We start from the raw sequence: 561,169 nt of genomic DNA on the forward strand, positions 1-561,169 counted from the left end.
CTCTTTCACTTTTCTAGTTTCCCCTTTATAAGCTCCTAATTTAGGTGAACATTTCATTGAATAATCTCTCTGATGGTTAAAACATATTTTCATGAAGTTTAAATTTTATTTGATGTTAAAAAATGTTAAAGTTTAATTATTTTATGGCAAAGTTTAGTCACACTAAAAACCTTTCAATCTTTTATCTTACGTTTAAGCCCAAATAAATATGTTGAATTCTTAATGGTCGCACCGTTGTATGGTCAGCTTTTGTGTTCCAGCATAGTGTGTGAGGAAACAAGCTCAATAGCCCAAATTAACAACAAATGTATATCAACAAAGTCAGTGGTAGACTGATATTAGCAGCGGGTGCTCCTGCTCCATACAGAAAGATACCCACAGAATTACACTTAAGTACTGTAAAACCTTGTACCCCTCGTAATCAATCTCTTTTTACTGTCTCTGTCAGACCTCTATGTTCTTAATTGGTCTTAATAGTACAACATAAGTATTTCCTGTTTGAACTTCTGACTTCCTGTTTTTCATTTTTTCTCACTCGTGTCCTCAGTCAGGCTTGGTATGCAGCTGTAACTAGCTGGTAGCCTTTCAATGCTGGGCTCGAACTGCAGGCCGGAAAAAAGGGCCATTTGGGTCATGAACGAGCCAAAGATCAAAACACTTTTACTGACTAAATTTTGACGTATGGAGAGATCATCAGTACGATTTCTGGCAGGTCAGGATGCGGTTGTTTCCTGTCAACAGAGGTCGTCACTGATAATCTGCTGTCAGCTCTGCATCTCTCTGAGTGACAGTTATTACCGTCACAGCTTTGTCGATCACATAATTGCTATGTGCTACGGTTGATCAAGTTTGTGTTGAGAGTTGTTCAGGTCTCAAAAGGGTGTGTGTGTGTGTGTGTGTGTGTGTGTGTGTGTGTGTGTGTGTGCGTGTGTGCGTGTGTGTGTGTGTGTGTAGAGGTATCTATGAATAGTGCTCACCAGGTGTTTTACTAAATGTACGAGCCTTTTTCCTGTCAAGCTCTGTCAGAGGGGTATTTCTATGAATTTCTGTTGATCCGTGAAAAGAGGAAATTCATGTGTAGGTCTTTTCATAGCACAAACACTATGACTTGAGAACCATTACAGTTCAAACAGTTAGTTTGCATCATAGCAGAGCTTAAGTTCTCTGTTCGCTCAAGGTCAACAAATAAACTATTTACTTAGGAAACTTTATGGCAGCTAAAGGCAGGAATACATGGCCGATGTTTGTATTATCTAAATACTGTCCCATCTTGCAGCCTTAATATCCTTCTAGGGGTCTGAGGAAGGAGGGATGCTTTTCTAGCTAGGCCAAGGCAAAGGTCAACCCCCATTGCAACACACACACACTAAGAGACCTGCATTTGAACTGCACTGCACGTCCTTTCATCTTCTACGTCTCTCTCTCCCTAACTCAACTTTGCGAGGGGATGGTCGGGATACCTTTTGATTCTGCTAATTCAATTTGATGGAAAAACAAATACACTGGGGGAGTGGGAGACAAGAAAAGAGTGGGAGTAGTTGTGGGGGGGTGGGGGGGGATAGTTACAATGGAGCACAGAGAGGGAATGAGTGGGGTTGGTGGCGGTGAGGGAGGTTGGCGAGTGCAAACGGAAGAGCGGCAGGGAGAAAGAAAAGGAGGTAGGGAGTGGAGATGAGTTGAAACATCCAGTTCCAGGTTGAAGTCGTAAACCTCTCGGTGCTCTGATCTAGGTGGCCACCATGTTCACCCCGCCGACGCATCTTGAGATCTCTCCCTCTTCATCTCTTCTATGGAATGCCACTCTGATAGTGAAGATAAGTAACATCCTATTTTATGGCTTCTTCTATGTCACATAATTCATGGACATGAGTTTGGAGCGGATGTCTTGTTCACTGTACCTGTTGGTTTAGTGAGGTCTGCTGAGTAGAAAGTAGACAAACCCTCATGTTACAGAAACTGAATGCTTTTAATGGGGTAAAAATGGAGCGACAGTGCTGACATGCTGACTACCAAGACTTTTAACCAAGCATTCATTTCAAGTGCGAGTGTGTATGTCATATCCCTGCTACCGAACGCCCTTTCAGGCCTTTCAAGCACTGTGTCTGCACTGGGCATTAGAAGCTTGGTCACACACCATACCAACCTTGTGTATGTGTGCACTTGCATGTTCATGTCTGCACATGTGCTCTGGGAGTCGCTGGCTTGGCAGCATCCTGTATTATTTTTGGGGAGGGCTGCTCCTTCCCCCTGGAGGGCCTCATTGAAGAGCGCTGGCTCTCTCCATCTCCCCCTCTCAGGCTCCGGGAGTGCAGCCAATCCCAGTCGAGCAGGCTCGCTGGCTGTAGCAGCGCGCAACCCGCTGGAGTCGTGGCCTGTGCAAGGCCCGGCTCCCACAACACTGCGCTACACACAGATGGCTAGACTGCTTACTGGCAATGGAGCGTTACATTTTCACTGGTGTCCAGCAAGTGGATCAAGAAGATCCCGCCCCTTCTCTGAGAACAGACACTCAGATGCAGTCCTCCAGTCCATATGTGTACAGCCTGTCAGCGTTCGGGGCTGCTACGATGCACTATAAGCTAACTGCACACTGCTCCAGCTACACTGGATAGCAAAACAGCACCTCTTTTAATCCCTGGATAAATATTATTTCCAATTTGAACTGATCAAACCTCTGAAATCCCAGCAGATCAACAACACAGCAGTCAAGCAGATGTGAACAGGGTGGAGGGTTCAGGGAGGGGTAGCAGTCCACTTTTAGCTGTTTAATCGGATGGTTTGTGCTGTGGGTGTGTGAGGGCACGCTGAACTCCGTGATGATGACCTCTAATTGCCCCTAATCGAGCAGACTCATTAGTGGCTGGCTCTGTTCAAAGTTTCTGCAGCCCCTGTATTTTACTGTAATCGTCCAAATGGGAGGGAGAGACAGAAAGACCAGCGCGGAGAGAAGAATAAAAGACAAACACAAGAAATGGGAGAAAGCGAGAGAGTAAAAAAAGATGAACAAAGAGAAAGAAAAAGAGGACGAGATGAGGGAGAAACAGAGTCCACGCCTGCTTCCTGGCAGCCTCAGCTGCAAGCACATCTGTGTGCGAAGGGTTTGAGCAGACCCCCATGTGTTTGCTCAGGTCGCCTGATTGCCTTTCCTTCCTCTTCTCTCTCCCACTAAAGACCCGGTGTCCTTCCTCTAACTCCAATCACCGCGGCCAAGAGAGCGAGAAAGAGGGCTACTCCGACAGACGCAGAGAGAGCGACTTCCACTGAACTGCCCTCATGACTCAGTAGTTTTCACATGCAAAGTCATAAAGAATTTAGCTGTTAAGAGATCAAAAAACAACCTTGCATGGATTATTTAGTTAAATTAGGATGCGAGTTAGGTTTTGAGTTTGTGTTTGTGTGCGCGAGTGCATGTGGGTATGTGCATATGTATGACTGTGTGTGACTCCGGAGCCCTTCACTGGAGCCTGCTGTCTGGGTACAATGGTCCAGCCCGGGGCCTTCGCTCCACAAAGAGGCCTTCTCTTAACAACGCGCCATCACAGATAGAGGAGGGGCCTGACCAAAGCATTACCACGCTTAAGGGATCACAGAGCTTCCCTTGATACATCCGATATCACTTATGATTATAATAATCAAGCACTATTCATTTAAAGTAGAGTTTAGGCTTTGCAGTACCTTGCAAACATTTGAACACTTTTAAATGTTCGGATTCTTATCAATCAAACAGAACCATCACGGCTCCCAACAACCCTAAATCAGACAGCTAGTATCATAAAGAATTATCTTTAGTGACAAGAATAACAAGGATTTCTGCAATGTACCAAGTACTTAGAAAAACTGTGCCCAGGTGCCCCTTATATTTATTTTTCTCGTTACTGTTTTTTGTTAATTGAAAACTATCCATGTGTACAGTACATAAGAATGATAGAGACAGGCTTTACTTCAGTATTAAACTTTATTTCCTTTTCTTTGTGAGATGGAAAAATGATAAAAACGTACAGCTCAGGGACTTTTTCATCTAAGACAGGTCAGTGTTTTCTTTACGTAATAACCATGAAATTAAAACCATACGTTTCCATGTGTGTTTGACGAAAGCTTTAAAGAGTGAAAATAAATTATCGTAGCAATAATTATAACAACAAATATAACAACAGTACTAGCAATTAAGCATTTATAAACACTCTATTTACTGTGTGGGGTTTTCTTCTCAATAAAACTCTTATCAAAAACAGGTGAGCATTGTGGTGGTCTGCAATCCAGCATGTAAGGAGAGCACTGGTTTGTGGGTACTGTGAGTCTGTGTCTGACTGCTTTTGTTCAGCCAGTCCGAAGACTTCCAGCGCTGAGGACTCTGTCTCTATCCACTGTGGACGGCAGTCTGGGGATGGACAGGGTGCATGTATCTCAATATATAGTGAGATGGTCGTGAGGTGAAAACAGCGATTCTTTTTAAGACCTCTCATGTGTCTCCTGTTACATGGGTCAAGAAGAGGTGGGTACCAAAGTGACTTAGTAAAAATAAGCAAAAAGAATGACAAGCATCTCCATTCACTGCGTTCCCATTAGCCCCAGTCACCCGGGGACTAACCAACTCCCTCGTCACATTGGCTCTTCACAGAGTCCACTAAACTCCTGCTCTCCGCAGCGTCCCATCAGTGAGGTCAGGCATGATGCGACCTTCAGTCATTTAGTCCAACTGAAAGTCTCTCCCCTCCAACCACTGTACATGACACAAGTCTGTTCAGCTTTCGGTGTGATGTGGAGGCCATTTAGTGTTTATGGCGATGGCTCCCAGCAGGCGAAGGGTCTCTGGGTCTGCCGGGGCCTCAGTGAGGCTCGGCCCAGACTGGCGAGCGATTGGAGTGGTGGGGGTGACCGAATGAAGGGTGAATGGGCGTGGGAGTAGGAAGCATGTGTCCCGAGTGGCTGAACGGGGGCAGGTGACCCATGTGGGTCATGTGGCTGGTGAGGCCGTGTGCAGTGCCAAACGGAGAGGCCTTGTCCTGCATGCATTTAGACAGCTCGTCAAATCCGTCCCCTGCTCGTTTGTTCCTCTTGGACTTGCTGGACATCTTGCGGTTGCGTGTCTGGATGCCTTCCTTCTTCATGGTCAGGGGTCTGTTGACCTGTAGAGAGCAGCACATGAGCTCAAGGCACGCCAGACAAAAGCTGCACTGACAGTGTGAACACTACATTACAGTGGTTTGGGTATATTTTGCTGTTAGTTCCAGCTTGTTTACTGACTCATAACTTATACATATTGCAGTGCCAATTATGATTTACATGCATTTCTTTCATGGCAGCCCAATATTCCATCATTTATTACAACAGTGTGAGATAAGTGCTATAAATAATGAGCAGCTGTTTTGCATATATTGCTCCGTTATAAAGCGAGTCATGGGCGTTTTTTTTTTTTTTTTTTTTAGCTTTTGTCTAATTGTCTAAACCAAACAGAACCGTTCAGGTCAATATGAATACATGGGGATGAGAAGCAGGCAGGGCCTGAAAGGAGCAGCCTCAGACAAATCCTCATCAGTGTAACCGACGCCGTTACACTGAATGACAGTCCCACCCGGCAGCCTCTCCGGGGAGTAACGCCCCCCATTGAAACAACGATGGATTAATAAAAAAAGACGACCGGTGGGTTCTGCTCGACAGGGTGAGCAGGCTTTGCCTTCTCACACCCAGTTTCGCTGCTCCTAAATCGATACGAGCTGTCCGCCCACTTAACCAGTTAAGAACCAGCACCCCTCCCCTCCTCCTTTCACCCCAAACCGCACACTCGGGTGCAGGTTTTGTTTTTTTTTCGTTTTTTTTCGTTTTTTTTTTTCTTCTTCTTTTCAAACTACTTACATTGTGCAGTTTAAAGTAAAGGCCGCAGGCGTTACACACCGGGTCTCCGTTCCCGTTGCGCCTCCACAGGGTGGTGGTGGTGGTCTGGCAGTTTGCACAGCAGGTGCCTGCACGTCGAGCAGCGGACTGAAGGAAGCAGAGAAAATGCATCATAAATAAATCGAGCCTTACAGCATTGCTAATGTAACTCGCTTTTACACACCCTTGTCTTTTAGCATCATCATTAGTTCTGTTGATAACGCAGCAGCAGTGACCCCGCATTCAAAGAATTCATAAACGGTACGTTTTGGTGTGAAACCGCGACACGTGAGCTTTCAAGCCGACCGCGGAAGCACGCGCAAAGCATCAAAAGAAGCAGACCCCGGCTGAAAACATCCCTGAACTCCTCTATTAAATCAGCCGCATGTTTGCTGACCGCTATGATCAAATTTTGTAATTTGTGCAAATAATATACGGGGCCATTTCTCCGCAGAATGTCTGATTCTCTCTGCTCATAAAGGTAATTATCATATTTAATGAATTCAGATAAGTATGTTGCTATTAACATGTTCGCATGGGGGCTTTGTGTAAACGCTGTATCGTTCCTGATCCAGGAAAACGGGGCTACAACTCGTGGAAGACCCGCCGTCCTGCCTGACAACGTGCCCCTGCGTCCGTTGCGGATCAATTCTTCACGCATAATAAGAAACATTAGTTTACATCCAAGAACCCTCCGGTTCTCTGCTTCGCAGGCAGCGTCCAGGTTTTTCTTGTAATTAATTTCAGGTGGAGTCGTATTGACCCACAGAACAACAGCAAACCCTGCTCATTTCTATTCCCACAGTAACCTTCATTTTAAAAACACAAAGCGGCTGCGCATTAAGACTGTACCACTGCCCACCGAGAATGACAAACAAGAGAAGAACATAAATCCATTTATTTTCCAATCCCCGCCTCACGCTCTGTCTCTTCACACATAAGCGGCTCCTCCAGTGTTGTGATAATCTCTTTACAGTATATGTCAGTCTGCTCACAGAGAATGCAGCACGCTGGTTGAAGGCGGAAACAGCCGGGAGCCTGACTTCCTTATCTGGGCCGGCCAGATATCCGGATAGGAAACAACTGGATGCCCCTTTGAACACAACTCTGAAAAACACTTGAGCTGAAAATGCAAAAGCTACAGCCACATGGGCCGAGCCAGCGGAAAATGTAATGGACTTTTCACGAGGTGGACGTGGTGGTCAAGAAACGACAGGACGAAATACCATTAAAAAAAAAAAGGAGCTGAAGTGCGTAAAGCCCATTCTGCACATTTTTACCGATCGGCTGATAAGCGGCCAATTTATTGGCAAGTCAAATTACCAGCTCATGTTAATGAAGACCATTAGACCCAAGCCACAGCCTCCACAATCATAATTAGCCGGAAAATGAAGACGCCCAGACCCCTTTTTATTACAGTCATAAGGTTATACAGCCCTAAATGTTTTATTAGCTACCAAGTTTTGGGTGTTAAATCCCTTAATTAATTCATTGAAATGTACCCATGATTACCATGATAGTTAATATAATTTTTTTATTATTATTGTTGTTGTTTTTATTATTTTCACTTTTGACAAAGCAACCGTTTCAGTAAAGAAAAACACTAAACCAAAAAACAAAAGAAATATGAAAAATAAAAATAAGAAATAAGTTTAAAAAAAAAAAACCTGAACAATATTATTCATAATAATAATCATCAATATCAGAATATAATGATACAAATAAAATGTTCAGATAGATAGATAGATAGATAGATAGATAGATAGATAGATAGATAGATAGATAGATAGATAGATAGATAGATAGATAGATAGATAGATAGATATTCATTCAGCTTCAGGACGGTTAATGTTAAGAGCTCTGGTACATCCACCACAAGAATTCTGTGTCCTCGCTGCTTTTCATTTACTCGAGCTTGGTGTTAACTAAAGCAGCATGGGCATTGGTATCAGTGACAGTATCAGAAGTACCAGCAATAATGATAGCAGGAACAAAGGCAATAGTAGCAGTATTGTAACAGGCCATGAAGGCGGATCATCGGGGGGTGAGAGGGACAAACAATTCCAGGAAGATCATAGGGAAAATATAACTTTCCTGGAATTGTGCTGCCGGCATCTGCTTTGTGCTCATATTTGGGTGCCTTTTCTCAGAGCAGAGCTACAGAGTGAGATGTAAAACTCACCAGTCGCCGTTTGGGCTTGATGAGAGGTCGGTTCTGGCCGTTCATTTTGTGGTACAGTCCGCAGGCGTTGCACAGGTAGTGGCCGGTACCATCCCGTCGCCACAGAGGGGTGGACGTGGCACCACAGTTTACACACTCACGGCCCTCTGCATATAGATCAAGAGGAGGAAAGCGGAAGAAATTTTATATAATTAAAAAATTCACACTCGGTCAGAGGAAACATACAGCAGCTGTCCAGACCAATCAGGAAACTATACAGCGCTGAATGACCCCTGATGGCCCTGTAATATGAAGTCAAAATCTGCCTCATGATAGTGACAATGTCAATATCAGCGTGCAGGTGTACCAAGTGTGCACGGCTGTCATGGACACAGACACCTCTATGTAAACCGATCCAGAGTGGGGAGGCCAGAGACAGCCAGAACATGTCCAGAGGTGTCCAACAAGAAGAATGAGACACGCCATCAAATTAGGACTACATTATTCATCAGCTCAGTGGGCGCCCATCAGAGGAAACATAAGTGTGTATAGGTGGTATTAAATGTGTCAGACAGTGTTGCAGTCTTTGATGAAAAGCTTGCATGCCAGTTGGTTGCTAATAATATTGAAATGGCATCCAATCCAGCATCATTTGGATAAAGAGTTTAGATCAGAGTTCCAGTGTACACTCATTCCTTTTTCTGTAAAAACCGTGCTTCTTTTATTTATTCTCACAAACTCTCCTCTCCCACAAAAGGTTTGTCTGACTTCAAACAGCCAGTTGCTAAACCGACCAATTCATTTAATTCAAGTATCTGCCTCTCCCTAGAGCATCATCTCATTATTCCTATTATAATGCCAGCGACACCCAATGTCCCACCCTCGCTCTACAATGGAATCTGACCTGCAAAAAGCTATGTTCCTTTTGAAATGCATCTCGGTGGTTTTTTTGTACCTCCCTCCTCTTCCCCTTAAGTGTTTCGCAACCACAAGTAAGCGGGCTCATTAACGTTTTAAATATTCATCAACAATGACTTCAATGTTTTCTCTTATGACATGTTGAAATAAGAAAAACTTATTTGAACTTTGAAAAACAGCTTTGTGCATTAGGTAAACTAGGATGAGGGGACGGAGTTCTGGTTTGTGGCTAGTTCAACAGGAAGCCTCAGCGCTGTACGGTATATGTGCTGACAGCTGAAATGTCATTGTGGCATTTTCTACAACAATCAATCACCATTACTGGCACTGGACATCAGCTTTGATAGATAAGAGCCTTTTTAATGCTGTAGCAGATATGTTTGTGTTACTGATTCAGGCCCAGTCGGCCCAGCTTCTTTTAAATGTCACAGTATAACATTTCTCTGCCACAGCGGCTCATATTCACTCAGATTATCAGGCCGTCAGCATTTCCCAGGTGGATTAAAAGGCACGGGGACAACAGATGACAATATTGATAATTACACAAGAACATTTGGAACAACTTGTTGCCAGTGTCCAATGTGTGCTGTTGTTTTTCCACCAATAATTCAAAGTACAACAGCTGGAACAATGCAGGGAAATTACAGTCATTACCAGACAGTCGGGTTTTTTTTTTTTTTTTTCTTTTTTTTTTTTCTTTTTTTTTAAATGTCTGCTCATTAGTGCATAAAGTCTAAATATATCCTGAATATTACTCCCAGCACGGCGGGTATTGAATCACCCGCATGCTCAGACAGGCATGAAAGATGTCTCCTAATTCTAAAGTATTTCTCTGACTTCCGAGATTTTGGAGTAAAATGAAAACCAATGACGTGCATTTTAACCCAGGATTACTCAACGCACCAGTTTCCCCCCCAAAAAATGCGCACTCATCTTCACAGAGAAGCAGATCTGCTGTGGACTAGTTCGCCTCCACTTCTTCATGTCAGCGCATTGTGGGCCAAGGCCTCGCTTAAAAACACAAACAGCAGGGCTCTGTCGCCTGTGCTTTGTTAGTACTGGGGGAGAGCGGGTGGGCGGGGTGGAGGTCGTGATTTGTTCACTTGGAGGTATACAGGATATGGCAGGAGCCAGTGCGTCGTGACTCCTTCATTTTTTTAAGTGCAATAAAGGCCACGTTTAAAAGAAAACAAGCCTGTGGCACGAAGAAGAAGAAGAAACCGTCTGGAAATGGCCTATAGTAAAAGTCAGAGTTTAATTGCATAATGATATTTGATGTAAAATGATCGGGAATAATTACAAAAAGAGAACAGTTTTTAATCTTTTCTCAAAATATAGCATCATACTTCTGATTATTGTTCGGCAAACAAACAAAAAACACAAAAAAAACAAAATTCAAAAAAAAATATTCATGAGCAATTAGTTTTTGTCTGAAGTCACCCCGATCAGACTGATGGGTTTCGAGTGAGGATCGCTCTCGATTAAGCCGTTTACAAGTGGTGCGATGGGTGAAAAGATAAGACTTGTCAGTACACGTTTTGAGAGGAGACGTGCTCGATATGGAAATTTTATTTTTATAAGTGACCCACTATCAGCAAAAGTCGTGCCCACACAGCATGTGAAGTAAGAATGTGATGAGTGCAAGGCAGAACTGACACAAAATGAATAAAACCTAAAACAAACACATGACCGTCCTTAAGAAAATGCCCACACTCTTATATGAAGGAATACATAATAGTGACAATATTAAAATGTATCTAGTGTTGATTGACTTGTGTAAGGCTACACCGTAACCGTTTAATTAGGGCCTATACATTTTTTTCTGCCATCTGATGAGAAATGGAGACTCAAACACATGAGACTCACCTGAGCTCGACCTGGCTTTGCTTTTGCATTTGGGCGTAAAACTGGAGGAGGACCCGCCGAGCAGGCTGCCGGGATGGAAGAGACTGCCGCCGTACTCGTGGGGTCCAGGCAGAGAGTAGGTAGGGTAGGTCGGGATGGGGTGATGCGTGCCCGGGGCCTGGCTGTTCATGGAGGCCAGGCCGCTGCGGAGCGGACTACAGCTCTCCATTTTCATGCCGTCCGTCAGCTGCACCTGGTATTTGATCGACTCTTTCTCGTCCATCCTGGTCGAGGTGGAGGTCGGAGAGGTAGGGCCGGGGTCCGGGGACACGTCCTTCGGAGGGGTAGGGGGGAAGCTGTAGAGGTGCGGGCTGGAGTGGGACGCCGGGGTGAGCGAAGACACGGGAGCCGTGCCAGTGCTGCTGCTGCAGGGGTAGCCGGAGCCGGCTGGGTGAAGGCCGGGTTTGCTGAAGTGGCTGACTGCCCATGCGTTATGGTGGTGTGCAGCGGAAAGGGCTGCTTTTCCAGGGTCCAACCACGGAATACCGGGGCTGTGGATGAGGTGTGGTCGGCAAACCTGGTTCCCAGTGAGTCGGGCTGAAATTCATAATTATATAGCATTGTACTTTAATTTCGTGTTAACTCTTCAATCTTACCAAGCTTGCAAAGCAAAAAGATCGTACCTGTTAAATGCCGGAAATTGTTTAAATCCGACATTTAGTCTCAGATGTAGGTAAAATATTGATAGTTAATTTAAAATTATCTTGACCAAAATCAGTTAATTATCCAAAAATCGTTACCATTAAATGACAGGAGCCTCACACATTTCGCTTTAAGAGATATTTAGGCCAGTTCCCTGCATAAAAACAAATAGGAGCTCCTCGTCTGGGCAGGATCTGTTCATCCGCAGCAGCTCTCGGACTACAGATTGTTATTAGTAAATTTGCGGTTTTTATTTTATATCCGGGAAGTGCCTCTCTCTCCCTCCAGAAACCCCTGCCCCAGCAGAGAGGGGTTAAGTGACATACTTCCCTTTCCTCTTGCTGTCATTCGATAGAAATTCCTTTTATGTTGGTGAATTGTCCCAGAAAAGTCAAGATGGCCTTTTTTTTTTTTTAAACAACAAATTACTGCATAAGCTTGTAAATATTTTCTACACAAAATGAATAGACCCGAACGAAAAAAGTACACACACTCACATATCCTATATCCTAATGTAAACGCTGTTACATTATGAAGGAGTATATATATATTTTTTTCTAAATATCTGGCTAGTATCTTACTAAAAGTTAAATTTTTCAGATATTCCTCATCACACTTCTCAGACTGGTTTGTCTTCGAAAACTTGGGCGCATCTTACCGTGCGCTTGGCTGTAGGTGACCCTTGCCCGGGAGTTGGTGTAGTAGGGGTTCCCTTGAGAGTCCAAGTGGTTCAGAAACATGTCAACCTCGTCCTGGGGCAGTAAAGGCGCCATGGGCTCCATGTAGTTGTGGCTCAGACTATGGTGGTGAGAGTCCGGGTGCTGGCCGTTCAGCACAGCATGATGGTGCGCCATCCACCGAGACTGATCTGCCGCTGCGACCTCCATGGATGAGTCTCCTTTTCCTCTGAATGCGTCTCTGTTTCGGCTGTGTTTGCCTCCAAGTGAAAGTTCAGTCCTCCTTACAATTTAGTTCCTGAGCTATGAAAGTCTCGACTGTGTTTACTTTTACTTCAGAAATAGAATCCTTAAATAACTCGATCTCCTTCTCCCTCCTCAGTGATAACCTGCAAAGAGACGAAAACAAAATGTTAGTTCGTCAGCGCCGGCTGCTCCCCCTCTCTTTCCATGCAAAGAAGCATCCTTTGTATTATTATCTAAGCAGATGACACGTGAAATAAAGTTTACACAATTTAGGCTCCTTGTGATTACAGCGCGAAAACAAAGTGGTGCGGAGCTGTCTCCACTTCGAAGTAATGCATTCCGCGTCCGCATAAAGACAAAAAGCACAAATGTTTCCACTGGATACCTGTTGCAGTTTTTTAACAGCTGACGGCAAATACAGCTGGATGTGTAAACCTCTTGATCCGTGCAGTGCTCAGGCTCATTAATGAGATGTGGCGCAGACTGATGCGGCCGGCGCCAGTAAATTCCCCTATCAAGCCACGTGGGGCGGGGCGTCGGTCTGGGCCAATCATAGCGGGCCCTGCCACAATTGGATCGCTGCGTCCCTTCTCTCCTTCTTTCAATTTCCATTTCCCTGCACCGTAAAACTTAAAGACTTATCAATCAGCAGGGTAATTTCTCGGGGGTCTTTTCTCTCTCATGAAGCTCAAACAGAATGAGCAATAGGCCCATGATAATCTGCTTTTTTAGCGGCAGTTAGAAGCCGACAGACATCTAACTTGGAGGTAAATTCAGTTTGCACGATATAATAAGGATTTTTAAAGAGAAACAATATATGAAGCCTTCTGAAAAATATTCTTAAACCAACAGATAATTTTTGTATTACTTTGGAACAATTGTTTAAAATCCTCAATATCGTAGCTACAAAATGTTTTTTTGTTTTAACAATTAAAACTGGTGCTTGAACCTTACATTACGAACAATTATAGTATGTGTTGTTTTTCGCATATTCATGTTATGTAAATAAACAGCGATTTCAGCACCTCTAAAACGAGGAGCCGATTTATGACCCCGAAATTGGCCCCATTGTTGGGTGCGCCTAATTGTCTTTAATTAGTAGCAGGACATTCCTCTTGTGAAAACGGTGGTTTTGTCTCGGGGACAAAGCAATCAAACACAGTTTGCATAATAATAACGCCTGTTTCTTACAAAGGTGCGCGCAAGGCCTCACCAATGGAAACCAGCGGGTGACTATCAAATTGTCTCCTCACGCCCTCGTTCAAATTGAAACCCTCAACACATTACACGCAGTGCGTAAAATCAACAGTAAAAGCATGCGTCCATGCATGCGCATCGTTTCTATGTATATGTATGCGTGATTGACAAGGAGTAATTGGTCAATGCCTGAAGCCTAGACTGGCCGCCACGCCGACGCCTCGATCTGACGTCACAGAATCACTGGGTGTGTGTGTGTGTGTGTGTGTGTGTGTGTGTGTGTGTGTGTGTGTGTGTGTGTGTGTGTGTGCGGCGGGGGTGATGGTGGTGGTTACATGTTGGGTCACGTGAAGCTTGTGATACCCAAGGCAAATTCTCCAGGTAAAACACCCCTCATGACTCTGATGACACAGTGCAGGTCATGACAGTCATATTCTAATTTGATATTATAGTGTGTGTGTGTGTGTGTGTGTGTGTGTGTGTGTGTGTGTGTGTGTGTGTGTGTGTGTGTCAGTCACCAGTCATTAAATCACTGGCACGTTGCCAAGGGCAGAGTTGATGAGCTCAGCCCTTTGAGCTGTCAACTCCTAAAATCAACAAATTAGTGCATGTGAGGCAGCAGAGGACCAGCTACTCCAATAACTGACATTCCAGTGAAAAGAAGCACCGCAATTGTCAGGTAGAGTGACAACATGCTTGATATTGTTTATTGTCTTTGAACCATTTTATTCGCTATGACTATGGATCAGTCATCGATAATACAGTAATTAGACCTATGTACATGCAATTTAATAATTGCTGTCACACATGTTTTGAACCTGAAGAAAGAAGGATTCCCTCTGAATGAGCTTGAACTGATGACCGGTGATGCTCTTGATCTTGTAGCCATGCAGTGAAAGGACACTGCTTTTTCTGCACACTGTCCTATGTAAGTGTAGTTGTCAGCCTTGAGTGTCTGCGTTGCCTTCTCCCTGTGTTAGGGCCTTGGAGAGTCGCTCAGGATAGCTGCTGCAGCATGCCCATTGTTGTTTGCATGTTTGCCAAATGGATTACTCAGCAGGATTTATCCCTCTGTAATTTATACCTTCATTAATCCTATTTATATCTGTGCTGGAACAAAAGATGGGAGAGGATGACGGAGGGTTAGTGAAGAGGATTGGGTGTGGGGAGGTGCCGATGCTTTCCCTCTGTCTCCCTCAAGGACACAGCATTGTTTCACCCAGGGATGCTATATCCTAGACTGGAGAACACTATCCCTCTCACAACACCTCCTGAGCTGGGTGAGAACTGTGTGCAACCACTGTATTGCTGTGCAGCCGCAGTGGCTAATGAACAACGAGATTATCATTCCGATCCATGCTGTTATTAAATGGGATTGGCTTTATCTACCTGTTTGTTCCCATTGGGCATGGTCATCCATCATTAGCCAGAGTGGAGGTGTGTGCCCGACTCTGTCTCTGTTTGTGTGTGTGTGTGTGTGTGTGTGTGTGTGTGTGTGTGTGTGTGTGTGTGTGTGTGAGAGAGTGTGTGAGAGAGAGTGTGTGATAGAGTGAGAGAAGAGCCACAGTGGGGCTTGTGAAGATAAGCAGAGCCAGAGAGAAGAGAATGACACAAACCAGCTGAAGCATTATTGTCCCCTTTACTCACGGCTAATTAGATCGAGCCAGGGCACTGGGGGGCTTTATAGACCCAAGCACCCAGACACAAGACCATATAACTGCTCCAAGAGGGGCCTGGATGCTGCTAGGAGAGCAGCACTCACGCTCATTTAAGTAGTTTGAGCTCAAAATAATAACATTTCAGACAAGGGGGATGGCAGAACACATGCACTGCAAACTTAACAAAAGGGATTATGAATCAGATGATAGGTTTTATAACCAAAACCTCTTATATGAGCTATAAATACAGTGCATTATTGAACAAGTTCTGTGTCGCACAATTCTGCAATGATTACATATGGAAACTGTGACAGCAGCTCTTTCAGCAGCGGTGTTAAATTCTGTTAATTCATTAAAAATAACTTCAGGTTTATTTACCTTCTCCTTCCCCGTATTTAAAGGTATATGACACACACACACACACAGCCTCAAATAATCACATAATGTTATTTGAATGGTGCGTTTAAAGCGTCATGCAGACAACACAGGGGAAGAGGTCGGTGTAAAAAGGTGCCATGTATTCACTCCAGCTCCCGCATGCCTGTGGAGCCCCCAGCCCGCCCCTGTCTCTGCTCCACCATTGTACTGATGTGATTGCTCTTTCTGCTGATGAAAGAGGACTGGCTCCAGTCATTATGCATTCTAAAGCGTGACAATTGGATACTTTTGTCGTCACTAATATCACGCTGATGATACACTAAACCACGTCGCGATCGAGGGTCTATTCCAGGACGAGAGCACCTTGCCCACGGCACCATGAAGAGAGCTGCATGAAAACTGATTCCTGCTACTGTAGTATTTTACATGGCCGCGTGAATCCTCCGAAATTTTTTAGAAAGAGAAACACACATATCTGCTGTAGGTTGTTATTATGAGTGCAGCAATTATTAATATGGACTCAAATATTTAGGAAAACAAAGGTCTGAAAGGAAAAGCTTCCAGTGAATTAAAAAAACAAAAAAATACTGCATCTTATGTTACAATAAGCTTCGTTACTACAATACAATTCATTCAATATTGTGCTGCTTATCAGATGTTGGAGGCTGACAGTTAATATCCGAATATCTAAGGATAATAAGGCTGATCCTAAAGGGTATTGACCACCAAGCAAACTTAATTCCTTAATAATGAGATGCACAAAATAACCTCTATTTTTGCGGCAGAATAATGTTGATGAAGATTGATGAGAAACGTGTTATTGCCTGCTTTGGATATATTATTTTAAAATGTATCCGCCAAAACAATTCCCACAGAATATTTAGAGATGGCATATAGTCTTAAAAATAGCATAAATTCTCTTACCTCCCCAGCCTCAGCTCAGAGAGGCTGCGCTTTGGAGTGAAACCAGAGAAAGTGGGTCCGTCTGATTCACTGTTTCGGAGGTTCTCTCCAAAAAAAAAATAACGGCGCAAAAATGAAACACGAGCGATGCGAAAAGGTGTCCAGAACAGCCTCGTTTTATTTATTTTTAAGAGACAATATGGACCAGAGCGGCGGTCTTTGTGTCGTCGGCCGGCAGAGAGCAGTGCGTGTCTGAGCTCAGTATCTCCCTCCTCTCTCGCTCTTCACCCAAACCTCTCTGAATATGAGCAAAAACTTCTGGGGCTGAATGAGAGGCTGCGGGCACACAGCAACGTAATGGCACGTCAGCCAGCAGCCTGTCTTCCGGGTCCCGGTTAAATACAGAAATTGGCAGCAATGGACTACCTGTTCCCAAGAGGTGACCAGCACAGTTTAAACTGCCTCTTGCACTGGGTTTCAGCATTTTATCTTTTTATAGACTGTCAATGGCCCTCGGTTTTACATTCAACTTCAATACCGACTTTTGTGTTGGATATATTATTCAGAATTGTATACAAGCCAGTATGGGGACATTTTGGAGAATTTATATTGAACCTATCCTGACAGTAAAATAATGAAGAAGCCAAAATACCTGAACAATTTGTTGAATCCCTCAACAAAGGGAAACAGGCCCTTTGTTAACTTTTGTTTCAGGTGCAAGATTCACAATAATTGTGACCAATAATAAACTGTGGTAGCCAACAGAAAAAGTTCATTTCAAGCCGGATAGCTAAATAAAGGCGCCATTTGCAGCCCGTGTTATTTGTCCTGCAGTAAATAGGCCCATAAGTTACACGTTATTTATAACACCTATTTGACGTTCATAACTGTTTTTTCTCTCCGTTTTCACTTAAATTTGAGAAAGCTTGACAGCCTTGCTCCTAATTGACTTACCGAGATTTTGCTCCCTGACTCTGAGCCCCCGCTCCCCCCCCCCCCGCCCCACCCTCCTCCCCCGCCCCCCTGTGTTAACTGTGTTAAAGAAGAAAAAGACGCTTCCCTCCGTCCTTTGTGTTTGTGTGCTTTATATCCCACACAGTAACAACAACTTTGTAAAACATGCAAAGCCTCTAAAATCTCTTGCACGCGACCTGGGCTCGTGCGCGGCTGCTGCAGCCAGGCAGGTGCAAGGGGCGCGAGGACCTCTGCAACTCGGGGCTCGTGGTCCCCAGAGTGCACACGCACTCTCAAAACAGAAAGAAAAGAAAAGGATGAAAAAAAAAGAAAAGTAATGTGAAGTCTGACCAAATATATATATATATATTTTTTTTATGTTAAAAATCACCAGAGCTACAGATAGCCTAATATTTGACACAGGATGGGCGTCCACGGAAATTAGCATGCATAATAGGCTACAGCCTAACATAAACATTTGTGGTTAAAATAGTTTTACAAGTAGGCTTTTTAAAATGAGAAGTCTCTTTTTAAAATGTGTGTAGGTTGTGCTGTTATTATCTGGACTGAAAGAAATCACTTTAGATCAGATATTTAGGCCTGAATTAGTTTTTGGGGATTAATTTATAGCCAGTTCGGTATTAACATGATTAGGCTTTAAACGAAATATATGTGACTCAGCAGTTATGCCTTTTAAAACTAATAGGTAATTAAAATCCAATTAGTTTATGACAGTGAATCGAGTCTTTGATCTGTCTCTATATTCGACAGCAAATCTCAAAAGCTATCAATCAGGATCAAAGGAGATAAATTAAGTTTTATCCAAACTGGTTGGTTGATAGATATTACTATTATTATTATTATTATCCTTAAATATATAAATTCTATCTATAAAAAAAAAAATCAATAATAAATAAATCTCATGAGTATAGCTTAATATATTTGTGTCTTCCTACACTTGTTTTGTTAATCAATTTTCTGCATGTTCTTCACCGGCTCCGCGTGTGTGCGCGCACAGCTTTCGTCAGGCAGATATTATAAGCACACAGCATTAGATGCCAGGGCCCTTCTCCCTCTGATTATTACCAGGGGTAATATTTCATCGGCACCACGCAATCTTTGTTCTCTGTGAAGATAATAAATGGCCTAATCGTTATCAGCAAACTGCTGGGGGTGTCAGCACCGACCGAGGCTGGGAGCGGGGTCCAAAGTGCTGCTGAATAAATTGGTGTTCCTTATCTCTCACTCCCAGATTATCGCCGCCTTTTCAAACTTGCACAACAAATACATTCAATGCATCTAATGCATCATTTGTTGGGGGGTGGAGGGGGGAGATCCCGCAGGTTGATAGAGACAGATAGGCGCAGGGAATGAGACATATTTACACGTTTTAGGCGCTGCAGCCGTGCAGCAAATATAGACTCTATATTTGGCATTAGAGGGAGTTTATTGGCCAGGCCATTGGTACACACACTTTACATATCAATACAAGCTATATTAAACATACATCACTGTGATATGATGTCTATCTGCCTGATTAGTCTCATCTATTAGGCTAGATGAAGCCCTTTTTAAAATTAAGGCCATCTTTTGGAAGTTCAGCTCGTTTTGAGTTTTTATAAAATGAAACAATATTATCACACATTTACGAACCTGCACTTCTGTTCACAGTTGACTGATTAATATATTTAGATATGATTTTAAAAACGTAAGATCTAACAGCACAAAATGCAGATAACGTGATATGGTTGATCTCCAACTCTAATTGCACTTGTGAAAATGATTCCGTCCTAATAAACACATCGAAACATGATAGCATTATCTTCAGTTCCACAACAGGATAAGCGGCTTAACATGCACCGTTAGTTTTCTCTGATTTCGTTTTGTCTGGTCAGCAGGCCTGTACTTCTCTCCACAGCTAAAGGGCCTCACTTTACAGGCCCGTCTTATCATTTTAATAAACTGCTGTGGCATTTGGTTGAACAGTCTGTGTCTGCTACAATTTCAAACATAAGCAGAGCACCTAAATTTTTATAATTGATGTCAGACGAGTGCAGTTTAAATTAAACGAATAACGACCAGAGCATGCCCCCTCCCCACACATTCACTTTTCTCATGACTGACCTTTTCCTGTCTTCAAAATTTAATTTATAATTTCACTATGCTGAAAAAAAAAAAATCACCTGCGAGGTAAACGTGGCAGGAAAATGGTTGTACGTCCACAATCGAGCACGAAATATAATGCAGCATTTCTGAGTGACACTTAGGACAAAAAAAGAAAACATTTTCCAATAGGCACACACAAACACACACTCCCCTTTTAATACCGTGGCATCTCCACCGGCCCCGCTGCTCTGATGGTCTCCTAGACAACCGAGATAACGTGCAGCAGTTTTCCATATCGGTCCCGGAGTCTATTATAGCTCGGGATTAGCTCTCTTTCCGAAAAGGTCATACACAAAGTCACCAAACCTGCCTTTTTTTCCCCCGCCATATGGCCCCTGCGTGAGGGCACATTCATAAACATGCATGTGCCATTTCATGTGATGCCATTAGACTAATAGCACTGCGCATTTTTCTGCGCTAAAAAAAAAAACTAGTCATGTAAATAAGAGCCTTCTGAGGAGACAGCAGAGACCAGTATCCCCAGGACTGAGGCGGAGAGTTTCACACTGCAGGAGAGAAGACAGTTGGACAGGAGGAACATGTGCTGTTATAGAGCGTCCCCTGGCGTTGGTGGAGTGCACTGCAGCACCACCACAAGAGCAGTCCTTGGTGTCGGTGCGCATGCCGAAAAAGCAGAGATGGAGTGGATCAGAAATCATTTAGAGCCTTAACTTTTCACATTTCTGCTATATCCTTTACTCTACGAACCACAATGTCAAAGTGAAAACATGTATAGACAACTTAAATCTTTCATTTACAAAAGTATTCAGACCATTAGCCATTAAGTCTTCTTTGGTAAGTCACTACAAGCATTGCACACCTGGATTTGGGCTCTATATCCCATTCTCACTGTCAGATCCTCCATCAGACTGGGGGCATCTGTGAGCTGCTATCTTTATGTCTCTCCTCAGATGATCTGTGGAAGAACTCTGGACTTTTGCTTAGTCACTCAAGGACAGTCAGAGACTGTACTGAAGTCACTTCAACATTTCTTTACCCGTTCGCGTCAAATCTTTGTTGTTCTGAAAGGTGAACTGTTGCCTCAGTCTCAGGTCACATGCAGACTGTGGCAGGTTTTCAGGCCTCACTATTTGACAGTATTCCCTCAATTCTGAGCAGTCTACCAGTCCCTGCCCCCTCATAGCATGCTTCACCCTGGAGAATGGTATTACCCAGAGGATGAACAGTGGATTGTGTGCGTCAGACATAGTGCTTGGATTTCTGCCCAACTGTGCGCAGAGTCCTTCACTGCTGTGTGAAAAACACCATGGAGGCTATCATGTGCCTTTTACTCAAAAGTGGCTTCCATCCACTCCACCATAAAAGCCTGACTGATAGATAGTTACAGAGAAGGTTGTCCTTCCAGGTTCTCCTATTTCTGCAAAGGTCTTCTGAAGTCCAGTTAGAATAACCATCGCTGGTGGGCGTCCGTTATTGTGCTGTTGCTTAGCTGTGGTTGGACAGCCAACTGAGTCCTGGTTGATTCAAACTTCTTTCGTTCCTATTGCTGAGGTCGCTGTGCTCCTTCAGCCACTAAAAGCTTTTGGATTAATTTACACTCTTGCCCTGATCCTTTACAAAACTTTATCACTGAGGTCTACAGAGAGTTCCATGCACTATTGGCTTGTTTTTATTTTGCCTGATGTGCATTGTAAATTGTGGGACCTTGTTTCATTCAGTTCGCCACAATTTCTAGACACATCTCAATGGTAATAAAAGCAAACAGGAGGCCCCGGAGCACAGCAAAGAATCTCAATACTACCAATATAATGAGAGATATCGGTTTTTTGATTTTTTTTTTTTTTTTTTTTTTTTTTCATAAACCTGCAAAAAAATTCTTAAAACCTGTTTTCATTTTGTCATCATGACTTTGTGATTGAGTGTAGATTGATCTGCAAAAAGTGAAGGTCTGAACCCGCTGTATTTGCATGAAGGTCTCTGATGGATTGAGCAACAAAGAAAGTGTAATAATCAAGCAGCCCGGCAAGGGACGGAGACGAGTGCACAGCTGAACTGTTCCAGCTGGGATTCCCGGTGACTGGACAGGAAGTTAGAAGAGTTCTGACAGGAAGTGTGTTTTAAGGGAGGGCCAGCATCGGGTGGAGAGAGAAAGGGGGAGATGTTTCCTGTCGGTTCTCTCCACATGTTTAGACGGCTTAGTGTGACCGCCTCTCTCTTTCTGGGTTCACTTAACACCCAACAAGAATACATGCCAGTGTGCAATTGCGTTATGCCTGTGCTAACAAATTACAAGGAGGCTTTTAGTGGATGGTGGTAAGCCAGAAGAGTAAATCATGTGCACAGGGTAGGATTGTGTCACAGGATGCAGATGTCACCACATGAAGTGACACTTCCTGCCCATCAAAGCAGTCAGTGCCAGTTTAATGGACTCACAATCTGCAGCCCACAACAGGAATGAGGGTTCATGGAAATAAGGCAAGAACATTCAAGAGGGAGAGATGGCAGAGGAAAGAAGGAGAGAGCACGCGCCGAGGGATGTTGTAGGAAGAGATGTGATGGAGCGATATGTGGATTGCAAGAGGAAAAATCTCTTTGTCTCTCCTGAGCTCAGTGGACAATCAAAGTTTCCTATCAGCTCTGGAGTAGGGGAAATTGGCTGCCCTGGGAAGGAGAGGGCCACTCTCACAGCCAATGGGAAGTGCCCCTGTCACTCTAATCAGGTCCGATGGAGAAAGTAGGAAACGTGTGTGTATATACACGCGCTCAGTTGAGAACGCGTTTTAACAGAGAGCAGCTTTGTTTCACTTGTCTTCATGTGATCCAAGATGATATAAAGTGTAAAGTAGCGTCAGACCTTCATCTGCAGCTTATCCCCTGCACTAAGGGACATACATGAGCCACATGGGCGCGTTTTTTGGCAAAACTTGCCCTGAGAGGCATGACCATCGCTGCTTTGATGGAGCGCCATGTGGCAGAGATCAGTGGGTCTTAGTGGGAGCTGTGGACAGTTGCACACAAGGGTGGCAAGGGAAGAGGATTACTGTCTCATCAATACAAATCCATACAGAGAGGGAGGTTGACATCAATATGCACACAGATATAGGCAGTGCACAGAGGCTTTGAGCGAAAGTGTGCGCAATGTAAACATCCACACAAGAGGAACACGACCGCAGCTCTTGGTTACTGCGGGGGGTTTTGTGCCATCCATCTTTCCTGCTGTCCCTCCGTCCCCACCTCCTCCATGCCAGACAAGAATGTGTCTCTCTGCACCCGGAGCCCAATCCCCTGTTTGAAGTCCCATCTCCATCTCTGCGCTCCCTACACTGTCCTTCCCTTCCTCTGCCTGTCTGACGGTCTTATCTGTCAGCCGTGCTCCTCCCAGCCTCCTGCAGCTGCAACCAGGGCCACAGACGCCTTCATTGTCCTCCTCTTCCTCACCCTCACGCTTCTGCGCCCGGCCACATCACACCTGCCACCTGCACAGGACGCAGAGCCCTGGGACCTGAGCCGCGGGGCTTTCATCCGCCCCTCACCTTGCCCTTCAGAGCCTCTCATCCCCTCATCCCGGCACCCTGTCACTGAGGAATGGCCGCTGCAGAGGGCCGAGGCAGAGTGGGACACAGAGCTCCTGTTGTAAAGACCTGTGTTTTAAGCAGAGCCAGAGAGAATCAGTGCAGGTGAGGTGTGTGTTTGAGGATGAGTTTTGTGTTTAGATTTGACTCGTATTTCTGCTTTTTGATGACATCCTGTTAGGGCTGAGCAGCAGGACTGGATGAATTGAATGAATGTACGTCGTGAGGAACGTGGACCTGAGAGTGTGTGTATAATAACATGCTGACAGTGAGGGAGGTGGCTGTGTCTCAGTGATTTATGAGAGTGTGCTGTGAAGGGTCTTTTGAGCAGGATATTGTTCCCTGACTGGTGACTTCTGCCTCTCTCTCTCTCTCTCTTTCTCTCTCTCTGTGTGTGTGTGTGTGTGTGTGTGTGTGTGTGTGTGTGTGTGTGTGTGTGTGTATTTTAGAGCTAGAGAGATTAAGAGGGAGAGTACTGCAGGTGAGCCCTCAATGTAATCAATCACCACGGCGTCACAAGGCCCACGACTTGTGGATTACCCCGTCAACTGATATCTAGTTTGACTTCACATTTTTTTGCATATTCATTATTCCTGGCAGATAAAGAAAGAACACAGTCTGCATCATTACTATGCTTCAGGAAAGGAAGATAATAATCAACCTTGTGCCTGAGGCGGATCGTGACAGCTCAACCACATGGCCCAAACAGTCCAACACCCTGCACAAACCCCACCATCCACCTCAAACACATGCACATACACACACCGTTTGCCACATCAGGATACAGTGCTGCACATGAATTCCGGTTTAAACAGTATTCTGCTCGGTTCACACCAACAGATTAACCGCAGTTCTTCTGCGACCGGTAATCATATCCTGGGCTCGAACTGAAATGACTGAAAGGCCTCAACAAGATGATGCTTTCTCAGCGATACAGCAGCCATCTGGGGAGGCAAATGGATCAAAACACAAAGATGTGTGACATAAGAAATGAGGTCCAGTCACATTCAATAATACCTCGACAGGTAATAGTCGAGTGGTGTGACACCTGTTATAAGGACTGGTCTGAAAACGTTCTCTAAAAGTGAAGAATAAGAAACATTTATGAACCCACTTACATGATTGTATGGCCAATCATGTTTGTTCTGGGCTGGAGTAACAACACATTTGGTTCAAATTGAGGTCCGACCATAATCTGACTTTAGGACCATTTAAAATACCACATAAAAGAGATGTGGAATTTTGGAGAAAGAAAAACAGCATGTAAAACTATGGCTAGCCAGTGAAACAATGCCAGCTCAAGCTTTTTACTTTTTCCTGAAATTGACTTAACAATTGTATGCTCCCACGCCTAAGTGGTTAAATTCTTTGTATCATGTAAAAAAGACAGCAGCTAAATCTTAAATCACACACTTAGGGAAAAAAAGTAAGACCAACTAAACCTGCTGAGGAGCCTATAGCCGAGTGGCATCTGCAGTCTCTGACTTCAGTGGAAATCACATCATTTCAAGTGGTGAAACTTAATCTAAATGACTTATTTCAGTGTGTTTATTGTCAATTTATTAAAATAGTTTAGTTCAAATGGACAGGAGAGGTGAAAATTCAAGAACATCTTTTTTTTTTTACAGGGTTTCATTGCTATATTTAGCCTATATATATATGTGTTTTACGTTTCAAGGCTATGACTAATTAAAATCAGCCTAAATTAATAAACAACTCAAACTTCTGTTACACAAATCAGCTTAGTCCATTCTACTAAACCTCTTCTGAATAGTGCGTCTCTCTGATGATAGCAGCCATGTAAGACCTCCGAAGGTCTCTTGAATTTAAATCAAAATACATTTCATGATGCGCTTTTACACACAAATGTTATGTTGAGGAATAAAAGTACTTGTAATATAAAGTTTAGTTCAAGTATTTACTTTCAGAAACTTAATACATACAGGCTGTGGTCCAAATATCCTCATCTATCGTCAATTGTTCTAAAATGGGTGATGTGTCCTCATCACAGAATTCTCTACTGTAATAAATGCAAGCTTACTATTCATTAAAGAAACATTTCTCAAAAACTTTTGAGGTTTTGATTAAGTTCTATTATGTCTCAGTGTGACGCGATAGCATCATGAAAGCACGGAGGGCAGACGTGAGCTCAGTGGTTTGTTGGTGGACGGGTGGCCGCTGTTCTCTGCTGTGAGAATGAGGCTGTGCAGCTCTCCAAACTCACTGCTCCAAATCTCCAGCCGTGGACAAACACACTCACAAAATTGCTATTGTGTAGCCTTTCACCAGCACCGAGCATCGGTGCTAACAGACATTGTCTTTGCTTTCTCCCTGCTGTGTATTTTCAGAATGATTATTGTATGGCACATACAATATGCGACCACTATCATTGTGAGGGGAGCGAGGCTGTTATTTTGAAGCAGGAAATGACCGGCCAGGACCCCTTGTGACCTCGGAGGGAAAGCGATGACCTTAGACTGACCCTTGTGTTTATCCTGGGCTCAGACTGTGATTGAGTTAAGTCGGCTGCCCTGCTGACGAGGGGAGGAGAGGGTGATAGGTGGGGTTACTCTCAAACAAGGAATGCAACAATGTGCAGGAAAGTCCCTCTGAGGTGCCAGCTTTATAGGAGGCACCAGTCATGGTGTGAATGGGACTTTTAGTTTTATCTTGGGATATTTGGATGACAATGTTTTTCTATTTGTTAGCATAGTATTGTGACAGTGTCAAAATGCAGTACAGTATTGTTAAATATTGTGCAAAATTTAAATAAACAAAAAGCTTCCAATATGGTAAAGTGGTAGTTCTTGACACAAGCATGCCCTCTTTTGATGAACCAAGCGTACTACCTCCCTAAATGAAAGAGGGCACCCGTCTCAAATAGCAGGCAGATTAAAACATGTTCTTTATACACCTTGTTTCATCTGAATAATCATGATAAAAGATGAGTTTCTCAAAACTTTATTTCAAATTTGACAACTTTCCACAACATTGTCCATTTCACAAATATTTGTTTCCCATCTTCCATGTCTTTTCTCTCATACAACCTAATCTCTTATTCTTTAATCTCACAGTCAAATAAAACAACAACAAAAAAAAATCATACAAAAATGTAGAAAATATGACTGAGGAACATCAAAAACAAGCATTTGGGATGACAGAATCAGAGCTTCAAGTTTGTTCAAATGTAAATGTCAGTCAGGGGCGAGTAGAAAACCAGTTGTAAGTGCAGAGAGATAAGATTGGAAAAGACTGTCATCGTCACACTTTAAAGCTAGAGATGACTCAAATTTAGAGTACAGTATATGTAAGTAAAGACATGAGACCGAAAACACTTGGGCCCTTCAGATATTAATTTCAAAAACAGTCACCTTGACCATACAAACATTAGAGTGAAAAAAGAACGTTCAGATTTGAACATGAAAACAAAGACTCATGTCTGAACCAAATGTGACGACGTTTAACGGTAGCTCAACTGAAAAACGACAAAAGTTGTGATGGAACTGCTCTCGATCTGAGCACGCAGTGACCTCAAGTTTATCACAAGGCACAAGTGTTTGGATAAACCCATCACTACCATACGATGATTAGTCCATGTCTGGATTCAAGGATGGTAAAAAAAAAAAAAAAAAATGTGTAAGTGAGTCACATTTCATTTCATTCTCATACATATCGTCGGTTGATGTTGTAGCAGGGGTGTTTGTGTGTTTGTGTGTCTGTGTGTCTGCGTGCGTGAGAGCAGCAGGAGGAGGAGGAGTTTAGAGGGCATCTAGCAGACTGTCAATGCGGCTGACGAGCTCCTGTCTCTTGCCGGTCAGAGTCTTCTCGCTCTCAATGTAAGCATCCTTCTTGACTTTACCAGCCACCAGCCTCTCCGCCTCCTGGCAGGAGCGGCACACCAGCTCCTTCACCTGGCCGTCCAGCTTCTGCACCTCTGTGACCTGCAGACACAGAGAGTGGAGTTGACGTTACTGCGCCTCCGGTTAATGGAACTTAACATTTCACTCGCAGCACCCAAATTACTCGCCTTGTCGGCCAAGTCGGAGCCCTCTGCCTTGAGGCGAGCCTGCAGTGAGCTGATTTCGTTGGTGAGAGTGCGGTGGTCGGCCTCCAGAGTCTTCCGGCCGCTGTTCAGCGCCCCCGTGTCGCGGGACTGCTTGTAGCGGTTGACCACCTCGTCCATGTGCCGGTACAGACCGAGGCGCTTGTTAACCAGGGTCAACACCTGCTCTGTGATGGAGGCCACCTTCATACGCACCTCAGCTGCCGGGTCCTGAGCACAGATGAGAGAAGTTAGAACAGATTTAAAACTCACATGAATGAAGTGACAATAACAATTAATATATCGCAATGTTCAGCAGAGCTGCTAATGAGGGGGCATAAGGATAACTGACATAAACCGGGCTGTGTAAAAAAAAAACACGAGTGTTTTCATACCTTTGTAATGGCAAAGTCCAACCGTACATAGATGATGACAGTGAAGAAGAGGATGTAGAAGGCCCCAACAACCAAGAGAGGCTCCTGCAGCATCAGGATCTTATTGAAGTTATAATGAACCTGGTAATCACAAAAGAAGTTTTTCATTCAGATTTGAATACAATTTCACAACTCGTATCACAATCAAACTACATATTAATAAACCGAATAGAAATGATTAAGGTCTGTGCAAAAGTGAGTATGAGACAGATTCTTTAGTTTTTTACATTTACGTCTCTTTTAGGTAACAATAATAGACAGATGACAGGAAATGACGGTAAAGAAATAAAACCAGCATGACAAACATCCCTGGATGCCGTGTTCAATGGTTAATGGAAGTAAATGGCTCTCAAGATTGTTTACTTCACTTTATTACTTTCAGAGTTTCTGAACTACGTTGTCTCAAGGGTTTTACAGATGATTCACAGTTTAACTAACCAACACGATCTAGCTAAAGCTAACATTTGCCTTCCTTATATTAGCTAAGGAGTGTTATCTTGGTGATGGCACACCCTTTCATTTCCAGTGCTGACTCGACATTTCAATAGGCTACCAATATTAAATGTCACAAATGATCTAATGTTAGTTGGTACTAGCACGCAGCAGTGCGACAACAGGGAGATGTTGTAGATATTTTGACATCAATATATAGTTTATTACTTTGACATTCTTTTTGTTTGGATGTGGTGTTGTCTCTTGCCTTTTTGATTTTACTCTTAATACCATCATACCCTTTTGTTTTCACTCGGGGGTTTAGGAGTTTCACCTGGCTAGGTAACTGAACAATATTTAAACATTCCTTCCTATTTTTCTGTGGTTCATCTTACCACAACATCATGGATGTGCTGCTCCACCAGGTTGTTCTTGGTGGCGACCAGCACGGGTCGGCCAAAAGTATCCAGATATGTATAGTGCAGCTGGTTTGGCATGCGATCGATTTTATAAGGTGTATCCACGTGGATGTTTCTGATAGGATAAAGCCGAGAAATGGGAGAAAAACATCAACCACTGCAAATCTCTTCTCGGATGAGTGCGAATTAAATTGCAAACACTTACCTGGCCCCCTCTGGCAGGATGATTTTTACAGTGAGCAAGTCAATGACCTGATCATCATAAACATGGTCAACTAGTCTCATCTTCAGTGCATACTGGTCACCTAGTGCAAAAAAAATGATGCAACATATTAGCACATCCTTGGATTCAGTAATTACAAAGAATGTGTTGATATACAGTTGGAAAGATATGTTCAGATCCTAATGACAGCAAGCATCTGCCCTGCTGAAGGAACCCTTGACACTGGTTTTGTTTCAATTATCGACTTATATCTATCACTAAATGGTTTCTCCTGAGAATTATCGGAAGTCAACTTACCCAGGGTGTAGAGGTACTCGTAGCTTGGCAGATTGTAGCCGATGATGTAGTGGGTCTTCCAGCCTCCAAACAAGGGGAAACGAGGTCGGACCTCCACCTCCACCGAGTCATCCAGAACCTGCAGATGGGAGGTGGAGATGTTGCCAATCTCATCCCTATAGTAAACGTCTTGGGCCGAAGCAGGAAGGATAGTCTGTGGAGGAGAAAGGATGCAGTCGTCGTAGTTATCATCCAACAGTGAAAACAAGGCAGACGATGGTCGTTTGCATCTAGAACAACAAACCTTGAAAGACTTGACAGATGAGATGCCGCTGTCGGACTGCCGCTGGTAATCATAACGTGAAAAGGGGCCTTTCAGGATGGCTCCTGTGTGCCTCAGGTCAATGGTTTCTTCTACAGCAATGTTGCCCCAGTGAGACACCTCAATGGTGCGAGTGATGCCACTGATGGTGAGGAAGGGCGTGTTGTTTTCGTAATGGATCTTCATTGCATCCTGAACAGTAGACACCATACACAACATGAAATGCATTAGCAGCTGTTTTGCAGCTTTACTTGAGGCAAATCGAATCTGTGCAGAGTCGTACCTCGCTGAATGGAGCAACGTCTCGGAAGGGTCCGTACTCAATTATCTCATCGGTCTTGCTGGGGTTGCCCAACTTGGTGTAGCTCTCCACAGTCTTGGAGGCCAGGCGGACACGTGTGGTCTGGCTGCTGGTGGGATACGGGGAGTACATGTAGTGGTTCCCCTGAAAAATCACCAGCTGACGCTCAGCCTGGGTGATGTGTGTGGGGAAGGGCCTCAGGACATGGCTGAAGGTCATCTCCACCTTCGCTTTCAGTTGAGCGCCTGCAGCCAGACTGGAGGGCAGCTGCACTTTGTAAAACTCTCCACTGTTCCAAACAGAGGACAGAGGGGCACACGGGTCAGACACATTTGCATAATAATGTTAATGCTGCAACTGGAAAATATCAGCTTCTCAGGAAAAGCAGTTATGTTTGTGGGAATTTATTTGTGGATTCTTGAAAAGGAGAAAGGTTTTAGCATTTTACATTATATGTGTAAAATGTTGCTGAAATGATTATTTATATTTTGATTGATTGAATAAATCATTTTTGTCCTCTAAGCTAGGAACTGGGGGACAACAGTGTTGGTCTTAGGTTAAAGGTTGGGAAAAAAACGTTTATAAATGACCCCAAGATGTTTCAGTTTGCGACTAACTTAATGAAATTTTGATTCAAATGCACACATTATGCTTTGCTTTCATCAGTTCAGTTGTTTTTATGGGAAAGCTCATTTCTGATCCCTTACCTTTGGCCCTGAATTGTTGTCTGCTGGAGTTCAAGTGTGCCATCCTCCTCTTCATCACCCTTCACCTATAAAATCATCATTTGAGTATATATATATATATATATATTTCTTTAAATAAATACATTTACAAGCGAAACACAAAAGAGTACGGGAGCTTCATACTGCAACAGATAATAATCATGTGTAGTTCATGATGCTGTCTGAAAACTGCGTTATTTAAATTCCATTCAAAGTGAAGGAGGCAGGTCGGTGCGCAGCAACACGGAAGTGAAGCCGCCCAGCGCATACGTGTCATTCAGCCAGAGACGGAGCGGGGAGCCCTGCGGAAGTTAACAATCGCATCCTGAGCAGTTCACAACCAACTCATCTGGTCCAGGATGATTTATTTAACTACATTTCACGGGCTGGTGTGAATCGCTTTCACGTTTTACAACACACCTTGTAACAGTAGCTCCCGTTGGCTAACTGGCTTTTTGACTCCGTGCTTGCAGAGCTACACTGAATGGCGAAGCTAGTAAACTGTGCATCAATACACTGAATGAACACTTTGTGCAGCGATGTGCAATAAACACTTAATACGACAAAACAAAAACAAAAAAATGTGCCTCCCGCAATGCGTTGCAGCGTGTGTGTAGCCTACTGCACGGAAGCTAACGTGCTAACGCTAGCGAGCGGGCTACAGGACTCGGCGGCGTTTCATTCACTGAAGTTTGGCTCACCGAAGCTCCGATGTACGCCAGGTGTGGAGCCAGGTCAGCTTCCACCGCCAACACGAAGCTGTGGACGGCGGAGTTCCCCTGGTTGGACAGCACTATCTCCGCAGTGATCTTGGCCAGATGAGTGCTCAGGTCCACTGTCCTCTTCACGTCCTCGTTCACCAAACCGTCCGCTGAAACCTCCGAGCTCACAGCGGACAGGAGCAGCAGCAGCAGGCGGGCGACCAGAAGGGACGACTTGTGTGTCATGGTTCACGAGAATAGGAGCTGAAATACCGGGGCGAAAGCGGTTAGATTGGAGATAAATGTAGAGCAGCAAAGAAAGGCCGCCGTGCTGCTCTACATCAGAAAGGATGACGCTTCATTCAGTCAGACGTGATGACGTCACGGCGCGCTCTTTGTAACGTGCTTGTGCGTGGCAAGCGCGTGTGAAATCTGACACTAACTTATTTAACATGGGCTTTCAAGAGATATACCCATTCTGACATTTAATGTGAGACCCTTTTCTCTTTGTTATGGCCATTTTTTAACTGTCTGATGACAAAATGTCTGTGAAATGTGAAAAACGCTTGTTATTATTTCCGTCAGACACATAATGGTCTCACGCCGAAATAGCTCAGTTGGGAGAGCGTTAGACTGAAGATCTAAAGGTCCCTGGTTCGATCCCGGGTTTCGGCAGAGGTTGATTTTTTTTTTTTTAAATTATATACCTGACAACAGTACGTCTGTACAGAAACAGCGAATTACATCACGAATACCATCTTTTGAAAACCAATCAAATGTCAGAGTCCATCTTTTGACAGCCAATCACGGCACGAGGTCCATCTTTCTAAAAGCAAATAAAATGCCGGAGCCCATCTTTTCACAACCAAACACGGTGCGAAGTTATTTCTAATGCTGGTTATATTTCTGTGTTCTAGATGTAATGGTGTATAATCTGATTTTATAGGAATACTAGAGTTTGATTTTTATTATATGATTTGTTTTTCATAAATAACAGATAGAATAGCACTCTGCGTTTAAAAGCAATTAATTAATTAATAGTAACAGAATAATGGAAGGAAATATGTATATACCGCATGGTAGAGTATGTTCAGCCATAACCCCATACACATGTGTTACAACTGAATGTACAAGCCTGCTACATACTATTCACAACATGTGACTTGACCACAGTTACTTTACAGTTATGAAAACAACTGACCTGATTATAATTTCATATAGTCATTGGAGATTTTATTTTTAATCCAGTAGATGGCAGCAATGTAACATTTTGGATAGCGAGCGCCACTAAAAACCAATAAGTAGCAGCAGAGACTGATGTTCCAAAATTGTCTGGTTCGATCCTGGGTTTTTACGGGGAGATGAGTCTTTTATACGCTGAAAGAGAGTCATAAGTTGTTATTGAATTGGCCCTGTATTGGTATTCGGTCTAAGACTGGTTTGAAAGAATGACTTTAAAAATGTGACCAGTATCTCTTTAACTAAAGCTCTTTACGACCAAGCAACCAGGATCCAGCGTGTTGACAGCATTGGCTGTTTATTGGAGTCAGATATACCTATCAGACACTAAAGATGTACCCTCTGCACATTGACTGCTGCAGGGCGGTGGCATCATCATACCACTGAGATTTTGAGTGACATTAACGGCACAATTTTACAAAAGCTAGTACAAAAGAAGTGTAAGTGATGGATTTATAATTTTATTTTTTCCACAACATAATATAAATCGAACAATTTAATATGTCGGAAACTGACAAGCAAAGATGATCTGCTTAGAGAGTACAAAAGCTGCCGACGTGGTATGAATTAATGGGAAGCAGAGGAACCAAGGCAAGCAGGTATCCCCCTTAGATAAAGAGCGTCGACATCAGTGGCTGGTGGCTGGGAAAGTCTATATTTATGTTTACCCCGTGGCTCTCTTGCAGGTTATTTTTGGTCAACCCCTAAACTCCTAAAAAGAACAACTCCAGCTGCAACAGGCCTGTGGATGAGAGTATCTGTAGTTCTTCTGCACGTTTATTACTGAACGCTCACAAACGTGTTTTAAGACTATAACAGTCCATAGGAAGAATGTAGTTTAAAACTTGTCTAGTTTTAGCAACAGGATAAAGTAATTTTCTGCTCATCTTTGCAAACATTAGATTAATTTGCTTTTATTGTTTATATCTGTTAAATACGTTACCACGTGATCACGAGATTTTAGCGTTTCCTATTTTCTGAATAAAAGCAGAATTAATTCAGCAGTATAAAACCGTGTGCTGCCTGAGGTTGCGGCCGTGCGTTTAACGGGCTGGACATCAAGACGTCCCTGAAACAACTTTGGTGTTTTTCGGTGCTCGTCAAAGTCCTGGGCGGCAGGGCGTGGCCAGCGCGTGACGTCACCCCCGCCGACGGGGCTTGTTTTGGAGGAAGTGCTCGTTTAGCAACTAGCCCCGTTAGCTCGGCTGGAAAACCAGCGTCACCTGCAGCTGGGCGAAACGGCACCGCATAGTTACACGGAGGGATTTACACGTCGGCGGTGGCAGTGTTGATTTTGATAAGAAGGGTTATCGGAGAGACGAGCAACCAGAGACACTTTAGCTGTCGACGCTTTGAACGTGTTGTTTTGTGACGGCAGACATTTGGAGAGCGCTGTTAGCCCGTCGGCTAGCCTACGCGTTAGCTAACGCTTTTCCAACGGAGGCAGAGGAAAAAAAAACAAAAAAAAGTCCACTTTCGATTTCGTGAGTACTGAAGGATCATCGACCAGGTCGGTTTGTGTTCACTTTTACCGACCATATATCTGAACAGTCCAGCTGTCGTGATCTCAAAGTTTCATATTTGTGAATAAGCCGTGCTCTGCTAACGAAACGTGAGCTCAAAATAAGAAGTGTCACTGATGTGTTGAGATCATTGTGAAGTCGTGAACTCTCCGTTTCGACTCGTGACTGCTCTGAAATTATTTTGTAAATTAACACCGATATTTTCTAATTTATGTTCCATTATTTCCTTGCTCATAACCACCTCGCTGTCTCGCCTTGATCTCCAAAATGTGGTGTTTATTATCCCCTTCCTTTGGCTCGCAAAGGTCTGACGTCATTACTTTCTGCTCCGGTTTATAAAGTCAAACTATTTACACCCAGTTTTGATCTCTTAACTGTGGATGCAGCCGGCCGGTCGTCGTGTTGTGCTCATCGTGCCTGCCGAGTCACGGCTCCGTCGGTCCTGTGTGTTGAAGCCATGTGACCCTGACATGGTGTCATGGGGCACAGATTATCAGAGCCGCACCGACAGCTCGATGCTCATTTCGTTTTCAACTGTGGCCTTCTTCTTACACGCATTTAACATCGAGAGCTGTGTCAGTGTCACCTGTAACTTGTCTCAAGTATACCCTCTCCGAGGTCTGAGCTGATTGAAATTATTATTTAAGTCCCATTAGTCATAGAGTTTGGACTTTGGTCACTCAGCTGTAGGAGGAGGTTATTATTACACTTGCTCAAAGTCAAACATGCTCAGTGATGTCTTTGACCAGGCGTAGGCATGTTTGAGCCATTGTTTTAGTACTGAAACAATACGTACTTCCAATTATCTGGATGATTTATTACCAGAAATATGACGCAAAGGTTTTCATCAATTATTTTTGACCCATTCCTACGTGACACAAGGGGGCATGTTCATGTTTCTTACAGCTTTTGGATTTATATCAGACGTACAGAAATGTGATAGATAATAGGGCCGGGGTATGTTACATGTAAAGGGGAAGGATGGACAATAGCTGACACTCGTATTGCATGCTCATATTTCCTTAAATTTACAATCAAGATGTTGGAAATGTTTTAGTTTGTAGTTGGGACAGAATTTGGTCCATAATGATTCATGTGAAAATCTCTGCCTGCTTAATTTAACAAATACTGACCTCAGATGGGACTTAATCATAATGCATTACAGTAAAGTATTGTAATGATTAACACAATTCATGTATGCATTCAGCGTATTGTGGAGTAACTGTGTGCGCTATTTTTGTTTTCTATTTCTGGAAAAGTCCAGCTTCATAAATCCACAAGAATTGTTACTTGGAAGTGAAACAATACAGTTTATTCAATTGAAGGGTTTGTCAGCTTTATAAATATCACAACATCAGTCCTTTACAGTACAACAAAAAGAACCAGAAGCAGTGACTGAAATAGACGATATCAACTCAGCTCGACAACCTCAACACTGTATTGTTCAACATATTTTTGAAAAAAAATTGTGAATTATTTGCTACAAGAATTGTATTTAGAGTCTCGTGGCACAATGCAGTGTAGCATATTGTTTATTACAGTACTTATCTTTGTTTTCAAAGTACAGGAAAGCCAAGTATAGGAGGCGTTGCACTTGGTCTCATTCTGGGACTCGGCCCTTCTTTGGACGACCTTTATATTCGTGTATTACCTGCTGGTCCACATAAGAAGGGTCATCACTCAGGCAGGGCTGTATCCATCTTGTTAGAGAGATTCTGCTGCGGGCTTTTCTTCAATTGGAGGCGTTCTCCTCTCCTCTAATTTCATTTTTTCTCTTCACAGCTGTGGCACAATGACGTCAAGGAAGAAAGTACTACTCAAAGTCATCATCCTCGGAGACTCCGGGTAAGTGATGTTTAGCAGTGGCTTTTATACAAAACAATAATGGTTCACTCAAATAATAATAATAAAAAAAGAACAGCAAGCAAGGCACCATTTTAAACCTTCTCCAATCAATTCATGGCGGTGGCGTTCTGCTTCCCACTTTTCTTCCCTTCATGTGTGCTGAATCTTGTCCTGTAATATTTGTTTTATAGAGTTGGGAAGACCTCATTGATGAACCAGTATGTGAATAAGAAGTTCAGCAACCAGTACAAAGCCACAATAGGTGCTGATTTTCTGACGAAAGAAGTCATGGTGGATGACAGACTTGTCACAATGCAGGTACTGACGAAATCATGACGACAACAATGTCCTACTATCATATTTATCACTCAAACACAGTTGTCGTATCTGAAACAATCACAGACTGCACTAAAGGGCTAATCAAATGTAGTGATGCTATGAAAACAGATGGATTTATATCTCACTGTAGTAACTGACTGATTGCAAAGAATTTTGCTGGTTTACCACGAGAACATTTTGTGTAACTTGTGCATCCACAAAACTAAGGAGGCTAATGAGCCGGTCAATGCATTTACCCTCGAACATTACGGATGCAAACACTTGGTTACTTTAGTGAAGTTCAAAATCAGAGTCAAGCAAATCTTGAATAACAGATCTGGAAAACGTGTTACTCTTCGCAGAATTACCTTTGTGTACATCCAGGTTTTTACAGATTTATACTCAAATCCCCCCAAAAAACTCAATCAGCAGTGAAAGAAAACTCCAACAGAGTCCCGTCACTCTCTTCTTTTTGGAGCTGTGAATTTGTCTCCTGCGGGGAACCACACATTACACTTTAGTTCCGATCATCCCATAATTAGGATGACTTGGTTAATTTAAACCATGTAAACATTAAAGTCACAGTATTACATCCCTTTATTTACAACGATCAGATTATTTGTAGCCATGTAAACACAGCCTGTCCTTCATAAGGATTATTTCCTCTCTATTCTGTCTCTCAGATCTGGGACACTGCAGGTCAGGAGAGGTTTCAGTCCTTAGGCGTAGCATTTTACCGTGGAGCTGACTGCTGCGTCCTGGTGTTTGATGTGACCGCACCCAACACCTTCAAGACCCTAGACAGCTGGAGGGATGAGTTCTTGATCCAGGCCAGCCCACGAGACCCAGAGAATTTTCCCTTTGTGGTGCTGGGAAACAAGATTGATTTGGAGAACAGACAGGTGGGTTGATATTGTTTAAAATTGCAACGTGTCATTTGTTAGATACCCTCTAATTAGAGATTAGATTGTTGGTTTTTTTTCAGGAAATGTACAGCTGTGGTTAGTCCTTTTTGAGACTAGAATATTTTGAGAATTTTTTTTTAGAGATTGAACTATTTTATGTTTTACCTGATGTTTCCAACATGAACATAAGCTCCTTTGTGTTTCAGGTAACAACCAAGCGAGCACATGCTTGGTGTCAGAGCAAGAATAACATCCCGTATTTCGAAACCAGCGCCAAGGAGGCGATCAATGTGGAGCAGGCCTTCCAGACTATTGCACGCAACGCTCTTAAACAGGTAATGGCGGGTGGTTTGACATAGTCTGGACAATGTTGAGAAATACACTTTTTGAACATGTTTCTGTGAAAGCTGGGAGATGCAGAGCTAGGCACTCACCGTGTTATATTGTCTGATTTTAGGAAACAGAAATGGAGTTGTCCGGCGACTTCCCTGAGGCAATAAAGCTGGACAGGAACGAGCGAGCCAAGCCGTCAGCAGAGACCTGCAGCTGCTGAGGACTCTCCAGATCTTCAGGGGGTTGCCATCGCCCTCACTACCCTGTCTTGCCTTGTCTATATATCCCCTTTCCCATAGCCCACTGTGTTATTCCCTAACGTCCAACATACAAGCAGCATCCCACTCATAGAGTATACTACTACACACAAACATGCTGCACTCACCCCCTTATGTATACAAAATACACATTTTCTATGAAATAGGAGTCTCCTAGCCCAAAGAACACGTAAAAGAAACATTATGGCATTTACTTGTATGCTACTTGTTACTTCCCAGTGTTTCCTCCTACTTTTTCATGGCGGTGGTAGTTTGGGCAAATCTTATTTTTTGGGTTCCATGCTGCTTTCTCACTCAGTTTTGGTTCTAACTGCTCTTATTTGGATACTTTAAGATGTAAATCAAAGCATTAATTTCTATATGTATTTGTGTTTATGATTTCAGTCAGGCAACTTTATTTTCTTATCATAGTTTCAGTAGCAGTAGTACTTTTTTATATATTTTTTTCACAGCCCACCACCACTGCATGAATAATGAAAACACTGCTCCCCCATTTTTACTCATTTGTGTTGTGACTTAAATGAGTTTCACTATCAAAAACACTTGTTACCATCATTCCACTTTACCTCATAAACACCTTAAAAAGTAATTTCCGATACTTAAACGGGGTCGTATGTGAAGGTGCACGTGTGGATCACATCAAAATGCTGCCTGCTGATTCTTGTTGATTGGCATAACTTAAGAATCCAGTTTAAATACATCCAACAAGTTTGTACAGTTTTTTTGTTTTTTGCACTTTGCTGTCATCCTCAGTAACTGAAGACTTGTTGAAATATCTTGGAGCCACAATAAATGAAATTGTAGCTCAGGTTGAGGACATTGAGTGAATACAGACTCAGCTCCTTGATGCAAGTGCTGTTCCTCTGTTGGGGAAATGAAGGTTCGTCTTGTAATCTATGACTCTTGATACAATATTTGACATGAGAATGAACCAAATCAAGACAGCATGTCAATCTACCTGATAGTCTTGGAGAGGAGAGATTTTTCTCAAGTATAAATATCATTCATAACTGAGTACTATTAGCTAGTACATTTCTTTTTACTGTCAACTATTGCAAGACTTTGTATATTTGCAAACCTCAATCATTGTGTGGGGACGGCAAAACAAGCCGTGTTGTAAATCTCCATATCTGACTCTGCCAGTTGCTTGTGTTGGCAAACAATTTAAGTGCTTGACATTTCTTTTAACCAATCAGATCTTTAACTGTCTGTTTGTATTATGTTAAAACTTTGAAATGCATTATAGATTACAAGATAGCATACATACTGTAACTCAAAGACAAAAAAAATGTGTTGGGGGAAGTATTGGCATTCATTATTATTATATTATTAATATGATAAATGCATAGCATCTACATTGTTTCAAAATATCTTTGCGTTTGAAGTAATAAGGGTAATAAAAATCTTGATTAAAGCACACTGGGTTTATGACATTTATTTATGAAATCATGAAACTATCAGGCAGTATCAGTGTAGCACATTTTTACAATAAAGTATTGTTTCTCAGTAAAAGAAAAACGAAACATTCAACCTTTTCCTCATACATTTTGAAATGGTAAAGTAGAATAGATGAGGCCTAAATGATCTTTCAAACGCTGCACTGTTTTCAGTCCCAGTGCACACTGTATTTTCACTTGGTTCTAGGTTTCTTATTGGCTCCCTGAAGCCAATGCTGAAGTGCTCCTGCTGGCTTGCGCACACTCGCCGACTTGCTTTCTTGCTCTTCTTTACTCTCACATGTATCGGACTCCTTCCTCTTTGTAGGGCCAGTGCTCGTCAGCCAGCTCATCATCCTCTTCCTGCTTGCTGTCGGCTTGGGCTCCTGGAAGCCAAAGGTCAAATTAGTCAACTGAGACCTCTGTTCTTGCTCACCGACCGGCACTGTGTGGCTAAATCAACAGTGCGTAATATATCTTATTAAATCTACTACCTTCTTGCTGTTGAGATCCACTGGCTGGAGACAGTCTGGGGAGTTGTTGCGTGAGTTGTTGACTAACGAAGACACGGGGTGAAAAGTCAAAATGTCTTTTGACTGAAGCAGTTTCAGAGCATCTAGAGACTTCACCTCCCCAAAATCAAGCCATCTCCTCACTTCTTCTTCTCCATCCAGGATTGCTGGCATCCTAAAACACAATCGCACACTAATTTACAATTTCAGACACAGACAATAAGAAAAGAGCATGTTATATTTCCCCAACAGCAATCCTTACCTGTTATGGATGCTGTGCAGATTTGGGGATGCGTTCACAGTAATTACACTGTATGTGTAAAGGGGTTCTCCACCACCTGGTGGCGTCCAGCAGTCAAACACTCCAGCCATAGTCAGCAACCTCCATCCAGTCCACTCAGCTGCTGCCTCTCCTCCCTAACCAACACAAAGAGAAGAGGAGCATGCTCAGTTTTTTTTTTTTTTTAAACAACAAATTTCATGAACAAATGTGACAGATTTTGTTAGTATGGTTATCATTTTCCACAGTTCCTAGCCTGGTAGTAACATCAAAACTAAGGCATGAGTTTGTATGCAGCATAAAATTTAGAATGCAAAAGAAACACCTGTTGGACACGTGCACATTTTTGCCTTGGCTCTTCTCTGACACAGGATATTTTCAGCACTGGTAATTTCCCATAACTGCTTTCTTTCTTTGTTCTAGATGAAAGAAATACCAAATTCTTGGCGGGTATACTACTATAGAAAAACCCAATGCAAACCTCTGTCAAACTGGGGGAGGCTTCCCCCGGAGGGCACGCCGTGTCTGAATTCTCCTTATTACGAGCTGAGGTCATGGGGTCGTCCTGATCCTCAATTTTCTCCCAGCTGGGCCCCCGACTCTGAGGGAAGTAGATGAAGAAAGGCTGCTTGGCTTTCTCCTCCCTCTGCCACTCATAAAAACCATCAGCCAGGATGACACAGCGCTGTCCTTTGATCAGAGGATCCTTTGGTGGAGATGACAAATTAATAAGACACTTCTGTGTGCAAATAAAATCACTGGACAATAAGCAAGGGATAAAGCCAGGATAGCTTTTCACAACTGTGTGCACCTTGTATGACTTCTTCTCCAATATATTCTCACTTCGGCAGTTGCTGGTATTGTATTGCATCTTCCTTGGATCGTTCTCCTTGAACCATGCAGGAATCAGACCCCAGCGCATGGAGGCCAGCACACACTCATCCACAGGAGCATTCTGAAGACACATGTTATATGAGCACCTACACTATATAAAGACACTCTGCAAAAAGGCAGGACAGAGGCTTATGTTGTTTTTATGTTGTTACGACTGAGAGAATTGTTTTGGAGGATGTTGGTTCTTTTAGCTTGAGTTGTATATGTCATAATTGAAGGTCACGGAACATAACATAAAAGAAGCACTATTTCCAATTAGTCCAAAACCCGATATAAGGGTTATCAATTCATTTCAGTTTAGTATCCATTACTTTTAACACTTTTTTTTTCTTCACCTGAAACCGTTTGAATGTCACTCTGGCGCGGAGGGATCCACTTCCTCAGCTTACTTTTTGATAAAGTGAGTTTGCCTTTCAGCAAAGGTTAAGTAACGTCGAACACACTGTGTGCAGTGTCAGCTGAAGTTACCTTGTCAAAATGCCTGTGGGACAGCAGGACCGGACTCATGGACTGAGGGCTCTTGTTGTAAGAGGGTCGGTATTTGTCCGCGTCCCCATCCCTCCAGCGGGGCTGTCTCCGCAGTCCCCCTCGGTTTCTGTAGGAGCAGGCTCGACTCACCTCGTCAGGAGCCAGAGTGCACGCAGTTCTTCCGCACATTTCAACAGGCCGAAACGGAAAGCTTCCCCGCCACCTGAGACACAAGTCCAATAAAGATTCAATTAAGAGATGCGTCTACATTATTAGCACGTTAGCTTGACTAACGTTAAAACATTTTTTTTAAATCTGGCTTTAAAGACACCATTTAGAAACACGGCTTGGCTCACCAGTTTACCTGCGTCGTGATGTCTAACGCAAAGTTGCACTGATTGCCTCCGATGTTATGAGTGTTTGAGTCTTATGTACAGTCTGTGGATTTAGTGCGGCGCGGGGACTTGACTGGGCACGAGCCGTGAAGTGACGTACCATGACGTACAGACGCCTCCCCCCCTCCCCCCCTCCCCCGTGCGCCGGAGCCAAGATGGCGGTAGAACAGAGAATATTCAAAATACAAAAGAATTGATTAAAAAAAAAAAAAAAATCACACAATATTATTGGATTGGAGAAAAATAAGTGTAAGAATAGAAAAAAAAACACATTTTATACATAATCTTGTATTCCGCGAAATAACGTCTCCACCGACACAAAGAAGAAGAGTCTGTTTAATGCTCGCATGGTATTGATCATCTATATGAAGGAAAACAATACCGTTTCGTTTTTTAAGGTTTTGCAGCCCTCACATCGAAAAATATCAGGGGGAACACTCTCATGAGGTGATTGGTGGAGGATAAGGTTAAAAGAAACTGAGAAAATTAAAACTGCAAATCAGCCGGCCGGCACTAAAGATACACCTGCGGACCTCAACAGGTGAGACGAACAAAACTGTGACGTCAGCGCTCGGAATGAAATGCTCTATTTCTATTGGACAAACTGCAGAGACGCCATCAATACCAACAACTTACATCTACATAGACATACATCATCTCTGTCCACTGTGTCGAGGACTACAGGAGGACAGCATGTGCCAGTCTTCAGAAGTAGGCTACATCGTGGAGAGGGATCAGGGTTTTCAGGGAGAGGGAACAAGCCACAACATTCAGGCTGTTCAGGCTGGCCCATCTCTCACATGACTGTAGCTCTGTGAAAAGATCATTTTCTTGTCCAAAATTAAGGTAATAGGAAAACAGGTAAACCTCGGTCTCCACCAGCGGTCCTTTCCCAAATGATCATACCCAAAGTATGTCAGGAGTTCCTGGAGAGTTAGAAGCAGTGACATAGACACAAGCGTGGGAACACCGCAGACTCTTACAAATGAAGAGTGGGAAGAATTTCTGGACAGTTACTACTTTGTTGTTCATTGAGTCTGCCTCTGCATGTGAGAGAGTCATAGAGGAAATTTGGCAGACTTGAGTAACTCACTGCCGCCTCGCTCAGTAGTGGAGCACAAATCGAGCGGAGTGATCATTCTGTGACCCGCTGCAAGGCCATGCTGCAGAGGCCGGGGGAAGTCAGGCCACAGCTGGACATAGATGGATGCATAACATCTGGATCATCAAACTGAGCCAAGTCCAGGGGCAGAGGTTAGAAGTCAGACACAATCCGACAGTTTACACAATATTTGACAAAGTCCAATATTGATGACCTGTTTCCTCCTGTCTTTGAGGTGTCTAATACGTCGAGCGTCTAGATAAGATCCTCAGGCTGGTGGACGGAGATCCAACCTTTGTCAAAGAGAGCAAGTGGGTGGTGCAGAAGTTCTTGGAGCTGGAGCTGCTGGTCCACGGCACAATGTTTGATGTGTGCCAGTGGTGTCTGGTCACCGACTGGGACTCTCTGACTGCATGGTTCTATAAAAATTGTTTCCACACCACCTTATTCACTACATACTTTGGACTGGTAAGATGGTAAGAGGGGGAATAAAGGAAAAAAAGCAGATATGAAACCAGATTAACATTGAAATAGAAAAACAGGAAGTGAGAGACAGAAAAAGGCAACATTTTTTGCATGTCATTTTAGGAGGGAGATCTGATTTTACATCAGTGCATGAATTGACCAGCTGCTTCTCCTCTGGGTATATTTAAATCTGTGTAACTGCTGTGTTGCACATCTGCTACGACAAAAGTCAAATCAATTCAAAAGACAAAAGCTGCCTCTGAAACATCTCCTCATCCATTCATATCCTGCAAGTGCTTCAACTGAGACTTGAGAGAACTATTTATCTTAAGATTCTGATGAGTAAATGCTCAACAAGTATTATTGAAGTAATATTAGAAAGTGGGGGAAAGACTACAAACAATGGGGGCTGGTAAAGGAAGAATTATATTGAGCTTTGTCAGGAGGCTTTAAATTGTATTATCTGGGCATTGTGGTTTGGCTAGCTATACAAATGTCATAGACCCTGTACACACTTTGCTTCATGATCCAAGCTGATGCATCCTATTGTGATTGGATAACAAGTGCTCTGCCAAAAGTACCGGTGTGAACGCACCCAGGATACTTTAAGATCCGATCAGCCACTTTCGGAGGTGGTCTGGGACGCATGTGGCCACATTCTTCTATCAGTGTGTTCACGATGTGTCCTCAATCCGTCCTGGGCCACATTGGACAACTGTCTATGCTGCTGCTGTCCTCTGAATGAGCAATACAAATAAATACAGCTCATGTTCGTATCCGTCAACTTGCTTGTCGAGGGTTTCACGATAAAAGCCCCCTGCACTCTTCGTCTACTGAGGTTCTCCAACTGTTCTGAGCCAAAACACCGGGGTGCTGCTAAAAAGAAGGGTTCTGCCCTAGATGTCAGTAAAGAGTGCAGTGACTCAGCTCAAAAACATCAGTGAAGTCTTGCCACCTCCTGAACCACCTGTGCCCCTTAAAACCTTCACACTTCCACCTTCCAATGAGAGTGGACAAGTCCATCCACCTACCTGTTACTGACCTGTCACATTTTGCGCTGCAGGATCAAATTTGTGCTGAGAGGAAGTCTAACTGCACTGACGGTACCGAGAGAGAGAGAGAGAGAGAGAGAGAGAGAGAGAGAGAGAGAGAGAGAGAGAGAGAGAGAGTATGGCTCCAAAAACGTCCAGAAAAGCTTCTACCAGCTCCTCTAGTGCCCCAAAAAATATTCAAATGAAGGTTTGCTGAGCAAAGCAATAACACACTCCTTCAGTTTTAAATGTCCTTTTTGCAGGGTTTCTTGGCCTACCTCATGATAACACCTGAATTATAATGTATAGCCACATGTCTCTAAATCACTTTCTTAAAACCCACAATACAGCTTTCTGGCAGGAAAACATGTAATGAGATATGTGTCAAAATCCAAACAGCACCAAATAACAATATTTAGTGATAAAAGTAGAGACTAAATACTAATGTCACTTAATTGTAAGAATGTCAGTGAAGACGTCATTGTGGTTTGTATGGGGTATAATGCACGGGAGGGGATCATGAGCTCAGGGCAAACATTTAGAAGGCAAATAATACAAGAATTTGCATTATGAAAATGAAGAATCCCATCAGTTGAGGAAAACGGAGATTTTTCGAGAAAAAAAAAAAACAGCTGTTAGTGCAGCAGATGACAGAGCTGTCCTGAAATCTGATAACACTGCTGACCATCATAGAAAAACAAACATAAGGATAAACACAAGAAGCAACTGTATGACACGAGGAGAGTAAGTAGACCTGGACATTTTTCATTCTTTAGTTTATGTATTCATTATAGCTCATGTTGTATACCAGAAACAGAAAGTAAACACTCTCATTCGCAGAGCCCTCCCTCAATAACAGAAAGTGAACAGTAGGTGGCGATCATTCCCAGCTGAGGCGGTGACGCACTCTTCCACGCGAAGAAGAGACGACGCGACAGCAGCCGAGCACTTTCCTACTTTGAGACAGAGCTAAGAAATGGCGGCGTCCGTGTGCCGAGTTGGGAGTACCGTGGGTAAAGCCCTCGCCAAATCCCGCAGTGTAAGTATATATTAAATGGCTCAGCAAGAAGACTTTCTGTGACGTGAAATGCCCCCCTGTCTCTGAGCAACCAGCGAGCCGTCCGCCGTACTGGAACTACGCGGGGTTAGCATTAGTTAGCTGAGCAGTGAACGCAAGGTCAATCACCAAATCAAGCAGTGCGCCGTAAAACAACCATTTAACAACTAACCGTTCAGTTTTATACGTGTGTTATTCAGATAAGCTGGTGGTTGTTTCGGTCGTCTTCGGGCAGCCGTGATGTTTTCCTTGTTCCACTGTGTACTTTTGCTTTCACGCTAAACGACCTACAGCGGCGTGTTAAAACCATTCAAAACAGTCTGATCCGGACACACTGTCAGTCCCCTGTTACTCAGTTAAGTCCCCTGTTACCCAGTTAAGTCCCCTGTTACCCAGTTAAGTCCCCTGTTACCCAGTTAAGTCCCCTGTTACCCAGTTAAGTCCCCTGTTACCCAGTTACTGCACCCAGCTTCCTCTCTCTGGACCCCGTGACCAGAGGTCATGCCTTTGATTCAGGGTGTGCTGCTATTTAAAAAATAAAAATAAAAAAAGGATTGCCATGTCGTAGGCTATAAGGGACATAAGATGCCTGATTGTTTTCAATCAAGTCGGAACAGAATGAAACAGTAAATCAAATAACATATCTTGCTTGTAAGAATATAAACAGTCATTTGAATTGAGCAGCAGTCTGCAACAAAAAAACATGAATCTTTCAACTTTTACTGGTACAGTGCAATAAATGTATATTACATGTCTTCATATTACAAAAATGAAAAAAAAAATATGAAAGTGGTTGTAACAGTAATTTTAAATGTACAAAATAAAAAAATAAATAAAAGATTTTAATCTGTCCCCTCTTAGCCCATCCTGCTGTCTCTGCGGCGTGGACAGGCCTCAGTCAGCTACGCCCAGAGCCTGGTGGGAGCCCCTGAAACCAGTCTTACTGCCCTGGATAATGGTTTGAGGGTTGCGTCTGAGGAGACTGGACATGCTACATGCACCGTAAGAGCACATTAATAGGCTATTTTTCTTTTTAAACTATGACTGATGACATTTTAATACCACTCATTTGCACTTCAAACATTTCTCTTCCCTGTCACAGGTTGGACTGTGGATCAGTGCCGGCAGTCGCTATGAGAGTGAGAAGAACAATGGGGCAGGCTTTTTCCTGGAGCACATGGCTTTTAAGGTATGCTTCAAGACCCTAAATCTCATGCAGGGCATTTCGTCAACTTAACCTGAATGTTATTAGGATATATATTTAAAAGTTCCAAATGTTGGCATTATACAGTTCCTTCCATTCACATCTCTTCTCACCCTGCAGGGAACCAAGAAGCATCCTCAAACAGCTCTGGAGCAGCAGGTGGAATCTATGGGTGCTCACCTGAGCGCCTACACCTCCCGGGAACATACTGCATACTACATGAAGACCCTGGCCAAAGACCTGCCTAAAGGTGAGAAGAAGTTCTGAGAAGAAGTGAAATGAACTGATTATTATCCAGTTTTGATAATAATCTGGCTTCAAAGACATCCATGTCAACAAAAATGTATTTGTTTTTCTACGATGAAATCAGTCACACAATCATGCACAACACATTTGCATTCTGTCGCACAGTCCGAAATACTTGGCTTTACACTGTAGGGGTTGGTAATTAATATTTTTCCAAAGTGTTGGCATGTTGGCGTTTTAGTTGTGAACAACTATATTTCCTGTGTTTCCCAGCCGTGGAGCTGCTGTCAGAGGTTGTGCAGAACTGCTCGCTGAATGAGGCAGATATCGAGCAGCAGAGGGGCGTGGTGCTGCGTGAGCTCGAGGAAGTTGAGGGCAACCTGCAGGAAGTCTGCCTGGACCTGCTGCATGCCACAGCCTTCCAGGGCACTCCTCTGGGGCACAGTGTGCTGGGCCCCTCCAGCAGTGCCAGGTAGGAGGACTTGCATTCAGATCAATCACTGCCTCAGACCTGCTTTCGTCAAAAGCAAACTACTGCTAAAGCAGTGCAATACGGTAATGGTAATAGTTATTGTTTAACATTACGGCAAAAATGTCTGAATTAATGCTGATCCTCACATTCAACGCTTGCAGGAGTCTGACCCGCCATGACTTAGTGGACTACATCAACAGCCACTATAAAGCCCCTCGCATGGTGCTGGCTGCTGCTGGAGGTAAGTCCTCTTCCTCCTGATAAACAGTGTGAGGCGTCACTCAGGCAGCCTGGGCTTCTACCTTTCCTGGAATGGCTTAGTTTTGATCTGATGTGCTTCCACTACAGGTGTGAACCATGAGGAGCTGCTTGGTTTGGCCAAAACTCACTTCAGCGGAGTGTCTTTTGAATACGAGGGAGATGCCGTCCCTGTGTTATCACCATGCCGTTTCACTGGCAGTGAGGTGAGATTGTGTGTGTGTGTGTGTGTGTGTGTGTGTGTGTGTGTGTGTGTGTGTGTGTGTGTGTGTGTGTGTGTGTGTAAATTGTTAATATGAACTACGGGGAGGTTTACACTAGGCTTTAGTGTGAGATATGGCCGTATGGATTTCAGTTTTAAATGGATAACCAGATGATTGTGAAGTGAACCAACTTCTATTTCAGAGTAGAAATTGCCATTTAAGCAAAAATACAGTTCCATATTCACTGGGAACTCTTAGACTATTGCGACCACTGCACACTCACGCAAACAAAGACAGAAACCAATTCACTCACAGTGTAAACTCAGGCTTCAAACTTCTAAAATGATCCTTTGACTGAGCTGATGAGAGACATGTATTTAGCTATAATCTTTAAGATGAGGGCTGTTTGCTGCACATCTTTCATCAAACTTACCTTGCTTGGTGGCAAAGGTTATCATTGATTGTTGATCGAAAGATAGATTGTCTGCCCAGTGGTATTCTCTGAAATGACTGTTCATAGCTTTGGTAGATTTATTAGTTTAACCTGAAAGAGTTTAAACCGCACCTCATTTTTTTGGTCAATTTTTTATTTTTACATTTTTTTTTTATGGAAAAAGTACCTCACAGAACTTTTTGACAGCTGGAGTCGTCTTTAATTGGTTTTCCTATTTGTACTCTGGCATCTAATCTCTCAGCACCACACATGTTTTAGTGGGGGCAGTAAACATGTTCTTTTTCTCTTTGGTTGATTAATGGTGGTTGGTGACCGCATGTGTATGGATATTGTGTTCTCAGTCATGGTAAATTGTTGTCCTTTCCCCCTTGTGCCTCTCTTCAGATCCGTATGCGTGATGATGCTTTGCCTCTGGCGCACATCGCCATCGCTGTGGAGGGTGCTAGTGCTGCCAGTCCAGACATCGTGCCCCTCATGGTGGCCAACTCCATCATCGGCAGCTATGACCTCACCTACGGTGGTGGAAAGGTTGGAGGAAATTAAATATTCTCTTTCCACTGTTGTGTTTTTGGTCATGATGCTTAGGAAAAGCAGCAATGATGAAACTGTCACAGTGATATGTCCAAAAATTAAATCATCCCCTTTTAAGCTTTGCCCACTCGAGGTTTTTGATTTCTTGAGTGGCCATTATGGAGGGGTAGAACATGGTTCTCTGTAAACATGGGTCAGGGCTCTCACCCCTGCCTCCGGACCTGTCAGGAGGAACACAACATATAATACAGTACCTAGCAGCTGCTGAAAGACAGGTTTAGCCATTAAGCTCCCATTTCAGGTGTAATATTTAATCTTGAATAATTGGTTTTAAAGTACAATTCTGTTTAGTTATGTAGTTTTTTCATGCTGTTTGTTTGGATTATGGTGAAACACTACTATTGGCAAATTTGTGTGCTTCCTGACTCTATAATTCTTAATAACAGTGGCTGCAGTGTCATTCGAGGCTGACAAGTTTCTATTGTTATTTGAGACTTGAATCCAGAAAGGAGATTGTGTTATAGAGATTAAGCAGACATAGTGCTGAACTTGAAATATTTTTGAAGGTCAGGCCAGACATGGGTAATAAATAAAATATTTTTTATCAAGTTTGTCAAAATACTGAAGAACAGTAGGAGAACAAGTCGTTTCCTTCTTGTCGTGTGCAGCACCTGAGCAGCCGTTTGGCTCGTCTGGCAGTGGAGGAAAACCTGTGTCACAGCTTCCAGGCCTTCCACTCCTCCTACAGCGACACCGGCCTGCTGGGCATCCACTTTGTGACCGATAAGGACCACATCGATGACATGATGCACTGGTCCCAGAACGCCTGGTCAGTAATGTCGCCAGGATAAAGACACATACTGGACATGGAGGACATGTGGTACCCCAGTTAATTTGAAGTTGACATGTTTACTCTGTTTGTTTGTTGTGCGTCTTAAGGATGAACCTGTGCACCACAGTCACAGAAAGTGATGTAGCCAGAGGCAAGAATGCTCTGAAGGCCAGCCTGGTTGGACAGCTCAATGGTACGTAATGTGTCTGTGCTGCATCCCTGCAATCTTACATACACAACACTCATGAATTACAAGCTAACGTGCATGTTTTGTCTTCAAGGGACAACACCAATTTGTGATGACATCGGCAGACATATCCTGAACTATGGGCGGCGTATTCCTCTGGCAGAGTGGGACGCCCGGATCGATGTAAGGACACTCTGCCTGTACAACTGACAGAAAAACAGCGGGAGACTTTCTGCCTTCACAGCATGAGGCAGTGCCTTTTCAAAACTGTCTAAAAGTCTTCGAATCTGTCTCCACAATAAAAGTTCTGACCTACTCCACGTCTCTCCTTTCAGGCTGTGACTCCCAGGATGGTGCGCGACATCTGCTCCAAATACATCTATGATAAGTGTCCTGCTGTGGCAGGTGTTGGTGAGTTCTACTCTGCTTTCAGTTCCTTTTGCAGCACGGTCAGGACCCACACTGTGGGGGTTTTCTCTAATGTGTCCCTCCTGCTTGTCCCCTCCAGGCCCCATCGAGCAGTTACCCGACTACAACAGAATGCGCAGTGCCATGTACTGGCTCAGGTTTTAAGATAAATTGTGGCGTTGCTCCATGTGTCCCACATTTGCTCCTCATCTTCTTCAATCGTACTTCACCTTCGTCCCGTCATTGCTGCAAGAGTGAACACCTGAGGATTGTCTGCACGGTAGTGCGACAGCACAGGCAGCCTTCCATCCTCTCTCTGCTCCCTCTTTAATCCTTCCCTCATTGATTTTAGTTGGTCATCACGGGGGCAACCAGTCTGCACAATATTAGTCTTGAAATTACACTCTGGTTATATATTGATTGTACTAAACAGGTACTCATCACCTGATCCCGACCCTAGAGGGGAGTGGGGAGAGGACGGACTTGAATATTAAAACGTCATCTAAGTGACACGATACAGCCAATACTGAATACAACCAGCATGGAGCTAGAGTTATATTTATAATTTGTCTGTCCACTATTGTACATAAAAGAAGCTGTCATTCCGACAAAAATAAAAAACTAAAACATTTGTGGAGTGCTTTATCCCATTCATACATGGTGGGTCATTTTTCAAAACATCAAATACAAATTAAAACTGCAAGCAGTGATGTATGAGCCCTCGCACTCCCGTGCGCCTCCTCCCCGAAGCCATCTCCCCGAGGTGCAGCGCGCGAGGGACCGCATATCCCCGCTTAAAGTTGCTATTTTTGTCTCGTTTCCTGTCTCCAGCAGGGGGCACGGGCGAGCCGTTTGGCCACGCCCACTCGCAAAACACATCAGATGTATCATCTCACCACGCCGGATGTATGTAACATGTTTCATGAAAATCCAAACCCACATGGCCCTGTGTGAAAAGTGTTTGCCCCCTAAACCTAATAACTGGTTGGGCCACCCTTAGCAGCAACAACTGCAATCAAGCGTTTGCGATAACTTGCAATGAGTCTTTTACAGCTGTGGAAGAATGTTGGCCCACTCATCTTTGCAAAGTTGTTGTAATTCAGCCACATTGGAGGGTTTTCCAGCACCAACCTCCTTTTTAAGGTCATGCCACAGCATCTCAATAGGATTCAGGTCAGGACTTTGACTAGGCCACTCCAAAGTCTTCATTTTGTTTTTCTTCAGCCATTCAGAGGTGGACTTGCTGGTGTGTTTTGGATCATTGTCCTGCTGCAGAACCCAAGTTGGCTTCAGCTTGAGGTCACGAACAGATGGCCGGACATTCTCCTTCAGGATTTGTTGGTAGACAGTAGAATTCATGGTTCCATTTATCACAGCAAGTCTTCCAGGTCCTGAAGCAGCAAAACAGCCCCAGACCATCACACTACCACCACCATATTTTACTGTTGGTATGATGTTCTTTTTCTGAAATGCGGTGTTACTTTTACGCCAGATGTAACGGGACACACACCTTCCAAAAAGTTCAACTTTTGTCTCGTCAGTCCACAGTATTTTCCCAAAAGTCTTGGGGATCATCAAGATGTTTTCTGGCAAAAATGAGACGAGCCTTAATGTTCTTTTTGCTCAGCGGTGGTTTTCGTCTTGGAACTCTGCCATGCAGGCCATTTTTGTCCAGTCTCTTTCTTATGGTGGAGTCATGAACACTGACCTTAACTGAGGCAAGTGAAGCCTGCAGTTCTTTGGATGTTGTTGTGGGGTCTTTTGTGACCTCTCGGATGAGTTGTTGCTGCGCTCTCGGGGTAATTTTGGTCGGCCGGCCACTCCTGGGAAGGTTCACCGCTGTTCCATGTTTTCTCCATTTGTGGATAATGGCTCTCACTGTGGTTCGCTGGAGTCCCAAAGCTTTAGAAATGGCTTTATAACCTTTTTCAGACTGATAGATCTCAATTACTCTCTTTCTCATTTGTTCCTGAATTTCTTTGGATCTCGGCATGATGTCTATCTTTTGAGGATCTTTTGGTCTACTTCACTTTGTCAGGCAGGTCCTATTTAAGTGATTTCTTGATTGAGAACAGGTGTGGCAGTAATCAGGCCTGGGTGTGGCTAGAGAAATGGAACTCGGGTGTGATAAACCACAGTTAAGTTATGTTTTAACAGGAGGGGGCAAACACTTTTTCACACAGGGCCATGTGGGTTTGGATTGTTTTTCCCCCTTAATAATAAAAACCTTCATTTAAAAACTTCATTTTGTGTTTACTTGTGTTATCTTTGACTAATATTTAAATTTGTTTGATGATCTGAAACATTTAAGTTTGACAGACATGCAAAAAAATTGGAAATCATGATTTATTTCAAGTGGGTCTGTTACTGTTTCATGGAACTTTAGAGGTGAATTTTTTTTCTGCTGAAGCTGTTTGTGGCCTTGATTCTGAAAGAAAATAAACAGCAGGGATGAATTAAGAGATTGGTTTTATTCAAATTCACAAATCACTGGTGTTGTGGTCACGTGACATGTGACTACCCATGTGACATCACATGTGATGTCACAATTGCTTTTGTTTACGATCAAAGGATTCTAGTAGACCACTCCCACTTGTCACACCCACTTTCCATGTACTTTCAGAAGGAGCAGACAGTCAGAACACACCAATCATCAGCACACACACACATCAGACAGTATTTGAGACTCAAGAACAGTGGAAAGTGACTTAAACAAGTAGCGAACAACTAACCAGGAGAGAACTGATTGTATTAGAAGCAGAAATGGAACAAATCCAGAATCAGATCCAAAGTAAATCAATTGTAACTGAGGAGCACCTTCGCCTACACTTTGACCAGGTAATCGAGGCTATGACAAAGAAGCTGAGGGACCTTGCAGATGCTATTTCTGAGGGAAGCAACAAAACCAATGAGATGGACACAGAGCCCTCCACCGGAGATCAGGGCGAGGTCCAGCCCCAAAACCCTGCTGCTCCCGCTTCTGTTCAGCCAACACCGCCTCCAAGCATTTCTGAGGTGGACTATCTGAAACAGAAGGTGGAGAACCATAAAAGAGTCCTGGACAGGACCAATGACCGTCTACAGCAGGGGCACAGGATGAAAGAAATGGCAGAGCGCAAACGACACTACAACCGGAAAAAGCTGTGCATGGTGGAGAAACAACTGCAGGAGGAGCAACACCTGAGACTCCGCAGTGAGCAGGAGCTGAGGAGGCACAAAGACATCGTTGAAGGTTTGACTCGCTCCTCCAAAGCTGACAGTCCGGCTGAGTCCAGCGTCACAAGGAGAAGCAAAGAGGAACTTGTGTGTGCACTTCAGATGGAAAAGGTTAGCGCTGACGTCCTCGAGAGGGAGATTAAGAGCATCAAACTTCAGCAGGAGGAGGTCAGCAGGGAGAACGAGACACTGCATGAGCTGAAGTTCCTGAAAAAGCAGTTGGACAACAAGACCAACTCCTGTCTTCAATTGTCCACCAAAATTAAAGCGCAGGAGGTGGACAAGCAGGCTCTGGAGGAGAAGTGTGACCAGCTGACAGCCATCCTCCATGAAGCCAGCAGCAACAAGGACGAGGAACCCTCCACCCAGCCAGGAGAGGAGAGGGCCGTCCAGGGAGATGTCCAGCCCCAGGACCCTACTACTTCTGTTCAGACAAGACCGCCACAAAACGATCCTAAACAGGTGGAGTATCTGAAACAGAAGGTGGGCAATCATAAAAGGGCCCTGCAGAGGATCAACCACAGTCTTCTAGAGGAGCAAAGGGGAAGACATATGGCCGACAACAACAGATACTGTGACTGGAAAAGAATTTGTGTGATAGAGATGCAAATTCAAAAGGAACAGCACACGAGACTCTGCTATGAAAAGGAGGTGAGATGGTACAAAGACGTCATCGATTACTTGAGATGGTCCTCCAGACATGAGTGTCTGGTTGAGTCCAGTGACATGAAGAAAATCAAAGGGGAGCTTGTGTCTGCGATCCTGAAGGAAGAGCTGAGGGCTGAACGACTCCAGACACGACTGGAGAACACCGAACTCCAGCAGGAAGAGGCCAGCAGGGAGAACGTCACTTATGATGAGCTGAAGGAGCTGATAAAGACACTGGAGGACAAGAACAACTTCCAGATTGAACTGTCCATCACACATAAAGCCCAGATGGGGGACAATCAGACTCTGAAAAGGAAGGTGAAGGAGCTAACGAAGCAGCTGAAGTACTCAGTCAACCACCAGTCCGAGGTCATCTCACAGGGGTCCACGTCAGAGGACGACGTAACAACGGTCTCTACACCTGGCAACCACAATCCTGACCTCTCGAAACCACAAGAGGGCTCAACTCCAGAAGAGATCTCGGCACCAGAAGAGATCTCGACTCCAGAAGAGATCTCGGCACCAGAAGAGATCTCGGTACCAGAAGAGATCTCGACTCCAGAAGAGATCTCGGCACCAGAAGAGATCTCGGTACCAGAAGAGATCGCAACTCCAGAAGAGATCGCAACTCCAGCAGAAGTCTCTGAAATAGCTAAAGTCTCTCTTTGGAGACAGTTTAAGAAATCCGTGACACCAGCACATCGCCGCAAGTACAAACATCGAAGCAGGCTCATTGAAAACACACGCCTGCTGGTACATCTATCTTTGTGAGGACCTCTGTCAAAGAGCACAAAGGCACTGTAAAAGTACAGTGTTTAGTATTTAGTTAGTGTTAAGTTAGTGTTTCGTTAGTGTTTACTTAGTATTTAGTTAGTGTTTCATTCGTGTTTAGTTAGTATTTAGTTAGTGTTTAGTTCGGGGGTAGGGCGTTTTCGTGGGTTTTTCTCTGGGTGCTACGGTTTCCCAAAATGGACGCTGAATAACCTGTAACAACTTCAATAAATTCTGTAGTCCTCCGTAATTGGTGTAGCTGTGTCTCTATAGAGAAGTACATATTCTTCATAGTGAAGTGTGTCGGTGGCTCAGTGGTTACAGTGCAGGCCGAAGAACTGTAACGTCTCTCTGTTACAGCCACAAAAAAGTTCACCTCTAAAGTCCCATGAAACAATAACAGACCCACTTTAAATGAATCATGAATCTTCATCAGCTCAACTTGACTGCCTGTCTGACTAATTACATCTTTTTATTGGGTTATTTGTGATTTTTTTTTTTTTAAGCAATGACAATTCTGTCCTTGTTCATAATAATTTATCGAACCACAACTCACAGTAGCCCACCAAAATGTGTCTTTATCGTAACTTGGCTACCCTCTGCCACATTTGGCTACTTCATTGATTAGAGGGGTCACAGCTGGAATATTTCATATCATTTAAAATGCTCAGGAGAAAGTGAGAACCTTCTCATATATTATTTTATTTTATTAATAGGGACCCTTTAACACACCTCAATGAAGCGCTGTGAAGTCTCAGAGAAGAAGAATACAATCATTACAAATATATAAGCCTGTATCCAAATACACTGTAGGGGAAGGGGAATTTTTTTTTTACATTGTTTTGTATATGTTTGCAGATTATTTACAATAATTTATAGATTTAGTACAATGGATTGTGTTTTCATTATAAGGTATATTGTCTGCCTTATTTTTGATTAACTTTGGAGTTAATGCAAGTTATATGCCATGACTGCAAATATTGCAATTATTATGCAAACATTATTATTATTATCATATATGACTTGTAAGTAACAAATCCATACTTTGTGTCCGACATTTCACCTGCACATGATGCAGAAAAGCTTTTAGCCTCATAATCCTATCACAAGATCACAATGCCACTTAAAAAGGTTTAGATAAACCAGTTACTGCTGATAGTTTTTTTTTTTTTTCTTATAATGGAAACACAGTAATGGGAAGGTAGTGTGGCTGACATGGAATGATTTTACAGTAGGACTAAAGGATAACGTGTAATAATTTAATTAAATAATTTGTTTATTTAATATTAATTCATCCGAGTGCACCAGTGTGGTAGGACATCTCGGACTATTTTTTTATTGAACCAAAGAGCCCTCTTTTGAACTAAACTGACTTGACTCGACCCATCTGACTAAAAAACTGTTATGAACTCAACACGGAATCATCTTTAACGTTTGGATCCAGGGAACTCTAAACTGTTTGCACTAAAGAGACAATTTTCTTTCATCACCTGTAAAATTAATAACAGAGTTCATGAGTGTTGTTTTCGAGCTGCTAAGCAGTTATTGTTACTTTGAATGCACGAAGTATTGCATATGTTTCACCTAAAATGTGAGCGTAAATAGTTTAATGTTTTATTGTTTGTTGAAGTTTATTACACATTGCAGGTGAACGTAACCCTACGGCTCCAGTTGATTATTGCGTCTGTTATCTCCTTACAACTGCTCCCTTACGAATCTAGACACTGGTCCATAGCATATTGAGTCTTCTATTAACACAGTGTGGGTTACTTAAGCAACAAATTCATACTTTGTGTCCAACATTTCACCTGCACGTGATGCAGAAAAGCTTTTAGCCTCATAATCCTATCATAAGATCACAATGTCACTTAAAAAAGTTTAGATAAACCAGTTGCTGCTGATACTTATTTTTATTTTTTCTTATGGAAACAGTAATGGGGAGGTAGTGTGGCTGCCGTGGAGAGAGATTTTACAGTAGGACTAAAGGATAACGTGTAATCGTTTTAATTTACTGCCCCATGGGCCTCTACTCGGGCTTGTGAGCTGTCTTTGCTTTGTTTCTGTCATCCAGCACCACTGATTCCTGGATTGGCTGTGGAGTCATCAGAGCAACTGGAGGCAGCTGGCCGCTGTCTCCAGGTTGCTTAAAATCCACCACCTCCTGACCGGAAAGAAACGCTGATCGTTCAGCGCTCAGTGCAGAATAAACACTCAATGCCTCGTCATTAAAAACAACTTTAAAAGTATGCTCTGCTCAGGAAAAAACACGTTGGTGGACACGGTAGATAGTTGCAGCGGTGGCAGAGTGTCGGCTGGTTTTGGCGTGAGCTGATTGGCTAAAATGAACCCGAGGTCTACACCTAGTAGGACGTAAATCAGACCCATGCATTCACGCAGTGAAATTAAGTGGGTTCACACTAGGCGAGTTCGAGGAGGAGGGCGACGAGGACCTCGCCTAAACTCTCCGTTTATTCACGCAACCTTCTGGTGTTCAGGCAGATGAGAAAGATGACGATGACCTGAGCTAGTTTCTCTGTTCATACACAGCTCTGATGTTCAGTTTTTTTTTCACTGGTGTACTTCTTCTTTAGGGTACAGTTTTAGACCTACACTTTGCCCACGTAAATAATGTCCTCTTCTATTGTACTCTTATCTTTTCAGACTAACGCCTTTCTTTAGAGCTGAAACGTATTGCAAACTTAAGTGGGCAGAGCAGCTGGGTTGATATCAGGTTTCACTGATGAAATTAAAATGCTCTGACACATCGCATTCTGTGCCTACAGTCTACGTCAGTGCTTAACTTGAGATGTAAAGTAGGACCTGCTGTGACATGGGCCTATCTCCTATCTTGAATCATAGAGATGAAATCACCTCAGGTTCATGTGTTCTTCTGCGTCATGAATCTGTGCCAATAATTCTGCTGGTACAACCCAATGCATCTGTGTGCTGCTGAATGACATTTGTGTGACCCGTGTTTGTTTATCTGTGGGTAACTGAGACGGCTCGTAATCCCTAGGCCCTCGAGGGCTCAACTATTGTAATCATGCTGTACTCGTAATATTCATATCATTAGTCAGATGAGGATAAGTCTTTGATGGGCTGAACTGGAGGTGACTCAGGACGCGAAGTTGGCTTTATCTTGTTGAGTCTCCCTCTTGGGCCTGACAGCCTATTCCTCCATGTTGTTCTCTACAGGGCTCTCTCTGTTATTGCTCCTGTGTCCAATACATCCCCACTCTCCTCCTCTGTGTTCTATAAATAGACAGACTTGTCTACTTATAAGATATATTCCTTCAAATTCCAAAGATGTGCATTGCAAAGCATTTTGAATTTTTCTATGCAGTACTTAAAAAGCGTGCAAGGTTTCCACACAAGGAGACACACAAACATGACTGTGATAATAACAAAATCAGTGAAAAGAATCTGTAGTAATATTTAGATCCACGGTAATGCCTGTCATGTTTATGTTGACACCCACAGAAAAAGTTTTGATGAAACACAAATTTTGTTTCAAAAACTGGAGCAGCCTCAAATGACGTTACCACAGTTTGTGGCACCATGTAGAATTAAAATCACAGTCACATTAAGTGGAAGAATGTTGCAGAATATGTGGTGATTATGAGCACTAAAGATGATAATTAATTTTTCTCCCTGTGATACTTGTGCGATGATGATGATGATGATGATGATGATGATGATGATGATGATGATGACGTAGACGTGTCTGAAATGTGTCTGTTGTCGGGCTAGGTGAAGAGGAAATGTTTTAGTTTTTTTTAAGCGTTAAAACAGTGCTTGCATGAAATTCATGGCACGTAGCATACTTTCACCACTTGCTTAAGGTTGTTTAATTGAATAAAACTTTATTTATATCGCATCTTTAAACAAATGAAATGTAATTCAAAGTGCTTCACAGATTACTGACAAAAAGTAGGATGTTAAAAATGGATTGGTGACTAATGCATACCAAAACCCCGCAAAAAGTTAACAGATGGCTAGTTAGGACTATAAATGGTTAATAATAATATTAATATTCACAATCAAAAGAATATTTTATTTGTCATAGTAAAACAGGTAAATCTTTAAAAAATATATATAAAATTGAATAATAATGATGATAGGTTTTTATACTAAAATTATAAAACACCACAAGAAAGCCAGATTGAATCAATGGATATTTAGTTTTCATTTATATATATCTGTGTTTTCAGCTTCTCTCAGATCTTCTTGAGGGATGTTCTAGTAGCTTGGAGAATAATAGCAGAAATGTTGTTTTTTAAACCCTTTACAAATTCAAATCAGGGTCAAATATCACTTAGATTTATTGCTTCTGTGCTTCCGTTCTGTTAGAAATGGATTTAGTTCTAATGGACTTTTTGTAATTTCTATTACACTTAAGGTATTTTGTAAAGTGTATATTGTATGATTATATCGTAAAGGATTCCTAATTTTGTTTGTCACCATTTGCACTCAGCAGTCTGCAGTCTCTCTAGTTGCATATCTGGATCACTTTTTATGGGGCAACCTTTGTTGTTATTTTCCTAGTGAAGCACTCTTTTCCTTTTAAGGTTAAAATCATGAAGTTTTCACAGGCTGACTGCTTTTGTAAGTTTTAATGTGTTGTGAAAGTTGTGTCTTCTTCAGTGCTAATCGTGATGATCCTCGGAGATAAGGTTGGGAATTAATTTTACTTTTCTTCACTTCGATATTTGTTCAAAGATGCTGCTTCTTTCTGATGGTGTTACTACTCTGATATATTTTAGGCCAGCAGGTTTGATGCTCCTTAGTCAGAAGGGTGCTTGGTAGTTACAGAAACAATCCACTGACTGAGGGATATCATTTGCAATCCCTCTGTTTAATTTTACTTCGTTAATGAAAGATCTTTGTAGCTCACATCCGCTTTCCAAACTTGCACCATAACATCAATGTGCACATGCAAACAAATTAGATAGACAGTATTAGAGAGAGACCAAAATGAACACAAATGGCTGCAATAACATAAAAATAGCTGCTTTTACTGTTTGTTATAAACATGCCATATGTTTGGATAGTGTCAAAACATGAACTCAATAAGACAAGCAAATAAACACTATATGGAACAAATATCAATATTCGTCAAACATAAAAGATTTTTTTTTTTCTTGCAGCTTGTACATTCTTAACTTTTGACTGGAAGCGGGCTTGGGGTCTGTGCTTTGACTCCAAATTGAGGCAACTATCCATTTCATTATAGGCAAGCTATTGTGATTACCATTGTGTTATTTTTAGAAAGAGAAAGACAGCAATGAGTGCAAAGGAAATGAGATGAAATGAGGGGAGGGTGATGGGGTGTAGAGATGTAAAGATAAGTCGAGTGGGGAAGGGGCAGTGTCACGGCGAGGACCCAAGTGGCTGAAGATGAAGACGTGTACGAGCCGCCGACTGTCAGGTCCATTTGAACATCCGACTGCGCGCCTCACAGGTTGCTCTTCCAGCAGCTGAAGAAGAAGAAGCAGCGTCGAGACAGAAGATCAAAGTATCACAGGAGATCAGGGGGACAGGGACAAGAGATCACTACCAGAACTGCTTGCTTTACAACAAAGGAGGGAGAAGTGCCTTTCTGTCAAGTTACCTACTTCTCGCAGTGGTGACACTGAGTAAGTACTGATTACAATTGTGACCCCATTTATCTGCAAATATGACCGAAAATGCTGCATAGTTTAGTGGAAAATAATGGATACTTTAAGAGACAAGTAAGTACATATTTAGAAGAATTCTCTACAGAAAACTGTTCATTCTGTTTAGCTCTTTTAACATACTTTTCTGTCCACAACATCAAAGTTACTTTTAAAAAGCTGTTCTGTGCATGAAGAGGGAACACTGAATTGTAAGTCTAATATTGTGGTGTTATTCGTGATGAATACTACATTTTTTTGGTGACTGTCACTGACTGAAGCCTCACGGTGTCACAGTTGTGTAATATGGAGTTGAAATGCTGCTTCTCTCCCTGCAGACAGTTCTGACCATGAAAAGTGTGCGTGTGTGTTTCTGCCTGGCTCTGCTGCTGCCGTGGTGTGTTCAGAGCCACCGGGGCGCTCCAGCTTTTACCAGACTCGATGAGGACACACAGAAGGACATGCTGGCTGTCGACATCCTGAACCGCAGCGGTGTGTTGAACTCATTGCTCCAGTCAGAGCGTCACCTGCTGCTCAGGCAAGCACGAGCCCCGCGCCCTGCGTCCCAGGTGCCAAAGAGAGCCCAGCAGGGGTCTCGCTTCGCCCTGTCCCTCGATGTTCCCACCAGCATCCTCAGCGTCCTCATAGACCTGGCCAAGAACCAGGACATGAGGACCAAGGCGGCAGCCAATGCAGAACTGATGGCACGAATAGGCAAGAGAAAATGAAAGCCTCTGGGAGCTGTCTGGAGGCTTGATAAAGAAAATCTCACCTCACAGAGGAGTTAACACGTTGTGGTACCGACACCTGGTTAGAAACAATGTTAGTTCAGGTTAAAGCAGTCATTGCGGTCAGTGTCTGTCCTTTAGAGCTTAGATCTGCTTTACTTTTATACTTGTACTAAATAATTTATTAGATAACTTCATTCTTCACATAGACAGACTCTTGAAATACTAATAAATAGATTGATTGATGTTAAACAATCATTTGAAAAAGACAATGCAAACAACGTTAAACAATATAAGTTAAAGCTCGAAGATTCGTGACCCCCAACTCCGAAACTGGTTCGCAAATCTCTTTCTTGTGTTTGCATGTGTAATCTTGAATTTAAAGAAAGGGTTGTTCAATTAAATCCAATATGATAACCATATTTATTTCTAAGTCTAATTCATTTCTGCACTGATATCAGGCATATTTAGTATAATTACAAGCAGCAGCAGCAGCCCGTAAAGTAAAAATGAAAGGGCCTGAGTCAAATGAGCCTGCGTCACCCACAGCAGGGTCTGATATGTGATAACAGGACAAAGACGTGGGCAGGATATTGACCTCTGAAAGAAGAACAGACCCCTTCTATAGACCTTTGTTCACTATTACTTGATGAATTTGGCAAACAAGTCACAGCTATTTTAAGTTGAATGCATTATCTGCTCTAGATCAGACTAATATCTACGGCGTGATTCATCTGTGTTCCTACACCGAGCATGAAATGTGAGGCAACAGAGTGAAATAAACTGCTCATCTGATTTCCATTGGAGTCTGTTCTGTTTTACGCTGGTCATGACCTTGACTTATTTCATGTGTCACTTCAAACTACTGCAGCTTTAATAATAGATGCAAATATAATAGAAAACATTCAATAGGCAACACTTCTAATAAGCAACACTATAACTTACAAACACACAAATTACCATTAAAATTCAGTATATATAAATCAATTAGGCCACTAATACATTGCTGAGCAACACAAAAACTCTATAACCCCAGAAAATACTCAAATGGTGCCAGTTATTTATAAAACTACATTTTACTGTTGCCAGAGCTAGCAATAGGGAGCATGGGGTTGTTTAGTATTGGAACAATATTTGTTTGAGGTTTGCCTGCATGCTTTTCTCAGGCTTCTTTTGCAGCAGTTGCCACAGGTAATAAACCACAAACAAAACAAGCCTTTTTGTTTAGTAAGTCTACTATGTGTTTCCCCATAGTGCAGCTCTGTAGTCTGATGTGTGTCTATTGAAGCGTACTTATAAATGTGACCTTGTAATGTTCAAAGAAAAAAAACTCCACTCATCATTATTAGGCAGTTATCCCCATACAAATTTAACTGGAGGCTACTTGGTTTTACGTAATGCGTGTCCTCCTGAGACACCCCAATGTTTATTTGGCCTTCTGGGTTTGGATTTTAAGTTGTTTTACAGATCGGCCGGACGTGTGTCTTTCTGCTACAGCAACTGCTAACAATACAGGAAATAAATTTGGACTTACAATGTTTCTGGTGGCAGTGACAGAAAGTAACTAAGGACATTACTCAAATACTCATGTATCATTTTGAGGTACTCATACATTGTTTGAGTGTTTCCATTTTGTGATAAAACATACTTGTCACTGCATTTCAAAAGGAAAATCACTTTGACAAGTTAGTCACCAAAACATAGGTCCATATAATTTAAAATGTGATTCATTCCTAGAGACTAAACTCCATAAAGTATATGCAGTTGTTAAATTACTTCACTTCTAGCAAATTTTACATTAAAATGCTCCTTACACATGTCACTACAGACTTTTATATAATAATATATCACATTATGGAAGGGGCAATTGTACATAATAGATGTGACTACTTAAGATAGCAGCGTTTTGTTGTTAATAGTCTGGATCTATACATTTACTTAGTATAATTCTGAATGTAAAGGCTTTCTCAAATAGACTATTCTAATTTGTGGTATTGCAACTTTGACTTTTAACGTATCAACTGGACTCCTCTCTCTGCAGTTCGTCGCTTGTCCACAAGGTGTCCCCGTTGCTTCTCCGCTCCATAAATAATACAAGCCATCAACTCAGAGTGCAAATAAAAAGCTTCAACTATGGCTGTAGTTTCAACAATTGGGCTAAAGAGGCCTCTTTGTGTTGTCAGATATGTTCATGGTGCCCATGTAATAGCTTGTTATCCTGTTGTTCAACGTCTTCACAATAAGCAGTAAAACAGAAAGTCAAAATGGGCAAACTGTAGCCTTTAATTGGTCCAATTCATGTGTTGCCAATTAGTGAGACGGTGACAGGCTCGTGCTGGAGGGGTCACGCTACAGAAGGAACACAGGACAAGTAAGTCTCGATGGTTTCCCATTTCCCATATTTGTTACAGTCTTTTAGGTGAATTTGAAATTAATTTATTCTTGTTGGCAGTGCACAATTTTCATGGAGTCAATTTGTATTGCTTCATATTAAGCGTTTCGCTGTGGTGTTGGGCTCTTCATTTGTAATGGTGACCATTTTCTATTTCCAGTGCTTGTGAAATCAGTCTTGTCCAAGAGCTTTTGTTGTTTGAAACTACAAGTTGAAATTTTCCGGAGTTAAGACTATATTCTTCCAAAACAAATTTCCGATAGACATTTAAGAAAGCCCTAGAGAATTAGAATTAGTCAGCAAATACTAGGCTATTTAATGTGAAAACTGCACTTGTGTTCCCCATTAGTGAGAGGATTAATTTGTGCTCCCGTTTCCTCTCTTTCCATTTCTAACGCCAGAGCTGTGCAGGAGGCTGTGAGTGTGAAAGATGTGCGCTCAGCTGTGTGTAAACTTTAAAGCTCATAAGACAGGCTGCAACGTGGCCTCTAGCAACAGGATGCGAGTTGTGTAAGAGGGTGGCAGTGGGACATGAGTCTTCTATCCTCTGGCCTTTTGGCTGAATTCACTCTCTTTCATTCATTTTAAACATCTTTACTTTTTAAACAATTTAAAGAAGTGAGGAAGTAGAAATACTGTGGCTCTGCGTTTTACTAAAACATTCTGTTATATCATTCCCTGGGTTGTTATTATTTTGGCCAGTGCACATATGATCTCAGACTGCCTGTAGCATAAATTGTGTAACATGAGTGTCGGGAAGTCCCGACACTCTTTACCTGCATAGCCCAACACTGCTGAATATTGATCATTAACCTGATTTGTGAAACTATATGCTTAAATCCTCACTGTCACATATATTTCTTTTGACCTCTTACGGAGATGAAGAGTCATCAAAGTAGTAACAGAAATTGAAGTCTTTTGTAAATGTCTATCATGGTAATGTAAAATTTGTTTTAAACAGAACCCTAATGTTTCTCACCAACCTCTATCTGCTCCCCTCAAACCAACATCACATTTTATGAAGAAGACTTCTGGTTATCCTATCACAAACCTTTCAACTGTCTTCATATGGTTGATTCATCCCAACTCGTCAAAATTTGATTCCTAGTTCTTTTAAACTTTATTGATATATGCACGGGTGAGGAATTAAAGGAAAAATCGAAATGCTTGAACCCTCCAGTGAGGGGACGGGTGGCTCTGTTACACTGTGGGGGACTTTTTGATCTCAGGGTTTTGGGGCCACTTCCCAAATTATTGCCTGTGAAGGGCCATAAATGTATCTGGATCGAGGGCCATGGGCCAAAAGTAAATGTTTGTGTTAAAGTCTAATATATTTAACAGAAAAATAATATTCTAAAATAAAATGTCTGAATAATTTAAACACTCTTCCTTAATATGCCTAATAATCATTTGATTAAGTTGCAGAAATTATTGTTAAAAAAAAAGTCATCTTGCTAATTTTTTTTGAATTTTCTCTTGTTAATGTGCCACTGCCTCAATCTCTCAGATTGACTGGCAGCTCAAAGTCTTTGACAGGACACACTGCAGCACAAGAACATTAGCAGCAGAGAGAAAGATTACAATAATACTTCATGGGTAAGATGTAGGCCAATGAAGCTTAACAGCTCTCTGTTGTGTACAGTGCTGTAAAACTCGTATTATGTACTTTTTGGCTGCACAAATGTTAAGATTCATCGTCATCATGGTTAAGATTTTACAGCACTTTAGAATACGGAGCTTGTTAAATGCTTCGGTGGGCCAAAACAAAGAAAGGGCGGAACAAAGTTGGCCCGTGGGCCCCAAATTGTTCTGAGTGATCACTTTTAGGCTGAGATGAAACAATGATGGGACTGATCTCTTCAAGGATGGCCATGCACCCATGAAATGATGCTAATCATGTGATGTTGCCAAATGCTAACACCATGGCCAAAGACCAATTCAGGGAATATCTTTGTGAAAAATGGTGCTCAATCCCTCCAGTTGAGGTCCAGACATATTTTTTTTTTGGAGGGGGGTGGGGCGGGGGGAATCAATACCAAGGTGCACTGAAGTTGTTCTGGCAGCATGTATTGGCCCAAAATTTTTTTCTTTAATTTGTCATCCATGTACATATTCTACCAATACGCTAATAGCTGAGAGTTAATTTAGCTATATAAAGTCTTTAAGATACTCAATTGTTATTACTGGGTTTCCATGTAGAACAAACTGCAATTCAGGGCCAGTGGGAGTGTTCATAGAGAATTTCTCAATAAAGCTGACTAGTTGCATTCAGCTCAACAGTCATCAGCACAAAGTTCAACGACCAAGTGGTGCAAGAAACAGCAACAAGAGAAGAGCATTTATCTACACTGTCAACCAAAACATAGTTGGGAGCAGCTCTTCCAGAACAGACCGTAAGGATTATATTCAAGCACAGGACAACAGCTAGTGAAGTATCACTTTTCTTTCATTAAGAGGTTGTCGTTTTATCAGGACATTGTTATGAAATGTTATTTATTGAGGGAGACGGTTTTATTTTCCAAGTTATGACAGATGTTAATATGGAGTTCTGGGGACTATATCAGGGCTACAATCCTGGGATTTGCTTTGTTGGGTCTTACTTTGTTACTGGAATGTAAAAGTTGGAGTTGTAGTATTTAATCAAAGCTACTTCTTGCTCCTTCTGTAAGGCCTGCTAGTTATTAGTTGAAATGTGTTACCTTAAAGTCTAATTGCTAAACTGAGGCTACTTCCAGTTGCAGGTTGAGGTGTTCTCAGATGGATTATGCCATGAAGTCTCTCAGCCTTCTGACTCCATCTACCCTCTCCAAGTAAGAGCAGTGCTGCATGATTTGGATCATGAAGTGAGTTCTGTCAGCAGTTGACAAAATAAGGTCTTCCATATGTCTCTTCTCAGGTGTGTAACGGCCAGCGTCTCAACCACCGCCTCCATGACCCAGCAGCTCTTGTCAGGTCGAGTTCCTCGGCCAAAGCCCTTCAGAGTCACCAACGCAGACCGCAGTGTGAAGAAGGGCATTATGGCCGACTCGTTAGAAGACCTGATGAACAAGGTGTGGTGTCGAAAAGGCTTGAGTGGAGTGACATAGCTGATGGTGGATAATGATAAAAACAGGGACTCCAACATCTCAAAGAGAATTAAGACTAAAGGCATAATGAGGAAGCAGAAAGATACTGGTGTGTATAGATTGAATTCACTGGTGTGTGACTGGCCTGCCACTTAATGCTGCGCCACCTCTGATGCTTCTTCATGCTGGTGAAAGTTAACATGATTAATGAGTCATGCTATAAGGACATACTGTGTGTCTTCCTCACCAAGAGATATACTTACTATAATGTTTTTTGTCCCTACTCTCTCAGGTCAGTGACTCGTTGACTTTACCGTGCATCGGTGTGTTGGTGCTGGACGAAGACGGCACCGGTGTGGACACGGAGGATTTCTTCCAGACACTGCGTGAAAATGCTGTTCTCATGGTCCTAGAGAATGGACAGAAGTGGAGCCCACATCCTGTATGACTCCTGTCACATTAACCACTAGATGGCACTGTTGATCAGCTGCATCACTGCATTCCCAAGCATGCAAGGCTTAACAATTCGATAGTTTCCATTTATTCAGCATTGTTTTGCCATTGATTCTTTGATTTAGACAGACAGAAAAATGTCTTTCTTTAATGCAGCAGCCATGACGCAGCTTTGGTCTGAAGAATAATACATGGATTATTCAGTGAGATATCTTATCCTCCAAACTGAATAGGAGAGTAATATATGTCAGTCATTGTACAAAGACAGAATGCGGGGTGAACACCAGAGATTAGTTTCTTCCTTCATACGTTTTTTGAGAAAAATGAAAGGCAGGGGTTGAATATTAATCAGACCCACGGGTGCCATATGATTTGAAAGTGTTCACCCAAAAGCAATTAATTTCCATACAAACTGGTGCATGCAATAATTTGCACCCTCATCCCTCCCACTAACAAATTTTTACTGTTTTGACCTTGCGCTGACCTTGTCATTGTCATTTGACTCTCATATCATCACAGACAGGAGCTGCTTTAGTGTACTGGAAGAGTATGCTATCATGCAGTCTAGTGCACTGCAGCTTCAATCAAACCAACCTGACTTCTATTTCTCTTCCCGTCACCTCACAGATCTGCTCCTCCAGAGATCAGCTCAGTGATTGCAGGCAGCAGCAACGGACAGATGTTGCCAAGGTGACCTTTGACCTCTACAAGAACAACCCCAAAGATTTCATCGGCTGCCTGAACGTGAAAGCAACCCTGTATGGTGTTTATTCTGTGTCCTATGACCTGCGCTGCTACGCTGCCAAAAATATGCTGAAGTGAGTGAATGAAGGAACAGGAGGAATATCTGAGCTCTTCTGATATTTTTATGCTTTTGTTTTTGACCATTATATAACTGATCTGACTGTATTTTTCAAAGCATTGCTTAACTGAAACATTATTTGGACCGCTAGTAGTAATTGAATTCCGCTAGAGATAATTGATGAATTTGAATGAAATTGTAATTCATGAACTCTATATCAGCTGTGTGGCCCCTAACATGGAAATTCTGAAGTCATCTGAAGTTTTACCATGTCTACCAGTGTGGGTGATAAAATGATCGGATCCCAGAAGAACAAAGGCTAGATTTTGCCGAGATTAATTTTGGGAGGAGTTATGTCATCACTGCTGAGATCTGTTGGTTTTGGTTTTGTCACGGAGCCTCAGTCAGGATTACGGTTTGCAGACTTGTCAGATATGATTGCAGTGCAGGAGGTTTAGAGGTCTTGCACATCAGTTTTATGAAATGCAGCTGATGTCAGAAATGAGCATCTGAGGCTGTCAGTCATTTTCTCATCAGGTTGTCATGTTTGTCTCTTTTCATTTTCTGCCTCATGAAATTACATGTACATTTTTCACATACCAGACTAATATACACAGTATGTACCCATGTCTCATGTTACATAAATGCTGTGTTTGTGTTTCCCCAGTCATGTTTCTCTAAATGAGAATTGGCTATCTATGACCACTCTGACTGTCTTTGCATTATGCTTTCAGAGAGGCTCTGCGATGGACCATCTTCTCCATGCAGGCCACAGGCCACATCCTGCTGGGCTCCTCCTGCTACATCGAGCAGCTGCTGGAGGAGGAGGAGCAGCGAGCAGAGAAGGGCCTGGTGCTGCCACAAGAGAGCAGGATCAGGCAGCTGCAGAGCATGCTGCTGGGAAAAATCCCTCTGATGAACTAACAATGGTGCAGTGAACATGCTGTTCACTCCTTGGACTGAGGTCACAGGGTAGATGTTGCTGATGAAACGTGTTTTATGTCTGTTCATGTCCTAGTTTCCCAGTGGAGTTTGGGAACATGTCAGACATTGTAAACAACAGCCTACTCTTGTATGCCTTTTTGCTCTGTTACATTAGATGAGCCAACACCAGTTATTTCTCAGAAAGCACTTTTACTCACTACTATGTAACTTTATTCTATGCAGTTATAATAAATAAAAGCAACACATTTTATTTTCCCATTCCTGAAATTATTTTTAGTTCTGCATACAGTAGATCCGCAAGTGAGTTCAAGGTGTGTGTGTGTGTGTGTGTGTGTGTGTGTGTGTGTGTGTGAGAGAGAGAGAGAGAGAGAGAGAGAGAGCAAGAGATCAAAGTGGATGTAATTGGCAACAGGTTCAGCTGTCTCTCCCACGCTTCCCTAATTGTCCTCTGGCTTGCACTGTCCTGTCAGCTGCAGCCTGCCTGTCTCAGACAACCAGAGGAAGACAGTGGGAGCAAGAGAGAGACGCTAACAGCTGCAAGGGGCGAGTGGACGGAAGCAAACCATTATATTAAGAGATGGTGTTTTCAGCTGCTGGCAGAAGTGCCATTTTGGCTGTCCTGTTGAGTTGGGTGGCAGCAAAAGCAGGACAGATTTGATCCAAATTGGTGGTCTGCTATATGCTGAAGAAGATGAATGTCAGTTATAGATTCAGTAGGCAGAGTGGGACTGTGGTCTACCTTTTTTGTCTTTCTTTTTCGGTCATTTTGTATTCAGTCCATGTTCACATGAAATCCAACAAACACTCTGCGAATCAGGCCCCATGTTCAGTAATATATTGAAGGATAAATGTAATACATTGGTGAAATTACATCTCTCATCAATTCAAGATCAGTAGATGCCCACCCACATGCACACACAACACAGAAATGAACACTGGTCATGTCCCATTTCTTTGTTTGCACTAAAATGAGTCATGAGGTGCATGACTGACCATCTCTCATGCTTTAATCCACATTTGTTGTGGTCTATAATACAAGCAGCAACATTCAAGTGTTAATCCTAGTAGCCATACAATGATCTGTTTTTTTCTTTCTACAGTATCAGCTCATTGTCAGGCAAATTACACAAAATATAGATTTAATTTGTACTTTAGATAATGTGAAAATGTAGAAAGAACAAACATTTCAAATTGGGACTTAAAGTTGTTCCTTTAAAGACAAAAGAAGTCTGGAGCATTAAACATGCTTTTATCTGTATGTCCCTCAGAGTAGATCTGGTGCCTCCCTCTCCTCCTGTCAGTCAGTTGGTTGAAGTCCTGACTCGATTCAGCTCGGCTTTATTTATATAGCACCTTTCATACAAGCCTGAAGCTCAAAGTGCTTAACATCAGACCAACATACACACACAAAAAGCAAAGATTCAAATAAATCGACAGGCATAAAAAAACAACAAGATTAGAAATAAGATAAAACTCGTAGAAATGTAGGTTAAATAAAATACATTTAAAATGCAACAATAAAAACAATGTTGTAAGAATCAATAATTCAAATTCAGGAAAGTAAAGAAAAACACCAAAGATAAAAACAAGAATCAAAATTTAACATCTGTATGATATACATTCTCCTAGAAAGCCAGATTGACAGGAGGGTCCTCTGTGGATCCAGCAGCAGCCGACCTTTGACCTGGGACAGTGCAGCTGTTTGTCCGTCCCGCTGTGCTGTGCTGCTGTCAGTGCTCCCTGCTGGACTGCCGCCGCTGAGCATGCAGTGCTCGGCTGCTCCACACAAGGGACGCTTCTCATACACACTCAGGTTGCGGACATGGTTCACTGAGCGCACGGCTCCGAGACAAAAGGTAAGAATACAGTTTTGGGAATGAAAGAATGTGATTTTTTTAATCCGTGATATTTCGATTGTTCGTTCAGCCGTTGATCTGATAAAGATAATTTGGTGTAAAATGTGCGTGCAGCGCTTGGCGAGCAGTTGGCACGCAGGTAGCTTCCACCATTTCAGTCCAACAACAACTTCATTTGCAAATTAAACAAAGACAGGTCTTTCTTATTCATCTGATAACATCGTACACTTTGATTTCACACATTAAAATGCCTCGGTAACTTTTGAAATTGCTGTCGTTGGAACTTTTACGCACCGTGTTTCAATCCAAATTTAGGACGTTTTCTTTGGATATTTAACTTGATATTAATGAACTGGGATTGCTGCTCTTAATGCAAAGTATATCCAATTTGACGTGTTTATTGAATCCAAGCCTGAGTGTTTGTAGCCTTTCTGTGCAGAGCATATGCTGTAGCGCATCGCTCCGCGTGCTGTTTGGCACAAAGAGCAACACGAAATATCGATTTAGCAGAGGAATCAGGGTTTTATTAGAAACCTCGGGCTGGATGTGGGTGTAGGTGCTTGACATAGTTACGGGCTCTCAGGCTGTGTATTTCTCCCACGCTCCTGAGGGAGTCCTCACTGCAGTCCGCTGGAAACATCTCGCCGTGCACATCAGAGAGTGGCTGTTTGATTGGATAGTGTGTGTCTTTGTGTGTTGCGATGTTTTGCATTTGTGTTTGCTGTGTGTGCCAACAGCCTAGGGGGAAAACATGCCTTAAACATCTCGTGATTTATTTGCACAGCCCACCGGTGATGATTCTTGGTTTCAGCTTCTCAAATATGAATACTTGCTTTCTTGTGAATTGAAAATTGAATACGTTTTTGAGTGATGGTCAGATGAAACATGCATTTTAAAAACATAATCTTAGGTTCTGGGATGTTGTGATTGCTATTTTCTACTCATTTTTGGCATTTTTTTAGACCAACCAAATAGTCAACAAAATAATAGTAGTTGCAGTTACTCATCCATATAGGCTCGGTAGGCTATCAGTATTAATTTGGTATTGGACAGGTCAGTAAGACAAACAGTGTAAGAATTCTGTCAAATCGGACAATAAGTGTCTCAGCATCAGAATTGCAGTCTGCCATTGAATGAAATAAATAAATTCATAGTCTCATACAATCCGCTGGGTGCATCGAGCACTTTCTCCCTTGGCTAGTTATCACAAGCAACAATTTGTCAAAAAGCTAATGCATTAAAAGATAGATGTACAGAGGATAAAGAAAGACAAAGTAAAAACTAAACAAGAGTTGCAGGCTAGATGAGGAGGTAAAGAGAAGGGAGGGGTCAGTGGCAACAGGAGGAAAGCAAAGAGAAAAAGGGAAAAGTCTTGATGAAAGCATTTGGTCTGAGCTTTGTCTCCACCGTGTCGTCCCTGTGTTCTGCCGTGGACTGCTTTGATTGTGAATATGAAGGCGGGAAACCAAATCCTGCTGGACACACGAAGACAGGAAGCCTTTGAGTGTGTGTATGTGTGTGTGCATATATATGTGTATGTGTCTATTTTACTGCTGCCAGCTCACCAAATGGATTAACTGTCTTCTAATTGCCTATTTGTGCAGTTAAGTAACCTCATCGGTTTTCACCATGTGGCTTTCTGTCCAACATCTGTCATTGGCAACACACCTTTTTCTTCTATCTCGTCTTCTTCCCCACCTTTTCGTCTTATTACCCATAGCTTTTCAACAGCTGGCTATTTTAGCGCCGCAATGAATAATTTAGGTCACAGGACAACATAAAGGCCTTAAGTGAGAGCCTGGATGCTTCGCTCAAACCTGAATCCACCCGTAATGGATTCTTTTCCTGATACCAAGTGTATTCTGGTCAATGCCTGAAATGGCAATAGATGCATCCACTGTGCAAGTTATCTCTTCCATTCTTCCTCAGCCGTCATGTAAACGTACAGATACATTAAAGATGAGTTTTCTGAAAGCGTTCTGCACAAACAGAGTTCTGCTCGACTTTTCTCTCCTTCTTTCTTGAAGCACTGTTTGGAGTTCTCCATATTTCATGCTCTCCTGATCGCTAACTCCAGCCTCTCCTCAGCTGCATTATAAAATGAGCCTAAATATTTATGACTTGGACAGAAATGAAAGCTGGACTCTTACACAGCAAGTGTGAATGCATCCTTAACAACTGTGGTTGTAAAAACCCTGGACAGTGGGTCAACAAACCAACCTGAGTGAAGCAGACCCCTGACTTTGCTCGTGCCCTCGCTGTGTTAACACAGCAATGAGGCTCAAGGCAGTGTCTGGACACAGTGTTTGTGTGTAGATCATGTGACATATGGTACTGTATGTGTTGTAATCGAAACTTCTTCTTTTTTCTGACGCCGTTCGAACATTTCTTTAGGGTGTAATTCACAGAAACATTTGAATTCTCCTCACTTTTTGTGCCATGACATAAACCATGTGGTGCATTTTTATTTTCAGCAATTTAAGACGTGTTCATATATTCAACACATGTAAGGGCCCATCATGGCATTGATTTTGTATTCCACTCTTGATTAAGCATCAGCGAGTGGAAACTAGTCAGCTTCGCTTTTCAACATTAGCCCTGTTTCCCACTCAATATAATTTTTTCATCCATTTTATTTCAACTCCTACCTAAATTTCTATTTCAGTTTGACACGACAACGTTTCTAGAATTTAATTCAAGAATAGAGTAGACTTGGAACAATACAGCCTGATGCTTTAAATGTTTTACAACCATTTTTTACGGCTGAAATACGGGGTGCAGTGCAGTCCAACAATGCAAACGTTAATATGATACCACAACGATGTTCACAAGAATAAAAGTTCATTAGAAATAGTGTTTAATATTCCCAAATTCACTTATAGCTGTTTCTTGCCCTTTCAACTTCACATGGATGTCATGGAGATGCATCTAAATGATGAGAAAACCATGTGATGCAATTGAAAGCTCTGTAAAAAGTGGGATTGTTTTGTGAAATCAACTCATAGATCACTACAAGTGGATTATATTGTCTAGCTATTCCTTTTGTCTTATCTACCAATAAGAGATGAGCTCAAATATCTACAACGGGATCATCATGTTTGTTAAAGGGCATGTGAACACACAATTGTAGTGTAGCACAGTCACAATTCACTGTTTTTGTATCCATAGTTGCTGTTTTGGCAAGTATAGAACCAATGATTTACACCATCCACTGCACTGCAAGTACCCTTTACATGATAATAATACAAATCTGTAAAATGGTAATCTGACTGTAGTGGTCATCCTCACATTTAAAGGTCAAAGTCTTCCTTCAACAGGGTTAGTGCACTTAAGAGTTGAAGGCAGAAAAACAGCTGGGGGTCAGAATCGCGAGAGGATTCTGTATTTGATTTGTATTTGTTTACCATTTAATCTGCAGGCATAGAAGTAATCCCGGACATTTACAACACCGCAGATTTTCAACCTCTCTGCTTTCACCTACAATTGCAAGGCCACTTACCCAGAGACTCAGCAGGTGTCTGGTTGTACAACCAACTGTGTGTGCACGACTGTTGGTATGTGTGTACATGTAGATGTGTATCTCTCTGTGTGTGTCCTGCTCTCTTAGTCCAATTGTGCTGAGGAGAGCAGTGGCCTGCACATGTTTTTCTCTAACATGACATTTTGTCTCCATTATGGCGTAGTGGCCTGAGAGAGCGCTCAAATAACACACACACAAACAGACACTCACAGACACACACACACACACATGCTCGTGGATGTTTATTGTACAGACTGAACTTGCATGTCCTGTGTTCTCATGTTGGCTCCAGCCTCTGTGCTTTGTTGTTGCTCACCCTTCATACAGCAGCCTCTCTGGCTTGAATGCTGTCCTTTTTATTTTCTTCTACACCGCTTTGTCCCAAGTAATGTCTTGTGAGAGTCAGAGCTCTGCCAGTTTTGTGTTGGCATTGTCATATCAAGTGATTGATCAGATCCCTGGAGGCCAGACATGGAAGAACGATGTCCGTTTTTATGAGTTTCCAAATGCCAAAATCACCTGAAAGTATCTATAATATAATTACAATATAATTACACATATATTAGAATAAAATAGGATCGTTCCATGCCCACCCTGATCACTTACTTTTTTTCTGTGCTGCCATCAAGGTGATCCCTAGCCTGTCAACAACAGCACAGGACAAAAACTTCATACTTTCCCTGCAGCTTCCTTCGGTTCACTTGACGGTCTGATTAGATTTTCAGGCACCTTGCTGCATAACTTTACATCTTAATGACGAAACAGATTTGATTCAAACTGCTGTAAGCCTGCAATAGTACATGTCAACGCCCATGTGTTAGTGAAGAGAACCATGGTTATTGTTGAAAACTACATTGTTAATTCGACATTTTAATTGGAATAATGGTCGTGCAACATTTTGATCTCCTGATTGATATAGATGTAAAGCAGAATGTTTGAAAGTTGTGATAAAAGTGCTTTTTGGCAGCAAAATAAGATAAACCTAACTTTGGGAAATGTGGTCAAATGTCAGTCCCGAACATTGGATGTCATCAGACTTTTCATGTTGTGCCACCATCATGGCAAATTGAAAAGAACATATTTTATGACTAAATACTGTAAATATGTAAAAAATGACATTCCCATCATCTCCAGCCCTATTTGTTTAGTAATATTAGAAAATGTTAGCATACTAAGACACTAAGATGGTGAACATGGGAAACATTATTCCTGTTTAATGTCTGCATGTCAAATTAACATTATGACTTCGCATTTAACCTCTCTACTTCGTGCACACATGAAATTAAATTATTTTGAGGCTTTTCTTGACAATCCAATTGTTATTGAAAAAAACTTCCAATTCTGATCATACAAAGTCATGGGAACACTGAGAAAAATGTATTCACTAGTTTACAGCCAGTCCTTTTCCAGTGACTTTGTGTGGAGAAAAATTATGTGTGCATCATTTAATGAATGCAGACGTTGTGGTAAAGAGGTTCGGCCACTATTGTAAAATGGCTGGAAACCTCACCATCAGCACAGTCGCTACATTTTAAATGTAACTATTATACATCAGGGTAATCACACTTATAGACAAACAAGGACCGTTCACGCTCTCATTCACACCTAAGGGCAATTTGTAGAACCTCTAATTAACCTGATATCCGTGTTTTTTTTTTAGTAAAACCCGACCTTGTTTACAATTGGATGTGTCAGTTCTACAGACTGTCTTTAATAACTGGTCTACAAAGAAATGCTGTTTTGGCCACGTAGGATATTTTGTTGCAATACCGTGAGTGACTACGGGGAAACTTTTGCAGCAAAGCTGATTGGTACTGCTGCATCCAGCTCTCTGAGTACATCTGTGGTTTTTACTCAGGGGTCTCTGGTTCTGCTTGAGTTGCCACTGGGAGCTATATAGTAACACATTTAATGTTTCTTGCAGTCATATTTAACCAAGATGTTTTTGTAGTGGGGTTCATAAAAATATAAATATATATATATATTTTTTAATGTTATTGCAGTAAAAATACATCGGAATGTACACCCCATTTATGTACTTTTCCTCCACATCTCTCTTTTTTCACTCATCATGTAATTTTAACAACCTGTTACATCAGCTTGTCTCAGGGACAGCAAGATTATCTTTACTGCCATTCATCTTTTTAATCTTTTTGCTGCTGCTTCTGGGAAATAGTGGTGTTTCTATAGATGTTCAATTATACGTGCTATACAGTCTCTTGTCACACACATTCTGGGTTGCTAAACCAGATGGGAAAAGGTTCCCGTGCATTGTGCGATGGCTCTGGATGTTAAGGCTTTGATGCACTGTTAAAGTGAAAATGTACCCATTATAGTGTCAGAGTAGTCTCTGGTGTTCAGGGGTTGTTTTGTGGTGAAGTGTTACTTAGAATGCATTGACTTCCTACGTTTACTACATTTACTTCCTCTTGCCAGTCTAAATTCTTACATTTCACTGACTGACTGAAGCCATTAGTGAACATACAAATCGTGCACAACGGGACAATGAGTTGCATTGCCACCCAGTCTACTGGGGCTATGGTGGGGAAAGAAAGTCATGTGATTTTGTTGAATGTTGGTTTAAAATAACAAGAATACTGGAATATAAAACAATAAACAATAGCAAATTAATATTCAAATAAAACAATGAAGATCTAAACTGACACCAAAAATAAATCTACCGTTTCTAAATTGCTGAAAAGTTATAACTTCCAACTTTATCCTGGTTCATTGGCAGCCATTCAACAAGATCACAAAATAGAACAAAACAAGCACCACAATCAGGTCACAAAAAATAACCTACTGAACAACAATTTACATATAAATGGAGCGAAAATGAGATCAAACAAAAGACAAAGACCCCCAGGTGAATCAAAACAAAGGTTTAGGGCCCAGATGTGATTGATAAGCACTGTGAAGAATAAAATGAATATGTTTACATATTGCATGTGGTTATGTGTGAATTTCTGCATATTGCATGAAAAACATCAGGCCTCAACTGTGGCCAGATATGACCAGCAATAAGATCTGTTGATTATTATACGACCATTTTTAAAACTGTGTTTTATGTGCATTTGTGATGAATAGTTCCAGCCGTTTTCATTTCCAGGGTATCAGATACTGCTGTTGGCGTCGGCAATATCCACAAGTGACTTTTTGGCATCTGCACCATGACGACCTGGCTCAAAGAACGAAGTCATGTGACAGAATAGAAAGAGTGAAAAAAGTCTTTGCCGGGAGGAAGTTGGCGTGGTCGGATAGAACAAATGGGACTTTTTTTTGGGAGACCGGTGTCCATAAGAAAGCAAAAGTCTAGTCTATTGAATTTCTTTAATATGTAATGTTTCTGATGTAAATGTACTTTGTTTAAACCAAACCACGATCCTTCTCTAAACAAAAGCTTGTTCAGGCCATTTCTCTAGATTAAGGATGGAAGTTTGAAAATTGTATTCCACTTGTAACAACACCAGAAAACTCAGCACATGACTTCTTGGTTCTCAATGTTATTTCCTGATTTCAGAGTTCAATCACGACAGGTGTCGTTGCTCTCAACTTGTAGGTCATTACAGAGGTTTCAGGGGAGAAGATGTTGAAAATATAGTACAGCCACTTATCAAATGCATCACCATAATATGACTTTATCCTGGTTTTCAGCATTTTGGGGTCCAAGTGAGATTATTGCCTTCGGCAAAGCTATACAGTCATTACACAGTCACCTATCACCACAGTCAATGTAATAAACTAACCATCTTAATAAATGCACCTGGTTTCATACTCGATTGGCTTTGACACACAGCTAGTTACTGAGAGTGGTGGTGCTTCTTTCTGCAAAGGGTTTAACTGGATTTAGAAATGAACAGCACCTTTGAAAGACCTAACCAGAATCACTCAAAGAAGAAAATTCCTAATAACCTGCTTGTAGATAAAGAACAGCGTTGAAACCGTGCTTTGCTCTCCAGGATCAGACATGAGGCACTTTGGTTAAAACAAGTTTATACTGAGTGATTTTTCACATGTCTGCATCATTGGAGCCAAACCTTTAGATGTATAGTGAGATTAAACCGTGGTGCATTTGTTGCCCCCATGTCCTGGCAGGTGTCACGGAGAGCTGTGGTTGCGAACTCTGCAGCTCTGATTATAGAAACAAAGAGGCAGAAAACTTTAGCTTTCATACAGCTTGACTGCAGGGTTCATTCTGCAGGACGTGACTCCAACAGGTATTAGGTTCCTCCTGCGAGCTATAGATATGATAACAAGACTTCAATGGATTCAACTTTTAACTGCCTTTTAAAGACACAATGAAATAAAAAAATAAATACTGGGGTGTCTACTTTTTACTATTTTTAACTTACAATGTAAATTATATATCTATATCTCAGCAGTTAACTGTTCCATGGCTTTTTTATGTTTTCTTTTAAGACATTCAGAAAACCCAAATAATTAAACTATTTTAAGTAGGCTACAAATATACCCTTATGAAATAACAATTGTTTTTACAAATCACACCAAAACTATGACTCCCTAACTCAGCCTAGCCTATACTACAGGAAAACGTTTGTATCATAAGGAGCTCCGGGGTCATTATTCTATGACCAGATTGCTTTTCTGCAGGGAATTTAAGATTGGCAATATCTGTCCAACTTTCCTGCGCTACGCATCTAACCCATGCAGTCATCATGCAGCTTTTCAGATAGGCAATCACGAGTGGAGACTTTTGGGACCGAAGCGGTCTTTTGGGGACTGGAGGCAGCCAGGAAACCACCAGCAGTTAGAGGGAAGCTGATGTAAGACTTTAGAGTGGAAAAAAAGACTGCCACCTCTGCTCCCTGGGACATCTTGTTTACCGCGGCTTCTGGCTCACCCTTCTTTTCTACTTCCTTCCCTCACTCAGGCATTTTCTAAATTCTGTATCAGCTCTCCTGCAGGTGTTTCACATATCCTACTTCCAGGTGACGCATTTTAAACATGAATCCACTACTACTTCTACAGAAATCTACATTTCCATTTCCAAAAGGTGTCAATCAAAACCTGTTACCCAGTGGTTGTAATCAGACAGTCTGCTCACGATCGAAGCAGCTTGAAACCTCCAACATGAGTCGAGCAAAATGGCTGCATGGCTGTGCTCATGCACACCATCAATTGTTCACACTGTTTTTTCTGACCCATGTTTTTTTTTTCTCACCTTACTTTCCCCAGTTCCCGTCTTTTCATTTTTCTTTACATTCCCATGAGATATCTCTTGTGGTTATAAACTACATGACAAATCTATATCCTTACCCGCTTAGGCAGGGCTGTAGAAACTTGTCTTGTGTTTCCATGAGGATGAGAATTTGCTTATATTACTGAAAATTGTTTAATGAAGAGTGCTGTTGATCTTTAGGGACTTCCATTTCCTCCCACACTCTGTTGTTTACAATGCCCAGGGAGAACAGGAACACATGAACGTCAACAGAGAAGTCATTGTAATTTAATTTATTACTAGTGATACTCCATACATCTCCAGCACAAGGCTTTATCTTTGCACTTTCCTGTTGACATTTTGTCTCAACTCAACAGTCCCATCAGGTCACACCACTCTGTCCCTTATTTTTGTCTCCCTCATTTCTTTCCACAGGAATTGAACATGTTTCAATCTCTCTGTTTTAGTTGGCATATGCTTTAACTTTACTACACTACTGTCTCACTGTCACTAGCGTGTTGTCGCCATAGAGGTCAGTGTCACACACTTCCACGCTATAGTACCTGTGCCCTCATTAATCTAGTCACTTGTAGTGTGGTTGCTGTGGCAACAGAAATGGGGAGAAAATGAGTCCATCACTCAACCAAATGTCTTGTTGCCAGAGTGGAATTGTGCAGAGGTTGATATATGAGGGTTGATTTGTTGTGCTGTTTGTTTCCTGCATCTCTCTGACTCGTAGGCTCATCATCAGATGTTTTAAGCACTTGAAGCTGAGATTTTTACTCTGCAATTTAAGGGAAAAAAAAACTGGCATTTGGATCATTCAATTGATTTCCCACGGGTCCAATTAGTTGCCACCCCCTAATCAATGACCAGCGACCGTGTTTTACACACTGACTTTAATCTTGTACCTGTCAGTATAACAGTGAGATAGCATCTGTGTTTATATCAGTGCAGACAGGCTGGTTCTAACTGTGGAGACTACAACAGACTAAATGACCACGTGTGTTTCAGCACTGAAGAACAGCAGCTAATACCAGTCTTGACTGTTCTGATCCAAATACTGAAGTGTAGCGTAGAGTGAGTATTTGTTTGATTGTCATCATCATCCATCAGTCACAAATCATTTTTTTAGATTCACAGATTAACACTGGACAAAAACAAAGAATAAGTTACTGCTTTCTAATGCAGTTAAAGTTATGGCTGTATCAGCCCCTCACCCATTAGCAAATACATGAAATACTCCGATTACACCGCCACGCTTGCGCCACTCGACTACAGCATATCAACAATCATTGCCAAACACAGATATATACAGGTTTTGGTCTGAGCACATTCACCTATTTGGTAAAATAGCTGAACAAGTTCACAGCTTCAGGTATCTTGGACTCAACATAGACAAGAAACTCAATTTGAATCAACATACAAACACCATCCACAAACAACGCCAGCAAAGACTTCATGCCATCTCTATAGTCATCGCCCTCTCTCCTGCCCCCCAGCTTCTGCTGCTGCTGTATCAAAGCATCATTGAACCCATTCTGTTATGCCGTTGCACCTGCTTTTTCATCATGCTAACTGTGTCCAACAAAAGAAAACTCGACACTCTCAGACCTACTGCCGCTAAGATCATTGGCCTCATACACCCCATCCTGACCTCTTACATCTCAAACACACAGCCTTAACGCCCCGATGTGTGTGATGTATGTATCTGTATCTACTCTGGACTCCTTTATGTTTCTCTGTTTGTTCGTATTTTTGTATTATTTTGCTGTGAGATATGAACATATGCAGATAACGAAGATATGTTTTCAGCTCTGGTACTAAAAGGACTGTTTGTTCCAAACACAACAGGAGAACATCCCTCAAAAGTGAAGAAACACAATAGATGTTCATCATATTGTGATGCTACAATCTAACAAGTCGATAGGTTTCAAAGAAATACTGTGATATTTTGGGAAATAAACTTATTTGCTTTATTGCATAGAGTTAGTTGAGAAGATTTGTATGCATTCTTGTGTTTGCCCATTACATATAAGAATGAAGCTGAAATAAGGGGACTTTATAAGGAATAGCTACATTGGAATAGCCAGATTAGCTATGTCCAACCTTTGGAAACATGCAAACAACACCTCGAAAGACTAATAAAAGTCTTGTTGGTGGGGTTGCTTGTCAACATAAAGAAATTCTGCATCTATTTTCTGGGTCAATCGATAAACTGAGGGTTAAGAAATTGGTAGAGAATTAAATATAGCTACCCCTAAAATAACAGTGTCTCCTTTACATTTTTATTTGTGTTGATAATAAACAAACAAAATACATGTAAGTTAGTGACAGGTGCAAGAAGACTTTTCTTTAGCGTTGGATAAAACCAGCCCGGCTGCTTCTAATCTTAAAGTTTAATTATATAGCACATTTCAACAACAAGGCAATTCGAAGTGCTTCACATAAAACCAATTAAAAACATCAAAACATAAGGCAAAAGAAATGGACATTTAAAAACAATTAAGAACAGCGATTAAACATTAAAAACTGATTAAAACATTAAGCAAGCTAAAAATAGAATAAAAGTTTACACTAAGATGAACACCTAACTCCAGCCTTCTTTCCCAAAACAATGATCAGGTCTTTTAATCTGTGAAATGTGCTTCAGTAAATCTGAAACAATTTAACTCTACTTAATATTGCCAACCAGCTGTATCTGTTTTTAATCACATTAAAGCCCTGACATTTGCACTATGATGGTTGTTGGTGTATTCTGCAGCCTTTCCACAGTATTTTTTGTGATTTACCTCCTCAGATGTGACACTGACAATAAAGTAAATTAACTTAAGTAGTCACCAGTTTGGCTGCGACGTTGCAACACTTTATAAATATGCTCCTTTGGCAGAAGAGGTATTTTGAAGGAACCATGTGGTCTGCTACAGGCAGCAGAGAAAGATTCATATTTTGTGAAACTTGCTGAATGTGTTGTTTCTACTGAACCACTGAGGGCAGTTGATTGCCTGCGGCTCTGATTACTTTGCTTCATTCAATTTGGCCGTTCCCCTGAGCTCCAGCACACATTAGTGGTGGCCTGCGGTCCTGACAGCTTGTGTGCATGTCTCAAGCTGTGGCTGAGCCAAAAGTGTAATCAGTGACACTGGTGGAAGACCCACTAAACGATGGTTGCAGACAGTCTGCAGATGTTTGAGCTGATGGATGCATGTGGAATGAATAGATAGATGTATTGCCATATGGATAGCTGGCTAGATGAGGGATCTTTGTGTTATGACTTTTCTGTCCAAAGTTACGTTGAGATCTCTGACATGTTATGAGAAAGAATAATGTGTTTTGATTTTCTCTTCTACAGTTCATTTCTCATCTGTCTGCATTGTGTCTTTGTCTCCCCAGTGCTGTCACCAAGCTGTTATTCATCTCTGCATCATGGACACTCAACCTGGTGCATCATGGGAGCTCATCAGCAGGGTGACAGATGCAATATATGAGGACTGAGGGGTCGTCATGGAGACTGGCAGCTACACCTCAGGCCCAGCCACCACCGACAGGGTTGGGATGGCAGCCGGCTTGGAGGCAATGAGAGTCCTTCAGGAGGAGGAGGGAGGAGGGGGCTCATCCAGCAGCCCTGCGTCCTGGTACATGCCGTACTCGCTGGGCTTCCAGGTGTCGCTCACTGCCTTCCTCATGCTGGAGCTGGTGTTGGGTTTCAGCAGCAACCTGACTGTGCTTGTGCTCTACTGCTCTCAATCCAATTTAGTGGACTCAGTGAGCAACATGGTGACTGTCAACCTGCACGTGCTGGATGTGGCGGTCTGTGTGCTGTGCGTGCCCCTCACTTTAGTGGTGGTGCTTCTGCCTCCAGGACCAAACCTGGCTTTTCTCTGCTGTTTCCACGAGGCCTGTGTCACGTTTGCCAGCATTGCCACAGCTATTAATATCCTGGTTATCAGCCTGGACCGATATGACATCTCAGTGCGACCAGCCAATAGGCTGCTGACGACACGCAAAGCAGCGCTGCTCCTGGCTGCTGTCTGGATCACCTCAGTTGCTGTGTTTTTTATCCCATTCTTGGAGGTGCAGTGGTCCAGCAGAGATGGATTAGAGGAGACAGAGAAGGTGACACCCCTGTCTCCGTCCTCCTATGGCATCAGTGCCACAGTGGTGCCAGCATGGCGTAACCGGACCCTCCTATGTGTTGGTGGTCAGGGCTATCACACAGGCATGGTCATGTATTACCATCTCATCCTGCAGGTACCCATCTTCTTCACTACTGTGGCAGTCATGCTGTTTACCTACTCTCGAATATTGAGGGCTCTAAACATCCGCATTGGCTCCCACATGAAGAAGAGCCAGCGGTTCAGGGGCACCTCCTGCAGGGGGCGCCACAAGAGACAGAAAAAAAGGAAGACAGGGGCTAAAATTAATGAATGTGGGGAGGAAGGAGGGGAGCAGTGCACTGTGGATGGAACCAAACAGCTCAGTCATCCTCCCCTAATCCCTTCTCCATCCCCCACCCCAACAGCTACCTCCCCGCCTGCCCTGTCCTCCTCTGCTCCACTTGTCACCTCTGACATGGGTGCTGCCACCCCAATGCCAGCCACCATGGGTGTCCAGGCATCTGTGTCAGCCATCATTGCCCTGCGGCGAGCTGTGCGACGCCATCGAGATCGCCGAGAGCGTCAGAGGCGAGTGTTCAGGATGTCCCTCATCATCATCACAACCTTCCTGGGCTGTTGGGCTCCCCTCTCTGTGACAAACATGCTTATCCTTGGCATTGGCCCCAGTGACGTCCTGGTCAGCGTACGCCTCTGGTTCCTTGCCCTGGCTTATGGCACCACGGTCTCACATCCCTTGCTGTACGCTTTCACCCGACAGAAACTACGCCGTGCCCTCCGTGCCAAGGTAAAGAAGCGGGTGGTGTCGCTGCTCCAAGTAGACCCTTCACCAGGGGGCACCGTAATACACAACTCCTGGGTGGAGAACAGAAAAAACAACCGGCAGGTGCGGCTGGAAGCAAGTGAAGGTACTGACCGTTGCCTGGCAGAGGCCCTGTGAGACTAAAACGTATGGATCAAGCTCGTTTAATTAAAAACCACAACAGAGTCACAGGTGTGTTCTGTTATGAAACTCACTGATGCGAGTAGCCGTTGTAAGAAACGGGAAAAACACATTTCCACCTCTGGGAAATGTTTTAATGTACCCAGCAGCAGGAAACGCAGCTAACCCTCACCTCAGGCAGCAGTGGAAGCGGGTTGCTGGCGTATCCGGGGTGTGAATGGCCTCTGCAGCTGAAGAAAATCATATAATAAACGAGCAAACAGGTGTATATAATTTGTGAAATATTGAAGTTTATTTACGAATGGAGCCGTGTGATCGAGCGTTCTCATAGTGGTGCTTACGTAACTGCTCCAAAGAATGTGTTTAGCCAGCAGAAGATATGATCTGTCTCCCACTCAAATGCTCTGAGGCAGCTTTAAAAAAAAAAAAAAAAAAATGTATTTGATATTACATCTGCCTTAATTCTGCTCTGAAAGCTTGGCTAACGTGGATTCTGAACAAAAACATATCAAACATCTACAAGCAAGACAGCGACTGCTTCCTGAAATATGACGAGGTGTAAATATATGAGGTTTCAGGAGAGTCAGTCAGCAGACAGAAATTATGGAACAAGTCAGAGGACAATTAAAGGGTGAAATATTAAACTCAGTTTTGACTTCGTGTAAGTAGTTATTATACAGTCAAATGTTACAGTGTTTACTTCAGATTTTGCAACACTCCTTGATATCAAAACAACTCTTTTGCCCCATTTGTTTTTTTAAATGGTTTGTTACAGCATTTAAAAAAAATATTTTTGGTGTTGCAGGGTTGCTGTTTTCTTGTTTCCTCACGTTATGCTAAATACAGGTTTACCAGCCACTGGCTGTAGATTGTTATTTAGTGTTAACATGGTAAATCTTTTCATTTGACTTCTGGGAGGAAAGAGAAGAACATGTCTTACCTTGTCCTTTAAATAGTGAGAAAAGTAAATGTATTTTTTGGATTGATTCACTGTTGACAGAAATATAGATGAAGTGAGCTGAAGTAGTAACAAGATGACACTGTAACATGAATATTACCAGGAAACCTTTCAATATAAGCCACTAAAAACTACAACCCCCCAAAAACTGTCTAGTTATACCTTTGTGACATATTCTCCACAAAAACAAAATACTTTGAGCTTCATGAAAATAGTATTTATTACAGGTCTATTTACTGTTTCCCCGTAGCTCAGTTTGGCATGGAAAAAGTGTGGGAAACTCTTTGTACATTATGTAAATACTGACCAGATCGGAGTTTATTACATGTGAAACCTGCTGTACGAGACTGAACTGGTCTGTACGTGATCATACACTGACTTTTCTGAAAGCAGCAGAGTGTTTCAGTCGCAGCTGCCTCGTCTCTGTGTCAGCAGAGGATGAGTTGACCCCTCAGGATCACCTCATCCCCTCAGGATCAACTGAACTTGTCCAACAAACACAGGAGAGTAACTGTGTCATTAATAATAATGATTGGTGGGATTATTAATAGGTCTAGAGTCTGCTGTCGACTTTGTTCTACCTGCTTGTGTGTTCACTGCCCTAATGCTGTCCTCACACGGGCGCTGCTGTGATTTATCACGCACACAATTCACACATTTCTGAATGTAAACATGTGGAAAATATATATTATATTATATGTACACAAAGAATATGCTATCTTTATAGGGTTTTCTCTATGGTGTTGTTTTTATGTGAATGTATTCAAAAACAGTGAATTAATAAATATGACATATTGAAGTCTGAATTAGCTTAATTTATTGTGTGCTTGTGTTTAATTGTGTGTGTTGTCTGTTATGAGTCTGCTGAAAACCCAGGGCCAGATTTCCTCAGGCTTTATCTGACTAAAAAAACCCTCTGACTTGCCACGGGTGTCATTATTAAATTTTTTTGCATTACACTTGAGGGAACACCAGCTGTGAGAGGAACAACATGAGGACAATTCAAGGCTCTATCTATGTAGCGCACATGATTTTTCCTTCCATACTGAGGGGGCTCCCATGCTGCTAAAGAACATAATGTCCACCTGGACACAACCATTCATTATTGCAATGAACCCACTTTTGTTTGGCATTTATTCGTGTGGTCTGTATTGAACAAAGAGGGCATTTTGCACAATATATACAGTTTGTACATGAGTTAATTTATTACTGTCAGGAAGCAGCCAATAATATGTTGTGTGGGTGGTGTCATTTGTATGTGTTAACTTTAGTTTACATGGTAAAATCAACCCTCACGGTTGAACTGTATACTTTCTCCTACATAAAGACACACTTCGCTGTCTCAGTGGGTGCATCCACGTTCAGTGTAGGTGCCCTCTGTAGGCACTGTACCCCCAAACCTGATGGTGTTCACCACGTGCTCCTCCCAGTTAGTTCTCCTGCAGGCTACACACTAGTTCAAAAGCTGCCTGCATGCGGTTGGATTACTTTGCGTGGGCTTCGTGCTGCGTGGGAAGGAAACGCTACAGACCTCTGCAGTATAGGAAAATGAAGGTCATCAATGTGGGATGAGACCTGCAGGGCAAAGTAGGCTAATTCAGCAGCACTTAAACCTATACAGAACAATCAGGCCACTGTTAATATTTCTGTATATTGCTTTTTGTAACTTACACATAATTTAGGTTAAAATCGAATTACCACTAAATCCCTAACAGTATTGTAGGAAAAAGGACAAAAACATTAAATATATACCATTTAGATCAACAGAAAATCGAGTTACGTGATGTTTACACCGCAACTCAAGGAAGACCTCTCCAGTTATTCTTTTTACTTTCTAAATGACCCACCTTTCACATCTATTTTTTTCTATCCACAAAAAAAACAAGAAAGCATCGATTTTCTCTTGTTCCACCTTGTGGCAATGCATTTCAGCAAAGCACTTCAGAGCGAAGACAGGGGACAGAGTATTCAACTGTAAGAACACTTGTGCAGGTAGTTTTATTGGCAGAGCTGTGGAGCCAGGATCCTGACAGGAGCATTGCAAGATAAGCAGTTAAGAGTTAAGATAATAGCTCATGTAAGGTGAGAGAAACTGGTTTTTACAAGGAATTTAAGGAACTGATGCACTTTACAAAAGCTTTCACAACCAGCAGTGAAATAGTCTATATTTATATTTATATCTATATATATATATCTATATATAGTTTTCCACTTTATTTTAAAGTAATGAAATAGAGAGAGTGAACAGGGTTTTGCACTATCAATGGTTTTACATTAATTGTACCCATATACCAGTCGAGCAACGGCTTCTTCAGGGATACATCAACACCAAGTAAACAAACACATGCAGGACTGCAGTACCATAATACCATAACTAATACTAATAGTAATGGTGTTTGTTTAGTTATGATTATGATTACATTTTCTAATGATTATTTTGGTCTGCAGTTGCCTGTTACCTGTCATCATATTGTACATTTTTTTTATATTCTTTACATCAATATATTGGGGGGAACATTCTGAGCATGTTTGAGTATGACAGGGGTCTATTATAGTGTATTATGATTACGGCCCTTCTGTCAACACATGACAACAGTAATTTGGATACCGAACCTTGTGTCTGCCAGTATGTTTCACAACTGAAAATGTTGGCAAGCTAGTGCCTACAATTTTACTCATAAAAAAACTGAAATCAGTCAAGCAAAAGATAAAGAGTGATGTGAATATTCTGATTGTTGATTGTGTAAGACTCCATGAAGAGCCACTGATGAGCCACCTTTTTTTGTTAAGTTTATTGACATGACAGATTTTGATCAAATCTGCTCTCAACAAGAGGTCTAAGTTTACACACAACTTCCGATAGGCTCTACTCTTTCAGTTGTTGCTGTGAGTACATTCCTAAAGAACAAATTCTCTGGGCTATGTTTGCCTGCCATACTTATGTAAAATACTCATTTTATAACAGCAAGGCAGTTCTAATGCTGGATGATAAAATTGTACATGTAGTACTGACCAGAGTACTGAACTCTAGTACTGAACATTTGAAGCTCATATGATAGTGAAGCTTTAGCTGAGCGGACACTGAGCTGATTCTACTGCTACTCTGAACATTCAGTCCTCTGAACAACCATGCATTGATGGACTATAAATGCTATCAAAAGTCATCAGCCTATTATCTTTGGAATTATTCACTGAATGAGTTCTTTCACTGAATTGTGAAAATTCCTAGAAATATAATGAGAGTCTTCTTTCCTGCATCATGACTGAGCTCCTCCATGATGGACTCCCTCCTCCCTCCTGTGTCTGGTCCAATTTCGACCTAATTTCTAAGTTTGAACTTTGTGATTTAAGCATTCTAACTTACAAATGGATGTTCACAGGAGCTTTTATTTTTTTTAAAAAAAATTTTTTTTTAAACTTTTGGACTCAATTGTAAAGCTGTAGCTGTTGATAGTGTTGTCAATGTCCCATAATCTCAAAAGACTAAAAAAAACAATGGAAAAATGTCTCTCCTTTAGCCTTTGTATCTACTATACCATTTCCTTAATGTGTCAGTGAGTATATTTTATAAAACCATCTCTGTTAGCTTTTTTTTTTGCCACATCAGATTTTTAACTCTTGTTAGAAAATCCACATCAGTTTCATAATTAGGATTTTTTTTTTTAACTCCGTGTCGCAATTTGGACATCATTAGAGTAAAATAACAGTTCAATTTTGCTATGTTTTATAAATAAAATGTAAACTTACTTAATGTAAATCTGTAACATGATTTCAGCATCATCATGTCTGACTTTGTACACAGTGCACTGGACTCTGTGTTGCATGAAAGTCAAGATAAAACAATTTGATGAGTATGAACCGGTCAATGCACAGTTGAGTGTGTTTTGTAAAAATATTCCCTTTATAGTCCACCATGCAATGATAGTAGCTGTAGTGTAAAACACATGAGTGAAACCACACATAGTCGATATCACTGATTTGCTCTTTTCTAATTTAGGAAATAGTTTTCAGCCACTTGATTAGTAATATGTTTTTATCGCTAATAGTGAAGGGAAAAAAATGAAAACATTTCTTTTGAATCTTGTCGGTAGGGTGTGTGTGGAGCATAATATCCTGTGCTAGACTGACCTCTGGTGGCCACAGTGGCACACTGTCCAGGCGTCCAATTCCGGGAGGACTCGGCAGAACTTCTGACTGACTTTGCAGGTACTCTGAGATATGATAGGTTGATTTTGTGCAGTGTAAAAGAGAAAAGTAGATATTAGACCGAAAAACTGAAGTAGAGTATGTAGAAAACATATCCGCGGCAACCGGTCCGTGTCATTTGTTTTCGATTATGAGATTGACAAAGCTAAACAAGTGAAAGCACACAAAAGCAGAAAATGTGCTGTTATTTAGGCTATCTATTTAATGCTGACTTAATCATCTATTGCACTATTTTGAGAATATGTTGATCAACAGTCTATCTTTCTTTTCTTCTATTTTTTCTATTAATGTGTGGACGGAATGATTTGCAACATTCGTTCAATCGTTTAGATGTGACAGACATGACATATTACTTTTTTGGGGAAAAAAAACTTTTAATGCTTTTAATGTAACGTTTAAAGGGATTAATTACCTCTAACTGTTTAAATGTTTTTTTTTTTCATAGGACGAAACATTTTGAAAAATGTTAACACACAGTTCTAGTACATTTATCAGCCAGTAGGTGGCAGCAGGCTTCTAGGATTGATACAAGATATCCACGCGTCAGCTACGTAGTTAACGTGTATACAAAAGAATTACTGCGTCGTTACGTATGACGCAAGCCGAAATAGCTCAGTTGGGAGAGCGTTAGACTGAAGATCTAAAGGTCCCTGGTTCGATCCCGGGTTTCGGCAAGCAGTGGGAACACATTTTTCATTTATAAGCTTTTTTCCCACAGGAGTGCGTTCACATCGGCTTACCTCATATTTGTACAGTTTTGTCAGACGGTAAATGGGCTTCTATTTTAATGCTGTTCAGAAAACATTCACACATACACAAGAAGTGTTGTGATTTCAAACTACATGTACATGTAAAAGACTGATGCAGAAGTAACCTAACATAATAACTGAACTCCTGAGGCCACAAAGAGGCAAATAAAAAAACAATAACTAACAAACAAAAAAAACAGCACAGTGGACGATGGATGTAGCAGAGGCAAATGCTGATGATGGAATTTGGTTCTATAGGTTTCGTGTCAACACAAAATAAGAAATGATGTGACAAAATGCTGCTTGTGTTTCATTATTATGGTCACATTGGACATCAGGTAATGTCAGGGGAGCCTCAGGAGGACTGCAGCAGGCTTACGGGACCTCCTATGGTACATTTGGAGGTTCTGTCTGCATCTCAGCTGTTTAAAGCTGTCTGAGTGCCAGCCAGGCCGTGTAGAGGCAAGAGAGCTTCAGTCCAAGAGAGCAGGTCCAGGCCCGTGGGGCACCAAACAGGTCATGGATTTGCGTCATTCCTATTGAAACCTGAATGAATGGCCAACTGGTTCTCTGTGGTGATGTGCTAATCAGCAGTGCATTGATAATGAACAGACAGAAAGTGGTTCAGAGAACAAACAACGCAGGAGATTGACAGTGTGGGACAGAAAAGGTGCAAAGTGTTCTGGCTTTCTGCAGGTTTGTTTGTGTCCACACAATTTCTGCAGACTGACAAATAAAGCTAGCAATGCTAGCCAGAGAAATAACAATATGGAAGGAAGTGAGACATTTTAATGGGACTAATTGGACTACACAGTTTAGGCCAGATTGAGACTAGCAGTAATCATATAACTTCCTGCAGAATGAAACCTATAGTTCACCATGTTGCTTTAACTTGTTTGCTATTAAAGCGAGTGTTTAAAAGTTGCTAAAATAAGATAAGCCAAGATGACAACATGTTAGAGAAAACCACAAAGCTAGAAAGCTATGAAGCACTACTTAAAGATACATGCTGTTTGGTTCAATCAGACTGTATAATTGTGTTTGAGGGGGACAATTAGGTTCAAATGCACATCTCTTCAACTCAGTCCAGGGTTGGTTAAAACCCATCAGTTGACATAAATTACGAATTCATTGTGTGCCTTTTTGACGTGCTCATTTGTTGCTGTGTCATTTGCTGCTTTCTATTATCCTGTGCTGTGGGTTATGTAAGATTCTCCTCTCTCTCCCTTTGCTCTGCGTTTCCACCGCTGTGGTCTGGTTTCCTGGAGGCTTTGTTCCTGATGCTCTTGGAGAGCCACAAAGAATGCCTGAAAATGCCAGTCAAGCTCAAAACCAATTGAGTTGGGTGGCTGAATGAAACCCGCAGGTGGAGAGCAGTCTAAACAGCCGGACGGGAACAGGGAGAGGATGTTTTTGCTCTAATTAATCAAAACTCTATTCACTGTTGTTCCACTTTCAAGCAGCTCCCACAGACGTCTCGGTTAATTTGGCATGGCCTCAAGGCTTGCATAACTGGAGCAGCAGTGACTTCTATCCAGCAAGCTTTCCTTATTTCTGTCCTATTTGCAAAACAGGTTAAACTTCTCGTAGTGAAGTGGTTCATGTCACAGTACCAGGCCGTACGCCTCAAACTTTGCCTCAAATATCTTTCAGAAAAAATTAGAACTATAAACAATTTAAACAATTTTGTGAGGAAGTTAAAGTAGCAATAATGCTGAGTGACACGAGTTGTTGTGGTCCTGGTTTAGTCAACAGTGCTCTGGGTAAAGTTTTTCCAAACTGCTGGCCAGTGTTCACTCTCCTTCTACCTCTGTTTCGGACTTTAGCAATTTATGTGATTATCTGACTGCTTAATGCTCCAGTATTTTCACATGCTAGTGGCTAATTGTTAACAGTAACGAAAAAATTGCCGACATAGAAAGTTAACTATGAGCAGAAAGCCACGAAAATGCAAAGAGAGCAGGATCTTAGGGAAACTTCAAGGTTTACTGGTAATTCATATGCGAGCAACACACCGATGGCATTACACAGTCTTTTGGCCCACAGACAACATCGCGTATTAATGTTGGGTAGTGCATATGTGTCTGTGATATTTTGACAGGTGGAGTTGGTAACAATAATACTGGCTGCAATCCATCAATGTGAGCCAGATCCAGGCATCTGATATTGTGCTCACTTACTGACTTATTGGGACACAAAATTAAATGGGTTTATAATTATTATTTATAAATGTGCTTTACCTATTTTGACAAGTAAAAAATGAACACAGTGAGGTTTTAACATATCTAATCTTTGATGCTCCTGGAGACATCACCAGTGATGTTTCCTGTGTTCATCAAGTGTTTCTGGTCTTTTAACACCGTCAACCAGGTGACCCAGCAGGGGTTGATGAAGCCCCCTGTGTCCAGGTAGTGCTATCCCACCCATGGCTCTCCTTTCTTGGTCGTCAGCCACCTTAAAGAAACTTCTTCGCCCTTCGCTTGCTGGCCCCTGAGATGCTCAGCATGTTATCGGCATTGCAGAGGGACTGGCCTGCGAACCCTCTGCATTCTTCCTCGATGGGATCACACCTTGCTTGCCACCTGTTGCTTTGGCATTTTTTTTCACAAGCTCAGCATAATTTAAATTTAATTCCAGTCTTTTGCTGTTGCTAGTAGGTCAGTGGAGGAGGTCCTGGGAGCTGTTGAGAAACACCTGTCAGTGTCATTGTTGACATTTCTTGCCTCTGAATCCTGTTTTCAAGAATTTCTTACATTTCTGGTGCTATATACACACGTACTGCTCACAGAAGCATGAGATCTCTCCATGCATCGGCTGTTGTAGGAGCAGCTTGTTCGACTCCTCAAACAATTGCCATCATCACCACTTTGTCAAACAAAAGTTCAGCTGTTGAATAAAAGATTAGGTGCCTCAGGTACCAAATTAATGTGGCTCAACATGTTTTTGTCACTCTAGAGAGCATAGACAGTGAGAGACGCATAACTCGAAGATATGTGTCTGTAAGCTGGAGTGATCTGGTCCACAGAACAGAAGTATGCCAGTGTCTTTCTGAGATGGTCTTGTTGTAGAGCTCTTGTGACATAACCCACCCTGATGCATACAGTCCAAATGTGACAAGGCGAGGTTGTCTAAGGGAACAGACTATGACCTCGCTTTTGTCCTTTGAGACAAAATGGAGGCCTTGTCTTCTCAGAGTTAGAAAGTAACAAACCCACTCAATGTTCCTTGAACGAGCTCCAAGGACATTAGGGAGCCTTGTTTCTCTGTGTTAATCTGTGTAGATGTTCAGATTGGAGTTGTTCTTTCTCTGCACTGTACTGACCTTTGCTAATGCTTGGGTGCTGAGCTACGTCATCATATCAAAGCTGCAATTGAGAAAAGTTTTGCTACCATTGCTCTTTTGTTCTCCACTAAACAATGCCACTAAAGTGGTGGCTGGACTTTGAGAGCTTGAGTAAAACAATCTAAAAAAAAAAGTTCAAATATCATGAAATCATCTTATTTCTGCTATGGTAAATTAATTCTACCAGGAAATATGAAAGAATATATTTATTTTCCAAGGATTTTACCAGAAATAGAAAACAGACAAAGTTAAACCAAGAAAAACTGATAGTACTTTGTTCACTGTGCTGCCTGTTTCCAACTAATTATTTTAAGATTTAGAAACTCTTTGCTTTTGTTTTCTGCCTCTACCTACCAATGTATGGGATTGCATACAGTTCAGAAATGCAAAGGCACAAATGTACTGCTTATGATCCCCCACTTTGTGTGTTCCAAGCCAAATGAAGATTATTGACATCATCCACTGGAGACTGACACTACCAGGTGCACCCGTCCAGTCTATGCGTTCTGTCTGTGAACTTCCACAGTGATAGAAACACTAACGCATCATTTCATGCTTCTGCGTTATGTATCTTTTCCCATTGACTCACCAAGGTCACATGGATTAATGACTGCAGTTACCTAATGCATCATGCCACCGTGTGTCAGCAGAGCAGAGACATTTTCCAAAGAAAGTGCTATTGTGTCAGCCAATTTTGTTCTTTCCCTTTCCTCTGGTGCAAATGTTTTGTTATTGTCTCTCTCTGTGTGTGTGTGTGTGTGTGTGTGTGTGTGTGTGTGTGTGTGTGTGTGTGTGTGTGTGTGGTGTGTGTGTGTGTGTGTGTGTGTGTGAGAGCCTGTGTGTCTTTTTTTTTTTTCTCACATGGGTGGCGCATCTGTGGTTTTCCCACCATCTGTCAAGGATTTAATAAATGAGCAAATTTAAAATAGAAAGCTGAGTAATACAACTGAAATGACAAGTGGTTACACTGTAGGGCTGGCTCCAGAACGCAAACACTCTCAGAGACAAGGAAAGTGTCTCCTCATCACCCTCCTCTCTCTCGCTCTCTCTCCTACTCTTTCACCAGAACACATGTGTGCACACACAGAAACACACACAGTGTCCCTCTGAAGCATTTGTCTATTGATATCTGTCTGGAGCCTGGCTGCCTGCCTCCCCCCACACACCCACACACACACACTGCAGACTCAGGGTCATGGCTTGTTATGTGAAGCTGCTCCTCAAACATTGTAATAGAAGTAAGATATGGCTGCATCCTAAACAAATGTAATTTTCTCTTTTTCATATAGAATATATTATTACCACTGTTATAATTTAAATCCACCATTTGGCACTGTTAAGTAAATGGCATTTGACTCTGTATTTGCCACTGCTGCAAGTCTATAATCATGCAGAGGTGGATAAAATTACAAGTAATTAAGTAATAACACTAAAATTAAGAAGGCAGTAGTCACAATCTCATTTTTGCAATGTTATTTAATAATGAAAATGTGCACGTACAAATGAGAAAAACTAAACTCATCGTAATCTGAAGCTGCACTAAGAAGACTAAAATCATTAAGTCTAACAGACTGGAAACACTCAAAGTATTAGTCCTCCTGTATTGCACTTAAATGCAGTTGCTACTAAAGTAAATGTTATTAATACATGTTCTACATTTCTGCCTTTACTTCGGTGGCTGCTGTGTAAAAATCCTCTTCGTTGCTATGGCATCAAAAATAGCTACTTCTGGAACAGAGAGCCTCAGAATCATCTTCCCAAACCGTAACAGGCTCGAAAACAAAGGAGGTCCTTTGAGCAAGTGTGGAAGAAGAGGTCATATATTTTTGCATTACTGTATATTGCTGAAAGACCAAGAGAACTGCGCACTTCGGCTTTGCACGAGTTGCGTCAACTTGGTTACCGCTACCCAGTCGGCTGGCGATAGACTAATTTAAGATATTGTAAGATAACTAAACGGACCTTACTATTATTATTACTTACTAGTATTCGCTGAGGTTTAAAGTACAGTTTTTTTTCGGTCTGAGTAAGGTTTTCAGCTGTGTGTGTTAAATTGGAATTTAAAATTGGAAGCTTAAATGCAGTTTAAACTTCACAGATTACAGTCAGGTGATTTCATTTTGGTTTGTGCAGTATTAGTGTGCTGTTTGTTGCTATGGTATTAATTAATAAATCTGCTCTTTAAATATAGCAATATTTTTAGCATTGCTCACCCTACCCAAGATTATCTAGCAGTAATGAATTAGTAGTATATGATTCACACATAACTTGGATTCATTCATGTCTGATGATTGTGTGACAGTTAATGTTTAATTTCAAAATTGATTCATTTGCTGTTTATCTGTTGGATTAATAAAATAATAGTTTGTTCATTAAGATTTCAGAAAACAGTGATTATGCTATTGAACACAGTTTCCCAGGTTACATTTTGCAATACATGTTTATATCCAACCAACACAAAGTTATTCAATTTTGGAAATAATTTAATCACTTTCTAATGTAACGTGTTCCTAATTGACTTTCTTGTTCTTTGTACAAAGCACTAAATGATGTAACTTCTCTTCTGACAGAAACGTTTCATATGGTGCACTTTAAGTAGTCAGCCTCGGGTAATTAAAATGGATTTCTTTTTCTTTTTCTGTGATCTGTATGCCACCATTTTTTTTTATTAAGATTTAGCCAATGAACATGGCCTTTTTCAGATGAGCCTATCAGAAACCTTGAGAATCTCTCCATGGACAGCACTCGTCTTTCACTCTTACGTATTCCAAAATATTGGTGAGGATTTCCCCACACATAAAAGGGCTCTCACTGGCATGCCCGGCCTCCCCATGATGTCATAGTTTTTGATGTCTTTGTAAATTGAAGCCAGGTGGTTTCATGGAAGATGACAGGCTGTCTTCAGACTGAAAATACATTTTAACACCACATATTTCACAGGCACTTCTCATTTTCAGCTCCCACTGCACATGTGTGCACACTAACACAAACATTAGTCATACAACACTGATATCATTCAGTCCCTCCATCCAGTCATATACTAATTGCATAATAAACAATGACTTAATCTGTATTTACGCTCTACTTTTTTTTTTAAGAAAAAGGAGAATGTGTCCTTACTTCTCTAAATAGCTTATGCAGCATCATGTAAGCAACAAACTGAGCAAGAAAGTCAAACTATTGTCTGAAGGCTGATGGCAGTTTCATGCAAATTGACAAGTCAAGTAAAACCATACTGAATATAGTGTTAAATATATCCCAAGATGATGGATGGTACATACACTTTAGTTGGTGTAAAGAGTCCAGAATTTAGAGCAGTAATCGTTTCCAATAGGTACTTAAAAAGCCTACAGCTTTCAAGTTACATGGCAACCTTTTAGGAAAGTTAAATTCATACTCTGATAACAGAACTCAGCTACTACTTGCTTAACAGATTGCATGGTTACTTGTATTTTGAGTATTCAAAGTGATGGCAAAGGCTTTTACATTTTTGCATAACAAGATATGGTGTAACCTTTTTATGTGTCACTTTCAAGTAACATCAGAGGCATCTCAGCATTCTTTGCTTTTGTGGTGCCTGTTTTCATTCAGTTAGCCCGACTCTTGAGCCACAGCATGGCTAGCATCTCTTTCACTGATCCCTTAAAAGCATGCAGCTTCTTGCAGTCAATCTCGCAGTCATTCAACTCCTGATAATCTCGCAAACCTCTGATCTGGGAGTTCTTTTTACACATGCTCATACCCACTGCTATGTTTGCTGCCATAGTGCTAAACTGGGATTTAGCTGCTTTTGCTGGGAGCTTTAAACAAGATGGATCTGTATTTCATGTATGTGTTTTTCAGGTGATTTACCTTTTTAGGTCCTTTCTCAGTGCTCCTGTGTAAAGGTCAGTAGACCTTGAGTTGCCACAGAGACATGGCCGCATAACTTTGCCTTACCGTTCAAGCAGGTGACACCACAGTGAGAATACCTGGCCAGCGAGCATTGGCTTAGCGACAGAAAAAATCTTTAAAGATCCTCTCCAGGCATTTATTACACTCTATTTAAAGTGCTGTCCTTTGTATTTCTATGTAATATGTTTTTCTAAACACCCACACATACACACACATAAAACCAAATTTAGTTGTCTTGTAAAAATCTGGCATCTACTCCTTTCTCATTAAAAATGACAGAATTTATGAGTGTACAAATATTTTTCATTTCTGAAGATTAACTGATAGACACAAGATGTCTCATACTTCAATGTAAAATCTATTCTTAGTGCATGTGCACCGGAGAGTTCAAGTTCCCGTATCATAGTTGGATGATACAGGAACCATTGTCCATTGTTCAACTTGCTTCTGCAAGTTGAACAATGGACCAGGATTGGCTTCCTGTTCCAAACTATTTGTGATGTCACATCTCATAAGTAGGTATGTCCTTTAAGAATCTTTCACCCTCAGTAGATGAAAGGGAAAAGAGTGTTTTAGTTCTAAACTCTGCACATACATTATTCTGCTAAGTGAAGCTTAAACTTTTAACTGCAGAACAAGAAGAAAAGTGGAGGGGGACTTTAAAGATGAGGGTCATGGAGTAACACAAAAGTACTGTGTCAGAAAACCTTAAAAGAAGGTGGTGTTGGAATTAAAGCTTGTGCCACAACTCCATAACAGCACAGAAAAGCTTCCCTATGAGATCAAAATGTACGGCGAAATAGACGCTTGACACTGGATATAGACCAGAACCATATCAGGCTTGTGTTAAGGAGAGAAAACAACACCATGATACCGCCTATCAAAGAATGGCTCAGGCCTGGAGCCAGCAGTGCTTCTTTGACCTTCCTGAATAATTTAGGAGTCTACCCCGGTCCAACAGGCCTATCATTTCCCTTCATGAGTGGGACTTGCCAGTTAGCCACCATTTTTGAGTCATGGAACAAGTTTTAATCCTGTGACTGTGACCGCATATGCATAATCTCTTCACCAGCTTATATGTTCTGCGTAGTTACTGTGAGCCCAGTTTGAAATAAGAAGCACAGTTCTGCAAGGTTCAGCATCAGGATAGATTTTCAGACTTATGCCAGGGTAACCAGTTGGACAGAGAAGGAGAGAAAGGAATTTGTCATTGAGAGAACACAACATGAAGCCGTTCCATTCGATGAGTAGCCGACCTGCTTGCAGTGGCTGTGCCACAATCCTGGGCTTTTGCCAGCTACATTCCTCCTTTCACCTCACTCCCTGTAGCACACATCCCACCATTCAGGCAGAGTCTCATTAACTGCCCTTTTGTTGAGGGATTACTGAGTTTATATTTAACCTCTGTTCTCACTATCACTGGACCGTTGAGGCAGTCTTTGGCTTTGCCAGCTGTGCTCGTATGGTTTCTGACTAGCATCTCTACACATTTTCAGCCTCTTCGTCTCGCATCTCTCTGTTACAAAGAGTTTTTCTCCCTCTCGATCATTCAGATTTCTTTGTCCATTCCAGTCACTCTTTTATCTATTTTTGCAATAGCAGAGCCTATAGTAGTTTCTCCCAGTGAGGGTTTCTAGCTGCAGTTGAAGCGCAGGACTTGAATACCCAGAGAATTACTCCCTCAGATTTCCCATAATTGCTCCACACCTCATGAGTCTGGCAACACATTTTTTCTGAAATCAGCGCTCAGTGTGTTTGTGCATGTGCATGAATGCATGCATGCACATACAAACAAGCATGCATGCACGCACATGTACCAGTCATGCCTTCTTTGTTACTCTTCATCGGTGTGCACACACTATGGTTTGAGAAACATACTATGCTCAAGCTACCGGGTATGAGAGAGTTTCACTAGTTTGTCACTGACTCACTGAGAGTGCAGCTGTGGGGTTTGGCCTCAGGAGAGATGCACTTTAGCAACAGATTAATGGGAAAAACTGTGTAATAGTAATAGAGGTCACTGACATGGAACCATTTCTATTTTTGGAATTTGTTTTGGATTTGTTCGTGCCTCTGTTTGTGTTTGACCCTGTGGACTATTTGAGCAGTACACTGCATGTCGTAATTCTGAAGCGGTTTCTGTGCATTTCTTTGTGATTTGCAGGTAGAGCAAGCCAAACAGGGGTTGTTCTTCGAGCAAACCAAAACAGGCCAGAGGTGTTTTAGCTTCAGGTTGGCAAGGAACTTTCTAGACTCTATTGTCTGTAAATCACCCTCTAAAAACAACCTCTCTTTTTCTTTTTCTCCTCCCTCATGCTCATCCTCTACCTCTCCATCTGACTCTGTCTCAGATTTGGTATCACTACATCATGTAATTGTTATGCATGCATATGTTGCACTGGGAGGTACACACATCGCACATCAGATATTTAGGCTACTGCGTCTTCTGCATAGCTGTGGATATAATTGACCTCACCACAGGGTAAAAATGAACTGGTCCCTCATGGTCCAACATGTCAAAACTAAACGCCAGCTGGACAAGTTCATCTGAATGTGCCCAGCTATTGTCCTGGCTTTAAGTCAAAATAAGTGGGCGCTGAACATTGTGAACAGATTTGGACACCGTTGGTAAGCCCTGTTGAAAGGCCCCATATTTTACAATATTTCTGGATTTTATTTGTAGTCTTGATATTCATATGAAAATATTTCAGGCCAGTGAGGAAGTCATTGTCTGGCTAACCTTATAGATAGCAACCCAAGTTAAATAAGTTACAACAATACATGTTACCATGGTTAAACTCTTACCACGATGTACAGCCAAAACTGACATCAGCTCATGTCTTAACAATATTTATTGACAACGGAAGGTCACATGCTAAACCAAGTTCTTACCATTTTTTATTGTGGAACCACAGAAAGGCTCTGCATGTACCATGGTTTTCATGCTTCTTGTGCTCTCATGATGACCATTTTTCCTGAAGATGTAAGTACCTAAGTGGTGCAAACGTGGGAACATTTTAAGTTTCACAATAGAATAAGTCTTTAAGTTGGAATCTACATTTAGTTCCTGTTCGGTTATTTTCAGCCATTTTAAGGCACAGAAACGTTTTTTGCTTGTTTGTGACCCCAAAGCACTTATTCTTGGCTTTAGTTGCTTGCTGCAAATACATTCCGAATTATAATGACAAACAAGGGTTTGAAGGTAGAAGAGACTTCCCTACTTTTCCGCCGTACATCATTTAGATGTCCTTTTTCCTGTTTCTCTTTGGGCTTCAGATGTTCTTCAGTCAGCCTTTTGGAACAAAGCCAAGCTTACTCATCAGCACCCACTCAGAAACCATCATCAATTCCATTACCCCAAACCCCAGGAGTCTCAGCACTGTCCTCACCATCCTGGATATTCATCACCTGCACTGCTCATTATCAAAGTACAGAGCTCTATCGTAGTAGAAAAGAGGGCAAATTGATGGGAGGAGAGGTTAATATGAGGTATTGTACTTGACATCATATTTTGTCCCAAAAAGGAAGTTCCCATCTTTAGATGGGGTTGTCTAGTTATGCCGGATTGCTCTTTAGTCAGCCGCTTTCAGGGGATAAAGTGCTTATTACGGTGGATGAATGCTGCTGTTTTGGGGAAGATTTGGGACTGGATGTTAAAAATGATGGCTGCATTAGTGCAGCAAAGGGTGTAGATTTTGTCAAAAAGGGAAGGGGGGAAGGGGGGTCATCAGAGGGGGTCGTCTGTAATCTGCTGACATGTGCGCTAGTCCTGTCTATGGCACAGAAACATGCTGCACTGCTGCCAGCACAGCCCATGCTGCTTTGTAACAGCCAATGTCCTGACACATGCAGACTGTAAACCCACTGTGCATTTCATTAGCACACTATAGATCTTTGTGCTACTTTCTCACCTGTGACACAGTGGAGCTTCATATCTTGCCCCGGTCAGTCACTCTATTTTGCCCTACTAAAATACACAAAAAAGTCCACCATAAGTCAACACTAAATGGTGAACTTTTGCACATTTTTATATCAGTGGGTGGCCTTTGTACTTTAAATTATAAGAATCATAGATTCATAGCATCTTGACCTAGTTTTAGTTTTAATGCTAGTTATGCCACATTTGGATTCCAATAAAATTATATGTAATTATATAATTAAAATGGCTCCATATGTTTTTGCTTCAGAAAAGTATTATGTATATATTTTAGCTCCTTACAGATGTATAGAGCGCTATAGTGTAGTGAGAATACTTTACAAAAGGAGCTGAGATTAGGTGAAAAGAAAAGTAGCTTTCTATGTCCCATCAAATAAAATTTTGGTCCCCAAATAAAGTTAACCCAATAAGGGAAAAATAAATAAGGCTACATCTTACATCAACAATTATTTCATGTGACATTGTTGTTTCCCATGCTGTTTTTAGAACTGCTTTGTGTTTCCTACTGAGAATCTAAGTTGAGATGCCGCCTGCAGTGCTGGCAGAGTGAGCAGTAGAGTCAAATCAATCAGCACAGTATCACAGTGGCACAGTAGACTTGTGTTTGATAGCCCCGAGTCTCTCATGTTTCCATCACAATAAACAGGCTTATATGCTTGTTTGCAGTTGTGCACGTAATGGGTATACAGTACTTGAGGTCAGTCAACACCAAGCCTCCAAGTTGCTGTAACTGTACTCTGTGATAGAGCCTTACCTTACCATATTATGTTTTTGCATCCGTGTGGGCTTTTTCCAAGGATTAATATTCATCTGAGCAGCAGTCTGCAACGGCTGAGACTGTGCTCTCTGCATGCTGACCTGGTTTACTGTCTTAGGTGTCCACAATGAAGCAATTCCCTGTCTTCTCATTTCGATGATCACATTTATTTTAATATGATGATATCAGGTTTGTGTTTCCTTCAGCCTGACTGTGTTAGGCTTCACTCTTTTTCCCCACTATTCAGTGCTATTCTTCCTCGTATTCATTTTTGCTATTTCTTTATTTTCTTAATTATACCCAATAAAATGTTCTTTTCATATTGACTTTTGTCTTCATATTGAGTTGTTATCGGTTATATTCAGTTGTTATTTATGCGGGGCTCTTTTGTGAGTATGGCTCTGTCTCATTCCTATCAAGACATAAACCGAGATGCACACGGTTTAACAGCGTGCTGTCACCATTGCAATGGCCTTCCCTTTTTGGGTAAGAAATAGCTGCATCCAAATTGTGTTTGGCACAACACTGTGAGTGTCTGCAGAGAGCTTTGGAACGGGGAGTTACTGAAGGCATGCCATTGTGTTTATGTCAGTCCCCAGCTTTTAATAGTACTTGATAAGTTGTAGGAGGGGTGTTATTTGAAGTGAGAGAGGTGGTGTGTTTGGATTTGGTGCGAGAGTGTCAACACGCTAGAGGATGTGTAGACCTCCATCCGGTCACCTCACGTGAGGTTATGGATGGCGGGAGTTGACACATTTTGAAGGTGAGGAAATGTCAAGGATGTATTCACTATTGACACAAACACACATGCATCCTAAATAGCTCAATAGCATTAGAGCATCTGATATGTAAGCCTCCAGTGTCAAGTTCACATGAAAGAGGTGCCTGTTTAGATTATTTTGCCTTCTTGACATTGACAGTTCTTTGATACAAGCACATCTTGATGTACTCCTTCTTTGTTTCAAGAGCATTTTTTACTCATCTGCAGGAAAGTCAGACTGACTCTATTTGTCTATTCTGCTATTTGTTAATATGTTTTGTATTTACTTCTCCATTGCAGGGTCACACTAAGGCAATCATGACTTTTATCCCCACTTCTATTTAACTTGATACAGAACTCTAACTTTTAAAGACTTTATTGAGACATTAGTAATACAACTTTTAGAAGTGAAAGTGTTACATTATATTTTTTTCCTACTTCTGAATCCTCTGTTCTCTTTTACTGTTCATGAAAAAGAAGTAGTCCCTCCAACTAGCTCTAAAGTGTGTGATTCAAACACTTTGATGTTTTCGTCTGAGTAGAATTTTAAATTTGTAAAAGCAGACAGAGGTTTTCTTCAACCATAACACTGTACTGGAAGAGAGCCTGTGTCCTAACCCCCACACTTCAGTTCCTGGAAACTGAACTAAAGTGTGTGGGTTAGCCAATGCCCTTTGATCTTCATCAGCTCCAGAGAAAGAACACAGCCAAATGGCCATGGAAATAATCCAGTCAAGGCCTCTATGAGCAAAATCCCAGACCCAAAACCATTTAGGGAGAAGGGGTTTAATGTCACTGTACAAGGTCCACTTTTACAGTTCTTTTACACACACACACACACACACACACACACACACACACACACACACACACACACACACACACACACACACACACACACACACACACACACAAACAAACAAACAAACGCACACACACACAAATAACTATTATAACTAGGTAATCATTGACTAATTGAGGATATTTCTGTACATCGTAGTGAATAATGAGTTATATTAGGGCCTACATTGCTGTCAATTAATGGTAAGTCTTTTTTTCCACAATAAAATCACTGAGGACATGAGGTATTCAGCAGCGTCCAAGAGCCCATTAGCAGTTCTTCGTTGGACTGGATCTGGTAAACTGCGTGGTGTGAATGGACTGGAGCCAGTTCAGTCTGCGTCTAATGATTGTGTGTGTGTGTGTGTGTGTGTGTGTGTGTGTGTGTGTGTGTGTGTGTGTGTGTGTGTGTGTGTGTGTGTGTGTGTGTGTGTGTGTGTGTGACAGTTTAAGTATGTGGCACAGCCTAATCCAGGAAGTATATGACGTCCACATCCCTGTTCCCTGTACAGTCGTTTTATATACAGTTTTATAGCTTTAAAACTACTTTATTGATTCAGTGATTCACCATCCAGTCAAAAAAAGACAAAGACCTCCTTATACAGTAAGAGAGAAGCATTGTCAATTTCGTATTGTCTTTAAATTAATAATAGACCATCTCCTTAGACAGACTCTAAACATTCTTGTGCAGGATTGCGTCCATTGCTCTTGGCACCTTTGTGAGTCTAAATATTTGGCTAATTAATGTGAGATTGTTTCCCAGTGGCAGAAGTTTTCTGTCTTCCAGAAAAAGGTTTTGCTGTACCCCTTTCCTCTCAGCGTTCACACCCTCCTCCCAACTTTGTGCTCGATCCAATAAGACTTCTCTCAATTCTAAAGTTCTTCCTTATCAACCATCTTCATTTTCACTGTCCTGCCAATCTAAATTCCACCTTCTGTATGACATCCCCAGTGTTTAAGATTCCCAATCCACATCCTTTTTCCTTGAACCAAACAGAATTACACTTGGCCTAAAAAGGCTCTATAGTATTTCTGAAGGCAGAGATTTTGCAGTCATAATAACAACAGCACAGGTTTGACTACATTAATGTTGTCCCTCACACTTTAATATTTTATTAAACTTAGCCAAGACTGTTAACCTGGCACACTTAACTAGAATGCAGCCACTATAAATACTATAATTGTGTTTGCTAAGTCAAAAAATCAGGCCGATAGCACCAAACACATTACCCTAGTTAATGCATCAACACAGCACCTGAAATAAGTCAGGCCTTTTACTATATTGAACATATTGATACGTCATCTCTTTCACTCACTGTAGTTTGTGCAGAGGAGTTATTCCAGTAATCATGAAAAACCTTGTGCGCTAATCATTAGCTCACGGTGTCTCCTCTTACCACAGTGCTCTCACCTCCTGTCTACTTTCCTCCGTTTCCTCTCACTCTGTCCTTTTCAGCATTTCTTACTGACATGAAACAGTCCCAGAGTTTGTGTGCGTAAGGGTGGGATGAACTCACTGGTAACACCCCGAACTCAGTGCTCACATACCTACATGCACATGCATTTACTGTATGTACATAGTTGTCACACAGTAAGACAGTCTTGCTCCTCCTCCAGTAGTCACAGTGAATAGTTTTACCTTCTATAGTATCCCTCTACAAAAAAAATAGATTTTAGATTTTCTGAATAGCTCAACCTTTAAGATTGTTGGTACTTGGTTTTAAGTGTTATCATCTTGTTAGAATTGAAGCAACGTGTTTTTAGGTATGTTTTTATGTATAATAGAGACCAAAAGTAGCTGTATAGACTCGACACGTTTGTAGAATTGCGTTATGGTATACACCGGCAGGAACTGGCGCCAAAGCTTGTCTGCCTACACTGGTAGCCAGTGAATTGTTTCCTCCCTGTGTGATCCCCGTGTTTATTTGTCTGTGGCATTTGGCTTTGTGCAGACTTTGTTTATTAATAGCTACTCCATGGCCTGAATTACCTTCAGCGTGTGGTATTTTTAGTGGGGGATTAGGTATTTGGTGACCCATGAGGATTTAGTTAGCGGGTTTATCTGGCTGGATGTGATGTGAGATGATCTGTCTGTAAAATGACCCTGCAAATCTCCACACAGGTAAGATCAGCCTTTTTCCACTGGACCAATGTCAGGTGCCAGGCCAGGAGTGGTATGTGTTGGTTGTGTCTTTGTGTGGGATTTCTATGCATTGCTCTGTTTGTGCGTGTATGTGTGTGTATGTGTGTGTATGTGTGTGTGTGTGTGTGTGTGTGTGTGTGTGTGTGTGTGTGTGTGTGTGTGTGTGTGTGTGTGTGTGTGTGTGTATGTGTGTGTATGTGTGTGTGTGTGTGTGTATGTGTGTGTATGTGTGATGCCTTCTGAGTGTTCTGCACACGTGAATATGAGTCAGTGTGTCTATGCATGTTTCTCCAGTTTTGCCATTGCGCAAATTGATCCTGTAAAATCCAGACTCATGCCACCTCATTCAGATTATTTGTATTTATGAGTACAGACTGTGTGGACAGTTATACATTTTCTTCTTTTCAGGTTTTAGCTCATTCAATTTGAAATAAAGCAGTGGATAAGACATTTAAGTGCCAAGTCTCGGCTTCAATTTAATTTTCATCAACATAGAAAGAAATGTGTGGGAGTGACAGGAAATTAATTGGACAGGCATACATGAGGTCAAACAAAATCACAAAATATTGTCGCATAACATAACGTAGCATTCAATGACTGCCATGAAGCCTGACTCAGAGAAATTATGAGACTCTTTGTATCTTTCCTGGTGATGCTCTTGCTGGCTTTCACTGCAGCCAACTCCAGCTTGTCCTTGTTGTGTGGTCTCGTTGCTTTTAGTCTGGTCTTCAGGAAATGGAGTCCAGTGAGATTCAGTGACGGACTCGGCCGGTCAAGTGTTCGGGTGTCATCAAAGAGGTTTTGATGTATTTGTCTCAGTCTTAACATACAGAAGACTCTCGTATGTCTTTGCAGTCACTTGGTTGCTTCTCTCATCATTGAAACTGTATTATTATTATCTTCTTCACTTTTATGGACTCGTCTTCACTCATGACAGACAGGACCTCAAGAAAAATTGCAGCTCTCAAGTCTCAACTTGGCCTTGTGTGAACTAACATTAAAATGACACACACCTCCCCAAGAAACATTCAGTTGGCAAGTGTCCAATAAAAGCTGAATCCTTGCAATCTTGCACTAGGTATTAAAAGGACATTATCTCAACTGTCCAATTACTTGGTGTACTGTATCTGCTGATCATATTTCCAGAACTGTTGAACGTGCTCTAAAGCCTTCTGAAGCTGCTACAGTCTTGATTTAATATAACATCAACCCACTTCATATCCTCAATGACATACCTGCTCTCACTTTGTCCCCTTTGCTGCCATGTTATGTTGATAGATAAAAGCTTGCAGATTAAGGTTGCAAAGTCAGCCCTTTGATCTCACTAAACTTGTTGATCCTAGTGAGGATTTTGAGACAGCTGCCTGCGTGTCTTTGAAAATGAAGCAGAATGTATGAGACAATTGAAAGACATTAAAATTAACATTGTTTTGGACATTTTATAGCGGTGTTAGGCTTACTGTTAAGCACACAGTACAGTGGACCAACGTTTGATTTTGTGGCTTTTGCAGGCTCCTCTCACATCAGTGTTTGCATCCTCTGTGCTGCAGTTTGCCGCTACACGTCAAAGACATGTATGTATTGTGAACTCGACATGTGATGGATTTTGAATAGCCTCTTGGTATCAATTAGGCAGTTTGCAATAGTTTGTGTTCTAGTGTAAAGCTATGTTTGTGAAAGCAGCAAGAACAATGGCTCAAAGCAAATTCATAAGGATGAAAAACACAAGTTGATAGCAGTAAGCAAGTCTGTAGCCTCAGTACTGTAATGCATATAATTTCCATGGCAACAGCTATAGAAGAGCATACCGGTAATTGAGAACCTCAGCTTTGCACATGGTTTCCAGTAAAGATGTGATGGTCTGTCTGTCTTTGTTACTGTTAAGGTGGACTAGTGACCTCCAAAATGTGTGTTCTTACTTCTTTTCACTCTACAATGGTACTTCTGACTGGATGCTGTGGGTTTTATGTAGAGTCAGTATAAGTTTAGATTTGGAAAATCGGTTTCCTTTGCAGTTTGTTAGATTAAAATCTGTCCTTCTCCTTTTGTCAGGGTCACAAGAGCTCTGTTTTTGTCAGGAGGTTTTCTTCAAACTGCCCAACTGTTATATGCTTTGTCGTGGTGAGGGGCTGAGTTCCAACTTCCCGTCACCTGCACATCTCAGTGACTCTGTTTGGGACTGCCACGTGCTTCAGCAGCACTGTGAAAAAGCCCCTGCTAACTGCCCCATGTTGCTCGTGCCCCTTTTCCTTCAAGGTCATGCAGTCATTTCCCCTCACCTTTTTTTTTTACCATCCGTTGGTATCTATACAATTTCCTCTGCGCAGTTATTAGTCATTTTCCCAGTTGGGCTGCAGTATTCCATCACGTGCCTGTTAACTCCCTCTGAATACATTAAGAAATCTAACAGGTTAACAGGGTTTGATTTACACACACTCGTGTTTAAAGTTGTGCCTGCTGGCCTGAGACTCTGGATGTCGGCGAGATGAAACAAGTGCCTGAACCTTTATGGCTTCCAATAGCATGTGCCTTTCAACCAAGTGACTGCAAATACATACAAGTCTTCTTTCTTTAAATGTGGATGTAAATTATATTGATGCTGTTTGATCTGCTCTGAGTTATTTGTGGTATCCACAGACCTCACGTCATATTAACCGTATATTTGAATACCATCATCCTGCTGTCGAGGAAGTTATCCTGTTTTTATAGAATTGCTAACTGTCTATAATCTTCAACTTTCTAATGTGACCATAGCAGGCAGTGCACGTGTTGACATGGACATTGTTAGATGTGTGCACTGCAAGGCAAGCACATGGTCATAAAATAGTGGTTTGATCAAGGGTCTTGGCTCAGCGGTTGCTTTAAGCCTTGGTTAACCAGGATCATTATATAGCCACAATTAAATCAGGACTTGAAGCACGAGCAGCCATCTGACATCAAAAAAAGAAACATATGTTAGTGACAACACTTGAGTTGTGGTTTCAAAAATTCATAACAAAGGTGTCCCTGCTGAGACCAGCCAGGCTGTAGCTGTCAGAGTACTCCGTCTATTCAGGTGCCGTTGATAAAAGATATCAGGAACATGTGTTGTGTGAAGGCTGGGTGTCCAGGAGGTGCGGGGGTCACCCCACTTCTTATTCCACTGTAACAAAAAAACTTTAGATGGGTTTGTGTGTATGTACTCGTTTAAGTGTAACTCTAGCTATTTTCTTCTTGTTTGTCCTGGCCCAGTTTCGGGGATTAGAGGATTAGTGCTGACTCTGCTCCCAACACAACCAGCCAGTGCCCAACTGTAATATAAAGTACACACACAAGCTGACTCGTACACAAAAAAGCACTTCATGTTATGTTAGAGGCTGCAAATGCGCATCCATACGCTCATTAGCATTTTAAATAATACACTATGCACTGACATTATCTGTGTTTTCCCACCAGCAATTTACAAATATACTCCTTGAATGGAGACACTAGTGAGTGACTGGCTTAATCAGATGTTGTTTTGCCTGTTACGACAGTCTGTGTCACGAAGGGCTGGGAGGGTGCAAGACGAGGATTATAGTTTCCACTGTGGTCAGAACACAAGATTTCAGCAACTGCAGACGTCATCCCCACTGATACCATCTTTTCCTCACAACATCACATACTGATGTTTTGTAAGAATCCAGGAAACAGAAAAGAGTAGAAGATGACATAAAGACAAGAAATTGGTACGATGGCAGGCTTTATTGTGAACACCAAAACTTTCACGTCACTGTAGACTAAACAAACAAGCCTTCAAAACTTTGATTTGCTCAGTTTGTTATCCGAGTGTTGCCATACCAGCATAGTTTGGGGTATAATTAGAGGAAGTAGATACAGTGAAACAGTATAGCTGTATATAACAGTGCATTTTGACATTAAAAAGCTGCATTATAGTATCTAGTGTGTGAACAGAAAATGTGATGTTAAATTGCAGTTTTTAGTATTGACAGGATTTAGGTAATTAAACTAATAAATGGATGAATTAAATGAAGACATCTTTATTCTGCACTGATTTTTCCATCATTATAAATCACATGCTGCCAAAGCTGTTTGCTCTTTTACGACCAGGTTTTTTTGTGCAGTTAAATGGTCATTTTGCTTATATTTGACTACTGTTTTGCACTGCGTGTCAGTTTCTGTGTCTCTCTCTCATGTCCTTGCTCTGTTGTTCCCTTCCCTGCGAGGGAAATAGTGGAAATAGAGGAAATAGTGCTGCTTGTTCCGCCAGGTTGTTAAAAACCCTTCTGTCACACAGACAGAGAAACAGCTGAGTTCAGCTTCGCCCTCCCTTCTTGTTTTTATTCTTCTTTCCTGTCTCCCTTCCCCCAGACTCCCCCCTCCCTCCACTGTCTTTGTTTGCTTGCTTCTTTGCCTTCAAGGGTTACCACCCAACAACCTGCTTTGGATGCTCATGATTGGTGGATTGTCTGACACTGGGCGGGCCCAGTGTCAGACTTGCGAGAGCTTTACCAGTCGTGAGCCAGCTCTCAGCTGTCAGACAGCGCTCGGTCTGCAGTGGAGGCACAAGCAGGATCCGTCTCTGCCTTATTGCCGCTGCAGATCCAAACCTTAACATTTAAAGGACTTAAAGGGGCTTTCTGTTTCCACTCCGATACAATAACTGCCAGACAAGGAGTTGAAAGGAGTTAAATATCTACTAAACCCGAGCTGCCTATTCTGTTTCTCTTCTATTTCCTTCTTCCTGTCCTTTGTTTTCGACCAGCAGAATCCTTCACAGCGCAGACAAAGCAGGTCCTCGTCGCAGCAGCTTCTGAAGACATCGTGGGACTATCTTCCAAAAACCTGTGATTTTAATGCAACGCTTCAGGACTAGTCCTCTGTGGATCTGCAGTGTTCGAGCGAGTGTGTGCGTGACCCTGACAGATAGGGCCCTCCCCACATTGTGTGTGCGTGTGTGAGGAGGCTAATGCCCGCGGTAGTGTGGCCAGTACCAGAGGAGGATGAGTCCGGCTGTGGAGGCTCAGGCCCAGGAGGCCATGGATGCAGAGCAAAAGCAAAAGCAGCAGCAGAACCAGCTGCAAAACCAGCTTCAGCACCAGCAGTGCTACATGGAGAAAGGGGTAATGCTTGAGCCCTTCGTGCACCAGGTGGGGGGACATTCCTGTGTCCTGCGCTTTGGGGAGCAGACCATCTGCAAGCCCCTCATTCCCCGCGAACATCAGTTCTACAAGAGTCTGCCTGCTGCAATGAGGAAGTTTACCCCCCAGTACAGAGGTAAGGACAACTAGTCGTTTCTCACCTTCGTGTTGCCTGTTGTGTTTTGTTGTGTTTATATGCATCTCTCTTCATGTGTCTGCTCTAAGTGCATGTGTGGAAGTCAGATGAGAGTGGATGTTTTGCAGAACTTGTGTTTTTGCAGGTTGTGTGCATCTTGAGATTTTTAGGAAACAGGGCTCCCTGCGTCTGCTCGAGCGTTGTTTTTAGGGTGCCCGTCAGCAGTGTACCAAATTGTGCCACAGGAGGGTGCTGTAGCAGCCGAGACTGTGAGTGGGACTCCAAATAGGCCACCTGGTTGTTGTGTCCTGTTTGTAGAAGGCTAAACCAGGTAAGTCTGTTAAGCAGTTGTGAGGCACTATATCTATTCCTGGCAAACAGCCAGCTTGCTGAAAAGGACACAAAGTGAGAGTCCAGAAATTCAAGGAGCTGCAGGTGGAGGTCACCTGAAAAGGTCAACACAGGTAGTATACCAGAAAACTTCCAGATGAGTGTGGATCAGTCCACCGACTTGATGAAGTCATCACTGCACCTTTTTTAAGATCTTCAAAAATGAAGCACAGCGAGTGACGTAAGCAGACAGAAACTGGTTTAATACGTTACCTCCTTTTGAAATTGTCTTGGAACGGCTTTCACACACTTCCACAAGCTCCTCTGCTTTTTGCTCATCGTTCATTTTGAAGGTGTGACGGGTTAAATCCGACAGTAAGGCCGTCATTTTGACAGCGATTAAGAATATCTGGGGTCCACAGAAGCCCCAGCAGAGAAGAGTAAGGCGATACACAGCAGCCACTCTCCTAAAAGCCCCACCGCCGCTTTACATGTTAACCTCCAAAATACTGAACTACAACAGAAACTCATGTGATTATACAATGATGAGGTTAAAATCATGCCTTTCCCTTGCTGTACCATGAATAATATTTGTGGCAACATTCTTTTCCAAGTTACCTCTTAATGTTTATTTTCACATATATTCTCAATCCTCCTCTCCTTCACTTTGTCTTGGCTTCTCCCACAGCTGTACATCAGACACGAGGAGGAGGAAAGGGTGGGCTGTTTATCATAGAAACAAGTTGAGAAATTGTGAAAATATAACTGTGCTGTTGAAGTTACTCGATTGTAAATCTGGAAGCTTTGGGAATCCTCTGTAGCTGGTAGCTTGTTAGCATCATACAATAACTTATTCTTTTTCGTGTGTATGTGTGCAGTGCTTTGTGGTTTCTGCATGATGTACAGCGTGTGTATTGCTGATTATTTTGTGTGAGGTAAAATTGTTGGTAATGAATAAACAGAATTCTAACTTCAATTTTTATGGCCTTTTGTCTTTTGTGTTTGGGCTGTTATTTGAGCATATTGATGTGTTTTAAGAGCTCAGTGTCTCTTCAGTGACACTCACTAGAGAATTTTTTTGATTTGATTTTTTTTTTATCAGCTTTTTAAAAAGAAAAATTTGTAAGACACATTCTCTTCACCGCTCCAGGAAACCGATGTCTGAAAGGTGTTTTTTCTGTCTCTGTTCTTGTCTCAGGTGTGGTGTCGGTAAGCTTCGAGGAGGATGAAGACGGCAACCTTTGCCTCATTGCCTACCCCCTCCACAGTGACCCAGCAGCAGATCTAGAGTACAAGGACAACTCGGCAGACTGTGAGCCCAAGAGTAAGATGCTGAAGTGGGGGAAAATGATGACGTCCTCGCTGCTTGTGGACAGTGAAAATCACAGCAAAGATGGCCGTAGCCGCCACTCGCGCAAAGACAAGGACAAGAGGTGAGATAAAAGGAAATGTGCTAACGCAGAGGACGGATCAGTCAGGGACGGGTTTTCTCATGATAAACTAGAATATGTGCTCAATGCATCAACGAGTGCGGACAAAGTGAGGCACTTTCACATTGATATCACATCTAATGTAAATGAAATGAAAGATGATGCATTTTTGAAAAGAGTTACACAATCATGGCATTTTAACCAATCTTTACTTTTCCATGACGGTAAAGGTCATGACGAACATGTTGACTTACACATACAACCTAAGGCAAAACTGTCTCTAAATACAGTAAGAAGCTGATCCTCAGCCTTGGCAGCTGGAGGGAGGGTCACAGACTCATGGTTACATAACTGCTATAGATGCATGTGTCCGTGTCTTTATACAAACACAAAACTCAGTCAGCCCTGGCTTCAGCAGTGGAGAAGGATGATGCTAGTTGGTGTCTGAGTGTATGGACGGTGGTGGGTGAAAGACCCGATTCCGTTTGATGCCTCTTTATACCAAATTTTTTGTTTCGCTCTACAGCCCATGTGGCACACTTAAACCATGTGCACAGGCAGCGTCAGAGCTTTGTACGTAAATCTAACGAGGATCTCTCTGTCTATCATTCAGTGTCCACAAGATACAGGAGGACATGGAGTTGGAGTGGCTGCAGCAGGCCGAGGTGATCTATTACCGAGTGGAGCACAGTCACAGTAAGGCCGTCCCGCAGCTCAAACATAATCCCTGGAGCCTGAAGTGTCACCAGCAGCACCTGCAGAGGATGAAGGACAATGCTAAGCACCGCAATCAGTACAGTATCCTTTCACTGACTGAGAGCTACGCAGATTTTAAATTTACATCTTAACAATTAACATCACAGTTGTTGTTTGAAGAGTAATGAAATACATGACAGGTTCCAAGTCAGAGGACGTGGCGTGAGTCTCGGCCAACTGAGTCACCAGAACAAGTCAACACCTGCATATTTACATACAGTTGCGTGCATGGTTATCAGTGGCTGCAGGTTGTGCCTGAGATCTGTTACCTAATCCAGTGTCTGGCTATCTTTTTCTCTGTTCTGATGAGTTGTGTTTCAAAAGCACTCTCATCAGTCACTTGATATCATTGTGACTTGATATTACATATTGTAGTAAAAACCTACCGTCTATATATATTTTTTTTTATCTTGTCTTGTCAAGCTGGTTCAAGTTGTAAGCTGATCAGTGTAGAAGAAGGCCATTGTTTTTCGACTTTATCCTCCTTGACTCAGTTTCCCAGAATTCATCCTGCTAGAGAACCTGACCTGGCAGCACACTGTGCCGTGCGTGCTGGACCTGAAGATGGGCACACGGCAGCATGGGGACGACGCTTCGGAGGAGAAGAAGGCCATGCAGATCCGCAAGTGCCAGCAGAGCACATCCGCCTCAATAGGAGTCCGCCTCTGTGGCATGCAGGTGATCTTTGAGTCTAAGACTGTGTTCATGACTGTCTAAGAGGAATAGTTTAACATTTTACGAAATACGCTCGCTGTCCACTCTCATATCCATCTTTTAAATATAAGTCCACAGCCTGCAGACACAAAGACTTGAAACAGGGAAACAGTCAGCCTGCCTCTGTCTTGTAATTTACCTTCCAGCACCTCTACTGCTCACTAATTAACACATTATATCTTGTTTGCTTAAATTGTACAAAACCCCAGATGTAAAAAAAAAAAGAAAAGATTAGGTATTTTATGGTTATGAGTTATACAGCTGTCAGGCAGCCAGCTGAGACTCCAAAAAGTTATTGCTCACAGTCAGTAAATAATTATATTGTTATATTGCTTCAAACTTTAGAATTTAATCATACTTGATAATCTGATTTGTTTGTGTTTTAATATATCCTGTAACAAAGGTCTGAAATTGGCACCAGTCAAACACCAAAAGGCAGAGAAATTTGACTTTGGCAGGTATATTGTTGTAACTGACCGACCGCGCATTCCAATAATAATTTGAGAACAGTAGAAGACTATGATGTCTTCACATCCAATTAAACTTATCCCTTTCACTGCCATGATCATTTGAGTAGAAGCTATAAAAATTATGAATGAACAAAAGAACTGTAAAGTGACTGTGAAACTCTTTCTCTGGACAGTGTAATGCAGGTGAAACAAAGCTAGATCAGTTTCATGCTCTGGGAAATCTTCTCCAGGTTTTCCAATGTCTCCATGTTTCTCCATCACTGCAGGTGTACCAGTCCGACACAGACCAGCTGATGTTTATGAACAAGTACCACGGCCGCAAACTGACTCTGTCGGGCTTCAAGGAGGCTCTGTTCCAGTTCTTCCACAGCGGGCGACATCTGAGACGGGAAATGTTGTCCCCAGTGCTGAGCAGACTCAGAGACATGCAAGCTGCCCTGGAGGCCTGCGAATCCTATCGCTTTTACTCCAGTTCCCTGCTCATCATTTATGATGGAGCGCCACACAGAAAACACACGCGCCGACGCACCGAGGACGGACTGTCTGAGGAGGACGAGGATGAGGACGAGGAGGTGGAAGCTGAACCAGAAATGGAGGAGGAAGAAGAGGAGGAGGAAGAAGAGGAGGAGGAGGAGGAGGTGGGTGAAGTTGCAGGTGCACTTGGTTTTCCACATAGCCCATCCACATCCAGCGATGGCACCAGCAGTTGCTCCAGCAGTAGCACAAGTGGCGGCAGCTCGGCTATCGGCCAGGCTCGCCTGTCCTGCTCAGTCCCCCGCGGCCCCGTGGTGGATGTGAGAATGATTGACTTTGCCCACACCACCTGCAGACATTACCGGGAGGACAGTGTGGTTCACGAGGGCCAGGACAGCGGCTACATCTTTGGTCTCCAGAACCTGATCACCATCATCTCCGAGCTGGAGAACCACAGCACAGACTGACATGAGTCGACACGCGAGCATTCAAACACAGAGGCACAATAACACGCTCTCTGACCCTTGGAGGAACAACGAGCAGCGGGCCACGCAAGTGGAGTGAGATTTCATCTCTCGACTTCAAAACTGGACCTTGTTGTAGCTGGTCTTTTCATCGGACCCCCTTCCTGTTTCTGCATTTGGTGCTTTTGGATGTTGCGGTCGTGTATGTCCATCTCTGGGATAAAAAACAGACCTGCGAATAACATAGAGGAGCCATCTGTTTGAAAGATGGAGTGATTAAGCCATTGTCATCACACTGTTTTAACCCACTTAACCTTTGAGAAAAAGGATAGGCAGCAAATAGATGCAGTTTTAAGCTTGAGACAGTAGAAATGTTTCCTTGTGTCTGACTTCCAAAGAAAGTGTCGTCGTTTTGCGCACACAAACATGCACTTAAAGACATTTTACGCCGTGAGTGTGTGTTGAGACTGAGACAGGGCTATCAAAGCGAGCAGGAGATGTGTGAGGACGGAGTCGATGGGAAGAGAGATTTATTCTGCCATCCTTCTCCCCTGTTCATTTTCACTGTAAGAGAATATATTCATATAGGTGTCTGAGACAGATTATATAGAGCCATTTATTTATTTGACATTTCATAAAATAAACTAAAAGTTCAAAAAAAGAATGTGAATGGAGAGTAGTACATTCCATGTTATTAATGTTATAATAATGATATGAATTAATATTGTTATTTGACATGTTTGGATACCTCTATCTTGTATATCTGTGCTGTCCACAGTTTGTTGGAGGAGAAATTAAAAACTTTGGTTTGTGGTAACTTCAGCGTCTTCTTTCATATTTGAAGTTGCGTGTAGAGAATGTTCAGAAGCTTTTTAGTCACTGGGTTTCAGAAAGTAGCCGCCTAATTCCTGCTCACATGAAATTTAAAGGTCGCAGTGGTCAAATTTTATGTAAATATTCACAAAAAGAGATCGTTGAGGCGGGCATTAGCCTCCTGGGTGTGCACGTGTACAACACAAATGACCTCTTTATTGAACGCTGGTCGGTACAAGCTCATGATGAAAGATGAATTAATATCTCCACTGGTACCCTGGAAAGTATGATAGGACTGCAACTCAATATGGGCAGGCACCCCCACCACCTGCTGTGAAGAAAAATAACCGGCGCACATGTCAAACCTGAGACCCACTGTAGATACACGGAGTCAATGCAGTGGAGTACAGCCAAGACCCAGGATTGCCCAAACGTATCTATAGCCTTGTTTCCCTCAGTCTAGAATAACTTTTGCTGCAGAGAGAGACAACGGCTTATTGTAGAAGGAGAAGGATGACGGCACCTCGCGCTGCCTCAGCCAGTCCTGGTCATCTCTAGCCAGTCTGAGGCAGACAGAAAAGAGGCGAGTGATTTGCTCTGAGTCACAGGCTCTGCGTGACGTGCGGAGCACCACTGGTCTGTGTGGAGGAGAGCTGTAAAGCAGACCGGCTTGTGTCAACACAGTGCACGGGCCATTACCGCTCCACTGTCTCTCTTTCTGGAATGTACTGTGCAGCTTTCACAGACATCCATCTGGCACACAAATGTCACATCAATCAAAAATATAAAGCACAAATTTGTACACAAGGTCACATTTAAGGAAACATTTTAATGGTTGACGTTTTGATTTTAGTGCTCACCGTGGTCACACACAATTACTCTGGTCTTTTGTAAAATTAGGACCAAACTGTAAGAACCCCTTTTCAAGGCCTCATTTGTATTCTGGTTTGTATTTTATGTCGCATGCTGGTTAGAGTACAATGTATTAAGGAGGCTGTGTGCTTGTTCCAGTTTATGCTGAAAATAGTGACCTCCTGCGTGTCACCATCTGTCACATGCTGGGTTTTGGATGCGAATAGGTTTTCACGAGGTCTGACATATACAGATTCATACTCCCTCCAACCAGTTACTAAGTAAACTGAAAGATAATCTTAGAAGACATTTTTTAACTGTATACATTAATTCATTAAAAAAAACATTGGTAATTATTTGGCTTAAGTATTAATCAAAAGATTTCCTTTGAATTTTCTTATGATACTTGTATGGATACTGTACTGTAATTCAATAGCAGTGTTGCCACAGAAGCCATAGAATGATACATGCGTGCTCATTTTATGATGTGTGCCATTCCCAGTCTGGGACCATGCTGATTCTGTAATCTTAGAACAGCACAATCAATATAAGGTCAAAGCTTTAATTGACTGAGCAGAAAGATACTTTAATCTTTTAAAGTCCAGGTCAGGTCTGGGGCTGGGGCCGGGACTGGGGCCGGGGCTGGGGCCGGGACTGGGGCTGGGGCTGGGGCTGGGGCTGGTTTATGAGTACATACTGTACTTACAAGAGACTTTGAGGGCCCAGTATTTGTCATGTATAATGGACTGTCAGAAATCAGCCGCAGAGCCGCGGTCAGTTGTGAAGCATGTGTGTGATGTTTCTGTGTGTGTTATTGCAGGGAGATGGAGAGATTGATAGATGAGAGGATGATGAAGATAAGCTCTTCCATCACCACTCTACTGGAAAGGGGTGGGGGTGGTGGTAACCAATGTTGCGTAACAGCCTCAGGGTCAGTGGGCAGCTTTCAACCATCCAAATGATCCCATTCTGTCATTGTATTGTGTGCTGTGTCTTTGCGTATGTATATGTATATTACACTGCACGCATATTATAGATTCACTGTTACTCTATACCACAAATATGGCATACCAATGTATCACGTGTGCATGTACGTCTTTGTAGTCCATTGCTTTGTGAAGGTTGCCACTGTAAGTGGAGCACTTGTGTAACAGTGGTTAAAATCACTATGGTAACAGCAGCCTTTGCCGGGAATGAAATAGTGTCCTCGCTTTTTGGGCCACTGGAATCACACTCCCATTCATCGAAACATTAATACACATTCTGTCAGTTCTGGCTTCATTCATCAAATGTGCTCTGAGTTAATCACTGCATATTGTGCATGCTCGCACAAGGACATAGTGATGCTTTCATAATTGGTACATGTGAAACACTTATCCTATTACACTGCTTTGTAAGTCATCTCACACCAACTGAAGTTTGAGCTGTTTGTACACTATGATTAGCTCATGTCCTTGTCTCTCAGCAGCTCACTCTTTTAATTATCAGTAACTATAAAGCACTTATTTCTCTGCAGGTCTTCATTCTTGCTCTTCTGCATATGGAGGAGCGCCCAGACTGCCCCAGCTCCTCTTTCTTCTCTGCTCTTTGATGTTTGTATGGATTGTCCTTTACTCTCCCTTAAAAAGAGATATGACACAGCACACAAACATTAGCAAAACACAGAGCTTTCTATTTTTATACTTGTCTGTTTGCAGTTTTGTATTTGTGTCTATGCAGATGTTTTCATTCCATGTGTAAGCTCTCAGACTTATTTTTAATTCTCTACATGTTTGCATGAAATCCTGATACATTCTACATAATTTAAGCCTAATTCCTCTGATAAACCTCTCAATAATTTGCCCGCACTTTCTTTAATGCACATGCAGATGGACACAGAAACAACAACAACAACAAATAATAAAAGAAATGGTCCTTTTTTTTTTTTTTTTTTTTTTTTTAAGGAGTTATTCAGCTCAGAAGTGAATACAGCCAGCCTATGAGGTCTAACTGGCCGAGGAGTTCTACATGTGATCCGTAGCATCATAAGTCTCACTGCGTCCTCTCACTGCCATCTGAGACTTGCTCCATTGTCCGTCACACAATTTAGCGCACAAGCAGGCTGTGAATACTGAGTGGGGATTGAAACCAGCAAGCGCTGCTGTGGCCAAGGTACACTGCTGCTTTTTAATTTACCCAACAGGTGACCGCACCAGTCAGTCATACCAAATTCTTTGTGTTTCATGTTCTTATGCAAACACAAATAACTTTAAACTGCATGCTTCACTTAATATAAATTTAGCTTTAAATCTTGTTTGTTCAGTTTTAATATGGCTTCATAACACCACCACACAGCTTTTTACAACTGGAATTGGATTTTTTTTTTTATTTTTTTTTATTTTTATTTTTTTAAATATATTTATACATGCATATATGTTTATTCATATCCTGTTAAGTTATGAACTACAGAAAATATTGAGACAAAAAGTTCAGAGGAGACCAACTGTGACTGTGAATGTGAATTGTTCGATTCATGCTGGCATAAAGACAGAAAAGTAGAGCTGCATGAATGAGAAACATGACCAAATGTGTTTTGATGGATGTTAAATTGGTGACAAGATCTGTACAGGCAGCTACATAAACGGGTCAATAACGTAACGAGGGAGAGATGAAAACTAGAAAGACAGACTGAATGTAGATGTTTTCTCTCTTTCTCACTCATAAAGATTATTCAGAAAAAGAAAAGAGAAAAGAAAATCTTGTGTGATTAAGATGATGATGGTCGTGGGGGATTAATCTCCTGACCTGCTTAAAAGTCTGTAGCGCTCAGCCACCAACGAGGTGTGTATGTGTGTTGAATAGTGCGCCTTCTCATGCGAACTCGGTGAAGTTGGTTTTCGGGTCAGTTTGAAAGAGATTAAACAGCTGTGATTTACAAAAAGGATTGTGAGATGACAAAACAGATACAACAGGACCTATTGTTGCCGACAAATCCACAGCACTCCCACATGAGGCTGGATTTGTACCGTGTTAAAGAGAAGAAAAAAAGTATTCACTCAACTTAGAAAGTTTATATTTTATTGTCTTAAATAATTGAACCAAAGGGTCTTTTTATTCCATTTTTATTTTTGTTTTTATTAAATTGATTGATTTAGACTATTCCATATCAAAACAGTGCTCATAGCTGAGTAAGATAAATTACATTTCTGCTCTCTTACCGGACATAAAGTTCCTTTTCCATACATAACGGCTACTGCAGGATTAAAGAAGGACTATTTAATAAAGGCATTTAGCCCCATTTTGTTCTAGAGATCTATTTTTAAGTTCAGCTCTCATTTGTTGCTCTCATTAAACTATCACTCTGAATTTATTCTAATCAGGTCAACTTATATTAACATATTACACAAGCAAAAGTTAACCAGGTAAACCAGGTAAATAGTTTAGATACACAATGTAGACTGAGCATATGCACTCATTCTATCAGCTCTGTGTAGTTCACCAGAGCAGTCCTTTGAGCTAAATACTAATGCTTATAACAACAAGGCGGAGTTGCTGATGTTTAAGCAGTTTACCATGTTGACCACATTAGCAACTGGCTAACATTTGCTATTTATCTCTAAACACAGGTCCAGCTGAAGCTGATGGGAATGTCATTAGTTCGGTAGCTATTTAGTCATAAATCAAACCAAATGAAAGTCTGGCGGCTAATGAAGAAGTCAGAAAATGACAAATACAGTTAATCCTGAGGGACCATGAGCTAGTTTGCCATAAATTATCGTGCATGTTTGAATATGTCCCAATAATTAAAGTTAGAGCAGACAATAGATGGTTGTAACAGAATAATGTGATTAAATTTAATGAATGACCGCTTCCCTGCTGACCTTGCACGTGGAATTTTATATCAGTTTGAAGTAATATGCAGATTTTACGGGGGATTTATTTTTTTTTATTTTTTTTTTTTTAGGAAAGAGCTAATTCTTTTGGACCAATTAGAGTGCTAATTTGAAACCACTATGCTGCTATAACTATTATTTAGTAAACACATTTTCTCAATCCTATTTGGTGCACGTTCGGTTCTTTCTGGTTTTAAAAGTATCAGCAGCAGCTCTTTTCTGTAGGTTACAATCAGTCATTCTTAAAGTGATTTAAAAGTCAGTGGGGAGTTCTTTTTGGTCTTTGTGACCCACAACAAAAGGTTTGACATTAATTAATGATTTCTGTGATATAATTGAAAAAATAAGGAACATTGCTGTTTACAGTGGACAAATAAGGGTACTTTGTGTCAAAACTTGAGAACTATAAGGAAAAAATTCTGTGATTATAGATGCTGAGTCATACAATGTTACAACCATCCCTGGTCTTCCCTATTTCATCGTATAAATCCACCCTGTTTGACAGGCAGATATTTCAATTAGGCCAAGTTGTCACACTTCACTGGCCCATACCACAAATATTTATCTCGTGCTGAGACACGGGATTTAAGAATATATGATAAACTATTTGAATAAAATAAAAAAATTCTAGATTTATTAAATAACCAGAGCAAAATTGATGATGTAACAGGAACCAATAGTTATTTACCATGAGAAGATAAAATTGTCCCATAACCTTATTCCAATTTAAATCATTCAATTCATCAAATCCTTCCTATCACTTTATCCTGCAGTGTGCCTGCAGTTAAACCACGATAACGCCAACAGGACCCTCGTCTTACAGGTTTTAACCACTAAATACAGTCAAATAGACTGTTCATGAGAATATGAAATATAAACTAAGTGAAATATAAACTAAGTGCATCAAGGCTTGAGTTGATTGTCCAGTCACAGAAAGAGCCAGAGAAACAGACAATAAATGCAAAAGAGGAAAATTGAGCCAAGATGTAATTAGAGTGTTGCATAACAGTAGCAGTGACGCGGTCTACCAGGCGTCGGGCCTCGAGCTGGCCCGCGGCTCCTGTTGTACCCACGGCATGCCGGTCCACACTGTCAAACTCATTTGCACTGACCTCTTAATTACTGTAATGAACCGTAACAGGCACAGATTGACACTAGACACGCTCTTTATTCCAGTTCGCCCAAGAAGGTCAAATAAAAGAAGACTTTCTGCCCTCTCAGATTAGTCTTTGGGTGTTACTCTGGCATTGTGTTGCGCTGCCAGGCCTCGATTGGATTAGTTATGGATTACAGCAGTTTGGGCTTTTGGTTGAAAAATAGATAAATACTGTGAACATAATAAAAATACTGTGACTCACTTCAATCACAAGTGGCTGCCAAACAAAGCCTGTTCACAGCCTGATGAGGTCTCAGTGATAGACAGGCGCCAGACAAGCTGTTATCACAAACCTATTATGAAATGAAAATTCCAATATTACAGCCAAAGCTTATAATTCGTCTCCCCCTCTGTCCAACATTTTGGGATTGGCTTTACTCGCTGATATAGCTGTCCCCTGCTTGTCCTCATGACTCTTTTTACATAAGCCCTTATCTAAATTAGTTGTGGTGCAGATGAACCCTGTCAGGTTGCAGAGGCTGTAAAACACAGAACACAAAAGTATAAAACAATAAGAAAATCTAAGTTTATCGAACTCCTGGACAGTCAAGACTGATGTGCACGTAGGACAGGAACATGAGAGGTGTCACATCTTCTGCTAGTCATTTGTAGTACCTAGGTGGACCATTGGAGTACCTGGATGGACCTGAGAGACCAGCCTACATAAATAGTATTTGCGTGTATGTGTGTTTCATGTGTGTGTATGGCGTGAGTATTCCCAGTTGATTAACAGCTATGGACTGATGTAACCGTGGGCAGGATTCTAACATGATTATCTGGGACTAATAACACACAAACACACATACACACATACACATCTATATATGAACAGAATCTATAAGTGTACATCTGTACATGCCGTTACAGTGGAAGACCACTGATCAGGGTTAAAACAGACAAAGCAAGGTAAAACAAACAAAAAAGCAGCATGTGAATGAGTAAAGCATATGGATTTGTGATTCTCAGGCTGAGTGTTGCTGACTTCACTTCCGCAGCCTTTTGTATCGTTTTCATACTCCTTCTAGCTACTGTCATGACATTTTATTTCATGCCCATCCATTATCTGCTGAAGTAAACTGCCTACTAGCTGACTAAACCTCACATACACACATGCCTCCACACCTGCAGGAGCACTTCACTGTTTACAGTCAGTTATCTCTGAAAATAAGGAAGAAGCCTGACTCATGTTGAACAGACTCACTTTAGCCAACTTGCCAGCAGCATCATCACAGTATGTGTTCTCATATTGTCCTCCCACACCTGCAGGCACACTGCATGTCTGTGTCGCTCTGCACAACATGACTATGTGGAGGCATGTGTGTGTAGATAAAGATCAGTGTGGTGTGTGTTTTATCAAAATGAGGTCAGAACGCATTTGGTTGGGTTTAATGATATAATGTTTGACTGCAGTAGTATGTGGGGGAAGAGTTGTTTTTTTTTTTTAATCATCACTCAATGCATTTGCTTCTGCTTCATAATTCTTCTTCTTTTGAAATAGAGTGTGGGATTAAAAAATAGTTTACTGTTGCTTTTCATCGAGGAAAAAAAAATCACTGGTACACATGGTATTGATTTTCATTTCACTACTGTGTGCCACTAATGGAAAGAGAGCATCATCACTAGATATTGATTTGGTAGTGTTCCTAGCTGACGCAACTAGAGCCTGCTGGATTTAATTAAACAATTGTATACGGTGATATTAGCTTATACCAGATACATCAGTATAGATGTATATGTTGTCTAATTCAAAAATCTTTTTTACAGAATATAACAAGAAAAATATGCTTCAGGTAATTTAGAAATTGTTGTATTTTCTGTATTGCTCTATAGTTATTTATAATTATTACAAGTGAAGTACTCTATGTATATAACACCCATTACATATCTTTGTTACAATATCTGATTCCTACATTTTGGTTGCTATACCAGAATATTTTAACTTCCTAATATCGGTATCGGCATTGACCCCAAAAATCCAGTTGTGCGGATTATTTGTCATCCATTTGTAATGTAAAGACATTTGAACATTATTTTTCATTATGCTGATGTGTCAAACCAAACAAGATATCACAGTTTCATTCAGCCTCTAAAAAGGCATTCAAAGTTTCCTTTGGTCTCATTAGACATAATTATCAGCTACTGGGAATTGGACTGAGGATCCTGATTAGTTTCACTCAGGTCACCTTCACAAGAATAACACAGAAACTACTTAGTGTGAATTTACAGATATGTTTTATCAACATTATACATTACTATATGGTGATATTGTACTACAGTAAAATCCCTGAATAATTTAGCTTGTCGCATTTGTTGTGTTTTGACATAAAAAAAAAATGAACAAATATGAATTTTCACATTTGATTGATCTCATCTATAAAACTGTGAACATATATCAAAAGGGATTATATGAAACCATTTAACCTAATGGGATCTTTTTGAGTTAATGAAAGAGGAAATTTCATTTCATGCAACTTGAGCCACTGCATACTCCTGAGTGCAGACTGTTGGATAGTTTTGTCTTTTAGCACCTGAGGTTGAGGCACAACATGTCCTTGTACTTTATTAGTCTCGATGCAAATTTTAAATGTAAATAGTGGCGTCTCCCTCTTTTGCATGGCTCAGGGTTCCATGTATTACATAACTTATGGTTGCAGACACAATGTCCTCAACAGCGATACACACATACACCTTCACTGCAGGGGGAACCTTATCAAAAGAAACTACATCAACATTTGTGTATTGCAGAGGACTATTTGCATTATCTAGCACTGAGGGGCTGATTGCACATTGTGTTTGAGGCTGTTATCTTTCTCGAATCATGAAAACTTTGCTGATTGTCAATTCTAATTCTGACTCAGTCATTTTCATTAAAATATTATTCACCCAGAAACAAATGTACACAAATTATGTTTAGAATATCAAAGCTGGAGTAAATTCACAGTTTCCACATAACTGACAGCATAAATTATACACTGGATCTAGAATATAACAGACTATTCAAAGTGCTGTTGAAAGCAGAGACTGGGGTGGGCCTGTGTGGTTTTTGCTTGTCCTCACCTCTGTGTTAGCTCACAGCTCTGTCGTCATTATGTAACCACATGAACAAATATCTCTTTTTTTGAGAGCAGATGAGCAGGCTCACAACCACGCTCCATTGTGTGTGTGTGTGTGTGTGTGTGTGTGTGTGTGTGTGTGTGTGTGTGTGTGTGTGTGTGTGTGTGTGTGTGTGTGTGTGTGTGTGTGTGTGTGTGTGTGTGTGTGTATTCAAGTGTGGGTGTGGGTGTGTTTCCTAATGAAAAACAAATCAAGTGATGAAAAGATGCATCCACAGAGTTTCAAATGATCAGATGTACAGATGGCTGGAAGCTCCAGTGCCATTGTGCTGTTGTTTCATTATTATGGGTCAGTGGCTAAGTGGTCACTGTGCTCGTCACTGTGCTCGTCACCATTCAACATTGCGATCACTGACCAAGAATGAAAGATGAAATCTCATCTGTTCACACAAACCCTTTTTTTCTGCTTCGAATCAATGAGTGAACATCTGATAGAATTCTACTTAACAGCATGGTAACACACACACACACACACACACACACACACACACACACACACACACACACACACACACACACACACACACACACACACACACACACACACGTTAAGGTATGGTATCACCACTGAAGCAACACTGAGCTCTGGTGGTGGGAACTGATACCATGAATGTGACCCAAAAATGACTTATGGGTCACTTTTTGCTATAGTACGACTTTCTTTTCATAATTTTGACAACATGCTATAGTATGATTTTTTTTAAGTCATAAGAAAGGGGGGAATTGAACCCCTAACCTTCTTGCTGAGAGGTAGGTATCAGTGCTAACCACTGCACCACCAATCTTCCCAGGAGGTACTCTGCATTGTGACAAATCTTCGGCTCACTGCAACCTATAACTCCACAAATATTAATTCAAATGCGATCAAAATTGCTGTAGACATTCTCTGGATAGTAGATATACATGTTTTCAAGTGGGTCTGCAGTGATATTAAATATCTTCCTGTAATGTGTAGTGTATGCAAAACTTTTTCAATTTCTCCAAATGTTTCAACTTTACTAAAAGTTGAATCACCATCAACAGGCCGAGGTGGAATCTGAACCATTAATATCAACCTTGGTGAAGTCAAATCTTTTACCTGTTGAGTTAACCAGTCTGTCGGTTGACTCACTGGAAAGCTCTGAGTGAACTCTGTTAAACACTTTTTTCACTGCGACTCATTCTTCAGCGCTGAAGATAGTCCAGCGTTCTACAAACGCCGCTTTAGAGCTGGAAATGACCTCATGAGGACGCTGGTTCGAGCCACGCTCAAAGTAATCCACACGATTCACAGAGGGTGAGTCCCCCTAAGGGTATGACACATGGTTGCGGGTTTGCCAGTTTCTGGTTTTGGGTTTGCATTGAAAATGCAGTCATACTAATACCAAACAAAAGGTTAACAACAATACAAAACAAATCACCAATACAAAGTACAAAAATAAAAATAAAAAAAAAATAAAGGGTGTGACTAAATCTTCTTGGATTTCTGTCCAAACTACCACAAACTTTAGCCCCAAAATCTCATTAATACATTTTAATGCTCTGGTATGACTTTTTTTTTTCATATTTCGGACATATATGTCCATATGTATGCATATGCTTTTTGTATATAGTATAACCAGGGCAATGCGGCTAAGTTTGATGTTTCGCTGTGACACAGGAAGTTGATGTTTAAGGTCAAACGATGCTCCAAACCTCACGAAACTTGTGTCAGGTATCAACTTTCATGAGTTTTAGAAGGTGCTAAAGCCGCCAAAAAAAAAGGCTTTTTAAAAAAAAAAAAAGAATAATAAGGAACGAGATTGAGAAAATAATTAAAACTGCAAGGGGGAGTATGCGGACCCGCTGGATCCCCGACGTGCAGCGTGCGAGGGCGTACATATTACTGCTTGCAGTTTTAATTAAACCAGTGCTGTGTTCCAAATGACGTACTTCCCATAGTGAGTTGCTAGCTTTGTTGAGTGGTTTTCTTGCTTGTGTGCATTAGTGGAAGATGTATTGAGATCTTCTTGTGAAAGTTGAAATCCTGCATTTAACATCTTAGTAAAAGTATGAAAGTATGAATAACAAAATGTGACCAAAGTATCAGCGGTAAAAGAACTTGTCATACACAACGATGGCCGAAGTGATGGATCATTAATAATTATAAAGTGTAAGCAGCACGCGTGGTTGTGGTTGTGGTTGTAAGTGGAGCTGATTTTTACCACTTTATACAAAGCTGGGTCGATAACTTTTACTTTGTGTCAATACATGTCAAATAACTGTCAGCCAATTGAAAGAACAATTTGGTTTTTGAGGTGAATTGAAGTAGGCTATGAGCACGAACCAGCAATTTTCAAGTAAATTGTGTGTTCAAGTACAGCACATAAACTAATTTACAGTCCATATAGTATGTTTACAGTTGTTAATGTTTTTGTTCTTTTCTTTCCCGAATAATTATATAATAACTTTCTTTAAGCCCCTAAGGCTGTTTCCGAGGAAGCAATGTGTTAATCTCATTTAGTCTAACTTTCTCTGTCTGGATGTGATTTATATAACAACCAATCAATGTTAAATTTATCTGGCAGAGCAGTTAGATGTCTTTAGGATACCAAGACGACACGCTGCTGCAATACAAGCTGAGGAATATGCTTTGTGTGGCATTGTTACTTCATTTTATTGGTCTTTGCAAATCTTTTCAAATGTTACAAATGTTAACAATTCAATGTTTGCAAAACTTAGCAATACTGACTGTGACTGAAAGGCTCAAAGCCTTAGATTATGTTTAAGTGAATAATTGTTTAAACACCTGCAACTTTAGTTATGAAAATCTATGGCTAATAATGGTTACTTTAAATATTTCAGGACACATATGACTTTCACTTGTCCTCAGCCGTCCCTTGCCTGATTCGTTATTGATCATATACTGTGTATAAGATGGTATCGAGCCATATTAAATCAACACACCGGTGGATGACAGTCACAGCTCTCTCGGAAAGGAGGGGTCAAACATGGAGGAGCGTGTACCGCTCACGATCACGGATGACGCCGGGCTGTTGCGCCCTCTCCTGGATGGGAGGCCTCTGTTTTTTTTTTTTTTTTTTTTTATCGCTGCTAGATTATTAATTTAAACTTCTAAAAAAAACAAAAAAAAAACGATGATGCCTTTCCAGAGCTGACAGGTCTTAGTTATCCCCTCGGACTGCGTTGTTTTCTCATCGGGTCGCACGCTGCCAGCAGGTTGAGGTGTGAGCGTCTCCGACCAGTGACGTGTGTCGGCGGCTGGTCTGGTGACGTGTCTCTCCTGCTCGCTCTTTTCTGCCGGAGCGGCTGGATGGAGACACACTGACCCGCTGAGCACTCACTCTGGTACCAGGAACACGGCAGGAGTCAGCCTTAGGACAACCATGGGAAGTACGTGGTCGTGTGTATTTTGTACGCAGGTGTCGGGATACTTTGTTGTTTTGTTGTTGTTGTTGTTGTTGTTGTTGTTTTTGTATCCTCGGAACAATAATGGACTCTCGTCGCTAGTCGGGAAGCTAATTAGCTAACCTTGGGCAGGTTAGGTGGCAAATGGAGCTAGTTTACACCGAGTTTACAGCCAGATTATATCAGTCTGGATTAATCAACATGAGCGTGATTTGTGCCCCGCTCGGGTGTGATTACTAATGTTGTGTCGGTGGCCTTTAAACAGGCGACAAAGACAAATGAGAGTTTACTCTGTGATTCAACGCTTGTTAGCACCACGCTAATGCTAGCTGAAGGACTAACCATGTTTGATATTTACTGCAAACACAACTTTTTTTGTTTTTTCCCCCTTCAGTTTTATGACAACACTTTGTTAGGTTTACGGAGACAAATTGTTACGCTGAGTTGCTGGAAAAAAAAAAAAGACGAGTCGTGTGTTAAATCACTTGCTGTCAGTCATCTGAAAACACTCCTGGATGTTAGTTTCTCTCAACCTGCTGCATCAGATTCATGTCTCTGTATTCACATATTGCAGCCGAATACTCTGCATGACGCTGTTTTAGCCAGTTGACCAGCTTTGCTGACAGCTGTGTGTAGCCGGTGGTTAGTGATGACGTAGCATGTAAGTTAACCTAGTTCAAAGACGACCGGAAACTCAAATGCCGCTGATGAATTCAACTGAGGTTTGATGTTAACGCAGTGTTTTGTAAACTCGCTGTCCTCTTTGTGCAGTTAAATTTCTGGAGGTAATCAAGCCGTTCTGTGCGGTCCTGCCAGAAATTCAGAAACCAGAAAGAAAGGTAAGGTTTGTGCTGTGACCGTCATGTTAAAGTGGTAATATCTATGCACTGTGCATGTGTGAGCGGAAATGAATGACATCTCATCGGCTGCTTTTTTTTTTTCAACTTTGCAGATTCAGTTTAGAGAAAAAGTACTATGGACGGCCATCACACTCTTCATCTTTCTGGTGTGCTGCCAGGTCGGTATCTACTGATGACCTTCTGTTAATGACGACCAGTCTGGTGGTTGGTTTTTTTGGTGACGGTGCCTCATGACACGGTGTCTTACATCTCGCTTTCTTGTTCATTTAGATTCCCCTCTTTGGCATCATGTCATCAGATTCAGCAGATCCCTTCTACTGGATGAGAGTAATCCTGGCTTCCAACAGAGGTACTTCTAGATGTTAAATTATTTGTGTTACTGAAGTCCTGTGCAACTCCACTAATGTGTAATCCGCTATTGTTATCAGGAGTGACATTATCTCATTATCACGTGCCATAAATCAAAGGTTAATCATTTGTAGGCCCTCTTTGCATTTCTTTCTTTTGGACCATTTCTGTTATGATTATTAAAGTTGAATGTGGCACTAATACTGTCCACTTTGTTCTCAAGGTACACTGATGGAGCTTGGTATCTCGCCCATTGTCACCTCTGGCCTCATCATGCAGCTGCTGGCTGGTGCCAAGATCATTGAGGTGGGAGATACTCCCAAGGACAGAGCTCTCTTCAATGGAGCTCAGAAATGTAGGTTTTATTACTTATCACGTTTGCTATTCTTAGTACTTTTGAAGCCTTAAAGATAATTCCTTGAAGTTTGCACTGTTCATTTCTCAGTAGCATCCCTGTCACACTGTCCTTCCAAATATTTGTTTCTGTACTTTTGCAGTGTTTGGAATGATCATCACCATTGGACAGGCCATTGTTTATGTTATGACTGGCATGTATGGAGATCCTTCAGAGATGGGTGCTGGGATATGCTTACTCATCATCATTCAGGTTAATATAAATTAACACTACTTCCCAGTTTACACTATAAATAATCAAAGATTAATTGTGCCCTTAATCTGCCAGTTAATGAATTCTTAATACCAGCTAAATTTACATTTTTCAGCCAGGATTTTAGTTATTTATCTTGGATTTTGTCTTTGTCAGCACTTCTGTAGACTAGGTGAAGGCTGTTGTAGAAAAGCGGTTCTTTTATGTTATTGCAGAAAGTTCATGTAGAGTGCTACAGGCCTCCATGATGCGCATTTCAGTCCCTTTCTTGAGGATTATTAGTTTTTGTGCTCTGCAGCCACTTCTCAGTACTAACCCCGACGCCTGTGTCTTCAGCTCTTTGTCGCAGGTCTGATAGTCTTGCTACTGGACGAGCTCCTTCAGAAGGGCTATGGTCTGGGCTCTGGTATTTCTCTCTTCATTGCAACCAACATCTGTGAAACCATCGTGTGGAAGGCCTTCAGCCCCACCACTGTCAATACTGGCAGAGGTATTTGCACTGGGAAAAAAAAAACACATTTTAAAGCTGAGTGATAAAACAGAATGTTTTCGTCTGTATTACAACGACTAACCCTGTGAGTCCTCTGGTTTGTCCAGGAACTGAGTTTGAGGGAGCCATCATCGCTCTCTTCCATCTGCTGGCCACCCGCACGGACAAGGTGCGCGCCCTGAGAGAAGCTTTCTACAGGCAGAACCTGCCCAACCTCATGAACCTCATCGCCACTGTCTTTGTGTTCGCGGTGGTTATATACTTCCAGGTGAGCTGCTAACCCCATTGTCGCTGCACTAAAAGGAATATGGATGCCAGGTTTTGTATTAATTAATTGTTACTTCACTACAGGGCTTCAGGGTGGACCTGCCCATCAAGTCAGCACGCTACCGTGGTCAGTACAACACCTACCCCATCAAACTGTTCTACACCTCCAACATCCCCATCATCCTGCAGTCTGCCCTGGTCTCCAATCTCTACGTAATCTCTCAGATGCTCTCGACACGTTTCAGCGGCAACTTCCTGGTCAACCTCCTGGGAACCTGGTCTGTAAGTAATTAAGGGGGGATTCGTCTCGAGTACATCTCGGCAACATCTGTAGGAAACTATGATGAGGAAACTATGATGTTACATTTATCAAGAGGATACCTGACTCACAACATGGATGTGGACACGTTAGGTTTGATCTCCCTAACACAATCTTTGTGCTCAGGACACTTCGAGTGGAGGACCAGCTCGAGCCTACCCAGTGGGCGGCCTCTGCTACTACCTTTCTCCTCCAGAGTCATTCGGCTCCGTCCTGGACGACCCAGTTCATGCTGTCATCTACATCGTCTTCATGCTCGGCTCCTGCGCCTTCTTCTCCAAGACCTGGATCGAGGTCTCGGGATCCTCTGCCAAAGATGTAAGTCTGTGCTCATGCAAACATATACAAGCATAATCCCAAATTATAAATGTTCACTAATGTGACTGTGTGTGTGTGTCAGGTGGCGAAGCAGCTGAAGGAGCAGCAGATGGTAATGAGAGGACACAGAGAGACCTCCATGGTGCATGAACTTAACAGGTACAAAGAGAACTTGGAGATGCAGCTTCATGGTTCATGTTTGTAAACCACAGCATGTTAAAAGCTGTTTTCTTGAATGATTATGGTATTTATTGTAATTTGTATGTGCAGGTACATCCCCACAGCTGCTGCATTTGGTGGGCTCTGTATAGGAGGGCTGTCTGTCATGGCTGACTTCCTGGGCGCCATCGGATCAGGGACAGGAATCCTTTTGGCCGTGACCATCATCTACCAGTACTTTGAGATCTTTGTAAAAGAGCAAAGTGAAGTTGGCAGCATGGGAGCACTGCTCTTCTAGAAAATCCCAATCTTCTGACACACATCAGACACAAAGAATCCATTTTGTTTTTACTTAGCATTTGTTTTGCAGGTCGCACAATCTGTGTATTTTGCTGCTGGGATAGGTCATTTTACTCCACCGCCTTTGTTGTTCATCATACAGCTGTTGCGTGTCAATGCTGAGAAAACTGTGTGGGTTCCTCCCAGCGTTGAACATAGTATTGTGTGTCTTCCAATTTTTTATTCCAGTAGCAATTATCCATCTCTGTGCAGGCTGCCTAAATCCCTACTGACTGTCTTATCAGATGAAGAATGCCTAAAAGCACACAAGTGTGAGGTGCTGTCTTTGACTTCTCAGGCATTGTTTGTTGCAGCATGCTCGAGGAACTCTGAGACAGCAATAGCATGTTGATGCTTATTTCAAGCTGAAAGCACTGTGCCTGGACATTTCAGGGGGAATTGAAAGAAAGCCATGTCTTGTTCATTACTTAGCAATCATGTTTGATGTTTCGAGGATCCTTTAACAAGGAGTGAAGAGTGAAATATTCTTGTGCTCCTGATAAGGTTTCTGGTGATGTCAGACAAACTCTTGGTGGTTTTCATCTACCTTTTTATTTTGATTTTAAATCACAGACTATGTTTATATTCACTCTGGTCTTATGTAGGGCACAGTGTCTGTCCTCCGCCTCTGGTTCCTCAAAGGAAAGTGTTTGTCTGTGTCGTCATGCTCTTTTATTCCCAGACTGAATCGCTGCACAAAACTGCCGAGATGTCGGGATGAGGGTGGGTTTGATAGGGTTGAAAAAAGGGGTTTCATTTGTTTGTTTTTACTTTATGTAACAGACATAATTGTGTTATTAAAAAAAACAAAAACAGGATTTGTTTTCCAACACACTTGGAAATTGCGTTTTGATTCCTATGGTTTTGCTGTTTTTCTGTCTTGGCATCTGAGGCCAACAGGATTGTGGGTTAGATAATTAAAAACCGTGCATAGTGCCATGGAAATTCAACGGTTTTAGCACAGGTTATTATTAAGACTGAAGCAATCTGGCATCAACAAACAATGTAGTTACTGACTTACGAAAACTGTTCCGACATCAGCCTCCACAGCAATGACAAGTTTATGTTGATGTAGTTGTGATTTAAGATTCAGCTGTAGTAGAAAAGCAGTTGCTGTGACTTGTACTGATCTCTTAACTTCCTCTAAAGGACACTGGATCTGATTGAAGATAAACCTGCTTCACATATTTAACCAGTTATTCTGAACTGGACGTTTGTAAGTGTAATGTATCAGCCTCAGACAGTTTTAAAGACAAGTTATTATGTTAAATTACATGTGCCAATACAACTCTACCAGTGGAGCAACATTCTCACATCACAGGGATATCATTATTTTATTCAATCTAATTATCAAAATGTTGCCGTGACCTGAAGACAGAGGTGCTGGCAACATCACGACAACTTCTGATGCAATCTATTTTATAGGATTGTTTCACCATACATTTTATTCGACCATTTTGTCCCATTTTATTGATTTCTTCCTCACCTGCTCTTTACATGAAAATCAGCGCTATTGCTGCTTTACAACTGGGATGTCGGAGCTCACACTGGTTGTCACCTGGAGTTTGTAAATCATCTCTTGAGGAATGGAGCAGACCTCCCTGTTTACAACATCTGCCTTCTTTGGGAAGTGACTGCTTTTAATGTCTGTCATAAACTCCCGAGTTTCAATGTCTGTCAGGTAAGTTTTAAGACAACGTTACATGACGTTTTGTCATGTAACAGAACTGATTAATACAAGGAAGCTGTAGGAAATATAAACTGACAACGAAATTATTTTGACGTTCATTTGGAAGTTCATCTTATTTAAAATAATAAAATACAAACAAAACAGGCGTACAATTATAATAACGATAATAATTCATGTATGTTAGTTTTTGCAGTCCTTAAGCTTACTTAAAGAAAAAAAAACCTTGAAAAGATTGTCAAGACACATTATAAGTGGTTATCATATTTATTTGATTAGCTATAATCGTCGAAACTTTTTTTTTTTTTTTTTTTTTTAAATTTGTTCAAAGAAGAGTGGTGACGTCATGACTGTGCGCCCACATGTGGACGGGTCAGAGGGGTAAACGGGGCTGTCGGACGCCGGGTAGCTTGTCAAATGAAATCCTGGCAGTCGTTGAATAACTTCTCCCACACCGCTGTTCTTGTATCGCAGAGGACGAGGCCCGACGAACACAGCCGCCAGCAGACATGTCGTACTGCAGACAAGAGGGTGAGTTTGATCTGGTCGCGCTCATTTTCCTTCGCGGTTCGTCCAATGTCACGGAGCGAGCAGACATGCTAGGCTATGCTAACATCCAGAAACGGTGACAACCTACTGCGGCGCTGCCCGCTTTAGCTAACTGGCTACGAGCTAAGCCTCCAGCAAGAGTCGAAGTAGGCTCAGATGGGCTGTGGTGTTTCTGTGGTCTCGTCCAGTGAGTGTCACGAGTCGGGAGAGCTGTTATTGATCCTGTCGGAGCTGTTCGGAGCAGCAAAGCTGAGCAGGGTGTCTGCAGGGTGTCTGCAGGGACAGCACTACTTTTTACTTGGAGAAATGACACAACATGATTTTGGCGACTGTGCGATTCTGTGCTCGGTTATGTTTACAATAATACAACATATATGTATGCCATATCATATTAATTATATATAGGTCGTATTATCAACTATTAATCCTAAGGGGTAGACGAAAGGCTGTGTTTGTGAATGAAGGTGTAGACGAAAGGTTGTGAATGAAGGTGTAGACAAAAGGCTGTGTTTGTGAATGAGAGTGAGCGTACTGTGCCAAACCAAAAGGTCACAGGGGGGGTCGGCAACCTGTGAGGTCACATACTGTTGTTCTTCGAGGCATAAACAGGAACAGACGGCTGTCCCGAGGACTCCAGGGTGTGAAGGAAGACAACCACCACCTCAGCCAACCAACAAAGGGACACATCAATACACATGACTTTTTGGTGTCTGGACTATAAGAAGACTGGGTCAAGGATAGTCAGGAGGTCAGACTTCGTGAACTGACACATACTCTGTCAGGGAAACATAGTCTGGACCCAGAGCTCTGTAAACTGGTTATTCTGCTGCTGTTAAATAAATATCTTGAAGCCTGACATCTTCTCCTATTGCCTCATTAAAGAACACGCAGGACTGGGGGCTGACACATTTTGGTTACTAGCATGAGCCCAAGTCCAACACGACAGACATCCCAAACGTCGTGCTTTCTACCTTTATTTAATCCCTTCTTTTTTTTTTTTTTTTTTTTTTTTTTCTCCTTTTAAGGTAAAGATCGTATCATCTTTGTGACCAAGGAGGACCATGAGGCACCCAGCAACGCTGAGCTGATTGCAGACGACCCCAACGACCCTTATGAGGAGCAGGGTTAGTCATTTCGTCTATGGACCTGGTTTCCAAACTTTTCTCAAAGACTTACACCAGTTATTCAGTGTTGTGTCAAGCTGAGGAAGAATTTAAGGACTGTAAACGAGCAGAGAGGCTGGCATTACTGGATTTTTAGTTCCTGAAACACATACGATTACCATATCTTGCATTTTCCATCATGTTAATTGATAGTGTCTGCCTGTATGTCTCATTAGTTTTCATGACTATGAATTCCTGACTTGTAAACAGCATTCACGTCGAGATCTACTTTGTGATTATGATTTATAATCCCACCATTTGTCAGTAACTAAAATAGAAATACATGAAAACCACACAAATACGGACACCTCACATCAGCCAAAGACAGGTGTTCACATTAACTCAACTCCCATTTAATGAATATAAAATAATAAATGAACTGTGTGTACTTACTACCATCTAGAACGCTTACAAGTCCTAACCGTCAGGCTCTTTCCAATCTCTAATGTAACAACAGCAGACCGCCCCCACATCTTTTCAAATCTGTGCCCCAAGATTGTGACAGTTTATTTGTGAAAATGTTTAGTCTTTAGACTAATTGGAGATAACTGATGACATTATCACCTGTGGACAAGTTCCTCCAACAGACGGACACGTCACCAACGGCTGTTTTCATGTGTAAAATTGGTGGACTGTCCCTTTATAGCCCCCTTTGCTCGAAACCTAAAGTATGGCTGTAGTATGAGCAGATTTCTGTGACACTGGCTCGGCAATATTAGCTAACAACCTGCCTCATTTAGTTGTTGCCGAAGTTCTAAGTGATGCACAGAAATAATGTGACGGTACCACAAGAAATGTACAGAAAACCTGCACAGACAGAACACTGTGATATGAGACAATCAAAACTGTCCTGACTGTCGCAGACAAGTACGTTTCCAAGAAGGATCACATCACTCACAATAAGAGTCAGATTGAGAAAAAACAGTTTTCAGGGCTTTTAATTCATCAAGGTGATTTATTGAGTGGTTTCTGTCGGGTTTCTTTAGGTCTCATCCTGCCAAATGGAGACATCAACTGGAACTGCCCGTGTCTGGGCGGCATGGCCAGCGGACCGTGCGGCTCTCAGTTCAAGGAGGCCTTCTCATGCTTCCACTACAGTCAGGAAGAGGTGAAGGGCTCCGAGTGCATCGACAACTTCCGTAACATGCAAGAGTGCATGCAGAGGTACCCCGAGCTCTATCCCCAGGAGGAAGATAAAGCGAGCTCCAACTCTGATTCAGCCTCTGCTGCCCCATCTGACAATTCTGCCTTATCATCTGAGAGTGACTCTCCTCCAGCCACTTCAGAGGTCTCATCTGACAGTACTTCACCTCCAGACGTCCAGACCGCCAGCTAAAGCCAATCAGTCATCAGTCCCAGGCTCTCGTTGTCTTTGTGCAAGCACTGCCCAGCATAAATGACTCTCCATGAGGAGCTCTGATTGGTCGAAGAGGGCTTATTGACACGGCTATGAAACTCATGGGAAATATTTGCTGGCCATCAGAGAAAGACTTGCAGAGAGTCGTAGCGCATGTACAAAAATATAGGCTGCTTCATTTATTGAGCACTCAAAAATCATTGAATAATATGATCACTGACAGTGAGCCAAGCTATTGCTTGCAGGGACATTAGCAGAAAGACTCACTTTATATGCAATTAATTTGCTGCTTATTCTCATGTCAATCAGAAGCGCTGTTTGTTAGCATTTGTTGTGTGGGTCACCCTCAGATGGTCAGGAGTAACACTGATGTACAACAATTCTGTTTGACAGAAATCTGTGCTGTGTGCTGTGACCACTAGATATTTTCATCTGAGCAATGTTCAGCTGTTTTACCTCAACAGAAGACAGGTTTGACTCCTACTTCAAATTCCTTTCCATCATTTGAGAGACCAAAACACGTAATTGTCAAGAAAGAGAGGCAGCTGTTAAAACGTCTGTGCAGTTTACATGTAATGTTTCTGTGTTTGTAGAAACTTCAGGGTCTCCATCCATAGCTGTTGCAGTACCAACAATGGTCATTATTTTTATGAATGGACTTTACATCAGGCCTCTCGCATTTACCTGTGACTGCCTAAATGTTTTTGTTGTCTTTACACTGTCTAGAGTCTTCAGTTCAGTCGGATGCTGTGGTTACTATTCAATGTCATCCTGGCCTTATAGGACTTGATGGTTTTCTCGAAAATATCCAGATTAAAATGATCGTTTAACAATTTCAACTTCCATTTTTATTTTGTTCTGAAAACAGAAAACAACATCTCAGTTTTTTTGTGGGGTAAACATTTACGTTTATTAGATGAGACATATATGAAACAAAGGGCCCTGACTGGATGTGAACTGGAGATATTGGATCACAACCAGTGCCTTAACCCTAAGGCAGAACAAATATTTAGGAACTAAAACTACACTTTGCCAGTTCACATATGTTCTATATAGTTACATGACTTCCTTGATCTTTTGTACATGGTTCTTTTCTAGTAAAAAAAAAGAGGAGATACAATATTCACAGAACATTTGTTAGACTTAGAGCTTAACAAATCGAGGTATTTTACCGACTTGTAGCCAGATCTGAAGTGGAACGGTACAACACAAAGACATTCAGTCTGACCGCCAAACATTCATCCACATTTTTTCCAGTCATTTGTGTTGCACAAATACATGTTGTGAGAACTTTTCTTCAGTTTAGTGAAGTTTAGTTGTTTATGAGTTTGAATCTTGTGTTCATTTCCCTCTTGACAATGATTTTCAGTCTCTTGTCTGAATTGTCCAAGGACTCATGAGTATCCTCTGATCCGCTTGCCTTTTTGGATCACATGGATCATGGGCAGCCGTTCCTCAGGCCCTCTGATATGAGTAGACCAAGTCGAGGTGTCCATGGAACCACTACGCTCTGCATGGTGACCAGCAGACGGCCTGTTCCAAGCTCCTCTGGGCCTGCAAGCAGGTACTCCATACCTGGAGAAAAAAAAGATGCTTGAAGTCTGTTGTAGAAAAATGTGAAACTAGATACTGAAAAATGTTGTGCTTTACTCCGACAGAAGTGGATCCTCTTGTAGAAAACACTGCAGCGTCTCTGTGTGTCCTTGGGACAACTCACAATTGCGCTATGTTAAGCAGGCAATGCGAAAACTGGAAAGGAAGTGGCATTCCACTAATTTAGAAGAATTTCACCTGGCCTTGAAGGATAGTCTAATATCATATAAGAAAGCTCTTCGTGAGGCCAGAACTGCATATTATTAATCATTAATGGAGGAAAACAAGAACAACCCCAGGTTTCTTTTCAGCACTGTAACCAGGCTGACAAAGAGTCACAGCTCGGTTGAGCCGTCAGCACCAACTTCTTATCGAATAAAATTGTTACCATTAGGGAGAGAATCGGGCAGACCCTTCCCGCCACTGTCACTGATGTGTTGCTAAGCACAGCAGCCCTGAAAGCAACTGTGGGACCAGATTTATACCTTAAACATTTCTCTCCTGTTGAGCTCTCTGAGCTAACTGCACTTATTTCCTCATCTGGATCATCTACCTGTCTCTTGGATCCCATCCCAACTAAACTCCTGAAGGATGTCTTCCCTTTAATTAATACTTTCATATTAAATCAGATCAATATATCTATCTCATTTAACCAGCTACATACCGCAGGCTTTTAAAGTGGCTGTAATTAAACATTCACTTAAAAAGCAGACTCTTGATCCAGCTGTTTTAGGACACTACAGACCAATTTCCAAACTGCCGTTTATTTAAAAAATCCTTGAAAAAGTTGTTGCAAATCAACTTTGTGATTTTTTTTTTTTTACAGAGAAATGGTCTGTTTGAAGATTTTCAGTCAGGCTTTAGAGTTCATCATAGCACAGAAACAGCTCTCGTGAAAGTTACTAACGACCTTATATTAGCCTCAGACAATGGACTCGTCTCTGTACTTGTTCTTCTGGACCTCAGTGCTGTTTTTGATGCGATTGATCATATGATCTTATTACAGAGATTGGAAGATGTTGCGGGGATCAAAGGAACTGCATTAGACTGGTTCAAATCCTACTTATCAGATAGATTCCAGTTCGTCCATGTCAACAACAAGTCTTCCAGATAAACAAGAGTTAGCTATGGAGTTCCACAAGGCTCAGTGTTCGGCCCAATACTTTTCACTTTGTACATGCTTCCATTAGGAGATGTCATCAGGAAGCACTGCATCAACTGCCATTGTTATGCAGATGACACGCAGCTATATCTTTCTATAAAACCAGACAAAACAAATCAATTAGTGAAGCTTGAAGAATGTCTGAAAGAGATAAAGGCCTGCATGACCAAAAATGTCCTGCTTCTAAATTCAGACAAAGCGGAAGTTATTGTACTTGGTCCTAAACACCTCAGGAACTCTGTCTCTGATCACTTAGTTACTCTTGATAACATTGTCTTGGCCTCCAGCACCACTGTGGGGAACCTTGGAGTCCTCTTTGATGAGGATTTGAACTTTAGCCACCATATAAAGTAAGTCTCCAGAACTGCCTTTTTTCATCTACATAATATTAATAAAATCAGGAAACTCCTTACTCAGCATGATGCAGAAAAACTAATTCATGCATTTCTTACTTCCAGGCGAGATTATTGTACTTCCTTGTTGTTACGATGTCCAAATTACTCATTAAAAACCCTGCAGCCAAAATGCTGCAGCAAAAGTACTGACGGGATTTAGCAAGAGAGATCATATTTCTTCTGTTTTAGCTTTGCTTCATTGACTTCCTGTTAAATCATGAATATAATTTAAAATCCTCCTAATGACTTGCAAAGCTCTTCATGACCAGGCTCCATCTTATGTCATAGATCTTATAGAACCAGATCATCCTGACAAAGCACTTTGCTCTCAGAACGCTGGCCTGCTTGTGGTTCCCAGAGTTTCCAGAAGTAGAATGGGATGCAGAGCCTTCAGTTTTCAGGCTCCTCCTGTGGAAACAGCTCCCAGTTTGTGTTCGAGGGGCAGAAACCCTCTCTAGCTTTAAAGTTAGACTCAAAACTTTAATTTTTGATAAGGCTTATAGTTAGGGCTGGCTCAGGTAGCCCTGAACCATCCCTTAGTTATGCTGTTATAGGCCCAGGCTGCTGGGGGACCTCGTTATGCACTGAGCTTCTTTCACTCTCTACACACTCATATCTCACCATTACATCTCATTAACTTCATGCTTTTTCTCTCCCATAGTTTTTGCTTATTGTCTGTTGTCTCTCCATTCAGTTCCCTCGCTCGCGTAGTTTCTGTTCTTTCTTTTGTAGATGTCTTGGCGATGGAGCTGCATGTCTCTGCTCTGTGATTGTCAGCCCCACAAACAGTTCTTCTCTTCTATCTCTATGCTGTCCTTTTCTCTCTATGCTCTCCTCTCACCCCAACCAGTCGAGGCAGATGGCCGCCCACCTCTGAGCCTGGTTCTGTCGGAGGTTTCTTCCTGTTAAGAGGGAGTTTTTCCTTCCTTCTGTTGGAGGTTTTTCTACCTTAAAGAGGAGTTTTTCCATCCGAGCTTATGTGGGAATTGTTGAATTGTTGGGTTTCTCTGTATAATGTTGTAAAGTTCTGCTGTAAGGACTTTAATGTGTTAAGTGACATGAAATAACCTGTGTTGTGATTTGGTGCTATATAAATCAAATTGAATTGAATTGAATTCATGTACCATGAATTATTTTTCTCTATCATGTTTGGAATGTGTCCTACCTGGGTTTAGAATTGGACAGGTGCAGCCGCGGCTGGTCCAGGACAGAGGATAGATGCTGATGGTCCCCAGGACGAGTGCCACGCGGCCCGATCTAAGGACCTTGCGAACTTTGACCTGCACTTCTGCGTAACTGCCTTTGTCATAAGCAGACAGCACGCTCGCCTTGATCACTGTCATGGGCCACAAAGAAACAGGACTGAAGAGGCATTTTGAAGCGTCAGTCACAATGCAGATTAATGCACTTGTCCAATTAACAAGTGTTAAACAAGGGGAACATTTCACATATTTCTTCTTACCATAATCATGTTTGGTCTTGCAGAGGTCAGACACACTTCTCAGCTTTTTCTCCTTACAGTTGCACTTCCCTGTTACAGACATGGAGTTATGCTCTGATCCAAATTTATATCCATACTATGATTTGATTATTTGAATTTTCACGATGCAAATAAACGTCACCTGTGTAATGCAGAGCAGAGACTGCAAGCTCCTTTGACCATTGTACCTCTTCTTCAATGGTGAACATATGATCCAAATCAGGTATTTTTCCACCAATGGGCACATTTAAAACTTGATTATCTGTGTAGCTGCAAAGATAGAACAGAGTATGTCACCTGAAGGTCCACACTGCAGCTAGATTTAGCCTCTTTTAATATTTGGTGAAAAATGTGGCCACAGGTTAAGTACATGACGTGTACCTGTCGAGACACTCCCCAGTGATTGGATCACATCTGTGAGAGCAGGGACACGGTTTGCAGCCTTCCTCACCAAAGCCCCAGTAGCCAGACAGGCAGTGGCTGCAGCTTATTCCTCCAACATCCGGTTTACAGTGGCACTGGCCACTCCTCGGGTGGCACCACGGTCCCTCCTCTCCAGGCAGAGGAGGCAAAGAGCCCTGGGGATCACACCAGCAGCCTGAGAAGCAGAGACACAGATAGAGGTCTGTATGTTTAAGAAACACTGTTGTTAAATAATGAAATTACAACAGTGCCAGCAGATGGAGCTACAAAACACTTGTGGCTGAAGGCACCTGAGCCCATCGAAAGCCACAGAAAGTGAGTCCCTCCGTCCCGTCCCTTGACTCTTACGTGTGCAGGCGTGGGGGGAGTTGAGAGGCAGAGATGGGTGGCGGTGGTAGCCGTGGCGACAGCGCTGGCACCTACGCCCGATGGTGTTGTGTTGGCAGTCCTCACAAACACCCCCACTGATGCCGCCGGAGGAAAGCCACGCCCGCTGAGAGAAGTGACAGCTGTCTGCATGGCCGTGGCACTCGCACTCTATAATCACAGCGGTGTGTGATGTCATAGCAGGTAGATAGACAAGGCAAGGTATGGGCGTGAGGTGGGGAAGGAAAGTGGACAGGGAACATGGGTAAGAATGGGCAAGTAATAAGTCTGCTTTTAGTTTTTTATGAGAATACTTGTGCATGTGCTGTCATCAAAATGATTTGCAACCTGTGTTGACATGAACAAAACCGAAAACATTTTAAAGATTAGGGTCCAAGCATCTTGACAAAACTCTAAATCAAAGGTACACTGACCAGAGGTGACCGGGACTATGAGCCCATCTATGAATAGGCCTAAAATAATTGGTTTTAATGTGTTTGTACACCCCAGCCAGCTCAGACGCTCTCCTACAGTGGCAGGCTCTGATTTAAAACTGAAGCATCTTAAAATATAAAAGCATTGCGCATCTAAAAAGTAATCTATGTATTTAAAGCAATACTTTATCCAACCTTAAGAGCAACTATGGATTCAATTCAGAATAGACACATCTTTGATAATCCCTCCACACTTTAAGATTTCATCTCTGCTCACTGATCAGCAGCTGTGCATTTCCCATTGGAGGTAACTTACTCTGGCATGGGTGGGACTCCCCGCTGCTCCCGTTGGCAGGCCTCCAGGGAAGATCATTGAAGAGCAGGGCACACTTCTCACAGTGATCCCCTGCTGTGTGGTGAGTACACAGACACCTGCCGAACACCTGGAAGACACATCTAGCGCTGTTCAACTACTTCACCCACATTAACACACGTTACAGACACCTGCCGTCTAGAGAGCCATAAAATACATCCAGGCAGGTGGTGGGAAGTTTAAATCAAGCTATTTAAAGAAGTTTAATTGGCATTTTATTCTATTAGCAAGTACATTTAACATCTGGACCTCTTTACAACCATGTTTTGTGAGTCTGTAAGGAACACAGACTAGTGCAAAAACCCTCTTCCACAGACTTTGTCCTTTTTCTTTGACCCAAAAATATACACACACAGGACAAGCTACTCACCATGTTACTGTCCTGACTTTTTCCATGACTGCTGTTGTATGGTACACAGTACTCAGCATGCCCATGGCACAGGCAGGTCCCTCTGGCTAGTAAAGTATAAATAGCATAAGGTGCTGAGGCTGAGCTTCCTGTACTGGGTGTGTGTGTCATAGCTGAGGCTGTGGGACTTATCCATTCTGCAAAGGGAGTCAGGGATGCTGGACAGGTCTGAGCTTTCAGCAGTCTGATACGGAGATTTGTGAGGGTGAGGCGGGCGAGAGCCTCCGGACTGTAGGGGTCGAGTGATTTAGCAGTGCTGGGGTCGAGAGAACGCAATATTACCTAGGAGGAGAAAGAGCACTGAATTACACTCTGTGCTTGAAGTGGGACGGTACTCAGGACTTCTACATTTTCCTCGTTGATGGACAGTGACTTTTTCTTGCACACCTGCACATTTCACAAGCTGCTGCTATTCTTTTCTGCCCTCTCCAAATCAGATTATCTAGGCGATCCATAATGCCCCCAAATAAACTGCATTACCCAGGGGGCAATATGAGAAGCTCACCTGTTCCCATTGTCACCTGCCTGCTTTTTCTATCCATGGAAGTAATGTTACATTCACCTAACAATATTGTTGGTTTGGCCCAAAAAGACCACTGAGACAACCCAAACAGTCAGACACAGCAGAGCTTTGAAAGTCAACCAGAATTAAAAGTTCTGCAAGCAGCAAACTAACATTAAGAACACTGCTAGCAGAGAAAACCCTGCTGATGTAATGTTAGCATCAGCAAAACACCTGCAGCTATAATTTAGTTCAAACCTGTAGCATAATGTCAGTATGTGAATATCTTATTCATTATTAATAACGGTATTGTTTGTCTCCCTAGACATTTCCAGTGCTTGATGAATTTAAGCTACCACTAAAAATTCAGTCAGCCGATACAACCAGAGTCCATGAAAAACAGCTGTAATTATCTTTGGTCGGTCCAACTTCCTATATCCATTTCAAATTGAAGGTAAAGCAAGGAAAGGACCGGTGAGGTAGAATTACAAGAAATCGTAGATATAGTTCGTAAAATAAAATAAACTTCAATAGAAAGGTAAATTAAATTATGTTGTACATCAATAATACCTCCTTGTGTCATGCACTTAATGATTTGCTGATGGCGACTGATACACACGGCAGCAGGTGAAAAAGGGGACTACTGGCACTAATTTTTTTTCTCACTTCAAGCACTGATTACATCTCCATATTCTCTTACCTCCCCACCACTGCAGGGTGCAGCGCGAGTATAACGGGATGTACACAGTGAGCCTGGCTGGAGAAAGTCATCAGGCAAATCAAATTCCATGCTGCAGTTGTGTGCAAAGAGCTTTACAGCTTCCCAGGTCTTTCCAAAGTCAGTTGAACGTTCAATGGTCATGGCAGCTGGCCGGGGTGACCTGAATACCAAAACCAGATGAGACAGGCAGAACTGTGTTTCCAGATCCAGTCGTATCTCGTCCTGCTGCTCCTGTGTGGCAGCACCTCCACCTGATGCCCACCAGGTATCCGGATGCATGAAAGGGTCGTCAGTCATGTGAGCAGGTGGGTGAGTGTCCTCAGAGCAAGGGTGCGGGGTCACAGGAGGATGAGGGCACAGGTGATGGTCGAGGGTGCTGTTTCCACAGCAGCTGGAGAGTGTGAGGAGGGTCCTGCCACTAGCCAGATTCCCCACGGGTGGACTACAGGCATGGTCCACACATCTAGACACTGACACAGAGGGTAAAGGATAGTCAGTGAAAGTCTCATGTCATAGCAGAATATTTTATTAAGAGATGGTTGGGGATTTCAGATCAGTGCTTTTGGGCCTGGTGACAGAAAGGATTTAAAAAAAAAACAACAAAAAAAACAAGCATTATCCAGCACTGACATCATGAACAAAACCAAAGTCCTACTCATTGTGTTTTTCATGAATATTTAATTTGTGTGACCATTGTGCCACTGCTGCTGCTGTCACAGAATCCTCCCCTTTCCCCCCTTTGAACAGCATTTAGACTCTCAGGTTACATGGAATGAAAAGACACAACGCAGCCACAGCCACACTATAAAATTGATCAACAACTGATATGACATTTGCTTTACTGTTAGGACAGCAAAAAAAACTGAACATGTCGCCTATTTCACTGCAAAACAGGAACCGTGAGGTCGTCAGTTTCCTACAACTCTAACGCATTACATCAAAACTGCGTGAAAAACGGCGTTTAGCGACAATGACGTAACTGATTGAGAAAAACAGCATCCAGATGATGATGCCCCTCACCTGCTCCGCTCCGCGTCACAAACAAAAATAGCCAACTGAGCGCCAACAGCATCTGGTGTGGACCTGTCCCAAGCATACTACACATTGTCATCCTCGTTTCTGCTGTTTACAACGTACATGGTGCGATAAACGCCTTCTCGCAGAAATGAGTCCCAACATTATGCGTAGCCTATTCAACAGATAAACGCATTTTTCTCTCAATTACGCAATGCGCAAAGTGTCCAGATGAATCCAACAGTATTTTTTTCCGATGTCCTCCCAGGGTTGATGTTGACAGTTGAAGATCAGATCATCCCGGGGACAGCTTGGCCACCTCTCTTTGAAAATAAAAGTCCCAAATGAGGCAAAAAAAAAAAATTATCGTTTCTTAGTCGGAACGCTCCACATTTGACACCGAATTTAAAAACAAAATGTTATTCATTTCCATTTGATACATGTTTGTCATCCTCCCTTTTCAGCAATTAACTACAGTTCTTTTCTGTTGTCATAAATTCATGTAGGCCTAAATGTTTCCATTAATTCCCAGTCGAGCTTTGTGTGCCAGCCAAGTCCAGCGCTCTACGCGTTTACGCACAGGAGAGGAGTATGTGCTCTATTTATACATGGTTCCCCTCCGCCCCCACCACCTACCCCTCTCACACACACATACACACTGTGCGGATGCTGCGCTGTAGGAAGACTAAAACAAAACTGGATCGAGAAGATGTATTTTTTCCAATCTTCCCGTCATTCATGCATGGTAACTCCCCCAAAGGTAGTGCGCACAGGGACAGATTGTCGACTGGCACGGGCTCGTCAATGCTGTTAATGTGAACCAGCCGCACAACGCATGCCAGCGCGATCAGGTCCATCCACTAACCAGGGCCTCGTAATACGGCCTGGGAATTAGTTTATCTGCTTCGGCCCTCCTGTTTTTCAGCAGCTGCAATTACCAACGTTTCGTTGAAGTCTAGTTAGAAGAAACCTGAGTAGGGAGACAAAAGTAGTCCTCAGAGCAATTACTTGCAGCTTGATGGGTATTGTGGCACAGAAAGAATCTATCAGCTTGGAGTTTCATGCAAATGAGTTAGATCAGAAAAGGGCCTTTCTCCCATCTGCCTGCCTGCCTGGATAGATTACTGCGTCATTCTTCATTACAACACTGGATAATAAACACATGGTATGATACATGACAGTCTTTCTTTTTTTAATTCTTTTCAACCATAGGAAACATACGGTACTATGCTAAGCTTGATGTATTTTCCCTCCCTGGCACACACACTCTCTGACTTGGAAGAATAAACACAATGTCTCTTTAGTTTTATGGCTTAACTTCAAATCCAGGGGGCTCAGAAAATTGGAATAGACACAGAGAATTGGATTGATTTCAATAAATGTCTTCAGTGCCATACAAATTGTTTACAGACCTGCCTGCTTGCTTTTCTCAACACTGGAGATCAAAAACAGAAATACTGAATACTTGGATAGACCGATGATGATGATGATGGTGATGATGATAATCTGTGTGATATTTGTACAATATGATTTTGTTTTAGAAGGCGCCAGGAGTTTACTCACACCATTTTGTTCTTATCAATCTGAATGTTTTTGGATTTAAAATGCTAAAAGTTTTAATTCTCCACAGTCACTCACCTCATGTACAGCATCACTCCATGTACTTTTGTCTTTGTTCACCCCTTGCTGTTTTGTCCTTTCATCTTTCTGTCCTCCTGCTTTCTACTGTAACACCCGCTAGTGTCTGGCAGGCCTCCATACAATAAAACCCCAGAGGCTGTCCTTCATCTTCACACATCTTTCTCCTTTAGTCTCACTACAGTGGTGCAGTATATGCTAAGAATAGCTTTATGGGAGATTAGGATAATTCCATTTACGAGGGATTAGCTGTTATCTGGTAATGTTAGTGGCACATGCATAGTTTCTGTCCGCTTTAGCTTGATTTTAGAGTCAGCTTTGTCTCATTGGGACACATGGAAATGAGATTCACATCCTTTCAAAGTTTGCTTGGGAGGACCTGTGTGCATTTGTGTTTAAGGAGGAGGGGTAATGGATAAAACATAGGGTCAAATCATCTGTGTGGTCCAGCTTTGGTTTCTGGTTCAAAAGGAAGTTCATATTCTGAATTTTGAAAAGGCCCTAAAATTGCAGTGTTAAATGTAAGTAAGGTCAGAGCCATAAAACATTTACAAGAACAGTGAGTGTGATAAATGTTTGCAAGTAAATTACATTTGGTTGCTCATTTAGGCTTCAAAATGAAAAACACATTGAACTCTGAATTGACTAAATTGTAGTAAAGGATCATTTTCTGTGATATAATAATATAGACGTACCCACAAACAATAAAGTGCTTGTTTAAACATGTGCACATAAACATGGATAAAAAAAACGAATCCAAACCACTGTTCGCAACATGTGTTGCATTCTGAGCACTGAGAAAACATGTGGCTTTTTTTTTTTTCCATCTAGTACATTTCAGCAAATCCATTCTCTCAATGTTCAGTATGTATCTGCATCAAGGCTCCCAGCTTTGAGAGTTCAAATACCAGCCCAGAGAGGTCATGGGGATCTCCTACCTGCCCCATGACTGCCTCTCTAATTGCTCCTCTTTCTCTTATTTACAGGGCTTAATGGGGGCCGGGGTTTAGAGGGCCGGGGTCAGACAAACTGGGAGCCCCCACCTCCCACCCTTAGTGTTAGTCTGGGCTGCTCATACATGTGTGTGTGGAGAGCACATGGTGTCACTCCACACTTCTCTATCTCTGTCTCCTCTTGATCTTTGTGTTCTATATGTCAGCTCCTATGTTTCTCCGGGGATGAAGAGGATTAAGCGGCTTCCTTACATGACCTTCCTGCCTGTAGGCCTCAAAGGCCAACATGATCAGTCCTCGATTTGTTTCTCCAGTCTGAATTAAAATGTCTCCATTTTGTTCATGGCTTTTTTGTTTACGGCAAAACGCAGTACAATATCATATGGCGGTATCTACTGGGCACAAGCACAATCAATGGATGCCTTGGCTTTTACAGGAAAAACTATATGGGACTGATGCCTGATAGGTTCAATAAATTCTAGATTAGCGTCACAGTCTTTAAGATTATACAGAACAATAATTCCTGAATACTTTATCTTAAAAACTGTCACTTGACATAGTTGGAAGTTAAAAGGTCAACATGGTAGTTCAACAGAGAAGGTCTGTAGTTCAAGTCCAATCCAGAGATAGGAACTGTATTTCTTCAGGATAATTTGAGTGGGTCTGCTGCTTGAATTTATTATCACTGTGAGCATGATAACCAGTGTGGACAGTTTACAAAGGCAGTCTCTCCTGTTGATGTATGTTGTAATGATCCTGGGGTCACAAATTGATTTTTATTAAGCACAGATAGCTTAATACCTTACTGCCAACATCACTGCAACAACACGTTCCTGTAGACGCATGCTGCACAACATCAGGAGAATACGTCTTCTTCTCACTCAGAAGGCGGCGCAGGTTCTGGTCCAGGTTCTGGTCATCTCACGTCTGGACTACTGTAACTCCCTCCTGGCAGGTCCACCTGTTAGTGCCATCTGACCTCTGCAGCTCATCCAGAATGCAGCAGCTCGACTGGTCTTTAACCTCCTAAATTCACTCACACTACTCCACTCCTCCTCCTCCTCCGCTCCCTTCACTGGTTACCAGTAGCTTCCCGCATCCGTTTCAAAACATTGGTACTTGTGTACCGTGCTGCGAACAGATCAGGTCCAGTCTACATCCAGGACATGGTCCAACCTTACATCCCAGCCCGCTCCCTCCGCTCTGGATCTACCAATCGGCTTGTTGTTCCCTCGCTGCGAGCTAAACACTCTACAAAATCACGACTGTTTTCTGTCTTGGCTCCTAAATGGTGGAATGAACTCCCCACCGACATCAGGACAGCAGAAACTCTGTACATCTTCCGCCGCAAACTAAAAACACACCTCTTCCGACTTTTACCTTGAACAGTAGAACTTTAGTAGCACTTAAAATGGCACTTACTGATAGCACTTTGTAGTTTGGCTTTCTTGAAGAAATTGTATTTTCCTGATTCCTGTTGTTCTGGGTTTTGTACCCTCATGGTTGAAATGCACTTATTGTAAGTCGCTTTGGATAAAAGCGTCAGCTAAATGAAATATAATGTAATGTAATGTAATGTACAGGTAACTTGTTAACCTGAACATTTTTGAATGTGCATGCGACTGTGTGTGCTTGTTCAAACATTATAGGCTTAGATTGCATGGTGCCTCTTTGATGTGAGAGAATGAATGACACAGATTAAGTTGTCAGGCCAGAAAGTGATAGAGGCCAGATGAGGCAGGATGAAAAATCAAGTCCTCTGTAAAGCAACTGGGGCACATTGCCAGACCAATAATGTGTGTGCATCTGTGAGGTTGTGTGTGGATTTGTGAGTGTTTGTTCACAGAGGAGTTATGCCCATAAACTTTTACATATGTGTAAATGACGGGAAGCTATGCGGAACTGTTTCCATTTATTCTTTATTAATTCTTAACAAGGAGGAATTCCAGTAATGTTAAAGAGTGGCTAACTTGAAGAGTCTTCAGTTGAGTGGTGATGGCTTATTTATAGCTGAAACTCCTGTTTAATATTGGACAGCAAATTAACCTCCCACCCACAAGCACACACTCCCTGTACTGGCCCCTTCAGTCTCATATTTCTACCCGACTTCTTTTGATCTGTGTATGATGTCATTGACTAACAAGCTCAAGATTTATTTTTGCGTGTCATCAGAGCACTCACAATAAACACACTGTCTCTCTGACACAGCAACACATGCATGAACATGAACACAATTGACATACAATTACTTGATAACTCTTTCCATTGCCCACCCACATAAACAAACTGGAACGCCAGCACACACACTGGCTTTCTACAACAATAACACACACAGACATGTGTTAGAGATTCCACACACTGTTTTCTTATTCTTCCAGCTCGTATTCTCACACCCACGTGGATAAACCATACTGACTTGGCTTACATAATGATGTATTTTAAGTGTTTTGAACCACTTCAGTGAATTCAAAGGAAACGTAGAGTGGCACATTAAAAACGTGACATAAAAATGTAAACAGCTGACCAAAGACAGAGGAATAATGTGGTAGGATTAAATGATAGCCACTCAGGGGGGTTCAGGATAAGTTATGGATGACAGACTTAACCCTTAAATACACCAGAACAGTTTTAGTTCATTTAGTAACTCTGCAACACTGAGATTTCCCTGCTATGTTGAGTATTTTATGGGTCTGACTTTGGTTCCCTCCAAAAGTCGCACTAAAAAAAGGAACAAATGAAAAGAAAAATCAGATGCAGCTGTCTGAGGTCCCAGGACATAGGTTGGGGCTCCAGACTGTTTCTCATGTCTGGCCACTTTGCTGCTTTGAGGCCCTTCTCAACTCATTAAACCCGTCTTTATTGGCATGCCAAGTCCACCTGTAAGTCATCCAAACCATGATGGCAACTTCAGCGTGTGCAGGGTCACTGTTAAACAACAGTACCTCATATGACAGGGCAAAGTCAGAAATCAAACCTATGGAAACAGCCTCGTACATATGTTGCGGGTACCTGCTTTGCACTTGTAAAATGTGTTGTCACAAAAGACTGTGATGTTAATAGGACTTTTGCTGCCCTCATAGCGATTCTATTTTATCCATGAACTGACACTTGTGACATTCATTGACCACAGTGTTGTCACCAGACACCATCTAAAGGAAAAAAAGAGCTTTGAAAATGGGGTGCAGTTATGGGAACAAGGTTGTAAGCAGTAGGTGAAAAGGATTTTTACATTCCGGGAGTTTGACCTCCATAGTGTCAATGTGGAAGTCACGAGGAAGTCTATAAGTCTGAGGCAAATGAATGATCCCTGCATGTTTCCCAATTTTTTGTATATAACTAAACAAAATTTTGTTTTATTATCGAGAAATCTTAACAAGGCTTTCCATGAAACTAGATAGTACTATTTTGTCTGTTTCTTTGCGCAAATGTCAAAATAAAGTCATATTAGTGTGTGCCCACATTTGTGGCTGGATTGTGGGTTTATGCTGAAGAAAGGAGGTATGTGGGAATACATGCAACCACTAAACCATCGTGGCTTGCCCAACAATGTGACAGTAAAAGGGGGCTTGCGAGTGTTTGATCCTATCAGCGAACATCTGGCCCTCAGGAGGAGCTAAAGTTAGCAGCACATGCTGAGGTCATTAGCGTAAAATAGGAGTTATATTCACAAAGGCAAGATGCTCACAACATCTCAGTACTGTAAAAGTAGGAAGGAGGAGGGCAGAAAAGAGGAGAAATTATTTAATGATTTTGGGAGGAGGAGAGGATAGATTACACATCTAGGTGATTATTAAAGTGACTAATACTCTTTAATGGCCAATGTTCTGCTTGATCTTTCATTTCAGTTGCCCAACAGCAGATATACTAAAATGAAAGAGTATGAGGTGAGGCCTAGAGAAAGAGGAGTACAGTTTGGATCAAGGATGTAACAAAGCTTGTTCGGGTTTAATCAGGGCAATTTACCCAGAGCCACTACCCACATCTGTCCAGGCACGTCCCTTCTCCACGGTGGGCCCCTGGCTACAGAGTATTGCAGAGTGTTGGCTGCAGTATTGTCAATCAAACATTAAGAGGCAACTATGTTTTGGGGACCACCAGCTCATCAGAGACTTGTGGTTCTCGTGGTTTTCTTTGGAACCTCTCTCGGCCGGATCTCCTCACTGATTTTATCAATAGCACTGGCATGTGTTAATCATTAATAAACTGCTTTGGTCACGATGGTTTGAGTGCTGAGACCAGTCTGATATGATAATGTCATTATTAGATGTGGGTTGTTTAGATCCGTGGGGAAGTCTTTCATTTTCATTTCCTCTATGGTGAGGTCATCGCTTTGGAGACTGAATTCTATTGAGAGGAATCCAAAGAAGTGGAAAACCTCTAACTAAACCTTTCAACAGGCCCATCTTGAATAATGGCAGACTTTGGCACAGAATTACAACATCCTCAGCGTCCATATCAAGTAACCATGTGTATTTGACCTGTTCTCTTGGTTTTACTGTAAAGCATGTTATTCATGACCTTCTTGCAGTGATGCAGTACATCCAGAAAGTATTCACAGCGCTTCACTTTTTCCACATTTTGTTAAGTTACAGCCTTATTCCAAAATGGATTAAATTAATTTTTTTCCTCAAAATTCTACACACAATACCCCATAATGACAAAGTGAAAAAAGTTTGTTTAAAATTTTTGCAAATCTATTAAAAATAAAGAACGAAAATATAACAAGTATATAAGTATTCACAGCCTTTGCTCAATAATTTGTTGAATCACCTTTGGCAGCAATTACAGCCTCAAGTCTTTTTGAGTATGATGCTATAAGCTTGGCACACCTATTCTTGGGCAGTTTCTCCAGTTCTTCTTTGGAGGATCTCTCAAGCTCCATCAGGTTGGATGGGGAGCATCGGTGCACAGCCATTTTCAGATCTCTCCAGAGATGTTCAATCGGGTTCAAGTCTGGGCTCTGGCTGGGCCTCTCAAGGACATTCACAGAGTTGTCCCAAAGCCACTCCTTTGTTATCTTGGCTGTGTTGTCCTGTTGGAAAATGAACCTTCGCCCCCAGTCTGAGGTCCAGAGCGCAAGATGAATGCAGCAATGTACAGAGACATCCTTGATGAAAACCTGCTCCAGAGCGCTCTGGACCTCAGACTGGGGCGAAGGTTCATCTTCCAACAGGACAACAACCCTAAGCACACAGTCAAATACACACAAATCAATAGATTTGCAAAAATTTTAAACAAACTTTGTTCACTTTGTCATTATGGATTATTGTGTGTAGAATTTTGAGGGAAAAAAATAATTTAATCCATTTTGGAATAAGGCTGTAACAACAAAATGTGGAAAAAGTGAAGCGCTGTGAATAGTTTCCAGATGCACTGTAAGTACAGTAATGTAGATAATCTTTTGAACCCAGCAATAGCCAGACAACAACCCCCCCTTGCTCCCACAGATTTGATTTTCACACTGACTACAACATCCTCAGCAACTTTTTGTTACTCTCGACCTTTAGTTTATCCCTTGTCTGCGTGGTAGGATGTCCTGAACAAGTGACACGTGAGGTTTCAGACACATGAGACTATTCATTTATGCTTGGCTACCCAATCTCAGGCTGCTCTGATGGGTTTCAACTGAAGAGGCGAGGGGCAGGAGCAGGGGCCACAGTGCATGATCCCTGTGATCTACCATGGGAAACAGATGCAGTTATGATGGCCTTGTGACCCAGGAGTGTGGAGATTGCATGGGTCAACTGGGTTTTCCCCCCATGTAGACACAATCAAGCTGTCATGAGTGTGAAATTTGAGCAGGAGAAAGCTTGCATTCCAATCAAATTAGTTTATCATTACTGCCATTACCATTGCCATCTTCAGCAGGAGCAGCATGGGATATGAATGTCCAGATGCTTACCTGTGGAGAACAATGTCATGTGAAATTTCTCTGTGAATTTAGAAACAACTTTCAGTACCAATCTCCGAAAGGCTGAAACTGTCAAAGATACACTGTGTATCCTAAATATGTTTACTTCTTAAGATATAATTTTAGATCTTCTGCTACTTCTCTCAGATTCCAGCAATAATAGAATACTGCAGATCAGATGTTAAAATTAGGATTTTGGGAATAGGAGTAAGGTTTGAGAAAATGGTCAATTTCTACGGAGCATGGCTCATAATTTTAACTACCAGTACTCAAAAATACTACAACTCCTTTTTTTGTCTGTGGTCTCCTCTTTTATCCTGTTTGCATTTCTTAATTCACTCCCTCTTTATCTTCACATACATACATTTTTTATGATATTTTACTTACTTTTTTTGTTCTCACTACATTTTTGGCTAACAGCAAAAAGTAGTCTTATTCAGGTGTAACAAATCCTCTAAATGCAGGAAAATAGCCTTTATTTTTTTTTAAATATAGCACATTAAGCTATAAACTATTATTGTACTACTGAATAATTACTTTGTAAGCAGCTTTATCTTTTTGTAGCCGTTGGAGGTAGACTATCAACTATGGTTGGGCCTTTTCATTTATAACACTGCATAGGCTATATTTGTGTTTTAAAATAAAAAATTTTTCCATTTAAAACTTGAATCAGCAAAGTAATTACTGCTGTCTAAAGTATTATTTCCCACTGAAATGTGGTAGAAGTAGGCTTGGAAGTAAACTGTTATAAATAAGAAGTACATTGAAATGGTACTCAAGTAGACAGCAGCCTGGTACAGGTACAGGTGCAGGAGCAGCGCAACAAAAAAGGCATAGACTCTAATCAACTAATGCCAAGACATCGAAGAACGTATGATAACTGCACGACTACACCAGATGACCCTGTGTCACCCTACCTCCCTCTGGAGGTGAGTTTGCTACAACTACAGTCCTTTCTGCCACTTTTTCCTCTGATTACCATCCCAGTCTATATTTTGGTGTTGAGCACAATGACTTGCTTACCTACTGTATGTTTTCTCTTTAGATATTTGATAATGAGGATTATGACTGCCGGACACCAGAAGACTCTCTTGCCCAGGGCAGTGCCGAAGGATCACTTGGTCGAAAACCTATTCATGCAAAAGCCCTGCTGCTTACAGATGACGAGATTCCTTCTGGTGAAATGTCCTTGTTATACTGTGTAAACACAAACAGACATTCTTTTCTGCTCTTTGATGGTTACTCTCTTGTTTCTCTTTTGTAGATGTGTCAAAAAGCACATCCCTAGAGTACAGCTGGCATTTAGTTGTGGTTCTCCGCTATAGTAAAGAGAAATGCCAGTACCTGGTACAGAAGGTTCAACAAAAGAGCAGCCAGACAGATGAAGAACACAAAAAGAGTAAATCTCTTTGCTGTTTTTTATGTCTTTGCTCTATAGTAACACAATATTGTATTATCATTTTCTGTGGTCTCTGTGTCTGCTGTTCCTGACCATCTATCTATGCCTTGCTAGCAGGCTAGGTCCTACAAGGAGACAGGAACCTACATTCTGAAGAGCCCAGAAGAAGCGTCCCAGCTGCTGGATGACCACATTGTCTTGACACAGAGCATGTCTTTCTCACCCTTCAAAAAAGCCTTTGAGGAACGCATCAACACCTGGGAGAGCAAGCTCAGAATAACTCAAGTACACACATACACATGAGGAGGTCTTATGTCTTGTGTTATTGTCTTGCAGTGTCTTATATTGTGCTACTGCCCTCTTCTGGTACTTGCAGGATGTGCTGGATGAGTGGCTGACGTGCCAGCGCTCCTGGCTCTACCTGGAGCCCATCTTCAGCTCCGATGATATCAGCCAGCAGCTTCCTGTGGAAGGAAAAAGATACGAGCAAATGGAGGACATATGGAGATCTGTCATGCAAATGGCCTTTAATAACCGAAAGGTCAGCGCTTCTATTTTTTTCTGAAAACCAGGTGATATTGGTGCTTACTATTTTGTTGTAGACTATTTCTGTGCATTTTGTTGCTCTTTTACACCTACTGTACTGAGTTGTACAAGTACTATACTGGAAGTACAAGAAGTATTTCCATTTTTTGTTAAAATTGCTGTCCTTTTTTTCTGCTTTAAGTACATTTTACATTTCTTATATTTGAGTTGAATAAATAAAAGTTACTAAGTTATGTCTTACACATAGTTGTGTTGATGTAAATATTGCTTATATGAATCACACACAATGAAAGGGAAATTATCTGTGATATTCAGAACTGCCTGACAATCTCAAGGTTTGAGATACTAATTTAAAATTATGTTTAACTGCATAACACTGAGGATAAACAAATAGGGTTCAACAAACAACATTATATCTTCTACAGGCCCTGTTTCGTCCTGTGGCCATGATGGTCCCTGACTATGCTATGATAGCTGAGATCTCATTGTACTCATTTGGCTTCAGTGGTGCCAAAGTCCTCTCCAAGAAGATCACAACTTTCAAGCTGTCCTCTGAACAACTTATCTCGCAGTTATGGACTCAGAGGAGGTCAGAATCTATTTGATCTCCTCATACCTCTAAAAAGACCTGCTTTTTCACCTGGGTGATGGTTTAAATGATACTGGAAAAGAAAATGAAACTGACAGCAATGTATGAAAGAGGTGAGATAATGTTCCTCATCGTTTGATCTAAAAAGCCATGAGAAACATTCTGAATGGAAATTGAACCTTCCACATTCTTGCTGTCCTGCAAGAGCTGATCTGTTTTCGGGCCAATCAAGACGTCAATATACCTTTTGCAGGACGACCTGAAACTCTGCTCTGAAAGCCAGTCAATTATGGCACTCTGGAAGAGTCCATGCGTAATGTCTGCACCACAAAGAACCTCAAAGATGTGGATGGTTAGTGTTTCTAAAGGCACAGAGTATTTTAGCTGTTGCCTTTATATTTAGAGTGAGTAGATAACAGTGTTGTGATGTTTGTAGGGTATATTAATAAGTGTATTCAGCTGTATGAGACCACTGTGGTGAGACATGGCCTGATGTTGGTGGGACCTTCTGGATCAGGTAAAACAAAGGTGAGTCATTTACATGTTGTTATACTGTTTACAGTTGTCTGCACAGAGATTACATTGATTTCTGTTTCGTTCTGCTGGTTTGTAATGCTTTCTTTTCAAAATTGGAGACTCCAAGCCAAAGATGAAATAACCCTGATGATGTCATAATGATGTCATTCGTATGATGTCATCAGTTTACTTTCAGCCACAGCTTTAAAAAGCTCCTCCAGAGACACAGAGTACATACTGTGTATAAGAGTTACAGCTGTATAAAATACTCCTAATGGCCTGTATTCAGATTTTTCTGTGTAAAATGAGTGGAGTGTCCCTTTAATGATTGTAATAATTTATGTAAATGAATGAGATATTTTTGTTTGTCACCATCTTGATGATCCCCTGACCACCACCAGGGGGAGAAGTAGTCACAGCCTGGAACTGAGTTAGTCCAGTTTTAAGGCATACACACTTGAACACAAAGTAGATCGGCTGCCCTGTGTTGTTGCTCCCAAGTCTTTTTCTATAATTAATACAAAAAGTAAATCCCTGTTTTCTCAAATCAAGTCACTGTGGGGTTAATTCCCCAATACTGCTTTAAACGTTTCCGTTGAGCAATCACATTTTTCAGTGGCTGTAAATGACGAGTAGAATGGAACATTCCTGAACAGCTGAATGAGCAAGTTTGAAATGATAAAGTATGAAAAGACCATTTTCAAAATGATATGCACACAATACTCCATTATTCAGTTCTGCAATTGGCACTGCTGCATTGCGCAAGAAATTCATAGATTGCATTCATGAACAAAAGAAACCTTCTCAATAAGCACAAGCCAGAGGTGGCACTCTTTCTCCACAGGCAGTATGGATAACGCCTGATAGATGGCCTTTATTCATAAACAATAAAGGATGTAGAGTTTAAGAGTTCGCTCTGAGGCCTGTTTTGGCTCCAGCTTCTCTTGACCTCAGCACAGGGGCGACTTGAAGTTTCCCCAACTCAAAAATGTTCCCAGACTGGGAGAGCCCTGTCCACCTTCCTAAGTTTTTTTGCACAACATTTTTTTTTTTTATTAAATAGCAGTTAGCTGAGTGGCTGACCCTGAAGAAATTGATTGACATCATGGAAAATGTACTTTTTATTGCTCTTGCCTTGAGTTGAGAATTAAGAAGATTGATAATATGATCAAAGCTAGCAGTCAATTGTTTTAGCTAAAGTCTGTCTGAATCTGTCCTAAACTGAACAAGTTGTTCCAACCCAGTGATCTGATTGGTCAACTGTACATATGGGATGTGCTAAAATCAGCATTACAGCACACCCTGCTCATCACTGGAAATATCACTCCGCCTTCTCAATGGGAACATATAATTGGAATTGAATTTCATGCAATATGCAATACAATGTTGTTTTTACGTGTTATAGGTCTGCTAATTGTGACCCATTTGGCGAAATTGGGTTTCTTTTGGTCCATATTTGTCGCTCCGAGCACCGGAACCGTAACACTAAAGATAATCGCGCAGTTAAAAACCTGCTGGCGGCTCACATAACCAGTTATGTTTTAACACATGACACCGTCGATGTCTTTTTTCTGCGGATATCTTCCTTACAACAAGATTGAGTGAACTAAGCAGTTCTGTGTTTCTATGTGCTGTATTTATTCAGTTTGAGAAAACATCTCCAGAAAGCAGTAAAACGAACTAGATCTCGTCTCTGTTACTCGTTCGGCCTACTTTATGAAGTGGTGAACATTGCAACCTTTTATGTGGAAGAAAACACAGAGCGGTCATTCCGTAGCAGAACTATCAAGCTAAAAGACAGAAGAAATCTGTTGGTTGTCCTCGGTGTCAAGAGTCAACCAATCAGAAGACAGGGTTGATATCAATGTGCTTTAAAGACTCAAACACAAAACAGTCTGTTCTTGGTAGAGCTCCAGAGAGAAACTTAGAAGTGGAGATGGAAAACCATATTGAGATGCTTGTTTGATACTTAATACCACAAAAAATACCCTCATATGGATATAAAGACTGCAAATAAAACATAAAAATGTGTAAAATATGGGATCTTTAAACCTTCCTATCAGCACCTCAACAGCTCACTCATCAGTGTCATATCTCCACAAAAACTGATGTCAAAATATCAACTTGTGGTTTTAGTGGGGTTCATGTTCAATATGTCTTAGCCAAGAGTATCAACTTCCTGATGTCTCCATAAGTTGCCTCGCAACTGTTCCCTGAAAAACTCTCGCTCGTAATCCCTGTTAAAATCGCAACTTGACCTTTTTATATTTTGTCTTTTGTGTTACAAAAACTTGAAAATGATGTGTTAGTTAATGTGGTTTAGATGTGCGTGTTTGATTAATTTTGTAAGCTTTTAAAGAGCCAGGCTAGCTGTATTCCCTGTTTTCAGTCTTTGTTACGCTAAACTAATTCCCAGCTGGCTGACGTGACATATGTAACGTGCATGAATGATATCCATTTTGTTAACTGTCAGTAGGAAAGCACATAATTGTAAAACTAAAAGCAACAGTTGAGATCCTCTGACGCTCTTCTCCACCTGATCCTCTGCCTTGTTTCTCACAGGAAGAGATGACCAGCGCTTTAGCGACCATGCGTGTGGACTACGACCAGGTGAAGATCAAGGATCTCGACACGTCCAGCAACCCTCTTCTCAACAAGAGGCGCAAGAAGGCTGCTGCAGGGGCCAAGAGTGGGTCCACAGTCTGCCAGAGTCAGTGAGACGAGGAAATCCAGCCAACAGAGAAATGAAGCTCAGAAATGGGAGAAAAGTTCATGTGCAAAAGAGGAAATTATTTAGAGCTGCTGGTGACTCTTCAAAGACTGGACGTTCTCTGGAAAGGAAATGTTTTTTTGTTTTTTTAAAAAGGGAGAATATCGAAACACCGGTATCAAAGCTGGACATTTATCAGACATACCAAGACATGATATCATGTGTATCTTGTCAATGGTAGGAATTAACATCTATGTTCCCTGTGGGCCTGTTTTTTATTATTTTTATGTACGTATGTAATTTTTTTTAGAGCTTGCCTGTTTGTAAGTGTCTGAGCAGACTTGATGTATTTGTAGTGATTTTGTGTATTTGAATGCTGGATCACCTGTTTGCGGTCTCCTTTGCAACTATGCACTAGAGTGCAGATCACACACACACACACACACACATATAAACACAGACACACACACACACAGATACACACACACACACACAGACACACACACACACACACACAGACACAGACACACACACACAGAGACACACACACACACACACACAGACACACACAGACACACAGAAACCAACTGTGGACACACTGTGAAACTGGAACACTCTTTATTGCCTGTGTTATCTTAATGTTGTCTTTCTTGTGCTGCCTTCCTTTCAGGGTTTAAACAAGTCTAACTCTGACTGTCTTGTCGAACTGCAGCCTCCATAATGACCTGACAGTTCAACCCCAGGGAGTTTTTTTGAGGCGAGTATCAAGTAAAATATTTGACTCTGCGTGTCACTGCTGCACGTCAACATTGTGTCCTATTAATGGAGCAACAAGAGGCAGCTCACAGTCTGTCTGCTTTCTGTCAGTGTCTTGCCAGAGAGCTTCATGTAAGCAGTAGTTGGGCAACAGTTGATTGTGCTACACTGAAGAGTTGTGACACTTTTCTTCAGAAAGGTGCATGTTTATGGAGGTTGAGTAAAATGGTTCCTGTAAATAGTGGTTGCAGTTTCCCTTCATAATGCAACACAAGCAAGTCAGTGCAACCTTTAAGGTAATCTCACTAAGGTGCTTCTCTTCCATGTAGATTGTATTTCTTATGTGGTTTTGGATTAAATTTATGTGGTCTTCAGGCTGATGTTTTTTTTAATCATGCTGCTTTGTGCAGCAACTATAAAAAGCAGCAGTGGAGTAGCCATTTGGGGGCTGTCTCACTTGTTTGACAGCAAAAGGTCAACATTATTATGTTTAGATTATAAGGTAAGAACCTTTCCCCCACTTTGATCACATGGTCCTCCTGCAGTATTTAGTGGATAGGTTAGGGGGAACAAATCATAAAAACTCTTTGGCTGCCCTGCTGTAAATATGGCACTTGAGCCATTAATAGAGCGAGACCTCTGTTTTTGTCTCAGGAAAAAGCCCAACAGACAAACAATGAGAAAGTCTGAGAGTGTTTGTGGATGGAATTTTACAGCATGTTGTAAATTACAATACTTCCTCATTTAGAGACAGTGGTGAGACTTTTCATCTTTGTTAGTCAGACATTTTGTGGAAACAGCCCAAACAATGATTAAGCCACCTATGCTTCCCATTAATAAGATGTTGACATAGTGACAAGTGGCTCAGACATGTCTGACTTCAGCTGCTGATCCTCCCTCCTGCTGCACAGAGCTTTGCAATGAAATTAAAAAAAGGATGACTGAATCCAACGATACTGTTAAGTAAGGGGTTAGTCATGGATCAGTTTCATTTCTGCTTTTGGTTTATTTGTCTGTGAAGATTAATTTCAGTATTCAGAAAGTATGTCATTAATTGAATTATTAAGGCTTTTATTAATAAGCTATAACTGAAAGCACTGTTTACTGAAAAGACAAATCGCTCTCAAAGCACAGCACATGAAAATTGTTTGTGTATGAAATATTGTGGTTTGTGATGAGGTGGGTTGATCTTAAATGCTGCCCATGACAATATAAAAGGTTTGATCGAGGCTCAGGGTTTGGTGGGTGTTGGTGGTGGATGGTGGTGGTGGTGGTGGGGGCTGGGGGGGGGGGGGGGGGGGGGGGTTGATCACTTTGGCCTTTATGAAGGAATGTGTTGAAGGTCAGAGGACAGGCGATCTGACCTTCAGCTGTTTCTTCTGTGTTGTCTGAACCCCTTCTGAGCCACGTCCCTTCCCCTATCTGCATGTTTCATTGTCTGTGTCCTGTATATACCTCAACATTATCCCCGATGTCTGTCTTTCCGCCATCTTTTTATATGCATGTTTGTGTCTGAGAATGTCTTGTTAATTCACAAATGAGCCGTTAAAGGCCTTGCTTGAAAATTTGTGTCATCATTATCAGAGGCTGCTGGTATGAGTATCATTACTGCCACCTGAAATAGCCTCAAGTCCTCACAGACAGGTCACATGATGTTCACATTATCTCCAGAGGGTCACAGTGCTGGCAGCTCAGCGCCAGTGTGTGTTTGGGCCTCCTATAGCCAACTAAATTGACATCACAGCATTGTGATAAAGTCATTATTTCAATGCTTATACACACTTTGTCTCCATCTTTACTTTTTTTTTCTCGCTGTTATTTGTTTTACAGATTTGAGTAAATGGATCATGTTGGGTCTTTTAACACAGCTAAGAACTGGAAAAAAGGGGGAAAAAAAAAAAAATCAAGTTTCTATCATTGGAACCATAGAAACTCTCTCACACAGTCCATAGGCCTCAATTTCCACAAGGGATGACTACATCTAATCTTCACCTAAAAACAAGTTCTACCACTTAGACTGTCACTGTAAATCTCATTTTCTCTTCTTGTTACATTGCTTTTTGGGCATGAAATTTGCATAGCAACACACAGGGGAAGTATATACGTGATTTCCTTTTATGCTGTGTTGAGGGTGAAGGCAGAGAGATGAATTCTTTCTCAGCTCAGGTTCTGGGTTCCATACACAGTACGACTCTAGAACTATCTCCTTATTTGGCTCCGGAACCAGCCGTTGACTTTCACACTAACACCCAAATCACAGGCAGTTACATTAATGCCCAACTGGTGTCAGTCATGGTGCTTACTATGAACATTCGAACAACCTCTAGGCATTCTGGGAAGAACCGTTACTATCCCGACGCTGCGTTATGGTTGGTGTTCATTTTTGTATCATTTAATCAGTGTCGAAGACGTGTAACAAAATATTACAGCATATTTATCACTAATGTTGAACATTTGTGAATTTCTATTGATATGGCTGATCATGCTGGACTAGTTTATACGGCATCCTAAATGTCACCGTGAAGTCCTGCCCTGATGGGGACATTTCCCAGTTGTCCCAGGGTGGGTGTGGTGGAAGGAGGGTGCAGAGGGCAGGTACCTCGTCACATCCATTTTAGTGTAAAGCCTTCCTCCTGTTTCCAGCTCTCACACACACCCCCAGCGTGTGTACAGTGAGCATCGGCGGAGGACAGGAAGCTGTTGGACGCACGTATACACACACACACACACACACAGGCTCTCCGCTCTTCATCAGACAGACGCCCATGATGAGAGGCTGCTCCAGCCGGTCCAAACTCGCGCACAACCAGGACAGACCGGGTAAGAGACGTCGCTTTGAAGGCTCTTATCATCCTTGCGTAATGTAATTTTTTAAATTGTGCACCTTGAACCGGATGATAGGCGGACGGCGAAGGGCAGGTCGAGCAGCTCTTAAAAAAAAACAAAAACGTAAACAAGAGGACGTGCTCGTCGGCGTGTTGGCGCTGTCACCGAGACCTTTCCCCTACATAACAACAACAGCCGATAATCTTTGGTTTCATAGGAAGCGGCCTCAGCACTTGTTTTACTAGAACACAAATGAGGAGAGAGGCGGATATGACAATACAAATAATGCTGATAATAAAAGAAATCTGTGGTATCCGAGGAGAGAATCGGATCTCCCAGGGTTCTTTCAGTTTCTATTGGGCTGTTGTTACAGTCACATTTCACTCACCGGTCGTGTGATAGATGTTGCAGGAACTCATTGGTGGTTTTATGGCTGTTGTGGTTGTGCAGCTCACACTGTTCTGCTGCAATGCAATGCACGACACTGATGTCTTACTGCGAAGGCTGATCTGTGACTCGTGAGCGGAAAAGGTCTGGGCATGCTGAATGTTGCTGCCAAAAGTAATGTTAACATAGACTACTATATAGGGAAATGACTTGTCCTGTATGATAGACACAGACTAAAGGCAGCTAGCTGCAATCAGAGCCTGGCAGCTGCTGGGAGGAGGAGCTCAGTCCTGTTTCCTGTTCACATTGTTGTGTACAGTGTGTTAGACACCTCATTTGCCCTCCCTGGGAAATATCTGACTTCATACAAAGCAGATATACAGAACTGTGTAAGTCCTCTTAAAATAGGGCAGATGACTTTTAATACCCATATGCCTCTCAACTTGTATACAGCTGACAATATGTCATGGGACAATCAAAAGTCTGCACTGCAGCATGTTTACTTTCCACTCGCTGAAAGTCTAAAAATAATCCTTAGCATGCTTTACTGTGCCGTTTCTTTGCACCTTTTGAACCTGACATGAATTATATTCTACTAGCAGGCAGGGAATTTGGGAGCGTTTAATTAGAAAACCTACATCTCCCCATATTTAGGTCACAGGCCCTGTTGCTCCACCACCAAAACTGACTTGAAGCTTAATATAATCAGTACACCATGATAGCACATAACACACAACAGATGAGCAGATAGGCCGACTAACCTGAAACTGTGAGCTATAAGTACACCTGTGCAGTTTCATTTAATCCAGTACAACAGCTCTGCAAAAGTCTTTGTAAAGCTTATAATGTTCAGTTATTGTTGACGGTGTTAGTGTGGTGTGGGTCATCTCTGAGGTCATTTCTATGGCCACTGTTGGGCTGTCTCACTTGACTGCATTGTACTGAAGGCTATTCTGTTTACCTGGTTTGAGCAGAATTTTTTTTTAAAAACTTCTTGAAACAGAAGAATCTCTGACACCTTATGAACAAATGTGTTATTTGTTGCAGCACCATTGAGTTGGATTGCATTTCTAATGTGTGGTATATAGATAGTTTGCCAGCCTGGGTCAAATATACAGCAAAGGAGAGAGAGGGTGTAATGCTGCCATCTCATGGACATTGTCAGCCCATGACTGAGGTGTTTTACACAATAGCTCACCTTGTTGGTTAACATCGCAGATGGAACAGAAAATATTTTTTGACTTAATGACTGACAATTTCCCAGCAGATAGTTTGATTGATACCATTTACAATCAAGTCAAGTTTCTCAGTTAGCCATTAGTGTGGGAGTGGTCAGTAAAACCGAAGCAACTAAACAGAAAACAGCCATGAATAATGTGAAAAGGCCAATTATCAGTAGATTGTCTAATCAGAAGAGATGCTGACGAGTTCCTCAATATGAATCATTACTAAAAGCAGCTTTTGAATTGTATTCTATCCCTAACGCACGGCATCATGGCCAGCTTCACATCTTCGGGGGGTTGTTTCATAAGAGCACAAATGACCAGCTGGGCTACTCGTGGATGACTCTTGAATTGACACTAAAGCTGAGTGGTTACCTCAGATTTTCACATTCCTGTGAAACAGGCAAACACAGCCAGGTGTCTTTTGCTGGCAAAAACTACACCAAACCACTGTGCTAAGATAAGATCAAACAGTTTTTAAGCAACACTGAAAATGTGGTTTCTTGAAGGCCCTTCATATCCACACTGTGCTTCCAGGGCCTTTAGAGCCATAGGTTTGCTGCAGCAGGTTTCTTTGTCGCTGTTTAAGAACTTCTGATGCTGTTTGACATTACAACATTTCAAGAAAAGCATAACTACTCGCTTTTACATCCTTGACTCTAGCCAGGAAGGTGCTCTAAGCTTTCCTTATCAGTCAGCTGCCGCACCTGAAAGACCAAAATAATACGGATGAATTTGCTCAAAGGTTACTGTGACCTCACAAAACATGTTTGTGTCCAAACCTCAAATGTTCTTATACTAGTTCATGACAAAATTTCACACATATCTATTGGGACAAAAATATGACCTGATGACTTTTCATATCCAGAAGGTCAAAGGTTAACTTCACTGTAATATCAAAATGTTCTGCAAAAACACATTTAAGTCCATTATTCAACACCATTCAACAGAAGGGGAGAATAGTGACCACACTTAACATTTGGTCAGACTCTTGGCTGATTGCATGGATCTTCTACTGTCAGGTTGAAGATGTGTTAATTCTTTCCAAGTCTCCATTACATTCATAAAATAAGTCTTGCCAGGATATGGATGTAAATTTCAGCTTCACTGATTGGCGGAGGTAACTGCGAGGCGCTGATTTGTAAAAAGCTGTAAAAATGGACTGCACACTTATTGCTCAGAATAGAAAGCCAGATGGTAAACATAGGGGAGCACATTGTGCAGCTGAAGAGCATTTTTTATTTTTCTCCAGAAGACCAAACCAGCACTTTCAAAAACAGTCAGTTTTGTAGATAAAACAAGTTAGGTCACTTCTTAGTAATTCGTTCTAATTCTAATTCGTTGATCTAAGTCTGCCAGAGTAGTAAATATATATAATAAATAGACTTTGCTCAAATCTTCTCCAAGACAACTCCATAAGGTGGCAACATCAGTGTTTTGTGAGAAGCTAAAAAGATACTCAACACTGCTGTAAATATTTGTCAACTAAACATTTTTACAGGAAACAGTTTGAATCATCACAGGAACCTGAAGTGAACATGACTCTTTCAGCATTTTGCACAATTTTGATAAGTTCAGGAGTATTATCATACTCTCTCTGGTGCATTCAAATTAAAAAAAATTTCCCCTCGGGGATTAATAAAGTAAATACCTACCTACCTACCTTCATGTATTCCCTGTAGCTTGGGTTTTTGGGTGCGCTCAGCATAGGTCACTTACGGTTTGAGCAGAAAACCTTGTTGCGCTCGCGCTGCGGTCATTACGGCTGCCCGTCGGTTTCCAGTGTGGCCAGACCGGGGCACGTGACAACGGCACGGGGAGAGAGAGAGGGGGAAGCGCACGAGCGCCGGGACCTTCTCCATCATCCCCGCAGAGCCTCGCGGATGAAACACCGGTCACCTTCAGAGCAGCATCACGGGAAAAGGCCCCGTGTTCCCGTTCCCGTTCCCGCTGCGGCTGCCTCCGCCTCAGCGCAACACGGAATGGAGGACGAAGCGCCGTCAAATCCGCGGGAACTCACCCAAAACCCCCTGAAGAAGATTTGGGTGCCGTGTAAAAATGGCCTTCCTGAAAAACACATTTCCCAAAGAAAGGGTGCGTACGACGAACGTGGCCGGCGTGGTTAGCGCCGGCGCGGAGCTGCTCGTGCGCGGTTTACCGAGCAAAGCGTATTTGAACGTGTTCTCCCGATGCTCGTGGTTGTCCAACCCACCGTGGAGCTCGCGCTGTCTGCCCGGTGTTACCGCCTCCGTCTGGTTTCATGTGCTAGCTAACGTTACTACAGGTGAAAGCGCGTGGCGCTCGGTGCTCAAGGGTTCACGTGTTATGTAAGGTCTCATTCACACGATGTTCACCGCAGAGGAAGGCTGCTCGTGTCGAGGAGAAAGGACTGGCACCGGGGATGCCCGCGTTATTGTTGCTCTGTGCCAAGTTAAGCATCCGTTGTTGGTAAACAGGAATTGTATCCCTGCAGTCATGTGAGTGATTCGCCTTGTTGATGTGCTGCGGTGTTTTTATCATTGGTCACTCGACTGTTTTCCTCACTGTGCCCTGAAAGAGGATTTTTTTTTTTTTTAATTTTTTTTTTTTTTTAGTTAAAAATGTTAGAGAAATGGTGAGCATTGGGGTAAAAATGTCTGTTTGGTTGGTGTAACATGTTGGACATAAGCTGGTTTGCGGCATACACACATATATTCAGATTGCAGAGAGGTAGCGTCGTGCTCAATATGTTAAACTTAAAAACAAATGCATGAACCAGCACCCTTGAAAGCCATCGTGCTCTCTGACCCAGTCATCTGTGCACACACAGCGGCTCAATGTGGAAACTAGCTGTTTGCTTTCTCCAGATGTCTTTGAGTTGTAAAAATGTTTCACAAAGTCCTCTGACACGTCCTGAAACCAGCATGATCTCTGCTCTTCGCCCTCTCGGTGTCTCAGAGTGGGCAACTTTATGCTTTGTACTGAACTCGGTTTTATGTCTTCCATCTACCTTGTGTGATCATCGCATGACTGAAGTATCCACATCTCTTTTGTATTCCAGTATGTATGACCAACTGTCCCACCCTGATTGTGACAGTGGGCCTTCCTGCCAGAGGAAAGACCTACATCTCCAAGAAGCTGACCCGCTATCTCAACTGGATCGGCGTGCCCACCAGAGGTACAACCTCCACCAGCTGTTCGCTGCAGCCTAACAAACTAGAGTGAAACATAGCACGGCTTTAGAAACATCACTTAATGAGACTTAAATCAGTGTTGTGTTTGAAAGTCAAAGTAAAAGGGATGTCAAAGGGTTTTGCCTCCATATTTTTCTCCACAGAGTTCAATGTTGGGCAGTACAGAAGAGAGTTCGTGAAGATCTACAAGTCATTTGAGTTCTTCCGTCCAGACAACGAGGAGGGGTTAAAGATCAGAAGGTAAGAGTAGTTTATGGCCTCAGATGGACTCTGGAATTTCATAATCACCAGTCATGTAATGTTTATGGGTTATCTGTGATTTTGCAGACAGTGTGCTTCTGCGGCGCTGAGCGATGTGCGACAGTACCTCACAGAGGAAGGAGGCCAAGTTGCGGTATGTCAAATGATAAATGCTGTATTGGGAGAGATATTATATACAGTTTAAATAGCATCAGTTGTATAAATACATACAGTCCAATGCTAAACGTCTTCTCCATTGCTGTTCTGTGTTTAAAGGTTTTTGATGCCACAAACACTACCAGAGAAAGAAGAGAAACCATCGTCCAGTTTGCGGAGCAGAATGGCTTTAAGGTAACTTGTTGGGTCGCAGCGCTCAGTGAGGACACTGCTTTTTGTGTTGATACTGAGTCAGTGTTGTTTCCCCTCTCCTCCCAGGTGTTCTTTGTGGAGTCGGTGTGTGAAGACCCAGATGTCATACAGGAGAACATAGTGGTGAGCGGCTGTGTTTGTCAGATGTTTTTGTCTCGAGGAAATAAGCCCGTGTCCTTGTTGTGCTCACCGCTCTGCTGTTGCTTCGTTTAGCAAGTGAAGCTGGGCAGCCCCGACTACACAAACTGCAACACCGAGGAAGCGGCGGAAGATTTCATGAAGAGGATCCAGTGTTATGAAAACTCCTACGAGACGCTGGATGAAGTTCTAGACAGGTGAGGTGGAGGCTGTGTTAGACATGATGTACCGCCAGTCCTCGTGTCACAATGAAAAATGAAAATATCAGTCAGAATTTCTTAGCGCAGGTTTCCCTAAGTATTGAAAGCCTATGCTCATAAAACTTGCTCAGAACCATATGAAAATTAAAGCTTATTTTACTTTATATTTTAATGCATTTCAGTATGGTTAACAACATTAGTTTGGCTGTTTTGGGTTTTTGCTCATTTGCAGATATGAATACATTTTTAATGAGCCTTTTCTGGAAAGTTTAACAAATGTATAAAACAACCTAACTTTGTGTCTGAACTGTTTTTCCACTAAAGGGTTCAACTACCTCATTAAATCTCTGTTTATTCTGTCTATTTGATTATGATTGGCTTCTAAACTTATGATGTCACACGTGCAAGATCTAAACTGAGATTTAAGGTGAACACAGAAACCTTCCCTATGCAGCCGATCGGTACCAATGAGAACAACCTTGTGGTGTCAGACTCTGTACAGACAACATCCTGCACACTGAAACTCGAGTGACATAAGAACAACACAATGATGAACACAAGTCTTTTTTTATTCATGGTCTCCTCTCAGGGATCTGTCCTATATTAAAATCATGGACGTGGGTCAGCGCTTCCTGGTCAACAGAGTGTTGGACCACATCCAGAGCCGGATCGTCTACTACCTCATGAACATCCACATCACGCCGCGCTCCATCTACCTGTGCCGCCACGGAGAGAGCGAGCTTAATGTTAAGGGTCGAATCGGAGGAGACTCAGGCCTCACGTCTCGGGGCAAAGAGGTACAACAGACTTCGCAATACAAGAGAAGTGTCCTCAGAACTGCGACTTACTTTTTCCTGATGTGGTGTATTAAAAAAAAAAAAAAAAAAACTTTGTTTACCTCTCTGCAGTTCGCTAAGAAGCTGAGCCAGTTCATCGAGGCACAGAAAATCAGCGACCTGAAGGTGTGGACAAGTCAGATGAAGAGAACCATCCAGACGGCCGAGGCTCTTAGTGTGCCCTATGAACAGTGGAAGGTCCTGAATGAGATCGATGCTGTACGTGTTGCTCTCTTGGCTTCCAAGCACTTGTGTTCACGGTCTCTTTGTGCCGTGTTGGTAGAATTTAACCTGTGTGTAATGACATTTTAGGGTGTGTGTGAGGATATGATGTATGAGGAGATCCAGGACCACTACCCTCTGGAGTTTGCCCTGAGAGACCAGGACAAATACCGCTATCGGTACCCTAAAGGAGAGGTCAGTTATATTTGTCTATTGATGCTGTTAAAGTGTGTTGCTGTACGTCCACGTAGAAGAAACATGCTTGGAGACGGCGTCTGATTGAATTTTGGAAATTGCCAAAGCAGAGCCGAGTCTCCTTTGTGAATATAATGACATACTCTCTCCGTGTGTGTGTGTGTGTGTGTGTTGTGTGTTTTCACCTCCAGTTCACCCCATTACTTCTCCATTAATGTCACACAGGAAGATGGATGTGGGCATTAGTTGGTTGCCCGGTCAGACCGTGCTGATGTAGCACTTTGGGACTGTTTTAAAGCCAGCGTTAATCTAAACAGCCTGTTTGGAGTTTTCCACTTGTTGTGCGTAATTGCTCAGAAGAACATGTGAAGAAAATGGATAGAGAGAAAGTGTTCATTTACAGATGTTTGTTTTTGATGACGATGCGGGTATTGCTCTGATTTCTTATCTATTTCTTTTGTCTTTTTTCAATGTCTTGTCTCACTCAGTCCTACGAGGACCTGGTGCAGCGATTGGAGCCGGTCATCATGGAGTTGGAGAGGCAGGAGAACGTGCTGGTCGTCTGTCACCAGGCTGTCATGCGCTGCCTGTTGGCCTACTTTCTGGACAAGACAGCAGGTCGGTCATTGAACTCGGAGGTTCCCGAACTTCTTGGGTCATGCACCGGTGTACGAATTTCCCAAGCATGACTTCCCACTGCAATCACCTAACAGTTCTTTTTCATTAGATCAAATTCATCTACTTAACCATGCAATGGCCTCATAAAGGGTAAATAACATCAACATAGGGCCACCGTTTCATAATCAAAGGATACAGCTCTTGATACAAATGGTGCCACTCTGCATCTCAACTTCTAACTCGGACTCCTCTTCAGCATTGAATGGCTCGTCTGACCCGTCGGGGCGAAGCCAAATTCCCCTCGTTCCAAAAATCAACAACCGAGGAGTCCGTTCTGTCGGCGTCCAGCTAACATGTTGTGTGCTCTAAAATCTAGTTTTCATCCAGCCAGACTCTTGCGTACCACCAGTGCTACTCGTACCACAGTTTGGTAATCACAGCAATAATTGAACCTAAAGGAGCCTTAACGTAAAAACCTACATCCAGAGGCAGCATTGTGGCAAATGACACTGGATTCAGTTAATGCATTTAAATACAGTAAGTTTGGGGACAAGAAGACACAGGATGAAACTATAAAATAGTTGTTACTGGAAAACACAGACCAAACCCATAACTAGGACGAAAGGGTCATTTTTTTTTTACTTTTTAGGATCTTTCCAACAAATATCTGCCCATTTTCCTTTTACTTACTCCTGCTGAAGGCCGTGCGAGGAATGAATTCACGTGTACGGTGTGTTTCAGCACCGTCTCCAGCTGCTTCGTCACTTTATCGGGCCGCGTTAACCTCTGTTCCAAATTTGACCGTGCGGACGTTCGTTGTCGGCCAATACAGACACGGATGCTCCGTGTTTGGAAACCGAGAATTCATATTTGTAGCAGGTTTCATCACCATGTTTGGTGTATTGTCACACTACCAGACCATGAACTGTCGTGTCACTCTCATCCACTGTTGAGTGTTTGTAATTGCTCTGCTCAGTATTCATTTATTACCCGCATACAGTGAAATATATAAATCACAGCCTTTTTCAGGCCTGTGTCCCGGGCAGTTTTATAAGACGCACATGTCATAAAGTATTTACACCTTGCTTTGAATAAGGTACTGGATAAAATGTTTTGTTCACTCACATGTTCCGTGTAAAGCTCTGACATACTTTTATAGAGTCTCGAGATGTGTGCTTCACTCCTGGCTGACCGACCTAATTTCTATTTTGTAGTTCAGGGCGTTGTAACAAAAATAGTCCAATTTATCTTCTTTTTTTTTCTTTTTTTTTTCTCTTGATTTCTCCTTTTCAAAGTATAGTTTATATCGAGTGCAGGATACACAACAAGTTGGGCTCTTTCCGTCGCAGGGAAAAATGCCACCAGAAATCAGATTCCAGAAATCATCTGAAAATACAAGACAGGATCTGCTGTTCCTCTTTTGTTCTGCTGGTTTAATGAACTGCTGATTTGTCCTTACAGAAGAGCTGCCGTACCTGAAGTGCCCGCTGCACACTGTGTTGAAGCTAACGCCAGTGGCCTACGGTAGGACTGCTCCCCTGTCAGTATGTAATGAACCAAATAAAAAGAATCACGAGCTAACGAAACAAACCTTCTGTCTGCACGATCAGGCTGTAAAGTGGAGTCCATCAGCCTAAATGTGGACGCGGTCAACACACACAGAGAAAGACCAGAGGTGAGTGTAACGACACACAGACACGCAAAACAGCACAACTGACCCACTTTTGTTTTTTTGACAAGATGTCTCCATAACGGGTTAGTCCGACAGTTTGAGGTGCTGAACCATCTTCTGCAGCTGTTATGTTGTGTTTTTCCTGCACTTTATGCTGATGGACATTTTTTTTCATAATCAGTGCAGAGCAGGTTTTTGTGTCAGACTGTGTGTGGATTAAAGGTCCATAGAAACAACCTCTAATGCTCTTACTGCTTCTAAGGCGCCACATTTTCACCCTCACATCCATTAGGTCAGCATGCCTCTCAGTCGACGTGTTACAATCCTGATCAGCATCAAAAGCTGTATATGAAGTATTATACCAGTGAATTGACAGTATGAACCGCACATGAGTAAACTGATATGATGCAAGGCAATCAGCACAAGCAGAATAATTGAATTTAGATGATGGTTCAATACAAATACAAATACAGCCTCTTTGTGTGATCTTAGCTTTTTGCAGCTGATAAATCCAGATTTTTTTTTTTTTAATTTTTTTTTAAGGATGAGCATCAGATAAACAAGAGCATTAAAACTTTGCATGCAGTGGTTTCATTTCTTCTGGACACACAACTGATGGACACGTCTGACAGATAAAACCCTCAACCATGTTTAAGAACTAAATGTCATACATGTTTTCAAGTCCTGGTGCGTGCAGTGGATCTCATGTCTCCCTTGTGTTTTGATTCCTCCTCCTCTTTGTTTTGTTTTTTTATCGAACAGAACGTAGAAGTGTCGCGGATGTCAGAGGAGGCTTTGCTAACAGTGCCAGCTCACCAATGAGTCCCCCCCTTCCCCCTCCCCCTCCCTGAACTCCCTCCCCCCCCCTCCCTGAACTCCCCCCACTCTCTTTTAGCCTTCATTACGCACACTGAACCCTTCCGACGCACAATGTACCCTCCAGACGCACAATGTACCCTCCAAGTGAATGCTGCTGTCTTCTGTTTTATCTCCACTCATATTTTAAGACGTGATGACGGTGGTAATTGACTGGAATCCAGTTTCTAATTCTCAACTATTAATCCTGTCACGGATCTTGTGTCATGCACATTCTCTCATTTTTGGAGAATGAATGAGAAGCAGATAAAGGTTTATTTGAACTGATACTGCACTCCCAACTGTGAAGCAAAGAAACTCACCTTTCCTGTTGAAGTATTAATTACATGTAGCTGATTTTCTTATTGGTCTTGTCTGTTGAACTGATTTAACAATGTTTTGCCGGTGTCTCATCACTTTATATTTCTGTTGGTAGGAGTCAGGGAACTGTAATCTTAATTTTACAGCACTGCACAACAGAACAATGTTGTGCATTATTTCTAGTTTGCACATGAAAATCAACTGTTTAGTTATGTTGGATGTCTAAAACTGTCTAATGAAAACCCTGGAAGTACAGAAGTCTCTTGGTAATTTGTTAAACTGTGTGAAGTATATTCATATCACTGATCAGAATTAAAAGCAAAGTATCTGTTTATTGTTTCTAAATAAACTCCACTCAACCATTTCATGTATCCTTACCACACTCTGTGCTTCATTTCAAAAAGATTGGCGTGAAAGTTGCTTTAGGGTTCAATAATGTTAAGTTAGGAAAACATAAAATAGGTACAAAACGCTGGTCTGGTCATCTCTTCCTGACTCGGTATTTCCTTGATATCGTCACTATCTCCAGATCCAAGGTTCAGTGGCTTCCTGCTTCACTCTGCTGTTTAAACTGAACACTTCATTCATATGCAAAGACTCCTCTGGGATGAATAACAATCTGCTGCCATTCACCAGCCTAAACAAAATACTCGCCGTGTAACACAGATTTCTGTCTGCTGACAAAGTGAGCGCTTGTTGAAATATCAGCATTGTGTTTTTAAAGTATAAATCATATTTTTTAGAAATATAAAGTAACATTTAGTACAAAAAAGTTGCAACGGATTTGAGTTCTACAGAAGCAGGTACATTTCAGGATGAATCACATTTACACAAATAAAAGTGGAGCATATTAGTAACATCTGTTGGGAAATATTCAATTTGATCCACGCTTCACAGAGAGAAAGGAGGCTTTCAGCACTGTACCAGAGACCAGTCTACTCTCACTGATGACTGTCTGGGTGATGTGGCCACCCGATACAGTGCCTCAGTCCAAAAGCTGAAAATGTATCTGAAGTCTTGGAAAACTGCCATAAAAACCATGACAACAAGAGCCAAACACATCACTGACAAAGAGCAACATGGGTATGATGGACAGTGTAAAGAGGCGTTGACAGATGGAAAAAGGAGCCGGACACCTTGATAAAGTGTTTTAAGGATGGTAAAGCTTCATTGTTTTCTTGCCTCCTTGTAAAGGTGGATATACGTGTGTGTGTGTGTGTGTGTATATCTGACGCTGCTGCGTTCGTCCTTACAGAATGTAAACATCCACCGGACGACTGAAGACGCCCTGCAGACCGTCCCTCCTCACCTCTGATGCCTTCGCTGGCGACGTCGGACCTCTCCTCCTCTCTCGCCACCCTTCCCGGTGACAAGACTCTTCGGCTTTCCCCATCTCTCCGATCTGCACCACCCGCTCGCACCGGTGACCGTCTGGGTGATGTGCCTCCTTCACCGCTGTCACGCGCACACACACACACACACACACACACACACAAACTAACACACCTCTCTGTTTATCTTTTCTAAGGGATTTTGAAGGAGCTCAACCAGAGCACACGAGCGTCGGGGCCTCAGAGCTCTCATTTGAACACAGTGTTGCACGCGGCATAGCTGCTGCTGTATTTATGAATCAAACTGCACAGAAGGGTGTTGGCTTGCAGCAGATTCCTGCTTGTTGCTCTGCTCCGTATGGTTTCACTGCGTTGATATTGTGCCGCTGTAGAATTAACACGGAAGGTTAATGTAATGTGTTTTGAGGTATTAACCGTGTGGTTTCATCTGATGAGCCTGTGATTTTTCTGCTACGTGATTGGTCAAATCAGAAGGTGGCAGCTGATGAAGGGAGGAGGGGCTGGTGATTGGGAGGAACAGGTGGAGCATAGAGGTGTAGGTTCCATGAATACAATCAGATAAAGTGGGATGGTAGAGTATAAATTTATGATAATAAACCAGGAGTGTTCAGGAACTAAACACCTTTTGTACGTGGTAATTAGGCCATACTGCTCCTCCTTGAAAATATATGCCTTCTTCAAGCAGTATCGATGCAGTGCAAATCAGTTTACCTCCAGCAGTCACACGCTTTGTGTGCCTCTTCTGTAGGAATGCATTGCGTGTCCAGGAAATACTGCTGATGAAACAAAAGTGAACTTCAAAAGTGTTTGAATCGATTTTGTAACACCACGTCCTTGTCTTTGAACGAGTCTTTATGTAAATCATTTGGATTCAGTTGTGACACTGTCTGCAACACTTCCCCTTCCTCTCAGCTGAAATAACACAGCGACTGTGCATAAGGTGACCAAAGTTTTAACTAAAAACAACTTCCTCTAAAACAGAACAAATGTATTTATAGATACGGCGGCAGCACAAACTATGAACAAGCAACAACAGGTAGAAACAACTGACTTTTATTGTCTTTCACTTTTTCCTTACATGGGTGATGGTGGCTTCTTTACAGACAGCTCTTTGCTATATGTGATTTAATGCCACAATTCCTTATGTCCTGAACAGAGAAATTTTGGAGACAAATTTGAAACAACAGTGACAGGACACAGACTCACACACACAAAATACAAAAACCTGGTTGTTTTATTTGCCACAACACGTCCTCGATGCCCCTGTATTCATGGCTATCAACTTGATTAATACTTTAAGGACCCGCCTTTGTTTGGGGATTTGTTCTAAGTGGCTGAAAATGAAACTGGTAAATATTTCATTATATACAGTAATTGATACTCATGAATACAGGGAACTACTCGAGACGGATGCAAAGGGTGTCTCTGCCGGATTGGTCACGTTCCTCTCATCTCCTCACTGATTGGCTGTTAAATCCTTTAGTTCTGCACTCTTGTGCTGATTGGCCCACAAGAGTGTTCCCAGGCTTGTACGGGACCAAGGACAACACCGTCATCAGAACTGTGAAGAAGACAGCATTTCATTATTTTTCATCTTTGCATATGTGTTGTTGTTTTTTAATAATAAAAACCACATGCAGTTTGACCTTTAAATGCAGAAAAAACCCACAAGCAATATCCCAACTTGAGCAGCAACAGCAGAGAAGAAGTTGCTTACGTTCTTGAGGAATTCTTCAGCGACGATACGGGCCCTGGCATTAACAGACAGTTTCATCTCGCTGATCTCCTTGTCGATCTCCTCCATGAAGTGGATGACAAAGTCCACAAGCTTGTGTTTGTACATCTGCTCCGTGTGGAAGTTGGTGATCAAGAAGCTAATATCATATCCCTGAGGAAACGATACCGAAACGAGTCAGAGAGACTGGTCAGCACATCTGACAAGAAATATTTTGAGGTGTTTGATGTTTGTTTACTGTCTTGACTATATTTGAGCATAAAGAGCCTTAAAAAGATCCCACTGTTCCTCATTTTATATATTTGTATTCTTCCTGTCTTACTGTACATTGATTCCTCTTCCGCCATTAGCTGCTTTTATTCTATTATATAAAACCCATATTACCCCTCTCCCTGTCCATCCCTTACCTCGACTGGTTTCCTCCTCAGAATGAAGAAGTTCTCTGCTCTCATCATCATGAAGCGCATAAACTTGTGGCAGAGGATCTTCTCAATCTCATCAGCCTGTAGTCAATAACAACATGAGTTCGTTTTGATGCATATTTAGACTGTGAAAGACAATTATCAATAGTTCATGAAACCAGTCAAAATCATGCTGGTTTTAATGACCTGCTTGACAGCAATGCTGACTCTGACAGAGTTGATGGATCCCTCAATGAGAATTTTCTCCTTGTCATTGCGGCTGATCACCACGGGCTGAAGTAGCAGCTCCTTACTGCTCCTGTAACCACATCAAAACGCATCATAAACAGTCCTTTTCACTTAAGAACTAATCTGTTTTCCAGATACAGGGACTTATTATTGTGCCTAAGACCCCACAACACAGTGTAGTGACTCTTACAGGATGGAGCAAGTCTCAATTTTAGAGTCTTGACCCTGCTTGTTGTCATTTTTTCTTCCCTCCTAGATTTTCTTATGCATATTTGCACAAGTCCTAACTTGTGTGACAGCAGCAGATGATCTGCACACAGTTTCAGGGCAGGAGAAACAGGAGGAAGCAAAGACCGGGGACAACTAGGCGACACTTCTACCTCTACAGGCCAGTGTTGGTTTAAACATACCTGACCTCCACCTCCGGCTTGTTGTGACGCTCCACCACCTGAGAGGAGAAGTTTTCCAGACAGAGGGCAGCCTGCAAGGTGGCCCTCACAGCGTTTAAGTAGGGGCGCAGAGTCGCTGTCTGGGGAGAGATGGAATAAGATCAGTGGCTGGGTGGGTCACTACTGTGCATGATGTTATTCTTATATAGATCAGGGTACGTGCAGAGTGAAGCTCCCAGCTGCAGGGTCAGACGATGAGGTCAGGTTTGATGAGTGAGCTGTGGGCAAGGATGCAGTGGGTAACCTGACGTCCTATTAACCCACTTACAACCAGGCTTGCCCACTTTGATTTGAAAAATAAAGCTATTTTTCGTTATTTTAGGCAGAAAAAAACCCATAAAACCTTTAACAAATGCCAGTTTTCTATGAAGATTTCGCATGGAAGGAAGTGATTTGGCTGGCAGTGGATGTGATGCGTTCAAGTGACCGAGATTGCGGTTCATCCAAATTCATCACGTCTAGCTTCATTATCGTGTCTTATGCCAAGGATATACGCTATTTAATGACGGAGCTCGGGGGAGCAATGAGGAGAAAAGTGGCTGAGATGAAAAGACAGTTCAGCCTCTGGTTTCTGCAAACCGTGTCAAGGATGCCCGTCATCTCATTTTACTGCAGCCAACCAGAAACCCTGTCTACGAGAGACACGGAGCTAGCTCGCTAATTTTGGCCTTAAATGTAGCCGTATTTAGGGAAAATAAATCGCTAAATAACAAAATATAAAGATACATTCAGTGGAGGGGACTTACCATTTTTGCGCTGTAAAAGACGGAAGTTCCTCAGCCACGCCTGCGACGAGTCTTCCGTAAATCCTACATAGTCAAGTAAAGCTTAGGGTGCGTTTGTTTTTTACTTTGCTCTTAGTTTGAGGAAGCGGATGTCCTCACACTGGCGTTTGAGTTATTTGTCTCCGCCCAGGTGGAGTATAATTGTAGAAAAACGAGCGCACTCTAAGGTGTGCCCATTTCGGTCCAGGAATGGGAGGTATATTTTTCGGCGGCCGTCTGGTTTTGAGTTATTTTGACCTTCTGTAACACGTTTTTTTTTAAATAAATGATGTGAATGAATACGTTATAACACACGTATGACATAGATGGTCTTCTGGATGCTAGGTTCAGTGGCACAGTATTTGTTTTAACGCAGCTTGACACAAAATGGTTTCTTCCGATTATACCATTGTAGCGTGAGGGCCATGTATTTACAATTTGTCACGGTTGTTTTTCTAGCTACTACGATTTAAAATGCTACATTAATTTTCGGGACGCTGTCTCATTCTCCATGGATTTAAAATCATTATTTCTTTGTAAAATATTTTCTAATTTCATTTGAATCTGTTTCACACACCCCTCTTACCACAATGTTTTTTCCCATCATGGATTCCATTCACTGACGGTAAATATCGTTGCTTCGGACTGTAAATATGTAAATGTGGGCTTTCTGTTGGTACCATTCAGCTGCTGTAGTTTTCAAACAATCGTGTGCAAAACGTATGTGTACAAACAAGCGACCTTTATCAGATTTGAAGAGTTCTCGGGGTCAGTTTGGGCCGAGCTGGCTGGTGCTCTATGAAGCAGCCCGTCCTGTACGTGTTTCGGGGGAATGCGTGTCCGCAGTCTGTGGTTCAAGTACGTGTGTGTGTGTGTGTGTGATGACAATTTATCATGAACCGCCCTCTCGTTTTAGTTTAATCAAACACTGCCGAGTCGCTGCTACAAAGCACCATGAGTGAGCTGAAGGACTGCCCCCCGCTGAAATACTACGACTTCAAGCCCGTCGAGCATGTGAAGGTGTGTCCCCGCTACACTGCCGTGCTGGGCCGCTCAGAGGATGATGGCATTGGCATCGAGGAACTGGATACCCTGCAGCTGGAGCTGGAGACACTGCTGTCCTCAGCCAGCCGCCGTCTCCGAGCCCTGGAGGAGCAGAGACAGGTAGGACAGAGTGGGAAACCCTTTTTCCATTTAGCTTGGTTATGTGGAACCAGGTTTCCATCCCAGTTCAATGATACGTAACTGTGAATGCTAAAGTTAGAGACCTTGTACATTGTCTCCTTTCTTCTGCACTGCATCCCAGATCCTCACAGACTGGCAAGACAAGAAGGGCGATAAGCGCTTTCTGAAACTAGGAAAAGACCCAGACCCCGCTGCCTCCTCTCGACACAAACCGAAGAAGCAGAAACTGGATGGTAAAGGAGGCCACGGGCCGGGCCCAGGTCCCGGCAGACCCAAATCCAAAAACCTGCAGCCAAAAGTTCAAGAGTACGAATTTACGGACGACCCACAAGACATTCCCCGCACTCCGAAAAATGATGCTCCCAACAGGTGAGCAACAGCAGCTCTACAGATCGTTAGCCGTCAGTTCAGTTTAATCAACTGATGCCTTATTCAACTATTAGTGAGGTTGTTCTCAGACGTGTCAGAAGAACAATAAGGCAAAATAAATCTTGTTTTCTTCTGGTACTTATATTACTGTATTGCAAATGTTTTTGTTTTTCAGATTCTGGGCGTCAGTCGAGCCATATTGTGCCGATATTACGAATGAGGAGATACGGTTGTTAGAAGAGGTTTTGAAGGCTCCAGAGGATGAAGCTGAATATTTCAAAGTATGACACAATAAGCCATGAACCCGTTGCTCTATTACGAAGAGCTTCATCAGCGGAAACTGCAAAATGTCGATGCCGTTGAGTGAAATGTGTCATTCTAAACAAATGCTTGGTGCTGATTGTGTTCACTGAAGATTCCAGCATTGGGGAAACACTACTCTCAGCGGTGGGCTCAAGAGGATCTGCTGGAGGAGCAGAGGGAAGGTGCCCGAGCCAACGACAAGAAGAAGAGCCTCATGGGAGGACCGCTGTCTGAGCTGGATGCAAAAGGTGAAGGAAGACTGCAGCACATGAACTGATTTGCTTTTGGTCTCGTTGTGCCAGACTGTAGCTGCTGCACCAGTGTGTATCCACCTTCATACTCATCTTCGTGTTTAACTGCTGCAGACGTGGACTCGCTGCTGAAGAAGTCGGAATCCCAACATGAATCTCCAGAAGACGGCTGCCCCTTTGGTCCTCTCACGCAGCGTCTGCTGCAGGCCCTTGTAGAGGTCAGACTAGTTTTTTTTTTTTTTTTGATGATTCAGCTTTTACTCTTGATAAACTGAGATACAGCATCTGAAATATTGACGTACGTATTTTAAAATGTTGCAAAATTAGACCCTGATTTTAAGATGATTTTGCCTGTTTTCGTCCAGGAGAACATTATATCCCCCATGGAGGATTCTCCTATACCAGATATTTCAGGGAAGGATGCTAACGATGGCGCTGGGACTTCTCCTCGGAGCCAAGGAAAAGCTTTTAGGTGCAGTATTTAAAACATCAAATCAATGTTTTGCATCCGTTAAGCCTCCACATATCTCATATCAACTGTCTTCCTTTCCCCTCTCCAGTGTTCCTCACACCCGTTCCTTGGAGGCGCGTATCAAAGAGGAGCTGGTAGCCCAGGGGCTGCTGGATTCTGAGGAGCGACCCGGACCAGGAGGAGACTCTGAGGACGAGATCCTTGCAGAGCTACAGAAGAGACAAGCAGAACTCAAAGCCCTGACCGCTCACAACAGAGCCCGAAAGCAGGAGCTGCTCCGGTGAGGACAGAAGCTGAACAGTGGTTCCATTTACCACCTAAACCTAACGACCTTTTAGAAATTGTGAATAAGCTGACTTGAAATGTGATTTTCTGTCGTCTAAGCAGGTTGGCGAAAGAAGAAATGCGCAAGCAGGAATTGAGACAGCGAGTCAGAGTGTCTGACAACGAAGTGATGGAGGGATTTCGGCGAATCATGGCAGCCAGGCAGAAGAAACGTACTCCAACAAAGAAGGAGAAAGACCAGGCCTGGAAAGCACTGAAGGAGAGGGAAAGCATCCTCAAGTTACTGGATGGATAAATGAAGCAACACTTGGTGTGGCTGCAACAGCTGTGAGTGAAGAGCTGCCTCCATAAAGAAGTGAGCTGGTGTCCTGCAGGTCTGCATGATTTGAGTAGGGATGTCTCTGTAGTAGTTTTTTTGTGTTGTGTACAGCAGGAAGCTCATTCCATCGCCAACATTGAGTATGCAGCAGAGCAATTTTACATCTTTTGTTGGATTTTTGTCATCAGTTGAATTGTTTTTGTTGCTTTTTATTTTGTTAACCAATGTAATGTTATGAAAACAATAAATAACTCTTTGAATAAATCTGAAGTTTAACTATAAATTGGACAAATCAGAGGAGATGTGCCTGGAAAAACATAAACAGACTGTCGCTTCTTTTTCAAAAAATAATTAAACATCATCAGATCTGTTGATGTTTCTTCTTTTGCTCTTTTTATGTCTTTGCTGTCCATTTTCATGCCTGCTTTAGTGACATTTTTTCATTCATCAGCAGAGATGCATCCATTCGCGAATGCTTTCCAGTTGAGCATGAAACAATGAGACTAACTTTAGTCATTGTACTGACTAATGTTTCACTGAAAGTGTCAGCTTCTCATTAAACAATATAACTCAAAGGCATTACAGGACGCATTATGTTTGAAGAGATGGAGAGGCCCATCCACTCACACAATTGCAGGTACAGTATCTATGTATATACCTACATGACACCAGGAACACTGAAAATGAAATTATTTTCAGTGTGAAAAATATCTTCATGCTTTATTTGTCTGTAAACATACAAACAATAAAATAAAATAAAAAGGGTGACAAATATAGTTTTGCAGTAATATTCTAACACTCCTTAACATATTTACCAACATATACGGTGACACCTGTGAAAAAAACGTTAATGAGCTACAAATTAACATTAAGACCATTTTTCCTCTAAAATGTGACAAAGTTGGCCAAAAGCTTGAAGTGACTTATGTTAAACAAGCTCCACTTTTCATTTCATGGCAGTCAAATAATGTGTATTACTATAACATTGTTGTAGCAGTGAGCATCAGAAGAGCTGAGAGTTCAGACATAATAATGTCACCTATTTTTTTGTTGGTGTGGGTGACATGTTGGCCAGCAATTTCTACTTTTGTGCAAAGATCTCTTACAGCAGCAGTATTTTCCTTTATTTTTCTTCATTATGAGGCCACATTGACAATTTCAGTATCCTTTGTTTCCTGGAAAAACAGAAAATATTTCAAAGCTCTCCTTTGCACAGAGGCACCAGTAGATGGCAGTCATTGCCTCTGACATAGCTGAGGGACTGTGGTTGACTATGCCCTAGCAAAACATGTATAGTTTTCACTTGAAGGTATTCCCACTGGTCTTGATCCCACGATAAAGCAGGAGACTGTGTCCCACAGTGAGCAGCTGTGTGTGAGGCTCGCTCACTTCATCCTACAGAGTGGCAGAGCAGCACAGTCATCCAGAGGGATCTGACAAGGGTAAGCAATCACAAACGCTGATTTCCGACCAAGCTATCACATTGTCCCAGCAGCAACTCTCGCGCTGCTGTTGCCCTGAGTGGATTTGGTATGTAAACTTAACAGGCACTGAAAAGAAAAATGTCCTCCATGTCGTCACTGATGCTTAAATTTTATTATCCCTCTCTGGCTGAGAGTAGTTCCAAAATGCTTCTCCTTGTTTTGTTTTTTTTTCCATCATGTGTTTCTTTCTGTCCCCTAAAAAAAAAAATCCTAAAAGAAGTATAATTCATGTAACTTTCCAACTCAAAAGACGTGAACAAAAATACGCCCTCGCATGATTTGCTTCCTGATGAAACTGCAGTAACTTTGTCAGTCGAGTCACTATCATTTCAGTAACATTTAGATTTTATTGTTACAAAGTAATGCTCTGACACTACAGCATTAATGTCACTAAAATCTTCACCATCCTTTCTAAAGTTGATGTCAGATCTTCCAACATTTCTGACACTACAGATTTCAGGCCTTGGTACCACATAGTCAGCCTGCTTGTTTATAGTTTAAACAGGAAAGAGGCGACAGACTGCAGGTCTGTCAGAGGGAATTCAGATTTTTTTTGTGTTACCTTTAGATTCAAGCATGTTTGCATTTCTTTTTCTCAATTTCACGATTCAGCAGCCTATGAGACAGAAAAGTGTCTCTATAAACCCCTTCCTCTCCTTATTTGCATGTTTAGTACGTGCTGTAATGGCACAGCCTTCGGTGGAAAAAAAAAGATCCATAATAGCACAGCTACTGTCTTTTCAGAAAAACGGTACACGCATGGAAAAGTAAAAGCTTAAGTTCAGTGTCCCTGAGCCCCATCATCATGTAAAACCTCCTGTATTTTGGCCGGTGTCCTTTACACAAATTCATACTGCCATCCGCCTGTGTGTATGAAAGCTTTTAATGCCATGCAGACCTATTGAGTCCTCCTCACAGGTGAATGAGAGGCTGAATAAGCTGCTGTGGCGGCCCCTCGAGGCTGGGCGTATCACAAGGCTTTTGTTGCATTTGGAGACCGACACTGAAGGGCAGGTGGGCTTTGTGTTGATAAACTGCTCATACATGCTCAATGATGCTCGTCCACTGTTTACACATACCATATTGAACTCTTTTTTTTCTTTTCTTTTTTTTAGGCCTTGCCAGACTCCTTTTTGACGACCAGGTGGTGTGTCCCTGAGGTTCCTGGGATCTGCGAGGCTCTTAACTTCAGCCTCAGCTCCACTCGGTCACGTAACGCTCTCCTCTCCCCATGTGAAATTCAGCTACGTGGTGAGCTTCTTCACTCCTCTCTGTCAGGGCCTGTAAAGCTTTATGGCTGTTTGAAGAAGACAGCTCTCCATTGGAGGGTCTGGGTTTATAACCTGATCTTAAGTATTCCAGCACGAGATTGCTTCACGTCAGACAGATAGAGAGTAATCGCAGTGCTGTCATGTGGGCAGAATGTGTCTTGTGTGTTATGTGTTTACATGTGATCACGTACACACTTATCTATGCTACCATCACCCCCAATCAGTGGGGAGCTTTTCTGTCCATTGGCTCTTTGTTTTGCCACTGATTACAAACTATGTTTCTTTCTCTGGGGCTCTCCTACTCCACCTCCGTCCCTGCGTTCCTGAGCTGGAACTGAGCATGGACAGAGAGAGGCTGACACATACACACATACACATACACACACACACACACACGCACACGCACACACACACACACACACACACACACACAAGCACACAGCAACAGGGAGAGATACACGGGGGTAAAGAGCTTTAACATAAATCTGTTGATCCTTTGTCCTAATGCTATGTCAGCTTTCATGCTGAATTGAAATGGTGTGTGTGACAGAGATACAGACAGAGGTTGAGACAGCTGCTGAGGCTGGCTAGTCCACTGACAAGAGCCTCTGTCCGGCCAGGCCACGCCTCGGTCCTTCTCCCGCACAGAGAAGTATTGTCTTCAGCGCTGCTTCCACTATTCTGATGTCATGGCTTGTCCTTCCCCAGAGGGCTGCTGTTGCTGCTGTAGTAAAACTGGACAGACCTTCGAGCCCAAAAGTCAGACGCACAAACAACCGCAGGGATGTATGATACACAAAATAAAATTGCTCTCCCCTTTTTGACCGCCTCCTTTAACTTGGTCTGGTTTGAATTTGATTTGGTTCCCATTTGCATGGCAGTTGATGCTTTTCTTGTGTGACCCCTGAATCTGTCAGCTCATATGCAAAACAACCCCTCATGCCTTGTTCAGCCCCACCTGTATAGGCTTTGCTCAGTGATGAGGTAAAGATAAAGATTCTTGGGCCCCTTTTCCAAACAGTTGTCATGCCTCCAGGCTATTTTATGGAAGATAAGCATGATCAACTAGGGACAAGCTGTTTACTTGCATTATTAGAGGAAACAATCCAGGTCATAAAAGACTTTTCTATAAGTTGTGGGGATGTTGTCTATTATTTAGGGGCACAAGAATTTTCATCACTGAAGTTTGGGGACTTAAGATGGGCGCAAGTTTTCATTATAGCCCTTGCACCAAATATCAACTAAAAAACAAATAAATATGGGCTCAATTCTCAGCCCAAGTTTGCATGGGGTTTTATGAGTCTTTTATTTGTTAGGGATCAAGCCAAGTTCAAAACCACTACCAATTTTAAGCTATATGAGCCAAACTAGCAATGGCACCTGGTCCATAAGTCCATTGAAATATCTCGAAAACCATTTGAAGGATTGTTATGAATAATTGTTACTCGTGACTTCTCATCAGTGTTTGTTTTTAGGGACATGTTTCAACCACTATTGGATGGCTGGATTTTGCCATGAAATGTGACCCAGATAGAGATGGTGCTCAGTGGATGAATGACTTTGGTGATTCCCTAACTTCTGATCTTGTGCCACCAGCAGGTCAAAGTTTTCACTTGTTCTACAAAAATATCTCAGCGTCTGTACATCGTATGGGGTCGTATAAATGAGAGGTTATTACCAAACTGTCATTTCTTCAATAAATTGTTATTTACTACTAAAGATTTCTTCTTTATTGAAATACAGAAAGTCAATTCTGAGCACATGTTTTCCTAAAGTTTTATGAGCCTTCTCTTCGTAAGGGCTGAAGTCATGCCAGGTCCATGACCAGCACCCGTCTGAAGCTAAATTGCACCAAAGCTTTTAGTCACCTCTGCCTCAGTAGCAAAGGTTCCTGAGTGCTGGCACAGTGCCAGTTGGGTTTGACTATACTTTGTTAGAATCACCCGGCAATAAGGAAGATAAGGGAGGAAGAGATAGGTGGATAAGAACGCACCTTGTTCAAGAGCTCTGTTTGTCATTGGCAGTAAATTTGGACAGCAGCGGTCAAGGCTCTTGAGAAATATGCTATGCACTGGAGATGAGGCCTGTTAGCACGGGTATGTAGAGGGGGACCTATAAGTGTACAATGCATGGATATGTATGCACATATTTACACACAGATTTAACGCAGCAGCGTTTGCCAGCTTATGTTGCGGGCAAACCGGAGCAGGAGGGACTGAAAGAGACCCATCCGGTGGTTGTGGGATTCAGTGAACTGCCAGTCTCCTCCTTGCGGAGCCAAATGAAAAACATTCCCCTTTCCTGAGACTTCCTACACTCTGGAGGATTGTGGAGCAGAGAGAGGACATCACCGGCAGTGTCGCTAATAGCTGTTGAGGAGCGAGGGAGACACATTGAAAAAGGTTTCTCTCACCACCCACGGCTTCTTTGTCATGCTCCCTCCATCCTCTCCCCATCTCTCTTTCGTTTCCTCTGCTCTGTTATTATCAGCCAGATCATTATCAGGCTCACTCTCCCCTCGCTGCGATGGAGAGGAGGGCCGGCCTCCCACATGACTTTGGTGAGAGATTTCTAACAGCAGCAGCAGCACAGGAGGAGGGAAAGGGGGGGGGGGGGGGACTGAAGACAAGAGGCCCAATAAAGACTATCTAAATATAGAGGCAGCAGGGCCTTTTTTCCCTTGTCCTTATAAAGAACTGCTGGTAAATCCGGGCGGACTATCCTCCTCGCTGTACTGAGCCCTGATCACTCCCTCCAGCATTGGGAACATAACTATTGGTGCATGGAAACACACGCTCATGCACACAATCACACAGGCCTAGGCTGTTTTATGAGAGAGAGAGAGAAAGGGGGCTTAGTGAGGTTTTTTTTCTTTACACTAGAGGGCAAATCATGTTTGGTGGAACAGACTAAAATAGGAGCGGTTTTGAGGAAACCACCAAAAAGAAATGATGGGAGAAATGAGTGACTGGGGGAAGTTCCTGGCCCAAGAGTTCACGTGCAGAAGATTATGAAAGTAGATACAGAAGAACCTCTGGCCAAAAATATCTCAGGAGGATGGATTATGTATTTAAATTTATATCAGCAAAATCTCCATCCCCTGTCCAAATGATGCCCCTATTTGGTTCTCACTCATAGTCGCAATGTTTTCTAAACTAGGTCCTAAGCTCTAGTTTGGGAGAACTGGTTTCTTGCCGAGCCTCATTTGGGTCGATTGATACCACACTCATGTCGGACCCTCACAACATAAAGACTGGAAACAGGAGGAAACAGCGAGTCCGGGTCTGACCGAGGGGAACAAAACCCATCACCATCACATGAAGCTCACTCTTTAACAAGTTTGTTTGTATCTGTGCAAAAATATTGATGTAAAATGGCCATGTAATGCATATGAGAGTTGTCTTGATCTTCTTATCTAAATGTAATGCTCAAAAGGTCTGACTACCCTTTCATTATATGTTGTTGACCACTTAGTTTCTCTAATAACTCCCTCCCTAATCCATCCTTCATTTGCATCTGAATAACATGCTCTTTGTCCAGAGTTGAAGCATCCCACTATAAACAATCAGGCTGCAGTCTGCAAACATAAAAGTAACCTCTTGACCCAGGATGTTTTCCTCCTGATAAATTAACAAATTCAACAGCTGTGTCATCGGTGTAAGCGTCTAATGTGATTTCCTTCCATATGCTGCCCACTGTTGTTGTCTGTCTGGAGTGCAGTTACCAGTAACGGCCTGTCCTGTGTGTGACATCAGCAGCTGCTTTTATACTTTATACCTTCGCATAAATAAATACCTGAGTAATACACAGGTCATGGGCTGTTTGAAACTGTCAGACATGTTTCTACAGGACACACAGAAACAGATCAATTATGGTTCACCTTTTGACACGTAGGCACAGATAAACGGTTCTCTGTGTGAAGCAAAGAGGAGGTCATTTTAACAGCTGTCTTCGTATGCCAACAGTGACAGCAAAGGGTCAGATGTCAGACCGGGGAAAAAAAGCTTTACTGTGTGTTTTAAAAACCTCTTTTACACCTGTTGCTTTATTCTGCTCCCTGTGGTGTATGGCTACACACCAAGACACTTGTGGACACACATACAGGCACCCACACAAATTGGTATTGTTGTGGCTGTCTGAGCTGAGATTGTACACCAAAGGCAAGCATGGAAAAATATCACACTCATCCAGACTCGCACACTGAATATCAGAACTTGTTACATAAGAGCTTCTCTTCCACACTCCGCAGCAGTCTGACACAGTCAATGTCAAAGTCTTTATTAGAGGCAAAATGGGTATAATTTATTCATGGCCACTGTGCTATGTGTAAAGCTGAAATGGATCAATCTGTGTGTGTGTGTGTGTGTGTGTGTGTGTGTGTGTGTGTGTGTGTGTGTGTGTGTGTGTGTGTGTGTGTGTGTGTGCGTGCGCGTGCGTGTGTGTCACTATGTCAGTTTGTGGTCATGAAAGCCCCCATGAGAGAGGAAGCTCAGCTGTCAGTAGTTGTCAGGCACTGGGCCTTCCTTTCTCTCTCTCCCTCTCTTTAGTTGCTGCTCCTGCTGCAGTTAACCTCAACCCGCTTCTCTTTCCCATCCTCCCTTCCTCCTCTTTCTGCCCTCCAACAGCGGCCCGCTGGGTTTGAGGTCGAGATGGAGGTACTGCTCGTTAGTACAGGCATGTTGGCCAGAGATAAGGAAACATGGCACAGAACCAACAACCTGCCTGACCACCGCTTCTGGGCTGAACATATTGAACACACACATACAGCAAACAAGTGTCAAATATGTTGGCTAAAGGTCAGAGGATTTACTGTCTGGTGTAATGTCTAGAGTTGATTATGGCAATGCTTTTTATAATCTGGGCTTTGACCCGGCTTCACTCTTGGATTTAGCACTTCTCGCCTCCTCACCTCCTCTCTCGTGTTCCTGCCCTCTACCCCACTGCTCTGTCTCACCCCATGCAGGGTGTTACCCATGCTACATTAGCTGCTCACATGCAGAATGACAGAACAACTAGCCTCTCACTGCAAATCTCGCTCCACGTTTGATGGTGGGTGGAAACATTTCCCTGTGTGCATGCCAACGCTGCCAGACTAGTGTGGCATGGTGTGAGATGGACATGGGGGGATGATGTGAGGAAGTGTCTATGGCGCCTCAGCTCCACTTGCTGCTGTGAGCGGTGGGGGTGGGACAGACGTTGTTGTGGAGGTGAGCATGGGGGTGTCTGAGTTTGGGATTACAGCGTAGCTCTGATGGACATGCCCTGGCTCTGCTGGAGTAAGACACTCCGATCAGATCACATTACAGGGATGGGGGCTTGGATTATTGAAGAGAAGATGGATCAAAGACAACAACTACAATTCTTACAGGAGACACACAGAAGCCCAGGTTTCTGGGATGAACTTAATCACTTCACTTCAGTCAAGGTCCCATCTCTTCCTGCTATCGTTGTGTCTATGTTTTTCTGTCCTTCAAACAATTAAACCCTCTTCCTTCCCATTTACCTCACCGTAAGTATCAGTCCTTTATAAAAGCTATCTCCTCTGGCTCATCTCAGAATCACCAGCCTGAGTGCCAGAAGGAGCTGGAGGTGTGAGAGTGGCACGTCTAACAGCCACTGATGGGACACAGGCCCGCTGTCGGATAAGCACTTCTTTCTGCCAGAGCCCTGAAAACTCACACTGATCCACATAGATCATCATACCTCAGCCCTGGTTGTGCATATTCCAAATCACTTTCCAGTAACTTCACTGACTTACCACGGTTAGCATGCTCCGCACACTTTACACCGTCCAGGTAACATCAGTTACGGCCAGTAAAGTAAAGTATTTCCAAGTTAATGTGAGTAAACGTTGGGGTTCGGTTACATTTTGTTTTAGGATTTAGGTTTAATCTGTAACTGTGTCCACATGGCTTCGCTTTAAATTGTTGGGACATGATTCTTTTAATCATTGGGGCAAATGGACATGTTTATGTAGAAGACAATGAGCAAAAGCACAAAAAAGATGACATGAAACATTGGTATTCAACGTAACCTTGAAACAATGTTGTTGTTTTTTCTAATAAGAGAGCGAGAGTTAGAGGCGATTTACTTTAAACTTCTTGTTACACCCAGGGCCAAATATTCAAAGCACTGCAACATAAAACAGAACAAAATAAAAGTTTGAGAAGATGTGAGAACCTCCAACATACACACCTTGACTAACTTCACCTATTAAACATAATTTAGATCATGAACATACATGTTAACGGGGACAAATACACAGTTTTGGCACTATTCTACGAGGATCTCCTCAGTCTTTATGGGTTCTAGAGGGGTGCCAGAATTGGACAAATCAGAACCTTCATCTTTGGAAAATTCTTCACGCTGCAGCAGCAAAAAACCTTTTTTTTCCCAACACTTGCAAAAACATTGAGTGCATCTCAGAACAACTCAACGTTTTTGGAAGTTCGACAGCACATTTCCAAAAACGTTGAGTTGTTCTGAGATTGCAGAAATCGAGCGGACAGAAAGAATGGGGAGAGAGGGAGAAAGCAAAAGGACGAAGCAGCTGGAGAAGAAGGGGAAAGGTTTAAAGAGGGGACGGGACGGGTACATCTATTGGTTTAAGGCTCTCCTATGTGCCCAGTCTTACTGGCCTCACCTGCTGAATTCTTCTGTTCTCCTCTGAATGATCAGCTCGTTAGGGGTTACTGGTAACTTTTCAATGAGTTAAACTGCTTTCAGTCTTTATCTCCTCATTTCTCTTCCTACTTTGTTCAGGATTGTGACACCTGTGTAAGATGCAAGTTGCCACTTAGTGGTTTTATTTCCTCCTTCATTCCTCCTCCCTCATCTGCAGTAGTTTGGGTAGTTAAAGGTAAACAATACAGTGGTATTCTGTGTGATGTGGTGGCATCGCAGGCTTCAAACACTTTAAATTACAGCAGAGATTTGCACAGCTGTATTGTCACACCTTCAACTCAAGGCAATTTGATTGCTCTGTAGGTGCTTAAAAAAATCCACTCTGCTCTGACTATCTCCAGACCCCTACATGTTATCTCAATGAGTTGTTGGTGTTGGAAAAGGCCACAGGAGAGAGCATGTGATGGCTTTCTGGGGTCTGGTAATTTCTTATGAGGGGCCGGGTAAATATAGTCTGAAGCTGAAGCCTATCTGACGCCACAGCACCAACACTCTCCAGGCCCAGACAGGCCCACCGGGAGCTGGACTCTGATGTGCCTCACAGACACAGGAGGCCCTATAGACAGAGCCAGTCAGGTGTAAGATGTTAGGATGGAGGCTCAAGGGAAATTTAATGAGGGAAGATTTGCGTGAAATGATATTAATGCATGGTCAAAGCTCATTACAAAATAACAAGCTCATACAATGTACATTTACGTCTATAAAGCATTAACTGCAAATTACTCTTATAACTATTTATTACTGAAGGTTGATGCAACTTTTTGATAGATGGCCCCACTCCACTTTAATATAAGAATTCATGCTGTTACAACTGTTTACTGGTCCAAGGCTTGTAGTTATTTTTTAATTAAGCCTAAAAATAATAATCAATGTTGTTCCATATATAGCCTATCAGGTAGTATATAGTATTCTATATATCTATCTATCTATCCATCTATCCATCTATCTATCTATCTATCTATCTATCTATCTATCTATCTATCTATCTATCTATCTATCTATCTATCTATCTATCTATCTATCTATCTATCTAATAAATACAAATAATAAAAATAGGTATTTAAAAGTGTGATGGGAAATATGCGATAAGGACAGGGGCACTATATCAAATTATACATTACCTAAAATTAGGGCACAAATATGCCTTATTTTTGTTCTAAGTTTAGGAAATCTTCTGTTTCTCCTCATAAACTTGATGTAACTTAAATAGCCCACGTGTTTTTTTACATGACATTACCAGATCATGAAAACGAGGTGTCTGTGCCAGGTTGTGATTAAAGTTGAGCTGAGGCCTGATAAGGTGGGACGGTCTTAATGACACTTCTGAGGAATCACTTGACGTCAGAGTTGCACGACAGAGCGAAGAGTGTGCCCAGAGTGAGATTTGACTGAACCTACTTTGCATGTGCATGTGAAAGAGAGATGGGGGGAGAGCCCAAGAGAGGCCTTATGGTGACTCAGCATAACGAAGTCTGCTGGGCCTGTATGACCTCGTTCATCAAGCTGACACCCGGCTCCGTTTCTGCTGTGTGATTCACAGGGGGAGTGCAAGGAGGAGAGAAAGATAGTGAGGATGAGAAAAAGGCGAGGAAGGAGGGGGAAAAAGAGGCATGTGAGGAGGAACAGGACTACGAGCACTGAAGCCGGGGGTTGAGGGGATGGGGGGGGCAACAAAAAGCACAAATGACATGCAGAAAAGTTGAGTAAACAATTGTGTGAGAGATCACAAACAGAGACCAGGGAGGTGAGATAGTGAAAGATAAACAGTGACAGAGAAGAGGTGGACCAGAGCTGCCTCACGACAGTAACAACCAGCAAAGACAGCAACAGCAGACACATCCATTCTGCTGAGTGTTTTAAAATTCTGCGGCATGATTCAGCCAGAAGAACTGCAACTTGTCGCCTGTGTTGGCATCTTCTACTGCATGTCCTGACATTCTGCCTTTGCCTTTGCCTAAAAGTGACATAATCCCTCTAAACACAAACACACTCTGTTATCACTGACAAACAAAAAGCTCATCTATCGCACACCTTCACCAAATCTGTTCAATACACATCAATGTCTGTCCTCTCAGCACACTCACTCACACTGACCTCTGTGGCTCCCATGGCAGCTTCCAAAACAAAGAAACCTAAAAATTATATTGTGATTATTGTGATATAATTTAAGATTTGGGCGCAGCAATATGTCCAAATACCTGCAAAATAATATAATTCCCATCAGCCACCTGTTCTTTGTGATAGTAAGTGTTAACATGCAAAACTGAAATGGTGAACATAGTTGAAATTATACCTGCTAACATCTGATGATAGCATTGTCATGTCAAGATTGCATTTATGTACAGCCTCATTGCCATGGATGTAGACTCTCAGTCTTATTTTAATCTCTCTCTTGCATACCCCCATCTTAAAAGGAGTTAACATCAGACTAAAACTTTTTTTAATTTTTTTATTCTTGGGATCATGTGTAAAAGGAAACTGAATGAGGGATCACAACACAAACAGCCACATGAAAGTAAACCCACTGGGTAAAAGGGAAGCGTGTCCATGTAATTAAGAGTAAACAGGGTCTGAATGGGTTTTAATTGAAACAAAAACATCACAAAAACAGCTATTGAACTTGAGCCTTATTGTAAATCATTACCGAGTGGATAAATTACACTTTGGGTGAGGACAATAAGATAATGGATGTGTTTTTGTTTTTAACAACCTTGCCTGTGTTTTGTTCTCTGGAATTTAGAAGTGTCACATCGCAAGAAGCTGATGTAAGCACAAACATGGAAATACGCTGCAGGGAAGAGAGCTTGTTTAGCAGGATTAAAAAAAACAACAAAAAAACAACTTATTTCCAGCTTTGCAGCTCTCTCTTTTTTTCTTTTTTTTTTTTTTTACGAAAAACTCTTAGCAAGGGAACGAAAGCAAGTGTGGTGGCCAAGGGAACACCCAGCACCCCTGGCAGTGGTGGTGTTGTGGCTTGATAAAAGTGTGGGCCTCCTGCCTGCCACCTCCTCCTCTCCCCCTTTGCAGGATCTGACAGCGCACACAGCCTTGATAACAAGCACACACACACACACACACACACACACACACACATATAACTGAACCTCCCCACCTCACAGCAAGATCTGCATTTCAGCTTGGTTGTGACTCCAATGACACTGCAAATAACATGTTGTAAACACAAATAACTCAAGCTGCGTCATGTTGAACTGCCTCTTCACCAAAGAAAGAAAGAAGTCAGGAGGCATCTTCAAGTACAAATTCTTTATTTTAATTTTTTTTGGTATGGCTTCTTTGAAGGGACTGCAAAAGACATTCTTATTGAAGAAAAAAAAAAAAAAAAAAAAAAAAAATCAAAAAAAAAAAATCGAGAGAATTTCAAATGAAACCAGTCAGGGATCTACAAGCGAGCACGCTGGCAAATCCACTGACATGGTGACATAAAATAGACATGACACCTGTGGATCTGCAGCTATATCTCGGCAAGTTATATGACATCAGTGCCACAACTAGACATAGTAACATTAAAAAAGCTACTTTAACTTAGTACCTCTTATAAATACCTACATATAAATATTGTAAATTTACTTGATGAATGAAAACATTTAAAAATGCTGTACATGAATGTCCTTTTGAGAGCAACAGTTCACGACAATCTCAGTGACAAAAAAACAAAACACTGGTGTTTGAGCTCAGTGTCAGCTACCTTTCAACATTGATATACAAAGCTCCAGGTCCCCATATGCCCACATACTGCTTGTGATTATCTACATCCATCTGAAATTCTCTTGACCCCAAAAAGTCAGATTAATGTGACTGTTGAAAACAGTCAGATCAGTTACAAGGGGCTTTCTGCACTTGGGGGAGAGCACATACATCAGGAGATTGAAAAAGGATTTTATTTTATTTTTTTTTTTTTTATTATTAAGGCCTCTTGAATTAAAATTACAATAAAAAAAAAGTGTGTAGTCCTGACATCATCTCAAAACAATGGAACTCCCACAGTCTTGTACAAAAACATTCTATTTTGTCCTTGAGGGGAAATCTCTTGTCCTCGTGTGAGGAGCCCAACGCTGGAGGTTTGTTCTTGGGGCAGTGATCAGCCTTACTAAGGCTGGCTGTTTGCCTCCTCAATCACCACCATGTCTCCTCCCTGCACCCTCATCTATGACTCTCCCCCAGACTCCTAAAGCAGCGGTGCCCATCATACCCACTCCAGAAACCCTGGAGGAATGCAGTGTTACATGTCCCAGACAGCTCTTCACACATCAATATGTACCACGGACATATAGAACTTCCACTGATTAACATTGATAATAATGGCATACAAACAAACATTGACAAAGACATTAATACAATAATAAAAATAATAATAAAAAAGGAAGTGTCAGCTTCTGGAAGCCCTTGGAAGCGACCACATACTTTATGCTGTTTAGCTTCTCAACCTGAACCCCAACAGTCCTCCCGCCCCTTTTACCCTTTAACCAATGAGCAAACAGCTCATCCTGATCGTATAGTGCAATAGTCCCACCCTTTTTCCTGAAATCCGCTGCCAACAGCAACAGGGTCACCCTGTAGGGCGTTTCACTATTCTCCATCCAAAGGTCTGCAACGACAAACCGCCAACCTCCTCCTCCACCTGTACTGCTCCCTCTTTTCCACTCCGCCCTCAGCTCACTGCATACGGTCCGGCTGGATGTGCTGCTGTGGGGCGTAGTGCAGGAAGGCTGGAGCTGGGCCGGCTGCAGAAGGGAGCGTGGGGTGTACGGTGGCTGGAGCTGTGGCGGCGGCCGGGCCGGCGGTGGCTGTGGGGCTGGTGGCGTAGCTGTAGCTCAGAAAGCCGGCTGGGGAGGCGGCGTACGGGTACTGCTGCTCAAAGGCGGCCTGGGCGTACTGGCTGTAGGCTGTGCTGTAGTCCAGGTAGGGGCTGGTGCTGACTGAAGAGGAGACCTGAGTGGGCAGCACCAGGCTGGGCTGCACATATGCTTGTGGGTAGACGTATGGCTGGGCCAACCTGCACACAGAAACAAAGACCGAATGAGGGGTGGGTTAGACATAAGGGATGCAGCATCAGAGTGGAGAAACCCCACCGTCTGGCTTGTTTCCATTTCTCCCGGTGGGTGATTATGTTGGGAATATAAACTCTCTGTAGGTGTTCGGAACTTAAAGTGTTCTCACATGGATATCCACTGTTATTATATGTATATTAAGACTGAACAGACGAAAGGCAGAGGAGGTTAGGAGGCGAAGGTGACTCATCCCTCTGTCTGTGTCAGTTAGTAAAACCTACCAAACCTGTTAGGTAGGGCCTCCTGAGGGGAGCAGTGGAGGGGGTGAATGACAGAGTCAGCCGTTACTGGCAGGTTTTCAAGCTCAGGCATCAGCGTAGTGTTTTAACAGCTGCTGCTCTTCACTCACTGAACACACACACACACACACACACACACACACACACACACACACACACACAGGCGTGCACACACAGGCGCAGACACACAAAAAAAAAAGGGAAGTGCATGAAGGGTGTACAGAAGTTGCAGTCTCCTACTTCTCACTTAGTTTATAAATCTCACACAGACTGTCACAGGTGATGACGCTGGCTAGGGCAGATAATGGTGGTAGGGGAGCTCATCAGGGTTGGGTCCGAGCCTCTGCCAGGCCTCATGGGCTGCCTCTCAGTTGAAGCTGATTAGAGCTGTGGGGTTTGGGGACTCTACTGTCTTTGCTTTGCCACACAGAGGACAGGGAAGGGGAGTGGGTTTTAGATGAGCCTATTTTTACTCTTTATTTGAAGAATATTTCCAGAGTGGTTGTATAAAGGGAGGGATGGTGGGAGTAGCAGGCAGAAGACCCCCCTGTTTCATATAAATGGTGATATAACCGACTGTTTTGGGAGCCTTAACAACGCTTGTGGGGGGAAACAGCCATGGACACACACACACACACACACACACACACACACACACTTTAGGACAAAGGGAGGATAGTAACAACAAACTTCACTTTGACTTACGCTCTTCAGCTGCATCTCCATGATAAAAAATCTTCCTCTCATGGACTGTTCTTTAATTTCAGTCTTAGTTCTTTTCTACAGACCATTTGAAGAAGATCAGTAATAAAAGGCAGCCAAGAAGTCACAGCAAAAGATGGAGGCATGCATGAATAGGGATGTCATCACTCACACATATATATATATATATATATACACACACACACACACACACACACCAACCAATTACTTCTGCCCCCTTCTATCCACCCACCACACACCAGTTATCACTGCAAACCCCAAACCATGCCATAATAGGGAAAGAGTCACACCGCAATCAGCATTAACCTCTTCACTTCATATCACACAAGATAAAAAAAAAAAAAAAAAAAGGCACTCCAGTCCATCACAGCACACTGCACTGCACTCTCAAGCCATCACTGGCACCTTGGAGAGAGGCTGGCTGAAGGAGGGAGGGAGGGAGGGAGGGAGGGAGGTAGGAGGGGGGTGGGCAGATATTTTCTGTCATACCCCTCCTCTGGACTGTACTGTGGGCATCTTCTGATCCTCTGCTGGTGCACTGGTCAGCTGGCAGCAGAGAGCAACCATGGCATGAGGGTGGATAGGAGGAGGATTATTATCATTAATAACATGAAGGTCCGAATGTATCATCAAGTCATTACATGGAAGAGTACATGAAGCATGATGAGAAAAGAGAAATGTCAGGCAAGTATAACCTGAAATTCAAAATCTTTGAAATCAGGAAAAAAAGTCAAGCCTGTGATATGATACGATTTTAAACAGCTGCGTTTCAAACAACAGTTACAGAAGCTAAATGAGACATCTGGCAAGCGAAAGGGAAGTAAACTCATCGCGTCAGTTCCCTGAACACAAAACTAGACAACACTGACTTGCAACTAGTAAGCATAAGCAAATGAAGGCAACCCCCACCCACGAGCCCAATCTACACTTTGCCCCTGCAGTGCCATTGAGCTACTTACAAAGAGGCATTCACTCTCACACACAGCTTTCAAAGATGACCATACATTAATGCTGTGGGGCATATGTGCTTTCACTCGCCTCGTGTATAATGAGTCTGCCTTCTCCGTGGCCTTGGCAGCGTGTCGCTATAGGCAAGTGACCTTGTGTAGGTAAAGTGGAAAAGAGAGGAGAGACAAAGCACTCCCCGTGTTATATCTCTGGTGTGTGCACAGGGATGAAGATGCCAGCTGCAAGTTTAGCTTTTATGTGAAGAGGAAAAAGGAATGGGGGACTAAGGCAAGTTTGGGACAGAAGAGAGTCCCCTGGGCCACAGAGATGCCAAGTGGATTGGAGGGGGGGCAATAGCAGGGGGAATGTGGATGACGGCCGGAAGATCATAGGTCAGCTGGTTTTGTGCTGACGGCCAGTCGGGTGTGTGTTTGACACAGTGCCACTCTGCTAACGGCAGGCTGAGACACGAGCGAGGACAAGCGCACCAGAAAACATTTGATGCCTGTCAACATTTTCAAACAGCGGCTAGAATAGTCATCAGTAATGAAGGCCACATCATGAGCTAATGTGAAAAGCCTGGGCGAGATCACACCGAGCAGCTAAATATTTCTACACGATAACACAAAATGACCTTCAGTGAGTGACTCACAATGACTCAAAGTGTGAAAACAGCCAGGACTGGCTGGGCAGGGGAATTAAACAAGACCTTACAATACTTGTAAGAAGACTTGATATTCCTTCTTTACCTCTTTGTTTAAAAAGAACTCATTCTTCTTTGAAAGCCGGAGGGAAAAAAATAAAATAAAAAAGGTGTTTTGTTTGACACCTGTAGGAGGTGAGTTTCCTTGGGAACACACTGCCTCATTAAGCATTAAGTCTCAAACAGCCCCCTTCCCCCTCACTCTTCTCTTTAAGCCACACCTCCTTCCCAGCCTCACAGAGGTGTCTGTTTTTAGTGTCTCCAGCTGACACACTGGTAGTGGCAGAATTGTAATAGGAGAAATTTAAGTAATAAATTTAAAAAAAAAAACAGACAGAGTGGAGGAGGTGATGCATGAGAAGAGATGAATCTGCAAGCCCACTGACAACTCCTCCCCTCCCCATCAAAACAATGTTCCTGGCCTCGGTGACCCCCTCTGGCCCTCCACAGCATCTGCTGACCACAGCTACACACACACACACACACACACACACACACACACACACACACACACACACACTGTTAAAAATGCTACCTCAGACCATGTCCTTCTCATGCCATATGTTGTCAAGGGGTTTTGTGTGCGTGTGTGGAGGGGGAGGGGGAGGAGGGAGTGGGGGCTGAAAGAAAAGCCACTTGTATGCTCTGCATCTTAGCGAGGCCTGCGTCTGTCACCCGCCGTACAGGGGCAACTCGGAGACAGGAGGACAGGTGCTCTGTGTGCCTGCCTACGTCTCTGGGGTGGTGGTGGTCATGGGAGATTAAGAGGGTGTAAAAGGCTGTAATATGAACCAGCACCTGTCAGGCATGGCCTCAGAGGCTCAGCACTGTGCGCCACATTTCAAACCCTCTAGGTTTTCGTGGCTTCCATGCTCACTGTGGTAGCTTGGATGGGTGTATGGACATGGGGACTTTCCTGTGGCCTCCTGAGGTCTTGGATCATGATGGGACATGTCTCTGGGAGACGCCTATATTTAAAATGTAGATGCAGTGAGATCTGACAGAAGGTCGATTAACGCTCCTTGTCAGTTCGAGAGCGTGCCCTATTTTGGGGTTCATTAAACTCCAAAAACCACCAAATATTTAATATCTTGTCATCGTCCCTGGGGACTGTCCTGGGATTCCCACAGAGCTCACAAGCTTGGAAATCATGTACTGTATTATCTGCAAGCTATATGTTTGTCTTCCTGTGGTGTTTTATTGAAGAGATGGGCCACACCATCTGAAAAAGGTGAATATGCCCAACACAACAGAAGAAGCCAAGGCCAATTTCATATAAAAATTCAGTTCACACCAATATAAACCAGAAAAAAGTGAAAATTTGTTTGTGTAAGAAGCCAACTCTAGCAAAAGCTTTGCATTTTTGGTGGATTCATGACTGAATCCATCACTCGCTCCTTTGAGAGAGGCGTTATAAAACTTAACTAAACGTCAAAGTTGTTAATGATTGATTTTCTGTTTATTGATTAGTCGATTATGTTACAGTAGCTTAGCAATAGTAAAGACATTAAAGAAATGCACATGTTCATCAGTTTGTTGTTGTTTATCTAGAAGAACAGGACTTTTGTTATTTTATCCTTCCAGGCAGATTTAAGGGTTTGTGTGGAAAGTTATGAATGGTGCTGAGCTGTAGCTTGAAGCGTGATGTCTGGGAGCTGCAGGGGGGGAGGAGAGTCATTATTACACTGAAATGCACATTAGCTGCTCAGCAGACTATGGCTCCTGGACGCCATGCAGGCTGTTTTTACAACAGAGCCACTTCTAGAAAGCCTTCTCAGTAACGGAGCCCACTCGGGCAGGTACAAAAGACAAGAGGCTCCCGACCGAAAGTCAACAAGCGAGTCACACATTCACCTCTGGAACGCACTTCTATTACCACAGATATGTGAACAATCTCCCAGCCCTGCAAAACTCGAATATGCTAATAGACTACTTGTGGAGTTTGCATGTGGACACAGAAACTGACATGTACTTTCCAGAGGCCCTGTTTGTCAAGGAAAGAGCAGCCTAGCGGCATGGCACAGAGCAGAATACAAGAGAACACAACAAGCGCCCACTCCCGCTCACTTACCCATACTGCCTCTGGATGAGCGCTGGGTGAATGGGCTGCACTCCGATGGATATGCCTGGAAGAGAGGAGGCTGGCTGTCAGACACACACATCTGCATTTACAGAGGAGGACCAGAGAACAATACACAGAGGGCATGGAGAGACAGAGGCATAGTCTGTTTCTAGCCTAGCAAGGACTGTTTCAAATGTGCAGTAGGCAACAGTAAAAACATGTATGCAACTGGGACACTGGACGTTAGTTGGAGTCAAAATAAAATCTGCATGAACTGTCCTAATGGACACAGCGGCAAGCAAAGACCACGTCACACACAGTGTTCAGTGATGACCTCGTCCTGTCACACATTGAGTAGTTTGTTGGGTGTTTGAACCCCGTTATACCTGCTCACATGCCTACTTTTAGCCGTTTTAATCTGTGGTTTTATGTTATGGGTATTCTTAACTTGTGTTCTATATCTTATGTTCCAATCACAATAAACCTTGAAATAAATCCTATCTCACCCGTCTGTATGCTGCGAGGCTTGGCCCCCAGGTAAGCCAGGTTGACATTTGCCTTCCTGCCATCGATGATGGGGTTTGGATCCTTGCAGGCTCTCTCTGCTGCTCCTCGGTCTGTCATTGTTACCTGGTGACACGGTCAGACTCGTCAACAAACAAGGAAATTATTGCCTTGTGTTCCAAACAGACAGCATTGTGGCATTGGTGTGTTACATGGACAAGGCATTGCAAAACACACAAAAAAAAACAACAACACTCAAATCACACAAAAAACAAACAGGCGCTTGGTCTGTTAGTCTCATCATGAAAGTCCCCCTACAGGCTTTTTTCTGCTATGAATCTTTTTCTCTGAAGAGGAAACTACAAACAAAGCACAATGATAAGCTTTGAAAACGGCCCACAGCAGCAGTAGCCAGCCACTCGACTGCCACTCAGCCATGGGCAGAGCTGCTGAAATATGGATCTGGGAAGAGCAACAAGGAGCTTATCCAATTAGGGACAAAATAAGGAGATTGGTATTAGTCAACCCCTCCTCTCTCCCTCCTGGCATTAGACGAGCCCTTCTGTTTTGATTGCCATGTTCTGCCAACTCACAGTCACCTCTGTGCAAGGACCGGGTAGTGAATGTAGGCCACGGATCACATTGTTTTAAGAGGACATTTTTAAAAGCAGTATTCCTCTACATAGTGGAAGGATCCGGAACAAAGCCCACTCCAGGGCCACTGTTGTGAACACACAGGAAGGAACAAGGCTGTGTTTACACTGAAGAGCCTTACTGTGTGTGTGTGTGTGTGTGTGTGTGTGTGTGTAGCGGGGTGGGGGGGGGGGGGGGTGGGGGGTTCTACTAATCCACCTCTGAAGTGTGTTTAGAAAAAAGGTGTGCTAAACTTTGGCCACCCTCCCTCCCCTCGTGCCAACAGCTACCTCTCCAACTGGAACGCTCAGAAAACAGAAGTAGCAGGTTGCCATGTTCCACGCACAAAAATGAGCAGCGTATAAAAGTGCTGATCACTTCACTATCACGGGTATGTGTGCAATCGTCCCGGGAATCACCCACACTGCCGTGAGCCTGTTTAACCTGTAACACCAGACTCCAGATGCAGCCGTTCGATACCAGCTAGACTCACTGGACAGCTCCCCCCCCCCAACAGTTCCATGTGTAAACACAGAGAGCAATTGTCTTACAATTCTGCCTTTCGAGGTAAACACGCACACATAACAGTTTTCCATTCCTTCTTTGGCCTGATAGTACGTTAGTGCTGATGTGTCTGTCCAAGGTTCTGGTAAATATTTGCATTTCTTGTGCTGCTTCTGCTCTTTGTGTCAAAGAGAGTGGCTGTCTTCATCGGCCAGGAACAGTATAAGTCACCGATTAATATAGATTTAATTTGGGCTCTTGGATATTTATCATTAATCCAAATTAAAGGAATAAAGTATCAGTAAACCGCACTGTTTACATGAGCTGAGATCAGAAAGGCAGATTACACACAATAAACAACCTGGAGTATGTTCTTTTGAAGTTTACAACATGAAGGTTTGGCCTGTCCGCAGACTCAAAAAGATGCGATCAAAATAATATTTAGCATAAATTTGTGGAACAGGATAGAGACAATTTGTTCATGTTGGAATTTCTAATCATCAGCCAAGACCTGATGTAAATCATGTGCTAAGGCTGACTGCTCCGGTCCTTGACAATGGAGAGTAGGGTGGGCAAGGTCAACCTCCCCACGGCTCCAGAAGAACCATATAAAGCAAGTAAGAAGTGCAGACGGTCTCGCACACACACACACACACACACACACACACACACACACACACACACACACACACACACACACACACACACACAGAGACATTAGCTGGGGCTGCTCAGGGGTGAGTGAGGGGGGACTTCATTGGGTGGGTATGGGGGGTTGGGGGGGGGGGGACATCAGACATATGTTGAAATATAATCTCCTTAGTTACCCATCAACTTGTGTGATCCCTCCTCCTCCTCATTAAGCTAAAATAACAGCCAACCAGGCAGAAAAAAACAGAGATGCTGTGCAATTATGCGTTTAAGCCTCAGTGGGAGATTACCATTGACATTCATCTGAGTAACTACACGCAGTAGATAAAACTAGCACGTATATTTTAGTCTATAAACTCACATATGAAGCGAAGGGGGCATATAAAAGGTCATTGTCGTGCAGAAACAAGCACTTAAAGCGTGTTTTTAAAAGACATTCGCCTGGATCCAAGTTGTGATGAGTAGTTACAGCAGATAGATAAAGGGAAGTGTGGTTCGATGATATGAAATGTTGTACTGGATATTATGCGTACTTACAAAGCCGTATCCTCTGGATTTACCGGTCTGTCTGTCCGTTATCACCACGGCTTCGTCAATGTCCCCAAAGGCTTCGAAGTATTTTCTCAGCGAGGCATCGTTTGTGTGGTACGGCAGCCCGCCGACAAAGATTTTGGTAAAAGTCGTGTCTTTCTGCAGCGATGTGTGATGCATGACTTCCAGACCTCCGTTCATGAACTGATGCAGAAGCATTGGCCAGCCGGAGAGAAGACCGAGGCACACGGAAGAACTAACCAAGCGCCTAACAGTGTCCCAGCATCAGTCAAACTAAACTCAGTCTCTCACAGTACTTTGCTGTTAGTTTCCCTCTCTTGTTGCACAAAAGTTATGGCAACCTGATGACACCTTCGAGTCGAGCTGAGTGAACTCCTCCGTCGGCGTATAAACCGGTTGCTTCTTTACCGTTGTGAGAAAATGTGCCGGGAGAATTTATAGAGCAGAGCATACGCCCCGCCCCCGAATAACTGTCGACCAATCAGCTTTAGACTCTCGGTGCTGAATTGCACAGCCGCTCCTCCCATTTTCCCGCCCTCTCGCGGCGCCGTGCTGCACCTGCTTTTGTCTTTTACAACACAAAGAAAAAGCCGCACTGTACGGCAAAAAGCGGGGCTCTGCCACATGGTGCATTGTACTACTGTAACGAGGAAGTAATTGTCTCGGCTTCTGACCTAAGTCACCTTTATTAAACGTAATAAGCAGCAATCTGAGCTTGCCTATTGTACTGTCCCTTGACTTTAAACCGTCACATGGCAGATATAGCCTGACGGTCATGCTAAGTTTCTAACCTTCACGTTAAACAATTCCTGTCTTTTTAGACACAAACAGATAAACACTGGCCTGCAGCACTGAGACACTGCTAGTAGGGATTTTATATTATTATTAACATTGTTAACAATGTTTTTCCTTGTCTTCCTAATAGTGTCAAAAATATATTCTCTAAAGACACTTGATTGATGCACAACAGTACAACATGCCACAAGAATAAATTAATAAAACTATTAGCATGTGTTAAGTTAGTGTGATTCTATCATTTTGGAAATGTAAATTTACATTGTGCGTTCCTTTATGAATCTGACAGGCTAAAGTACATATCCATATTGGGCAAGAATTAGGTGGGTTTGAAGTGTGAATGGTGTTTTAAGCACCGTTTTTTAAGCTGCCAGACGTTTTCTGCATGTTTAGGTAGTGGCAAACACACTGATAAGATATGTGCAGCACAGGACAGCTACAAGGGTCCAAAGCAACAGGTCAGTCCTGATAGTCCTGTAATTGCTTCTGGTATTTAGAAGTCAGTCTTTAGGATCATGAGTGAGGTCAACCCAGAAGACCTTTCTGTTCAAAATAAACTTGCAGCCTGACAGAATAGTTGAGGAGGCAGCTACCCAAAGAAGTGATATGTCATCCCATGAGCACTGAGAGGAGTCGGTGAACTGTGGCAGCAGCAGCAGCAGACCTTCCCGCCCTCAGTGCCTCGGAGCTCCACTGCCAAGTACTGCGGGTCAGCCTAACAGTGAGGTGATACTCTAATGACCTCAATAAAAAGGCATTTAATTCTCACCTTCTCCTCTATGAACTGGTTCACTTTTCACACATGGCCTTTGTAGTTGGCCATGCTACCTCATTCATATCCTCTTGATAAATTCCCCCCTCTTTCCAGCTGTGGATCCCAAAAAGTAAAAAGGAGTGGATGAAGAATCCCACTGACCTGCTTTGATATAATTTGTCCTGTTTAGCTCCCCGGCCTCAGCTGATGGTGTTTTATTTGTGTTTTCTCTACCTGTAACAGCTGGAGTTAACATACTACAGGTCAAAATGCTCCACCTGCTGGTTAACTTGGATTAAAACAAGCACACAGGAGGAGTCACTGTGGTAGAGATGTTTTAAGTTTATGATTTTGAATTGATGATTCCAACGTCAGAGAGCTACACAATGGACAGATTGACAGCTGAATTATGAGAAAGTGGTGAAGTTTCAAGGCGATGTCGTCACATGCACCATAAAATTCTGTAAATCCCCCCAAAAACATTTACACAGCAGACACAGGTTATTTTCAACCTACTTACTCCTTCAAATTGGAATAAACATGTTCAAATCTAATAGTGTGCACATTTATTTTACATCCCAATTTCATTATTGGAGCTAAACCATGAGTAACAGCAAATCAGAAGAGAATGCTTTTGGAAAGCCGTAAAAAAAAAAGGAGGCACTGGACACATAAAAATGATCCTCAAAACATCACGATGAATGACAAATAAAACCCTCCCCTTCAGTGATGACCCCTAAGACCAAATGTCATGCAGCTGTCCTCAAAGCCAGGTCAGGTAGGACCCCTCTGATTGGTCCATGCACAGTACACAGCACCACGGCATTGGTCCAGGTGTTTGCCAAAAGGAAGGAGTCTCGAGTCTTGAGCGTATATACACACTAAAGCAGCAGATCTTCCGCATTTCCCCACGAGAGATGCGACTTGGCACGATGAATCTAGAGACAGGAGGAAGCAGTCAGTTACCAAGAACATTTTTCTGAGGTTTCGTTTATTTCTGACAGTGTCCCTTTTTGCACAGAATGACCAACAAAATATTATTCTACTCAGCTGGAAAAAAAAAAATCAACCCTCATGAATGACGGTTCATTTATGCAAATTATTGCTTGCCTATATATAAATATTCCTGATTTTCTTCATAGTCCATAATTTAATAAAAAAAAAACTGTCCATAAATAACTTTTTATGCCAGGAGGTACACACTTCAAAGCAAAACTACTTACAAGCTAAAGGCTGTAAATAAAGCCAGCAAGCTTCATCCTATATATTCCTGATTGTACAGGTGCAAAGGCAGCTTGTTTGAACCACTACAGCAGAAACCACAGACGCCTTGAACATAATTGCACTCAGGTCAGTACAGGCTACTTGGAGCTGTTCACAGCAACACTGATATCTGAACCATGGCACTGTCCTCTCTGCCCACATCCATGCATTCCCCTTCAAAGCCCCTAGTGAGAGTCATAGGGACACTGAGGAAATGGGGCAGCCCCGTCCGGTGACCACGGTCTCCAGCTTTACAGACAGTGGCTGCTCTTCTCTCACCATTTCTTGTTCCGAGGCTTCAGCTCCTCGGCAGCATTCCTCAGGAAGATGTAGTTCTTTTTCTGGGGGTTGTAGTACTCGTGGCCCTGAAGGATGTAGAGGTTCAGTTAATGACTACTTAGGTACTCAACTCTTAAAGGCCAGAATTAAAGAAGTAAAATGAGTGGGAACAAACAACAACCTTTGTAAAAGACTTTACACGTCATACCTTCGACCAGTCGTAACTGGAAGCGTATGCAAAGATGTTGCCGTTGTGGTTGAAGCAGCAAGCTGTGATGGGCTGATCGAGCTGCTCTGAGGTCTTCAACTTGGTGCGGGCGTCTTTGTCCCAGAAGCTGAAGCGTCCATCTGAGCCCACAGTGGCCAGTGTGCCATGGACGGGATGGAAGGAGATGGCATTCACCTGACAGGAGAAAACAAAACAGTCGGTGGAAACATTATAATTCGGTTTGTTAGTGTAGCAGAGAGACTATATTGTAATGATCTGTGAAAAGTAACACAGGCAGTCCAGCACAACAGTGTCAACCAAATTGTTATGAAATTTGGAAAATATTACAAATTCCAGAGAAATACAAGAAATCATGCCACTGTTCAAAGGATAAAGTAATTACATTAAAATGACTGTATTTGAAATGCTAATTACACAGATACCAACCCACAGTCACATTAAGACTGAACTCTGTACTGAAACAAAACTTGAACTGAACTTTGTGACTGCTGACATGTCACAGCAGGAAAAGCACAGTTGTCGTGAATTACACTCATTTCAGTGGATTTAACGGATTCCAAGGAGTCAAAAATCCATTAAAATTTGTCTGTTCCGATACAAAAATATGCGAGCAAAATCTTATTGAAGATACATTTTTCTCAGAAATGTAGAACAACTTACAGCATAGATGTCCTGGGGAGTGGCTGTGTTGGTGCCATTGGACCTGTGGCACTTGAATGTGAAGTTATCTTTGGCTCTGAAAGGGATCAGGGAACATGTTTGTGGCTTTAATTTATTTCTCAGTTAGTACAGCTTTTCCCTTATATGCATTTAACAGGCTCAGTATTATTGTGTGGTATCAGGTCAATTCACACACCTGTGAGTGAAGCATACAGATGAGAAATTTTACACTGAGCTAATAATGACAACACTGAAAACAGTGATTACAACTACAAGCACGATGTAGATGCCAAAAAGTGAAGCAGCAAAGGTGATCACATCTTCCGCCGTAGGGAAAACAGTCCTGCAACTTCACCCGAGTGTCGCACAGTAAACAGCAAACACTCATTTGTTAGAAATATGTGAAACATATTTTTGAAATATTTGTGAAACATCTGAAATATCCATCTTGATAAAAACAATAATAGGTATCCACATGCACCGACATTAGTACTATGCATGAGGGCCACAGTGGTTGACAATCACAAAGACAACAGACCATTCCCTCACAGACATATTGCCCTTAATATTCTTTGGACAGGATTCCCTTAAAGAAATGTAAAATAATCTAAGTTATTTTATCACGTACAATCTCATTACATTCAGGTCCATTTTTCAGGTTTGATAATACAATAGAGAGGGGATTGAAGTTAATTGTGGAAAAAAAGGATAGTTCAGAATGAAGAACTGGGAGAGTAAATGACTGCTAGCTAACACCAGTTACAGACACCCAGTGGGTGATATCACAAGAAACTATGAACTTGTTTGTCAAATTATATTCCATTTTTCAGATGAGTCAAAAAGAGAAGAAGTAATGGTAGTGATGTAGAGGAGGCTACTTCAGAAGAGTTAGAGGAGAGAGGAGGTGGGTCTCTGCTATCTGACATTCATGTTTTGAAAGGGGAGTAAACCAAAACAATTCTTTGGATGGATTTGGAGGCAGAGACCGTTTGGATTGTTTTATTATTTCTGTTATGAGTCTACTGTAAATGGGTGGTTGTTATTTTTCTTGTTCAAAACATGTCAATAATTGATGTTGGGATTCAACTTTTATTTTGCTAAATAGAAGTTTTATTGACTAAATCTTGACAACTCGTACGTAAGGCAGACAGACATTTCCCTGCTCATTACTGTGCACAAATGCACTGTATCTATTAAGGCCTAAGAGCCTTTCTGGTGCCAGCAGATACATTGAAACCTTTTGACAGAGTGTGCTTTGTGAAGGCAATTATATTTTTTGCGTGCATGAATGTGTGCGTCACTTTTGCCGTTACAACTCCGTCCTGGGGGGAAACACTGAAGTATCTTTTTGTAAACCGTGTAAACAAAATAATAATCAAAACCATGAACTTGACTGAATTTGAGAAGTGGACTGCTTCAGCTACTCACGGGTTTGGAGGATTGATATAGTGGATCGCCACTCTGCCCTCAATGCTCCCCAGTGCAAAACCTGTCGGCTTGTTCTGCTTGTCCTTGAATATGGCAACGCAGCGATGCTGCATGAAAAGAGCGGGATGGTACAAAGGGTGAAAAGGCAGTCGCACATCAAAAATGGTCAAGCTTGGCTTCATATTTGGCAACAAGTTAAAATAAATGAAATGCTGCACATAAAACTACCAGTGTGAGCAACATACTGTATATAATGTGAGCAGGCATTACATATGGGGAAAAGATGAGGAGAAAATAGTTCATGAAAGATGAAAATTCACCTGATGTTTGAGAGGAGAGTCTATTCTACGGAACTCGGAGGGCTGGTTCTCCAGCTGATACACGATCAGGCCTCTCTCCGCTGTGGCAACCACCGCCATGGGGTACACCTACAAGTCAGGGAGGCACAAGAAAACATAAAAAGCAATTAGTTAGCAATCAATTATCTTATCAGCTAATATAAAAAAAAAATAATGTCAGTAAAAACAACATACAACATCTGCACAGTAGCATCTCTCTGGCATCTGGAGTGACATCATGGGATTGGGAGAGCGGGTGTCCCAGAACTGAAGAGAAAAACAGAAAATCTGTCAGGTTTCTTGGACTACATTAGCTTATATAACAACATTTAATATGCAACTCTTATTGGCTCTTTTCACGTGATCATGGTTATATTTAGGTGTATACAAAAAACAAAAGAAATCAGAAGGAAAATAAATAAACCTGAAAAAAAAAAAAAAAAAAAAAAAAAAAGGCCATCGATGTTTAATAAGATGCGGAATGTCGCGATATTAGTCAAATAAGGTTTACCATAAAGCTGCTTTGGGAGTGCCATGTCCCACATGAGGCTTTGACCACTTTCAGACAGCACATTCAAAAACCTTGTGTGTATAAACAATAAAGTTTCCTGTTTCATTTAAATGGGACCAACTCCACTGCCAGGCATGCTAAAAATAGATGCACTCAAAAAAGAAAAGAAACATGCAGGGTCATCGAGACAAAAGTTTAATCAAATGCAATTTTTGCCTGATGTCAATATGATCATGTCATCTGGCGAACTGTTAAATTGTCCAAACAAGTATGTTTAAGTGCAGTTTCCTGGTAAAATTCTTTGTAAGTTGACCATCATATTTCTACTGTTCAGCTGCATTTATTGCAATTATTTTTTTTTTAATAATAATTACTGCCATGAAAACAGTCTGGAGTTGTACAATCATGTGTCAGCAGATCAAAAACCATGGTACATTGTTTTGGTACTCAAACTTATGGATCCATAACCAAATGTATGGAATATGTTTAATTGCTAGTGACCCTAAAGAAAAAAACTAATTGTATGTCTTATCAAGCATTAAAAGTGTTGTACCTTCAGTGTTTTGTCCCAACTGCCAGTCATGATACAGCTGTAGTTCGGGGCTTTTATCCAGTGGATTGCTTTAATGGGACCATCATGCTGCGAAAAGAAATGATGAGAGCTGTAATATGATTTTACTTCATTTTTTTGACCACATAGTTAATCTGGGAGAGCCATCGTCCAACCTGTGCAATCTGCATTGCTTGATTGCTGTTCAGATCCCACATCTTGGCTGTCTTGTCACAGGAAGCAGTGAAGACTTTACTTCCATCCTGGTTGAGTAAAATAGCACATCATAAATGATTCTACAACCCAACAGACAGCAGCTACTGCAAAGCTTTCAAGGATGAGACCTACATCGCTCCAGCATGCATCCAACACTGGACCTGTGTGCATCTGTTGAGCTTTGGGGACAGTCTGTCCATTGTCCTGCACCTCCCAGCACCGAACCTGGGGGTCAGACAACACAAAAGAGTTTAACTGTGCAAACCTCTGAGCACACTACAAACTCAGTATCCTTTGAGTTCACGTAATCAGTCCACTACATCATGAGTGAATAAACAGCTTACATCATTGGCCCAGGATCCCCCGATGAGGAAGTTCCCCGGCATGGTGGGGGGACTGAAAGCCAGACAGCTGATGCTGTCATCTGGAGGTGAAGTCACTTCAACATCCTGGAAGGCAAATCAGAGACATCCACATGAAGAGGTCAGGTCAGTACAGGAGGGTGAAGGTTTCAGTCAGCTGGAGGATAGTTTACCTTCATCGGGTTATGGCTGTCGGTCGTCGTGCTCCCAAACACACCGGTGCCTCCTGCCCCGAAACCGGAGCTCGTCCCAAACAAACTCATGGTGAAGTCACGGTGTTTTCTAATGCACGCGTGGGAGAGAAGACAGAAGTACTTCACATGTACTTTTACCATATTCATGTGCACATTGTTGTTCTTCAGTGAATTAATATTAAAGTACGTAGCACCGAGTCTAAAACTAACAAATACTGTTATACTAAAACTAACGTTGCAGAATCCCCCTGGTTGAAAACACGAGTCTTTGCTACCAGACAACTTATAATCGCATTCAGTAACTTTGACACTGAAATTATGAATGAGGTTAAATATGAGAAAAGCAGGACGTAACTTAGCTTGCGAGCTAACGTCAATGCTAACTACGTCGGTTACTGCTGCTAGAGCTCGTTAACCTGCAAAAAAAAAACCAGTCAGTTTATCTGTGTGTAGTATTTTAACTACATCTGAGCTGGTTACCATTTCACCCATTACAAGATTCAGAAAGTAAATGATTGAACAGTTGCAGATAGCGGGCTTTTAGCGACGTCCGTTTTCGTGTCAATCCCTCAAAACGCTCCTCTGTTGCCACATGTCCGACATCATAATCAAACATGAAATCATCAACAGTCCCGTCTCGTGGCTACATGAATGTACATACCCCCCAAATGTGTTAATTGATGCTGCTGAAAATCGCCTTAAAATCGCACCACTTTAAGTGTGGCGCTTTCCCCCTCCTCTCGAGTGGTTAGTCGCAGTTTGATGACGCAACGGCACAGAAAATCTCTCTCAAATTTCCACAGCGGACACTTGGAGGCAGCACGAGGCAGTGCGCGGCGGCGCGCGAGGTTATATAGCCGGTGCGAAGCAGCAGGCCGTGCAGATGGTGCTGCGTTCAGGACACGTCCCGGCTCTCGTCTGTGCCCGTCTTAAAACCAACGCAGTGCACGACATACAGTATCATTACATGGGTGAGGCTGAGTAGGCTGCACATATATTTTTACTAATCGTAGGCTAATTGTAGAAACACCACCAAATGTAACGTTACAAGTCAAAGCCCTGCACTGAGACTGAAACATTGTGAGATAAACTAAGGCCTGTCTGAAGAGACGCAAATAAAGGTAGCTACAAAAACGGCACCTTCCCCCCCCCCCTGAATGTCATATGACTGGATTATTATTTGAATAGTGCTGCAGATATATGTGGTAAGTCAGCATGCTGCAGTTGGTTGAGAAGATGAAGCAACATGTTTTGTACGATTAAAAATGTATAACAATGCTAAAATGTTTGATATGATGATCATTTGTTTTAAATGTAACATCTACATGTGAAAAGTTGCAATTTCCAGATAAATGCGGTGGAATATAAAACATGTCCACCTGAAATGTAGTGAAGTTATATCAAAATGAAATACAAGTAAATGAAAGTATAAGGTTGTTTTTTTTTTTTTTTTTATCAACTGCATCTGTAGTCCTCTTAAATTCAGTATTTGATTTATCCAGCATAGATAGGCCTACATGATAAATGAAATGATAAAAATTAAGCAATTTATGTGAAAGTAGATGGGGGTCAACTGTAAAGGGAGCTTCAATACAAAATAAGAATCGGGTCTATCGATAATTAGTTCAGGTATATAGGATAAAGACTTATTGTGGTGCAGGTTCAATATGATTCAACATGAACCCATCGGTTTCACAGTCGAAGAGATTCAAGCAAATTCACAAAAGTTGCCTGTTTTTCATCTTCTGCGTGCATCCAAACAATATTGGAGCTTCAGTGGGAGAAGTAAAAAATGGCTAAATGATCTGTACTGAACTGAGTCAGTATGCAAAAAGCAAATTATGATGTATGTATTAAATTCAAGATAAAGCACATCCCCGAGCCTCGAGAATGTCAGAACAATGTGCAGCATCAAAGTTACACAATGGTGCTGCTGCAGCAAAGTGGAAAACATTTATTCGGGATGATGATGTAAAGAGACCGTCTTAACCTTCTGAGTTTTTCTATTTATTGTAGAATACACCAGGCTTGTTTCTCAGTAGTAACAAAACTTAATTTATACAGAGACAAGCAAAAAAAAAAAAAAAAAAAAAAAAATCAAAATCAAAGCAAAATATTGACAAAGGTAAAAAGATTGTTTTATAGGTTACTGTGTCATGTTTTTTGTATTTTGTGTTCAGAGAAGTCAGACTTAGTTTGTGCTGGAAAAAGATACCACACAAATGTACAAATGCTTAGAAATCTTCAAAAATGAACTAATGTGAATAGAGGGTTAAATAGATACTTTTTAAAGGAGTGGTAAGACAAGTACACATGTTTATAGTTGACATGAAGGACTCTTGAGTTTATATAGGCTATGTTTGCGGGGATGAATCATGTAGTGACCTCTTCTGGGATAAACATCTGAAGTGACTAATGTCTGGTGCTTGAAACTTTGATTTAGTGTTGTTGGATACTTTTAGTGAAAAATGTATTTGTTTAGGAAATACCCCACTGATTCCTTTTTATAGAGACAGAGAAGGTGAAGTTTAGAAAAGAGAAAACACAATTTATAGAAAGACCTTTCAGTGTGTTGCTGTTAACTTCTTCCCTTTGGTATTATGCGTGGCAGTCCCTGCTGTCCCTCCCCGAGTAAGAAACATGTATAATTCATCCTGCAGTGTTGGATTCTTGCTTTATATGCATTGCCTGTCCCCATGTGCTACACAATGTCAAATAGTAATTCATTGGAGCCATTGGCATGTCCCTTCATGTATCTGAACTCACTCAACAATTTAAGGTGGGCGTGAGCTTTACTGTTTCAGTTCAAAGGTGTTTGTTTGAAGAAGGGATTTTTTTTTTTCATCTTTACTTTTCGTCTGATAATTTAGTGTTTGAGTATCCGCATGTGCCCAGCTTTGAGCCACAGTGACAAAAGTAAACTGTCTAGATTGGGATTGTAAATAAATTGACGGGATTGTAAATAAATGAGCATGACGTTTGAGGGCTTCAGAACCATAGGAAGGTCCCAGATGTCCCAGAGTGATTGCGAGGCTACTGGATGAAGAGAACATGACTCAGCTAAATAATGTGCTAATTAGATCCCACCTTCACCTTCATCAATGGCCAAATAATCTTGTCTAAACAAAGGTGTGACTTGAGTCACAAAGGTTCACACCCAACTAATTACCAAGATAGTGCACTTCGCGATACCACCCCGATCTACATTCCCCTACTTTTCATTGCCTCTCCCCCACACGCTGTCCCAATCCCTCCAGTCTTGATCCTATTCTGGACCGCTCCTGCCCCTCCCCTGACACAGCGCCTCAATAAAATTCATTCCCAAATTGCCATTAAGGGGAGCGCACGGCTGTATCACACCAAGACAATGCACAACGGCAGATGATGAGGGAACGATACTCGGCGTTCACAGAGGGTAATGTGTTTTACTTCCTCCACATGTAAGAGGTCTCTTTATGAAGGAATCGCAACTCCAGACCAGTCTTTCCACTAGTTAAAACTGCGCGTAAAATTGGAGTAAAAATGGTAACCAGCGCCTTGGCAACGATAACGATCCTCCTGTCATACGGTTACTGCGTGTTGGCCACGCGAGTTGCCGCGTCCAACTTCTCAGTGGACAACGAGGTGCGCTCCAGCTTCATCCAACGGCGGCTGCGGAGCCAGGAGCGCAGAGAGATGCAGCGGGAGATCCTCTCCATCCTGGGGCTGCCGCACCGTCCGCGACCGCACGTGCACACTAAACACAACGCTGCCCCGATGTTCATGCTGGACCTATATAACACAATCTCTACAGACGCAGAGCCCCCCGGATATTCATACTTCAAGACCGTTTTACCGACACAGACCTCCTCTATGGTGACCCCACAGGACAGCCAATTCCTAGATGAGGCAGACACGGTGATGAGCTTCGTCAACCTCAGTAAGTAGCCTATTGGTGACTTTTGATGGTTCTTGTATCAGGTAACAAGTATGCGTATTAATTTGAATACCCCTTAGCTCTTTTGAAGGGACGTAGCATGCTACTCTCAGTATTGACATTAAAGTGCCTCAAAATTATGATTACTCACCAAACATTTACTGTGAGGTTCATTGTGATATTTGTGTACTATGTTTCATAAAGACGATGACTTCAATATATGACTGTTGCTTCATCCAGTTTAGGGGCACTTTCACCTTTGGTTTGTGATTGAATCAACTTAAGAAACAAAGTGTTAAATGCTTTAAATTTTTTGTCAGTTTCCTTACAGCCACTTACAGTCCCCCAGGGTTGATTGGTAGTGTCTGACATTAGGGCATTGAGATCAAGCATTGTGCATTCCAAGCTGTAAATATTATGACAACATGCATGTATCCCATTTCCTAAATCCCTTCAAAGCTCTGGGGCAAAGGCTTTAGCATGGCTTTGTTGCGCAATACTAGGAATTGAACAGGCATTTGTAAACCTCGAGAGTGGGAGACAAGTTGACATCAAGATCATAATAAGTATGTTATTGTTGTATTAATCTGTGTTTGTGCAGGTGTATGCACTCTTTCATCTATGTCTGTTTGCTTGGAGGATGGTTGGAGATGGGGCTCACTCAGACATGATTGAATTTATAAAAGGAAAATCCTGCTTTGTTTCCCTTGGAGATCCTGTGGAAGCTCTGATATCACTATGGGAACCAGCAGACAATATGGTGCCAGAGCCTGTGGTTTCATCCAAAACTAACTCCTGCCTCGGGGCTTGGCTGAGGGTTATAGGTCAATGTGAAGAGATGAAATTGGTTCATTAGGGATATGTCTCCAAAAAAACCTTTCTATTGTGATTGTTTGTCACGGGGATCAAACTGAATTCTTCAAATAAAGAGCCGTTTCAAGTTATTTTTACAAACAGCACATAAACATAGTTAATACAAAACATTTAGAGAATGAAAGAAAATCTCTAACAAGAGTTTACATCCTCAGTTGTGAACTTTTAACTGACAGTCTTTTGCTAATGAGATCTGGAAACACTGTGTCTGAAAATCAATAGCAGATTTATGTGGTTTCACATTTGAAGAGTTTCATTATAAAGAGGAAGGAAGAAAAAGTACATAATGAGTGTCTGATTATTTCTCTCTCAAGACCACCATGACCTCCTGTGCTGATGAGTTTTTAGCTGTGGCTCCCACATTGTGATGGAGTGACTCTCTTTGGTGGTCTCTTGAAGAGCAAACTGGATTAGGGTATTTGCCTTCCAAAGACCACAGTTTCCAATGCGACGGTGCTGTAGCTTATTGTATTTTTTTTTTTATATATAAATCTGCAGCCACAGTTACTCAGTATCTGTTCTGAAATTGATGGTATCAGAGGGAAAAGATTCCAAAAAAAGATAATGGGGGCCATTCACTTCTGAACTCGCATTATAAAGTCACATCCATACACTTTATATACATGCTCATTAATGTACATTGTCTCATTGTCACGCAACATTACGCAAGGCAGCTACTGCTGCACTGCGCATTTGTAATTTGAGGCCTAATTATTTGCTGTCTTATAGCTGTTCTGCTGCTCTCTGCTCTGCTGCATGCTCATGTCCATCTCCTTGTTTACTGCTGTTGGAGTCTTTGCCTAGAGACGTGGACACACACATTCAGAGTGGGCTTGTTTTTTATTTTGTATCAGCCACAACATACCTGCAGAGCATGAGAAAGGGGTTAATGAGCAGAAATGTCAATGAATGAGTGCAAAATGCTCTCATAACAGAACAGCGACATGGTCATTCTCCATGTCGCTGAAGAACAGAAGGTTTATTGTGTTTCTGAGAACAAGCAGGAAGAAATGTGCTTGTCTGGTAAGCTGGTCTGTAGCAAAAGGAAATCACGCAGAGGATTTCTTTTGCCACCACAGAAAATCTCTTTAACCTTCCTTTTATTTATACGTTCATGTACAACATAATTGCTTTTTGACTCTGAAGCTGAAATTATAATTGCACACATATACAAACAGACGTGCGTGACACATTCACCTCTTCTCCTTTCCCTTTTATAGCAGATTTATGAAAAGCTGCACTTTCTTTTTATTAGATTGCTTTTTTTGGGGGAAACAAATTAAGTTTTCAAACCTGCCAACTCATGAAGATATTCATTGATTAGGTAGGAAACAAAATGAGTGATATAACGCAACCTTTAATACGCTGAAGGTCCTACATGTCACAAATGAATGACAGTACACGTATTACTCAAACCATGTCACATTTTCATGGTAGCCATTGTGAATCATCTTAATACCCCCCACGTTGACTTGTAAAAATAACAAAACAGAACCCCAAAACATTGACTACAAAATTGCAATAGGTTAATGATAGCTCCATGGCTCCATGTGCAGCCGTGCAGCGTCAGAAGTAAGGTGAAGTGTTGAAATGTCTCCCAGAGGGAAGTCTGCATATCTGAGGTCTGATCTCTGCAGCTAATGGTCCCTAACGTAAACACACCAAGTCCTTACAGGCAATTATTGCTTTCATAAAATCACAGCTCGTTCACTTCCAGCATTTAATTGCGGTCAAAGAAATGACTAGCAGGGTTCAGAATGCACTGCTCTTAATGACTAACGGCTTATGTGTGTTTTTGTGTTGGTAAAAGTGTTTTTAGAAGAGTGTGTGTGTGTGTGTGTGTGTGTGTGTGTGTGTGTGTGTGTGTGTATGTGTGTGTGTGTGTGTGTGTGTGTGTGTGTGTGTGTGTGTGTGTGTGTGTGTGTGAGCTCTATAGTGCATTGAAGAACATTCTGTTTTTAGTGTGAGGATGAATGTCTGTGCATTGAAACAATAGTGGACCATCAGTAGGAACACAGGATGATGTCATGATGATGATGTCATGGTGTATGGCAACGGGCAGGATGTGTTTAAGGCAGCTAATCGCTGCTCTAGTCTGCTCTGCACACCTTCACCAGAGACCTCCATGGCTCTTTCCAAGGACAAGCACATTGAGTAATGTTGTAAAAACACAACTCTGAAAAGCTTCAGGAAGCTTTGGGGTCTTTCTGACCTACCATTTTTTCTGGAAACTCTGAGTGTTGGAGAGCTTCAGCTAGCTCAGGACTGGGCGGAAACCTCACAGTGTCACCAGCTACTGCTGCTCCACTTCCCCCTCTACAATCAGAATGAAATCACTGGATGGTGATACATTGCAAAATGATCAAGGAGGTGCGGTGGGTACAGACTCTGGTATTAAAGGCACACATGAATTTCTGTAGCTCTCTATACTTTATGTGAGTGTGTTTGTAAAAGCACACAGGCTGCTGTGGTTTTCCGGGCTGGGCCTTAACAGGCCTTTTCTTGTGGTCAGCACATGTGTGCAATTTAAACAGGGAGCCAAACTGAGCCATGAATGTGTGTTTTGCTCCCCCACATTGACATGTATGGCAGACTTGACTTAAGTGATGTTTAGATCAATCACTTTGCTCATGGATGCTGGATTTTTCATATTTCTGACAAAGTGCTTCTGAGCTGCGGGCAGACCAACACACAGAAGAGAATCGCATGAATCAATGACAGTTTTGACAAATACTGAAACCACTGACTGGTTTACCATCTGATTACACTGAGCGATTTGCCTTTTCCATGTCTTACAAACTTTCCCTTTTAGGGTCATCTTACTAAGTGTGTGTCATCTAAAACAAAAAAAACATTTATCCTGGTGTCATAATCAGGAGCCCAATAGAGGGATGTCCTCCTGAAGCAAATCAAAGTCACCAGCCGTTCTTCAAGTTTGATTAACATCATGTCTATCTGTCTTCTTCTGATAGTCGATCAGGATCAAGATCAGGATCCTCTGTTTGAGCAGCATGCAAAAGAGTTTCGATTCGACCTTTCCCGTATTCCTGAGGGAGAAGCGATCACAGCAGCAGAGTTCAGGATTTACAAGGACTTCATCCAGGAGCTGAAGGAGAACGAAACGTTCAGAGTCAATGTCTACCAAGTCCTGCAGGAACCTTCGAACAGGTAAAGGCGTTTTCTTTTCAGCTCCTGTCCATGTTTCCACGGTTTACATTTCTTTTGTTAACGTGAATACTTACATCATTTGCTTATATCATGTCATCGGCTCAGTCCAATTTTCACCCTCAAAATGTAATTTGCATAATTTCTGACTTTTTGCCATGCTTGCTGAACAGCACTTGTGAAGGCAGAGTTGGTCTGTTGGTCATTCTATCCATCCAAAACTGGTCTCCAATATCTTACTATTGGATGAAATTTGTAGAGACCAGTCTCCAGAGGATAAATATTACTGACTTTGGTGATATCTTGTTATTTATTGTAGCAGTGCCATGAGGTTGGCATTTGTGTGAAATATTTTGTCTTGCTACAAATATTCCTAAAAGGATAAATTCTGATGACTTAAATGACCCCCAGACTTTTAATTTAGCTCCAGCAAAAGTTTTCTCTTCTTTTAATATTCATATTTCAACAGTGATAGTTCCCACACGATCATGTGTCTGGGGATCCCATGACATTTCAGCTGGTGTCACCATGTAACCTGGAATCTTGCCCGTGTGTGTAATTCACCTGCAGTCCACCAGAGGACAGTGTGTCACGGCTCTGCATAAGCTTTAAACACCATGGGGTTAAGGAAAACAAAATCGTGCAAACCATGTGGTTTAAAACATCTATTTTCCGATTCAAATCAATCTTTCCTTAAATAATCTGATATGATTAATAACATCCTGAGACCAATCTTTTAATATGTGCCTTTTACTATGTATGACCTTAGACCGTAGATGAAGCTTTAACCACGTTAATCTTGCGTGACCAGCCACCTCCCGCAACGAGATCTGCTGAGTTAGAGATAATAAACATGACATGTAGCTACTTTCGAGCCAGTTCTCCTCCTCCCCAAAAAATAACAGAGTGTGTCAAAAGTTTCATATGCAAAGATGACCGCATTGTTGAAAAGGATGGCTTCCAAAACCTCATTAACACTAGAACCATGTTACGTTTTACCGACATGTAAAAAAATGTAAGTCTCAATCCAAAACCTGCATGCACATTTGAAACATAGCATCACAACTTCACGTCAATTGGCAGAGGGAGTCACTCTAACTTTCCTAATCTTTTTTAAATTTCTGATTGTTGGCTGTTTACTTTTATAGGTTTGTGTCTATAGAATGCTCATCTTCTGATACATGCTGTATTTATTTAGTGTGTATCCCAACCACTTTTGTTCATTGCGCAAAACTTTTGAGACAGTCAGCAAAGTGGATGTTTTCCAGATGTATTACTGATGTTTACATTTACTGCAAATTCTTCTTTGCAGTAGCTGCCTGATGATATAAAATCTAAGACGTGTTGTTTATAATACACTGAAAGAAGATTTGTATAAAGATTATCATTGTAACTGAAATAATTCTAACCAAATGGATATTGAAGCATATTGAATTGAGTCAGGACCTTGTGAACTAGAACTGAAATGATTTTGGGAAATCAGTAGCAATACCCAGCCCTTGTGGTTAAAGTTAGGAAAAAATAACCCAAGGTTAGGGTTGCACCAAAATTGACATGTCACGTGTATTTACTTTTCACCCCACTGCGACCAAAAACGTCACAAAGACATGCTACCCTCTAGTGGACTTGTGGGTGTATTACAAGCTTTTCTGTTGTGCTGGGTTTTTTTTTCGTGTTGTTAGTGGTTTTGTTTTTTGTGAAATATCTCAAGAAATTTTGGTACAATTTGTTTCCTCCTCAGAATGAAGGGGGCTAGCTTGTGCTAAAATGCTAAGACTCCATTATTCTCATACATCATAAATCAGTATTTATGCATTTTAACAATTTCACGTGCTGACCATAGACTTTAAATATCAATAAATATAAAAGTGGAATCAGCTAAGGAGGCTAATGCAGAAGTGCCTTAAACTGCAGTACCGCAGAGGACAGCCGGGGATTGATTTGAAAAAGTGTCAGCTTCCATAGACCCCCATTCAACTTTTATACTGAAATACTGAAACAATAAAGTTTTTCCACAAGTCATAATGATATTAATTGCTACATTCGCTTCTCATGATTAGTTTCAATTACAATTCATAGACGATCTTCCAAGTCTTTCAAAGTAGCTGGATGTTTCATCTGATTATCTTCTTATATTGGTAATATTGTATAAGTTGTGTGGTTGATTTTGAAAGGCTAAACACTTGGTGCTTCTGTGTGTTATTCTGTAAAAGGCTGGATGTTAGGCTACATTTCCCCACAGCTTATTTCTGCTCCTGTTAGTGTCAGCACAGCACTGTTTACACAGACATTAGAGTCAATTATAGAACTGCAGCAGTTCTCTCCAGAGCAGTTTACTCTCTGACAGTCAGAACAGGACAGCTCCCAGGAGATGTGCATTTATATCGCGCAGGTCAGACCTCAAATAACACAAAACCCTCAAGACGTCACCCTTTCTATTCCTCCATGTGTCTGTTTGTGTGGCAGTCTCAAGCTGTGTGTTGCTTTCACACTGTTTTCTTGTTTCAAACCACATGTGAAGTCAGAACTTATTAGAGACTCCACACATTTTGCCCTTTCTCACAAATCAAAGCACCACCAGCTACTCATTTTTTTAATTATTGCAAACCTGCTTGATTCATCTTTGCTGTGGTATAGCTGGATTAACCTCCTGGGAGGTCCTTGGTTTCTAAAGGCAAACATTTCATATAGGGCCCCTGATGGACCCTCATGAATGGCAACTGCTGCATTATTTCCCCAGTCACCCAGAAACTGACCAGTGCTCTAGAGCAGGGGTCTTCAACGTTTTTCAGGCCAAGGACCCCCAAACTGATAGAGAGATGGAGCAGGGACCCCCTACATTATATATTGTATAAAATTGTGTTTTATATTAAAGTGGAGGAGTACAGGAGGCTTGCGGGACAGGTCCAGGCTAGTCTCGCGCTGTGAGTGAACCGGTGCCCAGCTCCTGTGTGTCGCTGAATGTGTGCATTTCTGACTGAAAGATAACATCTTCTGCCTCCATTTGTCCATTCGCTACAATATGTGGGATTCATGTTAATGTGTATTTAAAGACATTTAAATTTGTGGGAAAAAAATTAAGGGATTTTTTAAAAAAAAATTGTTTTATCAACCAAAAATTTCATGGACCCCCTGCAGTACCTCCGCGGACCCCCTGTTAAAGACCTCTGCTCTAGAGCTTAAGTCAATCAATCAATAAGTCACTTGAAAATTGGTATTTTGATCATTTATGAATAATTTCATTCATTTTTAAGCAAAACTTGCCAAAAATTATTTTCACATTTTGTATGTTTGATAGTCTTCAACAACTTTCTGTTTCGACTGTTTCTCAGGGTAAACAAGACATTTGAATGTGTAAAGTTGACATCAGGGAATATTGTTGTGTGTAGTTATCATGCAATCCATTATGAAAGGAAATTATTATCTGATGATAAGACCAGAACCAAATGGTGGGGGTTCTATTATACTTGCTGTTTTACATAAATGAAGGAAATTTCCTGAAAGATGTACAGTCTATTTACTTTACCTGTCCAGTATGCTGGCCTTATTGAGTAATTTCACGTCAAGTGTTGTGGTTAACTATGCAGCCATCAGTCACCAATAGCAGGCGATTCCATGTATTCTGGAGGATTTTCTTCACCATCACAGATGGAATAAAATCATTGCATTGTAAGGTTGTCCTTGTAGAAGCACAAAGTGCACTACAGAGCTACAGGCTTTGTGTAGTAATCTGATCCTGAAGTGGCGAGACGACAAGATAACTCATAAAAGGATTAAAAATCTTGCAATAAAACATCCAGGTCGCTTCTTTTGCAATACCTCCATGATTTTACATTAGCTACCATCATTACCAATAATTAATCAGGACAATTTCATCTAAAGAAACTGCTCATGTAAGGGAACATGAGAAATGTCCATCTGTAAAAAGGCAGACTTTGAGGCATGTTAGGATTGACTACAGGATTTATAGAAAGGAAAGAAACATCTTTTTGAACTTGTTATAACTTGCTTAATTGCTTGTAAAACACCCGGTGACACGCAGTATTTGACTTGTCTTATTATACCAGTGGGAGTGGATATTGAAAACAGCAAAAAGGGGCCATGAGCAGCAATTAGATCTACATTTAAGTGTTAAGGGCAACACCATTGTCATTCATAGACATCCAAAGGCCTCGCCACACAGACGAGCAGGCAGCAGGACAAAAGACAGACTTCTGCCTGACATCTGACACTCCGTCTGTAAACAAAGCATTTGTCTGTGAAATGTGCCCTGAAGGAGACACATCAGTGTAGTTTTTTTTTTTTTTTTTTTAAAGGATTGTTAAGAAAGTGCTGCTTTGATGACGTTCACACCAGAGGCACTACATGGTGCCGAGTGTTAGTGGCCAAAGGCAATTTAGCCTGAGTGTTTAAACTAGGTAAGCCGAAATGATTAGAATTCAATTTTTTGAATGAAACTTTACCTGAAATACACCAGCCCATTTGTCCTTCCTGTTGAGTGAATCTCCAGAAAATCTAATTAATTTCTTTGTAGAACAATGTTGTATTGTTTCCACTCACCTGCAGGGACTGCAGATGGAAATTAGCTGGTTGATAAATCTGGTACAAAAACATTGTCTCTCTTTTTGAAATTGATGTATTTTTTACACAGCCCCTCTTGTAAGTACATCTAATTAAAACAATGTCTGTCTTTCAAAAGGTTGTAAGGACCAGCCTAAATATCCTCACAACGTGTGTTCTAAATATGTATTTTCACCAGAATTGGTCCCCATAGCTATAGAAAGACATGTATATACGCACGCACGCACACACACACACACACACACACACACACACACACACACACCAGCAGACTCTTACTATTATCGCTGTTGAGGCTCTGAAAAGCTGCTACTGCAGCCATATTAATTATTATTAATATATTCTTATTTTCAACAAAATTTTTATTCAGTCTGGTCATCAGCTAGTGAAACACACGTAACATTGACCAATCAACATCAAATTTCTTGGTGGCTTTCAATGTAAAACAACCTAATAGAAAATCTCCTTATGCTTTCTTGCTGCATTGTCAATATTACAGGGCCACACATGTAGTTTAAAGTTTTGCACCAACTAAACACAACTTGTACATTGTTGGCATGACGGCCAAACATTTTCCAAGGCATACCAGTCTTTTATCATGCTCAAGTATTTTGTTTCCATTATTTCCCTTAGAATTGAAATAATTTTGCAAGGTAACATAAAATTTTTATCAACACTGCCTTTTGTCCAACTTATGTTTTTAATCTGTGGAAACATGTATTGAGATTCCAGTCTGCTGCCAAACAACACTGAAATTAGCTTTTTAATCTTGAAGTCGCTTGCATTTATTTACACGTTGTTCTCTCCTCAGTGAAGTGGAGCTACTGCTTCTGGACCAGCGAGAAGTTTGGGCTTCAGAGGATGGCTGGCTGGTCTTTGATCTGACCACCACAAGTAACCTCTGGCTGGTCAGCCCTGAACAGAACCTCGGCCTGCACCTGGTCCTGAAGGACAGCCATGGTAAGTGACTGCTATAGTGACGACTCCTGTGGTGCCAATGGGCTGGGATCCATAGCAGCAAAATTGTTTAAGACTGTAGCCTTTGTTTGGAGTAATGATGTAATGCTCTTTAAACCCTGTAGTTAATTGAAAAAATCTGGGTGGAAGCGTTCTTCCAGAGTTTTCACTTATGATTGGGGTTGTTGTGGTCATATTAGGATGAATAAATATTGTTTTCAAGGGACTTAGATGTGTGTTTGTGTCACTTTCAGTGGTTTGTTCCCCCTGTCTCCCCCTGTAGGCCAGAGGAGGAACCCCCGACTAGCTGGGCTGGCAATAGGCAGTGGGCCCCAGGACATGCAGCCCTTCCTGGTTGTCTTCTTCAAAGCCAATGAGGTGCGATTTCGCAGTGTACGCTCAGCCCACGGCCACAAGGGGCGCCAGTCTAACCGCTCCAAACCCCAAAGGGCTGTCCAAGATGCACTAAAGGAAGTGGAGGCTACAACAGGTGAATGACACTATAAAATGTCATCACCACATAGCTTCGTCATGTGATAATAGCTTTTACCAGCTAAACTTTTGTGTTCGTATATTGTCAATTTCAGATAACCTTGGCATTTCTAAAGAGGGATGTAAAAAGCACGAGCTATATGTCAGTTTCAGAGATTTGGGATGGCAGGTACAACACAATATTTTTATTGTACTTCATACACATTCCTTCAAAAGCGACAAGTAACTGACCCTTTGCCTTTGTTCTTACTCTGATAAGGACTGGATCATTGCACCAGATGGCTACGCAGCGTATTACTGTGAGGGGGAATGCGCCTTCCCTCTTAACTCGTACATGAATGCCACTAATCATGCTATTGTGCAAACTCTGGTAAACCCCAAACAGCCCCTAATCCCAGTCACTTTCACTACAACTCTCACTTTCTCTCAGCATTTATTTGTACTTTTTCTTGCAACAGGTGCACTTTATCAGCCCAGAGACAGTGCCCAAACCCTGCTGTGCCCCTACACAGCTCCACGGCATCTCAGTGCTCTACTTTGACGACAGCTCCAACGTCATCCTCAAGAAGTACCGCAACATGGTGGTCAGAGCCTGTGGCTGTCACTGACTGCTCGTAACCCCTCTCTGAGTTCTACAAATCTGGAGAGATGCTGAAGAAAGGGAAAAGGGGAGTAACCAGAAACGAGAGATGATTGACTGGCTCGTCACCAGGGAGCTCTTGGCCACAGAGCAAGCTTTAATCTGGAGTTCTGTTTTTTATGACCGGCAGCTGAGCCGGCCTTAACGACTACCACAGCCCATTACAACTACTGGTGAAAGGCTGGACAAAGGATTTTATTTTGTTTTCCTTGGAGTAGGATGAGAAAAAATGCACTACAAATATTTTAAGCAGTGTGAAGTTATTTTACAAGCTCAATCTGAACTTTTATTTTTAAAAACATAATGTAAAAGTCACAACAATTTTCCCAGTGTGCAGATATTATATCATGTGCAACACGTGCATTTGAATATTTTTTTAGATGAGAATTTGACAATATAAAATGTAGCTGGTGTAGCAATGTGCATTTGATAACAGATTTCACAGCTCCTAAAACTTTACAACGTCTTCCTGTTAAGCCCAGTGCATCTTTGCTTTTGGAATAGCTGGATGAACTTGTGTTATGGTTAGAACTAAATAAATCCATGTTCTCCCGCAAAATTCACTGGTGTTTTTTTACACCTGACCAGATGGACCAAGTCAGGTGTAAAACATCTGGCAGCTGATGTAGATGAGCTTAGTGACAACGGTTAATAACAGTGTGTGGGATTCACAGGCTTGGCTGTTGCGCCTAGTTTCCTGGAGCGGACACATATTACCACACCTGTGAAAGGCTTAAAGTCAGCAATATGTCAGTGATTCATGTTCACAAGGGAAACATCCGGGCGTGTACCATCGGTCCAATGCACCCAAACCAGAGCTGCAGGTGGGCAAAGAGAGGCTGTAATTTTACATTGTCACATTAAAGAAGCTGAATAAATGGAAACCATAAAACAAGAAGCAGATGTGATTGTTTTTAAGCAAATAATAACCTTAACAGCGGCATCAGGCGTGAATAGGTTTCTACACCAAAACTACTTGGTTATGGTTGGGAAAAAAATTGGGTTTGGGGTTAAAATAGGTAATTTTATGTAAGGTTATACATTACTTAATGTACATTATGTATGGTAGATATGTTATGTAAGTAACTTATCTACTTTACTCAAATCAAATCCATGTTTACTTTTGCTTTCTCAAGGACTCAAACATCATTCATCTGGGTAAATGTCCTGTGTTTGTTCCATCCGAGCACCACAAACCTCATCCTGACACAGATTTATCACTCTTTGTACCCCTGGGAATGAGATGGTGCTGGTTATACATGCGTGTACTTTTCACGCCTAGGTGAGGCAAAATATGGCACGTGACACACTTTGTCATGACACCTGGCTAAACACTTGGCACCAATAGCCTGTAAATGAATGTTTTTCTAAGGGATGAAGGAGTAGGAAATTCTAAAAAAGAAGCAAATTTTACACGACATATTTATTTTTTCTAACTTTGTTCATGAGTTAAAGACACAATCTGTATGTACAGCATCTTGTCTGTGAGATCATGGTTGAAATCATTTCCTCTCCATTTCAGGTACATCCCAGTCAGCTAAATGCGAACTGCGTGTACTGTGGCGAAAATTACCCTGTTACAGATCTGACATGTTACTGTACTATAATCACAGACTGCGCCTTTAGTAGCATCAACATCTCCACTCTTAACAATGGAAGCACCAGTGCAAAAAGCAAAGCATACAGTATGTACAATGTATGCATAAAACAGGCAGGCAAGTAAAAGCATTTACACTTACATTCACCGAGAAGCTGTATGCTTCCAACAGAGTACATTACATCACCGCCCACACAGTTAAAACACAGATTATATCTGTAAATAGAAAATAGAGGTAGAAGCGTAAAACTAAATCCGAGTCGTATAATCTAAAATTCCGTTGATTGTCAAATTCCAGCTTAAACTGAGGAGAATATGATTTGGTTTATAATTTGGAATGGAATTTCCTTTTGTGACCATGAGAAACACTTACATAATATTAGGCATAAGAGAGATTCACTTTTAACAATATCAACAGCAGTGAAAGACCTGAGGGAGTATTTTTTATGTGCTTCTCAAGGAACATGGGCTGATTTAGTCAGAACTGCTAGAAATAATATGAACACTCACTTCAGAACTAAAACTCAAACCACAATCTTTGAACCCAGAGGATTTCCCTTAAATGCACTGTGACTGAAGAAGCTCCCTGTGGCAAAATAGACTCGCAGTTTGGTTTTACATTTTTACACTTTTTTTTTTTTTTACAAAGCCTGAGTTCTCTTAAATAAATAAGATTAGAATTTGGTGTTTTTATACACTTTGATCAGGCTCACAGAAAATATATTAATATTGAAGTCTGACACAACTCACATTGTCTATGTGTAATCCCTGACTATGAACTGATATAAATTTACCTCCGAGTGATCGTGAGAGTTAATCTTACTGTTCCTTTCCTCGTTACTCCTTAAATACAGATCAGAATGACAGTCAAGCACATACATTTGATTCAGGAGGTAGAAAGACAGCAAAAAGACGCTGATTACAGCAGAGCAAAAGACAGCAGCCGGCTCTCTACCCATTCAAACATTGACCCTATTCACTACATGCAATTAGTCCCTGGACCTCTTAGCTCAGGGGCTGAATAGTGTCTCCTACGGACTGCCTCTGCCCCCATCTTCTGCCCACCTGCATGCTGCTTCGGCCCTGAAGGAACCCGGTTGTACGGCGTAGTTTGAGGGGATGCCTTTAAGGGCTCACACCCTCCCTCTGACTTCTTGGATGATGTTTTTGGCTCCAGGGTGACTGATGATGGAGACTGAGGAGGTGAGATGGGTGTGAGTGCCAAGCAGACGTCCCCCACGCTGAGCTGGCGGCACTGCAGGCCACAGAGATGGGTAGTCCTCTGAGGGCTGCAGGAAGACCAGCCGTGACCACGCACAAAAAACGGGTACTCCACATAGACATCCACCAACTCCTGGAGGAGGGAAATACATACATACAGTATCCATTAGAATTAGATACAAAAACACAGCTTGGAAGTTGCTCACTAGGGGGTGTTGTTGTTCCAATTTGAAGAATATATTTGTGCTGAAATCAAACAACATGTACAGAGATGGAAATAATGATTTTAGCCTTATATAAAGCCACTAACATACCAGGTTTTTATGTGCCTAATGCGTTCATAAAATTCAGTGGAGACTTTTGGTTTAACTGCAAGTTGGAGTACCGGTAATTATAATTTACACACATCTACCTATGAATTTAAATTATTATATAGCTTCTTTTTTTTTTTTTTTTATTGTTTTCCAAAATGATCTTTATCCTGTCTGTAGCAGTCAGTCCCATGCACTTTCATTTCTACTAAAGACATACAACTTTAAAAACACATTTTTAGCTTTTTAAAAAGATGCTATATTTTCCCCCAAAAATGGTTACTGTAGTTTTTAGCAAATGTTAAACAGGAAAAAGTAGTGCAATTGTTAAGGAATTTTTCTTTTACCCGCGAATTAATACAAACCTTCTGTGCTAGTGTATTATGACACCAGGGTCATGTATGCCAAAGTGCCCAAATTCAGGGTAATGAGGGAGCAACTCACCCAGCACTCTCAAAGGATAATAATGGAGCTCTATAGCATAGAGGAGTAGTGCAAGCTTTGGCTAAGCATGCCACACTTATTAGATTTAAGGTCAATTCATGGCTTTTTCTTTTCATTGAATTTGTTCACAATAGAAAAATATCAATGTCATGTAAAAGCTTGAGGAAAGATGTAATCATTAAGAATTTTGGAGGATTTGTCCTCTACACCTCAACCACCTTCAATCAGTAATGCTTAAAACTATGAATTTATAAACATAAATAAAAAAAATATATCTAAACAACATCCTACACATGACCTGAATGCAGCATGTGGTGGATTTCCTTTGTAAAAAGGACTAATGACAGCTACTTCTGAGGGGTCTGCTGCAAATAATGACACCACAGAGTGATTATTCTTCACCTGGGACTGCTGGTCGTGAAGCAGGATGAGGAGGCGAGAGGTGGAAGAGGAGGCTGATGGGGAGATGCTCTGCACCGTGCAGCAGCTCAGGCACAGGTCTGGACAGGCCAGAGAGCCGAGCAGAAAGTCTTCAGTCTGCAGGTGCTCCACCCGTCTCAGCCGACCGTCTCTGAGCTCGATCAGAGAACCTGCCACAAAGTGAGGGAGCAGCCAGGGGAAATGGTCAGGAGACGCAGAGGAGGAAGAAGCATGCTCGTGAGAGGGGGTAGCTGGGGATGTTGATGTGTTCTCCCTCTTGGTGATGCCTGTGCTGTTTGTGTTATCAGGGCAAACTCTTATGAAGGAATGTCCTTTTGTTGATTTGTGCGATGAATCCTGTTGCAGTGTGAGGTCCTCATATGGAGACTGAGGTAGGCACGTGCTCAAAGATAGAGGACTTGCTTTTTCAACGCTGGGAAAATACACAGTTTTTCTGTCTCCTTTCCTCACATATGGACCTTTATGCCTGCCATAGCTCTGCCTCTCTGGGTTCAAACTCTTGTCTCTTAATGTCTTCTCCCAGCCGTTGCTTCCACTTAGTCTGTTGTAACCCTCAGTGACCAGGGAGACAGCACTGACTCTGGAGGCGTAGTGTGGATGGCCCAGGTGCAGTGCAGGTGTCCCACACAAGTGGCTTTGGTGCTGGTAGTGGTGGGAAAAGTCCCATCCAGGGTGCAGAGAACTGAACTCACTCCATTCTGCCCAGCCATGATGCTCCCTAAATACAGGAAGGGCATGAGGTTTGGACCTGGTTGGTGTTTGCATCCAGGGCTGATAAAGAGCAGGGACCCGCCTTGGTACAGGCTGAAACAAGCTGGTGGGTTTTGTTTTCAACTCACTGCGGCTCTTGTAAGGGTATGGTGCCTTGAAATGTGCAGCATCACACTCCTGTTGTTGCTGCTGCTGCTGCAGTGGCGAACTTGGTCTTTGGTCACGCTTTTTGAGTGGGAGGCTGTCCCTGTCTGGAACCAGAGTCGGGTTTGTTGTGAAGCTCATTGGGTCACGCTACCTGTCACTCACACCAACACTGCATGGCCTCCGGCAGAAGTTGAGGTGATGCTGTGATCATGTGACACAGACTCCATTACAGTCTTTGTTTCAGATCCAAGCTCGTCAATCTGACCAATAGACAGAAACAAATATCAATGCACTTTATATTCTGACAAACAAAGCTGAAGAAAATCATTTCACTTGGTGTAAAGAGTCTCTTCCTCCCTGTCACTTCTCTCTCTCCTAAAAGTTTTGACAGAACTTTTCCTCGCCACTCTGAAAGTACCACATGGTGAGATCACTGCCTGTAAATATCCCCTTGACATCTGAACAATAACTTCACAATCAATTTCAAATTGCAGCTTTCCAACCACCAATTGCTGTATTGACAGGGTTCAGTTTAATTGACATCTACCAAATCCTTTGTAAAAAAAGTTACTATGGTAACAAAGTACTGCACAGTGTGGTTGGTGAGGACAAGGCAAAGTAAAATGTTATTGGTTGGAGGTTAGATTTTAACAGTAAATTCACCTTCTTTGAGGTTAATAGTTTGTCTGATTAAACTATTGGTTACATGTTCCACTGGAAATGTAGTATTCAGTGACTAAATATATGCAGGATGTTAAACACACTGACCCAGCATGCATCTTTCTCATGGGACTGAAGTTATCACCAACACCATAGGCTACTGAAACCCCACCATCCTCTTACACGCACGCACAGTATTGAGTCAGTTCATTGAGGTGGGCTAAATATAAGCGCCTTGTGGCCAGACACACAACCGTATCTTACCTCAAAGACACTGCAAACACTTTTTTTTTTTTTTTTTACACAAAGTGACGCAGAAAGGTAAAGGGCACCAGAAGACTTTTAAAGCCTGTGAAGCTCATGTCATTATGTCATCATTGTAGCCGAGCATCACCACTGAATGGACCTCCTTCACTCTCCCTGACAGGCATGTCTCTGATATGAGCTGTTTCTCTATTATGTGTGTGTGTGTGTGGGATCAGGCAACACCCTCACACTGACATTCCTGTGCAAGCACTCAGTGTTATAGTCTGAGACGTGAATAGATAAGTATTTAGTCGGCTAAATGCCTGCAGAGTAAATGTAAATTAATTCAAATAGCATCGAGGTGTGGGTTACTCACTCACAGTGACCTACACAGGTATGATCAGAGCATGACTCAAACAGGCCTAAACTGTAAGGCTCTTTCAGGCTTCACAACCATATGCGGCGATCATGATCACTGCAGGTCTCACATCTATTGCATAAAATGCAATAGCAATAGTATTTAGTGTGTGTGGAGCCATCATGATGGTGGTAATCTGTGCTGAGGGCAGGATTATTTGCATGTCAGTGGTGACAACATTGCACTTAGAAAGCTTGATGTTTCTTTCTGTGAAAATGCCTAATAAGTTTAAACGGAAACGAATCCAACAAAGAGTTCCTCAGACATTCAGAGGATATATCATAACTGGCTCTTGTGGTAAAAAAAAAAAAGATGCGCAAGAATTTCTCTACACATTAATCAAGTTGTCAAAAAAGACTTACTTACATGCTCCTCCGGTCACCCATCTGTGTCTTTATGCGCATCCGTCTTCATAAAACATGTTCATCCATGTTCACAGCATGAAGACAGACGCTCCACACATACACAGACACACACACACACACACACATACACCTGTCTGGCTTGTGGCGTCTTCGAAGGCTGCAGGTGAAAAAGCAAAACAGAGCCGAATGAACAGAGGCATCGAGACAAGCTCAACAGACTGCCTACCAGACTCACACTCCTCCTTTTCTCCTCTCTTCTTTTCGCTTCCCTCCTACTCGCCTTTACATTTTACACTCCCACTCTGCTCAGTCAGTCAGTCAGTCAGTCAGTCCTGTTAACCTTTCTCAGACAGGTTTGATGTCTCCCCCTCTTCCTCTTTTTCTTTCTCTCTCACTCTCAATCTCTCACATCTGAACTTGTTCACCCTGTGTTTGCTGCTGAGTAGCACTCCGAGCCTCTCTTCCATTTGTAATCACCCTCCTCTTCCTCTCTCCATATTCCACACACTCTGCCTCACTCTGTAGCACTCTCGTTGGGTGTATAATTAGAAATGAGACTGCTGTGCAACTCCTCAGCTGATGGGAGGCGTATGACTGCCTGATGGCTTTGGCGTTTTGCCCGGTGTAGTGAAGGCGGGAAAGCGTTGCTTTAGACTAGCCTGGATGCACACATCCACAAGCTGGAAAGAAAGGGGATTGAAAAAAACTAAAATCTTGCAATCACATCTACAATCTGAGTTTATGTAGCCTTCACTTGCTGGTAATTCTCCCTGCTGTTTCTCACTTCCTGTTTTTCTCAGCTCAGTGGTCAGATGTGAAATAATATTATTTCATCCCGAATGACCAAGATGCCAAACCTAATGACCTCTTTAAAACTGCTTTTGACCAAAGTATTTAAAGGTCAAGAAAAAGTGCTGATGCCAACCGTCTGCAGAAAAAGAAGGCCTTTCATGGTTGTGCAGACAACATCCTATATCTTTAATCTCATTTTAAAACACAAGACAGAGGACATGGCTTTTGTTCCAAGGCTGCCTCAGCAGCACAGCAGCCTTGGTTTCAGCTATTGATTTTGCAAGGCCTCAGCAGGTGAACCCCCAGTCATGGGAAAGCCTACGCATAATTTAGTTTGTGGTGAAAAGGATTTCTCACTTTGAGTCACATTATGCTTCCTCTGCCCACTCTCTCTTTCTGTACCTATCGCTCTGTTTTATAAACTGATATCACAAGTACAGACACACACACGCATGGTGCAGGAAGTTCTCAGCATTTTAAGACACTACATTGCATGTCTTTCCACGACTAGCATTTTTAGGCTAAACCACCACAACCACTGACATTTACAAAGAAAGTGTTTTTATTGATTGAAATTGCCAGTCACTCCCACCACTTCCCAACTGCTACTTGTAGCAGCTTGTATTTACAGTTTCACTTTTGAGTTTGGCACCAACACCAAGTGAGTTTCAGTAATGTTTCCATGCATTGGTAGATAAATGTAACTTTTTTCAGTAATTTATAAATAAATAAAATATATTCAAAACATAAAGGAATATATGTATATACATGTTCTGTTGATCATCATTTTTGTACATGATTAACGAGCTCCCTTGGCTCTTGATGGTACAGATTCTCGTCGTGACTGACACCAGTACCTTTTCTTGCATGTATCTGAAACAAAACGCTCTTCAAAAGCCTCTCTACTATGCCGGTGCTGTTTTAGAAAAAGGCAATGATGTAATTCTGCTTTGTGAAGCCTTTGCACGAAAATATTGTGTAATTATCAACTGCTGCTCAGAGACCCTGGAACTGGCACCTTTTGCCCACTAGATGGTGTCCAAGATACAGAAATGATCACACTGTAGTCTGATAGTTACTTTCCTGACTGATTCACATGTAGTATATGTGACTTTCTGGTGAGAAATGATTACGGTATTTCTTTTTCCCTTGACAATAGATTTCAACACTTTTAAAGAAAAAAACAGAGAGCAACTTAACCAGCAAATTCCTTTAAATATATTTTACAGAGTCTAAAAAGACACTTAATGATTACTTTTTTTTGATGACTTTTCGCTCAGAATTCAAAATGTATTATTGTGTGAGGGAATACATTGTTATTTTTTAATAACAAAACCTGCAAAAGCCTTTAAATTGTTCAGAGACATCAGTGCTATTTCAATCATTATTAAAGATAATTGAAAATAACGACAATAAGTTCTGTAGCTAATATTGTAACATTTTCTAGTCACTTGACCCTGAAGGTGAAGCAGGAGAGAGAAGGTTTAAATCTCAGACAAAAAAATGGAGACCGGGAACAAGAGACAGGAAGGGAGGAGGTAAGGGGGAGGGAGGGGGAGTTAGAAGACAAAAATAACAAAGGCATGTGTCTGTCTTTCCTTGGTATTTTCCACTCCGTTACATAAAATCCCTCCTTCCCTCTTCTCAATCCCTTCCCCGCTGCTCTCCCTCAGCTCCTCCCTCCTCCCTGTCATTGGTGAGCTGGCCATCTCCACAGAGCCACAAACTTGTTCTTGCCTTTCGTCCAAGTGGCTCAGAGTCCACGTGGGGAAGGAGAGCAGCAGGGTGGCAGTTTGCATCAGTCCCCCCGGAGCACCTCGAGTGAGCGGAGGAGCTTGGAGATGCTCGTCAGGCTCTCTGCTGAACTCTCACAGGGCTGACCAGCCACCACAAACTCATCATCTCTGACTGACTGTAGCTGACAACTTTCCAGCAACATGAGCTCCTCATCAGCCAACCTGCACCGCAAACGCCTGCCCTGTAAGTGATTCTAAAGCTCCTCTATACTATTTGCAAAAGCTCATCTTTTAGCACAGGTGGATATCTTGAACTCACGTTTGCTCTATTAACAAACGTTATTAGACATAAAGCAGGACTTAAGAGAGGCTAACATTCCTCTCCATATTTGGTTGTAAGAAGCAAGTAACACACTCAGCCTGAACATTTAAGGCAAGTTTGTGTGTGCTGTTCGCTCAACTGTGGGTCTATGATGTTCAATGATATATTTGAATTAAACCCAACCATTGCCGCCACTTGTTTTTATTTTAATCTACATTTGTCCTCTTTAACAGCGTTTAACACTGTTCAAAGTAGTCAAATGTGTGTCAAGCAAGTGAAGAGAATGTAAAAATTAGCATACTATCTTTGCATTTTATCTATTTTTGAACAAAATGTATTTACAGCTGTGTCACTACGAGGCATGAACTGTGTGTCTGTGGGTGAGTGTCAGATATGATGGTAAAGCCGGTGTGACAGCTCAGCCGGTTAGTTAAATAGGTGCCATTGTATTGATGCTGCCTGAAGTGACTGGTCCAAGTGCTGCGCCAGCCAGAAATCAGACAGGAATGTTGAATCATCACCCTGAGTAATGTTCACTAATTCTAAGTGAATAGGTCACACACTGTGCAGAGAAATAGGGATGTATTACCGTACACACACACACACACACACACACACACACACACACACACACACGCACGCACACACGCACGCACGCACGCACACACGTGCATACTTAGGAAAGCTTGGATTGGGGCCACCACACAGCTCCAGAGAAAGATCTCTTATTTCTAATGGGATTGCGCCTGCAGATCTCATCAGAGTTGACTCACTGCAACGGGGTCTGGAACCTGTTTCACAGACAACCCAGATAGGACCCAAAATTGAATTAGTCCCACTGAGATCACTGATTTCATGAGGCTAAAAAGGATCAGGGCTGTGACTCCAGAGAAGACATCTCCCATCTATTGCTCTGCCCAGGCCTGCGTAGTTCACTCTGTCTTGTTTTGATCATTGTGGGAAAGTGCCAGAGAGAGCCGGTGTGCTGTGGAGTGACGGACTGACCAGCTGTTAAGAGCATGCTACAGATACATGTGTACTGAGTGAATAAGGAATTGTTTCTATTCTCCATGTTTTTTTTTGCTTAGTCCCATTGGGCCTGACCCAGATAAGACTGAGGAGGTATAGATGCTGTTTAATGAGCAAATTAGATGGGCAGAAATCCCTATCATGTGCTGTCTGTAACCCATAATTGATCAAATTCTGAGGGATTCATACAGTGTGCATCTCTGCTATGTTGCTTTGCTTCTCATTGGATCTCAATATATAAGCTAGAAGAGAGACAAATAGGACCAAATGCAACAACCTGAAGAGGGTGTAAGCCCAAATATATAGAGGTGTTTTTCTTAACCTCTTCCTACAGAAGAGATTCTTTTGAGTGCTTAGAGCAGTAGCTATTGAACACGCCGGGGTTATTTTTGGTGAAATAGAGGGTTTTAACAAAATGGCTGTCAAATTCTGTAAAAGACTCATTATAGGCGAACAATTTATTCATTTGCTTAATTTTTTTTATTTCATTACCTATGTTAACAAGTTAAAACAGCTACCCAGCCTGCTCTAAAAGTTCTGTAAAGATCCTGTAAAGTTTCATCTGACTGGATTTGGGTTTAATTATATTGAATAATACTGGCACTGTCATGCTAGTAGATGTTACACAATAACACACAATAACAATAATATACAAAAGAGTTTATTTTTTAAGTATTGGTGGTTGCTGTCTTTTTCCAGCAAAGCCGCAGACACCACAAAGTAACATGTTATGCTCAACAAGAATACTGGCATGATCATTGCTCACCAATGTGAAAGGACCTCACATGATGCGATAACAGTGATTATTCTATTACAAACAATGCCTCACGCTACACATGCTAAATGTGTGTTTGTGTGTTATTATACCAACAGATTTGCATGGATGCCTGCATTAGATTCCTATCAATTCAACAGTCTAAGCTGTGCAGCCCTGGGGACTCAAACCAGCTCCTCATTAGTTTTCTTACAAATCCATCTACTCACTGCTCAGCTGAATCCTCCGTGCACATAGAGAGTAAAATGTCTTCAGGCATACAATGAGTGCCAAGAGCCCTACAAAGAGAGACAGCAGTAATTTATCATGTGAATACTCTTTCCAAATGTGTAAAGCATGTGACACAAAATCATTTGTTTGGTCAGTTAATCACTTTGTTTACTGGGGAGAAGATGTCGCTGGGAGAAAACTGATTCATCTGACAATCCAAGAAAAACGTGGGAAATTGAAGCTGCTGTAATATGTATGTGCTGTATAGATTGTTTCACATCTACAGTGTATTGAATGACTATGTGTGTTGTGGGATGGCTGGTATCCCGCAGAGGAATGTAACCTGACCGTTCCCCTCACCTCCACGTAGTGTTTAGATCATTATTTTGGTTTTAAAGCTGCAGCTTTACTAGTTTCATTCACTCTCTCAAGTCTAACCAAGAGTTGAAACTATTCATGTGTTAATCCATCAGCAGAAGATAATCATCTATGTCACAGTCAAAACACTAAAAACAAACTCTTGCAGGTTAGAGTCTCTTCTAGTAAATTTGTTTGGGTTTAGAGTTGATTGGTTAGTTAAACAATTGAGTTAACATTTCACCTTAGGGTCAGGAAAATTGTTGTGGGCATTATTGTCTGTTTTCTGACAGGTTATGAACCAAACTTTAAATTGATTAATCAAGGAATAAAGAGATTATGAAATAAAAATAGAGCTGCATAAAGCTGCAGTCCTTAGATATAAAGACCGACTGCTCACAAACTGCTCAGTTCAAACGGCAGACAAAGTGTGGGACTGGCTGGGAAACATGAGTGAATGAGGTATTTTTCTCAGGGGTTGGAGGAGACCAAAAACAGAGCAAAAAGATGGTGGATATTGGAAATACATTGATCAGTTTGACACATTACAATTGAATGCTAATGTTACTTTTTGTATATGATGGAAGCACATGTTCACCATAAAATACTTGAATGGTGATGACGTGTCTGTTGCCTTGGCAACACGTTTCTGCTACCCCAAAGTGACGAGGAATCAGCTACAGCAGGAAAGCTCATGAAGTGCTTCTAGAAGGATACACAGTATAGACTATATATGTACAATATACTATATATACATTTAGATGTAGTTTATTGTACAGGATTAATCAAGGAAATGAGAACAATAACAGACATTTTTAATTGGTTTATGTGTGGCGATTTCAGTTTCAAGTTTATCAAAAATAAACAAGAAATACAGTTCTATTACAGTTGCAGTGGAGTATTACGTTTCGCTAACTTTAATAAAAAAATAAAAAATTTGTTTCAAACATAACGAACCCCAAAGCATAAAGAGACATTAGTTGAGCTTACAGTTACACAACATATCAGATGAGCTCGAGTTCGGCTTTAATATTGGTCTAAATTCAGTTATACTTGAAATTGATCACTTCTGTTTTTTGTCACTGTGAAAATATTCAGTAATTAAAACTGTAACAGTGATATGTGGCCCTCGCATGCTGCACGTCAGGGGCATACTTCAAAGAATGAAAAAAAAGTCATAAAATAGCATGTCGTTCAAAATATGAAAAAAGTCATACTGTAGCATTTTGTGCAACTTTATGGAAAAAAAATAAATCATACAATAGCATGTCGTCGAAATTATAAAAAAAGTCATACTTTGCATGTCGTCCAAAGTATGACTTTTTTTTTGTCATAATTTGTGGTATAGAATGTCTACCAAAATATGAAAAAAAAGTCATACTATAATATGTCGTCCATATTATGGAAAAAAAGTCATACTATAGCATGTTGTCAAAAATATCTAAAAAAGTAATACTATAGCACGTTGTCCAAAATATACCAAAAAAAAGTCATACTAAGCATGTCGTCCAAAATATGAAAAAAACTAATCCTATGACATGTCGTCATAGCATAGCACTTTGTCAAAAACATTTTTTTATGGTGTCATAAATATGAAAAAAGCTATAATTTAGCATGTCGTCCAAAATATAACAAAAAGATTCATACTATAGCATGTCGTCCGTTTTACATCATGGACTATATGCATAAGTTAGTCGTCAATATTTAGGACGACATGTTTTACTTTTAGGTTATTACTTATGCAGGAAAATGCAAATCCCTATTGCGTTGCCTGCCATAACTTGAACGGAAGTCATACTTATAGCATGTCGTCAGAAATAGCACAAAAAAAAAATCATACAAAATGACAACTAAATTAAAAATGGCAGACTTCATGTTAAGTTTAGGTCTACATGTCCACCGAATTTCGTGCATGTAGGTAAAACTATGTGCAGTTTAGGACGCGCTAGTGAGCCATTTGGCCACGCCCACTTGCAAAACCACTACAATACGTCAATTTACGCCACGACTGACACAGGTTCCAAGTTTCAAGAGTTTTTGAGTATGTTAAAGGCGCAGAAAAGGCAATTAAGTTTAAGGAACAAGAATAATAGAGAAAAATAATTCCTTGAAGAACAATAGGGCTTTCGCACCATTCGGTGTTCGGGCCCTAATAATTGCATCTTTGCTGTAAGTGCGACAATACATCATAGTGACATTGCACTGGGTCTTCCAAAGCTTATACAGCAGCTGCAGGCTACCCTGCCTCAACACACAGAGGCAAAATGTCCAAACCTTCTCATAGTTCTCTCGGCTGAGATGGAAATAGCTTTAAACCTCCCTCACAAATATGAGGAGAGGCAGTGAGGCTTTTACAGGGAGAGCAGCGAGAGAATGCAACATGTGAGCATGTGAGGATTTAATAAGTGTCTTTTAGACAGAGAGCATGTATTCAGTCAGCATTCACTGGAAAAGGGAATGTTTACAAATTTCATAATCATACAAAACAGTGAGGGGATTTTCTGTGCTCAGCTGTGTTGCCATATCCTTTATTAGTCTGTTGGCAGTCATCAGAGCAAACTCAGTGCAACTATTTGCTTTAATATAATGCAGTGTTTAACTTGCTGATGCACACAGTGGACATTTTAGCATTAATGGCTGGTTGAATTTCTTCAATAATAGAAAATAATCTTATTCTACTGTTTGATTAATAGCCTTTCTGGATGAGAGGATTTGTACAACATGGCTTTGTCAGTATTTTGTCATCTGGTGAAGCCTTTCGTGTTCATCAGAACTCATGACAGTCTGCTGGTGGGCCTTTGCAGGGCAGTGGGACAGGCCACTGACCTACAAATAATCCTATTGTCAGTGTAATCCAATCAAGAGGGAAAGAAGGACAGGGTTAACACTGATGTCATTGTTGTTAGAAGGTGTTGGACAATACTTCATCCCAGCAACAACAGCCAAATATATTATGCAAATGAAAACACACACACATATGCATGCTCTGAGAATATAGACCAAACAGGCGTTCAAACACACATCAACAGCTGTCATAAATAATTCATTGTCCTTGCAGCTGCAGCCCAGGACATGTCAGTTTTTGGAGATATAACAGAGAGGGAGATTAACCAAAAATACAAGTGAGAAAAAACAGAGCAACTATAGTCTCCAAAAATATTCTTTTCCCTTTTACAAGTGTGACCACCTGTCTGTTCCATTTCAGCTCAAGGCATTTTCTCTCTCGAAAAAGAAGAATATACGAGCAAGAAATGCATTGGTTTTTTTTAAAATTGTAGTTGCTCTAATAGAAATCCGTAAGAGAAATGTCCTTACAGGGACCTTCAGTATATGCTGATCAGGATGTGATGAAGCCCTCAACAGGATGTTTTTTTTATGGTAGTGATATATTAGTGCTGCAATTAATGGTTTCATCTGTGCTGCTGCTGTTAGGATGAATCTTCCACCTGTAGACAGCCTGTGGCTCCATCATTATTCATGATCACTGAGACACTATTAATTACTGGAAACGCAATGATCCACTAATGACCAGCTGTAGACTGTTAATAGCCTACCGATTCTGTTAAGGTCAATGTTGTGCTTGAAGGTAAATAAGACTGTCAGATAATGAGCACCCAGAACTCCCTCCACAAACATTTTAACTAATCCCTTTCCCATCATATAGATGCTTGTACTCCTCCCATTTAGCCTTTCTGCAACTCGCCTCCCTGACCTCTCCTCGTGCTCCTTCATTGCCCTGCTTCTGCACCCTCTCTTGCTCTCTCTTGTCGCAGTCGGGAACATGTTCACTAGAAATAAAATATCTCTCCTCTGACAAACTAAAGTGTTTGGATGGAAAGGGCAGCCAGTCTGTTCTCTGTGGTCAAACAAGTGTTACCTCAGGTCTGTCTCAGTGTTCAGAAGTCAGCAATGCCGTAACCATTTATTTGTTATTCTGTATTTATTTGATCATTTATTAAATCTCGTAATTAATTATTTAATTTAATTTCTGTGATGAATTTAATATTTATTCACATATTTATTCAAGTAACTGCTAATTGCTACGTTTCTGTAATAATGTCTGTACTAATTTAGAGATGATGAAAAAGATGTTTTTGTCCTCCGTGCTGAGACTCTTGTTTACACAGGGAGTAGGCTTTTTTACTTTCTCTTGGCAGTCTGCTATTTAAATCTAATGGTGGGAAGGCTGAGGCAACACATGGTGGTATGTACCACCACCAGAGCCATTTAAACAGTGATGACTTCATCCATTTGCTTAAGGAAACAGCTTCCCAGGAAAAGCCTCAGCTTGGTTGAGAATCAAACTGAGAGTCTGGCAAACTGCTGTATAATCAAAGCTGAAGAGGAAATGATGGTTCCCACTGGTGTTTCTGTTTAACTACTGTTTTCTGAGGGGTTTTAGCTCATGCTGCTCTGACAACTAAAAACAACTGGTTCATCTGGAGAGGCTGTTTACTCTGCTTTGTGCTGCTCTGACCTTCCCTTTCTTTGTCACAGGGGAACCTGCCTGTTAGCTCTCATTTTCATTGAACACGGTGATGGGCTAATGGCAGCCTGTGGGTGACACCAAGCCCTCCTATCCTGACAGATCAATGTGTTGCATCCACTGTTTGTGCAGTTGGTGCTTCTAAACTGGCATCTCAAAGGCCTGTCCTTGAAAACATGAAAGAGGCACATGACATGCAGAAGCAAGACAGATACAAAGGGTGGCCTGATTTGTTTTGCATAAATGCACTGGCAAACAAGAACATGTGCTGCATTTAGATAATAAGATTTGGTCATACTGAATAGATTTGTCTTTTATCATGTGGGGAAGATGCATTGCATTTCTTGGATGCTGTGTCAGTCTTTTGAGAAGTCTGTCTCATCATGACACAGTTTTCATGGAAATCTAACAAAAGCATAATATAGGGAGTCCTCACAATACATGCAGTTACACTCATGTCTTTAATTTAACATCTTTTCATTGGCTTGTAAAGCTAAATTAGCTTTATTTGACAAATTATTGGCTGAGATGAGATGTATTCACTGTCCACTTCATTCAAAATGATTTCCTGTAACTGGCATCATGGCTAAGGAGTGCAGTTCAGTCCCGGTCCCTTACATCTCTGCCTTTGTCTAGCTCTGAATGGGCTCTTTCTCTCTCTGCTGCCCGAGCGGAGGATCTGGGTTTGTCTTTATGTGGGGAGGCAGAGTGGCACGCAGACATGTCCGGCCTGCTCGGTCTCTCTATCTCTCCGTCTGTTCCAGTCATTCTCCTTGTCCAGCTGGTCTTGAGTCCTGATCTATAACCTTTTCTTCCTCAAGTCCCAGGGCACTCAGAGAAAGGAAGGAAGGAAGGGAGGGAGGGAAGACAGACAGGACAGAGAGGGAGATGGAGAGAGAGACAGGCATAAAGAATGAGCTAGACAGCAAGGAAGAAAACAAAAAAGAAAGAATAAGCTTGAAAGAAAGAAAGAAAGAAAGAAAGAAAGAAAGAAAGAAAGAAAGAAAGAAAGAAAGAAAGAAAGAAAGAAAGAAAGAAAGAAAGAAAGAAAGAAGGAAAGAAAGAATGAATGAATGAAGTCAAACTCATACATGCAGGCGGTTTTTCCCTCCGTCCTCTCACTTGTGAGCATCGGGCCCTTCTGACATTTTGCGGTATGAAACTAAAGACTTTGGGTTGTGGAGGGGCTGCAGCAGACTGGACATGTGATCCCATCAGCTGTGGACACTGTGGCCAAGCTTTTCTTTTGACAGAGGATTTTCCTTTGTGAATAGTTGTGCTAATCAGAGGTCAGAGGGGTTGTCTGCGGCTAGGGAAGCCGTATCGATCAAGGTGATTCACTGGAAAAAAGAACTGGATAGGGAGGCAAAATCAATGTGAGGACATACATCTCTAAGCTAACCTTTAGCTCTCAGCGGGCCTCAGCCTTTAAGTAGCAACAATCAATGCCATGCTCAATCAGTGTTTAACTGAGCAGGAAAAAACTTGAGGATAAGCAATTTAACTAAACCTGTCGCTAAATTTGGAAGTCATAATTTTTTTCCAGTGCAAACACGCTATTTAACTGCTGTCTGCAATTGTTTTGAAAAATAAAATCATTCATCCACTACAACTCCAGTGTTTTCTCTAACATGATGTCATCAGCTGGTCACATTAAATGAGGGGCTCTTGTCATCTAAACACTCACATCAAACAGACTGCTCCTGATTGTAACTGACGTCTTGCTTTGTCAGCGCTGCTCCTTTTTCTTCCTGAAGGCTCTGAAGACAGTAGCCTTTGTGATTGTGTGACAGTGCAATGAGAAGAGTGTACCACAGACTCACAACCTCAGACATCCACAGATAGAAATGCAGGAAAACAAAATACCAGCTTGTAAAAATACCCTGTCCACCTCAGGGTACCACTTTTTTTGTGAGATTGCAGGGCAGCTGCACCTGTCCAATCACACTGACTGCACTGTCAAGACTCCCGCATTGCATAATCATAATCATAATCACATCACCTCCTGTAGGGAACTACAGGCAGTGACGCCTGCTCTCCGTCTCTGGTAAAGATGTGATTGAAATTATTTAAAGTGGAAGTGAGTTGATTTTACACATCAAAGTATATGTGAAAAAAGAAACACTGTAAGGGTCGTGTGGCTCACAAAGCACTGCGGAAAGTCCAATAAACCTTTATCACGGCAGACATTTTAGCTGGTCATAGCAGGAAACGAGCAGAAATAAGTGATAATGTTAGAAATAATAAATCTACTTCCAGGGTGCTGGTATGTGAAATCCTGTCCAACATTATTAAAAGAAGTGCAATGCAACTCGGTTTGACTTAAAAGTATACAATCAATAAGGCACACTTGTTGACTCCAAAAAAATAACTGTCATTATGATTGTCTTTGTTTGGACCTTATAACAGAGGATCAAAACTAGGGACCTAAAAAGCAAGAGTGGAAGAACCTGGATCCAAATCTTTGTCAACATCTCCTGCTCTCCCTGAAACTAGAACAGAAGACATGGTAGAAAAGCACTGATGTCCATATGACCAAGGAAGTAAATGATGTGTTACTGATGGATGAACATAAAGTTAGTCATTAGGCTGTAAGCAGTATTGATGCCACTTCAGGGTCTTTATGAGTGGAGTTTTGGATCTGTGAAAAAGTTGTCACGCTAAAAAAAAGTATTAGGGCATATAAAATGTAACTGAGCTGTTAGATTAGGTAAGAAAGAATAAATATGAGAAAAAATATCAGCACAATGTGATCCAATATTTCAGTCCCATTGTTTGTTCCCACAAAATAAATAATCAATGTGACAGTGCAGATATTGTTAACTCATGAATGTATTTTGTTTTCAGTCTTTGGGCACTATTGTATTTCTGAGGTCTGTCTACACTTGGTACTGTAAGCCCATAGGTGGTGTCAGCTGGACCCTGGGGTTTGGATCGTCCTCTTCCTCTCTTCCCTCCGAAGCTGTCTGCCTGTGTGACTTCAGAGCCAGCGCAATCCCTGCAACCAGGACGCAGGCTGTCAACCAGGGGAAGAGCGGAGCTGCAGTGACAGCCTCGTGTCATGCCGCCACAACAGACATGTGCCCGGGCATGACTCATGGGGGAAGCTGCGCTGATGCAGCACTCCGAATCACCTGTTACTTCTTTTTAGGGCAACTCTGCAGTTTTGGGATTTACAGTGATTGCAGAATTTGCAGCATTTATCAAGTTTTTATAGCTCATCATGAGGACATTAAAGAAAGTTTGTGGCAAAGTTAGTTTCTTGAAATTGTCAGGAACAACCAAGAATTCCGGGTATTCCTGGTAAACATCCTAAGGCGGATGTGTTTCAATACATCACTCACTGGTGTATCTATAGAACTGCTGTGACTGCTGCTCTCAACACAGACTAGATATTCCATTAATTAGCTCAATCCCTGCCTACAGGTTGTAATAGCTGTGCAAAACTCTGACACCACTCTCATGAGTGCGCAACATATGGATCCTAAGTATCTGATTGCAATATTTCTTAGTGCATAAGTATATTTATTGAAATATGTAACATAACTTAATTTGAAAACAAGTTTGCTTTCTTGCTGATAGTTTGATCGGATGAAGAAAAGAGAATCTCCTGAATCTGTGGCCAGGATAGTTTTTTCTCCTAGATTCTAGTCTTATTTTAAGTTTACCATTTGTTGGCTTCAGGTTCACATTTAGCACGCAAATAAGTGAGTTGAAGTGATCATCTTATGCATCGCTCCTTTCTTGATTCAATGTATCTGAAAATGTTCAATGTCCTTGTTCAATGGCATGTTTTTGTATTTTTTTTTTTTAAATCTATTTTTATGTTTTTCCTTTCTTTGTATTCTCAGATAATGTCTGTTGCTCAGAGATGACCGTTTGTCTCTTTATCTTCATTTCAAGTGCTTTTTCCTTCACAGTCATAGGCTCTGATGTTTACATTATTTACTGCTTACAGCATTTCCCTCAACATTTTGTAGTCACACTCTGCGGCAGTTCACCCCTGCTCTTGCTCACATTCAACCTGCACTCAGCTTTATTACAATGATGCTGGTGAGAGGGGAAAATGGGATTGTGTGGTATCTTAAACAAGAGTAATTTATCAAGCGACCTGACGGCTTCCGTTTACATAGAAAGCAACATTTAAACCACAAAATAAAATACGAGTGGAAAATGGAGAAGCTAATGGTTATTATATCTACAATATTTTATTGTTCCTCCAGATTCAAACAAATTCAAACAGAGTCAAAAGAGAACAATCCACTTCCTTAGTCTCATTTACAGCTCAATGTCTCCCCCTTCTGGCTACCAACGTTTGACCCCCGTGTGCCTGTAAAGTGGGTCTTGTAGTTCTGTGTACCCCACCAGATGATCTCAGACCAGCACACCTACTTCCAGACTGGGAAAACTAGTCTGTGAGGTGTTTGCATCCTTACCTACTGTCTGGCCTCCAAACTCCAGGTATCAACTTTTAGGTGAACTCATATCTCTCTTCCTGTATTGTGATTGCCAGCAGAGACAGAGCGTGGACAGAGGCTCCCAGATGTGGACGCAGCGCAGCAGCTCAAGCTGAGAGAGAGACAGCGCTTCTTTGAGGAGGTCTTCCAGCATGATGTGGACGTCTACCTGTCCTCGGCGCACCTTTGCATCAGAGACTACAAGAGACGTGAGTTGGACTGATAGAATTTCAAATACACATTCATACACAGATGGACATAATATCATTGCCTCCCTACTGTTTGCAGCTCCTATTGGCAGCGTCTCTTCTATGGAGGTGAATGTGGACCTGCTGGACCAGATGGAGCTGATTGACATCTCTGACCAAGAGGGTTTGGATGTCTTCTTCAGCTCAGTGGGAGAGGAGGGAGTGCTGGCATCCCCACTGCCAGGTAGGGAAACTAAACAAACATCACACAACTCGGCATCATGCCAAAACACGTAATACACCAGTCCACTACTGCATGCTGTGTCTTGTCTTTTTGCCTTGCAAAGGAGTCAAAAACAATGGGGTCAGTGTTTCTATAAATAAATCCAAGTTCCTTTCTCAAGGACTTTAAGTGTGGACTTCTGGATTTGATCCATCGAAATTCAACCTGCCTTTCTCTGTGGATATTTTTGCTAAGTGACCTCTGTCACATGACCCTCGTGACATGATGAACTCTGGTCATACGTGCGTGTACTTTTCTCCCTGAGGCGAGGCAAAACGTGACACTGACACAGTATCCTCTATTGGACTGGCGGATGTGTTATAAACTGTGGTGTGATAGTGGCTGGATCACAGGAGATATAACAGCACAACTGCACCTCTAGCAATGTTTTTGTCTGACTTTTTAGTCCAAGGAAACAACAACAACAATGAGGAAGCCATCAGTAATGGACCCTTTCGACATGTCCTTGAGAGTCTTGATGCCAAGTCACGCATATCCTCTACATCTTCAAACTCCTCCTCGGACAGCCAGGCGACCAATGCCAACGGGGAAGGCACCCCTGTGGTCGGATCAGATGATGAGGACACACACACCAGCACAGTCAAGCGGAGAGCTGCGTCACCAGAGATAAATGAGGTTTAAAGTCAGAATCCATTCGACTTCATAGGATCACCCTCTCCACAGAAGATCTCCGCCTGCAGCACGGAAACACCTCAGCTCGGGACGGGAGTGAATTTTGGGATGAGCGTTAATGAAACACGCCTCTCAACTGCGACTGCCTTCCACAAACTTAGCACTGCTTTCAACCTTTTCTTTTCAGTTATGAATGGTTAGTCGTGTTGTGCGTGTTTCAGAGATGGTTTCCATGGACTGTAAATATGGAGATTTCCTTTCAATTCTCCATTCCTGTTTGGGCATATTTTGAAGGACACGATTTGTAACTTGTTTTTGACCTCCAAGGGGCCGTAATTAATGACTTATGAGTTTTAACACAATGTGGGACCGTAAAGCAACGACAGGAATAAAAAATAGATGAAGCATGACTTGATCTGGTAAAAGATGGCTTCTGGTTATCAAATGTAATGTTTTTAAGAGCAACACATTGTCCTGCCAATGCAAATGTATGGTTTTCTAGCCCCAATTTTGACCCTTTTTTCCTTGTAACTATAAAGGAAGAAAAATGTTTTCATGTGTCCCTGAGAGTCAACAAAACATTTCCTGGTTATTTCAAGCTTTTTGGGTGAATGTAAACAAGTGCTTAGCTGCATCCAGACAGCAATTATAAAAGATGCTTCAGGGGAAGCTCCAGGTTGCTACGACTAGAATCCACTGGGGCAGCCTCATAAAAGAACTCATGAGAAGGCATAAACAACCTGAAGTTTGCAGAGAGCTAACACCCCATAGTGTTGGTTGAATCACATCAAATAGTGAAAAAGTGAAAAGTTTCTCAGTCTTTGAAAAAAAAAAAAAGATGATTGTTGCGCAAATACTACACGCTGTGGGTAAATAACCTTAAAACAAATGTATCAAAAAGTCAGGTCACTGTAAGCATTGTTAGATTATAAAGAAAACCTGGTAAGCAAACCGTGACGTGTTAAAGGGTACTGGTTGATTATTGTGATTATTATGTTTATGTGTGTGTGGGCATGGAAAGCAGAAGGCAGGGTCCTCCTGCCTGTCTGCCTGAAAGCAGTCAGTCGTCACACACTCTGAGTTGGATGAACTGACAAGCATCATGCTCTGCTTCTTCCTCTTGGTATGTGTAACACTTACCTTTTCACTCTCTCTGTATTTACTTTCAAATGAATGCTAGTGCTCAGTTTTATACATTTCTGATTAAATCTAGAATTACTTAAACATGAATCTCTCCTTATGTTTTTTTTACATCTTTGAAAAGTGACACCAAATATTATCTCAAGGTGTGTAAAATGGTTGAAAGATTTTGATTATCTTTAATAATCATTCCTTTAACTTTTCTGAAAAAAGATTATGTCTTCTGTCCCAGTCTTATTTCTGTACAAATTCCTGTGCATATACACCTTATAGAAACTGGTTCACCAACTATGACTCGTATACAAGTTCATTCCCCAGTGAAGGGATGACAGAATTATGCAGTCCTGCCCATGGCTGTGAATAAACATTCCTACATTGCACAGTCCAACATTGTAAAGATTGTGCTATTCAGGTTTGGCTGGCTGTTTGTTTTTCAGGGTTATTACTTTTCAAATGCAATGTGCTCAGAGCTGCTGAGCCATCACAGAAGGACTTGGATCATTAATTCCTTCGAGATTGAAGAGGGGCATCCTGGGCCCTTCCCTTATGTGCTGGGAATGGTGAGAAAATTAAAGAAAACTAGTCAGACTTTGGAATTTGTAATTCCAACAGAAAAAGTGATATACTATTTTTTAACCTCAACTACCAAATTTCTAGTTTACACACACCAGATATTAATATTAAATATATCTTAGGAATATCAGCGCTTTAATAATTTGTCTTGGACACCTGCCATCATTTTCTTGAATCATTTTCACTTCTATCCAACAATACATTGCACATCAAAAGTTCTTCATCATAGAAATTGATTATTTAATATAAATCTCAGATTTTCAAAAGTTGACTGCAAAATGTTTGATGTTTTGTTGTAGATAAGTGTTGACCACAAGTATCAAATGTACTTTGAACTGTATGGGGAAGGCGTGGATGAGGAGCCAAAGGGAGTCCTCTCCATCCACAAAGAGTCTGGCACCTTATATGTTCACAGGGCTGTTGACTGTGAGGAATACACATTGCTAATGGAAAGACTCAACACACATTGTACACAAACTGGGACTGGGGATGGATAACCACTTTCTAATACTGCTGTAAAATAATTCTGCCGTCATTTGGGATGCAAAGTTTGTCATACACTACTTACTTATATGTAGTTACTGGTGCTGACTTAATGAGTTTGCTCAAGAAACACACTGAAAGGTGCACAGGCTCAATGCTCTAAATACTTTAACTGAACGATGAGGGATTCTGGGTAATCATGGGTGTTCATTTAAAAAAAGATGTAATTTTTTTTTTTTACATTTTATCATACATCAAACTTTGCACTTTTGACAGTATATCAGAAAGGGATATTTCTGAATGCATAGTGGATATGTAGAACAATATGGTGAAAATGATTTTGAGTTTGTTGCACAGCATTATTTTTTTTTGCCCATATTAAATTCATAATATCCGGTATTTTAATCATATTGCTTGATGTTTCCACTTGTAGCTCAAATTTGAGGCCAGAAAGACAGATTTCTCCATTGGCACTAAATTAGGAGTTGAAGTTTCCATATGGGACATCAATGACAACCCACCAGAGACCAGAGAGGAACAACAAACTCGACTTTCCACTATGAAACCAAATCTGTGTCTCCAAACCCTCCAGACACTGAATTCTCTATCAATGAGTTTAGAGCAATCTCAATGTTTGGATCATGAGGCAAGAATCTCTTTTGTCAGAAACACATCAGATATACAGAAACTCCCAGACCGGCAGTGGCATTTCATGTTGTGCGAGAACTTGACTTGATAAGAGAAACATGATGTATTTATGCAGTACAGAATGCTTGCTGTCTACATGTAAAGTTTTTTTGTTGTTGTTATTGTTTCTTAAACCTCAGCAGATTAATTAAAATGAGATGTAGGGTGATTTCAAGGAATATTTGTGTCAGTGACGACAGATTTTTTGCAAAAATTACATCAATATGCAATAGATTTCGACATAATAAACAAGTAGCCGTCCAGTGATAAATAAAACTAAATTAAAACAGTAAATTTTGTGCGACAGGATATTTTAAATACTGTATCTTTTTTTTAATTTGCCTTTAATTGTAACCGTCTTTATTTACTTGTGTTAAGGTGGCTGAAATGTTTAGTGCCAGTGGAGGCCAAAGACCACAGTGACGTAGTCAGCCATGTCAGGGATGGCAACAACCACTGTCTTATCATCATTACATTACATTACATTTCATTTAGCTGACGCTTTTATCCAAAGCGACTTACAATAAGCGGTCAGCGGTCAAACCATCTTGGCTTCTCACACACACACACACACACACACACACACACACACACACACACACACACACACACACACACACACACACACACACACACACACACACACACACACACACGTAACCTGATGCTGTTGTACAGTGCATACAGAATTGTTGGGTGAGACATGATGCTGTTGCTACATGAAATTCTATACAGTGGGTGAAAAGAAGAGGTTGGCTGACTGTGGCCTCTTTAATAAACTGGGATTCTGGAAATCACAGCCCACTACTAGAGTGACTGGTCAAATCACCATTGAGTCCAGAGGTTCCAGGGAAAGAACTTTTATTCAAACTTAGTTGGTCATATACAGAACGGATTTGGCGGAATAGTCCAAGTGAGCCTGGCCTTTTCAACAGTGGGTATTAGCAGACACCTGTTTGACCTTTTCCAATTAATGTTAGAAAATAAATTAAAAATGCACCGCATTATTAAATTAAAAACTAAAAAAAGACAAACTCATATTTGAGTAGGCCCATTGAATGTATTCACACTCAGTTTAAAACCTATGCATTCTATACATTACAATGACACCCACCTCTATTCTGACATTCAATTACTACATACATGTTTACTCATCTTGCATTTGACCTTGGTATTTTTTAATTCGATTCTATAATTATTATTACAAAAAAAAGATTTAATATCACATATAATACTTCGAACCATTTTACAAATATGTTGTAAAATTTCAGCATTTAGACTTTGAGGAAGGGGCTCATCTCAGTAGAAAATGAGGTGTCATATTTCTCCTGTAAAGTGAAGGAGAGGATGTCCTCTGGCCTCTGGAAAGTTGACTTCAGCAAAGGCGATGATCCTGGTGCAGGTCAGCCCCATTCGGTAAAAGTCATCATCCAAGTGGAAGATACCAACGATGCCCCAGTGTTCAACGCGACTGTCAAAGAAGCTTTGCTGGAGGAGAATGCACCCATGGGAACCTGGGTGGAGAAAGTGACTGCTCTGGATCCTGACTCCAGTCACGCAAGAGATTTTGTGTAATTTGGATTATACATCCAACATGTTTGAGCTCTAATGTGGACACTTATGTTAAAGTGCATTGTATTTGTCCACAGTTACAAGGTGGGAAATGATCCTGCTGGCTGGGTGACAGTGAATCCCCACACAAGTGACATCACTACAGTGAACACACCTGACAGAGAATCTCCTCATGTCGTTAACGGCCTCTACACCATCTTACTGCATGCAGTTGATGATGGTAAATGCACACACAATATTAGGAAAAATATCACTGAGATGCTTTATGACATTATCTTTTTATGTTGGACAGGTAATCCGCCTATGACAGGCACAGCTACAGTGCAGATCCATGTGATTGACCAGAATGACAACGTGCCACAGCTAACAGTGGACTTTGTGGATGTCTGTGTGTCTTGACAGCCCCTCCAGCCTTTGACCGGATCAAAAGCCCTTCAGAGGGCCTTCCATGTTTGAACTGTTGGGGGATGTCAAAGGAGAATGGAAACTGAATCCTGCATATGGTAGAAACAGCTTTGCTATGCAGTGAAACATGACACAAAAAAACATAAAAGCCATAAAAATACAGTGAATTTTGTGATAATTTCTCACAGGTTATACACTGCTGGCCTGGTGAAGGAGCCTAGTGTGTATGCTGATATACACACAATTGATGTGAAGATCTCTGACATGCAGGGGAAGTTTGGTGTTTACAACCTCCGTGACACCCAACTGTCACAGCCGCAGAGACACTGCAATAAAAGCTGCCTCCGTTGATGTAGGCATAGTGTTTGCCTCACTGTTGTTACTTCTGTGTAAGGACTGGAAACACAGCCTTTTCATTCAGCATTGGAGTACTGTGATTTATACTCAGATTACTCACTGCAAATTTAAATTTGTCATCCAACAGTTCTGTTGCTGATGGCAGTCATTCTTTCGGTCAAAATGAAGTTCAGCAGTTTGCCGACTGGTGATTCAGTTGGAAACACCATACTCCCATTAAACACTGAGAAACCAGGAACAGACTGCCAGGCTGCCACTTAGAAACATTTGCATACAAACCAGTAAGCCATTTTGATGCAAATTTCATTGACCATTTCATTTTCTTTTAAAGGTACCCAACAGTGTCCCGGCAGTGTCTACGGATAAGAAGCTCCACGGGCCATCTAACTGGCAAAGTCTGCATAATAGTGTGAAAAACACATTTTCAACAAAGGTGAGTACGGATGGAATGTCAAACATTTTCCACATGTTCAACTGTAAAAATTAGGTCCGTGTTATATTCTTCAAATTGTTGGTGAAGCACAGATATATTTTTTTCACATTCTTCAGTGAAAGCATTCTTTGTAAAAATGTAAGACTGCCATTCTGAATGTGTGAAAACCTTCACCTCAAATGATCTAATGTCATTCTCATCAACAGGATGTGGAGCAAAGCTTCATCTGCAAACACTTTGGAAATGAAAGGGAGGAGGGAACGTCTTTCCTACCAATTCAGCAACAATTGGAACCAGGTAACATGAATTCATTGAAGGTCAATGATATCAGTCAGTAGTAAACATTCAAATAACTATTTGGTCTTTCCTCAAATCTCAAACAACCAGGAGTTTTCCAATAACCGATGGCCACAACTGCACTCAGCAGGTAAAATACCAGTGGTTCAGTTTGAGCTTTTTGTTACTTTGAGGCAGGGGCTGAAGAAACGAAATCTCAAACTTTTGTGTAGTTTGTGGACACGAGTACTACGAATTTCCTGCGCAAAAAGAACTCCTGTTATGCGACTGATGCGGTTCTCTTCGTTCTTCTTCATCAGGTTGGCAGTATTGTCTTGCCATAATGTCTACTCTGTAGCAACAGTAAAAGCACGCACATTTATTTTCACTCACCTTTTTTTTTTTAAATTTTCTTCCCTGTACAGAGGCTCACTTCACTCCAGGAGACAGAAATGGATTTGATGGACTACGAGCCTCATCCCTATGCAGAAGAGGGGGACTCTTACAACTTCTCAGTGAGAATATCACCGTTCCTGACAAGGATTCATTTCTGAAAGTGCTGGAAGACCTGGGCCCAAGGTTCAACCATTTGGCTACCATTTGCAAGCCACCACAAATTATAAACAATGATTTCTGTCTGTAGTCAACAAATGCTTGATCTGTGAGTGAGGAATGTTTTTTGGTAACATTTAGAATCGATAACATTTTTGTTTGTTATCAAGTTTCCCAGTGAGAATTTACAATGCCAGAGAGAAAAGCCATTCTGTTTTTCACGTTATTTAATAGCAACTGTTACTCATTTCTCCACAGTTTTCATTTTACGTGTAGGGGGAACCAAAACAAAAAAATACAGCTGTCAGTCCAATCATTTTTTTAGAAGATGGTCTTCCAAGACCAATAGAGTTAAATTTGGACAGTCAAGTTGACAATTTAATACACTCACACATTTAGAAAAACAAAAACTAAATGGCTAAGCATGCCTGCTGGTCTGTTCATAAGACAAAATCCACATTGCATGCTTCCAAACTAACAACCAATTATTACATTAGCACAGCTGCTGGATTAAAAAGAAATTGCTTTCCCCATTTTATATCAGGATCCAAAGTACAACATCCCCTAAATGCATATTTAAGATGAAGAAAAAAAAATTGCTTTAAGTGTTTCAAAAAGGGGTGAATTTAGGAAGGTACTTTTTAAATAAGTAGAAAACTATGGTATTTACAGGTAATGTTAACAAAAAGAAAAAGCCTTCACACTCTCCCGCTACCAATTTTTGGGAGGATTCGCTGCTCAGCAGTGCTCTGCCCTTTGCGTCGACGTCCCCTGAATCCTCTACCTCTCAGGAAGCGACCAGGAACTCCAAATGTTTCCATGTTCAACTTTTTCTCCTCTGCCCAGGTAGTTCTCCTGAGGGGACAGGAGAAAAAAAAAAAAACACAACAAAAAACAAAAAACAAAAACAGACAACAAAGTAAAAGATACTGTTGAGCTTGACAAAACTGAAGTTTGACAAACACAAATAGCAAAGGTCACCATAAACACCTGGGCTTAAGGTCAGAGGAGATGTTGTCAAAGAAGCACTTGGCTTTGTCATAGTACTTTTCTCCAAGAGCTTCCTCCTCTTCCTCCTCCTCCTCTTCCTCCTCCTCATCAACCTCATCATCCTCATCATCCTCATCATCCTCCTCCCAAAGCTCCACTTTCTCAACTGCTGCAATTATCAGGACAAAAACAAACATCCTGTATATATGCACACCTCACAGTTAATATTGTGGCCAAGGGAATTTAACTGAGACGTGGCCTTTGAAAAGAGCATACCTACTACCTCCTTTGTAAGATCATCCTTAAACTGAGCATTTGCTGTTTCGAAATCAAAATCTGACTCAAACTCCAAAGTTGTAGCCTTTGAGTCTTTCACAAGAAGTTGGCCTCTACTTCTGTTCCTGGACCTGCGACTGCCTGCAAACAAGCACAAAAATAAAAAATAAAAAAAAAAAATAAAAAAAATTGAAAAGGTGACTAACCAAACTGGTTTGGTAACCATTTAGAGCAGCTTTATCTAGTCTTGGATATTATGTTCCACCAACCATCGCTCAGACAAATAGCAAAATTTGTTTACTTTGATAAAAATCACTTCTGCCTTCCTCAGATGTTTGTCAGCTGAAACAATCAAGACAAATCACATTGTCCTCTTCCATCAGTAAGAATTAGCTGCTAATGTGCATTTTTGATACCTTGCTTTTGCCTTTGCTTCTGCTTCTCTGCACCTTGTCCTTGAATCTTAGCTGCACTTGGCTGAGATGGTGCCCGGCCTAAACACAAGTTAAATGTCAAAACGCCGTTTCTTATTTGGATGGGAATGAAAGCAATAAATTAAATAATTGAGGGATTTCTCCCCAACAGCCACGGTAAGTGTGCTTACTGGTGGGGACATTCTCCTTCTGAACCAGGGAACCATCCTGACTGGAGCTCTGGGTTGGACAAACAAGCTTTCTGGTCTGTGGCTGGGTTGAAGTCCTTCCTTTTCTCTGTGCATCGCTGGCCAAAGGCGCAGTCTGGACAGCCTGTTCGACCATTGGGGCTCTTCTGGCTGGGCCGTGAGGTCCTGGTCCTGAGGGAACAGGAACAAAAGATGGTGTCGCTGCAGGTATTAAAAAAACAACAAGAAATGGTACATGTCCAAGAGATCATTATCTGTACCCAGGCCCAGGGCTGCATTGTACTGCTGGTTGAGTAGGGAACTAGCAGCCAGCTGGCTGTAGGTGGGCATCATATCTCTGTATGGACTCCAGCGTGGGTGATACACAGATGAGCTGCCAATGGATGACTAAAAAAAATCACAATAATAAGGAAAAAGAAACTTGTTCTGTCACCACTGTAGAGTTTGACTTTCAATTTCAATCACAGTGTGAAATTTAGATTAAGTCAACCAAATCTCCTAGACCAACATACCTGAACTATAGCTGGGTCACGAGGCAGTCCGTGGTGCGGTTTTGGAGGTTCACACACAGTAATATCTTTGATGTCACTTCCTCTGAAGATGATGTATTCATAAATTTCATTTTTGGGTGGCACTGGTCTATCTGTGTGCCGGTCCTCTGTCCCATAAGATTTAACTGGCGGATAGTTGAAAAAAAAAAAGTTAACCATCAACAACCAAAATTTAAGGCAGAGATTTTTTGTTAAAGTTAGACAGGCTTTCCCTATCAGCCACATTCTACAAAGTTTTAACCTACCTTTAGCTAAAGCAACCGTGGACCTGTCTGTGTCCACAGAAGACAGTATTCCCTCATAACGAATCTGTGCCCTGGATATCAAACTTATTTTACTGCCAATATAAGGGGTTCCTCCTGCAGCACTCATGCTTGCAGTAAAAAAAAAAGACGTTTTCAAAATGAAAGACTGCAGCGAAATTTCAAAGTAGCTATTACAGCACGACACTCAGACATGAACTAATCAGTGTGCTCAATTGTAGGCACCTGTGCGCTTTATAAGACCCGCAGAGACGCAGATTTTCGCAGCTGGCCGGGTAACCAGCGCGTAGCACAGGGTTCGTTTCTTTGGTCAGCCGGCGCACACCGTTAGAGACAAAAGAACATTGCGGCGCCTGCAGCCAGGGTAAATCGGTCACGTGTAAAACACCCCGCCCGGACAGGCAAGTGGCAGGCTATTAACCAGAAAGTGGTTAATTTGGTTCAACAAAATGACTATTATTTTTAATCCCTTGACTTCACAAATATGAGCTTTTATGGCTTACTTCCATAAACGGACTAACAATGCCTATGGAATACAGGTGGATTGTGTCCAAATAGAATTCAGCGAAGAAGAAAAATAAGATACAGACTTTATTAATCCTGCAATGAGCATTATTTTCGCTACAGCAGCATATACAGGTACAGGGCAAAGCAATACAAATGACTAAACTAAACTAAACTATCAGGCTGTAGATTGTTTCATCCAATAGGCTAAATCAAATTTAATCATGGGTATTTATTAAAAATTAATGAAAAGAAAATTGGACGTTAACTACTATGCAAACTGGGGATTTGAAAATGGACATTTATGTTTGAGTTATTTTATTTTACGTTTTAGGAGATTAACATTTTTATTCTCACAATTCCTCGACTTTGGTATGCAATTTCAATATTTAGGCTATTTATTTTACTTTGTCAGCTTTCCCTTTCTTTTTTTTTAACAATTGGGACTTTATCAATTTGAGTAGTGTTATAATTGTCTGCAATTTCTTTTATTTTTTATTTTGTGGCCATAATTTAATACAAACGTGCAGACTTCTTTGCAGATGTTTCATTGCTTTTCAAATAGATCGGGATATTTGCTTGTCGACTCTGTCCAGGCTATTATAGGGATACCTGATTGCACAATTTTAACTTGAATAAAACACTTTTTCCAGTGCATGTGTGGTGTTAATCACACGATATATCCCATGACTGGTCGACAGTTCATTTCCTCTCTATACGTGAGGGTGGGGCGCCCTTTAAAGCCTCTTTACAACAGCAACTTCACTCGGCTGTAACACTGCAGCCATCTTGCACAGCGCACGGAACGTGAATAAACTCCGAAATTTGTTTTGTTATCTTGGAGCAAACCGAGTTATTATTCCACCAAAAGTCACAAGGTGAAATTCTGAAACGGAGCAGCCGTCGTGTCGGCGTGCACACGCCGGCGGAGAGCTAATATTTGATGAAAACATATTGTCCGCTGTGCGATGTTGTTCCGTCTCACGCGTCCCCAGGAATGACAGCTGGGGCCATTGGTACCGCCTTTTAGGATGCGGACCAGCCAATCACAGCTCGCAGAAATCTTCGGTCGGAGCTGTTTCGCTGTTGTGCGCACGCGCGTTTCAGTCGGTAAGTCCCATACTTTTCACAAGCTCGCAGGAGTGCGAAGATGGCGGTCGGCTCCGGTATGCTGGATGAGTTCTTTTTACACACAGGGGTGAATAAAGCGGTAGTTTGTCATCCTGTCCGGTCCGTAGAGTCACACCTGTCGTTTCTGTGTCACAACAACCACTGGGGTAGGCGCGAGGCAGCCGGTAATTACACGGCTATAGTTCCGGGACAAGGGGGTAGCTCGAGCTAATGTCCAGCTGGGACTTGGTCAAGACGATTGCTAAAGCAGGTAACTACTAATGTTGTTTTCCTCTTTGTCTCTCCGAGTATACACGAACAACAAGCGCCGGAGCTGACAGAGAAAAGCAGTAGATGTGCCATAGTTTTGCCCCCATCACATTCAAGATTGTTTGTGCTCCTTGGTTAACAAGTTGAAGTGCAGGGGGTCTCTACGAGCTCCCTATGGTTCCGCTATGGACGCATCGACGACCAGCACGGACCCCACCGCGGGACACGACCCCGACAAAACACTTGTTGGTAGCAGCGGTGTAACTTTTCTCCCTAATCACCGGGGGAAAGTAGGCTCATACTCAGTGCCCACTTTCAATGGGAGCCAAACTATGAACTCTTACAATTCAGGAAGCGCTGCCCCTCTCGGGGGGACGACAGTGACGAGTAGCGCTGCGGTGTCGGACGCGGCTGTCAGAAGTGGACCGGTCCTGTCTAAAGGGCTGACCGGGGCGACAATGCCCCCGTCGTCAAACAGCGTGATTCAGACGCCGCTCGTGAACTCTCAGAGTACGGTGGCTTCAGTTCAGGCTGTGAGCCAGTCAGCGGGATCCACTGTGACACTCATCAGGCCGCCCACGCAAACCGGGGGGTCTGGTACGACTTTGAATGGGAACAATACTGTAAACCCCGCTGTGGCCACGCATCCAACAGGTCAGACAGGTATCTGCATACAAGCTCCGCATGTAAACAATAGCCAGCCGTCCAACTCTGTGTCAGTCAGCGCAGGGTCACACATCATCAAGGCAGAGCCACCCACAACAATTATACAGCCAGCCCCGCAGCCTGCTGGCACTCCCGGTGCCGTCAGTGCTCTCCGGACCCCTGCGACGGTAGCTGGCGGGAACCGAGCCCTGCTGCCTCAGATGTTGGCCCCAAGGCTCCCTCAGACCGCCCCGGGACAGCCCAGTATACACAACATCCAACTCCCCCCGGGTGAGTGAAGTCAAAACTTTTAATGTGCAGAGGCCCACAGTTGATTTCATTACCTAATCTGATTTAATTTCCAGTTGCATCTTGGATCATTTTGCAGAAATACATCTTGATAGAATTGTGTATCTTTAGAAAGTGTGAGTCCCCTTAGACTCACTCTGAGAAGCACACCCAAATCTTCAAACTGAAACCACTTGCTTATTATTATTTAAAGGGGCTTCTTTGTGAAATGTTGCACATTTCATGTTGATCATGCTTATTGTGACTCAGATGTGTGCTGCATTTATTTTGAAAAACATGGGTTTTGCTGCCGTTTCTTCCTTGCACTTTAATTTGGTAGCATTATTTTTAAGCTGTCTCTTACAGGAAAGTTATATTTGAGCTGCCTCATGTATTTTCCGACTTGCTTCAGGGATGATGCTTGTGCGTAGTGAGAGTGGACAGCTGCTGATGATCCCACAGCAGGCTCTGGCCCAGATGCAGGCCCAGGCGCAGGCCCAGGCCCAGGCCCAGGCGCAGGCGCAGGCCCAGGCCCAAGTGCAGGGAGGCATGGCCCCTCGGGCTGCCACACCAACAAATGTGCCTCCGGGCCAGGTAAGATCTGCACTTTGACGAGGAAGAGCTTCATATCGGCTCCTGTATTAAAGGCCATGTCCAGCCTGCTTACAGCTCAGAGAAGGCACCTGTTCAGCAGAATATTAGATTGTATTACTTATGTGTAGGTGTATGGAAAACGGCATAAACATGCTGCTTGTTGTATATTTGTGTGGTATATTATTAGTCCTAATTTATACAGAATTGTAAAACCCATTTATTAATGCATTTGGACATAGTAGATATGTTTTCTGGTGAAATTAAAATGAGTGCTGGTCATCATGTTTTTCTTTGTGCCACCTCTCAGGCTCCTGGAAGCAGCATCAACAGCAGACAGGTGGCTACCAGCACCATCATCCGACAGGGCTGTGCAGCCGCAACGTCTCTCACTGCGACCACCAATCTTCAGAGACCTCCTGTCTTTCAGGTCTGTTGGTGTCAAAGCATTTCTCTTAATGTTCATTTATTTTCTTTGACACAAGCTGCAGATGCACACATCCCTGGAGTATGATGTTGCCAGACACTTTGGCCCCACAATAAAAACTTTCCATTTTTGAGCTGACGGTTCACAAACCACTGTATACTACTGTTGACTAAATGCCACTGTTTGAATTAGAAAATTATTCTATTATGATTATGTGGCAAAGTGACACCAGAAGCATTTTATGAGTGAATTTTCCACAATGATAAACATGTAAACTCTCATTCTCTAGAAGATGTGTCATTGGGTCATACTAGTGCAAATACATGTTTTTCATTTGCATGTGTGCTTTTTTATAAAGTAGAGATAAAACATTGACTTAAATAAATTATACTCAAGAAATAAATTCTATTAATGCCAGCAGCAAGAGGGATCAGGAGGTAGTGGATTCCAGACAAAATGTATCATGCCATTTATTAGGTGCAAACAATTAGAACTCAAGATACAAGTAGTTCGGCTTCTGTAAAAGTGAACGTGTGTACTTTTATACATTTTTATGGAAATGTATGCTCAAAGCCTACTGCATATATATTTTGTTTAATTACTGAAGCACAAACTAGACCTTTTGATAGAGGAGGTAAAAACAGGAGTTGTTACTCTTTAATATGGCATTTATGGTTCAAATTGTGAAGGATTTTTCTTCACAGTTTGAACCATTTCATTTGGATTTCAATCGTAAAGCATTTGAAATCGAGATCAAATTCACTTCAGGTGAACATGAAGCTACATATGTGGCACTTATTCAGTATATTCTCTGCACAATTACTTGTCTTGTTTTGTTGTTTAAAGAAATTAATTAAATAATTGGATTTCTATCATCGTATAGCTTTAACATTGATTCAATTCAATTTCAATCACAACATAGGTTATTTCATGGCACTTAACACATTAAAGTCCTTACAGCAAGACTTTACAATATTATACAGAGAAACCCAACAATTCAACAATTCCCACATAAGCAAAAACTCCTCTTTAAGGGAGAAAAACCTCCAACAGAGGGAAGAAAAACTCCCTCTTAACAGGATAGAAACCTCCGACAGAACCAGGCTCAGAGGTGGGCGGCCATCTGCCTCGACTGATTGGGGTGAGAGGAGAGAGAGAAAAGGACAGCATAGAGATATAAGAGAAGAACTGTTGATGGAGACGACAAGCGCAGGACAGAGACATGCAGCTCCATGACGGGACATCTGCAAAAGAAAGAACAGAAACTACACGAGCGAAGGAACTGAACGGAGACAACAGATAATAAGAAGAAACTATGGGAGAGAAAAAGATGGTGAGGTATGAGTCAGTTAAAGAGTAGGAGGAAAGAAAAGAAGCTCAGCATGTAACGAGGTCCCCCAGCAGCGTCGGCCTATAACAGCATAACTAAGGGTTGGTTCAGGTCTACCCGAGCCAGCCCTCACCAATTGATGAGTTGGCTTTTCTATGCATGTGTCTTTATATGGGACTGTGTCCAGCCAACAGAGATGTTGCTGACTAAAGCAGCGTTCAGATTGAGGTGGTCGTGCATGTCATTGGGACAATTGTCTAATGTGGATTTTATACAATCTAATAAATTATATGTTGTACACGCACAGAAACATGTGCACAGGTTTTAGATAAAACTAATAAAGAATTTGAAGTACCACAGGTGCAGACGTTTTTCCTCATATCGTAACACCAGCAGATAAATTGTTCCTTTTTGAGGAGGAGCACCCAACTGACATTCTGCATGAATTCTGCACCTGTTTCCTCTTATAAAACTAGAGTTTGTTTGATGTGCTTGAGCAAATTTGAAACCGCTCACAACCCACACTGGTTTTTTTTTTAAACGGTTCAGCGATTGAAATAACATTTTTGTGATGGTGATATCATATCTTACCAGAGCTCAATTGGGGCTGCAGCACCAGGAATGACCCCAAGGACCGTCAGCCAAACAGCTGGGACCACTGTTACCTCAATAACAGTGAGCAAAGTGAGTTGTGCGAAACCCAAAGGATCTGATGGAGCTGGGCAGCTGCATGCTGCGATGTATAACATGGTTAGTCACAAATAAGACTAATTTATTAATAATTCTGATGTTTTGTGTTCCTGGCAGGAGACAATGGAGAATGTGAAGAAATGTAAGAACTTCTTGTCGACGTTGATCAAGCTGGCATCCAGCGGGAAGCAATCCACAGAGACTGCAGCCAGTGTGAGAGAGCTGGTCAAGGACCTGCTGGTGAGTGAGCCTTACAAATACACTGTTTATGACAGGAAGTCAACATGTCATGTTTTTAACATTTCCCGGGAACATTAACATTTCAGTTGTAAACCTGTCACCGTGAATAAGACATATCTCACTCCCAGGGCTTTATGTGTTTAATTAGGAGGGCAAACTGGAAGCTGAAGAATTCACCAGCAGATTGTACAAAGAGCTCAACTCTTCACCCCAACCTTACCTTGTGCCTTTCCTCAAGGTAAAAAAAAAAACCTGCTTTCACTTTCAGCAAAGAACATTATAATATATGGTTTATAGGCATTTGATGTTAACTTTAAGGCTACATCGACACGAAGATTTTTAACATGAAAACGATCTCCATCAGCATCAGTGTTTTACCACCGTTTTAGAACTACTCTATGTCCATACTAACCCACCTGTAAACACATTTCATATGATCTACACATGATCATGATTTACTTACACTGGGCATGCCACCCAAAATTGGTGATACACAGCAGTTGTTGACCTGCAGAGTTGGTTTGCAGAGTTAGCTTTAGGCAGGGCAGGTCACAGAATCTGATCATACAGAGCAACACTGGCGCTCCATGTCGGACTGATAACGCTGACACGACATTTGCTGCAAATGGCTTGAATAATAATTTGCCTCCTATGCTTAATGGCCAGGATTTAACTGCACAACAGTTGTTAGCACAGACAACAAGGTCAGTCTGGAGTTTGTTTTTAATGTTGAATTTAGCCCTGGTAGTCAAGCTGTAGTTTGTTTTCTTCTGGAAAAGGGTCATGTGACAAAAGAGGGTGTAGGACACATCATGACTGATAATACCTGTGGCTGTCTCCATCATTGTTGATCACGGTCTTCATATTTGCCCCTCTGAACCTAAAAGCAATGCTCGACTTTCAAACTAAAACAGGGTCGGCAACATTTTTAAAAGTCACAGTTTTGGGGGGTTAAATTTGGGGAGTGGTTTAGACATGAGGCGTAAACATAGCAAAAGTTGTCTGTTTTAAATGAGAATGTATCAGTGTGGATGTAGCCCAAATTCATTTATGTCATGTTTGCCCACTGCCTGTATTTTTCAGAGAAGCCTCCCAGCCTTGAGGCAGCTCACCCCAGACTCGGCAGCTTTCATTCAGCAGAGTCAGCTCCCCCAGCCAGCCTCAGGTTCAGCCTCCTCCACCTCACCCACCACCACCACAACCACCCCCACCACCACCACAGTGGTCCTGGGTAGCCCGGCCCCTCGCCTCACTGCTCCAGTGAGTCGGCCCCAGCTCCAGCCAGGCGTTACCAAACCTGGCCAAACACCGTCAATGGTAACTGATATGAAATCAGATGTCAGCTTAACTAAAATCTAAAACTTTGACTTGGATTTACAGATGTGGTCAATTGTGTTGGTACCGCTGCACCTCATTGAAACAATGCTTCATTCTTCCTGAACAATTCTGAAATGAACAGCTCTTGTCATGGCATAAATTAAAACAAAGAAGCTTTGAGCAGAGCTGCATTCTTGTAAAGATCTATTTCGATAGCCTGGATGAAGTTACTGATATCACTTAAATGAGGGATCACTGAGAGGATTGTAGGGATATTTCAAACAGACTGTTGTCAGTTGTTAGATCCATCTGTTGTTCGACCAATTTAACAAGACAAGATACAGAAAAAGGAGATGAGGAAGAAGGACATGCATGATGTTCCTGTGACCAGGAAGGTTCAATGTGACCATAACCAAACTTTCTGGACTTGGTTACAGTCCTGTTCTGTCATGTATTCAACTGAGCAACGGTGGAAAGAAGTAAATGATTACAGTGGATGTTTCAAAAGGGTGTGCCGCAAAATATCAGGTTAAGGGTTCCAGTATTTTTGACCATGCAATTTTCATTTGTTCTGTTATTTAAAATAACATGTTGCATCAAAAATGTCAACTGCTCAGTTGAATATGGAATAGAAAAGGGTGGTTTAATTACTTTTGGTTGGGTTTTTTTTAAGTGGAAGAGATAAATCAGAATCAAGCTTTATTTACCAGTTACATGTACAAGGAATTGAAATGAAAACTGGAAATGAAATGAAATACAATATATTCTAGGAATAAACACATAACCTCAGTGTTAAATGTCACCCTCACAGGTTCTCCAGCTTCAGCAGCAAAGAGCAATGTTGAGACCTCAAGTAACCTTACCGACAACCCCCGTGATGGCCCTCAGGAATCAGGCCCCTGGTCGCATCATGCTGGGACAGCAACAGGTGCAGCTTAAGGAGCTCCAGCCAGGTGAGGATGTCATTCTAACAACACTCCTGTCTGTGCATCTGCATGTGTGCGGGTCTCATTGGGCTAGCAACAGCATTTCTTTTGTGAATTGAGGTTGTTCATCGATTTTGTGTCTGCCAGTTCCCCTGAGGCCGGAGGTGTCACCTGTTTCCAAACAAGTCTCTGCTACAGGCTTGACCCCGGTTCAAAAGAACAAGCTGAAAGAGGCCGCCGGCACTTTCAAGTCAGTAGCGTTCAAATCAGTTCCACTGTTAATGGTATTTGTGATCGTAGTATCACTTGTTGAAATGAGCTGTCCTGGCAACATTAACATTAATGTCAGTTTCAACATGGTTTTGGTGCTTCAAAGACTTTCAGTAGCTATCAAATATAGTGTGATAAAAATATAACACAGTAAATAGTCTTTCCAAGTTTCACGACTACATGTGACATTTCATCATCAGTCTAATGGATGGATTTTTCCTTGCTTCATCATACTGACAGAGATGATGACGACATCAACGATGTGGCCTCCATGGCTGGAGTGAACCTGACAGAGGAAAGTGCTAATATCCTAGCCACTAATTCTGGACTAGTGGGAGCGGTGACACATTCCTGTAAAGATGAGGCTTTTCTGTCCTGCGCCATGCTGCAGAGGATAATGCTAGAGATTGGTGAGAAACTGACATTATTATTCACCATATAAAATCAAGGCATTGATCAATCACTTATAGCCCTAATGTGTCGTGGTGTTTCTGCTGCAGGTAAGAGGCATGGTGTGAAAGACCTGGGTGCAGAGGTGGTGAACTTTGTCTCCCATGCTACTCAGCAGCGACTTCAGAATCTGCTTGAAAAAGTCTCCCAAGTAGCCCAACAGAAAAACATCTATATGAAGGTTTGTTAACGGACATGACACAGACAGAGTCGCACTAGTACACTGTTTTTTTTTTTCCCAAGGAGTTAGATTAAGTATTACCCAGATCCTCCCAGACTAATAAAAATGTCTCTTCGGAGCAAATGAAAGGTGCATATCACAAGGTCTCTCCTGCACTGGCTCATTTTGAAAAAAAGTATTCTGGTTCTTTCTAAGATAACATTGTAACACCGCTGTCTGTTGGCAGGAGGATGACAACTACGAGCAGAGCAGTGATGTTCGTTCTCAGCTGAAGTTCTTTGAGCAGCTGGACCAGTTAGAGAAACAGCAAAAGGAGGAACAGGAGAGAGAGATCCTCCTGAAGGCAGCTAAGGTACAGCGTCCCGCACACACATCAAGATAATGTATCCACAGGCTATCGTTAACATTACTTAAAATTGTTATTGTATGAAAAAGTTGAGTAGTGGCTCTATGTTAGGTGAGTAAAATCAGTAAATTCATACTGTGCTGCGTTCAGATTGTCCACTTGTCCACTATATGTGCACACTGCTTAGTGGACAAGTGGACAATCTGAACGCAGCCCTTTGTCTAATTAAGTGTGAATAAGTCGTTTTATATAAGACTGAGGAGTTTTGACGTTTGCAGAAATACTTCAAAAGATAAAATATGGTTTGAGAAATTGAAACCACAGCTCATGCAACGCTGCCAACTCAGCAACTTTGTCGCTAAATTTAGCGATTTCTGAAACGCCTTTAAAAGACTTAAAAACATATTTTTTTAAAAAACAACTTTTTCGACATACTGTAGCTACTAGCCCAAATCACACCACAGCTTTTGTCTTTAAATTATGTGTATATTGATTTCATTTGATGATGTGGCTGCTTGATAATCAGAATCAGCTGCTATGTTAATTAGCATATGCCATCATCTTGCAATATTTAGCGACTTTTCGAGCAGTCTTTAGCTACTGTACACTGAAAGTGGTTGGCAACATTGAGCTCATGTAACCATCAAAACATGCACTTTCTTGCCTTCTTGTATCAGAAGGTACGTTTAGGTCGATCTTTTAGGTTTTAAACAGTTTTTTTATAATGATAAAGTTTTAGTATTTCAACGCTAACTTTTGGCCTCCATTTGCAAATATTGATGGATATGGGACCATTCGGGCGACTTCAGGCAACATGTAGTTGGTCTAGAATCTGCTTTCCAAACGAGAAAAGTTTTCCATGTGATTGTAAATTTGAGATATCTATATCAAATTGAGATAAATCATTTAAAAATACTTGCAAATTTTAGAGTGTCTACTCTTACACAACCTGGGCTTTGGTTTCTGTTCTGCCTGCATCACTTATGAATTATTTGTGTCTCGTTTGTGGCCCTGCAGTCTCGAGCTCGGCAAGAAGATCCTGAGCAGCTTCGCCTGAAGCAGAAAGCAAAAGAGGTAAGATGAGAGGAGGACGGTTCTCAAGACTGTTTTTGTAAATTTACACACTGTATGCTTGATTTCCATGTTGACGCGTGTGTGTGTGTGTGTGTGTGTGTGTGTGTGTGTGTGTGTGTGTGTGTGTGTGTTGTCCAGATGCAACAGCAGGAGTTGGCACAGATGAGACAAAGGGAGGCTAACTTGACAGCTCTGGCAGCTATCGGCCCCCGGAAGAAGAGGAAGAATCTGGACTCTCCATCATCCTCTGCTTCAGCTGAGGTAACATTCAAGACAGTAAATCCCCCCTGTACTTTTTCTTAGCCTATGCTCTTAGTGTATGTAAACCTGTCAACATATTATTTACCTTTGCTCATCTGATACTCTCCTTATAAACAACCATGGTAATTTTCACCATGTGGAGAGCTGTTGTTTGCATTACTTAGTCAGCAAGAGCAGTAATTGCTACTGTGGCTGAACAGAGAGAGTATCAAGAGCCACTTGGCTCACATAAGACACCAAAGCTATGTTGAGAGGTTAGATGACCCACAGCCTTGCATAAAGGCATATAGAACTTAGCTGTTGTGTTACTTCATGTTAGAATGACACTAACGGCACTAATATCAGATGGGAAACCTGTTTTCTTATCCGTATGAAATGTTGGTTACAAAGAAATAGATCATGTTAAGACTAACAGACAGTTCTTCTCCCCTGTGACTGTATCAGCCAGACAGATTTGATTTGGTGACAAGCATAGAATGCAAATAAACGTGGATGTAGCTTCCAGGTCTGAAAAGTGAGGCCAATCAGTGCCTTAAACTGCAGTACCAACGAGGGCTGTTAGGGGTTGGTTTCAAAATGGCTCCATAGAAGCTCACAAACCAGTGGGTGACATCATGGTTACTGACAGCCCACACTACCCTGAAACCTGCTTACAGTCCTCTTTGCAGCACTAACAAAATAATAGAATGAAACCTCTGGTTAGTTCCAGCAGAGCTCTCCACTCAGATGGCTCTTATTATCACAGATCACATTTTAATTGGTTGTCAGTCACATTCACTTGCAATGCAATGACAGTCATCATAATCTCTCATATACCATTACTACCGATCCACACAGTTGCTGGTTATACTTGGTGTTTCCTGCAGTGGGTTTTACTTTAAAACAACATCTACTCTCTGACCTGACCCTTTAAAGGTAGAAAATAGTTCCAGCAACTTCTACTAAGGGAAAGTTCCGCATTACATCCTATTATGTTTCCACTTGCACTTATTGCTGTTCAGGTTGTTATGACCTGAGGTCCATCCCATCATGGCACCTTTGGGCAGATAACAAATCTAGAAAAAAAAACCTAAAACAAATAAACTGTAGCTCATACCTACAGGTTTACTTGAAAGTTTTCTATTCATTTAAACCAGTGGTTGTTTTTCAGACCTTTGTCTATCTCTTTTTGCTATTTTAACTCCATTACTGCAACAATTTTAACTATTATCCACTACTTTGGATTTTCAGATGTCACCACTGATTCCGCACATCAAACGAGAAATATCTATTTCTTTATATTAGTTGAGCTTCTCCAAAGTCTTTCCATGATCTCCCCTCTTTGGGGGTCACTGATGATAAGCGTAATCTGCTTGTTTTTGGACTCAGGAGGAACATGCAAACTCTGTTCAGGAGGGCGCAGGACATATGGTGCTTTCACACAGAGCACATATGCAGCCACTGTGCTGCTCCATACTGCTCAACAGTATTCATCTAGTTGTAGGACATTAAAAAAATATGTGAGTCAAGGCGCACACATGCATGAAGTTATAGGACTCATAGGACCGTTCACAAATAACATGTCACGTGAGCCACTCAGCACTCTCCCCTCTGTTTGTCCTTCTTATCTCTCAGGGATCAGGAACAGGTCCCTCTCTGTCTGGTGGTCCTGGTTCATCAGGCTCCAGACCAACAAGGCAGCGCATCACACGTGTCAATCTCAGGGACCTGCTCTTCTGTTTGGAGAACGAAAGATTCACCAGTCGTTCCCATTTTCTTTACAAGGGCTTTCTCAAATAGGCTCGATTTCACAGAGGAGAGGAGGGGGGTGGGGGTGGGGGCGGGGTGTGGGGGTGGGGGGTATGAAGTGTGTGGCGAGACCGACCGCTCCCACCACAGAGAGAGACTCTTAGAAGTGAAGAGGAGGAGAACAGCGACTTGGCACATTTGAAGGTTTTTCTGATGCACCTGATAACCTGAAATACAATAGTAGCCATATTGGATGGCCTCTCTACCTCCCTCCTCTAATAATGCCTTTTTTTGTTTTCAATGCCCCTTTGTTTACCTTGTATAACCTCTTTTTCAAGGCAGTGCAAAATTCTGATCGTATGTTTTATGAATTAGGTTATTTTTCATATAAAAACAAATGACAATGTACAAGTATGCACTGTAACATAGTTTAACATTTTATTTTCTAAATATTTGTATGCACATTAGGCTTAAAGCAATGAAAGTCTGTTTTTTTATTAGACCACCAACTAATTTTATTGAATGATGATTTTATTTTTGTTGTCGTCAGCTGAGTTTTAGTTTGAACTCCAAACTGTGTAACCTACTGAGTTGCCTTCCTAACTATGAATAAGCCATACAACCATCCCTGAAGCAATTGACCCTGCTGTAACTGATGAAGCTGTAGCTCACTCTGTATCTGTCATCTCCATTTCCTTACTTGATTTTTTTTTCACCATATTTATTTACTAAAATCAAGCTTAAATTAATGTTTAGTTATTTATTTAATTCCATGTGACACCTCAGTTGTTTCATGTAGCTTAAATTCAAAACAAAATGTGCGTTTAGTTTAAAATTAACGTGTTGATTTCAGTGCGTGACTACAGGTGTGTTCTTTGCTTTAAAAAAACAAAACAAAACAAAACAAAAAAAAGGTTAAATACTTACTTTTAAATTAGTTTCACTCGTATTGATTTCTACAACTGAAACAGGTTTTCAAAGGCTTTTAACCTGTATCGTTATACCAAACATACATCTACCTGAAACTCTATTTTTGTAGATGCCCACCAACAAACATTTTTACTCTTCTAACAGTGACTGACAATGTCCTCCAATGATTTCTTTACCTGCTTATATTTTTATGTGCTCCTGGATAGCCCATAAGGTTTTTTTTTTGTATCTATGACTTAAGAAACTGGAGTTTTTTCTTGTATATTTGTAAATGTTACACCTAAAAGTTTTACACACGGTTTTGTATAGAATTGAGAATTTATGCATACAGCGTTAAGAAAATCACATTTTCTCTATTGATAAGTTTGAATAAAATAATGATTTTACAGTAACAGATGTAGTTTGGTGTTTGAAGATATTTCAGTGGGTTATATACCGTATATTATTTTGTGTTATATTGTGTTGCACTAGGGGGCACCATTGCATTATTAGATCATCTGAATGTGTGCTGTATGTGGCAAAGAGGGTTCTGAGGGAGGCTTTGCACTTGATTGAGCTGAATGCCTTTAATTCCTTTGTACTCTACCTGTTCACAGATAATTCTACATAATCCTCTACATCTGTAAAGCCACATGTTAGTACACAGTGTGTGTCCCCTGGGCCTCTGCAGGCATCTATTGAGCACAACTCCCATGAGCTCAACTCTCAGCTCTTAACCCACAATGAAATCACGCACACAGTCTGCTACCAGTCTGCCTGCTTCTTTGTTGGGTTGTCTTGTTTGAGTCCGTCTCCATTATCAGCCCACTCACGGCGCGCTGGCAACATCTGCCACATCAGCTGCTAACATTCACCACAAACCATGGGCTGGAAATAATGAGGCCATTCTGCCACTGGGACAGTAGCCTGATGTTACAATGATTGGGAGCAGCTTTTGTATCCGCGCCGACCAAAGAGGAACAATAATATTTGGAGCCATCAGTGGTAATGAGCCACAATTTCATTTTGTATAATGGAAGGACATGTGGGAGCCACTAGGTGGCAATAGCTCATTTTCTCCACATTACAAGATTATTTTTGTAGCTGACATGAACTCAAACTGCACCTTCAGGTTCTTCTTTACACTTAACATCACCTGGTTATATTGGTTGACTTCACTCACAATACAGTGGCTGGTCTGTCAGGCACTCTCATTTTACATAACATTTGGTGAAAATAGGAAATAGACTCCGTATTGGTATTTGGGGGACACGGTGGTGCAGTGGTTAGCATTGTCGCCTCACAACAAAAAGGTTCAGGGTTCGAATCCGGTCCTGGGCCTTTCTGTGCGGAGTTTGCATGTTCTCCCTGTGCTTGCGTGGGTTCTCTCCGGGTTCTCCGGCTTCCTCCCATCATCCAAAAACATGCACCTCAGGTCAGGTTACCTGGCGCCACGCTAGTGGCAGCCTGTTGCAGCAGCTCCCCCCTGAGACCCCCTCTGCTGTAGTGAAGAAATTTCCCCTCGGGGATTAATAGAGTACTATAAAATAAAATTAAAAAAAAAAATATATAAAAGCATTGTGCTGCTGCAAGGAAGCAGATAAAACTAGGCTTTGAATTGTGAGTACAGAACCAGCGTGGCCTGACGGCGTCTCTGTCTGGTGCCGTTGGTGATTCAGGTAAGGCCTCACCCCTTGCGCCTCGGCCCAATCCAATATTTTTCCTGGTAATCCCCCTTCCACTCCTCGACACTGCTGCTCTTTCAGAGTTAAGTCCACATAAGCTCCCACTTGAGTGCCAAAGGCAGAGCAACAACAGGGATGGTGCGGTTGCCTAGCGACGTCTCAGTCACTGCACCTGAGGGTGTTGGGTAAACACCCTGAGCCTGCCAGTGGGAAGAAGAGAGAAGTGACATCACTGTTTCCTTCCATGATATTTATTAAAGGGGGCTGTTATTAATTTCTTACATTCAGTGTTGTCAGCTCTCTTCCCCTGGGGTGAGATTATATAATAAATCTACATCACATTTGTGCCTGTGTGTGTGTGTGTGAGAGTGAGCGTGTGTGTGTGTGTGTGTGTGTGTGTGAGTGTGTGTGAGTGAGCGTGTGTGTGTGTGCAGGCACGCTCATGCCTGTGAATGTTTGACTGTTCATCTGTACGTAGCTGCGGGTGCTTTTGTCAGATTCCAAAATGGGATTTGACTGATCTGATAGTGCTTCTCAGCAGGGTGTTCCTCTCGCACTTTTATGATAAGTCTCCAGTCTACAAAGTCTTTGCCTGTTTATGCTTACAGAGGGGCTCAGTTTTAATGATGGTTAGGGGCTAATGAAAGGCCCCCTAACCCCTGTTACTTACATGAATTGGAAGGTTATGAAATTCTTTATTAAGGTACGACCCTTATAGCTATGTGAATAAGAAGGTTGTGATATAGCAGGACTTTTTCAACCCAATGAATTCAAATTACCATTTGTAATGCCACTGTATTCATGCTGTGAGACAAATGCGTCAGTAGAAGTCAGTTGATCAGATTTACTCTACTCAGCGCCTCCTTGTATAATGTTGATTAAGTGTTGAACTTATAAATAAAACTGTCTCCGAGGAGAGACATGAGACTGTGATTTGGATGAACTGATGTGATACAGTCACTGCACTTTATCACTATACGATGCACAACTCCAGCAAACTGTAACCACATATGTTCTTAAATGAATAAGGCTTGATTCCGTGAAATATAACATGCAGCAACAGTTCATTACGCTTCCTCGCAACACCATTTCCTGTGCGTCTCTGCCCTTGTCCTACTCGGGTTAATGCTGACTTTAGGACTCCTTTGTTACGGGGTTGACCGGGGCATTCTGCTTTGGCCCAGAGATACTATAATAAGGCCAGTGTTTATGACTGCTGCTGAAATGGCTTTGTAAGCGGGGCTGAACCTGTGAGGTATTGACACAGGGGTTAATAGCCTGTTGGCCTCTTTAATGGAGCTGAATCAGGCCAAGCAGCAGGCGGTGTGAGCCCACAGGAGACAACCATCTACACTTACAAAGTCATCTCCTATATAAAGTGGGACAGCCTCCAAAATGTGTTGGGTGGACATTACCTGTGATTGACACAGACAAATATGCACTTGAACAAACATACTAGAACAAACTAACCAAGGTTGCCAGACTCAGGACAGTCTGCAGTACTTTGTTAGATAAAGATCTTGTCACACTGGCATGCCACCACTTAATTTTAGTGAAGGCCAATTCATGACTTCTGGACAGCTGAAGCACACTGGCTTCATACAATTCATACAATCAGGCAGACCAACGCATGTTGGTATGCCACCATTCTTCTCTCGCTGTTCTGACCAACAATCCTCTGAGCAGCGGACAATATGAGACAGAGTTGGTGGCGCTAATGCTCCACCTGTTTGCAATTCACAAGCAGAAGAAGAAGAAGAAGAAGAAGAAGAAGCATTAAAAAGAAGTGAAGCAATAAGTGTAGCACTCCAAATCCTTTCTTTATTTTACTTTAAATGTCGCGCTACATATCAATACGGATATGACCAAGAGCGGAAAAGTTCAAGGCACATTTTGATGATGAAGTTGTAAGTAGTAGTTGTAGTACTATGTGACAGTATATACTTTGTAAGGGTAGCTGCAGTACATACTGAGAGTAAAAACAAAAAGTATGTGATTCGGAATGCAGTTAGTCACTTCCTGCTGTCATCACACCTGAACCACCACCATAGCTGCAAGTATTTCTCATGAGATGCTGATTGGTTGGTTCCAAGAGCATAACTCAAACCCTGACAAGATGAATTCTCGTTTGATTTTGTGCTTTTGTGAATCAAGCTGCCTCGCAACACTGATAGTGGCATGGCATAAATATGGTCAGAAAGTATCTGCAAATTATCAATCGGAAATAAAAGAAACACTAAAAGATAAATAAATAAACATTCAACTCAGTAAGTCCTTGTCAAGATTCAGTGAGACACAAATTCATTTTATATGAAAGGTTTTACCCCTTCATTAGGGATCAGCATGAAAGCATGTATAAATTATGCTCCTTAGAAGGAACAAGGAGTCTGTGTACACAGAGAACACAAGTATAAGAACTCAGATATCAAACAACAACTAATCAGCTTATGCGTTATATACAGAGCCATTCCTCCTGTTGTGTGACTATAATATCATCATTGCAACACTAATTCTGTTACACACGTGTGATAATTAATTATTTATTCATACTAATGACGCAGCTATACATCCATTATTCATGGTAAGCGCTGGTCTTCCTCAAGTGATGCTGATGGAGGGAAATGGAGGGCCAGATAGGAATGGAAACTTGATTGTACCCCCAAAGGACACCCGAGATTGACTTGGCTGCAAAGGAATCATCTCCTACTATTTAGAAATGTAGCCAGTGTCCCGGGGAAGGCACTTTAACCTGTGGCTGAGGTGAAGAATTACATCCAGTTGATTAGAGTGGCTGAAGGTGCAGCTCGGATTTCCCACTGCACTCTAGCATGTAATCACAGAGATGTTGGCCTCAACAGAGCTGCTCAGCATCAGCAGCAACATCAATTCTAAGCACTTATATAGAGGAAGTCAACAAATTTAATTATTCTATTTTAATTTTAATCTATTTATTGTATATACTGTGCATTTTTATATTTAATACTTTTTACTGTTATTTTATTGCTTTCCTGTACCTATAATGCTGCTGTAGCGAAAACTATCTATCTATCTGTCTATCTGTCTATCTATCTATCTATCTGTCTATCTATCTATCTATCTATCTATCTATCTATCTATCTATCTATCTATCTATCTATCTATCTATCTATCTATCTATCTATCTATCTATCTGTCTGTCTGTCTGTCTGTCTGTCTGTCTGTCTGTCTGTCTGTCTATCTATCTATCTATCTATCTATCTATCTATCTATCTATCTATCTATCTATCTATCTATCTATCTATCTATCTATCTATCTGTCTGTCTATCTATCTATCTATCTGTCTGTCTGTCTATCTATCTATCTATCTATCTATCTATCTATCTATCTATCTATCTATCTATCTATCTATCTATCTATCTATCTATCTATCTATCTATCTATCTATCTATCTCTCTCTCTATCTAAATAATGTAAAAGTGGTCCGATGACGCAGCTTGCAATCACTGTGATTTTGTATTTCACCTCCAAAATATTTTCAGCAACTTACAGACACACTGTAATAAAACCAAATAGAACAGTAGAGGATATACTGTAGTCTAACAACGAGATTGTTCTACTGGTCCAGAAATAATGGATTTCCAGCAATGCCCTCCAGCGTTATCTTTTACTAGGCCAGCCTTATTCCAAAATGGATTAAATTCATTTTTTCCCTCGAAATTCTACACACACCCATTTGCAAAAAAAAAAAAAAAAAAAAAAAAATCAGTTTTCACGTTATCATTATGGGGTATTGTGTGTAGAATTTTGAGGAAATTTAATCGATTTTAGAATAAGGCTGTAACAACAAAATGTGGAAGAAGTGAAGGGCTGTGAATACTTTCCGGATGCACTGTATCTCAAGTAAAAGCCCACATCTCACCTTTCAAAGAGTCATAGCAGCTCAGATATTTGCAACCAGTTCATCTGTGCTGTAGTAATAGTACTTGACCCATGTTACTTACTGCAATAGGAGAGTATTGATGCTTGCAGATGTAATTCTGTACGCACTGTGTGCAATGTTTATTTTTTTTGTATGCATTTTCTTTTGTTTAAAAAAAAAGAAGCTTTGGAAGCTTTGGCACAGACACCCACATTTGTGACTTATTAATCACAACATTTTCCAACTAAAACAGGGTCAGCAGCATTTTTAAAATTCTTTGTTACACGTTTTAAAACACAGCTAGGTGTCTACGCTAGTAGCTGTTGTGCATTTATTTTCAGCATTTTATGATGCTACTACTGCCTACATGCACCTTATAGCTAATACTAATAATACTAATAATAATAGATTTTGCGACAAGACGTAGTGCTTGGTAGGATCATATTATCAACAAAGGTCCTGAGGAATGGAGACAACTGCAATGTTCAGATTGGCCCTCAGGGACAGACTGCATACAGTATACCACAATTATATACGTCTCCAGGTGTATTAGTAATGACGGGGATTAATTCTGAAATGCTGCTAAAACACTTGTGTGGACGGAGATTGTTTTTGTATTTGTTTGTATGTAGCCTAATGTTGTGTTCAGACCAAACACGAAGCGAATTATTCCTGTGGAGCAATTACATTCAAAGTCAATGCAAAGACGCGAACGTCCGTGAATTCGCGCTGGGGGATGCAAAAGGAAATTTGCAAATTTGCATTCGCGCGACTTGAAAATAATTAACTTTAACGGCTTTACTCGTGTGAATTTTTGGCTCGCGTTTGATCTGAAAACACAGTAAGAGTCAGCAGCAACACAGCAGCCCTGAACTGAGGCACACTGATGCAAAATACAAATAATTACCGACTAATATACTCACGATGACAGTGCCAACATGCTGATGTTAAGCAGACATGCTGTTTATCATGTCTACAATTTTGGTTTAGTGTGTTTGCACAAAGTACATCTGAGGTTGATTGAACATTAGTGCTGTTGGAGGAATTTGTCATGTAGTAATATATTTGGTCCAATAATGGTGATATATAAAAGGTTTAGGGCTCTCCAATGAGATTGCAGTTTAACTTGACAGGTACATGAATTTCTACCAAAAATGACTTGCAATTCAGTCAACAGTTGTCAAGATATTTCATTCAAAATCAAAACTGTTGGCCTCATTGTGTCCACCAGTCATTAGGATTCACCCTCTCGGAACGATGAATACCTGCACAGGGTCCTGGGATTGTACTTGGTAGTTTGCTGTGACACTGGTGCACGTAAGTACAACAAAGCCATCAGTATGGTAATTAGTGATCAGCACCTGTAGACCTATTGTACCGCAGTGTTCTGAATCACCAATTAAACGAACTAGCTGACATGAAATGATCCTGGTGCATCTGCTTCAGGTAGGTCTACTGTATCATTACAAACAACTGCAATAGTAAAACTCTCTATTTTGAGGTAGTTTAATATCTAGCGATGCATCCCATTAGCTCAGTTTTTCATATGTCTAACGTGAAAATGTAATTAGTAAGATAACTAGTAACTAGTTGCCACCTAAATGTAGTCAAGTAACGACGCTGAAATGTTGTGGTCCAAAGTGAGTAATTATTGTGACGGCAGATTTATTTATACAGCATATCTAAACACAGCAGAGGATGAGCAAAGTGCTCCACATAACAGAATTGTACGTAGTTATTGTCTACCACTAATAATAGTTGATATTTATTTTGATAATAATACATGAATTCCTTCCAATTGTACTCCGCACAAAAAAACAATTGTGGTTGGTAGGAAATGCTACAGTGATAAAACCTTTCATTTACAAATCTTTTTAAATGCTGTCTGATGCACTTTTAGAGTTTAAGCCCTGAGTGATAATGGAACTATGTCTTCGTAATAGTAAAGTGTCTCCACTGGATCAGTCATCCATATATAAATGGCTGGTCGTTAAACAGTAGATATTTTCTCCCCTACTTAGAGCAGGAACATGAAATTTATTCTGCTGCTTTGATCTCATTTTAGACTTGAGTCCTGAAATAGCAGGAGGCTCAGAGTGGTGTCAGCAGAAATAGAGCTAGCAGAGTCTGCTCATCCTGGGCTGAATAACAACATCAACACTAAACTGTGAGCAGTTGATCACGCAGCCGGTATCAGAACTAACATCCAGTGGTGTTTTTCAAATTGGACTGTTCCCAGTGTCAGCCCAGGAGGCTCACTAGCTATATGGAGAGGAAATGAAAAGAGCCAGCCTTGGACATATTTGAAGAAGAGAACTTTATTTACAACACACAAGGCACTGGCTGCAAGCCAGCAGCAAAGCTCTCAGTCTATAGACGACATTTATCAGAGTGCAACTTGAGTTTACTTTCTTCCTAACCTCTATCCGCCACAGGGAAACCAAGTGAACTTCAGCTGAGCACTTTCCTGAAGTTAATCTCCTTATCTGCCTACTGGCTATGACCAAGATGACTTTTTACCAAATTGATAATTATTTCCGAGCAGTGGAGCCCAATGCTGATGGTTCACTTATTAACACGGGTCCACAATTCTGCTGGGTCCATAACAATTCATTATTGTACTACAGTAAAGGTTAACTTGGGTTTATTCCTGGATGTTCTCATTACTGGGATACTCAGGGAATCAAAGCACCTCTCATTAACTAGTCCAGCGTGTTCCACCATCTCTGCTCACCTCCACCTGTCTTCATTGTCCAGTTGTCCTCGAATTTCTGGCCCCAGTGGAAAATCGAGGATCACTCGGTTTTACTCCCTAATACTTGAGCTTTTTTCTCCCAAACCACTTTCTAAATGTTATGCATTGTTCCCACTGTGTTTGAATCTCACTTCCTTTGCCCCCTCCCTTTCTGCTGACCCTCTCCTCCATCCTACTAATCACCTCTCCACACGGCCTACCTGCATCTTGCCATCACCTCATTTTTCTCCCTCTCCTTTTCCTCCTGCCTCTCTGCTTTCTCTCTGGGTGTCTCATTAAAGGCGCTCTTTCTAATGAGATTACGCCGTGGGGATTAATGGTGTGGCTAATTGATAGACACACAGCCGCAGAGGATTAAATCCCTTTAAGTCCCCAGTGGGTTTTTTGGCTCTTCAGCTGACTAATTGAAATCACAGGAATGGAGTGGACACAAATATACTTCCTGACCTCACACACTGCTCTAACAATCCTTTGTCTGTGATGCAATAAAAGAACCAGAGTGGGTATTTCATTAGCCAGTGAAGCGATATCGTAACAATTGGGTCAAAGATTAACTGCATAATTCCCCGGGGAGTCCGTTTGACTTCACAACCCTTTTGACCACTTAACAATACAATATTCCATAGTAAAAAATAAAGAAGGTGCAACCGTTCAGTGTGCAAATACAAATGAATCATGTCACGTACAAATAAAGGTGGCATAGCATTAGCAGTTAAAGCCAATATGTTCAGATGTTCTATGTAACTACATTTCAAATATTAAAATTAAACCTTTCTGGTGAATACTGATGCATCCCTGTGTTAGTTTCAGTGAACATTTAAGGAGTAAATACTCATGTGCGGGGTCGTGGCATACGTGGCTGTCTGCCACAGCGTTGTTTATTATTAACCACAAGGGGGCGCCACTATAAGAAATATTCAAATCCAATACAAGGTTTGATCAAAAAGTTCAGAGACCGTTGATTTTGCGTACAAACGGGATGCAGCACAGTGATATCCACGGAGCAGGGAGAAGCTATAACCTTTGTGAGAAAGTATTCCATGTCACATTGCTTCAAAATCACCACCCGTGTTACACGCAACAAGGTCAGACTGTCAACACAGAGTTGAACTGTGACGTTCTGAGGGAAAACATTCAGTGCAAGCAACCTGAACTGTGGTGCCATGGCAACAGGGTTCTACAACATTACAACATACCCCAGTTTCTAACCAACAACAACACAAAATCGTTGCTCAACATCTCGCTTCCTGCCGGACTTTAACTTGCTGTTACTTCTTTCTATTGACATTTGACATACATTTTGATGTGCACTCTCTGCTCCAATTCAGGTCCATGGTGAAATTACAAATGCACACATGCCACTGGTTACAAAAACGGATGTAAGACGGGTGCTGATGTTGATGAAGTGATGCAATTTTGAATAATGAATCACTAAGGTTAATGCTTACTCCTGCTTCATATGCATTACTGTACTGCACTTTGTTAGTTTAGTTGGGGTTCAGATGTAGAGATAAAGCTGTATAAATATACAAAATTAAAAAAAAACACCAGAGGCTCATTATTATGTAAAGCAATGAGTGACAATACATCTGAAATGACCACTGTTGAATAAACAAGTCTATGCCCCATAACTCAGCATATACCTGAAGGTGATGCATGTAGGGAATATTGGAAACAGATGGCACTTTTTCAAAACATGTGTTGTTTATTTTCTAAAGCACACATCCAGTATCTAGATGAATGAATAAAAGAACTCCAGTACACTGAATAATAGAACAACTATCAGCAGGCATGGCTAATGAACCTTCCACTGTCCCAAGGCCAGAAGCCAACAGGACAAACACATCTGTCAGACTGAGAGGAGAAGGGTCTGTTTTCATATATAAAAGTAGTATAACAAAGCATTTTTTGAAATAATAAAGAAAAGAGCGAAACTGAAACAAAAAAGTTTAAGCAGGCATCTTAAAAAAAAATAATTATATGCTTCAACAGAAGACGAACATAAATATCCACGTATTAAAAATGAATGGGCCAAAAATCTCCTAAAGCCCAATGGGGAGCTAGAGAGAGCAGCAACTTTTATGTCATCAATACTTCAAAAATATGTATCTTACAGTATTTTTATTTTCTCAGTGTCTTTATACAGAGTATATTCATATAGTTTCAGCTGACTATTTTCACATTCTCACCACAGAGTAACAAGTGCTTTGAGTAAAACATTTGGAGAAAAAAAATCATGCACCTTTAATAGTTTTCGTTGGCCTATAAAAAACGGGAATGTTCAAGGCGACAAAAAAAAAAATCTTCGTCAGATACTTTTGTTCCAAGTCATTTCAAGTTCCACTTTCTTATACTGTCTGACTAATCAGATCATGCCTACATAAGCTTTACAGTGTGGAGAAAGCAACACAAAACCTTACAGGGCAGGCAAGCGTCTCAAAAGAAAGGCTCCTAAACTCATGAGTCCACAGAGGAAAGGCAGGCATTCTCCACTAAATTATAAAACCCCCACATGTATAAAAATGTTCTCACACAATGTCAGCATGTTGCTGTAGTTGTGTTGACAGGTGATGCTTGTGAAAGTCAAACAGCAGGTCCTTGGAGAAGAGGGTTGTTTTTCCCACAACAACTCTTATTGGCTTCTTTCAGGCCATAATTCGTTAGGTTATGATATCCGATACTCTGCCCTGGTTGTGTCCTTCCCCCCTGGGACTGGCTGCTAGGGTTGTTCATGTGCACCACTGTGAAAGGGAGAGGAGAATGACAGACAGGGCTGGTTTGAGAAGCGCAGGGGGGGGTGCAACGAGAGAGCGCGCCTCCTCTGTACTGCACGAATGGCAACCGATCCTGAGATAGCAGGAGTCTGATACAAAAACACACCACAAAAGGCACTTTATAAAATGACAGTGCTTCTGTTCTAAGGAAATTCAAGTTGACAGAGTTAAAGAGAGAGTCAGAGAGCAACTTCCCAAAAACATTCTCTTCAGTGTGAGACTAAAGCAAAATATGGTTTTGTTTTAACAATCAATCAAAGCACAAATTCACTACTCAAGTCTCTCATGACCGCCTTGATTCGTCCCCAGAGGCATCCGGGTCCAGCACGGTGAAAGAACAAAAAAATTAAATAAAAACAAAACAAAAACATCACACTACAAATTTGCCACTAAAAAGTATAAAGCCAGAATACAGTTGGGTTGCAGCGGAATTCATGTTTGCGGGCTTGGTGGCTGCGAGCAGACTTAACGCAGCCCATGTAAGGGTCCATTCCTCACATGTCTACCATGGAGCGTGCATCATGTTGATGCCTGCCTGTGGTTTATAGGAGTGTCCATCCGCCTCTCCCGACCCCCGCCGCAGCCCCGCCCAGCCTCCCCCCCAGCCCTGCCCCCGTTCACCGCTCTCAGTCATCGTCCCCTCCTCCATAGAGGTCAGCCAGCTTCTTGAAGCGGGGGCCCCAGTCGTTGAGGTAGTCATAGTCCTGGTCCCCTGAGCTGGTGGAGTTGAGTGAACTGACCGAGCCGGCGGTTGAACCGCTGCCCTCGTAGTCGAACACCAGCAGGGAGTCGTAGGGAGGAGCGGTGGGGTCGTTGTCTGCTGCCCTCAGACCCTAAAGGCAGAAAGACAAGACAAAGAGAACTCTCCTTCTGAGTGACAGTATTTCCTCTTCTGTGGAGTTTGTAGTAGTAAACCTGGATTTAGGCCAATTGTTGGTGTTAACCGACAACATAATGAAGGAGGTGATTTTAACATGGTAACACGTCCACTGTGTAAGACTGTAAATATTGCATATACACCCCCTTATTTGGCTCACACACCGATTTAAATGTTCCATCATAGCCTGGATGCTGTTTCAGAGCCAGACACTGAGTAGTATACAGGAAACAAATGTTTCAACCAGCGCCCGTGATGATAGGAATACATTTCTGGACAAAAGTGAATTTATTCTTCAGATATTTAAAGATAAATAAAACGAAATAAACTTTGATGAGAAAAGATTGTGTGGTATGAACCCTTTGTATAACTCACATCAATGAGACTGAAAGTCATTAATAGTCTCAGCAATGAATTAAAGTCTATCTTATAACCACAAAGAGTGTATCACCAGAAAGTCAATGTTACCTCAAACGAATTTTGAAAAATGGTTTCAGTCTTCAACCTACGTCATTGATGAAGTCGCCAATGTCTCCAGGGTGGGGCAGACTGGGTCTGACGGGGTACTGCGACTCAGCAATCACAGGCCTCTCATCCACCCTGCGCACCCCCGTCGGCTTATTGATGATGTGGTCCAGAGACTCCGGCTGCTGCAACTGGCTCAAGTCGTAGTCCTGTGGATTAAGGCCATGGAGACGAAGTTAAAAGTCAGTTGGGCAATGCAGATTAGAATCATCGTGATCTAATTGTCAGCTGTTTTTAACCTGTTTCTCCAACTGCAGAGGACGGCGTTTGGGATCAGGTTCATTTTACCACTATTCTTGGGTCAGGTTTCATTGTTCGCCATCAAACACTGTCAGACTTTGATGTATGTTCCAGTTAAATCTGTGAGGGCTCACGACTGATCCGCAGTAAAACTGCGCTACTGGGCTTTCTAATGTCTGAGCTCTTTAATAAATCTGCAGTTCTGCAGACCTTATCAGTGTACCACATCCAGACTACATAAGATAGCCTGGAAAAATGCTTCATATTTACAGGTAATAGCACAATATGCACAACGTCAGACGTCCATAAAAGTGTGATGTTGGAATATCAATGTTATTCTAGCTGTGAGAAGCTCCCCAATTTCTTTTCTGCAGTGCATCGTGAGAACTGTGCACTCATACATTGACTCATATTTAGTGTGTATTCTGTCTGATATAAGTATAATTCATTCTAAATGTTGTCATTATTTCAGTGTGAACTCACTATGGACTAAAAAAGGCAAATTAGAATTAGCAAGTAACATGGATTTGGGAAACACAAAGCTTGAGGGAATTACCCACAATTCATAGTGCCAAAATATGACTGAAAACATTGAAATAGCTCCCAATTTATGTACAAATAGTAGCAGTCATTTAATCAAGCATGGCTGATAACCTGCTATTTATTGTCGGGTCTTATTAAATTCATAGTATAGACAACAAACACTACAGACTTGGTTGTCAGGTTGCTCTTAAAATTAAAGTCTCTGTTTAGTTTTTTTTGGCGACACATCTGACAATAAGCAGTAATTGCAGCGATGTTTTTGACTTAACTTCCCAGAGCCAAAGAGTGACGTCTGTTTGCCATTAGTCAGTTGAGGAGCGAGTTGAAGAGCGAGCCTGCTGCATTAGCTCCACCTACACTCTCTGGCGGAGCAACCTCTGCTGGGTGATGGAAAATGTGTCAACTAACTTTACATCGTTTGTAATTTTTCCCCACAATGTCACCACAGACATTCGTAATACTGCAAATCATAGGGCCCAGGCTCAGTAATCATTGTGTTGCCTCATTCGGCAGTAGGTACTGCTGAAAAGACACTGACTTAAATGCAACTCATTTTTACTTAAAACCTTGTGCACCCCTCTGCATCATCTGCTCTCATCAAGCAGGTGATGTCTTTAGCGAGTTAATCTGCTCAGTCTTGTTTTCTCAGAAACAGAAAGCCTCTGTTTGCAATACGTTTGTGAGCTAATTATTCTGAGTGTACTATGTTTGTCGTTTAATTTGTATGTATTGCTGACTTCTGTGATTCTAAATTAAATGATGCTCTTTAGATTAATTTGTGATGAATAAAAACCTTTTAAAAAGTAATTTATAAAAGTTAATGTTGAGCTATAAATGTAAATAACAGGTTGTTGGGTTCTCTTAGCTGCTCTCCTGCAGATGATGAATAAATGCTCCCACTAACCCCTCATACAGGTGTTTCAGAGTGAAAATATGCCTCTACAGACCGCAGCCTTCTGATATTGGAGTGTTTATGGTCGAGATGCCTGGTGTGTGTGGGTGGTGTAAAATAGCAAGTATCAAAAGAGGCATGAATAATAATATATTTCTGAATTAATGAAAACTGTTGGAGCTGTTGTTGGAAAGGTTTTTACTTTATTCAAGATCAGAAAAGAAGAGGTGATGCTGAGCAGTAGATATTTCACAGTTTCTGGGCAGAAAAAGGAGTCATCATGCAGAATGACTGCAACTGTGTGTGGAATTCAAGCTGTTTTTTTTGTTGTTTTTTTTAAGCAGCAGAGTTTGTTTTTAGGGCAGACTGTACCCGGAAAACACATTTGTCAGAGAAAAAACATTTTGGAAAAGTATATTTTGTTCTCCACAGAGTTGATATGAATTTTGTTCACGGTTAATTTTATGATTCTGGTAGACGGACTGATCTTCTGTTTTCTCTCATTTTCACAGATTTTTCCTTTTATCTACAGGAAGGACCTATTTGTTGACCTTTGAAAAAGAAAGAAGTCGTGTCACCCATTTTTATATAAATATCTGGGGGTTTGTACTGATGTGAATTTGAACATGTCAGAAAATGTTAATGTTTTTGAAAAGGTACATGTCAGGTGTTTTTATCCCCCTTCAAGAATTCCACAGGAAGCTTTCATATGTTAGTGCCTTTTGTATGTCGGAACCTATTGTATGCTGTTGCAAGCTGGGGTTACAGCACTACTGCCAACGAGGAACAGGATTGAGACATTGTTTTGAAAGGATTGTTCTATAATTAGTTTGACTTCTGACTCATTAGCACATGTTTTTGAGAGAAAAGCCGTGACGAGTGTTCAAACTGTACTTCTGTTTGAAGGTTTTAGTAGTCTCAAAGTGTTTTGATTAATGGATGCAAACATGCTCCAGTGAGCAATTTAAAAAGACTTTTAGGCTTACTGCGGTGAAATATTTCCATGATGTTCCTTGATCTTTTTGAGGTCCTGTTCCAACAATGGTTTATTTTTGTTTTCACTCATATTTATTGCCTTGTTTAAAGTACCAGTGTGTAGGATTTTGGGGGATCTATTGGCAGAAATATAATTCAATGCTGATAATTATGTTTTTATAAGTGTATGATCACCTGAAATGAAGAGTGTTTTGTTACCTGAGAATGTGTCCTTTGTATGTACATGAGGAGCTTTTTCACAGCTCTTTCACAGAGCCCACCATGTTTCTAAATGAACTCAGGGACAAACTAAACACGGACTCCAGAAAGGGCCTTTCATATTTTTGCCGCCGTACATTCTTGTACACACTTTGAGGCAAAAAGATGCTACTTGGAAGGGTTAGATGCCACTAAATTATCCACACTGCTCCTTTAAAGCGGTTTTTAACAGATATTTTAACATGCCAGAGCAGAAAAAGCACAGGTGTATGGTATTAATGATGACTGCATTCCACATAATGGAATTACTGATTGTAACTGTGCTTCTTAAGCTACTATAAGTCAAAATGTCTCATATGAAAAACATCCTCTATTTATTTAGCAAACATTCAGAAATGCCTGGATTCATTCAAAACAACCAGCAATCTTCAACTGTGAGAACTATTTTCTGACAAAAACAGCAATCAGTAACTATTCAAAATAACCATGAGCAGAAGTTGCTAAATTAATTGAAAATGATATTATTTAATACATTTGTCCATTTATTTTTATGACTTTATGTAATACTTGTTAGTTTGACTTGTGCCTCTATTGTTACTTGTCACTATAGTTTAGTGACCAAACTAATTTCCCTGATGGTGAGCAATAAAGTTATCTAATCTTATCTATCAATAAATTCCAGACTTTCTGTAAGGGACATTCAATACTGGATTTTAACTGAATGGTATGTTTGTTTGTGTTTCATTTCTCAAAGACTCCACTGCCGACTTTTAACTTTTTGTGACTTTCATTGATTACATATGCATTTACGATACCTGGTCCTCCTCTCCTCCTCCCTCCTCATCGTACTTGAGGATGTTGTCTCTGACATCATCCTCAGGGTCGATCAGCAGGGGCTTTGCCTGCCGCTCCTTTTCCCTGCGCTTCATCCACACCACAAACAACAGAACCATGCCTGCCAAAAGAGAGGCAAAACAATCTGAAGTTGTTTTTTAAGACCATTGTGTCATTTTGCAAGATGTTCTCATGAAACTGTTTGGTCATGCTGATAAGATCGGATGGCGTTCAGGTTTGGTCCTTCCACTTTGTTGTACTCACTTAGTAGTATGATGATGCAGATAAGTATAGCGATGATGGCCCCGGTGCCGAGGCCAGCAGCTGCTACCGCCCCCGTGGCGCTACAGTCCCCGTTATTGTCGCAGGGACACACTTTGACCCTGATTACAGAGCGGTTGGACAGAGGAGGATTCCCCGAGTCCGACACAATGATGGGGATCTCGTACACAGCGGCCTCCAAGTAAGGAATCCTTAACCTCAGCTGAGCATAGTCACCTGCAGAATGGGAGTTAAATAGTTTCACAGATGGAGAGAAAATAGTGGAAAGTGGGAAAACATTTCAAGATGGAGAGGAGTGAGTGGGAGGGGAAAAGACATGGAGGAGAAAAAGAAGGGGAAAATGAGATTAGACAATGTACTGCGGAGAAATGACATTTTGTTTACTGCAGGATATCATGTCATCATGTGCGTAGGTATGAGTGAATGACGTACCAAATCAAACCTGCAACCAAAAAAACTGCACAGCAATCATTCTGACATGTATGCATGCGAGGTGGCGTAAAAGATATAAATTTATATATAAAACTACAATGTGTAACCTTCAGCATGCATTTATCACTCAGTGATGCTAAGACAAGAGCTTCAGTGGGAGTAGAATCCAGGTATGTGATCAGATTTGTCCTCAAGACAACTGCTGTGATACATCCATCTAGGTGGATTAGGTGACGGATCGGTTGCTCGGGGGACAGAGAGATGAATGGATCTCATTTGTCACGAACGATAGATCGTACGTCAACACTGGATGGCACCCGCGTCTCTCACTGCGAGCTTTGTGAGACATTTTGTTAACTTTTCTCTCACAGCTTGAAGCAAACCCGGTCCCCTGATTCATGTTGCCAGCCTTTCTGCAGGGAGGTTTTGCCCCCTCATCAAGTTTATGGTTTAATTCAGTCGGGGATGCAGAACGGTCATCTTTCTTTATTGCATACACCTTAAATTTTACCTTGCAAGGGTCTATTCCCTGAGACCTAACTGTAATAAACACAATGTACAGCATTCGATTACCACTCAGTCGGGAAATGGTCCAGTTGCGTCGAACGCTGGCAGGAAAGGAAGGCAGCTCAAAGACAAACGGCCCAACGTTGGGGTCTGCATCAGCATCCGAAGCTGTGATGTTGATCCGAGAGTTGGGGCGTGCACGCTCGCATACTTGGGCCTCCCGGGGTATCAGCACCGGCGGGTTGTCATTCACATCGATCAGGTAGATCTGGAGGGTTCCTGTCCCGCTGGCTTGAGGCGAGCCTGAGGGCAGGTGAGAAGAAAGAAAAGAGAAAAAGAGATCAAAAGAGGAGATAGTGAGATAAAAAAACATACAGGAGTGAGGCAGAGGAGGAAAGATGAAATGATTGGAGACGGAGAAAGAAGCGAGATAGAGAGTTTAAAGACAGTGATGAGAAAGCTACAGAAGATGGCAAAACAATCCTTCCATTTCAATAAAAAATGTTCTCCCTGATTTATGTGTGGAACAGAGAAAATAAGATGCACAGGCAACAACACAACTGGTAAGAAAAAGTCTTTGTTTACTGAGTGGCTGAAAGTGGAGGAACAATATTGTATACGTTTGTAGTGGAGAATTCACACAAAACAGAGTGAATGAAAGGACACATACATTTTTTAGTTTTTGTGTTTAGAACGGCCTGCTTTCTGAAAAGGCTGAGGCGATACAACACTCACGTAAAGATTGCTGTTTTCTGCACTCTGCAAAGCCTAAGGGGAAATGACTCAAACACTCAACCTCATCATAACTTATTCAGGCCTTCTTCTGATTGCTGGACAAGAACAGAACTAAATCAGGCTTGAAGAAACACTTTTGATGCAAGTACTGTTAACAGCAAAACCCTTTAATGTGCTTTGATTACAGAACACACCATAACTGGAGTGATCTTTTACTGACTGACACATTATTTTCCTGCCACTCTTTCTACTGATTCTGTTCAACATAATGCTGGGAACAAGTGCCTTATTTTTTTGAAGTTGCACTGCTTGTTTTCAAATAGCCAAGTAATCCTGAAGTTGTGTTGCTGGTCTGTCTCAAGTCGTTCCAACTTCAAAACAAGTGAAAATGTGTGCAACTAGGTTAAATATTTAACTCTTGGACTTAAAATGGTAAACTGGTGTCTTTTAAAAAAAAACGCACACAGAGTATCACAGTATTTTTGTTGATGACAATACACTCATGACTCAAAAATATCTAAAGGCCCTCAATTTTTTTTTTTTTTTTCACATTCTATCACTTTCATTTGTGATATGAAAACAAACTTTACCAAAGTTTGAACCACTTTTCTCTGCTGTCCTGTCTGGGTTCATCTCTTCAGGATACAATGTTTACATGCAAATACACAAAAATGGGATCACAACCGGGATAGTATCCATCCATGTAAACATATTCAATGAAGCAGATAATGTGACGTTTTGAAAGTTTTCGCTCTTATATTTGATGTCATTGAGAAATATCGAACCCGTGAACTTTACCAGAGCTTAAAGAAATTTAAGCACTGACAGAAATCTGGGCAGCGTGTGAGTTGTACAAAACCGATAAGCTTAAGACTCATTAATGATAATCTCCCTCATTTCAAAGTGTTTGTTTTCACTGGGATGTGGTTCAAATGAGTGACAGAGACATATGGACAGAGTTAAAATGATAAATAGACTCCAGTGTGAAACAGCAACAGATTTATTTTTTATTTTTTTGCTGGTATGGAAAAATCTAGATAAATCTTTCAAATAAAATCAGCAGATATGATCAAATGATAATTTTTTCCACTTATATACTTAAGTAAAATTTTCAAGATACTTATTCCCATTTCTAGCTGCATTATACTTCCACTCTTCTACATTTCAAAGGGGAATATTGTCCTTTGGGCTTCACTATATATATTGCTGCTGCTATAACTACTTGGTATACTACTAATTACTTTGAACATTCAGATTTTAAACAGAAAACATTGTTGCTTTGAATATATGATCATTTCTTAAAGTAGTTTATGATGCGCAGCTAAGAGTTAGCTTCACCTGAACCACTTACTGGATCAAGTCATACTGATTAAATTAGTATTATAATATTTACTGCATATCGTGCATTATAAACTTTTGTGTATTGTAATAAGGATTTATTCTACAATACATGTCATAGTACAGCAAAAGTATGCAAGTGGCATATGAAATAATCAAAATGCTGAATATGAAGAATGACAATAATACAATGATAACAATACATTAATTGGAAATAACAATAACCAGTAATAATTTGCCAAATATCTAATAGGAAAGTGAGTCATTTTAAAAGGGTCTTATTCTATATTTTGCTGACGGTACTGTAGTTTAACTGTAAGATGCAGGATATTCACTTGCAGTTAAATAATATTATACTGCAGTTTTAAAGATTTTACTTGAGCAAAGGAACACAGACTTACACTCTTCAGTGATGCTATACTTATCATAACACCACAACCCTATACGGCAGATGAATAAACTATATGCGTTCTGGTGAACAAACAGTGACATATTGTGGCCTTGATATTCAGTTGATGACTCTCTGCACACAAACTGTCAGCAAGCTGAACTAAATTACAGATGAGGAGCAGCATAGACCGAGTTTACCCAAGTAGCTCATCAGTGTTGTATTTCAACTTTTTTTCTCTATCAGACAGTAACTTGGCGCATCAACTATGTAAAGGTCTGTTGCCCCGGGCCCCAAGGCCCATCGACCGTCTTGTCAGTTATGATTGGCTGGGTGCTTTGTTGCTTCTTACGCTTCGCTTGAGTAGAATAAGTAAAGAGAATTTCAATCAAAGTGGAATATATCCCCTTGTTGACACTGGGCTCCAGAATCAATAAGCAGTCAACACTTTGAGCTTAAGTTGGTGTGCTTCAGGGCAACCAATCCCTCATTTCTCACTGGAGTAAAAACACCTGGGTCCCTCCTACTTACACACAGAGCAAGCATCTCTATTTGTAGCGCTTCAGTTCTTTATCTTCGTACATTGTTGCAGCAGCCGAGGCTGATACTTAAGACCTTCAGATATTATTCTTTTCTTTTTTCTGTCAGAGACAGGCCAATGAAGGTTGCAGTAGTTTTATATACAGTATACAATACAGTGTATGACTAACATGTCACAATTATTCACAGTTTACCCACATTGTATTCATGGAGGGTATCTGGCAGCAAAGTAGTGAGTGTAGGATGTATTAAACACAATAAACTCCTTGCAAAAAAATCCACCAGTGTTGGCTTGTTTCCGTGTACCTTTGGTCCGTAAAATGATTTTCACAATAAGCAAAATAGGAGGTCTTCCTCAGCACTGCTATAATGAGTTTAGTGGAGCTTATATCATTTTGTGTATCTCGTCTTATGTCGACCTACAGTATATAAAATGTAATTGAAGCCTTTATCAAACACAGAAAGTGCTTGTAGTACTTTTCTTTAAAATTGAGATGAGAGGCAATGAGCGAAGTAAATGGCTTATAGGGTATATATTCATCACGTTTACAATTTTTCTATAATTTTGTCATTGTGATTGTCTACATTGTTTTACTATGCTCTATTTTGTACAAACAGTTGCTCTTCCATCCTTGCTTCTTATCTTTCTTTGCCTGATCAAAGTTTGTTGAGAATTTCTTTCCTTAGCTAAACCGAGAGTGCTTTGCAGATTGTGAAACCACCAGAGGCAAAGCTGTGATATTGGGTTATGCAAATAAAATTGACCTGACTTGATTCTGACGGCTGCTTGTCGATCTTTACAGGCAACTACCACGTCTCTGCACTCACCCAACACTGTTTATGTCAAGAGAGACATCTCTCCGAAAGGTACAGATCCAACTTTAATTCTATCGTAATTATTATACTATAGGATCCCGTTATTTGATTATGCTGTGACTAATAATGACTACTGGTGCATTCATTGCCTGCCTGGACTATAGTACTTTGATTCTGATGAGGAATAATGATGAACACTTTCTACTATTTTGAGTGCATAATTGTGTTCACACTGTCAAGTATGGAAACATACAGTGTACTTTAAGTGGCCAGATGGTGTACTCAAAAAGGTCCAAAAATTAAGTGTGAAATGATGGACACTTTCTACACTCAGCAATCAGCAGCACGACAAAAGCTGTAACATGTGGATGGATAAAATGTTCCACTATCATCACGTTGGCATCCTACTGTTATTCAGATCATCACAACATACACAGTCACCCTGACTTACCAGACTTACCATTGTCGAATGCCAGGAATGTTGCCTCATACACGTTGTTTTTGACATATATGGACTCTCGGTCCAGCAGGGCCATGGTGGTGATCTGACCGTTGGTCCTGTTAATCTTCAGCCAGTTCGCTGGGTCTGACAGCTTCGAGTACCTGCACGTGTAGACAGAAACACAGTGAGAAATACAGATAACGTGTTTAAATTCAAAGGCACTTACAGTACATATTTTACATAATGACTGTCCCAGTCTCCAATTAGTTGAACGTCAGCAGCTCTGAATCTTCTATTTGTTGATGTAAAATACCCTTATCAGGTTGAATGTTCATTACCAGAATAAGCAATACCAGCCAAGCACCTCTGAGATATTACAGTGACATGGAGAGTGGAACATATGTTCTCCGAGCTTATCATAACAGCAGCTCATTAGCATGAAGACCGATGAAAACCCGAATCTATATGCAGCACAGCCATGCAGGGCTTTTAACAACTTCACTGGTCTTTGTACCCACACATCCGCCACAACAACTCTCATTGGCGTCACCAGTTGATAAATTCGCAAAGCTGACATCAATAAGAAGCTCGGGTGGAGGAGGTGGAGGTGTAATGAGGACATCAATGTAATTGTGGACACGGAGAAGTTCACCAGGTAGATGGTCAGTGTGTCACCGTAATGACAGGAAACAGGGTGAGACACACCGGCAGAGAAAGAGAGATCAGAGACGTGTTTCTGTGTAAGCATGCATTGTGATGAGGGTGAAACGGGGCTTAATTAAAAGAGTGTGTTTCAGGCTGTCAGAAAATAATTCCTCCTCCATCTACACACACACACACACACACACACACACACACACACACACACACACACACACACACACACACACACACACACACACACACACACTCTTCTGGACTTATACGCACAGCAAACACCCGAATGACAGTGACAGACAAGAACACCCATTATCATTGTGTTTTTACAGTTTACTTCTTGAAAAAATAAACAGATAGAGCCAAATATAATTTCCAGTTAAAGAACTTGCCATGCTGTGTTAGTCAAGGTGTGATGTTGCACTTCAGGCTAGATTTTGGTATTTGCATGGCATGCCTAGCAGTTTCATCTCCTTCCTGTGCCAACAAGATGTCATCTCCTGCTGTGATCATTTGCAGCTAGTGTAGCGACATGTCTTTCTGTACTTCTGAGGACTTCTTTTCTGACAAGAATCATAAGCTCTAACCTTTAATGTTCAGTTTTGGGTCCGAGAGACCTTGCGCCCTCTTTGATCATGATACAAATATATGTACAGTAAGATAGCTTTAATTGAGTATAATTATGACTTTTTCAAATTTTAAAAGAATTACTAACAATCTTTGCAACAGAAAGAGACATCTTAATTCTCTGTGAGGTCTCACAGAACCCAGCTGTAAAACATGGTTAAATAATACATATTTTCATACCCTCTATATCTGTGATTGGTGTTGGCAGTACTTTTTATGTGGCTTTACACTTTCTAAAATACTAAATATACTGCGATTTGGGATTTCCGTCATTGAACAATTTGTTCATAAAAGGTCTGACAGGGAGCTTGCATTTAAGTCGTGTTGAGGATTGCAGAATGTTGCAGAATGGGCATTTTAGGATCCACAGTGTTTTGAATATAAATCTGCACATAAGACTACAAATCAGCATATCTTTACCTGGGCTGCTTAATTTCAAAAATTATTTTTTAATCTGTCTCTGGTGAGTAACTAACCTCATAGAAGTGCAGTTCTAAATTGCTGCAGTATACTTTTAATTCTACACCAAAACTCTATAAAGTATGGCATTTATATGTGAAAACCCACTAACATGACCTCACATCAACAAAAATGTCCCCACTCTGCAGGACTAATATTCAAACCCAAAAAATGAAAAAGAAACACACACACACACACACACACATTAATTTGGTTTTGCTGCCACTTAAATCACATCAAACAGTAAAATCATCTGGCAAACATGCTTCGCCTCACATCATCTTTTCTTTGCTTTCCTCCAGAGAGAGAAAAAAGGCAAGAAATTCAGAGAAAAGCAAAACAAAAAAACAAGCTGGCTCCTCTCCAAACCACTGCTCACACACAGGCCTTTCAGTCATGCTCTGCGGGTGTGCATGTTGGTGTGCTTCTGCTGTATGAGTCTACATTTGTGTATTTATGTGTGTTTTGTGTGTATATTGTTCGGGGGTTCAAGCGAGGTCACCTAAAGGGAATACAGAGGCAGCAGCAGCAGAGACGAGGCTGTCGTGAGCTGGGCGCCTGCCGGTATGCCGCTGACGAGTAGTCAGCAACTCTGAGCTCTCATCAATAACAGACACGTGGACCGACAGAAAGAAAGTGACAGGGTCAACGGGAGCGAGTGGGAGGGAGGGATGACAGAAAAGGGTGTAAAAGAGGAGTTACTTCTTTCAAAGGGCAGAGGAGCTCGGCCGACTTGGTTTGCATGACATGTCTTTTTGGAAGAAGAAACCTGAGATGTGAATATCGCTTTCTCTTGTGTATGGAGTGTATATATGAGAATAACTCTCACTACCTCCCTCACCATCAATTCAGTAACATTTCCACTGGGTTTATCAGTGGAAGTGGCCGCCTCACTGACATTAAAAAAAATCAATCTCTCTCGTTGGAGCTGGCGATGGAGTGGAAAGTTGTCACTGGATCTTTGTGGGCATGTGGGAGTTTCTGTCACATAGGGTCGATGCCTGGTTGGCATAGCGCCCGCTCTGTATCATCCCAGTTAGGAGGCACGGAGGGAAGGATCAATGAGGAGGAAGGATAGGGATCTAAGGAGGGCAGACAGACAGTATCCAACTCATTACAGAGTGACCTCTCCACACCAGTCGCCTGGCAACAGGGAGGTAACCGGGATGTGGGCGAAGGGTCAGTTGAGAATGTCACAGAAGAGACATAAACTGTGGCGAAAAACGCTCTGCTCTGATTAAACACTGGCGACTCTTAACATTCAGAGGAACATACATACGTGGGGTGAACAAAATATTTGAAATACATTGCTGTACATGAATATCAAGTATTCTCTGGTCTTCGGAGGAATTCTAGTTCTCCTTTCTATAGTACAAAAGTGTATATTAGACTTGTTTTTGGCAGATGGCTAGGAATACAGCCTCAAATACACGCTGATGAGGCTCCATATCGTTTGGAAGCTGCTAATGTCACTTTTTTTTAGTAACATTTGTTTTTTTCTGTTATTGTGGGTTTAAAGATTTTTTTTTATTTTTTTTCAGGATTTCAGCCTTTTAAGATAAAAATTTTCATTATGTGGTGTTCTTTAAAGTTCTGTACCTGACAATCTGGTGGATGAAATGATCAGGGTCTTGGGCAGCAAACACTGTTAGAGTGGTCCCTGCTGGGACACCCTCCTCAAAACGGATCATCTTGGGGTTGACAGGGAAGACGGGTGGCTCATTCACGTCCTGAACAGAGATGGTGACTCCTGCTGTGGACTGAAGCGAGGACTGGATGCCGCTGGCCAAGTGGGCCTGGTTGGACACTACCACGGTCAGCATGAAGGCGCGATTCATCTCAAAATCCACAGGCTAGATAAAACGACAGGATTGAGGAGAGATGATGAGATTTAAAAGGGAAAATAAGCATCGCTGATTACAGAATTAGTTCTAACTGTGTTCCAATTTGAGAAATGACATATAATTCAGAGAAAACAATGTGAGACCAAAGTACTCAGCCATCAACATCTGGCACTTCACAGCAGGTGGAAACATTCAAGATGCAGTGCTGAATAATAATGGAAAACAACTGCCTGCTCTCATTTTGAAAGAACTAAGTATCGGGCAGTCAGTGCATTAATCAGGACTGCGTGGAGAGAGAGCAGCTTCATTTTTTACCTTGACCACTGTCAGCATGCCCTCATTTGTGATGGGATTGGTGCGGATGATGAAGTGTCCAGAGGGGTCTCCACTGACAATGCGATACACCGCGTTCCAGTTGGGGCTATGGGGTTGATCTCTGTCAACCACGGTCAGGTTGGTCACCACCACATTCACCTTATTTTCTGGGACCTCCCCAGAAAACTACAGAGGAAGAGGAGAAAGAGGATGAGGAGGAGGAGGAGGAGGAGGAGGAGGAGGAGACGGAAAATGAGGAGAAGGAGGAGGAGGAAGAGGAAGGAGGGGAAGATGAGAGAGATAACATTATGCTGATGTTGCTCGCACAGTCAGCTAATGCACATTAATAACTTGATTTATTGAGATTTTAAAACATTTACTTGTGCCATCATCCATCTTTTAGCATTTTAAATAATTGTTATTATGAAAACAAGCTGCTTTTGGGGTCATGCCAATAATGCTCATTACATTGAGGCATGAATTGAAAGTGGTAGCAATTCCAAAGAGAGGAGAAGAAGAAAAAAGACGGGACAGATTTATTTAAATGTGGGTATTAGAGAATTATATCTTCTATTATGTTAATACAGTCCCTTATTCCACACCATGTGTGCTTGTATGGAACTCTTTATTTGAACTAATGGATTTGTTCAATTATGTGTTTACCCAAATATAATTTAGATTCCGTGCATTCACCGTATCTCGGTCGTAATAAGCAATTAGATAAGTACTGTAATTAAGGCAACGGTAGGAATAATCTTTGGCTAATGATCTTCATTATTTTGCAATCTGAAACAACTCCCCTCTGAACTAACTCCAGAGGAAACTTAGTGACAGCTGCAGAGCTGGAAGAATAATTTACAGTGCAATGGGATACATGTCCCTCTCTATAGGGATTTATCTGGCTACTGAGGGATGGGCACTCCAAGGTAGTTTCACACACACACACACACACACACACACACACACACACACACACACACACACACACACACACACACACACACACTTATACACACACGCAGTACAAAGCTCTCATTGTCACATGATAATCCGTGTTTCCTCTTGTGAAGCGCTAACTTGTTTGTGGTGTGTGTATGTCAGCTGCTGTTCACTTTAATGGCTTCATCATCGTAGGATTGAAGCGGCATCCAAACCACCCGATTCCTCTCTTCCTTTTCCACCCTTCCCCCCGCCCACCCTCCGCGCCTCCTCTTCTTCTGTCCCCCTGCCGGGCTGATAAGCACACAACAAATTAAATATGCACTCTCAGTCCCTGGTGTATGAGCTCCTCCATTTCATTTTCACCCCAAGCTGTAGCATAAACACCACCACAGACCTTCCAAGCTTGTTTGGCCGCCCTGTCAGATGGCCAAATGGAGTATGCTCTCTTGGCATACACAATGGTGCTGACTGTAGAGGAGGGCCCTTCCAAAATGGCCACTCTTTAAAATGCAATGTGGACCCACTGATAAGCCACTAGAGACACAGACTCGGAACCTCTGAAGGAGTTGTCAGGAAAGAAGTTATAACACTTTAATTTGTCACAAAAGGTCTTGTCAGTACTACCGATTCTGGCATCAAAGGGATTTATGTACAACCTTCACCTGCTTTTCCTGTTTACACATTCATATTTTGTTGACGAACAGTGTGAGCTCCCTCAGCAACATTAGGGAACAATAGTTTTGGAGAGAATCAAAACAACTCCCACACATGTAAGGCTCTTTATATGAAAATTTATGTTTAAATCAACATTATATTATACGAAATCTTTTTTTGTCAAGCTGGGACTTTGTTGTTTTAAAGCGAGACTGTATAACAGCAGCCACTGTGACTACAAATGACAGTGAAGCAATGGACATGAATGCTACAATGCCTAGAGGTGTTTTCACAAATTCATAGTTACTGCCTATGCAATTCACTCACTGTTTTTTAAACTAAGTGATCGCATCACAGTTTCAAAGCACTTCAGAACATACAACTGTAAGTGAATGCATCACTGTTCAAATGACTGAGACAGTCAAAACGTTCAGTTCAGCACAAAACTAAGTCAGTACAAGCAGTGTTTATGAGGCTAATAGCTCAGCAGCATTATTGTCACAACAATCACACTGTGATTCTCATATCTCTCTGTTGTCAGTCATTCAATAAGCTTTTAACAAGTAAGGTATTGTGTACCTTGGCTCAGCTCACAACAGCTTTCAGTCACCAGCAGAGTCAGTGTTGAGTAGATTCGGGTGCACGTGTACTGAATATGGCTAAAAACATAGCCAAAAAGTAGCATAAGTACAAAACTATCATAACGTTAATGACCTGAATCATTACTGTCGCTTACACAGTAATATCATAATATTTATTTTTTTGAAAAAAATTGGGCGCACAAGCAATTAATAAAGATGGAGCATCCCAGGCCAACAGCTGTTGTCCGTGGAGACAAAATGACTTTCCTTACGCTTGCTGTCAGCCGCCATTAAAGCATCGTCTCTATATCTCTATACCTTTCTTTTTTTTCCTCTAACACTTTTTTTTAGTCTTCAAACATTTGTGCAGCAGTCTAAGGAAAGGAAATATGTAAGGCTGCATGCACCTTCAATTTCTTTAGAAAGTCCACAGAAGGTGAAATCCACCACCTACTGAAAACTAAGTAAATGAAAATGTTCCATTTTAGATGGCAAAGGTAGAGCTCAGCAATATGACAACTCGTCCTTTCCTTCATGGTGTGCTGAACCTAACGCCAAATAGAGATGAAAACATTATGTGGGACTAAATGACCTAAAGCAGACTCCTAGAGACTAACATCGGTCCACGTAAAAGGGCTGTTATGTCTTCACAACGGTGTGATAAAGACTCAACCCCAGTTTTAATGCTAAAGAGAATATCAAGCCTGCGTCTACTCTACTCTAAACACTAATGAAAGCCACAGCATGGGAAGCAGAGGAAAACGGTGGATGTGGATAATCTCTTACACTCCAACTCTTTCAGTAGTTCAGGAGCCGAAAATCTACGGGTGAATTATCATATATATCAGCCTATTCACGTCTTTCAGCTCGCATGTCTGCAAGTTCATGTTTTCACCACCACAAGCAACTCTTCTGCTCCTCATCATTGATGAGTTGATGCCAAAGAACTAGAATTAGAGGAGTGTGATACACTTGATTGAATAGTTTGGTTGGACAGACTGTGGCAGTACCATTGTCTTTTATTTTATCACATAACGATGAACATAGCAGTAACATGGCACATTCAGGCCCATGCGGTGAAATGAATTAAACATTTGGCTTTTGTTGTTTAAATTAGATGCACTATATCAGCTCGGTTAACACCCCCGCAAGCAATTTCACTTAATTAACATGCTTATGTTTTCCCTGTTCCTCCCACAGAGAGCAATGAATTCTTCTCGCGTCTGTCATGCACAAATAATTACAAAACTGCTCCAAGTCTCGTTGCTTGTGTGGGAAGCAAAACAAGCAGTAGAGATTGACAAAGCAGAGGAAACGGCATATGGTGGAAAAAAATTCTTTGCAGTGGATGTTAATGTGAGATTGTGCGGCTGTTTGAGTGAAGAGTATACAACAATAACCACTTTTCATTCACTTTTACTCATTTGAGTCAACCACCGAAATATGGTGAATTAATCCTTTTTTTTTGCAGGGGTGTTGCAAATGAAGGCAGGGAGCATCTTGCGTATGTGTGTGTGTGTGTGTGTGTGTGTGTGTGTGTGTGTGTGTGTGTGTGTGTGTGTGTGTGTGTGTGGGAGGGGAGGGGAAGGGCGGGCTAAAATGATGAGGATGAGAAAAAGTTAAAAGCCAGACTGTGCTCTCCCTCCAGCAAATCAAAACAAATTGAATAACCCGCCATCATTTCTGCCTCCTCCTCCCACTCTATAATTTTTGCGCAGTCTCTAATGAGGTAGTCATGACAAAAGTTATCACAGTTTCACTGAGAATATATACAGTATGGATATGCATGTACATATGCTGGTGGGGGGGACCCTGGTCCACAGAGGGGGCTGAGGACCAGTTCTGAGCAGAGCAGCAGCCTTGTTCATTGAGCGCTACCTCTGACAGCTGGGGAGCTCTTATCAGAGCATGCGGCTGGAACTGTACTGGCGCGCATGCTGACAACGGCCCCGCCGAGGAGACAGGGATCACAGTGTGTGACACTGACACACTGCTCGCTCTGCCTCCAAGCTTTTCTGCAAACAGCATCTGTCTCTCTTTGGATTCTTAGAAATTTAAACACTAACATAAAAAGCAGCCACAACCCTACCAGACTGTGGTCAGCATTAGGTTTCTGTTCTTTGGCCAGGCTGAGAATACGGACTACAAGTTGGAGATGAAGAGGCACATTTCCTCATTATTAACCATTCTTTAGGTCATTCTCACTCTCAAACAAAACTCTCAACCAAGCATCTCCGCATCTAACCGCACACAGATCGCTAGAGAAAAGCGGCCCAACTGCAGGTGAAGGAAACTCAGCTTGATTTGTATCTTTTCCTGATTTTTTACATGTTGTGTTTAACACAGTGCTTCTTTATCTTTCACTCATATGTCTGTATTTATCCCACATATTTGTCAGTTGTTGTATTTGCATTCCTCCTCATGTGTTCTCTGCAAACATGTTTTAACAGAGATAATATTACATGATTGTTGTCTTTGCCATTGACAAGATAATGCATTTTCTCTTATTATCTGAATCCAAGCTTTGATTTTGAGGCCAGTGTATCCTGCTTAATAATAATGTACTGTAGCCTTTGCTATTTGGACAATAATAGCTCTATGGAATAGCATGGCAACTAAATAAGCAATTGTTGAAATGATACTTATAGGGTCAAGCCTGAAGGTGAAACTGTTTGGTGCAGCTTAAACATACATTATTTTCTAGTGGTGCTGAGGGCTGAGTGAATTTTGTGAATTTATTTCCGCCCCCTTTCATATAAAAAAAAGATGCAATACTATCCTCCAATATCTCAAAATAGTATATCACGTGTACAACAAATATAATAAAATGCTGACAATAATGTTTTGAAATAAAAAGCTGTTAAATAAATATTTATAGCAAACATCAAATGGCTGAAACAGGAACAGGCTGCCAAGTTTGATGAGAAAATAAGGCAGCGATACAGAGATAGGACTGTTGTTTTCAGCTTAGGGCCAAAGACAACAAAATTATTTCCACACAAACACCAAACAATAAATCTCTCAAACAACCATCTCCTCCTCTCCCAAAATAAGCTAAACGGCACTTACACATTCCTTTTTAACAGAAAACAATATATATTAAAGAGGAGTCAAAATCAAACTCACTGTCCTGACTGTCAGTTCTGGAGGATTGTCGTTGATGTCAGTAATAGAAATAAGAGCTGTAGCCGTGTTGGAGAGTCCAAAGTTCAGGTTGCCCTCCATGTCGGTGGCCTGGACAATAATAGTGTACTGTGACACTTTCTGTAGAAAGAAGAAGAAAAACAGAAACAGTACTGAGTGATTTCAAATCCTGATACAAACGAACACAGGGCTCACATCAACAAACAGGTATTATTTTCCATATGACAATGACAAAAGGAGTCTTAATTAATAAATAAGTGAATGCATGAGTGAAAATTTCTCCAACTTCCAGACATGCATACTTATATTTCCTTTTTTTTTTTAATAAGTGAAACACGTGAGTAACTGTGAGAATACCTTACGTGCTCAATAAAACATAGTGAACAGCACACACGCACAAACACAAACAAATGTACACAAAGTTGCAGAGAGGGAGCAATGTGCTGGTAAAAGGCCCATCCATTATTTCCTAAAAGTCTTGGCTTTGCGCTGTGGGAACAGACTTGGATCATCACTCATTTTAATGGAGGTGCCGTCACATTAAGATGCGCCACGGTGCTTTGGCTAATACCAGGAGGTGAACGGGCCTTATTTAGTGCAGTTACAGTGAGGAGGTGTCGCCCTGGAGTGTACTGCAGTACAGACTGTAATATTACAATGCCATGACCAGAATAAAATTCAAACATTAAGTTTTGTTTGGACACAACTGATGGAAAAAGCATGTAAAACAAAGAAACAGAGAATCCTCATTCCAGTGACGCTGTCCATGGTGCTGAAAGTTCAGCCTATCCCCAGACTCACCACTGGGAACAGGTCTGTGTGCATGTGTGCGAGTGTGCGTGTATTTTTCCATCTCGACAGTATATAAGCCTCTCTGCTTTGTGGTTTCTTTCTCTTCCCATTAATCCATTTGGCTGAGGCCTCCATTGTGTCAGAGCAAAAAAACGGAGTGAGAGAGAATAGACGTCAAGGACAGGCCACTGTTCGATGCCTTGCTGAACATCCACAATGCATTCTACCGATGCTTGCTTGTTACTCGGCTAACTTTTCCATATTTCGCTGAGGTCACGCTTTATAATGACATGGTGGCAGGTGACACTTGTGACAGGGACTGCTTGGAGGAAAAAGAACAAATCCGGTCTTGTATTTATTGCCGGGGTACTTAATGCTTACAGTATAGAAGGCAGCTTCTTTGTGGGTTTTTGTTTTTTGAGTCAGGTCTTTTTCCCCTCTGGTTTATTGTATGTTCTTTGTTAACACATTCTGTGCACCTTTTGAAGTCTTGCCATCTTTGTCATTAAATCTTGGTTGCTCAGTGTTCTCCTTCTGTCTTTTCTCTTTCTGTCTCTGTGCCAGTTTCTGGGTATCTCTACATCCCCCTCTCTCCCTCCCACTCCTTTTTCAGTCGTGAAGGATGCAGTTGATTGTTAGATCAGTCAAAGCATTGAGGCCAGTTAAAACACCTAGCTGGAGTCATTTAGCATCTCTCCAAGTCATTATGAAGAGCATAGACATGTTAATCTGCACCAAACCAACCCTATTAATGAAAACTCAATACTGGCTGCCCTTTATTAGACTCATAATGAAATATCAATACCATCCCCACTCATAGAGCGCTTCAGTAAATAGAGCCTCCACTGAATGTGTCTCTCTGCAGACTCATTTAGATCCAGTCACATACATCAATCTAGAAATAGCACCAGATGGCTGTAGGAAGCTAATAGGCTCGAGCTTTGATGGACGCCTCTTCGTTTGGTCAGGTGAAGAGAAATGAGTGAAGCTGAGCCAGCAGGTGGAGCTCTCACACAATACGGGATGTGGTTGATGCGTCTTACCCTGCAGGGTTATATCACTCATCTGAGAGTAGTTGTGAGTGTTCATGGTACTTCTAGTGTATACATACACATCCGCTAAAGCTCCAGTGAGTGGGAACAGGTGAGACACTTAGATACACGTGATATAAACACAGCATGTCCACAGGCACACCAAATTCACACACAGCCAAGCACACTCTGCTGTCCAAAAGTGGCTAACCAAACAAGCCAGTAAAAGGCTCTCTAATGAGTCCTATATAGAAGTGATGAACAGAAAATCTTCTTGTTGGATTGGAATTCAGTACTGGCAGGAAGTATACAACCGCTTGTCTCACAACCAACAACAACAGACCTGACTCCCTCGTTGCCCTCGAGTGTCACAGACTTAATCTGCAGAATCTGAAAGCCATCAGAGGCCAGAAATACCTGCACACATAGCTCTGCCAACAATAAAAGCCAATCCCTTTTTCACTGGGACCAAATTAGGTAGTTCACCATCCAGGAGACTGAAGAAAGAGAAAGTAAAATGGCTTTAGGCTATCAGTATTAGCTAGTCAACATGTCAAGCCAAGAAGCCAAGAGGACAGGTGGAAAACACTAGCTCCTGCTAAGCAAATGCACTTCAGCTCCAATGGGACTTTGTTAGCAAGAACAAAGCAGGGAAATGATGGTCTGAGCTGGTAAGGCAATGTGGAACAATCAAATGGAGACGAGTGTTTTTTTTTGGCAACACGTGCAGTGGTGAATTCATTGCTGAGTGTGCATTTTCACTCGGCGTGCTGGGAAGGACCACTCAAAGAGGGTAAAGAGGAGGAGACCAGAAGAGTGAAGGACGTGCTCTTTACTTGTGTCGGTTGTGAATTGTGTTCTGGCTTACCGCGCTCCTACTGGCCACGGTCATTAGCTTGTCACTTACAATCTGTCTCAGCCGGCCCAGTGCTCGGTTAAAACTGGAGCGAGCAGCTCCCTTCTTCTTTTGACTACGCTCTCTGTCTGTGACCCTCGGTATCAGTGACCCCTAAGATGCAATTCATTTCAGCTGAAATCATTTCAATTAAATTTACTCGATCTGATTTGATGCTGTTTTATTCCATTCCATTAGATTTGAGTTGAGTTCAGTCCAGTTCAATTTGTTTCAGTTCAGTTACACTTTTTTTTATTTTTTTTTATTGCCAATGGAAATCTGAGCTATCCATAGTTACAAGTGGAGCTAGGGGAACTCAGTGAAATACAGTCTGCGTCTACACAGTCATTCTCTATTTTTACATCTTTTCCAGATTAGTAAAATATGCAGGAAAGTCTGTTTGGTCTCCATCTTCATCATCTATACCTCTCTTCATCCCTTGCAGGGATGTCTCTCATTGGGTTAAGGACAGAAACAGCTCAACGCTGGTTTGAAGAGAACACAAGCCAGCGGAGACTCACTGTCAGCAGCAGACAGTCTCTGAAAGCTCTCTGAATCCCATTGTAGAGACATTGACTCAGATACGTAGGTAAATCTGAGATATGAACTCTGAATCCACTTGATTAGATACACCTCCACATTTACGCACACAGCTCAGTCACATAATGGATAAATACAAGCTGTGAGTCACAAATGAATAAAGCTTCCAGAGTAAACCATGGGGAATGGGAAAGGGGTTTAATTAATCATCCAACTGAGCATTACAATACAATACTCAAGACATGATTACGCAAATATGAGCATGAACTTGCTGGCTTCCACATGTCACAAACACATGGGAAGGGAAAAGCCAGCCCACAACACACACTTTGTGTTCTACAACAGCAGATCATGTTAAGTGTCTTCTCTCATTAATAAACACAAATAGGAGAGGCAATTTGGTCACGCAAACTAGTTACAATAGAACAAGAGACCTGTTAACATTCTTACATGTGTTAATTAGCACTAAACACAAAGTAATGTTGAGCTGAGGGTGATGGAAATGTCATTAGTTTGTTAGGCTGACATTTGGCAGACAATTCATCCAAATGTTGTTGAACCATTCCACCAAAAAACACAAATGTCAACATCATGGTAGTGCTTGTAGAAAAGTCAGGATGAAAAATTAGGATACATCATGTTGGAACTATAAATGTCTGATGCACATCCAATAGATGTTGAGATGAGATCAGAAAAAACTTTGACCCTCTGGTGGTGCAAGAGGAAATGTCAGGGGATCACTACAGTCATCTATCCTCCTCTGTTGACCAAGAATATCAGCAAAGAATTTCACAGCAATCCGTCCAGCAGTTGTCAATGTGTTTCACCAAACTGGTGTATGGAGAGGAAGGCTGAAAAATGAAGCCACTCCTTCAAAAACTGTGGATGACCCCTTTAATGTGAGTCTGACTTTTCCAGGAGAATTGAAAAGTAGCAGTAGATAGGAGGTAAACATTTTTTTTTTTAAATATAATCCAATGAAAATGAGAAAAAGGATATTTGGACTTGAAATTAATTAGCTTTTGTTAAAAATCTCTTGCCTGATGTTACTTGAGGAAACAAGTTCTCTAATTTACAGGTTACTGTTAAAATTGATCACATTCTGAGGAAATTTTGTTATGCCTTCTAAATAGGGATGTTATGAATATGCTTTAATATATGGGCCATTTGGTACTTGTATTTCCTCTCCTAAATCATATCAGACAGAGCTATTGTTGGTGAATGTGTACATTTTAAAATGTGTTATCTGTGCTGTGTTGCTCCTCAGGCACCGTGGGTCTCAGCTCTAGTTCCCTCTCATCTAATTGCAGTCCATCCGTGAGTAGATAAAGACTGAGAGACTGCACTTCTGTGCCTCTTGGCCATTTTGTTTTTGCTTGCTTACATCCATAGTTTTTGTGCCTTGTAAGCTATTTTGTCAGGACTTAGTCCACAGCTGTCTTGTATGTTGTTGTCATTAAGGTAGTGATTCTGCTCTGAAATGTCAGCTGAGTTAATTCCATCTTGTATATTTATAACTACCTTCGACTCTTGTTTTTAAAACCCACATGGCTGTACATTTTCTGTAATTCCCCGTTTCTCAGTTTTTTGGGGGTTAATAAGTTAAGTTTTGGACAGTAAGTAGCATTTTTGGCTAGTTTAATTATCATTTTATTTCTACTAAAGCCTGGTTGGTTTGTTATTTGGCCAGGGCTCTCCCTTAAGTTTAAGAGCTGCCCCCCCAAAAAGAGAATAAAATGCTGAAGAAACTGACTCCTCATATTCTTAATCTAGTTTTAAATCACTCCTCTCTCCCAGAGACCAATTGTGGACACGTTACACAAATTATATTGGTAACAGATGTGATTATGCCTAAATGAAGGCTTTTGGATAAAGCAAGAAATCTAGAACTGACAAAACAGCCCACTTCAATACACGGTCCATGCTCCACATAATACAGTGAATATTGAGTGGTTATGTTTTTGATTTAATGTTGGCTACAAGCAGTCAACATCCACCTACATGCATCAATACTCTTCATTCAGCAACCAGCTCACAATCCTCAGATGGCTATGCTGTCTGGCTTCTGGAGCTCTGGTGCAAGAAGGTGAATTAACATAACTCAGCATCTCTGAGACAATACAGCCCCAGGCCCATTTAGGATGCCGGCTATCAGCCTTTATCCCCAGTCAGGCTCCGCAGATCCTAACAGAGCCGGGCTGTGGGCACTCATGTCCTTGAGACAGTCCAAGCGATGTCCTAATCAACGGTGAGACGGTCCAACGTAGAGCTGGCATCAGCCCTGGGGACGGCCTGGCACTGGGTAGCACCACACCATGCCACACCAGACCGTTCCAAACCAGGGCTCATGAGAGATTGAGACAGCCTGGGGTAATGAAAGACAACAGCTCTGCCTGCCAGTGGAACTGCTGCCATGGAGAGAGGGCACAAAGGGAGACTGTCCATGCCAGCTGTGGCACTCTGACATGTCTCAAGCTGTTACCTGCTGCATCAGAGGTGTACTTCATTAGATGTGTCTCTTTTACTGTAGACTGATATATAAATGTCTGCTTTTATTAAAGCTTATACACAGAATTGTAAAAACCTTAATTTAAACCCAATGCAATGCGGATTTAAATCAATTAAGTCACCCAGATAGAAATAGAAAACAAAACAAAACATTAAAACCATGATATACTTTCAAATTTAGGATGTAGGAAATACTCTTGTTGGTTAGCTTCTTAGCCTGTGAGCCAGAGCATGTGGAAGGTTAACGGTGGGGAGTGAGGGAGAATAATTGCTGTTCTGTGGTGTCAGAGGTAAGTGATACCAGGCTAACCTCTATGTTACCCCGTTCTCCTCAACACGAGGGAACCTGCTTCACCCCTTAATTAGCACATGAATACTCTAATTAGATCCCAGCATGGTGGATGAGAAATGTCAGAGACAGAGAACATACAGTGTGTAATGCACAGTCTTTTATACTGCGTATTCACTGTCAATACAGTAAAAATGCTCCTGTTTTTGCATAACATCATGTGTATACCGCATCCGACTGCACAGATCCAGTGTGACACCTGGGATCGTATTCTTCCTGTTTGTCGTTCCTCCTTACTCTACATGAGCTTTACTGCGTACGAACAACATACGCGCGTGTGCACAGGTGCCCGTGTGTCTGTGCTTGTTTGTGTTGATGACCTTGACAGCAGGTGGGTGAACTCCCAGGCGTGTCCCAGTTTTAGTGGGAGGATCACAGGCAGGTGGGACTGTGCCTGGCTTGATGTGTCCAGATTAATGAGCTTTCCCTCACTCACATCAGTTGCTACTGCTGCTGCCTGGGCCAGGCTGGAAACAGGGACACAGACCTGGCCCGCATTCACGAGACTCATTTATATTGTCCCTCAAATGTGCCACACTATCATGCCATGCCAGCTACATATAACATTTGGATAAGGAAGGAGCATTGATGTATTGTTTCTTCTGTTATCAAAACCTGGTTCTGTTCTTGAGATTTCAACCGTAATTATTCTCTAAATGAGCTCGCTTAACTGTTGATAGAATCCCATTTTAACTTCCAAAGTGCTGCCTAGCCAGGTTTAGTGCCGAGAGGGACCAGTGCGACTTCTCAGAATATAAACATTATGAGACACACTCAATGGGGCTTTTATTTCGGCAATAAAATCAGCCAACTAAGTTACGAGGATGAGATTATCGTCATAATGACGGCATATGAATTAGAATGTTTTCCTGATATTGCCAGTTGCAATTTTTTTTTGTAATCTTGCACCACAGTGAGTTAAGGAAAGATTTGTGTATCTTTGTGAGAAAAAGGCTGCAAGATTAACAGTTGGCCATGAAACACTACGGCCTCACCTGATGCAGCTTGGGATAAACAAAAGTTGACCCTTTGTGACCTTCTTCATTAGCAGAATAGGATGGAGGATGGAGCAGGGACGATGTGTGCTGTGGTGTTGGTGGTGTGTGGGTTGGAAAACAACTACTGCAAGCAGCAGACAGACCAACAGTGGATGAGACAAAAGAAGAATATGAAATGAACACTCCTGTGACCTCACCAGCAGAGAGGTGCTGGATTTACGCGGCCATTATCAGCCCTGTTCTACACAGATACACATTAAGTATTTGCCTACCATTTTTTTTTCTATACACAATAAGAAAATAAGCAAATAACTGAAATTAATGAGATAATTTTGTGCTCGGTTTGTTTTATTTTGACATTTTTGAAAGGGCAAATGTAAACAGATTTTTTTTTTAAAGATTTAGTTACATACAAGGACTAAATCGCAGTTTAGCAAGGTGGCTGCAACACGGATACGGACACGGAAATTGTGTATGCATGTAGGTATTGTATGTTTGTGGTGAAATAAACACCTTGGAGACCAGACTTCAGAGGACTGCTGTCGTTCGTGCTGTAAAGAATGCACTGGTGATAGGAAGATGCCTGTTACAAGGCTACTGTAGATACTAATGATACAACATGGGCATGGGTGGGCACAAATGAGACACAGAGTGATAAATGATGACAGTGAGACAGCTGACACTGACCTCTCTGTCCAGGCCGGCGGCCACTGTAACTATGTCTCCAGTCTCGCTGTTGATGGTGAACATGTTGGGGATGGGGCTGTGGGGTGTCTGCGAGAGGATGCGGTAGCGCACCATGCCGTTAGCCGTGGTGGAGTCATCCGAGTCTGTGGCTGTCACCTGCATCACAGACGAGCCTGTGGAGACAAATTTAGTTACTCAGAGAGAGGTATAGTAGAATAATCTGAAATGTATGTGATCCACATCAGTGCACACAGGAGTTCAAGTTGGTGAAAAAAGAAAAAACATGCAAGTGAGGGTCCTTTGCACACATACAGTTTGAAAACATACAGAGAGTATATGGTTTCCTGTAAGCCCATTATTGTTCATGAATTTTTGGAAATATCAAAGAATAGGAAGACAACAATCCCCATATATATATATATTGAAACAAGTCAATCAGACTTTCCAAATTGCTGTGATGTTCTCTGTTCTTTGGCAAACAACTTTTAGAGTGCAAGCTATTACAGAGAAGAGTACAAAAACACACACAATCTGTTAAATAAGCCCCTATTTTAAGCTGTGCTGTTTTGTTTTTGTCCTGTATATTTCAAGCCAGTGGGACAAACTTTCCATTTCTGCAGAGTCCATTTAGTAATGAGCAGCGCTGGGTCTTCTGCCATTTCCACCATCCATTATTTCAGGCTTCGGCAACATTGTGGCAGCCTTTAATGCTTCGATACTCTCTCCCTAGTTGTCTTAGAATCACAGATAAACACTGCCATTTAAGGCAGACAACACAGAGGTGGTGAGACGGCGGGAGTTTGTGAGCATGTCTGTGGGAAAAGAATATATGTATGTCATGTGTGCATTTGTATGCATGTGCTCATTTGTGTCCTCTCAGCATGTATCAGGGGGAACAGACTCGTGTCCCCACGTCTTTCCCGACCAGAATTATTGATTTGCACGAGTTTGTCAGCTGGGCTCACAAATACGACCAGGCAATTAGGAGCACTTTGTGCTGGAAAAAGGCGAGATCACCTTGCCCCTCTGTCAGGGTTCTGCGAAAATGTCACTTTCCATCAGGCAGCCATTTGCAGGCTGCTGCTGCTGCTGCTGCTGCTGAGAGAAAAAGGGACTGTCAGCTCACAGGAGGGGGACAGCAGAGTAAGGAGACGGCTAAAGCACAAACATGCTTGAATGAGAGCACTGTGTAAGTAGAGAAAAACTAAAAAGGAGGAAAACAAGGACGTATAGGAGCTGAAGTATAAAAAGGTAATGGGAAAGCAGACAAAGGGAGAAAGTGATAATCCGTTTAGATTATAATAATATTCTGAATATTTAAGATAGTTTCAAAAATGCCACTGTTCCGATGTTAAGTCATTGCCCATCAAAGTAACTCAGCAACTAATGTACAAGCACTCCGCTTACATCAGTGGGCATGATGGTGGGTGGTAGGCGCCACACTGAGCAGGCACTAAATCATCAATGTTCGATTATCACAGCAAAAGCAATCAAAATTAGTCAGCAACAAACATGGGGTGCACTTGTTGTAGAATAGAGCAGAAGCAGAAAAGACTGGGAAGCTGCTGGATTCATGGCAGATTTGGCGGTCCCCCGTGGGTCTGAGCAGTTACAGGTGTCTCCATTCCTATAATTGGGTCTAGATGGCACCATCATTCCTGTGACAGCCTGCATGGACAGGATAATTGTAGCCTCAAATTCTATTTCAAACTTCATTAAGTTTCAAAGCAGGATTTGTCACTTTGAGCAGCAAGGAAAAGAAGAGAGTCCAAGGAAACATAGGAAAAAAAAAACAATTACTTTGATTCCACCGGGGATGGCGTCAAAATATAATCAACCTTTCCAGTCCCGTAGGGAGGAACAGAATGCGATGAATCACATGTTGGTGCTGCTTCCTTACATTTCAATGTGGATGATAAAGGCATCAGATGATGGTGCACATTTAGATCCAAATAGGAAAAGCTATGCCTGAAAGGGTTAAACTTTGAGCCTGCTTAATTCCTATTTAATTTGAACACTAATTCCAAATCCTAATTGCTTTTCCGCCAAAGTCACTGGACCTGAAAATTTGGTGGCAGGCGCGTTTATTGTTGGCCATTTTTCTCACGTGACTAGCGATCACCGGTGAGGTCTTTCTGCTGCCTAAACATTAATCAGCCGGAGTCAACATCTGCCTCCCAATTAGAGCGAGATGGAGTAAAAATAGAGCAAGATGGATATAGACAGAAAAGAGAGGAAAAGGGAGATATACCCACACAGATTCAAAGATGCAAAGCATAAGAAGAAAGTGGTGAGTGTTTATAAAGACCACCAAAAGCAAAAGTACAAGGGGAAGTCAAAGAGCGAGAGGGCAGGGGATGGGCAGTATAAGAGGATAATAATTCTCATCAGTGGAGGGAAGATAGAGGTTGGCTTTGAGAGGGAAAAAGTGGCTGCGGTACAGAGCGGGAAGGGGAAGTAGAGGTAAGGGAGGTAAAAGAGAAGGTTGAAACACAGTGAATCTCAGTGGAAGTGATGCAAGGGACATGACGTTTTCACACAATAGCCTTTAATGGTGTCCACTACACTGTGAGGTCACAAGGATACAGTCAAACCATTCGAACTGTTCAAAAAACATAAATGAGGTCCTAAACTGGTAGCAATCACCTCAAGAGCTTGGCGTAAAAGCCAGATCAAATTCATCCTTTTGTAATCATTTTCCTGGTGTTACAGCACATTAGCTACATCTGTCGATCTTCTCCTGCTTGGTGAAAAGCAAGTGAATAGCTAAAGTGGGGAAAGTTACTTCAAGTGTACCGGGTTCCAGCTGCAGTAAAAGACGTATTCATTTTCTGAATAGACAATGTTAGGTGACGGGCAGCCGGAAGGTGTCCAAGGTTTGGATAGGGTTTATATTACCATGGTTGATTCATCTGCACCAAACATAAGCAGCTGCATTAGCTGGTTTTCTAAAGAACCATTCCACTGATTTCACACATGAAGATCAGTTAACTTGATGAGAACTATTTAACCTATACAAACATGTACAATGTCTATTTATGACATCATTCCCTATGGCAGAGCAAGATGATGTCATCAGGTCCAACTTACTTTGGACTCTGAGATGTAGATGTAGTTTGAAACATGTGGGTGTTTCAACAATACCACAGGAAGGTTCTGATGAATGATGCTCTTGAGTTGCAAATACGGGAATTAGAGGATCCAGAGCTCTTTGAGCTTGATCCTTTGACAAAAAGTCAAGCAGTCTTTGACCAATCTTTATTACATTTATTACTCACAACACTCCAAGCTTTATGGAAGCCAAAAACACAAAACCTAAAAGTAACTTAAAAGTAAAATAACGTTCCGATTCTGAATGGCTTCATCTCCGATGCAAACTTGGCTGAAGCTAGATTTAAGCTTCTCTGAAAATACATGAATGTTTCTGTGGATCTACGTAAAGAAAGGTGTTATGGGTAACTGTGGGTTGCAGAGGCTTGCAGACGTGCATTCCTCCTAAATCTCAACAAAGTGTTGTCAGACTGGTTGATCCAGCTCCTGTCGAGAGGCAGTTTTAAAATGGAAAAGACAAAAACAGTAAACATAAAACCGAGAATGAGTTCAAGGCTCAGTGGTATCAGAATATTTACAGCTACCTGCCATACCAACTGGCAGAAAAACGTGACTTGTCAGAAAAGCAGCTGTAAACTGATGGCCATAGCCATAGACCAACAATATTATGGAATTATTGAGGGGAATTCCACGGTTCTTTGTTGAAGAATGTTAAGGATATGAGAATTCAGGTTTTGATAGATTATACACATTTTGATCGATCTGTCTGAGAAGCTGAAACATATTTCTGGGCTTTAGCTAAGATAAAACAATTGATCTTGGAAGCAATCAACAAACGTCTAGTGAGTTTTGACAGCAGGTTACGAGTTCTAAGGTCCTAACTGAAGGTCACACAGGTGAAATGGGATTCTATACTAGACATCAAACTGGTAAAGAAATGCAAAGTGACAAAAAAAAAAGAGTCCTTTATGCATCCATCACTCCATCTCCCTGCTCAGTCCCTAATACCCCCCCGCCCCCACCCCAGGGGGGGGAGGGGTAAGACAGAGAGAGAAACTCTCTTAAATCTCTCTGCAACAGTCAGGAGAGAGAGAGAGAAATGCAGTCCCCCTGTCACCCCTTGGGAAAGTAAATCGACTGTAAGAGAAGGCACTCAGCCGCTGGTTTTGATCTTGCACTCTCATTTCAGAAGGCCTTTTTGAGAAAGACGGCCCATAAAAGGGAACAACTTGCTGTCAGAGTTAAGAAGAAGGACAGACCATCACAGGGCAGATGTTCTGAGTACACCGCAGCCTTCGAACACAAGAGCTCTCTGAAGGAGTCACGCCATCTCGACAAATCTTTATCTGGGGCCACTTAACACTGAGGCCACTTCACACTGTTTTTTCACGTGTTCTTTTTCAATTTTAAAATTGTATGTGTTCACATCACATGTATGTCAGCCTGAGCTTATTGCACTTTAACCACAGGAGACCACTTCTGAGCAAATAATATTCTTCATTATATTAAATGAGAAGAACTACCAAAAGAACCTATGTACATAGTTTTAACAGGTTTAGCACGTTTACCAGGATAATCATCAGTATTTGATAGACTGCTTTTCATTACCTTCACAAATGAATTGTATTAGTCACAGGTGTATTTAGTGCTGAGCCAGACCCGGTGGCAGAGAGTGACAAATGTAGCCGTTTCAAACTGGTCCTGCCTGCCGGTTTGATCAGATCTCTCCCTACGTTACATCTGGTGACGGTGATAAGGGTGGTTCCCTGTCTGCCCTCGTCTTTGATGGCTTTCACACAGAGCTAGATATGACGATGCGTTGTAATGCTTCAGAGAACCTTTGATATCTGGGTCTTTAGATACTGCAAGTAATACCACTGTAACTTAACACGTGAAATAGGGGCCCTGGATGTTTATTGGGCAACTACCCATAATAAAGTTTTGTTCAGGCTACACATTTTTTAAATATCATATTTGTACAAATATATATAAAAATGTTCACAAATATACCCCACAATTATTCTCAATTTATTTATATATACTGCTGCCAAACAAAGTTTAATTTTGTATTTATATGTAATGACAACAAAGAATCTATCTATCAGTCCATCAATCTATCTGTCTGTCTGTCTATCAAATATCAAACATCGGAACTGCCCACCTGAACCAATAATTGCGCACGCTGAACACAAAGGGCATATTTTCATTTTGCAAGGGTTTAATCCAAATTGTTTTACTTTTAGAAAAGAAAAATATCAAAGACATTTCACTTAAACCCTACAGCTATCCAGCTTCACAAGTGACCATATTTGGACAAACTGGGGATGAGTGAACACTATACCTGCCCACTTATATGGGAAACCTGACTGCACCCCAGGCATGCCAATCAAACAACATATTCTTTTTTAATAAATAATTAATAATGGGATTCTTTTCAAAAGGACCACCAGAACACTGATAAGAAGGAGTAAGTTTAGCAAATGAAAGCCAAAATAACTTGTGGAGTCAGTGGACCCAGAGTTTTTTTGGAGCCAGACCCTGGTGGCTCTAGCTGATATTGCACTTTAAGGCACTTCCTCATTGCTTCGGTTTTCAGACCCAGACACTGACAAAAGAACTAAGTTGTTATATACGGTCTATGGATTAAATACATTTTAAGGTAAAAACTACATGATCGCCACAACCCACCCAATAATATGACATTCCTTAACTTATTACAATTTTAAAGGTTGTATGCTTTTTTTTTCTTCCCATTTTCATGAATGGCTACAATAATGTTTTGAAAAATGCTACACATGACTGCAACGGCATCTGGTTAAAAATATGTGATTTCATGTATTCATACTCTTTGATGTTTTATCGCTGTTCAAACCTGCTGTGCGCAATGGGGGACTCTGTCTGCTGCTGCTGTTTTGTGTCCAGCAGCATTGCTGCCCAGAGCAGAACCTGTCAGCTGCAATGCTCTGACAGGTTTCAACACTCCCCCTGTTGCCAGGATGAAAAGAGAGTGTGTCACCTGGGTTAACCTCTAAGAGGATTCATGGTCGTTCTAGTCCACACAATGATCCACATGCAAGTACAGGTTGCACACTCAGCATCTCTCAGGAATCACCGGCAGCAGTCTGGTGGGTGTTTTTGGCAAATTACTGAAAATGACAGTTTTTCACAACACTTAAAGAAGAAATGCATATTTTAATGGGGAAGTGTCAAAAATAGGAGAAGTTGAGGTTTTATCAAAGAAAAGCAAAGGTGAGGATTGAAAGAGAGAAGAGGGGGAAAAAAAAATAAATCCAAAGACTCTGAGGCACACGAGAAATAAAAATAAAGTCACATTTTTGCATCAGAGGCCCAGATTCCCCTCTATCTTTTTTTGCAATAGCTCTTTTATTGAATGTTAGTTTTTTCCTTGTTGCCGCAGGTTTTGTGATTCAAATGAACAGATTCTGGTGTGTAAAGAAAGGCGCACACAAAGCAGTTTCGTCAATTATTGATATTAATAATGTACCTCATCTTGAGTGTACTTATATTTGGTCATGCTTTTTTTCCCTGCAGGGCTGGAAACAGTGCTGCCGGGTATTAAAACAAACTTCAGAAAAACTGTGCCACACTTAATTTGAGGTCTAAACTGGAAGCATTAATAGCAAATACAAGATTTAAATGGTAAATAATACAATATTAAAGGCTCAAATTGGGCAAGAAAAGTATACAAAGTATGTCTCCTTGAACCTCCACAGATGATGAATTGCAATCATTCTTGTTTTCTTCCACTAAAAGGGCAATTATGCCAACACTTATGATCTTTTCCTAATTCAAATGAATCAGTTCAGAGACCAATGACTGAGCAAAGGAAGACAAAAAGGGGTGTGCTTCAACCGCAATCTGCTTTTTTGACAACACTTTTTCAACACCTAACAATGTTTTCTCCACAAACAAATGCTACTTGGTGGGGATTGCTTAATGAATGGCAGAGCAATTATACTCTACACAGTGCAATGTGTCTCTTGATCAATATCACACATTTCACTCTGCTCAATGCAAAATTTTATTCAAACACTTTTGTTGCTCTCATTTTAAACTATGCAAAGAGTATCAAAGTGAAAAATAAAGAAAGTAGGTTTTGGAATGTCTGGTTGCTCTCGCTAATTAGGAGCTCTGTATATAGACCCACACTCCACTGAGTAACCAGTGTTCTCACACACTCAATCCCATACACACACATACACATGCACAACATGCTTTCCTATATTGTTTACAAATCCCCCCGAGATTTAACTTTGCAGCAGAACAATATCTGAACGCTGTGAAGACAAACATGGGTCCTCGGGGTCTGATTGTTAGAACAAGAGTTCTTCCAGTCGAGACACGAGAGCTACTTGCACATTCAGCCCTCATCTCTGGCTGCGCACTGACCACAATACCGTTCCCTGATTCTGAGGGTAGGCCTACATCTCTCCATGCTCTGCAGAATCTGATAATGATGCATCCAGCCAAGACCTTCCAACACAAATATCTCATGAACTCACCCTTGTCTGAACCAACCGGAAACTTCAAGAGTCACAGAAAATTCACCCATCAACGCCTGGTTTGCCAAATTTATAGAAATGTATAAGATCGAAACATTAAAGTTTTTCTGAAGAACAAAATGAGCCTTTGATTGGTCGAACTGAAAAAGCTAATAGAAGGATCCTGAGGAAATAAGGGTCTGTGCAATACAGCAATTTTAAACATTTTCTTCTTGCAATTCTTAGTACTAATTAAATCAAATACTTCCAGTTTATTAAAGCCTTTTAGCTATTCATTATTCAGTCTAAAGTACAGCTTTAAATTGATTATTGCGTTAGTAATCTTAAACAGAGCACGGTATGCAGCTTCTAAATTGCAAGTAACAACACTTTCTGTTCATATCTTCTATAGCAGCATTTTCACCTCTGGACAGGAGCAGACATATTGTATGACCTCAAAAGGTCATTTCTGATTGATTCTTTAATACTCACCTCACAACAACGGTTAGTCAATTCTGGATTTTTCTTCCATTACACCTACCAAACTACCATAACAAGTAGTGTGGGTAAAATCTGCTAAATGCATCAGCTTGATGAAAAAAACAAGCTAGCTGAAGAACAGATATGATACTTATTTTGAATAATTTAATAATAATAATGTGGGAGGGGAGGCACAGTGGTGCAGTTTTTATCACTGTCGCCTTATAGCAGGAAGATTCAAACCTCGGCTGGGGCTTGTCTGTGTGATTAGCATGTTCCCAATGTGCCTGCATGAGTTTTCTGCAGCTGCCACTGCTTCCAAAGACATGCGTGCAAGGTAGACTGGTGATTTAAAATGGCCGTCGGTGTGAATCTGAGAGCTATTGACTGTCTGTCTTTCTGTATTGGCCCTGTGATGGACTGGTCACCTAAACATGGTCAAATAAAAGTGTTGACTTAGCAACTAAGCTGTTAACAAGTTAATTAGACCTATGTACGTATGTTGTTTAAACGTCATTTACTGTAATCACAACAATGGATAATAATAAGCACAGCGACTTTGATGTGACTGTGGATGATTATGTACATGAAAAGGAAAGAATCCGGTCAGAACAGCCAATATTCATAATTAATTTGCTTTGAGTAAACTTCTTTCCTTACCACATTTTCTATAGTGTTCATGACACCTGTACCGCTCCCTATTTTCCAGAGGGCTCCTGGATGGCATCTTTTTGATTCAACAAAGTTAAAAGAAGAATATTTTGACTTTTAAATGCATCGCTGGACATTTTTATGTGATGAACATTGCAAATACATGTTCCTGGAATGTGTAAATCACACTTAATCCAAACCCACCTATAACATTCTGTGTGTTCAGATTTAATGAAGTTATGACTCGAAAAAGAAGCAGCTCAATGAACTATAGTGTCACAGTCCCTGCTGCAGCTGCAATATCTAGCTTTCGAGCCACAGAAACTAACTCCCAGTTCATCTCAAAGCAGAAGTGTGCATGTGTCTTTCGCCTCACACAATAACTCTGCCTCAAGTCTCTCCTTCCACACTTTCTCCTCATTTCGTCCACAGTGTGAAAATCAGCTCGTTCGAAAGAAGGAAAATATCACAATGAAATGTTAACAAGGAATGTTCACAAAATGTTAACCTGGGTTGCTGACGTGCAGCTGTAATGAGTAGATGGAAGTCATACCTGGTTTAGAGCCTTCAGCCACAGAGCCGTTGTACACCTGGTTCTGAAACTCGGGTCTGTTGTCGTTCATGTCGATGACATAGATGTACAGATCGATCGGATTCTCCACTTGGTTACCATTCATGTCCACCGCATGAGCACGAAGCTGTGAATACACATTAATGACAGAAAGGAAGTCTGATGAGCTTGAGAACCAAATGATTGAATACAAATTCCAAATATACCTTAACTAAATTAGATGGCAAGGTGCTGACTTGACTGATAAGAAACTCTGCAGACAACACATGCAGCACACGGCACAACCTTGACTTTATTAATTGGCAACTTCATTTAACTTGCAAACATTCTGTTTCTTGTCTGGCAATGGGGCACGAGTATCCTGTTGGTTTCTTGGCATGGACCAAAACAACACAGAAAGGGGCAAAGTAGTGAAATGTTCCAGGCACACAAACAACACCTATTTTGTTGTTAGCACAGCCAGAGGCCTGAAAAATATCAGAGAGGTGTTGCTGCTCAAGCTGTGGCTTCTTCTTTTCGGTAGAGAATGTTTGTCTCGATTTGTTTTGACAAAGCCAGTCTTTTGGATGGATGTTTCCGTCTGATGAGCTGTTCCTTGACAATGCACAGTGCGAGAATAGAGAGAGCGAAGAGGAGGAGAATGAAGAAAAAAAAAGGAAAAAGGCGAATAAGATCAGAAGAAGAGGAGGAGAGTGAATGATTCTTGTGCAAGTAAATGAGAGATGAAAATACAAAGAGGCAGTGTGGGGGTGTGGGGGCTTGAACAGGGAGGACTGACAAAAGCAATCATTATCTACAGTGGGATGTCTTAATCTCTACCACTACTGTTATACACCTTCTACTTCCCACCAATCCCCACTAATGATATCTAACATAACGCAGAGCTTTGTAATAGCCCTGGAACCCAACCGGCACCGTTCACCGTGACTTACATTACTCTCATTCAATTGCTTTGAAATTTATATCCTCGACAGAAATGTTATTCAATCACAGCTTGGCTTGGTAAATGGAGAAGGGCTCTCATTCTGGCTAAAACCGACACGCTGGCAGCAAAATATTTTGTCTGCACACAGTTGAGGAGAATCTGCCTGTCAGCCTATTTACAGGAAGTCATGATGTATTGTGGGGTGACATGAAAGATTGAATGGCGGCACCTGCCTTCACTGAAACACAACTAATCATGTCGGTTTTTCTGCCTGCCTGTCAGGGATGTATCAAACCATACCCAAACACGCTGCCGCCAGAGCATTCCCAAACGCATCCAAATACCGATTCAGACACGTGTTTACGCATATTAACATGGACATTGACAAACACAAAGACACACGCTGGGGAGGCACACACAGCCAATCAAAAGAGCCCTCTTTAGCCACTTAATGATCCTCAAGATGCTAGTTTTCCATTGGCTGGAGCACAGCAAACAAACATGGAGAGGAGACCCAACAAACAAACAAACCCAATCTGTTTTCTCAGCTGTGAACACTGCATGCTGCGGATGTGTGACTGCCTCAGTGCAATGGCGTGTGTGCGAATGTGCGATAATGATAGTGCATTTTTAAAAAAAATCTTTTTGTGTATGTATGTTTTGTCCTTTATGCCTGTTTTTTTTGTGTGTGTCTGTGTGTCCCTGTATATTTGATTATCTTTCCATATTTGTGTCCATCTTTACGTTCACATATCTGCGCGTGTCTTGTGTGTGTGTTCTTGGATGGCTATTTATGTCTGTCTGTGATTGTGTGCTCAACGGAGGAGTTGGAAATGTGCTCTAAGGGCCTGGAGGAGTGCGTGTTGTGCAGACTGCAAATATATGTGTGAAGTATCAGTATTCTGCAGGGTGAGCTTTAGTATAACTGTACCAACTACAGAGGAGACATTTTGTTTGTACCTGCCTCATTGGCTCCAAAATATAAGTATACTTGCTTTGTACTTAATGATTTTGTACTGAATTGTGTATGTGGTACTTTTTTCATTCTGCTGAACTATTGTTGTTATTGCAGTCCAACATGCTAGCTTTATATAACTATAGAGAGCTTCTAAACTAATTAGATATAGTTCATGCTACTATATCCAATATTATTTTTAGCCACTGGGGACGGTACTGCTGGTCCCATTCAGTTGATCCAGACTAAAATGGGAACTATTGGCTTCACATACAACTTAGTCAAGATATTTAATAGGTTGTGTTTAATGATCTAAATGCAGTGCTAAAGCACATGGTACAAGTGCATTTAGGGCGTGTCGTAATTAGTTTTTGCTAGTTTGACAGCAGATAATCTGAGTGCAAAGTAAGGCTCATGGTTCAAAGAGGTTGAACTTTTTGCTCGTATTAATCAGGGTATGCTTTGGGTGTATTATGAAATCTGCCCTTTAAAAGACAATTGCACTTGCACCTTGACAGATTGCTATTATAATGATAGATTTGCCAAATAGTAGTGAATTATCTGCAGAGGAAACACATCTGTTTGTAGGTAGAGCAGATTAATGTACTCAATGATATCGTTCACATTGTAATCATTTCATTTTTCATCTTTGCATGTTTGTGCCCTATTACATGTGCATAGCAACCAGAGTGTACACCTACCTGCAGTATCTAGGCGCATATGACTAACTTTATAATGTGCCACTGAAACAACAGTAATATACTGCACCAGCGATTTAAAACCAGGTATTTGTTCGTCAATTGCTTTCCGCTGCCTTAAGACAACCACCAACAATGCACCTGACCATACATCATTTTGAGATCGACACGCCCATGCACACTCAGATGGGTGACACTACATTTGCAATTTAAACAACATGGGTGCTTGTGGGACAACTGTGTCAGTGTTAAAACTAGCAAAGGCAGTTCGGCTGCGCTCAGCACCACTTGGTGCCACTTTGTGCTGCCGGATGCTGCTTGGTGCTGGGTATAACATAGAGTCTGATGATGATCCTCTGATTTTTTTTCCTCCTGTGCCAGCAGCATGTCAAAGTTTCCAATTATTCAGTGAAATATTTAAAGATCTACCTGATGGAATGGCACAAACTTCTGTGGGAGATGTCACCCTTGGTGATCCTTGGAATTTTCAGGGCCATTGGGTTAAAATTCCAGTTTTTCCACAAATTTTGTTCAAGACTAAATACCTGCTAAATGACTGACATTCCCATTAGCTGTAGTTAGTTTTTAAAACTATTAATATATTTATATGCTAAGAAAATAGTGCAAATGCTAATGTTGTAACAACAAAACACCAACATGTTAACATTGTCATTCTTCTGTCATTCAGCTGCTACCATGACTGTGGACTCGTTTTGTTGTTTAATATCAATATAAATGATCAAAATCCTAATTTATTCTGATATTATCACATTTTATTTATCATACATTTGTTGCCAGTTGAACACATATGTACATATCAGTTGTTTGTGAGTAGTGCATCCATGTACTGTAAAACACAAACATAAACCCTCCTTGTACAATGAAGAACATGCATTAATGCTAACAAAAATGAAGTGAAAAAAAAATCACAGACATTTTTTTATTTGCTCAATTCTCCTCTTGCCCTGCTGCCTCACAGCAGCTCTGTCTGACAAAACTGAAGCTCAGGCTAACACCCACTCTCCTCACCTCACAGATCACTTCCCCCTGGTGCTAGTCTGTCAAAAACAGCAGCCTCGTCTCTCTTTTCTCTTGAACCCAAAACTAACAAGCAAAGTTTGGCCTACGAGAGCGCAGCAGTGCTGGGAACTTCCTGTCAAGTTGAAAGAAAGTGAGCCATGGACCAAATTTCCCCTGTGTCAAATGCTGGCTGCATTCTCCCGCACTAAATCATACATCACATCACAAGCAGCATGGGTCTACGGAGTCTAAATAGGAGGCACATTCAGCTTGAAGTGCCCTCAACCTAACATGCTGTTTTCACTACAGGCCGTGTCAAATAAGAACTGTTTACTGAGCAGCTGTCCTTTTCCAGGGAACAATAACCTGGCTGCTTTATTGATCCCAATTTGCTGGTTGAGTGTAAGGGCAGCGAATGGAGAGACAACAAAAACGCACATAAGGCAGTGTCTAGGGCCTGAAAGGAGCAGGTAAGGCTCATTTGAAACTAAATGGAACACACACACTTAAACACACAGAAAACAAACCAATCAAGACAATGATGTAGAGCTTTGTATTGGTTTATACTCAGTGCAGCTGAGCAGTGTGTGTGTGTGTGTGTGTGTGTGTGTGTGTGTGTGTGTGTGTGTGTGTGTGTGTGTGTATGTAGCAATGTTGGTAATATGTGCACACTGCTGAGTGTGTGTGCACTGAAAAAAGCCCCACACTCCCCCATCAGATTCCTTCCTTCCTCCTAAGACAGGAGCTTTTGAATTAGCTCTATCAGCAGCACAGCCATCTATCACGCTGACAGGCACGCAGGCTTTGTGAGTCTGACACTGTGCTTACCTTGAGTGGAGGTGTTCGTCTTTGCTGATACAAATTGAAACCTGTAATGTGTGTATATGTACCAATGGCCTAGCCTTAACACAAGTTTCATGCAGTCTGCATATTTAATTCAAACATCCAGAGAGCCATTTAACCCGAGGTTTCCAGAGAGGCCAGTTATGAACTCAACCCTTCAGTTTCTTGTTTGTTTGTGTGTGTGTGTGTGTGTGTGTGTGTGTGTGTGTGTGTGTGTGTGTGTGTGTGTGATGAGGAACCCATATTGGCCACATGCAGGCTAACTGCAGCTGTCAGCCTGCCCTGTTTAACAGGCCAGCTGCTCAGAGTGCATGAGGTGAGTGTGCAACAATGTGTGGGCCTGCTGTACACAAAGGAAACGTGGGAGACATGTACAGAAAGTGAGAGGGAATGGGAAAGAAGAAGACACATCGTTTATGAATCAGCATGCCATACGTGGACACACAAACACGTACGCACCCATCCGAAGCCGCACCTCCTCATTACCTCTGATGGTTAGAACAAAGACAACAGTTTTCTTGCACTCTGCCTTGGTTCCCTTTCTTGCTCTCTGTGCTATCCATCCTGTGCTGCTCTGTGCAGCTAAACCTCAATCTAAACAGCAGCTTATGAAGCAGTGTGTTTTGTCAAGGCATTCTTCATTTCATTCCTGGCTTCAGCATCAATCAAGGCCTGGAAAGGCTGGTGTGAAGGTAGTGCACAAAAGAACAGCAAGTCCTCTGAATGTGCTCTGACTCGTTTTGTTTTGGCATGAAAGGTAGATGGGGAAGAGAGAAGCCAAGGCACATTTCCACAGGGATAATTGGGAGATAATGGGACAGATGTAAGTGGAGCCAGAGGGGAAACAGAAACAGACAAGGCAGCAGACAGTCGTTTCTTCCTTACATGGAAGGAGGCTCTCTCCTCTCTGTCCAGGGGTTGGGTGACAAACATGTTGCCGCTGATGGGATCTATGTTGTAGATACCACTCGGGGGCTGATCAGCGCCTGCTCCGGTGATGCTGTAGCGGATGCCAACATCCTTATCCTGATCTGAGCGGATCTGAGGAGAACCAGAGAAACAAGTTCAGCAGAGAGGAAAATCTGTTTTTTCAGCCCTGGCTTTTCAGGCTTTCCCTGCACTCACAACAAAAAAAGTACAAAATGTTCACAGTATGTCACATAAATTGTCAAAAGCACATTGTGAAGCAAAACCAAAAGTTTGAGAGAAAACTGGGAGTACGTGGGATGTTTGATGGATACATTGATGATAACATTTCCACAGCAAGCTTGCTTTTGTGCTAACACTTTGAACTTACAGCCTGAAGGTGAAAATAGAAGATTTAACGGTGTAGCGAGAGAAATAGATCTACTGCCTGACGGTTTTTATCCAGCCTGGGGAGTTTTTGGTTTTCTTTACCTTCATGGCCGCAACTCAGCAGACCTTGAACAAGTGTAAAAGGACCCTATGTCCAGCTATGACGTAATTTCTGATAGCTACCTTTCTGAATTATGAAAAACTGATTCATTCCTTTATCAGCTAAATCCGCTCGCATTCAATATCTCAATGTGTATGCAACACCTTTAACACCTCAGATGTCTTACAGAACTCAAAATGTGACATTTACAGGAGTGATATACAGATTCAGTATTAATTGCTCCTCTGCCATAGCAATACAAATATCAATATTTTTGTTAAGTGCCTTGCAGACTTAAAAAAGAAGATAAAAGGAATGTAGCATTTCTTTTGGGATTGATTTTCAGTGGGCTTTGAGGACTCTACTGTGTAACCAAACAATGCAACAACATCAATATGGCATCAGTTAAATTGTTGGCTCTAAAAGTGTTACTAAGTTGGCCTTTTTTCAAAAATGACAAAAAGCTTTGAGGTATTTGGTCTATTGGACTGCTACTGTGATAATAAACACGGTGTGTGCCCCCATAAATGGCAGAAAAGAAACAACTTTTTGCACATTTGCAGCAACATTTTCACTCAAACTGTATTCAGGACGCTGAGTGTTGAGGGATTAAACGAAAAGTTTGACATTTTGAGAAATAGTTTTTTTTGGTGCTTTTTTACACAAAATGACGAGCAAACCGACAGCTGGTTAGCTTAGCTTAACATACTGCAAAGGCTAGAAAAGAGTGAAACAACTGGCTTGTCTCAGAGGTAATGAAACTCACCATATGGCAAGTCTTAAATCGACAGTATACCATTAAAGAAAACTAAAAAACAAGTGTTGCTTTGACTCTTTGGTTTTTGTACCAATTAATCTCCCTGCTTCCAATCTTACATATGTTAACCGAAGACTTTTGCTCAGACTTTACTTTAAGTGCTTGTGACTTGTGTTGTTATTTGGCGCAATATAAATAACATGTATTTTAATTTGAATCGAAGCATCTGGTGGCATTAATATTCTCATCTAACTTTTAGCAAATAAGCGTACTTTGCATCAAAATATTCCATTAACTTTTTAATCATGCTACACATCATTCTGTAATTGTGTGCGTGTCTGTATGACCAGAGTTTAGAGCAAATCAATACGGACAGGCTTGGTTATCAAAGGACACACAATAATTGAAGAAATATTTTTCATGTAATTGCAAGTGACCCTTATGGAACCACAAGTTAAGTGATCCATTATTATCAATATTATTTGAACGGGGATATTTTCAACATGCAGAGACTGCATGAAATAAAACACACATAAAAATACATGCAAAATAACATACACATCAAGACAAATTAATATTACATTACATTTTAGTTTCATTCGATTCCAGCACACCTTCACAAATATGAATTCAGCCTGTAATTATGTGGAAATCTGCTTGTGTGGAACAATGTCATTGGTAGTCAAACAATATCTGCTTGCAACTGCTCTTAGGGTCAATATATGCGAGGTGAGTAGTTTTATTTCAGGTGATTTTCCTCAGATTTTTTCATTTAAAGTGCTAAAACTACATGAAATTACTATAAATATATAATCTTTAAAGTCTGAAACATAAAATATGATTTTTTGTGCCTATGAGGTTTTTTTTTTTTCCATCCCTAGAAATCGTCTCTGTGGGTTTGTGGTCATTGTTATGCTGCAGAATGAATTTGCAACCAATGAGATTCTTCCCTGAAATAAATATCTAATAAATAAGAAGCTAACCATCTAGACTTCATAAAACCTCTGCAAAGTTCCAATTACAGTAGTCAATAACTCCCTAAACCCTGTACTTTACAGGGATTTTGGGGGGGATTATGTTAAAGCAGCCTGAATAGTTGATTGTGTGTTGTACGGCAGCAACTGACAATTAGTTACATTATCAATTAATCTGCAGAATATTTTCACAATGGATGCATCGACAATTCTGTCTATGAAATGCACAAAAGTTGTACAAAAAGGCTCATTTCCAAACTCAAAGGTAACACATTTAAATTCTTCGTTTTGACAGTCCAAACCCCAAAGTTCAGTATCAGACAGAAAAGCGTAAAATGTGCACATTTATGTAGCTGACTGTTTCACACAAGTCATCAGAATACTTGCCAATTATTTTTTTGGTCAATTAGTTTGTTGGTGTTTCAGCTTTACTTAAAAATAGAAAGATTTGAACCAAATATAATCAATATTTACCTGACTCGAACCTCAGGTTCTGAACACAACAGTGCGTTGACACATTTTTTGGGAGGGGCGGGAGGGGATTGAACCATCACTATGGTTACTAGTCAGAGGGACTAATCAAAGAGTCAAATGGAGAAAAAAAAAGAAGGCTTGACTTTTATTTCTCTCTATCTTTCTCTTCCCCTCCTATGCAATTTTCCTGGTCTGTGGGGCTGCAGATCATGCATGAAAATGAAATTACTTCATCCGTTCAGCAGTGACGGCGGCTGCTGCATAAAACATTTCTCTGTTTGAACATGATACCCTCTCTCTTAATTTTCAACGTGGTGCTCCCACACCCACAGCGCAGCACTCTGCTGTAGCTTTGACAGCCGCAATTTTCATTTCCAGAGCTCACTTCACACAGGATCCATTTGTGGACCCTGCAGGTTCGGGCGTAATGTACACTGCACAACTTCTATCAATCAGTAAACTTAGACTGCTCTAATTGGCATACATGCAATCACTGTAGCATGATGAGGATACTGTAAGACTAATTGCATTTATCATTCACAATGCCCACCATCTGCCAATCAAAGCAGAGTGAAATTATGGCATATATAATAACATCATTTGATCATTCACCCTCATCATCAGTGTCATCTGTTTAGATAAAAGACAGATAATGGAGCAGAACTGACAGATTATGCGTTTCTGTAATGAGAACATTCCTGAGAAACCCTGTGTATTATAATGATAATAATAATAAACTTAAATTTGTATAGAACCTTTCGAACAAGAAATGCAGGTCAAAGTGCTTTACAGCAAAGATCATTACATGCAGTGTTTGACACAAGAACAGATATAAAGGAACATATAAAAATATAGAAAATAAATTAGATACATAAAAACAGATAAAATGCTGAAAAGGAGACAAACACGTTAAGGGCTCACTGTTCAAAACCAGAAGAAATGAACTGAGGCAAACCACAAAGAAGCCCATCTGCTTGAGCTGCAGAGACATGCAAAAAAACACAAAGAAGAAGAACAAAAAAAAAGGTTTGCTATCCTGCATCTGCTATTTTTGCATGAGTCTTTCCTAGGTGCATACAAGGCAGCTTGTAGCCTTGTATGTGTGGTTAGTGAAGTGTTTGACAGGTACAGTAAGAGATTCTCTGTGCGAGCACCAGTGCTTGGATCAAGAGGACCAGCTCAGTTCAATAATTTAGACGGCCGTCATGTGGGAAACATACTTATGAAATTTTCACCTGCCACGGGTCTGTGATTCTCCGACATGTGCACGGTTGCTTGCTGAGCGCGTGTGTGAATGTGAGTGTGTGTTTGTGTGCAATCTGTCTCTTTTGCTGCAAGTTCAAAGCTGACTGTGTATAGTTGGCACGTCGGTATAATAGCCCCAAGAGGAGACAAAGGAGCTCTTACACGTCATGCAGCCTCTGCTTCTGCTTAAAATTCCACATCGAGGCCACCTGAGACTAGATGTCACATTTGCTGCTGTCTCTTAATGAAGAGTCTTTATATCAATAAATTGAATAAATGAAGAAGCATGGCTTCTTGGAGTCCGGGGAATCCCATGAGTGACAACTGCTCAATTGAGCCATTTGATTAGAATGGTAATGATGAAAGCTTGGATTTCTGTCCTCTCTATGTCTATCTATCGCTATATTTAATTCTCCCTCTTACTTCAGTACCTCCGAGCAGATACAACAGCTACTAATCACACTAAAAATGGCTTGGAGAGGCAGATGTAAGGGACTTAACTGGCTGTCTGTCTCCGTCAGATCAGACCACACATCAGATAAGTGACCTATTTGTAGCTCTTTGAGAGTGATTTCCTTGATTACTGACAACTGCAAGGATCCTGTGGGACAAGCTATCAGCGTGAGAAGAAAGATGGAGAGGGATGGAGGCAGCAAGACACATGGAGCAAAAGCAGTGGGGAGTTGGGGAAAATTAGATGAAGAATTAGTGTTCTGCTAAAACTCCTCAGGGTGACACACGGCACACAAACAGATAGAGGGAATGGAAAGGAATACATTTCCATTTATTGAGCATAGCGGCTGGTTGCCTAATTAGCGCACTGTGAAGTTTCAGTCTGTCCAGATCTCCTTTAATTGATCCAATCCTGTATGATCACCCTATCTGCATAAGTAGTTTGATGCTAACATAAGCAGGGACTAATTTGGTGTTTATTTGTTATTACTGTGTTTCATCCATTTACTATATGTCTGACGTATCTCTAGCAACATAGCACAATGAACAAAGCAGCATTCTGCTACGTAAGAGACAAGCACATGTGCAGCTCTTTCTCTGGTCGCATTTTGCTTCCAGGTACCAACTATCCCTCAACCATGAAGTCATTAGGGCAGTGTGCTACAGGCACCTACGGGATATTTAAGGGTTACTGTGTGCTGTGGGATAATGTCACACAATAATGTGAATCTGTGGTTTACACTCTTTAATAGCCTCTTTTATGTCTCATTCACACTTGATGGTTCAGCACCCCCCCCCCCCCACCCCCTTCTCTTTCTCTTTATGTTGTAGCTCTTTATGGGTTCAGTCACCTCAGTTTGCCGTTAGGGCACGTCAAACGCCACCCCCCGGGTTACAGAGGCTTATAAAACACCTACACTGTTATAATGGGGACAATGCTGCTTGTTGTTGCCTCTGATGACCACTTTTTTTTTTTTTTTTTTAATTAATCACGCTGAAAAAACAACAACTCTCCTTCACTTCAGATTGAAAATGTGCAAATGTCACATATGCATAAAAAATATGGAGTCTTTGAATGTCTTTCATGACTGTAAATGAATAAACAGTCAGTTGACCTAGGTCCCGTCCTTTAGAGCTGCTATACAATCTGTTTCATTGTAGTTTGTGGACTAATTTGCACAGTATTTAGTGGAACAATCTTTTTTTTTTTTTATCAACTTTAAATATGTAGTGCATCACCATTACAACAAAACAGTGAAGCCTTTCAACCCATGACCACCTTTACAATGTTAACTCTATTCTTCATACCTGCATTGTAGCGATTCTGGAAATGCAGACTAAATTCATTAATTAAAATTGCCTTTGGGTTTATCTGAAAAGTACAACAATTTTCCTTGTCGTAACTGTCGTAACTAGTCATTACTTTCCATTACTTAATACTTGTCATCACATTTGTGACCTGGACACCTGTGATTGTTAATCCATACATAAAAACAGCATGGTAAAGAGAAAGGTAGTTTGGTTAGCGGGAGAGTTGCCTCCTCAAAGTATTTACTGTATGCAGATAGCTACACAAGCAATAATCCAGGCGACTAATTTAGAGGATACTGTTAGTCAAATTTAGAGATAAGTATTTTAAAAATATTTGCATCACTTGAATCTTTATATCTCAAATGCAAAGTTAGCATGATTCATAGTCAGACTAGACAGAGCTCTGAAAATAATACCCAGGTTGATAAATAACAGAATTTTCCTTAAATGTCACTGATGACACTTCAGGACACTTATTATAGTTATTACAGTTTGGTATGAAGGATAAGTACGTTTGAAGGATGGTTAATGTTCAGTAGATAAATGCAGAGAAGCCAAAAGTAATGACATTTCTATGCTGAGATCAATTATAGGAGGAAATTCTGCCAACCACTTATGGCACAGACATGGTATGACTGAGCTGTCAACCAGAATTAAGACAGCAACTGCCAAATATCTGGATGCCTTTAATAGAACCTACTTACTGACTGGATTCCTCATATACTGACAAGCCTGCTTTTAGCCTCTGTCTTCTGCTCTGAACCACTAATTTATATACGAACAGATGAACATAAGACATAACAATACGGTTATGTCTTCTGTTCAAAAATTCCGAATTTTTACTGTCCAAGATTAAAATAATGAGTCATTGCTCCGAGTCAGGATTAGTGTGAGGCATTCTGTTTGAGGAGCTGATGGTCGATTCATCATGAGGATTTAGTGTAAGCAGAAAACAATCATGAGATTTCTGACATTTTTAAACAGGCTTTTACAGATAACCAAATCTAATTTGCTCTCTGAAGCTCTTTGGCTCGTATGGCTTGAGTCAAATTTCCCTCAAGTCATCGGAATTTACAGTAATTTCAGCTGCAAGCTCATATGTCTAATTTCTAACTGCTCGACTGCTCCTTTTTACACGACTGCCGGCTGTCAACTTGGGGAATTGCTGGCAAGCTATTTAATGGCTATAAAATATGCTTTTAGTTTTTCTGTATGTTTCCATTGCAGATTCATAGCAGGTGTGGCACCTCAGTGAATACTTTGAAAGAAGGAAAATAACATTGTCATGCTGAAATACAGTGGGTACGGAAAGTATTCAGACCCCTTTAAATTTTTCACTCTTTGTTTCATTGCAGCCATTTGCTAAATTCAAAAAAGTTCATTTTATTTCTCATTAATGTACACTCAGCACCCCATGTTGACAGAAAAAAAACAGAAATGTAGAAATTTGTGCAAATTTATTAAAAAAGAAAAACTGACATATCACATGGTCATAAGTATTCAGACCCTTTGCTGTGACACTCATATTTAACTCACATGCTGTCCATTTCTTCTGATCCTCCTTGAGATGGTTCTACTCCTTCATTGGAGTCCAGCTGTGTTTAATTAAACTGATTGGACTTGATTAGGAAAGGCACACACCTGTCTATATAAGACCTTACAGCTCACAGTGCATGTCAGAGCAAGTGAGAATCATGAGGTCGAAGGAACTGTCCAAGGAGCTCAGAGACAGAATTGTGGCAAGGCACAGATCTGGCCAAGGTTACAAAATAATTTCTGCAGCACTCAAGGTTCCTAAGAGCACAGTGGCCTCCATAATCCTTAAATGGAAGAAGTTTGGGACGACCAGAACTCTTCCTAGACCTGGCCGTCCAGCCAAACTGAGCAATCGTGGGAGAAGAGCCTTGGTGAGAGAGGTAAAGAAGAACCCAAAGATCACTGTGGCTGAGCTCCAGAGATGCAGTAGGGAGATGGGAGAAAGTTCCACAAAGTCAACTATCACTGCAGCCCTCCACCAGTCGGGGCTTTATGGCAGAGTGGCCCGACGGAAGCCTCTCTTCAGTGCAAGACATATGAAAGCCCGCATAGAGTTTGCCAAAAAACACATGAAGGACTCCCAGACTATGAGAAATAAGATTCTCTGGTCTGATGAGACCAAGATTGAACTTTTTGGCGTTAATTCTAAGCGGTATGTGTGGAGAAAACCAGGCACTGCTCATCACCTGCCCAATACAATCCCAACAGTGAAACATGGTGGTGGCAGCATCATGCTATGGGGGTGTTTTTCAGCTGCAGGGACAGGATGACTGGTTGCAATTGAAGGAAAGATGAATGCGGCCAAGTACAGAGATATCCTGGAAGAAAACCTCTTCCAGAGTGCTCTGGACCTCAGACTGGGCCGAAGGTTCACCTTCCAACAAGACAATGACCCTAAGCACACAGCTAAAATAACAAAGGAGTGGCTTCGGAACAACTCTGTGACCATTCTTGACTGGCCCAGCCAGAGCCCTGACATAAACCCAATTGAGCATCTCTGGAGAGACCTGAAAATGGCTGTCCACCAACGTTCACCATCCAACCTGACGGAACTGGAGAGGATCTGCAAGGAAGAATGGCAGAGGATCCCCAAATCCAGGTGTGAAAAGCTTGTTGCATCATTCCCAAGAAGACTCATGGCTGTACGAGCTCAAAAGGGTGCTTCTACTCAATACTGAGCAAAGGGTCTGAATACTTATGATCATGTGATATTTCAGTTTTTCTTTTTTAATAAATTTGCACAAATTTCTACATTTCTGTTTTTTTCTGTCAAGATGGGGTGCTGAGTGTACATTAATGAGAAATAAAATGAACTTTTTTGATTTTAGCAAATGGCTGCAATGAAACAAAGAGTGAAAAATTTAAAGGGGTCTGAATACTTTCTGTACCCACTGTAGATGACTGTTTTTTTTTATCTGACTTCAGAGTCACCGCTGGGGTTAATTTTCCAATGTGACAACAAACCTTTGCACTCGTGGGGATGCTGGAATGGCTGCTAACGTGACTTACTGCGACTGGGTGTATTGCTATGTTAAACAGCATCATCAAAAGCATCTGTGCATCTGCGAACTACACAGGCATCCTTGAAAATCGCTCTGTTTGATAATGTCTCATCTTTCCCTGCTGTTTTACAGTATCTGTGTTCTCTTTGTTGAACATGAGGGAAATGGCAAAACTACACGCTTTTTAACTTCCTCTTAAATTTCAGTTTTGCATCGCTTTGATCCCTCCTGCTGCGTGCTTGTCACTCTTCAAAGCTGATGTGCCCTGCTTTTGATGGGAGAAGAGGAATTCAAATAGTCTGATAGGCCATCCACACAAACATCCAACAAAATGACATAGGAAGAAATAAGAAAGCGGAGGATGAAAGAAATGGAGAGATGGGCTGACAAAATGGAGACAAAATTTCCAATTAGGGAAAACATGGGACCTCAAGTTTTTTACCTTCAAACTTTCCTTCCCGCAAAATACAATAACAACCTTACACGCAGGAGTGTGGTGATAAAATGGGGTTGAGGCACGTCAGATAGGAATGATTTAAAAAATAGTCAAATAGGAGGTGTGTGTGAGAGAAGCTGCTGAGAGCTCAGGTTTAATATATCTCAGGTGAGATCCATTAACAGCCACCATGGCACACAGTTATTCTTGATACTCATAAAGAACAGCACGCAGGCAGGCTAGTCCATTATGGATCGGAAACTGAATGGGAAATGAACCGAGCTTCATACAGCTCGCGAATATCCATTTATTTTTGCCTTAAACACCTTCCTTTGTATTTGGTGTGCTCTCCAATTCAGTCTGTATTTGTGCTGTCTGTCTTTCTCTGTCTCTCACTCACTTGCCCTCTATTCTCCAATTTCTCCCGGTGGGGGAGGACGGACTGAGGGTCCTATCAATACAAATGGGTAAGAGTAATCACCGAAGGATGGTTTGTCTACTCTGGTACTGACACTGTTAATCATCCATTCTTCTCCACATTCAAACACAGTCAATTGAATTGAATCCTTTGAGTTCCTATAGTTTCCTGAGGTAATGTTTCAGTGAGGTAGATTTAAGGATAATAGAGTTTTGTTTTTTTCCTTGACAATTTAAGGGAACAAAGCTGAAGCCTTTTGGTGGTGATGTTTTTCTCCCTCCTGACTGTTAATGTGATGTATGAGAGGAAAAGACAATCCAGTTACAGATGACTGTGAAAAGAGAGAAGAAAACCTCTGAGACAGCAGAGGTATTGTCAAGTATTATGTCTTTTAATGAAGAGCAGTAGGCAATCTGAATGCCGCCAGCATATCCAATAAATACCCTTCGAACGAAACAGTTTGAAGCACTTCTAAAAACAGACAGGAAGTCTTTGGAGGAGAGATATTTTTTATCCTTAGCACATGGATCTGAAGTAGGTTCCTCAAATTTTGACTGTGAACCTTTCCGAGGTCTCTCTCTCTTAAACTCAAAAACCCCTTCCTTCCATCCTGAATGTCATTCATCATTACCCAGAACCGAAATAGAAGTCCCACAGCTTTAACATTTTGTACCTGCTCAAAAATAGATTAGATGCTTTCTCAAGCGCACACGCACGCATGCACACGCACATCACTGCCTCCACCTCAGACCATTAGCCAGACGGAGGAATGAAATGTAAGATTAGAAAAAAGGGGCAATTAGAGGGAGAACAAATATTAATGGAAGTTAAGAAGTGACTCACAAACCCAATTACGGCATTAGCCAGGCAATTTAGATGAGCTCTGCAAGAGGCGAGAATCCTGTTGAAATGTACCAGCCATCTCTCTGCATTAACAATGGCATTAATTCCCTGATTCACAGCGAGAGAGAAGAATAGAGCAAATGCAGCCATTCTGTCTCCCTTATAAAGAAAGCCACATTGCCTAATTCTGTAATGGGAATGTTGTCGGCAGAGGCCGACGAACTTGTCTTACCCACCAAAACAGACCACAGACCCCTGGAGAGATTCATCTCGTTAAATAACTCCTACTTTACTCAAGGCATCCCAAAACAAGGACGATAAGTAAACCATATTACAGGTCTTCCAGAGAAATATCCCACAAGATAATTACAAGTGAAGACATGGTTGGCGGCTGAAGGCCTGACTAATGGGAAAGAACAGATCATAAAGCGAAAGGTTGATAGATGGAGGGGGGAAGCGGCATAGAGACTTTTGCTGCTCTTGCACTTTTCCTCTCCACCTACCTCCATTGTCATTTTGCATCTCTCAACACAAGCTGCTGCCATCCTCTCCCATATGAGACATGCGGCCATGACAGCCTGGCCAATCAGCAACACCCTGAGGCTTGTTGAAAGCCCTTCTGGCATGCCCAAGGCTAGCGGCGTCCAACCAATCAGTTCGAGGCCAGGCTTGAAAGGAGGGCCATGCTTGGCCCAGGGAGCTGCCAAGGCTGCCAATGAGCGTCCGGAGGGGAGTTCGAGTGGCTCAGAGGGAGGCTGCCAGAGGGGTCAGAGTGGACGAGGGCAGACTGACAGTTATTTAGTGAGAGGCTGAGCTCTGTGTCACTCACAATAGCACTCAGCCTTTGTACCACTGGGCCGGCTCTAATGGGACTGTCACCTTCTAATTGTCCAACTGGGGATGCCGAGAATGACAAACAGACACCCACTCTCACACAAATACACAGACATACCCACAGAGACACACACACACACACACACACACACACACACACACACACACACACACACACACACACACAGACACAGGCATCAACCAGCAAACAAAAGCCCACGTGCACAAATGTTTACACACAAACACAAATTTTTATGCTGCAGGAGATTTGGGTTTCTAAAATTCTCACAAAGCCCTGAGTGACTGGACAGAACTGCCCTCACAGGTAAGGCCTCGGGCTAATTTATATATTACACATGGTGAGAGTGTATTAAAAAGCCCTGTAATGGTGAGATTATCCCATTTTGCATGAATTTACTTTTTTGGTCATTTGGGACGACTGCATAAAGCTGTAAACATGACACCGACACATTGAGAGCAGACACGGAGCAACATTAGTCTCTAAAGGGAGTCATGTTTGTATCCACCTGAAAAATGTAACTCCAACGTTTACTCTCCATTTGGCTCTGTGGTATCCACCAGCTCTTAAAAAAACACCTGCCTTTTTAGCAAAATACAACAAGTCAATAACTTTGACTGGTGTTTGGCTTTGGATGGAAACAATGCTCACGAGACTGGTGGGAGTGAATGAAAGTAGTATAAATGAGGTCAGTGAAACAAGAACAATGAGCTAGAGTAGGCGAAAAAGCTGTAGAGCCAAGGAACTGTGGAGTCAATATAAAAATGGATGAGTTTAGCGTCAAAGTTTATTTTACTATCCATTTATACCATATCTACATTACTGTGGGAATCAATTTTTTTTATGTGAAAACACTAAGAAGAGAGGTAAGCTCTAACATGCTTGCAGTATATGCCTTGTCATTGACAAAGATCTAAACTTTGAATCGACTGTAACATCATAATCTGAACACTCAGTAAGTAAATCAATAAGTACTAAGAGAAATTAGAGGCAAAGAAGAAGCTGCATCATGATTTCAGGACGGCTCCAGTGGGAGGACCTGAAGATGGAAACAAGTAAAGTATTTTGGCAGATGATTTTTGAAGATGTGGGTTAGACAGTACTTCCCCATCATGAAGAAAATAAAGCAAAAGATTAAAGGGAACTTGATTTCTGGATACTGTGTTGTTATTGTGGATGATTTAACACCAAGAAATTCCTGGATTCTGGGATGCATTCTGAGGATTGTATTGAGAGAAAAGGCAGAGAGGGGTGTCCTGATTGAAACCAGAGGGAGAGACATGTCAACAAACTGTTTGTCCCTTCAAGCTAAAAACTAAACTGAATTTCTATCGCAGACAGACGCTGCACATAGACTTGAAAAAAGAAGCAGAGCATTATGATGAGCAGATAGACTGAGAGAGATTGAAAAGATTTAAAATCTTTGACGTCACCGTTACACTCAGTGTAATGTTTCGGTGTTTGTTGTTTAATTAAATGCTATAGAAGTATATGAAATGTAACATAGCCGACTGCTGTGGAGTAATAATTTGGACAGATAATGTGACCCCTGCGACTCAGCAAGCACTTTGTAGGAAGCTGTAGAACCACACGATCAAACCGCTGCAGCACTTCAAGCGCTTAAACAATTATTTTAGCAATTTTTGAGTAAAATTCAAAAATGTTCCATGAGAATAAATTTTTCCCCACACGGTGAGTAATAATTACACTTTCTCCTGACACTAATTTCGTTTTCACCTAATCAGTGTTACCTGGGGTGAACTAACAATTCCTGTTAACACTACCCTTATACAAGTGCTAACAGTAATAACAAAGAAAATAATGAACAACAGCCAGTGGCTATTCAACAACTGAAGGTCATATTAGTCAATGAAGAAGTTGTAACTCCCTGCTGTTCAATCAATCAGACACAATATATTTTCAGGATGTAGTTTATTGTGCTTTAGTTTAGTACATCTATGGGGTGGTGGATGAGTGGTTTAAAACGTTTATTTTGCTCTTGTTCTTCATACAGTCTCCCTTGTTGTCTGTTTTAGAAGAGTCAGGATGTGATTACAAGTGTTTTCCATCATGGAAATACATAATGGGAGTGAAAACTACTTTTTTGGGTGAGGAGTTAAGTGTTCAGTTCTTGAATAATATAACATAATAGTGTATGTGTGTTCCACCAATTCATGTAACCAAATGTTGGTCGAAGCACACTCATACACGCATACCTATACACGCACACATGCACAAAGTAGCACAATGCATATCACGCACAAGGGATGCAATAAAACTGCAGACAAAACAAGCAGATCCAAAAATCATATTATAAACTCATTATGAGCTGTAATGAAATACACTGTGCAATATGAGGTTGTAAATAAACCACTGTGTTTTCATTTTGGGTACCAAGCAAACAACAGTACAATGTCATTACAATTAAGCTACTTGCTCCCCACCACACACACACATTTAATATATTCTAGCTACTCAGTGTTTCTAAAGTAAAAGTCAAGTTTTCTTCCGCCAAAGTGTAGAAAGTTAACTTCAGTGGAGGGCACATTTGTATTTTTCTTTGTGCTTCTGTTTGCTTTTGATAAGATTCCAGTAAATGAGGAGCCAGCAGACGTTCTGACTGCTTGCTCCTCATATGTCTCATTTACTGACACATACAACACCACATCATAGCATGTCACATTAGCCACTGGCACTAGCATAATGGGCTATTCAAAGTAATGTGGTAAACCAAACCGTACTAAGAACAGGTTTAATACGCCGGTTTACCCAAGACCTTAATTTCCCTCCATGAATGAGGATGTATGATAAAGGCTATGTAATATAAATATTATTACAGTTTAATTTAGCTCTATGGTGAGGGTATATAGAATCATGCAGACAGTAAAAGGTAAAACTTTCTTTTGGCTTGTGGAATGACATAATATTTAAATAAGTATCCACAATGTGCTCAATTATTTCCAGCTCATTGTTCAGTTCTATGTCCTAACTGTAGGTCAGGGAGGGAGCCAGCGTTTGAGGCCTGGTTAAATGAAAGGAGGATCTTTTTTCTCCTATATTCAGACTGCTTTCCATCAGTTTTGCCTCATTGGCCCCAGTGTAGGTGCTGCAGGAGACGGTTGAGATGAGAATGCCACAAATGGCCTGAAACTAATGTTGGCCTCCGTCACCCCGCAGATTTACAGCACTCTCCAGAGACTTGCTATTTTTTCTTCTTTTCTTTTTTTTCAATAGCAGACTGTCCCTTTTCTCCCCTTTCCGTCTCCCACCGTCACTGCTATTCAGTTTAAAAAAAAGAAAAAAGGGGGGGGAGTAGTTCTTGCCGTCTAACTTAGTATCCATTTAACTCGTGCTGTTTTTCAACCTCTCCATTTCCCCTGCACTTACATCTGTCATGTCAAATGATTTGACAGCAAAAGCTCAGAAGCATATTCCATTTGAGCACAATAGTAAATCAATGCCATCAAAGCTGCACCACTTGTGGTTCTTCATGACTGAACCGCACATGTCAAGGTAAATATGGCCTGCAGTGCAATGGAGCTCTAGCACACTATTAGTGTGTGTGTGTGTGTGTGTATGTGTGTGTGGGTATGTGTGCGAAAGAGAGAGAGAACATTTTTATTTTGTTTCAATGAAAAGAAAGTAGCTTTTGGAGACTGAAACAGGGTATTTCAGTATAAGGTTGAAGACTGCGATGATGAATGAGGCAGTGTGAGTGTCATGGGATGCAACCTAAATACTATCATCGATTAAAAAAATGACAACACTTACAGTGTATGAATGAATGACTATCTTATTAAAACTGAGAATAATAGACATTATTATTTAACATTAAATTGGCAACAACTTTGCATTATATGTGCGACTGGATCAATCATTATTCTATCAAATATTATACGGCAACAGGTGCATTAATCTGGGATTGTTCTCTGTCTTGCAGCCAGTTCTTTTTCCACTCTTATCAAATCAAAGTAAAAAGCACCTCACACCTCCTTGGGCATGTTATTTGCATCATTTGATGGCTGCAAAGTGGTAATTACACTCTGAGGGTTAATTGGTCTTTTTAAACCTGATAAACCTGCTCATGTGAGGCTTGAGTGTAGAAACACAAGGTAGAAAACTCAAAGCGTTTCCATCACAGGGGGGCTGAAATCAAGTGTCTAAGCTTTAAAGGTTGTTCTCGGCCACTTCTGAGAGTGGCGAGATAAAGTATGGAATCCCCACTGCTCCTCTCCTCAGCTGCCCAGCAGACTGGAGAGTCGTGTTGCAGAAATACAAACTCACAGAGCGACAGAGTCACATCCTCCATGCTGAACTGCTTTCAGATTTGTCTGAGGGCTCAGACACATCTATACCGTGTTCATATGCAGTGTGCCCAATCTGATAGACGTTCCCATACAGAGACACTCTTTGCAAACAAGCACACACATTCAAACCGACCCAACCTAAACACTGACAAGACCACACATGTGAAGAAAGCCCTCGAGGTTTAATCCGACCATCCAACACCCGACGTGAAAGGGGGATAAAAGAGGGTCCGTTTCTATAACAGGGCAGCGCACTGTGGTGCCTCCCGTGTCACTCCACGGCCCCGCTTTGTGTGTGTTTGTGAGCGGGAGTGTTCCCATGCTTTGGTGGAAAGTCTGCCCTCTTGCCGACACATTGGTGAAAGGCGATTTCCGTAATCCGGGAGTGTAAGCCTTGCTGTACAAATGGGCGTAAGGGACTTTGTGTGTGTATGTTAGTGTGTGTATGTTAGTGTGTTAGTATGTGTGTGTACTTGTTTGTATGTGTCAAGAAATGCCAGCAAAAAGCTGCATGTCTGTGTGGGTGACTGATAAGAGGCAATGAGTGAGGAGAGATTAAAAGGGCTGCAAAGAGAGTGTGAAACCTCCATGAGAAACTTGCTTTAGATTCTTCATATCTTTACTAATATTAGATATGAGTTATCCACTGGTTGTAATTGAGAAGTGGCTACATACATGTTTAGTTAAACTTTTTTTTGACAGTGAGAATTGTATATTTTTACATTTGCACTCTGAGACTGACAGAGTAGCTGAACTGCAGTGTAATATTGAATCTTCATACTCCAAACAAGTCATTCATGCCTTTTTTCCAAATTGAGTTCAGTGCCAAAAGTGGACGTAGAAAATGTTTGTTTAGAGTCTTAAAATACATTATTTTTGAATTTGTTCTTTTTTAATTTCTTGTCTACCTTTTTTATGTTGTTCTTTATCACTAATTCTGCAGGAACTGTCTAAATCTGTGCACCTTCCCAACTTTTGATGAAATAGTACAGCCATGCAGATGGATGGACACTAGCACTATTTGAGGAGCTCAATGACAGTATTTGGTTAATTTGTATTTTTTTCTTAGACAGAGGTATTCATATAGATGCAGTTAATTATTAGCATAGCACTGCCCGCCTATTGTTCACCACTTGAGTCCGTACTGTGATTCTAGTCTGGAAACCCTGTTTGCATTAAGGTTTGCTTAGTCACTCTAAAGGGCAGACCAATCAGTAACCAGTCAGGGTGACTAACTGTGATCATGCTGAAGTCAAGCATTTGTTTTTAAATGTAGTTTCAACAATGGCAGCGGTTGTACAGTTTAGGTGCACAATATATGGTGGTTAATGCGGATCGGTTAAAAGCTGCTCCAATAATTTCAAAATGAACCTGAGGTCTACGCCTGGTATGATGCAATGATTAAAATCAATCCCCAATGGAGCATGGCCTAATCCCTATATTCAAAATGTATCAATTGCCATGTGTGACTTTATAAATCTGACCAAAAAAAGGGTCATGAATCCACAAGGCTGACGTGCCTTACCTCCATAAGCCTGTGGTTAAGACACATCTCTTGTAACTGCAGCATTACTTTGTTTCTGCCCAGGTATTTTTGTTGCCCTTCTGTATTTACTATGAAAACTGTCATACCATCAAAAAAGGTGAAATCTAAAAGAAACAACCTGAACCATTTAAACAAACAGATGATTGGTATTGGTTTTAAATGTCTGTGTACTCAGTATTTAATGAGCAACTTTGCATATGTGGAAGTTTTTATGTGGCTTTCTAGCTCTAAGGTAGCACTTGAAAACACTTGAAACTGAAATGTGCACATCAGCATCCATCATAATAAATTCAAGTTATACTGTTTTGTTTGTTGCAATGCTACCTCAATTAAAGTCCATGCTTTTAAGAGCATTTCCCTTTACAGACATTATCCTTCAAAAGTGTTTGGGCTCCCTCGACTCAGAGCAACATGGGTGTCAAGATCATCAATTTAAATAAGCTGTAATCCACAAAGAGATGTACTGTGATGTGAAAAAATAGTCCCAGCTACATTAAAAGGTGCAGGAATCCCACTGAGAGAAGGCTCCTAAGTAATCCTTGGATCTATTCTGTGGAGACTGAGCATGAAGTGCGTACTTCTGTGCCTTCCAAGCAAGGATTTTTATTATTATTATTTTAATTTTGTTTGCCTGTCTGTCTTTGGTGCCCAGAGGCAAAGCAGACAAATCACCTGGCATAAAGACTTAAATCAAAGACAAGAGCAGTGCTTTTCACCTGCTCGATAGAAAATACCAGAATATCGAGGCTTTTGGCGTCATAGTGATTGTGAGAGTTATTACAATATATTCCCCACTCCTCTCTCTCCTTTGGTGTTTGACAGAAGATATGGGTTCTACCTAGTTTTTCTTTGAATCTCTGCTCTTTTTGTTTTTGCACAGACATGTTATATAAAAGTTTTGTGGTGCACCAAAGACTTTCCACATCATAAGCAGACGTGTGTTATTTGCTGAAATGATACAAACTGTCACTCACTCTGACGAGCATGTGAGGAAAGGGTCCTCTGGAGTTTTCAGGCACGTTGATAGGCGGGATGACCCAGTCTCTCTTCTGTCGCCTCAGTCCACTGGAAGAGGAGCCTCTCTGATGTCTTCGAGAAAACTTGATAACTCTGGGTTGGGAGTCCCAGACTCTTGACAGCATTTCTTCAATGCCAATCTAAAAAACAAAAGCCAGATATATCATATCATGCCACAAATTGCCTTGAACAACTTTGTGTTATGTATGTTTGAAGAAAGTTATTTTGCCATGTCAGGTTGGAAGATGAATCCATAAAGTGCTCTGAAACGACACGTTTTCCCCTCGCAAGAATTGAAAGTGAAATACTGTGTGTCACGCTAACAATAAACAATTTTGGGAGAGCGACAGAGGCAAACACAAAATATAAAGTTTTTATGAATGCTGCAGCATTGCATCTCATGAGGCCCTTGGCAAGACACCTGTGCCTGCCCAAGTCCTCACCTTCTGCCTAAAAAAGTGCGACTTCTCGCAGGCTACATGGCTGAGGGGGTTTTCTACAGAGGTGCTGTGCTTTGTCGGCATGCACAGATTTTTCAGATAGACAACATTATTCTTTCCCATGTCTGTCTCCACTGAAGACCAAAAAAGTGTGTCACTTGGCCCTGATAGAAGCCTATCATCCAATAAAACAGGTACTGATGAAATATCTGTGTAATAATGAAGCGAGTGCCCTGCAGTTTCCGTTCAGAGCAAGAGCATGTTTTTCCTCAAAACATATTGAAAACACAAATAATATGTGGTCTTTCTGGACTTGTGTTCAACTCCTCATTCCAGAAAATCCTTGCTTTGTATATTTTTCTACTTCTCACTTTTGATGTTGTAGTAACTTTGAACTTCATACAGGAGTAAGGTGTTATGGGCATCTCTTATGAAGGAATGTATGGATGTTCATACAATTCTCCTGCCGCCTGCATTGACTCCCCCAAGCTGTAGCTGCAGGGAGAACATTGTGTTCTTGTATATCTTGCAGAGTAAAATTGTTAGAAGGGTGTGTAAGACTGTCCCCCCCACCCCCACCCCCCACCCCCGATCCTTTATGTTGTCCTCCTGTGTAAAATGGTTGTATCGCTGTAATCCACCTAATCCTATTGTTGTCTCTGCGCCCTGCGTACACACACACACATTCACTGGCAGCATGCCGCTGTCACCTGAAGCACAGTGGAAATCCTCCTGCTCATCCCACCTGGAACACACACAATGCAGTCACACACAGACACGTGTGCACGCGAGCAACCGAAAACACGTTGCCATGCCAAACGCAGGCCAGGCAGTTCATCCTATCAATATCCACCTGCTTTGCTTGTGAGAGAGGCTACACCTGAGCAAACGTGGTGAATATTTTCATCTTTTGTTTTAACTCTTCGCACATTCACGGCTCAGAGAATTGGACTGCGAGCTCAGTGCAGGTCTCTGGACCAGAGCGCGACGTACAGAGAGCAGAGCAACCGGGTGGGTGGTTAGAGGACAGAGAGAGGAACGAGGAGACCAGATGTGTTTCCCAGATAAGATAGCTCTCGTTCCAGCTCCACTCATCCAAAACACTCACAGGTACCAACTGGCACGGGGGAGGTGGGGTGTGCCAGTCCTCTCCGCAGGTAGAATTAGTCTCTGTCTGTGAATCTGTTTGTGCTTCTGTGGCCGTGTGTGTAGTTGCAATTGGTCATTTGAAGCAAACAAACAAACAAAAAAAAGGGTAAACAAACAAGCATGTGAAAACAACAAACATGCAACAGAGGAAAAAAAAACATTCTCTCTGGCCAATGGTGGCGAATCATCGGGACAGTATATTTCAGTGCGTATGGACAGTCAGGACATACATGATGCCAGAGAACTGTTCTTCCTCATCTATGCTAAATCCAGTATGCTGCTCCTATGATGAAGTCCTTGTTTGTCTTTCCAGGTATCAACAGAAAAACCCAATGGATGAATGGACGCTCCACACACCAATGTACCTGCTGACGAGGGCCGGATGATAACAAGGTAGATGCATTTGATAGATGGATAGATATATACTTTATTAATCCCTCAGAGGGAAATTAAAAAAAAAAAAAATCCTTCTAAGGAATTAATAAAGTATATATTTGACTGGTCTAGCCCAAACATGCCTCTAGAAGAAATGAAGAAGAGCAATGGTCAGCCAGAGAGACAGACAACTAACGGGAGATATCCTTTATTGTAAGTCTGTCTGTGGATGATATCAGCGCAGTGACTGCATGTGACTCTCACTTTGAAACAGCATGACCAGAATTACAAAGAAAAGAAAGAAAAACTGGACCAAGCTCTCAGCCTCCAGGAAACTAGGTGCTTATTAGGTTTCTTTTTTCCATATCAAATTTCTGTCTTAACTGTCTCACTCAAAGCATATACAGTATGTGTATTGTGTAGTGATTTCAGTCATGCCTGTGTGCACATATGGGGAATCGTGTGGTGGCCTTGATGCAAGCATGTGTGCACGAGTACAATTGTGTAAAAATAATGCATGAACATATGTGTGATTGCATTTGCCTGTGTGTGTGTGTGTGTGTGTGTGTGTGTGTGTGTGTGTGTGTGTGTGTGTGTGTGTGTGCCTGAATTCATGACAAGGAGTCAGTTAGTGTGTCCCTGATGTGCTGGGGGCTCCTGAAACCCGAAGGCAGGCAGGGCCAGCTGGCAGCTCTCTGCTCTCAGGGATCTTGCACATTGCTGGGGCGTTCTTCACGCCTGCAGTCCCTAAGCCCTGGAGCTGACATCTGGAGGTTATCAGTCTGACAAACAGGCAGAAAAATACAATAAGCGCGTGTGCTCATTGCCCATTCTCTGTTCAGTGTGGCTCTGAAAACGTTTGATTCAGGTCTTATTTTTTAATGTCTTTACTGCTGCAGTTCCCTGTGCTGGCTCACTGTAACAAAAAAAGAGATCTGAGGGCTAGTCGTCAGTAAGAAGAAGGTTCTCCCATGAGATATTCTCTCAAAAACTACAGTGAAGAAAGACTACATTTAAGCATTTAAACCAAACTTTCAAAAAAAAATTTTTTTTTTTTTTTTTGAATTATCGTTGCTGGTATTTGCCTGTTGAGATTTGCAGCTTTCTGGTGTGGTTTGTCAACATAATCAGGCTATAATCACAAAGTTAAAGCGCACAGCGAAAAAGCAACCATCCAAGCCTGCCTCTGCTGCTTTTCAATGACCAGTGGCCCCCCAGGGTCCTACGCTCCAACCTGCTCCCGGCCTTCGCTGTAATCTACCTTGAACAGGTGAGGCTGTCTGGGGAGAGTGTGGGGAAAATGCAAATCAAATAAGCACTAAAACCCGTTCCAGCAACCAGTCGACTCCAAATCCAGTGGTGCATAACTGATGGGCTCTAAGCTGGTGGAGAAGGCAAACCAACGTGCCATGAAATCAGTACGAGTTGGAGAGCACTCTGCGAGAGGCCCTACCTGTGTGAGGAGCGATAGCCTGAGTACATAAACAAAGTGGAAAGGGCTTTCAGGCCAAAGACACTCTACACTTCAATTGCTGTGATATTGTATGCTGGAAAATTAAATACTAAAATTAGGCAGTGGAGCACATTACAAATATGCTAACGTCTGCTTCTGAAACAGAGCAGTGAGAGGCCAGTTATTAAAGGCAAATCAGTGCACTCTCACTGGTGCCGTACAACAAAGCAAATGTAGCAAGAGAAGAAAGCCACACTGCATTCAGTGCTGAAGCCAGTTCATCTGAGCACAGATGAACCAAAAGCACAAATTATTCTTCACATTAACTGTCTCTTCACAGAGTGAGTTGTGAGTCGACTGGTTGTGAGTGGTGTTTGTCTCTGTATTGCCATTGGGAAAAACAGGATATCCTGAGCTGTTGATATTCTTCTCTGCACTTGCCATGTTTATTACAGAGCTAGGTTGTGGTTTGGTGATGCGATGATGATGGCCTTTCTTCCTAAAATAACTATCGACCCTCAGGACAAAGAGATGGACTCAGGTAAGAACTACTTGCTTCTGTGTGTGCGTTTACAGAGGTAGAAAAGGAAAATGGGCCACAGTTCGAAAACACTGCGCTGATAACACTGATAGGTTTTAACTTCAGCTCCCAAAAATCATGTCGAGTCGTGGCACTAAACTTTATCCAAAACACTCCTGCTTACTGAGGAACAGACTTTACTAGTTTGTATTTCTATTAATCAAAGAAAGATAAATACAGGAAAATAGATTAGCTTTTTCACAGCTGCTTACAGTAGAAATGATTTAAATTGAGTTGGTACATACATACAAGTGTCAAAACTCAAAACCACAAGCCCATTTTATCAAACGAGGAACATTTATAGCATCTCAATAAGAGGGTGGGACTCTCCTCTTCTGGTGCGGCCTTCTTATAATGTAATCTGCACTGTGTTTCGTGTCACTTTGTAAATGTTGACACACTAACAAGACAGTCTAAAAATAGTTAACATCATTTAGATTATGCAGATGAACATAGGCATCGTGAGCATTTTATCCAGCTGATGTTAGCTAAATTCACCACAGTGCCTAACGCTGCCTTCAAATGGAACGTGTGGTCACAGCATGGTAAGTCGTGTGTACGACCTGAAGTGGTTGTCCAGGGGAACACCACTGCTACGAAACAGCAATAAGTGCAGGGTAGGAGCTACTACGCATTATTGACAAAGAAAACTCACGACGACTAAAATACCATCCAACAAAAAAAAGAATGAACGTCACAACTCGGGAACTTGAAGCTTTCAAATTCAATTCGGAGGTCCTGAATACCACAACAGGGGGGCATTGACTTCTGGTGAACACGGTGAATCCCATTTGAAGGCAGCATACGTACAGTTTCCCTGAGCTGCTAGGATGTCTGGAAACTAAACACTTGTGTAACTGCTTAGGGCAAGAATAAGGGCAAGAAAAATGTTGTAATTATGTTAACTGCTTAACTATTAGCATTTTTTTATGTGCTCATTTGAGCTAACCTTCAAAGGTCACTGAAGATGTGAGATGGGAGACTGACATGACCACCCACAGTCGGAGCATTCTGCGGAACCGTCTAACATTATAACAGGTCACTTTCAAACCAGACTCTACTGGTTATGTGGACTGATTTTCCGCCTTCCACAGCAAATGAAGAGACAATTGCATTTTAACAAATGTTTACTTCTGGAAAGTACAAGATGATACAAGTCAAACAGACTGAAGAAGTCAATTAAATCATAACTACTTGATGTCAATGAGGAAAACCATAAAGCAGAGTGATTTTACGGCCTTGTCACTGTGTTTTTACTCAAGCCTTTACATTTTATCCGGTTTTAATATTGTGAGTCTACCAGAAATGGCAGTATTGGACTGTACTCTGCAGTGGTAGGATGTATAAGGGATGGACGGGAGGATGAGTACAGGGCAGTAGTGGAGGATTTTGTGGAGTGGGCGGGTAGAAATCACCTGCTCCTGAATGTGGCCAAGACCAGAGAGATGGTGGTCGACTTCAGGAGGAAGGTGACGGCTCCACAACCGCTGAGAGTTCTGGGAGAGGAGGTGGACATGGTTGAGGAGTACAAGTACCTGGGTGTGTCCATCGACAACAGACTGAACTGGAAGACCAACATCAATGCTGTCTACAAGAAGGTGATGAGTCGACTCTTTTTCTTGAGGAAACTTCGATCCTTCAATGTGTGCAGCGAGATGTTGGAGATGTTCTATCAGTCTGTTGTGGCCTGTGCATTGTACTTCGCTGGGGTCTGCTGGGGGAGCAGCATTGGAGCCGGTGACACCAACAGACTTAACAAACTGGTTAAGAAGGCTGGCTCCATCATCGGCTACAAACTTGACAGCCTGGAAAAGGTGGTGGAGAGGAGGACGCTGAACAAACTATTGTCCATATTGGATAATCCTGTCAACCCTCTCCACCACCTGCTGCAGGGACAGCGGAGCACTTTCTCCAAAAGATTCCTCCAGCTCCGCTGTCACAAGGACAGATACAGGAGATCATTCCTGCCCACTGCAATAAGACTGTACAATAACTCACCTCTGACAAAATCCATCACAGTACAATAACACTGTTGACTGTGTTTCTTGGTTTGTTTGTATATTATATATATATATAGATATATACTGTACTGTATATATACATATATATATATATGTTGACTGTGTTTCTTGGTTTGTTGTATATAATATATATAATGTACTGTATATACTGTGCATTTTATATTTATATTTTTTACTGCTATTTACTGCTATTTTATTTTATTGCTTTTCTATCATTATATTATTCTATTCTATTCTATTATTTTATTCTATTGTTTCTATTATTGTCTTATTGCTTCTGTATGTATGCTGCTGTAGCGAAAAAATTTCCCCTCGGGATTAATAAAGTAAATACCTACCTACCTACCTACCTACCTACTGTACTTTATGTGAAAATAATTGAATGAATAAAGAAACGATAATTTAAAACACAAACACATTTTGGCCTCCTTAAATAGGAGTTCCTTTTACCATGTTCCTACCTCAAGTTATCCTACGGCACATAACATATTTTAATGATAATCACATTTTCTATAACTATGCTCCCAAGTATTTATTTTAATTTCTCCTCGCGGCATACCAGCAATTTCCTACTGAGAGAATTGTAATGAAATTCTACAGTAGCACTTGGCACCTATTTATAGCAAGAGGGAAAAGTGACAAGAACACATGTTAACACTGCACTTCTCTGGTTAAAAAATAAAAATAAATACATACAGTACTGTATTAATTTTCATGTGATTAGAGAAAACACATTTGTTTTTTTTGTTCAATTATTGAATCTTTCTAAAAGCTTACCAACTTTGGGAACATTATTATAGGCTGAAACTACATCACCTGGTCTTTGAAGGCTCTACCAGAGTGGAACATTAGCTCAATCAATGTCAATTATTCCCCAGTCTCCATTATTGCTCTGCCAGGAGTGGGCAGAATTTTAATCCCCACTCTGCAATTGCTTTAACGACATGAGTCTTGGGCTTTTCGTCATGATTAGAAACATGACTGAACATTAAGCCCAGTGGCGTTCAACAAGTAGTGCAGGAAAAATGATAATGGGTTTGTCACTCAACAAAATGCAGCCTGCTAGTGGAAGTTGGTAACAGGGGCTGTACATTTGCCCTCTGTAGTTGTACAGTCTTTTTTAGCTAATACACCCTTAGTAGCAAATAGGAAAATGTCTCCATGGCTTACCGAAAATCACTGCATCAACCATTTGGGTAAAGTTCTGATTATTTCAGTTGTTGCATTTCACCTTGTTCACACTTTATTTGTTTGGTGAAGCTGATCAGTGTCCCATGACTTAACAGTGATGGGAACCATAAAAAGAAAGATGCTAGATACATATCTAACAGGAAAACAACCTGGGGTTGGGATTTGACAGCATTTTTGTGACTCAAAATCCAGATTCAAATCTTCCTATTAGAATCTAAATCCTTTTAGAATATTACTATCAAATACATTTGGGTTTAGTTTATGACATTTCAAGTCCCTAAAGTTAAAACTAAAAACAAAGATGTGTAATCAGCATTTGTTGGCTGATCAGACAGATGGAGCTTTGAGCCGCAGCCACGTTAATTTTCACAACCTGTTAAAGTCAAAATATCAGATGAGCAGAGGAGGATACTGCATTAATTGTTGATTAAATTAAAGTGATACAAGTAACAGCTGCTTAATTCTACACCATATTTTTTTACAATACAAGTAATAACAATGCAGAGCTATGAAGTGGATTTGGTTAAAAAAGGGTTATGTTAATTAAATTATCCTGAAACTGACACAATGCAGTGAGTAAGTGGTTTCTTTACAAAGGATTAGCTTCTCTTTTGGTATTGCTGAACAGCACAAATACAATGTTTTCCTTATGGAATTGATATTAATTAGCTGCAGCTGATTTTGTATATTCCTCCACCTTAGCATTTTATCAGTGAAAGCAAAGGTTAGCGCGGACAAAAACTTAGGAGCACGGCACTGAAACATTTCCTACGTTGTTCTTTGCAAATAATCCTTATTATTGATGGTAAAAAAGACAAGCAACTATGTTTTTAATGAGATTGGTGTGATTTACTAATATCACAGTTTAGCATATATTGGATCACAAATTACCTGAAGACGTTTCACATCTGGAAAGAGTTAGACTTAGGCTCAAATGGAAAACGGCCTGTTTACAGCAATGGTCGAGCAGGTAAAAGCTGTCTGTGATGAACATCCAGTTTATGTTTGCCTATAATGCAACTGTATTTTTTAACATTTGAATGAAGTGGCAGTTTAATAACAATTCTGGTGCCTGCGTCACTGTGCCATGGTGTTTTACCTTTGTGAGTGGGGAAGGATGAGAATGTCCAGCAAGGGCCAGTTTAACAGTGGTCTCCCAGATGTGGGGGTCGTGGAGCCCCCGTGCTGTCACCATGAACTGAACGGGCTCTGACAGGTTGGCCACCTCCAGCTCAGCATACACCATCCCATCAGGCTTCACGCCGAAGTTGGGGTCGCTGCTGACAAAACCTACTTCTCTGCAGCGCTGGCAGTCCTCAAACTTCACTGCAGAGACAGACAGAGAGAGAGAAAAAGGAGGGACAGAATTAGCGAGCGGCACAGTGAGATTTACTCCAGAAGGTGTTCGCAAATCCTTGACACATCTGGCAGGTTTGAGATTAACCCGCATCCATCAAGACCTATCTTGAAATATCTCATCCTTTCTGCTGTCACTTCTGATTCCCCGCTTTGACATCTTTGGCAAAACAAACTGCTTATCTGTTTCTGAACCAGAATACACGAGGGGGGGACCTAATTCTTTTCCATATCATTCTTTTCCCAGACTGGATGGATAGCAATGTCAAAACAGCATTGCCCTCAGCTTCAACAGGGAAAGCATGAAGAGATGGTCTAACGCACGTTAAGCTGACTGGGCTGACTGAGCGCGATGCTCATGTGGAGCAACAGTCTTGGATGGCATTTGGAGGGTTCTGCATCACTGAGGCAAAAGAAAGGGAGCTGTGAGGACTCTTCTGTTTGCATGCACACACAAACCGCTCTTTCTTTGTCCAAAGTATTGTACCATATGTGTCTGTATGTGTGGTGCAGGAGACTGGTCTGGCTGTTTACTGTCCTTTCCATTCCACATATGAGTAAATAGTAGGGACACATCACACAGAGACACGAACAGAGATGGTGATGGGTTCCTGAGCGGAGTGCATGTGAGGATTCTTCAGTGACAGCTGACATGAATATGCCATTAAAACTCACAAAACACAGGAGACACCAACAGACTCAGATACAACTATTTGGAAAATCCTCTCATTCCATTCCCAAATTTAATGAACAGTCAATGCCTCATTTCCACATGATTCACAGCAATGATGCAATGACACAAATGCTGGGATGAGTGAGTGTTATTTTCAACATGTCTATTATGATACACAGACACACACACACACACACACACACACACACACACACACACACACACACACACACCCTTGTCTTCCTCTACCCTGAAGTTGAAATGCGTGTGATGTTATCTCACAAACTCTGGCTGCTGATAACAAGACAAATTGATTTCATAAATCACCTAGGGAACCGATCATCTGTTATGAGCTGCGGCGGCATGATTTCTCAAAAATCCAGCATGAAGAATTCTGCGCAGCAAGCTTTTTATCAAGCCATCTATTTAATTTATCGCCCAGCTTTCTGTCAAAAGCAGCTCCCAAACAACAGGCTAATAAAGCATGAGATCTCCTCAGCCACTGCAGCTGAGCATCGCACAAATGAGGCTGCTTGCTTCCAGCCTCTGAGTAATTGCATGCGTAATGGGACGGATTGTAAACACAGTACTGACAATGTGTGCATCTGTCTATGTTGGCAAATACAATCCATATTTTCATTAAAAAAAAAAAAAACACAGCCCAATGGAGAATGTCCTTGTGTGAGTGATAAGCTTATTGCCTTGCTTTGGGGATCATTTATCAAGGTGGTGGGAGGAAATTTAACATCAGGTTGTGACAATATGACACAGCCCTGCTTGAATTGTCCACAGATGAATTGCGGTGGCAGACGTGTATTATGTAAATGACTTCAATTAGCTTGAACTGAGCAGGCTAATTGTTGTCACTTAGACAGGTCTCTCGAGGTGCAGCTGGAGAAGCGAGGCTTAAGGACACGAGCACTACAAAGCTCTGCTTATAAATGTGCGTGCGTGAGTGTGTGTGCTTCTGTGTGAACATAACCGTGGGAGTAAGTTCAAAGTACAGCTAGTGTGAGAATGTATGTCCTTCGTGGGTGCATATATTAATGTTGATCTTAATACTACAATAAAAAAAACACGGAGGTCTCTAAGGATCTGCCTGAACCTGCTGCCTTGTGTGCTGCCGTGGAGCCAGTTGGCATGGGAACACAGATGTGGTCTGTGAGGCATTGCCATTGTGGAGCACTATTAAAGCTGTGTCTTTGTTTCTTCATAAGGGCATCGGGCCAGCTCTCAGTTTACCATTTTCCGCCTGCTGGTATATATCCGCTTGGGGCCGGGACCGTGACCCTGATTCCTGACACATCTACTTAGTGTGGAGATATTCATAAATGCTTTCCTATTCATTAAAAATCCTGTTCACAAAGCACATTCAAATCAGGTGGTGGGATCTGATCTGCCACGCTGTTAAATAGAGATGAAAGCAGCAGAAAAGAGACAACGCTAAGACGAGATACTGATAGGAAAACTATGTATGTGTGTGTGTGTGTGTGTGTGTGTGTGTGTGTGTGTGTGTGTGTGTGTGTGTTTCTGAAAGAGGGAGATTGTATGATAAAAGCAGACGGATCATGTAGTCCAGAGAAGGAAAAAAAAGAAGAGATATTTAACAAAATATATCAAATATATCCAAACTGGAACAATTTTCACAGCTTTTAAACAAGCCCTTAGTTTTGAAGACAATAGGACTTCAAAAAAAAAAGCTGTGCAGCAGCATGATGGGAAAAATAGTGAGTGAAGACTAATGCTGTTGATCACTAATTTGTGCTTATTTACTGTTATTGTTCTTTAGTGCATGTAATTTGTTTTGTCATGTTACGCTTGGCTCCTTTTGGATGAAAAAATTAACTTGAAATTAATAAATGAAGAAGAGGCTTCTGGGTTTTTTCTCAGCTGACGACCTTGAAGGTTAGTAAACCCGCAGTCCTTCATCTATTTAAAAACAATGCCTACATATTTATAGCAGGTACAATCAATGGTAGTTTTGGACATCATCACCTGCTCAAGTTATGTGGAGCACAAGGAATAAGTGGAAAAGACAGAGGACTGAGCTGACAGCAGAATTTCTGCTGTTAGTGTTTAGAAATGATTGGATTTGACAGACATCTTCAGTCCGGGCAGGTCCTTCCAGGAGCCATCACAAATATTAAAGGGTTGAGTCTTTATTTTTAACAGGACTTGAAAACGTATTAACTTGTTGTTAATTTTCCCTACACTTTGGGACATCATGCCTTTGCCACAGCCACATTCAGGGTGTGGATAGAAGATTTGCACAATGTCTAAAAGTAAATGTGATGATGTCCAGCCACTGAGTGGCCTTGTTTATCCATCATGCATGTCTATGACAGGGTGAGGACTGCCAGGAAGGCTCACTGTGTTCAGTTTAAAAAAAAAAACAACAACTCTGCAGCTGGAAGTTTCTGTGTTTCTTGTTTCTGACCATTCATGGGCAAAAATGTATATTTGTACAATATTGTTGTATAGATAACAAACATGGGCATTGACTGTGACTGAGTGTGGCTGACATACTTAGCTGAGCAACTACTCAGAATCAGCAAGCATGCTTGGTTGGTTATGGCGGCAACCTTTCTGAGTTTAAGATGTATTGTGTCAATAGCGTTCTTTCTCTGTGGGTGTATGAATGTGTGTATGGATGTGTGTGTGCCTATACTTCGCCTTGGTTCCCTCTATTTAATGAGGAAAACATCAGGGGTACAACAGCACCAGCTCAAGTGAGTGCATATTTGTCACCTATGCATTCTCTTCTCTTGCTGTTTTGTTGCCTTGCTATGTGAAAATGTGTGCATACATATAGTGTCTGCCTCTCTGTGTTCCTGTGTAACCTCCTCAGAGTCCATGTAAGTGTGCATGCATTGTGTGAGCGTGTGTCCTGTATATTTTAGTGCATCCTGCCATCCACAGAGATGTTTGGCAGGCTGCTGAAGCTGGTGTCATTCTGCTCGGCTGCTCTCCTCCGGACTCGTACGGCAGAAAACATGCTGTCCAACAGAGCGGCTGGTGCAGCACAGACGTGGCTAAAACAGAGCGGGCAAGCAGCCGTGACCGCCAACCACCGAGTCCTCCCCGCACGCATGCGCACACGCAGATATTTTTTTTTTTTATTTTTTTTTTTTTCACTTTATTAATCCCCGAGGGGAAATTTCTTCGCTACAGCAGGGGGGCTCTCAGGGGGGAGCTGCTGCAACAGGCTGCCACTAGCGCGGCGCCAGGTAACCTGACCTGAGGTGCATGTTTTTGGATGATGGGAGGAAGCTGGAGAACCCGGAGAGAACCCACGCAAGCACAGGGAGAACATGCAAACTCCGCACAGAAAGGCCCAGGACCGGATTCGAACCTGGAACCTTTTTGCTGTGAGGCGACAATGCTAACCACTGCACCACCGTGCCGCCATATGTGTGCTCTTTGTCTCTTCCTGCTTGTAGATCCATGACAAATCCCTGGAGGAGGCCAAAACAGTTATTGTATGGACACATTACATGTGCATAATGCAGGTGGCAGGTCACTCTGCATGTGTGGATCCACATGGAGTATGCCGCTCTCATCCCCCTGCAGCTGCTGATACTATGTTCACCTGTTGACCATGAAAGCCTCCCCCTCACTTCCTTCCACTGTCTACCCCACCCCCCCTTTCACTGGTGTCACATCTCCCTTTCTTCCCTCTTTTACTGCCCCTTTTTCCTCCCCGTTTAACCTCCTCTTGTCCTTAGTTTTACTCTGCTCCTCCTCTCATTGTATTCCCTGCCGGCTGAGGTACTTTTCTCCCCTGGCGCAAACCAGGACAGCCAGTCTGAGCCGACAGACCAGCCAGACATACAAATGGGCACCCTGGTGAGTCGGTTATTACCATTGTTAAAGTGTGCTGAGAGAATGACATAAAAGAGCCACAAGAGGAACAAAAAGACATCACAAAAAAGGTCATGCTGGCCCGGATTTAGCATTTACACACTTGTAAGCTGGTTTTAGAAGTGGTTGTATGATAATATATATCATTTTTAAGACTGATGAATCATTTTATAGGCCTGCTTTTATATAATGTTTATTACTGTTCTCAGCCTCCTTTTTATGATTCTTGCTTTTAATCTGCATGCCTCACCTTGTGTTTATTGCTTCTGCTCCTGATTTGATCTGTTTTTGTAATGAGTCACAAAGTCTTTTGTTTTTGTGATTTGAAAGGTGTATAAATAAAAATGAGTTACAACAGCTAAAAATAGATCTCCAACAACAATGCGGTGCACATAAACAGGCTGGCAGGCCACTTAAAATAATTAACATAGCGGACACATTTGGGAAGAAAAGTTTAAGTTATACATGTGACTGAGATTTATTTGAGTCAGGTATGCCATGAGTTAAGCAAGTAAGGTGCAGGCTAAGAATATGGAGCTCCTTTTGTTAATCTGCTGTTCATCACAGTCATGGCACAGCGCTAAGTAAACATCCCCCGCCGAACCCTGCTGTTTTCCTCAAGCCGACGGGAAAATCAACGCCACCCACTCAATTTGCAAATAACAGTATTTTTGCCAGGCTGAAGCTGTGATAGACAGGAGCATTGCGCCAACTGATGAGTAAACCAACACATAGGACACAGAACATACTGTATATACGGAGCTGTAAAGAGCGCCACCAAATTTCAGCTCAAGGAAGAAAAACGTGTTTTCTTAGTTTCAGTTTTGTGTGCTCATTGCAAGTAATTTGATAGGTCATCATTATCTAAACATTTTAACTTATTGTGTTCAAACTTTGGTAAGCGAAGTCTAACACTTAAAATAACTTTGTCTTTAATCAGCAGCAGTTTCGTGTAAAACTGAGGAGTGAATGGGATACTAGGAAGCTCAAGCATTTGTTGTTTTAGTACACTGATAAGCAGTAAGCTGAATGAATTTTTAATGATGTACTGCATCAAACGTGCCTCTGAAACAAAAGACAGAAACTTAATTTGGCAGTTAAGAGATTATACCCTTAAATTCCACATGAAAATAGCTATGGATCTAGAAATATAGAGAGCCATGTGAAAAAACTTTTTTTTTTTTTATTCCCCAAAAAGGTCAGCTTTTGAAGACCAGAAAGAGAGAAACAGCCTTGTTTTTAGCTTGACTGCCAAGTATTTTTAAGAGTTCACATAGAGGAACTTAGAGGTTTTGATGAACTAAAACAATCCACAAAGGTGCATGTAATCCTTGAGTGTAAGTTTAAACATAAAAACAACAAAGACTCAATGAATCTGACAGTCATCTCTAGAAATATTCTTTCCACCTACAACGTACAAGAAATTTGAAAAGCTCACATCTTTTAGTGGGTGGTGAAGAAGCTGCAGTGGAACAGGCGTGATTGGCAAGTAAAGATGTAAAGTCTATATTCTGATGTTGTGATTTATCCGTAAACTAAAGACCAGGCATCTTGTGAACGTGTAAGGCAAACCTGAGGCTCCCCGTGCAGTACATCCACAACCCTTGAAACTCTTTTGAAATCCAGCCCACTGTGCCCCCACAGGAATGCTTATAACTAATTCAATTTACATGCTGCTGTTTTTAAAACACTGCAGGTACAATGTGACTTTCCTGAAAAGGCTTTTTTTTTTGCCGCAGTTGGAAATGAATTTCTCTGCCTCTGCAGTTCTGTTTTAACAAAAGCCCACACAGTTCCCTCTGACAGCTCGCTCTCACAAAAGGAAACCACTGCGACTCAAGTGTGTGTGTCGCTGTGGCGTGCGAGGGAGCCAGAGTGAGAGAGATAAAGCGAGTGAGTGAGCGAGAAGAGGGACATTGGAGTGGGAGTGTGTGACATGAGCTCTTTGCATATACGATTATTACAGCTGATGCATAAACGGAAATGGGTGTCATCGGCCGTGTTCCCATAGGTGTGTGTGTGTGTGTGTGTGTGTGTGTGTGTGTGTGCGTGCGTGCGTGCGTGCGTGCGTGCGTGGGAACACAAGGTACTGTCAGCCTGCATTCGTGTCTGTGCTTGTATTTCACTTTTTAAACACCACATGCTTGTTATCTGGTGCTTCTGCTCTTACGGGGCTGAACGAAACCTTGTCACATTATAAGTGCACTGTCACATATGGGCAACATCCACCCACAATCTCGCCACCCACTCCATATCACACCTTTGTTTTCCCTCTGTCACCTCCCTCCTTCTTCAGGTAGGAAGAAACAGCTGTAATAGAAGCATCTGAGCCTATACCAGCCTGTCACAATACAGCAAGTCTTTATAAGACAGATCCGTTACTAATACAACCACACAGAATCAGTGTGGGCATGCTTTGTGGTGTTTTTTTCAAAGGTTGTCACAGTATTTCAATGGATTAGGAAGACTTCCTAACAGATATTTGTTTTTCTTTAAGCACCGCCTCCATTGTACATCATCGTATTACTCAGTAAGCTTCGCTTTACATTCCGGCAAGAATCCCGGCCTGTTAAAGTGCAGCTGCATTTGTTATCCTGTGCATTTTGGTGGGGCCCTCGTTGGATGGAGCACTGGGGTTTTTGCACATTCACAGTCCTCCCCTCTTATCTCTGCATTAGTCTCCTCTCATGGGCACGGGCACGAGGAGGCTTGAGGAATGAGAAAGGGGGAAAAGGCAAGATAAAGAGGGAGAGCGGGAGCAAAGCAGAGCGGATGCAATTAAAAGACTGGGTCACAGATCGCAGTGCCAGGCGTCAGTGTGATTAATACACCACCATTCAGCCCAGGAGCTTTTCTCCACTGTAGAGATATGTGTGTAGTGTGTGTGAGTGTGGTTTTGTTTGAAATTTGTATTATCTACTATGCAAGCACACTGCAGCTAGGGGGCACCAGTGTGTCTCAGTGCGCACTGTCCTCAGGTGTACTAACCCTTCTTAAGGTTATGTCAGGAGTCTGGTGACCTAAACAAGGCTCTGATAAAAGTTTATGGCAAATGATGTGTCCCTGTCTGACTGTAAACATTCAAGTTAAGAAAAAAATTCCTCTAACATTAAGAAAAAGCATGGAAGCAAGTGAAACATGGTGGACATATATTTGCAAATGACCAAAATCTGCCTTAAAAGTTTTAAAATAATTATTTATAATGAGATCATCTTAAAATACAGCATGCAGAATGTTGCTGAACTTCGCAATGTTGTGAACATTAATGAGCACCCACTATCCTTGATTTTTTTTTCTTTTTTTTGTACATGCCTTTGGCTGACCATCTCATCAGCAAGCTACCCACTAATTTCAGATCCGACCGAATCAGTGAATTCTAGCTCCCAGTCAATCCACCCTCTGCAGAAAACTTGCATTAAAAGCAACAAACAACGCCGAAAAAAATTCCCCTGATTGAGCTATTGGCCCTCCTTCCCAGGGTGTTATGGAAATGAGAAATGCTGCTTTTTGAACCGCAGCAAGCTGCACAAACATATTAACAGATTCTTTCTTTTATTTCTTTCATCTGGCTCCCACTAAACCAGACCTTGCCTTCAAGGCTTCCTCTTCAATTTAGCGTGAGCAGAGAAAGAGACGCGCTTTATCACAGCAATATCGCTTTTAAGGAGGTGAAGCGAAGAAAGTGCCTCAAGGCTACATCGTGTCTGTTATCTCCCAGTACGATATAATAATTTCACATAGCCCAAAGTGAGGCAGCGGGACCTCAGCTGGGCCAAGTGACAAAGAGGGAAATGCGAGAAAACTAGGGGCAAGGAAGACACAGGACAGAAGGGGCTTCTGGGAAAAATCTTGCACTCAACCGTATAATACCTGTAATGAAAACCTGCAGATTTTAGATAATGGTCACATTGTTATTATATAGATACGATAACCAACACCGTGCTGAAATGGGACAGATGTTTTTGCCGGCTGGGTGAATGAGTCCTGCTACAGACTGTGCTCAGTCTCTGTCCGGAGTTTATGGCTGCAGCACCTCTTAGCTGGTTATTTTTAGCTGGTTTTGATTACCCTGGAGACTGGCTTTAATAAATACTAAAAACAGGCTTCCTCCCCCTGCACCACAACCCTCTTCCAGTCCACAGAGATACCAAAGACTCGCTCACAAGGTAATCAGCTTTTAATTTTCTCCCCTCCTCCCTGTTTTTTATTTTTATTTTTTATTTTTTTTATTATCTCTTATTTTATCTCCTTCCCTCACAGCTCTCACTCTCACTCTCCATCACCCTCAACCACTGACTGAGCCGACTGGCAGCCACTTCTTTTCTCTGCTCCCTTTTTATTCTTCTCTCCATCGTTTCCCCCCTCTTCTTTTGTTATCAGCATAAAAGTGTTTGCATCCTTCCCTGATGATTGTTTAGCTGCTGTGTTTCAGCATCTTGATTTGATTCCCTACAATTGTCCTAATTAGCATTGCAAATATACACTTAGAGTGGAACAGAAATATCTGTTAGGCTTGACAGACTAATTTAAAGCCTGAGAAAAAGGCAACAGTAACATTTGTATAATAGAAGATGCATCACTACTAAAAAGGATATTTATCCAAATCCACCCTTTTACCACATTTGTGTAAATCAATGAACAGGGCGTTTGCTTTAATTGAAAAAAAAACAACAACAGCATGCTGAGCATCTGCCAAAGGGAACGTATTGGATAGTCAGTTGTGATAAAAGGTGTACTCACAACAAAAAACGTACCTCTTATCTTGTCTCCTGCTCTATCTTTCCAGCCCAGATCATGTCGCCTAAAGCCAATGATTAGACTTAAGACAGATCTCCTTCATTATTCGTTGCTCTCATCCATTTCTCTCTAATCCTTTCTCAACTTCAAAGCTCCTGACGGCAAGTGATAGGCCATGGCCAGCCATTAGTCTCCAGGCCCCGAGACCAGGGACAAAACTATTTTCCCCAAGAGGTGATCAAGGCTATCTCAGAGGTTAGCTACACAGACTGCTATCACATACACATAATTACCACACTGCTTCATTTTCTGTTGAACACTGAGGAGAACAACAAAAAAGTATCAGAGCAGCAGCAATAAAAGTAAAGCCGTAGGCCGTCAAAACAAAACAACAAGCTGAAAGACACTAAAACACACCAAAGGAAGCTGCAAAATTGGTTGGGTGTCTCTGTGTGTTTGTTGCTACAAGCTACACTATTTACATCACAGTCGTTTCCTTCATTTATAACGTAAAGGTCAGCAGCAAATGTTCAATATATTTAATTGTAAATTGCAGAGTTAATTATAAAAGTGCATTCTTTAAATTCCAACTGTGTAACATTTACACAGTTTCAGCTGCAGCTTGGTTTTGCATGGGTACTTCTATAAAAGAAAATACTTGAGTCTTTCAACCTCTTTTAAAAGCAACACATCTCAATTTCTTTTGTAGCTATTTGCTTTGAAGTCACCCTGGCCTGTCCAGAAAATCAATTAAAAACATGACGAATACATTTGCACCTAACATTTTCTTCTTCAGAGCGTTTGTCGCCCTCAATGCCTAACACTGCGTAAATGCTGAGATCACAGAGATAGCAATGGAAGGACTTTAACAAGGACTCCTTCACACTTGTTCACTGCTTCAAGTGAAGCTGCAACCTAAAGTGAAATTACATAATGAAGAATATCAGCGGACTCCTACTGTGCTCTTTTAGCACAAAGCACAACAGAAAAATCCAGCATGCCTCAAAATATTTCGCCCCATGAATGTCGTCTTTGTCTTTTGGCCCTGTGAATATTTTTTTTTCTCTTTTATAATTTATAAACAATGGAATGTGAGTGTCTTTTTTTCTTCAAAATACCCTTCCTTTTAGTTACTATCAAAGTCCCCTTGTGACAGTTATCAAAGACATCTGCAGTCATCCTTAATACGAGCGTACAACTGTCCCTTAAGTGGGCAGTACTAAGCCTCATTGTCTGCTATAGATGTAGGAGGCACAATGGGAGAGGCTGAACCTCTCTGCCCAACTATCTACGTGGAGGGAGTGGGAGGTCGTTCTCCCTGGGCCATGGCGCCAAAACCATTATTCTTATCACTGCAGGACAACTCACCGCAGGCCACAAAAAAACCCTTCTGAAAGGTCAAATGAGTGTCTCAGTGTGTGTGTTTACCTCCTCCCCGCCTCTCTCACACCACACATTTCTGTATTTCTCATTAACTGATAATACATCACTCGTGACCTTGTGATAAAAATACATTAGCTGGAGACAAGTCATTAATCTATAAAGAATCAGGCTGTTTAGGTTATCAGGTAAGAATGGGTATACGTGTTATCACACAAGTAATAGGGATAGGCTTAATTGTCCTTCTTAAATGAGTCACTATATATAGAGGAGGTGGTTTACGTGTTGTGCTCGGTAGCAATCTTGACTCCATCCCATTTGGCTGTTGTCTCAAAGTCAGGTTTAGGATTGGCCAGTATGCAACAGGATAATCACAACTGAATGTGCAGCACAAATAATAGCTCTATTACTGGTGCCTGTTTTGAGAGATAAAGGATAATTGGTCAGAGTACTGGATACTGTATGTTAGATTGCTGCAATAAGCTTTACAAAAAGTGAAACAGACTTACTTGACCAAAGTGTAAAAGGATCTCAACAGTGCGAGTTTGGATTTAGAGGCTACAGATTATTTAACTAAACAAATATTTAGGTAAAGCTTTCAGTGCTGAACGCTTTGGTGGGTATGTATTATTGAAAAGAGAGTGCTAATTCTTCTTTTGACTTCCTTATTGTTATTGTCACAGCTATTGCTATGTGGTGTTTCCAGCTGCTGTAGCCCCAACATGTAGTTACTACAGATGTCACAACAGCAGATTGTCAATAACTTATGTTACATGTGGTTGTTATTGTCCAATATTGCAGTATATAGAACATTTACAGTCAGTACAGACTTCACTATATGAAAACAAGTCCCGTCACATTTTCATAATTTGTCAACAACTTGGTACAGAAGTTTTGGGTCATCCTAAGTCATTACCGTACTTTTCTAAGCCAGGAACATATAGAACACTGTATCCCCTGCACAACTACTTTTCCAAGTAGCCTATATTTTGAAGTCTCCTCACCACTTTGTTGCTATTTAGTTTGCCTTATATACAACCACTTTTGCCGTGTTAAATGAATCCCTCAATGTTGCTTCACCTCAGTGTATGGGCCTAATCTTCTGCCTGAGCAAGCAAGAGTGCTGCTGTTACATGGATTACAACTCTTATAAACAACAAAGCTTAAAAAAACAAACTCTTAAAACAGCTCAGTTTGAACAAAAGAGATGTTCAAACTTCATCCAAACCTGGAAGGCACAGTGTGGCTGATAAACTGCAGAGGATAGATTAAAAAAGGAAGCGGGCACAGCGGTAGGGGAAAAATTTATGAATGCGGCTACACTCTCAACAACACTGTTTACTGTGTGCTTAGAAACTTAGAGCCACTTTTTACGACCTTAACCCATTTGACAAGACTGACCAATCTAATCAATTTCCTCAGCATGTGATTATTTTTAATTTCCCTACCACATACATTATTTAGAAAATTTTACAGTGCCAATTAAGTATTTTGTTAGGGCGCGGAAATGCTAAAAACACACCTTTTGCTGTATGTGTGTGTGTGCGTCTGCAACACACAAAAGACAGCAAGATGCAAGATTAGAGATGCAAAAAGTCATTTGTATTAAGTGAAATATGTTTGATCATCTTGGTATCATTTTTCATTAATTAAATATGAACTATAATTACACAAAGCCATTATCATTCTCATTACTAACAATTAAAGTACACCATCCATTCTGTCGATTTGGCAACAGAAAGCTGATGGCTGGTTGCCAGCCTGGAAAACCACTTCAAAAATTTACTCTGTTGCCCCAGAGGGGTTGGATAAATGTTGTTTTCACTCAAGCTAAACCTTGAGGATCCAAGACCCAATCAGATTGAACAGGGCTGAATACACAACACAAAAGAACTCCTTGGACCTGTGTCTCAAAGCAGTATCATTAAAGAAGTGGTTTAACAGCACTGAGAGCAACGCAGAATAGCTCTTTTTTTTTTTTAAATTTCGGTCCATGGTTACTGTTCTGGGTTTAGTTTTTTAACTAAGGTGATTATCCAGCTTCTTAAGACAGACCCCAACTGAATGAAAAGAAACAGTTTCAAAACACGTTTCAGCACATACTCTTTTGAAAGCGATAGTCTTGACTGCGTTGCTGTGCACAGTATGTCAACAGTAACGTACAGAAGCTGGCACACGCACAAAAGCGTTACTGTTATAAATACATACACCTTTCCTTTCCGTAACTAGTGGGAAGTGATCGTTCCGCTTTACAATTATCACCTGAATAGTCAGAGAAACTCACCTCTTTGGGTGTTCTGCCTTCCCCCATTAATATTGTTTACAAACAGTTCACATTCTCAAGTTTTCAAGGTGAAAAATCCATGTTGTCCTCATATAAAAGTGTCAGGAACCAAATGTGAGTAAGCAAAGTATATTTAAACTTGATAATCCCTTTGGAAGCAAAGTCTGTGGTGGAGAAATGTGATCAACAGAGTCAGCCATGCTGCAGCTTCAGTCTTTAAAATATCAAATTAATTGCTGAGCTTTATTTTCATGCCAAATCCAAACGGAGTCTGATTTTCTTGCCAGCGTCAATTTGTCAGTGTAGGTGTTTCCAAACGATGAACGTTTCAGACACAGAGCCTATCTAAGCTAGCCAACAACATTGCTAGTGTTATGCGCCGTAACTCGCGAACCTATAACGTATGTTTGCACTTGAGCTGTCTGCTATGCGTAAATCTCTGTTGTGCCGCAGGCAGAGAGGTGACAGAGATGAGGACATCCAGTGCAGTATGAAGGATGGTGGCAGCCATTCCCCCCAGGCCTCGGTGATGGCACTACATCGATCCAGCCACTTCGGAGCCTGAAGTGCAGAGCTTTTTGGCTTTGTCAGCACTGTTCAGCTCAGCAATGCTCCAACTCCCCTGATCACTGTCAGAAACCCAGGAGAGAAAGCACAGGGAGTAGGAGGAGAAAATGCTGATGTATCTGGAGCCAGGCAGGTGGCACAGGATGGGCTAAATAACTGCTAACTATTCACCAAGCACTTCCTTATAATTTTCTATCTGTTTTGAGATTCCAGCAAATTAATGTTTACTTGTCAGGCAGGGCGAAAGCAGAAAGACAGAGGGAGTTTTTGGAGTATTTCCTCCTTCATCTACCTCTAAACAGAAGCACCTGTTTGTCCTGTTCAGCCTGCCAACTGCTCCTCCAGGAAACTTAATTCTACTAATCCACTTATATATTTACTCATGTGGAGGTGTGCCGGCACCACTGAGAGTGTGCATAGCTTCGGTTGTTGTCTTCAGGCAGACAGTGTTTGTCTTCTGAGGTCTTTCACTATGTACACTAGTGTATATCTTGTGTCATTAATCTGTAAAGTCACTTTGGATGTACTCTGAGACTTTGTGCTTTCTTCTTTTTTTCTTTGCTTACTGAATAGAATCAATACAAGCCAGACCGTGGACTTTGAGCTTCTCGGTTCATTGTTACCTCTTTTTTTAAAAGTTTCCTCTATATCTGAGTCACAGAACAGACGTGCGTACAACCAGCAGATAGTGAGAGCACAGGCCTTGGCACGAAAGAGGCCTTGAAGTACACAGGCAGAGAGATTCAACAAAGACATACAGAAATAATAGATTTGGTCGAACCTCACATCCTGGGGTCAGTCTGGGGCATTTTGAAAACGGCACACAAGGTTGGGCATCGACTTACTTAAAAAATGTGGCCCTGAGTAGGGCATTTTAAAGTGACCCATGCTAAACAACAAGGGGACAAAACACAAAGACATTATAAATGTCTTTGGAAATATTTGAAGCAACAATTACATTTTTCACATTCTTGTTGGGAGTTAAATAAGAATCTCATCACCACTCCCATGAATTTGCGGTAAATATACAGCTAACATGTCAGCTGTCGGTTAGATTAGATTAGCATAAAGACTGAAAACAGGGGGACGCAGGTAGACATGCTCTATTCAAAGGTAATGCTCCTGCTGGCACATTTAAAGCTAGTTGATTACCGTATTATATTTGTTTAATCAGTACATAAGCTGTAGTACAGGGGGTTATGTGCTACAATATTTCTTATTTTTTGCAACTGTTGATTTTACACTTTGTTTTTGTAGTGCTTAAACGAACAAAATACAATAAGCTGTATTTTAACCATCTAACTGCATGGTCTAATGTGCATGGCACAAGTGCAAGGGGGATGTGTCCAAATTTGCTCTTGTAAATTGAATGGCATATAATCTGAGTTTAAAATAAGGCCCACGGTTCAAAGAAGTTGTACTTGGTGCCCTGATTATACATAGGTGTGTTTTGGGTGTAACATGATAAAAAACAATCAGAGTGTCATCTCCCATCCCCTTTAACAGCTGGGTGAGCTTGCACCTTGGTGGATTGCTAATATAACAAGTGTAGGATAGAACGCTTCTCTGCAGAGGAAACCCATCTACTCGTGCAGAGACTGAGCATATTGATGTAGACAATAGTAATTTTTCAAACAGTATTTATATTTATTAAAAAAAATGTGCATGTGCAAAATGCAAAAGCATTTTCCAAAATACATGTGAGGTAGCACTTTAAATTAGCCCCCCAAATAAGCGTTGATTTGCTAGCCCCTTTAACATTACTTTGGGGTGCACCCTCATGTCAATGTTAGTTTTTACGAGATCTTCTTGTTTTAGTCAAATGTTTACTATACGGTCACAGAGTCAGTGGCCTGATGATTTTATCATCAGCAACTTTAAGGCAGCACCTGGATTGGCCTTCAGCAAAAAGCCTCCATTAAAACAAATCATCTGCAAAAAATAAAATCCAATGATTCTGCCAGGACTTGTAAAACTGAGTTTAGTCTTTCTGCTGTGTACAGGGGAAAAAAAGCTTTCATTCACCCCATAACTATTTGTGTGTTCAGCAATAACGGCGCAGTGAAACCCATTAGGCACCATTGCTATGTTGGCATGGTTACTGTTTAGGTGGGATAAGCAAATTCTTGCACACGCAGGCAAATTTGCAGGGTTGTCAGATGTGAAGAGACAACAAATATTAATCTCTTCGGTTATATGCCAACACAATCAAATTAGCTTGTTTGGGGCTGAATATAAACTTGGTGTTCCCGGGAAAAACACATCATACAAAGAAACCCATTAGTCCATGTAACCACACCTATATCTACCTAATAGTATTTCATCTAAAAGCACTAATTCAACAGAAAGCCAGCAACATATTTATTACATTATTTGACATCAACTAGATATACACAAGTTGATGAAATGTTCAAAAAAGTTTGAAGCTATCTCACAATATATTAATAATGGAATGACATGACATTTTCCTCCATTGTAATGGTAGAATTTTTTTTTTTTAATTCCGAGTAAGTATTTCCAATGAAAATCTTTGGGAAATGTCAAGCTGACTATCATTAAAGACGCAGTGACATTTTTATTTCGTCTTTTAAAGCTGTGATTCTATCTCAGAGGCAACAGAGGCAGTAATCTGTTGCCCCCCAACAGACAGGCATCAGACAGATTAACTCAATTCCTCTTTGACTTGAGTGAATGAGTGAAACAATATACTTCTCATTTAAGCTTAATCCTGTGTGGGAGGAATATTACAGGTGGAGCGAAGGTAGCAAGGGGGTAGAAGGCTGGAGCGTGTGGGGCTTGAAAATGAATTCGAAGGCAGCTGGCATGTTTGCTCATATTTTTTCATGCTCTCACTTAATTACACTTGGCGAGCGGCAGAGTGAGAGAGACAGTGAAGATGGAGAGGAGGAGGAGAAGGAGTAGATGGAGAGAAAGACATGATGGAGTGACAGACAGGGAGACGGTCAGGTGAAGGGAAGAGAAATGAGAGAGACAGAATGAGGTTTACAGCTTCACCATGTCAGAGTTAGTAGAATAGGAGTAGGAAGCAGCAACAAAATAAATAAAATCAACCAATTTCCATCGTGCTGACACACCCGAACTAATGCTCTGCACGGGGCATTACAGTCAGCCTTGTGTATAAAACACGCTGTGACACATGTGGTCTCTGTATTGTCTGCAGCATCTGTTGCAGTGGCACAGATGGCAATGGCCATCCTCGCCACCGCTCCTGCCTCGTGGGACATGAGTTCTGTGATGACGTTTTACTGACAGCGCAGGCCATCTGTCAGCACATGACAGCCTGTTTTCAACTTCCTTTTCTCTCCCATAAATGTAGATCCAGACACGAAGGGAGGGAGGGCGTTCGCCTTGTGAAGGATGGATATTTGTACAGTGTGTACGAAAAGGTCAGGGCTGGGCGCTTACTGCGGCAGCAACATCAGTGAAACCCTGGAGCGGCAACAGTGGTGAAACCTGGGATCCTCAACAAAGCTCTGTCAGACTGCAGGAGAAAGCTGTCAGTGCAGACGCCTAAACCTTTACCACCCTTCCCTCTCCCTCACACTCACTGTCGCCTCGCTCTGACTCATTGTGTCAGCTCTTCAAACTCTCCACTCTCTCTTGCCTTAAGCTAGACGCAGAGAGCAGAGGAGGAATGAGTCCATCTCTGGCTGCTGTAAACAAAAAAGGAACACTCTTTACGGTGTGTGAATTTTCTCTCCCTCCTGTGTGCGTGCCTCATCAAACTTCCCGCTGCTTCACACACATTGAATGAATTCTCTTTCCCCGTTTTCCTCATTTACTATTCCTTCAGTTTTTCGCAGATAAAAAATAAATTGAAGGCCGTGGAGATAATGAAGATATGATGAGGACAAGGCAGAGACAGTGATCCAGGAATATTGAAATTGACTTGAGCGGCTCAACCACTTTCTCTGCTCCGCCATTCTGAATGATGATAAAGGCTCATTAAAAATTCATTGCTCTACTATCCAAAGAGTGGACGTCTGCATTTTGGCCAGACAGAGAAAGACAGTAATGGCTGCTTTGGTGATTTCTATCAAGAAAATTCTAACCTGCCAACCTATCATCTGTGATGTTTAACACAGTCACCATCTACATGTAGCGTGTTGCTAATGTGGTCTAAACACAAAGTACAGCTGAGGCTGTAGGGAAAGTGTTGATTTTGCAGATATTTGGTCTTAGTTGCACAAAAAAATGGACCTACATGAAAGATACAAGGTCACCAAAGTTATTACAGTTCCTCATGAGGGGAACATGAGTGTCTGAGCCAAACTTTATGGCAATCTATTCGGCAGACGACAGTCAAGACATGAAAACCCACAAATATTAACTGAATAGAGGTTATTTAATAAAATTCGGAGGATCCCCGAAGTTGTTACATTATCATCATGGAACTTTGTGCCAATTCACGCCATGATTGGTGAGATATTTCACAAGATCAGCGGTTCCCAAACATTTGAGACCATACCACGCTGGAACAAATTCAATTTCTCGAGTACTTCCCATTGCCGATAGCAACAATAATTTTTCATAATAGAATTCACTGAATTAACCATGCAACAGCCTCATATATGCTAAATAACACCAACATAAAACTCCTGTTTCCATATCTAAGTGCACATTTACACGTCTTGCTGCTGACTCCAACTCCGTTTTAGATTTAAAAGGTTTGTCTGACTTGTCAGGTCCAGTGCTGTCACTTGCCTCTCTGTTTTAGGACCTTGTAGTTTCACTCATTCCGCTTGCTAAAACCAAGGACTGATTATGAATCTGCACGTTTCAGGCGAACCTTAAGACTTGTCGTGATGTCACACTGAATGGCTAAGCACAGGCAAATTCAATTTTATTAACAACTATTTTTACATGATTGAAATGTGATGTGTATATGTAATAATTGATGAATTAAATAACTGTTTTGGATTTGGGTCAGTCGGAGTGCTATTGTTAGGCCTTACAGCAAGGCTTTGCTGACCATCGGGTGGAGCCTTGCATCCCACTAGTGGTAGACGTGCCACAATGCCACTGACTATGGGTACTAACTTTAATGACAATCTACTCAATAGGTAGATAGGATATTTTATTAAAAAGCAAACATGTCAACCTACAGGTAACACTAAAAGAAAAGTCAGAGAATTACCCGCACAAAATTAATTGGCTATAGTTGTAATGATATGCGAGTTTTGATCAAAGTGGTGGACTGACGTTGCTATCCCTGGAGCAATGCATCTTGCATGGTTAAAAAGTAACAGTAGCAAGGGATTTAGAGTATACAGGGAGACAGACAGAGACAAACCTTTTATGTTGGTCCGCATGTAGCTTTTCTGCAGCAAGACTATTATATTTCTTACATACACCGTTGGCATTTATAATGAATTATCTACCATAAAAGGCCAAGGCCATGATGCACTTGAGGCAAAGACAATATTCCATATTTTATGTCACCACTGTTCACCATTCATGTACAATACAAACTGCTGGGATTGAGGCTAATTTCTATGAAAAACAAACTATTCCGAGAGCTGTGGTAAAGTTATTCAGAAGCAACAAAGAATCAAATATCAACCACAGCTTTTTGTCTACAGCCCTGACTTCTTGGATAACAAATATCATCATCACAAGTCTTGTTGAATCACACAACATAATCCAGTATTAACTTGTGAATGAATGTATCTCAGGGCCGTACTACAAGTCACATTAGCATGTTTACAAAAATAATCTCTTCAAATTTGGAGGTAAATGCATGGCTCAGCTGACCCCCAGAGAGCCACATGTTTACCAGGCACAGACACAACAATCCGGTTCCCACAATATGCCTTCCTATATCCTAAGCATTTTCTAGCTTTAAAAAACTTTTTTTTTTTTTTTTTTTTTTTTTTTGCTGTTTCGCATCTCTTTTTCATCTCTTCAAATAATGAAAAGCAAAGAATGGATCTGTTTCAATTTGAATACACACCCACAGAAAAAAATTGTCAAATTAAAATTTGTCTGCACTTCACATTTAACATTTCTGTGTGTATCAACAACCTGTTCGTTTGATGTGGTTTAGGTGGAGTGCAACAGAAGTGAGTGGTGCGTTGAGCTACTGAAAATCCCATTAAAAAAAACATCATTCATACCCGCATTAGAGTGAATCAATTCACCAACATTTTTCAAAGTAATATTTTATATCTGCAATTATAAACATCAATCTGTCTGTACAATGTTCCTACAGCAGCAAAATACTGTATTCAGTTTACAGTGCTATGAATATGTGACATTTTTATATCTAATATCTGCTCTGTAAGTCCCATTACTTAAGACTTAACACAGGTGATTTCAACATTGACTGTTGATTATTGTCTTATGGGACATTTGATGAATTTCTCCACTAAAACTAATGTTTTCACAGTTTTTTCACCATAAATTAAAACTTGTTTTAAATCAAATAAAAAAAAAGGGAGTGCATTCAGTAGCCTGTTACATTTCTCTTTGGCCGACCAACATGAAATAATTATCATTTCCAGTCTCACTTTTCTTACAGTTGAAGCTAAAATAACACTGAGAGCTGTGAAGTTGCAAGGAAGATGAGTAAGCAATGAGCTGCAACGCGCTATATATCTTTGCAAAGCTGAGGGTAGCTGCTGATTCGGGTCATATTTCTTTGTGAGTTCATCACTTAAATGTGACTCTGTTCCTGTTTTTACAATTTCATTTGATACACTGTCATTACAATGTATCAATTATAGCAGCTTTTAAGGTTAAGTAGACTTCTCGATGGCACAGTCGGTGGCCTTTCCAAAATGTGTTATTCCGATGTTTAGTACAGACATTCAAAAGTGTTGATGTTTTGGCCAATAAAATAAGTAGAAAGGCTTACAAAATAAATAACACATTATAAATTTACTTGGCTAACGTGTGAGAAAACTGTTGACTATCTATGTTCATTTAATGTTGGTTAGTGCAGCTTTAAGTTAAAGTCTAGCTGCTGGACAGGTGCTCCCACTGCTATTTAGGTACAGTGTGATGACCTTTGGCTGAGAGCTCCTGTCACAACATTGTCCTTTACTTAGCTGTGGGTTTAAAGCAACACTATCTTGTACATTATTGTCAAAATTCTGACATTTCAATAAGAGATGATCCTTTGTTGTCTTTTTACTATGCTGGTAGACTCTTCACACGTCAGTCTCAAGCCTATGTTTGAATATACTTATTTGGGAGGTGTCTTTATTTAGATCTTTATTAAGACTATTGTTATGTGTAACAATGCTTCTTAAACTCCATCCAACGATCCATCCATTCATGTTCTGTAGCTCACGTGAGTTGTGGTTTTGGTGGAATCAGACAAAGCAGAGTAATGCATATGTCCTTCTCTGAAGCCATGACCTCCAGCTCGTCCTGGGGAATCCAGAGGAGTTCCCAGGCCAGGAGTTATGTATAATCCCTCTAGCATGTTCTACATCTGCCCCCGGGTCTCCTCCCAGTTGCATGTGCCCAGAATATCTCAACAGAAAGGCATATGGAAGGTGTCCTGATTAGATGCCCAAAATTACCTCGACTGCCTCTATTTAGTGAGCTAACTCTGGATATCCCTGGACCTTTGAGGGAAACTAACTCTAGCTATGTGGTTTAAAGTGTCAATGTGTTTTTTTGTCACGACTTGAGAGGGTCAAAATGTAAATTGGTTGGTAAATTGAAAGCCTTTGTGTAGGTATTGTTGTGAAAGGTAGAAAAGAGTGATTTATGAATCACGCAATGGCATTGTTATTTTACAGCAAAACCTAGTTTTCTCACTGTGGACACAACACAAAAAGATAACAGACTGATCTACTTTCTATAATGTAGGGGAAATTAAATAAAGTACCCGAGAATAGCATCATCAGTGGGTGTGTGACAAGCTGCTTATGCCCAGAAGCTGAGGGCTAAAAATGTATTTGGGTAAAAAACGGTCAAATTACCTAGACATAAATTGCATTTCATCTGTTTTTTTGCAAAGGGCTGCCAGCAGTTGAGTGTGATGGAGGACTAGTTAAGTACATATAAAATAAACGTGAATATTCCCCCTTGAAGAAATATCTGAGGCAGTGTTTTGCCAATGCTTTTGCTCTGATCTATTCATTCTGAAAGCAGACACGCCCACACTAACTCCAATATCAAAGATCATGCCTCCATGCCAATGATAGATGTTGAAATTGTGTTATCGATTTACTTGGAAAGGGATCTTGAATGTGCTCAAAGCGATCATATTAAGTGAGCTATAAAGACCTTCACAAATGCAAGCAGGCAGCACACTTACATCAAATCTTTGAAAATCAAGTTCAATGGCTGAGAAATTATTGAATATATATGGAAATGTAGCACTGAGGTGTAATAAACTGCTGGTGGGTAACAATTTATATATATTCATGTCCAATATATAGAGCTGAGATTCAATATGTAATGATAGGAAATGTAGTTCGAGAATATTGAACAGATTGGACTGTAAGGAATATCTTTTCTGTTGGAGTGGCACTCATAGATTGTATATAAGAGGGGATGTGGCTTCTGGGCATGAAAAGTGGAGCCACTGCAGAAGAGCCATAAAGTACAATATCATTGATTGCCACTAGTGGCAGGCTCCAAACCCCCTTCATCCCCAATAGACTCCATTCAAAAAGCAGCAATTTCTTTCATGAAATACATGAAGTTCATAAATCTTTCCACAAGTCAATATGATGTAATTTGCTCAATTTGCTCATTCTAACCAGTGTTCTGGTTTCGTATTGTCCTCCAACTGTATGTATCCTGAGATATAACAAACATGATACAAGTATTTACATGACATATTTGCTGATTTTCTGAATATTTTGAATTAAATGCATTGTTTACGTCCTTTATAAGCTTGTAGATAATTTTTTTACTTTGCCTTTGTTGACATTTTAGAGTGCTTATTTGTGCATGACTGCCACCTACTGTCAATCAGCAGAATACAGAAAAAAAACAAAAAAAACGTTTTGGCCTATTGATCAGAGCTTCTGCCTTTTCTGTTTCTATAGTCTGGGCACCCTGTTCACATGAGGTTTTATACAGCAACTCTGAGCAATGGACCAATCAGTGACCAGTGTGGTTTGTAAGTGCTATGACATTGAAGTCAAGACGTTCGCTTTAAAATGTAATTTCAACAACGGTGGCAGTGGTAGGGCTAGATGAGGTGACACGAACTGTTGTTGCAACCACGAGCAACTATCAAGGAATTGATGCCAGAGCATGAACAATACTCTGTCCACATTGGGATAGAGTCCCTGTCGTTTAGACCTAGGTGAGTTCCGGCGCACAACATATGTCCTATAGTGGTCAATGCCAATTGGGTAAAGGCTGCTCCAGTAGTTAAAAAAATTACCGAGGTTTATGCCCAAGATTGGACTCGAAACAATTCCCAATGGAGCGTGCCCAGATCCATATATTCACGAAGTGAATTTTGGTCTGGTAATACCAAGCTAAGACCTGCTAATACCTCACGGTCACACGCATGGACAAAATCAGGACCTACTCATAAAATATTTTCCCCGTAAAAATACAAGTGGTCAAAACTTCCAAAAGGTATCTTTTATTAAGATAAAATATATTAAATGCCAAAGCCCACAGGTGGGACCAAATACCAACTTTATAAAGTTGTTATAACAATTTTAGGCCAGTTAGGATCAAATTACTGGTGTACAGATTCAGTGAGTGATGACAAGTGATTCCAACACTGACAGAAATCAATAATGATAAAACAATGCATTGGGTACATCAATACATTGCAGGTAAAGAGTTGCACCGGCATCACTGATGTCATTGAGATAAAAAAATAATAATAATAATAAAAAAGCGAGAAACTCGTAAAAATAATCTGTGAAAACCAATTCCGTATTGTATTTGTGTCTTCACTGTGTTAACCATGACAACACTGCATATTAGCAGGTTAGGTTGTCTTCAAGAGTCAAATATTTGAATACTGTAGATTTTATCCCTTAATTAAATCTGAAGCAATGGGATCATTATATTGTCAGTGAAACAGTTAGTAACAGTTCACACTTCTAAACTGTTTGGCCTTTCCAGTGCTACTTTTGTGAAGCAGTCCCATTGCTTTTTAATAATAACTTTTAGATGACAACAAGTACACATGCTAAATATATATGATGTAGAAAAATGTTTTAGATCATCCTTTTCCTTTCTACTATTGTTTTATTTTTGGTATGACCTTTTGAAAACATGATTTCCGTGACCTTATGCAGGATGATGAGAAATATAGGGGAAAACTCTGCGAGAAGTGACAAATTAGACAAGTGATCATGTATAATTTAAGGACAAGTGGTTCTCCCGTGAGACACCACTGTCAGTTAATAGGTCACAGTTATTAACGTAAGAACCCATTCCAGCCTTTGCAGTACATCACACCATTTTGGAGGCAACAATAAAGGGGAGAATGAAAAGCAAAGAGGAAATAGAAAGACAGGGTGGATTAAGTAAAAGAGATGTGAGGGGAAGATTAAAGAAATGAGGAAAGAAAGAAAGGAAAGGGGGAAAGCATGGAAATTACTAAGGACACTGAGGAGCTTGTGATCGGATAAAAATAGACAGAAAGAAGGATGAAGAGGCGAGTGGTGTTCATGGTGAAATGTGCACTCAGAGTGGCTACTAATGCACCAATTTATGAGTGAGTATAATTATATGTATTTGGAAAGAAAGCATTACCACAACAGGAAATTTAAGCAATGTTTTAAAGAATCATAATTTGGATTTTCTTCCTAGAATGTTGCCATATAATATTGTAGTGTATGAGCTCAGCCTGCTCTTGTTCTCAAGGCCCGGGTCGAAGAAGGACATGTGATGGAGTGGAAAGAGTGACAAATTCCATGTAGGGAGTTCAGGAGTGGTTGAATAGAACAAACAGGTCTATCACCTGGGACACTGCTGTTTGAGTCTCTGAGAAGGCAGATGTCAATGCAAATGTCTTTTAAGTTACATTGCACAATGCATTTAACTTAAATAATGTACATAAAATACTGCAGGTGACGTACATAACGTTACTTATGTAAGATTACTTATTTTACTAAAAGCATGATCTTTTCCTAACGCCAATCACAAGGTTGCCTAAACCTAAGGCAACTTGTGTGTGTATCTTAGACACCAGGAGGATGTGACAATATTTAAAGGCCTCGGATGGTACCAGGTTGGTGAGCTTTATAAAGTGGGAAATTGGGTAAACCCTATTTCACACATTAATAGATAGTTAAAGATTATTCGTAAGCAGTTAGATCACTCGATTCCTCATTGCTTCCTGACCTTAAATGAGCAACCGACAGTATTTTGTAAGTGCTTTTAGTTGAATAGACCTTAAATTTCTGTGGCACGTTAACTGAACAAAACACTGTGGAAGATCGTTCCTCTAGAATACAGACAGCAGAGAGCTTGAGAAAAAAATGTGGTTAATGTTAGGAGTGGCTAACATTCCAAGCTAGGTCTGCTTCTGCTGCACAGACCATAGCGCTTTGCTGCTTTACACTGAAAACGCTATATTGTGAGAGGTAATGAATGCTGACGGCATGTTCACTGACAAAAACATCACTTCAGTAATTGACATTCAAAGTTTCTTTTAAGGAAATGACTGATATGTTAATCACACAAAACATATTACAAACACAATCACACAGATACACATACAGTAGCCATACAGCCGGATACACATGCATGTGCACAAGTAAATACAAGGAAACACGCATTCAGTGGCATAAAGCAAAGGTCCACACACACTGGCACATCATTTCCCACGAGAATACACAGATATGTGCACAATATAGGAAGGTATCTAAAGTTGCTGCCACTTAGCCATCTTTGGCACAATTCCACTTGGAACTGAATAAATAAATAATAATTATCACGAGTATTCTACAAGTAACAAGTTCAAATTCAACAAGTGATGATGTCATCATCTTTAGTGTTGGCCAATGTTTTAAGCTAATAGCTCATTCGGCATATTGTTTGGTGTAAATTTGCGAAAATTTAGAAAAATAAAGGCTGAAAGGGGTCTAAGAAGAAATTAAAAGTACATAATACATGCAAGTAAGAAGTAGAGAAACCAAAACATTTATGGGGTCTTTGTCTCCTCACAAAATCATGTTTTGTGCCATTATGCTTACATGTTTGTATTAACATATTTTCATCTGTAAGACTGATGGGTTTACAAACAATGAAGGATGCTAACACAGCAGGAAAGTATAGAACAATTACACAAAACCACAACATCTTATATGGACATTTTTGGCATTTAGAAATTAGTGTGAACAGGTAAACCTTCAATCCTGACAACTGGGTCAATATGATATTTCATTTATATAATTGACCTGCAATACAGATCATGAAATACACACCTGTTTATCTTTTCACTAGAAAAGATTAAATTCATGCATTTTTCCATCTAAAGCTATCAGTCTGCATATTAGTCATCCCAATTCACACGATGATACTCTAAACTAGTGATGTCATAAGAACTGAGACTTTGGTATGAATTTGATACCAAAATTATGAAAACATGATGCTGGCTGTTCTTCTATGGTACTGAAGGCACTGTATATGCTGTAGGTGCTGGTGATACACGGCAAAAACAACAAAATGTGGGATAGCAGTTGTAAGTGCAAGTGCAGCAACAGGTCAACTATTAGCTATCTGTGAAAAACAACAACACACAAACAGTTTGAGTTGGGCAATCAGGGGCAAGCTACAGACCTTCAAAAGCCAGGCAGGGCACAACAAAGCATTTCAAACGAAAAAAGGAAACACCAAAATGTTCCTGAAAGACAGACATCCAATTGGGCACATAGAATTAAAGGCAAGTTAGTTTTACTCACTAACTTATTAAGTTATGCAATTCTGGAATTAAAAACACTGACCACAGCAGGTAATGTTAAAATGACCTCACCTCCCCTGCCTTAAAGAAAAGCCTGGGACATGGAAAAACTGCACTGAAAGTGGAAAGCAGTAACTTTCCAGAATCAGCCACAACAATCTATACATACATAAAATATGAGAATATGTTTCGTGTTTATTTTCATACCAAAGAAACTGTGTTTATTCCACTTCTATCACGTTGTCTTAGATAACCTGGAGTCAACATTGCTAAACATTAAAGCAGGCTAAGAGTTGTCGATAGCAAAGGTCAAAGACTGTAGCTTTAACATAAAGCCTTATTTGGCTGATGCAAATTGCTTATAATGAGAGTGGCCTCATAAGAGAAGAGTTGGTTTTAAATTAACCACTAGTAAACTGATGGATATTTATGATTTCATTACATACAATAACAGGAAAGGGGTACTTTTAGCTTTATATCTTTTCTCCAAGATTGTAATGGGAATGTTGTCATAGATGTTTTTTTTTAATCAATTTCTGTTAAGGAAGAAATTGCTCACTTAAATGAAGTAAATATAATATATATACACATACAGTAGCCATACTGTATGTATACACATGGAAAATATAACTGCTTGTTACCTGCTTTAAGTGTAGGTTTGTGCGGCATGTCTACATTAAAAGGGGTAATGGACATACATTCATGCACAATCATGACATTTTTGCATTCTGACATGCTCGGTCAAACATTTTCATTCAGCCAAATATTTTTTGACGCCTTCTGGGTATCTACAGACTGTCGGAGCTCTCAGCCAACACGGTGTCCTGAAAATACAAAATTTTGTCGTGTCCATGATGGGATCATCAGCTGTTGCAGTCTCTGGTTAATCTGTCGCTCATTAGACCAGAATAGGTTGTGATATAGGTTGTGTGATCCTATAGCTTTGTCACTCTAGTGTATGAACTTTTTTCATGGCAGTGGGCAGTGGTGAGCTAATCACTTAACAGGTCCACTGAGGGAGCAATGCTCGCTTGGAGCCTGCGCTCAACACAGCTGAGGGAGAGGCAAGTGTAATGAATGTGAGTATTTGTGTGTGTGTGTGTGTGTGTGTGTGTGTGTGTGTGTGTGTGTGTGTGTGTGTGTGTGTGTGTGTGTGTGTGTGTGTGTGTGTGTGTGCAATGAGGATGACGGAAGGGTTCTGGCAGAACGAGGTCACTCTGTTCTACCAGGTGATTTTTTTTTGTGGGGGTGGACAGGATGAGGAGGTATGTTTGTATGTGTGTGCATATGACTACTGTAATTCATAAGTGAAAATGTGAGATTGTAATTTTGCAATTGTTATGAGCAACAAGAACACAACTAAATCCAATTTGAGAGCACTTTTGGATTACTTTTCATCGAAATTTTAGTAATTCAAATGCAAAACAAATAATATAATTTCAAAAATATGTCACTTGACATCAACCCACAGAACACTTTTACAGCAAGAAATAAATACACTATATTCAGGGACCAATTTGAACAAGTCACACTATGAAATTAGTCATTATTTTCATTGCAGTGTGATGGCGTGACACTGTGTCAAAATTATGGTTACTATGTAATCCTATAAGCAGCTCAGACCCAAACAGCTGAACCCGGGTAAGACTGTGTGCTTATCTTTTTGACGAGACTATTTAGGCATGATTTTGAGCCCCGCAAGGCAAACACTTGCATGTAAGCAATGAAATATAAATAAGCAGCTGATGTAGCCCTTTGTGGACCCAAGTATGTGATGTGATGTGATGTGAACACTGTGTTGTTTAATGAGTGTCTCAAGAGAAGGCAGGTACATGTCTTCCATCCCTGCAGTCACCCCAGAGCAGTGCCCTTCTCTCTCAGCATCATTAACTCCAACAGTAATGATGACAAAAACACAGTCATGTAATGAGGTTAAGTAACATTTTTATGTGTTGAGACTATCATAAATGCGATGCTACATTATGTGTTAATGCACCAAGTAAACATAATGAAGTGTATTGTCTGAGAAAACTCATAGCGGAACTTGTTAAATAAAAGTACGATTTTTAACAATTTATCAACAGGATTTGTAGGTTTAATAAAAGTGCGCTGAAGCAAAGGTGAAATACTGATGGAATCAAATATTGTGGGACTTAATCATATTGTTAATGAGTGACTAATAGAGGAGATCATTTCATGAATGCCCATACAGACAATATCTCAGAGGAGCATCTTTTACTGTCTGATTAATCCACTTCAAAATGTCTTAGAGCCTTATTTTTATTTGTTGCCCTACAGGGTGCATTTTATTTTTTGCTTCAGACAAACAGCCTTTCATTTATCACATACCCGACTGAAAAGACACCTGTCGAATAGCTGGCACCAGAGAGACAGAGGAAAGCAGAGCCTGGGGGAAAACTAATGTTCAATGTGCTTCGTCCTAAATATTAACCAGGCGCCTCCTGCTCTAAACCTGCTGATGGCAGCCGCTTTTGAATAGACGCGGAGAGGATGTGCCCCAATCCTCCATGGACAAGACTGCCCTACTTGTGCGGAGGTGACCCCCATGTGTTCTACACAGCCCCAACTTTCAACATTGTTATTTATGAGCTCACAAAGGTGTCCTTTTGCACGGAGCGCTTGTGCCACCTGTTTTAGCAGCAGGTTAAAGTACAGCGCAATGTGTTCTGCTGAGGTGAAACTGGAGGTGCCTGAGTAGAACCAAACTACTCGGCAGAACGGAAAACAAATTTTAAACTAGGCTGCAAGCTTTCAGATCAGCTGGTAGGGGACCACTTTCAAATACCAACATGTTGTTAAACTAATTTTAATGGTGATAAATTAAGTTAACAAAATTTTGATAAAGTCTGTTTCCTTTTGCAATGTCATTAATTGTCACCCACTCAGTTTGAAAAGAGAAATGAGGAAAAATCAAAACCACGTTTATATTCGTACACCAAATAAATATCTGAAGCTGCCAGCCTGTTATCTTATATCTCGTATCTCACCTGTACACAAATAAAAAAAACAATGTTGTTATTTATTTTGATTAGTTTTCTTAGGAGAGAGTAGCTGACATCTTTGCATGCTAAACTAAGCTAAGCTAAATGTTGGCTCCAGCTTAAAATTTGCTGTACAAATGTGACAGTAGTATTTATTTTCTCATTCAACTCGTACAGAGGAAGCTAATAAGTAAATTTCCTTGAATGTTCAACCAACAGCAAGAACATGGAGAAGAAGCCCATAACTGAAAGTTATCATATCACTAGACAGTCTATTGTTCACAAAAGTGGGCTCAGTGTCTGAAATTGTGCTGCAAAGAAATTGTTTTGTTGATTGTACCTAGTTCTACCTTCCCATTTAAAGTGGTATAAAAGATTAATTTCAGACAGTAAGGTGTGTGCGGGTACATAGCAATCTTACAATAAGCCGAGGTTAATTTCTTAACATGCACTTACAGTTTTACAAAATGGTAGCATACAACACAGAGCAATGCTATTCACTCTCCTCACAATATCCGCCTGGTTTTCTCTCTCAAAGTGCTTACATATAAAATACTGTGCTGTAGGATTTTCTGGACCTCTGGTTTTAAACTAGGTGGGCTTTCAGAAGCAGGAAAGAACAGAGACCTTTGCAAAGACACCTTGAGCAATCCCTTACTGCTGATTCTTATATTTTCTTTCTCTGAGCAAAGATCCCATTTAGGCCAGCAGTCAAGCAGAGAATTGAGGATATAATCAGAACTGTAGATAATCATCTGGACTGCATTTGTGATTAAATGTAGAAGACATAGGTGGGCAATTTCCGTATTAAGTGCTGTTTTGCTGAATAAGGGCCTTTGGAGTTTATTATCTGTTCTTTAAAATTCATGACATTGAGGTGAACTATCACAAAGACCTACATCAGTCAGCAGCTGCAGCAGCTCTCAGCATGGTCAAGGATGCACCTGGGTGGGGGCTGTTACTGACTTCATCTCCATGTGCGCTGAAGCAGCTTTATGTAAGGTGATATTCCTTGTCTTTCTCCCATTTAAGGACATTAAATTGCATTTATTTAACCATTCTCTTTGTTGTGCCTGTAGTCCAGAGACAGCCGATTACACTGCATCTGCAGTACATGTAAATAGACAGGCATCTCTGCTCAGGTGTAATAGTACACACAGACAGACATAATAAAGGCAGACATGGTCAATGGACTCTGAGTGAACTTTTGCACCACTTCAAAGCATCAAGGTTGAGCAGAGGACTCTGTTTCCTATAATGAAGCGGAGATAGTTAATCTAGCATTAACGCTAGGCTTCCCATGAGGAAACACCATGATTCAGGAAGGTGTGAAGAGGTCTTGGATGGATAACCACTCCCTCTCCTTTCTCTCCCTATATATCTCTGCCTCTCTTTTTCTTCTTTTCTCCATGGTGATACAGACACACTACAAAGAGCCCTTAAATGAAAGGGGCGTCAAACGAACATCGATTTCTAATAGGGAACTCTCTGGATCAGCATGGGGCTTGGCCTAAGTCACATCTGCGAAACGGTCAAGGACACCATGTGTGGTAGCATCATCAACTGGACCCGTCTCTCTCCAGCAGGCACCAAATGAACCACCGCAGCAGGACATAGGGATCAGAGAGCAGTGGGAGTCTCCTTTCATCTCTTGGGGATTAGCACTCCCATAGGAGAGAAGTATACATGTGTGTATGTGCGCTGTGTAACTCTCTAGGAGAAGTATCTACCTTTTAGCCACAGGCTTGACACTTCCTGTTTCTGCCACATGCTGAGAAATCCCCCCCAAGGCTGCAAATACATCAGGGTTCCATAGAACTTAGTGGGATGAAGGAGAAGACAACCTCCTTGGGCAAATTTTCTTAAAATAAATATGAAACTGTTTGTGAGCTCTTTCCTCATATGTCGCAACAGTGACGGTTGTAGGCTGAGTTACACCACTGTTGGTAGATTAGTTTAAAAATATTCAGCGTGTAAAAACAGCTGCCTGTTATGTTCAAGAGGGAAGCCATTTGTAAGAAACTGAGTACACAGTGACAACACATTTTTTTGACGTGGTGGAGAGTGGTAATTCTAGTACAGCCATTAAACATGCATGGAAACAGTGCAGGGCTACTGGACTGCATCCACTCAGTACGGGAGAAAAGGTGAAGCAAAGAGCAAAGCCATCTGGGAAAAAGGGTTGCGTGACAATCTGGGGGATTGGGGATCATCAGCCACTTCACACTAAGCAACACCTTTGGAGTCGCTGCAACATACAGTATAAGCTCACAGCAGCACGGAGGCAAGAGAAAACCTGTCACAAGAATACATTCAATCACAGTTAGCGCAACGATTTCTGTGGTGAAGTGCACAGTTAGAATTTAGATGAAACAGATATATGATGCCTCCACAGGGCTGTAAAGAGATTCAACAATTACTGTTTATAAAATAGGATGGTCTGAAAACTAATGCCTAAGTGCTTTAAAGTGCAATACCACTCAGGGGCAGGCTCACAAAAAAGCATCTGGTTTCATTTTGGACTCCCATCCAAAAGCGTCAACTTCTCTTTAATAAAATATTAAGTCAATAAATTATTTTCACCAAGTCATTATGGTGTCGGCTAAATTCACTTCTATCTGATCAGTTTTTTGGTGGTCTTTCTGAAAATAATTCCATAGTTTATTAAATATTATGCCTCAAATAGGAGTATGTTTCATGCCCAGTTTGATTGACATGCCAGGACAGCAGTCAGGTCATCAGTATGGGCCATATTTTCATTCTCAACATAGTGCAAATGCAGCGCAAATGCAGTGCAAATACAGGTGCATTGGTGTTTTGGTGAGGTGGAAGGGGCTTTTTTTCAGCGCTTGCACCGATTTGCAATTTTAGCAGACCAAAATCAGACAAATTAAATATTGGTCAAGCCCTAATTTGCATCTCAAAACAATAGCAGTTTGCAGGCATAACATTGTATTTCGCACCCTTTATCATCTATCTCTATTTATACATACAGTATATACTATACCGGGTCCCAACACATGCATACAGCCAACACTTCCCTCTTTAATTAATTTCCGCCTCACAACATGACACTTATGGCTACTCTTCATACACTGTCAGGATAGTGTGTCTCACTTTGCGCTCGCTCTCTACTTTATTGATGTTATCATACTAAGAATAAGAATGACTCCTGCTGCGCTCTGTGTTCTGGATACCAAGAACAACCCCTCAGCTCTAACTGTTCAAAGCTGCCTGCCTGCACATATTGAGGTACTTTGTCTCACCATGGAGGCAATTTAGCAAAATTTATGTCCAATTATAGCAGTCAAAATGTGAATACATGATATCATACAGCCCATTTACTGAGTAAAAATTGGACTACTTACACTTGGTCTTATGTGAGTGAGAGATTCTCCCACTTTTGACGACAGTGTTGTTTTCCTAATTGTGTTTTTTTACTCCATATATTACTTATTGTAAATACGACTCCACATTCACAACTGCCATGTCCTATTTCAGGGCTTAAACAGCATGTCCACCCAAAAGCTCTTTTTCTAGACCCTGTTCTTTTTAAAGACAGACCTGGCCTTGCCACTGCTGAATACCCTGGCACAGGTGTCAACCTGCAGTGTGCCCACCATGCCAACTTCGGCCTGGACACCAGGCACTGGGCAGCGAGCAGTGAGCTGCTCATAAATGAGTAATGACAGTCACATTAACATTCGGTGGCGGGGCAGGCTCAGGGCGAGAAGGAGGCGGACCCAGGGAGTGCAGGCGCTCCCTCTGTCTTATAAAACAGCAGCTGATTAATGTTTGATTCTAGCTGGCCTCATTCTTCCACCAGCACAGTGCAGAGCTAATCTGCAGAGTCGGTGAGAGTGAGCGTGATGGAGCTGCAAGAGTGGGGTGAAGAAAAACAGTTTGTACAGGTTCTGTTTGGAAAGGTTGAACCAGCAATATGCTGCCTCTACTGTGGCTCTAAAATGAAAAAATGTCAGGACGGCAGAGCTGTTCAGTCATTCCAAAATGGAAACTTTGATAAATGAACATCAATGGATCCTGATATCGACTGATCATAAGACAAATCCAACTCACAAAACTCAAACAGATTATTGATGATTAACTTAGGGGCCATTTACTTTATTGCATGTCAAGTGGTTCATTATTTCAGAACATGTCGGGCTTAATTTAGGATGTTAAAGCATAAGTAAAAAACAATAAAAATACAAAAGTTATTCACGATGAACCGTGCACATTCAATTCTGTACCCACAAGTCCGCCTGTAGTTTCAGACTGGTAAATCAAACAGTAACTGTTCACTGCAGAGCTACAGCGTACAAGGACAAACTTTTTTTGAATACATATACACACTTGGTCATAGTTGTTCCTGAGGGTGGTATGTATGTCTGTAACAAACTTTATGGCAATCTATTTAACAGTTGTTGAGACCCAAATCCACCAATGTCAACCGCACTGTGCTGGTTGAAAATCATCATTGGTTTGTGTCGGGTCAGAATGGCAACATTAAAGAAGATGAATTCACTCTGGACACACAAATCCAGCTAAATGGAAAGATGTAGATGCAGCTAAGTGGCTAAAATAAATATAATATAAATGGACCTCAGATAATATAAAAGACAGATTTATATTTCATTCTTATATGTATGAAATGTCGATGGCTTTATAATGCTCTTGGTGTCTAGCTTACATTTGGATAGTGGATGTGCTTCTTTGGATGATGAGGGAGCAAACTGTTAACTGCAAAGTGAGTTTAACAGTAACAGGACTACGGATAATTTTTTTTTAATTTTGTCATAGATAAGAAAAATATTCCTCTTCATACCTCACAGAAGACACAAGTTTAATTTTTCGTTTCCAGTGAGAGTACTTTAAAGATTGTTTTACAGTTCTGACTCAGTTTTCCATAATAACCGTGGTAATATTTTAGATTGCATTACATTGTAGTCCTGGAGATATTTCATTGTCTTCACCCTCAAGATTAAAAGAGGAACGTGTGTGTGATGGCCTTACTGTTATAACAAAAGGGAGTTCATGTCTAAACATTTAGTTAAGTTCAGTCCTCTGAAATGATTTTTCCAAACCTTAAAGTCCCCACATGTACACATTAACAAAATAACTTACATATGCTTAACTGTAGCCATATCACTGATAAATTATTCAACTTTTAATGGTATCTACTTCAATGTGCAAATGAGCAATAATTATACAAAGTGTTATGTTTTTAATGGGAAAAGGCCCAGTGAGACTGCATATGCTCTACATACCAAATTTCCCACTAAGAAGGAGAAAATAGCGTACAACAGTACATAAGTGAGTCAGAGGGAGTTTAAATGATAATAATGTGTCAAGTTAGGTTTGATTTAAGTAATTTGGTAACATGGAAGGAAGTGCAGTTAGAATAAACGTCAAGAAAACAGGAACTCAGCAGGCTCTGTCAGCTGGGATGTTGACATGCACTGCATGAAGTCAGCTCCAGCAGTAATCTTATAGAAGTGACAGATTAGTACTTATAACATAAAATGTCTAGTATGCATACACACATGCACACCCATCCACTGACCGACCCACGCACTCACACACAGGCCCACAACCCAAACATGAACGCAGCATGCACACTTATTTGCACAAATACATCCAGTACATTCTCAAAGTGGAAAGGTAATCTGTGCGTGTAAGGAATACTAAGAGGTAGTTGTGATTGACAGGCCTATCGTTCCTGCTGAAATACCCAATTGACAGAGAAAAGCACCAAAAGCCAGCCACAGAAATCGCCTCAGTATACTTCACATGTAAGTAAACTTGAGTATTTTGTGCGCATTTGAGAAGCTGAGCGTCTGAGGTTAAATGTGTAGCAAAATATCGAGCCTTTAAATTTTTTTTTCTTCCAAAAACGAAGAAATGTAATGCTCTTTGCGCAAGCCCGGGTGCCAATCATGAGCCTGCCTCTTTGAGGTTCAGGCCTCATGCGAATGTCAGCTCCATGGTACATTACAATTCCACCGTAGATCTTGAAGAATGACACAGTTCCAAAGCTGCACTCGCTCCACTGCGCAGCTCTGCCAGGGAGGGAAAAAAAGGGGTAATAACAGGTCCTCGCCTTTTTGTTCAAGAGACATTGTAATTTAACTGTTGGTAGCAGGCAGTGACAATTGGTTTTAATAATGGTCTCTACACTCTAATTTGTGTAGGGATTTGCCTGGACCAGTCACGTCTCACAGGCTCTTAGTGCTACTGTGCCATCCAGCCTGGTCACAGAGAGAAGGGGAGGATGTGCCTAAAAGTACCAAGGGGAGGAGAGAGGAGAGGAGAGGGGAGGGCAGGGAAGGGGAGGGTGGGGGACTCTCCCACAGCAGTAGGTGATGATGAAAGGGAGAGATACTAAAGTGCGCTTTGCCATTTCCTGTTCCTCATAATATCACATATTGTTAGTATAATTAAGCCCAGGAAATGTGGCTTCATTAGTCCCAGTCTGGGTGTTAAAATGAAGAGCGAACTAATTGGTCAAGTATACACAATGGCAGACATTAATAAAGACACAATACCGAGATGTCAGCAGGTGCCGAAATAGAGATGACTAAAAGCTTTACAAATAACTTGCATGTTTTTGATCATTTGCATAATATATGAGGGACAATCTATTCTTGTTGTGCACAAACACAGAGCAGCACAGTGATATGCATGGAGCCGGAGAAAGCTTGAACCTTCGTAAGTATTCCATCTTTTGTTACTTAACCAAAATCAGCACCTGTGTTACACTAGTTTTGTGAGCACTGGTAGGTGAACATTTGCAGTGCCACCATTACTCTGAAATTTTAGTAGATAGCACACATCATAGTTTGTGTCAAATGGTTGAGGAACAGAAAAAAAGCAAAAAGTTGCAGGGAGCAAGGGGAATGGGGAGTGATGACAACCCAGGTGACAACCCAGGTGGTTGTGCTCCTGATCTGGACCTTCTTTGGTCTTGGACAGTGACGTTCTGCCCCTGTTGAAACGTGACTGCCTCTGACAACACCTTTCCCAGCTCAAGGATTTCAAGGATCTGCAGTGTCGATTTCCCGAGTTTGACACAAACTTAGATGTGTGTTCTCTACTCAATTCCATGGTGACATCACAAATGTGCATGTACAAGTGGTCACAAAAAAGCATGTAACACAAGTGCAGATGTTGTAGCAACATAATTTGAAATATACTCAATAAGGTTATATCTTGCCTCTGCACCATGCACATCATGGTACTGCACTTTGTGCGCAACAGAAGCAGTCTCTGAACTTTTTCATTGGCCCTTGTACATACTGTAAATATAGCATGAAGTTGGAAGCATGTGCCCTTACAACAGAAACAGGCAGGACTTAAAAAGTGAACACTGTGCACAGTAAAGTGGTCTGGTCCTGAAGAAAAGTATTGTGTATGATGTCTATTTCCTCATTTGTATGCTCTGAACCTCAGCACATAGCCTTAGACCCCATTGGTTCCAGCAAGTTTCCTGCCTGCTCTCATCTGCATCACAAAGAGAGCTCTTTTTTCTGTGGAAAATACTGATCAAGCCTTATCTTTTTGAAACATGTAATCCACTGGGGAAAGCCGGACTTGTAGCCATTAGGCACTGTCCTCTGTGCCTTGACTCTCTGCCGTCTTAGCCTTTGTAGCGGAAAGGCCGGAGCAGAGCTCGTTTCCATTCAGCTGGGAGAGCTACTCAAAGCCACAAGATCAAGCAGCTCCCAGCAGTTTTTCCTTTTCTTTTTTTTTACTCAGAAACACTTGAGTTGTCTCCATAGTTTTTGGAAGATGCCGTGCAAAATTTCTCCAGAGAACAAGATATTATGTTTGCCCTGGTCTCCTGCAGGTTTGACAGCATTTTTGAGGAAAAGTTTGAAAATTTGGAAATGGTATGTCTTAAATTGGGTAGAAAATAGGAGCTTCTCGCTGGAGACAGGCTGCCATTTTTATGCTTGTTTGTTTCCTTCTTTGCTGCCTTCTCTCTTTGCAAATGCTTTTGCACAAACCATCTGCCATGCAAGCCCAGTGTGACTTTACTTCAAGAGCTCTTAGTGGCTGTCTTCATCAGCTCAAGGTCTGCTGCAGAAAAACAGCTTTAATTGGTACTGAGGGGGAAGAGAAGCAGAAGGGGCTGCACGCTTCACCACGTTTTAGAGAAAAAACTTGCGAACGATCAAGAATTGCATTCAAACCAGCTTCTCCTTAGCACATTTATATCAACACTGGTCCTTTCTGGCACCACCCCTCTGTACAATAAAAGACATAGAGTGAGATTATTAATTACACCACTTAAAATAAACACATGTCCCAATTAGCACCAGTAAGAAAAGCTGTGAAACCACATCCCTCACTTGAAGCCACAGCTCTCAGGTTGCATGCACGTAGATCAAATTGTCCCACTAAAATTGCCAACTGCAGTATTTCACACTGCCCTGTCAATACCACTGAGCCTTGAATTTACCTCACCAAGCGCAGAGCCCTGCAGCTAAAAGATTGAAACAGAAAATGTCAGAACACCATTGAGCTGCGTCCAGGATCTTGCATTACACAGCAAAAGGACACCCCACAGAATGCAGCCAACAGGGCAGTCCCATAGATTCCAGCAGGCAATTACGCCATTTCACCAAAGCCACTAGAAGAGCTTCACTACAATTAAGCTGACAAAAATGGCCTCTCTGACAAATTAGAGGAAACCGGGGATGCCCCCCTTCCTTCTCTTTGCACTGTTAGGATTCTTCACTGTTTGTGTTGTTTCAGACGGGCTTTGAGACATTAGTTTCCGTTGTTGCACCAGCTTTGGAGATATTTCGCAGCCCATTAGCTGCTCTTTCAGCCCTAACTGCTACTCAAGACCAGTGAAAGGGGGGGAAAAATAAGGGGGGAGGGGCAGAGAGAGAGAGGCTTGTACACAAAGCATTGTCATAACAGCAGATATAGCGGAACATGTAGAACACTAGAACATATATTCAATAGTCAGATCTGTAGTTCAACATTCGGGAAATAGGTGTGTCTGCTTTCGCGTGAGATGGATGAGAACATTGATACCACTCTGTCATTGAGCCTACTTCCTTTGTCCCCAATATGTAATTCCAGTAACTCTATGTTGGTATGTATGCTGAGACAAAGGTACACATGCCTTTCACATATTTGTTCACAATTATCCCATTAGCAGAGAACATGTAACATTTGGAAAATGTTTGTACTCGTGTTTAGTTGTTCTGCCCATACAGGCTTTCTCTCGGAGGATTTAAATTACCTTAAATTACCTGCCTGACCCTTTAAGTCTTTGTGGGTGATATTGTGTTATTATTTTCTGCTGTAATATTAGTCCGTATATTTGTTTATCAATTCCCCGTACAATATGTAGGATATGCGTCCTAACAGGAGAAATTTTATTAATATTTCTGTAAAAGTACAATTGCGTTAGCCTGGCTCTGTTGATCACAGCTTTAGTTTTTTTCACTGTGATTATAGTCTGGAGACACGACTCACATTAATGTTTGCTCAGCCACTCTGAAGGGTCGACCAGTGTCGATGGGTGAGTACAAAAAACGATTGGTTGAAGCTGTTTCAATCATTTCAAAATTAACCTGAATGTCTACGCCCAGTATCATGCAACATCTGCAAACAATTCCCTATGGAGGGTACCCAGAGCTATATACGTACACAGTGAAGTTGGGTCTAGTAACATCGGCATACAATTGAGTACAATGTAGCTCTAAATGAGTAGAAAGTGATTCCACTGGGGTCAATGTGGGGCAGATGTCAGAAGCCCTGTACATTGTACATGTATTGGCCACAGATAGCAGGTGACTGGATGACCTGCTGGTCTGTTTGATTAACCCTCCAGGAAAATTGAGGAGAGCAGCATTGTGTGAGCTGTTTGTGAGGAGTTTTTTTTTTTTTTTTTATGACTGGTCTGAATAAATTGTATTTATTTTTTAAAAAAAAAACAATGCCTGCATGCTGCTCCATTCTTCCCACTCATGTTAACAACCATTTTCATCCAAAGTCTAAAGTGTTGTCTGTTTTGTGGTCAAAATGTTTTGTGAAGAGTATGACATTAGAAGGCTGTTTTTATGTTCCCCTGCCTAAAAACCAGAGGTGGAAGTGCAGTACACAAGTACAAATTCAAGGTACTTATAATTGAATTGAATATTTCCATTTCCATTTTGAAACTTTATACTTCCACTCCACTACAGTACATAGCAAAGGCAAATCTTGTACTTTTTACTCCATTACATTTGTCTGACAGCTGTAGGTACTACTTACATTTTAGATAACAATCTTTCATCGCCTTCTTGTCAAGAGAAAACCCAGAACGCATCTTCAAATTTGGTGATTTTAATTTTTTTCTGATAAACTGAAGGATAAATATTCCTTTATTGGTTGAGAAAACTGTCCTTCTTCTTAAGCTAAAACCCACTTAACTGGCAAATGCATCCCCACAAAGTTTAAAATAGGATTGCTTTTCTGAGCTTGTTGACTTATTTGAGATACAGTACATGGTTCTAAAAAGACAGGGACTCTACAAACATGTAATTATCTTATAGAAAGCAGTGCATTGCTGTGTTTTACACTAACCAATGAATTGTATAATTGTTAGTTAACATCAGCAAAACTCTTAATAACTACAGCAGTAAAATGCATACAAATGCAATGAATTAATATTAATCCGAAAACTTTATAAGTAATTGTTAAACTGACAGGAGGAATCTTCTGCACCCTATCAATACTTTCTTTACATTTTGCTAATAATACTTACATACTTTAACTTTAAGGATTTGAATGCAGGATTTTTATTTGGAGTATTTTTATAGTCTGGTATTAGAAGTTTTACTTCTTAAAACCAAATTGAACATGCTTATATGTGATGCTCAAACGTGATATGAGCACTTGTAACTTCCAAAATATATTTAATAGTGAAGCGGTAGAAAGAGATTTTATCACATATTTAAGATCCTGACTGTGATACTGAAAGTGTGAAAACAACTATTGCTGTTTTGCAGGGGGTACTGTTTGACAAAGCCAATGTGGGTGCTTTTTCTCTTCTTTGAGGTGAACTAAGCTAACTTCTGCTGGCTCTAGCACCATACAGACAACATTAGAGTGGCATTAATCTAACTCGTATGTCTTTGATTCAACTCTCTGTTTAAAATTCAGAAAAGTACTCATATCGTAAAAGCCAATACTGCCGTGAAAGTAGCTCTAAGTAGATAAAATCGTGTTAATTTGACCATTAAAACTCATACGGTACATGAGATGTTAAACTGTGCTCTACAGTCGCTGATATAAAATCCTGAAGAAGAAAAAGACACATCCAGCAGAGATGAGCTGATAATTACTGGTCAGTATATATTCTAGCCTCATGCAAGTGCACTGTGGTTTGGCCAAGACAGAGTTAAGGTGGTTTTCAGCACAGTTGATGGGGTTGAACAATTTGCATGGCTGGCAGAAAAAACATAATCAATCTGAAGATTATAGATAAGGGCACTAAAACCAGCCAAGCACAGCGTTTTCTCTTATCGCAATTACACCTTGCCCTCCTGCCTCAGGTACAGCCAATTAAGCTGGGAGAGGATGCGCCAGCCAGCAGCCACTTCACGTTGAGGAGGCCCATCAAACAACTCCAAACACCCCCCATCCGTGCTGAGGGAGCAGACTGCTTGTTAAGCACAGGAAGACACAAGGAACCAGCTAAAGTATGTGTAGTCGTGTACTGCAGGTGTACTGTACAGTGCATCCGGAAAGTATTCACAGCACTTCACTTTTTACACATTTTGTTATGTTACAGCCTTATTCCAAAATGGATTAAATTCATTTTTTTCCTCAAAATTCTACACACAATACCCCATAATGACAAAATGAAAATAGTTTGTTTAAAATGTTTGCAAATCTATTAAAAATAAAGAACGAAAATATAACACGTACATAAGTATTCACAGCCTTTGCTTAATACTTTGTTGAAGCACCTTTGGCAGAAATTACAGCCTCAAGTCTTTTTGAGTATGATGCTATAAGCTTGGCACACCTATTCTTGGGCAGTTTCTCCAATTCTTCTTTGCAGGACCTCTCAAGCTCCATCAGGTTGGATGGGGAGCGTCGGTGCACAGCCATTTTCAGATCTCTCCAGAGATGTTCAATCGGGTTCAAGTCTGGGCTCTGCCTGGGCCTCTCAAAGACATTCACAGAGTTGTCCCGAAGCCACTCCTTTGTTATCTTGGCTGTGTGCTTCGGGTCGTTGTCCTGTTGGAAGATGAACCTTCGCCCCAGTCTGAGGTCCAGAGCGCTCTTGAGAAGGTTTTCATCAAGGATGTCTCTGTACATTGCTGCATTCATCTTTCCCTCCATCCTGACTAGTCTCCCAGTTCCTGCTGCTGAAAAACATCCCCACAGCATGATGCTGCCATCACCATGCTTCACTGTAGAGATGGTATTGGCCAGGTGATGAGCAGTGCCTGGTTTCCTCCAGACATGACGCTTGGCATTCAGGCCAAAGAGTTCAATCTTTGTTTCATCAGACCAGAGAATTTAGTTTCTCATGGTCTGACAGTCCTTCAGGTGCCTTTTGGTAAACTCCAGGTGGGCTGTCATGTGCCTTTTACTGAGGAGTGGCTTCCATCTGGTCACTCTACCATACAGGCCTGCTTGGTGGAGTGCTGCAGAGATGGTTGTCCTTCTGGAAGGTTCTCCTCTCTTCACAGAGCAACGTTGGAGCTCTGTCAGAGTGACCATTGGGTTCTTGGTCACCTCCCTGACTAAGGCCCTTCTCCCCTGATCGCTCAGTTTGGCCGGGCGGCCAACTCTAGGAAGAGTCCTGGTGGTTCCAAACTTCTTCCATTTACGGATGATGGAGGCCACTGTGCTCATTGGGACCTTCAATGCTGCAGAAATTTTTCTGTACCCTCCCCCAGATCTGTGCCTTGATACAATCCTGTCTCGGAGGTCTACAGACAATTCCTTGGACTTTATGGCTTGGTTTGTGCTCTGACATGCACTGTCAACTGTGGGACCTTATATAGACGGTGTGTGTCTTTCCAAATCATATCCAATCAACTGAATTTACCACAGGTGGACTCCAATCAAGTTGTAGAAACATCTCAAGGATGATCAGTGGAAACAGGATGCACCTGAGCTCAATTTTGAGTGTATTGGCAAAGGCTGTGAATACTTATGTACATGTGATTTTTTTCGTTTTTTATTTTTAATAGATTTGCAAAAATTTCAAAAAAAGTTATTTCATGTTGTCATTATGGGGTATTGTGTGTAGAATTTTGAGGGAAAAAATGAATTTAATCCATTTTGGAATAAGGCTGTAATATAACAAAATATGGAAAAAGTGAAGCGCTGTCAATACTTTCCAGATGCACTGTATATTGCATGTTTATGTTCTTCCAAAAACTGGCACATGTATAAAAAACAAAACTCAGTTGTTTGAATGTTGTATGCTCTGGTGAATGATAAGAAATCCAGTGCCCTTGGTCCTTTTATGAATGCATTTCATAAAAGGACCAAAGGCATACAAACCTTGCCCTAAAACTGCTTCTTCTCATTCTCTTATCTGCTTTTTAATCCATTCATTACTTGCCTATTCTTTTTCTTCTTTTTATTGTGGAATCTCATTCACATTGTGGGTCTACGCAGCAGTACCGGAAAGGGAAGTAGGTGTCGAAGAAAAGAGAACTCGTGTGTGTTTTAATGTAAGAGCGGCAGAGCAGTTAAAAAAGGTAGAGATGAGGTCAAAATCAAGGATAACACTCCGAATGAATACAAATCTTTGCCTATTGTGACTTCTCATTCACCGTTCTTTGTTCAAGTCTAACTAGATTATTATTATTTTCTTTTAAAGCGCTGCACTGTTGCTGGCCCGGCGATGAAAAATGTATCACACAAGCTTCTCTGTGCCGCATATCATCGTCTCCTCCACCAGCAAATGAAGGTTAACCAGGCACACAAAAATAAACCTCAAGTGCTTGATCTGAACCACAACTTTACACTTCTCTCTTCCCTCCTGCCACTTTGAGGTTTCAAAGACCAGACACACAGCATGGGGTGTTTTGTCTACACCGTGAGATGCCACCACACCAATATAGCCTGACAGATTCGTCCGCATAGCATCATCCTTAATAAAGGCGCAGGGCACATACAGAAAGATCACTTTTTGTGTCAGTGCCACATTGACATTCTGATGATAACATTGGGAACATCTAAAAGCACATTAAGCAATGATATAGAAGAAAAGTAACTGACTGGGTGCCAAAATAAACATAAGCCTGGCCAAAGCACACACACATATGCACACATGTAAAATAAAAATATAAACAAAGCCAGTACTGCAGATGGACTCTCTCTTTCAACCTGTTTGATGAGGGGATTGAAGTGTTCCTCCAAGCACAGGAAGCCATTAATAACAGCACAACAGACGGGAGTCAAATTCAGAATAAAAGGAGAGACTTCCACAGTGGTGGAATCCATCCACTCTCCATTTAGACAACATGGAAATGTGTTGAAAAATATATACTTTTTATTGGCTCCTTATTGAATGCTATTCAAAAGTCAAAAGGGGGTAAATTGACTAAGTAGGTTGAGGCGAAATGCATGCAGAGAAAATATGCTAAATTCAAATTCTGATTGGCCACATGGGTCTGTGGATGCTGCTTTCATAATTGCCTTCGCTTGATGTTTCTCTCCTCAATTCAACATTTGCTGTGACATGGAACGTGATGGAGAGGAAAATAGCTTCCTGGTGATGCAAATGATGTTTGTGGCTCGACTCTCCCCCACTGATGCTAACATCTGAGAATGGCTCCTTCCACATCAACGCAAACAGCCCCTATACGCTGCTGCTTGGCTGACTCCACACATAGATGGCTCTAAACCAAAGGAGTGTGTGGCTGCGTACTTACCACGTTCACTGGACAGGGTGGTATCTGTCAGCGAGAGAGAAAAGGAAAGAAAGGGCAGGGGAAGAAAGAGAGAGAAAAGATGATGATTAGAACACAATAGGTTTCAGAAAAAAGTGTCACTGCAATACTAAAGACACCATTAAACAAGAGAAGGAAACAGATCAATTTCTGAGGATTAATGAAAAGTCAACCACAATAGCTGGGCAGTGACATACAGAACGCAAGACTGCAATTGGAGAAAATTTGCTGTCACAACGGCGTAGTCCCTCACATTTGTCTCTGTCTATTATCCAGGCACCACCATTTAACCAGAATACAGTTTGTTTTCTCCCTTATACTTCTTGTCATTGCCTCGAGCAGTGGGATTCATCATTATCTTCAAACACTTGTCGTGATGTCTACATTGCTCTTAGCTTACTCAACAGGAGAATTGCGGGATATTGTAAATGCACATCGCAGGCACTCATATACACCCTTCGTCGTGGGCTGTTTAGTCAGACCTTGACACCACAGCTAGGTGACAGAAAGAGGAGAGGCAGCCTTGGAAGCTCTTGATGCCTTTTTCCTGGTTGCCATGCCCTTCTGTTGTCCTCTAGCGGAGGTTCTTAGTGAGATTTTATCGAAAGCAATCTCTTTGGCCCCATTTTGCATTCATTGCTTACATTTTTGATCTACAACGCATAAAAGCTTACTAAAATACAGAAAAGTACCAACTCCAATCAGATACGCTTCATTTCAAAATTCTGGATTTTATGACATCCTACTGTCCTATCTGCTTTAAAAAAAAATTTGAATAAAAGTATAAGGGAAAGGCTCTGTGGTGACTCTCCCATCTCTCAGGAATATATTTGTTTTAAGAACATTATATGATAATGAATATTTGCCACTTTAACAAGAAATGCTGAGAGGAATCCAAATATCCCAGTTTTTCGACAAACTACTAGTCTTGTTCAGACTAGAATGCACTTATTTTGGACTTTCCCTCCACCAACACCAGCAGGTTGACATTTGTCGCTTTAATTCAAATGTTATAACAACTATTGAATGAATCACAGTGAAATGTGGTACATGTATTGAAGTTCCCCTGAGGATGATTTGTACTAACTTCCTTTAAACAAACAGCAATATAGTCCGTTTTAGCTTTGTGATGTGCTGAAGAGGTTGATGCTCAAATGGATGAAACTATCTCTGCAATGATGACACCAAGTAAAACAAGAACATTGAACACATGGTACATTTGGGGGAAACTGCCTCATCCTCCATGTAAATCTCTTAAATCCTGCCATAATACGTTTTTCCAACTTAGTCTAAACCAGTTGTTAAATGCAGATGTTTAATGTTTGCTCTGGTGGCCTGTTCAATTTTTGTTTCCATGAACTCTTGGATTTGAAAAGTGGCTACACACCACATGGCTACCTTATGCATGTGGAATAAAATATATTGTTTTGGTAGGCTACTTCATGGTTTCCATTCACCACATTATTACCAATCAGTATATTGTCAAAAGACTCGGTTGTACTGCTGGTCAATTAAATGTGTCTGGTGCAAGGTCTCAACAGTTTAAGTTAGTTCTATGTTGCATTTACTGGAGGCTGGTCTGGAATGTCTGCTAAATTATTAAAATCTGAATATCAAATGCACACCCCACTTGAATAAATGTCTCCACTAAACTGATTAAGCTACAGATTTCTCTTCAAACAGTCTTCTTTTTTTCTGTGCCTTTTTATTTTCTCAGTTTTCTGTGTGATTGCGGTGCAAACTTCTCAGATACATGACAGCTTTTGGCCCTGTTTGGTTTGGGGTTGTTATGATCAAAATGCACAAATGCCAGTGAGCTGTTTTTTTTTTTTCTCTCATTTTTTTTCTTTAAACGCTCACATTTCACCATAAATCCATTCAAGTTCATCTTTAAATCTCTGCAACTTTTTGACTTGCTTATTAAAGAAAACAAACACATCACTATCTAAATGAGATTTGCTTTTCAACAGTCGGACTGTCTCCATTCCCCTTCTCCTTGTAAAATGGCACTCCGCTCCACCCAACAGAACTTCGCTTCGCACATGTTCAATTATTCATCTCCCTCTGTCAAGAATTCAGCTTTGCTAGCACTTGCCAGTATCCCCCACAAATTGGCAGGCAGGCTCACACTTGGCATATGGTGCAGAGCAGTGCTGCTTTTCCTTCTCTCTTCTGTTGGCCTGCTAACACTCCCGAGGATCACGATAACACACACTGGCACACGCACACACGTGCACAGTCACAATTCCACCTATACACACCGATGATGCACCATGCCAGAGCATTTGCCCACAAAGTCTTTGCAACAGGTTTAAAGGGTTTCAGCAATAGCACAAAAGCACTGTACATACTGTAAGAGCCAAACCAGTGACAGTCAGCCACTCAAAATGCTCCAACACCCAAATAGGCCTGATTTCTTGGTGGGTGACTTCAGTGTGTATTCAATTAGTGAACCTGTATACTAAACAAGTGCTCTCATAAGATCGTCTTTCAGGCTGAAGTTAGATGGTAGGTTGTTGCATATTAACGATGCAATGAAGTTAACAGCACAATCAGGGAGATGTCACTCAAGCACTGTGTTCATAAACAAACTGTCCGGGGAGAAGGTCTAACCGAGCCAACGTGTAACCTAAAACACGTTGGAAAATTTAACACTTTAATGTCACTCATGCTCAGGGCAGAATGTGCGAAATCCTTGTTGGCCTCGTCGAAGAGAAACAGCTGGTTCATTTTGTTGGGTGAGGAGCAGAGATTTGCCAGGTGAATCGTGAATCGTTCAAAATCCGCACTGTCTGAGTTTCAGTAGCTTCACCTGTCTGCATCTCCTCCATGTCTCACTATCTGGACTGAACAGCATGATGTAAAGCACTTCTTTTCTGGTGAAAGTAATCAGGTTTAAGGAACCAAACAAACAAAGAATAAACAAATTCAAACAAAGTACTACAGAGTGTCATCTTCATCTAATATATCGTTGCTTGCTGTCTTGCATCAATTTGACCGAGCCAAAATACTAGAGCCGATTTCACAATCTGAAATGTGTTTTTATCATCTCCAGTAGCTAGTCCTCCCTGTAAAGGCACAAAGAAGACAATACAGTGCTCTGCTATACGGTAGATAGGTTAACCAAGACAACACGCGGGACTGAAAAATGAAGCCAACGCAGAAGCGCAAAAAACTGCAGCTCCCTAAATGGCCACTTAAGGCTATCAAAAAAACAGTGAATCCCCATAGAGCCCCAATTTAAAATACCCAACTTCACATTAGAATACATTTCTATCCTGGGACAAAAAACTGTATTAATCTCTGTAACTAATTTCCCCATTTTTTACAATATGGGGGTAAAACTTTCAGAAATTCTCCCATTTAAAATCCTTTTAGACTTAACATTACACTTAATTAAGGGCAGGGCTGCGTTGGGTGCCAAGTACGTACTGTTTAAATTGGCTAACGGCCTGTGGGGACCCAGTTATGGATCGTCATCCAGAGCCCTACAGACAGAGACACTCCTCAGCGCTGGTTTCACCGATCAGACTGCATCGGCCTGCTCAGCTCCACCCACACACCACCTCTTTACCCATTTTTGGATGAGCTGGAAGTTAGGTGGAGTCCGGCACTGCCGAGATCACGGTCAAAGCCATCCACCCTGATTCAAAACCAGTCTACAGGAAAACCAATGGGTCACGTCACAAAGCTTCATACAGTTAAACTGATGTGCAGAACATCTGTGACTTGTAAGGTGGGTAATTTGGCACCATAGTTTGCGTGTCATTTGTCAATTCCAGGAGTTTTGCACTGAGAAAAACACGTTTCTGATATCAAGATAAATACATACAAGGTAAAGCCTTAAAATACATTTATTCTATTTGCGCTTATTTTTGATTAAGAGAATAGACAATGGCCCTTTTGTGAATAAATACTTTTTTTTTTTTTTTTTTTTAAACAAACTTATTTGTTTTCTTTTTACATTCATCCAACACATTCCACCTGGTTCTTTGTGAAGCTGACTGCTGCTGTGAAGACAAGTGGTAAGAGCAAGTAATGATGCAGACTCCCACATCATTACAAAAGGTCACAGTTTCTCATTTCCTTCATCATCAACATGAAGGAAACATGTTGAGGTCTCGCAAAAAATTTAATTACATCCGGATAGACATTTTCTGAAAACTTTTTCTCTGCACTTATCCAGATATTAATATGTCTGGTGCTTCGGCATAAAAACAGTTTAAATTTACATAAATATATTGATCATTTGATACACTGCGTGTGTCTGTGTGTATAGATGTCTAAAAACGTTTAAAAATTAGACTGTAGGTCTTACATGCATGTTTAACACATGCTAAAATGTAGTCAAAATGTTAACACCATCTGAACAGTCTAAATCACAAAAACGGTGCCACCTGCCATGTAAATGAGTGTGGATTGATGTGAGGACTTCTGTTTGCATGCAGATGCGTCCTTATGCCAAATCTTCTTGTTGCACATGTGATGACTAATAACCAGCAAAGCATTTTCAGCTAATAAATAATACATTCAAGTCTAATCAAATTGAACAAATGAGTATGTCTTGAAAACTATTAATCAGAAAGCAAATGTGTATTTACAAATATAATACTGGCACAAACAATCAATTATTCATAAAGTGAATGCTGCGTAAGTGGGCTTCTTCCCGGGTGAGATGCTGCCATAATTGGAGTGGGACTACAGGAGTGAGTGTGTGTGTGTGTGTGTGTGTGTGTGTGTGTGTGTGTGTGTGAGGTGTGTGTGTGTTGTATGTGTGTGGTGTGTGCTAATGCACCATAGGCAGACACACATACACACACAAACACTTCTCCCCGTGTGCCCAAGTTCCCCCAAACATGACAAGAGCAGACAGAGTCGGCTCATTACTGCCTAATGAGTTGTCTGATTAGTGCTGAATATAAAAGCCTTATTGTCAAGCGCTGTATGTTTATTTTGATTAATTATTGTACTGAAGTGACTGAATGTAAGCACGACGACGTGGAGCATTAACGTTTTGTGATAACAGGGCCCTTGTGGAGACTGCAATTGTATATTCAACCCTCAATGAAACACATTAAGTATGGCCACTGCCTAAATATGTTTTTTTTTTTTTTTTTAGAGTAGATTCATAAGCTTATATTTTATTCACTGCTTCCAATGGGCATTTCAACATTCAACTCCTGCCTGCAGATAATAATGCCCGGTACTTGACCAGAAGTCTCTCTCCAGACAGGCGGCTGACACTGTAGGGCTAGTCTTTGTATGTGCTTGTTTGGGATTACTGTTTATCTCTCAAAATGTGTTCACAATATGAGAAAATGCTAATAAAATAACTTGGGATTTACATAAGATGTGTAAAACTATCTTTTGTGTGCATCTGATGAACTTATACTGGATGTTCCACTAGTTGCCACAGATTAGTGTACAACAGATTTATCCTCAACAACCCAGGGTTCTGTAGGCTGTACTATTCTATATTTTTAACAATAAATCAAATGATTAAATGTAATGTGCAGGGAGTTTCTTTTAGTCACAGGCCCATAGAGAATCATCACCTGACTCCACAGCTTTATACAGCCCACAGCTGATTGTTTTGGTTGTGTGGCCTGCAACTTTTCTGTTTGGTTTACTTTCACTTCCATCATCAACCTAATTGAGCAGCTGTTTTCGGCAAAAAAAAACATCTCTTATAAACCCAAACATGCAGCTCCAGCCCAGTGTGCCACCAAGGCAGGTTAGCTATGAGGGCATATTGGACAATCGTCAGTTGGAAACAAATTATACATCAAACAAATGCTATAGTTGCCCTGTATGTCAGATGTGAAAATAGGCAACAGTATTATAACACGTTTACCATATCAACTTTTTGAGGTGATGATGTGTATTAGGTTTTAAGCTTTATCAGAAAGTAAAAATACCAGTTATATAAAATAGCTCCTTTCAGAGTGATGCATTATCATATCCCGTATTTCTGCTGTATATACTGTTAGGTAGATTAATCTATAACAAGCAATTAGCTGGTCATATGTTTTGTTTGGAAAATGTTAATCGAAAGTAATGGAACTACTAACTTTGTCTGTTAAATAAAAGAAAGCGGAGCGAAAAGTTGGATCTGTCCCTCATACATTAACTTGGGTTGAAGTCTAGAACAGCATTAAATGGTAATACTCAGGAAAAAAAAACAAACATGTAATTCAGAAGTTCACTTTTATATTACTGTTACTGGAAATGTGATGAACTGAAGAGCTAAAAGAGGAGGTGCTGATATAGTGAGAAAAAAACAACAACATTTTTGAAGGTGTGAGCTGTGGCGCAGCAGACACACAAACAACGCTTGTTCTGCAGTGAGTCATGACTCCCTCTTGGCCGGCAAGGAACCACACAGCGAGAGTTTAGACTGGCATTACAGATAAACAGAATGTTTGTGTTTTGTTTGTGATTCAAACAGGGAAATGCCTTTGAAGCTTGGATGACCACGTGTATTTCGCTTTGACGATATTTGGCAGGCCAGCAGTATCCCGTGTCTCCTGCTGCAGACTATGGGATCACTAATGGTTGGAGCGGACTTTCTTTCTTTGCTGTAGATGTAAAGGCGAAAGTGCTCGGCCGGTGTGGCTGAACTCTCCCAGTTCAAAAATAAATACGTGATTGTACGAAGGAAGTTTTGTTTCTTTTCTACGCAAGCCTTATAAAATCTGTTTTGAGAGCAAATTCTTTGTACGGCAATCAGAAATCAAGTTCGTAAATAATACATTTGTAAGCTTTTACAATAAAAACTATTTGGATTGCAAATAAATTCTTTACAGTTTTGTTGGTTTTGGTCACAGACTTGCGAATTTTGCCTCGAGTCACAAAGTTTTGGTTGCAAATCAGACTGGATGTAACTGGTTCATCAAGTTAAAACTTGATTTGTAATTGCAGTGCGAGAAATTTTCTCTCAAAACTATTTCTTATGTTTGCATAAAGAAGACACAAAAGTACCTTCATATCTCGGTAAAGTTTAGCCTGGCTCCAATGCTTTCAAAACAAACACATTTTGCTGTTAATATCAGGTCTGTGATGAATATTGTGTGAAAAAATGACTATGCACTTAAAGTAGAGAGCTTTTCAGTGCCTCTTCTCTGATGCATATCACTTAACATGTAGATTTTTTTTTTGGAGCCACGGTCGAAACGCAGTTAGTAAAAAGGATGAATGACAAAATGTTATTTATGGTAGAGAGTTTGATTCTGTTCATGAATAAGTTCTATTTTTTTTCCGCCATAATCTGCCTCCTTTTCTGTCTCGCTCTCTCTGCAGCCCTCGTGTCCGTGAGCAGAATACTATTGGTATCGTCAGAGGAGGGATCGTATTGGTCGGCCTGTTGATCTGTCCACACTTTAAATCACAGGTAATGGGGCACTTCAGGAGAGTGCTGTTTCACACCCAACTGCCAATACACTGTAATCACTGAAGGCCCCTTTTCTTCAGAGTTAAGCATTGGCTACGTGCACTGCACTCTGAACTAGAGGACTGCCCTGGGTATGTAAGGCGACGGAACTGTACGTCCCCTGGCATTGATTAAACCTCTAAAAATGTATCTCTGTTCAACACAATTACATATCTAAAAGTTTTTGGTTTTTTTTCAAGAAAAAAAATTCCCCTATTGCCCTTAAAATGGCTTAGATGTAACTCAACACGTTTGCCTTCATATAAAAGTCTGGCTCTATGAACATGCAAATAGTGCACACCTCTATCTCCACCCACCGATCCATTGCTTACCTGCAGCTCAATGATATGAAAAGCGGCACCCTACAAGTTGACAGGATTGTTATTTATTTTTGGATGTATTTAAAGTGTGAAACACAAGTTGTCTGAATCCACGTTTGTTATCACGCTGTCACTGCAATTTCCGAAGTGTAGATGCTCAGCCATGGTGTTGACTGCTTATTAGGGCCCGAGCACCGAATGGTGTGAAAGCCCAATTGTAATGCAAGAAATTAGTATTCTCGGTCCTTATTATTCTCCTCAAAAATGAATTGTCTATTTGGCGGCTTTAACACGCTCAGACACTCATGAAAGTTGGCACACGCATCACTCCTGGCGAAAATGTATGTATTTTAGTGGTTTTGCAAAAATGTACGTATTTTAGTGGTTTTGCGAGTGAGCATTGCCAAATGGCTCCATAGCGCCCGCTAAACTGCAGCCTCGGCGGCTACATTTGCTTACCTGCACGGAATTCAGTGGACCTGTATATCACACCAAGATGTACAAAAAAGTCTCTTGGCACCATGACCTACACTCAACCCGAAGTCCACCATTTTGAATTTAGTCGCCATTTTTGCCAATTCGCACATTGTATTATAACGAACTCCTCCTACAGATTTTGTCGGACCGACTTGGGATTGTGTCAGTGCACACTTTTGGGAAGAAAAGTCGTTAAAAGAATTTGTTTTCGTCAAATGGTGTGCCCGTGGCAAGTCGGCCATTTTGAACATCACGTGATGAAACTAGAAATTGGACTGACCTTCAAACTTTACATGTATGATAACATTCCAGCCCTTAAGACATCTCTATGGTAATATTCAGTCAGTCATAGCACCACCTGCTGGCAACAGGAAATAAATGTTTTCATACTTTCACATGCTTCATCGAGCTGGTTGATTACATCCACATCAAATCGGGTCAGAATGGCCTTAAGACGTTGATGACGATATATTGTGAAGCTCGTGCGTTTTCGTCTAAGGGCGTCGCCATGGTGATGTGGCAAAATCTGATGTTTCGCCATGACAGAGGAAGTTGATGTTTAAGGTCAAGGGGTGCTCCAAACCACACCAAACGTTGCACATGCATCAGGCGTGGTAAACTCTACGGCCATGTCCACTCCCAACCTGCTGGCTTCCCAACATGCAACATGCGAGGGCCCGCATATCACTGCTTGTTTCATTTATGATTGTAGCAGTTAAAAAACACCATATGGACTTGTTAACAACATTAACAACACTTGAGAGTTTTAGGAGTCTTTGATGCGTTTTGACATCATCGCCTTAGTTACAGACAACCACTGCATCCGGGTGAGAATTCATCCTGGAAAACCATGTAGCACATATTGACACACCACTGAAAATGAATGTGTCGACACAAATTTTATCTGCTGTATCGTCTACAAGAAAAAGATCCAAAAAGATTAAGAGGTTTGATCATTTTTCTCCAGAGATGTTAACTTCTAAATGTCCTCCATCAGAGAGCCTGTCAGGAGCTCATCTACTAATTTCACCAGTCATATACGAGTTACGACACAAGGCTCCAGTGTCTCAGGCAAAGGTCCTGCCAATAGCCTTGTCAAAAAACAAATATATTCATTTCAAATAGGCAGATGCTACATAGTTCTTCTGGCTGTCACATGTAAGTCAGATACACAAGGATTAACAAAGTCCGTGTTGGGCTTGTTATTAAAACAAAAAAATCATTGTTTGATTTTCATTTGAGAATTGTCAATTTGGCTCTTGTGTTCAAGGAAACAAAATACAGTAACTCAAAAGCTTATTTAAATCAACAGTGGTAATACCAACAAGATGAAAAAACAATTCTGTCTTCATTAATCCTTCACCTATATATATGAAATTGTAGATGGGGAAAGACTACGGTTTCAACAAAACATTTATCATGTCTTATTCCACACTTGGCCTATGTTAAATGAATAGACAGTTCCAAAGGCAGGGTATCTGTCTTCTTATATTTTTTTTACATGGTCAGGTCACATGCAACAATTGTCTGAGTCAGCCTTTAGAAGCCTGACCAGTCCTGTTGTGCACAGTGTGTACAATAATGTATGCTGCATGCTGTTAAAAATAAAATGGATCCAGTGTGAACCGAGCTATTTGTACTTTATCCCAGCTAACAATTTAACATTTTCCCTGGAGGATCAACGCACTTAATGGGGTGACTCAACCTTAATGTTAATGCACTGCAGGTAGCGGCCGATTAATTGTTGTATCCCAGTGGGTGGTTTTATTTCAGCATGCAAACATCTCGTGTAAGGGCATTTGTCATTTGTGGGTACACGCTGGCTGTACTGTACACATTTGTCCCGTCGAGGCCAGCAATTTCAAATCCTACCGATGATTAAATCCAAATGAATATGCATGTGCAACGCTATCTCATAAACACTGGAGTACCACGAATCACCATGTGTAATGCATGGTGTTCTCCAAATGTTGCCTCCCAACATGCAGAGACAGACACAGAGGCATAAGGGGGGTTGGTGGGTCCCTGCTGTGATGAACTGGTGCTGACACAGCCAGATGTTTAGTTAAAATGCAGAGCCCAATGTGGGACGGAGGGAGGAGTTGACATGTGCTTCAGGGGCTTTAGGCAGCCAAGTGCTTTTCTGTAGCCACCATGTATTTCTGTAGGCAGAGCGTGTGCGCTTTATCTCATATTATTTGCATTTGGCTGAGTGTGCATGTTTGTGTGTGTGTGTGTGTGTGTGTGTGTGTGTGTGTGTGTGTGTGTGTGTGTGTGTGTGTGTGTGTGTGTGTGTGTGTGTGCGCAACCACCTGCATGTGTGTATGCGCGTGCTTACATGTCTGCACGTCAAGAGTGGAAATTTAAATATACTTCATGTCTGAACCAAGGTCTTCTGTCACAGTTTTCTCTTTGCACTGTATCAGAGCTGGAAGGTGATAGACTGCACGAAGCAAGGAGAGCTCAAACACACACACACACACACACACACATCAATGCTTCCACCAGCATACAGAGTCAGACGCTGCCGTTTGGTGGAGAGCAGTATCCCAATGCCAGAGCTTCTGCTAATATAAAGAAGTAAAGGGCGGCGGTGAGGAAGCAATCAGCCCTGTTCTGTGGATGCGATCACATTACCAACCGACGGCATCAGCAGCCTGTCGTCATCATCATCATCATTACTATCATCATCTTCAGCAACATCCTCTCTGTCATCGTTTTCCTGCTGGCTCGTTTGGGCCTGCTGTAGTAAGTCATGATGGAGCCAGGGACAAAACAACGAGCAATCGACCGTCAGGGCAATAAAGTTGTTCTAAAATAACTTGAAGCCAGAGAAGCAGACAGGTGGCAATTGACGGGCTGAGACACACGCATTCTCAATTTCTTTTCTTTTTCTCCGGCTCGACAGTGTGTCCTCCTCTATCGAAACGTATCTCATTTCCGACTGGCCTGAATTAAATAAATGTCTGTCATTAAGACCAATGAAGGATGACGGAGGGCCTGGGGAGATCAAGAGTTGGGCAGGCTAGGGAGGATAGAAGGTGCTTAATTACACCGTGTAGATCCACAGAGTCTGGGCGGGAGATGATGAGGGTGAAATGTAGATGCGGACGCTGAAGAAGAGCCTTCACAGCTTCTCCTCAGCTGTTTTTCACCTCCGCTTCTGTCACATGCTCTACAATTTGTAAAAAATTTGAGAAAAATAAAAAATGAGCAAAAATAGGAGCTGACGAAGGTAGAGGAGAAACAGCACTTCTCGAGCAGACAGACAGTCTCTTTCCTTTTCCTCTCTGTCAGCCTGCCCCCCACCCCCACCCCGTGCAACCCCATTTAACCATTAAACCAACAAAAAGCACGGCTGTCTGCTCACCAAGCAACCAACACACACCCCTCTATTGACAACCAGCAGCTAACGGGTACTGTGAAGTATTTCGCATCCACCTGAGACTCATCCTTGTAGTCATGTCTGTCCAATGTGTGACTATTAGGAGGCGGCCAAAAGCTGCCATCAATCCCTTAGGTGTCTATTTGATGATCCCCACATGGGAATACTTCACTGCTAGTCTTAGCTAACCTGCCGCGCTATTTTAACAATCTCCCCTGGGTCTGTAGAGCTCTATTATGTGTCTGCCGGAGGAGCGGTGCAATACATTATGAGATGCATGTTGACGTGTAGACTCTACCTCCTCGGAGATGCTGCAGTGTGGTTCTAAAACAGGTTGCTTGGCTCTGACTCCCAAGTAAAAATGTGTAAAACAGCTGTTTACTAAAACATGAAGCCCTGCCATGAACAGTAAGAACAGGTGAATATGTGAGTTCGGCTGGACTAAAACTCACTTAATGTCAGTTGAGCGTCTTTAATGATGATGATATGAGACAGACGGTTTTTTTAGCAGCTACTTGCTATATTAACAACACTTTCACCGCTCTACCTTTCTGTCAGACAGCTGTGAATAGAAATATGTGTCACTTAAAACTGAATCTACATTATTTATTTGAATTTCAATTGCTCAACTTGAATAAATGTATTGGAAAAAAAACATTTAAATTGCCACATTAAAATTTGTGCTGTTGAACTTGAATAACTTCATTGAAAAAGAGACATTTTAAGTCTTTATCCAGTCTTAATCGAACATCTTTTCATTCTCTTCCTAAAGCTTTAAGTTAGACGCTGCTGTTGGCTGACAAACACCAACGAACCCTCCGACTGACCTCTTGTGCCGATTTGCTTCCTGGAGACATCACAAAAACATGACAGACTGGGAGACTCACTACAACCGGGTGCTAAACTGGTCCATGGAGACATCCTCTGAAAGGATCCATGAGAGCAATTGGACAGCTGGAGGCACAAAAACGTCCGTCACTAAGCTTATTTTAGGGAGAGAAGTGAAGTCAGATTTTGAAATTTAGCATCACAACAACCAGGTTGACCTCTGTGCTCCTAAAATGTCAACGGTCTTTAAATGTCATGGTTTTACAAAATACAGCAATAATGTCATTGACGCTGTATTTACCAAACAACAAATAATTTGTTTTATTGTAATGTACATCTAGGAGGCCTTCTACTAGATTTGAAATCTTGCATTTGTGTATCTATAAAACAAGCATAAAAACACACTTGTATAACCCATTGACAACTGCTGATGGAATTCAAATTCAAGTGCCATAGTATGTCATGGAACAATGCCAAAGAAACATTAATTTGTTGACTTTAAGTAACAGTTTACTACTGTTCTGAAAAAGTGCGGCCCAACACATGAAACAAACAATATAGCTTTAAGTTTGTTTTTTCAATTGGCTCTACGTTGGTTTCTGTGTTTATGTTTGTCCGCTTTTTTTTGGATAGAGTTCAAGGAAAATGGCAGAAAAGCAAGAGAGCCTGAGTGAGTGAGTCACGCAAGTGGTGATGAGATTGGTTCTGGAAACTGAGACAGTGAGAAGGTCAAACAGAGAACTTAGATATGTGAAGGCACTAAGTGGCCAAAGAACACATTTCAATCCCCTCTTGTGAAGGACCAAGGTAGCACTTAGGGGCATTTATTTTTTAGCACTTGCCCACATGTTTCAAGCATGTGTGTGTGTGTATTGAGGTGCTTTATGGCTACATTTGGGAACCACCTTACGTTTTAAAGGACAAAGCACTCAAATACCCAACATACACTACTTTAATACCAGTAAACTACCTTCACCTAGCGTAATATTGCATTATTATGTGTTCAGCTGCATTATGTGATAAATTGAGTAAACTCTAATTTCATATCCCTCTGTATCAAGAAGAACTAACCGTAGTCAGAGGCTTTTACTTCTGCTACGAAAGGAGCATTAGGCATGGCACTCCTACCAGCTCTTTTTTATACAGTAAATAAAATGTATGTTCTCTACAAATTTCCAGATTCTGTGCTACTGATGGTCTTCTTAAGCTCCAAATCATCTATCTGTCCAGCTTCTTACCCTTAACAGAGCTTTGGATTAATCCAATAAAGTCACATAAAAAAAATATTGGTGGCTCAATTAATTGTTGGACACATATTGTCAGGCAGCAAATCAAACTTACTTCTTCCATTGGATAGTGAATTGCTGTCCTAAGATGTCATGGCGTCGCCATCTTGGTTTTTTGATGCCAGAAATGGGAGGAGCGAGGGATGGATCTGACTAAGAATATGTGAGCACTTCATCCACCCACCTATACTAGTAACCTGACTGCACCCTAGGCATGTCAATCAAACAAGGCACACACCCAAACATACCTTTCTTTGAGGCCTAATATGTAATTAATTAAGGCATTATTTTCAGATGAATTGTTGTATCTTAGTATTCCATAAAGAAGTAAACAAATTTTGCATGGGGGCCAATGTAATTCAAAGATTTTCTGGAGCCAGGCCGTAATGGCTATCAGTCGTTAAGGCACTTCCGCAATAGCTTCATTTGTCAGACCCAGAAACAATGTCCATTTTTTATATACATTCTATAGATGCTGTATAGTGTATTGAACACATGAACGGCAGGTTCAACCACAACTGCTATGCCAAAACGTTTGGCTCTGGTTAATTTCTATCTCTGGATTCATCATCTGATAAAGCTGTGACATTTGATTGCTCATCGGAGATATTTAAAGGTTATGACTACTTTTCTTGCCTACTCATTTGTCTTTCTTTCTCAAACAGCCTTCATTGTCCTGCAGTTTTTTCCTCCATTTTAATGCTCCCCCCTTTCCTCTCAGAGACTGAGTCATGTTCCAGATGTGCAATATGTGCATTTTCATGAGATGACAATTGACCTGAACAACAAACACGATAAAAGTTCAATGCAATTATGCCCTCTACTAAGGCCCGCATAGGGAGCAGACGGTTGCATTCATATGTCATGATGTCATTTGTCTTCGTAACCTCAATTAGAGGAGCTTTTCAATAAAACCACCCTCTGTGGAGCAAATATGTGTTGGATTATGGGTGGCAGAAAAGCAGTAAAGTTCCATCATCTCCACAATTCAGTCTTGTATAGTGCCAATAAACTACAATCGGATTTATTTCAATACAACAGCAAAACCCGACCCAATATTTGGTGAAATACAGTTGTCATCATGCAGTTCTAGAGTGACACTAGCATACACTCAGATGTAGATCTAAAAGTCCTACTTTTTTTTTTTAATACACATCTTTATCAGATGCACACCACGTACCGCTGGTGCACCATTGTTCTGGCCCTCGGAGGATTTCTTGGAAAAATCCAACTTTTGCTTTCTTTTGTGAGAATAAGAACAGAAGTTTGTTTGCTCCCAAGTCTATTTACCTCTACTGTTCTACATTTCAGAAAACACCGAGCAGACTGCAATGTAGAGGCTCTGCTGAAGACGGCAGAGATTCTTCAGTAGCTACAAGTGACAGATGCTTTATTTATTCTTAAAAGTTTGAGTCAAGCTAACTTTAATCATGATTTTCTGTCTCTGGAATGAATTAGCAGTTGTGCGGGGTCATGTATTTTCTTTAGATTTCTGGCTAGTTGTATGCTGGCATTTATGCATCAACACAGGACAAACTAAGGCCGACAAACAACAGTTCCAGCCCATCTAATAACAGAGGGGCTTATCAGCCGCCTCTGCCTCCTCTAATTTTCATCAGTTTTGACAAGCCCATTAAATGAATCTGGGACCAAAAATAAACATGTTTGTGTTGAGCTGAAGTGACAGGCAGTGATCACACCTCCCAATGTTGGAGAGAGAGATACGAGAAATTTTTAATTAAAACATGCGCCCCCTGTGCACAACAGCCCGGACATGATAAACAGGACTTTTGCCTCAGGCACAGAAACTCGTTCAACAATAGTAGGATAGACTGTGTCCAAGACACAGCACGTCACTGGTGTTGATAATCATTAACACAGAAGCTGGAATATTCTGGAAGATTCATGGTGTGTTGGTTGATGGCTTACAAAGCCATCCATCCGCTAATCCTGATCTAGTAGTAATGAGTTTCATTATCCTACTTCTTGAGGATATAATTTGTGTAGGTACGAAAGGACTGAATTCACAATTAAGTGGACAGTCAAGTTTTCAGTTTTTTGCTTCCACACTCAGTCACTCCACAGCCATTCACCCGTCATCAAACCTGAAAGGCAGCACTGTATCTTTTTGCCACAGCTGGTAACATGTCACATCGGGATTCTTGCAGTATGTTATCTTAAACAGGCCCTGTGGGAAGCGATCTCCAAATTCAAATAAAACGGACTGAGCACCGAGCAGCCTTCAGAATCCTCAGCGGACTGCTCAGGACAATACGGGGCTTCAGCAAAGGCGATGTCAGCACTCAGGTCCATTGACGGCCAACACTTATTTTTCTCAAGATGACATCTTTATCAGCGGGCATTGTCATCCCATGGAAAAAAAAAAACACAGACCACCCGCCTGTCAGCAGCACAAAAATCAGTTTCCATGACAACGCCAGTCTCCAAACTTCCAAGTCATTTCTGTCACAAAGGCTGACATAAGGTGAGCAATCATTACTTTTTCTCCCTTCTCCATCTTGCTTCGGCAGCTTGTAGTTCCACTTATTTGCCTCCTGTTGAGTTGTCTTATGCTATTACTGCCCCTATCATTCTACTCCAGCACTGTCACCTTCTCTCTCTCCCTTTCCTTTCTTTGATACCTATTTATTTCCCAGAGCTGCACCCCTGTGTTAAGATGGGAAACATAAGTGAAGAAATAAAGAAACTGAAATCCAGTTGACTAAAAGTTTCTATTATCCCAAAGGTATGAAGCAGGTTCACGACTTGAGATTTTGCATTATTGAGTGAGTAATGAATTCAATGGTTGTTATGCAAACCTTTTTTTTTTAAAACTGCAGTGGACATGCTCTGGACTCTGCTTCCCTGAGATGTTTTGGAGAGGTCTAATAAGATCATTTCTTTTCATCTGTTTGCCAGAGGCGCCTCCTACTCACCAAAGATGTGTAGAAGAAATATAATACCTGAAAAGAAGGAGGCGGGGATGGGGGGTGGGACGAGATGGGAGTTGAAGGATCTTAGGCAAATATTCCGTTTTTTTTTTTTTTTTCTATCTTTACTTACCCTGTTCTGGGTAAATGTCAGGCTGCACTGCAAGCTGGCAGGAACAGCTTATTCTGAACCTGAAACATCTTGCTACTTCTATGCCTAAATGCAGCAGGGTCAAAATATAGGGCATAAACTGGTGTCTGATATGTATGCTAGGCCATAAGTGCCTGGGCTGCAGGTTGAGTTTTTGCTACAACAGTTCGCGTGACTACTGGCAGGGCAGAGGCTGTTGCCCATTACCGAACCTGCAATTGCAGTCACTTGTGTCTTGTACGATGAAATGAATCATTACCACCGCAGCATGAAAGAACATAATCTGGCACGGTCCCAGCTATTCCCCTATGGGGACTGATTTGTGATAGCATCGGAAGATAGACTGTGCATTCAATCAACAATGCAGCTTTCAGCTTTCAGGCCACCCTGCTGAAAGGCTTGAGGGATACAAGAGATCAATAGAGATAAATTAATTACTACACTGCCAAATGGGAATTCTGTGTTGCCAGAGTTACTATAGAAACACAAAACTGCAAGGCAGGCCACATAAATGATATTGAGGCTAATATCTGCACCACTACAAAACAACGTCCAAGGGGGATCCTTGAGTCGCCCGTGGCATGGCGTGATCATTTGCTGCACCACTGACATTAAGAAATACCCACTGGTTTGATACAGAGGAGCAGCTGGTTCCATGAGAGACATCAGTGAAGTGTTTGAGCAGCCAGGATATTACAGCCAATCGAGCAAAAAATGACACTAGTTTGCTGGGGAGGTTTGTGTCTCATTAGTGTGAGTGGAACTCATACAAATTCATGATATGAAAGCAATTAGGACAAGAAGTAAGAGAGATGAAAACACGGGGAAGAAAAGGGCAGATACGATGAGCAGCTATAGCACTTATTGCCACAGTCCGCTACCCTTCAGCTTGCCCCACAGCGAGTCCACAACAGGTCAAGGCTGCAAATGCATTTCCTCCTGCCACGCTCATCGATAAAGAGTAGCAGCGGGCCGGCTGCCCTGCCTGCCTGGGGGCTACATTTGCTACAACGCTAATATCATAGAGGCAACCAATGAATTCCTAAAGAGTACAATCAAGGGAGAAACAGCTCCTGCTGCCGACATCGCCCTGGCACTTGCCTCCCTTCCTGCTACTTACAAAAGCAATATTCCAAGTTGTTGTTTTGCTTCCATCAAATTTTCCATTAAAAGTGACATTTCATCTAAATCAAGCCCTTGGGGTGGGAACCCAGACAAAGGAAGTGAGGGATGGGGAAATTCTCATGTACAGTACAGTTACGTGCGCAAAGTTTGTGCACACAGCCCTGTGTGTACACCGCCAGCTCCTAACTGACTCCATAATCATGGAGGGTGCTATTATTTGCAGGCATCAGAGCAACATCAAAGCAATTACATGTGTCTCTGCATTCAGTGGGGTTATTAAAGAGAACAGCACAGTCATTTATCTGAGATGTGTAAACATCACAGGTTTCTCTTCCTCTCTAAATCCTGATATGCTACCGGCTTCACACCACTGAAATGAAATTCACAACAATCCCAAAGCAAGGTGTGTAGAGTGTGTGTGTGTGTGTGTGTGTGTGTGTGTGTGTGTGTGTGTGTGTGTGTGTGTGTGTGTGTGTGTGTGTGTGTGTGTGTGCAAAAGGTGCCGTTGTGGGATGGGATGTGAGACAATAAAGGGGGGCACTGGGTGACTTCAATGGGGCTCGCAAGACATGTGAAATAGGCTCCAGTCTGCACCCACTGCATATGAATCATTGTTCACTTGTCACATTGCCAGTGGAGCAAGAGACTGAGAGACACCAAAGAAGAGGAAATAAGTGGAGGCAAGGAGGTAGGGGAATAGAATGAGTAAAGGCTCTTGACCAAACCCTCCTCTTTTAGTCTGGGACATATTCGCTCCCTCAGGCATCCATTCACACAGTTTTCTGGGACTTATCGGGGTCTGGGGTCTTTTAACAGTCGAGAACACCTCAAACTCCCCCTGAGACCTCGCCACATTGTCCACTAGACAGGAAAAAAACTGAAGACATAATATGAGTACTGCATGGATAGCCACACATTTCAAAAAAGTAGAAAAGCAGTGTTGAATTGAAGCGCAGCAGGTGCACGTAAGTGCCAGGTCCTGATAGTTTCTCACGTTCACTGAGCCCCTGCAGAGCAACTGATGAAATAGTTAAGAAAAGTGGTCACTGCATGTGTTCTGCAGGAAGAGAAATATCACATCTTGACATGCATCTTTGTGGCAATCACTTTGATTCACTTTTGTCTATCCATTTTTTTTTTACTTTCTTCTCTGTCCATCAGGAATCTATCTCGGTATGCCCTGCCCAAAAGACTGGAAAGCAACCTGAACAGGTTACTGGTTTATTACTGCTAGACTTACACATTGACACGCACATCCAGACACGTGGACAGAGTGGTCTGAAATTCACTAAATAACTAATTTTTGAACTGTAAGGGAAACTAAACCACAAGTAAAACATTTAAAGTCCACACACACACTCAACATGCCCATTTAAAAGTGCATTAATACATTGTTTGCCTCAAGGGGTAAGCAGAACAAGCCATAAACATAATAACCAAAACCTAATAAAGTTAATATGGTGAAAATGTTAGCAGGTGCTTATTTAAACATCCAGCTAGCAAAATTTGCATTCATTCAGTTGTGCTTGTATCCACCTACTTACATCCACCATGTAAACCTACTATTGAGTAAATTTTAGCTCTGTTTAGATCTCTAGAAACTCTCTTGGGCTAAATCTCTCCAGTATTTGGTAGTATAGTGTACTGTAAGCTTATCAGACCTTCTTTGATGTAAGGTTACATGAGTTACAAGATTCAACCATCAGTGAAATTGTGGCTAATAAAACAAAACGTAATGAACTGTGAAAGCCAATAAATAATAATTATCCCTGCAAGAGACCTCTCTCACTTACATTTAGCCATTATTTCCACTGTTAATATAAAAAAAGAAAATTGACTAATGCAGTTTTAAAGAAGTTCTGCCTTGCCAGTGTGAACCATCAAGCTGCCCAGCACTTATTTTTGAGCCATTAAAATGAAACCAGTCCCACTAAAAATGGCTCACAATTTTCTACCAATGACATAAAGTGGATCTTATACTTTATCTGAGTGGATCATTGTGGTGCACCATCATTGATGCCATATTACAAAAGGTGACAGAATTATATGACGGTCAATAAATTTGCTTAAATCTGCTCAGAACACCTTGTAAAATAAAAGTCTGCTTTGCGTGACTGCGCAGTCTGCAGTTCACAAGTCACCTACGCGTCTCTGAAAACATACCGTATAGAGACTGGGTTAAGAACCACTGGGGCTTTCGTTTACACATCTGCTGTGACCTTTACCTTCTACCTTAATGAGTTTTTCATCGATTCACTTTGCTTGAGAAAATAAATCAATCGGAAACTCTATCAAAAATTGACACAGCCCCCCCCCCCCCCCGCGAATGCTTTAATGGTTATGCCTCCAACAAGTCAATCGCAACGTATAATGAGACATCGTTGTGTGTGTGTGTGTGTGTGTGTGTGTGTGTGTGTGTGTGTGTGTGTGTGTGTGTGTGTAATCTCCATGTGTGTTCTGTCAGTAGAGGATGTGTACTGGAGGGGAGAGTGAAGGCTGAACTCTTCGCCTGCCATGGTCTAATCTTCACATGGTTCATTACAGTTTGGGTGTGTTACAGGTGCAGGATGCACGGGATCAATAGGAACCCAAGTAAACGTCAATTTTGTTTATTTATTTGAACATTTATCACAGTTAGGACTAACGAAAGAAAAACGTAAAAGAGAGAACATCCCCTCCAAAAAAATGGATCTCGCAAATCAAACACTAAGACCAGCAAAAAGATACGTCTGTAATCTTGTCCGCGCTAGCCAGAACTGGAAGCGCTATACAGACTAACATAGAGGCAGTAAAGGTTGAGAGTGAAGAGGCTCTCTAATGCCCTTTATTGATAAATGGATGTCTCAGCATATTCACTGGTGACAGTAGCTATAAAAGAAAACACTCCTCATCAGTTACTCCACCTCCCACCAGTGCAGATGTATACTTTTTCTCCTCTTTTAATATGTTTCACATTATATCTGACAGAGTGAGCCAACAGTGTGCGGTGATGTGTGTGGTGCGTGCCAGTGAATCCACAAGGGAGCCCTGGTGCATCACATCGTCCAACTCTGCGTGTGTGAGCGCCTGATTAGGCAAACAAAGGAATGTTTTGGAAGGCAAACGAGTGGGAGCTCGGCAATTAGATGTTTCAATTCCACTGATTGGGGATGACAGGGGCAACACACTGCGTTGGGCCTCACAGTAAGATACATATACACCCCCCCCATCCCCCAACACACACACACACACACACACACACACACACACACACACACACACACACACTGCGGCGAATACTTTGCTTCATTTACTGCAATCCCAAATTGGATCTGATAAGCAATTAATGGTGTAATTGGCCGTTTGAGAGGTTGTCTTCTCCCTGGAGTCTGGCTGGTTCCGCTGGGCGGTCGAGTGGAGAAGGAAGGATGTGCTACTGATAGTGCTGGGTCAATACAAAGAAAACTTTACAAATGTTAGCAAGCAGAAAAGAATGATGATACAAGTCCAGTGTTGGCAGCTGAACTAACCAAGTATTTCAACTGCAAATAAGCAGAACCAAATCGCCTATTCTATTATAATTTATGCCTCATATGGAATCCAGTGAAAGTGTGTTCAGAGCAGTTTGCACATCTAGAAACACTTTTACAAATAGTAAGCAAATACGACTTGGAAGTAGGAAAAAAACCTGGTGCCACTGTATAATGAAAACAAAGCTTTGCACTTTTTTTGGGCTAAAGTAATAACAAAAATACATTGCTTATATTACAGATGCATTACTATAAGGAATGCCAATGACTTTTGACTTACTAAGATCTCAGATAAAGGGTATTAAATTGCATGTTCCTTCCAAAAGTTTGCACATTTTTTTGCACCCGTTTTGCCGGTGATTTACCTAGAGTAATTGTGTCTTGAAATCAGTTGCAAATCGCTGTATTTAAATGAGGGGCTTGTGTGTTTTAAAGGGATTCCACCAATAGAAAACAGCGACCGCAAAAGGAAAAGGAAATCTGATCCCATTGAAATTAAGAAATATAAATATAACAAGAACATACACTATATAGGAGATTATTAGCAAGAAAGTCAATACACTGGGAAAAACAAAAAGGCAAAAAAAAAAAAGGCTTAATAATAAAATGTCGGCAAATAAAAGAGGAGGGAGGGTGGCCGAGATCCTCCAACAAACACCGATCAGCAGGTCCAGATCTTTCTGTGATGATCAGGTGACTTTTCATTCAGTGCCTCGCGAGTGCTCGTGAACCTTATGAAGCTACCTGTGAATTCTGCGGGACACATTGAGTACCTGGGAAAGCACACCTGACTAGCGGGACTGGTGGGATATCCAAGCAGCGATACGCTAGAATGACCCAGAAGAAAGTAAATGCTGAGTTGGAAGAAGTTTTTTAATTACTTGTATTTTGTGGCTCCTCCTTGTTGTTGGCTGTCAATCGTCATTCAAGTTTATTCGATAACTCAGAAATGCTATCGCTGGACAAACAATATGTCTGAATAATTTTACCCTCTGTCGTCTCAAAAATGTTTCCAAAGGTGTAAAACCAACGTATTCTTTGGTTTCCCTGCGTCTCCTTCTCACCACAATAATAAGAGCAGCCGTCTCTCCAGAATTGCGCACCTGATTAATACGTTCCTTTCAGTCGTACTAAATTACACATGCAATCACTTTTCCTATTTCTATTTTCAGGTTTAGTAAACACCATTGCGGGTGCTAAATTGTTCTATTTGCATGTTCCCTCCCAGTATTTTGCATGGTCAAGTAGAAACGCCCAATATTACATATGTATGCAGGCAAACACGCAAAATGAACAACGTGTGTTAAATTGCACATTTGAAAGACGCAATCCTCACTGCACGTCGTTAGTAAATCTGCAGGTGGTGTGGAGTTTGCCTTTAGTAAATCAGGCCCTTGGTGCACTAAAGAGTAACATTAGAGGGGAACGATGGATTCGATCAAAATAAATTACAATGCAGGTTTTAATCATATCAAAGAAACATACCACACTGATGCAACAGTCAACATTGTTGAATATTTTAATAAATATAATGATTTATCTTGGCATGCTTTCCTTCAAAGCTGTCAGTTACTGAATTCTGTCTGAAATATGGCAATAATCAAATCAGTTTCCGCCCTGCTTCCTGTGTCATGGCCGAAGCATGAGAGCAGATGATTGATGAAGGGCAAGCCCTTACATGCCCAGCAGCTCTGGGCCATACATTTATCCTGAGGCATTCTTAATGGTATTGACCTTGTAATAACCCCACCTCCTCGCCCCCATTTCTTTTTTTCTTGTGTTACTTCTGTCCACACCATCTCTTATCCCAGCCTTTGCAGAACAGTGAAAAAAATAAAACAATATATTACCAATACCACAGATGTTGCCCCCCCGCAGCAGCAGTATTGTATTTCAGTGTGTCAGCAGAATTATAAATGCACAGTTCATTATTAATTTTTCCAGAGTCCCAGGCGCTGTTCCAACTGGGAGAAATGTTTCTTCTCTATGCATAGTGGAGCCATCAGGTTATCACATGCGCCTTTCTTCTCTCTCACTGTAATTTGGAGCTCATTCCCTTTTTTTTATATATATATATCTTTCATGCAGACACAAACTTGGACATGTATACTCACATTTATGGAATATTACACACACACACACACACACACACACACACACACACACACACACACACACACACACACAGTGGTTCATACATGTGAAAATGCACATGTAGCACCACTTCTCAAAGTCCATCCATTGTAAGTTAATAGTAAATAAACAGGAAGTATGCTATTATTGGTTGTTCCTGAGTGTATGGAGGTGATATTTCAGGCAACTGGGTGTGTTAGCTACACAAGCCTGGTTTTATTCCTCGGTTAGTGTCGTCACTGTTCATTTATTTCTTCAACCATGTCAGTGGAACAACAAATTAATCAGACACCAACTCACCCTGCTCAGTCCAATATCAAGTTACAGTATGTGAAACACTCTCATGACTGAACCAAGGTCTCCTGAACTCCTGTGGCTCTAAGGGGACAATGAGCACACTACAATAAGTGGATATGCTTTTCTACCCGTTTCACATTTTTGGTGCTGTCCACAGAAACAGAAACATGCTGCATATCTCCCAGTGGGAAAAGAGGAGAAGAAACACCACTGGCAGACAGGGAGAAGTAACAAAAGAGCAAGAAAAAGGGGGAGTGGGGAAGCGAGGCAGAGGGAGAGAGAGAGAGAGGGAGAGGGAGGGAGAGAGTTGCAGGGTAATGGCAGACCAGAGCTTCCCAGCACAGATATTTGACCACTTTCCTTTGATGTCCTCTATGGAGTCTTTTTCTTTCTATAGAATTCCCTGCTTCAGGTTGTTTGTAAACTGAAACACCACAGGTGTGCTGCCTGCATGTAAACCTTACACAATAGGCCATCTTCAAAGCTCTGCTGAATTTGCTTTTCACATTTACAAAAATGTAACAAAATATCTCTCACCAGGAGAGCATCTGTGTGCTTGTACTACAATATTGCAGTACTGCATTTTATCAATCTAACTTTCACATTTGGGTAATGTGTCAGTGGGTGCGACATGAGAAGTTTAACCCAGGGACTTGTGCAGGCACCAGCACAAAAAATTGCGACTGCCAAAATCTGGTTGATTTTAGTTTTTTTTTCCCCTTCAGTTGTCAGGTAATACTGTATATTTAGGGCTCAATTCAAAGCTGTGTGCTATCAAGAAAGTGACATTGCAATCAGACATTTCCAGGAATATTTAGAGACACTGTCAAAAAGGGAAAGAGGTACAAAAAATGGCGAAAAGAGTTGCTGTTGCGGCTAACTGGGTGAGGCTGACTCCAGTTATCTGTAGCTATGAGCTTTAAAGTAAAAAAAAATATTATTATTACATATTTAACAGTTTTACATTCACAAATTATAGACAACAAAGATAATTCTGCAAGAAGTTAAGAAAAATATTTTTTTTTGCAGACACAGCAATTAAATGTAAAACAAATGTACATCCATAACTAATGCAAAGACGCCCTTTTCAAATGTGTGTACAGTGACCTGTACCCTGAATGCTAGCATGAAGCTCAACTCATGCTTATTAGTTATATTACCTATATTACTGTATTATTTATTTCCATAGTTTTTGTAAAAGTTATTTGTTAAACTTATCAGATTCACTGCACAAACATTATAATACACAGAAACAATACTCAGAAACACAATGGTGAACTTTCATTCAGTCTTTTCTTTGTAAATTTTACAAAGTAACTTAAAGTGTTCTTTCCATCATACTTTCCAGTGCACTCTTATTACCATTATGCACCATTGTATACGGTCCCCATTATAGTGTAAAACAATATATAACGTTGCATAACCACACTTAAGCAACACAAGAAGAACACGTTGCTAGCAGGCGACAGTAAACTTGTGGTGCCATGAGACTAGCTGCTGCGGTACAAACTGGCAAAGACAACTACAGCCGCCAAAAAAATCAAACTCTGCCAGGTAAAGCTAGAATATCATAAGCATATGATTCGGCAGCTATGCACAGTCATTTGAGCGTATAGCATTGAGTAGTCCCAATGAATATCAAAAAGTATTTTTGCTTAAAATGTCCATCCCTACTCTAAATATGGTTTTCTCCAGGCAGAAAATATTTGTACTCAATTGTTTTACACTCGGGCAGCACAGTGGTGCAGTGGTTAGCACTGTCGCCTCACATCAAGGTTCGGGGTTCGAACCTCGGCCGGGGCCTTTCTGTGTGGAGTTTTCATGTTCTCCCTGTGCCTTCGTGGGTTCTTTCTGGGTAGTCCGGCTTCCTCCCACCGTCCAAAGACATGCATGTCAAGTTAATTGGTGATTCTGAAAAGTTGCCTGTCGGTGTAAATGACAGCGTGAATGGTCTTTGTTTCTGTTTGTCTATACGTGTTGGCCCTGCGATAAACTGTTGATCTGTCCAGGGTGTACCCTGCCTCCGCCCAAAGTGAGATAGGATAGGACCAGCACCCCCATGACCCTGTTCAGGATACAGCCAGTATAGATGATGGATGGATGATTTCCACTCAGTACACAACATACTTTTAGTACGTGTATAAGATATTACTGAATTTATAATTCAATCCACTGATAGGAAGCCAGTTAATATAAGACTGATTAAACTTTAACTACATGTTTTTCTTGTATCCACTTAATAGACTGATGAAGCCAGTTTGCTTACGTACATCTCAGATTTCCTCGACTGTGTTCTTGGAGTATTGACGACACCAAGGTCGCCATATTCAAAGCGATGATGTCATGAGTACACGATGACCACTTGATCCCTCTGAGTAGCCAGGTCCCTCCCTTCCTCCACTCTCATAATAGTTAAATTTGAGATAATAATTTTGATGAGGCACCCTACTGAGGAGGATCTGAGGATGAGCCCACCACATTACGCTACACTTTCTCTTCTCTCTCTATGTTCTTCTCCCTTTTAAGTTGTACATTCACAGAAGCCTTGCATTTGTCCGGCTGTTCTCTCTGTTCGCTCCCTATTTTTTTCAGTATCCGTTTGCCTGTCTCTGCCTGTCCATCTGCCTCTTCCTTTATTTCTCGCTCTGCATACCCCTCTCTCTCTCTCTCTCTCTCTCTCACTCCTCTTCTACCTTGTTTTCCAGCCCCTCCCTCCTCGAGACATCTGAGCCAACAATCAATGCCATTTCATTCCGGTGAGGGAACAAATGGAATTCCAGCTGAGAGCGTGGCAGCAGGCGGTGAACAAAGGTTTTTCTGTGAGGAAGAGGAGGACTCCCCCCTGTCCTCTCCGTGCTCTGTTGCAAAGACCCCAGCCTGCACCAGGTCCCTATTACCTCCTCACACATACACAGGGCTAGACATACATGAAGGGAAACTGTGACCCTTTTGGCATTTACAGAATGTTGAGTTGTACGTGCTAATTACCAAGCAAAGAATTGATGGGGTAGATGGAGAAAGTACTAATTACGCTTCCCAATCACAGCAACTGGTTATGTATTTTCATCACAAATCTCTCAGTTTTTACTTTGTCTACATATCTGTTGATTTTGGTACTAAATGACAAGCCATTTTTTACTAGATAGTATCGAAGCAACTTGGTCAGTGGCACTGACCACTACTGATGAAATCTAATATGCATAAAGATATTAAATACAATGGCTTGCTGGCCATTAATAGCAACAAATAAGGGATCTGCTTTTATTTTAAAACATTTAATATTTAAAACTTTTGAGGATTTGTAGTCCACGTAGAAAGCCGAGTTATAAGGTTCAATCTTAATGTCCATCAACTTCAACTTTATATTTGGTGTTTACACTTACCAAAAAATAAAACTTTAACATAAAGTCCTTCTTGTCAAGCCTTTAGAGGTTGCGGGAAATAGGTTCTGTGCCGATGTCAAACAACATCCAAGTGCCATGAGTTTAAAATAAACACAATGAATAAATCTGAATTGCCTTGTCATGTTTTGTTGTCAATGTTCATAGAAGATAGAAGGCTGGAACACAACAACAATGAGCATTGACTGTAAAAATGTCAAACTGGGAAAAACCAAACAGGAGTTCTCAAATCAACACTTTCTGTGACATTCTGGTAGCATTTAGCTTTTAGTGCTGATACACACTATACATAGATCCCCTAAAGCTGTAACTACTGAAACCTTAAAGCGCAGCTGTAAAATCCCCTGGAGAAAAACTGATAGCCTCTTGAACTGTAGTTTGGGGTAAATTAAAACTGCAACATGACAAAAATGTAATTTACTGCAGGGTAGAAGTTTTATATTGACTGCTCCTCGATGCTCATGTCCACCTCTCGCCGCTCCTGACTGTTGTTGTACGAGTCAGTCTCAATTGACTGGTCTGTTTCTCTGCCTGACAATGGAGGAAAAGACTGGATGAAATAACATTAATAGCTGCCTTCCCTGACTCACAGCCCAAAGATGTGTTTCATTAAAAACCCAACCGGGATGTGCCAAGCAGAAATAGCATTAATCGAAGCAGGAGCGGAGGGATCATCCTGATAGAAGCAACATTGTTACAGTTCTTTGTGCTGTGGGCTCACAATAAATTACGTGAGAAAATTGAGTCAATGATCTGGAATGGCGTTAGATTTACAGGGCAAATTATAGATTTGTTTTCCAATTACCATGGCAGGTTAATTATAGTAATACATAAATACAGACAGGTTCTTAAAAGGTCAACCTTAAGAGGTGTTTTCTGGTCTGGTTTTGTGGTCAGTGCAAAATAAATCATATGGCCATTTTCTGATCTGCAACCACCTTATAAAGTTAAAGCTTGTTTATGTTTAGGCAACTAAAACATCTGGGTAGAGGATACAGAAAGATTGTAGCAATCCAAAAGTGGTTCGCTGAGGCTGGGCCATTTTGAGTGAGTCCCAGATGTGTGCATGAAAAAAAAAGTTGACGCAACGTGCCTGTGGTAGCCGTGAGGTTTTGCCGTGCTGTCACAGCATCATGCTACTTCCATCTCAAAGAGAGACTCCTTCTTGAAGAGACATTCTTTACATGTCCACCGAGACACGAGAAAAATTGTATCCAAGTTGTTGGCAGCATTTTAACAACAACAGCCAATCTTGTAATTTTCTGATGTAACCAAATATTAACCCCCTGTCACACCAGCAATAAAAAAAACTAATTTTGTGAGCTCATTTCAATCAGTGTGTTTTTTCTTGAGGACAAAATTAGTTACTCTGGGCACATATATACAAAATATTTATGTATATAACATATAGCATTGACTGCAAAAGAAAATGTACTTAACCCCCGGGACCTAAATGTTAAGCCAGAACAGCAGTGCCTCAAAGTGCAACACCAGTGAGGGCCATTACGGACTGGCTCCAAAAAAAAAAAACTGGTTTCAATTGACTGTAATTCAAAAAGTGTCAACATCTCTCATGAAATTTATAATTTCAGATTTTTGTTTTGCTTTTGTATTTGGTTTTTTTTTTTGTTGCAAAACTCATTATTTCACTCGCATGAATTCACTTCTTCTGACCAGTGCTCTGGTGTTGTGAAAATAATTCATAATGAATTAGATATTAGATATTTGGCCTAAAAGAGAGGTGACAGTGAGCTGACACCACAGAAAAACATTTACTCTGAAACCTCACCTTCCTTTCATTTTCACTGCATTTATTTCATGTGGGAGTTTGGAAAGTTGCATTCAAGTGAAATACATTTGTTTAGTCCTTCACATGCTAACAGCCTGACCTCAAAAGATTATTGTTTGTTTATTTTAATCTGCATAGACATATTACAAGCATTGGTAACATGTCCCACTCTGTCATATTGTTTGCCCCACGTTTGGTTTGTTGACAGCTGGTCAGCCTAGCGGTGGCCAAAATGTCAGACTCGAGGCTTCAAAACAGCGGTTTACAATCCAATAGGTGACCTTGCCAAATTGAGAAACACGGGCTAGAACACATCACATTGTTTTCATAACTTAAATTCTTAATACATCTCTTACACTGTCTCAAGCCCCCCCCCCCGCCCCAACTTCCAATAACGCACCACACCATCTTCCAGCTGCATAGGGTTCCCTCAAGCATTGCCCTATCTTGATGTCTGGCCAGCTGTGGCCATCCCCCTAAATAAAAGAGAATTAGTAGTGGAGGGGGGAAAAAAGCCGGAAGAAAGGGAGTGTAAAAGAGAGAGAGACTGGCCAGCTGTGAGGAGCCGTTTCCCTCTTTTTTTTTAACACAGCACTGAGAGTGAACCCATAAAAAAGAGGTTGAACACACTCAAACACACAGTATGTGCAGCTACCCTGATACACAGAGTGTCATGTAATACAACAATTGAACAATTCCAAGACGCCCGATATTACTAAATAAGCACAGTGCGCACAGCTGTACTCTGTGGAACTATTAATGAATGCACTGACATTTCTTTTAATCACCATGCCCTGTTCAATGCTGTCCAGAACTGTGGGAGGTGTGAGTGAGCGAGGCGGAGAGAAAGAAAAAAAAAAAGTGGTAACAGATAATGAAAAACATAATGCATCAGCATACGGTGGATTGTGCAAGGGACGGCAGAAATAAGTCGGCGATCCCCGAGGGAAAATCCAGCCCCATGCAGCCCAGGAGGTCCAGCTAACATTAACACACATTATACGCTAGGCCAGATTTACAGCAGGACACCCATCACATGCTGTTAGCATCTCTGCTCCTTTTAGTCTGTCGATTTGAATTTATAATCAGCTGGACTGTGCGGTTTAGGCCTCGCTCTCTGTCAATAAAGCTGGTTATTTGGTCTTTGCATGCTAGCGTAGCTTGTTCGCATGTACGGACAGAGAACAGTTTCTAATACACCCTAATGGTATTCACACTACTGTAACTGCATGCTACTGATACATACAAATACATTTAAGATCCCATAAAAGACATGTAAATCACCACAAGCGCTGTTTCTGCAGGTTAAGCACATTTTCTTCTCTTACTGGCTCCCTTTACATTCATATGACAGCAGCTTTCTCATATCATTAAAAACGTCTTTTTGATGGCATTTGCTTTAAATATTTGCACAATATATGACAATGGCCGTGGATTAATTTAATCTTTGATTTGAATTAGTCGCATTCAGAAATTCAATTAAATCTCCATCGTTTTGCTAGTTGCATGAAGTGCAATCAGCAAGGGGAGCAGAAAATTACATTTTCTTTCGCAACATTTGCATATTATATTGGCAGTGGTAATGTATTCAGCTCCTTGGCAAAGAATGTGCTCACTTAGTTCCAACTGTTAAAGACAGCTGAGAAAATTGTTCCTCTCTCCTCCGTTTCTAGCTGTTGTGTTTATCTTGACAATACATTATCTGAACACGAACATTTTGCAGGCATTTCTTGGAAGACAAAGTTAAAATGGAGTGATTTTGTTTGTAAATTGCATCTGAAATTGTTGCCACATCATGTCTGATGCGTTCATGGTATGATTGTGAGATTAAGATGAGCCCCTTTTACCTCAGGCGGGCTCACAAATAATTAAGTGTGAATTTAGAAAACACATTTGTGACTCGTATGTAAGTGATACAGCTAATGTGCAGTGCCTTCAAAAATTCTGGCACCTCTTCCATAAGCTTTTTAAATACACAATATTGGTGACAAGCAAGGAAAAATGTTGTCATGTCCCTCTGTCACAACCAATTAAAATCCTCCTTCCTGGAGAACGCAGAATTTAGGCCCTGCATCCCAAATCACTCAGCCACACCTGTGAGTCACCTCTGAGCCATGCGTCAGTTCAACTGCACTTATCACTACAAAAAAAACTCAAACTTCCCTCCCCGCTCTCGCTGCCAGCTTGAGTCCACTCCTCACTAACATCACCATCCACAAAGCCTACTACTCACTTTACTCTATAGACAGTTGAGCTGACATTAAGGCAGATGGATTTTCTCTCAATCCGCTTAAGACATCAGACGCTGAGTGACTTTGTTCCATTTTTTTAAGAAGCATTTTAATACTCCTGCTTTCATGTCTGAGTGCCTCCCCACTGTTACAGATATTGAGTCGGTAGACTACTGCATGACAGGTAGTCAGCCATTGTCAAATGAGAGCGATGAAGTGCTTCTAAATTTCACCTATCTACTTTAGTTAAATAGTCACAATATTAATAGCATCTAGGGATCTCTACCGAGAGGAGGTTGTGTGTATATTGTGTGAATAGCAGAAATAAATCTAATTTAAGCAGATTACAGCCGATTTTATCCACCGATTCTTGTCAGTACTGTTTATAAACATAAACAGTATGTTTACTGATATGAAAGCTCATGTTTACAAAACAAAATGCAGAAAAATATGCTTCAGACACAGAAACTGTATGCCTTTTTCTATATTATTATTTATAATTATAACAATCCATATAAAGTTTACTGTTTCAGTGCACTGGTCAAGCTCTAAAGTTGATGAACCACATCCAGGGATTGTCACCTGCATTTGGAAAATTAATGTTTAATATTTATCTATATAAATTTCACATTTGAACTGACTGACCAATTCTGTTTATTAACCATGCCAAAAGGTTAATGGAAAAAAAAAAAATCACCTCCAGCAGTTTATAATATTGTTCAAATTCACCCCTTCAAGCCTTATCTGTCCAGACAAAAAGACCTCCATTTCTCTTCCACTACTTGAATTCCTTCCAACCTCATTCCAACACAGACTCATAGGCTAGGAAATCCTAACTTGTCACTTTCGGACTCTTTTATTTTATTTTTTTCTATTTCAAAAGAAGTGGGGGGAGGAGAGGAGATAGTGGGAGGCCAGGGATGAGGCAGTTTGTCTGATGTGAATGTGTTTTCTGTGTTATCACTGTGAGTGGCTGAGTTCCTACAATGGCCTGATAACACACTTGCCTCTCTTCTGCTTTTCTCACTGGCTGCCAGACTGGCTTAGTCATTTTATGTCAACTCACCTCAGCTTTGAAGTGAGCAAAAGTCAGACACTGTGCATGCGGTATGGTCCGGGGTTGTAACTTTAGTGTGCCATCCTCTCTCCTCCAAAACCTTTACTGGCATTACATTACATTACATTACATTATATTTCATTTAGCTGATGCTTTTATCCAAAGCGACTTACAATAAGTACATGTCAACCATGAGGGTACAAATCCAGAACAACAACAATCAAGAAAGTTAAATTTTCTTCAAGATAGCCAAACTTCAAAGTGCTATAAGTAAGTGCCATTTTAAGTGCTACTATTCAAGGTAAAGTCTGAAGAGGTGTGTTTTTAGTTTGCGGCGGAAGATGTATAGACTGTCTGCTGTCCTGATGTCGTTGGGGAGCTCATTCCACCATTTAGGAGCCAGGACAGCAAACAGCCGTGATTTTGTAGCGTGTTTGTAGGAGTTTCTCAAGGGTATGACCAGTGTGAACAGCCAGTGTGACACTACTCATAAGAAATGGGAGGCATACTGTACGTACTGTATGTGAATGTGAAAATAACGTTTGATTGATATTTGTCTCCTTGCTTCCTGAATAATAATCTGCATTTTGTCAATGGCCTCTCCCACTGGGCTTTCAGAGTATAGCTGGTGGCTTCATTGATAAAAAATGAAAGTCCCCTGAGGGGTGGAGCAGAGCATGTTTCATATGAGGACAGCTCCATTACTTCAATACATGCAACATGGGCTTGAATCCCATAGAGAGTGATGTATAACCCTTGCCTGTGACATTCATCATTGCCTGACAGCTGCAAATCACATGCATGGCTTACCTAAATCTGACCTTTACAGGTAATCATAATTTCTCAATATATACAAAAATTTAAAACATGAATAAAGGAAATAAAACATCAAAACACAGGAAATGGCTTTCAGTGTCTTTAGCCTTTCTAGTGCCTCCTTATAGTAAAAGCCTGAGAAAAAAATGTAGGGAATAATGCGGGCATTAGGCTCATAATCAATCAAATAGATTAGAAGCAGTGACAACAGTGCAAAGCAGCGGTACCACAGTACCGCAGTCAGCCCTGGTAGGAAGTGTTGAGTGTTTTGGCTGTGATTGGCTACAGAGGGGGGTCTGCAGAAGAGAAGCAGCACTGCAGTCAGTCCTACATCGTAAATCATGCTCCCTGCTCCTTTAGATTGGTTTAAATTGAGCTTCTCTTTTGGGCCTTGACTGGGTCCCCAGGCTTATTAGAGCCTCACGCTGAGAGAATAACCAAGCTCGCTATTCATCAGAAAGGCCTTAAAAAAGAAAGCCAGGCCAGACCTATTCATTTGAATCATCCATTTAGATCCCTATACATATCCTCTTACACAATATAAGAGCAAAACAGTACACATTTGCAGCAATACACACTGGCTTGATACTGGAAAAACATTTGTTGTTGGATTTGGTTTAGCTTTGCAAGTAAATATCCTCCAAACTATGATTTTGTAACAATATAAGCTAAACGGAGCCATCTTTCACTCACAGTAAAGCAGAAGTGGCTTTACACAACCTCAGAACAAAAAAAATAAATCTCTACTTCTGCATATTTTCAAAAGTAAAAAGTTAAACAGACAAAATCTTAAAATCATGAAAACAATTACTAAGCTGGTACCATATTCTTAAGAGTAAACAGCAGGCAGACCCTGAAAGACAATGGCAGTGAGCAATTCCTGTAAACTATACCTAAACATTTGCCACCAAGTGCCAGTTACAACAAAGGAGCAAGGGGATTTGCAGGAAAATAACTGTAACTATCTGCACTGTGCATGGACAAGTGTCTATGAAGAGTATGGACCCTGAACCTCTGCAAGCCAAACAAAAGCTTACCAAAAAGATGGTAGTCAAACTCAATTCTGTATGACGAGCGGCATTTTTTTCCCCGATCAATATGGTGCTTTAAAAAAAAAAAAAAAAAAAAAAAAATGGTCAAATGAAGACCGATTTCCTTGAAAACGTTATTTCAGAGGAACACTAGCCTGTTTATAATAGCTCCTATGATAGCTCCTCTCTTCTCAGTGTGTCTCTAACAGCTCTGAAATCATTCTCAAATCCAAAAATCTCCAACGTGTAACAAAGCTGTTGTGCATCTGATATTCAACCAATCTGCAGCTTTTTTCAGACTGTACAGTGATACTGGCCGATATGTTGAGCTATGAGCACTGGAAGCATGGCTCCACAGTGGGGCCTATGTGGTTACACATTCGACCAAAAGACTTTCAAGTGCAAGTAACCATTTTCTAATTTAGCCAACCAAATTTAGCAGGTCTAGGTGTGCAGACATTTTCCTTTGAGCAATGATTCCAAACATATTTTTGGACCCCCTCTAAAAGCTGTATTATTTGACTAAAGTGAATCCCTACACAGTTCAGGGTTGCCATGTGGGCAGTCCTGACAAGTTGAAGCACCACTGGTGTTTTCACTGCAGTGTACAGGCTAACTGGCTAACAGTAAACTAGAAGAATGAGTGACAGGGCATTCCAGAGTGAGGGAGCGGCAGTGTGGCTGCTATCAGGGCAAACTGAGACCTGTGTACTTATCAGTGCAGAGCTGGGTGTGCAGTGTAGTGCACTGTGAATGTAGCTATACATGTATATTATGATTCACATTTTGCAATACAAATAAATGATGCGGTCTTCCTAGCAAAGCATCTTTCTTGAATTTAGAGTTAATACATTTTGTTGATTATAGTAATGTGAAGGAACTGCAGTTTATGTATAAGGAGCATGAATGTGTCTCAGAGCTTTTCAAGCACTTATAAACGATGAAGCTGGACACTTTGAATTTTCAATCATTTACATACTGTGTTAAGAAATTACCACTGGGTTTTTTTTTTAACTGAAAAATGTTTTATTGATGTTAAAGGTGCCCCTGAATTACAGTATGTGCTAGTGCACCTCACTAAAAAAAAGTTAGGCCCACCAGTACACCCAATGTAAAAAATGTCTTGGAGCCCTGGATGAGCGAATTTCACCATCATTGTGGGCCTTTTATCAGCAAAGACATCCAATAGCCTCAAATATCTGATAGCTCATCATGTACATGCCAGCAACTCGGCTTATCTTAGCAAGCCGGCCTTGGGAGCCGTATATAAACACTGGCAGCTTTACATCACTGACAATAGCTTCAGCCTAATTCTGCCCTGTCAGCAAACCCCAAAGCAACACACCATGGTGTTCTGCAGATTCTCATCAACACTGCAAGAGGAAGAGATAGAAAAAGACATGACAAAAGTATCTTTGAGACTGTTTGCATGTGCAAATAGGCATGTGCCAACTTGATTACAGAACATTTTGTCAACTTCTTTTCCCTTAAACAAGCTGAATTTAGCAGATATAGTGGACTTAACATGTATTGTCCAATTCACATAAGAAAAACTATGGAGTGCTTTCCACTGCACAGGCTTGCACATCATAAAGAATAGCCCATATTCCACCCACGTGATCAAATCTACTAATGACTAATCTTGACATAATATTAACACCCACAGAATTTGCTGAGATATCGTGATGAATAAACCTCTTTCTGAGAGCGTGCAGGTCCATTGATGCAGCACATATTGATTTTCCCTGTCTATTTATTTCACCCTCATGCTGAGTCTCCTCGAGCCGAACCTGCGTAGGCTGATAAACATTGGACGTCGATGCAGAGTGAGGTGGCGGGATTAGGCGGGGGACATCCTTCAAAAGGTCTCTGTCTTGTTCACAGGGGAGGGGTCAATGGGAACACCGGAGACAGCCGAGTTCGTCCTGAATCTAAGACAAGGTGACAGGTGAGGAGTGGCAGGTGATAAACCCACTCGGGGAAGGGCAGCCATGTTGCTGTGTTGTCAGAGATAATGGGTTCAGAGGTAGGCCAAAGGTCAAACAAGAGACATGTACTGTATGTGCGTGGATGCAGTGCTAATCACAGTCACACACACACACACACACACACACACAGGGTACACAAGACTGGCTGCAGACCAGTAAGCAACATTGCCATGTGCATGTTAACGTATTGATATCCATATTTAACTAAATGATTGAATACAGCCTTTTCAGTGACTCAATGAAAATATATTAAGATGGTATTGATGGAAATACATTTAATTGTACTGAAAGTTATTGATATCATTACCTTTACATCATCACACACAGACAAGAACTATCCTTGTATAAAATCCACTGGAACTGGAATATAGACTCAAATCCAAAACAGATATGTATGCTTTTCAAGGCATTTTTGTACACGTTTATTGGATCTGCGTGAATGTCTGCACTTCCACTTCTCTCCACAGAGAAGTCTTCAGCTACAGTAAAGGTTTTACAACGTTTAGGTATAATGCCCATAATGATCACGAATAGCTGTATCACATCATTTTCAGGGTACTTATATGTGCAGGGAGTCAGCAGTTTCCAACAGAACTTTTCCATAAGAACTTTAATGCGTATGCTCCAGAACCCCAAAAAATTAACAGTGGAACAACCATGGAGAAGCTGCAATGGACATCATGCCTCTTAAACTGTCTGCTTCTGTTAAAAGGGATGACAAGAGCTGATGTAAATGGCCATCATTAAAAACTACGTGACAGGGTGGCCTTAAATAACACTGCTGATGATGTATTTTTCCTGCACATAGTAAATTAATTCTGCTCCAGCCTCTTCTCTTCATTGTTCCACACAGAACCAAATTAAAAATAAATGTGTTGGTCACATCCTGTGCACGTTTGTCGAGTTTGCCACATTAGCTGTTTTGGTTTTTAGGGACCTAACTGGGAATTAAATCCATTTACCAACCAGTTCTGTCACTGTGGCCCTTTGCTGAAAGAGGTAAGCAGAGTGTAGTGTATTCCAATAAAAAGCTTTAAAGACATCAATGCACCAGTTTAATGCAGCATGCCAATCTGCTGGTGTTTTTTAATTAAAGTGTGTGGACATGGGACAGGCAGTGGGGCTGCCTGCTTGACAGGCCAGTAATTATAGGTGCTCCATTTGAGCTATCACTCTCAGGTAATGGCAGGCCGGTCACACAAACAGCTCTGATGATACATACATTCATCACCACAACTGTCTCCACTCTCCAAATGCACACAACACACTGAACTTTGCACCCATCACATGTGGCTCAACTATAAAGTAAAGATGAAAACAGTCTGACACTCACTAAGCAACACTGTGAGATGCTACAATAAAAAATGTGACAATTAATTTGAGTGGGCCAATTACCATTACACATCTGGCTGGTTTTCAGTTCGTGACAGATGTGTTTTACTATGATTTCTCTTTAAACCCGTTTAGACAGATGTGTCACACTTTATCTCGTTTAGCTATTGTTTAAAATCAACCATTACCAGCCAACATACAAAGTGTGGGAAAACGACGGAAACCAGATGTTTCGAAAGCTATTGCTGTTCAGTGAAGTGAGCAAATAAATTATAATCATCATGTTATTATAGTTTGTTGGGTGCAGAGACATTTCCTTGAAATCCCATTCAATGTTTTACTTCTCATCAAAAATTTATTTGGGGTATAATTTTGCAGCATAAATACTTTCTCTGAGCCAAAACAGGAACCTCACTGAATGACGGGGCATTTCTGCCACAGTACAAAATCATTCAGAGGATGAAAAAGTGGTTTCCACTGTTTAAGTGTTCATAGCTTTAAGGAGTTATTTAGACAATGTTATACATGAACGAGCCTTTGTCAAGTAACTGGAACAAAGCAGAATAATGTTCCAGTAAAGTAGCAGTAGTTCAAGCTCGAAGATGAGAGATAGCAAAAAAGAATTCTCAGCAAAATGACTTCAGCGGAGTGTGATGACTTCAGCCTGAGATGGATGACATCTCAGGAGGAAAGGACTCCTCTGCACGGCTCCCTTCTACTCTGCTATGTTTTTCTTAGGCTGCACAGCCAGTATGTGTTGCAGCACACTATACTCTCCCACCCTAAAAATCATAGGCAGGGTGGGAGCGGTGAAAAATAAAAAAAACTACAAAAGCTAGAGATATAGTGTCCCAGCGGAATCAGAGGCACTTTAAAGCATCAAACTGAAGAGGTGATTCCGCCAGCCGGGCAATTTGAGAACAATCAGCGCAAATTGTCGAGGTGCTCCTTGTAGCAAGACGGAGGTAACTGTACCATTGTTCATGTCAGCAGCACTAAACATGCTACTACATGGCTCTACAAAATGGGAAGGGGAGTGGAGGAAGTGCATGCATAGAAGCTGATACAGAACAGGTGAGCTGATAGGAAGAGGGTTGGATAAAAATAACCTTTTGTCTCCATATTAAGTTTCTCACGTTTAAATTGACCACAAAGCTTTCGGTCGATTGCCTCAATGATCTGCTCTGTTGCCCGTGTTCTCAGCTCACCTTTGAACACTTAAATTTCCACAGCCTGCCCCTCAAGAAATCCATCTCGATCAATCAAGTCACAAATAGCCATCTGACTTCACACGAAAGCCAATAAGCTGTTGGACACATTTAACCACTCTACTGTGAATAATATGAATACATTTTGCTGCACTTTTCACAACAGGAAAGATTTATATTCTCATGAGGTAAATTTCTATAATAGCAAGTATGCCGTAAATGTACCACCAAAGAGCTCATTTCCTACATCAGGTAGACCCTGAGCTCATCACATAACTGGAAAGAGAGGCTAAGGCCATGGGGACCAGCAGCGGAGGAAGCTTTTACTATCTCCCAATACCTCATTTAGTACACTGACCAGAGCATTAGGAGCCGTCAGGCTGAGTTCAACTTGGGCAGGTATCCATCCACGCAGCACAAGATACTTCATTTCATCCATGAGTGAATGGGCAACAGCAGAAAAAAAAACTAGTGGCAGAGAGGGCAGAGGTGCTGTTGGTGTGTAGGTGTACTGAGACAGTTTTTCCAGTCAAAAGAGAGCCTCCAGGTTAAGGTTAGAGATTGGCATCTGGTCTTTGATTTGAATTCACCTGTGGACTGGAGAGCTAAATGACCATGTAAAAGCCTCAGGCAGGCCCATAGACATAATTGCATGTATGCATATACTGCAAGTGTTAAATCGGAATCTAACTCTTCGTGGCTGTGATCCCTGATTATGTCTCAGAATCTCTCTCCTTCTGAACACTCTTACGAGTGCAAAGGCATCAAGTAAGTTGAATTATATACTGTAAGGAGTCATTCAAGTACTTAAAGGAAAACTGCCGTTGCTTAAATGTAAAAGCTGTCTGGTCTAAGGGCCTCAATTATGAAATGTTATGAAACCATTTAGCTACTCCAAATGAAAGTAGGTATAAAAAGAGAGAAAGAGTTGGGGCAACAGCCTCATTTGTACAATCACTGCATTCAGTACCCAAAGACCATTTTATGCAAAATAAATTTTACTATTGAAAAATGTGGGATACAGTTAATATAAGCAGATCAACCTGAAAAGGTATTTGTAAATGGCTTGGTCATTGTTAGGTGATATTTTAAGACATGTCTGAAATTAGTTATGCTCTATAAATTATAGTTGAGTTTGAGGAACATAAGACAACAAATGCTTTTATAAAATGTATAATGCCGAATAACCTTCTTAAGCCATCAGTAAAAACAACAGTGTGATAATTCTAAGAAAGCAATTAGAACAGAAATTCCCAGTAACTAAGTTGTCCCCGATTTTATCTGCAATTAAATTTATTAAAACATTTCTCAGGGCACTTCACAGGTCTGCCTTGACAGTCTCGAAAACACAACTCACATAGCAGACACTTATTATAAGTGTTATCTATATCATGCACCTCTGTTTCTGTCACGTTTTTCCAAATCCGTAATTTACTTTAATATCCTTTCTGAGAACATACTGTCGTACACACATATAATTGTGCACACAGTCACGGTACAGATGGTGGTTGTTACTACATACACTGCATCTTCACTACAGTAAACATTAAATTATAACCGTTAGGAATAAAAGGTGCATGCACACATAAGATGAGTCCATGTAGAGTGAGATTCCTTGCAGCTACTTTCACTTCTATTTCTAAACTTGAATCTATCATTATTATAACCCGCCAAGAAAGAACAGACACATTTGCTGGTTTGCTGATAGCTCCCCACCTGTGTTGCAAAAGCCATCACAGCATTATGCCTTTTGGACCTACTGATTATTGTGGCTTTAGGAAATAATGCACATACTGTTTATGGCCTTACAGTAAATTTCTGTTGTTGTGATAAGCTATTACACTTCATATGAAGCTACTATTTAATGCCTTGTGGGGAAACAGCAGGGAAGGGAAAACGTCCTTACTGAGGTCCTAGTTAAGGTTCCGTGTAAGGTGTGAATTCAGGTTAGGTTAAGTTTGAGGTTGAGGTTTTGAGTTTGGCTGCCCACAATGAATGGAAGTCAATGCAATGTCCTAACTAGGATAGCTGTAATAACTTAGACACGGTCAGCAGCCTGTCCAAAGTGTTTCAATACGAGCTCCCCACCCACAGCTAAGGTATAATTGTTTGTTTTTCTTCTGTTGTGCTGATGACGGAATCAGCCACATCCCCTTTACGGCTGCTTTTTGGTCTTGCACAGCACAAACTGTATGCAGTCTACAATTATAAAATCAGCTAATTAAGATAATGTTAGTTAGATAATGCTGATTGACGTCAAATTTAATTGATGGCTTACGTGATTGGCCACCACAAAGTTGACAGTCGTTCAACTTTTTGCTGCACGTCACAGTTTTTTGGGGCGTTTTTGTTTTTTGCAAAAAACACAAAGGTGGTGTTCCTACTGTGGATAGTAAGCTTGTTACCCTGACAGGCCAGGTTTGCAGGTTTGCTGTTCACTCTATCCAATACACTGTTGTTGTTGTTGTTGTTGTTGTTGTTGTTGTGCAAAGTACTACTTCACACTGTGGAGAAACTCAAAGCTTAATAGGCTTAACAGTGCCTCATTACAGTTGCTAAGCTTTGATTGGACAATTGCAGCTTCGGGCAGAAATTGATCACGTTTTAACTTTTACTGTATAAATGTATATTTTTTTGTGGATGTTGTGTCTCTGCTCCTCTTTGGCTGCTTTATAGTATGTAAAGAAATTTGAGAATCAATGGGAATTTAATTGTTTTTAGCTTGCTTCTTAAACTGTACAATTATAGAATCAGTGACAAAACCAAACAATAAAAGATCAGTCTTGGCCTCCCCACTGTAGGTCCCACAACGATTATAAGAAGGCCTTTCTTAATCCAAATAATCTGTTTGATGGTTCTTCAAATACACACTCATTGAAAAGCTCTTGGACAGATTTTGGCAGTCTTTGATCACTCCAAACAAAACGTTTTACACTCAACAAGCCCCCAAGGTGAAGGGTCAACTAAGGCCTCTACATATCTTTGGATGAGCAATCTGCTTCTCAGGTAATGTGCACTATCATCAGAGTGCCAATGTTTTTCACTCACTGAAAGCTCTTGGGAGGGAACCGATGTCCTATGCATCTGATGCAACATTTGCTGTCATTCAGGTAGGTCTTGTGAAAATCAAACCAACAGTATCATCAGTGTTTCACCTGAGCACAGCCGCTTCTGATGCAGCCTGTAGTCCTGCCAACACCGTGTAGCATCTCATTTTTCATCAATCACTTCAAGTGAATGTCTTCTGGCTACTGATCAGCCTTTTGGATGTGCCTCCAGGGATTTTTACCCCCTTTTCCTCACTGAACTCGTGGGCATCTCATGCCACAGCATCTCAGTTGGATTTAGGTCACGATATTGACTTAACTAAACAAAAACACTCAATGTCTTTTACCTGAGGACCATTGCCTTGTTTGAAAACATTCAGCCCTGACTTACTTCTTACAGGAGCGGGAAATCGTTATCTTTAAGGGTCCTCATATATTAGCAATACATGAGGACCCTTAAAGATAACTTAGGTGCATTCATACGCAGGGTGTGTGTCGCACATTATTTGTAAGTTACTACATATAATTCAAGATTCACACCTTGTTCACACTGACTGCCCAGCTGTTTGGAGTTCAACAACGACCTCCATTGTGCATCTCTTTAAATCTCTCTTCTTTCACGTGTTACCCAACTATTTGTGGCACTCTTAGCCTCTTTTCTACTGCCTGTACCAACTCGGCTCAGCAAGACACTACTCACTTTTATTTGGTTTTACATTAGGCGAAGGTTGTGTCCAGTACTTTGTACTATTTTTGGTATCATATGGATTAAGGGTGCAGGCAAGCTGAGCCAATACTAAAGGGGTACCGTGAAAACAATTCAGACCACTGATTGGTCAGTTACCGCCCTCACAATCCCTGTGTCATTGCATGTGCAACACAAGTTGTCCTGCTTATTCCTGCTATTATTAACTAACCAAGCTACAATGGCGGACACCATTTTTTTTTAATGTACTGGACTACTTTATTAATGGCTAATAACAAAAACCACAGAGTGGTCAAAAGAGAATTTGTTTAATTGTGAGTATATGTGGCAGTTTCATGCTGTATCGCTACTGTAGCAACGCCACATTGAGGTGGTACTGTCTGCAGTGGAAAACAAAATCCAGAAAAATATCTGGTACCAAAAGCAAATAAGGATGATTACAGTGGAGCGGAAAAGAGGCTTTTCATTTGTACAACCCAAACCAACACTATCAATATCTCCTTCACCCTCGCTATGACAGCCCTCTCTTTACTCCACCTTCCAGAATGGACATTAGGAATGAATATACACAATTGATGATAAGTGTGTCTCCGCAGGTATGTCACCTAACAGAAATAATTCTGAGACCACGACCTGCCTCTTTGACTGAATTCAGATCCACAAAGAGAGAAAAAAATAATGTTTTCTCACAACTACACTTGACTGTTGGTATAAAATCATTCTGCCGGTTGACAATGTTTTTTGCCAACCATGTGACTTTTGACATGTTTGGAGTATGTCTACTTAAATCCTCAGTCTTATGCAGGTGCTCTAAGGCACAGGGCCTTGTTCTTCAATAGTAAAAGTTCTCCCCGGCTGCCTTAGCGTAAATGCCATTTCCATTCAGTGTTCTGTTTATCATTGATGGATTCACAATGACATCAGATCCAGCAGTGAAGGCTGAATGATCTCACAATCTTATCTTTTTCTTGTATTCTTTTGTTACTTTTAATGTTTTGCTTTTGGCTCTTTGAAATATTCTATTCATGTTTAGTTATTATTCGTCTCAGTGGACTGTTGGAGACCAAAGCTTTTCAATATGACTTTAACTGAAACTGAGGTATTCTTACCTGGAGTCATCCAAAGTCATCTTAGATCATGTTTTTCTTTCAACTGCATAAGAAACACAGAACTCAACAACTCACATGAACTCCCTATACCATTATTACTTGATTATTGCATTACACCCATAAGTGAGAATAACTATTTCATGTGTAATGATTGTCAAGCATCACTTCTGTAGTTGTCATATTTACCAATACTAATGGATAGGACTATTAATCAGATCTCAACAAGAATTACAATTAAATTATTGACTCAGATTGATTTATTGGTGTAAATGCAATTATTCTGTAAAAAAAAATAAAAATCTAATAGCTAATGATTTTAATAGCCTAAATTTCTGAAACGATGTCATCAATGATGGGAATACACCAAACACTGAAAGAAAAAAAAATGTCAACCAATACAGTTATGTGTGACATTTTAATTCCTGTCAGGCTTGATTTTCAGATTTCTGAGCCAAGTGTGATGTATCCTCCCCCTCCTCATCTGCCGCGGACATCAACATGGCAGCCACTTAAACTGTAACCTCTGCTGCCTCCGCCAGGAAGGCTACAGGCAGGTCACACGCAGGTGATAAGTCTTAGGGGTCCACCTGATTCTCTTTCCATTTTTCTGCCTGCGTGTGCCTCACATTTACTGACCTTCCCAGTCTATCCCTTCTAGCCTCAGTCTGTTTTACAAATGCAGCAAAGGCGGAACAATCTTTTCTGACCAAGGTCAGCAAATGCTGCTTCATTAAACCTCTCAGTAATTGCTCGGCTTTCATAATCACCAATCAGGAGTGGGTGGATTGTCATGAATAGGGCTAGGTATTGTTTAATATCAATGAACGTTACTTTTTTCAAGACCAACTTTATGAAATAAATTGTAAGAAAAATCTGATTATATTACACATTACGGTACAAAACTTGTCCTAGAGCTACAATTAACAGATGTCCCATTAACGCCTCACATTGTAATTATCGCTAGTCGCTACAATTTACCGATGTTCCCTAAATGCCTCCCATGGTATCAGTACACACTAGCTGCAGCCATTACAACTACGACTACTAGCTACTATGGCATGTGCAACTTAGACAGGCATGTGGTTAAAGAAATGAATTTGAAATGAGTGAAATAACAATTTACTCACCTAAGTTGAAACCAAGAGATTTTATCTATGTAGTTGGGCTGCCCAATAAGCTATTCATGGTAAATGCTGTGGCCTACTGACGGTGAAGAGATTAACTCCTGCATAAATATAGCAAAATTTGGTGCTAAATGAAGGCATTTTGTGTACAATGTAGTACCGAAACAATTTGGTCGGTGCCATAAAATCAAACTATCAAAGTTCGATACCCATTCCTAGTCCTAAAAGTGTCACAAGAAGGTCAAATATTTGATTTATTATCTCAACACCTACTAGATAGATATACACTTTGTACAAACATTGTGTAGCAGCACGATAAGGTTCTTTTTTGTGGTCCAAACAACTAGCGCTTCAATTGGCTGTCATAATATTTGGTAGAGACACTTGTGTCGTCCAGTAAGAAGAATCTTCCTACATAGTCGAAATGATTTGAGAATTATTTTATTCTTCCTGCACCTTTTAAGTTACACTATTTTTTTAAACTGTATGTGTTCTCAGTAGTTGGCACCCTGTTTTACTTCCATTTTGAGTAAAATATGTATTTTAGAAGAAACATTTCTGATCTGTCGTCCTCTGTTTTTGTATTTGTACAATAGGTATGCGGGGAATGTGAGCCTATTAATGACGAAGACACATAGGGAAAATAAATTGCTGTATGTAGGTGCAAAGTAGAAAGCAGAATGGGAAGCAGAACAAGCAGATGAACTGAGGGAGAAACAACCAGGTCAGATGTGTGAGCACTAGTCCGCTTCTCAGCAGCCAGCCAGCCAACGGCAGGCTAACGTGATCTGCATCTTAACCGGACGCAGCACAGCACTTGTCCTCTGGCACTCTGGCAGCTCACAACCTCCCTCAGACCACGCTGCCAGGAGAGAAGAATGAGCCTCTAAAGCTTCAAGGTCAGATATAAGATATAGATGGGGAATAATAAACATGTTTAAATTGGCAGCCTTGTGCCTGGCGTGGACAGCCATTCAATTACAGACTCACAGTGCGCTAATTCAATGCTAGATCCGAGTGTCTGATTGAGTTTGAATTGTTGCTGCTTGTGGGATTATGAAACATGACAGGCTTTTTATAAGGTGTAATTAACGCTCTGATTTTAATGAGGACATGACAGATATTAAATTGGTTTCAGATCTCAGTGTCAGAGATTGACTGTTAGGGATGCCATGCGTGCATGCGTGCGTGGCGTGCATAACATAAATGTTATCATTTAGTTACCGATCAACAAACTGTCGTTGTTTGGAGCTTATTTACAAAAAAGCTGACATGTTTGACAAATGCCTTATGATTTAAACATTTCCTGAAAGTTTCAGATTAAAGAATGAAGGGTAACTTTACAAAACCAGAATCATTTTATACTCAGTAAATCACAAAGGCAATTTCTAATGTTTTAACGACTGACGCAGTGCTACCAACACAAATACAGGTAGTTGATTTCTAAGATTCAAAAGAATGAAAAATGTACATGTTCCATTCAAAGCTGTTGAAACTTTAAAACACTCATCCTCAGCCTTAATGATGTCTCTAGGTATCTAACTTTTGTCGTCATGTTCATCTGAACAGCTTGCAACAGGGCTCAATCATATGGCTCAAATGAAAAAACAACTTTAACAAAAAATGTCCAAGGAAATGCGAAAAACTAGGTCTGTTTTTCTTGGCATTTAAGTAAGGAAAACAAATACTAATGAGTGCTGACTCTGGAATGTAACACTGTATCCGCATTTCAATCCAAAGACGGTCCACCGTGGTCCTGAGGCTCTTTATCTATGACTCTGACCAAATACTGTTCAGTATTGTGCATGCTGGAGCTGTCATGTTGCACCGCAGGATCATCCGATCTGTCTAAGTCTCTCCATTCCAACCTGAAACCTTGCTTCTCCTCTCCATTGTAATTCAATGGCAACACCTGAAACAGCAGTTAAGTGCAATCTTCTGAGACACATTCTTGTCTAGTCCCAACTCGGTAAGTACCAGCTGCAGCTATCTCTCTCGTCTTTCAGTGCCATAAATATTGGCAAATGGAGTGTACAATAGCCAGTAAAAACAAACAATTAGTAAACCCATTTCCCCCCAGGGACCGACTGTCAGAAGTATTCATGCCTATCAACCAGATCTTTCTTAGCACTTTGAGTGTGCATATAAACGGGAGTGGAAATACTGATGTACGATGCATGTGATTGTGTACGTGGTTTTCAAATATATCATGATTGTGTAACAAGACCCTGTAAGAAATGAGGTTTAGGAGTACATTTTTCTTGTTTTTATTCTCTAACAGGATATGGGGTGACCCTGTTTCTTGGTCATTTCACAGATGGCAGTGTCTGAGCTCATTTTAGTACGGCAAAACATGTATCATGAGCCAGCAGATTAAATAGTTCTCTACTGTTTTAGTGGACTAAAAATATGTCCTGCAGGTCAACTAGGCGTATATTTTTCAATGTTTTGTTACTCCTGCTGTCTGGAAATGTTCCTGCTAACCCTGAGGCACAACATAGACATACTGAATTTTATAGAAAGAACTCTGACATTGGATTTATTCATGTAAATGTTCATAGTTTGGTATCAAAGTTGGATCTCTGAGCTCTGATCTGAGCACAGTTGACTGACCATTACTGGCATCATGTAAACCTGAGTACAAGGTTTCTCATGCTGATCAGTCTAGTGTAGGCGGGGTATTGCCATTTATACTGAGAACAAACTATATGTTAACATATTAGTTTCTAAATCTATTAGTAAGCAGTTTGAACTCTGTTGTAAATCTTGAAATAACTACAGCATGTATTCATCAACAGTGAGGGAACCGTCCTCCTTAGTTCATCACCTATCTCATATTTATTACAAGGAGATTGTTTTATTTGGTGATCTAAACGAGGAGATGGTGACACCCAAATTATATGATTTTTGGAAGTTATGTTATTACAATTGAACTCAAATTGTTGATTTTGATAATTGTTTTAGTATTGTATTATTTGTGTGCTTACAGTTGTCACAATCTCTAAAATGTATAATGCTGCCATCCTGACATGACATACTGCAGATTAACAGTGCTACCAAAAACAAGAATAACAGAATTCCAAACTTTTACTTTTTAAATACAGTCAATTCTGTTTAAATACCACTTGAAAAACATTGTAGCTTTTCAACATTTCAGTGACTATTACAAATAATTGATATTTGTAATAGTCACCTGTTACAATTTACACAGTTGTCCTCACAGTATGGTGCAATGGTTTGAAGCAGGAGCATTTAAACACTAAACACGCAACGGTCCTGTCAATTTTCTTGCTCCACTTCAGTAAAGCAGCGAGCACAGCAAACAACATTATCAAGTTGATACCCGAGAGTACATTTTAAAAAGTAGCTCATTCTGGTTGGCCTGCTAACACCTTCTGATACATTTTGATTTAATATCTGAGCCATGGCACATCATCTGTCTTTTAGACTGGACCACAAGAGGGGGGCCAGCTGTTTAAGCGCAAATGTCTGTCACTGACTCAGTAAGAGAGTGAGTGACTGAGTAATAAAGTTATACCATTACTCGGTCAAAGTCTGCATGATTGACTGATGAAATTAAACTACAGTTGGTCCTAGATTGGAAGAGCCAGAGGGACTAACTCTAAACTCTACACTGCTGTGATTGATTGTTTCTTTGTCAGTCAAGAGTTCCCTTGTCTTAACCCTTAACTCTCCCACAAGTGATTCATTCTAGTACCAACTTTAGACCGCTGGTCGGCCAAATATCATTACTTCCTGTATCTGTTTTAGGTCAAAAGCTATTGTTTGGACTAAATTGCTCTTTTGTGTTTTATACAGGCACAGCAGAGATCTACGTGCATTACAATTTTGGTGCAACGCAAAGGGCTTTTTTTCCGTGCTGGTGCCGATTTGCAATTTTTGTGGGTCAACATGAACCAGGCTGTGCTGAGTTGGGCAGAACTACGGAACATGGGGCTAGTTGGTAAAACTGCCCCGTGCCAAGCTTGAGGTGAACTTGCGCCTGCACCCCCACCAGCTCGAACCAGATCTGAGTGCAGCACAGCTGGCGGAGGGCTATTTTCGTATCTTCTGTGGGCGCACAGGAATAGACCAATCCCATAGACAGGTTTCGTGGATTTTTCCCACCTTCCGATTGAGTTAATCATGTACAAAAACATTTTTGCAGTCTTTTGTCTGTTGAAGTGGATGTTAATCGGGCGTTGGCATGTGTTATGACGCAATAGCCAAACCAAGCCATAAAATGAACCCCCCCGGGCAAGTATGTCAGTTTCCTCCTGCATAAAGTTTGGCCAGCCGCGTCGGTTTCCTGTTTCAGCCATTAGAAACTGAAAATGCTGCACCTCAGTAATTTTAAACGGGATGAGAGGAGTGATTTGATTGGCCATGATTCAAGTCAGCGGTGACACACCTTCTAATTATCAATTCCTCCAACTTCACCACTGGAACATGCTGCGGCAGAGATGATCTATGTTTGTGTTGACCAAAAATACCAAACAAGTTTGCCACACCTACTTGCGATCCCCTGCACCAGCGCTTGGGCTGCGCCTGTGCTGCACATATAGGAGATTGAAAACAGGGCCCTTAAAGATGGAATCTTTACAATTAAGCTGAACATCCATAACGACTCAAAGAAATCTGTAATGTCAGCTTATTCACTGCCATGTCATGACAGCGTAACTGATCTGATGCCATATTAGATCACACATGACAAAATAATATCATCTCCATCTTGGTGATGGACCCTTAGATGGAATAGATTACCCTTAATACCAATCCACTGAAATGTGAGGAGGTGGCTATCTTACTTAAGCATCTATCTCAGCCCTCTTCCTCCACCTTCACCCATGTGAATTGCATCCATTTCCTCTCTGGAGAGTTCATGGCTGCGGGGCTGCGGCTTGTCAAAAACAATTACATCCTTTGGTCTCTGGGAGGGCTTCCTCTTAATTTGAACTGATAAGCATCTCCTTGCATATTAGCAGTGAGGCCCAGCGGTCATCCTGCTCCCACTGATAATGGACTGGGCTGGCAAACAGCATTTGTCAGGGACAGCCACTTACCTGGGTCGTGCACGACATGTTGAGCAATGCTAATAATAGCCACTCAGCCAGACTACCAGTTAGCAGGCCGCGAACCCCAACCCTGTGGCTGGCCAATCGATAGTCATTTACTCTCACTTTCCCTTCAGCTCAACAGAGAAAAAGACACATTACTGAACCCCTTTTCTGTTGCTTTAAGGCTGGATGGTGAGAAAACACTTTCTCTGCTTGATCAAGTTGCTCAACTTTTGGAGCTGAGCAGCTTCTCTCTCAAAAATGTTCACATGAAACAAGCATGTTTGCTAATCCTCCCATGGCATACAATGCAAATACAATAAAAGTTTACAGGAGTATGATGGAAGTAAAATTGCATTAAAAAGCTTGAGGGAAATCTGATGACAAAACATTGCATTTAATCTTCATCTGGTGGCAGTTTGTTTGCCACGGGCGACATGAGGCTTGTTATATCCTCGTAAAGTAACTGAAGTCCATCTTAAATACAGCATGTGTTCTCACCTTTCCCCTTCATCCCTGACTAGAAGGCATTTTTGCATGGAAATAGTGGGTAATTTTGATGTATGGACAGATTAGTGATGACAGAGAGTCTTCAAACAATGATCAAGAAATCATAGGGGAAGACAGACTGGCTATCTAATAGTGAGATGGAGATCCAGCCAGTGAGATCCAGAGATATCCCAATCAGAGTATCAAGATGAGGAAGGCATTGGAGACAGAGGAAAAACTAAAGAAACAAACAAGTCTGGAGGAAAAGACAGCAAGATTAACTCCTGTTCATCATGGCCACTCATGCAGCACACAAGCAATAACGGCATTCATTAGGCTGGCAAGTCAGCGTGAGCGGGTTGCTGTTTCCTTATGGCCGCAGGTTGGCATTAGCCCAGCACACTTATATCATTAAATCACTCATTAGAGGCGGAATAAACAACATAATTTGATTTACAGTGCCGGTATCACTCCCTCAGCAAACAGGTGAGTTGCGCAAATACAATTACATGGCAACAATGACTTCAGGGTGGCGGAAAGTATCAAGGGAACATGCTGGCTTTCTTCATGCATAAACGCACATTGACATTTTACAGTTGGATTCAGAGGACATTTAAATCCTCTCTCTTATTTGTATGATGTGGGACATCATTGTGAGCAAGGATACAGCTGTCTACATGGATCTGTATTATTCTCTACAGGCCTTATTCGCATCTCCTTTTGGGCTGACCAAAGGTAAGATATTCATGTAAAACACAAATGACAAGTCAAAACAACTGCAAAGGTTAGAAAGGCCAGCAGCTTGACAGCAATGTTGTGTGTTTGCAGAATAATAAAAATGAGAATAGTACAAGCCGGGCGTCTGGGTTTGTGCATCTGTGTGACTACCTGACAGTCCTGGTTTCATATTAAATGTGTTAAATTTCACTGCTGTGCCCTGGGGAAAAAAAATACACATTTTACAGATACGGTTAGATCAAAGCAAAACAGTGTCGATGTCACAAGCAGTTAGAGCCTTGATACAGCCGAGAGTCCGTGAGCCATCACTTCCTTTAAAGAAACACACGGAAGAAAAATTTAAGACAGAAAGGGAGACAAAGAAGTGAAGGACAGAGGGACACAGAGGCTGGATTTTGTGGTTGCACACTGCTAAGCGCCTTAAATGGAATGTTTTGTCATTCTATTTGTCTATAACTAAATGCGTATCTATGCGCATGTATCTCATATTTAGATACATATGCACTGAGAATGAATAACTGGTACCTTTGTGCAATAGAATATTACTCCAAGTATAATACTCAGGTTATAATACATATTCAGACTAAGTGATTCAGGAATCCTGTGTAATGCGCAAGGGAATTTGGATCCGTTCCAAACAGCCTTTGCTCATTTGCATCTGAATGGTCATCCCTATTAGTATGGTAAATATGTTGTAACACAGGATAAGCACATTTAAGAGGGAACATGCACCAAATTCGGATCACAAATACTTTGAGCAAAGTGTAACACAAAGAAAGTTGCTCTTTCCCACACAAGCAAGCTGACACACAAACCAACTAAAGCTTGCAGAAGCCTTTTGTACCTGCAGTTCATCCCAGTCCTGAGAGGCATTTGCCTCCCCTCTGTGTAAGCAAAACTGACATACTTTATAAAAGATTTATGAGCCAAAGATGCAAACGATAGAGCATGAACTCCCTTGGGTGCAGCCTCTTCCATCTGTGAAGAATCACCTGTTCTTAGGTGGGCTAAAGCGCTTGTTCCCTGCCAGTGTACTAACAGGCGTCCAGGCCGCAGGGAGCGGGGCAGGGGGCTGCAATAGGATACTGCGCGAGTGTTCAGCCTGTTGGCTATGGCTGCAGCCGGGCTGAGTGATGCTACTACGGAAGCACATATTATGGAGTTCTCATACAGCTGACAGAACCTTCCACTGGTTGTGGTGTTGCTTAAACACATGGCCAGAGGCGACTGGAAAGTAACTGCTAAAAGTATGCCTTTGATGTGAGAAAACTAGAAGAGCATAATTCAGCAGTCTTCACCTGGGTTTTTAACTGCACACCGACCTGGGAATTACTGCTAGTTTAAGAATTCCTTGTGAGAGATTTTCAAAGAAATGCTACAAATCAGCAAACCGGGATCTTCCAATGAATATGACTCCAACAAGGGACTACAATATATGTTATGCAATTGCTGTTGACCTTTAATATTTCCAAACACATGTAGGTGTATGCTAAAAGCCTCAATAATAAAAAAAAAAAAGCACTAAACCAAGGTTTAGACAGCTCTAAGTAGGACAGCTCCTTCTGTGCTGCTGCCAGCTCAGTGTACGCAGTGAGGAAGACCAGTGAGACACCAGCCAAGCCAAGAGGCTAAAACAATTTGCAACATCAACAAGATCTGCAGTGAAGGATGAGTGCTGAGGAAACCTCTTACATGAAATCCTAAGGAGCCCCAACAGGATTACAGCTCTATGCCTCTTTATATCCCAACTGGTCTGAATAAGGCCGACACTGCTGGTTGGACTGTCTGCCCAGTGTTGGCACATGCTCAGTGTGGGGTATAGTGTCATCTGTTAAATTCTTTCTTGTGATCTGAATCTGTGAGCAGACACTGTGGCCTCACCTGCACTGATTCTAGTTCGTTCTCTGCCTCATTCCACTTGTTATTCAGATAAATGAATAGTTAAGCGCTGTTGCCTTGACTGAGTTGCTCTACTGGAGAGGCGCATTCAGCCAAGTCTCCCACAGTAGAGAGGCGGCAGGGGCACTAAAATAATGCCAGGCTTTGTGAGGGAATTCCGCTTCATCCCTCCCCCCTCCCTGCCTATTCACCATCTTTCTCTACTGTGGCCTCCTGGGGCACCTCTCCCCACCTTCCTCCATCACTCTGAAAGATAGACGCGCCCCGGTTGAAAGTGGGGTCACACTTGTTGCTTTTATCAAATTTTCTATTCATCTCCTGTATAAGCTTGATACTCCTCACCACGACCAACACCCCCCAAGGCTGCTGCAAGCTTAAACAATGAGAGCGGCTGTCTCCTTGAGCCATTTGGTAATATGAAGAGAATGTATTTAGTCTCTTCAGACAGATTTAATTGCCAGCTTTGTTCACGCGCCACACCCCTGGTGCTTTGTCCCTGGGTTTATCTTGTTTGCTCTCAGTGAGGCAAACAAGAATACAGCCACCACCGACCTGGAATACAAGATGCCTCCTCAGGTGGTGTTTTTCAGTTCTACCCCAGCAATATAGATGCATCTGAGGACACTATTGACATTCATATTGACAGTGTTTTAAGTCATTTTACAGAGGTTCTCCGTTTAAAATAAAAAATAAAAAAGTATTTTTTTCCTTCTCTACAGCGACAAGCAACACATCGTCTGGTTAAATGTGTAACATGCAGCCCAGTGACTGTACACTCGATCACCTTCCGCTCTGTGTGGTCTTATGTTGTGTTTCAGAATAGGTAATACAACCTATATGTTGTAATTCTGTCACTTAAAATGAGCAGTCACACAGTGGAGGTTTCAGAGGTGTATTAACATTTTTGCTACATTTCTGCTCCCAGCTGTGGCTGTGAAGGCATACGTCATCATTTGAAGAAAAAAAAAGATCATTCACAGCAAGACATTCTCACAGTCATCCAGATTGTGTTAAAAAGCATTGAAAAAGAAAAAGATATCTGTTTCGTGGTGTGAAAAACGGCAATATGGAGAGGAAAAGAAGAGAGGAAAAGATGTGTTTCTAAATGTTGTCAGCTTAGTGCAAATATAGCCTTAAATTATACCTCTAAAGAGACATTTTTACCTAGAAGAGACATTTTGAGTCTCAGACAAAGAGGAAGCTTAGGCCTGATAAAAGAGAGAAAATTGGCCAAATGGTCATTATCATTCTAGACAGCTGAAAGAAATTCCCACTGTGGCCTGAATGAGACTAGTGTCATTACCGGGCTTTGCTTTGCAAAGCCATCAGATCAGGAGGAAGGTGGGAGGTGTGAGCCATTATCCATTTGTAATTGTGCAGGCTAGTCATTACTCATCCACCTTTGACCTTTTAGGTTTCAGGAAGAATTCACTGTCAGTCAGTGATAAGGTGGAACTGGTTTCAGCTGAGAAGTAAAGCAGCTAATATGTGCATTCATGTCATTTGTTTTCCCATGTTCTTCCCATTTGTGTGCTTTCTTTATAATCTTTATTCCAATCCTTCCTTTCTCTTTTCCCTTCCCTCTTTTTAAGAATGAAGGGACACACCACCAAATTTGCACATCAAGTTCATATTACTCAGAGGGAGCACTATTCACCCCATGAAAACCATTGTATAATAGTGGTGACATGATCAGGGTTATTTAGAGACTACGAATGTATTGCGAACTGCTTTATAATCTGAAAGCTTGTGTAATAATCTAGATTTATGAAATTTGTAGGTGTGACGTTCCTGAGTCCATTTCAAATCCCCTTTCAACTGCCATTAAGTTTATCCTTTATAAGTAACAGTAGTAAATACATAACTGCAATTGTTACTGTACAATACAGTTTTTAGGGGTAGCAAACATTTCATTACATTAATAATACAAGTTTATAACAACCTGAAAACAAGATGAGCAGCAGACAACATACAATTTTTTACTGCTCATAATATTGATTTGATGCGTGCAAAATGTAAGTCTTTCCTGATCTATGCTACCGAGTTGTGTGTCTTTCCTCTCACCAACAATCTTTGTCCTTGCAGTCAGTGGCTTGGTGACAGCAAATTCACCAACAGACTAAGGGTTTTGTGTTTCCAGAATTAACATTAATTAACTACAGCTGATAGTGATTAGAACCCGACCGATACATTTTATCAGCCGATATTGGCCAGCCACACAAATATTTGCATCGGCCTATATTGTGGCCAATATGAAAACTTACTTTATAGCATATGAGGCAGAAAAGATCTTTGGGGTAAATATGATTTCGTACTATTCATGTTATTCTAATAGTTCTCTATAATTATACTTTCCCAGGGAAGTTTACTGTTTCAGCTCACTGATTTAGTGTGGGGTAAAAAATTTCAGATATCCTGCTTCCATTACACATCTTTGCCTCAGGTGTCAAAAGTGTTTGATAATCACTTTAAAAAGACCATTGCAAAAAGGGTGGGTTTATACACAATGTATATACAGCACATAACTATCAAGATTATAGGCCTATAAATTGATGTTGTTTTTATCAGTATCAGCATCGACTGGTATTGGTCAGGCTCTACTGGTGATTTTTGTCCTTTTAAACGCAGACAGTAACAGTGAGCACCAACTACAAAAGAAAAGTCAGTAGTCTCTGCTAATGAAAAATTAGGAGGGATAAAGAGTGTGATGAGATTTGTGAAGGTCAGAGATGAATTAGTTATGTTATTTTGCCAGAAGAACCCAGCCCATGGAGTTTGAAGGATGTGGATGTTTACCAGGCACATACTAATGAAAGATGGATCTTAAGCACATCTCAGCCTGTGCTGCATGAATTTTGAAAAAGTTTTAGTCCGCTAACTTTATAAAATTGTAAAAGTAAAAAACTGGAGAACCTTTTTAAAACTCTGCACATTTAGTGTTAACTGTTAACTTAAAAACTTTCTTTTCTGTCTTCAACTGACTGTTCTCTCGGACCATAACAAGCAAAGACAGAAGGTTTTCAGCTGAGAGTTGTAGCGACCAGAGTGAGTGATGGCTTTGCTAATGAAACTTTGTCTCCATTTCCTCAATTCTACTCTCTTTTCTCTTTTCTGACTCAACAGAACAGTCCACTAAAGTCTCAGTATAAAGCTTTGGGGAAATTGTGATTCTTTTGAGCTACATTTCCTGTTAAAATACTCCAAAATACTAAATGAAGACATTGCTACGCATCAGAGGGACACTTGAGTGAAAAGTCACCTCATGTCATAACACATTCAGTATTTGTATAAACGTCACGCACGCACGCACGCACACATTCAGGGACCGTATCATGCATCATCGAAGATGCAGAGCCCTTTAAGGAGCAGCTGCTCTTTTCTCTTTTCTCCCAACAATGACGCTTAAACATGTGTGTCATGTTTACAAGCAGAGATCCGCAGGTAGAAGAACGCATTCATGTAGGTGAAATGGTTTATCACACTACTGGTTATGCTGCGCTTCCATTAAGCTGCCTAATGTGGATAAATATTATATTAGCCACATTTAAATATTTGTATCGTTTGCTATTTGCATTTCCATTGCTTTTGGGTTGCCCCAACATTATTATTGCTCTGATCTCATTTAATGACTCTTCTGATTTAATGAGTCAAATCTCAACTTTATGAATCTCATCTAACTTTAAAAGAATAAATTGTAGCCTTGGGCGTTTCACATCACCTATGAGAGAATGTGATAGTGAGAGTTACATTGTGGGCAGAGGAGACATGCAGTGGGGAAACAGGTGCTACAGGGTAATTACAAACACAGCAAGCTTTTAATTATGCCCTCTTGTATGAACTGTTAATGAATGTGAACCTCATGCAAATAGCAACGTGTTCCTACTGTGTCTGCATGCATGTGCAATCACACACACACACACACACACACACACACACACACACACACACACACACACACACACACACACACATTAAATGTTAAGGAGGGGGATTAGCTGCACATAGCACACGCACAGTGTCTACCTCATGGCTTGCGGCAAACCTGACTCAATCCCCATTCAGAGTTCTACAAATGACACAAGTGGTAACAGCTGGAAACTTGCTGGGCTCTTTCACCTGGTGTTGTTGAAAGTGGCACTGTGGTGCAACATAACAGGATGTAAACAGTTTGTTTGTGTTGTTGCTGTTGTTGTTGTTGTTGTTGTTGTTTGTTTTTGTTTGTCATTGGTTTTTTTGGGGGGGGGGGGATGGGGGGGGCTCTACACAACGAGTCTAAAGCTTTCGATCCACAAAGCTTGACAGTGTAAAAACTTTACCTTTGAGGGCTTGGTCATACTCCTTTTTTGACTATCCTGTGCCTTCTGCTCCTCACCATGGGCTCTAATCCCTGTAACCAACCATCCTCTTTGCTCACTTTTACCTTCATCCTGCCTGACACGGATGGCAGCACTGATAATTGATTCACTGTGAAATCTCCCAATATTATTTGTATGTTTTCTTCTCGTCTCTGATTTTCTGTTCTTGTGTACAGATCTGCATTTACCCTGTGTGCTATTGTCTGTTGGCATGTCTTCCATTTTTCATATGAATGGTAGATAAATCATTGCTTAAGCTATTCAGTTTAAGCTCCACGGTCTAGTAGAAAAACAGCAGCAGTGGAGAGGCTGCGATGACTACGCAGTGGTTGTGTGTCCTCATGTCTGCATGCTGGTGTGTCTCTCTCTCTCTCTCTCTCTCTCTCTCACTCACTCACTGTGAAGCTGCCTCGCTGCGTAACATTCTCTACCTCCATGTCTTCGTCCCAGTGCTTCTGTGTCTCTGTTCCAATTTCTGTCCCTGTCCTCATGTCATCTCTGTCTCCCAGATCTATGATTAAAAAAAAAAAAAAAGACTAGCCAAGCCAAGCGGCAGACTTAAAGGCTTTTATAAGGCATACAAATAGGCTGTAAATCGGATTAGGGCAGAGGGGAGGGAGCCTTTTCTATTGAAAATCCATTTTGTGATCGGATGGACATTGTATGTACAATGACAGCCAGGACATACACTTGTCTCAAACAGTGTGAGGGTGACAAGCAAAGAGAATGCCCCAATCTCCATAAAAAAAAGAAAGCTTTCATTTTGAATGCCACAGTGAATGTTGTTGCATTTGATGTTTGCACCGAGGAATTTCTCCGATTCCTTGTGGTTTGCTGTTATTATCCAAAAGAAAGAGACAGGCGGTGGGAGAGAAAGCATGAGTGTGCTACAGACAATGGAAACATGTATATCTTCCAATATTGATGGATCTATATTATTGTCAACAATTCCAATGAAAAGCTCAGAGCCAACACTCCATCAAACCATTATCACTGTTTTCAACTTCCCCAGTCTGTCTGTGGCACTCAGCTCTGAGCCCCATTCATTTCAAAGGAAGATAAAATGAAAATACATCTTAAAAAAAGGGCGACAAATATATACTTTCATTTTCATAATAGCACCCAAGCAAAGTGCATTTGATGGGAACTATTTTCACCTGTAGATTAGGTGAGCTGGTGAATATTTGCAGCAGCAGGGCAGTGTAATTGAAAATAAACTGCAGGGCTCACATTTATGGCAATAAAGGAACATGTCAACCACTGTGATGGTGTACCTCACTGATGTTTAAATCATTTTGTATAACAGTGCAGCTGTTTGGCACTAAGGAAAAAGCTGTTGTCTGTTGTTTGTTTCAGTGTTTTAATCTGCAGATAATATGAAAAATATGAACTAATAACAGACATCTTTAAGACCTTAAACTATGTCTCATGAGGCAACATCGGTCTTTAGAGTTTGCACATGGAACCACAGCTCGGGGTGTTTTTGCGAGTACCTCACTTGGTTGTACACCACATGTGACACGGCAGCGTGCTGAGATACACACTCGCCCAAAAGACAAGCACAGGAGGGTTTGAATGGACCCCTGCGATCCCCATTTCTACTGTCCTCTGTTATCACTGCCTCTCCTTTGGCTATGAATGTGTGTGTGCTTACGCAGACAGAAAATAGGCAAAATATCAGCCTTCAAAGCACACACTGTTACGAGACACAATGAAACCCATTATACTATGGCATTTCTGCTTACAATCTAGAATACAGAAGCCTGCATGCACAGTGTTACATAAAATGTAATTATGCATGGTATTTCAAAATGCATTGTAAAATGTCAATGGATCATATGTACAGAGAACAAGCACATTTCAGAGAATCCATGTGCAAAACAGGAAGCCTGCGACTTGTCAAAAGTTTCCAAATTCAGACAGTTGATATTTTGGTTGCTGGATGCGATGCTCCAGTGCTCCACTGAAGCCGAACAGGCTCCAGTTGATAATCATCTGCTTTGTGGCGGGAAGCAAGGGGAGATGGAGCAGATGGCACTAGTTTTATTTTGCCATGGATGCTTTCTCTGAATAAGGAACGCTCTACTGAATGCCAAGCTCTGTGGGAGAGGAGAAGCAAATTGAAGCCCTCCTGCACCATGCTCCTCATGAGGGAAAGGGCTATTGTTGTGTGTGTGTGTGTGTGTGTGTGTGTGTGTGTGTGTGTGTGTGTGTTGCTCCAATTCCAGAGTGATGGGCGAGTTCTGCTCATTCATTAATGTGCCGAGCCCAGGGATGGACAAGTCACGTGGGATTTTCATTATCTTACTCACTCGTCCTTTCTGCCTCTCTCCCTCACACCCACCCCTCTTTCCCCTCACTAACTCACTGACGTGAGCACGTTGATGAGAAATTCTGTTGTTCTAGCAAATAACCAGGAAAAACAGTACAACTCTGACTCAATCAAAGAGTAATGATTCAGTGTTTCAATTACTGATGTTTCATCCTGAAAGGAACTGACATTCCCCTTCAAGTACATCTCAACACTTTCCTGATAGTAACAGACCTCATACGAACACAGAACAACGACCAAAGTTTGATCATGTAAAATCCAAACCTTTTTTACAGAAATCAAACAGTACCTCAGATGGTTCAAATGTCACATTTGGTGGCATTTAAGAAAGAAACCATAATGAGAAACCAGAAGGAATTCATATCATGTGGCAAGAGACCCCACACAGCACATTTGGATGTAATTATGAAAAATTTGGGAAAAAGTATGATTCAAGTTTAACACAGTTGACCTTAACAGGCTGCCTGCAAATTATCTGCATTAAGTAATTTATTGATAATGTTAAGTGTTTATGCAGGAATTAGGCGAAAGGTTAAGGGCATCAGTGAACAATAGAAAATAGAGCAGAGAGAGGCAAGAGTGATAACTAGAGAAATAAAAAGAACTATGGATGGAAATAAATCAGGGGGAGAAAACATAGCAGTTTCTGGTCATAAGTGTTCACACTGAACACTTGAAAACAACCAACAGTGGACTTGCAGGAGCCCGCTTCCTTTTTCCAATCACACGTCGTCATCTTAAGCCAAACCATTTTTGTGCCTAAATCCAACCAGATGTGCAAAATTAGAAAGCGCTTCTGGGGTCGTATCTAAGGGTCGTGACATACGAACCTAAATGGACGTATGGGTTGGAGAACTCTCTGTACTGAATGTACATACTCATCATTCCAGATCTGACACGGAAAGCTTTGTCACTGCAGCCCTGTTGAATGAGCAAACCATTTTACTCAAACATCCTTCTGAGATCTAGCTGTTATCATTTGTTATAAATGGAGCCCTCTGTGTAAATGGAAGCAGACCGCGGTGCAGTTTGGATCCCATTTCACACATACTCAAACAGAGGTAGCTGAGGCAGCTCCCTCTTTAGTGATGATGCTAAAAGGGCTTGGCGAATCAATATTATCTGATTCGGAGAGACACAAAACTGTATAGACAAAACTTCGACAGAAATACTGCCCAGAACAACACATGGGATTGATATAAAACTGTGCTGATTTATACAAATGTAGTGAGGACATCTGAGGAGCAGGTTGCTGCCCCCCCACCTGTGTGCCATCTTTCTTTGCTGGACATGGACACTAGCACTGGCCAGCATAAATGATTGAGTTGGATGTCAGAAGCGGAGCTCTTGCCAAGGGGCCACAGCATCCATGCTAATGGGCTGATGGAGCCTAATCTAAATAAGCGTGACTAAAACGACTTTTACTGGGAGTGCTCACATCTAAAAACAGAGAAACGTGCTGGAAACTTCTTCATCTTAATCAAACAGTCGGCAGGACAGAAATTCAATTGTTTGACTTTCACCATTCAGCCTTTACATTGGTGACAACTATGAGTGGTAAAAGTATGTTGGTGTGCGAGAGGTTTTACACACATCTCATGTCTGTTTGTTTGTTTCGTAAGTCTTTAGTCTCCTGAAGCCCATCTGAGATCAATCACTCAGCCGAGCATGATGGAGCGGCCTGTCAGAGCTTGCCATTGTGGCCTTGATTCAGTAAAACAAATAAAATAGTGCAGAGGCATTACAGGCAGATTCAACACAAGCTAGACAACAGACCACACCAAAGAGAATTCAGAGAGAGGGGGGGAGTTGAGGAGGGAGATGAATGTCAAAGAGAAGAGCAGGAAGAAAAATTATGATGTTGAAGAGATAGAGAAAGGCAAACATGAGAAGAGAGTCTGTGGAACAGGGGCAGACGTCGAGAGAGCAGCAGGCAGTGTTGTTGTTGGTTTACGTCAGCCCAGCAAAGCACTTCACCCTGTTTCTACTCGACAGCGTGTCATCAGTGCAGCCCGCCGCTGTTTAAATCCTGCTGTGGATAGTACAGTGCACGGCCACGTGAAGAAAGGGAGGGGCTCCGTGAGGTTTTTAATGCAAACTTCCTCACATATCCTTATGTCAGAGCACATCAGCACAGTGCCAGCCTGAATAATAGCTTTTCTCTGATGATTATGTTGGCCATGTAACCTGAGCACTGCAGCACTCAGCTCTGCTCAGCTGGATTTGATTCAACGGCATTTACAAGACTACATATGACAACGCAGCACAGCTCTTTCCCTCAACATAACATTACCTGAGGAAGCCATTATACATCCCTGTCAGCACTTAACCTTCCCCCAGCACTTCAAAGAGACATTCAGAAGCAAGGAGCTCAGAGGTGAAGCCCCCCCCTGGGAGGCCCCTGCCAGACCTCAGCCCCCACACTCAGCACCATCAGATACACCACTGAGCTCACACATCAAACTACTACCTGCGGTTCCACTCTGCTTCATACTGTACATGTGGAAAAGCTGATGGCATGAACCCTGCTGGCTCGACTGGTCAGAGAGAGGTAGAGGTCAGAGGTCTGCTCTGCACCAGCAGCGTGAAACTCAACAATCAGCTGAAACTTGTTCCTTCTCCTGAACACAGGGCAGTACTACAAAAGTGTATCGCAAGAAAGAATAATCAGTCTCTCAAAAATAATGATGCATGGTTTCTTGTTATTACAACCTTTTTTTTTTTCATTATAACAAAAGACTTTCCCTGTTCCAACTTCACACAATTGTCACAGCAAGTTTCTGCTATTACTGAGGACACAAAAAAATGTACAAATAAAAATGTTGGAAGATTCAGTCATTTTCAGAGAAAAAATAGACTAGCAGTAACATCAATGTTAAATAGTGAGACTATTCTCCACCATTAAAATGACCCCCAAGGTCTTTTGTGCAAGCAGCTTTTTACTACCCAAAGGTACGTGGTAAAGTTAAGCAACCTGTGCTGTCAACCAACAAGATAGTTCAAGTCATCATTTTAGCCCATAGACTATATATAAATATGGAAATTGTCTCCAGGTCTAAAAAGTAAAGTCTATGGTATTGCTTAAAGTGCAAAACCAGGGGAGGGCCATTAGGGGCTGTCTCCATAAAACCATTGGCTCAAATATACTTCCGTTCAAAAAGTATCAACTTCTCTCATGAAATGCAAAGTCAATCATTCAAATCATGTTGGTGCCATTAGCTAAATGCACTCCTTCTGCTCAGTGTTCTGGTGGTCCTTTTGAAAAAAATGTCATTATTAATTACAAATTAGGCCTAAAAGACCGGTGTGTTTGAGGGCATGCCTGGCTTGAATGCTGGTTGCCGGTATAGGTGGGTGAGCATACTGTCCTCAAGTCCTCAGTCATATCGACACCTTGTTCCTCCCCAGCTCATCCAAATACGGTCACTACTGGCTCCAAAAAACAAATATGGCGAGGGCCGACATGCCAGACTGAAGGCTTCAAAACCGTACCTCACAAACCATTGGGTGATGACACAGTGGGTGTCAGCCTGTATTAACACAAATCATTATCTTCCCCGAACCTTAAATGGATTTTTTTTTTGTGCCTAAACCCAAGCATGGTCGTAATTTAAGAAACAATCCTGTGCGTCATTTTGAAAGGAGAAACGACCCAAATGGTCGTGTGGGTAAAATGACTTGTTGGGAATAGTGTGCTTGGATTCAGGCAAATAGCATCTTTTAATAAAACACCATTTAAAAGCTTTCAACTATTTAAGGTAAATCTTTTATATACAAAAATCTTCTTTAACTGTCCTTTTTGTCCTAAAACATAAACAACAATGTTTCCTTGTAAATAATCTTCTTGCAATAAAGGTGTCTTTTTATAACAAAATTATATTTTAATATGAAAAAATATGTTGGTGTGTCATAGTAATGACAGATAAATGTGTCATTATAACACAGATGTTCAGTGTTACAATGAGCTTGTATTTTTGGCATGGTGGCAAAATGTTCTTCCTTACAGCTGCACACATGTTAGATTTGTCCTTTGTGTGGGAGGGTATCTTTGACGATTTTCCGTTTTACTCCGTCTGAAACCATTCCAACAGAAAGCAATTTGTGCTGGACTTTTGTCTTTTTCCTTTTTACATTTTACATATCTTTTTACACCAAAATTGATTTGAGAACTTGCATTTAAAACTTGACTTCCAGATCAATTTTAAAGGTGGAAGACCGTTTCAAAATGTCTTCCACAGAGCATGTATTTGCATCTTCATGAACTTCACACTGTGCATAAATGCATTTTAAAATCAAATGCTTTCCAGCTAAACATAAAGCGTTGCATTGCAGCATTTAAAATGTATGCTTGTGCACGTGTGTATGAAAGTGCATAAGCAATTTCGATAGCACTCTTACACTAAAACGGACAACAGTTTCTCAATAATCATGAATCTTGTTAGACTGCAAAGTGTTTGACTGGTAGTATTCAGAGGGAAAGAAGCCTGTGTAACAAATCACAATTCATGTGCATTTATTATACCTGAGGAGTCTATTCATTAACTGATTCAGTCCACATACAAAACACTCACATTTCTATCAGTGGTATAAGGCCCAGCATCCGGCACTCCTGGCAGTAATATTAGGAGGATCTTGCTGTAGTTTAACTGTTCCCCTGGATTCTCCTCAAGCGTGTGGTCTTGGACCGCACGCACGCACGTACGCACCTCATCACAAGGATGGATGAAGAAGGTAAAGAAATCTTTACTGCTTGGTTCAGACAGTAGGGAATAGAGGTGTCATGTAATTTACATCTTGATGTACATTTCATCCATGTGCTATTTGCGTAGGTCACACACACTGCATTTCCACTATACATGGGATGTTGGCTTTTTATTAAGGTGCCATGTTTGGTGAGAACTGTGCCGTTAATGACCCCAGGCAGGGTTTTATAAATACATATGTTTGATTACCATGGGATTGGTAAAATGTTCTCATTAAAATTTCACAATGAAACCAAAGCTGTCGGCTCATGAGGTTTAGTTTGATTGTTAATCATGCTTTTAAAAAGTCACCATGTATGTTAAGGAAAACTTAACAGCCACTTTACAGTCCATAGCAGCACACAAATACCAAGAAACACACTGATGGTGGGAGCATGTCGTCACCCCGCCACAAACAGCTCCATGTGAATGGATGGAGGTTTGGCTCATCTGCAGTGCGTCGGAGTCTCACGGGCTGGCAGGACTCCAGTTCTCTGCTCGCTTATTCATCTCTTTCTCCCACAGCCAACATAGTCTGTCTCTCACACACACACACACACACACACACACACACACACACACACACACACACACACAAACGTGCGTACACAAACAGACACCCACCACACAATACCACTAGATTCACACAATGTCATTAATCTGAAACAAACCAAAATTCACAAGCACCATATGATGGCAACAAAACAAATTATGCTCACTGATATTTCAAAAACTTCATGAAGGTAAGTACAATGTCATGTACAATCTGTGTCCATTAGAATTCCCAGTGTTGCACAATTCAAAGTCCACTGGTCTGATTCCCAAAGGTGTACAGAAAATAGACTAAACTCGACATCCTAAAGAAAATAGTCAGCCATGAGAGTAAATTATGCATACAAATGTGCCACAGGTTCAAAAAAATGCTATGTAGATTTGCCAGTTAGGTGGTTCAGGGTGCGCAGGAAGTAAATAAATAATCCTGTTTAATAATTCATTGAAATTCATGTTGCTTTGCCTCCAGCCTTGAGAGTATTTAGAATGCAGCCTGCAAGGGCCCTGCTTCTGACTTGTGGTGGTGTGTGGTAAGATTATTGAAAACAGTGGGTAGGGGGGATCAAGCGTGCAAGCACACACACATACCATGCACACACACAGATGTATATATACAGTATATGTTTTCCATGTATCATATGTTCAATAAACTAGTGAAAAGAGACATTCCCTGTCAACATCTTATCCCCTTTTTGCTCCATTTCTCCCTGGAACGACAGATACAATCTCCAGAGTGTGAAGAGAAGTTCACACAGAGCTTCAGGCTGGTGAATACACTGAAGCTGAGGGAGACGGCAATGCAGGCACAGAGAGGACTGCAAATTGGATCTAAAAGTCTTCCATGGGAAAGAAAGGGAGAAAATAAAAACAGACATGAGGGTGGAGAGGAGAGGAGAGGAGAGGAGAGGAGAGGAGAGGAGAGGAGAGGAGAGGAGAGGAGAGGAGAGGAGAGGAGAGGAGAGGAGAGGAGAGGAGAGGAGAGGGCTACTGATCCACGTGATCCGTTCCTGATGATGTCTTGATAGAATTACACCAGCAAATAAAATTATCTTCTGTGTATGTTTGTGTGTGTGTGTGTGTGTGTGTGTGTGTGTGTGTGTGTGTGTGTGTGTGTGTGTGTGTGTGTGTTTAGTTGCAGCTTTACAATTCATTATACTATGTCTTAATTCATTAACATAAGAACTTGTCTGCATATCTCTGAAGTCCCCAGTTCTTTCCCGGATGCTGTTAAAATGTGCTGACAAGTGGATGAGGCGTCTGCATATTAAACCATATGAGTGACTGGAGGGGGGTTAATGATTGAGAGAATATTGTGAAAACAGCATCTTCAAGTACTTGCAGGGTACAGCTTACATTTTGGCACCGCTACGAGTCTCTGTTAATGCCTATTAACAAGACAAAGTTAGCTATTCTTTTGCATTTTCCCATCTGTTGGCAGCTGATAAATGAATGCTAAACTCTAACTGACACACACTGTGACTTGGGATTAAAGTCAAAGTATTGAGATATTTCCTGAGATTTCTTGGAGTAAAACAAACTGCACATAGTGCACAATATTTGGATAGCTGTTATACTGAAACTTGGCCTTAATTTATGGCTGATCACAGTAATTTAATGACTGCTGTCAGCATACACTTCACAGTGGTTGCAGCTATGTGCTGCTAATGCTACTTCTCACAAATCGCTCACCTCCCACAATAAGGACCCACTGGACATGCTACCCGTTACCCACAAGGCCACCTTTCTTAAGGGAAAAGTTTAGCATGACAAATGTTTCTGTAAATGATATATTACGTTTCTGACAGGGCAAGGATAAAGTTGTAAATTTTTTTCTGCGTATAAATGACTAATGAAAACTTGAGACTTTAAGACTTTTCTCATCAACTATTTGGAGGCAGCCCGAGGTACTATTGATGTAAAACCTAAAACAGGGCCTTAAGTTGAAGTTTGCTCAACTTTTTGGCCTGCAGCTATTTCTTTCTTGGTTAAAATGACACATTTACTTGTGTGATAAAAACATTAGGAGGATAAATATCATTGAGGCAGGGTTAAAAATCTGTTAACAACAGATCAAACGTACAGCTGGTTCCAGAAGTGGTTTCATCAGACATGCAAAACATAGTCCCAAAACCAAAGTGCAGTCAAGAAACAGTTAAAATGAAATGTCTTGCTCAAACACTGTAACTACATCAGATTAGCACTTAAAAGAACAAAACCATATGCCATCAGCAAATGTTTTATTTTCTTAAAAGTACTTTTCAACAAGATTGTCCTGCAGTGAAAAGTGAAGAATGACAATAAGCCCGTTTTTTTACTCCTACTGTTAGAGTAAATTGTTTTGTAGCTTGCTATGTTGATCACTCATATGACTGCCGTGATGTGCGGGCCTTCATCCAACTCCTCCTCGTATTTCATCTAACACGCTGCAAGGCCTGAAGGTGGAAGAGGGTCTTGTTTTGTTGCCAACATCCACCCCAGCTCTACAATAATGAGCTCTACAGGCCCTGAACCTGACCCAAGCATGAAAAGCTATCAGTTAAAAATAACAGGCAGGACCATTGCGGTGGTCAAAGCATCGCACGGTACTTCAGCGGTTTAATATAGTCTTGAAAAAGCATAACAGAAATGCAAATCGAGTCATGAATCATCATATGAAATCAGGAAACCCACCAGATATCTATGGATGTTGGATGTTTATTCATGACAGGTGAGTTACGCGCAGTAGGTCTGTGGCACTGCAGGGCACCAGAGCTTACTCAACCAGGATGTTTAACTGTCAGCTTCATAATGATACTTTTAAAGAGCTTTTCAAAGCTTTCCATGTCCTCTGGTTTGAATTCACACAGGTAGATCAGAGGCTTAAAATCAAATGTCTCCATGTTAAAGCACAGACATGAGCTATTGTATGCAAATTCCAACAGCATAATATTTAACAAACAGGAAACCGGCGACACAAATGAGCAGCAAACTCCATCCTGCAGAAAGCAGTGCGAAAACACTTTTCACTTATCTGTGGCAGCTTTGACATGTCATCATTTGGATTAGCCTTGATGTTGGACTGGTTTACACGGCTATAAATTTGACACTGCATTTAAATAGACGCCTGGCTGGAACAGCCATCATTCACTTTGCCACAGCCCTGTGGTGGCTGTAATCATGATGACACAGTAATATAGCTGTATCCGTTTTTCTTTTACCCAGGCTAAATTGCTGTTTATGGCAATAAGAAGGCTTCTATTCCCAGAGGCCACAGTTAGTCAGACTGCCTCTTATTGTCTTACTGCTGGGTTGTGGTGCAGAGCACAAACACTGTCACCAACACCACCAGCCCCTCCTCCTCTCTCCCTCTCTTCTCTGTTGGTTCTCAGAGCTATTATTTTTATCTGAAAACCTAAACGAGGCTACAGAGAGAAAAGAGACAAGAGAAAGAGAACGAGAGGAGAAGGGAGGTACACACAGAGACAGAGCGAAGCAGAAGAGGAAAACTGTGATTCTTCTGAAGCTGTGATCGATGCTACCAGCATGTGTCTGCATTGCACGTTGCCAGCAAAAAGGAGGGCTCTATCGATTTGCTCCCATATTTCAATCAAAAAAAGTGGGTCCTCAACCCCACATTTTCTTCTGTACTGCTACAAATTACCAGCCTCTTACTAAATAAAGAATAAAATGTTAAGTTTAAGCATACTGAATAAACTCCGTCTTGCTATGGAGACAACAAAAGACATGTTTTTGTGTAAGACTGGGACATCTTCGGCATAGTAATGATGCTTCGTGTGGATTTTTCACTGTTGCTAGCCGATGGCTATAACCTTCTAGTGGGTATTTGCACTGTGCCTCTATCCACACAACGCGCAGATATGTCAAGAAGTGCGCAAGCAGTACAAAAGGCACAATCACATTTAGAAATGAATCTTTTTGACCTGGCAGTTCAACTACCTGCTTGTTCTCTTGAGGAGAAACTAAGGTCTGCATGTGGATGATTGTAATACATGATAAAAACATCTGGAGGTCAAAGCTAATAGTATACTGGCACATTTAACATTTGTGCAGAAACCTACAGTGGCCTCTGCCACAATGAACTCACCTGTAAAGTAGTGTTAAAGTGTATGTCAGTGCATTAGTGTGTATATGACGTATAAGTAGTGTGTGTGACCTGCTCGTCCCGTTTGAGTGCAGCTCTCACAACCCACTATTACACGAAAGCTTGTAATACACCTGTCAGTCCACAGTGTCAGTACCATGTTTTGCCTTAGCTAGGCGTGAAACGTACACACATTTAGGCACCTAAAAACACATGGACAGGTTTAGTAAAAGATCAGGGTTTGGTTAAAATGTATAAGATCATTGTTTAGGTTAAGTCATTTTATGTAAGTAATGTTACATACATCACACAACTTACTTGCATTACTTAAAATAAATCCACATTAACTTTTGCTTTCCCACAGACTCGAACACTGATCATCTGGATGAAAGTCCTGTCGGTCCAACTGAACTGCCCCACCTCCACCCTAAGCAGACTCTTCGTACTTCATCACGACAGATGTAAAACCTGACACTGACACGGTATCCTCCAATGCTTTGGCCTGACAGACGTCTGACAGTTAAGTGGTCTTTTATTTGGTGCCTTAGTTTTTTTAAGGAACTAAATTCACAAGAGTAGCAGTAGCAGAACTTAAGTCGATCGCATTCTGAGAGAAACAATCAGACAGACAATTGAGATGTGTTCTTGGAAAGAGAGCCAAGGCAGCAACAAAGACAAAGAAAAAGGTAATTCTTCACTGACATTAAAGCTGGCAATGAGAAACTCCAGGAAACAGAATGGATTAAGTTGTATTACAGTTCTGTGACAGAATAAATTCAAGTTATTCTGGTCAGTAAAGCATATTTGCAGATTTGTTGGCCTCCCACAAACAAATCTGCATTACAACAAGACGAAGCATGGTTCCGGATTGTGATTTCCCAAATCAACCATCTGAATCCTGGCCAGAATGAGCTCTTTCAAACAGTTTGTGAAAAAATACTGTAATACTGTGCTGTATTAACAATTGCCTTTTTTCAACAGAGCAAGCCAGTCATTGCTCAAAAAGGTGTCAGATTCAACATATTTAGCAGAAATACACCTAGAGGCCTGGCCTATAACATGACAACAAGATTAAAAACATGTGGAAAGTGGGTAATTAAATGTTAGAATGAATTCAAACTTAAACACCTAAACGGGTGAAGTGCAATCTATGAAAAATGTAAAATCCAAAAGCGGAGAGTTTCAAATCATGAGAGGAGCTGGACAACAAATAGTTCCAAGCAGCAGGCATCCACAAGTCACTGTGCTGAAGCAAAAAAGCCTGCACACAGCCCGCTTTTTCAGATCAAAATAGACAGTAAATTGATACAATCAAATCCAAAAAGCATCCCCGCCATAGGAGATGCAATTTTCCCCCTTCTTTCCATGATGGAGTCAGGATTTGTGTTTCTATTTTCTTTTATGGTGCCATCGTTTCCCAAACAGTTTCTTTTATGTGCCTCAGAGCCGGGTGAAAAATGGTAGAGGTGCTGTATATATTTCAACACTGAGGCTAATCTGCAGCACACACACACACACACACACACACACACACACACACACACACACACACACACACACACCACACACACACACACACACACACACACACACACACACACACACACACTTTGTATGTTGCTGTGTACATCATTGTATTTGCATTTATTCATTTGCTGTTTAAAATTGTGAACAGCAGCAGCTGTAATAAATGCTGGTAACACTGAGCATACGTGTTCGTACTGGTGACAGGCACAAAGGCAATGGGAATTCTTAAGGTGTAAAAAAAAGGTGTCATTCTCCAGTGCAAATACTAAACTAATAATGAACTCAACCCAAACTGTTGAATACTGTGACAATACCTATTCTGGATTGAGTACATGAAGCTGAAGAGCAATCAAGAGCACAAATAATATAGATTTAAACAGAAATTATGAGAAATGTCAAACCTCCAGGTTGCCTTCATTCAGAATATTAATGCCAAAATGTGCAATTTAATAGATGTCATACTTTGTGTAAACAGTCTGTGGCAAATTGAATTTTACAGTTAAATCTTTTTTTCTTTTACCATGAGGCATTTCATCTAAGCTGGTAAAGTGAGCACCGCAAAACTTGATTGACAAGATTAAATCTTTACTAGTAGAAACAGGTATGCCACTCGCTGTCTCAGCCTCCACGTCTCTCTCACTGCTGTCTTTCTCCCTCTCTTTCTCCTTTGCTTACTAATGAGCCGTGAGATTGACAGCTGGATTACTGGGCTGGTTTGTAATCCTTTAATTTCTCCATTTAAGATAATCACCCTCTGGATGAAGCGCTGCTTACAAACACTTGTACACACACATACACAGAAAAACACACACAATGCACAAAATATACAATGTTTATATATGAATAAACAACTGTGTGTTTGCGCATAAAACAGAAATGAACAAGAGAATATAGTAAAAACAAGATGATGCAGGCGCACTGATCAAATAAAGATTCCAAGTTGAATTAATCCAGAGGACAAAGTCAAGCCCGAGCTGCTCTCTGGCGAGGGACCTTTTTGATATTAGAGTTTGTAGAACAAAGGCAATCTTGACAGTGTAGTCTTTTAATTAAGGCCATAGAATAGCAAAGCCTCGTCGCTTCAGAAATAGCTGTACAGTACAATACAGAGTGGCCCTCTGGAGATGAATTTAGCTGCAGCTTAGAAGGATCTGTGTGTTGAGTTGAGCCAAACGTAAATCATTTTGATTGGGCTGTGTTTTTCATCACCTCCAGTGCTGGCGGACTGAGGATATGAGTGTTGGGGAACGTGTGAGGTCAAGTAGCAGCACAAGGTCAAACTGCTTGGCCATAATTCATCAATAAAGTGAGAAGCGATATGTCACTTTGAGCCCCTGACTGTGGATGTGGGAGGTGGGTGGGGGGGATTAAGGAGGCACAGCTGAGCGAAAGGGCAGCTAAGGGTAGGTAGAGTTTCTCCAGCAAGGTATCACGCTAAAGCAAGTGATATACCCACCAGTTCACTTGATTTTACCGTGTCAGTGTCACATTTTGAGAAGTACACGCATATATGACCTGGGTCATAGATGGAGGGTATGTGACAAAGTAAAGAAGAAGGTGGGGGTGTTTAAATGGAAAAGACACATGACTTTCACTCAAGAGACCAGTGTTTCAAGTCAATGCAAGCTACTTACGTGACGTACATAACATTACTTACCTAAACCAAAACAAGATTTTTTTTTTTTCCACGCCTTAAAGTATTTTTGTGCCTCTACCCGAGGCACCTTACTTTTCACACCTGAACGTGACACTGACAGTGTCATCGAGTGTATTACACACTTTTGCGCAATACAGGGATGGATAACTCAGTAAACACATACTGTGAATCATATACATGATGAATGCAAAAACTTGACAAGCTTGGAGTTTCTGGACGTGCTATTGTGTGTTTCATAAATGCACAAAAAGCTGGTTTGAAAAGATCATGATCTTGACTGCCTTCAAATGTGTTAAGATGTCATATCTTCATCTTCTCCATTTGTGGCTCTCCTCCTCCACTTGGTGTCTTTGTGTCCAGGAAAATAACTGAACATATATATTAAGATTTGTGAATCCTCTGCTCTGATAGAGATCCACGCCTAAGTAATTACAGACTTACACAATCACAAGAGTGGCACAGAGACTTGATGGGGGTCAGCCAGAGAATGTTTGTCGTCCATAGACTATATGAATTTTAGCTTTTTATTTCCGAGTGTATTTAATTTCGTGAAGGAAGAAAGCATGACATGACTCAAAGCCAATCGCAACTTTGAAAAGCCACAATTTCAGACTGATGATAACAGAAGTAGAAAATTGGTTCAAACTGAGCTTTTCCATATTGTTTCCAGACAAACCAGGTTTGGAGTGACTTCTTTTTAATCTTTTTTTCAGTTTCAGTTAAAAAAAATTTTTTTTTCTGTTAATTGTAATAACTATCATCTATCCAATAATCCACCTAAATGACACAAAAGTGTGACAATATAAACAAGAGTATTAGCATGCAAGTGAATAATTTGAGCTGTAGAAACGCCACCTCAATACTGATGACCTGATTTGTATTCAGATGCATGTAAATCCTGCGAGTGTGGAGGAGGGAGGAAATCTTTGTAATGAACTGGTACATTCTGGGTTACACTTGCAGCTAAAAGGTGAAACAGAGGTCTCCTGTAGGGGAAATGGTTCATTTCTGCACCGCAACACAAAAAAACGCCAATGGAGTCTTAATCAAGGCCACAGATCGTTAAAAGTGCACCGAGATGCAAAGTGCTAATACACATTGATTGCGAGAGAGGATGGTCAATTAAAAAAGGTTTTCAATAACAAATGCAAATAGTATTCACAGAATGCGAGGTCACCGGTGGTGGAGGTGGTGCTCGTTTCTTCAAAAGACAGCTTTCTGCTGCTTTTCTTCATAATGGATGTAGAAAAGGGCGTCATTGACGAGGGTTAAACTGTAATTTGGAGGCAGTTTCTGAGAAATAAGAAAAAACACTAAGCTTCATCCGTGAATATTTTTCTCTAAATTTGCCCTCGTCTCAACTCCTGAAATACAACAGTGAAGTCTCAAGTTCCTCGTCCAACACAGCCCTCTTTCTTATCCATTAATCCCTTGCCAAGGACTCCTTTTTGGCTAACACCATCAAAAGTTTCCTTATAATCTCTCTATGATTTAACCCAAAGCCGCCAGCTCTTGCTATTGCAATCTGAGGTCTGATATTATCGTACTTAGCTCCGTCTGAAGGTTAGAACTCAGGGCACAATTAACTAACCTCTATTTTGTCAGGAAATGTAGATCTACTGCATAATCTTACCTCGTGGAGTGCAAACAGAGAGGGGGCTTTTTTTTTTTTTTTTTAAATGCAGCAGGAGTCTGAGGTGTTAGGTTTGTCTCTGAAAACGTATCACCATCTAAATACAAGGAGCTCGAGATGGATCATGCCTGTCTCGCCATGGGCACCATATGGAGAGCAATGAGACTATCCATGTTGAGATGAAATGTCCATGAGAGTACATGCCACGACCCAGCTACCAACCATCAGACTAAAGCTAATACCAGTGCACAGTGAGAAGAGCGCAGTGCACTAGAACTAATCAAATTCCTGTGAAGGTCCTGACAATAATATTTCTGCTGACAGGTGCTTTCCCATCGATCAAAACCCCTTTTTTTCACTTACTAGCCCCACAGAGGAAATGACTACAAACCAGGATGAAAAGCATTGTGCTGTGGCATGTACTATATCTTGGGTGGCTTGCTTGATGGAATTGGCTCAGCATGTATGTCATGTTGTAGGGAGTTTGAGGGATATGGGAGCGTAGCTTGGTTTGGTAAGAAGGCAGGCGAGATAAAGAGAAATGATGTGGCTCATCTTCTGTACCTGTATTCTATCAGCTCGCCACAGACTGCAGGTCCTGGCTGCAGAGATGAAAGACTCTCTGGAGGACAAGAGAGACGTTCGTGAGTCAGAAGGAAAATGGCATCCCGCTTATCAAATGCCTGGAAACATAATCCCCCACCACCCACCCAGCCTCCTCCCCGCCTCCAGTTCTTGGGTCTGGACGTACTTATGAAAGCCCTGTCACTTTGGATGTTAGGTTAGGAGTCAGAAGTTCTCCACAGCACAGCAAATGCCGAGCTGGCTGTTTCAAAGCAGATATGGCTCTTTGCCAGATTTCCCTGCTGTAGTCTAATTGGGGTCATGTTACAAGTCATTTTGCATGTGTAACTTTTAGAGATGGAATTAAACAATAGGAAATCCATGCTGAAAGCGTACAGCTGATGAAGGCAGGATCCTCCTTAAATTAATCTTTTAGATTAAAGTACGGTGTGTCTAATTTTTTTCTCCCTGTATGCACCGCAAAACCCAATTTTGAATTAAAATCCCAGGGATGAAGGAAGCGAGACACCCAATTGGGCATTATTTTTTCATAGAGTGAGTTCATCTCCGGTGATTCAAGAGACAACACAGGGACTGGAAATGAAAACAAACCCATTCTCTTTGAAAGGGCGGTATGGACTCGAGGTGGCAAAGCACAGACTTTAATAAAAGAGCCTGTATGCTCACTTAACTAATAGATCCACTCATGTCTCATGTCACAAAATCTCAGCGACAAAGAAAAAATATGCAGGCAGAGTGGCATTTTTCATTGTTTTTCAGGACTGGCGATGGCCAAAGGGTAAAACTCATCACTGTTGTCTTTTCAAATGTGCATTGACAACGACTTAAAGAGACAGTATCCTGACTGCACTGTATTTCAAATCAATTTCTTTTGTGCTGAGGCCACATCCCCTTGTCCGTGTTCCGAGGTGTCTGTTCCGGCTCTTGGAGCGAGGTGATGGTTTACACAGCGATGTGCAATCACTGGAATATTTCTTTTCACGGCTTATCTGCCCACAGTGGGGGATCTGCACGCACCACGACTCAAGGCCAGGCTGTCTGCTCGCCTGTGTGCCACAGTCCTCCAATCCTGGCCCAGCTCTCAGACAAACAGTTCCACGGATGCATGGCATGATTTATTCAGTACAACTAGAGATTTGTGAGTTAGTTAAACAAAGGTCTTCGATGGTCAACCATACAGCCATAACAGACTGTTTAACCTATGAAGCCAGTGAAGAGTGAGCAAAGGGGGCACTGAATGATGCATTACAATTCTAAAATGACCTTTAATACTTGAACATACATTTCACTTTACCTACAGGGAGAACTGTAAAAAAAAAGAAAGGCCAAAATCTGCATTTTAAATTACTGTGGTGTATTTATGACAAATCGTACATCATTTAAACCTGCGGTGCTCAACCTTTGTTTCCCCCTTCTGCCGGTGGGACTGACAACAAAAACAGTGTCGATATGTGCTTAAGTCATTGGCTACTCTAGCGCTACTGTTGCGTCCGTAAAACTACGAATAAACAAATGATGGTTAAGTGAAATGAGTAGGCGTTACAACCACCACGAAATGACTTCTTTCACTCTCAGAATTTCATCCATTCGGTATGATAACATATTTGAGAAGAAACACAAATTAATTATTTTATTCCTATTCAATTTAGCATTGGGCTAAACCGGAAGCAGATTTAAAAACTGTGATAGAGCTGATCAGCATAATATGAACTTGGGATGGGCATTTCAAGCAAAACTATTATCAAAATTCACTCGGAACTATTTGATTTTTAATAGAATATTCTCAATTAATAAAAAATAAATGGGTTCCTTGGAGGTGACACATTCAAACATTTTAATCACTAGTGTGCCTTGGCAAATTGTCAGCGGTAACGAAAAGTTTGACCTGACACCAGTGAGGCCTTCTGAGCAAACACATTGGTTTGTAAAGCAGACAGAGTGAAAAACAGGCGCACACAGCGAGAGCATCAAGGAAATTATTTCTCACAACATCATTTATCTCAGATTGGTGTTAATGAATCTGACATGAACATTTTTATGTCGTCACAACCAAACTCCCCACAAACTATCAAAACTACAATCGGGGAAAAAAAACAAGTCAACTTTCCACCTGAGCATGAAAAGAGGTGCATTGCACATATTGTTCAGAAAGCCTGGTTCACATTGCACCTGCTGGGCCACAGCTTGTCGCTCCTTTCCCCATTGCTCACTGTCCGTCTCTCCAGGGAGACAACAGCCACGGCCCACAGCAGTCCAGCAGCCCTATAGCCAGCTCCAGAGCATCCCAGACCCTCCCCTCCTCATTTCATCCCAGGTCCATTCATTTTCTTGGAAAATGACAGTTTCGGGTTATACATATTGTGGCGTTAGTATAAAAGGCTTCCTCCCACTTTGTGTTCCACTGTGTAGGAAACAGACCATCAATAAGGCGAGCCATGCACATAAATCATTGCATGAGGACTTAAGCTACTGCAGCCCATATCCTCTTGAATGGCCAGTTGGGAGGACAGCATTGCTCTCGGATTGATTTTCACAAAGAACAAATACAGAGACAGATAAAAGGAAGGTGAGAGACTGGAAGCAAAGGTAATATGGGATCAGAGCAAGAGCTGATGGAGCACATGAGATAAATCAAATAGATGCAGCTGAGCTTAGCTGTGACAATTTTTTGAATCGAAGTGTTAGCAGCTAATATTTACACCATGACATGTCACATGCGTGTGCAACATCCCCCCCGAGACACGTGCGCAAAAAACACACAAACACAAGGGCGGAACCAACATGCGTTATCTGTCTGGATACATCAACCTCTTAACATTGTTTGGGTCAGTAAGGACGCCTCAACCCATTTCCAAACAGGCGGAAACCTTAAACCGCAAGCCCCTTCAGGCGAACTGACTCCCCACTGACCGGCTGCACTGTCCTTGTCAGCTTTCTAAATAACAAAATAACCTGCAGAATAATTCAATTGTTTCGCTTGCAGTCAGGAAATGCTCAAACATCTGTTACAATGACAATGCCATTTCCTCCCGCCAAATAGCATTTCACGTAACAATAGACAAATATTTGGCTATAAAAGCAGAGTGTCAGGGGAGAGCTAAGCTTATTGTACGCTGTTGTTAAGCTGTTCCCCACAAGTATGAGTAACAATCTCATAGGTTGCGGGGAAGAAAAAGAAGGAAATGTGAAACATTTTACTAAAATCCAGTCCCTTGACTCTCATAGCAGAAACCTACAATGTGAGTTTCAAATACTCAAAATGCTTAAGTCATATAGAGCAACTCCAAGCCCTCCTCTGTCCTCCACTTGGAGCTAATTTCATCATCCATAAGTCTGAATCTCGACATTAAATGCGGTCTGTGTTATAGAACCATATCCAGTGAATGTCAAAGGTGTTGTTTATCTGTCAATTATGCAAATCGGGATTCTGGAAGGGATTAATTTCCATTATGGTTCAGATTCACCAGCAAACAGAGGAGACACAGTGAAGACACTATGGCAGAATTTCACATGGCAGGGAATGAAACTCAAAGTAGACACAGTACACTGACTGCACTGAAAAGAAACGAAGCAAATAAAAACAGAATTGAATTCCTCAAAAAAAAAAAAGAGGCAGGAAAACATATTACAATGAACAGTGGAAATAAAATAAAAGTTTGGGGCTTTCAGCTGCAACAAGCAGAGTAGAAGACAGGCTTTTTAAATTAGACTGCTCTGAGCTTGATGCTTAGTCAAACAAAAACGAAGAAATATATTGTTTTTACAGCAATCAGTAGATGTTCATTTATCAATGACACTTCATATCAAATGACACCTCTCGAACAGAATGCTTCAGACTTCGGCTGTCATGTCATGTTTAATCACATCACACTATTTGTTTCACCTAGCCTCATTCAAATTCTGCCTCTGCCTATAATGTGTATGCCTGTGCTCAAGATGAGCTGCTTTTGTTGCACAGCCACAACCTGAGTGTCTTCTGACCTTCTTTAGGGAATGATGGAGAGCCACACACCATAATATATGTCCCCCCACACACAAGCATAGACACACACTTACTCACTCAATCACAAGATGAGGTTGGATGGGGGGACACATCTGGGCAGAGCAGAGAAAATATCATCAGTCAATAAATGAGATCCAGCAGCGGCAGACTTACCTTTGAGAATGCTCTGGCCATGCAGCACGTCTCTCGAGACAATCACTGTGTAGAAGTTCTGGGAGAAGCCCGGTCTGCAGGGGGGTTTCAGGGGCTGGACTGCCTTACTCCCCTGGGGAAAAAAAACAAGACGGCCTGTTAAGCATTGGCAAATTGACTGGTGGCCGAGGGGTCACGAGCTGATCTCAGCCTTTTCAGGGCTGGTATTGGACCTCCCTCGCCACTGTGAGTGATTTACTTCAGACTACAGCGTGCTGCACTTGAACCATCATAGTCCACATCTGGGGCTTAAGAAATGTGCTCAGAATCACTGTGGTGAAACATAAAGTCTCTTGACAGATACTTAAAGAGGGAACAAGCATTCTAAAGCTCAAAATCACACCAATGTTTTAATCATATTTTTAACCACATTAAAAGTTATAGGTAACAGTAAAGATAAGCTTTTTAAAGATGATGACTATGGCCTGCATGAAATATTTAACTCAAACATACAGCGTAGACTTCATGCTGATTGGAGTGTGTGTGCATGTGTGACAAGGAATTTGAGAAAAGAAGCCAAATGCATTAAAACATATTGTTGATATATAAGCACTGCTGCAGGCTCACAGAAGAGGGAAGGAAGGAAGACTGTATGAAGAATGCCATTCATCTGATTCATCAGATTTATCTCGTCAATTTATGTCCCTAAAGAAAATACATTGCACTTTGTTTTATGATGCAGGAAAGTCCGTACTATTTCCGTGACTGGACGTCAATTCTAGTGCACTATTTACTCAAGTTTGGAAATAAAAAGAAAAACTATAGTGCTGATTTTCCTCTAAAATTATCCTTCTTCAATAAGCACCAACTCGTTCACCAGGGGATGAGCCCCAAAATATAGAAATTACAGTGCGTAAACGAAGTTGATCACAGCCAACATGACGAGAAGCCTCTATAGAAAGGACTGTCCTCTGCAATAATGTACTGCAGTTTCTTTGGACGAGGGGATGGGGAGGCTAACGAACAGAGTTCTCGTTGACTTTTTCACCACAGACAGACAAAAACATTCTTGACCTAAAATGTACCGTCTTCAGCTCCATTACAAGCATCATGCTGTCTATAGCGCAACTCTACGACGGAAAGTGAAGCCGTTCACAGCCACTTTCGAGTGCTCTTGCGGGCGCTGCAAAGCTTAACTAAGCACTACAGCAGTGCAGCACTTCCCCCGTACTGTCAGCCGAAAAGAACATGTACACATTAACTCATCTTACCGAGGATGCGCCCACAAGTAAGGTGCACGCCAAGATGACACAGCCAACGTTCATCTTTGCAAAACCGCGTGTAAGAAAAAAAAGGGAAAAGAGTCTTCTTCGCCAAATACACCTCAGTAATTCCCGGAGCCCTGTTTCTTCCTCTCGAGTGCTGAATATACCGTCCCTACTTGTCTGGCGCAAAAGTGCCGCTGAGACAGAGATGCTGCGCTCGGTCCAGAAGAAGCCGGTGCCCATTGGATAACAGCGTCACTACAACCCCTCCTACCGCACGGCGGAGCAGCCAAAGCAGTGTGCGCTGTCTGTCTGTGCTCTGAATGCCTCCCTGTGATGATGCCCCGTGCCACTTCTGGGATCTATTGGTGGGGGGAAAAAATGCATTTTCCAGGCTATTTAGATTCATATTTTGACTTCAGATGGAGCAAAGGCGGTTCTGTCTGTGAGTGACAACTAACCATCCGAGTCCTTTCATGTGTCCATCAGCTAACTGGAGTCTATTTCACACCCCAGTTACCCCCTCTGCCCCTGATCCAGAGTATAAATATGGCAAGAGCCGCCGAGTTATTAGCTTTTTATTAAAGCTGCTATGATAGACCACTGCAGTATGAGACTTTGATTGTGAATGAAAGATTCAAATAAAATAAACTTCAGTGAATCAGTAGCCTGTATGATCATCGACGGGAGATATACCTTTTTTTTGGTCATTTGGTCATATTTCTTCAAACAAAACCGATTAATAATCTTTTGACTCATGGGATCATTCCATTTATTGTTATGTTTTCAAAGTAGTCTCTGCAATCTTAATTCCTTTAGCAATTTTCTAGAGGAAAGATTGTGTCACCAGAAAAAAAGATGGAACCGAGATAAAAAAAAAAAAAAAAAAATGCCCTGCACCATTTTGGTAGATATTCTGACATACTTAAGATAAATAAATGTTGTCAACTGTTAAATTGTAAATGGTCTGCTCTTATAGTGCCTTTTCACCTTAGCTGTCTTTACAATTTACCCCCCATTCACCCATCTATATACAGAATCACAGACCAATGGTGACAAAGCTGCCATGATGCTCACAAGCCACTGAGAGAGCAATTTGAGGTTTTTGCCCAAAGATTATTTGGCACACAGGCAGGAGGAACTGGGGATTGAACTGCCAACTGAATGATTAGTGGGCTCTACCATCACAGGCCACAGCCATCCCTGTGTGCTAAAACTTAAAAAAGAATAATAGGCCAATGACTATTTTGTTTCTGTACAGTCGTCTGAAATAATGACTGGGCAAAGTGTAAACTGTGCCTTTAAAAGCCTCACAGTTTAATAATGCTGACATTTCCAAAGCCTCAGATCAGTGCCTCAATTTTCATATCTGAGAGGTCATGACAATTTAATCCCATCAAAAGGAATACGACAGTATTGCAGTGTCAATCAACAGAGCCCAGTGTCTGCCCCTGTCACTGCCATTCATTTTGCTACTTTATTTTCTATGTGAACTTATTCAATATTGAAAAAAAGACTCTCTCTGAACAGTTTTTTTTTCCCTCAGTTCCTTTCCTTTTACACGGTATCTTCAAAATAAACTGCTTGAGGCTGATAATTAAGAAGTAGTCCAAGTCTAGTTGTCTCCAGCTCAGTGGGTGTTTTTTGTCCAGAGGGTGGGATTTTTTTTTTAAGGTCAGAGATATGAGAAATACACTCCACTCATCTCTCTTCAGCGAACTGTACTTATGCTTTTATTATACACCCTGAAAAACCTGGCAGAGGAACTGCATGACAAGTATTTAAATCACGGCCTGTACAATAAACAATGACAATGAATAAATAATGGCATGCCTTTGTATCAGTCATTTCTTCACATGGGAACATGCTGGTGACATGTGGGTTTAAGAAGGAAGAGAGTTCCAGGAGGAAAATGTCAGAGTGTACGGAAAACAAACGTCCTTGAGGGGAAAACACTTTTTCCACCACTTTGACTGTAAATCCCTGCATTCAGAAGATCAAGAAGGCTAGACACGTTTTTTTATTTTAAACCTAAAACCCAGCACAGTTCAGAGAGTGACCATGTCTCGTTCTGTCAGAATTACACCGTCACACATATGAGCTCATCCCTCTTTAAGCTCATATTATCTTATAGTTGTAGTTCTAAAGAAATACAACTTCCCCATCAGCCTCTGTGGCACGAACATAGTGATATCCATGAAATTATTGTTTTGCTGAATTACCCTGAAGAAGCGCATGACTGATTCTCTGCATGGTGAATTCCGTATGGCTCGAAGGTACCCTGCCAGTTTTGGTAGGCAAGTAAATTATTTCTTTCAAGTACAGAGCGTTTGCCTAATAAAAATACCATCTGGGCACTTGAAGTGAATTGGTTTAAGGCCGTGCTGAATTATTAAACAAATCTCACAAAATGGGTCCCAGTTCTCTTTTACAGCAGGAACACCTTCCCATCGACTACACAGGCTGACAAATTCTATTTTCCATTTGTTATTACATGAATGGCTTTTTCTTCTCTCCTGCAGTCATTTGTTAAGAGTTAGATTTACATGCAAACAGACACAACAAAAAAAAAAAAAAAAAAAATGTGGGCACCCTTCTTGCAACGTCTCTAAACCTCGTGAACTTATTTGGCCATAAATGTTGTATTAGAACTTGAAAGATGAAGAATTGTGTGCAATTGATGAGTCCAGAGATGGTACATTTCCAGACTCGGAGCAAACAGTGGATAAGACTAAGAACCCGAGGACACTATACTCGCCCACCTGTACAGGCAGCCTAACTTCACCCCAGCCATGTCAATCAAACCAGGCTCATCACCAAACCTCTCTTTAAGGCGTAATATATAAATTATTATGGATTTTATTTTCAGAAAAGAAAGGAAATCTGTATTTCAGTTCTGATCAGAAGGGGTGATTTTAGCTAATGACACTATAATGACTAGTGGAAAAGATGTATTGACTTTGTATTTTGTGAGAAAAGTTGACACGTCTATTGGAGCCAGAGATTTTTTTGAACCATCAGGCACTTCCACATTGGCTTCACTTTTTAGACTATGTCCATTTCTGTGGGTAACGTTGAACACCCATGGGCTCCTCTGAGTAACGGAGTGAGGATCTTGAAAGGAAACTAATTGATGCTTGCAAAGCAGAGGAAGGCTAAAGATATCAAAGCGTTGAAAATCTTTAACTGTCCAAATGTCATTAAGGAATGGCCTCTGCGATATCTGCCAGGAGAGGAGGGAGACTAAACACTATTTTGTGAAATAGCAACATTAACATTTAAAGAAAGACACATTTTTATGCGTGTTTGCTGTACTTCTTTTCACTATAAAAGTCAAAAAAAAATATGTAATTTGCCAAAAACATTTGCAAACATGTCTCTCAGGCATCTTACACTCTCTTGGTTTCTCTCCCTCTCTTACTTGACTACGTTCAATACAAATATTGAGAGAATATTTTGATTCCTAAATTGTGTTTTGAGAGCTGCACATTTAAAATGCCATTTTTCTTTTGTCTTACATTTAGGCACCATATTTGTAAGGGCTCATTGGGAATTTCATGATCCTGCAGGCATAAATTTGGCCAAACAGATCATGATCACATCTGATACCAATATAATAATTAGGAAAAAATGTCTTTCCCAATATTTATTTTCATGATACAGTTGCCCATGCTTTAACTCCGTTCCAACGGACACACGCGCGCACACACACGCATCATATGTCAAAGGTGTTGTTTATCTGTCAATTATGGGGTATACTGTAGTATTTCACATCAGTCAACATATCAATAGCTCTTATCATTCTGAAAGAAAACCAGCTGCCATGACTGCTTTTAAGGAACAGGTTTGCTTCAATTATAGTTGTGTCTTAATTGTGGTTGGTGTCTAATGGCGGAGGAGGTTGTAAAAGGTTTTCTTGTATTTACTTATGAAGCTTTTGTGCACCATTCACTTACTAGGCATTGACCCTTCAACCCTGAAGCTAGATAGGTTAGTGACATGGTTTTAAGTGAGTAAAAACTGAGTAAAAGTTACTTTAGATGTTTGTTCAGTTTTCACCAAAGTGTTTAACAATGTATAACGATGGTCTGAGCCCATAGTTTCTGTCATTTTCAACAAAACCACCCAGAATTTATTCAATGATTGGGTAACTGTTTTTGCATTTAGCTATCATATTTCCAGAATTCTAATAAAATACATTTTATTATAGATTTCTACATATATGTACTTGTAATTAATCCGAAATCAGTTCTGTTGAAACAGTCCTAAAAATGTGAAATACATTAATTTTTAAAGTAACAAATGACAGGGAGGTAAATAAAATAACAAAAGAAAATTGTTAAACAAAAATTGTTTTTAAACTAGCTAGTCATACAGATCTCAACCTGTAGGTGTTGAGCACTTATCTTAGTTCTGTTACTGAGCGCAGGATGCACTTCAGGCAGCCAGTTTTTATGCAATTCCTTGCTCTATGTGTTATCAAACAGGCTCATGTACACTGGTGTGACTCGGTAAAATGACATCGGTGTGTAAATTGTTTGTGTGTCTTTACGTCTTTGGTGTACATTTCCACAGAAGAAAAGTTGCATCTTCATTCTTTGTCTTCATTAGTAACATTGACTGCCGCCAAACAGGCATGTGGTGTGATACTATATCAATTCCTAACCCAAATAGAAATACTATCAATGTTTCAGGGCCATAGGTGCTACGGTGTCTGCAGATAATTTGTTATAAGCCTGCCAGCTCATTACTCATTACTATTATTAAGGCTGTCAAGCCGATGAATGTAGTTGATCAAACTAGAGCCCAAAGAATTGATATCATGCTTGAACAGATATTAATTAGACAGAATGTACAAATCATGTCATCCCCATGAGTGCACAGAGGCACAGAATCTCAATGTGAACCTCAAGCAGACGTATTCACTAGGTGTAAAAGTCACACAGAGTTCATCACCGCGGCATTCATAGTGGTGCCACTGATGATGCAACCATTGCAACGCTGTCAGCAGTGCAGGGAAGCAGTGTGACTTTCCATCGGTGTGAAACCTTCCTCACTGCTGACCAAGGAAAAATTTGCAGAGACATTTCCAGGGATGTGACAGCCAAGTAAAAATCAAGAAAACTCTCCAGATCAATCAATTCTCTCAGAAAGAGGAGTAAATTTCAATATTATTTAATGGCATGAAGCCTTTCTGAAATATTTGGAGGGTTTTCAGAAAAACAACATTGAAGCTACTATCAAATAAGGCTTCTTTTATTGACCATGTAGACAGCATCATTTGGTGGAGACTTTATAGAATTTATATAGAAGAAAAAGTTCTTCTACACTCTATGTAACTGCTGGAATCAATATAAGAGGAACATGCTATATTTTGAGAACCCTGCAGAGGCTCAAGTATCGAAAGGAAATTTAGTTTCTTCACACTTTGGGGTTTTGCAAAAACAAAAATCATAGTTAATAACATGCTGTTACAATAACTTGAGAAGATTCAGGCTGACGTAGCTTTCAGTGTATGGATAACAAATTGATGCACAGCAAGAAATCGAAAAGCAGCAAGGAAAGAAGAGCTCCATTAAACTGTACGACAGTTTCCTCTTAGACTTTCAGGAACTTGTGTTTTGTTTTTACCTGCTCTTCCTGAATGAATGAAATATTGATATGTGCAGAAATGCCCAAGGATCAGAGGAAACAAAAATGATCAATCAGTAAAAGACCAAAAGTAAACATTTTCACAACACCTTGAGAGAAGAAAAAGGATGTAAAATGAACATGAAGCAATTTCCCCCGTAATGTGATTTTAGCTGTACACCAAATCATTCTGCCTCCGCAGAGACCAGACTGTGGAATCGAAAGAGCTAGGAGAAATCAATAGACAATGGGTCAGACTTTATGACTGTGGGCCATAACTAATGACACATGGCTATGGTCTGTTCTCCATATTTAACACAGGGGATGAGACCCTGCAGATGCCTCTATCGCTAACCTTTTGACTGTCATTTCATTATATACCATGATTGCCTGATAGGTGCGCAGAGAGCGCCTCGATGGTGATGGATGACAGTGGATGTCATTTGATTTTCATTTGAACCAGAACATCAGACTCTACTCCGCCTAATTAACCTCTCTGTCTGTTCCTACTTGGCAGACTTCCACAGCCATGTGGAGGAAGAAAAACCTCTGAGCTGACTTAGCCACAACATATTTCACAATTTATATTCTACATAGGCATCACTTGAATTTAATTTAATTTAATTAAGATTTGTTAGGAAATATCCTCAGAGATGAAGTATACTTGATGGTATACTGTCTCCTAAACCTACTTTTATATACAAGTAGTAACTTGTTATTACACGTATAATTTTCTGGAGAAATCCAATTACTGGCTATAGTACTTTAGCCTGCTTTCATTCCCAGGGTGTCAAATGTTGTTGTTTTGTCAAAGTTGTTGGCGTCAGACAGATACGCACACAGTGCCCTTTAGAAACGGCACTGGGACCATGCGGGTCAAAGAAGGAGGTCATGTGATGGAAATAAAAGAGTGACAAAATTCATACGTGGAGTAGGTTAGGTTTAGTTGGACTTTCACCCAGGAAGGCAGAAAGCAAATGTCAATGTGAATTTCTTTGTAACCCTAATCTAGTAGTTTTTGTGCCTCAACAGAAAACACCTTGTATGTATCTCCGAGATGCCAGTGGGCTGTGACAAAATGACATTATTTGACTCACTGTGATGAGAGCAGGTTGTATTTTTCCTGGCAATATTCTGTTGAAGTGTTGAAAGCGTTTCATTTACATACCAGATACAAGTTTTAGGTAGATGGTCAGGATGGATGTCGAGTGCATGACTTTGACACTGGAGACTGGGGTTCACATCGTGAATCCTGCATTTGATAGGGTTTAAGAAAAAAAATGGTTTAGTTCAGTTTAGTTCAACATGTTGCAATTATCTCACTACAAGAGCGGATGCTGTCGAAAACACGAATGAAATAGTTGTGAATATTTTGCAATGCGCCGTCAGTAAAGGCCTTGGCAACCAACACTGTTTGTCAGTCAACTCCTTCTTATGAATGACCGGGTGCTTCAAGAAAACACACTTTTCTGTCAGAGTTCGAACAGTGTTGTTTTTTCTGTCATGACAGATTTCTGTACCTCTATTGTTTCTCACTGGTGTGAAGGTTGCAGGTCCCATGGGCAAAGACATGATATCACACATCAAATGTGACTACAGTTGGTAGATGTTTAGTTACTATTCAGGAAATCTAATCAAACAACACCCACACAAAACAGTTTTGACTCTTTAAATTTTACCAAAGTGTATTTTTATTTTCCCAAATAAAAACAGCTTGTCTAGTTAGGAATATTTTTTGATACAGGATTTGAAGCCAGATTTTCAGGGCCTTTGATTTATAACATTTCCCCATTATGTTAACAGAAAGAAATATTTAGGTGGCAATACATGTCTTTCATTAAGTATTTACTGTTGAAAGTTTGCGTTGATGGTTCTTTGTTACAATTCTTGATTAGATAAAACTAACCAATTACACATTGCACTCTTAACATTATTAGAGTCACAGTAGACAGTTATTGTTTTAAGGAATCAAAACAGATGCAGCACAGCAAAATATACTGTCAAGCATTGTTCTTTCTTGTCAAATCCTGCTGCCTTCATTACCCACAATGCAACTAACCACTAACAGTCCAGTTGGAGATTTGTGTGTGTTATCTCTGCTTTAGGCTACATCTTGCTCTACATGAGCATGAGAAGTGAGCTATAGAGGTCTGGTAAGCTCACTTCTTTCTAACTCCACACCCCCAATTTTTTTCACCTTCAGACTTGAAGTCTTCTAACGCAACTAACTCTAACTCAACTGATGTCAGCTTTCACCCTCCTTCAGCAGGGGCACAAGGCTTCATACAATACTACTTGTGTTGGTGTTGTTTTTACATATGTAGTAGTCACTTGTGCATTTACTCAAGTACAGTACTTAAGTATTATTTTGAGGCACTTGCACTTAACACGAGTAGATTTCTTTTTGATGCCACTTTATACCTCCACTCCACATTTCAGATAAAAAATGTTGCACTTTTTAATCCACTACATTTATTTGACAGCTTTAGTTCATTTTAAAATTAAGATTTGACAAAATTAATAATAAAAAAGCTTTTAAATTCAACATATTGATGAAGATGAATGCAGTGGTTTCCAACCATTTTGTGTTCTGATGTCTAACAAAAAGCAGTCAGGGTGACATTTCAGATGTCTGAGTTGTTAACACTTCCAATTTCCACCTCAAAGCTTCTCAAATGCTTTCATTTCAATGAAATGATCCAATATCTCACCAAAAATTTGAGAAAAAGTCAAAGAACTGAAAACAGATTTGTGGATGAGAACTTTGTTTTTTCTTCTATCCTCTCAGTAATCATCTGACGACCCCTCACATTTATCTGCTGTCCCTGAAAATGAAATTGGATATAAAGTTATTCAAACTAGCTGCACCTGCAGCAGCTAAAACAACATGCTGCTTACACTCTGATGCTTCAGTATAAAAAAAATTAAGGATGTTATATAATAATATATCAATCAGAGGGGCCAAAGTGCTTTTACCACCACTTTTACTTGGTAATGGAGTATATTTACATTGCTGTATTGGTACTTAAGTGAAGATCTCAATACCTCTTCCTGAAAAACAAATGTAAGACTTAATGGATGCACTGTTTGTGTTTTACCATGTCTCGTTTGTGCGCGTGTTTGTACACTAATATTTTAAAGTTTAAAAAAAATTCCTGGAAAGCTGATGTACTCTGGAGGCTCTAATTACTCGTATTACACACTGTATGGTTGCATTAAGCAAATTCATACTGAAAAAAAATGCAAGCACAGCTTTTGCATGACTTTATTTTGCATTATTGCACGGAGGGGGGTTTAATTAATAAAAGAAGCAATCTTGAGGGAAGTTCTATTCAATAAAAGCAGCCACACAAGTTCAAACTGTCTTTGAAAAAATGCAATAACACAAAACTGTTGTGTGAATAATTTAGAAGCAAAATGCATAAATAGTGGATTAGGCTTCATTTAATTATGTCTGTGTGAAAGCAGAGCCTGGTGTTAAACAAACAAACACAGGCAACCGGAATGAAACAGTTCAGCACCCAAGTGGCAAGGCCTTGCAAAGGAGCCAAAAGCAGGCTTCTGTAGAGATCAAACACAACTAGCAGCATTTAACTGGGGCCAGACAGAGAGACAGGTAAAACAGATTCTACTCCTCTCTTCATTGTTGCATAGACAATTGGATTTGATTCTCTCACAGGAGCATATCCAACATCATTTTCATTGGAAGATTGTTGTATTGTTTACCTCACAACACTATTCTCTGTATTTTCCTTTGCGCGCCTAGTCAGGTGATATTTATTTTCACTTTAACAGAAGATGAGTATACAATGCAATGATAGGCTTATAATGAAAAACTTTCGTCAAATCTATGCACGCTACAGAGTTGGATGTGTGCATCCCTGCTGCACACATTTTCAACCTTCTTTATCTGGTGCAGAAAGCAGTCAGCACATTGTCCTTTATTGATTTGCTGTGAGCAAATATTAGAAATGGCATATGAATAACTGCATTACCATAAAAATAAGTCTGCACGGGGCAATGTGGTCACAACATTAACATCTTCATGAGCATCCGTTATAGTAGGGCTAAAATTGATCACATCACGTCATTCAGAGTCGCTATTTCACTCGTGATAAGACCATAGTTCATTTGTGAGTGGCAGAGGGCTGAATGAGAGCAGATGTAGTCAACCTGAGAGGGATACGGGAAGGAATGTGAACTGATTGCAGAGTTATTCTCTGGGCAATGGAAGCCAATATGAGGAGCCAACAGTAAGCTATGTCTACATGGGCAGAATGGCTGATTGAGTTCAGGTGGAAGAATAGGTCTTGGCAGCGAAGAAGGGAACACCCCTTTCATCCACAGCCATCCACTTTCATTACAACACACATTTGAAACCGGCAGCACATAATCACACCTGAAGCCTGATCAGAGGGGGGATATTTGCTACTATTCACAAGCGCCGTAATTCAAAACTTCCAGCTATGTCGGCATTATGTGCATAATGCATCCAAAGATGTAGAAGTTTGACAATTTGATTTATGCTAATGTGGCTTCACTCTTATTGTTGTCCTTGCATTCAATTTTTAGTTTCCATAGTGCAAGCTTTGCCGTCTCTTTGGAAACCATGTTCTATTTGCAAATGTTGAATAGAATGGATTCCTGATGTCAGGAGCCGTCACCCACACAGCCTCGCGCAGCGTCTTCCATTGACAAGATGGTTAAAACTGTGTATGGGTGTCATACATCTTACCCTATTTGAATTTGCACTGCCCTCTGTGTCTCCTTCCAGGTAGAGATATGAAATATTGACTGTTCTCGTCTAGGCCTGAAACCCCCACCCCCACATTAAACCGCCACCCCCCTCCCCCCGCAGCTACTCTGCTATGAAAGTGCTGGCACAGCAAAGTGGGGAGAAGAAAGAGCGAAGGAGCAAGAGGCAGGCAGAGCAGAAAGGAGGACATGCACCAGAATAAAATATGTAAGGCAGTAAGGGAGGAGTGCTAACAAATTAAGTGTAAACAAAAAAATGATGTAGTTTGCTATTAAATCAATCAAGCAGATAGAAAGTAAGAGAATGAGAAAGTAGAGGGGGAAAAAAGGATGAAAATTTAGAAATCTGTGTGAGAAAACTAAACCTCTGCAGCAATTTGAATGTGAATCTGAGTTCTGGCACAGAGGGCGTGACAAGACAGCTGATTACACAGTTAAGTGGTAATTATAGATCCCAGTCCGCTGTCTACTGCTGAGTGACAAATTGTCTTCTTCCTGTACATTTGCCTATCTTCCCATGTCTGAGGCACGGTAGTGAAACACCAGTGGTCAGGCTGTGGCTGTACAGCCAAATATGAGGGGGGAAAAAAAGAAAAGAACACAACACGCTTGGTCTGTCATTAACATGTTCTCAGTACAGTAGATTCTGCAGTAGGCAAAAATGCAAGCGTTGGCAATTATCTGTGCCCAAGCTTTGTTTCCAATAGAAAATTAAAGAAGACAAATGTGAAGCCCTGTGGCATGCCCAGCAAGATGACAGGATATAACGCATAAAAGCAGCTTGGTGCACAAATAGATGAACTCAAATAGAGCAGAACAAGAAAAGATGCAGAACATCAGAGACATTTTCCTGGGAAAGACAGTAGAAGGGAGAAAAGCACAGCATTAGCTTAGATTCTGTGTCAGCCTTACTGTGGTTAATAGTCTTCACTTATTTTCCCATCATGATGAAAAAGAGGTAAGACTATGAGTTGGGTCTGTCTGTCCAATGTACTGGTCCTAAATGTTGTCAGTTTTATCAGGATAGAACCATGAGGAATGCTGCATTTCACAGTTCCAGCAATCGTATATAAAATTACTAACCGACTGCTGCAATTAGATTGTTATTAAATTAGTTGTCAAAATTAGATTTTTCTGACAGAGCACCTGTTCAGTGAAGAATAATGTTGAAGGCAAGCCTGTGCCGTGTCACTGATTGACGAAATGGGTTGGTTCTGACTTTATGGCAATAAGTGATAGGTAAAATGAGTCAATGGTTTTGCATCAGGGAAGATACACAGGAAGACAACATTTTATCAAAAAAACTAATATTTGCATGGCAGCAGTGTTGACAATTTTTTACACCAGCATGCATGTCAATACTGTTTGCTTACGTATTTTGATTATTTTAATTAACTCTGCATATTACATTTTTTTAATTAAGTGGCTGTAAAAAAACATTTAAATGCTGAAGTCATTGATATTAACTCCCCAAATCAGTGTTTAGGCTCCTGGATCTTTTGTGTTCTTTGAGTTAGAGAAGATTACCAGGTAAATGTACATAAACTCATTGGCTGATGCTTATCCTTGTATGTATGCAATAAAAAAGTATCTATTGCAGTATTGAAACAAAACAGCCATTGTTGTAAACATTTAAATTCATAGTCTTAGTACATGAGACAACCCACAATATTTCAAATGTAATTTTGAGCCAAAAGGGAAAATGTTGTCTATTCAGGTCAAGGGGTGTTATTTAATATTTATTCAGAATTTAATGTGCATCTATAGAGGTAATCCTGTTTTTGCTCATTCGTTAAATGTGTCCAAGTTGTTTATGTACAGCCCACACTCTGCTTGTTAGTATGTGAGGCTGCAGGTGCAGCAGTAGGCAGAGCTGGCCTGATTTGGGAAGATTGGTTCATGTGCTGGCACAATAATGTGGACACAATAAGGAACTGAGAGGGTAAGCTGGCCATCTTCATATCCAAGCTGGTTTGACCCACTATCAGGTGTTTATAGAGACATCACTTCATTAGCTGTGGATGATGCCGGACACACATAAGGGCCGACCATCTGCTCCCCGAGCCTCGCCAAGGTTAAATATTCTCTTGGCGAGATTGAGAGGAAAGCAGCAATGAGATATGTGTAAGCAACAATGGCTGGAAAAGGTTGAGTTACAGAGAAGTAATAGTGGGGAAAAAAGGGTGATATTTCATATGGCCTTTAATGGACTGAGAATGACTGAATAATAAAGGCAGTTCTAAAAGAGAAGGAAACGCATTACTGTTGAAACCGCTCTCCGGAAGAGAAGTTTGAAAACGCTAAAGTGAGGAGAGGTATTGTTTCTCATAAATGTGACACAAACATACAAATGCGAGGAAGTGCAAAAAGTGTGTAATTAAAATTCTACAAAAGGATGATTGTTTGTTTTTATGTTTGCATGAATGAGTAGCTGTCCAGAATAGCTTTTGTTACAACAACTGTTAGTGGTGTTTTTTTAGTTTGTATTTATTTTCTTAAAGCTAATTACGCAGCAACGGAAGGTATTAAAGTGTCAAAGTATTAATGCGGTTTAATGCATCAGGATGTCATGACATCCACCTTGATCTAAATAGGTGTTCAGACTCATTTTGTGCTGACATTATGGAATAAACAAAGCTAACAGGACCGACAGGTACAGCCCCGCTGCAAGTCAATAATTACAGCGGAGATTCTCTGCACAACAGCTGACCCCAACACCAGGGTCACCTCAAAGATGAGAGGATTGGCTAATTCGGCTAATTACCGTGGCACATACTGATGAGCTCTTCCATTAGCAGGGTCACCCTCCCTTCCCTGGAGTTCTAATGTTGGAATGCAATTAGAAATAACTCTGACATCAAATCCTGAACATCTTCATTGTGCACGTTGTCCTGTTTTGGGAGATGCACTGAAATAATGGCACCGAGAGAAATGGTGTGGGAAGGGGTTGAGCTGCACATAACAAGTGTTGTTTTATGTTTCTGAAATATGGACACATTGAGAAAAGGTGCTTTCAAAACAGATATGTAAAATGTGTTTTGGGGGAGAGAAGATGTCTCACTTCCTTCCGAGGAGCCAGCTGCAGCACTACATCCATCTTGTTCATTGCCGTGTGAATGTTCCTGCTAACAGCACACCTTTGTGCAGACCGAGTCATCAAGATACTTTCATCCTGCTCTGAATGGACAGGATCGCATATTCAAGGCCATTATCCTTTAGGGGTGAGGAAGATCAAACATCAAATTAAGGCTGATTTAAGGCCATTTAACTGTCTCTGTAGGACAGAAAGGAGCTAGCCAGGTTTTTTTCTCTCGAGATGGAACAATTTCCTGGGATCTCTACTGTGATGCACAAAGGTCTGAATTTCAACTGTTAGCTCAGTCCTCATTAGGAAGACTTCCACGGCAACAGTCGAATCATGCTCGGCTATATCTGTGCATACGTGCGTGTGCGTGAGTGTAAGAGAACGACGGTTTGCATGCATATGTATGTATTTTGTATGCATATGTACCTGTGTGTATGTGAGAATGAGGAAAAGCATGCTGAGGTAATTTGATTACGGCCGATTCTGGCCGATCTCAATTTACATGAAAACCAATTCCAGTGGAGGCCAAGGTGGCTGTGGCTCGTTCCACAGCAAAAGACAAGAGAGATGCAGAGGAACGTATCACACTGGAAATGAAGGTCTGAATGGAAGAGTGCTGTGACACAGTGCTGTGGATAATTCCAGGGTGCGCATAATTTAATAAGACTAAAACTTTCCTTTTAGAGAAATCACAGTTTCTGCATACAAGACCCTCTCGTGCTGCGAGATCATGGATTGAAAATGTAACTCGTGTAACTCGGTCTGTAACATCTCATTGATAATGAGTCTACTGTAATTATGCACAGTTACACCAGCACTCTCCCACTCTCCCTCTCACTCCTTTGATCACTGCCGTTAGCTACCGCCACTCCCCAGGCCGAACCCCTCCTTTCTCTCAGATTTTCAAGTCATGCATAGCCAGACCTGTCTCCACCATGCTGTGCCAGTACTGCATGTCTGCCTGCACCCTTATATCATTCTGGTGTCGGTGGAAAAAACATGCTGGCTTGTTTCTATTTCTTTAAACCAATCACAATCATCTTCGCCAGTACTAAACCGAAGATGCAGTGATGGTGCCCTTGTAAAAGTGTTGAGGAGCAACTTGTTTTAGTGGAACAGTGGCATGTGGGGAGGCAAGTCCTGGACTTAAAATGGCTAAATCTCTCCAAAAGACACACAAAAAAAGAAAGCATGATTCCTTGAATATTTCAAATCCTTTCAAAACCTGCCATTTTCAGCCAGTAGGTTGCTAGCTAGTTGTTTCTGTTGGAACAGAGATTTTAAAAACAAGAAGGGGAGGAGAATATCGGCTAAAAAAAAAAAGCCAGCCAATGGCAGATTTGCCAGTGAGTCAGACTACTGATTTTCTGACCCAACTATGTGCGTACTCACCTTCTGTTCTGCTCCTGGGTAATTTTGATATCCACACTGATGCCACTGACTGAAATTTGACCAGAGAGCACACATCAAAGTTTGCAACAAATTATTGGGAACAGAAAGAAGCAGCAGGGAGCCAAATTTGGGGTGTAGGAGTGATGGGGAGCAACAATTGTATTGTTGCAGGTGAGAAACTTGCCTATTTTCAACATGCTGTGAGTAGGCGCATAGTCATGGTGGAGAACTTAAGTGCCATCACGTCACAGGTAATTTGCACTGAATGTAATGCACAGAAGAACTTAGTGTTGACAGTTTGACCTATGTGGGGGAAGGATTGCTTCCTGAAGCCTACAGCAATGTACGGAAGCTACACCTGGTCTTGTCTAGGCGTGAGAATAACATGGATTGGTATAGTGGACAGGCATGTCTGTTACATGCTTTGCTGTGATACCAAGTTGCCCCATTTCAATTGCTACGCTGACGACGTCCAGTTCTACACCTTTACCGAATCAATCACTGCTGCAACTCACTCACCTCTGACCAACTGCATCACTGAAATGAAATCATAGATGCAAGCCAACTTTATCATACTAAAATGTGATAAATGAGACATGCGCCTCATCTCTACCAAATCCCTCACTAAAACCGCTCAGCCTTTGCCTCATCACTGATAACTCCACTCTTTCTCAATCCCCACACATCTGCAACCTTGGAGTCATTTTCAACAACAACCTTTTCTCCGAACATCACGTCAATCAAATCACCAAAACTGCCTTTTTATAGCTAAAAAAAACAAGCTCCTCTCTGCTGTTCAAACTCTGATCTGCGCTTTCATCACACCCAGAATTGACTACTGCAGTAGCATTCTTTACAACACATTATCCAAAGTCCTAAATAAACTTCAGTAAATCCAAAATTCTGCTGCATGCCTGCTCACCCACTCCTGCTCCCATGACTACGTCACCCCTGTCCTCCAGAAACTCCATTGTTTTCCGACATATACCATCTTTGAGAACCCTAAAAACAATAATGTATTATTTTTATTGCCATATTTATTCAATGCCAATAATTAAGTAGACAATGAAAAATCTTTAAAAAGTTTGTCAACAAGTGAAGCCGGTGAGACATTTTCAAGTGGCTCTTGAACATTAACGAAATACATTTTATCTCTACACCATTAGAATTTTAGCTTCCATATTTCAGATAAACATATACATTAAACCAAAACCTACATCAGACAGAACATTTTTTAAAAGCTTGTCTGAAGAAGGCTTCTATGGTTGGCATGATGTTTCCCTAGCAGTAAGGTGGGTGGAGTGCACTGAGGTAAGGAGTGGTGCGGTTCAGGTCAGGGGAGCAGAAAGGAGGAAATGAGTGGAGACAGGCGCTGCTCTCTGTGGTGAGCCTGTGACACTGCCTGGCCACCTGTCAGGCCCAGTTTGCTGCCTGTCAGGCAGCAGCCTAGGTTGAGACTGGCAGGTGAGGGGGGCTCATACATGGAGACCAAAGCTTGAGGGGAAATATATGAGAGGCAGATGAACCGGTGTATACAGATCTGTGTCAGGTTTTGAGGAAGCTATTACTGGGAATTTGGACAACATATGATCTTTACACAAAGCACAGCAGTTTGCTTAGGAGGCTGTAATTGACAGGTGAGAGGAAGAACATGCATAACAATGCCCGCAATATTTAACTGGGGTTACAGGAAATGTATTTCTTTTTTGTCTGCAGAGTTACAAGGAGAGAAAATTAAAAAAAATTGTAAAAGGTTAATAAATTATAATTTGCGACTGAAAGTCAATTAAAGTTGTATGTTATAGTACAAAAGAACTGGGGCTGCAACTATGCACTATTTTAATTTCTGATTAATCTGCTTAATACTTCAAAGACAAGGTGCTTCATACTTTGGTGTATAAAAGGTAGAAAAATAATTAATCTTCTGTTGGCATGTTTTATTTAACATTTTTAATCAAATAAACACAAAATAGCTGGAAATTCTTCCTTTTGAAAACTTGGAACAACTTTTTGTTAAACATTAAAATTAAGCTATAAAATTGTCACCTCCAGATCTTCTGTTTATCAAATGATTTGCTAATCAATAATCATTTCAACCTTGACAAGGACAATAACTAGAGGCTGTACATGTCAATAATAGTCATTTTTCAAACAGTGCATCACTGCCCTGTTTATATTAATGTAAAAGCTTTTCACCATTAGGTACAAAGATTGTCTGTGCACTTTGTTAAAAATCATCTGAAGTATCTAAAATCATCTGAAGTACCTAAAAATATGAAAGTGCCACTATTTATCTTACTGCCTTATATGTGCAGAAAAGGAAGCCTGTTTAGGTGGACTCAAACAAGCTTGCAGCGTGATTCCAGTCCACCATTTGGTTTGGGGTCGATAAACTCACTCCCCTTCATGAAAACCATCCCATTTAGTCACCAGGGTGAAGAGACAGTGTGAAAATCTGACATGTTGTATTCTGTTTGAGGATTGTATTAATCCTCAAGTCAGCCTTCTTCTCATACAGAAGATAAATATTGAACAGTCAAGCAACACGGGGAGAGAGGGCAGGCACACACGAATCCTGTACACACGCATAGAAACACATGGAGAAAAGAACAAACTTGTTACATTTCAGAGGGCACACACGGATACAACGCACACACTTGTACCATGGATGAAAGCGGATATCAGGCCCTGTTTGCAGCAAGGTGAGGTAGGGGACATACTGTCGGACTTCCTTAACACCACAGACCTGACAACACCACAGGCTGAGAAGGTAGACAGCTTCTCCCCATACACGCTTCACCTCTTTTTCTGTACTCCTTGCGCACGCACGCACGCACGCACGCACGCACGACCTATGTGGTGTGAAATGGAGGGCTGGAGAGGGAGGTGGGGGTGCAAAGTAAAGCGAGAGCTGTCAGATGAATGCATCCAACACACACTTGACAGGATGGAAGTTCAGATGCGAGTCCTCATCATGCAGGCAGAGCACAAGGGGGAACATCTCAATTCAAGCGATACAGCAAGCAGAGCACAAATCAAGGCACATCCTCCATATGTTTGCCATCTGAACCTTTACTGCTGCTAAATCTGTAAAGAAAAATCTCAATTGTTGATAGTGAAATATCCTGACGATAGGTTTTATTATCTAAATGTTTTCACTGCAGAGGAAAAAAAAAAAATCTCCTTTTGATAAATGAAGTCCCCTCCTGATAAGTACTCGGCTGTGGGGTCTGTTTGGGCATTAATGTTGAAGACATGCTCAACTGCAATGATAGATCATTCAGTCATGATTAATGCTATCCAATCAGGTTGTTGTGCAGTAGCCTCTCACCACCCAAGGGTGTCTATGGAAATATTTTCATATCCTGAAATTGATACCCACTCTCTTCTCTGCCTGTCTTTCTCTGTACATCTGACCTAATCAAGTATACAAGATGAATATGGGTTGGTCAAGTGATCAGATCTTGATCGTGTTTACTCTGTCTTTTTCTGCATAGCAAAAGATTGCTAATCGGCAGTGAGTTATGGCAATAATAACCAAGCTTCCCTATAATAAGGTAATCAATTCAATCTACTGTCAATTGACCCAGATTAATGCTGCATGTTTGTTCCCCAATGGGGGGCCATAATTGAAGATTTCTGCAACTATTGACTTAGGTTGAATAAACATCTGTTCTTTAATATTCTTTGTCAAGTGCATCCATTCATTATCATTGTCCAATTAACAGTACACATTCAGAGCAATATATTGAGATTCAGTTTGTTCTCTGATGAATGAGATGTCAGCTGTTCCATCAACATCAATCGCAATTAGTTTTTATTTTCCGACTGCGCTACTCACCCCCCAGCACTCCTTTTTAAAATCTAATATAAACCTTCTCAACAAGTGAACTCTGATCTACCAGAAAAGGATGACATTTTATTACAAAAACAATCACACAAACCACCTTTGACATTTGCACAACAAATGTCCATTGTTAAGCCCAAAGGAAACTCGGTGTTGGATTTCTATCGAACACCCTCATGCTTGGCCTTTTCTCTCTATAGAAATGCTGCAGCACCGACCCTTCAGAGACCCTCTGTGGTTCTGTGGGTAAGGGTAGCAAGGAATTTGTAAAAGAAGGAGGAGGGAGAAAGATTAGAGCTTCTCTCTTTCCTTTAGAGTAATGCAGCTCTCTCTGAGGGGAAGAAATCAGAGGATGGGGTCAAGCAAGGATATTGAACCAGGCTTCAGACAAGCCTGAATTTCAGGATATCCATGCTGACATGAAACCACCAAATTAAATTCTGTGCAATTGTATCCCCCTCTCTGTGCTCTAAAACTCCCTCTCTTTCAAAGCAGGCAGAGAGGAAAAATCAATAGTGTATGTATTGATATTAATGTTCAGCATTATGTGTCTAAATGAAATCATAGCAGCAGAGGGGAGCATACGGCCTTTATTAACAACATGTGCTGAAATCAAATTACCATCTAGCTCCATCTCTGAGGTGGCTTTCCTCCAGGTAAACCAAGCGGCTGCTGCCTTGTTTACCTTCATCATATTTGGGCTTTTTCTGTAAAGAAAAGCTTGTTGCACTAAACTTGTGGAAGCTGATGGAAAAGCAGATCTTTCTCAGTGTTTCCAGTGTCGTTCTGGTTTACTTTTTAAAGAACACTCTCACAATACAGAACTATAGTTTATACAAGGTAAGATGGCTAAAGCAGGGAACTTGAAAGCTCATTACTTGGATTTCTTTGTAAAACAAAAAAAAAAAGAAGAGGAAAAGTAGCCCCAATACAGAATCAATGGGTTAATCCACACAATGACATTCTATTTAGATGACAAATTGGGCCTCCATTTCACGTTCTCAAGCATTTTCAAACATAACATGCACATCATAGTTAGCCTTGCTGCGTCTGCCAATTGCTCACGGCTTCAGTTGTTGCTGTGCTTATCGTCTGGAAATCCTGTTCACATGAGGGTTTGCTGAGCCACTCTGAAGGGTGGACAAATCATCAGAGGGGGTTCAGTGATATTGAAGTCAAGTGTTTGTTTCTAAATGTATTTCCAATCAGGTACGCTGTGGAAGAGCTGCATATGCACATTTGAAGCAACGCTAGCAAATTTCAAGGAATTGACGCCAGCGCAAGAACAATGCCTAAAAATAAAAGGGCCATTTTCTGACAGGGCTTTATACTCACATTGGGCAAGCATCTCTGTTGCTCACAGCCTGGTGAGTTTGAGCACACAACATGTAATATGGTAGTCAATGCAGATTTGTTAGGCTGCTCCAATATATTCAAATTTAACACCCAACATTCCCCGACGGAATATTCACAAAGTGAATTTGGGTCTCCAAAAAGCATATTTGCATTTATTTATTTATTTATTTTATTCAACAAATATCACAAATCTTTTCACAGCACTCAGGCAGCAAATGGGTGTCAGTGACGTGACAAAACATGCTTTGCAAATGTAGCTTCAAGATTACTGCTGCAGCGCTCCATGAAACACAGGTGGTGCACAAGCTTATAGTTTTGCAAAAAGCCTGACAGGAGCTAGGGAGATGTATGTCGTTAAAAGTGGGATGAAAGGGGTGATGATTTAACTATTTGACAATCTAAGCAAAACTAAAGGGAAATAGATAGCATGATCATATCTATTAGCATTCTCTGTAAAAGTGTATAGTTTGGAGTCAAAACACATTGAGGGTACATTTTTAAACAGTTTAGACAAAACCTTCCATGCATACACAGTCCAGACATTTGGCACCAAAAAATAGTACCAAATTTCAATTGATATCACTATTAAAAAAATAAAAAGTAAAAAAAAAAAAAACACGGTTTACATCCGAGTCTTGTTGAGGTTCATGTTAAAATTAATTCATGTCTATCAGTCCATTAATGTGGTGGTGGATAAAGAGGCCTCTTCATCTTTCATTAGATGGCTGACAGATCGCAATGAGAAAACAGACAATTGTCCATTAGGCCTTCTTCAGACCAGTGTTTGGTGCTTATAAAGCAGGGTTTTCAATATTCATTTCAAATCAGAATAAAAGCCTGAACTTGTCAGACCTGGATGCATTTAAATATTGAGTAGCCTTCCATCATGTCTTTCCTGTGGCCAGCTCTTGAGATGAAAGGTAAGAGAATGGAAAGGCCAGGGTTGGTCAAGCAATTCAAAAGTGCTGATATCTGCATCCTTTTGAAAACCAAATGCATTGGCCTTGTCAACGTGGGCTCCATCTTTAATTTGTCTTTCTTTTTGGCACCATGATGCCCAGCTTTTAGCTGTGTTAAAGGTAAATTAAAATTTTAACTGACTGTATTTTCACATGCATTTGATCTTAAGAGGCAGATTCTAGAAAGATACTCTGCTGAGCTACAAGAAAGAATGGAGAGGAAGCAGTCTACTATTGGATGAAAAGTGAAAAATAACATGAGGGGGATAGTCAATGTGATAAGGGGATATGTGCCATACCACAGACTACAGTTGTTAGTTTCTAGTTAAGTTTTGACCCATTTAAAGCTGCATTAAGAATTTTTTGCCAGCTTACTGCACATCAGCAGAAAAGGCAAAAAGAACAACAACTGACATATCATCTATCAAAGTTGAAAAACAAATGCCCATTTACACATCTACCAGACACAGGAACATTGCCACTTACTTGGGATCAAGTCTGACTCAGTGAAATCCAGTATTTATGCTCTTTTAGCTTCATTTTGGTTTCAGCTGACTGCTGAGAAAAATGCTTCTTTAGTTTAATTCTCCACTAAATTTTCCTCCACTTGCAAACTATTTTTGGTGTTAGACAGGTAGCCTATAGTCAGTTTATCCGACTTGCGAAATGTATCTGCTATTTAAAACTGTTTAAACAACCAGGGCGTCCTGCTCTGAGAGCATCATTTTAGGATTTCCTGGAATACTGTTGGAGACAAAGATCCTGCTCATCTAGAATGAATAAGGCCTTCCAAGGAGACTGTTCCATAAGCAGAGGGCTTGCCAGAAATCCTAACATGCCATCTGGGGTCTGGGCGCGATGATTTTCTTAATGACAATCTCAGCATGGGGATAAAGAGGTCAACTGGGACAAGAAGGAACAGGATTGCCTGCCAGGACAGTGGACCACTGGCCTGGCAGGCCAGAGAGGAGGTCTCACCAAGTGCCCGTCCAGGCCCATGAACTCCCATGAATAATGCCTGTGGCCATTCTCATGGCAGGATAGGACAGTGAATAGGGAGTGGAAAGGTGGCTTGATGTGTGTGTATTTGTACATGCATGTAAGTGCATGTACTGTAATAGCAGGTGTGAATGTGGTCTGCATGTGTGTATTTGGAGTGAGGAGTGGGTAATTGGTGCCTCGGGGGACACTGGAGACATATTGTCAGAGCTGTGAATCCTCACTAGAACAGACAGCAGCTATTCTGAGCCATCAAACTGGACATGTCATGACTGACCGTACCCCTGGGACTGGTCAGACATTGAGAAGACGTGCATCTGTGGCTCTCGGGGCCTGGCATGGGACAAGCTCTCGTGGGCCTTTTTCGTCTCTGGTGGTTTATATCAATATCCGCCATCAAAACAACTTTTCCTTCAGCATAACATTTACTTAATATAACTCCTCAAGGCATTCATTGATCTACACAGGCTTTGTCCTGCACTTCAGACACATTGTCACAATTTAAGCGCTTTGCACATGCCAGATTATTTGGTGAAGTTAATAATATGATTCAAAGGACTTTAAGTGAAGTGTGTTTGTAGCTCCCCAGAATCCTCCATTAAAACTTGAGAAAACTGACAGTATTTTTTTAATCACATAAATTAACAATTTTGCAATGGTGTGACTTTGAGACTTTGATATTGATAAGAGTGCTTCTAAAAATCATTTTATTTTAAGAATTGTGACATGCGTGGGCAGTGAAATACAGTGGACAAGTTTTTTTTTTTTAAAGAGTCTCCTAGCTGTTATGTTTGAGGTTTCATTTATGACATTTATGTCAATAAAAGTGCACATGTATCCAGTTATAAAGCTGTGAATATGCTGCAATTTAGTGTCTGGACAATTAAATATTGAATTTTCAAACTGTGTATCCATAGCTTTAAACATGCTAGTTCTATACCATGGCCACAGAAAGATTTTAGTAACCATACACTACTAGACTAAGATGATGTATAGGTGTCCCAAATTAATTTGCCAGTATTAACCTGTAAGGAGTTATTTGAGTAACCACCAAAAACAACCGGAAAAAATGGCATTACCAGGGACAACAACGTAAATTGTATAAATATAATTATAAATATAATGTGGTGTAATTATATTTTAAATATCTACCACAGTTGAGTGAATTTGGAAGTTGAAATCAGCACCAGGCTTAAAAGAGGACCTAAATAACATTAAGCCGGTAGCCTGATCCCGAGGGATTGCTACAGGGGAAGACAGAAAGGACGCCAGAGAAAATGTGACTAAAAACAGCGCAGAAAATAAAGAGACGTAGGTAAGTCGCATGTAAGATTGAGGAGGTGAAAGATTCACAAACACACTGTGGAAGGTTAGAAAGAGAAGCAGCCTTTGTACTGTATGTTGTTAGTGAGAGAGCACTATGTAATCTCTGCTGGACAGACAGTTGTAATACTGTGGAGCAGAACACATCACTATTTTCAGTTCTTGAGATTGACAGCAAACTGCAGTCTCTTCTGGATTTATAATTTCTCGCGATTATAAAAGTCTTAGCAAGTTTTCAGAACTTCGGCAAGATGTTGCCTAAAAATGCAAACAACAGAAGTTCAAGGCTCAGAAACTAGATTTCGTGATGTGTGAAATAGAAAAGTAAAATAAAAATAAAGATTCTATAAAAATGAACTGATATTTTGTTATATTGTTTTTTTTAAATGGCATTTTGTTGGCAAGTGGTTATAGTATAAGTGGGACAATATTATGCCTGAGAACAGCTCACACACACCCACATTTCTCAACTATTCATAGTGATATAGGATAAAAGCATTGTGCAGAGCTTAAACTACAGTGGAAACAGTAGCACGACAGAAGACAGTAGCCAGGTCAAAATGACTAATAGCAGAGCTTGACTGGGACAGAAATTTGGCCTTGGCATTTTGGCCCAGATTGGCCCACCACAATCAATCACACACCACTCATCTTCTCACTTCCCTTAAAAACGAACCATGCCAATCCCTAACAGCACAAAGCTGTGTGACAAGAGAAAGGGAATCAAGGAAGATCAAGCGATGAAACATGATAAATACCTTCATAAAGTGGTCTTGCAAAATTGTTTGCAGTCATAAATCTGGAATCAAGCAATGACATCCTGTGTGAGTAGGAGAGAAAGAGAACGTTAACAAATGACTAAACAGATGATCAGTGTCTGCCAGGTAAAGTAGCATTGAATACCTTGCAAACTAACCAAGTCAAAAGGATGCCTGTGAACTCTTTGTATGAATCTTTAAAAAAAAAAAAAAAAAAAAAAAAAAAAGGGCAATCTGTATGCGAGAGAAGAAAAGAGCAGGAATGATCAATGATAAATCAGAGGAACAGTGTCTTCAAGATAAAAAGTACCATTGCTTTAAGTGTAGAGTCACACAAAAGCCATCTCTTACACGTTTTTTTTCCAGATTGTAAAAGAACACTGTTCACCCAATAGCCTGATAAATAAATGAAGAAAATAAATATAGCCAGCTGACTCACCGTTAATGTTGATGAGTGGTGATTAACAAAATAATGACTCTCTTCCAAAAATAAAAAATATCAGCCACAAGAAAATATATTTTTTGCTAACCAGAGAAAACATAAGTGAGTAAGCTTACTAGCCGCTTTGCCTGTCTTAGCCAACAGTGGTGACAACCAACAGTGACGATACCCATTGTTTTGTGAACAGCCGTTATGAAGCTTCAAGTTCGGATATTGGCCGTCAGCATCTTGCTAGTTCGGAGCGTTTTGGAGCCAGAAGTGGAAACATTTGGACGAGCTGGGAGGGAGCGAGGGGTGGATATGACTCGATCTGACTTGAAACTTGCTGATATGACATCCTGCCCATGTTAGCGGAAACCTGACTGCACTACTGGTCTGTCAAAATTTTGTTTAATATTAACAATGACCACCATCAACATCGTCATCTCTCATGACATGTATATGAACCAAGCAGCCAGCCCTTTGTTAGCTTCTGCTTCCTGCGATTTTGACACATCCTCCACTCTCAACCTCATCTCTCTCTTCAGCCTCACTATGACTGGCCAGCCCCAAAACAGCCACAGGTGTTGAAAAAGGTCCTGCAGCAAACATGTCAGGGATTTTTGTTCATTTGGCAGATTCTGCCGGTAGGGTTTGCCTTTTTGTCCCAAAATAACACAATTATTTGATGTTTTGTATTATCTACTTTGGAACTTTGACTTTAACTGCAGATGCACTGTTTGATTAAAGTCCAATGGCGGAGGGTTTGAGGATACAATTAGGCCACTCCAGTGTCTATTAGAAACACACAAAAAGGCTCTTGTGTCAGCCCAAAAATCATGTTGGCCCACCGGGAAAATCCTCACATTCCAGATGGCCAGTCCTGCCTTGCCAATTCCTCTTTCAAACCGATGACCAGGGTCGGACCGGGGTCAATTTAAACCAAGTTCGTCTCAAAAGGTTAATCCTTGTGAGATGACAATTCAGATAGAACATGGGTCAGAAAACATTATTATATTCTTGAGGCAATGAATTTGTTGTTTGTTGTTTTTAGCGAATGCCTCTCTGGTTCAGCGATCTTGTTATGTTGGAACACACAAAGCTGTCCCTCAGTCATTTGGATCTTGATCGCTTCCTCACTAGGAGGCCTTAAAATCTTGGTCGATCTCCATGTTGATGTCTGTGACAATTGCATCCTGACTGTGCACCACCATTTGCAAAAAATTGGATTCATAACTGTTCCGCCCCTCTTTTTTTTAACAAAGTCAGTGGTATATAAAATCAATCCTTTTCAACCGTTCCCGAAGCCGAGTAGGACAATGCGAGCTAGCCGTTTCAAATACAAAACCTTGGTTGGACTTTAGACTGAAAAGAGTAAAAAAGATGCAAAGCAACAACAAAGATACCCAAATGACCACAAAGTGATACAAATTTCATGTGCAAAAGTACATGCAAAATGACTACAAAGAGATGCAGTCTAATTATCAAGGAACCAATTTTTTTGTTTAAGTCTTAACACATTTTACTTGTTTTACAAATTTACTGCCATTCCTTTCCTCAAGTAAAGAGAACATATATTAATCTGTATTCCTAACAAAAAAATAAAATGGTTTCCAGGGACTGTGCAAGCTGCCAACATAACCGCCACTCTGACTCCATTTTCTCAAATAAAGTAACTCTGCGTTCTCTCCCAAAGGTATTGAAACTCGGCACAAAAATGTTTTGTTACAATGGTGGCTGCCAACAGTGAGTTCAGCTTTCTCTTTCCCCGAATGCAGCCTGCAGGTGCCACAATAACTCTGGCGTTACAGCTACAGCTTGGACAGCCGCGAGCCTTAGTGCACAGCCTCCTAATTCACAATTTGTTAGTCCTGGCAGGGATACATTCCATACACAACGTACTCTAGCTGAATGAGGAAAGGATCGATATGCTTCTGGCTCTGAGAACAGGATTTAGCTCCAATTAGATTCAATTTCCAGGTGTCATGCTTGAGATTATTTTGTTTTGACAGCATTGGGGCAGGACAACGTAATCAGTGGAAATGTTGAATGAACAAGCTGTATGACAGAGGAGCAGATTCAGTATTATCTCCCACAGGAACTGGATTGGTTTTTTGGGGGTTTTTTTTGCTTCAAGCTAATTATTTGCACTGACAGCTGATGATTTTGAGTCTACGGCCTACCCAGCTCGCACATCTCACTCACTGTCCCTCCATCTCACCACCTCCAGTTTCCATTACACTTTCCTCTCTCTGGGCACTCAGGCTTTCACTTGCTATCACCTGTGTAGAAACAGCAGAACACAATCATTCAGGTTTTTTTTGTTGTTTTTTTTTGCCTTGGGTGAACACTCCAATTCCCTGTATGGATGGGGGCCATTACAGATCAGACAGAGCACGGGGGAATGTGTCACGCTGGATCGTCAGCCTGGACAGTCACAGGTGGACACGTGACAAGTCATTAAGTCTCAGCTCTGTCCCCGTGTAGGAGTGAGTGCCCTGGGTCAAATGGAGACAGTGGCTGTAGAAGTGTTGCGGAGACAGACGGCGATCATAACAGGCCTAATGGGCAGGACTAATGGTGCAATGGGTGCAATGGGCTCCAATTACAGGCCTCTCTGACAGCTGCTCACCACCACGCCAGCTTCACCTGCACTGGGAGCACCCAGCAACCGATAGCCGGCCGGTTGTGGACATTGTTAGTTCGCATAGAGTTATCTCCCCGGACTCCCTGCAGGAAACAACACACAGCAGAGCACAATTTAAGAGCCTCGCTGTGCATGGAGGAATTTTGCTTTATGGACAAGACGGCTGTATATTTTATTTGCAGCTGATCTTCTGAGAAAGAAATTGCAGTAATTTTGGATCACCTGACTTTTTTTCACCCATTTTATAAACTTAGTTTGGTTTGAGTAAGGATTGTAGTGTATTGGAGAAAGCAAACTTTGGATCCATCAGTGGACAGCAGAGATAATTCACAATGTTATTTTCCAAGAGTTTTAATCAAAATATTAATTGTGCCGCTGTGCTAAGTTTCACAGCTTCCATCCATCTGCAAGGAGTATATTAAATAAAGAGTAGGTCCTCCCTCGGAACCCAGCCCGCTAATGTTGCCCAGCATTATGCACACACATTTGTCTTCCAGGGGGGCAGTTTGTCCCAGTAGTGAATTACTCTCCAGCGCTTAAAGAATATTCATTCACTTACTGCCGGAGAAACCTGTCTGCTTCTTGCCCTTCTAAATTGCTCCGGATCATTATCAGTGATAGAGAGGGGTATTTTTTTTTTCCCCTCTCTGTGTGCTGGCAAGAGCTTTGTTTACAGTATGTGTTCAACTAAACACCGTAGCTCAGCATTTGTGTTGATGGATTGAAGCTTGTTACCATGGCAGAACCCATTTGGGCCACCAGGGAGGCACGTCACTCCGAAACACATTAATCATTTATTTTGGTGAGAGGCAGTCTTGTTAAAAGGAACATTTTGGTTCACTACAACTTGGGGGCAATTTTATATGTATTGACCATCATTTCAATTGGTTTTGATAATATCATCAAAATTATTGCCGAGATGTTGGTACACAACATCAAAAGGACAAAAGGTTAAGCCACAAAATCAAACCACGTTATATGCAAGTAAAAGCAAGTGAGCACATAGTAAATAATGCTAATGGCCTTTGCGCATGCGCAAATCCCAGCTGTTAACTTTGAGAACATTGGCATGAACCATTGCGCTGATACAAACCACTGGGTCATGCATGGACATATCAGTTTTGAAGTGACACATACGAATCACACTTAGAGATAACTGAGAATTTTCTCCTCTGTATTAATAGAATTCAGTTAGAAGGCAGTTTGCATTTCTCTCTAAGGGGGAAGAGCACTTGGTTTCTTTAAGGCCGAACGGACAGAAAAGATTTGTGAATCTGATATGGTTCACTCCTCACTTTCATTCTTAATTCTGTGTGGCCATGCTTTAAGCAATGATGCCACTGATTGGTTTATATTGGATTGAAATTGAAGCCAAGAGAATCACTTTATGGTTGACGGCATCTTTTCGGCTTTAAGACAGGACCTTCCACATCCTTCCACATATGGGAAGTGCGGGAGAGCAGGGGTTGGCATTGGAGCCCATAGCTAGTGCATACACATTCATCGGTATGTTGACTAAAACGCAAGGTGCATTGTACTTAACAGTAGAAGTGCATTAAAATTGGAAACTATTCAAAAAATGTACATTTACTTAAGTGAAAAATGAGATATCAGAATCCCTTGAGGGTCTGGTAGTACAATTAACTGAAGAACAAGCCATATCTATGGTAAAATTGTTTTGCAAATTCCACCAACAAAATATTAGACATTGTATTATAACTGAATCGAAACTATGCTGAGGTGACTCAAGTTCCCTGCAAAAGGACATTCGTGGCTTGCCTCACTCATTTGTCAATCAAGCCAGACTGAACATGCCCATCAATCCACTATATCCTAAATTTACACTTGATTAGGGTTAAGGAATGATATGAGTTTGGGTTAAAATAACAACTTGAACTGTCTTGTAAACAGAAAATGAACAGTGGTCTCGTGCAACCAAGTACGCTGTTGTACAGAACCATCTACCTAACCTACCTCTTCATAACGGGGAAAAACTCACCATGTGAAGGCGCCATCTGAGCTGCATTGCTTCTCTGGGACAGGCTGTCATTATTTATATGACTGCTAGAGGTCACTTAACTTTAAAACGTAGTTGTGGGTAGTAATAGGTTGCTGGCACTAAAGACCTATGGGGTTGTTGTTTTGGAGGTCTCCGTTTTCAAAACACCCAACAGCACACTGATCAGCAGGCGTGAGTCTAGCTAATAATCACAATGGCTTAGAATTATTTAGAGAACTTGAAACTTTTTGAAGGAGATTAAAAAAAATATTTGAAGCCAGGACTTAAATTGACCCTTCGTGGCATTTCACTTTAAGGTATTTTCACGGTAGCCTCACTCACAAAGCTGTTTGTTACCGTAGAGCAGGGGTGTCAAACATATGGCCCGCGGGCCGGATCCGGCCCGCCCGGGGGTCCAGCTCGGCCCGCCGGATGACTTTACTAAGTGTGAAAATTACAGAAAGACATAAATTGCATTTCTATGAGAATATGGAGGTTTATGACGTTTTCCAGTTCAGCATTCCTTACCACAAACTAGACCTCTGCATGCCAATTACTCAACAGATAATATCAGTGGTGGCTGTGTGACTGGTGGGTCCATTACCACATTGAACCTGAACCGGCATTAGCCTCTCCCAGGTTAGGTTATATACATACTCAATATTGCATTTCAATGGGTTGACCTCAGCAGTTGCGGTTTAACATGCTAACTCTCAGAGCTCCACAGAAGACTTCACAGCTCTATTATAAAAGTCAGTGGGTCACACTCTGCACAGACATTATTCTCATATTAAACAGTGAAACGCTCTCACATATTGTCTTACTCAGACCATTTGTTATTCCACAGGCAGCACCGTGTTCCACACAGGTAGTCTGGAGAATCACACTGCACTTTTAAAATTTTGTTTTTCCTCTTTAATTTTTATTCTTAATCCTGTGTGGCCATGCTGGTGTGAAATACAAGTGGATTGGGTAGCAAGCAGTGCAGAAGTAAAACCTACTGGGCTTTAAAAGCATGTATAAGTATCTATGTTACAGCTTAGTTGATTGTGTCACACAAAAGGCTCTCTGTTGTTCAGTAGCTCTCAGTTCATAAAAGTGTTATTTTTGCCTTAGAGGTGGTTTGAGCTGCAAGCCTGTTTGCTGTGTATGTTTTTGTTTGGGCTCTTTTTATGTCCCTGATGTCAGTCATAAGGTCTGAAACACCTTGGCCTTACTCCCAAAAGAAGACATGGAGAGGAGGAAAAATATTTCTGTTTCTCAGCCCTCATTCTCCTTAAAAAAAAATATTGTTCGCTACAGGCGGGACCTCACCAACCTATGTTGCATGGCTTTTGTCTGATAGCGGGAATTAGACAAGTATGGCTCTTCTTCCCTCCTCCAAGCTGTATCGGTTTTATTGGGAGACTCTCAAAGTCAATTTCCATGTCATTTAAGGCTTGGCCGTGGGAAAAGTGGTTGTCAGAGGTGTAAAATGTGTCCTTATCTACTCTCAACACATGCACATGCAGGCATATTTATCTCTGTTCGTCTTTATATCATATGTCATTTACTGACAAACCAGCTTGCAATATTGACACACGGTATTTCAAAACTATAGAGCAGATCCTTAAGGTTGTTTGTTTAACCATCGAATCAATTGATTACTGTATATCTGTGGAAACAATTTGGATAAATACTGTCAGATGTTAGAAAATGTCATTTCAGGCCGGGTAATGTCAGCATACCTTAGTTTTTACAGCTGCCTGTAACAAGCAGAACCATTTCTGTTTCCTTTACTCCCTATACAAGTACAGAAACACAGGGACCCAGTTACAGTGAGCTTTATCTTCTGTCTATGCAGCTACAGTGCTTTTTATCTACAGATTAGCTTCCATATTTCCGTTTGCATTTGTTATACTAGTCCCATTTCTTTTCTCTGCTGGCACTATATTTGACAACTGCTTGCTTTCAACAACAATGCCAATCTTAAACTACCAGACAATGCAATCTCTTGCCTCCCACTGATGAATCAATGATGCATCACCTGCTGAACGTTGGATACGAATGAATAAATTAGTAACACTATTTTCTACCCTATTTAGTCTTCAAAAACACGATATAAGAGCTAAATAAGTTGTTTACAACACACTGTAGCTTAGTTCTAAAGCAGTGTAGGGTTTCTTTTTAAATAGTTACTCATTTGCTAGAATTTCATATAAATGAATTCATGGAACTCACTTTCAGATGCTGTTGGTTCATCCCTTACAAAAGACAACATGTCATCCATAAGAAATGAACCCATAGCACTCTGCAATAAAAATGTGTATATAATCAGATTCACCAAGCTGAGCATCATTTACAAAATCATGATGCTTCTGTAGCCTGTTAGTTGCCAATTCACCCCCAAAACAAGGGGAAAAGAGATGCATGTTCCAAACAAGCTGAGCTGCAGTGATGGATACCGGTAATTACTTTTAGTGATCTCATTTAACCCCCCACACACACACATGCGTTTAATTGCCTGGAACAGGAAAAACACAAATCCAGTTAATCTGGTGTAAGGGGATGTTAGGTGGAGTTCTGAAGAGTGATTGGAGCGGGGCGGTACTTCGTCTATGCAGAAAGGCCGTGGCGACAGAGTCCTATAGATTCAAAATGGAGGGAAGATTAATACGACTCTGATCCCAATCCCGCAGAGGCTATCATCTCACAGAGAGTCTGTTTTTGTGCATGTCTGTGTATCTGCGTGTATCTGTGTGTCTTTACGTGTGATCTGACTAATTGTGTACCATTATGGAGCCAGGAATGAAAAATACACAATTAGAGTCAAAAGTATCAGTGTCTCCCTTCCCATCTGTTTTGCACCACAGATGTATTATGTGTTTTTATCTGTGTCGGAAAAATATTCGTGGATATGTGCTGGAAGTGGGATGGAGATACACCAGATGCTGTTGGAGAAAATCTTAACACTTTCTACATGAATTGGTTTGCCATTACCATTTATAGACACCATTCACACATTTTTAAATGAAACATCTAATAAAATGTAGAAAGTTATAAATGAATCAACTAATAAAGCATTATTTTTATTTAAACATGTTAAAAAAAAGTACAAAAGTGTTTCAATAAAACCTTGGTAGCTAAATATATTAGGTTTTCTCAGTGCGAAAACATGAGTTACAAAATGTTAAAATAAATATAATGGGAAAAGGTCAGATATTACCATCTCCCATTCACTTTTAGTATCTGATTGGGTTTATTTTGTTCCTGCAGGCCCCTCATAACTCATAAGATAAATATGATCAATTTACATGCTTATATTCTGTCACGTGTTGCTGCTCAACGCATCTATCCAGAGTATAGATCATCTGTATTGTCTGCTAACCTGTCTTTGTTGTTACAGTCATGTGTGCCTAACATCTAATCAATTATTAATCGATGAGCACATACAGCCCCTTTATGAATAAATAGAGAAATTTGCACAGAGCATAGTACACTGCTCAAAAAAATAAAGGGAACACTTAAACAACTCAATGTAACTCCAAGTCAATCACACTTCTGGGAAATTAACCTGTCCAGTTAGGAAGCAACACTGATTGTGACTGAATTTCACCTGCTGTTGTGCAAATGGAACAGACAACAGGTGGAAATGAGGCAATTATCAAGACAACCCCTGTAAAGGAATGATTCTGCAGGTGGTGACCACAGACCATTTCTCTGTCTTTATCCTTTCTGGCTGATTTTTGGTCACTTTTGCATTTTGCCAGTGCCCTCACCACCAGAGGTAGCATGAGGCGGTGTCTACAACACACAGAAGTTGCTCAGGTAGTGCAGCTCATCCAGGATGGCACATCAATGCACGCTGTGGCAAGAAGGTTTGCTGTCTGTCAGCACAGTGTCAAGAGCACGGAGGAGATACCGGGAGACAGGCCAGTACACCAGGAGACGTGGAGGGGGCCGTGGGAGGACACCAACCCAGCAGCAGCAGGACCGCTATCTGCTCCTTTGTGCAAGGAGGAACAGGAGGAGCACTGCCAGAGCCCTACAAAATGACCTCCAGCAGGCCACTAATGTGCATGTTTCTGCTCAAACTGTCAGAAACAGACTCCATGAGGGTGATACGAGGGCCCGACGTCCACAAGTGGGGCCTGTGCTTACAGCCCAACACCGTGCAGGGTGATTGGCATTTGCCAGAGAACACCAAGATTGGCAGCGTCGCCATTGGAGCCCTGTGCTCTTCACAGATGAGAGCAGGTTCTCACTGAGCACATGTGACAGATGTGACAGAGTCTGGAGACGCCGTGGAGAACGTTCTGCTGCCTGCAACATCCTCCAGCGTGACCGGTTTGGCGGTGGGTCAGCGATGGTCTGGGGAGGCATTTCTCTGGAGGGCCGCACAGCCCTCCATGTGCTAGCCAGAGGTGCCTTGACTGCCATTAGGTACCGGGATGAGATCCTCAGACCCATTGTAAGACCATATGCTGGTGCAGTGGGCCCTGGGTTCCTTCTGATGCAGGACAATGCTCGGCCTCATGTGGCTGGAGTGTGTCAGCAGTTCCTGCATGATGAAGGCATCGATGCTATGGACCGGCCTGCCCGTTCCCCAGACCTGAATCCAATCCAGCACATCTGGGACATCGTGTCTCGTTCCGTCCACCGATGCCACGTCGCACCACAGACTGTCCAGGAGTTGACTGATGCTTTGATCCAGGTCTGGGAGGAGATCCCTCAGGAGAACATCCGTGGTCTCATCAGGAGCATGTCCAGGCGTTGTAGGGAGTGCATACAGGCACGTGGAGGCCACACACACTACTGAGCCTCATTTTGACTTGTCTTGAGGAATTTCCACAGAAGTTGGATCAGCCTGTGATCTGATTTTCCCACTTTTATTTTGAGTATGATTCTGAATCCAGACCTCCATGAGATAATGATTTTGATTTCCATTGATCATTCTTATGTTATTTTGTTCTCAACACATTCCACTATGTAATGAATAAAGATTTTCAACTGGAATATTTCATTCATTGAGATCTAGGATGTGTTGTTTAAGTGTTCCCTTTATTTTTTTTTAGCAGTGTATATTAATAGCCCATATGACAGACATTATATCACCATCTCAAGATTGCTGAGATTCATCAATACTTCATGAACCAGCAAACAATTGTGCCAAGCTTGATGGCATCTCTTTTTTTTTTTCCCCATCAGCCAATCTAACAGCACAGGAAATTAAGAGAAACACGAGGTAGATCGAGATTCCGATGGTGTCCTTGTTTTGTTTTCACTGTGTGAAGGTTAACAAGGAGTCATCTGCTTTTCAGGTGGAATTCCGGCAGCATGTTTGCCAGATGGTTTCCGCATATTTTGTTATTAAAGGCAGTGTATAAAGAGAAAAAGTGTTTGCTTTCCTTTTGATAAACTTAAAAAAACTGAGGAGAGGAGTCAAATCAGAGAAGTCTGTTCCTGTGTTTTACACAGATAGGGAGGTACGCATTTGAATGTTTCTAGCAGCCAATTTACAGCTGGTTTTCAAAAACTAGCAGGCTGCAAAGAGCAGCAGGCTGAAAGAAGAACTTTCAGTACGTTGATAAGCTTCATCCCTTTTCACTGCAATGACTACTCGTATTCATTTCATCACCCATCTTCTCTGTTTTTTGGTTTTATTCTTCAATGTCATTTCATTCTCTCCGTTGTTTCCCAGTCAAAACAGTTGCATACAATAATCACAATTTCCACACTAAAGATATTTTCTAAAAGGTAATGGGGTGCTTTAAATGTCTTCGTGAATTCACAAAGTGGAATATCTAATCCTATAAACTTGTTGTCATACTTAATTGGGGGTATTCTGTTATTATCAAATCTAACAGCCACCAATAATCTATCTACATACAGATAAGTAAACTTCCATCTCCTAAAACAAAGTGAAGAAATCATTTCGGATGGATACGATGTGCTTTTTGAAGTGGGGAATACGGCTACATTCAACTGGGTCTGTTCCTTCAGGTCCATTACAACTTGGTACAAGTTCATCAGCAATATAGAAATGAGAGAACTTGACATTTTGCAAATGTTTCTGCATCTATAAGCATCATCGGAAAGGTCTGTAATAATGCATATTTAATTACATTCCTCAAATCAAAGGTCACTGCTGGTGAACTCTTACCATAGATCAATGTCTGCATGACCTGGAAAGTTAATATGATTGTACTCCCACAGTGGAGTTCCTCACTGCACACAGAGCGCTCATCGTTTCTGATGATTATTTTTCATTAGTTAAAAAAAAAAAATTTAAACATCTGAGAAGACACTTTTCCCTCTGACTGTGATGCACTGCAGATGCAACTTGGTTGGAATTGGATGAAAGTTGGAATATTAACATTTTTCTTCCTACATTTGCATGATGAGCACAATCATACAAAGAGTTTGTGTTCTTTGCATTGATGTGGACTCTTAGATTGACCCATTGCACCGGTTCCCGTAAATGTCTCAGAAATAGATTTGCAAAGCTCTTCCTCTGAAGACCTCAGTTGTACTGTGTGACTGCCATCACTCACAAAGCGGCTCATTTTCTTTACTGCAGGCTAAAAATTACCTGACTGCTCTGTTATGAGAGATGGTAGTCATTTTACCTTTCAATGCAGTGATGTATGATTCCTGCACAGAGTGGGCATGTGTTACCTATAGACGATAGGAGGGATCAATACTGCAGCTAGCAGAGCTTGCATCCAAAGTATAAATCTCCGGGACATCTGCATAATGACGCAGCAGTTCACTATCGAATCGCTAACTCCCTCCTCATTGCCTGTGATTCTCCAGCCTCCCCCCGCCTCAACCCTGTCTCCCACACACACACACACACCACCACCATTACCGCTCCCATCACACCACCCTACTTTAACAAAGAGTGGGAAACTAGATCCAGTGCCTTCCCAAGGTCACCGTCACAGTCTCTCAGGCTCCTGTGATGATACGATACACTTCACGCTGTCTCCGAGAGTTAAATGAATCTTCAAGTACAGACGTACAAGGTAGAGATCCAGCAATGTTCCAGACTTGACAATAAACAACATATCAGATGGTGAAAGAAGTCGAAGATATTGATAGCTCTGTCTGCGGAGGCTGTGTGCTGGAGCTGCTGATGGGGGCCTGCCAGTTTTCACATTCCCAGCAGTGCAGCACGTGCTTTCAAACCCAAAGTAAACTCTGGAGTTTTTAATGTCAACAGTGTTGAGCAAGGCCTCGAGGATTAGCATCACACAACGTCAGACTAAATTACGAACTACCAAAGTGGGGGGAAGCATCTGCTTGAAGAAAGTGTTTAAAAGAACACCAGTTCAGACTGGTTCCATGAATATTTGATGACTCAGTCCTTAAACGCAAGAGTGCAGCACATTATTTAATGCCATTAACTCCTATGTTGATGTGACTGTGAGCTGCTCCTTTGGTATTGAATTATACAATGAAGGCATTTTCCCTTTGTTCGTTTACTCCAGAAATTACAGCGCTTCCAAAAGTGTACATCTCTCAACTTTAGTTAGAGGTGTCTTATTACTCGAGCACGCTCTTTTTTCTTCTTTTAATTAAAACATTTGGCGCGGCAGCAGGTTGGAATGGCTTATGAAAAGCAGAGGCATACGTCACCAAGAGGATTATGAGAAACTAACACAGGAAAGGAAAAGGTGCTTAACTGTGGAATTACAGCTGAAATGAGTTTTTAATCGTGCAGTTAATGTTGGGAAATGTGAAGCCCAAAGACAGTGCAAATTGCCTCCATGACGGATAAGACGACATCAGGAGAGCCAAGTGGACAGATTACTTCATATCAGATTGCATTTTGGTAGAGACAATAGAATTAAGTGTGTCTTTGTAGACACTTTTACCTCCACTCGTTCCTCTAAATTCACATAATTGGTATTTAAGGCAGTTCTGCAAGTTCTCCAACTCAAGACCTGCTTGCATTGCAGCTTCTTTCTTCAACAAAAGCCAAAGTTCCCCTACACTCATTAGCTACAGCTAATCCTATTTTAGTCTTAAATGTTTGTATGACTTCACTGCTACAAAAAGTGAGGCACTTTTTCTTTTTTTTTTAGCCCTGGTTGAAAAAGCAGGAGAGCTGAATGTGCTCCTGTTAACGAGATAGTGGTTATCTCTATAGCACACTGCTTCCCACTCTCTCCCAGCACTACACTATTGTGCATCAGAGGAACTCTCAGTGTCATTAGTGTTAAAAAAAAAAAAAAAAAAAAAGGTAATAGAACAGAGCCTACCAAGTTTCATAAGGAGTCACTGTGACCCGGTAGAAGTAATAGACCTGAAGGGAGAGGACTGATGTTGTGGGATCAAGTATGTAAATGTAGCGAGGGCACAACAGAGAAAATGGAGATTTGGACCGACAATGCCACCTGGAGAATTTCACCCCAGAAAATACTGTTTACACAAATCTTGAGTATTAGTGCTGGTGGGTTACTAATTAGGCGCACAGGCTCATTACTGAGAGAAGACAGAGACTTGTTCACATGTACAAAATAGAGCAAAACAAAACAGCAGCAGGTGAACCTAAAACAGAAGGAAAAGTTCAGTTTTACTAGGCCAACCCCACTGCCAACTAAAATACTGAGAGTGTTCAAACTCACCACCTCTGGTCTGGGGCTGCTCAAACAGGAAAAGATGGCCGGATACCATCCGTTTTCTCCAACACTAAAGGTGGGGTATACAGGTAGAGACTGGCATGTTAGACTTTGGTATTTTGGAAGAAGCGTGATCCCACTACATACCTGCAACACTAACCAGCCACAGCAGGCTCAGGACAGGAGGCAACAAAAAGAGCTACTAACAGCAAGTGTTTTTGTATACCCCAAGATGAGCTGAGGGAAGAGTCAGGCCTCAAACTGCATTCAAAGTCACTGCACCTGACTGCTCACTTGAATGAGAAACATTCAACCCCACTACAAAAGAAAAAAAAAAAAGTGGCTGGAAATAAAGACTTCATGTGCCCGACACTCCCTCACAGGTTGTTCTGGGGCTCAGTGTCCTGATTTAACCATCTTCTAAATGAGTATATCACAGTGAGCAATTACCAAAATGATCCCTTTGTCATTAGCGTCGAAAGAATTCAGAAAAAAAAAAAAAATTCTCAAGCTAAGAAATTTTACAGATTATTTGCAACATAATGTGAGTGCAAGATTCACAGTCCGTGTATCTCAGGAGCATGCCTTTCTTATGCATAAGTGGATGATGAATGCAGCCACGATTAGAGATTTGTCTTTCATCGTTCTGGCCATAGACACCAAAGTTCCCGAGAGCAACAAGTCAAACAGCTTGTGTAATCTTCAGCATGGAGGGCTTGTTTTCTTTTAATTCAAGCACAGAAAGTAGGAGAGAGCGGCCTGGTGATTGTAATTCCCCAAAGCATTTCATTATTTCTGTCTGTGTGATAACATCTTTAATTCCATTTTAAATAGGTTTATATGTCCATCATAAAAAACTCCCTCATGGGTTTAATCATTGCTGTAAGATAAGAGGCGCTATGGGAAGAGAGCAGGGACAAAAAGGAAGAAAGTCATTTCTAAAGATGGAGACACAAATTATGTAGCTCTCGGTGTCTGATGGTGTCCTTGTTATTGCTTATCGCTTATGACATCACTTCCTGTAGCTTTCATTTATTTGGCTTTATCTTGTCATCTATTCAGCACAGACAATGGAACTGCAGCATCTGCTATGAGCCTGACACAAAAAGGCTTATTATGGCAAGATTAAGTGTAATCTAAAATTTCCCTGATTCGAGGGGCTTTTGACACAGACACAACACTGTTGATGTTGCCAGCACCCCATTTTAACCATGAATACCTGTGCTTGTTTCGCCCTACGCTCTTTTTGCATAATGTGCACACACAAATCCATACATGGCCAACAGCAAGAGTGTTTTCTCTGTCTCCGAGCCACTGTCACCTTCAGACCAGACATCGGCTGGCCAACAATTGTCATGTCAACCATAAAATTACCTTCAATTCAAATTCCCTTCAGCTACTTGGAAATTCTATCTAGCACAGACATATTTTAGTGATTGAGCTAAATTCGATATTTTTCTCTTTCATCCTTCTTTCTGGAAAAGAAAACAACTGAAGCCTGATGAATGTGTTGCGTGGTACAATGGGTAATCTCTTAATCTGTTTTCTTATCCACCAATGATGTTTTTTCGGAACTATTTTCTCTCAACTTGCAGTAACCTCTATCATTCCCACATACTCTCTAACAGTTAGGTAAGCTGCATTTATCATTTCATCTGCTGCAGAAAAGTATCAACTCAGAGTCTTCCTGAAGAGACAAAGCTGAGATACACTTCTTAAACTACCTAACTAAACTCCTGTTCTTAGAATAAAAAGACAAAGAAGTCGGTGAACACAGATCTTCTGAAACAATAGTGACTTGTTCCTCCTCTCTGGCAATTTTAATCAGGACCTCCTGAAGTCAAAAGAGGATGTGGAGAGTGGGAGAGATTCACTCACTCGCAGAAAGCTTCTACAACTAAATAGCTATGTACAAATGATATTATGTTCTATCAATTACCACTGTATGTCATCTGATGTTTGAATTCCCCTGGCTGTATTGATTAGGCGTTAGCTGAAGTCAACAATACTGATGGGAGCTTTATTACTCCACTTAATGAATGATGTTTTATTAATGGATATGTAATAAGATTACCTTTATCTCAATGAATGCCATCAATCTTTGCCCCCTGCTGTGCAGCACTGTGAACACTCATTAAGCTATGTATAGATCTTCCTCTTTCAAACTACGGTGGACCTACAAAACCCTACAAGATGCATTAATACAGAACAGGAAATGTACTGATATTTAAATTAAAAGTACAAAGCGTTGTGTAAAAAGAAAATATTTCATCAATGAATTATGTCAGTAGAATAATTTGTCATTTATTAATCAAATAAGAAAGCAAATAAATTAACATGTTCATGTAAAGTGACATTTAGCAGCTGGTTTCCCGTGTGTTGTCCTTTATTGTTATTTACATGGCACCAGAGAGCATTTAGGGAATTTAAATGATTGTATATGAACCTTATGCCACATTACAATAAAGTCACTCTGTACTCTGCAGTCGTTTTGTACTGTCCTGACAGTTGATGTGCATTTCATTAATAAAACAGTTTTCTATCTGAATGCACCTAATTGACATTGGTACAGCATATGTAATGAAAGATCACTTCCAACAAAATGTTGTACAAGTTTCATGAAATTCCATATCAGTGTCACCGTGTACATTTGTAAGTTTGTCGGGCAAAAGAGTTTTGTGCATTTTACTTTACACACTTTGGCCTTTAAGAAAACAGTTTCACAAGCAGATAAAAAGATGTTAAAGCTGTAAATTCTATTATAATTTTAGAACAGTCTCATCAGAGTAAGTAATGTGAGCTTCGGTAATACAATAGTGCCTGTTGAGTGATATACTGTGTGAGGAAGGTTTACAGGGGCCAAGTTAATACAAACAGCTTAATCAGAAGTCATGTGAGCAGTAATCCAGTAGATTTTCTGCACAGTATACATTTCAGCCTCTGCTGAGTCAGCTCAAACAAGATCACGGTTTCACGTTACGACAGATACGGTTGCTCCACTATGTCCTTTATCCTGCACAGAAAAACATAGTATTTTTCTGTCGATGTAGGCTACATGTTAAGAAAATATGTTCCTTGATCGGGGCCAATCTTGGATTGATTGAGAGAGTGGATGAAAGTGGTCAGCTGACAGATCTGCTGAGTTTGTTTTCTACGTCCAGTCTTGCAGCGTATCAGTGGGGAGCTGCAGAGCGGCGGCCAGTGGTCTCATGTCTCTAAGGTAAAACTATGTGAAACAATGACAGCCCCTCCCCCTCTCCCACTTCATTTATCAGAGGCTTGACACAGGTTGGAGATTGATCTCCCTTTCACGTGGACCTGACACCCGGATGAGCTCTAGCGAGGCTTGTTTAACAAGCGCCATCCTCTCTGCCAATAAAAGGACCTTTTCCCCCGAAGGCATCTCACAGGACAGCATTCGGCGTATATATTAGCCATAACTTTTTTTAAAGGAGGGATTTATAGACCTCACAGTGGAGATATATGACAGACCATGCTGAATTAATTATTCCGAAACAATTTGATATATCTGATTATTAATTCTAGGACACGAGCTCACTTAGAGCAGAGACTGCTTGTAAAGGTTGGATTTATCATGTTGACATTTTGCTTCAGCCAATGTCTCTCTCTCTCTCTGTGTGTGTGTGTGTGTGTGTGTGTGTGTGTGTGTGTGTGTGTGTGTGTGTGTGTGTGTGTGTGTGTGTGACTCTCTCTCTTTCTCTTTCTCTCTCTCTCTCTCTCTCTCTCTCTCTCTCTCTCTGTCTGTCTCTCTCTCTCATACAATTCAGTTGTTCAAAGATCTGCCCTACTGTTTTTCTTTGCCTGCTGCACAAAGTGGCAGAACACAAATATGGCCTTTTTGTCTGTCTTCTGCCTCTTTCTCGATGAGAACGCTGCGGATGTTTTAGTGAGAGATTACAGCGAGCACACAAACATATTGTTTGCACACACCAGCTGTTGACAAGTGCTCTCTCTACTGGTGTGCCATGCATGGTGGAGCACGCAAATGAAAGGTCAGGCCCATCAACATCCATCTCCCCCCTCAAACAGCAGAGACACCAGCCTAATCCAGCTGTACTCACAAACAACAAAGACGCGAAAAAGCAAGAACTCCAGTAGATGCATCAATCTGAAAGCATTAGAGAAGGTTAAGACCCTCTGTTTGTTCAGCAAGCAGTTGACATCAGCTATGCACTACCAGCTCAAATGCATGCAAATGAACAAGGAAAATGTTATCTTTGAGGTTGCATCCTGCTACAGTGACTGTATGAAAAAGCAGCTACTGCTGAAAGCTCAGTAGGGGTAACCTGACCTGCTGAGCTCTCACAATTGATCTCACCAAACTTTTAACACTGCCTAAACACCAGGCCTTTAGACCAGGTTTGTGAGCCTCAAACAAATAAAACCACAGTAGGACAAAGCCTTAATCTATTAGTGAACAAGCCTGCCAGGCATGAGCCTTTGTTTGAAGTGAGTGAGTTAATGTTTCCTGTTGGAAAGGTACAGGGCTCAGGTAAAAAGAGTGTTTTAGACTCTTGATTGATATTAGTCTTCTAATATTGAGTATCTGCCAACTAAATGCAATCCAGTATTTGTTTTTGTCAAATTTCATATTGCAGCTGTACAGCATAACATGGCTGCAGTCACAATTACAACCCTTTAACACTCACAGGTCCGAATACAGAGGAAGTGAAAATTCAGCTCTTTTTTTTTTTGACTGAAATGCAATACAAGGCCAGCCCTATTAATTCAAAATATATTTTACTGGTACTTCCCATATCTGTTTCAAATTAAAAGCCATCACTTCAAATTAAAAGTGCTTCAGTATTTTATACAAGGTCCAACCAACACAAGGTGTTGACCAATTATTGGTTAGTAACAAAGCAGGTGAATGTTTAAGAGTTAAATTATGGTAAGTTTTGTCATTTAAATCAGAACAACACATCTTTCCTTACTGTATTTGGGGATTTTCTTAATCGTTTCCTGTGATAGCTTGTATGCTGTTTTATGTGCGTTGTGATATCATGTATAGAGTCTGTGCAGTGAAGTGTTGGTGAGGGTCTCCTGTGGCAGGAAGCTTTAGCAAAGAGTCAAACAGCCTTTCTTCATCTCTAGTGTGAACAAAATACTTAAGTAGAGGTGCAATTTCTGAACCCACAGCAGCACCTGAGTGTGGTTTACCTATAAAAAAAAAAAAAGTCACTGACAGAAAACCAAATGACATCGGAGACTGAAAACGACCTAAAAGTTGTGAAAAATAACTGCACAAAGATACAAAACAGCAACAAAATCACAAAACAACTCCAAACTGCCACAAAGTGCTGCAAAACAAATTTTGATTCAACCACAGATACAAATCAACTACAAAAAGATGCAGATAACTATAAAAAGACGCAGAATATATTAAAGATGCACAAGACAGAGACATGAAATGGCTACAAAGAGACAAAACAACTCCAAGCTGTAGGAATGTCCCAATCAAGTTTTTTATTTTTTTATCCCAATCATATCCCATAATCATTTATTAATAATTCCATATCAGATACTTGTATTTGTATTGATAATACAGCTGCACCTTCCACTTTTCTGTTTTCCATTCATTCATATTCTTCCGCTTATCGGGTCAAGTCACAGGTCGAGCAAGTTAGCCCAGACTACTCTTTTCACAGCAATATTTACAAGCTTCTCCTGAGGGATCCCAAGACGCTCCCAGGCCAGATATGATATATAATCCCTCCAACGTGTTCTAGGTCTTCTACCAGTTGGACTTGCCCAGAAAACCTTCAGTGGAAGTCATCTAGTAGGCATTCTAAATCAGAATCCCCAAACTCAAAAAGCTTCACACCCAAAGCTCCTTTCAACGTTAAGAAGCAGTGACTCCACTCCAAGCTCCCTTTCCATGTCGGAGCTCTTTACCCCATCTCCTAGACTGAGCCTGGCCACCATGTAGAGGAAACTCATTTCAGCTGCTTTTATCCACGATCTCATTCCCCGGTTACTACCAAAAACTCAGGACCACAGTCGAGGGTGGGACTGTAGATTGACTGGTAAATTGAAGGCTTTGCCTTCTGGCTCAGCTCCCTCTTCACCAAACGGTCTGGTTAAACACCTTCTTCACTGCTGACACCACCCAAATCCACCTGTCAATCTCCCACTCCGCCCTGCCCTCACTCGTGAACAAGAGTTGAGACTTTGTCCCAACCCGGAGGGAACCTCTGTCCCAGACTTGGAGGTGCTGTGCTTCACACTCAGCAACAAACCGTCCCAGTACATGATGATGGTCACAGTTTGATGAAGCCAATATGACCACATCATCTGCAAATTGCAGAGAAGTGATCCAACCTCCAATTCTCCTCTTCCCAGCTGTACCTTGAAATTCTGTCCATGAAAATCACAAACAGGATTGGTGACCAGGGGCAACCTTGGCAGAGGCCTACACCCCCAATAGAAACATGTTTGACTTGGTGCCAAGAAAGTGGTCCGTATTCTTGTGCGCACTTCATTCGTTCAAATCCATTTAAGTAATAAAAGTCAATATAATCTATAAATTGGGGTTTTTACAGTTTGTTTATATTTTTTTAACAAAATAACTAAGTAAACAAACAAAAACATTTGTATTGCAATTCCACTTAGTGCAGCACAGGTTTTCATGATTGAAAGAGTACAAAATTCAAAAAGATGTCTTTATAAATAACTCTTATCAATTCCACTTATTGCAGCATTGTAATAACAATTCTCAAATTGACTTTATAATCACAGTTCCACTTCAAATTGCTTTAACAGCTTAATTTTAACATTCACAGTCACAACAAAAATATCGCAATTACACGTTATCTCAGTTATCTGAGTGAACTCACTGAATTTCTTCAAGTGTTTATTTTGTACATGCTGTATTAGTATTGAACGCAGCTTTGTTTCTCCCACCTCACAAAGTACTGCAGTGCAGACATTACCAGTGGCTGTTGTGCTGCTTTTGTTTTAGACTTTCACACTGCATTCATTTTAGACAAGCGTATGCAACATGCCACACCACACTTCTGCATCCTGCCACAAATTGTACTCTCCATTTATGACACCTGTGAAACAGTGGTTGTAAAACAAAGCATTAGATTAAAAATAGGTTGGTATAGTCGATGTTGAGCAGTTAAAATATGCTTTGATTGGCCCTGATAGAAATTTTTTTAGATTGTCTCAGGACAAATCAAATTGTTTATAGTAATTTTCCAGGATGGGGGGCTACAGGCCCATTTTCATGATATGCCCATGGCAAGGCCAGAGTGTTGCCTACACACGCAGATTCTCACACAAGTGACCTTGAAAATGAATTTCAGCCCTTTCTAGTGTATCATTAAAGCAAACCAAAACTCACAATAGCCATTTCCCCAAGCACTGAGTTTCATTACACTTTGGTTTCCTCAGTTCTATTTCGGCAGGCTCTGCGTGTGCCCTTGATGTGATGAGAAATGTGAATTTCTACACAGGACATACTGTATAGCATACAGTATAGCACGGTGCTGCCCTCTCAGACTCACTGCCTCATAGTCATAATTTACATCCCACTTGAAACATTTCTCTGTCCTCTCTGCAGCTTGTTTTTCCACGTACTCCCTTACACATGAGCAAGCTAAAAGCACTGTCATTACACCATCACGCTCTTAAAACGGTGTATCTGACCCATTAGAGTGTGCTGGTGGGAGTAGAGCTGTGAAATAATGATCACTAAGAATTCTATAAAAAGAAAGCTGTAGCGAGCATTTGCTAGTCACAGCAGAGGAGCGATTAAGGCAGACTGATTGAAAGTGTCCCATGTGAGCAGACGTGTCAGACTCGTGGAAAGTTTTGCGATTGGCGTAATGGGCCAAATATCTGCTCTGCTTGGCTCCTCTCTCTCTCCTCCACTCTGCAACGCTCTGCTCAATTAATCCAGAGCTTCTTAATGACCCTCGAAGGTGACTCACTAGATAAGTGCAATTACACTGGAAACAAGGGTGCTGCCAATTAGTCCTCAAGTCTCCCTCCATCTTTGCAGAGGAGGCTGGGCAAGTCCCAATGGGTCAGCCTGTTTGTGACTTTATTAACAGGCTTCTAAAAGCGGAAAATGAACACGTGGCCTAGATCACACTCCTGTGGGCAGGGATCAACACCGCATAGGTTGTGTTTGTCCTTAGATGTTTAGGAATGAAAGAAAAGGTACGGGAACATAGAAGGAGGCAAAACCTCCCACCCTGACTGTCCACATAGATTAGTCACTCTTCTGCACAGCGGCTGCAGTTTACAGGCTTTCTTTTCTCTCAGGAGAAGTCAAACTGAAGTCTGGGTGTGTTATCATGCCAAGGAATGATGATAGTGATGATGATGGTGATGATGCCTCCAGTGACACCAAATAGGAAGTCTCACTCCTCATCCTTCCTCTCTTACGCCTCTTTGCCTGTCTCTAATTGCTCCCCCATTGTTCCTTCCTGAGCAAATTGTTAATGAGAATTTCCTGCTATGTAGACGTCAGGGCCACAGTCACTTGTTGTCTGCCAGCACTGAGTCTGAGTAATGGGTGTGACTAATGCTGCTTGGCAGCTTCCACTCTCGTCCCTCCCTGCCATCTGTCCCCTGCCACCCCTCTGGGTGGACTGGGGTGCTCTCAGCGGGTCTCAGTACACACACACACACACACACACACACACACACACACACAGCCAGCCATTTGACAACTTCCATAAATTTTGGAAATTATTTTCTCTTGTTCTCAGTTTCATGTACACACAGTGCCTCTGCAACATATGAGTCACCTTCACAAGTTACAGCCAACAACTAATTATTTTCCTTTTACTACATTTTATTCACTGAAACTTATTTGCTCAGTTAAGTGAGCATGTACATGTATTAGGACCAAGTCATCTCATTCAACAGACCATTCAATCTCCTTTAAATAATGTAAGACATTCCCTTTGACAGAAGGTATTGACGCAAACAAAATATTTGTTAGCATTCCTGTTGGCAACATACACCTTAATGTGGTGATGCAATGGCAAAGGAGATGTGTTAGGGAGTGTGGAGGATAAATGTATTCAGGATGTCAGTGCTGGCTTAAGATAGGGAGAAGCAGCATGAATCTCATTACAAGGGCCCCTGGACCTGCCTCTGCAGCCAAGTGAATCACTCTGAGTGACTTTAAATTGGTGTCCAATGATGTAGGAATTGATCCTTGGCCCTGTTCTGGTTCTCTGAGGCGGTTTGGACTGTAATCTTCAGAAGCTTCAGCTTGCAGCGTGGATTTGTGGTATCTGTTTAGTTCCCATGTAGCCAAAGTTGTTTTATAATTGGAAGGCAATTCATCTGCAGAGAAAAATATTTGCCTCTTTGGTGACTCTAGAGTTATCCTTGATTGATTATATCTTTTATGCTATTTTGAATAAAGAAAACTTACAGCAAAATCTAAGTGCAGACATTTTAAGTGCGTTGGGTTGTGGTTTTAAGTGTTCTTTTTAAATGAAATAAAATACTCATATGATTGTGCAAGAATTGAAGTATAAGCTGGAGGTGTTGGCATTGGACTGTGGACACTTAAGCAGCAGAGGTACCACTGCCAGGACTTTAGTTTTCACTGCTGCTGGTGTGGTGGGAGTATTTTTCACTCTCTGAATAGCCAGAGGCATTGTCACTCTCATTCTGTCTTCCAGTCAGTAAATGAAAGCAGCTTTGGCAGGGCCACTGTCACCTCCAAAAATAAAATTGCCATTTATTACCTTTCAGTTGTTCTATGCACAAAAAAAGTACTTCCAAACCTAATAACATAAGACTGTATTTTAGAACAGCATCATTTGTGATTGTTGGAGCTGGAATTTCCTCTTAAATTTTCAAATGGTCATTTAAAAAAAAAATAAATAAATAAATAAATAATACTTCATGCGACTACGATCTTATTTCCCCAGCGTCTGGTGTAATTCGTTAATATTGCTAGAAGGTGGCAGTTATGCACCCAAACGATGTTTGCCAACTGTCATTCAGCTACATAAGAGGAAGAAGAACCCATTACTAAAACGCTCTGGTAAACCGTGGGCGGTGTGCTGAGATTAGATGTTACAGTATAAACCAGAAGAACATGCAAAGACTACTCTGCCAGTTAAAGCCTATTGTATGTCATGAGTCTATCACAGTTAATCACAGGTGTCTTGGAATAATAGTAAACCAGTTGCCAGTGAACATCAAATGTATTTTTTCCTTGAAATGCCCATCACTAGTTTGTAATAAACCTTATTCATTGAATTTCACAGGCTGAACAGTAGTCAATTATTCAAAACCAGCCCCTTACCCACTGAATAGATACAGCTGCTAATCAAGCCAAGTTAAAAACACAAGGTTGACTCTACTGGGTTCCAATTGGACATTGACATTAGGTAGAGACTTTTTTTTAACCTTACTGAATGCAGTCACAGTGACAGCGCATGATGCATTTCTGGCAGTCAGATGAAGCTAATCAAATAAAAAGAAAGAAATTATGCCAATAGGCGATTATGTTCATTACTTAACACAATACTGAACCTGTAATTTTAAAAACATTCACATTTTCAGTGAAGATTAGGGAAATACTACATATAAAATGCTTTTATGCTCAACCTTATGAGCAATCCACAGACTCTGCATCAAGAAATGGATTTGCCACGGATATTTTCAGGGTCACTCTGTTGGTCCATAATCTCATTTGGAGTGAATGAAATAAACATATCCGTGGGAATTGGACACAGTTAATTCTGAAGGGTGCAAATTGATTTTCTGTAGAGCTGCATGTAGAGAGCGGTTGTGCAGACACTCCAGAGATGAAAACCTCTATGAGGGTTATTTCTTCATAAGACAGCTTACAGTCGGGAACTGCAGAGAATTTCAGTTCTTGAAAGAAATGGATGAATACTCCCTTTCTGCATCGACTTGACTAAAGGCTGAAATAATTACACAGCTTGAAATTTTTCTATCAGGTTTGAAGTAATAACACAGCATTTATTTAACTGCTGATTTTGGCTCCAGTCTTGCATTAAGGCAATAAAAGTGTCAGTCAATAGTACCCTGTTCTGTTCTTTCAAGAAGGACATTGGTTTTTATAGCGATTTCTAAGAATATCTTGGGCAAGCTGAAAGGGGATGAATCAATGTGACCAAATCAAACACACCAGTGCTGAAAAGACTCCACAATAAAAGCAAATCCAATTGAATGACTTTATATGAATCTGTGATTTTAAATATTAAAATCTGCTTTATAAGATGTCTCTTGTGTTTAGTCTCAACAACCTGCCATTCAAATTTTCACTATTATTGAAGTGGCTACTCTTTTCATACTTTCACTTCCCTCAACAACATAGAGACACATGTCCTACCATCAGCACTTCATTTCAAACTTATCAAATATTATTACAACCATTGAAAGAAAGCTGTTATGGCAACGAGTACTGCGGAAATGCACTTCAGTCCTCACAAAGGAAATGGTTTTAAAAGAGCTTTACCTTCAGCAAAGTATGCAGAGTCTTTGCCAAGATGGTTACGACAGGAGGAGTTACTTTATTTTATTTTTTTTAATTACAATAATTTGATGCAGTGCAATGCTAAACAGTCACTCAGATTAGTCTATTCAATGACTGTAAGCATCTATCTATATATATATATCCATTGACTGTATCTATCCATCAGTCTTACTGCACAAAACACTTGCTTTAACAGAGCTGTTAAACTTCTCTTGTTCATCTTTTTTTAGCTCCATAAAATTGCCTATGAATAGTTTTATGCACTCATTAAGCTTCCAAAGTCTGCCGATTGTTAGGCTGAAAAAACACAAACGTGGAGTTTATGACTTCATAATCGCTCTGCATGCACAATTCTGAAGAGAGAAGAGAGAGAAGAGCTTAGGCTGCTTCCTAAGTTCCTGGAATCAATAGTAATTCAGCAGAAGCCAGAGGGAAGAGAGTTAATTATCTTGAGGTTCTCAGGTATAATTGAACAGATGTGTTTCGAAATTGGTCAGCTCACCATTGCAATGCCAGTGGTAATATCCTCCTACAGCACAATGATCTGCAATGCAGAAACCAAGAGAAAGAGAAGCAGAGTTACAGTACAGAGTTCAAGAAATACAACTGAACAACAGTTCACCCCAAAGACTGCTAGAAAGGCAATTAATCTTTGACCCCTCTAAAACAATAGCCATACGCTGCCTAAAACTAGGCAGCCTAAAAACTTTTAACCTCACAGAACCTTGATTTGCATCAGTTTGAGTCCGTTTTGAGTTAGCTCAGCCTCGTCATACATCATTCATACCCTGAATGTGCTTTGATGGATAACCTATGGCCTCAGCACCACCAAAGTTCTGATCTGTCTGGGACCCTCTGGCCACAGGCTGCTTTTGATGATAAGAAGATGGTGGGACTGGGCCTGATGAGTGGCATCACTTCTCCCATTTAATTTCCCCACTTTTAAGAGGGGACATCAAGATGCACTGGCCTTGGGCTGCAAGCTCCACTTCATGTCCATGAGTTAGTCAATATTAAACATGCCTTTCTACAGCACAAAAGATGATGGCTGCTCAGAAATCTCCATCTGAGCCACATTTGCACCATAAAAAACAATGTAGGGAGAGACCATTTTTAAATTTACTTAACTCATTTATATTCTGTACCATCAGATTGGAGTTTTGATTGGATTACCTGAAATCAATTAAATCCAAACTCCAATCATTTGCAGAAAAGGAGTATCAAAACAAAACACGCAGATGATTTTATTAGTCGTCCATACTCATAGTATTTACGACTGGAAGTATGGGTCAGAGATGATGCAAAATGTGCACAAATACAATAATGGAGAAAACTAATTCCAATCTTGACCTACTTAGGGTATTGAGTACAAAATAGCTTGAATTGTCTTTTCATTTCCCCTCCTAAATTTTTTGACCAGGGACTTTAAAAGGAAAGGTAACACAGCAGAACTCAGACAACTCTATGAGGCAGCATGAGTTATAGGAAATACTGTTTTACTACTTTCAGTCACTGGTGTGTCTCACGACTAATGTGTACCGAGCACAGCATTGAGGACCAAATGGTGACACAGCCCAAGTTGGCAGAAAGAGTTGAGTAATATTTAATGACAGCCATATATAGATACAGCTGACAGGTGGGAACAGGTACGAGTAGCGACGAGGACAAGATGGTCAGAAACAGCTTTGACAAAATGGCATGACAGAAAGTGGAAGAGTATCAGTGGTGGCAGCGCTACATGCGAGAGGGAGGTAGGAACAGGTGTGTTGGTAGGTGAAAGGAATCAGGTGATTATGACAGGTGGTACGACCGACGGCATCTGGTGGCTGGATGGAGAATAGCAGGACTGGAAAATTAAAATGGCGCGAGAGTGACTGAGCACAGAGACAGGTGTAGAAAGTGTGACAGTGTTAGACTGAGCATAACATTGTTCATAATTCAACAATGCTATATTCATGAGGAAAACAAGCACTAAAAAGACTAATTTTTTGTTAATGTGCCAAAACAAAGCCATAGTTAGAAGTGCTGTTATCTGATTGACACTTCAAACCAGTAGATCAAATTATCCAACAGAAAAAGTTGGCTAGTAGCTTGTGAATATAGTGCAACATTTAGCTGTCAAACAGAAGGACATTTTCCTCAGGAGATGATGAAGACCTAAACACAGCAGCAAGTAGAGTAAATATCAAAGTCAAAAGGTGGCCACAACACAATTACAAATGACTGCAGGGTTCAACATAACCCAAGGGCCCAGGACAAATAACGTTTCATGCAGGGTAAAATGATTATAATGTTTTATTTTATAATTTGTCTTTATTGAAATGTTCCAAACCTTAATATGTTATTAAAAATATATGTTATTTCTACCTATCACTCGCACATTTTTAAAAGTTACAAAGGCCCTCTGGCCATGTATTTGTAGATTGTTTTTGCTGCCCCCAAGTGGCCAAAACAATTTGTTAAAGCAGGTTTTAAAAAAAAAGTATATGTTGTAATTAGAGTGTAATTAGCCCATCGTGACAAGGATCCCGAACAGTCATCAGTAAATTCATCCTGTCACCCGGTGCGCCACACTACCCCCACACGTTAGTGAAGGCAGCCTTCTGCCTTACCATATGCCTTTCCCTTTCCTCCAAAATGGAAAAGAAGCAGAATTTTTCTCCGCTCGGTGCTGCAGTGTGTGCTTAGAGGTCTTTTGTCATTTGAAAGTAAAGCAGCTCCAGTCTCCTCTCCACTCCATCTCCTTCCATATCACTTGTGTAAAGCGTACATTTCTCCTAATGCTACTTGTATGTGATCCATTTGAAGCTTTTCTTGAAATTTCAGTAAGAGGAAAGTATGATGGTCTGTCTGAATATTTCTGTTGTTGAGGTGAGCTCATTGCAGTATTTGCTGCACAGTATTGAATTGCCAATATGCAACATTATGCACGTGTATGCAGCACTCTGTAGGGTTTGTTTTGATCTTATAGGTTTTCAAAGTGGGGGCATCAGTCCCTCTTTATTCCAAAACCACAAAGATCCACTCTATTGCAGAAACTTTCACCTTGTTCAAGATCAAGTGACACTGAAAAGCTTTCAGAAAAGGAGTAGGGATGTGTGGGCTAAGGGCTGATGCACAGCTAATGTAAATTCAGATGTTTGAATGCACAGCATCCATGATAGTCAGCTCTCAAGGTCACCATATTTCAACAGCAAACCTCTTTAACAATAATAAAGATATTGGCGTTTGGAAGCCAATGTGTGCATTAAGATCTGATATGTATAAAAAATTATTCAATATTAGTCCTGTTGGTAGATATATTATAAAGGCTCAAAATATCTAAATATTAAATGAGCCTATTATTATTAGACATCATGTCTGAAGTATGATTATAATCCACATCATGAGCGTCTTCTATAGCTTTCATGAGCTGGTTTGCTCCTTCAAACCATGCTTTGCTTTGATCATCATTTATCTTCAGGTACACTCATCCTCCTAACAATCATTAGTAATTTAGCCTAATTATTCCTAATTCCTAATGACCTCAACAACCTAAACAGTGGAGCAGAATGACTTATGGCGAGAAGCACAGTAATTTAGTCACTGTGTTTTTCATGCTACAGTCACAAGGTACCTTTTAAAAGCAATGACAGATTGGGTGAGGTAAAAGAAAAAATTAAAATCCAACGAAATAGGTTAAGAAAGTCCAAGTAAGAAATAATCAACAGATATTAATGTATAAATGTGAATGTATGTGGCAAGCCAAGTGTAATTATCAGAGGCTTCTCGTTAACTACTGTTCATTGCTGATACAAAACAAATAAAACTAAATTCACAAAATCCATAAAGTGTATCCTATTTCCAGATTTAAAAAAAAAAAAAAAATCTTCTCTGAACAAACAGTTTTTCTTATTCCTCTGGCTCTCCCTCTGTTGCCTTCTAATAAGGATGATCAGAGTTGAATGGCATAACAGCCTGACCCTCATTATAACCAAAAGTAATAAGGATAAGACACCAGTGAATAAGGCCTCATTAGGTCTAAAGCTGAAATACTAGTTGGGGGTCATCACCCTGGACGTCTTGCACCACTCCCCTTACCCAGAAATCTGAATTAAAAGGATTGGATTACCAAGAGCGCTGTGGTTTGTGTTCTCCTCCACTCTTCACTGCGACTCATACAGTATACCATTATATTTTTCAACCCTACCTGAGAAGGTGTGTGTTAAAAATGCAGGATGTGCATGAATATTTTGCACCAATTTTCTGTCATGTTTTTGTTAACTGTAGAAGACTGAATCCATTCATTTGAACCATAATGTTTGTAAGCAATGACAAGAAGAGAGGCGATGGTTTTCTGCTTCACTGTAATACATTCAGTAAGTCTCCACCCTGTCCAGTCACAATTAATAATTTTCAAGTTAGACTATATGCGGACACACTTCTACTGTCCTATTGATTATATTTAAATAAAAACTGAATACATCCTTTCTGTCTTGCAAACAGAAGCAGAACACACTTTATGATTTTGGGAAAATCATTTTCCTCCTGCACTCTGTATGCAAGCAAATATCTGCTATTGAGAGATTGCATTTTGAGACAACAGCCAATTCATTTAATGTGGTGTTGTGTGTAATTCTACAACAAAATGACTGAGTATTGAAAAAGCAAGAAAATCTTCTCTATGAATATAATTACAGGACTCTCTGTAGACACATTTGTCTGAGTGAGAGCAAAAAGGTATTTTAATAAACAAGCCTGTGCATGAAGTGGGAGCCAGCATTGTACTGAGCAGAGTACATCTTTACCTGAGTATAATGATGTTGAATGTTACCACAAGCCTATATCCTTGAAATAACAGCACATCCTATTAAGGTTTCAGCCATATGTTCACAGGTCAGAGATGACACGAGGGGCTGCAGTCTTAAACCCATTACACCACATTATAGTAGGATGAGCCTTGCGCCGGCATCCACATTGTGCTGGACAACATCATCCATCCCCCCCAGACCATAATGATTACATATAATCCAGCACTGCAACTAATGATAATTATCATCATTGATAAAGATGGGAATTATTTTGTTTCAATTAATCAATTATGTGTTTGGTCCAGAAAACGGTTAAAAAAAAAAAAAAAGGTCAATTCTACTTTCCTAAGGCCCAAGTTCATGTAATCAAATGTCTTGTTTAGTCCAACCAAGAGTTTAAAACCAAAAGCTATTCAATTAACTGTGGTATAATGGAGGAAAAGAAACAAATGGTTGATTGACAAGTTAAAATGTACAGAATTTTGCTTGAAAATTGACTTAAAGCATTAAATATCACAATAGTTGTAGAATAATTTTCAGGCAATAAACTGAGTACTTGACCAGTAAACTTAAATGTAACACGACCTAATGATATAATAATAATAATAATAATAATAATAATACATTGCTAGTTATTTATTTAAGCTAAAGAAAAAAAAAAGGTCAGTCATTGTTCAATGAAATCTATGGTAATAAGAGAAACACCTTGACTAACTTATTTCAACAATAATTCAAAATGGTTTAATTTCTACCAAAATCATTAGGCAATTGGTGCCTATTGATTGGGATACTCAGATAGTCCTTCCAATTTCAGAACATGATCAGTGGCAAGCTAGAAAGCTGGAGCTTAGGCTCATGAAACTGTATATGGTGCTGAAGCTCATGCAGGCTAAAGTGGTCTTGCCAGCTGTGTCACTGAGTACAGCTGTCTACTTATAACAAATCAAGTTTGGTTGTGTAGTAGAGGCTCGCTGCCTGGTACTCCAGGTTCAGGGAGTTTCTAATGAAACCTTTCCATGTATAAAACTGTGGAAGTGTAGCCTTCTCATACTTTCATATTCTTACCTCAAGGTCTCTGGACCGAATTGTCATTAAAAAAGTGGGCACCCGTTAATGACAGTGTACAAAATTCTTTGGCTCCTGGTTACTGTCACAGAGACATTCTGCCTTTAATAAATTCTGCTCGAGTGCTCATCTTGGCAAGATATGCACTTCGCTTGCTAAATAATCGACCGAGTGGATCTCAACACATTCCCAGGGGACCAAAAGCAATCCTGATGTGACAGACGTCAATGCAGGTGCTCACTGTTGACATGAACCTTCCAATGAACTGCATTCTTCCCATCGTCTTTTTAAAGACACTAACACGCACGCACGCACACACGCATACGCGCACGCACGCGCGCACGCGCGCGCGCACACACACACACACACACACATTGATCTAGCCAGTTTCCCAGGCTATCTAAAGTATTTCCAGATTTTTATGCAACAACATAACTACTCCTTCAGTTTTGTTCACTGAAGCAGAACATTTTATGATTTCACTTTGTTCTCAGTTCCATTTACATCTTTCTCTCCATGTGTTTTCTGGAGCACTATTACATCCATTCAGCTTGTAAACTTTTAAGAGGTCCCTCAAATAAATCGTCAGCAATCACGAGAGTCACCAGCAACTTAACTGAACTAAATCAAGACATTTCTGAGCACATTCAAGGCTAAACTTGCATCCATTCTAAAGAGAATATGAAGTTGTGTGAGAAAACGTTTATAAGAGAAAAGATGATACAGAATCATTGTGTTGCTCTTCTGTGCGCCCGTGATGTTTAAATGATGTTTAAGCAGAAAACATGCAGAAGTGTAAAGGGAGATCAAAAAAACATCAAAAAATGCAAAACATTTGAGACATTTCAATTAAATTTCAGCTCGTTAGCAAAACACAAAACTATTATGTATTCATAAACCTACTAAAATTTACTGCCACAATATGATTGCTTAAATAGTCTGTATAGAGTCTACATCAAGGCACTGTTTACAGATTTTATGTTGTCGCCACCATGGCCGCAGATGGCCCGCCTTTCGCTCTAATGGCCCCCCTCCCATCTGCAAAGCTGATGTCCCACAAAATCACTCTTGTAGCTGCCATCGTTTTCGTGATTGCTTCCTGTAGCTCTGAGTTTGGCCTTAAGGATAACATCGATTAGGAAAGGACCACACTCAATTTATTATTATTCTGGTTTGTGTTTTTTCCTCCTCGGCTGTGTTCCCTTCCAAGAGCTATTCCTGAACCACTGGAGCCAATTAATGTCCAAACAGATGTGCAACGCAGAGAGCTAAGCTTCGCCGCAGGGTCAAGCAGCATGAATCCAATCTCCTCAACAGAATTACATTTCCGCCATCATCGCCCCATACCTACTGACCTGCTCTCAGGCCACAAATAAGCTGACAGCTTTTGCGTAATCACATGTTGTCATTGCAGTGGAATAACTCTACATGTAATGAGAAAAGAACCAAGCGGGTTTCTGGTAGCACTGTCACTGTATTAGAATGATGGCCGTGCAGACGAAGCTGCCCAAAAGTGGAAAGCCTGCAACGTTTTAATGAGGAAAAGTGCCTCCGTTCCATTTGATTCTTATTGTGTCATATAATCATGTCTTTGATGTGCATATCCATGTATTTTCCCCTCTTTTTTTCAGATTAGTGTTTGGAGAATGGAGAGTGAGATGCAAACAGAGAAATGAAATACCTGAGGCAAAAGTGGGACTTTACACTTGAAAGTGGAAAGCATTACTTATGCATTAGGTATGTCTTTGAAGAACCCCCCAAAAAATGCACATTTCCCCACTCCTTCCACCCAAATAATACAGATATAATCAATTATTCATTTGTAAATGTTTATTTCACTTCAAAAACAAGCATGACATGAGCCTTGATGTTGGAAAAACTGTTCTTGCAGTAACCCACACTCGCAATGCCCTCATTGGAAGTTTGTACTTGTGTTTTGAAGTTGCACAAAACTGTCCTAGAGAGTGAATTACATAAACATGAACTGCACATACTGTTACTCCATGTATTAGCAGTGTTAATGTTACCAACCAACATCTTAGGGTCGGGTGTAACGGCTCCTAAAAGAAAAACAGGTGAGGGTTTTTTTTTTGTTTTTTTTTTTTAAGTAAGAAGAGTGTTTTGTAATAATACATGTTCATGCAGAATTTGCATTTATGGCGTGTAAAGGTTTACAGGCACCTAATGTTTGTGAATATCATGAATCACTTCATTTAAAAACTCATGATAAAAAAAAAACACAAGGAAAATTAAGGAAAATTACTCCAATACTAAATACTTTGAACTAACTAAATTCAAAATATTTTAACTGTTAATTCCAAACAGTGAACAATGATTATCAGGTGAACTTTTGAAATTGGCTGTAGAATCACTGCTAATTTATTTAATACCAACATTATACAATAAAGCTGGTGATGAGGTCTTGATGGTCTGCACAGATAAATAAAAATATCTGTGGTTGAAAGCCGCGATGTTGTCTGCAGTTACCTTGTGCTAAGTTCATCTCAGAGAATTAATGTGTTAGGCCTAAACCTGTGTAACCTGGTAGAAGGCAAAGTTGTGTGACATACAATAACTAGTTTTGTTCCATAACCTCAGTTCTATGGGCAGAAGTGAAGCCATTGAAGGCTGTGGATTGTTTTATTTGATAATTTATCAAGTCTACACAATATTGAAAAGGAGTACAAAAGAAAAATCACAAGATGTCCTATTGTTTTGTCCAACCAACAGTCCAAAATATAAAATACATTTGATTTAAAACGAAGAAAACACTAGCTTACGTTTAAAAAACTGGAAACAGCTTATGACATGTGACTTAAACTCATGATTAAGCTCTAAATCCAAAGAATCATGATGTTTACATGCATCTAGTTTTCTGTATCCATCCTGAATGTCAATGTATGTGGGCGAAATACACTGCTCAAAAAAATAAAGGGAACATTTAAACAACACAAAGTAACTCCAAGTCAATCACACTTCTGGGAAATTAACCTGTCCAGTTAGGAAGCAACACTGACTGTGAATCAATTTCACCTGCTGTTGTGCAAATGGAACAGATAACAGGTGGAAATGAGGCAATTATCAAGACAACCCTATAAAGGAATGATTCTGCAGGTGGTGACCACAGACCATTTCTCTGTCTTCATCCTTTCTGGCTGATTTTTGGTCACTTTTGCATTTTGCCAGTGCCCTCACCACTAGAGGTAGCATGAGGCGGTGTCTACAACACACAGAAGTTGGTCAGGTAGTGCAGCTCATCCAGGTTGGCACATCAATGCACGCTGTGGCAAGAAGGTTTGCTGTGTCTGTCAGCACAGTGTCAAGAGCACGGAGGAGATACCAGGAGACAGGCCAGTACACCAGGAGACGTGGAGGGGGCCGTAGGAGGACAACAACTCAGCAGCAGGACCGCTATCTGCTCCTTTGTGCAAGGAGGAACAGGAGGAGCACTGCCAGAGCCCTACAAAATGACCTCCAGCAGGGCACTAATGTGCATGTTTCTGCTCAAACTGTCAGAAACAGACTCCATGAGGGTGATACGAGGGCCCGACGTCCACAAGTGGGGCCTGTGCTTACAGCCCAACACCGTGCAGAGCGATTGGCATTTGCCAGAGAACACCAAGATTGGCAGCTTCTCCGTCGGCGCCCTGTGCTCTTCACAGATGAGAGCAGGTTCTCACTGAGCACATGTGACAGATGTGACAGAGTCTGGAGACGCTGTGGAGAACGTTCTGCTGCCTGCAACATCCTCCAGCGTCACCGGTTTGGTGGTGGGTCAGCGATGGCCTGGGGAGGCATTTCTTTGGAGGGCCGCACAGCCCTCCATGTGCTAGCTAGAGGTCCCCTGACTGCCATTAGGTACCGGGATGAGATCCTCAGACCCATTGGAAGACCATATGCTGGTGCAGTGGGCCCTGGGTTCCTTCTGATGCATGACAATGCTCGGCCTCATGTGGCTGGAGTGTGTCAGCAGTTCCTGCATGATGAAGGCATCGATGCTATGGACCGGCCTGCCCATTCCCCAGACCTGAATCCAATCCAGCACATCTGGGACATCGTGTCTCGTTCCGTCCACCGACACCACGTCGCACCACAGACTGTCCAGGAGTTGACTGATGCTTTGATCCAGGTCTGGGAGGAGATCCCTCAGGAGAACATCCGTCATCTCATCAGGAGCATGACCAGGCGTTGTAAGGAGTGCATACAGGCACGTGGAGGCCACACACACTACTGAGCCTCATTTTGACTTGTCTTGAGGAATTTCCACAGAAGTTGGATCAGCCTGTGATCTGATTTTTCCACTTTTATTTTGAGTATGATTCTGAATCCAGACCTCCATGGGATAATGATTTTGATTTCCATTGATCATTCTTATGTTATTTTGTTCTCAACACATTCCACTATGTAATGAATAAAGATTTTCAACTGGAATATTTCATTCATTGAGATCTAGGATGTGTTGTTTAAGTGTTAACTTTATTTTTTTGAGCAGTGTATATTTAAAAGAAGAAAAAAAAAGAGAAGCGATTTACATCATGCAGTCCAGTGCAACATAATGGAACATTAAAATAACCTGCATGCTCCATAAAGACAGGATGTATTGCAGGAATGCTGTAATGAATCAAAATAAAGGTAGGAATTCACTCTACCTTTTGCCTTTATAGTCAGTCTAATATTTTGGAATGCTACCAGCCAGAAGCAAAGGTCCACTGTTGTGTCAGATAGTTTAGATGTACCCTCTACCTGTAGGGCTGATACAATAAGGGATACATCAAGGCTAATTCTGTTGATAAAGTAAGTGCATACACCAAGACCTAATTAGAAGGCTTCTCCTGTGTTAATAGAACCAGAGTTCTTCCGAGTCAGCTTGAACATTGGTAAAATAACTAATGTGCTGCTTTCTAAATTTAGGGCAATATATAGTCAGTTTAGTATTGCCATCAGTATTAAGAGAAAGGGAATTTGGCCTGGTGCTCAACACATCCGGCTCTATTCTTTTATCAGCAACTGTCTATTATTTATTATCATTTAAATCACAGGCAGGGTGGAAGGAGGAAGAGCACCTAAATACCAGAGATGAAAGTTGGTAGATAAAGTGTCACAGTTGGCCATAACAAGGCTATTTCAGTCAGTAAGACGGTTCATTTTCCCCCTAAATGTTTCATTCCACAATTCATCTCTGACACATAAATTGTATTTGAGCCGGATCTTCCAAGGGCTAAAGTGAAGTCCCTCCTCTGCAATGTTAAATGACCTCTGGAACAATTTGATTATGATGTCTTGCTGACAGACAGATTTATCACAGGAGTGGAGCCGTGTAATGGATATGAGCACAGCACTGGTGACAGGAGAGAAGACGGTGGGGGTGAGGGATGAGGGATAGAGGAGTAGAAGTAGGAGAGAATGGACTCTAAACCTCGGCTATGTAATCCATTTACATGTGTGTCATATGATAAATAAATGACAAATGACTCTTCTTTCCAAAGCCCGTGTGAAGATGAGTTATGGTTTTAAAGTACCAGCAGCATGTTAACTTCACTGAGCAAATGGATCCTGGAGGAGCACTTTTACTACAAAACTGTAAACCCTGATTACATTTATGACCCCTGTTTGCAAGCAGAGTGTTAGACATCAGGGCTGGCAAATCTCTTAGCCATATTACCAATTACATTCATGTCTAATGAGGCTGGATGTGTTTTCCTTCACCCCAGCCTGTAAGCTTGACACACTGTTAACACAGCACAGTTGGTCCTGAAGGCTGGATGAGTCAGAATTCAAGAGAGCAGGCCCACAACAAAACAAGCATTTTCAAAATGTCACCACTGAGATTTAACTTCTCAATATTCGCAGCGTCTTCTTGTCCTCACTGTCTGTCTGTCGGCGGTTGGCTGAACTCCACAACACTGCGCACAAGAGAGATACAAGGAAGACTGACTCTTGTGACATTTGTTTGGAGACCTGTGTGATGTCTGGAGTCTTTCCACGATGGATGAAGGACCTGTGTTAACTGTGCCACTGATGGAGACCTCTGCCAGGCAACAAGTGCTGACATTATTCCTCTGCCTGAGCTTTCCTATCAATCATGTTTTCCAAGTGTTTCCACGGAGACCGAGAAGGACAGAGGTGAGTTAAGGAGGGGGAGTGTGTAAGGACAGCTTATCTGTCTAAAAGTACGTCAGGACAGAAGAAATAATTTGACTGGCCCTGACAGACCTTTCACTTCGCCTTTCTTCGACGTAGGCTGCTGTCAAGCTGACAGGTGCGGCAGATTTGTTTTCTTGTAGAGGGCCAGGGAAAAGGCAGTGTCAGACCACTGGCACACAAAACTGAAAAGAAACCGATGCCAACACAAAGCGGCTATAAATGTCCTAATGAGCAGGTGACAACCGTCTTATGTACAAAGACTCTACAAGGAATACATTATTCAGGATATTAAAAGCACAAGAAACTTTGTCTTGCTGTTCTACATGTGAAAAATCAGCAACAAAACCTGTTTATTGCGAAATCTGAAAACTCGGAAAGTGTGGGTGTTTCATTTGAATGCAAATAAAATCAACACTAAAATGCAATACAAAGGCCACAAACAACAACAAATCCAGCTGGCTCTTGAACTGCTCAGGCAGTATGCAAACATTTCACACACCCAGTCATGAACTATATAGTTGAGCTACACAGGCTTGTACTGAACTGTGCAAATACTACAGGGCAACAAGACTCCATATGAAAAGTTTGTTTGTGCTCAGCATTGTACCACAACAGATTAGGAGGGCCGAGCTAAATTAAAGGGGGCCGACGCATCAGTTATATATACACACATCCTATATAGCTGTAACAGTCAAACGAGCTAAGCATACTGCAGGTAGTAAAAGCTACTCTTTTACCAGCTGTTTGGTTAATTACAGAAGGGGAAAAAAAAAAAACTCACCTGTTGTTGAGCTTCACAAACTCTCCGGTCACACAAAAATGTCAATCCAGTTTGTTTTGTATAAATTTCTGGGGAAAATGTATCTTTGCCACATGAAATTTGCTCTTTGGGGTCATCCATGGTAGATACACACAAAAAAAGTTCCACTAAATGCATGCGTTTCTCGACTAGAAGTTCTTGTGCTGTGCCTACCATGACAAAAGTCCTATTCCAAGCCTCGGCAGTGCACAATCAACCAGCGCCTACGACTACATCATAACCGTGCAGGCATATATGCGTATGCAATAAAGCTGCACAGAATACAGGTGGACACTCTTACATCTCATGTTTGTATCTGCTTCTCTTTACAAGCCTGTAGCTCTGCACAACAGATTGGCTGCATCTGAGTAGACAACCGGCTGCATTGTCTATGTTATTGTTCACATACTTGCCTATGTACTGTGCATTACACTGGAGGAATACACTGGAGGGAACGATAAAGAACCAAGCATATGGAAAGAACTTTTGATGATACGAGATATAAACAATAAATATGAGAGCGTTACAACAATTCTTTTGAGAAAAAGTGGTGGCAGTGGACCAGTGATTGATGACTGATGAAAATGCTTTGCCAGCTCAGGTGTCTAATGACAATGATTTAGCAAGAAGTGTGTTGCAGAATTGCAAACAATGTGCACAGTAGAAATTGTGTTTGTTCTCTCGGTGACCATGTTTACAAAAGTTGAGCTTTTGATGCTTTTGTCAAAGCGTTCACTTTCAGTGTGCAAGCAATTGGCAAATACTGTCATTAGCATTGATAAGCAAGACAAACAGCATGAAAATAACCAAAGATGGGAGGAAAGATTTGTTCCTATTATCCATATTTCAACTGTGTATCAAAACGTTTTTGGAAAATGTCTCAAGACCTCGTGATCTCCAGTTAATCAGACAGAATAATGGCAGTACTCAGCTTTTTAATGACACCAGGCTCAGTACAAACAGGATAATTTGTCCTGATGGATTTTGACAAGTTCTAATGTGATAAATATATAAAATAAGAGGGTGAAAAAGTCCAATTTGAAGTTTAATAGACAGCATTTTTATGCCAAAATCTGCTCAACTTCACTCCTTTGTTGGCTGACAATCTGACTACGTTAAGTAATCATCCACACATTCATGTGTTACTGTGGAGGTTTAACCACCCTGCTTTCCAAGAAACGGTCTCTCTTTCATGCATTGTATGTCATTACATTTTAATGTCAATGAAATATTAAATTTTAAGTTTCAAATCTCTTTACATGGGTTTCTGTTGTTACCTTAATAAATCATCGTCATTAATCTTCTATTGAGGAAGACTGCTCATGAGTTAACATCTCCAGAGATGATGGTAATGGCTTTGACTGAGAAAATGGATCCGTCGTCAACACATCCATGAGGAGTAAACACACACACATCCATGAGGAGTAAAAAAACACACAGATGGATTTCTTTCTTTTTTTTTATTTTTTTTTTTTTTTTAAGTCGTCAGCCTTTTTATATATACTGACTGCATATATTAGCTGTTTATTTACTCCATCCACTGCCACATCATCACAAACATAAAAACAGCTTGTTATGAACACGCATCTCGGCGAAACTAAATACGAGCATGATGCAAGGAATTTGCCTCCTTCACACAGAATATTCACATTTGTTGGATTGACAGTTTTGTGGGCTTTGGGATATACATGATTAAATTACCAAACCAGTGAGCTGAGACTCAATTGATATACTGAAAATCACTGTTAATAACTGCATGTTTGTTAAATGGCTCTAGTGACATTTTAGCATGTCACAGGGTGCCATTATGTGAGCTGCTAACTGCATCGATCAGGAAACGCATTCTGCAGACCACACTGACTGCTTTCTTTATTAATAAATGAATTACCTCAAACTAAATGAAAGCATACTCTGAAGACAACGATCCACTGGCAGAAATGTCCTTTAAAGATCATATCTGCCCTGCAAGAGCAGTACAAATGAACACTAAGTAAAATTCCACTTGATGTTTGTCTACATTTCTTGGTGTTTTTCTTGATGTACCCATTTTCAGACTGTCCACTTGTCTACTCACTCACTCAATGGAAAGCGTTCGCCATATAAAAGACACCCTTGGGGATTACAGGCATGCAGCTGTTGATACTTTTCCAATACTGTTTGGATGTTACGCTGCTGCATGTGCCAAAACAACTACACCTCATGTGTGAGGCCATTGACACCAATGTTGCCATTTTTGGACACATTATTGGCATATCTCTTGACAATGTTGAAATAAAACTTCGCACAAATCTGTGTACATGTAACCTTATTTACAACTGGGGCTGAAATTTTTGTTAATGAACTGCTACACAAATAATTGCGATTGACGCAATTGTTCATTTTCTGTTAATTTTGTGCAACTGAAAGTATAAGTCTGTTCATAGTTTAATAATACATGCACCTTAGAAAGAATAAGAGCCTTAACTGGCACTCAACACTGGAACATAAACAGCAAATTTGAAGGCTACCATTTTGCTGCACATTCGACAAGTCACCCAAGTTATTGGCATCTTTTTTTCATTCGTTTTGAAACAGCACTGTGATGTTTGGATTCGTGACTAATTCCATGATGTTGATGTCAATAGAGTCAAATATCTAAGGTTTAGCAGTGCAAGTTAAACAGTTGGTGGTGCAAATTGTTCAATCATGAGCAATTAAACCATAGAAGAAGGGAGTGCAACAACATGACCTCATTAAAAGAGCACCAGTCAAACTTCATACGAAGGAAAATGACATGGAGATTGTGATGAAAATATGACATTTGTGTTAGTTTCATCCAATTGTTTTTATGCACGATAAATGGCTTCAGACAGGTTAAATAAATGCATCGTGGAGAATAACAACTGTGACAGGCAATTTATATCATAGTTTGGCTGTAGTGTATCCTTCTATGCAAGAATGACCAGAACTGCAGCTTTAATGCAAATCATTCAAACACACAAAAAAAGCCTCTTGTTTTTAAAGTAGCAGCTGCCCTGTCATTGTTGGTATAGGTCAAATTTTTCATAAGCAAGCTACTTAACGACAGAACATAATTCATACAGTTTAGATTGAGAAACAAGTTTCTCAAGAATGGGTTTTATAATTTTCAAAAAACTGCTGCTCAGGCAGGGAAGGAGACTGAACTGCACTGTCGAGATGTCTGAGAAGCATTATGCGCACCAGGAATTCTACTTTTGCATTTCTAACTCGCTTTCATGAGACGGGCCACAATGCATGATGGTCAAGTTGATCCATGTGGAGCTTCTCTACACTACATATTGGTTTGCACTACACCGCGAATAAAATTTGCAGTTGAGACCTTGAACTGCGTTACAAAATGGCTGTTACACTACAAGGTTGACGATGCAGTGGACAAATGGACAATGTGAGCCTCACAGCCTAAGAGCCAATAAAGAGAGACTGCTGACAAAGCAGCTGCCCCACATTTGGCTTTCCTGTGCAGCAGTATGATCAATAGATTGGGATTCATGAGGACCAGTGAACAGCAATGTGAAAATGTAACCACTTCACCCCCCCACCCTGAGAATCAGCTTTCTAGAGAAAATCTGTCAAGTAAGTTCAAAAGAAATTGTACAAGAGATTGATTAAACAGGCAGAACTAGGCCATACTCCAAAAACTGGAGTCAATACAGCAGACAGGAGGCCACAACTCTCAATCTTCTTGGAGGAGGAATAGTTCTTAGAGGAAATGTGGGACCAAGAGAGTACTACAAACTAAATATTCGGTGTGTTTACAAAAGGCAATTGAACTGTTCTTGAATAAGAAACTGCAAGCAAATTCTATCATGACTGTAATTCAGAAAAAGGGACTCGGACATTGTAATCAATGACAATTTTGTACTTCCTCCTTAAACTAGATTTAACGTTTTCAGGTTCATGTTCTCCTCCGTTATATTGCCATACAATTTCCCCCGTTTGTCTCCTTCAGGAACAATTGGACTTTGGAGGATGACTACAGGTTTGAGAAATTGCCCGCATCCAGACTTAGCTCATTTGTCTAACAATGAGCAGGGGCAATTATTTTGGGGTTCTGGGGGCACTACACTACAATGTATTTTTAAAGTGCCTTTTTGTGTGGCATGCTTCAGATTATCCCAAGCGTTAGGTCAAACTAAAAATAATCACAGTTTTAGATGAAACTACTGCTCATTATTGCATTTTTTTTATTATTCTTAACTGCTGCTTCCTTCATCAAAACAAAACACTGCGTCGGAGGTGATGCAAAAAAAAATGAAAATGACTACAGTTGAGCAAAGAAAGATCCTGCAGTGGCACCACATCAAACGTAATGTGCATGGGCGCTGATTGCGTCATGTCAAACTTTGCTGTGGTTCTGCCTGTCTGATTGTGTACTTCATCCACTGTTTAGGCAGGCAGCAAATTGGGAGTAGCGGGGCTTTATCTAATTAAGAGCCTGTATCATTAACAGTCAGCCTCTTTGGCAGTAACCAACTGATTTATGCGTCTGAAGTGAACGGAGACTTACGCCAAGGATATCTGACTGAAACCAAGCAGCTGCAGAGCAAGATAATTCAAGGAGGAGAAAGTGTTAGAAATATGAACACTTAATTATGTATATGCTGCATGCATGGCCCTGGGGATTGCAATGTCAGTTGGTGAACCACTTTGAATATCCTGATAACCCATCCAACAGAGATAGAGATATTTCAGTCTGCAACATGGATGAATTCATTCTAATGCATCTTTATTTTTCCAACTTGTGCCATCATCAAGTTTTAAAACTAAACTAATAACATTCCCATCACCCTTAACTGTATTTTGTGTTTATTTATAAGTGATGGCCAGCTAAAAGGATAAATCAGTATGGCAACAACAGTAAAGAACATGAAAATCTACTTAACATTTATAGACCAGTGGTAAGCAATAAGCAGCCAATGGGGACCTCCATAGTTTACAATTAAACCAAGTCCTTCATTCTGAATAGTCATATAGGTCCTTACCCCCTCAGCAAAACTCACAGGAGTGAAAGATGGTGGTTAGGTTCAGGCTAAGGGAAACATCAGGTGTTGGTTAGAATAGATCCTCTCAGTTGTTATGGTTGTAATAAACAGGCTGTTAATGTTTTGGGTTGTCATGGTTAAAAGAAACATTGACTATCAGTTTGAAACAGGAACCAAATAGCCGTCTCAACCCATCCATCCACTCCAACCTCCGAGCATAAACTCTGTCGCTCGAGAACGTCACTTCCCATACAACCAGGAAAGTGCACTGTCACTTCAAAAGAAATCAAAAGTATGGGTCAAAGAAATATAAGTATGGGTCGTAATCTGCTTGAATGATGGGCATACATCTTTATTTTGTATGGGAGGACAGTCCAGTACCTGGTTATGCAGCTGGCTGTTTGATTTACAAATGGGCCCAGAATTCACCATTTATGACTAGAACATTTGGGTTTCAGTAACAGAAATGGGTGGCAGTTAGTAAGTGTGCACTAACAGACATTTTGAAGAGTACATCTGAATTTTAAAGCTTCCGATTGCAAAATAATGGACAATACAAGATCTTAGAGCTGTGGAAGCTTTTACTGCACAAATGTTTATTTGCCATTTTGAGGTAAATAGTGGAATTGTGGCATTCATAATAATAATAATTTGGATTGCACTTTTCAAACAACAAATGCAGCTCAGTGCTTCACAGCAAGAAAATTACATGGTGCTTGACATAAAAAGACATGAAGGAACATTTAAAAATATAGAAAATAAATGAGATGCAAAAGAACAGAAAATTAAACAGATAGAGTTAAGACATAAAATAAGCAATAGGCATTTTAAAGGTACGGTAGTTCAAGGGCAGGCAAGTACAAAAGATCTTCAAGAGTAGCTAGTTAAAGACCATTGTAAAGAGATAAGTTTTGAGCTTTCTTTTAAAAAAGTACCAACAGAACTAGCTTCCCTGATATCTACAGGTAGTTTGTTCCACAGCTTTGGCGCAAAGTTAACAAAAGCTGAAGCCCCAAATTTCTTTCTGCTGTTGCTAGGAACCTCCAATAAACTATTAGCAGATGAGCTCAGTTTTCTTTAAGGCACATGGTTAACCAGAGAGTTAGTGATTAATGTTACATGTCTCTGGAATGTGTTTGTACATTTTGATTGGCCTTCTGTTGTTTGGCCTTGGAGGATGGTGATGCATTTTATTCCAATTTGTGTCCACTAGAGAGGTTAGTGAAAATGTCTTATCATACAGCAGACTTGGGTGTCCATTATTATTATCATGTTTAACTAGCACAAGGACGGCAAAGTAGTGACACATGTGAAAAAGATGAAGTTTAAATAAAAAGTTTGCATCTGCTTCAGGCTGCTCTGACAAACCTCCAACACAAGGGCTGGCACGAGCAGCTCAGAGGGATCACTTATCTTTGCTTGGAGGAAATGATGGGTGGCTGATGGCTTTTGGGTTGTTTTGGCTGCCTTGCTGAGATAAATCAAAGAATCAGTCAATGGCTTCCACTTCACCTGTTCTGACATTTTAATCCGTCATGTATTTCACTGAATGTATCAAAACAAAAACCATTTGTCACATTAAAAACAGATCACTGTTGCGGTTATCCGAAAAGGGATTCAAGAGCGCAACATAAGCAAAACACAAGCTTTACATACAAAATGCAGGTTCACTGTTACAAAACCCAGGGACAAACAAAATACAGGAAGCAGGCTGACAGAACCCATCGGACAGACAGGGTTCAAGAAAACAAGCAACAACTGAGAGCTGGGTCAGAAGCCACGAAAGCTACAGCACTGAGCACAAAGACAATCTGGCAGATGAGCAGTGATGAGCTGATAGGCGGGGGGGGGGGGGAATACAATTGTAAACAGGTAAGTAGAAGGGTGGGGAAGATCAGGTGATGCAGCAGGCAGGAAAGCAGGACGGCTGGTCTGAAGATGCTTGAGAGGGGATCATGAGGACACAGAGGGTTTCAGTCTCAAGGATGCATTCTTGGTAGATTGCATTTCTAGCATGCAAATCCATCAAATCCTGCGAAGGACGTTTCCAATTCTTTCATTCAGAGAAGTTTAAAGGTCATCTCGGGTGTATCCTCAAGGTCCTTAAAGCACTCCCAATCCTATGTAGAATCCAATGAAGAAACTGGAGGGGGAGGAGGAAACGCACTTGCACACCAGACTGTCCCATTGCGCGTTGTCCAAATACTGGGAAGGATTCTTGCCTACGAGAGACCCAATACCACCACGCATCCTTAAGATTGAAAAACACCAAAAGGCTCAAATCTGCTCAACCCAGTACACCCTCTTCCAACAGACTCCGTTTACACAGAGGGTCCCTGTGACATTAAGGGTAAGCTGGAAACCAGCTAACACTCCTCATTTTAAAAGAACCATTCAGGGAAAAAAAAAAAAAAAATCTTGGTTGCAATCAACTCATGCTTATTCCACCAATACCAAGAGCTCTTTTGTAAATGTGAAACAACTTCAGGATAATTTAACTTTGAACAGAAGGTATGCAATGCAACACCATCTATTCTGATGTCCTCTGAATAAGGATTAAAAATAAACAGCTCGTGTTAGCATCACTGCCACTGCAGGGAATGGTGCATGGACTGTTTAAATGGCCTCATGACAGGAGATCATATTGAATTTTACACTCTCGTGCATCCAGGTAAGTGCTGCCAATTCTGCCACATATTTGTCCATCAAGACAATATTAAACTGGGCCAGACATACTCTCCAATCGCCTCCTGCTGAATTTATTCATATACTTTGTTTTTGCCTCTTGAGTTTTTGTTGCATTTTTTGCATTTAAATAAATGGACCAGATTTATATTTTATTAATAAAAATATTTTTAGTTTGTGCCACACTACCTTGTCCTAACAGCTTCTATTTTGAATTTAGACATTCATTTTTGGTAGAGACACCAAAATATAGTCCAAGTACATGTTTGTGTTTTTCATGAGGAATATACTGTTGGATTAAATGGATAATGTCAAATGAGAAAAAGTATTTTACCTTCACTTTTAAAAACAAAACCACACTCAGGTTTTGCTCATTGTGCATAATTGGGCATACAGACTGCTTTGTAGGCCTTTTTTGACTTGTCACAGTAGAAAAAGCATATAACAGCAAATATAATCAGTCACACGAAACAGTTTTGATTCGTGCGAGCTCCCGGCAGCTTTGAAAAATTAAAACAAATACAAAAAAAAACCATCAAAACAACAAAAAGGGTATGACTTCCAAAATAGTGTTTTCGGTGATGTCTTTGGGATGAAAACATCCTGTGTGGATACAAACAGTATATAGTTCCTATAAAATTAGCTGAAGGGATTGCGTTAGTGCCAACATTGGATTGGATTTTGCTGTAACTGAGTGGTTGAGCATTTGCAGCCATTCTGCCAGGAGTTTGTTGACATGTCTGTAGCTCGTTTCATAAAAAAAATGTCTCATCACTATGGGAAATTCTTGATAATCAGAGGCTGTTTTTCCCCTACACTCTGCTCATAATTACGGTTTAAATGGGATGTCATGAACCCGGCATGACCGTGTACAAACCGGGGCTGAAATCTCTTCCTTTTTCCAATCACTCCATTTCCTGTATAACTCACTCAGTGAGCAGATTTATGACACTAATTATCTTGCTTTAAACTGACAGGACATGTCCAGTTGCAGACTAGTTTTGTAAATTCACTGGGAAATTGAGGGAACTATAAGTAATACACAGCTGACATTTGGAAAAATCAAATGACTCAGTCAATATAATGCACGTAATATAATGCGTGTAAATCAAAATTGGAAGTGCCTGCAGGACAGGCTTTAAAGTTCACAAAGAACAGTCCTTTCACCTAAAGAGATTTTTTTTTTTTTTTAAACACCTGTGTAAAGGCTAGATTCCAACAGAACCAACTGTGTTGTGTTCTGGCGCCAACACAGCCACTGAACAATGCCTGTTATTCCAGACCTGCTGCGGTGCGCATTAGAAGTGGCGAGGCACCCCACTTCTAAAAATACAGGCTGATGGAGGCCATATCAAGCAGCACAAAACAGATGATCCAGGTAAGCAATCAGGTGAAGAAAAAGTAGAGAGCCCCCCCCTCTGGTCGTTAAGGAAATGTGTTATAACATGCTAAAATACACAAATAATTGGATGATGAGCTTTTTCTTTTTTTAACAAGTAAAACCCAGCAAACTGTATTAAGCTTGGAGGCTAAAACCAAAAGTAGGAAACTAAAAACATAGGAGACAAAAGAAACTATTTAACAATGAAGCTTTACCCAATAAAAATAAAAAAAATAAAAAAAATAAAAATAAAAAAAAGAGTCAGGAATACAACAAAAATCAGGCAGACAAAATACTGCTTCTTCCAGATGACAAGTTAACATGTGAAATCACCGAGTTTGCAATGCAAGCTTGCAGAGAAGCGTTGCATAAGCGACCACTTTTGTGCTCTGAACATCACTTGCTTGTTTTACTTCCTCCAATAGCATCTGGGTTATACGGTGATGTCTTTTTTTTTTTTTTTTCCCCTCTAAAGGAGGTAAGAGAAGAAACTCATACAAGTCGAGCTACATGCAGTCTATTCGCTGCTGCGCGTCTCCCTTTGGTGAGTCGTCTAAGCCGAACCACAGTCCCTCGGAGAGTTCAACCGCTTTCAATTCCTACAAAGCCTCCAGACAGGCTTTGCGTTCCATTTTCTGTCAGTTCTCCTCCACGCTCTCAGTTGCCCCGTCTTTCTGCGTGAGTAAATGAATTCCCCCCTGATGGTGGGGGATGTGATGTGAGAGCAGCGATCGGGGCACTTTAATCTCAGAGATCCATCTTGGAGGTTTGTGCCCTGCCTCGTCACTCTGTTCAAACACAGAACTTCCCTACCAAGACGACAAGGATTACAACACAACCATTCACTCTCCACCTTCTCATCTCACTCCATCCTACACCCTTTCATACTCTCGCTCCATCTATCGCTCTTCATCTCTCAAATCACTGCATTTTTAAAAACAAGCACACAAAAGTATTCCATTTTGTGGGAATATCTTTGAAGCCCAATAACACAGTAAACCACAGAAACATTCCCTAATCTGATGAATGCTGCCATGAACAGACACACTAAATGACTACCCATTTTACCAAGTTACCAGATACATCATTATTAGTCAAAGCAAAAGATACTTATGTTCATGTCATTGAGAAATAAAAATTAGTAAAATCCCTGACAAATAGGGTAACAAGTGCAGAATTGAAATAAAACTTCGAGCTGTGAAATCATGTTTACAGACATCTGCACCATCTAAATAACAGGAGACTGTTTTTGAACAAGCCGACAGATTTACAGCTATCCAATGGAACCATGTGTAAACACAGTATTAACATAACCCGTCTTGTTAAGCATGTTGCAATTTGCTTCTTTTATTGTTATATTCCACAACTGAAGACTGCTCCTTTTCTCAATAAACCAAGCCATGAGCAGAAGAGAAAATACACCTCAGTGAGCCGTCTATGAGGGGCTATTAAGGGCAACCTAACCGACGTCACTTTACTCAGATCTGCCATTTAGAGGATTTTTGATCATGTTTAACTTTTTTTTTGCTTTAAATAACAGTATAGGTTTAATCCTTTTAGAAGCAACACATGAAGCAATTTAATATTTCTGTGCCATTGTTAAATCCCAGGTCCTGAAATGGCAGTTTAATGAGACATTCAAGTAAGAAAACAGTTGCATTTGAACTATTTCAATTTACTCAAACATAACAAAACATGTAAATTAAGTAAGAACAAAAAAACACAAGTTAATGAAAGTTTTTACAGTTTGTTTTCTACCCACTAGAATGAACTCTGCTGAGGGTGAATACTGAAACAATTATATTTAAAACAGCTCTTCAGGTGCCAGGAGTGGGTGGATTTGTGATTAATTCTGCAGCGAGAACGGGCAGAAAGGGAAATTTGTGTTTTCAAAACAATTTCAAAAACTGACAAGCATTAAAACCAGTCATGAGCTGTGCATCACTGGACTCATGGACAGCTGCAGGCCTCTTTTTCCTGCTGAAGTTGTTGTCCTTGCTGCGAGACATCAACATCTGATTAATGTGACTGAAATTAACAGCTCTCTTACTCAGAGCTAATATTAAGAATCACCATACCTACATGTGAAGTTATTACAATCTTGCCTGAGGGCAACCATGTTATTAACGTAGAACCCATCAATATACTGTATGTGTATTGGATAGCGAGATAGTGTAATGTAGTCTGAGCGTGTGTAATTGTTTTGTCATGTTTGTTTCGTTTTTACATTTACATAAACCTGAAATTTACATTCCATTAGATAAATCAGCCATTATGAAACTAAGTGAACGGTTCAGCACCTTTCAGAGAGGGAGAGGAGAGGAGAGAGGGAGAGAGAAGCATTAATTAAGATACACTTAATTATGATCAGCATTACCTCGCTTTAACTGCTGCTATGAGTAATTCAGACAGATAATGAATAACCCCCAAAAAGCACTTTGCCTCTCAGAGCGCCTGTTAACAGGCTCCGAGGCCCAGATCTGTGAGCACCATCCGGTTTACATGGTCCTGTGACAGGAGGGAATGCTTTACCCTGTTTGAGCTGTCAGAGAATGAAACGTCACTGAACTAAAACTGTAAAATGGTAGAAATGGCACAAGTCATATCTCCTTGCCTTCAAAAGGACCAGAATTAAAAAAGCAAACTTCACAGAGGTATGTGGTGTTCTAGGTGTCTGACAAATCTTAATGAGTGAACTGCTGAGGGAAGGAGTAGCAATGTCTGAAAATATCACCATTTGGCTGCCGATACATCTGCGGTTTGATAATTGGGGTCACAGTATACAACAGGGCACACATTTGCAAACAAGCATACGTGTAGTCGTTACAAGCCCTAGTGAGATGTCTTGTTTGTCTTCATAAATAAAAAAAATTAAAAAAAATGTTGCCTCAGAATTAATTTCCTTTACTCTTTGATGTTAACACTAATCTGTTCATACAGTTAATTTCACAGTTCAGTCTTGCACACGAGGGTGATCACAAATTATCCACCGAGATGTCTTACAATTTACATCTTAAGATACCGTACAAATCTGTAGCTGGGATTATTAGTAATAGTTAACGACCAAATATTGCTGTACGGCTGTGCACGTGTGCGTTTCAACTCATTCAGTTAGTGCTGCTTCAACCAGCCTCAAAAATTTCAATAGCTTTAATTGTGTAATTAAGCCAACCATGTGACCCATCTACCCTTCTACTGCATAAATAGACATTCAAATGCATTAACAATAATACAAACAAAAAAGTAACCACATAACCATAACACATTTGCAAAGTTTCTACAACTGCACTGGCTTGAATAAGCAACCATAAACATTAAAATAACTAATCATGAAATGCCACCACTCTAGACACCTTTCACCCAACTGCTATGATAAGCAAGAGATGTCAAGGAAACGGTGACTAATAAAAATAATGACACCAGTGCTGCCACTTAGCCTCCTTGTTTACAGATAGGACTCCAAATGACAGTATCACATTCTATAAAGCCTTTCTGATATTACAAAGAACCCCTTGCCCAGTTTTTTTTTTTTTTAATATTCATGCATGTATAAATGTATTCATAGAAAGTAAATTAAGACAGCCAGTTTCTAACTTTAACTCACAAATTTGCTAAAATAGTTTTCCCAACCAGGTATTAAAAGTGCCACAATGTGCAAAAATTTGGTTTTGGTTTATTCTGAGTGTAAAGCAGGTCTAGGTGCTTTATAAATACTGTTAAAGTGTCAAAACACTTAGTCCCCTGAGAAATGCACACAGACCGTATTCAACAACTTACCCACTTAGATGAGCCGTTTTGACTTCCTTAAAATGATGATATCACAAACACCCTCGGCACTCCCCATTGTCAAACCTTATAGCAGATCTGGAAACCTGTAAGACCAAAGAAAACCTGTGGTTGGCCTGAGTATGTGTGTGACTCAGAAAAGAGTCAGCCAAGAGAGGGTCACCGATATCAATGCACTTTAAAGACAGACATAAAATAATTGTTCAAAATTGTTTTTGGTCAAACTCAAGCGATGCTTAGATGAGATTTAAAACTATATTGAGATGCTTTTTAGTTCTTAAAAAGCACAAAAATGTTAAATATTTAAAGTCTTTATGAACAGCATGTATATTAATCTGTTATAGGAAAAAGGACTGTCCAAAAATCACTCCCTATTTACTATATTTACCCTTGTCCAAATTGAGGGTGTGGAAATGTATTGCTTCATGGTGCCCTCAAATATTGCATGATGGAACAAACGACGTGGTGTTCATTGCACGTACAATTCCACAATGCACCGTGCCACATTTTATAGACAAGCCAACAGTGATTACACAGAATGATGATTAGTCTGCCAAGTGTCCAAAATCTTTAAGGAGTGGTTATATGGTCTGTAATCCTTCACGCATTTGCAACATCCTATAGAATAGACACTCAATACCTCCCTCAATTGTAAGTTGTAAAGAGATATTTTGGACACTTACTAGTCATCATTTTCCCGCAACAGTAAGTTGTAATGAGCGATCTCTTTCACAGAAAGATACAAACAACAATTTTAACTCAACAGTTTACACATTTGTAGGCCTCACTTATTTTTAATGTTACCAATCAAAATGGTCACGGTATTCACCGTTTCTTGAGAACAGGCTTCGGGGCATGGCTTATTGAAAACAATTTTATATTATCTGGTCAAGTTTAGATGTTAAAGGAATAAAAAGATTTTGGGAAATACCCTTTGTTTTCTTGTCAAGAGTGAGATGAGAAGATCAATACCACTCTTCTGCCAGTGTACTAAATATAAAGCTGAAAAGACTGGAAGAGTAAACCGCTTGCCTGGTTTTGGCCAAAGGCAACAAAATATCCCTACGAGCGCCTCTAAAGCGCTCTAGTTACCAGTTTATATAGCTGGTTTATCCATACAAAAACACATTGTGGCTTTACAGATTTACACAGTATTTCTGGGCAGATTGTTTGCCTTTGGACAGAGCCAGTTGTTTTCCTGTGTGTTCAGTCTTTGTGCTATGCTAACTGACTGCTGGTGGTATCACCATAATAAACATGTACTCAAGAAAAAAAAAAAAATGAGCATATTCTCCAAGATGTTGACCCGTTCATGGCACATTTGTCAAGGCTGAAACAGTCTGTGCCCCATTATCAGGTGTCATTACCGAGTATAGCAGCCCACTGCAATCCTCGCGCAGTGCCAATAAAGTCTTTTGAAACCACAATGCAAGTCAAGCATTTCCTATATTTTTGCTATCGTTTTCATGCACACTGCAGATAATGCTTGAACTTTTCAACATTTGCAATGGCAAATCTGTATCGCACAAAAAGCAGCTGTGATGAGGCAGCTGAGAAATCTGAATGTGAGAGGCACAAATCGCTCACGGAGAGAACATTTGTTCAGATGCTCTTACAAAGTGTAGACTAAAGAACAAATACTCAATACTAGCAAAAAAAAAAAAAAAAAAAAAAAAAATCAGCCAATTGCCGTTCAGAAAAATTTTTATTTTATGAAGGACTAACCAAACATGTAATCATGTGCATGCATACACATTTCATTTCTTAACAAAATTTCCTCAATTAGTAAGAGAACAAAGTGATTGTCTCAATGTTAGGAGCTTATGATTTTTTTTCAATGTTCATTTTGCAATTTGTAGCCAGTTTGTTTTGTAGTTTACCATGTTATGATTTAAAAGTGCAGATTTATTTTATTATTCTAATTTGAATTACCTTTTTTTCATTTCTTGAAGTATAGAGCGGTCTTTGGTCGACATAACGTGGCGACAACTTTAATCAAAAATTTTAAGGCAGAAGAATAGTTCTTTCGAAATTGCCAATATAAAGTAGACGGGAGAAAAAGGAACTTCTGTTTTTACAAAACATCTTTTCATCCAAACTCAATTCCTTCCAATAATGACCGAGTTCATATTATCACAACAGGAGTGTTGTATTCAACAAATGAGCATCACTCAGCCAGTTCATTGTTATAGCAAGATGAACAGAAGTGGGAAGAAAAACAATAATGTTTCTGAGCTCTAAATTGTGTTTGTTGATAGCGCTCCTGCTTGGCTGGCTGTTGATGGATATTACTTCCCATGCCGTTCCCCCGGCCGCCATGTGAAGCAGTGCCTTTTGAAATGAACAATTGTGTGATGCTCCTCTTAAACTAGTTCATCATGGCATCATTCATCATCTGCAGCACTGCCAGCGGGGAACGGCAGCATCCCCATGTTTGCCAGTCACAATGGGGCTTATAGGGAGAATTGCTGTCTGCAAGCTCAGTGCTGCACTTTGCACTCATGGGACACTGAGACAGCAGCAGCACCGCCACAGTACACACAGTACACACAAAACAACTGAAGCACAGTGTAGCAGATTTAGAGTCATGTGGCATCTATTTTGTATTAACACCAAAGGATTTGCCACAGGAGTGTCTCCTGAGTGCAACAGTGATGCATCAGCTACGCAAAAACTGGGAAACAAGTTTTTGCCATTTTTAAACATTGTTGGCTTTAATTTAAAGCTGGGCAGCATGTTGACTTTAAGGTAAATTGATACAATTTCAAACCAGACAATACCATTTATACCGATGCAGCTTGATGTCATTACAAAACCCGTTTCTTCTGTAATGCTACACAAGCGTTTGCTTCTCTCTCTCTTTATGCATAGGGCATTCCTCCCCTCAGACTGTAACCCAGCCAACTTTCCTGCCAGTGGGGGGAGAGGACGCTGCACTGACTTGGCCCACACCTCTACAGCAGGCTGGCTATTGCAGCTAACGATTTGGTTTTCATGGTGTGCTTCAAATTCACTGAGCCTTGCCTCTAAATTACATTTACTACACGTACCATCATCATCTAAAGTGGGGGAGGAAAAACGAGCAGGAGAGAGTAGCCATCGCTACCTGATAACTAACAGATCGGAATAGCTTGTAAACAACTGGAATTAACAAGTCACTAAGCACTTGCCTCTCTTTCTGTTTAAACAGAACTAATGTAAGTATTTAGCCACTGAAATGAAAAAAAAACAATTTTCTAGCATAGAAAAACTTGCAACTGGAAATGAGAAACACCTACCGCAGGACATCAGTTTGTTGTTCAGAACAACTGAAGGAACAAAGATTGATGATGTTTAATAAAAACAAATAGCCGTATTTCATATTTTTTTCATTTAAATGTTCTGCGGCTATATATTTTCCAACGGGAAAATAAACTATTTATGCTTTTAATTTTGATCACACCGTTTTAAGAAAAGTACTTGTGACATCTCGTGGTTTACATTTACAAATGAATATTTAGCCCACTTCGTAGAAAACAGATGTCATGTATCATCATTCAGCCTACCGATAGCGACTTGATATTTAGTTCATATCACCAAGGCTTAATATGAATATTATTGCATTTTACTTGCTTAGCAAATTGGCATAATAAAGATTCTTCCTCACTACCGTGTGCTGTAAGTGTTGTCGTCAGTTTATGCTCCAGTTTCAGGCTGTTTATTGTGCAGCACATCTTGAATCCAAACCTGTCAATTTTTCAGGCTGAGAATCTGTGTTTGAGAAATTATTGTTCGCGGTTAATTTAAGGCTGACTTTGGATCTCCTGCTACTGTGAAGCATTTCCCACAGTGTAAAGGGCAAAGATAAACTCAGCATTTCTCTGGCACATCTGAACTCTGATTTCCCCCCAAAAAAATTTAAGTGACTTTTCAAAGTGTTATTGTCTGAACTTAATGGACTCAACTGGAAGTGCTTTCAGAGTGCACCTGCGGCTCTGAAAAGTTTCTACCTGCTGTGTACATGGAGCTGCAGCTTTACAGATAGAGTTGTTGGCCATGAGAGTTTGGTAATAACCTAAATAAAAAGATGATTCTGCCCTTTAAAACAGCAAAGTACACTTTCAAAGTTGTCAAAAAAGAAAATCCATAATTTCTAATTGTACAAAGGATTTGACCTACTCACTGGAACCACCAGTTTCCTGGTTGGTGCTCCTGCCAAAATGAACTGACTTTACGAAGTTGATAATAAACCCATGTCAAACTTATTAAGTGTTCAGTGATGGTGCCTTTTTATGTGATTTAACAGTAGTGAATAGTCCATTATAATAAGCAGAAGTGCTTTAGCACATCCTAGTTGCAATACTTTGTTATATTACCTGTCAAATGGCTCCTATTCACTCATGCTTGGATCACCACTATATTTAACTGAGATACATTTTGCTGTACTAGATTTATGTGACTGGGTCTTTAAGTTGTTCTGAAACCCTGCTTTAAACTAGAGGCGAGATGGACAAAAATGAAATATAATGTGTACGAATATTCTATAAAATTCCTTTTTACAAAATATTTGCACTGATATTTTTGATAAAAAATCATCAGTACTGTGGCTATAATGATGAAGTGGGAAAATAAAATGACATCTAGGACAGTCTGGCAAGTTCAGGGTCACACTAAAGCTAATTACAGCAACTTTTAATGTTTGTGCATTTGAGCCCATTTCAGATTTACGCTATTGTAAACACTTTTACAAAGTATACCATTGTCTCTCATACATTACATATTGAAAAATTAACTGTCATTAAAATAAACCAATTATAATCTGTAGACAGTGGACTGCCTACTCATCTCAAGCAATATGCTGCACATTGTTTTTCACAGCCTGCATAATGATGAGCATTAATTCACCAACTAGTGTAAACTTTTAAAGATAAAAGTCAACAGGAATATCTCTAAAGGGTCGGGCTCTGGGCTCAGCTGGCACTGGTGAGCAGGAAGCATTTGAGAGGCTTTCAGCATCTTTCCATTAAACGGCCTCCTTTTATCAGATGTGCAGTAAAAACTGGTGAAAAACAGCCTTAATGGGACACTGCCACCAGAAACTGCTTGTAAAAACAGTTTTACGGCTCAAACTAATGGGATCTGTCTAATTTTCAGAATGTGATTAGTTCTTTTAAAATATGGAATACCATGAATTCTATCCCAAATATTAATGAACATGCTCTGCTTTTTTTTTACTTGCTTAAAATGGGGTATCAATTCTGACCAGAACATCCCAAAACTATTGCTGCTCGAGTCTTGTGGGCAGAGACGGCATAAAAGAGGTCCAAGGCTGAAAAGGTCACTTCCAGTCATTCAGTATCATTTGCTGAATATTGGCGCAAGCATAATGTCATTAAAATTAATGTTCTTTTCTCCCATAATCTGGAGAAAATGGCAATAGAAATACACGCAGTCAAAGTTTGTCTTTAGACTCAGCATCAACGACAAACTATATTGCAGAGCTGCAGATAAAAACTTAACATTTTAGTTTAAAACTATTTTACATAGAATTTAATTTTACCATGGCTTCAAAATTTATTACATCCAGCCAAACTTCAATTATATACATGGACCAGCATCTGACAGCTGTTTGAGAAAAACACGCTCTTTCTCTACATCCCCGGAAATTACATGGCACAGCCTCTGAAAACCACCAATAAAAAAATAAGTGGTTGTGTGATTGTACAAGCAAGCTTTTGACCATAAACATATTACTTTGGAACATCAGACCCTTGGAGGTTAGCTGATGAATTATAAGAGGAGTTACACCTCACAGCCACATAAACATATTCAGTTATAAAAAAGGTGTGAAATAGAAATAGAAGTAGCAACTATCGCAAAGTTCCACACATGAATGACACAAACTTGAACTAAAGGTGCTCTAAACAGCTGGGTTGTGAGGTTGTTGTTTTTTTTTTAAGTTTCCAAGTCAAGTTACAATGACCACAGTGACCAAGTGGAAAGACACAACACCAGAAAGTGTGTAATATGAGGAGGAGACACAGCATGTGCAAGTGTAAAGTGATAAAGATTTTAAATACTAAACTTGGAGAACCAGCGTAAATTAGGATTTCCCAAATGAATATCCATTTGTTTGAGCAGTGTTTGCTTTTGTGAAATATGATTTTGGTATGAAGGCATGCAGTAGCCAAACCACTTGGGAGTGATCAAGAGAATACAAGCGGAATCAAGGAAACAGCTGTAGTAGTCAGAAGTGAATGAAACACAAGTACAAGTCATCGCCGTCTTCTCAATTGGAGGAATAATGGCCTTACTGGAGCAAATTTGTGTAAATTTACTTTGCTGCTGGAAACATGATATTCCAGTACAGACTGGGAGCCAGCATATAGGACGTGTAGCTGATATTAATCAGAACAGTGACATGTATTCTGCTGGATTCCATCAGAGGGAGACCTCTGGCTCTCAACCTTTTGTTTAATCACCTCTCCAAGGGATACACAGCTCTCAGCCAGGTTAGCTTCAGGCGTGACACATTCGCACGCAAAACGACTTCAGAAACAAAACCCTCTGACCTCTTATTTGCACATTTTCCACTCCAAACTTCCCTGTTTTAACCGCTGCGTGTCACATGTTTGTTTCTGTAATGGGGGGGGGGAATAATTACAAATGAAAGTGAAGGTGCCTCACAGCCTCATAGCATACATTTCAACCTAATATACGTCATATGTGGAAATGGTCCAAACACACAACACTGAGGCAAGTTGAAGCAAACGGAGACTTACTTCTTACTTACCATGACTTGATGACTTCACAATGGCTTAAGGAGGTGAGGATAATACAAAGTGGAAAGCAGTCTAAAAGCCAAGCAGGGTGGAGAGTTGAAAGAATGCTTGACAAAGCAACAGAAGCCAAGGAAACCTCATGCGTAAACTCAGCATAGCAAAAGCTTTCATTGAAGACTTGTGATTTGGCCACAAGTGGCGGCTGACTGGGAGTATAAAACTGACTGGCTTGATTGCAGAGTGGCTGCAGGTGGTGCCAATTGAGGAAGTGGGAGCAGGTGAGGTGGGCGTGGCGAACAAGAGACTGAGCACAAACTACTGACCTCTGGTGGCTGACGGGAGTAATACAGGGCACAACCTGAGTAACTGAGGGGCAGAAAGATACAAAAAGATGACAATAAATCAGCAATGCGAATACTTAAAGTCAGGCCAGCTTCCAATTTCTGGATTTCTAGAACAACCCAAGTAGGTAACTACTTGACTTCCTGATGGGCTCATCATCAGCCCGTTCACATTTCTGTTGACTGAACACAAGGCAGGGTCACGTGTAAACATCGCAAATCATTGTGGTCCCAATCTGTGGTGGAAGTACATTTACTCAAGTACTGTACTTAAAGTATAAATTTAAGATATCTGTACATTACTTGAGTATTTGTATTTTATGAAACTTTATCATTCTATCCATGGCATTTGTCTGACAGCTTCAGTTACTTTTAAGATGACAGTTTTTCATACCCTTAATGTCCAGTGAAAACAATGTATCTCCAAGTTTTATGAAAAACTGAATGATTAAAGGGTTTTTTTTATAGGCTGTAAAAATTCTCCTACTTTTTATGCTAAATAAACCTCTGGGATCAGCTGGAAAATACATGGTCACAAAGCTAAAAACAGGAGTGTTTTTATGAGCTTGTTGACTTTTTAGAGATACTTCATTCTTACAGAACAGAAACAATACAAACATATAATAATCTTACAATATATGATACATTACTGTAGATTAAACTAACCAACAGTCCATAAAAAAAGCACATTACATAACTACAGCAGAAAAATGCAACATTGGTGCAACAGTAGTAATATTAATCCAAAAAACATCATTAAACACCTGTAATTTTCCTTATACATTCCTCATTCCTCTTTTGTCTGATGTGATTTAGCACTGAATATGTTTCTAAAATAAACAGGAGATAAAGCAGCAGAGACGTGATATATTAGAGTTTGTAGATGGCTGTTGTCACCCAGATGTTCAGTATCAGATTGCTGATTTGACCAAAACATCTGACACTAGTGACATTGTGGTCGACACCCCCCTCCACACTGCATGTCTAAAAGTTCAATATAGGTCACTTCCCCAGATATGTTAAGAAACATGAAGCATCCTCTATTTAAATTGTCTGAACTCCTTCCTGACTGTTTCTTGTGTGTCTGAACATATTCTTGTTAGAGAGAGTGAATGAGTTGGAGAATCTCTGCAGGTGGCCGAGCTGCTTGAGGACGATGAGCGATGGTGTGCCTTAAAGCCCATCTTTAATTCAGACGCATGATGCTTCTCTGGTGGAGAGATAACAGCAGACTTAAGATACAAGATTGATGCCCAAATGGGAGGCATGCGCAGCCAGCGTGAGTCACAGAGCTGAGGCATCATGCAACAAAGCAGTTGCAGTTCATATGTCATGCCATATCTATCGATTAGGCTGTTGGACTTTCTTGTTTTATTCATAAATCACAACAGATGTTGTCTTTTCATGTGTTTTGTTGTACTAAATTACTCCTAAAATAGCAACAAAAAGTGCAGCTGAAATGAAGGGCATCTGCGATATAGAATAAAACATGGCTGAATAATCCCAGATGAGGGCCCTGAGGGAAAAATGAGCTGTTGGCCCCTGATGACCCCCCCATTCCTCAGTACTTTGTATCACTCTCAGACAACTGATAAAACTCAACACATTACAGCTAAACTGGAGCCTCCAATGAAATAACCAGCATTCAGTTATACTATTAAAAAAAAAAAAAAAAGGATATAAGTTACATTCGAAAAATATAAACCAAAATAACAGATGTCCCAAAATCATAGTTTAAACCGCACATATAAGTCTCCAGATGTGATAATAACACAGAACCCCCTTTAAGTCTGTCATTATTTTAGTTGTACTGTGTTTTACTCTGCACAAATTCAAACACTATTAGACAAAACTAAAGACCTAGAGGTCCACTACGAGGCTCTGGAAGCTGCAATCTCAATTACACATCACAATGTATAAGTGTTGGACAAAATGAACAATATATTGGCAATTATACAAAAGCTGGCTACTGTAATGAGAAAGAAAATAAATATATTATGTAACAGATGAAATAGTAAATTCCCTAATTAGCGCTCTTGAATTATTATAAATCGCATGATATTTTAATGTTTATTTATTGGAAGTCTAACTCGGAACAACTGTATTGCTTTAAGGATTATATCAAAGTGTATCATTTCATAATCAAAACAAAACTGCATTAAATCCAAGTGTGTCCTATTGCTGAGATTGTCCATGGCCTGACAAATTTCACCCTTTCCGTTGCATTACATACGTCTGTATATTGATATTCACATTTATAACACTGCTGAAACAAGTTTCATTGTAACATCATAAAACTTACCACTACCTGTTTACGAAATATGATACAAAGATGTACAATTCGGCCTGAGGGTGGTGCAATAGTTACAGTATGGTGCTGGAGAAAAGGTATGAGGGACACCAACACCAACCAAGAACCATCTTCTAGAGCAAAAATTCACCTCTTTGAGGCCTTTGACGATTCCCTGAGAAAAATGTGCCCTAATAAACATACTGTCATGAGCAAAAAAAGAGGGCTGGATAACATTTTTCATGCCAAGAGCAGAACCTCTTGGAGCTCCTAGAAATCCATTGTCTTGTGCAGTTTTTAGGGACTTACGGACAAGTGCAGCTGTCATCATGTATTCCTTCTAACTAAACAGTCAGAATGAACACATCCATCAGAGGATAGAGGGAAGCGTAAGGAGCGGTAATGGAGTGAGACTACAGGTGCTTGAATTAATTGTACGCACACCCGTTCCTGAGAGACGGTATCCCTCAGAGATTTAAAAGCAAAGGAAACACAAGTGAAACACAAGTCAGAACAAAAGGAAAAGTCTTATCATATGCCTGTTAAGCTGATTTCTACCAGATTCAGATCAAATCTAGTCCCATATGGGCAATCTCCTACCAAAGTTTTAAACTTCATTTTTGTCCAAGAGACAATTCAATTTGAAAAGAAATTCAGAAATGGATTTGAAAAAGAATAAAAGCACCAGTCAACCTTTTTTAATTGCTGTAAGATTTCTGTAGACACCATAGTCTATTGGTTTTTTTTTGCAATTCTTTCTTTCCTGAGTTTTCTCATAACTCACAGTAACAAGTGCTGTCAAGGCCTTCTTACTAATTTGGATAAAGTTGGACTTTCTTTTTTGGTGCTCTTTTCATGGTTCAACCACAATATGTTGTGTTCTTCTGTTTTTATTCTGTGCAACCCAGTATAGCTGCAGTTATTCAAGCAATGACAACCACTGGACATACGAGTCATTGTTATTCAAGATTAACCAGTAATACTTGTTCACTATAATATGTAATTATGTGGATGTAGCATGGATTATCCAATATATATAATACTATAACACTATAGAAATAATATATACAATACACAGTATAAAAAAAAAACATGGATGATCCACTAAAATAATGTTTTATTCCATGTATTGGCTTTCTGATCTGCAACCTGTTTGTAGAAACATATCAAAACTTTACATTCTTTTTATTCTTGTAATTTCCTGAAAAATTGCAATGATTAGGTGAGTCTGTAACTAACACAATATACCATATGAAGCAATT

At 41.2% G+C, this 561,169-nt stretch overlaps 23 protein-coding genes, 2 non-coding genes and 1 pseudogene across 39 annotated transcripts; 16 read left to right on the plus strand and 10 right to left on the minus strand.

Annotated features, from left to right (window-relative positions):
- Positions 1-3,936: 3,936 nt before the first annotated feature.
- On the minus strand, positions 3,937-16,776 carry gata2a (GATA binding protein 2a). 3 transcript variants are annotated; one of them, XM_069150452.1, is made up of 6 exons: positions 16,578-16,776; positions 12,156-12,563; positions 10,817-11,392; positions 8,054-8,199; positions 5,854-5,979; positions 3,937-5,126 (listed from the first exon to the last, which is right to left on the minus strand). In XM_069150452.1, the coding sequence occupies exons 2-6, from the start codon at positions 12,382-12,384 to the stop codon at positions 4,827-4,829; spliced, it is 1,377 nt and encodes a 458-aa protein (XP_069006553.1). In that variant the 5' UTR covers positions 12,385-12,563; positions 16,578-16,776; the 3' UTR covers positions 3,937-4,826. The 3 variants fall into 3 exon arrangements, with proteins under 3 accessions (XP_069006553.1, XP_069006467.1, XP_069006643.1); XM_069150366.1 differs by lacking the exon at positions 16,578-16,776 and adding an exon at positions 12,806-12,892; XM_069150542.1 differs by lacking the exons at positions 12,156-12,563; positions 16,578-16,776 and adding an exon at positions 11,479-11,582.
- A 9,378-nt stretch (positions 16,777-26,154) lies between these two features.
- rpn1 (ribophorin I) lies at positions 26,155-31,443 on the minus strand. Its single transcript, XM_069150671.1, has 10 exons — positions 31,085-31,443; positions 30,366-30,430; positions 29,641-29,947; positions 29,340-29,549; positions 29,057-29,249; positions 28,742-28,841; positions 28,513-28,651; positions 27,647-27,766; positions 27,237-27,482; positions 26,155-27,150 (listed from the first exon to the last, which is right to left on the minus strand). Exons 1-10 carry the CDS (start codon positions 31,328-31,330, stop codon positions 26,968-26,970), a joined length of 1,809 nt encoding a protein of 602 aa, XP_069006772.1. The 5' UTR covers positions 31,331-31,443; the 3' UTR covers positions 26,155-26,967.
- Positions 31,444-31,686: 243 nt separating this feature from the next.
- trnaf-gaa (transfer RNA phenylalanine (anticodon GAA)) lies at positions 31,687-31,759 on the plus strand. Its single transcript has one exon. It is a non-coding gene; the product is annotated as a tRNA-Phe (tRNA).
- Positions 31,760-33,483: 1,724 nt separating this feature from the next.
- LOC138199116 (ras-related protein rab7-like) lies at positions 33,484-38,939 on the plus strand. Its single transcript, XM_069151089.1, has 6 exons — positions 33,484-33,833; positions 35,629-35,691; positions 35,883-36,009; positions 36,693-36,911; positions 37,121-37,249; positions 37,372-38,939. Exons 2-6 carry the CDS (start codon positions 35,639-35,641, stop codon positions 37,465-37,467), a joined length of 624 nt encoding a protein of 207 aa, XP_069007190.1. The 5' UTR covers positions 33,484-33,833; positions 35,629-35,638; the 3' UTR covers positions 37,468-38,939.
- Positions 38,940-38,944: 5 nt separating this feature from the next.
- hmces (5-hydroxymethylcytosine binding, ES cell specific) lies at positions 38,945-41,584 on the minus strand. Of its 3 annotated transcripts, none has more exons than XM_069150892.1 (7): positions 41,480-41,584; positions 41,116-41,338; positions 40,565-40,708; positions 40,235-40,459; positions 39,736-39,890; positions 39,456-39,648; positions 38,945-39,347 (listed from the first exon to the last, which is right to left on the minus strand). In XM_069150892.1, the coding sequence occupies exons 2-7, from the start codon at positions 41,302-41,304 to the stop codon at positions 39,156-39,158; spliced, it is 1,098 nt and encodes a 365-aa protein (XP_069006993.1). In that variant the 5' UTR covers positions 41,305-41,338; positions 41,480-41,584; the 3' UTR covers positions 38,945-39,155. The 3 variants fall into 3 exon arrangements, with proteins under 3 accessions (XP_069006993.1, XP_069006907.1, XP_069007078.1); XM_069150806.1 differs by having other exon boundaries at positions 41,472-41,584; XM_069150977.1 differs by lacking the exon at positions 40,565-40,708 and having other exon boundaries at positions 41,472-41,584.
- A 3,440-nt stretch (positions 41,585-45,024) lies between these two features.
- uqcrc1 (ubiquinol-cytochrome c reductase core protein 1) lies at positions 45,025-52,205 on the plus strand. Its single transcript, XM_069151182.1, has 13 exons — positions 45,025-45,147; positions 46,027-46,167; positions 46,268-46,354; positions 46,490-46,619; positions 46,889-47,087; positions 47,249-47,328; positions 47,436-47,551; positions 48,387-48,530; positions 49,202-49,362; positions 49,473-49,558; positions 49,647-49,735; positions 49,888-49,963; positions 50,061-52,205. The coding sequence occupies exons 1-13, from the start codon at positions 45,085-45,087 to the stop codon at positions 50,123-50,125; spliced, it is 1,437 nt and encodes a 478-aa protein (XP_069007283.1). The 5' UTR covers positions 45,025-45,084; the 3' UTR covers positions 50,126-52,205.
- A 7,940-nt stretch (positions 52,206-60,145) lies between these two features.
- Positions 60,146-61,372, plus strand: LOC138199453 (urocortin-3-like). The gene is made up of 2 exons (XM_069151548.1): positions 60,146-60,231; positions 60,588-61,372. The coding sequence occupies exon 2, from the start codon at positions 60,600-60,602 to the stop codon at positions 60,975-60,977; it is 378 nt and encodes a 125-aa protein (XP_069007649.1). The 5' UTR covers positions 60,146-60,231; positions 60,588-60,599; the 3' UTR covers positions 60,978-61,372.
- Positions 61,373-65,692: 4,320 nt separating this feature from the next.
- On the plus strand, positions 65,693-68,884 carry cidec (cell death inducing DFFA like effector c). Of its 2 annotated transcripts, none has more exons than XM_069151562.1 (6): positions 65,693-65,762; positions 66,105-66,179; positions 66,266-66,419; positions 66,727-66,876; positions 67,515-67,705; positions 68,424-68,884. In XM_069151562.1, the coding sequence occupies exons 2-6, from the start codon at positions 66,127-66,129 to the stop codon at positions 68,611-68,613; spliced, it is 738 nt and encodes a 245-aa protein (XP_069007663.1). In that variant the 5' UTR covers positions 65,693-65,762; positions 66,105-66,126; the 3' UTR covers positions 68,614-68,884. The 2 variants fall into 2 exon arrangements, with proteins under 2 accessions (XP_069007663.1, XP_069007671.1); XM_069151570.1 differs by having other exon boundaries at positions 65,739-65,762; positions 66,111-66,179.
- A 1,526-nt stretch (positions 68,885-70,410) lies between these two features.
- Positions 70,411-85,998, plus strand: LOC138199295 (G-protein coupled receptor 22-like). Its single transcript, XM_069151307.1, has 2 exons — positions 70,411-70,490; positions 82,583-85,998. The coding sequence occupies exon 2, from the start codon at positions 82,694-82,696 to the stop codon at positions 84,242-84,244; it is 1,551 nt and encodes a 516-aa protein (XP_069007408.1). The 5' UTR covers positions 70,411-70,490; positions 82,583-82,693; the 3' UTR covers positions 84,245-85,998.
- A 4,014-nt stretch (positions 85,999-90,012) lies between these two features.
- trnaf-gaa (transfer RNA phenylalanine (anticodon GAA)) lies at positions 90,013-90,085 on the plus strand. Its single transcript has one exon. It is a non-coding gene; the product is annotated as a tRNA-Phe (tRNA).
- A 20,279-nt stretch (positions 90,086-110,364) lies between these two features.
- LOC138199357 (inositol hexakisphosphate kinase 2-like) lies at positions 110,365-116,545 on the plus strand. The gene is made up of 5 exons (XM_069151435.1): positions 110,365-111,090; positions 112,619-112,853; positions 113,464-113,648; positions 114,109-114,284; positions 115,057-116,545. Exons 1-5 carry the CDS (start codon positions 110,817-110,819, stop codon positions 115,729-115,731), a joined length of 1,545 nt encoding a protein of 514 aa, XP_069007536.1. The 5' UTR covers positions 110,365-110,816; the 3' UTR covers positions 115,732-116,545.
- Positions 116,546-128,797: 12,252 nt separating this feature from the next.
- LOC138199437 (protein transport protein Sec61 subunit alpha-like 1) lies at positions 128,798-133,462 on the plus strand. Its single transcript, XM_069151557.1, has 12 exons — positions 128,798-128,906; positions 129,693-129,760; positions 129,874-129,939; positions 130,052-130,130; positions 130,353-130,484; positions 130,627-130,736; positions 131,073-131,226; positions 131,334-131,494; positions 131,578-131,775; positions 131,939-132,130; positions 132,213-132,289; positions 132,401-133,462. Exons 1-12 carry the CDS (start codon positions 128,900-128,902, stop codon positions 132,585-132,587), a joined length of 1,431 nt encoding a protein of 476 aa, XP_069007658.1. The 5' UTR covers positions 128,798-128,899; the 3' UTR covers positions 132,588-133,462.
- Positions 133,463-134,685: 1,223 nt separating this feature from the next.
- On the plus strand, positions 134,686-138,217 carry chchd4a (coiled-coil-helix-coiled-coil-helix domain containing 4a). Its single transcript, XM_069151769.1, has 3 exons — positions 134,686-134,846; positions 135,890-135,988; positions 137,014-138,217. Exons 1-3 carry the CDS (start codon positions 134,825-134,827, stop codon positions 137,361-137,363), a joined length of 471 nt encoding a protein of 156 aa, XP_069007870.1. The 5' UTR covers positions 134,686-134,824; the 3' UTR covers positions 137,364-138,217.
- A 23-nt stretch (positions 138,218-138,240) lies between these two features.
- On the minus strand, positions 138,241-146,836 carry LOC138199508 (netrin-4). The gene is made up of 10 exons (XM_069151682.1): positions 146,263-146,836; positions 145,222-145,712; positions 143,981-144,301; positions 143,554-143,680; positions 142,786-142,974; positions 142,396-142,612; positions 142,157-142,284; positions 141,997-142,065; positions 141,700-141,870; positions 138,241-138,959 (listed from the first exon to the last, which is right to left on the minus strand). Exons 1-10 carry the CDS (start codon positions 146,351-146,353, stop codon positions 138,823-138,825), a joined length of 1,941 nt encoding a protein of 646 aa, XP_069007783.1. The 5' UTR covers positions 146,354-146,836; the 3' UTR covers positions 138,241-138,822.
- A 17,084-nt stretch (positions 146,837-163,920) lies between these two features.
- On the plus strand, positions 163,921-177,913 carry pfkfb4a (6-phosphofructo-2-kinase/fructose-2,6-biphosphatase 4a). Of its 4 annotated transcripts, none has more exons than XM_069152130.1 (14): positions 163,921-164,094; positions 168,751-168,867; positions 169,027-169,123; positions 169,211-169,277; positions 169,400-169,474; positions 169,559-169,615; positions 169,706-169,827; positions 170,420-170,627; positions 170,739-170,885; positions 170,979-171,083; positions 171,572-171,701; positions 173,163-173,225; positions 173,312-173,376; positions 175,805-177,913. In XM_069152130.1, the coding sequence occupies exons 1-14, from the start codon at positions 164,040-164,042 to the stop codon at positions 175,862-175,864; spliced, it is 1,368 nt and encodes a 455-aa protein (XP_069008231.1). In that variant the 5' UTR covers positions 163,921-164,039; the 3' UTR covers positions 175,865-177,913. The 4 variants fall into 4 exon arrangements, with proteins under 4 accessions (XP_069008231.1, XP_069008145.1, XP_069007976.1 ...); XM_069152044.1 differs by lacking the exon at positions 175,805-177,913 and adding an exon at positions 174,136-174,913 and having other exon boundaries at positions 163,922-164,094; XM_069151875.1 differs by lacking the exons at positions 163,921-164,094; positions 175,805-177,913 and adding exons at positions 167,509-167,804; positions 174,136-174,913.
- On the minus strand, positions 176,939-179,582 carry LOC138199915 (actin-related protein 2/3 complex subunit 4). The gene is made up of 6 exons (XM_069152258.1): positions 179,482-179,582; positions 178,697-178,815; positions 178,245-178,356; positions 178,044-178,139; positions 177,619-177,789; positions 176,939-177,462 (listed from the first exon to the last, which is right to left on the minus strand). Exons 1-6 carry the CDS (start codon positions 179,482-179,484, stop codon positions 177,457-177,459), a joined length of 507 nt encoding a protein of 168 aa, XP_069008359.1. The 5' UTR covers positions 179,485-179,582; the 3' UTR covers positions 176,939-177,456.
- A 329-nt stretch (positions 179,583-179,911) lies between these two features.
- Positions 179,912-187,157, plus strand: tada3l (transcriptional adaptor 3 (NGG1 homolog, yeast)-like). Of its 3 annotated transcripts, XR_011178383.1 has the most exons (10): positions 179,912-180,124; positions 180,416-180,663; positions 180,806-181,053; positions 181,229-181,334; positions 181,469-181,604; positions 181,722-181,825; positions 181,973-182,079; positions 182,168-182,359; positions 182,464-185,181; positions 185,283-187,157. XR_011178383.1 is itself a non-coding variant. In XM_069152383.1 (9 exons), exons 2-9 carry the CDS (start codon positions 180,454-180,456, stop codon positions 182,657-182,659), a joined length of 1,299 nt encoding a protein of 432 aa, XP_069008484.1. In that variant the 5' UTR covers positions 179,912-180,124; positions 180,416-180,453; the 3' UTR covers positions 182,660-187,157. The 3 variants fall into 3 exon arrangements, 2 of the variants coding, with proteins under 2 accessions (XP_069008484.1, XP_069008615.1); XM_069152383.1 differs by having other exon boundaries at positions 182,464-187,157; XM_069152514.1 differs by having other exon boundaries at positions 179,915-180,124; positions 182,467-187,157.
- An 8,214-nt stretch (positions 187,158-195,371) lies between these two features.
- On the minus strand, positions 195,372-205,107 carry LOC138200126 (RNA-binding protein 38-like). Its single transcript, XM_069152636.1, has 4 exons — positions 204,696-205,107; positions 202,373-202,496; positions 201,876-201,930; positions 195,372-197,136 (listed from the first exon to the last, which is right to left on the minus strand). The coding sequence occupies exons 1-4, from the start codon at positions 204,906-204,908 to the stop codon at positions 196,797-196,799; spliced, it is 732 nt and encodes a 243-aa protein (XP_069008737.1). The 5' UTR covers positions 204,909-205,107; the 3' UTR covers positions 195,372-196,796.
- Positions 205,108-206,583: 1,476 nt separating this feature from the next.
- rae1 (ribonucleic acid export 1) lies at positions 206,584-213,059 on the minus strand. 3 transcript variants are annotated; one of them, XM_069153264.1, is made up of 13 exons: positions 212,951-213,059; positions 212,269-212,377; positions 212,078-212,182; positions 211,866-211,958; positions 211,694-211,780; positions 211,521-211,607; positions 210,652-210,723; positions 210,439-210,546; positions 210,119-210,225; positions 208,691-208,766; positions 208,010-208,204; positions 207,802-207,887; positions 206,584-207,197 (listed from the first exon to the last, which is right to left on the minus strand). In XM_069153264.1, coding segments are annotated over exons 2-13 (1,107 nt in total). In that variant the 5' UTR covers positions 212,359-212,377; positions 212,951-213,059; the 3' UTR covers positions 206,584-207,196. The 3 variants fall into 3 exon arrangements, with proteins under 3 accessions (XP_069009365.1, XP_069009276.1, XP_069009185.1); XM_069153175.1 differs by lacking the exon at positions 206,584-207,197 and adding an exon at positions 212,645-212,705 and having other exon boundaries at positions 207,798-207,887; positions 212,951-213,052; XM_069153084.1 differs by lacking the exon at positions 206,584-207,197 and having other exon boundaries at positions 207,798-207,887.
- Positions 213,060-215,645: 2,586 nt separating this feature from the next.
- Positions 215,646-227,793, plus strand: LOC138200336 (bone morphogenetic protein 7-like). Its single transcript, XM_069152954.1, has 7 exons — positions 215,646-216,208; positions 220,051-220,246; positions 225,636-225,784; positions 226,065-226,271; positions 226,369-226,442; positions 226,533-226,643; positions 226,732-227,793. Exons 1-7 carry the CDS (start codon positions 215,812-215,814, stop codon positions 226,879-226,881), a joined length of 1,284 nt encoding a protein of 427 aa, XP_069009055.1. The 5' UTR covers positions 215,646-215,811; the 3' UTR covers positions 226,882-227,793.
- Positions 227,794-228,317: 524 nt separating this feature from the next.
- LOC138200199 (uncharacterized) lies at positions 228,318-233,984 on the minus strand. 2 transcript variants are annotated; one of them, XM_069152766.1, is made up of 4 exons: positions 233,900-233,984; positions 233,476-233,631; positions 230,889-232,045; positions 228,318-229,864 (listed from the first exon to the last, which is right to left on the minus strand). In XM_069152766.1, the coding sequence occupies exons 3-4, from the start codon at positions 231,921-231,923 to the stop codon at positions 229,490-229,492; spliced, it is 1,410 nt and encodes a 469-aa protein (XP_069008867.1). In that variant the 5' UTR covers positions 231,924-232,045; positions 233,476-233,631; positions 233,900-233,984; the 3' UTR covers positions 228,318-229,489. The 2 variants fall into 2 exon arrangements, with proteins under 2 accessions (XP_069008867.1, XP_069008951.1); XM_069152850.1 differs by having other exon boundaries at positions 233,472-233,915.
- Positions 233,985-235,988: 2,004 nt separating this feature from the next.
- Positions 235,989-249,966, plus strand: LOC138200563 (dysbindin-like). Its single transcript, XM_069153388.1, has 4 exons — positions 235,989-236,246; positions 247,695-247,847; positions 247,927-248,070; positions 248,516-249,966. Exons 1-4 carry the CDS (start codon positions 236,204-236,206, stop codon positions 248,749-248,751), a joined length of 576 nt encoding a protein of 191 aa, XP_069009489.1. The 5' UTR covers positions 235,989-236,203; the 3' UTR covers positions 248,752-249,966.
- Positions 249,967-250,041: 75 nt separating this feature from the next.
- On the plus strand, positions 250,042-255,311 carry LOC138200171 (B-cadherin-like; annotated as a pseudogene).
- A 137-nt stretch (positions 255,312-255,448) lies between these two features.
- Positions 255,449-258,169, minus strand: LOC138199472 (protein LSM14 homolog B-like). The gene is made up of 8 exons (XM_069151583.1): positions 257,905-258,169; positions 257,621-257,784; positions 257,369-257,495; positions 257,091-257,279; positions 256,903-256,980; positions 256,487-256,627; positions 256,211-256,379; positions 255,449-256,075 (listed from the first exon to the last, which is right to left on the minus strand). The coding sequence occupies exons 1-8, from the start codon at positions 258,029-258,031 to the stop codon at positions 255,919-255,921; spliced, it is 1,152 nt and encodes a 383-aa protein (XP_069007684.1). The 5' UTR covers positions 258,032-258,169; the 3' UTR covers positions 255,449-255,918.
- A 1,602-nt stretch (positions 258,170-259,771) lies between these two features.
- On the plus strand, positions 259,772-270,643 carry LOC138200628 (transcription initiation factor TFIID subunit 4-like). The gene is made up of 15 exons (XM_069153521.1): positions 259,772-260,742; positions 261,152-261,333; positions 261,641-261,760; positions 263,682-263,771; positions 263,895-264,017; positions 264,166-264,255; positions 265,101-265,334; positions 266,146-266,287; positions 266,408-266,510; positions 266,771-266,940; positions 267,031-267,161; positions 267,388-267,513; positions 268,525-268,581; positions 268,720-268,842; positions 270,457-270,643. The coding sequence occupies exons 1-15, from the start codon at positions 259,992-259,994 to the stop codon at positions 270,619-270,621; spliced, it is 2,607 nt and encodes an 868-aa protein (XP_069009622.1). The 5' UTR covers positions 259,772-259,991; the 3' UTR covers positions 270,622-270,643.
- A 12,555-nt stretch (positions 270,644-283,198) lies between these two features.
- On the minus strand, positions 283,199-475,801 carry cdh4 (cadherin 4, type 1, R-cadherin (retinal)). Of its 2 annotated transcripts, none has more exons than XM_069153622.1 (17): positions 475,585-475,801; positions 474,335-474,446; positions 395,805-395,828; positions 351,273-351,499; positions 342,922-343,104; positions 324,782-324,937; positions 319,438-319,582; positions 310,201-310,373; positions 302,383-302,520; positions 297,080-297,265; positions 296,520-296,773; positions 293,187-293,338; positions 288,985-289,221; positions 287,962-288,195; positions 287,679-287,818; positions 283,979-284,143; positions 283,199-283,425 (listed from the first exon to the last, which is right to left on the minus strand). In XM_069153622.1, exons 1-17 carry the CDS (start codon positions 475,636-475,638, stop codon positions 283,219-283,221), a joined length of 2,787 nt encoding a protein of 928 aa, XP_069009723.1. In that variant the 5' UTR covers positions 475,639-475,801; the 3' UTR covers positions 283,199-283,218. The 2 variants fall into 2 exon arrangements, with proteins under 2 accessions (XP_069009723.1, XP_069009794.1); XM_069153693.1 differs by having other exon boundaries at positions 293,196-293,338; positions 475,585-475,800.
- Positions 475,802-561,169: the final 85,368 nt, after the last annotated feature.

Source organism: Embiotoca jacksoni, unplaced genomic scaffold (genome assembly GCF_022577435.1).
Source record: "Embiotoca jacksoni isolate LCO1_2020_lvr unplaced genomic scaffold, fEmbJac1.0.p SCAF_1, whole genome shotgun sequence".
In the NCBI taxonomy this organism is placed as follows: domain Eukaryota; kingdom Metazoa; phylum Chordata; class Actinopteri; family Embiotocidae; genus Embiotoca; species Embiotoca jacksoni.

Excerpts from the sequence above, each read along its gene's own strand:
- gata2a (XM_069150452.1), bottom strand. The coding sequence starts at position 12,384 with ATGGAGGTCGCAGCGGCAGATCAGTCTCGGTGGATGGCGCACCATCAT. Across the intron at positions 5,980-8,053 it reads TCAAGCCCAAACGGCGACTG|TCCGCTGCTCGACGTGCAGG; the intron begins GTGAGTTTTACA and ends TGCTTCCTTCAG. Across the intron at positions 5,127-5,853 it reads TTTACTTTAAACTGCACAAT|GTCAACAGACCCCTGACCAT; the intron begins GTAAGTAGTTTG and ends TGCTCTCTACAG.
- rpn1 (XM_069150671.1), bottom strand. The coding sequence starts at position 31,330 with ATGACACACAAGTCGTCCCTTCTGGTCGCCCGCCTGCTGCTGCTGCTC. Across the intron at positions 28,652-28,741 it reads ATCCTGCCAGAGGGGGCCAG|AAACATCCACGTGGATACAC; the intron begins GTAAGTGTTTGC and ends TTATCCTATCAG. Across the intron at positions 27,483-27,646 it reads TGGACTTTGCCATTACAAAG|GACCCGGCAGCTGAGGTGCG; the intron begins GTATGAAAACAC and ends ATCTGTGCTCAG.
- LOC138199116 (XM_069151089.1), top strand. The coding sequence starts at position 35,639 with ATGACGTCAAGGAAGAAAGTACTACTCAAAGTCATCATCCTCGGAGAC. Across the intron at positions 35,692-35,882 it reads ATCATCCTCGGAGACTCCGG|AGTTGGGAAGACCTCATTGA; the intron begins GTAAGTGATGTT and ends TTTGTTTTATAG. Across the intron at positions 36,010-36,692 it reads ACAGACTTGTCACAATGCAG|ATCTGGGACACTGCAGGTCA; the intron begins GTACTGACGAAA and ends TCTGTCTCTCAG.
- hmces (XM_069150892.1), bottom strand. The coding sequence starts at position 41,304 with ATGTGCGGAAGAACTGCGTGCACTCTGGCTCCTGACGAGGTGAGTCGA. Across the intron at positions 40,709-41,115 it reads CCCACAGGCATTTTGACAAG|AATGCTCCTGTGGATGAGTG; the intron begins GTAACTTCAGCT and ends ATGTGTCTTCAG. Across the intron at positions 39,891-40,234 it reads CCTCCCCCAGTTTGACAGAG|GGAGGAGAGGCAGCAGCTGA; the intron begins GTTTGCATTGGG and ends TGTGTTGGTTAG.
- uqcrc1 (XM_069151182.1), top strand. The coding sequence starts at position 45,085 with ATGGCGGCGTCCGTGTGCCGAGTTGGGAGTACCGTGGGTAAAGCCCTC. Across the intron at positions 45,148-46,026 it reads CCCTCGCCAAATCCCGCAGT|CCCATCCTGCTGTCTCTGCG; the intron begins GTAAGTATATAT and ends GTCCCCTCTTAG. Across the intron at positions 48,531-49,201 it reads TCACCTACGGTGGTGGAAAG|CACCTGAGCAGCCGTTTGGC; the intron begins GTTGGAGGAAAT and ends TGTCGTGTGCAG.
- LOC138199453 (XM_069151548.1), top strand. The coding sequence starts at position 60,600 with ATGAAAAGTGTGCGTGTGTGTTTCTGCCTGGCTCTGCTGCTGCCGTGG.
- cidec (XM_069151562.1), top strand. The coding sequence starts at position 66,127 with ATGGATTATGCCATGAAGTCTCTCAGCCTTCTGACTCCATCTACCCTC. Across the intron at positions 66,180-66,265 it reads ACTCCATCTACCCTCTCCAA|GTGTGTAACGGCCAGCGTCT; the intron begins GTAAGAGCAGTG and ends GTCTCTTCTCAG. Across the intron at positions 66,420-66,726 it reads TAGAAGACCTGATGAACAAG|GTCAGTGACTCGTTGACTTT; the intron begins GTGTGGTGTCGA and ends CTACTCTCTCAG.
- LOC138199295 (XM_069151307.1), top strand. The coding sequence starts at position 82,694 with ATGGAGACTGGCAGCTACACCTCAGGCCCAGCCACCACCGACAGGGTT.
- LOC138199357 (XM_069151435.1), top strand. The coding sequence starts at position 110,817 with ATGAGTCCGGCTGTGGAGGCTCAGGCCCAGGAGGCCATGGATGCAGAG. Across the intron at positions 112,854-113,463 it reads CGCAAAGACAAGGACAAGAG|TGTCCACAAGATACAGGAGG; the intron begins GTGAGATAAAAG and ends TCTATCATTCAG. Across the intron at positions 113,649-114,108 it reads TAAGCACCGCAATCAGTACA|AATTCATCCTGCTAGAGAAC; the intron begins GTATCCTTTCAC and ends TCAGTTTCCCAG.
- LOC138199437 (XM_069151557.1), top strand. Across the intron at positions 129,940-130,051 it reads TCTTTCTGGTGTGCTGCCAG|ATTCCCCTCTTTGGCATCAT; the intron begins GTCGGTATCTAC and ends TTGTTCATTTAG. Across the intron at positions 131,495-131,577 it reads CGGTGGTTATATACTTCCAG|GGCTTCAGGGTGGACCTGCC; the intron begins GTGAGCTGCTAA and ends ACTTCACTACAG.
- chchd4a (XM_069151769.1), top strand. The coding sequence starts at position 134,825 with ATGTCGTACTGCAGACAAGAGG. Across the intron at positions 134,847-135,889 it reads GTCGTACTGCAGACAAGAGG|GTAAAGATCGTATCATCTTT; the intron begins GTGAGTTTGATC and ends TCTCCTTTTAAG. Across the intron at positions 135,989-137,013 it reads CGACCCTTATGAGGAGCAGG|GTCTCATCCTGCCAAATGGA; the intron begins GTTAGTCATTTC and ends GGGTTTCTTTAG.
- LOC138199508 (XM_069151682.1), bottom strand. The coding sequence starts at position 146,353 with ATGACAATGTGTAGTATGCTTGGGACAGGTCCACACCAGATGCTGTTG. Across the intron at positions 142,285-142,395 it reads ACTGGGGAGTGTCTCGACAG|CTACACAGATAATCAAGTTT; the intron begins GTACACGTCATG and ends CTATCTTTGCAG. Across the intron at positions 138,960-141,699 it reads CTGTCCAATTCTAAACCCAG|GTATGGAGTACCTGCTTGCA; the intron begins GTAGGACACATT and ends TTTTTTCTCCAG.
- pfkfb4a (XM_069151875.1), top strand. The coding sequence starts at position 167,594 with ATGAAACACCGGTCACCTTCAGAGCAGCATCACGGGAAAAGGCCCCGT. Across the intron at positions 169,475-169,558 it reads CGGAGCAGAATGGCTTTAAG|GTGTTCTTTGTGGAGTCGGT; the intron begins GTAACTTGTTGG and ends CTCTCCTCCCAG. Across the intron at positions 173,226-173,311 it reads GCTAACGCCAGTGGCCTACG|GCTGTAAAGTGGAGTCCATC; the intron begins GTAGGACTGCTC and ends CTGCACGATCAG.
- LOC138199915 (XM_069152258.1), bottom strand. Across the intron at positions 178,357-178,696 it reads AAGCCGGAGGTGGAGGTCAG|GAGCAGTAAGGAGCTGCTAC; the intron begins GTATGTTTAAAC and ends ATGTGGTTACAG. Across the intron at positions 177,790-178,043 it reads TGAGGAGGAAACCAGTCGAG|GGATATGATATTAGCTTCTT; the intron begins GTAAGGGATGGA and ends TCGTTTCCTCAG.
- tada3l (XM_069152383.1), top strand. The coding sequence starts at position 180,454 with ATGAGTGAGCTGAAGGACTGCCCCCCGCTGAAATACTACGACTTCAAG. Across the intron at positions 181,054-181,228 it reads AAAAATGATGCTCCCAACAG|ATTCTGGGCGTCAGTCGAGC; the intron begins GTGAGCAACAGC and ends TTTGTTTTTCAG. Across the intron at positions 182,360-182,463 it reads CGAAAGCAGGAGCTGCTCCG|CAGGTTGGCGAAAGAAGAAA; the intron begins GTGAGGACAGAA and ends CTGTCGTCTAAG.
- LOC138200126 (XM_069152636.1), bottom strand. The coding sequence starts at position 204,908 with ATGCTTCTGCATCAGTTCATGAACGGAGGTCTGGAAGTCATGCATCAC. Across the intron at positions 201,931-202,372 it reads GCCTCGCAGCATACAGACGG|GCATATCCATCGGAGTGCAG; the intron begins GTGAGATAGGAT and ends CCTCTCTTCCAG. Across the intron at positions 197,137-201,875 it reads CTCATCCAGAGGCAGTATGG|GTTGGCCCAGCCATACGTCT; the intron begins GTAAGTGAGCGG and ends TTCTGTGTGCAG.
- rae1 (XM_069153084.1), bottom strand. The coding sequence starts at position 212,358 with ATGAGTTTGTTTGGGACGAGCTCCGGTTTCGGGGCAGGAGGCACCGGT. Across the intron at positions 208,767-210,118 it reads TATATCAATCCTCCAAACCC|AGCCAAAGATAACTTCACAT; the intron begins GTGAGTAGCTGA and ends GATCCCTTTCAG. Across the intron at positions 207,888-208,009 it reads CCAGTTACGACTGGTCGAAG|GGCCACGAGTACTACAACCC; the intron begins GTATGACGTGTA and ends TACATCCTTCAG.
- LOC138200336 (XM_069152954.1), top strand. The coding sequence starts at position 215,812 with ATGGTAACCAGCGCCTTGGCAACGATAACGATCCTCCTGTCATACGGT. Across the intron at positions 225,785-226,064 it reads GGTCCTGAAGGACAGCCATG|GCCAGAGGAGGAACCCCCGA; the intron begins GTAAGTGACTGC and ends CTCCCCCTGTAG. Across the intron at positions 226,272-226,368 it reads GGAAGTGGAGGCTACAACAG|ATAACCTTGGCATTTCTAAA; the intron begins GTGAATGACACT and ends TGTCAATTTCAG.
- LOC138200199 (XM_069152766.1), bottom strand. The coding sequence starts at position 231,923 with ATGAGCTTCACAACAAACCCGACTCTGGTTCCAGACAGGGACAGCCTC. Across the intron at positions 229,865-230,888 it reads TTCACGACCAGCAGTCCCAG|GAGTTGGTGGATGTCTATGT; the intron begins GTGAAGAATAAT and ends TCCCTCCTCCAG.
- LOC138200563 (XM_069153388.1), top strand. The coding sequence starts at position 236,204 with ATGAGCTCCTCATCAGCCAACCTGCACCGCAAACGCCTGCCCT. Across the intron at positions 247,848-247,926 it reads CATCAGAGACTACAAGAGAC|CTCCTATTGGCAGCGTCTCT; the intron begins GTGAGTTGGACT and ends TACTGTTTGCAG. Across the intron at positions 248,071-248,515 it reads GCTGGCATCCCCACTGCCAG|TCCAAGGAAACAACAACAAC; the intron begins GTAGGGAAACTA and ends CTGACTTTTTAG.
- LOC138199472 (XM_069151583.1), bottom strand. The coding sequence starts at position 258,031 with ATGAGTGCTGCAGGAGGAACCCCTTATATTGGCAGTAAAATAAGTTTG. Across the intron at positions 256,628-256,902 it reads GAAGCAAAGGCAAAAGCAAG|GCAGTCGCAGGTCCAGGAAC; the intron begins GTATCAAAAATG and ends GCTTGTTTGCAG. Across the intron at positions 256,380-256,486 it reads TCTTACAAAGGAGGTAGTAG|CAGTTGAGAAAGTGGAGCTT; the intron begins GTATGCTCTTTT and ends TGATAATTGCAG.
- LOC138200628 (XM_069153521.1), top strand. The coding sequence starts at position 259,992 with ATGGACGCATCGACGACCAGCACGGACCCCACCGCGGGACACGACCCC. Across the intron at positions 266,288-266,407 it reads GCTTAAGGAGCTCCAGCCAG|TTCCCCTGAGGCCGGAGGTG; the intron begins GTGAGGATGTCA and ends TGTGTCTGCCAG. Across the intron at positions 266,941-267,030 it reads GAGGATAATGCTAGAGATTG|GTAAGAGGCATGGTGTGAAA; the intron begins GTGAGAAACTGA and ends TTTCTGCTGCAG.
- cdh4 (XM_069153622.1), bottom strand. The coding sequence starts at position 475,638 with ATGAACGTTGGCTGTGTCATCTTGGCGTGCACCTTACTTGTGGGCGCA. Across the intron at positions 302,521-310,200 it reads CCGCCGGCCTGGACAGAGAG|AAAGTGTCACAGTACACTAT; the intron begins GTCAGTGTCAGC and ends TTCTTTCTACAG. Across the intron at positions 283,426-283,978 it reads TTGGCGACTTCATCAATGAC|GGTCTGAGGGCAGCAGACAA; the intron begins GTAGGTTGAAGA and ends TTCTGCCTTTAG.